We start from the raw sequence: 576,716 nt of genomic DNA on the forward strand, positions 1-576,716 counted from the left end.
AATTACTTTTCAGGTCAGACCCCTTACCCCCCCCCCCCAAAACAACGACAAAACAAACAAAAAACCCCGCAAAAAACCAAACCAAACAAACAAAACAACTGAGCTGGCCAAGGAAACTGACAGAGGAAGGGAAGCAAAGAGTCTGGAGAAACAAAACAATGCATTTGTTGGGGGAAAATTTGATCTCTGGGAAGAGAGTTTTGGGCTCTTTTTTCCTTATCCTTTGTGGGCCTCAGCTTTCCTATCTGTAAAATAAGTGTTGAATAAAGTAATCCTTGTTTTCAGTGTTAAATTTCTATGGATTTTTGATATAAATAATTGCAGATGTAAATTCCTGACATTAGAAATAATGGAAATGCCATCAAACAAATAGATTTGTAAGTCAGGTCATTACTACTGATGGTTATGTCCAGAGGCTTACTTCTCTATCAGGTCAGGTATGAAGCTGTGAGTTTGAATGCTGGCCAAATTAAGCAAACAAAAATTCTACTCCAAACTTATTTGATAGAAGCCTTTCTATTTATTATTTCCTGAGAAAGTCCATTCACTCTACAAGTATCTTTGGAATTTATGTGTATTCTGAAGACATGGTTTATTTATTAACAAACATTCACAAGAGTGTTTTCATTTATTTTTTAAATGCTTGGAATGATGGAAGACACTTGAGATCTGAAGCAAACAAGTGTAGTCATTTTGAAAATGAAACTATAAAATTAATTTCAGATAAGTACAATTTTATCTGCAAAGATTAATCTAGGGTCACTAATGAATATACTTATATTCTTCCTTATTATTTATCTTGTTTATCATTTTGATAGAATCCTATACATTATTAATAATGCATTTTATATGTGAATAAATGCAATATATTATTTTAATTCTAATTCTAAAGTATTATGGTCTGCTGATTATATCAAGACTAAAAAAAAATAGACTGATAATAAAGAAATTGCAGTCAGCCTTTGTGGTAGAGTCCCCTCCCTAGGCAATGTGGTAAGAAAAGACCTCAAGATAAGGGAAGGCAACCTGACCATGGGCCTACAGTGACATCCCTGAGGACCCTATAAGTGAGACCACCCGATCAGACTGTATGCTTATATGTCACCCATATGTGGGAGACAAAGAAGTAGAAAATGCATAAAAGGCTACACCAGGTGGCGTTCGGGGCTCAGTCTTTCAGGTACAAACCCTCTGAGCCCGTGTCGACATGAATAGAGTTGCTTCCTGGAAAGAAAAGCCTTGGTGTCATGACTCTCTGTGTGAGAATCCTGCTACGCCTTTATACTTTGAATTAAATAAGTTCAAATCAGAATAAACTATATGATCCCTGAAAATGGTAATTTATTAAAAAGTTTCTTTACATCATCAGTGTAGCTAATAAAGAGACTTGTCCAATTCCATTTTCAAGTTATGATTAGGATAAATAGTAAATTTAGTTAACAAAAACAAATGCAAAATATATTTTATATATTTTTAGAAAGCAATGTATTCATTTGTTTAAGAAAGCACTATCCAATAGAAATGTAATTAAAACCACATATGTCATTTTAGTTTGTCTTTAAATTTTTAAATTTGTTGTGTAATATATATATATATATTTGTCACATATATAATTTTACATTTTCTAAGAGCTGCATTAAAAAAGTAAAACAACCTACCAGAAACTAATTTTAATAATCATTTTCTTTAACCCAATATATCCAACATTTTATCATTTCAACAAGTAATCAATATAACATTAAGGAAACATTTCTTCCTTTCTTCTTTCTCTCTCTCTCTTACTCTCTCTCTCTCTTTTTTTCTTTTTTTTATTAGGCCTCCAAAATCTAGTGCACATTTTAAGATTACAGCACATCTCAATTTGGCTGCCAAATTTTCATAAAAAATACTTGATCTGTATTTAGATTTCATAAGTTTGCAGATGAAAAATAGGCTCATCTATCTAACTTGTCCCAAACATATCTAAAATTTTTCTAATAACTCAACTGAGCATTAAGACAATATTTCTCTTTAATATTTTCATCTGTGTTGACCAAGCTGGTTCATCTCTTTTAAAAGAAATAATTTGACTTTGAATCTTTGAAGAGAAAGCATTTCAGTTTCAAAACTATACATAAGTTGGTTAAGTTTATTCTCTTATGCCGATTCATTAATGTCAGTATTAATTATAGCTTATTCAAAGAGATGTTGCAACTCTAGTTTTATCGGTATCAACAAAGCATGCTTGAGATTTTCCTGGGAGTGTTTGTAGCCCGTTTAGGTAACTCTGTCACTTGTAATTAATCTTCTGCATATCTATTCATGTTAGAAACATGTGTAAAATTATTATTGCTTTGCTTTATGAAAGGTATCAGTTTTAACATAAATTCTTACATCTCTCTACTTAGGCCACAGATAAACTTTTCTTTTCCTTGAAGCTTCAAATTTAACTTGCTTATATGCAGTGTGAAATTATAATTTCTTTTACTATCTCTCAATTTAAAAACAGTTTTACTTTTTGGGAATCTGTTGTTTTATGGTTGGCCATAATTACAAGCTTAGATCTTGTTAACAAATCATTAGAAAGTTTTTTGACATTTTATTCTGATTTTAGCTGACTAATTTTGTCAAATTGTTTCAACTCTTGAGGCAAAATTCTTCTCACATTCATTATGTAATTACTGAAAATTGTCTCTACACTGAACATTTTACTACCTTTAAAGACAGTTTTACACCATAAGCAAGAGCTTTTTTAGTTTGCTCTACTGTAGGAAATTGTAACAGGTTTTCCTCATGAAATTACAGCACACTTTCAACCAGACTTTTTCTTTACTGATCTAACATAAGCTTCTGTATCTTAAGTTGATTTTGTATCAATAGTGTACCTTTGTTTTAAGTTAAAATTTTTTTTTAATCCTTATTTTTCATTAGAAAAAATATTTTACTAATTATATTAAAATAATATGGAACGGGGCGTCTGGGTGGCTCAGTCAGTTAAGCGTCCGACTTCGGCTCAGGTCATGATCTCGCGGTCTGTGAGTTCGAGCCCCGTGTCTGGCTCTGTGCTGACAGCTTGGAGCCTGGAGCCTGTTTCAGATTCTGTATCTCCCTCTCTCTGACCCTCCCCCATTCATGCTGTCTCTCTCTGTCTCAAAAATAAATAAAGGTTAAAAAAAAATAATATGGAACATTCTACCTAATTACCAATTGCAGTTTAGATAGGTATCACTGCAACTTATGCGGACTTAGGAAATAGTCAAAGAAACACATTACAATGTCGCAATTGCTGTATAGACAAAATATTCCAACTGAATCCATCTGTTGGTACTAATTAGATTGCTTTTGTGTCTATGGAGTATATTAGAAAGGATGCCTGGGTACCACCCCACAAAGCACAGTAAATAATAATAGCTCATATGATGCAATGTTTAAAGTAAAATAATAGTTCTACAGAGCAATAATATTCTGCTTACCAAATAACGTATGATGCCTCGGTTTCGAAATTCAAATGGAAGTTTAATTCAATTAAAAAATCAGTTATTCAGTTGCAGTAGCCACATTTCATGTGTTCGGTACCCCAACTGCTGCTAGTGGTTGCTAGATTAGACAATGTGGGTCTAAAATAGTGGTACTACAAGTATGCGTATATAATATTGAAAAGCATTATACTGATTTTCAACTTGACTAAAATGTTGCATATATATTGTCACGAACTGAGCGTTGTGTGCTCCCAAAATTCACATGCTGACACCTCATCCCTCGATGTGATCATATCAGGAGGTGGAGCCTTTGGAAGGTAATTAGGATTAGATGAGATTATGAGCATGAAGCCCTCATGAATGGACTTAATGACTTTATAAGAGTCATGAGAGAGCTTGCTTTCCCTCTCTACTCTCTGCCATGTGAGGCTGTGAGGAGGAGTCGATAGTCTATAACTTGGAAGAGGATTCATTCAACCGTGTGGCACCCTGATCTCAGACGTCCAGCCTTCGAAATTTTGAGAAATTTCTGTTGTTCATAAACCACACACATACACACACACACACACACAGAGACACACACACACACATATATATACTTATGGGTTGCATGCATGCTTATGCAAATGTATGATAGAGTCATGCATTTGTTTTAAGACAGCAGGTGATGCTAACTTTGAAAGCATATAACACTATTTTTTATTATATAATTTTGAAACTCTATTACGTGCATTTGAAAAATACAGTAACAGTTAATTAGAAAGAATAGCTTGCTTAAGCAATCCAAGAAATACATTTAAAGCATAGAATACATCTATTTGAGAAAGAAGTTTACCAGCAATCTCCTCTGCTTGTGAGTCTTAAGCGTACCTGGCACTAGAGAAAAATATGGTAATAAATAGCAAATATTGATTAGACGATGTGTCAGAAACTTTATGGGTGGAAATAAGGGTGCCTTGTGATTTTTGAAGAACTTTATAAACTAAACATTGTGTCTACATTTGTTGAACGATTCACTCAAACTGTGTTTTGTTTTTGTTTTTAATGAGGGAGCTAAGAAAGGGGCAGTTGTCTTAATGACAGAACTCTGTTCAATCAAGGATATCATGTATTAGTAGTAAACATGCATGTTAAACTTTCTTTTCTGTCTTAGAAAAAAAGATAAGAAGGACAGTCTACACTTTATTTCCATAAAAGTTAAATCCAGTCTTTAGATTGGTCATCGCAATTTTAGCTACAGTGGTATTCTTACAAGTGGATTGGCTCTTGCCTATTGTATTACCACAGAACTTACTAATCATATGCTTTTATTCAAAATATCAACACTAAAACTAGAATCCTAATATTATTGATGAGCTGCTATGTTCGGGGTACATAACAGCCTAGAAATCAACATTTACTAGAACCGTCTGAATGTTGAAGTAGAGCACTCAAGCTATAAGTAAATGGCAGCTAACACTCGTCCAGATTTTAACAAGTAGCTGGATGTTTGGCATCCTGTATGAAAGTTCCAGATGGTTGACTAGACTTCTCACTTTTCATTTAGATGTTTTCCCCAAGAGTTTCATTCAGTTTTAATGTTCATTCATGGAGACAATTTGTGGCAGACACATCACTTTCAGGGATATTCTTATCTTCTATTAACAGAACATGAGTCATATTTGGGCATGCCATCTTTCAGTGGATTAAAATAACATTAGTACGCAATTAAATCACTTGCATATTTGTGTTCCTTGGTAACCACTTTAAACTTAACCTTGTGCCTTAACGATGATCTCAAAATATCACTTGGCTTTATTTCAAGTAGTATTCAGAGTCTGAAAGATAGTGGGCGCTCAGTGTGTTTAATGTATGTACGTATAAACAACAATATATGTGTAAACAATGACTGAAGATAGTTTCAATGGAAAATATCTGTAATAGGTAAAGGTTAGGGATCATAAGTTAAAGGGAAGAAACTTACACAAATCTAGAAAATTCATAAGATGTATGAAGGAAATCCAAATATTTGAACTACCGAGTAATAGGCAGGATGTTATGTAGTCTGATTTGCGTGATTTGTCTGTCTGGCCACACTAAATAATCGCCAACTTTCTCTCTTTGCTTTGTGCTGAGAGGCAGCAGACGTGGCATGAAATACAACAATCTGGGCGTATTCCTCTTTACCTTCTGGAGAGGTGAAGGACAGCAACTAGATTGGGATTTTCTTTTAAACACATGACATGGAATGTTAACAGTTTATAAATATTGTTTTTTTTGTGGGAATAGAAGTGATTGAAAGGCAGCTCCCTTTTATGTCAAAAGCTATTAAACTGGGGATGTGTTAATAAACAACAAGCTCCAGTGCTGACAAAATTTAGAGTGTTTGTATAGAAACGCTAATTCAGGTTACTAAACAGGCACTGGAATTAGGAAGTTAGGTTCTGGGCAAGCTATTCTAGGCATCAGCTTCCTTGTCATCTTTAACACGTACTTAGGAGTTCCGAATATACAACTTGTGCTCATCGCATGTGTGTGGAAATTCTTTCAACTCTCCTACCATTCAAACATAAGATGTCTGTCATTAATATGGAGTACTGTATAACTTTCTGAATTGGAGATTTCTGCCTAATTTCCCTCCAGACTGATACCGTGAAGACAAGTAGAGGAACTTTCCTGGCCTCTTCCACCTCTACATAAAACAGCCCATACATGCTGTTTTGCAAGCATTGGCTTTCATGCAGAGTGGCAGCCAATGGTGATACTGCTAACTGGCAGTTCTTTCCAGCCAAAGGCAAACTCTGGGAACTAGTCATAGTAATTGGCTCTTACTGGATGCCTAGCTACCCATCTCACAATTTTATGTTTTGTTAATGAATCATCGACACCTCTTGTTAGCTCCCGAGGTTTGGTGTTGCCCTATCGGCAGCCAAGAATCCCACATTTCAATTACTTTGGCTGTTAACTCACCACATATGCTTTTGGCATTGTTAGCTGAGGAAAGGAAAAAGTACAACTTGGGCTGCAATTAAACCCACGCTGTAAAAAGGACTAGCGTGTGGCTTTTTCTTGTGACCATCAAAATCACTGATTTTCTTGTTGGTGGGTTGCTTAGTAAATGCAAGCTGCTATTAAGTTATAAAATAAATAAGTCATGGGGCTGTAATCTACAGCATTGGGAATATAGTCAATAGTATTATAATAACCTTGTATGGTGACAGATGGTAACTAGACTTACCATGGGGATCATTTCCTCATGTATAAAAATATCGAATCACAAAGATGTACACCTGAAACTAATAGGAGACTGCATGTCAATTATACTTCAATAAAACATTAAAATCATAAAAATTCATATTTCTCTTTAAAGTGAAAGTAGATTCCGCTTAATTTGAAAACAACAACAAAAAAAATAGAATATAGTAATCCAATCCTTGGGGACTCACGGATGAATACAAAAAAACGATATGCCTCTGGTATTTGCTAGCAGCAAGAAGAAAAATTTGTAAAAAAAAATTGTAGGATAATAACCGATGAATATTAACTAAGATGATTTTGTTTTAAAATGATTAGGTTTGCATTTGGTAGTCAAAAAATAACATGTTCTTATGAAAGTCACTTAATTTAGAAAAAATAAACAATTCCATTTATAAGTGATAAAACTGTTCCTTTCTGAAAAAAGGGTTGGATTGTTATAGTAACATTCATCAAATCACCGTAGCCAGAAAAACAGGAATCAATATGGACTCCTCCCTCTTCTTCACCCCAAACCACATGCAGTCTACATTGAGTTCTTTTGTGTGTGTTTCTTTAATAACCCGCTTATCTGTTTTTCCTCTTCACCATTTCTGCTGTTGTCCAATTTACGTGTTTGTGTACTTGTCGAGCCCCAGCAATGATCTGTACTGGCTGTTCCTGATCTCCTGGCTTGTCCTTCATATCCTATCCTTCTTGTAAATACAGTTGCATTCACATTTCCCACTGTGTTAGCGATGGGAAATTTGCATACAAATACTTTTATGATTTTGTCCTTGACCATCTTTTCCAGCCTTGTTATTTGCTACCCATCCCCACCTCTTTCTGTTCACCTCATCCTTTGTCACCTCCGCCTGTGAACTTCTGTACACCAGTCAAGTGGGCACATTGCAACTTCCTTTTGCATACCGTGCTCTACTGTGGTCTGTGCTCACACTGCTTTTTTGGACGTAATTATTCTTCCATTCCTCTTTATCTGGTGAACATGAACTCTAGTGTCATCTCTCTTAGATAACGTTTCCAGATTTCATGATTCTTCACAGGAAGAACCAGCCATATTCCCCTCCTATGTGTTCCACTGTACTTTGTAATCGTTTTCTGCGCCTATTTATTTTAGTTTCTCATACTTTGTTAGGCACATATTTATTAGATGTTTGCCATGTGTAATACACTGTCTTATTCGTCTTTGTATTGTTGGCATTGAGCATAGTCCCTGGCATACAATAGGTACTACAGGAAAGTAATACTTGAATGGAGAAGAGAATAGTGACAGCACTCCACTAGTCACAAAGAAGTTGTGACATGAGATGTTCTGTGCAAAGTAAGGACTTTATACTGGAAGTGAACTCGCCAGGGAAATTCAGGGTGGGGGGACCCTGTCTGGATATAAGGATCCTGAGGTTCAAAGGTGAGAAGTATTGTTGGAGATTTAGGCAGAAGCCAGGCCATGGAAGGATTTGCTTATATTGAAAATTGTGCAGATTTGTTTTTGTAGGTCATAGGGAAGATTTTCCAAGAATATAAGTACTATGACATGGAATTTTTTTGAAATATTGACATAGTGGATGCATTTGAAATGGGCATGTTGGAGAGAGAATATGAAAAAGCAGATTGGATGCAGAGAGATAAGGTAAAATAAGAAGCAGATTGATCACTGATCAGATTGATCAGGAACCCACTGCAGTGTTCTAGACAAGAGATGACTATGTTTGAAGCAGCTGAGATAGAGAAGAAAGGGGTGTATAGAAGAGACGCTTAGAAGGCCAGAAATTCATGCCCCAGGTGCACGCTTTGTTATGGTAATTGGGAGACAGAGGAAGCTAAAAAGACACCTAGGTTTCTAGCTTAGACCATTGGAAAGAAGGAAGGCCTTTATGTAATATTGGAGATAATGGAGGAATGGCAGGCTTGGGGAAGGGGACATGGATTAAGTTTGGAGAATATTAAGTTACTGATGCTTTGGGCCAACCAAGTGGACATATCTAGTGGAGAGTTCAGAAATCATGAGAAAGAGCTGGAGTAAAGAAAGGGACTTGGGAGTCATTTGGTCTGAAGGCTTTTGGAGTTGAATTGTAGCATTGTCTCTTCTTAGGGTCTACAGCCTGCTGGCCCACTCTGGATCTTGAAATTGCCAGCATCTTTAATCATGTGAGCTAATTTCTTAAAAAAAAAAAAAATGTACAGATTAGGGAATGTACAGGGGAGCCTGTTCTTTGTTTTCTCATCTTTCTAATAATTAATGCATATAATTTGTATTAATTAATTTTGTTATTTTATTTTGGTTTGGAGAGATAGAGCAAGCGAGTGAGGGAGGGGCAGAAGGAGAGGGAGAGAGAATCAACCAGGCGGAGACCGACGTGGGGCTCAATCTCACGACCATGAAATCATGACCTGAGCGGAAATCAAGAGCTGGATGCTCAACTGACTGAGCCACTCAGGTGCCCCACTTTTGAGTTATTTTAATTCCAGGTAGTTAACATACAGTATAATATTAGTTTCAGGTGTACAATATAGTGATTCAACATTTCTATACAACACCTGGTGCTCATCACAAGTGCACTCCTTAATGCCTACCACCCATTTAACCCATTCCCCTACCTCTGGTAACCATCAGCACGTTCTCTGTAGTTAAGAGTCTAGGTTTTGGTTTCTCTCTCTCTTTTCTCTTTGCTTATTTGTTTTGTTTCTTAAATTCCATGAATGAGTGAAATCCTATGGTATTTGTCTTTTTCTGACTGACTTGTTTCAGTTAGTATTATACCCTCTAGCTCTTTCCATGTCCTTGCAAATGGCAGATATGCAAGATTTCATTCTTTTTAATGGCTGAAAAGTATTCCATTATAAATATATATAAATATATATATGCCACTCTTTCTTTATCCATTCACCAATCAGTGGACACTTGGGATGCTTCCATATCTTGCTATTGTAAATAATGCTACTATAAACAAAGAGGTGCATATATTCCTTTGAAGTTTTGTATTTCGGTGAATACCCAGTAGTGCGATTACTGGATCATAGGATAGTTCTATTTCTAAATTTTTTTTAGGAACCTCCATACTGTTTTCCAGAGTGGCTGTACCACTTTGCATTCCCATCAACAGTGTAAGAGGGTTCCTTTTTCTGCACATCCTCACCAACATCTGCTGTTTTTTATCTTGTTGATTTTAGCCAATTCGACAGATATGAGGTGATATTACATTGTAGTTTCTATTTGCATTTCCCTGATGATAAGTGATGATGAGCATCTTTTTATGTGTTGCCCATCTGAGTGTCTTCTTGGGAGAAATGTCTGGTCATGTCTTCTGTCAAATTTGAAGTTGAGTTATTTGTTTTTGGGGTGTTGCAGGGGGAAATCTATTCTTATAATCTATTTGTTTCAGTACAGTGCTCCCAAGATTAAGTACGGAAGTCAAGAACTTTCTGTATTGGTATCTGCAGCATTTATTCCTCGGCTTTGCCTTTTCTAACACATCTTGCACAGTGCAGCCAGAGTATCTATTTAGAGACACACAAACATGGTGATGTTTTTACCTTCTTTTAAAAATGTTTAAAATAACTCCACCTAACTTCCTGTAAAAGCCAAAATCATCAGGATGGCCTACACGGCCTTTTGTAATCAGGTCGCCTCTCCTGCAGCTCCCCTTTTCATGCCCCATGATTTAGCCAAGGAGAACCACCTGTGGGGTTCCACAGCCATGGAACCAGCGTTCCTCCTGCAAACCTTTTTATCTTCAAGATGTTGTTTTTGCCTGGAATACTCTCCTCTAATTTTTTTACCTGATAAGCACCTACTTATCTTTCACCTCATGCCTCAAGTATTCCAAATGACATCCTTTCCTACTGGTTTTGGCAAACTATGAATATTTTCCACTGTGAGACCTCACAGCACTGTTTTAGCCAACCATGAACCAGAGCTGATGACATCTTGAGTGCACTCTGCCATCCTATCTTTCCATATGCAAGACTGCACCCTATACTAGAAGTGATGGCCAATGTTCATTTACCACAATCTCAGCACCCAGCATGGACACCAGTCCCAGCCAAGGCTATTTATAAAGTATCTTCTGTTTGCCTAATCAAGCAGAAGCAATCCCTATACCACTGCACCAGGCAAGAATTTCGACAAAGGCGGTGTGTATGTAGGCAAGGTTTAAGAACAAAGATGGTGATACAGCAAAGTGTTTCCAACTTGAACAAGGAGAATTCGATCATATTAAGAGAGAACTGTTTGATATATAATATTAGAAGTCAGGGTGAATTTCAAGTGTTACCACAGTAGATGATAGTGTCTAGATTTAGGGTTCCTTATGATCGTTGTTCAGGAGACAAGTTAGAAGTTTGGAGTCATCTGTGGCTTATTCATTAAGAGGATTTGCAAGACTCCTTCATACTTTTTTATTTTTTATTTTTTATTTTTTTTAAGGTTTATTTATTTTTGACAGACAGAGAGACAGAGCATGAGTGGGAGAGGGTCAGAGAGAGAGGGAGACACAGAATCGGAAGCAGGCTCCGGGCTCTGAGCTGTCAGCACAGAGCCCGATGCGGGGCTTGAACTCACAGACTGTGAGATCATGACCTGAGCCGAAGTCGGACGCTCAACCAACTGAGCCGCCCGGGTGCCCCCATACTTTTTTATTAATAAATCTGCTTTTCTCTAAGAGCATGAAAGCTCTCTTAAGGGAAGAGAACATTGCCTCAAAGGAAGGATAACTGAAGAAGTAATTATTGAATAAATGAAGGAAAGGATGGAAGCAGATAATAAAAGCTTAATTAATAAGCCTTTGGTTGATTGCAGTAATGATGGAAAATCAGTAATTTCAATCAGTAATTGAAAATTGAAACTCGGTAATCCTCAGGGCCTAGAGAATTGAAGGAATGGCTTTTTTCTGTCTCCTATTGATTGTCTCCTGTTGTCCTGCCAAGATGGGAGGCACTTAAAGTTATCTGGTTTGACCTTGACCACAAATATAAATGGTAAATATGATTTTCATTTTATAGATAAGGAAAATCTGGCTCACAGGAGACAAATAATTGTTCAAACTCTTATATCTAGTAATACTGCCTCATGTTCTTTTTAGTCTGTACTTAAAGACTGGCCACTCCTGTTTAATGCCTGTCACTCAAGTTAAACCGATCCACTTAGCACCCTTTAATGCTTCAGCCCGAAGTCCTTTGTATCTGTGACTCTTTACTTCACTCTGCCGTATCTCTTCTCCTCCACCTTTCTGCACTTTAGTGAAATTCTTTTTATGAAATGGGTTAGCTTTAGTCCAGAGTTTCTCAGCCTTGGCACTTCTGACATTTTGGGCCAGATTATTATTATTAATATTATTATTATTATCATTATTTTTGGGTGCGTGGAGGGATGTTCTGTGCATTGCAAGATGTTCAGCAGCATCCCTGGTGTCTATCCATTAGACACCAGTGTGGCGGCCCAAAAAATTTCCAGGCCTTGCTCATCATCTCCCGAGGGCCCAACTGCCCCCAGCTGAGAAGTGCTGCTCGGACCCTACATCCTTCCCTACACATCTTTCTGAAACTCTCAGAGGACTTTGTTTGTAATCTCTGTATTTACCATGCAACATACATTTCCTTCTAAGACCTTGCTTTCCTAATTTTCTTGACATTTTCAGTCCCATGTTGCTATTTAACTTTTCATGTCTATCACTATCTCTTCAACTTTGGTAAAAGTATCTTTAGGATAGAAGTCCTTACTAAAACTTAATAAACCCTTGTATTTTTCGCAGAACAGACATTTAAAAATTTTGGCGATTTGATTATTTTGTGATGTGAGAATTTGATCAATTTATGATGGGAAATTATTTGAAACACCTAATGAAGCTCAGTGGCACCTCCTGTCACAGTTTCCAAGTCACGTTGAGAGGAAATTGATAGGCGCATTCACTGTTTACTTGCAATCAGTGCACCAAGTTAATTTCTCGAATAACAACAAAAATTTGGGTTTTGGGGTGCCTGAGTGGCTCAGTCTGTTAAGTGTCCGACCGGTTTTCAGCTTAGGTCATGATCTCATGGGATTAAGCCCCACATCTGGCTCTGTACTATCAGCACGGAGTCTCCTTGGGATTCTCTCTCTCCTGCTCTCTCTGCCCCTCCCCCCCCCAATAAATAAATAAACTTAAAAAATTTTGAGATTTCTACTATCTTTTCTATTATATCTGAAAAGGTGGGAGGTAAAAAAATGACGTGAATTAAAAAATCAGAAGATAGTTTAAGGTTTACCCCTCATGAAAGAATGAAGTCACTGTTTTCCAGAGAAGGTATTGAAGACTTCCTTGTAAATATGCAATTTTTTTTAAACTTTATTGGAGAATACATTAACATTTCAGAATTTCTGCAGGTGTAAAAAACAAGCAGATTCTAACATCTTTCAGGTGTTTAGGCTCATGGCCCATTTCAGGGATCTTGGGTTTAGGATATAATTGTGATTTTGTAGTCTCACATAATCACTTTAAGTCTTATTGATGTGGTGAACCCTCCTTCGGCACAGGAGTCGAAGACCTCTATTAAAATTATTTATTTTATTAAAAATGATTTAAATTGTGGTAAAATGTACATAGCATTTACTCAAAAATGTTTAGTCATATTAACCATTTTTAGGTGTACAACTCAGCAATGCTAAGTATGTTCACATTGTTGGGAAATCCATCTCCAGAACCCTTGTCATCTTGCAAAATGAAGACTCTATACCCAATAAACTCTCCACTCCCTGCTCTTTCCAGCCCCTGGCAAGCACCATTCCACTTCCTCTCTCTATGAATTTGACAACTCTAGATATCATACATAAGTGGGATCATATAGTATTTGTTTCTTTGTGACTAGATTATTTCACCTAGCAGAATGTCTTCCAGATTCATCAGTGTTGTAGCAAAAGTCAACATTTCCTTCTTTCTGCAGGTTGAGTAGTGTTCCATTGTATGTATATACCACTTTATGTTTACCCATTAATCTGTTGGTGGACACTTTGGTTGCTTCAATCTTTTGGCTGTTAGGAATAATGCTGGTATGAACATTGTTCGCAAATATATCTTTGAGACCCTGCTTTCAACTCTTCTTCCAGAAGTGGAATTGCTGGATCACATGGCAATTCTATTTTTAATTTTTTGAGGAAATACCGTACTGTTTAATAGTGGCTGCACCATTTTATATTCCCACCAAAAGTGCACAACTCCAATTTCTCCATATCCTTGCCAACATTTGTGGTGTGTGTGTGTGTGTGTGTGTGTGTGTGTGTGTGTGTGTTTGGGGGCTTATTTGTTTTGATAGTAGCCATCAATGAGTGGTATCTCATTGTGATTTTGATTTGCATTTATTCAATGATCAATAATGTTGAGTGACTATTCATGTGGTTGGTGGGTATTTGTATATCTTTTCTGGAGAAATGTCTGTTTTAGTTCCTTGCCCATTTTTTAATTGAGTTGCTTTCTGTTGTTGAGTTGTAGGAGCTCTTTATATATTCTGGATATTAACATTTTATCAGATATATGACTTGCAAATATTTTCTCCCATTCTTTTCACTCTGTTGATTGTGCCTTTTGATGCATGGAAGTTTAAATTTTTATGTAGTCCAATGTATCTATTTTTACTTTTGTTTCCTGTACTTTTGGTATCGGATCTAAGAAATCACTGAAATGCAATGTCATGAAGGACATCTATTATATTTATCTTCTTTACAGAACCTGGAACTCATGAATGGCTTCCTTTTTGATTGACTGAAGTTACAGGATTTTTTACTATAATGCCCAGGATTCATTGTCTTGCCACTTTGAAGAATGAAGAAGAGGTGGGCACAAAATGAGCAGAGGGCAAGTTTATTTGAATATAAGATTAGAACGGAAAAATAGTAGGAAAGCTCTCTTCATAGAGAGGGGACATTGGAGAGTGAATGACAGAGGACTATCGGCAAGGGCCCTTGTTTTATAAGGTTCTGGTCAGCCCTCTCCCTTCCCTTCCCTTCTCCCTGTTCTTTCTCAGGTTCTACCCTTATTGGCAGGATAACTCTAGGTGTTGGGTTGTCCATTCCTGATTGGCTTGTTTCCATTGTAAGAGGTGTGGTCTTTGGTCATACCTAGGTCTTTCCTCAAATTGCTGAGGGAAACCTGAGAAGGGGGGGTAGGTTGGGTCTGTTACATTTTTAAGGGGAACCTTAAGCCTGGGGGGTTTGCTGTGGTCAGACACTCCCAGCATTGTTCCAAAGTATGTGTTTTTCCCCACCCAGGGACCTCGGGTCCTAATCCTTCCCTCTCTGCCTATTTTATCCTATCTTTTCCTATTGTAGAAGGAGGAAAATGATAACTACCAACCATATCTTCATGAAGTTTCCCCACTTCATTTCCTCTATCTGTATAAACATTTTTACTGTAAAAAACTGGGGGAATGAGCTCTCTCTTCTTTCTCAATCCATCTTTCACTCTCCATTCTGGCTCTGGAGCTGTCTTGTACACTGTATACTCTCTTATTTTCTCTTCATCTTATAGCACTAGAGCAGCGATTTTCATCATAGCTACATCACTTTAGACAAAAAAATCATCAAATAATACAGCACAGTGGTTAAAATCTGAGCTAAATTTGTGCCTAAAGTCTGTCACTAGATTAAGGAAGGAACTAGGTCTGTTCACTGCCTGGCACATAATAAAAGCTCAATAAATATCTACTGATTGAATGAAAGTGTAAAATGGGTAACCTGTCTAAATCTTACCTGTAAATGTTAGGCGGGAGAGAGTCTGTTGTGTGAATGGAAGTCTCAGTCCTTGGCTTGTAAGGGTTAAATTGTAGGGCTAACCTGTAGCCTTGAGAAATAACAGCTTTGTTTTGACACTGTAGGTTAAGAGATAACAGCCTTGTCCTATCAATCAAGGGAACAAAAGTTCAAGGGAAATCAACTGGATTAGTGTTTGATTGGATTGGGGCAAGGGCATGTTGAGAACTTTGAAAAAGTGGCGCTGGAGGCAGAGTCAAGGAGGTCAACTGGTTGCGGCTTAACCGCAGAAAGTCTGAACTGTTTCCACCCCCATCTGGGAACTATTTCTTTCTTCTGTTCCCAGGTGATGATAAGACGATGTGGTCGGCTATAAAAACTCTGTACCCTGGCTGTTGGAGGGCACACTCTGATCAAGAGTGTCTGTCCTGATCGGTTGGCCTTGCCTCTCATTGCAATAAACTTTGCTGTGACTTGTCACCGGTGCCCATAGCATTCTTTTTCAGGAGTCCTGTGGATGCAACAGGCTTCAGCACGAGATTACGTGGGGATCCACTCTCAAATAAAGGCAGTCAGAACGATGTTGTGCCCCCTGGGTTTTAGTGTGTAGCTTATTTATTGCGGTTCCTGTCTCCAGCTTTTGTTTCTATCATTCCCCTTGAAAAGCTTGAGACTCTGCCTCAGGGTATTTTATCTACTGCTCATGTCTAGCATGTACCTAATACAAAGATTGATATGATCAATTTTATATGTAAAAATAGGATAATTATACTTATCTAAAATTTTGTGGGGATTAAATGAAGGAAAAAAAGTATGTTCAGGTTGGCAATACTTGGCAATAGTAATTGGTCATGAATGATGGTGATTAATTACTAATAAGAAATCAGACTTGCAGGACCTACAAAGTCCTTAAAACTTGCAACACTGATACTAACATCTGATGACATTTTTAGAAGGGAACCATGTGAAGATCTTACAGTCTGTTTGGGAAGACAAGATAAAAATATGTACATAAAAAGAAGCATGAATGAACATCAGTGAGGAAAGCAGATACTGATGTCTGGTGGAGTTGCAAGGAAGGAGAGAGTATGATGGAATTGAATAGCTACATAAAACCTCATAGAGAAGATGAGCTTGAGTTGTTTTTTGATGGACAACTGAATTTAGATGACAGGACAGGAAAGGAAGGACATGCCCAGGCAGGGAATATTTGAAGTGTGGTTAGTCTGTCAATTTGCCGTTAGAGTATGGAGGGCCTTAAACGTCATGCTATGGGTTTTGTATTTCATCTTATAAACCAGAGGCTGGCAAACTTGTTAACTTGTTCTGTAAGAGGCTAGACATGAAATATTTTAGGCTTTGTGGCCACAAACGTTCTCTGTTGCTTACATCTTTGCCTTAAAAAAAATGTAAAAAACATTTTTAGCTCTCAGGCTATACAAAAACAGGCCACAGGCTGGATTGGATATAGTTCACTGATGCAGGGCTCCAGCAAAGATCTTTTGACAGTTACTTGACTCCATCAGAGGTGCATTCTAGGAAAATGGCTGGTAGCAGCAAGAATTACCTCATACCTCTTTATAATCTAGATTTTTGGACCTTCAGAGAAAATATGTTTTACAAACTAGAGAGACAAAGCTTCATATTTTCTGACTGTGTACGTGGAGTAGAGAATTCCATAGCCAAGATGATTACAGTATATAAGTTCTTTGGGATACATTTGCATTGCATTTCACCCTCTTCTTGTTGGCTAGAGTTGGCATCGTAATTGGTATTAATAGCATTACAAATGGGTACATTGTAGGCACTTAATGGCTACTTTAAGAATTGAATTTAGGAGGTGAAAATGTTTTATGGATTCCATAATAAAGAAGTTTTATTGCGGCTAGTTAAGAAACAAATGTTATGAGAAGAGCTGATTTTTCTAGTATGTATCATAAAGTATGACAGCCTTTATGACAGCAACTTAATTCTACAAGCTCCATGTGTTTGTGTTTAAAGGTACTGCCATCAAAATGAAGATATGGAACCAAAGACATATATTGTTCCTCTGCTGACCACCTTATCAATCAATGATTAAATATTTTGTTATATGGACAAAATTAAGTTTCTTAATCTTTTATGCAGTATAGGTGAACACAAATGTTTGGCATTTGTGATGGTTAATTGTATCTATCAACTTGGCTAGACTATAGTACCCAGATATTTGTTCAAACATTATTCTGGATGCTTCTGTGAAGGTAATTTTTAGATTAAATTACATCAATTTATAATTATATGTATCAAATATATATAACAAGAATTTTATATATATTCTATTACGTATATAGTATTTTTATATATATTGGTTCTGTTTTCATTTTTTTTTAATTTTTTTATTTTTGGGACAGACAGAGACAGAGCATGAACGGGGGAGGGGCAGAGAGAGAGGGAGACACAGAATCGGAAACAGGCTCCAGGCTCTGAGCCATCGGCCCAGAGCCTGACGCGGGGCTCGAACTCACGGACCGCGAGATCGTGACCTGGCTGAAGTCGGACGCTTAACCGACTGCGCCACCCAGGCGCCCCTGGTTCTGTTTTCAAATACAGACTCTCTGTGTGTATGGTGTCTGGCTTAGAATATAGGTTGTGTGGAGTATAAAATAATTAATTTTGGCAACAGAGGGGTGAGCTCCTCTGTAAGGAGGCATCTCTCAGGGTGACTGATATCACAGCCTGCTACTTGCATGCTCTTGGGTGGTGTATGTATTGAGCTACTGGACAAAGAAAAAAAATAACGTTTTCAAATATAAGCCCTCAAAATTAGTGCCATATGAACAGATATTGAGGCATTGCAAGCTGTGATATGATGTTGGGTTTTCCTTGTGGAGGGTAACTATGTAGTGTGCTTTTCCGGGAATAGGGTGGAGATTTATTCTTTGGTATTTTGGTCATTAGTGACTCTTCCATGCCATCTAGAAAACTTTAAATATTTTGCTCTCCTGGATTTATTAGCCATTATAGAGAGCAATGTTTCTCTATCAATGCTAGGCAATTTTGGACAAATCTGGAGGTAATTCAGTAAGTTCAACCAACATTTATTGAGTAATTACCATGTGCTCGTACTAAGCACTGTTCAAAGAGGAATAAAACACAGTTCTCTCAAGACTATAGTTTCATGTAGTTTCAGAATGACTATTAAAGCCTTAATATGAAGAAACGGGCAGAAGACATGAATAGACACTTCTCTAAAGAAGACATCCAGATGGGCAACAGGCACATGAAAAGATGCTCAATGTCACTCCTCATCAGGGAAATACAAATCAAAACCACACAGAGATGTCACCTCACACCAGTCAGAGTGGCTAAAATGAACAAATCAGGAGACTATAGATGCTGGAGAGGATGTGGAGAAATGGGAACCAACCACTGTTGGTGGGAATGCAAACTGGTGCAGCCAGTTTGGAAAACAATGTGGAGGTTCCTAAACAAATTAAAAATAGATCTACCCAATGTGCCAGCAATAGCACTGCTGGGAATTTACCCAAGGGACACAGCAGTGCTGATGCATAGGGGCACTTCTACCCCAATGTTTATAGCAATACTTTCAACAATAGCCAAATTATGGAAAGAGCCTAAATGTCCATCAAGTGATGAATGGATAAAGAAGTTGTGGTTTATGTACACAATGGAATACTACTTGGCAATGAGAAAGAATGAAATATGGCTTTTTGTAGCCACGTGGGTGGAATTGGAGAGTGTTATGCTAAGTGAGATAAGTCATACAGAGAAAGACAGATACCATATGTTTTCACTCTTATGTGGATCCTGAGAAACTTAACAGAAGACCATGGGGGAGGGGAAGGGGGGAAAAAAAGAGAGGGAGGGAACCAAACCATAAGAGATTCTTAAAAACTGAGAATAAACTGAGGGTTGATGGGGGGTGGGAGGGGGGGAAAGTGGGTGATGGGCATTGAGGAGGGTACCTGTTGGGAGGAGCACTGGGTGTTGTATGGAAACCAATTTGACAATAGATTTCATATTAAAAAAATAAAGCCATAAAAGAATGGCTAAATAGATAGATAGATGAAATTCAGAAATCTCTTTCTCAGAATATGGGAAACTTTCATCTTAATCACAGTGGAACACTGATTCTTCAATTGGGTGCAAAGGTAAAAGATGTTCAAGACTAAGTATCACTGATATGTTCTGTGAGAACAGAACTTAGGGCAGGTATGTCTTCACAAAGAAGACAGGTAGGCAAAGACTTGGAGAAATAATGTGTTCAGAAAGAGACATTTGATGGGATCCATTGTGAGGACATTGGGCAGACAGGGGTGGAATCCAAAATTAGGGGGTGGAGGACTGACGGAGCAGAAGAGTGTGGGGCAAAGGTGCTCCTGAGATAGTTTACCTTCTTTCAAGTCTTGTCTATAGTCCTTCAGTTTTACTGAGCAGTTACTTGGTGAAGTGCTACATCTTTCCTTCTAAACTGTTATTGTGGTTATAGGTTTCCAGTGTTATCTGTCCTTGTGTCTTATATTTTAGAGATTTTATTTTCCAGTTAGAGCAACTAAATCTCACTGATAGGGTCTGAAACACTTAAGGGATTTTTAGCCATAGAACTATCTTTTGCATAATCTCCTTACAAAAGTAATGCCATTCTCGCATTTTTCATGGTGGGAAAAGTAGCAATTTTTATTTGTTAGGATACTGAAGCAGACAAAGGACCCATTGGCTCTCACCACAATTCCAAAATAAACTGTATTGCTGTTTGAACGATGGGTACAATTACCTATTTTCTATTTCTGTTCACAGGGAATTCAAATAATGGTGAAGGAAAAATATTGAATGTCAAAGTGCATTTGCCTTTGCAGAAACAGTGCGAGGTGTTATTAATGAGGATCCACAAATAACTGCAATTTTGCACTGCTCAACATTCATAAATGACTACCAGTTAAATCAAGGGAACAATTTCTGCTTCCATTATATCTTGCATATGAAGTGTACATGTTATCTTAACATCAAAGTGTGTGCAGTACTACCGAAGGAAGGAATCTGATGATAGCGGCATTTTGAGCCACAAGTTATCAGTAGATCCCTCTGTGGTATGGCAGTGTTCCAGCCAGGCATAGTTTCTTTTATGCTGGGAACAAAGGTTGTTCTTTTGCCCATGTTTGAAATCCACACTCATATACATGATTTGTTCTGCTAGGCTGCTGGCTGATTTAAATACATGAGTATTTCTTTTGATTAATATTGTGACTGTACACACACAAATATATGTATTATATATATTTAATACATATATATAAAATATATCTTTATATATATTTATTTATTTATTTTTTTTTTTAATTTTTTTTTTCAACATTTTTTTATTTATTTTGGGGACAGAGAGAGACAGAGCATGAACGGGGGAGGGGCAGAGAGAGAGGGAGACACAGCATCGGAAACAGGCTCCAGGCTCCGAGCCATCAGCCCAGAGCCTGACGCGGGGCTCGAACTCACGGACCGCGAGATCGTGACCTGGCTGAAGTCGGACGCTTAACCGACTGCGCCACCCAGGCGCCCCTCTTTATATATATTTAATATGCACATATTTTAAAAGTGATGGGGTGCCTGGGTGGTGCAGTTGGGTAAGCGGCTGACTCTTGATCTCAACTCGGGTCATGATCTCACAGTTTGTGAGCTCGAGCCTTGCTTCGGGCTCTGTGCTGATGGCGTGGAGCCTGCTTGGGATTCTGTCTCTCCTTCTCTCTGCCCCTCCCCACTTGTGCTCTCTCTCACTCTCTTTCTCTAAGTAAATAAAATAAGCTGTAAATAAAATAAAATAAAATAAAATAAAATAAAATAAAATAAAAATAAAATAAAAATAAAATAAAATAAAATAAAAGTGATGAGTAATGTGTAGGTAACAATGCTTACCTGACGGTGTTCAGAAATCTAGTTGTCGAGTTGTGGGGGATGGTTCTCCTGGCACAAATCAAACATTGGTTACTTCTGTTAAGTCACCTCTTTTAACATTATTTATATCTCAGTGTTTCAAGCTTGAAATTGGCAAAGACTAGCAGCCGTTCATTGAAACATCCCTGCTGTTGGCGTAGGTTACAGTAGTTTGAAATTCCTGCAAATAGACTTATGCCAAAATGGTTGCAACTTGTAATTTTTTGTTGGATTCTTGATATTACCAAAATCTGAACTTAAGTGTAATCTTGGATGCTGCAACTGTAATTCTAACTTGAGCCCCTTCTATAATCACTGGTTGTTATTTTTGTTTTTATTTTTTCTGTACACACTGTTTTCCAGCCTTTACTGTCACCACTGCTGTGTGGCTTTGCTCGAGGCACAGGCTGCAGATCATTGAATAATGTGATGATAGTCTGTTGGCTGAGCCCTCAACTCCTACTGCAGGCTACATCTTGCACTAGTGGTGACTCATGGGGACAGTCAGCACAGTGGGCTATTGAGGGATCAAAATTCGATCTGTTAGAAGTAAAGATTCTTAGGTTTTGAGCTTCCATTTCTGATGAAATTCAAATTTCTGATGAAATTCTATTTACTGTCTAAGCATTATATGAGAAGTGAAAAATTGCACAGCTCCACGTTGCCTCACATTTTGGCATCATAAAACTATTCAGATGGTTATAAACAGCAAAGGAAATTTTGATCATGAAAGATATATCTTATTTTCCATAAAGACATACTCTTCAGAAATTCTTGGTAAATTTTATGGAAGTCATGAAATGCCCTTTTCAACTAGCCTGGATACAGTGGGCAAGAGTGATTCTGGATTCTACTTCGTTTCTTTAAATATTTAACAAACATTTACTGCGTGCAAGATTTTAGATGTATACCTGTTTTCTGTTCCTTAGGGATAACTTCGGAATGATCCAAGCTTTATACTTCTTTTCCAGTAGATTTGTGCTCATTATCTCTATATGAAGCTGTGTGGAATAAACTATAGACTATGCCTAAACAAAGAAATTTATCCGTTTAAGTAGTTGAAATGAGTACCCTTTAAGGAGCACATTATAATATTTATATTACAAATGTATAAATATATATTGGTTACAATGTAGCTGGCCTAATTTCAAGTAAGACCCAAATAAACCTGTATACATCTTGTAGAGAAGACTCAGCCATTATTAATGGCTGCAATAAAAGTAAATCTAGTTACCAGAGGATCAAGATTTTAGTTGCAATTTAAATGAAGTTTTTCATGACATATAGGGACGTAGATATTTTAATATCTGATCCAACACGTCATCTATTAGTACAACAGAAGTAGAAGCACCATGCTATGTGTGCCGGACTTTCAGTATTGCTTGGATGTTCTACTGTTTGATGGAGAATGTTTTTCATTGATCTGCAAGCCATTTTTGTGTAGCTACGTTGTCATGTGGACGTGTGCTTTCATCTTGCAGATTTTACTTTTCTGGTCTTTTTATCAATTCTCCCTTCCTGCCCGTGCTGAAAGTATATACCATGCTGTTTAGTGTGCTACTGTTACAAATTTAGTCTGCTAATGGTCTATTAATAACAATATCAAGGAAAATGGATTGATTGGAAAGGCGCTAAAAACAGCATTAATATGAATCTTGAAATATTCTTACCTTTTTAAAGTTAAAGTGCTGATATAGTTTGGGCTACATACGTAGACCAGTAGATTTAAATTGCTATGACTTCTAAGGAATCCTTTGATTCAGACAACCATATGGCGTGATAATTCTGTGTTAGAAAAGCATAGTCCTAGATCTAGGATTTATTAGGCTGAGTGACTATCCTCAGGCTAGCATCAGAACTGATTTTAGTAGCTAAGGTACATTTCCAGGGTTGTACATAAAAAGGTGGATTGAGAAAAATTAAAGAGCTTGATTTGAATGAGATCATCTAAGATTGGCTCAAAGAAAATCAGGGTGCATTGAGTGGAAATTCTAGAGAGAAAGAATGAAATAAAATTCAAATTATAAAAACGACCTCAAAGTGGCTAGCTACTGTTTCCTTTGATATTCTGAGGTTGAAACCTAAAGTACTTTAAAATTTGGGATCTGCCTTTTTTGAGGTCTAATAGTATTTAAAGGAGAGGGAATAGAAGAAATTTGTAAGTCTTTTTGGAAAGTAGCATAGGAAACCAGACTAGAATAAGCAATGCACGAATCTTTGCTTTGTGGAGGAGGGTATGGTCGTCATGAGGGATACAGGTTCAATTCAGCGAAGAATTCGGTCTTTGCAGGAAGCTCATAGATATATTCTCTTACAATGAGACATGTAAATGTCATTTGGGAACGTTTTCCCACCTCAGAGTCCTTTATATATCATTATCATCTCTGCCTGAATGGCCCAGTGCATGTAATAATTGGGCTTCATTTCTTAGTGTTAGCTTTTCCATCTCCGGGAACACTTCTTTCTTCCCCCCGGTTCAGGGATTTCTCTCCTGGGATTCTGCTTCTCTTTGAAACCTATCACCTTCTCTTCAAGTTTCATATATTTGTGGATGTGTTTGCTTTTCCGGGGAGAGGTCCATAGCTTTTTATCAGCTTCTCAGAAGGACCCGTGTACCCTTGCTCTCTAATCTGTAGGATGTAGGCAGGATCTCTGTTGTCCAAGACTATAAAACTAATTCTCCTCATTTTCTGTTTTTATCTGGTTCTTAAGCAACTCAGCAAACTTTCTTAATGGCTTCTTAATTTTTGGGGACCAACCTTCTCATAGAATGATTATTCTCAATCATGTGAGTGTGTGTGTGTGTGTGTATATATATATATATACATACATATATATATAAATATATGTATTATATATATATAAATATATGTATTATATATATGCATATATATGTATTATATATATGCATGTATATGTATTATATATATGTGTATATATATATTTGAATCACCTGGCAGACTTCAAAGAATGTATGGTTCCTGGGCCCCATACCCAGAGATTCTGAATAAATTAATGTGTGGGGGTGACAACAACAATATTGGATATTTTTAAAAAGCTTCCCTAGATAATTCTAAAGTGCACCTAGGGTGGGGAACCACTGACCTGGTATGTTACAGACCTTCACATTTTAATTAGTCATGGTAAATTGGTAACAATTTTGAAAATTAGTATGAAAATGTCTCTGTTGCTAGTGGTGATCAAATTTGATTATAAAGATAAAGGGGTTAAGAGTGGGTCAGGTTATCATTTACATATTTCAATGGCTGACACTTGCTAGGATTATGTCACCTCCAAATTTAAGTTAAAGCCCTGTTAATGTGAGGAACTGTACCTTTTATTTAATAAATCCTATGTAAACCATTGACATAAATACACATTATAGAAATTTGACTCTTCGAAGATATTTAACCTAAGCATAAGTGTTGAATCATGTGTGGAACTATCATCAATAAACTGTCATCAATAAAACATTACCCCACGCCCCACCCTATCTCTTTCTAAAGAGATTGACCAATTTTCAGATTAGGTCATTGACACATCTACTTCATCAATGCTAAGATTTTAAGACAACATGTTTCTAGATTTTGTAAATAAGGTTTGTGAAATGCAAATACATCCTTAAATTCCTCTAGTTTTAGTATTTTGGTCCAAAGCCTCTCCTTCCAGTCTTCTACAAAGTCTATATTTATTTTTTCAATTTAATTAATAAGGCTTCCTGCCTTATGAAGGATATATTTTCCTTCTCATCCCCTTTCCATTTCCCTTTGATTTTTAAATCAAGATTCAAACCAAGTCTTATTCATTGATGAGCTAAATAAACTGTTCTCTAGCAAAGAGGCTGCTTTCTAATTAGCTGTAGGATATAATTAGTACATTCTCTGGGCCAGTAAGAATTGGATTTACCAGATGCCAGCAACTGACAGTCCGAGGAATATTAGCAGTAAGCAGGCAGAAGCGTGGGTGGAGGAATGGGGATAAAGGAAGGGGATCCTTACTTCAGGCTGTCAAGGCTTATGTGTGAAAAATTCTGTCAAGTTAGTCACTTGTACTATCAAATATGTTAAAGCTTCAATTTTCAATATGCAAGTCTACTAGACCAAAAGGAACTACAGAGGGTTCTGCATCAATAATCATGTATTATGGCAATTAGTCCATGAAGTACAAAGCTGCCATAGATGTAAAGCATCTTAGCTGAAAACCAGAGTCTTGGCTCTAAGTCAAAGTTTAATTTTTGATAAAAGCCTGCAGTTGGCTTCAGCATTTGTCTGGCACCAGGACACCATGGACTCATGATAAAATTATATTATTTCTTAATAAGAAACCAGACCATAAAATAGTTTATCTCACTTTCGTGAAGTTCCAATTTATCTAATCCAATTGCAGACACACGTATGTGGATCAAAATGAAGATCTAAGAGATTTTGAGCTATTTTTAAGACCTGAAAATAGAAAGCAGTGTATTAGATTTGATTTTGAAATAAAAATACAGTACTTACAAATAGAGCAAAAAGTTTCATATTTGACTAAATTCTCTCAGAAATCTCTGGTGACCAGAGATGTGATATAAAAAGAGGCACTGCGATTTTATATTAAAACAATCCCCAAGGCCCTTTGAGCCCATTTTACTTGACCTTTTTTTTTTTTTTTTTAATCATTCACAACTGGGGAAATGGTAGTTATTATGAATGGTTTAAAAATATTCAGAATTTCCTAGCATTCAAATTGATTGTATATATTATCAATACGTGTTATGGGGCTTTATTAACTCTAGCTCTACTAGTGTGAATCTGTGAAGATAAATTCATTCAATTCTTGCTACAAAATTCGTAAGTTCTGGATAAGCAAGAGGCATTGCGCAAATATATATTTCCCAATATACACACATATTCCAAATATATACACATATTCCAAAAATATGTATTCCAAATATGCATACAGTTAGCCCTTGAAAGACATGGATTTGAACTCCGTGAGTCCATTTATAGATGGATTGTTTTCAGTAAATATACGTACAATACTCTAACTGTATTTTCTCTTATACTTTGTAGATAACATTTTCTGGTCTACTGCCATACCACCCTGAACACTTCTAATCTCGTCTTGATAACATTTTCTGTTCCTTAGCTTACTTTATTGTAAGAGTACAGTATATAATACATATGACATACAAAATATGTGATAATTGTGTTATCAGAAAGACTTGGGTCAAGAGTAGGCTTAGTAGTTAAGTTCTTGGGGAATCAAAAGTTACATGCAGATCTTCAACAGCATGGGGTTTGGTGCCCCTAACCCCTGCATTGTTTAAGTGTCAACAGTATATTCTGTATATTCCAAACATATATATTTTCAAGATGCAAATATATGTGTGTGTGTTTATATATATATATATATATATATGAAGTATATTTACTTCTTTCATTAAAAGGCTGGTAATGCAGACAATCCTAATTCTAATTTTCTTCACTGTCAACTGAGAGTGTTGTCTGTGTCTCATTATCCTGTGTGTGGGTGCTATGTCTTGAATTATACCCCCCCCCAAATATGTAAAACCTTACCCCCAGTAAATGTAACTGTGACTTTATTTGGAAGTAATATCTTTGCAGATGTAATCAAGTTAAGATGAGGTCATTAGTGTAGGGCCTTAATCCAGTATCACTGGTGTCTTTATAAGTAGAAGGAAAGTTGGGCACAGACCCAGGAGAACATCATGTAAAGACACGGAAATGCAAGGAAAAGAATGCTGTGTGAGACAGAGACACCCAGGGAGCATACCATGTGACAACAGAGGCAGAGATTAAAGTCCTGCAGCTGCAAGTCAAGGCCGGCCAAGGGCTGCTGGCAACCACCGGAAGCTAGGAGAGGCCAGGAGGGATTCTCTCCTCCAGGTTTCAGAGGGAGCCAGGCCCTGCTGGCACCTTGATTTTGCACTTGTAGCCTCCCAAACTGTGAGACAATATATTTCTGCTGTTTTAATCCACCCAGTTTGTGCTACTTTGGTATAGCAACCTTAGAAAATGAATCCAGGAGTATGTAATAAGTTTCCTGCCGCAAGAATATATCCATCAGTTAGGAGTGTTATGGGGGAGAGCCCTACCCTATGTAGGCAAGTAGACTAAATCTAGTCAACCCAACACATTTTTATTGACTTCCCACAGTTAGGGATGTAATGATTAAAAGTCATTGGACCTGCCCTTAATTATTTCATAGTCTAGACCACCTCTAAGGTTTGTATAACTCTAAAATATTTTTATTCTATGGTAATTAAAGTGTATTAAGTGTGGAAAATCAAACAGCATGTCAAATTGCAGATAAATTTAATAATAAAAGCATATAAGGAAGTGTCTGGTAGAATGAGTTTGCTTATCAAGATAGAATTTTGATCCTAAAATAAAATGTCAGAGTATTAAAGATGAATTTGTTAATATGATATAACTTTTCTATACCATTTTTTCCTATACCAAAAGAATAACTTTTTTTTTTTAACTTAAGAGAGAGAGAGAGAGAGAGAGAGTGAGCAGGTGAGAGAGGCAGAGGGACAGAGAAGGAATCTTAAGCAGGCTTCATGCTCAGCATGGAGCCCAACACAGCGCTTGATCCCATGACCCTAGGATCGTGACCTGAGCTAAAATCAAAGAGTTGGTTGCTTAACCAACTGAGCCACCCAGGTGTCCCAAGAAAGGCCACTTCTAATACAAAGCTTGATATATGTGTATGATTATAAAATAGCATCTATAATATATTAAATAATGTATAAGATGCACACACATATTTTATGCCTATGCAAATGTATTATTTATCCTTATTTAAATAAAAGACTTGTATTTTCAAACTCTATTAACTGGACAAGTGTACATATAATAATTGAGAAAGGTTTAGGCTTAAAGTTTTAGAAAATTAACGATTGTGGATTAGAAAGGCTCTCACTGGTTCCGTGTAAATGATTTTGTCACTTTTTATGATACAAATTGCAACCCCCCCCCCCGAATTAGAGAAAAAATGGAATCAATCCCCATGTAGCCAATATCCCACTTGAATGACAAGCATTGTAAAATATCTTAATAGCCACTTTCAGGATTCAAGGACCATGAACCCAGTATCAAAATTATCAAACTGATTTTATAAATTCAGTAAAGTTGCAGGACACAAAATTAGCATGCAGAAATTGGTTGCATTTCTATACACTAATATTGAAGTAGCAGAAAAGAGAACTTAGGAACAAAATTTCATTTACAATTGCACCAAAAATGGTAAAATACCTAGGAATAAACTTAACCAAAGGAGGGGTGTGTGTCTGGGCAATGCAGTCAGTTAAGCGTCCAACTTCGGCTCAGGTCATGATCTCAGGGTTCATGAATTCAGGCCCCGCATCAGGCTCTGTGCTGACAGTTCAGAGCCCGGAGCTCTGCTTCAGATTCTGTGTCTCCCTTTCTCTCTGCCCTTCCCCCACTCACACTCTGTCTCTTTCTCAAAAAATAAATAAACATTAACACAAAGGAAAAACCTAGCCAAAGGGGTGAAAGACCAGTACTCTGAAAACTATAAAACATTGATGAAAGAAATTGAAGATGACACAAATGAAAAGATATCCCATGTTCATGGAATGGAAGAATTAATATTGTCATGTAAGTAGACCATTTATATTCATACTATGTATTCATATTTTAGTGTCTTTGCCTTTTTTGAAGCTTTATTCTTAAAATTATTTAAACAAATAAAATTATTTATTTATATTTTACTTATTTGCAAATCATTAAATCCACCATGCATTAATATTCAATAGGATTATCTGTTCATGTGGCTTTCATGAATAAAACACCTCAGTAATTTCCTGTAGTGGGTGGACACTGAAGTCACCTTCTCAATGTCTGTTTCAACCCCGACCCCCACGAATGTGGCAGCTGAGTGGTTGGGTGACTGACTCCCATTCCAGAGGCTGACTCAGAGAGTCTAGCTTAATCAGTAATCCCATCCTCCTTGCCAGTGATTGGTTTAGCGTTGTAGTTCTGAGGCAATAAGGACGTTTATACGGTAATAGCAATTGGTTCTGGAAGGAGCAGGTGAATTAATTTGGGCAAATGAGATACAACTGGAAATTGCAAGTTAGAACTGCTTCCTGACTCAAGAGAATGTCCTACAGAGAGCTATTTCCTTTCCCTCAGATGCTGTCACCCAAGGATGTGAAGTCTGAACAGCAGTAGTGATTTAACTACCAGTCTGAGGATAATGACAACACCGAGAGGAGGGAAGAATCAGGAGAACAGCAGTAGTCTGAGATGGAACCACAGAGTTAAGTCACCACCAGAATCTATTCTCTGGCCGAGCTTCCAGGTACACAAGGGAACAATTTCCTCAATGTTTAAATTTGAGTTGAATTTTCTGTGACCTCCAAAGAAAGTATCTTAAATGATACTTATTAATATTACCTATTAAATACAATCCGGATTTTAATTTATATATTCAAGGCCTACTACCTATTTAATTTCTATGATTTCCTGATTTATTTACTGTATGCCAGCTGTTAGAGTACTTACTATGGCTTACAGTTTCCTTTATCTAAAATGTTGTTCCTCAATCGTAAGTTACAAAAGTTTAATTTTTCTTGAAGTTCTAGCTTAAATCTTGTCTCAGGGAGATCCATGATAACTTCCACTGGGATGAATCATATATATCTGTACATCATTATATCTTTCATTTTTTTGTTTTTCTCATTCATTCATGACTTACCCAGTGCCTGTTCTGTGTATTCCAATTCTCACATATATCACCACCTATTTCATAGACATTTTTTGCATCCTATCTTTTCCACAGGATTGTTAGCTCCTTGAGGACAATCGTATCTTTTTATTTTTATAAATCACATGAAGTTTTGCAATACATAACCTATACTTTATTTTGGTTGGTCAGGGTTGTCATAAAATTTTCTAAGCTTTCCGTCATATGAGTGTATTTGTTCTCTTTTTATCCGTGGAAGTGAAGGAAGAAGAAAGTCATTTTGGAAAATTAATCATCAAGTCAATGGTTCAATATAAATATAATTTATAAATTATAGACTCAATCACTGGCAAGACTAGCATGAGTCTGAAATGGTACTGGAGTTCCATTGCAACCACAATATCTTGAACACCATTCAACATGCAGTCAGCTTAAAATAAAAGTTATTTGACTATGTGAAGGAGGCCTACAATGAGGAAAAAGTAGCAAGAACTTTGGGAATCACTGAAATGATTTCATTAATGACAAGCAGATTTAAGCATGTTCCAACTTTCTTACATAACAAAGTGAAATCTGCGTGATTTAGAGCTGTAACTAGTTTCGTGAGCTCTGTAGCCATGAAATAAATGTTACTGAAAATTCATAAATGATGCAGTTCCAGGACTTTTTAATAGGGTTCTGAGGAAACAAGCCCAAGGAGATTGAGTTGTAGTATACACTTTCATGTGCCAAGCAAGGTGCTAGATGTGCACATTTTGTTGGGATCACGGAATTTCTGATTGCTTAGTAATTGGCCAAAGTCACACGGCTAGTGAGTGCTGGGGCTGCAATTCAATTCTGTCAACTTTTAAGGACCTTGCTTCCTCCACTCACGTGCTTATATCAACTGAGCAACTGTCAAGCAATCTGTGGTGAAGTCTGTTGTTTTGTGTAGTTTCCTGAGGGCAGAGGGAAGGGACTTTGATCATGCCAGGCCTCTGTTCCTGACATTTAGTGACCTTTAATTCCTTAAAACATTCATTCATTCATTCAATAGTTACCAAGAGACCATCATGGGCTAGCTACTTCACTGTGTGCTAAGCACCTCATATGAATAAGACATAATTTTTTTCTGTGAAGGAGCTCATAGAGTACTAAGTGATACAAGCACACAAGCTGTTAGTGTATGATGCCCTGTGGTCTGTGCTTCCCTACCTTACTGTTGATCCCTTATCATAACTTAACCCCATTATACCTATCCATTGTTCTTACCTATTCTTCCCAGTACCTTTATGTTGGTAACTACCAAATTTACCTCCACAGCCCTAACCTCTCTCCTGCATTCCAGAAACAGCCTACTCAACATTTTCTACTGGATGACCGATAGACACTTTGACGTTTCCAAACTAGAACTTTGAATCCCCATCCTCCAAACCCCAAGGCTGGCCTTTCCTTTACATCTCAGCACGTGAATAAGTAATCCTGCCTATTCAGTTGCTTGGGCCAAACATCAAGCCATCTTGACTTCTCTCTCTTATATGTGCCACATCTACCAAACAAGTCATATTGGCTTGATCTTCTGATTATATTAGAGTCTCCATCAGCATAGCTCTAATGTAATCTTGAGAGGCCAGGGGTCCCCACCTGTTTCCTCCTTCACCTCCTGACACCTATAGTCTTTTCTCCATCCAAAGGCCAAAGTAGTTCTTTAAAAATGACAACAACATCAGACTCAGGTCATATTATTTTTCAGCTCCAAATGATTTAACTGCTTTCTATTTCACTTAAAATATAATCCAAAATCTTATCTTGCTTTGAAAGTCCTTCCCAACCCAATCCCATGCCATTGTCTAATCTCCTCTCCTCCTACTCTTTTTCTTGCTACCTTGGCTCCCAAACTGGCTTTCTTACTAATCCTTGAACAGGGCAAGATTGAAGCCTTGTCTGGGCATCTACCTAGAATAATTATCCTTTTCATCCATATGGTTCACTTTCTGGCTTCATTAAAGTCTCGGCACAATAAGCAGTACTTAAATATTTCCATGACCACACCAAGCTATAGGACCTCTTATCACTCTTATCCGTATACTCTGCTTTATCCTTCTTCTTTGATTATCACTGCCTGGGAAACTGGAAATTATATTTAAAAAAGTAAAAACAGTTTTTTTCTGATTTTCTCCACTAAACTATATGGTCAATGAGAATAGGGTCTGTGATCTTTTTTTTTTTTTTTTTTTTTTGGTATGTGTTAACTTGGCTAGGGAATAGCACCCAGTTGTTCAATTAAACACAAATCTAGGTGTTGCTATGAAGGTATTTTGTACATACAGTTAAAATCTATAATAAGTTGACTTTAAGAGAGGTGACTATCTGGTTTGTGGGATTGAGCCCAGCGTCGGGCTCTGTGCTGACAGCACAGAGCCTGCTTAGGATTCTCTCTGCCCCTCCCCTGCTCATGCATGCGCTCCCTCTCTCTCTCTCTCTCTCTCTCTCTCTCAGTAAATGGATGAACAGAAGAAAAAAAAAAGAGAGGTGACTATCCTCCATAATCTGAGTGGGCCTTATCCAATCAGTTGAATGTCCTTAAGAGCAAAACTGGGGTTTCCATAATAAAGAGGAAATTCTATCTGTGGACTTCAGCCCCTGCTTCTTTTCCAGAGTTTCTAGTCTGCCAGCCTGCCCTATGGATTTCAGACTTGCCAGACCCCTCAGTCATGTAAAGCCAACTTCTTGAAATGAATCTCATTGTAAATATATAAAAAATGCATATGCATGTATATATAATATACATACATATTTATGTATTTTATATTCATATAGATGTACATGTTTAAGTTATACATAAGTATAAACTTTATATGTAAAATATAAATTATGTCATTTTATTTATTGCACCTACTCTTCCTATATATGCATGTATGTATATATGTATGTGTGTATATATGCATGCACATGTGTGTATATGTAGCCTACTGGTTTTATTTCTCTGGTAGTCTCCTGGTTGATGCAGAGACTACGCTGAACACTTCAGTTTCCCTCTTCAGATGTCATCCTCACTCTTCTTCATATTGCATAAATCTGTACCAACTGCGCTCAGTGGCTCCTTTGCCTTCTACCCTGTAGTTGGAATGGGAAATATTAGGAGGGAATAGAGAAGCAGGAGACAGGACATTTATTCATCAGGTTCACTCACAGCTAGTCACTGCAACTTGATAGTGATCCTTGTTTACTGAAGACCATGCCTCTTGTCAGACAGCCCTTTTCCTGGATCTGCTCTCTGGGTTCTGGTAACTCCTCCTTCCTCTCCTCTGTCTCTTCAAATCTAGAGATAGGTTTGACTGCTTCCCACTATTGCTAGCTTTAGGGTATTATTGCAGATCATTTGCTGATTTCCTTAAAACCTATGCACATCATTGTGAATAATCTTTTCATTACACTCCCCTCTCTCACCCTGTTTAGATAAGCCATAGGTTTCCTGCTGGGACAAGTGATACAGGAGCTGTGTCCTCTTTTTTTTTTTTCTCTTCCTCCTCTATCTCCAGTATCTAGAATAGTAGGATCTCCATAAATATTTGCTGATTCGTTGACCAAATAAGCATGTACCCTTCATCTTATTCACTGTCTCATAAATACCTCTTACTTTCTCAGAAGCATCTTGTGTTTACTTCCCCCTACCCCATCTGGAACATCTTTCCTCTTTCCCTCTACCTGTGGATCCACCCCCTGAGACCTTGTTTAAACTTCTTCAAGAAAACATTCCCACCTATTCTAAGTAGCCAGGATTGATCTTTATCTCTTCTGAATTCTCACTAAATGTAGAGTCAATCTATACAACAGAATGTAGTGCTTAATCATTCGTGCACTAGCCTTATACTCGTTTTTGTTCATGGTGTCTCGTTGCATCCCTCCAAGGAGACTGTAAGTTTCTTGAGGGCAATGATTACTTTTCATCCATTTCTTTTTATAAAACCTGAGTAATGCTAATGGTTCATTTAAAAAATGGCTTAGAATAGCATCCCTGCATATTACTTCTAGGGATGTGGAATCATTGGAATTTTCCCTGATGATTTTTTGGAAGTAGTTCCTTCACTGTAGTTGGTGAGAATTAAAAAAAAAAAAATCAATATACATTTTGAACATAAGCACTAAATTTTATTTTAGGATGTAATGCTGCATTAAACATTTTTTTTTATTAAGACCATGTTCAATCTTACCTGTGGTTGCACATCCTTCGATAATAAATAACAAATGATATTAACAGCAAAGATAAATTGCATCATCCTTTCCTTAATGCATAAAATATTGTTTTTTTATGAACATAGAAAGCTACATGGCCTGAAGCTTAGAGCAAAAGGCTGTGATCCGGGTTTCTGATTTGAACTGAGCCATTCAATTTTGAGGTGATCCCAGACAAGTCATTTAATCTTTTCTGTACTTCCATCAATCTAGCAAGAGAGCCTATGTATCTTACAGAGCAAGAATCTATTATACAAAAAACAAAACATAACAAAACAAAAACCTAAACACACTACGTCTAAGTTAACAAATCTTGTTTCATTAAACTTTTAATAGAACTAGAGCCTTTAAGAGCTAGCAGTTACAGCATTAAAATGCTAGTGTCAAACCTAGAAGAACAAAATAGGCAGTCTTAAATGTGAGCCCACATTTATGTTGAGTAAATATGCCAAGAGAAAATGCCCTTCTTGTTCATGCGCCTAGATTTTTTCCCCCTGTGAATAATAAAATCCCTCTTCCCCTGAAATCATCAGAAGGGCTAAGTGTGACGGGCTGAGCTGCTCTCTGTAACATGCTTTGAGGGAGAACAAATGTGTTTTGTCGATTAGCTGGTTATTGCCACTTTCCTTTTAAAAAGATCAACTTGAGCTGATTAGAAAACTAAGGAAAAGGAACTTTTAATGGCAAGATGAGGACATTAAAACCAATATTGTGGAGAACCAAATGGAAAGCATTAGAACGCATTATTGATTGTTCAGCCTGGAAAAATATGGTAATTACTCTTTGAAGAGTAGGAAAAATGGACCAGATCTTCTACCGTGTCGCTTCAAGTTCTGTGATCTTCTCTCTCTTGTGGTAATAAAGAAGTGAATGGTGCTTTCAGATGAGTTTGGAGGTGTCCATATCTACAGTATTTGAATCATCAAGGCTTTCAAAACACAGCACGCAAATTCTCCACCTCAGCTGCATAGCTCATAAATGTAGCACAAATGGCCTCTGACCTTAGAATGTAATATACTACTAAGTTGAACCTAGTGCAAATCTGAACCATGCTTTCGAATATCTTCGTAACTTTTTGAACACAATATACTCAGGTAAGCCGAATTTCTACATGAAATTCCAATTTGATACCAACATTTTCCCATCTGTCCTGTTACGTTTCCCCTGTCAACGATATAAAGGCTTAACAGGAAAGATGCCATATATTCCCAAACATCATATGTATACATCAAGCATTTAAAATATCTTTCTGAAGATCTTACATTATTACCCTATTAGGTTTCATTCTGCTATAGTGGTATGTCACTAGCATATAGCACAGTGATATTGTGACATTTCTACTTGCACAATGTTTAAGACTTTCAAAGAAGACATCATAAAGTGCTAGACCTCATTACAAATGTACCCCTGTAGTTTCTTCCACAGAAAGCAATCTTGTTCGGTAGAGTGTTAACAGCACATTTTTTACATGAAGAGGTAAAGTCAAATCATTGGAAGCTAATCCATATTGGAGACAACAGGGAGTGCATCTTGCTGGGATAAAACAAAGCATTACTTAAATTTTAGTAAGAGAGATCGGCAATTCACTTCATTTCTGGAGCCATCTAAAAAAACACTACCTAGCTTGAGAGGGAGGATGACTTAGAATCAAGGGTAAGAAAAGAGAAGATGAAGAAAACTAATAGACAAGTCCCATAATCTTGGCAGACCCACAGAATGATATGGAAAATTCTCCTGAGCTGTAGGGCTTTTAGGCTGACAGCCCTGATATGTCATCCTTCCTGAGTATACACATCCTAATTGGAAATGTGGCATTTTATGCATACGCACGCATGCAGTCAGCATAAAAGGGCAATACATGTCTTAGAGAAGATTCATCTTACAGAGATAATATGCATGGGGAAGGAGTTGAACAAAAAACACCTCACAAATCACCTTTCTGTGGTTTTGTGAGTGAGAAAGAACCTCCCAACCCCCGCCAAATCTCACCTACTGAGATTAAGGAATTTGGCTCCCCCTCCTCTTATTTACCTTAAAATGCCTATCACTTTCTGAAGTGAACAAAGACACTTCTGAGAAAAACATATGAGTTTTGTTTATTATAAAGTAGTTCTTGTGGACTAACGTGCAGTATGTTTTTCAGTAAATGGCCTAAGACTTCTCATTTGGAGCACGTTAACTCAGTATAGATGTTTCCTTTGCTTCCGTTGGTTTTCCTTACCCGTATTATTTTAGTACAATGAATGCTGCAGGATGCAGCGAAAGAACAAAGTCATCGCTTATCTTGGTGGCTTTGTTCACTCTTCAAAGTGACATCTCTGTTTCCGTCCGCAAAAGGCAGTGGGCTTTGTGTCCATCACGTAAACTTCTGGGGAGCACTGCATAGCGGGTGACCAGGCAGCTGGATGGCTCCGCTGATCGCTTCACTAGTGCCTTCTGGTACAAATGCAGCCTCTGCCAAAGCCTCTAGGAAGGTTTGTTTTATCTGAGCTACATCGTCCCAAATATCAGGGCCAATTACAGCAGGAGGAACGAGGCTTTTGGTTGCAATTCATGTCTCTTCTAAAGGCCTTTCCCCCTATACCAATTCTGTCACCCTGTAATTCACTTTAAATAATTTGAGAGTCATTCATTGTATAAGACTTATTACCAGTTGAAATGAAGATATCCCCTTGAAGAAGAATCCTATTAAAAGTTAGGATGTTAGTTTTATGTCCTGAGTTCTGGCCACGAATGATGCTTTATGAGAAAAGAAGAGGTAAGAGTGTTAAAAAAACAATTACTTGAAAACCAAAATCGTGAACCAGCTGGACCAAGTAATATATGAAAAGTTTCCAAATAACACAGAAAAAAAAAAACATGTTTCCAGCAAATTAGCAATTTTTTTTTGGTCTGAATATCTGGGTAACTGTGTCAAACTAGACAAAACTAATCACTAGAAAACTAGCATCCTGAGTTTTCATGATTACTTTTACTGTAATAATTACTTGTCAAATATGAAAACCAATCTGGCCTATATGCTGATTTTCAGCTCTCTTATATGATTCTTCTTTTGTTATATTAATTTTTAGACATGCTCATTTAGATCCCCAAATAACTTAATTCATTCCAAAATTATACTCCTGAGATTCTTTTCTCTGAGCCTCCTAAAAGGTCTTATCCCTGCTAATTCAATCTCCCAAAAGCATTTTCACAATCAACAAATATGAATCATGCTATAACATTTTGCTAAATCTAATCATCTACATTTTCTCAGTCTTGGATATCACTCACCTGGCAATTACCCTACTGAAATGGACTTTTGTAATTCTTACAGAACCAGATAACCAGATTATGCGAATTACAGTTAGAAGGCAGAGGCCATGTGGTGTGAGATACAGAACATGGCTATTTAGAAGATAACATGTTAAAGGTTGATGATACTGAGGCTCTCTCTAAACCTTTCTAAAATGAAGATGTACTAATTATTCACTCTTCCAGTTATGTGACAATGTTGGAAAAGTCCAGATCTCAGGGTAATTGCAGGTAGACTTCTTTCCTAATGAATTATTTATTTATGGCAACTTCCCCTGGGTGTTATTTTAAAATATCATGATTATTGAATGGAACAGTTCTTAGCAGAGGCCAACAATATTTTTCTATGTAATACCATTATTCTCACTTATCTTCATTTATATAAAAATGTTGTGCTTTTTAGAATATTTGTTTATGAAATATTTGTTTATAAAATATAGAGAAATTTACTCTGCAGACCTAAATATTTGATAGTCACATATTTAACAGAGGGAGAACCCTCTTATATTACCTAATAAATGAAGATAATGCTACCATAAATCATAAAATACCAAAAAAAGTAACTTGGGTTTTGGTTTGGAATTACATCTTAAGTGTTTTTAAGGGTGAATAAGGACACCTTAAGCAATCATTCTCTTTTCACTGCTTGAATTCTGGCTTCCTGGGATTTTTTATTATTTTTTTTTTTTTGAGGTTTCTGGCTTTTTGTCTTGCAAGATATTGACCTGGACTTTGTATTGAAAAGCTTGGTTTATAAAGAAATGTAGAAACATTATAGTTCAAAGATAACAATTCAAAATAGTCCAGTAAAGAACAAATTTGGCAACACTTTTGCCAGAAGAAGCAACAAAGTTTGAAGATGGTGTGTATTTTAAGAAATATATATGGTTTACTCATTCATTCAACAATGGACAGTTCCTGGACAGCATGTGTTCTCCAGTCACTGGAGATAAAAGGTTGAAGAGAAATAGGTCTTTTCTCTTGTGGAATTTGACCTCCAAGGCAGTCTTTTTGGAAGGGTGGGTCCTTTGCATTAGTATCACCTGAAAAGTTTGCTTAAAATGCAGGTGTCTGGCTCCCCTCTCCATACTTAAATCTCTAACAATGGAGTCCTAAAATATGTACCTTTAATACATTTTTAACAAACTCTCTTGGAAATTCATTTGTGCCCCAAATTACAGGACTATACTGATGAGTCCTGAGATGTTGCTGAGGCAGGAGTCAGGGGTGTGGTCTACAACTCCAACTGACTGGGATGGTCTTGGGAGCATCACTCTACCTTTTTTTGCATCAAATATTTATTCCATAAAATGGAGGTGAGATATTAGGTAATATCTAAGATTCCTTTCACCACTGAAGTTCCTCTGGGGAAGGGATGATATTTTGCCATGATACCCAATACTGGCCACTGTTGACCCCTTTCTCGAAGTGTTATATCTTGCTGCCGTTACCTCTGAGAAGGGGTGACACAGCACCAACGCAAAAATTATGAAAAGAATCAAATACCTGACTTCTGAATTTCAAAAGGATGTGTTCAGGCAAAAGACACAGATTTAGAAGACTGTAAAATGAATCAAAGGCGCTGTTTTCTTGAACTTCCTAGATAGATGAAGATTTTATGAGCCTATAGGATAGAGAACAACTGAATCAGTTTAAGTTACAGTACCAGGGTCTAAGGGGATGCATTTGGTTGCAGAGCAATGATGTTTGATATATGTTGCATTTGTGCCATGGGACCCATGCCCCACCATCCGTTGGAAACATATTTGCCCCAAAATTCTTCTTCATCCTTCTAGAACCTGGTTAAGGTTTCACATTTTTTTGTGAGGTCTTCTCGTTCTCTTCTATGAAACCATAGGCATCTTCCTTCTATATCCCCACTGCACCTTTTACCTGTTTCTATTATGGTTCTTATTTAATTTTATGACAATTGTTGCTTGGATGTCTGACATGCTGTGAGTGTCTGAGAGCCCCCTTCAGGATGTTCAACCTGGCTCTTTGCCTGTTGTTTTCCTCATGAATGCCACCCATTAACACATAGTTAAATTGCTTAGCAAACATGCTTAGGAGGTATTTCCATAGAATATGTAAAGACCTTTGTAATATTGGGGAGATGAAACGAGTTTTTATGAAATGAAAACAAGGGCAGACTGATAGGGATTGGGAAATGAAGAAAGCTAATGAAGAATAGATCACTTAGCTTCCTAGTGGCCAGAGTGAAGAGTGCTGAGTTGAATAATTCTCATTTGGTAAAGGATGCAATACCATGAGAAATAGTCAGTATATCTTAGTTCTGAACACAGAAAAGTGTGTCACGTGACATTACAAGAAAAGGACATTCATGGTAAACTCCCATCATGTATGAACAACAAATGAAGCCACGTGCAACATCACATCACTGTTTCTTATACTTGTCCAGACAAGAGGCAAGGCACAATATTAAATTGTAGATCTGAAAAGTTGTTCCTGTGTGGGGAGAGTTAATGTAATATAGTAAATGCATATTTCTTTCTCATGATCTGAGGTGAAAGGTGATATAAAAGGTGAAAATTAGAGAATCTCAGGAAATAATGGCTACTCTGTCCTTATCTGGAGAAATAATGGTCTCTATGGGTTTTCTGAAAGGAATCAGTCAAATGTAGATGTTCCATCTTATTGATTGCAAGGCAATCCACATACTTTAGAACTTAGGCAAGGCTGGAATTTGATAAAATAATTAAAAAGCTGAACTCGTGTTTCTTATCCCTGAGGTCTGCTATAGGAAGACCTTCGGGTAGAGCCAAGACTTTTCTCAAAAAGTCTCTTCAGTCAAGTGCAAATGTTCAGAAACAATGTATAATAAGTGCTAGTGTGTCCTCCCATCCAGAATGGACAAGATGAATTTGGCTACAGAGATGGAGGTTACCAGAGGTTAGCAGAATCCTGCCTTTATCATGATTGTGACTTTGGTAGGTTTCATAATTCATCATTATTGTATCAATCATGAGTCTATGAATCTAACCAGTCATCATCATACCCAAGGTCATCTAGATTTTCTCCTATGTTGTATTCTTTGAGTCTTATGGTTTTGTGTTTTACATTTGGGTTTATGATCCATTTTGAGTTATTTTTTGTGAAGGGTGTAAGGTCTGTGTCTAGTTTCAGTTTTTGGAATGTGAATGTCCAATGATTCCAGCACTATGTCTTGAAAAGATTATTTTTTCACTGTATTGCCCTTGCTTCTTTGTCAAAAATCAGTTGGTTATCTTTATGTGGGTCCATTTCTAGATTCTTTATTGTATACATGGATCTATTTGTCTCTTCACTCTCCAGTAGCATGCTGCCTTGGTAATTGTAGAATATTTTTAAAGGAAAGGAAAAAAAAGTTATGGGAATATGATAAAGCTAAGATTACTCCAGAGGTAAGAATTTTTTCAGGATTTCTATATATACATTATAGATCCATGTAAAAGTATTCTGAATTAGTCTCTTAAAAAAAATCAAGAAATTTAAGGATTCCCATTTCTCCTATTTACCTGTCCTAATGCTCTCCTATCTTGTAGCAAAATTCCACAAAATATATGTCTATACTTGTTGGCTTCCAGTTTAGCTCCAGTACGCTATCTTGTTTTTAACAAAAAAATTTTTTTTTAACTTTAAACCTATATAAAGGCTGGAAGGTTAGTACAATATATAAGCATATAGCCTTCATTTAGATTCACCAATTGTTAACATTTTGCCTCCTTTGCTTTTTCTCTTTGTCCCTCTCTTCTCTTCTTTCCCTCCCTGCCCACCACCTGTACTTTTTAATTTGCTAAACTATTTGAAAGTAGGTTACAGCTATCATAACATCTCATCCTTACATACATTAGCATGTTTGTTCTAAGAAATTATATATTCCCCTGTGTAACCACAGCACCATAACTACACCTGAGAAAATGAAACAAAAATTCAATAATATTATCTAATATGCAGTCCTTTACATTTAATGTTCATACATTCCATTTGCTTGTTGTGCCATTTGAGTCCATTTTAATCTGGAAGAATCTCCAGTCTTTTTGTTGTTGGTGTTGTTGTAACATCGACTTTTAAAGATCAGATCAGCTGTGTTGGACATTGTCCCACATTTTTGATTTGTCATGTATTTTTAAAAAAATCTCATGAATAAACCCAGGTTCAATACTTTCAGCAAGAATACGTGATTTATGTATCACATCAGGGTGGCTCATATTCGCAGGTGTTCCAGTTATCAGTGATGCGAAGTTGAATCACTTGGTAAAGTTGGTCTCTGCCAGCTCTCTCCATTAGAAAGGTCGATTGTTTCCTTTTGCAATTAGTGAGTAATTTGTGGATGATACCGTGAGAGTTGGTGAGTACATTGCTACTCCTCCTTGCTCCCACTACCCTCAGTTTTTATCCAAAGGATTTAACATCCATTGATGATCCTTGTTTAAATTAGCTGTTACCCTGGTGACTGCAAAATAAAGATGTAATTCTAACATTTATTCTGTACTTTTTAGCTGGAAACTGTAATACGTGTCCCCTCCTTTTCCCCTCATTTCTCCCTTTATTGCTTTTCTCTTTTTCTTTCTCCCTTTCTTGCTTGTCATTGTGAACGCATGAGTTTTCTTCGATTGTTCAGCATTTTATTATCCATCACTGTTTGTCCCAGCTGTTATGGGTGTGGAAAAAATTGCCCCCAAATTTAGTGGCTTAAAACAATAATAATAATTAAATACCATATTTTCTTGATACAACCTCCTAAGGATTTTGCTGACTCTAATATTTTCTATTAATTTGCTTTTGTAAATAATGTTCTTATTTGTTTGTGCTCATATTGTTTTAAAATCATGGGGAATAGATTCATAGAGGTGGGAACAGTGGGTCAAAGCCGAATGCAGGGGCCCCTGGGTGGCTCAGTCAGTTAAGCATCTGACTTCAGCTCAGGTCATGATCTTACACTTTGTGGGTTTGAGCCCCACATCAGGCTCTGTGCTGACAGCTCAGAGCTCGGAGCATGGAGCCTGCTTTGGATTCTGTGTCTCCCTCTCTCTGCCCCCCCCCCACTCGACTCTGTCTATCTCTCTCTCAAAAATAAATAAACATTAAAAATTTTTTTGAAAAAGGGGGAATTCATACATAGTTTCATTAGATATTGAGAAATCTTTCCTGACAGGCCACATCATTTTGCACTGCCACTAGCAACGTCTGAGAGTGCCTGTTTTCCTGCTGCTTGCCCCTGTCAAGATTTTGTATTTTCAAGGCTTTGAATTTTTCCTAATTTATTAGCACTCCCATTCCTGGGCCCTCCTCAATCATATTTTTACTCAAAAGTCAGCCTCTCTTTGAGGACTTTCCTCAACCACCGTATTGAAGTATCCACCATTTCTCATTACAATTTCCTCTTTCCTGCTGTTGTTTTCTGCAAACTTGGCACCTGTTTTTTTTTAACATACCATACATCTCAGTTATTTATCTTTAATGTCTCACAAATTAAAATGTAAGCTCCCCGAGAGCAGCAAGTTTAGGCCATTTGATTTATGACTGTGTTCCAGGCCCTAGAATGGTGCGTAGAATGGTCAGTGTTCAGTCAACATTTGTTCAATGAATGAATGAATGAGGCAAAAACACAGTTAACAAATTTGAATTAAGTGATGTTCAAGATCCTCTCCAGCTTTGCAAGTGTTATATTTCTCAACAATAATTTTTCTTATTATTCAGAAGGACTCCAGAGAATGATCAATTGAAAACTAATCAACAGATATGCATTAAAAATACCATACACATTTATTCTACATAGAGTAATAATAATAATAATTTGTGATTAAATGGGGCCAATGGAAATATGAAATGGAAAAACTCTGGAGAAATCAAAAATTCTATTTTATATAATTTCTCAAAGACATCTACACAGGTTCTAAAGAACATTTTTAAAAACTAAAGACCATTTCTGGCATGCAAGAATTTCCTGTTTTGCTTAATTGATTAGTCAGATTCTTTCCAAACCTAAATATTCTATGGTGAAGAGCTGATCATCATTGGCCACTTCATAACAATTGTGAAAAATTTGATCTGGTACATTGCCATTCATGTGATAATCTGGGAAATATGACAAGTCTGGTGAAGGAGGAGGATGATGGAAGTTGAACCTGAAGTGTGAGGGTGGGGTCCTACAGTTGCCATTACAATACTATGTCCCACAAAATCTTGTTTGTTGGTTGTTTTTTTAAACAAAATCTTGTTTAAATTGGTTAACTTGTTTAAAAGTCTTCTAGAAATTATTCATGGGGCGCCTGGGTGGCTCAGTTGGTTGAGCATCCGACGTTTCATTTCAGCTCGGGTCATGATGTCACAGTTCATGAGACTGAGCCCGGTGTTGGACTCCGTGCCCACCCTTCCCCTGCTCATACTCTCTCCGTCTCAAGATAAATAAATAAAAAGTTAAAAAAAAAGTATTCACAATCCTATCACAAAATCTTGTTTGGACTAACATATTTATATGAAACGGGCTATTTAATATACTTTGCCAATGAAAAGGGCTATTTAATATAAGTTTATGTTACGAACAAGGTAATGGAGATTGTATTTTGAAAATATTAGATGAGCGTATACCTCATTCTTCGGCGTATCATATGCCCCTGTGGCTATTTCCCCAGTTAGCTGTCTTTCAACTTATGAAAAACTATGATGTGGAAAGGATGTATTCTGCCTTTGTAAGAAGCAGATATAATGTAAGAGAAGTCCCTTCTCCCTGAGAAAGGGAACTAGAATGCCCTGCCAGTTCTGGGGAAGGAGCGAGAGAAGGAAGGAGAGAGAAATAAGAGGCAGAGAAAACAGGTTTTCAGACACATACGTTCAGGCTTTTCTGGCTGAGATGTTGGAAGGACAGTGCTCTGTAGTTTAAGGGGGAAAAAAGTAGCGAAAGCTGATGTCCCATTCTGAAACTGACACTCTTGAATGGGATGGCGGTATAGTGTAACTTGGAACCAATGTGCTATAGCTGCCTCAGAGTGAAAAATTTTTGATGATTTTTAGGCAAAGAAAGCGCATGCGCGAATGCTTCAGCTCCTCCCTCGGCTGCTGTGTGTTGTGGATGAGATGTGGGAAGGACTTCCTGGTGAGCTGAGTGGGATGTGTAAGGTAACTGTGCTAAGATGCACTCAAAATGCCAAGGGGCCACCTGGGTTAGGGACAAAGTCACACCATTGTAGAAGCTGAGGCTGAAGACAGTCTAAAGACTTGGTCTGAATGGAAACTTGCTACAATTCAGAAGGTTGTTAGTTCTGGGCTAGGGCCAGATTTGCCGGGGAGGATGAGGAACCCTGACCACACTAGAGGATAACCCATAGGGTACTAGTGAAATCTCAGAAACTGTGCAGTGACTCAGATAGTGCGTGAGAACAGCCCCTCTCTCTGGTAGAGGTGAGCAGGGTCTCAGCAAAGCCCACAGATATGCATGTTTGGATCCTATGTCCTCATTGGTCAAGTAAGCCCTATAACATTCCCCCACCCCTCCCTAAACCTAGAACCCATCCTGGGGAGAATGGGATGGAGATGTGATATGGCAGGAAGGAAATGTCTGAGCACTCAGCAGGTAGACACTGGGTTCCCTTAAAGAATTTGTCAAAGCCCCATCCTATGAAATACCAACAATTTACAAATGTGTGTTTTGTTTATGCCACGAGTGGGATGGGATTTCATAGGAACATGGGATTGTTTGTAGAAAATAATGAAGAAATAGTTTTTGGGCATCTGAATAATGGAGAGGAAATTTGCGAACCCGTTTCAACATCTGTCTAAATAATTGAATTGGAAGTTATCCACACAGCAACATTAATAGAAGAAAAACTGTAGTTCTGTTTTTATAATCACACGTATCTGTATGAGTCATCCAAAATGTATGGCCTCGTATATTATGTAATTGTTCTTGACTGTGGATAAAGCCACAAGGACTTCTCTTGAGTTTAAGCAAAACTCATAATCACGGAATGGCACAATAAGATTTTGAAATATGATGGTCTTCTCTTCTCTTGCATTTCCTTTTTCCTACTGCCTAATCCTCTTTGATCATTGTCATTTTTTGCCTCTGCAGAGAGTGATAGTGAAAACATAGAGAACAGAACAGTCACCATGTGGCTGTTGGTTCCCAAAGGCCTGTGCCATGAGAGACCACAGGCCAGAAAGAATCATGACAGTGTAAAAACTAGGCTTCAGCACGATCCTTCCTCTTGGTTCCTTGGATCCTTCCTCTTGGGAGGTGTAAATGCAAATATTTGTTGATCTGCAAAGGGCACCTGAATTGGGTCCATTTTGCTGCCTGGTCCACAACTGGAGTGAGGGGGATGATCAAATTTCCTGTAAGAATGGGAATCTGGAGCACAGAGAAGCTGCATACCCTTTTCAGGATAAAATTTGGTGGTGGAAGTGGGAACGGTGACCTCAGAGTTTTCTGTAGAAAGTTTAACTGGGAGCAAAGGAATTGTTTAGGGGTATCTGGGAAGGTGGCTGAGCAGCAGTCACCCAGGGGTTTGACAGCCCCATTTTGGTGCTGAATTATCCCATGTGTCTGATGGGGAATCAGAACTTAGCTACAGCCCTGAAGAATGGAAGAAATAGACAGTTTCCCACATTCCTGAGTGTAGTATCAGAGAGAGAATATCAGAGACAAGAGCTGACTGAAGAAAGCCAAGTGATGAAAAAAGAGGAAGGAGGGAGTGATGACCAAGGAGTGAAAGACAGAGATGGACAAGGATGGGATTCTGAGAAGGGTAGAAGACCCTGCACTGACTGAGATTCAGGAGAATAGGAACCTAAAAGAAATTAACTTTAGATACAGAAAAGTAATTTTATATTTACTCATCATGAGAGTTTATGGACTGAGATTTCTACCAGCTCCTCTTATCTGAATTAAAGGATTAAATTCATTAGTGGAAATATATATGAACTTAAAATTTTTTTTAACGTTTATTTGTTTTTGAGCGAGAGACAGAGACAGAGTGTGAGCAGGGGAGGGGCAGAGAGAGAGGGAGACACAGAATCAGAAGCAGGCTCCAGGCTCCGAGCTGTCAGCACAGAGCCCGACACGGGGTGTGAACCCACAAACCATGAGATCATGACTTGAGCCAAAGTCAGACGCTTAACTGAATGAGCCACCCAGGGGCCCCTATATGAACTTTTAAAATTGATGAGTAAACATAATAATAAAGGAACTTCAAAAAGAAGTCATATTTCAAAATCTTACTACTCTGTTCTGATCCATGTTTTCAAATTGTTTCCAGTTCTTGAAGATAAATACATATAATTTGACAAAGATATAAGCATTGTGCAGATGCTGTATTGAAATCTGATTTTTATGTTAATATCATACTGTAAACATTTTACATGATGCACAGTCTTCAGACTAATATTTTAATAATTGGGTACCAGTCTTTAACATGTTAGCATCTACTTAACCATATATTCCAATTTTTGTATATTTGGAATATGCATTTTTTGCCATAATAAAATTGTTGCAAAACATTTAGGGTCCTATAACTTCTAGATGTCTTATCTGTTTCCTCGTCCTTTGGTAATTATCTTTAACTTTAATTATGATGAATCAAAGCATATGAAATTCTCCTTATTTCAAATGACTGGTGTTATGATTATTGATTTGTGAAACTCTTTGTTCTTTTGTTATTATTGATATTGTTTGCGTAGTTATATTTCACTGAAAAAAATGTCGACAGTGGGTATAATCATTTAAAATATTTGCATATTAGGTAACAATATTTAAACTTTGAGTCACAGGCTTAAAATCATGCCATGCAAAGATACCACTGTAGCTCACACAATGGTAAAAAGGAGGATGAAGGCAGAGAGTAGCTGATGAACATGTTAAGATAAGAAAAAAGATTAAGGCAAGATTGAAAAGAAAATGAGTTCAAACGTACTAGTTTATTTTTCTTTTTTTTTTTTTTAATTTTTTTTTTAACGTTTATTTATTTTTGAGACAGAGAGAGACAGAGCATGAACGGGGGAGGGTCAGAGAGAGAGGGAGATACAGAATCTGAAACAGGCTCCAGGTTCTGAGCTGTCAGCACAGAGCCCGATGCGGGGCTCGAACTCACAGACCGTGAGATCATGACCTGAGCCGAAGTCGGCCGCTTAACCGACTGAGCCACCCAGGCGCCCCACTAGTTTATTTTTCTAAGTGTCAGGACAGAATATATGCAGTTCATAATGAAGATTTATGTGTGCACTTGTGAATACTGTCTTTACCTCAAATGTCATTTGACTCTTGGGTCTGTGGAAACAGAAGCAACATTCTGTTAGATGGTCTCCACGGTTTATCTTGGGTGGTATTTCTCAAGAGAAATAACTTAATGAACAAAATAAAAAAACTTTCCTCTACTGTCTACCCCTAAATTCCTCACTCTGAAAATGTCTAATGACACACACACAAAAAATTAGAAATAGATATTGTATATGTATGTTTTATATACACACAAATAGGTGAACTTTAAAAATTTTTCCAATCATTCATATCATTTGATCCACATTGATTTGTTTTTTATTATTTATTTATTTATTTATTTATTTTAGAGAGAGAGTGACGGGGGAGGGGCAGAGAGAGAGGGAGAAAGAATCCTAAGCAATCTCCACACCGAGCATGGAGCCCGACTTGGGGATTCACCTCACCACCATGACATCATGACCTGAGCCGAAACTGAGAGTTGGACACTTAACCAACTGAACCACACAGGTATACCTATTTTTATTTTTTAAAGATTTTATTTTTAAATACTCTCTACACTCAACATGGGGCTTGAACTCATGACTCCAAGATCTAGAGTTTCATGTTCCACCGACTGAGCCAGCCAGGCACTCCACATTGACTTGTTTTTAAATAATTAATATTTTTACTTGAAGTGACATTATTTCATCACCACATTAGAACATTAAAAAAAAACAACTATGATTCATACTTTCTTGTTGAGGTTTCAAGATAATGAAATTTGTGGACCTTATCAGTTTAAATGGTTCTTTAATGAATTAGTGATTCAAAAGAAGATTGTGTAGGAAGAGATCAATACCACTGTTGATCATTACTTGATTTCCAGTCATAAACTAGCAAGAGACACTTTTATTGATATGGATGCTTCCAAAATATCTGTGTGATAAATTGTTTGCAATTTCCTCAGCGTTTTGAAAGTGAATGTCTTCAGATTAGAGTTACTAAATAAATCACTGTTCTAGGGGGAAAAGTTTCAATTTTCTAATTTTGGTCCGGATCTGTTGGATAATATAAAGGAAGTGAGCCTACTGCCACGTGGCTTGTAAGTTTTTATAGCATCGTAGAGAATGAAGCAGTTAGGTGTGCCAGACTCACACAATTCCATGGCAGTGAGTCAGTGGGTGTGGTCAGAAAGCCAAGGGCCCACCTGGTATAAGTGTGCAGAACTATCACAGCTTCCGTCCCTGAACCTATGTTCTAATTTTGCACAACAAAATCCAACTGCTCAACTACCAGTCATGCCGTCCAGCCTGCTCTGATTTTTCCTCTTTCTTGGGGGAGAGAACCATGGTTTCTCCTTGGCCCCGTTGTCCCACATTATTAAATTAAAGCAAAATTAAAGCTGTTCCAGCGCAAATTCACGGTTGGCCACATCATAAGCCAAGTGCTTGTGTCTTTGGAAATAGGAGCAAAATGCAGTTGGAGGAATATTCTTTCCTATTTCAAGAAAAACGTTTTTTTCTTGGGTAATATTTCCCAAGAGAAGTGATTTGAGGACCAAAACCAAAGCAAGAAAACGACCCCCATCAGTTCTTAATTTGAAATAAATGATGCTAATAAATATAAGAAATAATTCTTATTGAACATATACATATGCAAGTATATTCGCAGGTACATATGCTGCATATAATCTTTGACCTTGTTTTACTTGCTCTTCAGGACAAAATAAATTTAACCAAAGTTTTGGGTTTTTTTTGAAAAATGACAAAATGCTAAGCTGTGCTGCTTTTAAGGGTCTTGTTCATATAATTAACCCTTGTTAAACACTATGCTTTTGCAGCTCGGTGTTATGCGAGCTAAGAAGAGAATATTTCAGCTTCCTTTTGTTGCATAGCAAACCACTTGAAACATTAGTGGTTTAGAACAGCAATTTTTTTTTCTCCCATAGTCCTGTGGGTTGGCTGTTTTTATCTACTTTAGCCTGGTTGTGGCCTCAGTGATCTAAGAGGCCTCACTCCTATGTTGGTCCCCTTGGCTGGTATAGCAGAGCCTTTCCTCACATGGTAGAACCTTCTGGAGGTCAGCCTGGGCCAACTGACAGGGTGATAAAAGAGTTCCCAGCAGCAAAGAAAGAGCAAGCCCTAACACTCCTCTGCTATAATTGTATTCCAATGGTGGAGAAATGGGTTCCATATCTAGATTGGAATTAATGAAAAATATTGTGTTAGTTTTTTTTTTTTTTTTAAGTATCACAGAGAAATGTTGGGAAAGAAATAAGGAACTGAGAAGCTACCCTTCATTTTTCCTATCCTTTATATATTTAGGCTTTTCTGTAAATGGAATTGATACGGCTTTGGTTTGAGGTAGAAGGGTGGGGGGGATTCTCTGGGCTACAGGTGTAAACAATCCTGGGAATCTGAAATCGGGCTAGTACCAGAGAGTCAGCGCTTAAATTATAGCTTAAAATTGTTGTAGTTAAGAAGAAATATCTCTGTCTCACTCACCAGCACCACATGGAAGGTACATCTTCAAGGGGTAGAGTTGCCCTTGTCAGTCATCCTCAAGCTGGGCCTCCAGTGGGTTTACCGACACCCTTGCTGCAAACCCCAGGAGCTGACATCTTCTGGACTTTATGCTACCACTTACCATACCACCCAAATAGCTCAGCGCTGCTAAATCCGTAAGTAACCATGTAAGCTGAACATACGGAGCAGGAGATTACTGAGAATGCTTCCACCATGGCCACCTCTTCCTAGGAAGGTGATGAGGGAGAGTTGCAACATGGCCAGTGAGGGTTCTGCATCACGAGGCCTCTTCACCCCTCAGCCTTCCTGTGGCCAGATTCTGAAGAGAGTTGTAATGCATAAAAGGAAAGTGTACTGGATTCTAGGTCTTTTGTGCCTTGATATGTCTCCAAAAGATCCACACGTTTGTTCTACATGTATGACTGTGAATTTTTTTAATAGAGGTAGATAGAGCTTCTCTTATTTCCAGCGGAAAGTGACACTGGATTTGTTCGGGTACAAACTGGGTGGAATAGAGCATAAGCAGAAATCAGACTTAAGGGCAGTAGGTGTGGGAGAGGTCTGGAAAATCTGGACCACAAACAAAAAAAGAGAGTGGTATGAGCATTACTGTGCCACTGCTTTGGGTGAGGGGTTTTAATTACACCCATCCATTTAATCCTCTCAAAACCAGAGTGTAGGTGTCTTCTTTATGACACTTGTGAGGCATTCGGCTTGAGTTTTAATGTGGGTAAAAGATGAAGCAGCCACATGGAAACTTTTGCATGTCAGCATCTGGCTCTGTCTGCTCATCTCTCTGGAGGCTTCTTGCCAAGGGGGTGGGCTGTTTGACCTGCAGCCTCAGGCTCAGACTCACCTCAGTTCCAAGGAAAAATTACTTGATATGGTGTTCTTCCTAGATTTTTACTTTAGTTATCATAACTTAATCATAAACAACCGATCAATTATTTAGCACACTGACCAAGTTTCTCATTCTGGTACCTAGGGCTCTACTTTGTCCCCCTGACTCTGTCTTATGGCATTTGTGTAATCTGTTTGATCCTCTGATCCCTCTATAACTGGGGTCCTCCTCATCCCCCTTCAGAGATTAGTCTCCAAGCCCCCGCATTGAAGCTGGGGTTCTGTTACTTGCTCTCAGACCTCTTTGGTCCCTTCTGCCTGCTTGCCTTGGAATCTGAAGATACGTGGCAACTTTTCCCCGTCACTCTTTTCGAGAATCGCAGGACATCCTGCATGTAGGATCAACTTTTACTCAAACTGTTTTCCAGAACTATCACTGTTTATAATATTTATTTCCCAGATAGCATCAATATGTCTTGTCTTGCCTGTAGGATGAGTCTCTTTCCAGCATCTACAACATGGTTAGTTCTCCTGTCACATACCTCACGTTCCTGCCAGTGTTGGGGGGTTGGAGGAGTAGTTCTGGTTCCAGGTCTTAGGTTTGCCCTGTCTGTGCTTGGTGCAGTTTACCTCCAACATGGCTGCTCTCGAGATCCATGAGCACCATACTGACATCTGAGCTAGTTAAATGCAGACACATGTTGATGAAACCACAGAAGTAGATTTTGCAGAGAAGAACTCTTCATGGAAATACTCAGGATGTTAAAGGAGAGGAATTATCTCTCAATTATCAAAGAGAAAACATATCTTTTTAAAAAAAAGTATGTAGTAACCCTTTATATAAGGTATATTTTGCTTTTTTCAAAAGCTCAGATAAGTTATTTATGATGAATCTGACCAATTAGAAAACTTAAAGCATTTTAGCTTAAATTAATGAGCTTGTATTTTATTTCATTAATTTTGCATAAATGTCTTTTCTGATCACTCATGACCTAGAAGAGTGGTCCAAGGTATTTACAAATTGGATGGATCACTTGCACACTATTAAAATGATCAACGTTGCCTTGACTTCTTTACTTGTTCCCATGACTACCATATAAATTTCCCAAAGCAATCATTTAAATGGCCACATAAAATTTTAGATGATTTCCTTTGGAAGGGTAAGAGACCTTGAATTAATAGGACCACTCTTTTGGATGTTTAGGGTGAAAAAGAAATTATTTCTTATCCTCCTTGAAATGGTAAGACTTATCACTATACCTGTGTCTAACACACGGTCTTATTAAGAAATTGCAAATGTAGTTTGTCTTGCTTCGATACTTTTTTTTAAACTTGTAAGAATGGGCAAAAATGCTGAATTCCCTAAATGTGGAGAGATCTATTGCAGATTTCACTGAGAAAAATTATAATTATGACCTTCTACCTGGTTTTACAGTTATCGTATTTTAGATAAATTAGCCAGCCGAATGGCACTGCAAATTTTACTTTCCATTTTGTAGTTACTTCTTTAAAAAGCTTATGTAAGCAGTTTAATGTGTCCACAATTTTCTCCAAAGTGTGAATATAAAAATGAGTTTATAAATTAGAAATTCTAGTTCTGTAATACAGTGTCATTTTTTTATCATTTGTAATAATATGAAGTTAATTCCTGCTGAATATTAAACATTAAAACATCAAGATGTGCCTTATTATGAATATTCCACTATTTGAGGATAGCTTAAATCACTCATGATTTTTACAATATGAACAAACATTCTTGTAATGAAATTACATGTTAATATAAAATTTGTATTATTTGAATAAAATCTCTGTAGAAAATCTCTATTCAAAATATTTTTTCCAAATAGTATGTGGACTAAATTAAAAAATAAAAAAAAAACCAGTATAAAAAAACAGCATAAAATGGTAAGAATAAAAACAATAGCATTTAATTCAATAAAGGACCAGAAATATGAAATTATAATTAGTTTTGTAACTTCAACCATTTTAGAACAAACTAAACCTAAATAAACCTCAACGTTTCTAAAAAAAAGTTATCGATGCTAAAATTCTCCACACTATAAATATTTAGGCAATAAACAATGTCTGATTTTCTCAAATTTTATTTTATATCACAGTTTAGGTGATATATAGCTATATATCAATATATTTCCCGAGGCAGCCAGCTGCAATTCCTGAGGCAACATATAATATTAATTCAGTTTAGCCTCCTGAATTTCAAGAAATTTTGATGCAGACCACATAATATATTTATTTTATGTTTCCGGTTTTAGTCAAAGGATTAAATGATTTATTCCTGAAAGGGCTGTTTATCTCTTTCCTTTTTAAAGTGAAACATTTTTTCTTCTATTTATATAGCAAGTGATGCCAAGTGAGCTAGTCTATACATTTATAGAATCATGTTACTTGCTACTGACATTACTATGGAAAATAACATACTTCCTTCCATGAGGAAAAAAATGAGATATTTAATTTAAATAATTTATCTTTCCTACTTTGAGAGAAGCAAGAGTATTTTGTGAGTTGGGTATAGTTTTAGAAAGATTAATCCAAGAGAATTGGCCACGTCTTGAAAACCAAGACACTAAATTAATTATTCTCTTCCTATTTTTCTAATTAATAGGCAATAAGTTGTGATACGAAAACTCAAACTTTCATTCAGTATTTCTGTTTACATTATGAAATATGTATATTCTGACCCATTTTGAGAAGATGTTTTGAAAGGTTGGAAAATATCTACTTAGTTAGGATTAGTCTGATGCGAGAAAGGGGGTGAGGATGACGTAAAGAGTATTCGAAAGGTAACTGATTAAAATAGGTCAGCGTATCCTCAGTTTCTGCAATTAGATTGTAATGGTTCTCCCATAAAATACCCAAGACTGAATTATTTTATTAAAGTCTTTTTCAGGTAGCCATTGAGACTAATTATTTTTACTAGAAGATGTAGCCCATCTTAATCACAACCATTAAGATTAAATTTTTGAGCAGTTGTGAAAAAGTACTCATGAATTAAGAGTTGTATTTTTTAGGTCTCTTTGATTGCAAATCATTGAAAAAAGTGTCATGTAGTTTAAGCAAACCGGAAGAGGTTATTACCAGACTTGAGGAACGTCTCATTAACCGTAGCATCCATCAGGCACGCAGCTGGGCCTGAAGTGATACTTTAAATGCTGGGAGGGCTTTGTCTCTTTGCCTTTTCTCTCACCTTTCTGCATGTCTGCTTGTCTCTCTGAAGACCTTAGCTTGGGTGGCAGGGTGAAGCCTGCTACTCCAGAATCGCAGAATGCTTCATGTGAAAGAAAAACTGGCTTCAGGGGATCAGCCCCAATTCCAGTTTCCCTGGAAGACCAGCCTATTGTCCTGTCTCGGATCAGGGGTGCATCCATGGTCAATTAGAAACAGCCTGGTCACATAGTAGGAAGTACCCATCCCCATAGGAGAGAAATGGGGAATAGTGACCAGACAAAAGTCAATCATAAGACTGGACAGATGTCCCAGAATGTTTCTTCTATAGGAAGTATGGGTAAAAGTGGGAAAAAGATGGAAGGGCATGGAATGTAAATTTAATATACTTGTCAATTTTTCTGGAATCTGTTTGTTTTGCTCATCCTTCTCCAGCTTTCTTTCTTTCTTTCTTTCTTTCTTTCTTTCTTTCTTTCTTTCTTTCTTTCTTTCTTTCTTTCTTCTACTTCTTCTTCCTTTTTTTTTTTTTTTATGTTTTCAACACAGCTAAGAAAGGAATTATTTGGTCTTTGGGTGAGATCTTTTGTCGAGGAGTAATTGCCTTGACATGATTTTTTTATGTACAAGAAAAGACTTACACATAGTGAGGGAGGTATAGCAGGAACAGATCAAACCCTGGAGTCTGAAGACCTATATTCAGATTTTGTTTATGTCACTTACAGTCAATGGTCAAGTTACTTACTTTCTGTATTAGTCAAGATGGTTAACTTATTATGAAATGGTAACAAATAACTTCTGAAGTCTCAGAGGTATTTCCCCCTTATATTACATGTTCACTGAGTGCTGTCCCATATTGTCCTCAAGCTGAGACTCACTATCTGGAACTTGTCAATAGTTGTTACAAAGGGAAAAAGAGCTTTGGAGGATCATTTGACATTAAATCTTAAAACACATTGCCTAGAAATAATTAGATGGCCTTATCCCACTAGAAAAAGGACTAGGAATTATAATCCAATCATGTGTTCAGAAGGTAAAAAACTGCTTGATGAACAGTAGGAATGACTAGCATAGCTCTTCTGAGACTCAGTTTCTTCATAAATGAAATTAAAATGTTGGGAATAAAACACCATAATGCATGTAAAACACCTGCTAGGAATAGTGCCATGTACATAATACTTTTCATGAAAGATAATTATTAACCTTATTAATTATTATCATTGGGGTACCTAAGCTCAGGAATATGTAAGCATATTCTAATGCATTACAAAAAGAATCTAGGAGATTCACAGGGGTCAGTAATCCATGGCTCATAGGCCAAATCCACCCCACCACCAGCTTTGTAAATAAAGTTTTATTGGAATGCAGTCATGCCCATTCATTATGAGGAGTCAGTGGCTATCTTCACTCAAAATCACAGAATTTAGTAGCAGCAACAAGGACTATATGAATTACGAGCATTTATAGTCTACGATTCTAGAGAAAACATTTGCGGATCCCTGTTCTAAAGCACTAGCAGGTAGTAAACAAAGTTACCTGTCTTAGTTTGTGTTCCCTTGAAAGCAAGAGCCCACGACAACAACCTGGGCATAAACAGTTTAGGCTGGGGACAATCCAGGGAACAGGAGTAAAGGAGCAGGCAAGATGGGACAGGGAGGTATGGAAGGTTAGCAGGTAGGTGTATAATCAGGTAGCTGCTTTGGCCTGTGCAGCATTTGCTTGGTTCCACCAGGTCATACTGAGAAATAGACAGAATGTCTACCTGTATGTCCAAAATTGCCAACCTCAAGGACAGGAGGCAGGAGCATTTACCCCCTGGCTCCTGTCCCCCAATAGTTAGGGGTTGCCACTGGGAATATTAGCCCAGTACTTCTGCGCTGTGCTTGCATATCGGGCAAAAGGACTCCATAGTGATAAAGACTGTTCCGGGCTCAGAGTAGAAAGATATGTAGAGTGTGCTGGAAATGAGTCACTGTCAGTGGGAACTTAATGCGGTGAGGTCCATCACAGCTAAGGCTGCAGTCAGAGTCGGAACTGGGAGACCTGACACAGGGAGCCAGAGGTCTCTCCTGCTTTATCTGACACCGTAAAGTAATCTCTCTTCTCTCAGTTCTCACTTGGCTCTTGAGAACACTCTATTGGCCTTTGTCATCTTGAGCAATGCACGGAGTAGTGTGTGGAGGAGGTGTGAGGGAAGAGTATTTCGTCAGTGGTATTGTTCTCATGTTTGTAATCTCAGTCTAAGGCAATAAGAAAAACAAGTGCTTAGAAGGTGGTTAGTGATGAAAAAAGTCATTTACCATTTCTAGTGCCCCCCCTCCCCCTTTTTTTTTCCTGTAAAGGATAAGCCAGTGCCTGTCAGATAGTAACTATTATATACTCTGATCCTCTTAGGTCTGATAGCAATGCCACTGATAAAAAATTTCCTGTTTATCTCTGTTAGGGATATATACTGCAGAAATCTGAGAGGGCATCCATTACAGCACAGATACCATCAGCCCTTGCCTAAATTTGTATTGTGCCTGAAACAAATAATTTTCAAGTACATGAGTTTAAAACAAGAAATAAAACCATTTGAAGTCATTCTGGAGATGAGTGTTATGAGCAAAAGAAAGACGGATTAAAAAGCCCATTCATTCTTCATGGAGGGAAACAAGGGTGTTTTTTTTTTTCTTTCTTTAACCACCATGCACCCTCAGTAAAAGAGGCCAAATGAAACCATAAATCTGAGTCAGATTATTGCAGACTTTTATCTGCTAAATATGGCTCCATTAGTGATTAAAAATTACCTTCACTGTTTTGAAATAAAATGAGCAGTGTAAAGACAATTACATTTTTCTGCGCTTCTGAATTTTAAGGGCTAGTGTCTTACAGTTTATGGGCTTTTTTTTTTTTTTAATGCTTGTTTTTGAGAGAGAGAGAGACAGAGCGCAAGATGGGGAAGGGGCAGAGAGAAAGGGAGACACAGAATCTGAAGCAGGCTCCAGACCCTGAGCTGTCAACACAGAGCTCAACACGGGGCTAGAACTCAAGAACTACGAGATCAAGACCTGAGCTGAAGTTGGATGCTTAGCCGACTGAGCCACCCAGGCACCCTTTACAATTTATGGACCTTTGACTCAAACTTCAAAATCATAATATACTAGACAAACTGTATGAGAAGACAAAAATGTTTTTGTTTTTAAATTCATATCACTTAAAAAATCCAACTGTTTTTGTGGGGGAAGAAGTAAATATGACTAGAGACATAGTTTAAAGAAGATAAAAATGTTTTATACTAGTTTTCATGAAATGATTAAAACTATTAAGAGTTTATCTATACAAGGACGATTGTTTAAGTGAAGGAAGGAATGAATGAGTGGTCAATTTAAGATGATATGCACGGTCAAGGAAATTCTGCATAGTTCTTCCAAAGATCTCCCTAGCTAAGAATAAAACTATTAAGAATTTCTATCCAATTAAACACACTCTCATTTCCCCCATGTCAGTCTCCTCACTAGGCCCTAGGCACGTGTTCCTTCTGTAGTTTTGGGTGATCTTCTCGCCAGTCCCAGCATACATATCTGCCTGTGTTTCAAGGTGCGAGGTCAGTTCCCTTCTCTAGGAAGCCCTCCTATCACAGTTTCTGCCTTTGTGGGGAGGAACTCATATTGTTTTTGAAATTCATTCATTAGGTAGATAATCTAGTTATAAATTTAATACTCTGTGGGGGTGCCTGGGTGGCTCACTCAGTTAAGTGTCCGACTCTTCATTTAGACTCAGGTCATGATCTCACAGTTCGTGAGTTCGAGCCCCGCATCAGCCTCTGTGCTGACAGTGCAGAGCCTGCTTGGGATCCCTCTCTCTCTACCTCTCTCTCTGTCCCTCGCCTGCCTGCTCTCTCTCTCTTTCAAAATAAATAAATAAACGTTAAAAAATTAACGCTTGGTGCAAGAACTTTACCTTTAGCTAATATTTTTCATCTGTGTATATTTTGCTCCCTTAAATGTGATGCTGTAAGTCTCCGGAAGGAAGCAACCATTTCCTCCGAACCTTTTCTGTCCTTTCATTCAGCCTGTTGATAGGTCAGATGCTTATATTGGTGTCATATATACAGTGCTGATGCTAGCTACTCCAGAGTTATTTTTAATGAATGAGTTGGACATCTCTGCGTTGCCATAGTTGTCATGTTAGCGCAAGTCTGAAAGTGTCTTTGTCTTATATTTACATGAAATTAAGCAGAAAGTGTGTTTTTTTTCTTTCACTTTATAAGATGACAAATTTGTATTCTAAAACAGACAAATATACACAATTATTTTCTCTCAAATTATTTTGACTGTCTCTAAAACTCAGGACCTGGTCATCTCACTCACAAGGCAGCTAAGTAGAAAGTAGTGTTCCCCAAATTGACTGCGTCCAAAAAAGTCACCATAGAGGCTTAAAATATGGATTTTCAATCACCATCCTAGAGCTACTGAATTAGAGACTTCAGAAGAGAAGAAGCCTGGAATCTGTATTTTTATCAATTAACCAAGTTAGTTTTTATATGCCCACAAGTTTGAAATGCACTTGCACCTGGGAAACTCTCTGAGGATATGTTTTTAAACAGTAAAGTGGAGATAATTGTATCCAACCTATAGAGTTACAGTGGGGATTGGATGAGGTAAATGTGACTAGATAATATACCTAGGAAAGCCCAAGGACATAGAAAACGTTTGATAACCTGTAGGTGAGATTTTCCTATTTCTTGTCATACTATTTTATAACGTCTTCTTTTGGAAATTTAAGAGAGCAACAAGAAAATCAATAAGCATCCCATTAGAAAGCCCCAGCCTCACGGTTGTTCCATTACTATCTGGGCTTACTGACTCATTTCACTTCTATTTTTCAGTGAAGCTAGTTTCAGTTGGATCTCTTAGACTTCCCATGGTTTAAGGTAGAGATCAGCTCCAGGGGAGGCTGGCGGGATATTCTGTATTTTCTTCTGGAATTTTAACATCAGATTATCTGATAGGTCAAGAAGATACTAACTAGTACTTGGACTAGTTGATGGACTTCAACATTACAAATTAAAATTTGCATCCACTTTTTTCATTCCTATTCCATGAAAATTACTTTTAATGAATTCTTCTGGAAATTTTAGCAGGGATAATTTTTTTCTTATCTGTTATCTATCTATCATCTATTATTTTCTTCACCTCTCAGTGCTCTGAAACTAATAGATTAATATCCTAATTTAAATAATACTCTTATCTGACAATCTATTTTACATTCAAACAAATATTTAGAGTATATATTCCTATTATTTACTGATCTCTGTGATATTTTTAAAAGTCTGACCTCTACCTATTTTCGTACAGAGGACAAGACTGTTTTTATTTTTGTTAAGCTTCCTGAGGAGTATCTTATTTCAAGTTCCTTAAATATAGACATGGAGTTAAATGTAAGATGTGGATTTTTTTTTCCTGGTAGATAACTTAATTAGCCATGATTCATTGAATGAGCTAAATATTTTTGGTATCTCAGGAAGCTTTGGTCAATTTAATCACTTTAATTCAGAAATGTAAAGTAGAATTTTAAAAGAGTTTCTGAATTCATCAGAGTTATATAATATCTCATTTTTCAAGAGCCAACAAATATGTCATGTATGTGTCTGTGTATCTCAGTGTCTCTGTATCTAGCATTTATCTATTTTTAGTATAGTCAAGACTGCTGAGAACCTGGGTGGCTCAGTTGGTTAAGTGTGAGACTTCAGCTCAGGTCATGATCTCGTGGTCTGTGGGTCAGAGCCCTGCACTGAGCTCTGTGCAGACAGCTGGGAGCTTGGAGCAGACTTTGATTCTATATCTCCCTCTCTCTCTCTGACCCTCCCCCGCTCATGCTCTGTCTCTCTCTCTCTCTCTCAAAAATAAATATTAAAAAGAATCTAAAATAATATTGCTGAGCAAAAAGGAATATACCATAATGATAATATTGCTATTTAAAAAATATTAGCCTTTTCTTGCACTTGTTGCTTAGAATCTATTTAAATCTAAATCCCTTGAGTATAATTTTGAACTCCTAATCAAGTAAAAATACAAAACCAATCTCCTGATTATACTAAAGGTTGCCTCTGAACTACATGATAGCTTTCCCTCTGTGATTTATCTGATCAAACTGTCAGAAAGAATTATTCAAGTTCCAGATGTTTATTACTTTTTCATTTTAAAATATTTATAGAGTTTAGAAATGTTTTTTTTCCAAGGGTTTTAGAATTCTATTTCAAGGCCATGGATAGAACTAACCATTTGTCTGATAGCATCTTGGAAGTTTGCTCTCCAGCCAGTAACTACTAACACCATTAGGGTACCCTGAGGCATCCACGATCTGATAGTCTATGTGGAAACTAACATGAATTCTAGGAGATTTACTAAGCACTTGGAGGATACTTATGAACTATTAGTAAACATTGGCAATCCTGAACACCAAAAGTAGAATCCCAATAATTCCTGGAAGAGCTAAGAATGTTTTCTCAAACCCTGGATGAGCTTCTTTTTTTTTTTTTTTTTTTAATTTTTTTTTTTTATGTTTTATTTTATTTTTGAGACAGAGAGAGACAGAGCATGAGTGGGGGAGGGTTAGAGAGAGAGGGAGACACAGAATCCGAAGCAGGCTCCAGGCTCTGAGCTGTCAGCACAGAGCCCCACGCGGGGCTCGAATTCACAGACGGTGAGATCGTGACCTGGGCCGAAGTCGGAAGCGCAACCGACTGAGCCACCCAGGCGCCCCTGGATGAGCTTCTTGTCATCACCCTTACAAATGATATACTTATTGGACAAAAAGAGGGACAAAAGGTGTATTTTTTGGGGAAAAAAACCCAGTCAATTTAGTGGGAAAAAAATTAAATTGGTTAGGTTTCAAAGGTTATGTAAAACCATATGAGAAAAATTATGCTTGGTTAATCTGCTCATAGTAAATGGAATATTATAATGATCTGGGGTCCTGGCAAGTTTTAGGTTGGGCAAGTTCTTTATTTTTCTGAGCCTAGTTTGGTCATATGTTAAATTTTGGTGAAAATACCTACCTTTCATTTCAGGTTTGACATAGGGTCTAAACGAGATAATGTAAATTTAGCTCCCAGTACACCGCCTGCCACGTGGTAATGAATGGTTGCTGTTAAATGATAGCAGTGCTTACTCTTTTGAAAAATATTTTGCCCAACTGAAGAGAATGGGGCATATTAAAATAAATGCTTTGATGGAGATGTTTTGTTGGGTGTATTCAATTTTTATTTTTTAAGATACTGCTACAGATCCCAGTCCCCAAATGATTTGTCACCTTTGTGTAGAGCTTGCCTCTTTAGTAATTTTTACTCATGTGCCTTAATAAAATGTCAGGGAAGCTCTCCCAGTCTCACAAAAGAATCTCTAGAGGGCCATTATTGTGTCCAGACTTTTCAGGTAAGGGGGAAAGAGAATAGATAAATGTGAAGAGAAGTACAGAAATTTTTATACCTTAGGAGACTTGGTTTAATGTAGACCACCCCATTACTCTCAATTAATATGTTAATGTACACCAAGATAAATTTTAGAATACAATCCAAGTATTAAAAATATTTTAAAAATTCAATACCTTCATATGTTCGGCCTTATATTTTATCTTGAAATTTAGCATTAGGCCAAATCGATTTTTACCAGGAGCAGTTAACCATACTAATAAAGTACTAATAAGGTACTAAAATAAAATAAATAGTACTAACTATACTAATTATATTGACATCACTTCTGATGACAAAAATCAGTAATGAAAGTAAATTTCATTATTATTATATTCTGGAACAGCGTTCCAGTTAAGATATACCAACAACATAATTTTTTCACAAGTGGCTTTTTATCATGTTTTTTGTCTAGTGATGAGATGATTTACTGCATTTTAATATGGAATTAAATAAAGAGCTTTATCCTTAAAATCTGGTAAAGGTCACATCACTTTTAAACAATTTCTGGGTAAGAAAGATCTATATGTAGCCTACAATAGGCAAACAGTAAAAATTGTTGACTCATAGTTTTTAATCAAAACAATAAAATAATGTTCCTGAAGCAAGAATAAATGCTAAGAAAACTGGTTGGAAAAACTTGTAATTCATTAATTAATTGTTTTTGAAAGAGAGAGTATGTGCATGCAAGTGAAGGAGGGGTAGATGGAGAGAGAGAATATCAAGCAGCCTTCACACTCAACACGGAGCCCAACGTGGGGCTTGAACCCCCCACACTGGGATCATGACTTGAGTCAAAATCAAGAGTCGGACACTCCACTGACTGAGCCACCCAGGTGCTCCAAGGAAGTAATGACATTGAAAATAGTTTCCTTTGGTTGTTTTTAGTTCACATTTCTCTTCCTTTTACCTTCTGAAGGTTTTGTGTTTTTCTTTTTTTCTTTTCTTTCTTTCTTTCTTTTTTTTTTTTTTATTGCAGTCAGACACCATCCAAAATAATTCAGGCTGTTTTCAGGGTTTTATCACACAAAAGAACAGAGTTTAACCTTAAATGATTTTAATATTTATTTTCTGAATTATTTATTTTATAACCATTCTAGTCATTGCCTAAATGTTACGTTCATATTCTCTCAGGTTTCAATAAAAGAAACAAAATATCACTGAGGAAACTTAAGATATTTTGTGGTTTGATCTGGGGAGAAGGTTCAGAGAAGGATTCTACAATGTCAACCAAACACTGGAGGCTGTGGAATATTTTGAATGTCACAGAGTGGGAAAATATTAAACAAGCATATAAAAATTCACTGGAAAATGGAAATGTTTAAAGCTAATAATGTGGGGGCATCTGAGTGGCTCAGTCTGTTGAGCATCTGACTTTGGCTCAGGTCACGATCTCTGGTTCATGGGTTTGAGCCCCACATCGGGCTCTGTGCTGACAGCTCAGTGCCTGGAGCCTGTTTCAGATTCTGTGTCTCCCTTTCTCTCTGCCCCTCCCCTACTTGTGCTCTGTCTCTCTCTGTCTCAAAAATAAATAAATTTAAAAAAAAATTTTAAAAAGCTAATAATGTGAATTAATGTTTCAGAGTCCTGTCAGGACCACCCCTAAATATTACTCAGAGAAATCTCTATACTCCTTATACAACAATGCCAAGAAAGGTTACATACAATTCAAAGAAAAGAGAAGAAAAAGAAAAGAAAAGAAGCTAGTTACCTATTTATTGCTCATGATGGAAACAGGGAGTAAAGAAACTAAGGAGATGGACAGAAATTCTCCATTTTTATAATTATATTAATGATGTACGTGAAGCCTGAGGACACTAACCTAAAGGACATTTATGATGGAGGATAATATATTTGGAAAGGATAGTGAGAAAAGTGAGGTAATATAGATTATTGTAAGCATCTCCAAGTCCCTGGTTCAACTCTTCAAGGAGAGAAATAAAAAGGGATTTTCAAGATAAGTGTTTATTATTGGACTTGAAGCTATAGACTGAATTTTCTTAGTGTAGTTTATCCGTACATTGAAACTATAGAATATGGCAATAAATAAATTATAAGAATTAGGATGTGTGATCAGAGTTCAACATAAATATAGTATTAAATTGTGTTCTATAACTCTTTCGTGAGAACAAAATCACTTAAGCAGCATATCTTTGATATGTATGGAGGTCATTAGAGGCACAATGGTTCCATTTCTCATTCTGACACAAGGTAGAATTTCATTTTGTCTTTCCTTTTGAAGTTGTATGTGGTCATGTAACTTGCTTTAGCCAATGAAATGTCAGTAGAATTGGGTATCATTTCAAGGCGGAAGGTCAAACACCAGTGCAGGATCACTATAGTCCCTTCCTGAAGTCTAGCACTAAAGAAGCACAAATAAAGATAGAAACTCTATCATCCTGGGTACCTGAATGGCTAATGAATGGATCCTTCCACAGAGCAATCATATGCTTTTTAAATCCTTTTAGGTCTCAGAGAGCTTGTAAATTTGACATAATGATAGTTCCTATACTATAGGCATGTTGGGAGAATCAAAGATAACTCATCTTTGGTCTTGGGATGGATGTCCCCTACATGCTCACAATTAGCATTATTGTTAAAATTGAAAACAAATGTAAAATGCTTAAAGCTCACTCTCCATAAGTTTTATATTTTTCTTCCTAAATGATAATTTGTAAAAGTTCACTTAATTATATTAATTTTGTGCAATTTATCCCTTTGTCTTACATTGTTAATAGTTTCCAAGACAATGTTAGCATTAAAAAGTCATAGTCTCTACATATGCTTACCATAGAAATCAATGGTGAGATTGAGAGATTGTGAGAAATTAATAATCTCACAGGAAGACTAGGTAAGGCACAAACGCACATGCTTTTACAATTCATCCAAGGGTGATTAGCAAAAAGGGCAGAGAAGAGAATTACAGTGGGTTAGCCTCTTGCTGTCCGAGGGGTTTGTGGTGTTCTAGAAAACTAGGCGGGAGTGGTTGAGAATTATGTTTCTAATATTACCAAAAGAACAAGGGAGTTATTTGCTGAAATCCTATAATTCAAATCTACTTGTACCTCAAAATTATTAAAAAATGTGACAAAATAGACAAGGTCATGGCTTTAGAAGAATTTTGGCCATGAACATTTTTGGCAGTTAACAATTCCTGGAAAGAATGAGCATGCATAATAAGGTTCAGCATAAACCAAGGAGGACGAGTTCCATTTCTTTAGTAAGTAATTTCAGTCTACACCATAGACTTCTGACAAGAATCAAGGATTTGCAGTAGAATGCCTTTAGTGATGAAACTACTTTGAATACAGTTTTTCAAGTAGGATTTCGTTGTTGTTGTTGTTGTTGTTGACCGAGATTTTGCAATGCAAAAAGGGGCCATTTAAATTAATTTATTGCCATATCATTGATTAACTGGGACAATATGACTCATAAATGATTACAATATGCAATGGAGGTAGCTATTTTCATATCACTTTGAAAGTGAGGCTTTCTAGGGGCATCTGGGTGGCTCAATCAGTTGGGTGGCCAACTCTTGATTTCGGCTTGTGTCATGATCCCAGGGTCATGGGATTCAGACCTGCATCATGCTGAGCATGGAACCTGCTTAAGATTCTCTTTTCCCCTCTCCCCAGCTTGCACGTGTGTGCACTCTTTCCCTCAAATTAAAAAAAGAAAGTGTGGCTTTCTATAAAACGGGTGCTGCTCAGAAGCTATTTAGAGTCAATTATGTCTTAATATTTAGAACAGCTTTGTAAGTTTTTCTCAAAATTTTCCAGTGTATACATTTCATCAGCCCACTCTTCCAGTGGAGATTAATCTGTCAAATAAGATGAGTGAAACGCTGTTTAATTATATTTGTTGCACACACAGTTCTCCTCTCCGTGGTCTGAGAAGAAAACGGGACTTGATTGACTCTGGCACTTAATGCAAGCCCTCAATTGCCTTCTACAGGTATCTCCCGCTTTTCAAAAGTTCATGTTGCGCTACTTTGCTTTTATAGAAGACCTACCTTAGTGTCTGTTTTCGCAAACTGCAAGAAATCCAGAGAGGGTTTTTGTTTTTATGAGAAAAGGCCAACAGCGAACGGCATTCAGCATTTGCTTTGCGGTGAGCCGTTGCGGGGGCAGGACGTACCCGCAGGTTCCTTTCCTGGGAGCTACACTCAGCAAGCATCTCAGCCTCAAGACACCAATGCTTTGAACTGGGTGAGCATCTGTGCTTTATCTTGATTTATTTTGTTGCATCCGTTAGCAATATGTGCGTAAGGTATCAGAAAAGCGTAAGGGATGTGTTTTTTGGGTCTGGGAATGCTCAAAATTTTTTCCATACAAATTAATGGTAATTGCTTCGGATAGTGGGGAAAGCCCGTATCCTACTCTACCACTGTTTAAGGCTTACCAGCGAAACAAATGTGCTGAAATGGGTTTCAGGCGGTAGCTTCATATTATTAAAGGCAATCACCAAGGCGGCCAAATATTCAAGCACCAGACTTTTCCTACCTTAGAAATCAGCACTTTGGATCTCTGCTATAAGCCTCTTGGCATTCTGGAAACTTCCTGGAATACAGTTTTATAGCTTAGAGCCAATTTTACTATTCTCAGTGATTAAATAGAAGCATAATTATTTATTAACCTTCATCTAGCTTACAATTCAAGTGTACACTTGATTAAGATAAAATATCTGAAAATAACTGGCATCTGACCAGTGCTTCGGAGTTTTCTCAAGGCCTTCTCCTAAGGTATTTTACTGAAGCCTTACAACAGTCTTGTTCATTCAAAAGTATTACCTAATTCACACACACACAAATTAAAGTTCAGGGACGTTAGGTGAATTGTTCCCGGTTACACAGGCGTAATCTGAAGGAGACCCAGTTTGAATGCAACTCAGCTCCGAATTTTCTACATATTCCATGTTACCACATTTTCCCTCCAAAACAGTGCCTAAATAGCAAGCCACAAATGTAAATTTTTCCCAGAGCCACATTACAAAATGTAAAAAGTAATCAGTGGAATTAATTTTAATAGTATATTTTACTTGATCCAAAAATAGCAAAAACATTGTCATTTCAACCTATATTGATTTTAAAATTACTAATGACCTATTGAGGCTTTGCTTTTTTTTTGTACCAAAGCTTCAGAGTCTGGTGTGTACTTAAACCACATCTCAATTTGGATGCTAAATTTTCATTGGAAATACTATAAATTTTATAAAATTTAAAGTTGAAAAAGCTGACCCACATATTTAAGTTATTCCAAACATATTTAAATGTTTTCCAATAATTAACTTCAGTATAAGTTTCAAATTTAAATGTAAATTAAATTTAAATTTAAAATTTAATTCCTCATACTAGCGGGATGAGTGATGCACTCACTAGCTGTGTGTGACCACTGTGTTAGATGGAGACAGTAGCATGTGATTGCCTGTTCCCATCAGAGTTGAAGTCACTTTCACAGTAGTTTGTTTCGTCTTTTGTGTGCCTCTTTCATGCACAGCAATCACGTACATCAAGAAAGAGATGCATGTTAAAGGTAAGCAATTATAATAATCAGATTGACTGATTTTCTTTCTTGTTTTCAAGGTAGTTTGTAAATGGGCAAATTGATAACACAGAATGAGATTTTTATGGAAATACATTGGCCTAAGGGAAGGGGCACCTGGGTGGCTCAGTCGGTTAAACATCCGACTCTGGATTTCAGCTCAGGTCATGATCTCAGGAGTTTGTGAGATCGAGCCCCGCATGGAGCCCTGCATCAGGCTCGGCACTGACAGTGTGGAGCCTGCTTGGGATTCTCTCTCTCCTTCTCTCTCTGCCTCTCCCCTGTGCATCCTCCCACACACTTTCTCTCTGTCGAATAAATAAATGTGAAAAAAACCCCACATTCTTTCATAGGTCAATTAAACAGTATTTAAGAAAATGCAGCTCGTTTCCTTTAGCTGTCAACCAAAATGATGGCTGCTGGCAGTCACTTCGTGGATTTCTGCCGAAGGTGAAAGTAGTTATTTTTGCCCTTTGCACTACAGCACCCTTTTGTAACTGCTTCCCTTAGGGAAGTTAGAGTTTAGAAGAATCTAATGAATGTTTGAATGTGATAAATAGCGAGGTAGGTGACATTTGCCTTCAAATCTTGCCTTCAAATTTCCTCACCCGTTTCTTCCTTCTGTAGCAACTCCTTCACACTTACTATACTTCCCTGTTGTCCTCAGCCATAAATTCAGATGATTTTGGGTAAAAGAGTCCTTCCTCTTCTCTTCATGTGACTTACCCTGTGATTTACTTTTCTCAGGAGAGGACATCATAAACTCATTCACTCAAAGGGATGATTGACGCCTCTACTAGAGATATTAAAATATGGGATGAGAAATTTGGGTAGCAGCAGGCTATAAAAATATTTCTTGGAGGATGGGAGTATTCTCAAGTCATGTCACTTTGTCAGGAACCCACTCTGCCTGTACTCCACAGGACATGTTTAGCCAAATTCTGGTGCAAAAAGTGTAACCCAGAAAGGATTGGATTGCTTCTCTTTTTCATCTGAGTTTTACTATAGCACAAAATTGAAAAATTATGTCCACTGTTGAGTAGCTAGCTAAAAGGAAGGCTTCTATAGTTTATAAAATTCAATTCACATATCTATCTCCATAAGGCAGTACTGTAATATCCCATAGATTTGGGTTCTAGGGTGCCCTGTTAGAATTTACTTCATGCAGAAAGGGTTGTTCTTCTTTGTGGATACATTTCTTTAAAAATTCATGATCATTCCTTGCCAAATTATTGGACATGCCAAGATCCATCAGAAGGACTTTCTCTTGATTAACAATTTTTGCCTTCTGCCAATAATATGCTAAATAAGGTTACAAAAGGGCTGGTGCTGCCAGAAATTGCTCGGTTCCAAATATTATGAAATATTCTGTCCAGGCTGTGGAGCCAATACACCATTTCTGGGAAATTACTGGCAAATTGTTAGAAGCTACTTTGAGTCCGTCTAGAAGGATATCAAAACTCTTCTTGAAAATTGTGCTTATTAGCTATTTGAATAGTTATAATAGATAATTTATAAAACAGATGTCAGATATTAAGAACAATGATACAGTGGACCAAGTTTAAGAAAAAGAAGATTACCATTATTTTTCAATTCCCTAGAGGAAGTTACCTCCGTTGAAGGCAATTAGTACCTGACTCCTGCTTTAGTCATTACCTTAGTTAGACCTTGGTTTTTTCCTACATTTGTTTATTTCCCTAAGTAATATATGACTCAGCGTTCTAGATTTTTGAAGTTTATAGGAGTGAAATTATAGTGTATGTGTTTGTTTGCAGTTTGCTTTTTGTTGTTCAACAGTGTGTTCTCCCACTAACACTGAATAATGGTTTTTATTGTTCATCCTTTCTGGTGCTTGAGGTGGTGAGTGTTAAGTGCTACTTTATTACTGCCTTAATATATATTATTTGTTTTATATTCTTATTGATGTGTAGATGTTCTTTACATATCTAAGTACGAATGTGTTACAAATAGCTTCTCCCAGTTTGTGGCTCATCTTTTCATTATATGATATCTTAATGAAGACAAGTTCTTAAGTTGTCAGAATTATCAATACTTCCCTTTGCTTTCATTTATTGTACCTTGTTTAAGAAAGCTTTCCCTTCCCTTCCCTTTCAGATGATGAATTAACTTTACTGTCTTTCAAAATTTTGCCTTTTACATTTGCTTTAATTTACCTGAAAATAGTATGTGTGGATGTTTTCAGGTAGATGTCCAATTTTACATTTATTCCCCACATGATACCCAAATGTCTAGGTATCATTTGTCAAATTATCTGTTTTCTTCCCCCAGGCATCTGTGATACTTGCTCAGTCATAAATACGTAGGCTCATTTCTGGAATCTCTACTCCATGGTCAGTGTATTCATCTTTACACCAATACACAAGTGCCATCATTTAAAGGTATAATGAATTTTATCTTGTGAATCGAATCTTGTCACCTTGCTTTACTTCTTCAGAATGTCTTGGCTATTTATAGCTATTTGCTCTTAGCATATATTATAAAGTTAACTTATGACATCCCTTCCATTGCCTCCAAACCTGTGATTTTGATTTCAAATCTGTTAATTGGAAATATCTTTGACTCTATAGATTAACTTGTGGAAAAAGTGCCATCTTTATAGTATTGTCGTCCAATCCACGAATATAGTACATTTTCCAGGTTATTTAATTCTCTAAAGACTTTTAGTAATGCTTTATAAGTTTCTCTACAAATACTACACACATATTTTATTTTTACACAACATATTTTTGATGCTATTCTAAAATCTACACCTTGATGAAATATATATATATGTATATATATATATGATAACATGTATCTTTATATTGTAAAATTCTCTCTTTATTCTAGAAATGCTCCTTGCTTTAAAGTATGATTTGTTATATCTTAAGATTATAAATGTATTTCCAAAAGGTAATATTTTTGTTCATCTTTATTTAGATTTACTCACATATTTGCCTTTTTTTAAACTCTGAATTGTTGCATCGCTATACTTTGCATGGATTATTTTCCTTTTGCCTAAGGAAACTTCAGTAATGATTTCTTTAGTTTGGGTTTATTGATGATTTATTTTCTCAGTTTTTGTTTTCTCTCAAAGTGTCTTTATTGTCCCTTAATATTGGTAAATATTTTAAGTAGGTAGGTATTTATTCTCTACTAGGAAGTTGAAAATATTACATTGACATCTGACTTCCATTCTTTGTTGTTGAGAAGTCAGTTTTCAGTCTTATTAGCCTTTTGAAGATAATATTTATTATTTCTTGACTGTTTTTAATATTTTTATTTTCAACAGTTTTACTATCATGTACATTTCTTTATGGTGGTTTGTAGAACTTCTTGGATATGTCCCTTGGTAAATTTTATTATTATTTTTTTAGTTATCATTTCTGTTTCATTACCTCTCTCTTCTTCTGGGTACTAATTACATCATGGTAAAAATTTTGACTATTTCTTCTATAACTCCTCTTTTTAAAAAAATATTTTCATCCTGTCTTCTCTTTATGATTCAGTCTGTTTGATGTCTTCAGCCTGATCTTCCATTTCATTAGTTTTCTCATCAACTGTTTCTAATCTGCTATTAAACTACATCCATTCAACTTTATTTCAAATTTGTGTATATCCATTCAAGAATACACATTTGGTTCTCTTTTTTATAGTTTCCAGTCATCAAAAAACATTTTCCAAATTTGTATTTTATTTAAGAGAAGACATAAATATATTAGTTTATTCTGATATATATATATAATTATATATAATTAATATATAATGCGCGCGCGCGCGCACACACACACACACACACACACACACATATATATATATATATATATATATATATATATATATATATAATTTTTTAAACTAAGCTTTACACCCAACCTGGGACTTGAACTCACAACCCTAAGATCAAGAGTCTCATGCTCTACCATCTGAGCCACCCAGGTGTCCCTGGTTCATTTCTTATAATGCCAGCATGCAGGTGACCTGCAATAGTTTTTCTACTCTGCTTTTCTTCTTGGTGCTGATCATTTGGTCTTGCATCCTGATATTTTGAGTAATTTTTTAATGATGCTAAACAGGTTATATGAAAAATTGTAGGGATAATATGATTCCCTGGATGTTATATTGTCCTCTAGAAAAAAACTGATTATAGACTGGGCTTTAGTCTTATGAGATCTGGTCTGTTTTTGGTTCAATTCCACTCCTAGGAAGTAATCTTTTAGGAATTTTAGCTAAAAGCATAGGGTCTTTACGATGACTTTTTCCTCCATGGAAGGCTCAATACACTAGTTGTTTGCTCTATAGCCCATTAAGACTGATGAAACGAGTGCTTAACAAATCAGCAAACATCTTGGTGTAAAAACTGGGAATGAATGAGGCTGAAGTGGGCTCTTTTTCCACTTTCTCCCAGATCTTTGTTAATTCAATCTTTGCTAGATTAGTGTGTCTCAAATGTCTTCAAACTGATAGATTTTTATATTTTGTCTGTGTTTGTCTACTACAAGAGAACCCATCATCACCTGAATGGGAAATCCTCTATGTAAGCTTGAAAATAAAATGTGTTTGGGGTGTATTATATATGTAAGTTTGGGGTGCATTATATATGCATGTGTTAGATCACCTTTAAACATCTGTTTGCATCTTCGATACTACTGTTGATTTAATTTTAACTGCTTAATCAGTAAATTAGATGTGTCAAAATCTACCAGTATGATTCTGGATTTGTCAATTTCTCTTGTTCTATCAATTTTTACTGTGTGTATTCAGAAGCCATGTTATTCAGTCTATTCTATGTTAGAATTATTAGGTTTTCTTAGAGAATCAAAGCTTTTAAAACTTTATCATTATTTAGTATTACTGTTTTATAGTTAATAATAATAATATATATCCTTATGTTTGTTGTAATTATAGATATATTTACTTCCAAAAAAACCCACAATGTTTCTTTTTTCTCTTTTCTTACTCTCTTTAGATTTATCAAGTATAATTTTTCAGTGAATTAACTATAATGTTCAATTCATGGTACATTATCATAATTTCCAGTGCTTGTGTGTAAGGCCCTCTTTTGTATTATATGCATATTTATATATTTGTTTGTTTTTCTTTATTTTCCCTCATGTTATACCAAATCCCTATGAACGTTTTGTTTTCATATGATCTTTCTAAGTGTGGATTGTAATTCCGTATGCATGTGTTTTTAATTTAGGGAGATGTTATTGAACTGGATGTCTCTTTCTTCCTTACAATTTTTATTTTTAAATTCAGCATGATTGATTTAGGACTTGCCTTTTTGCTCTCTGTCCATGTGGCCTGCCTTCTAAGTGCTGCCTAGGATTTCATGATGTGTGCCCACTATATTTGAACTCTGTGTGCTTCCAAGAGTCTGCTACCACAAAAATGCTGCAGTGAAGCTTATTCATACATGAAACCTAGAAATCTCTTTGCTTTCCACATCCATTGTCTTGCTTTACTCCATCATAGTCTCTTGCCACAGGAGACTGACATGTCTGGATTACATCAATGTGTTCCTTTGCCATCTGTTACTTGGCAAGGTTTAGCTAACAATGAACCCAAGCAGGTCAGTGATGGCAGAAAGGAGAGGGATTTGGGGTATTTATTACTTTGTATGGTCATTTTGGGTTGGCTTTGTTGCCTTGTCTACATTTACAATTCCTCTCTGGAAAGCTATCTATCTTTATAGGCTTTTCTTAAAGATTCTTGTAGTTGCTCTCTCCCCTCATCCCTTTGGGTCTGGAGGTGGTAACAGCCCAAAATACTGAATTCTCCCTTTAGGTTTCCCTACATTATACTTGTTCCCTTATAATAGTCTTATTGGTCTCCTGATTCAAATTATTCTAATATGCTGGAATCTTGACTGATATAAGCCCCTATGGAATTGGAAGAGAATTGACATTGTTTTACTGTTGCTGTTACTGATTTTTTAATTTGTCAAATTCTAAAGCTAATCAATATCATTAGCCTCACAAATGATACAAGAGTTGAAAAAACTTTTTCTATTTCATGAACTCTCTGCCTTTATATGCTATTTTTTGTTTTACAGTTTATTCTGTCTTTAACCTTTGTCAAGACGTAATTATTATGTTGTATACAGTCAGTCTTTGTTTTGCTTTCCTCACATGGTTGCTATTTTCTGTTTTTATTTCTGTTTGTGGCTCAAATATTTAATGTTGGATCACTTCCCTTTACCTGATGTGCAGCCTTTAGACTTTTTTTCCCATGTATCTATTTGATGTTAATGATTATTTTCTTTCAGCACGTTGATATTATTTCACTGTATTCTTTCTATATTGCTGTTGGTAAATTAGTGTCAGTCTAATTATTCTTCCTTTGAGGCAATCTGTGTTTTCTGTTTGGTTGTTTTAAAATTTTCTCTTTGTCTCTGTGTTTGCCACTTTTACTGTGGTGTCATTGGATATGGGCTTTATTTTCATTTACCCAAGTTGCAGTGGACTGGCCTTCCTGAGCCTTCCTTCCTGGTGATTTTCAACTTTTCTAAAAATTTCTCATCATTACTCTTAAAATTTTTCTGCTCTATTCTCTTCTCTTCTGCAATTCCAATGGGAACTAAGTTAAACTTTGTCCTTGGTCCATGTATTTCAAACTCAATTTCTAGTATTCTATATCACTGAACTTCTGGACTACTCTTTTCAGATATGTTTTGGAATTTACTACTTCTGTCTTCAACTATTCTAATCTGTTATCAAATTCATTCATTGATTTTTAAAAATGTCTTCTTTAATATGCATTTATTTCTAGAACTTCCACTCGTTTGTATTTCAAATATATTTGCTAATTTTAAAAATTCTTGGTTTTGTTCCATTGTCATTCTATTATGTTATTGTTTTACACTTCTAAAATTATATCATTTCTTTGGATTGTGGAAAACACAATTATATGGTATTTTATATGTGATAATTCCAACAGGTCAAGTGGTTTGAAAGTCTGCTGGTCTTATTCCTCATGGTGTCTTGTTTCCTTGTGTGCTTGTTATTTTTGATGGAGTGCTCCTATTTCTTGAACATTTTATGTGTTAAATATTGAGATCTTACATGAAAGTTTTTCCTCCAGTAATGATTTTCTTCAGTAAAGTTGTTCCCTTTCTAGGAGTCTGAGGCACTTCCAATTCATGACCTTTTGTGTGTTTGTTTATTTGTTTCAAGTTCTTATTTAAATTCTGGTTAGTTAACGTACAGTGTAGTATTAATGTCAGGTGTAGAATTTAGTGATTCATCACTTATATACAACACCCAGTGCTCACCACAAGTGCCCCCCTTATTACTCATCACCTATTTAACCCATCCCCTTCTCCCAACTCCCCTCCAGCAACCCTCAGTTTGCTCTCTACAGTTAAGAGTCTTTTTCATGGTTTGCCTCTCTCCTTTTCCCCCCTCTATGTTCATTTGTTTTGTTTCTATGACCACTTTTAATCAAACTCATACCTTATAGCTATTTGAACTACACTGGTTGCAAACTGAGGAAAGACCCACCTGTGGTTGCACATTTTTGGGGGAGATCACTTCAAACTCAGTGTTAAGTTTTTCTTAAAATTTTTCATGTGGGGTCTAAGATTATTTCCTTTTTTTTTTTTTTTTACAAATTTTTTTTTAATATTCACTTATTTTTGAGAGAGAGACAGAGCATGAGCAGGGGAGGGGCAGAGAGAGAAAGACTCAGAATCAGAAGCAGGCTCCAGGCTTCAGGCTCCTAGCTGAACTGTCAGCACAGAGCCTAAGGGCTCGAACTCAGTAGCTGTGAGGTCATGACCTAAGCCCAAGTCAGAGGCTTAACTGACTGAGCCACCCAGGTGCCCCAGTCCAAGATAATTTCTAACTCACCTTTACACTGAAGGTGTAGTACTTTGAGTTTCCAGGAATATTTTGAAAGTTTTCTAGTAGTATCTATATCTTTGATGTTTCTTGGGCTTTTCTCCAGGCATCCATTTCTTTAAAACTTATGAAAACTAAAGATGAATTTCTCAGCAAAACCTCTTGCAATATGTAAGTAGGTTTTAGTGCTCTGCTTACTTCTTTGAAATAAAACTTCTTTCCTTTTAACCTCTTTCTACTTCTCAATGCTTTTATCAGTTCATTAATGTGTTTTAAGATATTAGAAAATCATTTTACCTAGCATTTTTTCTTGTTTGCAAAAACAGGAGCAGCCAGAATATCTAATCCACCATTACTCCTGGAAACACAGTTTTAATTTTGTGGGATTTTGGCAGTACTATAGGTATCTCAGTTATTCAAACACTTATGTTATTGGCATGATTAATATTTAATATGTTTAGAACAATATTAGGAAAGAAGATTTTGTCTTCTCTATTGCTAACACAGACACATTTCATTCTGATATTCCATTTGTTCTTTTATCATTGCTATGGGCGATGGATCCTCCTGAAATGTGATTTCACAAGGCAATTTTCTGTATTTGTCTTCTGTGATTCACTAACAGCTTGTTTGATTTTCATAACAGAAAATAATTCTTTCCATATGCCAAAAGACAACTCATTTAAATAAGCCTGGTTCATGGTTTATCAACTTGATTACATCAGTTCTTTGAAAATATAGGAGTTTATACTATGGTTTTAGAATAAATTGCTTTCTCTAGTGTCATTTATATTTTACTAGAAAACAAACATGTAATTTGTAATGCCATGCCATCATACTAATAGAACAAGGAGGGATTTATCCCTCCATTTCATCAAAAAGTCAAATGCATAACAAATCAATGTCAGTGATGAAAGTATTTCTTGTGCATTGTAAGGATCAAAGTAAGCTAAATGGCATCATCAAGAAAAAGCCATTGTCATTGGTCATAGGAGTGAAGCAAGGTCATGAGGTAGAATGGAAAACACTTTTTTTGGTTTTGTTTTGTTTTGCCTTGTAATATCTATTTAAGTTAGCGATTCCCACCATGTAATTCATATTAAGGGAGTGTGAAAGCCTTTCTGAAATCATAACATATGACATATGTTGTATTTTTTTAAAAAAATGTATGTTCTTGTTTTTCCTAATAACCTTGTGGAGCCTCTGAAGACTACAGAAGGTATCCTGTTTTTTCCACAGAGAATGAACTAATATCAAACATATGTAATTGGTTAATAAGAGATATATGATATCTCATAGTCAGATGTTGGTATAATTTTGAAATTAAAAATTTCAGAAGATTTAACTTCAGATTTTGAGATGGTTGTCACAGAAGGTAACTAATACAGAAACTTGGATCCGTTTCTGCAGTGGTTCCTTTCTATGAATACTCTTGATGTTAAAAATAAACATCAAAGCAAGGCCAAACCCAAAACTTAAAAAAAAATTAACCTAGTCAGATGCATTATAGCCTGATGAATACTCTGTACTTTAAAGGTAAAAGAAGTCCCATATAACTATGCAAATTCTGTAACAGCTTTTACTTTGTTTTAAACCTTATTATAGTCTAGTGCTAAGCTAAATAAGTCAGACAAAGACAAATACTGTATGATTTCACTCATATATGGGATTTAAGAAACAAAGCAAACAAGCAAAGGAAAAAAGTGAGAGAGAGGGAGAGTCAAAGCAAGAAACAGATTTTTAACTATAGAGAACAATCTGATGGTTACCAGAGGGGAGGGGTAAAATGGGCGATAGGGATTAAGGAGTGCACTTGTTATGAGCACAGGGTGATGTATGGAACTTTTGAATCACTATATCGTACCCCTGAAACTAATAATAACACTGTGTTAACTAACATAAGACTTAATAAATATTAAAAAATGTATTAAGTATGGAAAAACCCCACAGGCGCCTGGATGGTTCAGTTGGTTAAGCGTCTCATGGCTTGTGAGTTTGAGACCCATGTTGGGCTCTGTGCTGACAGCTCAGAGCCTGGAGCCTGCCTCGGATTCTGTGTCTCCCTCTCTCTCTGCCCCTCCCCCACTCACACTCTGTATTTCTCTCTCTCTCTCAAACGTAAATAAACATTAAAAGATATGGAAATCCCCCCAAAACCTTACTATAGTCTATAAGAGAATTATAAAATAAGTTTCAATTGGGGTCTAATGCCTCCTACCTTTCCCCACAGAGTTGAACCCCTCATGTAAAGCTAGCTTTTTTTGAATAGCTTTGGTATGTAAAGGTAGATACACTAGGAAGATATATGACAAATAAATACAAGACTGGGAAAATATATGCCAACAAAAATAAAATGTCATTTGAAGAATCTTTGGTTTTATTTATAATAATAATGAGAGTAATGTTTTTTTTTTCTTTCTTTCCAAGTGAACTTTGGAGATTATGGATAAAAAAGAAAAACTGTGAGAATACAATGTCTCATGGGTACTGTATTCTGTGAAATGAATACAGAAAGTAACGATAGCATAACAAAATAGAATTTTTCTTCTGACTTCTGGTATACCTGCTAACCACTATTTATTACTTTCTAAATGCATACTATAATAAATATAGGCAAATATAAGGTATGATTCTTGTATTCAGACAAGTTATAATCAGGCTAGAAAGAAAAAAAAAATGTGTAATTCTGATACTGGAGAAGTTCTTGCCTAAATGTGCCCAGGTCTCTTTTTTGACCAGTTTCTGATTGTGTTAGTGGTCTCATATTGATGACTAGTTTTCTGCCTTTAAGATCTCGTCATTTCTGAAATGGAAAAAAACCTGATTTTACACAATATATTTGGGGACTGGCAAATTGCTACCTTTAGAAAATGTTGGAAGAATAAGTATAAGGAATATACTCTTTTTATTCTCATCTTTGATCCATAAGGGGTAATCCTTCAATTAAAAAACAGAATCCTCAACAGATACCATACATATCCACTCATAGAGATTAAACATATAACCAATGGTATGAGGTATTTTTGGCAATGTATTATTATAAAAGATAAGCATATAGAAGTTAGATCAGATATGTGTCATCCTTATTCCTGTTACATACTCCTCAGAGAATTTAACAGATTCTCTCTAAACAGAGAATTTAGCTGTGTCCTGGAAAGTTTGCTAGCCCACATCTAGACCACAACTGATGTAATTATACATAGGAAAATGACATGTCAATGAGTTATGTCAATGAGTTTCTCTCTTTCATGAATCTTAATTTGGGACTCAGAGACTCTCATCGTGGTATTCAGGGTCTAGATCAAAAAAAAAGTCAAAGGGGCGCCTGGGTGGCGCAGTCGGTTAAGCGTCCGACTTCAGCCAGGTCACGATCTCGCGGTCCGTGAGTTCGAGCCCCGCGTCGGGCTCTGGGCTGATGGCTCGGAGCCTGGAGCCTGTTTCCGATTCTGTGTCTCCCTCTCTCTCTGCCCCTCCCCCGTTCATGCTCTGTCTCTCTCTGTCCCAAAAATAAATAAAAAACGTTGAAAAAAAAAAAATTAAAAAAAAAAAAAAAAAAAAAAGTCAAGGCTAAAGGGCGTTTGTTACCATATTCAGAGACAAGCATGGACATTGAATCTGCTTCTGCAGAAAAACCTGGCATCCAGAGAGAGAATTAGAGAGCCTTATCAAACCACATGGTCCAGGAAAAGATGAGGAAAGGTGGAAAGGAATGTCCTGTCTAATTTCTGGTTACTGTCCTTTATAAGAGCAGATAACACATTTGCTCTTGGATTCCATTGAATTCTTTGATTATATACTACTTCAAGCTAGTTTGTTTGGATGTCTGTTTCTTAAAAGCAAACAATTCCTAATTGTGACAGAGATTGATAATTGCTGACACATGGTCTCTCTTTCCTTTTCCTTCTTTACAGAAACCTTATATTAACAAGTACAGCAACATTTAGCTAAAAGACTTATTTCTTGCCTCCTTTACCACTCGAAGTGGTTATTAGAATAAGTTCTTGTCAATAAGGTTTAGCAAATATGCTAGGACTTGTAGATAGTCTATAAAGGGAAATACTTCACTCAATTTTTATTCCCCCCCCCCCATTCTGTTTCTTCATTTTACTGTCTGATATATGAACCCAGTGATTGGAACGGACTAGAAATAAAGCAGGCTTTGGGAACCTGAAAGGCTGTGAAAGGAAAAGCTTATTACTGAGGATGTTGGAGTAGAAAGTTGAAGGAAACTTGAGTCCTTGATGACCTTGTGTATCTAAATTAACCCTTTTCCAATAAAGAGTTGTGACTACTCAACTCTGCTCTTGCAGTGTGAAAGCAGCCATGGACAATATGTAAATGCAGGATATGACTATATTTCAATAAAAGGCTGTAGTTTAAAGATCCCCGCTCTAGATTACCCTTGCACTGCTTACTTCCAGATTTTATCTGCTGAGATAAACCCTTTGGAATTCAATCCACTGGTATATTCATCTGAAACTGACATGCTCAGAACAGAATTAAGACGAAAAGTAACAAATGGTAATTGAAATGAATTGAACTTCAAGTGTAGAGATATCATTTTGAGCAGAACCCACCTGGAAAAGTTTAATGAAGATAGGATCTAAAGAAGAAAGGACATGGTGAAGAAAAGATACTTTTTATATGGGAGAGAAGAATAGCCTTCCAGGAAAAGAAATGACAAAACAGAAGTGGAGATATGAGAAGGTGCAGTGTGTGAATCAAGGACTCGTACGACTAGAGTGATGGATTTGGGAAAGAAAGAAATAAGTAACAAACTTGGAATTATAGTCTATGATTTTACTGTTGAAAGCTAGAAGCCAGGCTAAGGAATGCGTATTTTTCCTCTCTTTCATTTTGAATCATTGCCTTTGTCTCCCCTGCCCTGCCCTTTCTCCTCCTCCTCCTAATCCTCCCTCTCTTCTCTTGGATTCTGTTTCCCCATCAACAATCAGCCTGGGAAAAGCATTAGAGATGAAGCTCTAATGAAATCATTAGGGAAGGTTTTATGTGAAAGTTGCACAGTTATTCTCCTTTGCTCCTTTTTCTAAAGTTTTGAAAGGTACTTGTCTGTCTCTCACTATATGGAGAATAATGGAAAATGGTGTATTTATTCTCAAGGGATTTCTAGGTTTAAATAGTCAATGCAGATCAAGGCAAAAGATGGAATAAATTAGAAAAAGCCAAGGCCTTACCCTTGTAACATTGTGTACCGCTCGGCTTCATTGACTCTAACTAGTTTATAATCTCATTCAAAAAGCACATAATTCTTTCTGTCACAGCTTTCTGTTTGTTCTCTGATGTCTTACTTATGTTTGTTTTTTTCCCTCTATTTCTTCATGACTGCTTTCTTTGTGTTAAATAGATGTTTTCTAATGTGCCATTTTAATTCCTCTCCCTTTTTAAAACTACGGTTTTTGAGTTGTTTTCTCATTGATTGTCCTGAGGATCATAATCAGCATCTTATTTACAACACTCTAGTTAGACTGAATACCAAGTTAATTTCATAGTATACAAAAACTTTGTTCCCTTAAAGCTTCATTTATCTCTTACTGTTTGTTCAGTGACTTTCTAAATTAATTCTGTAGTATTTATATTCTTTATCATGTGTGGCTGTTGATGTCTTTGCCAGTTAGCCTAGTGGTCAACTAATGATTCAACATAGATTTCCTTATGAACCCAGAACTGATTCAGTCACCCAGTCTTTTAAGAGGCTCTGTGTGCATTTCTGGGCTCTCCTTCGGTACTCAGCTGTCAATTCACACTTTTGTGAGGAGTTTCAAGATTAAGCAGAGATAAGAAATAGCTTAGAGCCTTTTCAAGTCTTTCTTGAGCAGACACACAGCCCTGAGCATGTGCCTAGTCTTATGTATGGAAATGACCCCCTAGATTCTCAGGAATATGTTGGATCTTTTCAAAGAGCCTGTGGACATCTTATTCCCTAGCTTTTCTTTTTAAGCTTTTGGTCAGTCTATTATTTGCTCCAACTGGGATCCACTTCCTCAGGCAGCCATGTAGTTAAACAATTGCCTGTATTTGTTTTAAACAAATACTCTCAGAGAAAAGGATTTTTGCATTGGGAAAGTTCTAATGCAGGTCAAATGAAGACAGCCCAACAAGGAAGGTCTTAGGTCAATTAATAGCGATTCTCTGGAAGTGGGGTCTAGCAGAAGTTTCAACTCGGTTTGGCCTCTCCAGTGATCCTCAAGTTGCTGGTTTTCACCATGATATGGGTTGTTGGTTTTCAAGTTACAGTAGAGCTAGCTAGGGATGGAACTCAGGTTAAGTTAAAATGCCATAGAGCTTATTGTTGTTTTTCTTAAACAAACACCCCCTGGGTGACTGCAAGCCTTGGGTTAATTTTCATAGTCCTGAAATATATATATATATGTGTATATATACACACACAAGTATAAGTAAATATATATATGGCAATAAGTAAATAAATATATGGCAATAAATATATATATGGCAAAAAATATGGCAGAAAAATATATATGGCAATAAGTAAATAAATATACGGCAATAAGTAAATAAATACAATGGCAATAAGTAAATAAATATGTATTCATAGGACAAGTATGATGGAGTTTTATAGATCTACCCAGTGAACATATATATATATATATATATATATATATATATATATATATACATATATATACATTGCCATTGTCTCACTGCTTTTATGGAGGACATTAGTTTTGGTTGTTCCTACTCTATTATTTTCAACAATGTCCTTCTAAACTTTCTGCCATTCAATAATTTATAGTAGACAATTTTTACATTTGTTTCAAAAATCATTATTCAATTCTCAAGTATTAATTTTTATATGCCTCATAGAACAGTAAAAAACACTTATTTTAAATTTATCTTCTTATTTATTTCTGAAATTGACATGAAATATAGAAATTATTATGTATCAAGTAATCTTAAAATTTTTCTTATTTTTCCTTTTTGGGTTGATGTGGTTGGGTTTAATTCTTGAAGTAAGGTGAAAATAGTAGTACATAAAATGTATATAAATTTCATTTTTTACAAAAACTGTGAACAGAATTCTACATTAATAGGATTAATCCTTAGTTCTATATTGTCTGATTTTTGATCTTTTCCTTTCCTACTTCTTTTTTTTTTTATTTAAATGGTATGTCTTTTATTTATTTATTTATTTATTTATTTATTTATTTAATATATGAAATTTATTGTCAAATTGGTTTCCATACAACACCCAGTGCTCATCCCAAAAGATGCCCTCTTCAACACCCATCATCCACCCTCCCCTCCCTCCTACCCCCCATCAACCCTCAGTTTGTTCTCAGTTCTTAAGAGTCTCCTATGCTTTGGCTCTTTCTCACTCTAACCTCTTTTTTTTTTTTTTTTCTTCGCCTCCCCCATGGGTTTCTGTTAAGTTTCTCAGGATCCACATAAGAGTGAAAACATATGGTATCTGTCTTTCTCCGTATGGCTTATTTCACTCAGCATCACAGTCTCCAGTTCCATCCACGTTGCTACAAAGGGTCATATTTCATTCTTTCTCATTGCCACGTAGTACTCCATTGTGTACATAAACCACAATTTCTTTATCCATTCATCAGTTGATGGACATTTAGACTCTTTCCATGGTTTGGCTATTGTTGAGAGTGCTTCTATAAACATTGGGGTACAAGTGCCCCTATGCCTCAGTACTCCTGTATCCCTTGGGTAAATTCCTAGCAGTGCTACTGCTGGGTCATAGGGTAGGTCTACTTTTAATTTTTTGAGGAACCTCCACACTGTTTTCCAGAGCGGCTGCACCAGTTTGTTCCTTTCCTACTTCTAATAGCTAAATAGTCCTAACTTCTAATAACATATGTTCGACCGGTCATGTCTGCTTAAATAACTTTAAGTTGGCCAGTCTCAATTTGAGAGAATTATCTTTCCAAAGTTCATGTATAGTATTGAATTGCTTAAAACCATGGCTATACAGAAAAAAATCTTGAAAGGAGTCTTGCCAAGTCAGGGCAGAAGTGAAACTATTGAGTTGACTCCTTCTGTTTTTCTGCCAGATTTACTTCAAATAATTGCACATAAACCTTTCCCGAAGTTCCTTCACATGAAACAATATGAGAGGAGACCCAGATGGGTCTTCTTTATTCCTTATAACAAGAGCCCTATGTATAGGAAAGAACAGTGACCTCCAGGTAACGTGTGCTGCAAAGACCATTTTTACCTAATTTGTGAATGAAGATGGCAGGAGGCTCTCAATAAATGCTTTCTAAGTGGCTAGTTCTCACTAAATTGCTGTCTTTAAATTACTTCTCTGAGGACTGGATTCAATGAAAAATGATATGATTGAGGGAATTCATGTGTCTGCCACATGTTCACTGGGTAGATCTCTAAAACTCCATCATACCTATCCTATTGCATTGCACATTAACACATACGGGGTTAAGTTCCTAAGTACAAAGGAATACCTATTGAACTGAAGCTGACTTTGCTTTAAATCCCCTGAACGTGCTGACTTCATTTGACACTTCTGTCTCTTGACAAGAGAGTCTTAGCTTCCTGAATAATGATAAATAGTGCATTACAATAAATGTGGACTTGTAAATGAACAGCATCTTTGTGTGTGTGTCTCTGCAAGCCTGGAAAGATGAGACAGACAATTTATGGTAGAATAATCTTGTGTCCATTCCCTGTGCAGAAATTAACTATATGGCTTTTTAGTGGGTATTTCAGCAGGCTGTCATGCTTAAGAATTTTGAGAAATGATGATAAGATAAAGGACTATAAGAGGTGTTAAATAATGATTAAGTAGGAATATAGAAGCTAAGGGGGAAAATCTTGAATGATCCACTTTAAAGACTATTAGTTGAAGGAGAAATTCGATTCTAAAGGTGATGATTATATTTCATGTGGCATACAAAAACTCCCACTAAATCTACTTAAATATTGTAGCCAGAGAAGAATGGGGTGGCAAAATTATTATTAGGGAAAGTACAGAGAACAACTATAAAAGTTTCATTTAATGCCAACATCCTATGTGTACTGAAATATATAGTCTGTGTCTTTTGGAGAACATCAAAAATATGGGAAATTGTGCTATTTCAGGTTTGCAAAAGACCACCATTATCTCCTAGAGGAATGGAAAGATAACAAACAAACCCACAAACCATGTTTTTACTAACATTGCAAATCTGGTATCATATGAAGTGAAACCAGTATATGTTTATATACAGAGAACACAGAATATTCACTATTCTACAGAAATTATCTAAATATATAAGCAATGCAATGCTGTGAATTTTAAACATTGTGTATGTGAAAAATAAGCCTCTGACCATGTGATAATTTTGGTCTAATTATATTGCTTTGTCTAATATAATTCTGCAATATAATGAAGTTTGAATCCTAAATTATTATTATTGATATATTAAAATTACATTTAGTTAAATGATTTTATTTCCTTAAGGAAAGCGACTTATTTCATTTTAGTAGGATGGGAAGGATTGTCTTAATCTCATCATGAAATAATATTTTATTATATATTATTTTTATTACATCAACACAATTTAATTTATATATTCTAAATTATTAATTTATAATTATATTATCATAGTCATATATTATATTTATTTTAATAATAATAAATCATAAGTTTAAACAAATGAATATTGTCATCTTTACCTAGTTACCTTGCCTATTCTTTTTATTGCTTTCTTGCATCGTTTTTAAACTTATAGCTGCTTTTTTATTCACTTATGCTTTTTCTTCCATACTAGATTTTATTTTTCTTGAAGGTACAACTTATGATTTAATGTATTTGCATTGTTCATATTGTATTAAGAAAACGGCTGTTTTAAGACATTATTTGTATCTTCAAGAATCTTTTTTGATGATAGCTGAACTATCACAATGGAAAATATATTTGCTCCTCAATTGGCTTCTCTTTATCATCAGATTTAATGCTATCGTGCTAACCCTTTGTGGCAGTGAAACAGCCCCTGTCCCCCTCACCTCCTTCACATTTTCTAGTAATTCCGTTTTCCTTGACATAATCTTTTATTCTTTGTGCCAGGTAATCCAGAGCTACTGAAAGGCAGGAGAATGAATGATTTAAAATTGAAACTGTGCTCACACTCAGTTCCTGGCTGTTACCAAGACCTCTTATAGCCATGGACAAATTTCTCAACCTCTCTGTCTTTTTGGCAGTTATTTCAAATCATGTTTACAAATTGTATAGAAAAAAATATATATATACATATAAATGGCCAATTTAGACATTTATAACTAATATAAAAGTCATAGGGTAAGACAAACCATGAGCGTTATACAGGATCAAAAATGAGAGATATTTTTTATAGGTGTTTTTTTTTTCACTTTCTTGCATTTCTTTGAATTTTGTAATGGTGGAAAATTATATAATACTTTATCCTTCTTCAGAGTAGAACTTTTATTTCTTATGAAATGGCCTTTAGAAACTATTCTGTACAAGTATAATTTTGTAGATGATTTGGGGAAAAAGATTAAAGATAGTACAAAAAACAATTATTATTGAACAATTAATGATATTTAGATAGGAGAGCAAACATTTTCCAAAAAAGATAACCTTTTTTTCAGGAAGAAAACATTTGGTTGTTTTCTATGCATGAGAAAATGTTCATTTCTGAGCTACTTAGGTTTTTGTTTCTCCCAAAACAGCCTGGAGGATTTGGGCAGTAAATGAGAGAGTTATGGCAAGTTTTAACTTTTAAGTTTCTGATTTGTTGTTATCCAGATCCTTCAACTAAATATTTTTAAGTTGAAAAATAGAATACTTTAAAAGTTTTAAAAAATGAAACCTTAACTCTGGATTAAGTTGCATCAAGACATCTCTACAAAATTTGATCAATCTTTCCAAAAGTATTCATTCTAATTCTATGATTACTCAATGAAAATATGATCTAGAGGGTACAATTTTTGTTCATTAATTTTATGATGCCAACAGGTAGCTTCATATTCATTCTTTGATGGTTGTTGTAACTACTCATTTACTCCAGGGATTACTCCAAACACCATATGATTTTAGCAGAATTTATTTATGTGATTTTGAGTGAATGATAGGAGGTAAGATTTTCTTGCTCTATATTTTGCAAAGCTAATTTGTCCTGCTTTTAATGCAGTTAGACATCAATATGCATATTTACTTCTCTCTCTCCTCTTTTTGGCAAGGCCATTTGTATAGATTTTTGTTTGTGTCCGCTTCAGAATTCCTATGTTGAAGCCCTAATCCCTAAAGTGATGGTGTTAGAAAGTGGATCCATTAGAGATAAATAGGTTTAGATGTGGTCATGAGGGTGGCCATGATGGGATTAATTCATTTATGAGAAAAGGAATAGACATCAGGGCCACCTCTCTTTACTATGTGAGGACGTAGCAGGAAGGCAACCTTCTGCAAGCCAGGAGGAGAACTCTTACCAGACATCGAATCAACACATACCGTGGTCTCATACTTCCCAGCCTCCATAACTATGAGAAATAAATGTTGGTCGTTTATATCAGCCAGTTCATGGTATGCTGTATGGCTGCCCAAATTGAGGAAGACATAATTTCAGTTCTGTTCTTGGGATAAGATTTTGTAATTAACTTCAAGTCTAGAGTTATCCAAGGAACATAGTGGTGATTTTATGGTTCTAGTATTTTAATTTAATTTTATTTTATTTTATTATGTGATTTAATTTTTTAAAATAATTTTTTAAAATTTATTTATTTTGAGATAGAGAGGAGCATGAGCCAGGGTGGGGCAGAGAGAGAGGGAGAGAGAGAATCCAAAGCAGACTCCAGGCTGTCAGCACAGAGCCCGATTCAGGGGTTGAACTCATGAAACATGAGATCATGACCTGAGCTGAAATCAAGAGTTAGGTGCTTAACTGACTGAGCCACCCAGGCACCTGATTCTAGTATTTTATAACCCAACAACTCTTATATGTTTTCCATATATAAAAGAGGTAAGCTGGATTTGCCTAGGTGATACATAAATAAAAGAAAAAAAATTAATTCTAAGTGAATTAAAATGAGAAAAGCCAATTAAAATAGTGGGAATAGAACTGAGAAATACTTGTTGAAGATAATATAACATGTCACTGTTTTTTATCAATAATACTCTGGGCTGTTCCAGGGTCTTTGTACATAGCAGCTGAATTGTAAAGTGTGAAATTTGGAAAAGGGAAGGAAAAGCTGTGATCAAAGTGACCCAACTAGGGAACTATACATTTTGGGGGAACACATACATGTACAAATTGCTGAAATCTCATGTTTACAGATGCGGAGAAGAAAATTTAAAGAGATCAAGTAGACTATTCGGGATACAGGAATAGTAGAGGTGAGGGTTGAAGCACACATTATTTCTGTAGTATCATATTTTCTTGCTACATTGGACACTTTACCTTGTTACTCCTTTTTCTCATTTCTTCTCCAATTAATCAGTAGTTCTCCCTTCAACGGCTAAACCCTGGAGAGAGAGAGAGAGAGAGAGAGAGAGAGAGAGAGAGATAAAGATCCCTGGCATAACATAAATAGCAATTGGCTGTATTGCTAATAACTCAGTAATTTGATTCACATCTTTCTGACTCAGGGAACATACGATGCATATGAATTCTCTCACTCTATTTTTCCTTTCCATCTAATTACTATAATTTTCATTATTCAAACAGTAATATTACCATGTTTGTACTGAGTGAGGTTAAGGGGTTAACTTTGCTTGGTTTAGAATCTATTTTTTCTGCTCTATTCTGTCTTTTTGGCACAAAGATGAGAAGGGTAATAACCAAAAGAAGGAAAAAACACCTTGGGCCCTCTATATGTTTCCACATTCTGGGCTATTAGAATGATACTGGGCCCTAGCACAAGGGGAGGCTAATTTCCAACCTTTGTGCTTAGAACATGTAGTAACTTCATTCTGAAGATATTTTTTATACATAAAGGTTTTTACCACTCTCCCTCAACTTTTTAGGTTTATATCTTAAGACCTGGAAGATTATATTCTAGAGCTTAGAAAGCTACTTTAAAAATAGGAAGTTTATTTTAAGTAGATATATTTGTTTCATGGTGAGTAAGAAGGAGTGTTGAACTATGAACCAAAGGTCAAGTTGTATTTCATGTTTAACACTCTTTTGTTTTGTGATTTTACCTGGTCAGTGCTCTATGAACTTTAATTCCTGAAACTAGAAGATGAGGCATGTAACACACGTAAAATTTTGTTATAAACAAGGAAGAAAGTTTTAAATTAGGTAGAGCTATGAAGCTGCTGATTTAAATATTTGTGGTAATTGTTAATGTCTGAAATGTAATCAAGTCAACTGACAGGTATTTTGTGACAGATTTAGAACTCCCAAATGAGTTGGCATCAGATCCCTCCCTGTGATCTGAGTGTGGATGAGAGAAGAAAAGGGACAAAAAAGGAGCTCTGTTGATGGTGTTCAGCAAAGCCTGATGAAGTCAGGCTCTTTCTCCCCTTAGGACCTGGACAATATTAAACCAGTATTGTAGAGCTAGGAGTTAGGTGAGAATTCCAGTCATCATCAATGTGACAAAACAGCAGCACATTACCTATGATTTAGTTACCTTCAGTTAAGTGGGAGACACTAAGGAAAGCAATGAGCATACATGGTCCCATTTCATTTATTCATTCAGTGCATATTTCAGAGTGTGGGCATTGAGATGGCAATGGCGAGCAACGCAGACCAGCACTTGCTTTCTCAGACCTTAATATTAGTAGGAAAGGCAGATAATAAGTGAGAAATGAGTAAAAGAATAAGATTATTTCAGAAAGTGTTGCACTATGAAGGAACATTTCAAATGAGACCCAAATGATGAGAAGCCAGACATAACAAAGATCAGGGGAAGACACAATCTAGCTAGAGGAAAGAGCAGGTGCGGAAGGACAGTGAAGAGCAAGTCCCTTCGGATCATCAAGGAATTCAGAGAAGGCCAGTGAGGCTGGAGCCTAGTGAATGAGGTACAGAGGCATGACCAGATGATATCGGGGAGGGAGGCAGGTGTCACATCTTATTGTGGTTTGTATGTCATGGGAAGAGTTCGGATTTAATTTTAGGTGTAAAGGAACAGTTTACACAGGGAATGGCATGATGTGGTTTATTTGTTTAAGTGACCATGCTTTAGTGAGAGTATGGTTTCTGGAGTGTTCAAATGTTGAGGCAAGGGGTGAATGGGAGTCTACTGTAGTACTTGGCAATAGATGTTGGGGGCTTGAGTGAAGTGGTGGGTGTGGATGCAGAGAGAAGTAGTAGGTTTGGGAATGAGATTTAAGGGATTGCTGATAGGTTGTGCTGAATGACTGAGTATGATTTTTAAATGAAGAGAAAAATTGAGATACCAGGGAGATGGACATACTAATTTTCAGATGCAGTTTTGGTTAGGATACTGGTTGGATTGCTAAAATACAACAACAACAAAACATCTAAAAATAACAGAGTCTTAAAGAAGACAGACCTTTATTTGTAATAGTCTGAACATAAGTAGTTTAAGACTGAGGTGATAGGGCATGATGGGGACCTAGGTCTCCATTATCCTGTTCTGCTATTTTCAACCTTAAGTTTCCTTCCTGTGCTTTATAGAACTGCTTTGGATCGTTCTATCACTTTCCAAGCAGTGGGAAGGGAGGAAGGAAAGAAGTGGGGTATGTTTTTTCTTCTTCGGAAAAAAACTCTAAAGTTGTATTTATCACTTCGACTCTTATTCCACTGTCCAAAACCAAGATATATGATCCCACATACCTGCAAGTGGGGGTGGGGGGTTAGGAAAAAGTGTCTTTACCTGGGTGGCCACGTGACTGAGAACAAAGATCATCTACATCAATATGACATAGCTGTTAGGGCTAAGACTGAGAGCATCTGTGTAAGTATGACTTAGCTGTTTCTTCCAGCCCAGAAAAGATAAGGCTATAAATCAGTAAATAACTTCACTATTTGCTTCAGGGAATTCTTATAAATCAATTTATCTGAGACAACAGTATTCTACTCATCTGTTCAAACAGGTTGCTTATCAAGAGTTTACTTCTTGAGGTGCCTGGATGGCTCAGTTGGTTAAGCGTCCAAGACTTGATTTTGGCTCAGGTCATGATCTCACAATTTTGAGATTGAGCCCCGAGTTGGGCTCCACAGCTCAAGATTCTTTTTCTTCCTCTCTCTCTCTGGCCCTCCCCCTGCCTCAAAAAAAAAAAAAAAAAAAAAAAAAAAAGGTTTACTTCTCAACACTTACTTCCAGAACCTTTCCTTACTTGGTCCACCAATCCTGAACTATTATGTCCTAAACTTTGTCTGATCTCAATCAGTTCCCTTTGAAAGCCTGCTTTAAACCAATTTAAGCCATAATTCAAACCCTATAAATATCTTACTTCTAATCTCCCCCTACTGATACACTAGAACTGTGTCAAGGTAGTGTTCTTTCTCCCTTACTAAACTGAGTTTAAATAACCTTAGATTTTGCTTTATTGATTACTTGTATTTTAGTAACTTCTCATCTCTTGAAGTTCATAAGAGTCCAACTGAGATGGTGTTCAATGAGGCAGCATAAGACCCTTAAAATGTCCCATTATTAGAATGGGGAGGCAATTCTGGAATTGGATTTGAGCTTCAGTGATTTTTCACTGAGCCACAAATGTTAAGTTTCTATTTCTCCCTAGAAAATGATTTCCCTTTTAGGAGACTTTTGATAACGAATTTGATTGATGAACTATCATTCTTCATGGAAACTTGCCTTGTGGCTAATAGAAGAACTGTTTTGCTTGTCCTTATCTGTTCTTGTCTCTCTCTGTCTGTTTTAAATTTATTAGAGTGAATGTGTAGGGAAAGGATGAGTATCGAGTTGATAAGTCCATCTATGAAAACAAGTCAAGAAAGTCTTATTGGGCATCCCTGTCTACTATTTCCTTTGGGTTACCTTATCCAGACACCAAAGATTTTTCTCAGCCTTATCTTTGTATCCCTGAGAACTACTGTGTTTAGTCTCATCTATCAGGAGGCTGCAGTTTCATCAGATCCTCAAAGAGGGATGGTTAGTCTGTTGGCTAGTTTCTGCACACATGAAGTTTCACTTCCTGTACTCTTACTAATTATGGCAGTGCTCTTGAGGTGTCTCTATCTAAACTGAAGTTTGTTCCTTCTCTGGGCTACACTCCTTACATGTATTTATGCTATCATTCTACTCCATGTGACTATTACTAAGTGGCACAATTTCTGCAAGGATCATTTAGAATTACAAGAGCTGCTCCTGGAGACCTCTGATAGGAACAAAATTCATTTGAGAGCCATCATACTATGAAAAGAGAGTAAAATTCCAGTCGTTGGTCCTTAATTTTTTAAAAAAATATTTATTTATTTTTGAGAGAGGGAGTGAGAAAGCAGGGGAGGGGCAGAGAGCAGGAGACAGAGAATCCCAAGCAGGCCCCATGCTGTCAGCACAGAGCCCACTGCGCGGTTCAACCTCACGAACGGTGAGATCATGACTTGAGTCAAAATCGAGAGTTGAAAGCTCAACTGACTGAGCCACACAGACATCCCTTTAATTTTTGATTGGTATGAAGAGGGAGTCAAAATAAATTAAGATTCCAGAATTCCTTTCTTAGCAGATTCTTTGGTGAAACCAAATTAAAAATGTGAAAAATAAAAAATGATATTTTCTTTAAAGTGTTCGTCCCTAGAGTACCCAGAAAAAATGCAGCACTGCTGACACTTTGATTTTATTATTATTATTATCATTTAAATGTTTATTTAATCAGGGAGAAAGAGAGCACGAGCAGGGGAGGGGCAGAGAGTGAGGGAGAGAGAATCCCAAGCAGGCTCTGTGCTGTCAGTGCAGGTCCTGACGTGGGGCTCAATCTCACTAACCTGAAACCATGACCTGAGCTGAAATCCAGAGTCAGACACTTACTCAGCTGAACCACCCACGAGCCCCAAACATCTTGATTTTAGTGTAAATGGAACCCATTTTGGCATCTGATCTCCAGAAATGGAGTAAAAAATCTGAGTTGTTTCAAACCACCAAGTTTGTAAAATTTGCTACAATAACAATAGGGAAATAACATAGCTAGTAAGTCTTGAAGCAGATTTTTGTCTTGTGTGACACTAAAACATGTTTTTTTTAAATGTTTATTTATTTTTGAGAGAGAGAGAGAGTAAGTAGGGAGGGACAGAGGATCTGAAGTGGGCTCTGTGCTGACAGCAGAGATCCCAGTGTGGGGCTCAAACTCACCAACTGCAAGATGATGACCTGAGCTGAAGTGCAATGCTTAACCGACTGACCCACCCAGGCACCCCTAAAACAGCTATAGTAACTAGCCCAGATATCTCCTCAAAATGAAAATCACCAAACAAATAAAACTCACAAACCCTAAGGGTGCCAAAGCCAAAATGGAAGCCAAACAACTAGGAATCCAAGAGAAAATCTGATTGAAAAAAAGTGTGTGTATGTGTTATGTGTGGTAGTGGGAGTGGGTGAAGTTCTGTAGTGACAGAGCAGTTTTATTTAAAAAAAAAAAGCCTCAAATAAACGTTGGTTTCATTAGGCTTTGTTCAAAGTGTTTAACTGGGAAGATCAAGTAGAAATTTCCCAGACAGAGCAGGCACTATCCATAGTACCCAGCACTTCAGGAACATTCTCTTTTGAAAAGTGCCTCTATGTTTAATTGATTTGCATTTCTATTCATTTCGGGAAAGCTCTTGCTAAATTTAATGTGATTCAAATTAAAGTTCTCAATAGAAAAATTTTTCCTCATGCTTTCTCTTTCTCCTTCACGTTCTTCTCGTTGACAGAAATGTTTTTGACATTAGCCCCTTCAGGCAGGGGAAGGTCACATGATGCACTGAACTTGGAAAGGAGTAATCTTTGGTTTTCATCATGTTATATATATCTGTACATCCATGATGGTACAATAAAAGTCTTGCTAATTGGTCTGAGGACCTCGGTAGTCAGTGTTCCCAGGGTTCTGTGTGTCTGCTGCCCATTGCCTCTGCCCTCATGGCTCTAACTGTCTACAGCTCTCTCTACACTCAAATATCTGATTTCAGTTATATCCTAAAAATGCTAGGAAAAGAGAAATTTTAGCATAGATCCTACTCCATATTTATATATGCTGTTGGCATGTCTCTTTATCCCTGATTTGTATTTCTGAAAACAGGTTGGTAGAATCCAAAGTCCTACCAAATATTTATTTTCCTCTCTGGATCACCTCTTCTTTTCTCTGGTTCCTAATTACATCAAAAAGCGATATAGCTGAGAAAACAAGCGTGGTATCACTGAGCATGTATAATTTCTTTCTCTTGAACTGACTGTTGATATAGCTTAAATCCCTAGATACCTGAAATGATTTTTAGTGGTAGTGCTCATATTAATACCACCCACAGAATATTCTTTTGTGTTACCACAATAATAAAGCACCACGTGTTCTTGCTAAAAATGCAAACTCCAGTCTTCCTTTCTGCCCTTTCTACTTCCCAAATGCAATTTTGGAAGGGTGTACATTTGTTTTTCTCTTGGTGAGAGATACAAAGTATGCAAGCTGGTAACCATTTGCAGCACTGAGTATAGTTGGCGCCAACTATGACAGGCTATGGCAGGCAGGAGCTGCGCCCTCTGGGTATAGCGGATACGAAGGTGGATGATGGAGATCTGAGTCCTCTCCAAATAATCTGCTTTTTGTACTGATAATAAGTCAGAGGCCACTCTTCTGAACGCTGTAAGCAGTAAGAATGAAATCTATCGTCTTTCCATAAAAGTATTTATTTTTTGATTCAGTAAGACATGCGATTGATGTAAAATCCCCAAATGTTCAACAATCTATCCTCCGATCACTTGCCTTCCACAGAGATTGCCCCTGTAACCGTGAGGCATATATTTTTCCTTGTAAGGCATATCAAAGTCTTCCTGAGTTTGGTAATATTAGCCAAATATTATATTATATATTATGTAATACATAAATATCATAGTACTTGAACACTATGCTTGCGAGCCAATTTATAGAGCAAAATCACCAACAAAAAGCACAAAAACATGTAAACAAATGTGGCACTCAACGGACCCCCAAAGGAACACTTGTTTACATATGAACAATGAAACAAGAAGGCACAGAGTCACCTTGTTCAGCCCCGGGTAGGAACATGTGTAGGGGGTGACTCAAATATTTTGCTGCCCTTTGCATGTGCACAAATGAATGCAAAAGTCCAGTGAACATTGATTTTGGAGTTGCAAAGAGATTTTACCGAGTAGGTGAATCTGCAAATGCAGAATCTGTGAATAATGAGGATTGATTTCCTTAACAAATACCTTGACATTGTCTCCTAATAGTACACAGAATGTTGTCCCATTCTGTTAGTTACATGTTATTCCAGTTATGAACATAATCTATGTTCACCAAACTCTTGTCAATGAAGATTTAGAGGATCTTGTTGTTGTCGTTGTGAACAGTGCTACAAGAATATTGTTATAAAAGTGATTTTGTATATTTGTAAGTGTAACGGTAGCATATATTTCCAGAAATAGGATTGCCAGATCAAAGTATCTGTGAATTTTTCATTGTGATACACATTTCCCTTGCTGTTTGGTTACTTTTTAAATCAAAACACTGCTCTGCTAAAATATTGCTCTCCAGATTTTGTAAGCAAACATGTCATCTTTTAATAATAGAAGTAGAGTGTTCTTTTAAGAAGGAATATCATATTTTTAAGTGGAAATCTAAAATCTGAATTGAGCTCCATCCTGTAGAAAAAAAAGGGCAAGATTCTTTTGAATTGATTTTGATACTATGAGACAAAAGTAAGTGGGCAAAAAAATGGTGTGTTTCACCTCACTTCATACTGGTTGCTGAGACTTGGTAGAAGTCCAATGTGTTTCAAGCAGAACATGATGATTAATAAGTGATGACAAAGTTCAAAGGCAGTCACACACCCAGGCTACTACAGGCAGCTCCCATCCCACCATGCTTTTTTTGGCAGCAGACTTATTGGTACTGGCTAATAGTAACACAAATTCTATCATCGTCCAGAGAGGAGATATGCTGCATATTCTTCCCTGTCAAGTAAAAATGTGGAAGGAGACACAGGATGACCTGGGACACATTATGGCTGGCCTACTTTGGATTGCACGATCTCTTATAACTGTCAGGAAAAGAGTACATTTTGGCACCACTTTTGATCAAGGCACTCTTATTTCTTTCTGTCTTTAACATAAACCGAAGCAGGATTTGCTATTGCTATTTGACCTGAGTTTTGACATTTTCTTCCTTTGACCTATGTGACCAAAGGAATAGAAAAATTGGGGTCTTGTTTAGTGGGAGGAGACAGTTTGATAAGACACACTCCTTCCACAAGGATCTGGGGACGTTAGAAGGTCTGAAATTCAAGAAATGGTCTTCGAAAAAGATGCTTGAAGAAAAATATGGAAGGTAGATTTAGGTAGATGATAAATTCAAGAGGTATTTATGCTTAGAAAATAATCAAATCAGAAGCAGGTTGCTGGAATCAGATGAACCACTAGGAAGAGAGTAAAATATCAGAATCAGGCAACGAGTCAGAACAGATGGGTCTTGGAGGACCAGGCAGGCACTGAAGCTGAAAATGAGCTTGACGCATTGGATTATCAATTATAGATCCACTAAAAATTGAAAACAGTGTTTAAGGAATGAAGGCAAGTTGTGTAGCTTATAAATTTAACAAGACAGATCCATACATTGACTAATGAACTGTCTCATCGTTGTATATTTAGGTTTCTATCAGGGCAAGAACTAATTTGTAAGTTTGGCCATCCTGGAGTCTGTAGTTGAACTGAAGTAGGAGCACAAGGTTTTGAAGGATCATAAAGAGCTTTGATACCTTATTTGCTCAGTTTCTTAGAAAACTTCTGTGTATCAATATTACAAATTCTGCTTGAAAAAAATCCCTCAGAATTCTACTATGATAAATTCTTGATCAATTATAAATTCTTGAATATGTCATAGAAGGGCCATTTTTTTTATCCCCAAGCATCATTCCAGACTCCCAGCATTCCACCATACATACCCGGATCTCTAGCTCCTCCGAATCATTAAGATTTTCTTTTAGTATGCCGTATTCTCTCTTGCCTAAAATGTCCTGTCTCTTCTGCCTACCCTTCCTTTTATCCACTTATAAGACTCACTGTTTTTTGAGGGCTTCCCTAACCATCACAGTAGAGCCAAGTGCTTCTTCTCCTTTCAGTTCCCATAACATCTTGCACAAATTGCTGTTTCTTATCTCATCTCTGCTGCCATAAATGTTATTATCTCATATGACAGATGTGGAAACTGAAGCTCAGAGAGAATACAGCAAAAAGAAACTTGTTCTGAACATCAGCTATTCTCAAGCTGTGATCACTGATTGAGCTTCAAGATGTTTGTCTATATGTTCTAATTGGTATGTTTGATATTTTATGTCTTTATGTCTGCATGGGATAAACTACATGCCAGGCTGTCAAAATACAGTGGTACCTGGGTTTATTTATGATTTACCCAAAGTGATATAGCCAACAGTGCTGATGTGACTCAATCACAACTTTTCTGATTCTTCATACGCTGCTCTCTCTATTATGTTGTTACATAAATAAACCCTTTCTGTTGATTGTCCACATAAATTCTCAACTAAATTTCTACAAATTGAATGTTGTCTGGTATAATAATGAAAATGAGCACTTGGAGTTTTGAAAATTTTTTTTTTTAACATTTATTTATTTTTGAGACAGAGAGAGACAGAGCATGAACGGGGGAGGGTCAGAGAGAGGGGGAGACACAGAATCAGAAGCAGGCTCCAGGCTCTGAGCTGTCAGCACAGAGCCCGACGCGGGGCTCGAACCCACAGACTGTGAGATCATGACCTGAGCCAAAGTCAGCCGCTTAACCGACTGAGCCACCCAGGTGCCCCGAGCACTTGGAGTTTTGTATGGCCACGAATATCACTCTACAAATTCAGGCAAGCAAGAAACAATACATGTCTTTATTTTCCATAAATCAGTTGACTCCTACATGAAGCCCATGATTCTATCCAGAGGACAGGAAATTTAATCTCAGTAATTCTTGTGCTTCTTTCTCAGGGTCTGGGACTTCATAGTATTAGATTTTTCAGAGGAGGATCATCAAGTCATATGTCTCCATAAGTTATCCTGAGACAATCAATATTTCTGACTAAATGGGCCCTTCAGGTGTATGGCTGTCTATGGCTTTGTGTCTGTGACCCAGAGAGACATCCCTCTCTGGGTTCTTATCTGCACCATACCAAGGGATTCACCACAGTAGACCTCTCTCCTTCTTCCCTTCTCATCACTGAGTGAAATATATAATTGGTGTGGGGGTCAGAAACATGGCTAGAGAAGTTTCCTCCCTAGCTCTTCTAATCAATCTGCCTTTACTCTCAATCTCCTTTTTTTTTTTTCTTTTTTTTTACTTTTCTCATAAACCTTTTTCTAAATTTTCTAAGGGCCTAAGGTTTTGCAAACAAAGATGAGAAAGACTTGTAGGCTGCTCATCTTTTCAGCCCTTTCACATACCTTACTTCCCCTGAGGTGGCTGGTTATTCGGAACAGGAAAGAAGCCAGGTGAAGTATGTGTGGTGAGGGGAAAGGGGTTAATAGAGTAGGATAAAAATTGTAAATCAATCTAGAAGTCCCCAAATAATAATATCATCCATAAATCAACTTTACAGTAAACCACTTTTAACTTTATAGTAAACCACTTTTCCATTTCATAGATGCAGTTATAGAGATAGGATTAGGACAAAAGAAATAAGGGTACATATCAAGATATTTCAACATCAGGCCATTAGGTCTGAAAATATGGTTATTATATCAGATATTAACAAACACATGATTTAAAAACTTGGACTAATCCATAATTGTGCCTATAATATTTTAATTAAAGTTATGTAATAAAATCTATTTGGTTTCTGAGCTCCTGTAATTGATTTTCTTTAGGAAAAAGGTAAATTCTCTCTATACATTTGATGCTTTCATCCTGTGTAAATGTGGAACTCTAGAGCTTTTTAGTTCCTTTACAAATTTTAGTTTCCTTACATGACTTTTGTGTGGGAAGGAGACTTCCATGATGATTTCAATGTAGGAGGATAGCTTTTATCTAAACACCCTCAACCATGAATCTTAACATTTACTTATCTCCAGGGAGGTGGTGTGAGTTCCCTTGCTGTTGAATTTGGCAGAAGAACTGGGGGTCACTTCTTAGCCTTTTCCTACCTTCTTTTTGGGGTCAACCTGCCTATGAAAAGCAGGCCTTCTGACTTCTGCCTTAATATCAGTTTGACAGAGGAAGACTCCACATGGGGAGTTTTGCCTAGTTCTGCCTCAGAGTGAGTGGGTGAATTGGCCAACTCTGGGCGGTCTTGAAAAAACCGTTAGAATTCCCTTTCAAAGCCATGTTAATTGGTGTTAGTTTTGTCAGTTATATAGATGATTTTAAAACTATTCATTCTGTCTAACTTTTGTCTTATGTCTTAATTAGTTCACCCGTTGGGTAGGAAAAAACAATGACTTAATTAATTGGGTTTCTTTAAAAAAAACCTAACCATCACTTTGAACAAGCTATTTAGTTTCTAGAATTAAAAGCTGTGCCTCATATGGAACAAGAGCAATTGGCTGAAAAGTTCAAAGTAAAAAGAAAATAGTAATAAAAATCAACTTTTCAACACATTGCCAAATAAAGATGACTGTGTTGTTTTTTATTATTTAATTTCTAAATTGAGGTCAACTAAGTCTACCATTAATTTTGTTGTCATAGTTCCAGTGTCTTTAGAGTTAAATCCGTTTTATCTATTACTTTTAAAATTTCCAGTTAAAAAGCAATCTGACTTATTTCACAAATATTTTTGAACATGACTCAAACATGCACTTTTATAACCTTAAACCCAATCATTTCTTTTCCCTTCTAACACTCTCATCAAACACATTTGCCACAGTGATACTGGTCAGTGTAACTTTTGCCTTTTGGGTATTCTCAGTAATGCTGAAAGTGGAGAATAGAATGACACTGACTTATTCATTCTAGATTTTATTAATGTGGCTACAGAGCCATGGAAGCACTGAACTGATATGATCTTACCCAGTGTGTGGTAAGCTGTGGACCCAGGGCGGAATTTTCAGCCCAAATCCCCAAGGGTTTTTGGCCTTTCTTCACACTAAATAAAAAAATGATCTGTTTGAGTGAAAAGAATAGTGAGAATCTAATTTTATGAATTTTGTCTATAGAGAATAAAATCAATGCAGGTAGGAGGTAGTTGAGTTGGTTTTCTCAACAAAAATTAATATTGACTTAAAGACAATCCCCGGGGGCGCCTGGGTGGCGCAGTCGGTTAAGCGTCAGACTTCAGCCAGGTCACGATCTCGCGGTCCGTGAGTTCGAGCCCCGCGTCGGGCTCTGGGCTGATGGCTCGGAGCCTGGAGCCTGTTTCCGATTCTGTGTCTCCCTCTCTCTCTGCCCCTCCCCCGTTCATGCTCTGTCTCTCTCTGTCCCAAGAATAAATAAAAAACGTTGAAAAAAAAAAAAGACAATCCACGTTTCTATAAAGTGACGAGGCAATTAAGTATGGTTGTAAGTTGAGATATTGCCTATACATATGTATAGGCCTTATGTAAATTTTTTGTGTACATTTCTTAGATCTCATAGATTGTAACTTTAATACAGCTGTGTTGCTTGGTATATAAGAGTGATGGAAAGATAACACAATATAAGTATGTAGTTTAAATAGTTTTGTGCATGGGCTCTCTATACCTTTTATCTACTGACTTTTCATTTAGAGTGACATTCAAATGAACCAATGGTTTGTTCCATTATTATTTGATGATGGTTTAAAATCTTAATTCCTTAAGCAGTGTTGGCCATTCAAGAAGTGAGTTTTAGAATTAAGGCCTTTTCTCCATTATTATAACGCTGCCGTACTCAGTCTTTCAACACTCATCTGTTCGCTTTTTTAGTACTGAGATTCTTATTTTTATGAGACTAACTATGACTACCCATTAATAGCCTTAATAAGTTAGCAGTGGAGAATGAGTTCTCTCTGGCACATTCTTTAGGAATGAGTGATCTTGAAGGGGGATTTTTAGGTGGTAAATTAGCCTAATAGAAGACTTGTTTGTAACATTCAGGGCAGGCCAATAAAAGAGGAATTTGAAAGTAGTTAGAAATTTCATGTGATTGTTTAACTAATCATTTATACACTGAACAAGTATTTCTTCAGCATCTACTCTAGCCCAGACACTACCATACTAGGCATTAACGTTGCAGAGCCTTATGCAACTTTTCAGGTCATCCATTTTGGTATATCTTCCATCTATGCATCCATCACTGAACATCTTATATGGGCCAGTCTCTTGTTCAGTGTTTGTCTCTCCTGCTAGAATAGAAGTTCTATGGAGGAGTTTCCAATGTTAAATGTCCATAAGCCAGCATAGCGTCTTGGGTATTGTAGCTTGATAAGTATTTGTTTAGTCAATGAATGAATATGCTAGGCCCTGTGCTTAGTGATGGAGAAATAAATGAAATAGCACACTGCCCGTGTACTATTCTAGCTTAATGCCTATTGAGAAAATTATAGTAAAAGCAGTCTTGTCATCTAAATGATCAAAGGTAAACCTTAGTGCTATTTGTCCTAAAAAAGAACCTAATTTCTTATAGCTAACATTTTCCATTTCCACACCATAAAAATTTTTTTATTTCCATGTCCTTTTCATTGGGCTAGGAATGCATTACCACACCTGTATTATTAACACCTTCTTTTGTCCCTGTGATTAAACTAATATCAGTCAGATACTCTTTATGTGCTGAAAGCTTTTTCTTTTCCTCCTTTTTTTCTTCTTTTCTTCCTCTTTCATTTTTCCCCCCATTTTTCTTTCCTTTCTTTCTCTCCCTCCCACCCCCTGACCCTGGCCCAGTTCACTATAGAATTGGGAAAATCAAGTATCTTTCTGAATTAATATATCTGATGAGTTTTAAAAATATATCTGAAGAGGGTCTGAGAGTTTGGAGGCCATCATTTCTTAAAGGCTTTATTTTGTGGTATATTTATGTTCACCTACTGATGTTAGAGTGTTGGTAAATTTACATGTTACATCAAAGAGTTAAAGGTAAATCTGTCACAGATGTTGCACTGGACTTTAAATTTTTAGTTGAGAGGGGTAAAAATTTGGCAGAGTAAGCCATCTTCCCAGTACGTCCCTTGGCAATTAATAAAGCTTAACATCTCATTGTGCAAAAGTTGAAAATGTGTCTGTGCTGAGGCTTGACCAAAGGACACACCTAATAAAACACATATGTGCATTGTGTGTGTTCACATTTAGAGCTAACCACAGTAATGAAGATGTCTTCAACATTGTCTAGGAACAGCTTTGATCATTATTGTTCAAATCAAAGTGCATGCAAGAAGCTGTTATGAGGTGACCAACATCTCTGAGGAAAGGTAATGTCTGTGACTAGGAAAGTACCAGCAGTGGTACAACGTCTTCCCCAGGTGCCAACCTGAATTATATCACAATTAGAACTGGGAAAGTCTCAGGAAAGAATGCTGAATTGCAGGTGGAGACTGTTGGCTTTTTGGCCTCTTTTGACCTTTGCCCAATTCAGTGACTTTTCCTTAATTATGTTGTCAGTGCAACAGACCCTGGTAACCTGAAAAAGCCCATGTACTCCTCGGAGGAAAATATAATGGAAACATCTACAAAGTATTTGCCAACCAAGTACTTGTCAGAAATATTTACTACCTACTTAAGTCAGTGTGAAAATAAAGGAAGTCAAGAAAAAACAAGGAAATTTTTCTGACTGGGGTTTCTTGTACTCACAATGCAAAAAATTTGCAAGGACTTGAATTGCTGACATGTGAGTTTTTTCCCTTCCTATTCCTGGAATCCACTTAGGCTATGCAAAATTAGAAACATGGTATTGTAGCACTGTATACTCCTATGAATCATAGGTAAATCTGATTTTCTACTATTTCTTTTTTTCTTAAAAAGCATGAAAAAAAATGAGCATTTCTACAGTTCATCACAGAAATAAAGGGATTCGGTTTACTATCCATATTGTTAAGTGGATCAAAGGTTGAAAGTTTAAACCGAATTTGGATGAATTAACTAAAAAATATAAAAAGTTAAAATCAACTCAACCTTTTAGGGCATCTATGTTAATCAAATAATCGGTTCAAATGTATTTCCTCACTATGTAGCCATTAATATTAGCATTAATTAGATATGTCATTAGGTTTTCAGGAAAAAAAAAAACCAAACAGACATGTATTTGATATATATTGTATGTAGCATCTGAAATGCAAAAGGTGTATTAATATCTAATAAACAGTATCAAATGATAGAAGTTTAGGAAAGTGTACCTCCTTATACATTATTTATGATCATAAGGTTAATTAAATACTGACTTTATCAAAGTGGAAAATGTTATAATGGCTTTCTGATTATATGAATTATACATACTCATAAAATAAATACTTTTCTAAGTGAAACAATAGGGAAAATGGGAATAAGAAAATAAGCACATCAAATTCCATAATTCAGAGATAATTTTCATTTACATCTTCCTAGAATATTTCATAAATTCTTTAGAGTCAATAAGTCCAAAGAAAAATTAAGATCTTCTGCCATATTTCTGCTTATTGCCAGGTATTCTCCATTTCAGAATCTATCTAGCTCAAGGGACAAACCCAGGATTAAGGCCTGATTAAATTTTCTCCCCCACTTCCAGTATTCAGCGGATCATGATCAATTCTCCTCTTCAAGCATTGATATTTATTCACTTCCCCCCCTTTATACTTCCACCTTCTAGTGTAAGAAAAGGTTACCTCTTGTCTGTTCCATCCAGCAGCCTACTATCCAGCCTGCCCACATTACATTATTCCCTCTAATCCAGTTGTTCCCAGTTGGAGCTATTTTTTCATCCAAGGAACATTTGTTTGCCTTTTGTTGGTTAGAACTACTCACGGCTAGTGTGCGTGTGCGCGCGCGCGCGTGTGTGTGTGTGTGTGGGGTGGGGGTGCTACTAGCATCTAGCTGGTAGAAGTCATGGAATCTGCTAACTATTCTTTGATACCCCACAACACTCTTCCATGAAGAATAATGCAAAATCGATCAGGCCAAACTCTTGCTTAAAATCTGTCAAGTTTTCTTACTGTTTTACAATTTGTATTCAAAAGTTTTAAGTACCTGCTTACCTTGCCAGATTTAATGTAAAACTTTCTTTCTCATTTGCCTGGGTGGGAATATACTGAATTTTTCAAATTTCCTTGATCTCACTGTATTCTTTCAGAAGAGTGGTTTTGTATTTGTTCTATTATCTGTCTGGAATGCCTTCCAACCCTCTCCCTTCATATGGCCTAGGTTATCCTACTCATTTTCAAGTCTGAGTTTAAATGTCACTTCTTTAGAAGCCTTCCCTAATTCTTGAGACCAACTTAGTTCTCTGTACTGTACATACTCTTAGCATTCTATCAGTCTCTTTCATAGCATTCAAGTCGTTTATTACTCATCCACTCTTCTGTTATATGGCAAACTAAATAAAAGTGTGAACTTTCTATATTGTGTATCTTCTTACTTCTAGTGTCTTGCACATACAAGGATTTCCAATGGTTGTTAGATTAATCATTATTATGGAAATCAATCTCATTAACATTTATTGTCATAATGTGTTATTTTCATAATAGATATTTGGTTGTTTTCCATCTTATCTTTGCTCCAGACTTCTTTGCTGGTTTCATTGTTTGCTAAATTTTGCTATAGGGTCTCTTCCCCAACCCCTACCCACCACTCTTAGTAATTTGTTAGGTATGCTGCATGTTTCAGATCAACTATAACTATAATTATTACTTATAGAACTTTAAATAATACACTTAATTATACATTTTATATATTTCCTAAATTATAAACTTTTGAAATTAAACAACAGACACCGAATTTCCTCATCATCTGCAAAGATGATGAAATACTTTACTTCTTATTTTCTTTTCTGGCAACATTATCTTGGATTTGGTGCCAATCTATTATTCAATTTTATTATTGTTATTACTTAAAGTCTTTCTTCATAGTATTCTTTTAACTTTCACAGTTTATATAGTGATACATATAGTAATAGTTTGGCAAAAATAAACACTACCAATATTTAAGATAAATCTATATTTATTCCTTGCTTCCCACTACTCTATTTATACCATGTATCTTTCATTTATTAGTTCTGTATTTGAATTTGTTGATTGCCTAGGTTGATCTCAAGTTTTTTTCCAGGAAATTATTTATCTACCTACTTATATATCAATCAATCGTTTAGCGATTTCTATATTCCCTGAATATTTGAGTATCCTTCATATGTAATTAATAACTGCAGTGTTTAAATATGTAATTTGTCCAGAACTTTTTCCTTCAAAATTTTGTAGAAGTTGTTCCATTGTCATCTGAGATTGCCAAGAATGTACAGGCAAATCATATTTGGAAGAGGTGGGTGATCTCTTCCTTTTTTTCCTATCTAGGTTGAAATTTTCTTCTTGACTCTTGAAGTTAAATAATATAGATCATGATATTATCAAGGTGTATCTTGGTATTTGTTGCTCTTTTCTTTCTCTGATGAGGCGGGTCTGTTCAGTTGCAGATTCAGGTCTTAATTTCCTGTAAATTTTCTTTTTTAAAAATATGTTTTGTTTTATTTGTTTATATCCTTTTTTCTTTTTTCTTTTTTTTAATATGACATTTATTGTCAAATTGGTTTCCATACAACACCCAGTGCTCATCCCAACAGGTGCCCTCCTCAGTGCCCATCACCCACCCTCCCCACCCTCCCACCACCCATCAACCCTCAGTTTGTTCTCAGTTTTTGAGAGTCTCTTATGTTTTGGCTCCCTCCCTCTTTAACCTTTTTTTTCCTTCCCCTCCCTCATGGTCTTCTATTAAGTTTCTCAGGATTCACATAAGAGTGAAAACATATGGTATCTTTCTTTCTCTGTATGACTTATTTCACTTAGCATCACACTCTCCAGTTCCATGCATGTTGCTACAAAAGGCCAGATTTCATTCTTTCTCATTGCCACATAGTATTCCATTGTGTATATAAACCACAATTTCTTCATGCATTCATCAGTTGATGGACATTTAGGCTCTTTCCATAATTTGGCTATTGTTGAAAGTGCTGCTGTAAACATTGGGGTACAAGTGCCCCTATGCCTCACCACTCCTGTATCCCTTGGGTAAATTCCTAGCAGTGCTATTGCTGGGTCACAGGGTATCATATTGGCACAAAAACAGAAACATAGACCAATGGAATAGAATAGAGACTCCATAATTGGACCCACAAAAGTATGGCGAACTAATCTTTGACAAAGCAGGAAAGAATATCCAATGGAAAAAAGACAGTCTGTTTAACAAATGGTGCTGGGAGAACTGGGCAGCAACATGCAGAAGAATGAAACTAGAACACTTTCTTACACCATTCACAAAAATAAACTCAAAATGGATAAAGGGCCTGAATGTGAGACAGGAAACCATCAAAACCCTAGAGGAGAAGCAGGATAAAACCTCTCTAACCTCAGCCACAGCAATTTCTTACTTGACACATCCCCAAAGGCAAGGGAATTAAAAACAAGAATGAACTATTGGGACCTCATGAAGATAAAAATCTTCTGCACTGCAAAGGAAACAATCAATAAAACTAAAAGTCAACCAACGGAATGGGAAAAGATATTTGCAAATAACATATTGGACAAAGGGCTAGTATCCAAAATCTAAAAAGAACTCACCAAACTCCACACCCAAAAAACAAATAATCCAGTGAAGAAATGGGCAGAAAACATGAATAGACACTTCTCTAAAGACGACTTCCAGATGGCCAACAGGCACATGAAAAGATGCTCAACGTCACTCCTCATCAGGGAAATACAAATCAAAACCACACTCAGATACCACCTCACTCCAGTCAGAGTGTCTAAAATGAACAAATCAGGAGACTATAGATGCTGGAGAGGATGTGGAGAAACGGGAATGCTTTTGCACTGTTGGTAGGAATGCAAACTGGTGCAGCCGCTCTGGAAAACGGTGTGGAGATCCCTCAAAAAATTAAAAATATATCCCTTCTTTAGCTACATCAGATTGCTGTAGGTTCACTCATATTTCTTTGTTCTCCATTTCCATTACCTTTCTTCCCAATTCTTTCTTCTCTTTCACTTTGTATTTTTCCTTCTGCAATTTTTCTCAAGATGTCTTTCTTATCAAATTTCAGTGTATATTCTCTTCCCTATTGAGTTTCTATTGCAAGTTAAGGGTGCAATTGCATTATTATCCATTGAATTTCCTTGCTAATTTAATAGCTGTTTGTTCAGTTGATAACTGTTTCATCTTGTTTTCTCACCTAATAACTCATTGAATCTTTTGTTTCAGAGTCCCCATCATGCTTTATACATTTGACAACATGGGTCAGTTATATTAAAATTTCTTCTGGTTTTCTGGAATGATAAATTAAACCTTAAAGTATGATCTTGATCTAGCTTTCTTCATGGTATTCTTTTTTTCTTTCCCCACTCCCACAACTATAATCCTCTCTCACCGTATCCTGGAAGTATTACATACTTTTATATTTATTTTGTTTGTTTAACTCATCTTAGAATTAGATGTTCTCTCTTGACATGTTATATAGCCCACTTAACTCTTACCTAAATCCTTTTCTTAAACTTTGAACAGAGCTGGATATTGATATCCATTTGTTCAGCCGCTCATCTGCAGAAGATTTTGGAACAGTACTTTGAGCAATGAGTGATTATTTATTTGGGTATTCTTAACTCTATGCTTCTCTGGAATCATCTGCATTAAGAACTACCTTTCCAAATTGTTGGCATACAATTTTGAATCAGATAAAGGCTCTTAAAGTTTCTTCAAAATCTATTTACTCAATCATACTGTTCTTCTGTCAAGTTTTTATTTGATGGTAAGTCAGGTTTGTAGGATATATTATACCTCATTGGCTTTTGTTTTTGGAACAGTTCCAAAACTCCTACTGTTTTCTATGCTCGGTATTAATAAACAACAATATCCTCTTTCAAAATGTGTATACTGATTTGCCCACTGCTCAGATAAAATTATAAGGGTGAGGTGTGGTGTTTTTTTTTGTTTGTTTGTTTGTTTTCTTTTGATCAACAATGGAATAAGAGGGACATTTAATTTCCCATAATAAACTAGAAAATAAGAAAAACTATACAAAGTAATGGTTTTTATATACTGTGGAAAATAGACACCGCAGTACTGTGATGCTTGAGAAATGGTAAGAAAACAAGGTTGGCCCTACGATGGTTTCTAGACCTTTTACAACAGGATTGGAAGATGTTTAGGTTTTTACTAGCCAGAATTGAAAATCCTTGCTGATCATTCAAGGCATTCTCTAGACACCCAAAAAGATTGTGCCCTACAAATGTGGCTAACCATTACCTAGGGTATAAGCTACTCTATAAGTACTCTAACAAAGTTAAGTTTAATCACACTTAATCTTAAAGTGTTTAACTGATTACAAGAATAAGATGAATATCCTTTCAAGGAACTAAGCAAAGTCTAGACAAAAACCCAAAGTTCACAATGCCTGGCTTTTGATTAAAAATTATTAGATATGCCAATAAACAAGACATTTTGACACAAAATACAGAAAGATCGGTGTATAGAAAAAGTCCACAAATGAAAGTGAGGGGGTTACTGATATGTTATTATAAAAATGTTCAACTACATAAAAGAAAATATGAAGATAGGTAAGAAATGGAAGACACAAAAAGAACAAAATAGAACTTCTAGAAAATATCTAATATCTAAAATGAAATAGTCACTGATGGCAATAGCAGCAGATTAGAATCCTTAGAAGAAACTCAATAAACTGAAATAATAGCAACAAAAACTATGCCACATCAAACACAGTGAAAACAAGTTCTGGAAAATAATGAACATAGATTCAGTGACCTGTGTGACCATATGCAGCATTCTAATATATGTGTAATAAGAGTACACCAAAGGAGAGTGTCAGAAAAAAGATTTAAAGAAATAATGGCAAAATTATTTTAGAGTTGATGACAATTGAATACACCAAGGAGTTAAAAACCTCTCCAAGCAGGATTAAAACAAAGAAAAACACACCAGAAACCAAATAATAAAATTTGCAAAAAAAAAAATGCAAAAAATAGAATTTCATAAAAGTACCTAGAGGAAAAAATATGCATTACATATAGCAGAATAAAGACAAAAGGACTATAAACTTTTTATCAGAAACTATGCAAGAGAGAAGACAATGGGACAGAAATCTATGTAAAGTACATAAAAAAAACAAATGAGAACAACCAACAGCAGCCTGTCAACCAAAATTTTCTACCCTGTAAAAATGTCAAATAGCATGATTTAGACTTAAACCTAACCACACTAATAATTACATTGGCTATCAATAGTTTAAACACTCCAATTAAAAGTAAGAGTTTATTAAATTGGATTATAAAGCATAAACTATATACTGCCCTCGGAAAACTTTCTTAATATTTAAGGAAACAGGTTAAAGTTAGAGGGATGAAACAAGATATACCATATAAATATAATAAGCCTAAAAATGTTGACTTCACAACAGGAATAAAGTAGTACATTTCTAATAATAAAGGGTCAATTCACTAATTAGATTTAGTAGTTCTAGATGTGTATGCAATTAATAATAGAGCTTTAAAATGCATGAATCAAATACTGACAACTGAATGGAGAAATAGCTAAATCTACAATTATATTTGGAGAGTACAACATTTTTCTGTCGGTAATCAATAGGGCAGGTAGACAGAAAATCAGTAAGGATATTGAAGACTAGAACAACATTGTCAACCAACTTGACCTGAGTGACATTATAGAATATTCCACCAAGCAACTGAAGAATGCACATTCATTTCAAGTACACATAAAAACATTCTTAAAGCTAGATCATATGCTGTCATAAACCAAGTCTTGATAAATTTAAAGGACTGAACCTGATCAAAGTATGTTCTTTGTCCACACATAATTAAATTAGGAATAAAGCGTAATAAGATATCTAGGAAAACTTTAAATATCTGGAAATAAACAACATGTCTCTAAATTCATAGGTCAAGGATGAAATCGCAAGGGAAATTAGAAAATATTTGGAAATGAGTGAAAGCAAAATATAACAAACAAAATTCTAAGATTCAGCTAATGCAATATATGGAGAAAAATTTATGGCATTAAGTGCTTATAGTAGAATAGAAGCAAGATCTAAAATCAATGATCTGTGTTTCCAATTTAAGAAGAAAGAAAAGAAAGAGCAAATTAAATCCAAACAAAAAAAAGAAGGCTATAATAAGAAATCAGTGAAAGAGAAAATGAAAAAACTTAATGAAACTAAAAGCTTATTCTTCGAATAAACAATAAAATTGAAAAACTTCTAACTAGATTAATCAAGAGAAAAGAGAAGACAGAAATTACCAACATAATGAATGAAAGATGGACATCAACACAGATTCAAACGACATTAAAGGGATAATAAGGAACTATTATGAGCAATTGTATGTTAATAAGTTATGCTATTGTACTCCCTACAGGAAATGGGCAGACACAAATTACCAAAACTGAATCAAGAAGAAACAAAAAATCTAGTGTAGGTGTACAATTTGTTAATTCAACATTACATACAAAAAAAAAGAAATAAAATATCTAAATAGCTTGATGTCTATTAAGGAACTTGAATTAATAAGTAAAATCTTCTCACAAAGACTTCAGGCTAAAGTGGATTTGCTGGTGAATTCTATTGGACATTTAAGAAAAATAATCGCACTAATTCTACCAAAGTCTTTCAGAGAAAAGGGCAGGAAGGAACTCTTTCTAGTTCATTGTATGAGGGCAGCATCCCTGTGAATTGAAAATCTGCAAAGACATTACCAAAAAAAGAACTGTATACCAGCATTCTCAAAAATACAGGTGCAAAATCTCTTAAATACTAACGAACCAAATGCAACAATATGTAAAAAAGGTTAACACATCAGATATATGACCACATAGTATTTATACCAAGAATGCAAGGTTAGTTTTACATTTGGAAATATATCTCACCATATAAGAGAGTAGAAGAGAAAATCTGTATAATCATCTACATAGAAGCAGAAAAAGCATTTGACAAAAATTCAACAACCATTCATGAGAAAAACTATCTCCAAATTAGAAACAGAAGAGAATTTCCTTAATCTGATAAAGAGCATCTACAGAAAAATATAGCACTGATGCCATATACTTAATCATCAGACTGAATATTTTGCTCTAAAATTGGGTAGAAGGCAAGATTGTTCTTTCTCATCACTGTTAGGCAACATCTCCACAAAAAGTACAAAAAAAGAATAAAAGACATTTAGATTGGACAGGAAGAATCAAAATTTCTCTACTTGCAAATCACATAGTTGTTATTTAGAAAATGCTATGAAAAATACATCAAAGCTATTGTATTTAATAAATTAACTTAAAATTACAGGATAATAGGTCAATATACCAAAAAATCCAATTTTATTTTTATTTACTAGCAATGGACGATTGGAGGTAAAATCAAAACTAATATTTATAGCATTAAAACCATAAAATACTTAAAGACAATTTGAAAACAATGCATGCAAGAATTATATACCAAAAACTATAAAACATCTCTGAGAGAAGTTAAAAACAAAAATTAATTGAGAACTATATAAAATCATGAATTGAGAGACTAAAGTTTTAAAAAGTCTGTTCTCCAAAGATTGATCTACAGAGTCAATGCAATCTCAAGATTTCTACAGGTATTTTATAGAAATTGACAAGCTGATTCTAAAACTTATATGGGAAAACGAAGGACCTGAAATCGCAAAAAGAATTACACAAAAAAAAAAGAATACAAACTCTAACTGATTTCAAGGCTTATAAAGCTACAATAATTAATATGGCAATCAATGAAAGACAAACACTCACAAGAATGGGACAGAATGTAGTTCAGAGATAGACACATGCATATATTATTAATTCATGTTTTTTACAAATGTACCAAAGTAATGCGATTTTTTTTTGTTCAAATTGTGAGGAATGGCTAATTGATTATCCATATTCAGAAAAGGAATCTTGATCCTACCTCATACTACACGCAAAAATTAACTGAGACTGGATCAGAGATTTGTTAAACATAAAATTGAAAAGTATGTAACACAAACCAACAGGGAAGGAAAACTTTTCTTGATTTTGGGATAGATACAATTTTTTGGAACAGAACATAAAGCACAAAATATAAGAGAACAAACTGATAAAAGGTACATATGTAAATATAAAAAAATTTTTGCTCACAAAAAATACTTAAGAAAATGACAGGTAGGGGCGGTGTTGGCGCTCTGTGCTGACAGCTCGGAGCCTGGAGACTGTTTGGGATGCTGTGTCTCCCTCTCTCTCTGCCCCTCCCCTGCTGATGCGCTCTCTCTCTCTCTCTCTCTCTCTCTCTCTCTCAAAAAAATTAAAAGTGTTTTAAAAACACCCAGAAAATGACAGGGGGAAAATATTTTCAGTATCTATATCTGACAAAAGATGCGTGTCCAGAGTATGTGAAAAATTAAGAAAAGGTTGAACATGGCATTAAAAAATGTATACAAAATTGTCAATAATCACATGAAAAGTTGCTTAACATCATTAGCCTTCTGAAAAAATGCAAACTAAAACCACAATTAAATACTATTATATAATATTATAATGATTAAGTTATAAAGTTTATGAAGGTCTATGGAAAAACTTGTACACAAACGTTATAGCAATTTTATGATACCATTGATTGGAAATATCTCAAATGTTCTTCAGCAGTTGTATGGATAAACAAATGGTTGTGTATGTTTACAATGGAGTGATACTCAACAGTGGAAAGGAATAAACATACTGAAATAAGCAATCATATGAATGAATTACAATAAATCCCGTGGTGACACCAAAAAAAAAAAAATCCTGCACAGATATAAATCCTGATTTAAAATTTTATTTATATGAACCTCCAAAACAGTCATATTTAATCTAGAGTGAAACTGCCAGGTGGCTCAGTTGGTTGAGCGTCCAGCTTCAGCTCTGGTCACGATCTCACTGTTTATGAGTTCGAGCCTTGTGCTGGGCTCTGTACTGACAGCTCGGAGCCTGGAGCCTGCTTCAGATTCTGTGTCTTCCTCTCTCTCTGCCCCTCCCCTGCTCACACTCTGTCTCTCTCTCTGTCTCTGTCTGTCTGTCTGTCTCTCTCAAAATTAACTAAACAACATTAAAAAATTAATCTAGAGTGAAAGAAAGCAGGTCAGTGTTTTCCTGAAGCTGGGCAGAAGGGGAAGAATTGATGGAGAAGGGCACATGGAACCTTTTGAGGGTGATGGAAGTGGCCTAGATTATGGTGAAGATTACCCAAGCGCATAAGCATGTCAAAACTCATTGAAATACACACTTTAAAGTGTGTATTCACTTTATGCCAGAAATACTTAAGTTGCTGTCTTTCAGTGTATTTGCAGGGACAAGGTACTAGTAAATATTCTGGAGCTGGAGAATATAAGTGGACTTATTTATAAGTATGCACGGTGTACATACAGCCTGGAGACCCTTAAAAATGATTCAGTAGATGCGTGGGTGTGGAGGTTGGAAGAGCTATGATTTATACAGGTGGATTACAGACCCAGTAACACGTGATATGGTAAAAATCCTGATGTGACCTCATTCATTTCTGAAGCCTGGTAAAGTCTGAAGTTATAGGAATTACATCCAAGGAAACAGGATCACTCTTTTTCCTTAAGTGTAAAAAGCAGTTGATAATAGATTTTCTAATATAATTTAGTTGTGGTCCTCCCTGGAAATAGAGCAATGGATATGTCATATATCTCAAAGCATCTGTAGTGTGTTTTAAATTCAGTTTATACCGATATCTGTGATTAGTAGAGTAATGAAAATAATTTGGAATTGCTAAGCAATGGTTTATACAAAACCATAATGTTAGAGCTAGAAAGGATCCAAAATATTTAATCCAATTTTCCATTTCAAATATGGTGATAGAAGGCTGTTTGGTGGGTGGTGGATTGCATTATAATCCCTGATTTTTTTAATCTTTCTATCTAAGCCTGTTGACATATGGTTCTGGAGTTACTTACGTAAAAGTGGGATGTATTTCCTTACCTTTGGCATTTGGCCATGGGACTTGTTTTGGCTAATAAGGCAGAAGTGACAGTGTTCCAGTGCCAAACCCTGAGTGGATTCAAACTGGTTCCTTTATCACCGCAAAAAGAACATTCCGGGGTTAAACTACTGGTCCAAGAAAAAGGATGAAACAGGTGGAGGAGAGTTGCCCAGTTGAGCTGTTCAATCTAAGCCAAGTCTAGAATCACAGATCCCTAGGCAACCTGCAGAAGAAATGCCTTACTCATATCATATTGGCTTCCCAATGTTCGATAAAATAGCTTATTTGGAGAGAGTCAGAATGGTATAACATAAGCCAAGGGGCTAGAAATACTCTAGTATTTCTAAAGTCTCAAGTCTAGTCTCAAATCTAGTGTTTCTCCATCAATTGGAGAATGGACTTGTACTAACTATATATGCAAGAGTATAAGGCCCAAAGCAAAGACAAAGAAAACAAAATTAGCTTTGATGCACATATAATCTACCAGAAGCTAAATATTTTCAGGTATTCAAATGCTTTATTTTGGGGGTGGCACAGCTTGAAAGCTAACTCTTCTATTGCGTATCACCTATGGCCACATTGTGATGGACTCTGAAGCTGTGGGAAAATAGGAGGCAATTTTTAAAACAATGAAGACCAGAGACAAAGAAGTCATGTTTCTTGGGAGAAGATAATTCTTGGTGTCATTTCTCTCAGAAGTTATTTTATTTTATTTATTTATTTAAAAAAATTTTATTTTTTAAATTTACATCCAAGTTAGTTAGCATATAGTGCAACAATGATTTCAGGAGTAGATTCCTTAGTGCCCCTGACCCATTTAGCCCATCCCCCCTCCCACAACCCCTCCAGTAAGCCTCAGTTTGTTCTCCATATTTATGAGTCTCTTCTGTTTTGTCCCCATCCCTGTTTTTATATTATTTTTGTTTCCCTTCCTTTAGGTTCATTTGTTTTGTCTCTTATTAAAGTCCTCATATGAGTGAAGTCATATGATATTTGTCTTTCTCTGCCTGACTAATTTCACTTAGCAAAATACCCTCCAGTTCCATCCATGTAGTTGCAAATGGCAAGATTTCTTTCTTTTGGATTGCCGAGTAATACCCCATTGTGTATATATACCACATCTTCTTTATCCATTCGTCCATCAGTGGACATTTGGGCTCTTTCCATACTTTGGCTATTGTTCATAGTGCTGCTATAAATGTTGGGGTGCATGTGTCCCTTTGAAGCAGCATACCTGTTCCCTTGGATAAATACCTAGTAGTGCAATTGCTGGGTCGTAGGGTAGTTCTATTTTTAGTCTTTTGAGAAACCTCCATACTGTTTTCCAGAGTGGCTGCACCAGCTTGCATTCCCACCAACAATGCAAAAGAGATCCTCTTTCTCTGCATCCTTGCCGACATCTGTTGTTGCCTGAGTTGTTAATGTTAGCCATTCTGACAGGTATGAGGTGGTATCTCAGTGTGGTTTTGATTTGTATTTCCCTGATGATGAGTGATGTTGGGCACTTTTTCATGTGTCGGTTGGCCATCTGGATGTCTTCTTTGGAGAAGTGTCTCTTCATGTCTTTTGCCCATTTCTTCACCGGATGATTTGTTTTTTGGGTGTTGTGTTTGATAAGTTCTTTATAGATTTTGGATACTGACCCTTTATCTGATATGTCGTTTGAAAATATCTTCTCCTATTCCATCAGTTGCCTTTTAGTTTTGCTGATTGTTTCCTTTGCTGTGCAGAAACTTTTTATTTTGATGAGGTCCCAATAGTTCACTTTTGCTTTTGTTTCCCTTGCGTCTGGAGACGTGTTGAGTAAGAAGTTTCTGTGGCCAAGGTCAAAGAGGTTTTTGTCTGCTTTCTCCTTGAAGATTTTGATGGCTTCCTGTCTTACACTTAGGTCTTTCACCAATTTTGAGTTTATTTTTGTGTATTGTGTAAGAAAGTGGTCCAGATTCATTTTTCTGCATGTTGCTGTCCAGTTTTCCCAGCACCACTTGCTGAAGAGGCTGTCTTTAATCCATTGGATATTCTTTCCTGCTTTGTCAAAGATTAGTTGGCCATACTAGTTGGACCCACGTTTGTGGGTCCATTTCTGGTTTCTCTATTCTGTTCCATTGATATGAGTGTCTGTTTTTGTGCCAGTACCATACTGTCTTGATGATTACAGCTTTGTAATACAGCTTGAAGTCCAGGATTGTGTTGCCTCCTGCTTTGGTTTTCTTTTTCAAGATTGCTTTGGCTATTCGGGGTCTTTTCTGGTTCCGTACAAATTTTAGGATGACTTGTTCTCACTCTGTGAAGAATGCGGGTGTTACTTTGATAGGTATTGCATTGAATATGTGGATTTCTTTGAGTAGTATTGACATTTTAACAATATTTGTTCTTCCTATCCAGGAGCATGGAATATTTTTCCATTTGTTTGTGTCTTCTTCAATTTCTTTCATCATCTTTCTATAGTTTTCAGTGTATAGATTTTTCACCTCTTTGGTTAGATTATTTCCTAGGTATTTTATGGTTTTTGGTGCAATCATAAATGGGATCAATTCCTTGATTTCTCTTTCTGTTGCTTCATTATTGGTGTATAGGAATGCAACCAATTTCTTTGCATTGATTTTATATCCTGTAACTTTTCTGAATTCATGAATCAGTTCTGGCAGTTTTTTGGTGGAATCTTTTGGGTTTTCCATATAGAGTATCATGTCATCTGCAAAGAGTGAAAGTTTGACCTCCTCCTGGCCGATTTGGATGCCTTTTATTTCTTTGTGTTGTCTGATTGCAGAGGCTAAGACTTCCAATACTATGTTGAATAACAGTGGCGGGAGTGGACATCCCTGTCTTGTTCCTGACCTTCGGGGGAAAGCTCTCAGTTTTTCCCCGTTGAGGATGATATTAGCGTTGGGTCACTTGTATATGGCTTTTATGATCTCCAGGTATGCTCCTTTATCCCTACTTTCTTGAGGGTTTTTATCAAGAAAGGATGCTGTATTTTGTCAAATGCTTTCTCTGCATCTATTGAGAGGATCATGTGGTTCTTGTTCTTTAGAAGTCATTTTATTTTGAATAAGATAAGTACAATGTTTTTATTCACAAGAGGAAAACTACAGGGCTCACTGAGATATGAAAATTAGAAAAATTTAGTGAGAATGGGGTAGAGCAGAACTGCCTTCTCTTTTCAGTGTGGCTACTAACTAGCATGGGCAAGGTGATCAGGTGAACTTAACCTGACTTTGTGGGAAGCCTGGAGAGTGCATCTAAAGCACAGTAGGAGACCCAGCCTAGATCAACTCAAATAACCACATAGTAAACCTGAACCAAGCACAAGATGGATTCAATGCAGCAAAAACAAATGATAAATATAAAACAAAACCAAACAAAAAGTAAATAGAGAACAAACTTCCCAAGCCCACACATTTTCTGATCAGACAGAATAAAGTATCTTCTATTTAAGTAATGCCAAATATGAAACAGATAAAAGATAAATGGAATAAGCAGGAAAGCAGCTATAAAGTCATATAAAGGAAAATCCTTTCATATTTAAAATCTGACTTCAATAAAGCAAAGAGAAAGAAATTTTGCAGTCAGCAAAATTAAAAAAATAAAAAAAGAAACAAGAAAAGATCCTACTGAAGATTACTATGAATTCCTCAATAACCATCATAAGACCTGGCCACGGGGCATCCTGGCATCTTAACAGTCTGACATTGCGTGAAACGAGCTAAGTGAACCAGGGGAGTCTAGAACTAGGGAATTAATTGCACAAAGGGGCTGGCCTCAAAGGGAGTGGCTGGTTGCTGCCCTAGGCTTCTGGCATTGGAAAACAAAACCAACGGGAGTGAACTTAAGCAAAAAAAATCCCCAAATCCCAAAACCAAAACCAACCAAACAACCACACAAACCAAAACCACAGCAAAAACCCTATTTACTAGGAAGATGTAGAGTTATCTTTTACAAAACTGGAGATTATGGAATATATTTGCTTTTAGGCAGGATAAATTGCAAGTCCATGTACTTAGTCTCATTCTTCCTGGGTCTCATGGACTCTTGCTTCTGATTTTCTCTCCATACTTCTCCTCTCCGGGTGGTCTATCTTTACCTCGGTTAAGTTCACATGGTCGTATTGTATCAACAGACTGCCAGAGGCATGGCTCCCCTATGTGGGTGCAAAGTGTCAATCTCCATAGGAAGATAATTGTCATGGGTTGGGAAATATTGTTTGAGATGTCTCTCTAGTATTATTCCGTGGCTACCGACAAATAACTCTCCTTCTTCCTTTGTATATACAAATATTCTGAAGCATGTCTCTGACTGCAAAAGCCCTGTACCATTTCCTACTGCATGGCAAGCCAGAGGCCCAGGCAATGATAGTGTGCAGAGGAAATCCTCAAAGACTACTGCCACCTGTAACTTAAAGTGGGGTAGGTGGGGTGGGGGAGTGAAGAGAAAACTGTCATAAAAAAATTCCATTTAGCTAAAGGGGCAAAACCAACATCTATAACATAGCTCATGCAGTCATGTGTCCAAAGGAGAAAATGCACCTGAATATAGGCACACAGGAAAGTAAATTAAAAAATCAACTATTTGTTGTAGCAACATGTTAATTGGTTTATAGATTTGCCCATTATTTGTTTTCCTCTACTTACTGGCTTTTTGTTGTTCAAGATATTCAGGGAACCACTAGGAAAATTTGGGGTTGATACTCTTTTGCGGTGACATGTCTCCTTAGCAGAATATTTCTTTATATCTTTGTATCCAGTCTTAGAGCTTGTAGAGGGGGTGTAATTTACTGCCCATAGTTTCTGCTTTTTTTTTTTTTTTTTGTAGCTGGTATGCTTATGATACTACAACTCATATAACAATAGCTTCAGTTTCATTTATGAGCCTTTGGTTTACTATAAGATGTTTCAAGAACCCTTGAAAAGTCATGATTTGGGAATATCCTTGCCTATTTGAATTAAAAGTGAGATTTGAGCCATGTGTAGTGTGAGACTTGAATTTCTTAGCTGCAAATTCTGGATGCCTCTCAGTCTCTATTATTCCCTTCTAAATGGCCTTAACCTCAGGGCCATAGAGAATAAAGACTTGGAGATAGTGTAGGCTGTATTTACATTCATCTTTAGAGATCAAGGCATTTGGTTTTATCTTTATTTCTTGTGTGTTTTGATTTATTTAGGTTATTTTCATTCCACTGGAGCTGGGCTGTGGATAAAGTATCCTGCAATCCTTGGAGGAACCTGACTAATAGTCCCACAGCTGGATCCTTTTAGTTATTTCTATTCTGAATTGCCCGGAGCCTACATTTTCTCAATCAGTTCATTAAAGCTTTTTTTTACAGTAGAAGGTTTATTAGTAAAGATAATTCAGGGTGTTGGGACAGCCAGGTGGCTCACTCAGTTAAGCATCTGACTCTTGGTTTTGGCTCAGGTCATGATCTCACGGTTTCATGAGTTCGAGCCCACATCCAGCTCTTGCTGACAGTATGGAACCTACTTGGGATTCTCTGTCTCCCTCTCTCTCTGCCCCTCCCCCATTTGTGCTGTCTCTGTCTCTCTCAAAATAGATGAATAAACTAAAAAAAAAGATAATTCTGGGTATTGACAGATAACCCCCAAATCTTGGTTTAGCACAGTAAAAAATTCTAACTCACAAAGTCTAGCTGGCTATCAGTGGAGAGGATAGTCATTCAGGGATTTAGGATGACTCTGTCTCATCTTAAGAAATTTGCTTGCAAGGACTTTGTTGGATTCTACCTCAAATTAGTAGATGTAGGAAGAGACAGAGAATTGATCATGAAGGCTTTGCATGGCCAGGGTCCAGAAATGTAAGGCTCTTTCCCATTGTCCAGAACTCAGTCACATGACCCTAAATAATTGCAACAGAGGAAAGAAAAAGTGTGCCCTGGAGGAAAATGACATTAATTTGATGAACTGGAAGCAGTGTCTGCAACTACAACAATCCTCTCTTTTGGTGACACACTATGTGTCACCTTTTGTTTCCATAGAGAGAGAGAACCCAAAGTTCCACCTGCTCACTACATTTTCTCAAAGCCCAGTGACCTTTATCCAGTGACCTTAGAACTAGAAAGACAAGTTATCTGCTCTGTGTTTTCCCCTACATAACTATGAACCAGAAACAGATAACAGCAATTAATGTCCCATGCAGGAACAGATTAAATGGTAGAGACATAGCAATAATTGGCTTATACAAGCTGCAAAATCCTACCCAAAGAATAAGGAAAGTTCCCTGCTTCTTGTCTTTTAGAGAAACTGCCTTGTTTGTTGTTCTCTGTGAACTCACCCTCCACCTTCTGGGAGATGATTCCTTTTTTATTGTTCTCCATGGACACCTCTGAAACGGACACTGGGGACTATTCTCTCTTGAGTGGGCCACTCAGTTTTCAGAGCCCATTTCCTGCTAGTGCACATTTGAAAGCCCAAAATTTATATTAAGACTACTACAGACAAATATGTATTAAGGCTGGGATTTGCTTTTGGTTAATACAATTCCTTTATAAACTTAGTAATGTGCTAATTACTTGCTTGCACTAGCTTTCATGTGCCAGTGACCACCAGCCAAATTCCTTCCTAGATATATTTCTCAAGCTTGATTTATGTCATTTTTTTCTTGCCCTCATGTTTTGTCCTCAGCTTATAATTGGTCACTTTATTGCCTTCTGAAATAATAGATTGGGTGGCTACACTCTGAATCTGATTTTTGTGGGACTGAGTTCTACAGGACTTTTGTAGCTCAAAATCGTTTTAATTCTTTTTGTTTGAAGTCTGAAGCAGGCAGTATTGTAACTTGCAAGCCCCCAAATTTGTGGATTCCCTTTCTTCCTCTGTCTACCTGGATATAAAGGATTCAACAAAGGAGTCAAAGTGTTAGGGCACAGTGGAGCCCTGATAGCCTGAGTTTGTACCTGTGAGTTATTGTGGGTAGGATATTTGTTCAAGGTTGCTGCCTAACAAGAATTTTTGCTTGAGCAAGGAATAAACTTTTAGTATGCCAAGATTCTGAAATTTTGATGTTATTTGTCACAGCACTTAGCCTCTCTTTACTGATTACAGGGGCACAGCATAGAATTTTCTGATCATATATTTCTTGACCTGGACATCAGCCATCTCTCGGTATAAGCCCTAATTTTCTCCACTTTCAGTGTAAAAAAACTTGGATAAGAGTTTATGTCTTTCTGGTTTCCTATACTGATGATATCTGAGGCTTACCAAGGGCACTGTCACATTTTTCCAATGTCTTTCCAAATACTGCTAGGTGCAGACCCATGCAGGAGGGATCCTCACAGCTATGCTGTTGGGTCTCAGCCAACACCCCACTCTGTCTTAGAGATGGTTACTAGAGACACCATTTCCTGGTATGAATGTATTGCAAGGATTTAAAGATATTTTATAGAATGCAAAAGTAGAAAATAAAGATGAGCCTTGGGAATAGAAAGCCATCAGGAATTGGAAAATAGTGAGGAACTGGAGCCCTTTCGCCCAGGGGCTCCCTGGTCTTTGCCTCCAGTTCTCTCTGTACGTCAGCTTTACTCTTGTCTGAAGATGCTTTTCCTGCACTTCTTCCACTGGCTGCCCTGCAGTTTCAACGTGCAACTTCCATGCAAGTGAGTAACTCCTACTAGAAGAGGACCTCTCAGTCCTGATTCTGAAATCCAAGAGCGAGCATCAGTTGCAGACTGGTTGGTCTAACTCAGTCCGACCCCAATGTCCAGCTGCAACCTGTAAGCTGGGGGCTTGGGTCATGTAGTACAGACATGTCTGTATGAGGTCCAATCCTTTGAAATGTGAGCGAGATTCCCCAGGAAAAAAAAAAAAAAAAAAAAAAAGGAAGGTTACAAACCAGACAGATACTTTGTAAGATTTATGTGCTGATTAGCCACAACACCCAGGGGGTCTGATAAGTTCATGTCCAATTTGGGCTGATGGCTGATGTCTACATATAAGTGAAAAAAATTGTTCTATTTTCTATTTTATTCAAATGAAATGCTGTGGAGTCAGAAATCCTATGGTGTGGCAAAAAACACAAACACAAACAAAAACAAACACACCCAAAGAAACCAAAACAAAAACCCAAACCAAACCAAAAAAAAAAAAAACCAAAAAAACCCAAAACAAAAAAACCCCCGAAAGACAGCAACAAAAAATACAACAGCAAAAAAACAACCACCATGGATTTAAAATCAGAAGACCTGGTATCAGTTGTGGCTTTGCTTTTATGCTGAAAGTATGACATTAGACAAAACATGTAACCTTTTCAGGTCTCAGATTTTAGTGCCTGAAATTGGGCTAAGGGTCCCACAGTTCCTCTTTGTAGATTTGCTAGAACTTAACTGGGTGTTTTGACTATGTGTTTAGACAAATACTAGCTGTTGCTGTGCAGCTGGTGATAGTTTTATTTTTAAGACCTCGGGCTGTCTTTCTGATGAACTGAGTGAACAAATGTATTCTAAACACCCAAATTCATTAACCTTATCCCAGTCCCCATACACTTATTTCAGTGCAACTGGATCTTTCCCAAGCGGGCACTAATTTCTAAGCAATCCAATGCGGAAAATCTATAAATTAAACCTTAATTCACTATTAAAACCATATTTGCTTAGATTACATAACTGTCAAATCCGAGAGTCTTATCTACCACAAATGAGATTTTCCTAAATGTGTTTTTAATCACTTTGTTTTCATGAACCACAAGTGTATTATCTAATCTAAATAAATGTTGGTACTAATTCTTGCAGCAGTCAAACAATTTTACCGTACTTTGATGGAGCTCAAGAACTCTTTGTGTGAAGTTGGTGAAGTAGATGGTTTGCCTTGCATAATAGCTTCAGTCCTCAAACCCATCCATGGGCCCAAAGAAGGGTTTCCATATTGTTTACTCCCAACCTGCACAGTTGAACTCCAACCTTTCCAGTAATATGAAGCAATATAGAAAATAGTGGAAGTATCTCTTCCCCTTCATGAAAATTAGTCTGATTTCTATGAGTAGAATGTTCTTTTAGGGCTCTTTTCTCCAGGGAAACCATGGTAGTAAATCAATCTGAAACTAAATGAATAATGCCACTTTGTTGATGGCATCTTGTGGCTACAGGTGTTAACCTGAACTTCTTATTGAAATCTCCCATGATGCTTGGTTGTGCTTACAGTTACGGTTATGGTTATAGTTATGGTTATGCTCGCCTCTTAAATTTCATCTCTTGCTACTAGAGCCAGGATGTTTTGCCTTCAATTGTTGCTTAACTTGCTGTGCTTACTAGGCGATCCCACATTTTTGCATTATTTCTCCTTGTAATTCCCTCTCCATATTTTCTACTAGGAGCACCTAGAGAGACACTTAAATTGCATGTCCTGTGGAGAATTTCTATGCCAAATTCAGTACAGTGATTAACTCTTTTATGTCTCAGGTATTCATTTCTTATCTCTCAAATAACACTTATCAAAATGTATTGCAATTATTTGTTTTCATGTTCAACATCTCACTAGACAAGAAAAAAATATATATCTTATTTTTTGGCATATACCAAATCCCTAACAGGGTACCTAACAGTAAGAATGGGCTCAAAATATTTTTGTTGAATAATTAAAAAAACTTTGTTGACCTTCTGGATAATTAGTGCATCAACTCCAAAGAAACAATGTTTTTGTCAAGGAAAAAATAAAGTCTTTTAAAAAATTATTGTATTTAGATTTACTATTTTTTCTAGAAGCAGTATTTCCTTCTTCTGCACAGGTACTGATTTCTGGGTTTAATATTGTTGGTCGTATTCAATATTTATATATATATAAATATGTATTTTGTCATCTGTCTATCAGTTCCTTGGGTAACTAACATCGTGTAGGGAAACTGGAGCTTGGGTGTGTAGGTGAGATATTTGAAGATAACACCAAACACTATCAATGCTCCTATTTTGCCTTGTATATACAACTCATCATATTTGTTTGGTTTCAACATTTTCTCATGCAAAAAAGAAAAAGTCTAGTTATTACTGAGAATAAGCATATATGAGAAAAGTGAATCTATAAACTTGTAGAATGCTAACATTTTTTTCCTTGTTAGAATTACATATGTAGAATGACAACTGGAAAGGTATGTAATGGGGTCCTTTCTAGTATTAAAGAATGCTTGACCGTTTAAATATATTGTAATACATTTCATTAGCAGACAGTAGTGACTGTCTCCCTCCTACCCCAACATTTTCCCTCATATTGCCCAAATTAATGAAAAATGTTTCAGTTGATGTTGTAACTCTTTAGGTAACACATAATCATACTGTCCTAAGTAAACATTTTGAAGACCACTCCTGTAGATCAGCAATGTGCTCTGCTATTTTGGCTTGTAACTGTAGTTGCATGAATTATTTGGACTTAATTCTAGCTCTTTCATGGTAACTTTAACAGTATTAGTCACAGAGTTGAGCTAATAATTCTTTAAATTGCCCAGAAAAAGGCTAATCCCAAAATGTTATAATTTAGGGACACAGGCTAAGGTATATTAGCATGAGGTGTTGCTGCATTTGGAATATGATAAGTGTAAATTTATGTTTTGTTTTATTGTTTTCATGTCTTTGCATTGTAAACTGTCCTTCTTTGCTGAATTTCTATGAGCTTTTGTAGTACTATGATCTAAAAACGAGTTTTAAGTGTTGACCAAGTGAAAATATATCATGATGTGACTTATCTGTTCAGGCTGCTATAACAAAAATATCATAGACTGAGGGGCTTAAACTACAAACATTTATTTCTTGCAGTTCTGGAGGCTGGAAAGTCCAAGATCAAGGGGCTAGGAGATTTAATGTCCCATGATGAAACATTGCCTGGTAGGTAGATGACTGCCTTCTTGCTATGTCCTCATATGGTAGAAGGGATGAGGGAACTCTCTGGAGTCTCTTTTATATGGATGCTAATGTCATTCATGCAGGTTCCACTCTCATGACCTTGTGACCTCTCCAAAGACCCACCTCCTATGCCATCATTTTTGGGGCTACGCATGAATTTTGGGGGGGACATAAACATTCAATTCATTGCAAGTGATTAAATAACCAGTTACTAATTGTATTTATTGAGTTTGTTGATGGAAGCTTGTGGCATAAGGCTCTGGTTCCAAAATTTCCTTGGCTACTATTTTATTTATTTTTTGTTTTTTTCAAACAATATTGATATTAGTAACAGTATTTTTAAAGTTTATTTATTTTGAGAGAGAGAGAGAGAGAGAGAGCACAAGGAGGGAAGGGGCAGAGAGAGAGAATCGCAAGCACGCTCCTCATTGTCAACACAGAGCCTGATATGGGGCTTCAACCCACAAACCATGAGATCATGACCTGAGTCGAAATCAAGGGTCGGTTGCTTAAGTGACTGAGCCACCCAGGCACCCTGGTAGTATTTTTTGTTTTCACACAAATAGTTGTGTGTACTATCAGGGAAATACAGCATTGACTTTTTTTTTAACTTAAGTTTTAATAGCCGAATCCTTTTGTGTCAGTTTGTGTTTCCTTTCATTAGCATTTCTCAAAGTGTCGTCCTTTGACCAGCAGCCAGCATCACCTGAAACCTTGTTAGAAATGTAGTTCTTCAGACCCCAATCCAGATTTACTGAGTCAGAAACTGTGAAGGGAGGGCCCAGAACTTGGTTTATCAAGCTCTCTAGGTGATTCTAATGAGGCACACTGAAGTAAGTGGGAGAACCACTAGAGTGTGTCTTAACTTTTGCCTGTCCTCTAGTGGATATGTTGGGTTCATGTCATTTTAATGTTCTCTATTTTTGTTCTATGACTTGCCCTTGAAAGTCACATAGTGTCACTTGTGATGTATTCTGTAGGTCAGGACAGTCATAAAGTTCTGTCTGGGTTCGAGAGCAGGGACATAGTCTCCATCTTTTGATGAGGGAGCAGCAAGCTCACGTTATACAAGTATATGCAGGATGGAAATAGTGCTAACACCATCTTTGAAAAATACAATTAGCAAATACCCTCTGAAGCCTACATGTATTTAAATATGTAAGATTAGGCAGATTAGATGTTTCTTTCCCTCTTAAAAGTCCCTTCTACTGGATTTAAGGGATTCAAATGAGATGATAATTTACCAGTATTCTGGATATAGTCTATACAATAAGAAAAATATTTAACTAATTTATTTTTTAATGCTTATTTATTTTTGAGAGAGAGAGAAAGAGAGAGTGCGAGTCAGGGAGGGGCAGAGAGAGAGGGAGACACAGAAACCGAAGCAGGCTCCAGGCTCCCAGCTGACTGTCAGCACAGAACCCAATGCAGGGCTCAAACCCATGAACCGTGAGCCGAAGTCAGACACTCAACTGACTGAGCCACCCAGGCATCCCAAATAAGAAAAATATTTGGAAGACAATAGAGAAACTCAAAGCTATCAGTTAATAGAAATTGATACTATAGGTTTATAATTTCCCTGAAAAGGAATATGTAGGTCCCATAGAGTATTAATCACGCCTTTTGGACAATATAACTGGTCCTTGAGAAGCGTGAACCAATGGGCATAAAGCATTCGTTTGGGTAGAGATTTCTGATATTTGAAACTAGCCCTAAGAGTATGGTAGAAGATTTTCTAGGCTGTTGTACATGCAAACATAGGAAAACCAAAACAGCATCTTAGATGAAGAAACGAGTGGGAATTGAGCAAGCAATCAGTCAGAATAATTAACTCAATGGATTGGGAAATATGAGAAAATCTATGACCAAGGCAATGGAATACAATCAATAAATCTTAAAGCAAGAGGAGAGACTGGGGCATCAGAAGATACTCTGGGGGCTCCAAGACTTAGTTATAGGCCTATTTGCCCCATAGCCTTAAAGATGGTTGATGAGGCTACTATTTCAGATTGAACATTCAGTGCTATTTACTACTAATAGATTACAAGCACAGGTTCATAGTTCAGCTCAGCATTTCTGCTGATCTGGGCCAGACTTGGCTGATCTTGTATGAACTCTTTTGGGTATCTGTGGTCAGATGCATGCAGAGAAGATAAGCACCTTGTGATTTTGATTGAGTGTTCTCACATACCTGTGACCTTTAATTAGACGAACCAGCTTTGCTCCATGACAACTTCTTCATCTGGCCATTGGGCAGGAGTCTGAAAGACACACAGAATTGTGCAAAGCCTTTTGAGGCCTGAAATTGGGACAGGCACTCCTTCATTTTCTCTTCATTCTATGAACTCAAGGCCAGCTTAGATTTGAGGGGTAGAGCAGTAGATATCACTTCTTAAAGAGAGTGTTGAAAACTCGCATTGAAAAGGAGGATGGTATACCAAAGGCAGTAATTCTGGCCATTTTTACAATGTACGATTAGTTCTTGATAGAATCAAGTTTGGTTTCTAGTGGACCTGGGAAGGGGAGGGATGGTTGGTTGGGCTGGGGAGATGGATAATGGGTCTGTAAACATAAAATCAGGGAAACAACAGACAAATAAATAAACAGACAACATGACATTAAGCTAATGTAAGTAAAGTGAAACAATGGTGGGGAAAGAGCATTCTAGGAAGTGAAACAAATGTACAAGAACTTGGGGTTGGAATGTGCTTGTGCATTTGAGCACAGAAAAGAAAGCCAATGTGGCTGCTGTGCAGTGATCAAGGGGTAAGAATGGTGGATGAGGTGGGTAAACATTGTAAACGTCGGAGGTTTTTAGTTGGGAAAGAGACCTGTTCCAGGTTAAACCCCATTTTGAGGCTTCAACAAGATAGGTGTCCTCAAATGGCATTTATGGTTGAAAATATTGATTCCCTAGTGGTCTTTATGCTACCTGTAGTTTTCTCTTTCATTGATAATTTTGGCTGCTAGGAATGCTGTCAGCTGGCCCTTCTTCTGGCAAATGCTGTTTCCAGCTCAGTGACCTCATGTTACCTTAATGAAACAAACTGCCCATACAACCCACATAGGAGAGACAAGACCTGAACTCCAGGGTAAGGGAGAATGTATTATAATTGCCGCATATAGCACTTCCTTCTACTTCCATGCTTATTTCTGTAGCAGATAACTAAGAAGGATACCAATGAATAAGTATGTTTATTGTGAGAAGAATTTGTGATTAAGTTTCTAAGTATAAAATCGGTGAGAGCTATGAAGTCTATCAAGTTTTCATCTACTAGAGATCCAGAAAATAAGATTCTTCCGGGTAGAATACTATTAAATCGTAGTATGGATGTTCCTTTGATCTTTCTTAGCAGCTGCTGTTAGAGAGATACTGACAAAAGCGCATTCTTTCAAGCCATACCTACACAAGACCAACAAGAGATAAACTAAAATATTAAAGTCAAGGTAGACCCAAACCCACGCCCCCCCCGCTGCCAAAATACCTGTTACCTAAAACAGTTGCTCCTGAATTTTTCACATGATGGCACCCAGAGAGTGTGATTACGTAGCACACTAGAATAAACAGGTAAGGCAGCTCATTGAAGAAGGTGACTATCCTCAATGACTTCAGCCTCCATGAATCTGTTCTTGCTACTCCAAGGATTAGAGGACCAATATGTCAGCACATGTATAACCTATGTTCTAAACTCTGGTTATATAAAAAAAGAAAGAAACAAAAACTAAAATTTAAAAATAATTTCCTTTTATATGAACTAAATTTTATTAGTCTGCTTATATCTTGCATGCAAATACTTTCTGATGTTATTGATCCAAGTAAGTGTTAATTTGGCTTTTGTGAGCAGCATAGTCTTGAGCTGGTTCCTGATTCCTTTCAGTAATGACAATGTTCTTAAAAGGTGAAGGATAGGGCTAGCTAAGAATGGCTGCATGTTAAAAAAAAAAAAAGAATGGCTGTATGTTTAAATGGAAATTCTGAATGAAGAAGCAAAATACAATAACTATAGTTTATGAACATGTAAATGGGGGAAGGAATTTGTGTCTTTGCAATGTTATTTTCATTAGCAACATGTTATTTTGGTTAGCTGTAAAAAATGAGTATTTCATTCTTGACAGAGTCTTCTTGTCACACTTGTTTACAATAGTTCAACAATCATCAAGATACAAGCTAGAAGCATGCTGTGCATATGATGACTTTTAGCGCCACACAAGTGGCCATATTTACTTAATTTGGAAGATAGCACAGTAATTTTTCACTTAAATTTCTGCCTGTGAGTCTATAGTAGAAACAATTTCCTTGGTTGTGGCTTTTGCTGCTTTAACATTTGTTGTTGTTGTTGTTTTTGTTGTTTTGGTTATGCATTGCTTGCCTTATTTTCCTTTTTGTTGTATTTGAATTAGACACTCTCAATTATGCAGTGGCTTTGAGAACATATCTTAAAGGGAGTTTTCTATTTTCCTAGACAGGTTTTTGAGGCTCCTCTCCATATTTAGGTAACTGTTTCTTACAGCTTTATTGATTTGGGTCTAATTACTTGACCCAAATTGTGTCATCTCTCTGTATTAAAAATGTTTTATGGCTTTTGTCTCAAGCTGTTAGTCTATACTTCGTTAATGATGCTTTTTAAAGGTTATAGACATTTTCTATTGGAAGAACTGTTCCTTAATTCATCATTGAAAAATTTGCAAGTATATCTTCTGGGTATTAAATATTGTCATGATCATTAATATTACTAACAGAATGTTAACGAAGTGTCAATACACTGAAGAATATAGAGCATGTGAAAGTGGACATTGTCCCTCAATAGTCAGTTAAACATTTGGAGAAAACATTGCACAATTTTTCCTGCTTAGTTGAGAAAATGAAACTTTTGGGCATGGATAGAGACGTCTCTTACATTTCATGCCTGTATATTATTCTTTAAAGGACTATGGTGTGAGTGAGCCAGTTGCCAAACATGCTAGAGCATAATGAAGCAAGCTAACTCCAGGAGCTGCATTTTGTTCTATTGGTAGCATATTCAGACGGTCCTTCCTTTACATGTACTTTTTCCCCCCCATGTCACATGAATGATTGCAGCAGTGGTAGGAGATAGAGGAACACCTTCAGAGGCTCCCTAAGCTTGTGCATGGGAGAACACAACTGGCCAAGCTTCTTCTTCAGAGCTTGTAGGAAAAAGATAAGGAATGTGGGGCCAGGTATTTCCAATTTCGGTGTTAGATTCCACATCAATGACATGTCTCTTAGGACATGGAAACATGGATGAACGACAGTCACAAAAACCCTCTCACATCTAAATTGATCACCGCGGAGAACAGTTGAACTCAGGGCAGATACTCCGGTCCTTGAATGACAGCGCTGAATGCTGTGACTCTTGTAGAGTATGTCAGGTAGTTTAGGTTTTCTTTAACTCTGCACCCTTCCTTATGCCAGCTCCAGTAATACAAAGCCTTGCCAATATTACCTTCTAAACATTTTCCAAGCCTGTCCCCTTCTCCATCTGTAATGCGGTCTTGGATGACATCCTCATCATCCTGCATCCTGACCACCGAAACAGTCTGTTAACCAGTTTTTCCAACTTCAGTCATCTTCCTTTCACGTCAGTCTTTCACTAAACCATCAAGTGGTTCTAAAATATAAATCTGACCCTGTCATTTCTTTGTTTGAAACTCTTGAGTGGCTCCCATTGCCCGGAGGATACAGTCTAAGTTTCTTAACATAGAAATAAAAGCTCTGCATGCGAGACTCTTCTTATCTCTCACTTTCCCTTCACCATCAGCTTCAGCAACACTGAACACTTATTATGTAATTTCTCTTTCTCATACCTTTGCTCATGATGTCCTATCTGCTTGGGATCTATTTTTTCTCCAATTAATATTTGGCTCTTGTTCATGCTTTGAAATTCTACATAAGTATATCAACTCCTCCAGGAATGCTTCCTACTGCCTTCCAGGCAGGGTTAGATGCCCTTACTCTGTGCCCCATATGTTCATAGTGCACTTCTGTTATAATGACACTTCCTATGTCATCTATGAGTTCATCACCACCATTATACTGCAGGCTCTTTGAGGAAAGAGAATCCATGGTATTCTTTGAGTTCTTGGCTCCTTATCAGGTATATGACTCATTAAAAACACTCAGTACATGTTTGTATAATGAATGAACTAAAATGCTTTTGTGAATAGATGAAATCCCTATAAAGCAAAGAGAGAGAGAGAGAGAGAGAGAGAGAGAGAGAGAGAGAGAGAGAGAGAGAAGGGGGGAAGGGAAGGTGAGGGCAGAAGAGAAGAGAAGAGGAGAAGAGAAACCTGGAATGAGCCTTTGGAAATTCCCATGAATTGTGACCTTTATTTTATTTTATTTTGTCTCCATGTTCCTGTTTTTATCTTTCGATCAAGGGCTTAACTGATTTCCTACTTTCTCAGAACCAACTTCAAAATGGATGGTTCTCAGCACATGACACTTTATGTTCCGTGAATATTTGTGATTGACTGATAATCCTTGGGACACCTCTGAGACATCAGTCAGTGTCAAGACTGAGCAATATATAAGAAAAATTAGTTCAGAGCAGAGATATAGATACTCAATATTGTATTGCAAGGAATGTTATTGTGCTTTATAGAAAAACATATGAGAACATTTGTGAAAAGATAGAAACATGAAAAGCAGAAAGGCCTATCCTTCAGTGTGTTTATCTTATAATTTATCATCCATCAATTATTTTCCTAACCTCTCTCATTGTACACATCACCTGTTTCCCACCACCAATCACTGCATTAGGTTAGTGCAGTAGCATATATTTTATTTCAGTAGCACAGTTGAATATATTTGTAAATAGGAGGGAAAACTGAATGTCAGCGTTAACTGTTTACATACCTCCTGTGACTTATATAGAAGCCAAGGTCATTTTCTTCTCCCTGTCATAACTATACAGGTAGACAGGTCTTTACCTGGTAAAATAGGAAGAGTTACATCATTCTTATCTACCTAGAAAATCAGAACTAAGTGCATTCCATAAAATTGTTCCATGTGAAATTGGCATCAATTAATGCACTGAACTATTCATTCTCCCGGATGGAAATGTCATTAAAGAAATATGAAGATATTACTTCATTGTACTAGGAGGAAAAACTAGACATCAGGAGGATTCTTATTCAAACACAGATAGCTATTAAAATCTTACCTGAGGTGCCCTGTAGCAGGACCTCTTTCACATCCTGCCTTATCTTTGACAACCTGTCTCAATGCTGAATCTTAAGGCCAGAAACAGGCCACAGCTCAGAAGGGAGAAGACTGTGTCTGTTGCACTAGATTCTATAGTAAATGCTTTTGTCCATGAGTCCCAACTGTCACTTACTTTCTTTATCACTGTGTATGTCCATGAAGCTCATGACAGTTGACATACATCAATCAGGAAAGGTTTACTCTGCCTTTTTACTACTCACAATACGCTTAAAGAATTAAGGCAACACAATTCCATTGAATTGTACATTTGGCCACAAAGGGATGTTTCACATTTATCTACAGAGCAGCAAGCTAGCATGAAATGAGACATGGTTAGTTCCAGAACTTGTTTGCAGAGATAAAATTCCTTGCTGGAATATCTGAAATTTTCAGTAAAAATTCCCGGAAGCCTGTGAACTTCTTGGCAGCATATGTGAATTTGGGAGAAAGAAATAATCACAAATCTGTCATGTTAGAAAGGGTTGATTTCCCCCCCCCCCCCCCGGGGACCATGTTAAGAACTTTTGAACACTGACATGATTCTCTCCCTGATATTCATTGAATATTGTGTATGTTCCCCTAGAATATATAAAATACATGAAAGGAGGGAAAATTAATTTATAATGAAACCACAGATCTTGAACAACTTCTTGACATACCTTATAAAGAATATCTGACAAATGCAAGAAAATTTTGAACAAAATGAAAGACCCTAAGATTTAATAACTACTCTAAAATGGTGACTATGGTGTTGTTTTCGATAATGCAAATGATAAGAGTTGTGAATCACCCTGACAGTGGCCCTTATCTTGGAAAGACAAGGGCTTGGGACATGGGGGAGCCAAGTGAAAAGTGCAGTGAGGGGCACACTGCTTAAGGTCTAGTCTCATTTTTCTAAATCATGTGTTGGGTTGAAGGAGGTACTGAGATTCCATGTCATCTTAACTCTTCATTGGGGTTCTTAAACAGAGAGGTGGCCTGGTGTCAGATGATATTTTAGAGGGAGTAAAAAGAGGGCAGGCATTGCTGAGAAAACAGTAAGCCATCTTAGAATACATAGTTATTGGAGGAAAGGATAAATGTAATGGCCAAAAGATGAAGGATGTTATCTAACCCCAAGGAATTAACTGCACCCTCTGCGTAGAGGATATAGCAGATTTGAAGCTCAGAGATGAAAGTTTATACATTAGCTGAAGGCCATCCCAAGGCATTCATCATTTCCACTGTTTTCATGCCTCCAATGTTCCCAAACAGTTGAAGAGTAAAACAGAGAAACAAAATAAACAGTATTTAGTTCTCCAGCTGGAGATAGAGGGATGACTCTAAGGCTACCTTCTTTTTACAAAAAGACTAGTTAATGGGAGTCCACCCACACTATCTTTCTAAACATTGCAAAAGAGATATTATGGTCTACATTTAAAGATGATTAATAAATACAAAGGACCTGGTATACAAAAAGCGCCACAAAAGAATGGATTAACATTCAAAAGACTATTAAGACTGAATTTTGGAAGGGTAACTTAACTCAGGAAAGAAAAGGAAATTTCAGAAAAAATTATCTGTCATCTCAAGGAAGTTAGAGAACATGGAATTTCTATGAAACACAGGATTGTATAAAATAAAGTTACTGACAAATCTAGGGAAAGAAATTGAGGTGACATGTAAGATATTAAAATATTAAAATAACATTTGTTTTGGCAGCACCTGGGTTAAGTGTCTAACTCTGGTGAGTTCAAGCCCTCCACTGGGTGAGTGCAGAGCCCGCTTGGGATTCTCTCTCTCTCTCCTTCTCTCTTTGCCCCTCCCTGGCTCATGCTGTCTCTGTCTCTCTCAAAATAAAGTTTAAATAAATGTAAAAAAAATAAAAAAAATAGTAAAATATAATAAAAAACCATGTGTTTTAAGAGAAAAACTAAAAGAACTGGTGAACTAAAAATCAGAAAATGCACAACAATAAACACTAAAAAACAAAAAAAAATGGTATGGGAGGTAGGTTATATAAGATCATACATGCTGCAAAGGAAAAATTATAAGAGCAAAACTGTTGACTTTAAGGTCAAGGAAATCATTCTGGAAGAAGAAACAATCACATATAAGGGCAAGTTCAAGCTAGTCTGAGATTTCCACATAGTAATATCAAGAACAGGAAATGATGGAACACTTTCTTTGGACATAAGAGGTGAGAAGACTTTTCCCCAACAACGATGTCTTGTCTGTATGCACAAGTTTCATGCATAGAGGTGACAGGAAGGGAGTTTTAAAGTCTGAGTATATATCATCTATTAACCATTATGAAAAATCTTTCTGAAGACCGAACTTAGTCACATTAAAAATAGAAGAATGAAAATTCAAAATAAAGAAATCATGAATAGGCCTTTTTGTTTGAACATTGGAATATAAAATCAGCATATGCCTTTTGTTTTCTACAAGCCATCCAAAAGCACCAAGGAGAACAATGAATAAAAGACAGAAGCACTATATTTGGTGAAACCGGAAGACGGCTAAAACCCCGGATCACAAGATATAAAATAATAATAGTAATAATAATGATAATGATAAAAGAGAGTGGGAGCAAACTTTTGGAGGTGATGAATATGTTTTTTTGGCAAGGATTTTAGTGATGGTTTTACTGATATATGTTCATCTCCAAACTTGTTAAGTTGTATACATTAAGTATGAACAGGTTTTACCTGAATAAAGTGTTTTTACAAAAAGATATTTGGTGGCTTACAGCAGAAGGCATGCAGTGGAACAAGTAGGAGGAAGCCAATAAATGATAAGAGCTTTTAGATCAGAGAAAGAGCCAGCAAAAAATATCATATCAAAGATGAAGGTCATGCCAGATGATAAACCAAGCTTCCTTATTTTCGGCAGCAGATCTAACGATATACCTGGCATCAGTTTTACTTCACCCAACATGGTTCCAAGAAGCAGAGGAACAGAGATTAAATGAGCAATCCTATGGGCGATACGTATGTGCAAGCAAAACTTTCTCTGTTGCAGCTTAGAAAGAGACTCTGAATTAAGAAAATCGACACCTATTTCCCTTGCATGGGAAAAAGTCACACCCAGAACCCTCAGTCATGAGAAGTCAAGTCTGTCCTGAATACTATTGCTTTCTGTCTCTGACATGATACTCCTAGCAAATAGTTGGTGCAGGAAAAACTCAACTTCTTCAGTGATACAAGAAGGCACCCGTGTGGGATCCATTCAAAGACAATATCAAGGAAAAAAAAGAAAGTTTTTCACTATAAGTTTAAGAAGACATTAACAAGTTAACTCTTCTAAAGGAAGATACAAAGTGAAAATGCAAAAGCTCTGGGAAGATATGTTGAGGCAATAAAAATTATCAGCTGGTAGAGCTGAGAAAAGTATGGAAATAACACAAAACTATTAAACAAATCCAGCTGGACTTGCAAGAAGTTCATTGAAAAACTGACATTCTGAAAACAAAGGATATGGTGGAAAAAGTAAATGAAGTTAAATAGAAAACATATATTAATATGAGACTTATACCATTAAGAAAACAGACATTTAAAAAATGACGGATTTGGAAGTCATATGAACAACTGGAATCCTCTATGAAGAAACAACAACAAAACAAATACAGCATATTAACTACTTATGGGATTAAAAAAACATGAACTTACAAATTGAAAGGTCATATTAGGTTCTTCCCAGTAGAAAGTGAGGAAGAATGGTTAACAATAAGACAATGCAGGGAAGTTATTTGTCTTTTAATGCACGAAAAGAATTCACTGGGAAGCCAGATGAGAATATAAAGTAACTTATTATATAAATTAGTTCAACTTCCACTTCTCCACAGCAACCTTTTATGCAAGCCGTCAACAGAACAATCCCTACAAAATGCTGAAGAGAAGAGAATGCACCCAAGGGTTTGACGTCTCACCCACTGTCATTTGAGTATAAAGGCAATAAACATGTTTTTGAGTCCTTTAAATACTTACTCCCCCAAGTTTTATTTTAGAATTTTTTAAAAAAGGAATAGTAGGATACTTTAATAAATACTTGTATATATCCTCCACTTGAATTCAATAATATTTACCCCCCTTTTTTTTTTTTGCATATTTGGTTTATCTATAGACTCATCTCATCCCCTCCCTTTTCCCCCTCCCTAACCCTCCCCTTATCTCTCTCTCCTTCTCTCTTTTTCATTCTCTCTTTCTCTCCATATGTAAATATATATTTAAAAGTAAGTTTAGGACTTTAGGTAACTTTATTTCTAATTACTTGAACATTCATTTCCTAGGAATAAGGACAATTCCCTACATAACATTATACTGCTATCACACCTAAGAAATACAAAGTTATTGCATAATTTTATTTACATCCAGTCCATATAAAATTTTTTTAAGTTATGTAACTATATATTTTACAGTTTGCCTTCTTAGGAACTAGGCCCCATCCCAGGTGGATGCTTTGTAACGGGTGATTATGACTGTTTATTTTAGTTTTCCTTAGTAATAAAGTCCTCTGCCTTTGATTTTTTTATAACATTCACTTTTTGAAGAATTCAGGAAACATGACATGTATTTTTCCAATTCTGCATTTACCCGATTCTTTTTTCTTGATTCTTTTTTGAGTTTATTTATTTTGAGAGAGAGAGTGTGTGCAAGCACATGCACTCTCCAGTGCATATATGGGAGGAGGTGAGGGAGGGGTCGGGGGTAGACGGAGGGGAGTGTGGGAGGTGTGGAGAGGAGGGGAGGAGGTAAGGAGATGGGAATGTGGAGAGGGGCAGAGAGAACCCTAAGCAGGCTCCCTATGCTGTCAGCAGAGAGCCTGAGGTGGCCTCAAACCCAGGAACTATGAGATCATGACCTGAGTCGAAACAAGAATCAGATGTTGAACTAACTGAGCCACCCAGGTGCCCCTCTCTTGGTGTTTTGTTTAACCTGCTCCTTTATCACTCCTATTTTCTGAAACTGGAAATTAGGTTTAGAGGTTTAACAAACAGTGTTTAAGTTGCCCAAATAAGGAATATTTTCACCATGAGTTATTTTTGAGAAATTAAATTGGAGGACAAACTTAGTTTATCAAGATATAATTGGCAAAATTACAACAAAATAATCAGTGGAGATCACTGGATGTATTTTAGTATGACTGATAGTAGAGGCTAAGTCACTGTAAAAATGACCCCAAATTCACTAAACCTACATTGGATAAAAGTTTTGTTTTGTTATGTTTTCATGAAACAATCCTGATGTAGGTAGGTCAGGACTGACACAATGGCTATCCTCCAAGAAGGCATTCAGGGACCTAGATCTTTATATCTTATTTTTTCACTATCTCCCATTATAATTACATACTTCATCTCCATAGCTTAGATTGACTCATTCCCCATCCAGGCGAACAGGGGCATATGGAAGTCAATAGCAGGCAACTTCTTCTTTAAGAAAATATCGTGGAAGTAGGACACATCAAAAAGGCACACCTAGCTGCATGAGAGGCTGGGAAATTTACCTTATTGTTCAATGACTAGAGCCCAAATAAAATGAAAGGAACTCATTATTAAAATAGAAAATGAGGGGTGCCTGGGTGGCTCAGCTGGTTAAGTGTCTGACTCTTGGTTTGGCTCTCATGGTTTTGTGCATTTGAGCCCCACATTGAATTGTCAGTGCAGAGCCTGCTTGGGATTCTCTGTTCCTCTCTCTCTGCCCCTCCCCACTTATACTGTCTCTCTCTCAAAATAAATAAGTAAACTTTAAAATAATAAAGTAGAAAATGACGGTGTTACTGGGAAATCACTAGCAATCTTTAGTAAATTTGAAAGTACTAACAACACTGGGGCACCTGGGTGGCTCAGTCGGTTGAGCATCAGACCGGCTCAGGTCATGATCTCGCGGTTTGTGAGTTCGAGCCCAGAGTCGGGCTCTGTGCTGACAGCTCAGAGCCTGGAGCCTGTTTTAGATTCTGTGTCTCCCTCTCTCTCTGACCCTCCCCCATTCATGCTCTGTCTTTCTCTGTCTCAAAAATAAAATAAGTGTTAAAAAAAATTGAAAGTACTAATAACACTAAAAAAATGTGGGATTGGGAAGAACAGAATAGACTATAAATGCCAAATATACTGGCAATGTAGAGAACAAAAAGTAGAGGGAAAAGGATGAAATGTAAGATATAGAGTAATGGTGATTTCTTCATTTCTATTTACTGGAAGTCAAAGGCAATCACTTAAAAGTAACTATCAAAAAAAAAACCAATTTAGAGTATCATGGTAAATATATAGATAGTCATTGACTAAAAATGGTAGTGACGACAAAGGAAGAGAGAAAAAGAAAACTAAATTTATCAATGATAGCATAAATTAATACATGTTGTCTAACAAAATGGAGTATTTCCTGTATTTGATAATATTATACATTAAGATACCAGATGTATCAAAGAAATTTTAAAAGATGACAAAGTAAAATGTCAGAAAAAGGAAAAATAAGATAAGAAAGTATAACATTAACTAAGCTCACAATTAAAACCAAATAATCTTATCAGGAAATGTAAATAAAGAGGCATATCAATAAAGATGACTTTCAGATTGGATTACAAAGCAACAACCCTATATACCATGTTGCTTACAAGAGAATGGACTTCCAAAGTAATGTAGAAAGATTGAAAAATAGTGGCACCAGGGTGGCTTGGTCAATTAAGTGTCTGAATCTTGATTTTGACTCAGATCATGATCTCATAGTTTCCTGAGATTGAGCCCCATTGGTTGGGCTCTGTGCTCACAACATGGAGCCTGCTTGCAATTCTCTCTCTCTCTCTCTCTCTCTCTGCCCCTACCCCCTCTTAAAATAAATAAATAAACATTAGAAAAAAAAAGAAAGATGGAAAAATAAAAAATATGGTTAGAGATATGCCACGCAAATACAAATAAAAATAGGTAGAGTTTGATTCTGTTTTTAGTCAAATTTGAATGCAGGCACTTAAAGAATTAATGGAGACAAAGAAGAACATGCTAAGATGTGCAATTAACAATAAAGATGTAATAGTTACGAATGCCTATGAACAAACAAACCTAACATTATTATGCCTAGAGTAGATACTATTGACAGCAAAATATTTTAACTCAGATGTGAAAAAAAATATATACAGATATTGCAGACCCAAATGGTCTAATTAATAAGGTAGATATTTTTGAAATATAATAAATTTGTATCTAAAAACTGTATTCCTTCACCTGCTCCTGAAGCAGTCATAAAAATATGCTATGTATAGACCCTAAACCTTCATAATCAATATTTCCAGGGCTATTATACTATTACAAGACATGGAAAAATTATATTACAAATTGAATATAATGTTAATTAAAAAACCATACAGTCATGATCTCAGCATGTTATTTTGTGGATATTGACAAACTTTTCCTAACCTTTCTGTGGAGAGGCAACGAGCTAGAAAAGCCAGCACAACATTGAAGGAGAAGAGCAAAGTTGAAGTGACTTCAAGACTTACTGTATACAAAAGAAATGACTGATAAGCTGGACCTCACTAAAATTAAAAATGTCTACTCTGATAAAGCGTGAAAAGATAAGCCACAGACTGAGAGAAAATATTTGCAAAAGACACATCTGATAAAGGACTATTATCCAAAATATACAATGAACCCTTAAAACTCAACAAGAAAACAAACAAACCGATTAAAAAGTGGGCCAAAGGCCTTAACAGACACTTTACCAGAGAAGATATGCAGATGGAAAATAAGCATATGAACAGATGTTCTACATTCCATGTCATCAGAGAAATGCAAATTAAAATAAATATGAGACCACTGTAGATCTATTAGAATGGCCAAAGTCTGGAACACTGACGATATCAAATGCTGGCTAGGAGGTAGAGCAGCAGGAACTCTCATTCACTGGTGGTAGGAGTGCAAAATGGTACAGCCATTTTGGAAGCTAGTTTGGTGGTTTCTTACAAAATGAAACATAATTTACCCTATGACCCAGCAACTGTGCTCCTTGATATTTACCCAGAGAAGTTGAAAACTTGTGTTCATGCAAAAACCTGCTCACAGATGTATAGTCGCTTTATTCATTAATTGCCCAAACTTGGAAGCAACCAAGATATCCTCCAGTAGGTGAAAGTTATAAATAAATAGTGATACATACAGACAAAGGAATATTACTCAGCGCTAAAGAGATATGAGCTCTCAAGCTATGAAAAGCCTTGGAGGAACTTTAAATGCATATTACTAAGTGAAAGACATTAATCTAAAAATAAAAGAGAAAGATACTAATCTAAAAGGCTACATATTGTATGATTTCAACTATACGACATTCTGGAATAGGCAAAACTATGGAGACAATAAAAAGATTCATACTTGCACAGGGTATAGGGTGTAGAGATGAACAGGCAGGGCACATAAGATTTTAGGGCAGTGAAACAACTCTGAATGATATTATAATAATAAATAAGTCATACACATTTGTCCAAAACCATCGAATGTACACCAAAAGTGAACCCTAAGGTAAACTATGGGTTCTGGGTGGTTATGACATGTCCACTTGATCCATTCTTGGTAAAAGATGTACTGTTCTGGTGGGTCATGTTGATAGTTTGGGAGGCTGTGCATGTGTGGGGATAGGGCATACATGGGGAATCTCTATGCCTTTCTCTCAATTTTGCTCTGAACCTAGAACTGCCCTTTAAAAAAGTCTTTTTACAAAAAACACACAAGGAAGAAAAGTAAAAGATAAACAGACAAACAAAAGCTGGGAAGAGTCACATACAAAAAGAAAACTACAAACCAATTTCACTATGAACATGGAAGCAAAATTCCAAAGTAATCAAGAGCACATGAAGGTAATTGTACACTTTTGCAAAATGGTATTTATTCAATAAATGAAAGGATAGTTCCACGGTGACTACAATTAATCATAGTAATGGATCAAAGAAGAAACATCATACCATCATTTTCATGCTGCAGAGGCATTTTTAAAAATTGAATATTTACTCTTTGTAAAAAATATTTATTCTTGATATGAACTCTTAAAAATAAAGTCAAAAATAGATGAATCTCAACGTGATAAAATAAGCAGGTCAGACAAAAGCCTGAAACAATCCTTGTTGAAAAACCTTTAGAAGCATTCCCATCTCTGTCAGGAACAAGGTGCCTACTCCATCATCACCACTATTAATTGAATTGAGTCTGCAGGCACTAGCCAACATACTTGGATAAGAGAAAGAAATTACAAAAATTGGAAAGAAAGACGTTAAATGATCACAACTTGCACCTGAAATGATTATATGTTTGAGAAACTTAAAAATTTCAACTAAAACCACTATTAAGAGAATTCAGTAACGTGGTAGGTACAAGATTAATATACAGTAATCAAGTCTCCACATAAAGACCTTATTTATGTTATCAATAACGAAAGATAGAAGGCCTAGTATATCAGTTTTCTATGCCTGCTGTAACAAATTACTGCACACCTAGTGCTTTTAAAAAAGCACAAATTTATGATCTCACAGTTCTGGATGTGTGAAGTCCAGAATGGGTCTAAAAGAGTTGAAATCAAAGTATCAGCAGGACTGTATTCCTTTTGGTTGCTTTAGGAGAAAACACATTTTTTTTTCCTCCTTCCTACAGCTTCGAGAGGCTGCCTATATTCTCTGACTCATGATCCTTTTCTTGCATCTTCAAAGCCAGGTCAGGCCAAGTTCTTTTCATACTGCCTGCTCTCTGATTCTTCCTCCAGTGCCTTCTTCTGCCATTTGTGAAGGAACCTTGTGGTTGCACTGGGTCCACCTGAATAATCCAAGATAACCTCTACATCTCAAGGTCAGCTGATTAGCAATCTTAAGTCTATCTACAACTTTTATTCCCCTTTGTCATGTAACATAATATATTCATAGTTTGTGAGTATTAGGGATGTAGACATCTTTGAGTCAGGGAGGGTATTATTGTTCTGTCTACTATGCCTCGCAATAAATTTAATAAAAGTGAAAAATTAATTGTAAGAGAACTTTGAGATGATTCAGTAAGCCACAAAAGGATACTTGAACAACTCAAAAGGAGTACTATTTTCTTGGATAAGGAGAAATAGCGTGTACTTGGATGGGAAGAAACAGTATCACAAAGATATCAATCGGTTCTAAATTAATCTATACATTTAATTAAAGCAATCACCATTAAAAAAACCATAACAATAATTTTGGAAAGTGACAAGGTGATTCTAAAATACATATGGACACTGAAAACAAGCAAGAATAAATAGGAAAATTCTGAAAAGTAAGCGTAAAGGGAGTTACCAGATGTTAAAGGATATTGCTAAGCCTCGAGAATTCAAACAGTGTGATATTGCTCATGAATCAACAAATACATCAATGGAACCATATAAAAAGTCCAAAAATAGGCCAAAACCATAAGGGAATTTACTAAATGATAAAGATGGCATTTTAGATAGTGGTGAAAGGATTGTTTATTAAAAGCAAATGGTGTTGGGGTGTCTTGATAGCCATCTGTACTAAAAAATGTTCTTCCATGTTCCATATTTTTTACCAGGGTACATTTCCAATGAATAAAAAATTCAAAGATAGAAATAAAACCACAAAATGACTGTAATAATCCATGGGTAAAAATGCTGTAATATCAGAACCAAGAAGACCTTTCTGTGACAGAAAACTCAGAAGCCATAAGGGAAGTGATTGAAACTTCCAACTCCTTAAACACAATAAACACAGCAAAGGAGAAAAAGAATGGTAAAATTCATCATTTAAGCTTGTGTAAAACTATTTGTAACTCATAGACAAAAATTTAATTTCCCTTGAAAATGAAGCATTCCTACACATTGAAAGAATGAAGACCTACAAATAAATACAAAAGAAATGAAAATCTATGAAAAGATAGCAAAAGAAGGAAAGAGTTTGGATTTTAGATGTGTGGAAAGATCCTTAACAAAACTCACTCATGATGAGAGAAATAGAGTAAATCTGCAGTGAGATACCATTTATTACCTTTCAGGGCATCCACAATCCAAAAGGTTAATAGCTTATTCTGTGTGTGAGGGTGAGAAGAGCCATACCTGTTCACGGCTTGTAAGAATGTAAATTGGTACAGTCCCTTCGCAGAGGAAGTATCGTCTATCGAACTTACACATCACATAACTTAAGGCCCAACAATTCCATCCTACAGTAAATTCACCTATGTACAAGAAAATAAAATTATTCATTGCAGTAATCTCTTTTCAGCAGCTAAATATTACAGAAATCCCCCCAAATCTATCAATAGGGGACAAGTTAAATTATGCATATCAGAGAATGCATATAATGCAGGTGTAAAACATAATGACAAAAGTTCTAGAAAGACACCCATGATACATTTTTTAACTTTTTAAATAAAAAATTGAATACACCAATGTGTATAGCATTGCATGATTACCTGGGTGACAAAAGAAGCAAAAAAGGATGTATGTGTAATAATGGTTCACACTTACAAAGCACTTCTCATCTATTCTAGTAAAAAAAATTCCTTAAGGCAGGTACTGTAATTCTTTTCCCTATGCCATAACCAACACATCTGTGTTATTTACTGCTTTATCTTCAGTACCTACCACAGAGCCTGACACATAGGTGCTCACTAAACATTTGGTGATTAAATGAATAAATGATGCCATATTTGAAGATAAAAAAAATAACCCTAAAGTTCAAGTAGGTTGAGTAACTTGACCCACATCACACAACAAATAAGCATAAGGCTCTCATCTCTGGATATAATTTCTTTGGAAATATACACACCCATAAACCCATCCCATAAGTTATCTGTAAAGACACAAATTGGTTGGAGGGGGGTTGGGGACACAGGTAAAGGCCGGACTTTTTCTATATGCCCCTTTATTATATCTTTTGAATTGTGAAATACGTGACTATCTTACATAGTCAAAAAGATAAAACATACAACTCATGAATAGGAATGCTGACATAAAAAAAAACAGAGGCAAGTGCAATTTTTTTTAAAACATAACTAATATAAATGAATTAAGTAAATATGGTTAATAATGCTGTGGAAAGGACAATTCTTGGGGCAGGTGGGTGGCTACATCAGGCATCAATTCTTGATTTTGGCTCAGGTCATGATCTCATGGTTTGTGAGATCGAGCCTCACGTGGGACTTTGTGCTGGCAACATGGAGCCTGCTTGGGATTCTCTCTCTTCCCTTTCTGCCCCTCCCCCGCTCACATGCAGGCACACACACACACACACACACACTCTCAAAATAAATAAATAAACTTAAAAACAAAAGAAAAGGACAATTCTTGAAATACATCTTAAGACACTTATGATTTAAAAATAGCAGACTGGGATAAAATCTCACATACAACCATAAACACTGGGATGGAAAGTCAGGGTGAAGAAGGGAGACAGTGTGCTCACTTAGCTTTTAGGTCTCTCACAGAGGGTAGCCTCTCTGGACAGATTTTCTGAGAATGGTATATTGATACAAAGGTACCTATCTTATTTAAATGTATAAACATAGTTTCTAATAGTCTTAAAAATAGTTCCTACTCCTGTGAAACAGTATAATGAAAGAAAGGTTACTGAGAGAAATGCATACAATAAATGGGCTCATAACTAAACTCCAACCCATGTTAATAAAATGTCTGAAATAACACAGAAAAGTGGAAATAATGGGGAAGGATATAATCAGCAAATGTAAACAAAAAAGAAGAAAGAATGCATAATATCAAAATACAATTTTAGAAAATATTAAATAAAAACACGGTCCTTTTAAGATTATGAACTCAACAAATTCTTAATGAGCTTCTGTGTACCAACTGACACAGCGACAGAGTACCTGGATAGTGTTGCAGGAACTGAAACAAGGAACAGATGGAAAAGCAACAGGAGAGAGAGAATTTAAGAGAAGAGTTTTTCTGTCCTTGAAATAGCATGTATATAAGAGTTGTCCCTCCATAAAAATCTAAACAATATTATAAACTTTGATATATTCTAGTCAGATAAAAAAAAACATATGTACTAAAAGCTATCATCTGCAAAGGGAGAATATTCTTTTTAAATGGCCCCTGGAGCATTTTAGAAAAAAAAAAAAACAAACAACAAAACAAAACTATAATCACATATTAGCCAAAAAGAAATTCCAAAGGGGAAAAAAGACTTCAGATCATATTCTGAAACCACAGTCTAATAAAGTAAAAACCAAATGTCAAATTTAGAAACAAAAAACCCAAAGCATTTGATATTTTAATACCATTCTTTTCTAAAGAACTCTTGGGGCAAAGAGAACTAAAAAGCCACAATTGCAGAGTATTTATAAAATAATAATAACATGGCCTCAAATATTTTTGGTGCAAACAAAAATAATGAAAACAGTAAATTAAATAAAATGCAAAAGTTATGAAAAACAGCACAGTGGACCCAAGGAACATAGATGGAAAAATTAATGAAGATGAAAGCATAAATAAGTGAATTAGGGAAAAGAAAAATGACAGAGTTGTCGATAGCTTATTCTTAGGGGGTAAAAAAATGAACCACTCGCTTGCCCATTCAAGAAAACAGAATAAAAGGCATTACAAATATAAGAATATTCAAGAAGAGAGAAGAAAAACCCATCCTGATATTAAAGAATTTCAGATAATAATTCGCCATTTCACCCAATTCCATGTTAATAAATTGACAACCTAGATAGATAAATTATATTATTTTAGAATTAAACTATGCAAAATTAACCCAAGAAGGAAAGGAAATACAAATAACAAGAAGCAAAAACTCACAAAGTTTTATGAGAGCTAAAAGATCTATACTTAAAGAAATCAAAGTTCAGATGAATGCATAATTGAACTTTATCAATCCAATCATGGAACATCTAATTTTCATGTCAAGTGAATTATTCCAGAAAAAAAAGGTGGGGGGGGGGGAAGCTTTCTATTTCTTGTTATAAAGTTATATGTCTAAGATATCAACATTCAACAAATATAGCACAACACTGAATATTAATATTTAAAGATACACATAATAAAGCCATACATTAAAAACAGCTTAATATAACTCTAATAGGGTTTATCCTAAGGACTGCAAATATGCTTTAACATGATAAAATTTATTAGTATAGTTAACTACATTTAAATTAAAAGATAAACGCCATATAACTGTTTTGATAGGAAGAACCTTTGATAAAATTCCATCTTTACTCTGGAAAAACTTCATATATACATTATAATAATAAGCATGCACTCCAAACACTTTAAACTATTTTGGAAAAACTTGGAGAACTTCAAACAAAACTTTGAAACTCTTTGTTGTAAGGCCCCTAAAGCTAATTTCCTGTTTATTGGAAATAGAAGTGGCAATGGAGTAAGTTCAAACCAAGAAAAGGCATTCAGGTAAATTCAGATTTTGTGAAAATATGTAAGATGACTTATAAGTACATACATACGTAAATACACAGAAAGAGCAGTTATATTCATATATATGATTCTCAAGTGTTCAATGATGAAAAATTGTTAGAAAAAAAAGATTGTCCTATCAGCATCATTTTTCACCATTTTCTTGCAGATACTAGCCAGTGCAATTAAGCAACGCATGAAAATAAGAGACAAAATGTTTAAAAGGACAGAGCAAAAGTTTTTATTTTGGGAGATTATGGGATAGGTGCGAATTAAACCAAGGCCCATTCCTTGCAAGGTTGCATTTTGAGAGAGTTCTATGGATCTGAGGTGGTGGCCACAGGACCTGTGCTTCATTGTCAATTCCAATCAAAATGCTTGAACTCCAGTGTGATCCTACCCTTAGAGAACCTGGTGGTTTTAAGCATGCAGGCTAGAGACTTACAGCTCAAGACATTCCACCATTACAGCTCAAGACATTCCAATCTTGGGGGAAAGCCAAGATAAACAACTAAAAATAAAAGTTATAAATAATAATAGAGTTAAATAGATTTTAAATCAGTATTAAAAATACCATTAACTTTTCTATATACAAACCAGTATTAGTTAGAAATAAAATGAAAATCAACATCTACAAAATAATATAAATATGCAGCCTCTGAAAACTAAGAGAAATGGAGATACTGAGACACTTGTATTGATACTAATGACCTCTGAGAATTATCCAAGTTCTAGGAATTGATTATAATCTAACCAGCCACAGGTGTTATCCACAAATGCCAGCAGGGGAAGCAGCATCTGATTGGACAAAGAACATCTGACAGGAGGCCAGAGGGGAGAGAAACTAACCTGAACTCTTCTCTACACTGTGAAGCTACAAAAGTCATACCCTTCTGCCTCCCCACCCTCCTAACCAGGTACTATCTGGGATATAAGCTGGGTTTGGAGACCTTAAGACTGAAAAACATGACTGACTGAGTGAGCATTATTTTTCCCTAGCAGAGCCTAACCACAGAACACATGTCCGGAGAGATGCTCACAATCACCAAACCTGAGGCAAACCTACTTAAATTATGGGATGAGGCTAAGCTGTACATCAGAGTGGATCCATTACTTGTTTTATTCCTGCAAGCCAGTTGTTGGAGGCACATGAGGAAGACCAGATTCACTGTATAAAATAAGTGAGTTTACATTTCCTCTGCACATCTGGATTGTAGGGTGAGTTAAGCTTTGTTGTCAAAGATACTTAGAAGTCTTTTTCAAAGGCACAGACAAAATATGAAAGAAAATAGTAAATGCCAAAAATTTAGCATGATTTTCTCAAGATTGGTTAAGATTTCAGAGACCTTTCTTATTTTTCACATCTTTAATTTTTTTTTTTTTACAATATGGTTTATGTTGGCAATTATGAAAAGTAAGCCAGTTAAATTAGAACAAAAAGAAAAGAAAGTAGAAGAAAATAATAGGTAAGAATTTTGAAGACACATTATATGTCTGGTAGTGTGCCAAGCCGTTAAAACATTTAATTTTCTCATCAAATCACTCATTTAATTTTCCCATTATCTCCCTGAGTTATGTTATTACTCCATTTTACAGAATCGAGGCTTGGAAAGACTAAATAACTTGACCACAGTCATAAGCTAAGTAATATTGAATTACAGATTCAAAACCAGCCAGTCCAACTTCAGAGCACTTAAATTTAACTAACTTGCTATTGCTTCCCATGAGGCACCATAGATCTCCAATTCCGTGGACTCTATCTGGCTGTTGTACCTTTTTGTCTCTCATCATTTCAATGAGAAAACTAGAATGAGGAGCAACCTGAGAATTCTTATCATGGTCTGGGTAAATTTTTCTGGTTGGCTCATTTAGGACTCAGAAATTAACTTTCTGTGCTTGGGAATTGTCCACAAGATGCACTTAATGGAAATTATCTGTGGACAAATTTGGAAGGAAGGGAGAACCTAATGTCATGTGTATTTTTTCCTTTTATTTACCAAATAGTACTGATGGCATTTCATACAATAATAAAACGTCAGACCCGCAAGAAAGGTAGGACACCATCTAGTCTACCATACTTAGTCATTTCAAACATTTATTATAGTCATTTCATATTCTAAAATGTGTTCAACAGTGCCAATAACATGCAAGACAGATAATAATGATCTTAATGCTGTTATATCAGTAATTCTTGTCTTTTATGTTGGTCATGTATTTCCACAGATCTTTGTGGCCTCTCCTTCTCTTTGTGCTGTATCTGAAGAGTTTATTTATTGACCATCTATACTGTAATCATAATTACAGGGGGTGCAAAAACAAGACCCAATAACCACCATCAAAAGGTTGTTAAATTAGTAAAGATAAGGCACATAAATACTCCAGGCAGAAGGCACTGATGTAAATGTCTGTGAAAAATGTGTTGTTTGTGTTGAGAGAGATCCTTTTTGGTTAGAGGATAAAAGAAGGTTCATGAAGAAAGTCACATTTAAAGTGGGTCCTCAGATGTGGGTAGGATTTCAATGAGAGGAAATGGGAGAAATTATTCTGGATAAAAAATCTATATGTGCAATGAAATGGGGGATTGGAAAATAAAACATAAGCACAAAGATTGGTTGGTAGGACAGGTTGGTTTTAATGAAGGTAAGGAAGTAGAAGGAGAGGAGGTAAAAACATAGATTGGAGCCCATCTGAATATCCCCAAATGGTTTGTACTTTATTCCTTTATTGTACTTTATACCGCCCCTAAGAGAGTTTGTACTTTATTCATTAAAAAGGGAAGTCATTTAAATGTTTTGATAAAGTAAGTATCACAAGTAGAGATTTAATCCTGTGACTATGTACTGTTTTTATTAAGGAGGAAGGAGGCTGAATGTGGAAAAATAAACAAGAGAGTTAATATTATGGTTCAGGTAAGAACCAAAAAGAAAAAGAAAGTACTAGAAATAGAGGGAGAGAAGACAGACAGGACTGCAATGCCAAGAAGTTATCTGCGGGACTTCATGACAGATTGTGAGGAAGAAAGAAAAGGATATGATTCTGAGTGTGGATGTTGGGAAGAGTTTTGGTATTATTGAAGGAAAGAGAAAGCAAGTCAGCACCAGGGACTGGTATGAGAAAGAGAAATTGCTAATTTACTTTTTTGCATGAAAGTTTGAAATACATACGGTACTTGGGGATAAATATTAATGTCCTACAGGTGGTTGGAAGTATCCTAACATAATGAGAAAGAGCAGTTATGTTGGGAACTATAAATTCTGTAGTCATTCACATTATACATTACATTAACATATACTACGTATATTAAATAGTCACAATGTTGAGATGGTGAGGCTAGACAAGAGAGAATATTGAGAAAGCAGAAAGCTGTGGGCAAACTTTAAGCAATGCCTACTTTTTAGCAGCAAAAGGATTAAGAAACAACTAGAAGAGGAGACAAAAAGAAATGTCTGGAGACAGAGAAAGAAAATAGGAAATAATGGATGTGCTAAGAGGAGATGGTTTTATAAAAGAAGAGTTGGATTACAATTTTAAATGCTGTAGACTTTTAAGCTAGAGAGGGAAGGCTTTGAAAGTAGCATGTGGATAAATGTAGGTAAGTGTTAGTACTGAGAAATAGATTGATAGACTGAGAAAGAAGCCAAAATGCAAAAGTTTGGGTCATGGGTTTATTACTCCTTAATTCATACACACACACACACACACACACACACACACACACACACACAGTGGGTGCTAATCTTGTAAACTAAATTTTACTTTGATTTAGTAACTAATAATGGCATGATGATGTTATTTTGTTCAGGGAACACATTTCCAAGGTGATTTCAGTTTTCAAAAAAAAGTGATAGTAAACGATTATTTGTTGGGAACAGCTATGTTGACAATACAGTGAAAATTTTAGAATGGAGGTATTTTAAGCCATGGAGAATATAAAATTTAGGGATTCTTACATCATACATGATGCCTATTTCGCCTACTTGATAATCTACTTAGATATCTCCTACTCAGAATAGTCACACACCAATTATCAGCTGTTTATATTACCCAAACATTGAAAATATGGAGCCACCATATCTTGAGAGCAATTAATTACTTAGAAAAGGAAAAAAAGTTCCTTGCATTCTTTTGACTAGGTGGAGGTGAATTCTTGGAACAATAGGTTTTCATTTGAGAAAAGATCATAGGTTATTTATTCAGTTGTTAATTAACAGAGAAACACATTTTATTTTACACGGTATTCAGTTGAGATTTTTCTTGAAACCTTAACATCTCTGTTTTGAAATCATTTCAAGCTTCAAAATCAATGGTTAAAACCTATGAAATTTCCTCCTGAAGATAAATATAGACTTAATTGAGTGTATATGTGGTGTGTGTATGTGCATACTTGAAGATGATAAGGTATTTGTAAAAATGAAGAGAATTGAAAAGTGAATAATGCTTAAAGAGACCAATTACTTTATAAAGAGACTTTCAATATACTTTTATAAAGGACAAGGAAAAGAAAAGTAAGAATATATTAAGACATTCACAAAGGAAAATATTAGACTTCACATTGAATTTGAGATTTCTAACTTTTTTTTTTTTTTTTTTTTTTTTTGGGTTAAGATGGTCTTTATTGGTTTCTCTAAATCATACCATATGCATGAGTACCTACTTGGCCTAAGCAATGGGTTGCTGTTTGTTGAGATACACTGGTTTCTTCACTTTTGAGGTATTTTTTTTTTTTTTTTATTTTTATTTTATTTTATTTATTTATTTATTTATTTATTTATTTATTTATTTATTTTTTAATATATGAAATTTACTGTCAAATGGAGATTTCTAACTTTTATGTCTTCCACTGAAGGGGCTCCTGGGTGGCTCAGTTGGTTAAGCGTCTGACTTCAGCTCAGGTCATGATCTCAGGGTTTGTGGGTTTGAGCCCTGGGTCGGGCTCTGTGCCTACTGCTCAGAGCCTGGAACCTACTTCAGATTTTGTGTCTCCCTCTCTCTTTGCCCCTTCCCTGCTCACGCTCTATCTTGCTCTTTCTCAAAAAATGAATGAACACTAAAAAAAAATTATGTCTTCCACTAATTTCTAAGAAAGAAAAGCAAATAAACACTGGCCTCAACTTCTTTTTAAATTCTTACTGTTTCATATTGTGAAGAAAGGAACATACATTTTTTGGTGATACATTGGGGAACTAATCAAGTAATTTTAATTTGAAAAAAAAATATTTAGTAATCAGACATGGACATGTACAGTCCAGTGGAAATAAATTTTATACATCCCCGTTACTATGATTATTCCACATCAAGGCTTAAATATAATTTCTAGCCCTGAATTAATATATTTCTTGGATTTATATGTAAGATATGCCTATAACATGCTTATTTTCATTTAAAAAAGCATCTTTTGAAGCATAATTTAGTAAAGTTAAATTCACCCATTTTAAGGTACAGTTTATTAAGTTTTCACAAATACATACATTTGTATAATTACCACGGCAATCATGATATAGAACATTTTTATTATCCCCATGTTTCCCACCTATCCCTCTGCAGGTAATGCTTTCCCTCTATCTTTAGCCTCTGACCACTGGTCTCTACTCTCTGTCAATATAATTTTACCTTGTCTATTATTTTAAACAAATGGAATCATCCAAGATGTAATTTTTTGTGTCTGGCTTCTTTCACTTAGCATAATGGATTTTGAGCTTAATCCACATTGTCACCTATATCAATAGTTTGTTCTTTGAATTGCTGAATAGTATTCTACTGATAGATAGGCCACAATTTGTTTATCCATTAGCCAGATGATAGAAAAGTAGGCTAGGGGCGCCTGGGTGGCGCAGTCGGTTAAGCGTCCGACTTCAGCCAGGTCACGATCTCGCGGTCCGTGAGTTCGAGCCCCGCGTCAGGCTCTGGGCTGATGGCTTGGAGCCTGGAGCCTGTTTCCGGTTCTGTGTCTCCCTCTCTCTCTGCCCCTCCCCCGTTCATGCTATGTCTCTCTCTGTCCCAAAAATAAAAATAAAAAAAAAAAAACGTTGAAAAAAAAAATTTAAAAAAAAAAAAAAAAAAAAAGAAAAGTAGGCTATCCATGTCAACATGTTTTTAATTTTGCTTGGATAAATATCTAGGGTGGGGATTTCTGGAATGTATTTTTTTTAATGTTTATTTATTTCTGAGAGAGAGAGAGAGAGAGACAGAGCATGAACGGGGAAGGGGCAGAGAGAGAGGGAGAAGAATCCAAAGCAGGCTCCAGGCTCCGAACTGTCAGCGTGGAGCTTTACATGGGTCTCAAACCCATGAACTGTGAGATCATGGCCTGAGCCGAAGTTGGAGGCTTATTGGACGGAGTCAACCCAGGCACCCCTGAAATGTATTGTAATTACATGTTCAACTTTATAATAAATGGCCAAATTGTTTTCTAAAATCTTTGTACCATTTTGTTTTCCCACAAGCAATATATGTGAGTTTTAGTTGCTCTAAGTCCTTCAACACTTGGTATAGCATTCATTTAAATTTTAGCTATTTTAGTGGATATCTAGTGGTTTCTCGTGGTTTTAAATTGCACTTCCTTAATAATTAGTAATGTTTCCTTAATGACAAATTTGATATTTATGTTTCCTTTTTTTTTTATTTTAGGGAGAGAGAGCACAGGGAGGGGAGAGAGGTAGGAGAGGAGAGGAGAGGAGAGAGAGAGAGAGAGAGAGAGAGTGAATCTTAAGCAGGCTCCACACGCAGTTTGAGCCTAATCCGGGGCTTGATCACACGACACTGGGATCATGACCTGAGCCAAATCAAGATTCAGACACTCAACCAACTGAATCACCCAGGTGCCCCCATATGTTTCCTTCGGTGAAGTTTTGTTCAACTCAATTACCCATTTTTTTTTAATGTCAGGTGGTTATTCCAATATTGAGTTGTAAATGTTCTTTATATTTTCTGGATAGAAGTCTGAATCTGATATTTATATTTTGCAAATACTTTCTCCCTAAGTATTTTGATTCTTTTTGATGCTGTTTAAACTGAAGTTGTTTTCATAACTTCAGTTTTGAATTGTTAACTGCTGGAAATTATAGAAATACAACAGATTTTTGTGTATTGATTTTGTGTACTGAAAACTTATTAAACTTGTTCATTCTAATTTTTTCTTGTTCTATACATATATATATATATATAAAACACTGTATCATCTATGAATAATGATAAATTCATGTCTTTTTTTTCTAATCTGTCTTCCCTTCTATTCTTTATGACTTTTATTTCCTTTTCCTGCCTAATTTTCCTGCTTAGAATCTCCAATACAATGTTAAATATAAGTGATGAGAGTAGACTTTTTGTTTTGTCCTGGGCTTGGGTAAAAGCATCTAATCTCTCATCATTAACTATTATGTTAGCTGTGCTATTTTTCATAAATGCTCTTTATTTGATTGTGTATCCAGTGTATTAAGTGTTTTTTTTATCGTGAAAGAGTGATAGATTTTGTAAGATGCTTTTTCTGTGTTTAGTGAAATGATGTACTTTTCCCCCCTTTATACTATGGATAAAGGATTCTCGGCTGCATATTTTTTCTGTTCAATACATTGAAGATCTCGTGCCAATCCTTTCTGGCCTGCCAAGTTTCAAAAGAGAGATCAGTCACGAGTCTTATAGGTCTCCCTTTATAAGTTAGGGCACGTTTATCCCTTGCCGCTTTCAGAATTTTCTCTTTATCCTTGTATTTTGCCAGTTTGACTATGATATGTCATGCAGAAGATCGGTTCAAGTTACGTCTGAAGGGAGTTCTCTGTACCTCTTGGATTTCAATGCCTTTTTCCTTCTCCAGTTCAGGGAAGTTCTCAGCTATTATTTCTTCAAGTACACCTTCAGCACATTTCCCTCTCTCTTCCTCCTCTGGGATACCAATTATGCGTATATTATTTCTTTTTAGTGTGTCACTTAGTTCTCTAATTTTCCCCTCATACTCCTGGATTTTTTAATCTCTCTTTTTCTCAGCTTCCTCTTTTTCCATAACTTTATCTTCTAGTTCACCTATTCTCTCCTCTGCCTTTTCAATCCGAGCCGTTGTCGTTTCCATTTTGTTTTGCATTTCGTTTAAAGCGTTTTTCAGCTCCTCCTGACTGTTCCTTAGTCCCTTGATCTCTGTAGCAAGAGATTCTCTGCTGGCCTCTATACTGTTTTCAAGCCCAGCGATTAATTTTATGACTATTATTCTAAATTCACTTTCTGTTATATTATTTAAATCCTTTTTGATCAGTCCATTAGCTGTTGTTATTTCCTGGAGATTCTTCTGAGGGGAATTCTTCCGTTTGGTCATTTTGGATAGTCCCTGGAGTGGTGAGGACCTGCAGGGCACTTCCCCCGTGCTGTGGTGTATAACTGGAGTTGGTGGGCGGGGCCGCAGTCCGACCTGATGTCTGCCCCCAGCCCACCGCTGGGGCCACAGTCAGACTGGTGTGTGCCTTCTCTTCCCCTCTCCTAGGGGCGGGATTCACTGTGGGGTGGCGTGGCCCGTCTGGGCTACTTGCACACTGCCAGGCTTGTGGTGCTGGGGATCTGGCGTATTAGCTGGGGTGGGTAGGCAAGGTGCACGGGGGTAGGAGGGGCAGGCTTAGCTCGCTTCTCCTTAGGTGATCCACTTCAGGAGGGGCCTTGTGGCAGCGGGAGGGAGTCAGACCCGCTGCCGGAGGGGTGGGTCCGCAGAAGCACGGCGTTGGGTGTTTGCGTGGAGCAAGCAAGTTCCCTGGCAGGAACTGGTTCCCTTTGGGATTTTGGCTGGGGGATGGGCGAGGGAGATGGCGCTGGCGAGCGCCTTTGTTCCCTGCCAAATTGAGCTCTGTCGTCCCGGGGCTCAGCAACTCTCCCTCCCTTTGTCCTCCAGCCTTCCCGCTTTCCGAGCAGAGCTGTTAACTTATGACCTCCCAGATGCTAAGCAAGTCCCGCTTGCTGTCAGAACACACTTCGTCTGGCCCCTCCGCTTTTGCCAGCCAGACTCGGGGACTCTGCTTGGCCTGCGAGCCGCCCCTCTGCCCTGGCTCCCTCCCGCCAGTCTGTGGAGCCCGCACCGCCTCGCCGCCCTTCCTACCCTCTTCCGTGGGCCTCTCGTCTGTGCTTGGCTCCGGAGACTCCGTTCTGCTAGTTTCTGGTGGTTTTCTGGGTTAGTTAGGCAGGTGTAGGTGGAATCTAAGTGATCGGCAGGACGCGCAGTGAGCCCAGCATCCTCCTATGCCGCCATCTTCCCAATCCCTCTCGAAAAAGCCCCCCCCTTTATACTATGAATGTAATGTTTTACATTAACTGATTCTCAGAGATGTTAAACCAACTTTGTATTTCTTGAATAAATTCAACTTCATCATGTTTTATAACCCTTTTTATATGCTGGTGGATGTAGTTTTCTAGTATTTTCTTGAGGATTTTTGCACCTATACTCATACATGGTGTTGGTTTGTAGTTTTCCCCTCTTATTATGTCTTTGGTTTTGATGACAGAGTAATACTAGCCTTATAGAAAGAGTTAGAAAGTGTTACCTTTTTTCCTCCTCCATTTTTAAGAAGAGATTGTGAAAAATGGAGTGTAAACTAAATCCTTAAATGTTTGGTAGAATGTACCAGTGAAACCATCTAGATCTGGGGTTTTCTTTTTGAGTAGTTTATTAGTAGTAGTAATAACTATATTTCTTATTACAGGTCAATTCACATTTTCTATTTATTCTTGAGTCGATTTTGGTAGTTTGTTTCTTATATAATTTGTTCATTTTATCTAAGTTATCTAAGTTTTTAGCATGGATTTTTTTGATTTAACTTTATTTTTTATTTTTTAAAATTTACATCCAAGTTAGTATATAGTGAAGCAACGATTTCAGTAGATTCCTTAATGCCCCTTACCCATTTAGTCCATCCCCCCTCCCACAACCCCTCCAGCAACCCTCAGTTTGTTCTCCATATTTATGAGTCTCTTTTGTTTTTGTCCCCCTCCCTGTTTTTATATTATTTTTGTTTCCCTTCCCTTATGTTCATCTGTTTTGTCTCTTAAAGTCCTCATATGAGTGAAGGCATATGATTTTTGTCTTTCTCTGACTGACCAATTTCACTTAGCATAATACCCTCCAGTTCCATCCATGTAGTTGCAAATGGCAAGATTTCATTCTTTTTGATTGCTGAGTAATACTCCATTGTATATATATACCACTTCTTCTTTATCCATTCGTCCATCAATGGACATTTGGGCTCTTTCCATACTTTGGCTAGTGTTGATAGTGCTGCTATAAACATGGGGGTGCATGTGTCCCTTCAAAACAACACACCTGTATCCCTTGGATAAATGCCTAGTAGTGCAATTGCTGGGTCGTAGGGTAGTTCTATTTTTAGTCTTTTGAGAAACCTCCATACTGTTTTCCAGAGTGGCTGCACCAGCTTGCATTCCCACCAACAATGCAAAAGAGATCCTCTTTCTCTGCATCCTTGCCGACATCTGTTGTTGCCTGAGTTGTTAATGTTAGCCATTCTGACAGGTATGAGGTGGTATCTCAGTGTGGTTTTGATTTGTATTTCCCTGATGATGAGTGATGTTGGGCACTTTTTCATGTGTCGGTTGGCCATCTGGATGTCTTCTTTGGAGAAGTGTCTCTTCATGTCTTTTGCCCATTTCTTCACCGGATGATTTGTTTTTTGGGTGTTGTGTTTGATAAGTTCTTTATAGATTTTGGATACTGACCCTTTATCTGATATGTCGTTTGAAAATATCTTCTCCTATTCCATCAGTTGCCTTTTAGTTTTGCTGATTGTTTCCTTTGCTGTGCAGAAACTTTTTATTTTGATGAGGTCCCAATAGTTCACTTTTGCTTTTGTTTCCCTTGCGTCTGGAGACGTGTTGAGTAAGAAGTTTCTGTGGCCAAGGTCAAAGAGGTTTTTGTCTGCTTTCTCCTTGAAGATTTTGATGGCTTCCTGTCTTACACTTAGGTCTTTCACCAATTTTGAGTTTATTTTTGTGTATTGTGTAAGAAAGTGGTCCAGATTCATTTTTCTGCATGTTGCTGTCCAGTTTTCCCAGCACCACTTGCTGAAGAGGCTGTCTTTAATCCATTGGATATTCTTTCCTGCTTTGTCAAAGATTAGTTGGCCATACTAGTTGGACCCACGTTTGTGGGTCCATTTCTGGTTTCTCTATTCTGTTCCATTGATATGAGTGTCTGTTTTTGTGCCAGTACCATACTGTCTTGATGATTACAGCTTTGTAATACAGCTTGAAGTCCAGGATTGTGTTGCCTCCTGCTTTGGTTTTCTTTTTCAAGATTGCTTTGGCTATTCGGGGTCTTTTCTGGTTCCGTACAAATTTTAGGATGACTTGTTCTCACTCTGTGAAGAATGCGGGTGTTACTTTGATAGGTATTGCATTGAATATGTGGATTTCTTTGAGTAGTATTGACATTTTAACAATATTTGTTCTTCCTATCCAGGAGCATGGAATATTTTTCCATTTGTTTGTGTCTTCTTCAATTTCTTTCATCATCTTTCTATGGTTTTCAGTGTATAGATTTTTCACCTCTTTGGTTAGATTTATTCCTAGGTATTTTATGGTTTTTGGTGCAATCATAAATGGGATCAATTCCTTGATTTCTCTCTCTGTTGCTTCATTATTGGTGTATAGGAATGCAACCAATTTCTTTGCATTGATTTTATATCCTGTAGCTTTTCTGAATTCATGAATCAGTTCTGGCAGTTTTTTGGTGGAATCTTTTGGGTTTTCCATATAGAGTATCATGTCATCTGCAAAGAGTGAAAGTTTGACCTCCTCCTGGCCGATTTGGATGCCTTTTATTTCTTTGTGTTGTCTGATTGCAGAGGCTAAGACTTCCAATACTATGTTGAATAACAGTGGCGGGAGTGGACATCCCTGTCTTGTTCCTGACCTTCGGGGGAAAGCTCTCAGTTTTTCCCCGTTGAGGATGATATTAGCGTTGGGTCACTTGTATATGGCTTTTATGATCTCCAGGTATGCTCCTTCTATCCCTACTTTCTTGAGGGTTTTTATCAAGAAAGGATGCTGTATTTTGTCAAATGCTTTCTCTGCATCTATTGAGAGGATCATATGGTTCCTTGTCCTTTCTTTTATTGATGTGATGAATCATGTTAATTGTTTTGCAGATATTGAACCAGCCCTACATCCCAGGTATAAATCCCACTTGGTCGTAGTGAATAATTTTTTTAATATATTGTTGGATCCAGTTGGCTAATACCTTGTTGAGGATTTTTGCATCCACGTTCATCAGGGATATTGGTCTATAGTTCTCCTTTTTAGTGGGGTCTCTGTCTGGTTTTGGAATCAAGGTAATGCTGGCTTCATAGAATGAGTTTGGAAGTTTTCCTTCCATTTCTATTTTTTGGAACAGTTTCAAGAGAATAGGTGTTAACTCTTCCTTAAATGTTTGGTAGAATTCCCCTGGAAAGTTTTGGCATGGATTTTTAAATAGTTTTCCCTTATAACTTTACTTCTGTAAGGTCAGAGGTGATGTCCATTCTGTCATTCCTGAATTTGATAATGTAAGTCTCTCTTTTTTTTCTTCTTCATCCATCTAACTAAAAGTCTGTCAACTTTTCTGATCTTTGAAAGAGCCAACTTTTTGCTTTGTTGATTTTCCCTATTATTTAAAAAATATTTTGTTATTCTTACTATAATTTTTATCTTCTTTCTGTTTGCTTTGGGTTTCATTTGCTTTTTTTTAGTTTCTTAAGGTATAATCTTAAGTTACTTATTCAAGTTCTTCTTTTCTAATATGGGCACTTACCACCATAAATTTTCCTCCAAATACTATTTTAGCTTCACTCAATGAATTTTGGAGTTAAGTTCTAAAAAGCATTTTCTAATCTCCTTGTGGTTTCTTCTTTGCTCCATTGGTAATTTCGAAGTTAGTTGTTTAATTTCCAAATATTTGTGAATTTTCAAATTGGATTTTATTTTGATTTCAGATTTAAATTTTTTAAAATTTTAATTTTTCTTAATTTATTCTCTTTTGTCAATATCTAACTACCAGTTTTGAATAGTCTGTTTCTTCCCTAAATTCTGCCAGAGTTGATCATATATTTTGGTGATCTTCTGTTAGACACATATATGATTTTGCTGATCAGTTTTTTTTCTTTTACTTTTAAGTTTGACCTCCTAGAGGTTGTCCAGTATTTAGTGATAGGTCACTGAATGGTTAGAGAGTGTGTCTGCTGAGACTGAGATTTTCAATTTTTATTGTGGATGTGTTTGTGTTTAGGAGATTGTTTTCACTGTACAGAAAGTCTATGAGTTTATCCCCCTTACAATCATGACTTGCGGTTCAGAATTCCTCTTCCTCGTTGTTTATTTTTAATGTATCATCTCTCTATGGATCTGTTTCTGTTTATTTTTACTCCTGGTTATGGGTAATATTTTTCTCCTTTTTTCCATACTTGATCAGTTTTTTTTAAGTTTATTTATTTACTTGGGTCGGGGGGGAGGGAGGGGAGTAGAGAGAAAGAAAGAGACAATCCCAAGCAGGCTGTGCACTTTCAGCACAGAGCCCAACGTAGGGCTCAAACTCATGAACCTTGAGATCATGACCTGAGCCAAAATCAAGAGTCCCATGCTAAATGACTGAGCCACCCAGGTGGCTGATCATTTTTGATTGATGCTGAACCTTATGTATGCATTTTACCTGGTTGGATACTGGATTGTGTTGTGTTCCTTTTAAGGGTGTTGGATTTTGTTCTGGTATTTAGTTATGTCAACTATATGGATTTTTTCAAACTTTCTTGTGGCATTTAGAGCAGCATTTAATCTAGGATTAATTTAACCTTACTGCAAAGGTATGAGTCCTCTGAAGATTGTATCCAATGCTTCAGGTGTTGAATTTGAGAAGTTAATTTAAAAAATAGTCAAAGATATTTTAGTGAAGAGCACAAAAACAGAGGTATAAGCATTGTTTGCCATACTTTTTTCCAGTCATTCTTACTGGCCTCAGGCAGTTTTTTCTTATTCATGTGTTGATAAGTACTCAGTCAGACACTCAAGGAAAGCTCTATACAGATTTCTGGAAAATTCTTTCCTTCCTTTTCTCTTTTAAACTCTGCCAAACGGATTCTAAGCACATCAGCCCCCCAACCTCCAATCTTGTTCTTTTCAACTGAGTCTGACAACCTCTGTTTGGATTACCCCTTCACTTCCTGAAGCCTCAAACTGCCCCTAGGCAGTAAACTGGAAAAAGCAGAGAGCTTACTTTCCCTTCTCTCAGGGATTACTGTCTGGAAAGATTTATTTCTCCATATATTCTGCCCATTTTCTAGTTGTTAATGGTGGGAAGGCAATTGGTGTAGCAGTTAGTAGTTCATGGGCATGAGCCATGTAACTGTTTTTTAACATAAAATTTTCTGTCAAAATGAGGGATTAGCTTTCAAAGTAGCAATAGTGTGTCCACATTGTTAAAATTTCATAATTAAAAATAAAACTAGCTAACATCAATTAAGTGCCTGCAACTGTGCAATAAAAATTAGAGGTATTTTATAAATAAATTTTGAAATTTCTAGTAGTATCTTCTTCAAAGGCTGATGCATCATATTAGAATATTTTCTATGATCATAAATGTTCACTTCTGAGGGTTGAGTAAAACATTTGAATTTGAGAAATTAATAAAATATATGGTCATTGTGAATATTTATTTTTTTGGCAGTAAATAAGATATGATGAGTTGAAAAGATCAGATTCCCTATGATTTTACCCTTGTTTCCCCTTCTCTGTGTTCTGGTTAGCTCTTACGTGTGCTTCTATGATCAACTTAGATGGCATCTTCACAAGGCTGGACTCTTTTCTAGCTCCCCAACTATGTGTGGTGTCAAGTGCTTTCAGATATCTCTGTGTGTATTAGACCTGTGGAATCTACCACTTCAGATAACATGGTTGCTTTCCTTTTTTGGTTCCTGCTTTTCTTATGTTTCTCTCATTTTCCATCTCTCTCTCTCTCTCTTTCTCTCTCTCTATCTCTTTTTTCCAGTGCAGACTCTCTGGGATATTCACCCTTCACCAAGTATGATAGATGATATTTTCTTGATAATTGTTACATGCCATCCTTTTCTTCATTTCCATTCTGTCTGCTTTCTATAGGAGACTCACCAGCTTTCTTTTGTATTTTGGTAGTAAATTTCTGAGTGCATTTTCCAATCTCTGTATAGGCCCACCTCCTACTACTCTTTGACTAAATGATCTTTTAATGCCTCCTTACTGTTTCACCACTGAGTCTTATTTCTCTAGTGTAGTAAAACACACTTACTCTGATTATTATGTTTCTTATCAAGTTCCACTAATACTGTGACCTTAAAAACAGAGGTTCTCGGGGCGCCTGGGTGGCGCAGTCGGTTAAGCGTCCGACTTCAGCCAGGTCACGATCTCGCGGTCCGTGAGTTCGAGCCCCGCGTCAGGCATCTGGGCTGGTGGCTCGGAGCCTGGAGCCTGTTTCCGATTCTGTGTCTCCCTCTCTCTCTACCCCTCCCCCGTTCATGCTCTGTCTCTCTCTGTCCCAAAAATAAAATAAAAAATGTTGAAAAAAAAAAAATTTTAAAAAAAACAGAGGTTCTCCCTTTTTTTTGCGACTATCCTTTCTAGCATCAGCACCTGGCATACTGACTGTGGAGAAGTTATTTCAAACATCTGACTTGTGACCCATTCTCCCCCTCCATCAAAGGATGCTCCCCAAAAGGAATGTCTGGCATTAGTCTAATTTACTGGTAAACATGCTGATAATAATGAGACTTATGATAAATAGACTAATGATATTGGCTAGGAAAAGAGTATGTACCAGTAGAATTTTTTCAGCAGGATATTTCTCTTTCGGTATTACTTATAATAAACAAACACAATATATGGATTTATGAAGCAAGTTTCCCTGAGGAATATCGTGTAAGCTATTAAATGATCTGAGTGCAAAATGGAGATGATTAGCAAAGAAAAATCTCCTTGCTTGCTGAGAAAATAAACTGTCTTACTCAGAGATAATCTCTGTTGCTGTGGATAGGTCAGAGAATGCATATTTTGAATGTCAGGAACTTGGGGAACCACATGGATGGCCTAGATCTATCTTGCTTTACCTGTGCCTCTTAATTGCTTGTATTCTTTAAATCATTAGTAAAGCTTGATATTGGCTGTGGTAGGCAGAATATTGGCTCACCAAAGATGTGCATTTCCTAGCCCCCGGCACCTGGTATACATTAGGCTATATGGCAAAGAACTAAAGCTGCACATGTAATTAAGATTGCAAGTCAGCTGACCTTAATATGGGAAGATTAGCTTAGATCACCTGGCTCTGTCCGATGTAATCACAAGCGTCTTTATAAATAGAAGAGGGAAGGTGAGTGAGCACCATAAAATGGCAACATGAAGAGGACTTAGCTCAAGTTACTCACTTTGGAGATGGGAGAATAAAGCCTGAGTCAAGGAATGCAAGCAAGCCTCTAAATGCTAGAAAAGACGAGGATGTGGATTTTCCGCTGTATCCTCCAAAAATAAAGCAGCCTGGTGGACATGTTGATTTTAGTCCAGTGAAGCCTATTTCAGACGTCAGGACGGTAAGATTTTAAAAAAGTGTTGTTTTAAGTCACTAAGGTTGTGGCAATTTGTTACAGCAGCAAAAGAAAATCAGCAACAGGTAAGATATCTGATTCATGTGATTCTAATTTGATAATCCAATTATGTTCAGAAATTTAGACATAAAATAGGCTTCCAATAATTTTTTTTTCTTTAATAAATGGTAGATGGAGTGTCTTCTAAGGTTGACTTAATTGTTAGGATTTCAAGCATTTGATATTAGAAAATAATTTATATCATAAGATGGGAGACAGGTTTACAATTTTGAAAATTAATCTATCTGTAAAACAATAAATTTGAGTGCGTTAGTGGTCAATATACAAACTCAATTCAACTTAATTCAATAAGTATTAAACATTATTTATGTTCACGGCAAATTCTATCCGTGATTTTAAGAGACAATTACAAGATGAAAGTGTGCCTTCTGTGAAACTACCGTATAGTAGTAGATAAATACAGATGTGTGACAATATAAGAAACATTAAAATAAAACTAAAACACTGTGAAAGTGTTAAGCAGAAAAATTATATGTGCTGGGGGGAAACAAGCCAGGCTTTTGTAAGGAATACTTTTTTTTTTTTTAACTTTATTTATTTATTTTGAGAGAGAGAACTGGGGAGGGGCAGAGAGAGAGGGAGAGGGAAAATCCCAAGCAGGCTCCGTTTTGTCAGCGCAGAGCCCGACACGGGTCTTGAACTCACAAACTGTCAGATTATGACCTGAGCTGAAGTTGGATGCTTGACTGACTGAGCCACCCAGGTGCCGCTGGAAAGGAGTACTTTTCGATTGAATAAGTAACTAGCATAATTTGGAAAGCCAGAGGTGGGCTTTCCTGGAGAATGGTTTAGGGAAATTGTGGAATAAAGCCTAACTATAGGCATTGGGGTGATGAGTACAGGGCATAGTTAATAAGAGTCAAATGCTCTGAGTTGATTGTATCCTGCAGAGTCAAGCCATATTCTGTGTTCATGAGGAAGTGTGGGTCAGATGGTGTTGTGCCTTGGACTGAGCAGGTGAAATTGATTTCCCATAGCAGGTGGGGAGACATTGAAGATGTTTGAATAGGGTATTGCTATGATTATAACTGTACCTGAAAGGATTCTGTGGGCAGGTGTATTTAAGAGCAATTGGAAGTAAATAACCTTTTAGGAGGCAATTACAATTTTCAAACAGGAATTCATCAGCGATAGTGTAAGTATACTGGGCCCTTCCATTAATGCCTTCTGAGTTATGCCATTTGGCATGCTGATTTTGTACATGATCAGCTCTCCTGTGCATGATCTTACCTGCCCTTTGTAAATATTTTCTTTGCAGGATACACATTACTTCTAAGCTGCGCAATTAAATCCTGAAAATTAGCAAGCAGTAAGAAGCAAAAGCATTTTCAGATTTCTAAAGGCAGGGTCTAATGGATCATCATATTATCATTGTAAACTCATGTTTACTAATATCCAGTAAAGGTGTATGAACTCTAGTGACTTTAAAATATGAATTAAGAGGAGTGCCTGGGTGGCTCAGTCGGTTAAGCATCTGACTTCGGCTCAGGTCATGATCTCAAGGTTCGTGAGTTCATGCCCCGTGTCAGGCTCTCTGCTGACAGCTTGGAGCCTGGAGCCTGCTTCGGGTTCTGTGTCTCCCTCTCTCTCTAACCCTCCCCCATTCACACTCTGTCTCTCTCCCTCTCAAAAATAAATAATAAAAACATTAAAAAAAGAAAAACATGAATTAAGAAAAGCTAAATATCTGCAATCATAAGGAATCAGGATCTTCATACTATAAGAATAAAAACTTATGCTTTCATGCACCACCAATATTTCTCTTCCACAACAAAGAGCTCCACTAGTAAAGGGAAGATGCTATTTTAATGTATTAATAGGGTTTGAACTTTCTCATAAAACTAGCTCTTTTTCCTTGTTCCCAGCCATATAATGGACCAAAAGATTATTTGCTGAGGTCAACAATAATAAAACTAATATCAGTGTGTCAGCTATGTTCCAGACACCATTCCAAGAACTTAAATTCACCAAACCATTTTATGGTTGGAGCAATTCTAGGAGGTACTGTTCTTAATCTCAATTTAAAATTTAGAAGTAGGAGCACAACATTAAGCAACTTGTCTAAAATCGCAGAGCGAGTCTGTGGTGGAGCTGAGATTTGAGTTCATGCAGTTGAGTTCAAATTCTTAACTACTATACCATATTCCTTCCAATGGAGTATTTCTTAGTGACTCACTTGGATACATAGTGTATTGATACTATTTTCCAGTTCAGTATTGATACAGAATGGTATCAGTAAGTGATCTGCTCCCATTCTCTCTGGCTCATTTGGTAGGAGCAACGCTGAGGCATAACAATGTGAATAGACAAGGCTAGGCCAAAGGGACAGGAGAGGAATGGGGGAAGGAAAAGGCATGGATGATTTGTCCTCTTAGTAATGAAACAAAATTAAAAGACTGAATACACAAACTCAAAGTTGTTATAGAAGAATTTATGTTCTAGGGACAGTCTTAAGTCATCAACTTGTGACAATATCAATTTTAGATAGGTGGAAAATGGATTTCTAAATGGTTAACTTACTAGTCTGATATCCTGTATTGTTAATGGGAAAGTATTTAGCCAGTCTAACTCTCATGAAACTGTTCAGTCTATTGAAATATTTTGATACATGTGATATGGAAAAAAACCTCTCTGGAAAGCTACATGTGTCTGTGGGCCTCAGAAAACTTTGTCTTTGTTATAGCAAAAGAAGTGATCATTATCTCTTTGAGTTTAGTTTGTTTTTATCTGTTACAGATGCACATATGTAAATGCTTTAACTTTTCATGTGAAGAAGCATGTCCCCCTGTGCTCTCTCCCACTTTTCTGTTCCTTTGAGTAACAAATGTTTTCAACTATGTAAAATTCTGTTAGTTTTGCTGTTATTTCTAGATCTTTAAATTTTTTTAATGTTTTTATTTTATTTCTTAGAGAGAGACAGAGCACAAGCAGGGGAGGGGCAGAGAGAGAGAGAGAGAGAGAGAGAGAGAGAGAATGAGAATCTGAAGCAGGTTCCAGGCTCTGAGTTGTCTGCACAGAGCCTGACTAGGGGCTCGAATTCACAGACCATGAGATCGTGACCTGAGCTGAAGTCAGACGCTTAACTGACTGAACCACCCAGGTGCCCCTCTAGATCTTTAAATAATTTCCTTTTGTCTCTCCTCTTTGCCTTTTCAACATTAAGCATCAGATGTTGACCTCCTACTATGGAAGATGATTCAGCTCAACCACACCCACATTCCCCATCTTCTCCCCTTTCCAGCTCTGTTTCATCATAGTTTTGATTACATCAATATTCTGTGTCTGTGTGAACTGCAAATAAGGTTGCTTCTTGGTTCTTTCTAGTGCTTGCTTGAGTTTCAACTTAGCTGGGCTGGCTGATTCATCATCATTTGTTCTTCTGCTACTTAATTCACAAAATGTTGTGGCTACATCCCTTGTTCTTCCCATTTCATCTGTCCTTGTATGGTTAGGTTTTTAGATATATCTTCTTGCTGGTGTGTGTGTGTGTGTGTGTGTGTGCACGCGCGTGCTCAGGTGTGTGTGTCGTAAATATGTGTTCAATTTGCCATCTTTTCCCAGATGTCCTTTTAGTTTCCCAGTATCCACTAAAAATCTAGGTAAAGCTATAATAGAGTTTTCACTTGGACAGGAGCAATGCCTTGAGGATAATCAGAACTCTGAGTCAGGTAAATGAAGACAGTAGAAAATAAGCTGTGTATTTTGTCAAATAGATTTGGAATGTGGAGAACTCGCTATGCTGCCAAAATTGTTGAGTGGTAATGCTGTTTTTTTTTTTTTTTATGTTGCTTGGTTTGTAATGCCTAATGTTAAAATGGCTCACACTGATATTTGGAAATACTTTTTTTTTTTTTTTTTACAAAAGTGGATTAAAATTAATTTTGCTTACAGGATGGTTATCACTCCCTTTTGTACAAATAGTGATAACCTTAAGGATTATGAAATGGATTGGGAATTTCATTCTAAACCAAGTCAGAATCAATAGAGGTCTCATTCAAGGTAGAAAAGATGGTGATATTAAAGTAGAAAACCTGAACATTTAATATTTATAGCAAATTACTAATTCCTATTTGTTAAAGTCTCAATGGTTCATGCAGAGGTATAAATTTAAATATTCAGTCACTTTGAGGATTTCCTAAAAGAACAAGGCTTATTGGATACTAGCAAATTATGTCATAGTTATACAATCTTGGTAAGTTCAAGTGATTTGTATATTTTCTTTTCTTTTAATTACAGCTGTGACTTCTAGTATGTCAAATTTAGACATAGCTATCATATTGAAATTATGTTCTTTAAATATTAGAATGTATAACTTTTGGAATTTTGTAAATGTTACAAATTCCTGGAATGAGAAATTTTGAAAAAAAGTTCTAATCAATAACAGTGGAAGAATTGTATCTTTTTCAGGGATAAATCAAATATGTCTGAACTCACACTTAATGTTTTCAGTCACTTATCTCTTAGGGGGCAATTTATTTATTCAACTTACTTTCTGAATATATTCAATATGTGAGGTACCACAACTGGCCCTGTTGATGCCAAGAGTGGCATACAATATTGTCTTGAACGGGCTTGGAGTCAAAGAGAAATGCTCTTGGTGACACTTTCCTGTCTTATAGTGAAATGTAGAACATAATATTTCCTGTGTTTTCACAATTCCAAGAGAAAGTTAATGTAGGTGGAGCAAAGTTGAAGAAAGCATGTGGACTTTGGTGCTATTCAAGTTTAAATTTAATTCCTGATTTTGGCACTTACTGACTGCTTGAGTTTGGGAATGTCTCTCATTTTTCTGGGTTCCAATTCCTATTGGAATAAATATCCTACAGGCTGGTTGTTAGTATGAAATGATATATGTAAAAACATCAGACATATAGCAAAGCTTAAGTTTTCTATTTCTTTTTGTAGGTTTTGGCATATGCAGTATCCCAAACTAGTAGCTCTCCTTGTAGAGAATCACCCCTGAAGTGATGAGAATATTGTAAATATATTAAAAAATATATAACTAAAAGGGACTTCAGAAAGGATCCAATATTCTGCCTTTATAATAGAAAAGATGTGAAAAATCATTTTTAATTTTTCAATTTTTAGAGTGAGCACAAGCAGGGAAGAAGTGCAGAAGGAGAGGAAGAAGGGGAGAGAGAGAGAGAGAGTGAATGAATGAATGAATGAATGAATCTCAAGCAGGATCCACACTCAGCATGGAGGCCGACACAGGGCTCCATCCCACGACCCAGGGACCATGACCTGAGCCAAAATCAAGAGTTGGATGCTCAATCGCTTAAAGCCACCCAGGCGCCCTGTGAAAAATCATTTTAAATGACGGTAAACTATAAGAAATCAAAATTATTTGGACATATTTCAATACCGTCCTAGATAGTAGTTCTAATTTAACGCCTGTGATGTCTTACATGAAGGAAAAAAATCTGTGACCTTGAACTTTGGAGATTTAAGTGACTAAAAAGCTCTCTTCTGAAATGATTATTGTGAATATTGGATATTAGCTACCAGTGCTGTGTGTTGAGTCAGAAACCATAAGCAACACCAGAGAACAACTTTCAGTATTTCAAGCATCTCACTCAGTTGGTGGTTGGCTGCTTTCAGAATTGTTCTCTTCAATACCCTTTCTCTAAACTATTCCTCCTGAGAAGGAAAACTGTCTGGCTCCTTCTGTTCAAATCCCCTTCAGATACCTGAGTGAGGGGAAGAAAACCGCAATGAACTGTGGGAGCATATGTTCCTGATGTACTATAATCATTTGCAGAGTCATGGAACACTACCTAACAGAGCTTTCCCATGGCAGTTTTTAAACACAGATAAACAATGAGCTGTAGTTCTAAGAACTTTCTATAACACACAGATATGGGACCTGTCTGTTCTCAGGTCACTCCCTCAGTTATGCTGGGTCTCATTAAAACAATCACAAATCAGATGAAATCTTTTTAAAGATACCCATCTTATTTTTACCTCTTTCCCTGGAAGATGTTTGTGTCATCATAGCACCTGAGGAGCTAGGCAGCTTCTTGTTTAGTCACCAAGCCTTTAAGGTGCTTATGACTTCAATTTAGACCGTGAATTAAACTGACATACGCTGGATTTGGGGACCCTCTTCCATCTTTTTTGTTTTTGTTTTTCACTTGGATCAAAGGAAAGTAGCTTCCATTGTGTTGGTATCTAAATCTCGCAGTGAAATAAATGCATGCCAGAGCGGCTTAAACACTTGGCCTTTAGCACTGAAGTCAGTTCTCAGACTGCAGCTTGTAGAGCAGCCAGAAAATGCTGATTTATGATGAGAATAAAAGAAAGGTGGTCTCCATGGTCCTGTTTCGTCCTACACAGCCATGATATTTCAGATACCTTAAAGATGAATTCCCATTTTAAAGATGAATTCGCACCTCTTCCATTGGAGTTCTCTCATAGTGGAGACAGATTTGTGGACAGGGGAGGGCTTATTCTTGCTTTATTTCCTCCAGATTCATACTTTATCTGAAGTGAATTATCCTTTTCTTGATGCATATGCATTATATTATCTGTCATGCACTTCCTCACTGCAATGAGTTGAAATAAAAGCAGTTATCCCAGGGCTTCCCCCTTCATTCCCCTCCTTGACTTTCTGAGTACAACTGATAATCAGAATGAAGCAGACATTAGCATTTTCTGCAGCAGACAGTGACCCAGCATAGAGACTGTTGAAAGAAGGAGCATGATTGCCGCTCTCCTGTTGCTGTCATCCTCTTGCCTGAGTCAGAAATAAATGAGAAACCAGCAATTCTCGTAGGGAAAGTACTTTCAGACTTTTATGTTGATGGTTAAAGTGCTCTAGATTATTGGTCTCTGAAAACGAACACACTACTAATCTCACTTTGACTGCTGACATGTAAAATGTATTGTGCAACTAACACAGGGAACCATTTTGAACAAAACAGAATGATAGTAAACGTTCAGTGATTATGAAAACTTTCTAGAGTTTTTGCCTCTTCATCGTTCAGATTTGTTTGGACCTGTGCTGAAGTGTGTACGTTAATTGTTGCTTAGAAATGTCCTTGTACAAACAAGGGTGGGTCCTCGTGCGCTGGCTTTTGGGCAAATGATTATGAGACCATTGACTGTTATTCTCTCTCATTATTGGGGGAAAGCTGATATAAAGACCTTTGTAGTGTGTCAAAATGGAATGAATAGGACCTGACTGAAGCCTCACTCACCTTTCTATCTTGATATCTAAGTCTCCCTAATTCCAGCAGCATGCACAGTACATGCAGGAGCCCCTCAATGCCAGCATGGTATTTGCAGGCGAAGTACTAACAGCATGCACTCATGCTCGCATTGACACCCGTGTCTCTTCCAATTCTTACAATGCTTCTATTCCTTCAATTAATGAATAGGTTGATGGTACCTCTTCTGGGGAAGGTATTTGTATTCATTTAATTGAGAAGACTGACACCCGAGATGATGAACATTTTTGTCTGAGTAATTGCAGAAGCCCAAACCCATGCCCCTTCCTCTTAATTGCTGCATCTGACCGGACACCAGAGCTTCTCAGGCTGATCAAGACAAAGACTCTGCTATGGGACCTCGAGCAAATCTTGCTTCATTGCTCACAGTTCCAATTTACCCAATGAAATGCAAAACTTTAATAGATCTGGGATTAAAAAAAAATATTCGTGCATCATCCAATGTATAAAAGTTCTTTGCAAAGCTCTTTTAGCCAAAGTAGAAGTGGCATCCAGGGCCCAGACTGTGGCTTTTTTGGACAAAGGGTATTTCCTCCTCACATTAGAACCAGCTGTTGTTCTAGTTGGTTCCTTTCTGCTGTGTGTGTGCGTGTTTTAATAAGCATATAGTGATATTAGTAAAAATGTATATACAATCAAGGATTGTTAGGACAGTCAATTCTGCTATGATGAGATGTATGTGTTCCTAAAAATCATTGTGCCAAGAAAAATAATATAATAAGACCACAGGGCTTATTGAACAAAACTGGGGTAGAACACAGCGGTCACTCTGTCAGCAACACCTGGTGAAGTTGAAGAGGACTGACTATCCCAGTTCTCCAAACATGGGACCCTGCTCTGAGTCCTTTCTTGATCTGATATGTGGCCATTAGCCCAACTGTCCATAGTGATTGAGTCAATGTCACCAAAGGAGTTATTTTAGATAGCTTTCCTCCCACCCTTTCTTTCCTCCTATTTTAATCTAGTGAGGACATAAACCTCTGAGACCTTGAAAAGTAATCACTTGCTTTGCTCCCCAAATTTCACTTATGGACAACCTGAATTCTCAGGAGTTGGTAACGAAAGGTATGCGTTAATACAGCCAGCGTTAGTGAGAATGATGGCCATGTATCAGGGATCACGTGAAGTTCTTTACAACCATTGTTTCATTTTGTCCTCACTATAACCTATGAGGTGTGGATGATTCTTTATTAAACAAATGCTTCAAAGGAAGGTTAGTAATCCACCCCCAAATTTATAGAGGAGATGAATAGTTAACGTGGAAATGTACGTGCCGATTTGCATGCTACCTGATCGATGCACTCTAAACCCTGAATAGAGCAACCCTGAATAAACCTATGAATAAAGCAATGTACTCTGAAGCTGTGATGCTTCTTGAAAAGGGTCCTAGGTAACTGGAGTGGCAATCCAAGACCTCTTAAGTTACATGCGTACTGACCATAGGCCATCCTCACACTTCCAGCTCCCCTTGCCAGATTGGGGGGTCCTTTTTTCCCCTCTGCCGCCGCCTCCTCCCTTCCACATTTCCTTCTACCAGATGCCTCCTCTTTCCAAACCAGATGTCAATGAGTTTCAGGTTGATGGCATCCACGGGTCACTGTGTCTAGCTTGCCTGACCTGATTTCAGAGTTTGCCACTAATTTGGCCACCTTGGTGCCTACCTGGACCTGAGTTTGGTTGCCACATCGGGGAGTTGGGACCTGACTTTTCTTTGACCACAGTCTTCCTCTATGGGCCCTTGCCTTGCACCTGATCCCAAATGAATCCTTAATGAAGCTTCTCATTTTTGAACATGAAGCAAAGTTCTTTATCTTTTCTGCCAACATTAGTACTTTACTACCTATGCTGAGCTGAACATAGGACCAAACACGTTCATGTTTCAAATGACCTAAAACAAAGACAAAGTCCTTTTCTCCGGAATCTCTCTAATAAGCATCCAATTCTAGCATTGAAACTTATTTGTTCCCTTCTGTAGTTCAAGGAGCCAGATACCTTTCCTGTGGGTGTGTAAATTGTGCATGTCTTCCAGTGGGTCCAGGCTTTGTTTCCTTATGATGGAGAACACCGAGCTTTGAACACATTTTCACTGAATTGCTCATTTCTACAGGGAATTCATTATCTTTGCTATTTCTGTTTTCAAAACCAGGACACCTACTGCCCTTTCACACTCAAAATGATAGCTGTCACAAGGAGATTAATGAGCATCATCAGGCTGATTTGGAAGAGACTAGAGCAGTGACAAAATAATTGTGTCATTGCCAGTAGGAATGGTAGAGCGAAGAGAATGAGTTAATTGATTTGTACACCAAAACCAATCTTCCAGAAATTAAATACTTTTCAGGATTTAGGAAAGGATGGTCAATTTTTCTTGGTAGTAGCTCCTGTTTTCTGCTGCAGAGACAACCTGTCTGTCCTCTCTGAGAAAAAGGATTTTGCTGCCTGCAAATTACACTCTCATGTACAAGTTAGATTTTCGCGTTGCTCTTCTTTCCATTAGGGCCTGAGTATTAGAAGAAAGTCTTAGTCTCTTGGTGGTGGTTTGGTTCACATTGTTCTAGTAGAGAACACGACTCCTTTGAGGAAGTCAAAAATGAGTGCAGACAAACTGTTCAGGCAAAACCAAACAGCAACTCAAGTGTTGAGAAAAGGGAGCGGGACTGAAATGTACAGTCTGCACAAAGCATCCCTTCTCTTGTCTCCATTTTACATCTTCAAAACTGTTATTTGCTGAAAGTGTAGGACAGAGACACTTCTTTATTGTGCTATTATACACACACACACACACACACACACACACTGAGGAAGAAAAAAAGACTGTTAGAATCTAATTGACAGAGTGAAATTGTTTTTACGTTGTTTTGTGCTTTGACAGCCAACTCTTAACGTTATTTAAAAGGGAAAAGGGGTCCATGTCTTATGCTAAGAAAATGTTATTTCTTCCCTTATTGTAAAGTGAGCGATTTTTGGACAAAAAAAGTAGTGACTTGTTTCACAGGCTTCTTCAAACAGGGTTGCAGTTAACTTTCTACAGTAATGGATATCTGCCATATAAAGTGAGCCATATTGGATATTCAGATATACTTTTATTATAAGTAACCTTGGAGGTCACAGTTCAACCCCTTTATTTTACAGATGAATAGACAAATTGAAACTTTGAGAGGGTCAGTGACTTACCAGAGTCCTCACGGCTCTCTAGAGGCTGACTGAAGTGTACGATTGCTCCGTTGTTCCTGACATATGATTAATTCTACTTCCTTCATGAACCTCCATACATTTATGGGATTAGTACTATTAGGAAATAAACTTTGCCCCCTGGAACTGCACATCTGGCCCCAAAGAAAGGATGGAATAGTTATACTCCCACCAGTAGAGAGGGCCTGATCTCTCCTCAGTTTAGGACTAAGAGGAAGCCCATGGAGGGTCCAGAGTTTCCTTAGAAAAGCTCCCAGGGCTTGGCTGAAAGCAGGATTATAAAGAAAATTAGGTCAATCTTTTACGTCTTTCTTATCCTTCTACTTGTAACTCCAGTTCACTTTTCCCACTTCCTGGACCAGTAATCCTGGCGTAATTATGACTTCCTGGCCTTTGCAGTGGAAACAAAAATCCTACTGATATTCCTATTGCATTTTTAACATACCAGAGATTCACTCAGCTTCATGGATTTTTTTTCTTGAATATATTTTGTCTTATACTGAAAATCTGGTTTTAATATTAAAATTAATACTTTAATGCATACAGGATGTAAACAAGGTATACGTACGTACACGTTTTAAACTATAGGTTTTGAATTTACTCACACGCACACATACAATAGTTTAAAACAGCCATATTATTACAAATACCAGTTGCTGAATAAAATTTAAGATCCCCTTCTAGTTCTTTATTGCCTTAGAATTTATCTTATTAAAGATGGGCAATTAAGTACTGTCAATATAAGGTTTTTTTGTTTTTTTTTTTTTTTCCTCTGAGATGATTTGTTGTCAATTTGTCATACTGTTAGATTGGCTAGTTTTATTTTGTTTTCAATTTTAGGGCTCTTTCATTCATTTTGTTTGGATTTTGAATTTTAATGTGTAAAACATTGAAATAGACCCCAAATCAGAGTTATATGAAAAGGAACACTCATATGTGTTACTTCCGTAATCTTCCCCCTTCAAATGTAACCATTTTTACTTTCTGGATTCTCTTTGAAGGTTTTTGTTGTGTTTGTTGTTGCTGCAAGTATGTTTATTTTATGTGTGTGTCTTCTTTTTCCTCTCTTTTCTTACTAAACATAGCTGTAATTTCCATTGTTCTGTACCTTATTTTCACTTGACAGTGTATCTTGAAAATTATTCCATATCAATATAGAGACATCTTCCACATTCTTTTTCCAGGGAAGGAGACTGTATATTACTTCATTGTTTTGATTTTCCAAAATGTATTTCACCAGCTCCTTACTGATAAACACTTGAGAGGTTTCGATTTTTTTAACATTACAGATAATGCTGCAGTGAATAATCTTGTTGCAATGTCATGTTGTATTTACAGGATGGATGTGCCTTTGGGATAGATTCTTAGACATCGGATTGCTGGATCAAATGGAAACATTTATCTGTAGTATTTTTAGAAGTTGCCAGTTCTTCTAAATAAGGGAATTATTTTATATTTCCATTATTAATATATGAGCCTGTGTATTTTCTAATAGTCTTGTCAATCTTGTTTATTGTCATTTTAAGTTTCTCCGTCTCGTATGTGAGAAATGATACTTCATGGGGCACCTGGGTGTCTTAGTTGGTTAAGTGTGGGACTTCAGCTCAGGTCATGATCTCTGTTCCTGTGTTTGAGCCCCGCCTTGGGCTCTCTGCTATCAGCGCAGAGCCTGCTTTGGATCCTGTGTCTCCCTCCCTCTCTGCCCCTCTCCTGCTTGCTCTTTCTCTCTCTCTCAAAAATAAACAAACACTGAAAAAAAAAAGGAAATGATTTTGTTTTGCTTTTTTATGTTCATTTATTTTTTTAATATTTAAAGAAATATTTTGAGAGAGCGTGCAAGCAGGGGAGAGTGGCAGAGAGAGAGAGAAGCAGGCTCTGCACTATCAGGAAGGAGACTGACCTGGGGCTCAATCTCACAAACCCAAGATCATGATCTGAGCCCAAATCAAGAGTCGGTGGCTAAACTGAGCCACCCAGGTGCCCCATTGTTTGGCCTTTTTAAACTTATGAGTGAAGTAAGCATCCTTTCATATGTTTAAATGATTATTTAAAGCTTCTTGTGAAGGCAGGAATTCTTTTTAACATTACACGGTTATAACTCTGATAATAAAATTTCATAGAAGAATATAATCCTTCTTTGTTAAGTAATATCAATTGCATTTGACATTATAAAAAAATAGGGACAGTACATGGAAAAATAAAGTTGTTTGCTATATTACTGAAAGTTTCTTTTTTTTTTTATTAAAATTTTTTTTTCAACGTTTTTAATTTATTTTTGGGACAGAGAGAGACAGAGCATGAACGGGGGAGGGGCAGAGAGAGAGGGAGACACAGAATCGGAAACAGGCTCCGAGCCATCAGCCCAGAGCCTGACGCGGGGCTCGAACTCACAGACCGCGAGATCGTGACCTGGCTGAAGTCGGACGCTTAACCGACTGCGCCACCCAGGCACCCCTATTACTGAAAGTTTCTGAATTTACTGATTCATGATGTTAGTAATTAAGATTTTTTTCCCTCTTATAAAAGTAGCATATGCCTCTTTTTATTTGGAGAGTCTATAGAAGTAAAACAGTTATATCACCTAAGGCAGCACATTTTGGAATATTTCCTTTCAGTCTTTTTAAGCACTTTTCAAACATTGTCCATATTATTTTTGTTTTCACATTAGTAGACTATTTTTTTTTAGCATTTTAGGTTTACAGAAAAATTGGACAGAAAATACACAGAATTACCACGAACACGGAATATATCTCCATATATTTAGATTTTCTTTCTTTTCTTTTTTTAAATTTTTTTAAATGTTTATTTATTTTTGAGAGAGAGAGACAGAGCACGATCAGGGGAGGAGCAAGCAGAGACAGAGGGAGACACAGAATCTGAAACAGTCTCCAGGCTCTCAGCTGTCAGCACAGAGCCCAATTGTGGGGCTCGAACTCACAAACCATGAGATCATGACCTGAGCCGAAGCCAGATGCTCAACCGACTGAGCCACCCAGGTGCCCCTAGATTTTCTTTCATTTCTTTTATCAGAGTTTTGTAGTTTCCCTCCTATAGCATCTGTATATATTTTGTTAGATTTGTACCTAAGTATTTTATCCTTTTTGGCATAATATAAATTGTGTTGTGTTTTTAAATTTAAATTTCTAATTATTTATTGCTGGTAAATTGTAAAGCAACTGATTTTTGTACATTAACTTTGTATCTTGAAAACTTGCCATTACTACTTATTATTGACAGTTTTTGTTGATTCTTTGTGGTTTTCTATATCAAGTAATTTGCAAACAAAGTTCTTTGTGGTTTTCTATATCAAGTAATTTGCAAACAAAGACAGTTTTATCTTTCCCTTGCCAACCTGTACACCTTTTATTTTCTTTTGTTGTCTTGCATTAGTGAGAACTTTCAGTACAATATTGAATAGGGGTGGTGAGATTGTTTTTGTCTTGTTTCTGTTTGTAGGGAAGAGCACCTAATTTCTCACCATTGTTGTCTGTAGATTTTTTAGTTGATATTCCTTGTCAGGTTGAAACGGTCCCTTTTATTCCTACTTTGTGGAGAAGTTTTATCTTGAATGAGTGTTGACTTTGTCAAATGCTTTTTCTGCATCTAAATATGATCATATATTTCTTCATTAGCTTGTTGATGTAATGGATTACATTAGTTGATCATTGATTGTTAAACCACTCCTGTATACTGAGAATTAATGCCACTTGATCACAGTACATAATTCTTTTCATACAATATTGAATCTGGCTTTGCTGATCCTTTGTTAAGGTTTGCCTCTATGATCATGAACGATATTTGTAGTTTTCCTTTCCTGATAATGTTTTTGTATGATTTTGATATTATGTTGGCTTCATAGGATAGGTTAGGAAGTATTCCCTCTGCTTCTGTTTTGTGGAGGATTGCAGATATTGGTATGTCTTTCTTAAGTATTTGGTAGAAAAAACAGTGAAATCATCTGGGACCAGTGTTTTCTGTTTTGGAAGAAACAATAATTATTGATTCAATTTCTCTACTAAATCCACTCTGACAGTGTCTGTCTTTTTAATTGGCATAGTTAGACCATTAATATTTAAAGAGATTATTGATATAGTTGGGCTACTATCCTCTGTATCTGTAACTATTTTATATTTATGGTTCTTTATTTTGTTGTCTGTTTTCCTTTCTTTTTGTGCCTTCTCTTGTTTTAACAGAATTTTGAATGTGTCCATTTTCTTTTTTTTTTTTTTTTTTTTTTTTCAACGTTTTTTATTTATTTTTGGGACAGAGAGAGACAGAGCATGAATGGGGGAGGGGCAGAGAGAGAGGGAGACACAGAATCGGAAACAGGCTCCAGGCTCCGAGCCATCAGCCCAGAGCCTGACGCGGGGCTCGAACTCACGGACCGCGAGATCGTGACCTGGCTGAAGTCGGACGCTTAACCGACTGCGCCACCCAGGCGCCCCAGAATGTGTCCATTTTCTATACTCTCTTAATGTATCAATTATGCTTTTTTTCTTTTAAGTTTTCATGATTTCCTTAGGCTTTGCAATCTACACATACAACTAACCTAAGTTAGTTTGCTTATAAATAACACTATAGCACTTCACAGTTACTGTGGGTAATTTAGGGAGTTCCCAGTTCCTTTCCCTTGTTTGTTGTAATGCTGCCATTTCACTTATCCATAAGCTTTACTCACCCAACATTGTTGCCATTAATATTTTGAGCAAAATTTTAGTTGTTAGATCAATTAAGAAAAAGGGAAAAGTATTTTACTTTCATTTATTCCATCTCTAATATTTTTCTCTTTATGTAGATTCTAGCTTCTGAACACACTTTTTCTTCTCTCTTAAGAACTTCTTAACATTCCATATCTGGCAGATCTGCTGACAAAAATCCTCTCGATTTTTGGTTGTTTGAGAAAGTCTTTATTTGTCTTTTACTTTTGAAGTATAATTTTGCTGGATTCAGATTTCTAAGTTAGTTGCTTTTTTTCTTTCAACGCTTTTTTTCTTTCAACACTTTTTTCCCCACCCCTCTTTTCTTCTTTCAACGCTCTAAATGTTACATTTCATTGCCTTCTTGTTTGCATGATTTCTGAAGAGAAATCTCATGTGATTCTCATCCTTGTTCCTCACTCAGTAAATGAGTAAGGTGTGCTTTTGTCCTCTGGCTTCTTTCAAGATTTTCTTCTTTGATTTTCTGTAGTATTCTGTTCATTCTTTTTTTCCTTTTTCCTTTTCAGTTTTGGAATTTTTACTGACCTAACTTCAAGCTCATTGAGTCTTTTCTTCCTTTATGTTTAGTATACTGAGGAGCCCATCAGAAGGCATTCTTTACATCTTACAGTACTTTTGATCTCTAACATTTCCTTTCATATATTTTTTTTCAGTGTTGCCATCTTTCTGCTTACATTATCTGTTATTACATGTTGTCCACTTTTACAATTAAAGGCTTTAGTGTAATAATTTAAATTTTTTGATCTAACAATTCCAAACTTTCTGCCATACCTGAGTCTGGTTCTGAGGCTTGATTTTTCTCTTCTGCCTGCATTTTGGCCTTTTAGTGTGCCTTGTAATTTTGTGGTTGTTGAGGGCTGGACATGATGTATTGTGTAAAAGGAAGTTAGGTATAGTCTTTTCATGTGAGGCTTTAGGTTATCTGGCTAGGAGTTAGGGTGTGTTTTACTCTTTGCTATAGCTGTGGTGTCAAATGATAAAATTTCTTCTAGTGTCCTTGTTTTTGTCTCCCCTGATGTCTTTGACTTCTCCTAGACACTCTTTCTCAAATGTAGTTTGAAGTTTACTGTTCTTACAGTCACAATCCCTTGTGAAACAAGAGCCCTATTGATAAGCTAGTAAGTTGTGGGGAGAGGGGAAGTGTTTTATACTCCTTTGATTAGATCCCATTCTTTTAGTGAACTTCCACAAGGGCTTCTCCCTTTCATTTCCATCACCTCAGTCAGATGAAGAAGGGAGGAAGACTATAGGGGCTGGAGTTGGGTATTTCCTTTCTCCCACCTCAAAGGTGAGAGGTGGCTAGAGTGTGAGTGTTTTCCTTCCTGTGGTCTGTCAGGTCCAGTAAAAACCCAAGTGAGTTTGGTTTTGGTAAAATAATTTCTCTAGAGGGTAGGCCTTTTTTTAAGGAGAACAGAAAACTCTGGGTGTATTTCAATGGTTACCTTCCCCCTCTTCTCAGAAGCTTGAGAGGATTTCTCTGTAATCTTTACCTGAGATTCTGGTACGGCTCTAGGAGTTAAGTCACGGAAATGGGGGTGTCCTTCCAAGGCTAAATCCCCAACAAATTTCTCTCTCTCAAGTGAGTCCATGCTCCATCTCTGGCAATTAGCCAGTTATATTTCACGAGTGCCTGTCAGTTGCGGGCTCCAGTAATGCTTCTGTTCTATGATTCTGTCTAATAATCTGCTTCTGTTCTATAGATTCTATCTATCTCTAGTTCAGGAGCAGCAATTTGTTCTATGACCTCAGTTTTCTGACAGATCTAAAAAGACTTGTTAATTTTCAGTTTGTTCAGTTTTTCTTTTTTCTTTTTTCTTCTTCTTTTTGTGAGATAGCAGTGTGGACTTCCAAGATCTTTTTCACATGTCTGGCCAGAAACCAATGTATGCTATTGATTTCTTACAAACATTTTAAGAAAGATAATAATCTGGTATATTTATTTGTTTCCAGTTTTTGTTACTTTTTATGTTTTTTTGATGGAATTACATAAATGATTTCTCTTTATGGGAATTTAACAACAGAAATTCTTGGTAATGAGAATTTAAGCATTGCCTTTTAAAAATACTTAACAATTTTTTTTTTTTTTAAATTTTTTTTTTTCAACGTTTTTTATTTATTTTTTTGGGACAGAGAGAGACAGAGCATGAACGGGGGAGGGGCAGAGAGAGAGGGAGACACAGAATCAGAAACAGGCTCCAGGCTCTGAGCCATCAGCCCAGAGCCTGACGCGGGGCTCGAACTCACGGACCGTGAGATCGTGACCTGGCTGAAGTCGGACGCTTAACCGACTGCGCCATCCAGGCGCCCCAATACTTAACAATTTTTAAATGCCTTTTAAAAGTTTTAAAACTGCCTTTTAAAAATTTTCCTTTTTAAATTAAATAATACAGATTAGAATTTATTTTGAATGTTAATGTTATTTTTTTGTTGGTACCTTTATATGTTTATTAGCCTACATGTAAAAATTTCCTTCTTGAAATATCAATTGAATCTTTTTCAATTGATTTTCTACCAATTTTCTACCAATTACTTTTTCTACCAAGTAATTTGTAGCTATTTCCACACAAGTAGATATATATTTGTTCTGAAAAATAAGTCCTTTGGAGAAAAATATTCAATTTTTGTGACTAACTTCTCAATGAACAACATCTTTCTCTATTATAATCTGTCATATTGTGTGATTTGTCTTTTTATGGAAGCTAACATTTGAAGTGTTGAGACCAGTAGAACTTCCCGTAAAACGACCGGTATTGATGCCAAATTAGACTTTCATTTTAGTCTGAACTTTCTTGTGAAGTAATAATAACTTCATATGACTTCTTACAATCCATAGCTACCAAAGTCCTATCTGTTGAACCATTTTGTTTCATAAAACAATGAATGCTTCCAAACTGTTAAAGAAATTCTATTTCAGTACACTGAAAAGTCTTAGTTATAAATGAGGTATATGGAGCCAACATCATCATCACTCTTTAGGGACAAAAGCACATATGGAAACACTTCATGGATTCATTAAATATCAATCTGAAATAACATAACATCAATATTGGTAGCTCAAAAATGGTAACAGCTGACAGATGGCAACCAATTAGAGCAATTAGCAATTAACTTGTGTGTCCCTGTCCCACCTTCACCCTCCTTCACTGGCTCCATAAATTCCTACAATCCCTGGAAATGTGTCTGTGATTCAGTCTCTACTATAGACCATTGGGATAATGTATTTTGGGCAATTAATGAGGATGGATTTGGAGAGAAAGAGCATGCACCCTAAACAAAGAAATGCACCTTAAGACATCTTTCCTAGAGTGAAAGGGAGTGCTAAAAATGTTACAATTTTTGAAATACTTCTATATTAACATATAAATAGGTTTTACTATATTGGTGGCCCTATAAAGTAGTTCAATTGAAAAAACATTTTTTCAAAAGTTTATCTTTGGGAGAGCTCAGTGGGGAAGGAAGAGAGTGAGGGGGACAAAGGATCTGAAGTGGGCTCGGCACTGACGGCAGCAAGCCCAACGTGGGGCTTGAACTCATTAACTGTTAGATCATGAACTGAGCCGAAGTTAGATGCTCAACCAACTGAGCCACAAAGTTTCCCCTCAGAAAACATTTTTATATACATGGGGAATATACAATGGGGACAGGACCATTTCTTCAATAAATGGTGCTTGGAAAACTGGACAGCCACGTGCAAAAGAATGAAACTGGACTACTGTATTTTACTAAACACAAAAATTAACTCAAATGGATTAAAGAGTTCAGTGTAAGACCTGAAGCCATAAAATTTTTCCTAAAAGAAAACCTAGGTGGCAAGAAATCACTTGGCAGTGATTTTTTGAATCTGACACCAAAAACAAAAACAACAAAAGCCAAAATAAACCAGTGAAATGGCATCAAACTAAAAAGCTTCTGCAGAGCAAAGGAAACCATCAGTAAAATGAAAAGACAACTGACTGAATGAAGTAAATAACTAAAAATCTTATATATGATAAGGTGCTAAATTCCAAAATATATAAACAATTCATTTGGCTCAATAGCAAAAAAAAAAAAAAGCCAAAAATGATTAAAAAATGGGCAGAAGATCTGAATAGACATTTTTCCAAACAAGTACATGAAAAGATGCTCTACATCATTAATCATCAGGGAAATGCAAATCAAAACCATAATGAGATATGACTTCACACCTGTTAGAATGACTATTATCAAAAAGACAAGAAATAACAAGTGTTAGCAAAGAAGTGGAGAAAAGGGAACCCTTGTGTACTCTTGGTGGGAATGTAAATTGGTGCCACCAATATGGAAAACAGTATGGAGGTTTCTAAAAAAAAAAAATGTAAAAATAGAACTACCATATGATCCAGCTATCCCACTTCTGAGTATCTGAAGAAAACAAAAGCACTAATTCAAAAAGACATATGTGCACTCATGTTCATTGCAGCATTATTTACAACAGCCAAGATATAGAAACAATCTAAGTGTCCATCGATGGATGAATGGATATATCTAGATATATTTCTATAAAATGGATTATTATTATGCCATGAAAAATAATGAAGTTTTGTTTTACTCACAACAACATAGGTGGACCTCAAGGGCTAAATGAGATAAGTCAGAGAAAGACAAATACCATATGATCTCCCTTACATGTGGAATTTAAAAACCAACAAAGAATAAAATCCCCTCAAAGCCCAAGTTCATAGATACAGAGAACAGAGTGGTGGTTGTATGATGTAGGTGGTAGGAGAAATGGGTGAACTTTAAAAGAAAAAAATCAACAAAAATTAAAACAAATTTCCAAAAACATATATAGCCATATAAAATGCTCCTTTATAATGATCCTATGGAAAAAACCATAAAATAATTATTCTTGGTATATATTCACATACTACTCAGTTTCCATATCTCTAGTAACAAGTCAGTGTTATTTTTCTTAAGAATGCATTTATTTAATAAAGTAATTTTCAATCTAAGAATTGCCTGAAACCTTCTCTAAAGTTGTATTTTATGGTTAATAACATTTAAAATTGTTGGTATTTTTGATTTCCTTTTTTACTTAAACATAATTTTTAATTAAGGAACTACTTCCTCTATAGCTGCTAAAGTATACCTAGTAAACTCAGAGAAAATTCTATTAAATGAAGTTTAAAATGTGTTATTTTTGTATTGATATATATATAAGTATTTTAGTCTTCAGTGTACCTTCATTTGAGAAATATTTTCAAGATAAAATTTGTCCAAGTCTCTATGCTTATTTTTAACATTTACCAAATTTAGATGCTATAAAACTAGAGGCCTTCTTTATTGTATTCAATTCAGGTAATCAATATACATTTATGTAATTTTGAATAGGATTTTCATCAAAAGATTATTCCTACAAGTTGAAATACTAAAAATATAGAACTTCAGGGGAGAATTACTTTGTTGAATAATTTGATTTAAAATTTCCAACTGATTTTGGACAAAATGTAACCAAAATTTAAAGGACTCATTCACACACACACACACACACACACAAATGCAACACAATTATAGGGCACTAGGGTGTTTTACAAAATAATACTTCAAAGGTTTCAACTTTCTAAAACTGTTACAGGCAGCAAGAAGAAATATCTGTTACCATGCAGAAATATTTCTAAAATTCAATACCAACTCCATCACAAATTTTAGACGGTTTTCTCTTGGTGTGCATAGTGTGTGTGTGTGTGTGTGTGTGTGTGTGTCTCCACACTTTGACAGCTGCACTTCTATTTCAATTTGAAGGGTAGCATAGGGTTTTGGATACATTAATGAAATGTATGACCACTGCAACTCATTCCAAGAACATTTATAATGTGCAGGCTTTCTTAATTGAGCAAGAACATTGTTTATATCATGATACTCAACATTGACCTCTATCAAAATTTGTGTTCATGTTGTCACTACAGAACAAGTAATTTTCTTAATATTTAACATTTAAACCCATTTATCACAACATTTACAATGTTAGATGTTTCATCTTTGACAACATAAGCTTTCAAGATCTTTACTTTGATTCTATAAGTTGAATGAAAAAATAGAACCGTTAATGGAATTCACTGATATTCTGGCTTCACGCATCCAATGTGACTGATCTAACAGTGGCATCATTTTACTCTTTATAAAGTTCTTCTCTAAAGAAATTAACACAGGCAAATTTATAATCCATGCTCCATGTCTTCTAAAATCTCATTTATTTCTGCCATTTCAGTAGTCATTCAGTAGATGAAGGAATACAAAGATGAGAGCACAGCCATACAGTTGGAGAGACATGTGGAGCCTTCTGCAAAATTATTCCTTAAAAAAGGCAAACAATCCAGGTGACAAAATACAACCCTTGCTCCACTCTTCAAGCCATGGTGCCCTATGGGGTTGCATCATCCTGGAAAAGTGGGTGAATTCTTAAATTAGTATGAATCACTGACTGCTTTCAAACCATGTGTCCACAGAGCGGCTGCTGCCTAGATGGGGTATTATGGTAATTCATAGAAAGGTTTCCTGTGGACGAGGTGTTTCCCTGAATACAATAGTAACGAAAAAAATTTTTTTTGAAAGCTCAGAAGAAGAAATGGCATTCCCCAAATCATTGCCATCTAGTTCCCAACACCTTACATTATCAGAAACCTTTATTTTAAATTTGATTTGGCTAGAGAGACCATTCTAGAGCTTCAGCCTCTTAAAGTTCAACCATAGATGCTCAACATGAAGCATTTTAAGGAATGTTGCATTCCTTAAGGAATGTTGCATTTTGGAGATTTTGTTCAGTCTCTTAATGAAATGTGCTTCCATGTGACAAGCTGTCGAGGAATGCTGTAGCAGCAACTTTTCCTGTAATTTTATGGTATGCCAAAGAGACACTGGCTTGGTGAAATGTATGCTCTTTTTCCAAATATATAACTCAGGTGTTGTTGCTTGTGTTAATTATGAACCCTGTAAAGTTGTGGGGAATTACCATTTCAATGAAGAAATATGAAATCATTATCAGCTACAAAACATTCCAATTAGGTCGTTTCTAGAACTGCACTGTTCCCCAAAGTCTCTTGTAACTCAGCATTTGACATAAGCTGTATCCCTCAGATGGCAGGCATGCTTAAAATTTTGGGAAGGTGGAGGCAGAGGAGTCCCTCTCTTTTGTTTTTGGGACAAACTATCACTTGTTTTTAGTTCAGAGGGAGACTGAACACAGCTAAAGATAAGTCATTAATATGAATTCAGCTCGCAAAAGATCCCCTTTTATGATAAAACAGCTTTTATCTATAGAAGTCCAAAGATGGCAAACATACATACGGGCTTCTCCAAAATGGTGTGAACAGTTTGACAGAATTGTATATCATTAACCTGATAACAGCAGTATCGTGTCAAATCAACAATAATGTAGCATCCTTACACAAAACTTGCAAGATTAGGGCATGATAGCTTTCATTTTCTTCATGTTATTTTATTCCCTTTTGCTCATGCAAGATAAAAAAAAATTATTGAGTTATTCATCGCTCCTTTATTTGTGGTACAGTCATCTTCATTCTGCAAAATAATAATAAACCCCTTATGAATTGAAGTGGGATATGAGAGCTCACCAGATGTAGCTGTATCTCTCACATGAAAATAAACCGAATGTTTTCCCTAATCAATCAGAATGAGTAATGTTGATGGGCTTGGCACTGACTCAATCAGGGCCTCCGGCGTCAGCTACCCCACATGATTTCATTTTGCCAGCCAGACTAAAAAGTGCTTTCCCTCCTTCACACGGGACAACTTTATTTTCGCATGTTCACTTTAACAAAGCTCAAAAGGAATTCTAAAAGCTTTGCCTGTCTCATAAAATGCTTACCATATATCTCTACAGGATGGTGGCTGTACTACCGTGTTTCATAATAAGAAATAAAGTGGCCAAGTAAACTCTACTGAGGAGCATAAACAATCATATTGGTGGGAAGTTGTTTATTGTCAGTCATGCTCCAAGGTTGCATTTTTCAGCAATTTTGTTTAAAACTTCATTTAAACAACTGCCTGCAATAGAAAATCCTGGACAACTGTAGGGTTATCTTTGTTTCAGTCAGTTTTGAAATTATGACTGAGTTAGTGACACCCCTTAACTTTCTATTTTTAGTGGGGTTTCACATGCTTGGTGAAGCATTTTTGAGTTTCAGTGTATATTTCCATAATGATTACCATAATGACCTAGTGTAGGCATATTTTTTATTTTTTCAATTTTTTTATTAAAATTTTTTTTTAATTTTAATGTTTATTTATTTTTGAGAGAAAGAGACATAGAGTACAAGTGGGGAAGGGGCAGAGAGAGAGAGGGAGACTCAGAATCTGAAGCAGGTTCCAGGCTCTGAGCAGTCAGCACAGAGCCCGACATGGGGCTCAAACTCACAAACTGTGAGATCATGACCTGAGCCGAAGTCGGACGCTTAACCGACTGAGCCACCCAGGCACCCTATAAGCATATTTTTTAAAGGTGTTGGTCTTTTTTTTAAACCAGTTCTCTTGTTTATTTCACAGTTAACACAATAAGACTTCTAGGGAATTAGAGGCAACTAGAAAGCAGATAATGTGCTAAGACTTTTATTTGTGTGTTTGTCTTTATAAGCATATAAATATACTGCAACTTGAAATGATTTACATATATCAGATTATTTATTCCTCACAACAATTCCATTTTACAGGTAAGGAAACTGAGGTATGGAGATTTCACTTCTTCAATGATGGTCACACTGCTTAGAAATGGTGGAGACAGATTCCATCCTCAGCCAAATCTGATTCCAGAAGTCATATACTTGACTTTTACCCTACACTGTTTCGGTGGAATCAGGTTTTTTGTTTCTGTTTTTTATCTTTTTGAAATATTTCTTTCTACCTTTTCTGAAGGTTCTTTGGTCTCAATGATTCCTAAAGCTAAGCTGAGATTGGTAATTCTGGATTTGAGTGGTGTTGGGCAGGTGGTGATGGAGAGAGCTACAGACATGAAAATTTCCAGTAATTGCCTTCCTAGAATACTCACAGTGAAGAGAAAGGAGGTCAGGCACATTTCTTCTTCTTCAATACTGCCATTAAGTCCTACTTTGGCATTTCTACACTGACCCACAAATAAACTGTGGTTTTCATCATTGTTATCTAGTACATAGCCATGGTAGTTATTGCTGAAAAGAGAAGCACTCAGTCTGTGATGACAATTTAGTGATGGAGATATCGCTGGTGGGCATAGGGTCTTCTTAGATTGTAATGCAGAACGTGGCCTTGTAAAAAACTATACATCCTAGAAGGTGGTGAGTCATTGCCACCTGGTGGTTAAAGCGATTTAACCTTCTATATGGTAGATACCTCAGCAATGACATGGTCAGTTAGTTCACATGATTTTATTGACTTTTGGCAATGAAGATGATTAGTGACATATGCTTTGAAATAAGTTCATATCCAGAATTCATTTCCATCTCCCCCAAATTTTTATATTTCCTCTATTCAACTCTTTCTTCCTTCTCTTCTATTTCAACTCTTCCTCCGCTACTTTCATAGAATTAGACAACTATCTTCCGAAAACTCTTGATTCAGGATTTTGCCCAATGTTCTTCATTCTGAGACAGGCTTTATTTTCTCATATATTAAGAATATACCTTGATTGCTCTGAAGATATAGCTATACATCTTCAAGGCTATTGTTCAAAGATTTGTGGTTTCTGAAAAGCTTTGAAATCTGATATAAGGGATGAAATATATATATATATATATATATATATATATATATACACACGTATATATGTAAATATATAAATATGTGGTATATATGTAAATATATATGTGGTATACGTATATGATACACATGTCAATAGATGTGTGATATTTATATATAAATGAATGTGATATATATATATATATATATATATATATATATATATATATATATATATGAAATACAACCAGTTGTTATTGTTATGATATGTTTGAAGCCAGATGTATGATTCGGAGTCCAGAAATAAGAAGTAGCTATATGTATAGCCAGTAAGTACTGGCTTATGACATTAAATAGGAATAAAACAGGAGATGAGTACCAAGAGAAAAATATATTCAACAGGCATCTATCAATTGTAGTCCTTCCGATTTCATTTAATATCAAGGCTATAGTGTGTAGAAAAAAGATCGTGGTGCTTAAAAGAAGGAAATACTTAACTTACAAATGCAATAATAGGCACAAAGTGAATATCTGTATTACTTCTCAAAGCTTTTGCCTCAAGGCAACAATAGAGCAGGCTGAAATCCACAAATATAATCAGCAATCCATGTCGTTCTTTCCTTGGCAATTTTCTGTCTCCATAGTTGTAGAAACATCATGGAAAATCTTGTGTGTCAGATGAAAGCTTTTCTTTTCAGTTATGGCAATAACTTTGTCTATTCCCCACTCTTTTGTGTGTGTGTGTGTGTGTGTGTGTGTGTGTGTGTGTGACAAAATGCCACCTTAGGAAAGGCTTAGTAGTTTTTATCCTACACAGTGTAGGGTGTCTGATATTAAACCCCTGTTCCTCTGCCTTTTCCTTCTAGCAGTAATAGAAGTGTTTTGGGGAAGGATTTAAAATAAATAAATTCCTATTTTCCAAAGCCATATTAAAATAGACTACGTGATCCATGTTATTAGACAACCACAGAAATAAGGATTGTGCCATTGAGCTAAGTAGGTAATATTTTGAGAACCATTTTAGAGACCCTGCTTCTCTCCTAATCTTGAGCTCCAGTTTCTACCTATATATACAGATATTTTCTAGCTGTATAATCATGCATAAAAATATAATAAAAGGGGTTAAGCACCCCTCTTCCTTTTTGTCAGCACCGCATCTCATTGTACATTTTATTTCTACAGGATCTCATAAAGACAGCTATGCATCAGCAGGAAAATATACTTCCTAACATTCAAAGTCAATGATGCAGATAATAGGGAACCAGCATCCTCAGTGTGGGATACATACTGTCCTCAGTCCCTGGCCCAGATGTTGGTAACAACCAATAAACTATATTATACACATATATAAAAAAAGCAGCTTGAAGGAATGGCCTGCTTAGCTAGATTTATTAGGAGAGATCTTTAATATGCCATATGGCAGCTTGGCTCTTCCAAGCGGGGCAGCCCTGTGAAGGAACGGATTGAAGCGTGATGACCATCCCCGGCACCAGTGTTGATGCCTCCCCAGGGAAGCAAGTGCTCGCTGCAGGATTGCTCCCCAGTGTCACGCATGTCATGTACCCTAGTAGTCCATTAGGCCTCAATATGTTTTCCATCAGAGCTGGGATCTCCATTACCCCTACTGTTTAGAGCAATCTCTAGACATCTTTGGGATGGGGGATGTGAGAAGGGGCAGGGCTGAGATCCATCATGCTATATAACATAGCTTTTGCCTTTTATCAAGACACTTTGTATAGGATAATGCAAACCAAGGAGTTTGTGGTCGTTTTAAAGGCTATCATTCAAGGAAATGGAAAAGTGGCCTATTGTATGTTGTTTGGAATGCCAGAAAGCACAAAACAGATTTTTCTTCTACTTGAAGGTAGCTGTGCGAGAACTGTGTGAGAACTGTGTTTTCTTTATTAAAGATCACGCTTTCCACACATAAAGGCCTTTATTCAGCGATTTGTATCAACACTTGTAGTTTCTTTTCATTAACGTGTAAGATAATTTTATCAATTTCTAGAGATGATAGGGAACAGTCACTATGATATATGTATATTAACTGTATCTTTGCAAATTAAGGGTGCAAATGCATTTTCCAGGCTAACGACAGGTCAACTTTTATGGCCTAAAGACCATCTTTATTATTTAATTTTTAATCAAGGTTTTGCTGTGTCTAGGAACTGACTTTATGAAAAAAGAATGCCAAAATATGTTTTGTAAATGCAAACTCCATGAATAGAGAAGTATCTAAAATCAAGCCTTGAAAAGGACATACATCCTTTATATACTTCTCCAAAATGAAAACTCTGAGTCTAATCATGAGGAAATACCAAGCGAACACAGTTTGAGGAATATTCTAAAAAATAACCAGCCTGTAATCTTCAAAAGTGCCAGGTTATGAAAATCAAAGAAAGACTAAAAAAGTTCTAGAGTGAAGGAGACAAAAGAAGCATGAAAACTAAGACATGGTTCTGAGCTGAATCCTTTGGTTATGAAGGACATTGTTGGAGTAATTGATAAAATCTGAATGGGGTCTGTGGAATAGATTAAAACATTGCAAAATTTCTGATGTTGATGGTTGTATTGCAGTTATGTGGGAAATATCCTTTTTTTGTAGGATATGTAAAATAAAATATTCACAAGTGACAAAACATCATGCAAAATTTTACTCGGATGATTCTGTAAAAAAGAAGTGTTTTTTTTAATAATAGTCTCCAAATTTTCTCTGTATTGAAACTATTTAAAAATAACAAATTTAAGCTAACTTTTGGGTCTAATTTTTCTTCCTTTCTCTCTTTCTTTCTCTCTCTTCTTTCTTTCTTTCCTTCCTTCCTTCCTTCCTTCCTTCCTTCCTTCCTTCCTTCCTTCCTTCCTTCCTTCCTTCCTTCCTTCCTTCCTTCCTTCTTTCTTTCTTTCTTTCTTTCTTTCTTTCTTTCTTTCTTTCTTTCTTTCTTTCTTTCTTTCTTTCTTTCTTTCTTTCTTTCTTTCTTTCTTTCTTTCTTTCTTTCTTTCTTTCTTTCTTTCTTTCTTTCTTTCTTTCTTTCTTTCTTTCTTTCTTTCTTTCTTTCTTTCTCTTTCAGCCCCACAGGGATGAAAGCACTTATTAATTCAATCAGTAAAAGCAACTGAGTCTGGTTAATTACATTAAAGAGATAGCTAGCTAATTACTTATCATTATTTCTGGGATGTATCAGTGCTATAAGATTTAAACAATTATGAAATAATTGTAGGGGTAAAATGGCATTTAATATTTTAATTTGTTGCCAAATCATCTGATTAATTTCTAGATAATAAACTGAGTAAATGCCACAGAAACATTCATGAACAGAATTATGCCATTAAAATACAGTGCATGTTCTTCAGTTCAGTGCAAAGTTTCTCATTAACTTTTTGAAGTACAATTTTCTCTTTGTAGCAAGGCCAATTTCACCTATAAATACGGCGTCTTTGACAGAAAACTTGTAGTACTGTAGGCAGTGTCTTGTTTAGCCTTTGAGCACTGATATTTGAGGAGTGATATTTGCAGAAGAGCTGCTATGGTTTCAAGTTGACAAGCCATTAACTCTTCTCTCCCTAAAGCAACTACTAAACAATTCACTTGGAAATTTTACAATTAGATTTTCCACTTAGCTGTTTACTGCTTATTACTTTATTCTTCCTCTAGACCCTTTGAATTCTTTAAATATCTGTAATATATCTGTGTTATTTTTTTTAACTGCCAATTTTTAAAATTGATGGGTGATTAATTATGGAAGAGTAAACCCAACATGGGCATATATTCAGTTTGAATTGTGTTCATGTCTATAGTAAACAGTACTTTATCTTAATGTGGCAGGACTTATTTGGACTTTTGAGCAAATGCATGCTGAGTGAAAGAAACTGTTGTTTGTTGAGTAGCTGATAGTATGATTGGGTATAGACTTTTTTGCAGTTATCAGTAGAAGAAAATTATGACTATGCTTAGTCAGGGAATTGGTAAAAATCTTAAAAATCCATCAAGCTCAATATCTTTAGTCCTCTGAAATAAAGACCCTAAGACTTTTAGAAGATGTAGGATTGGTCCACGGACTCTCAGGTATTATCAGTCTTCCACGGTACCACAAGAACCAGATACAGACAAAGGGTCATTATAAATGTCACATAAGAATAAACCCTAATGGAGTTTCTACAAAGAGTCTTTTCTTTAAGACCTCTGCATTGTTTTCTTTATACGATTTTTATCCTGGTGGGCCATGTGAGCCAAGAAACCATGATAGAAAATTAACTTGTAGTCATAAATTATCAGTTTTAAGCTTACTGGACCTTGTTTTTCTATGAAGCTCATGGAAAAGTGGTTAACAACTGGATACTTTCCTTGCACAGACAGGGCCATTCCATGCCTAAATATTTTGTCACATTCTTTCTCTGCTCTCAGAAGAATATCTTCAGAGGTTGAGCAATTTTCCTTAAGACAAGCAGAGTACATGCTCAATCTTATTTTATCTAGGTTTTCTGTTCTGAACAGACTGGAAATGGTGTATGCTTGGGCATTAGAAGAAGGGCAATGCTGGGGCGCCTGGGTGGCGCAGTCGGTTAAGCGTCCGACTTCAGCCAGGTCACGATCTCGCGGTCCGTGAGTTAGAGCCCCACGTCAGGCTCTGGGCCGACGGCTCGGAGCCTGGAGCCTGTTTCCGATTCTGTGTCTCCCTCTCTCTCTGCCCCTCCCCCGTTCATGCTCTGTCTCTCTCTGTCCCAAAAATAAATTTAAAAAAATGTTAAAAAAAAAAAAAAAAAAAAAAAAAGAAGAAGGGCAATGCTGTTCCTACGGTTATGTTTCTATAGGTCACCACTGACTGGGGCCTCTTATGGCATCTGTTACAGAATTCCAGCTGTGATAGGGAAGTCCGTGCTGAAGGGTCCCATTTAGACCACAGCAACTGGGCCACAAGCAACTAGCCTTTCACATCTGTGGGAAGCTTTTTATACCTCAGAGGCCCACACAGACTAAACTTGAGTCTAGAGGAGGTTGGAGGAACTTTCTTCACCTCTCTGGTCTGACAGACTTCTTATCCTCCTTGAGTAGAATAGGGAAAAATTAAGTTGATGATAAAAATTTAGAAGCCAAACGAGAATTCTGTACATTATAAGCTCATACCCACTGTTTTTTCAAAGAAAGGGTAAAAATAATTTTTAAAAATTTATTTTCTTTGTTTTATATTTTGATGATGGAAATATTTTAAATATTTTGCATTTTCCTGCTAGGTATTTTGGCAACTATAGGACAGGAATGTGGGAAGAATTTATTTTTTATAGTTCTGGGGGATAAGGTCAGGAAGAAAGGAATTGTCTGAAGTCTAACTTTCCCCCTTTTAGTTATGACTGGAGCATTCTGGCATTGCAAGTATTTCGGTATTGGCTTTACATTCACACATATTTTTAGTAAAAAATATTGACACATTATTAAAAAATGATCGTCTTATTTTTAACCAAATTATTTCATATTTCAGCAGATTCAGTGAACATAATGCATTTGAATTCCAAAAGAGTTTTGATAGAAATTTTGGAGCTAAAATAAATGCTGTTTTAAGAATATATTCAAAGAAAAGAATCTCCTCAGAAAATTGTAGTAGCAATAAAATTTTTCAAACTTTTGGGGCGCGTGGGCAGTTCAGTCGGTTAAGCATCCAACTTCAGCTCAGGTCACGATCTCACAGTTTGTGAGTTTGAGCCCCACCTCATGCTCTGTGTGGACATCTTGGAGCCTGGAGCCTACTTCAGATTCTGTTTCTCCTTCTCTCTCTGTCTCTCGCTCATGCTCTGTCTCTCGAAAATAAATAAATGTTTAAAAAAATTAAAAAAAATTTTCAAGCTTTTCAGCTCACAATGTTTGCTATAAGATTTGGTGATCTTCATTGGGAAGTAGGGTATAAATACGAAATATCAACTTGGACATATTTAATAGAAATAAGAGATTTCTTTTCATGTAACTGCAACATCTGGTTAAAAATATTAAGAAGTGAAATAGTAATATCACTGATTTTTTAAAATTCAACCAATTTTTAAGAATATGGAGCAGCTTAAGTTTTCCTAAACCAAATTATTAAAGTGGATCTAAAATGTTAAAAATTAAATATTTGCCCATTTCTTCACTGGGTTATTTGTTTTTTGGGTGTTGAGTTTGATAAGTTCTTTATAGATTTTGGATATTAACCCTTTGATATGTCATATGACTTCACTCATATGACGACTTTAAGATACAAAACAGATGAACATAAGGGAAGGGAAGCAAAAATAATATAAAAACAGGGAGGGGGACAAAACCTAAGAGAATCTTAAATATAGAGAACAGAGGGTTGCTGGAAGAGTCGTGGGAGGGGGGACGGGCTAAATGAGTAAATGGCATTAAGGAATCTACTCCTGATATCATTGTTGCACTATATGCTAACTAACTTGGATATAAATTAAAAACATAATAAAAAATTAAATACTCCTTCCAAGGAGGAAGCAAATCATCTAAACTTTCTCCAAAGCTTAAAAAATTCTCATAATTACTAATTTTTTACTTTATTTTTATAGCTATGAGATAGCTCCTGTTACTGTACTTACTTTATGTTTAGAAATAAGTATCCAGTAGTATAAAATACTTAGCTCGTACAATATCTTTTGAGTCAAGTATATTTAAATTTTTTTCTTTATGTGTGTAGTAAGCATGTCCCAATTCCTTAATTATATTCAAATGGAATTTTGAATCTATTCTGTAGAAACAATGATTTAAACAGTGATTTGGATCCTGGCGAATCTAATTTTACCCTTGTGTTTGGCTGAAAGGTAGTGTGCCTTAGTCTGTCTGGGGTGCTACAACAAAATAATATTGAATGGAAGCCTTATAACAACAGAAATTTATTTCGCATAGTTCTGGAGGCTGGGATGTCCAGGACCAACATGCCAGCCAATTCTGTGTCTGGGGAGTACCCATTTCCAGGCTCATAGTGGGCCATTTTTTCACTGTGTCCTCCTACAATAGAAGAGGCAAGGGAGTTCTCTGGGGTCTCTTATAAGGGCGCTAATCCCATTCATGAGGACTGTGCCTCATGCCCTAATTATCTCTCAAAGGCCTCACTTCCAAATACCATCAAATTGGGATTTGGTTTCAACATATGAAATTTTGGAGGACACATTCAGTCCATCGCGTAATGCTACTGCTTTTCTAGACATTATATATCATCTATAGCAAGATTTATTGAAGTTCCATCTTAGAGATATTGGAGAAACATCTTGACTCACACTTGCAGCTTTTCTTATTTGACCGTTTCCTTTCCCCTTATACTTGCCTATACTCATTACTACTTCCCCAGTTCCTGGGGATGGTCAGATGTTCTAACAAAAGCAGATTTTGAATATCACAACCCTAGAACTAGTAGAGATGGGGCTAAGGTCTCTCACTGCTAAAGGATGGAGTAGAGTCTTTTGGAGGTTGAGCAGAGGATACGGGTTCAAGAAATGGAAGAATGGCAGGAGCTTCTATCTCCTTTGGGAGACTTGTCATTTAAGGAATCATCCTTTGACCAACAGCATCAGTATCATCGGGGATCTTGTCAGGAAAGCAGAATCTTGGGCCCCATTCTGGATGTACAAAATCAGGATATGAATTTTAATTTAAGAACAACTTAATTTGAGAATCATTGGTTGGGGGAAGTGTAATTTTTTTTATTAGGGAGGACATGGTGTTCTCTCACTGCGCCTTTATCACCCCAGCATACTTATATGTCTTACAAAAGATTTTGTCATTGTTTTGGGAAGCTGACCTAGATGCTCTATATTTTCACAGAACCACTGGGGCTTTTATCAAAATTTCTTTTGACTCATTTTTTTTTCTAACCAACACCCTGTGTCTCTGTCCTTTGGACTTGGCCTTTCTTTCTATATTAACTCTTAGCTCCTCTTAAAGATCTTGATGTATTCTTTCTTTACCTGTTCTTTGGATTGACATTCCCATTTATTCTTTCCTACTCCAATTTTGTTTCTCAGATTCCATAGATTCCCCAATAGCTTCTATGCTTACCAGGCTTGCTGCAGCTTTCAAAGAAAGATTCAGATTATGTCAGGTATCCTTTTGAGGTCCGAAAGCAGGACATATATCTTCTTAAGATTAGAATTTTTAGGGAGGGAGAAGAAAGAGGAGTAATGTTCATATTGGTGATTAGGAGGTATCTTAGTCTCTTTGGGCTAAAGTACCACTATTCTGGGTGGAATATCAACAACAGAAATTTATTTCTCACAGTCCTGGGGGTTGGAAGTCTAAGATTAGGTGCCAGCTTAGTCAGGTTCTCATGAGGGCCCTCTTCCCAGTTGCACATTGCCTGCTTCTCATGATATCCTCACATGATAGAGACCAAAGAGTGGAAGCAAACATTCTTGTGACAGTTAAGGGCACTAATCCCATTCATGAGGGCTCTACCCATATGATCTCATCTAATCCTAATTATCTCCCAAAGGTTCCAGCTCCCAATACCATCGCATTGTGGGGGTAGTGTTTCAATATAGTAATTTGGGGGGTTGTAAAAACTTACAGTCCATAACGGGAAGTAATAGAGGGACTCCATATATCCACTGTATGTTACAGATGAAAGGGGATGCTGGGATTGGGGTGTCTGGGTGGCTCAGTCAATTAAGCATCTGACTTTTGATTTTGGTTCAGATCATGATCTCATGGTTCATGAGTTCGAGCCTTGTGTTGTGCTCTGTGCCAACAGTGCGAAGCCTGCTTGGGATCCTCTCTCTTCCTCTCTCTCTGCCCTTCCCCCTCTCAAAAACAAACAGACAAACAAACTTATTATTGGTTCTCCTCTATCACCATGGTAACCACTAGTTTGAGTCTGGTTTGTGTTGTATATTTAAATTAATAAAAACATAAGAAAACTATCTTTCATGTACGTGGTACTGTATTGGGCATTATGTATGTATACCATCTATCTATTACTATAAATATTTTTTTCCCAATTTTCACAACAACCCATTCAAGTTGGCATCATTTTCTTTCTTTTCTTTTCTTTCTTTCCAGTGTAATTAATGTTCAGTGTTATATTAGTTTCAGGTGTACAATACAGTGATTTGACAACTCTATACATTACTCAGTGCCCATTGTGGTAAGTGTAAATATTTTCCTTTTTTTTTTTTTTTTTTTTAAAGAAAACTAAAGCTCAGGGAAGGGGAATCATTCACCTAATATCACATGCTAAGTTATTCACAGAATCAGAATTAGAACACCTGTCCAACTTTAATCATCTGGAATTTTTACTATTCCCTTACGTTTATCTCTGATCATTGGTAATTACTACCTGAGTCATTCATTGAAAAAGTAAAAAAAAAAAAAAAAAAAAAAAAAAAAAAAAAATATATATATATATATATATATATATATAAAATGGTTCATGGCAAAGACATTGGGGACAGAACCTGATGCAAAGCCCAGCTTTGCTATTTGTAAGTTGTGTGATTCTGGCAAGTATCTGTGCCTCAGTTTCCTTAACTATAAAATGAGACTGATAGCCAAAACACTCATCTAGAGTTGCTGTGAAGATTAGTTTAAGGCACCTAGACGTATGTCTGGTGCATGTGAATTGACAAATAAGTGTTACTTCTAGTTGCCATTATCATTGAAAATATATCATAATTCTCTCTAAGCATAACTGGGAAGTAAAGATATTTAATGTTTGTTAATTATTGGAATGAGTTTGAAATGCTTCCAAGATCCTTTCCCACAGGTAGCTGGTATAAACATTGGTTATAAAGTTATGCGTCGATGATGTGAGTATCTAGAAAGTTTGCAATTTTATTTTGATGAATGAGGTTTAAAAAATACAAAACACTTAATTTTTGTGTATGCAGTGTGTCTTAGGTCAACTGTGTTTATCCTAGCTTTTAATAGGTTTCAAACCAATAGGGTTACTTTTCAAATGATACATTAGCTTAATTTTCATCTTAAGAGGAGGCATGTCTCATGAAGTGGTTGAACACGAGAAAATGCACAGGACATGATCATCTGAACTCCTGACTTCCCAGATGGAAATTTATAACCTGAAATGGAAAGTTACATAAAGGATGCAAGAATTAGGGTTCTTAAAAGGGTTCATGAAGAAGCCAAAATTCCATATATCTGAGAGGCAAGTACAGATATTCTGAAATAAATCCCACATGGAAACATATATTACAAATTTTTGCTGATAATCAATACTACAATCAGAGATTACTTCATTATTTTAAATCATACTTGCTCAATGAGCTCATTGACATTCACGGTTATTTATGTGTACTCAGTACCCAAGAAACTTCACTTGATATGAATGATGTCACACAATAAAATGACTTGATTGCATATTTAAAATTATATCCTTCAGAAAGGATATTCAAAAAAGAGCTACACGTTAAAAATTGTAAGTGCTTGGGAGTGCAATAAAAAGTAAAGGAAACCATTGTCCTTATACGGTTGAATCAGCATTTTAATTTTTTTTTTTAATCTCAGAATTTGAGCTAAACACCAAGCTCAAATGTTTTCAGAGAGAATGGCTTCAAAGCCAATCTCTTTCCACCTTGTGGTTTAAAGCAAAGGCCTCTCAATAATGCAGCAGTTATTCTTTAAATGGCCTTGAAGATTTGTGATCTTGGGAATAGAATATGTAATAAGCATTGATTCCTTTTATTCTGTTCTAATTTAATTTTACTCTTTGTGTCTTTTTTACCTCAATGCTTTTATGTTAAAGATAAGGATCAAATGAATAAAGTATTCATAAAAGACATTTATCAACTTCTATTTTTAGAAGAAATTCAGCTTCTATGGTCAAGTTATATGTTCTCTTAAAAAAATGCTAGTAGTAGAGCATTTAAATTCCAAAGTATTAATTTAACTGTCAGTTCTGAGTTTGTCATTCCAGTTATGGCATAATTATGTGGTGAAAGGGGAAGGAGCAGGAAGTTATGTATACCATACAGGACTGGGCTGAAGAGTTGGCTTTTGCCATTTGCTGTTTGAGTAATATTAAACAAACTTCTTGACTCCATAATATTTCAGTTTCCTCATCTATAAAGCCAATTCATGATGGTATTACTTCACAAGGTTCTTATAAAGATTAGATAAAATATTTGATATTGGAAGGCTTGCCACAGAGTAGGTTCACAGGTTACGTTTTAAAAATTGTATTATGCATAGATTTGAACTTAAAACTAAAGCAAAGAAAGAGGTTCCCACCTTGAAATTTTCATAACTCTCCTATACCAAAAGTTTTCAGTAGCTCCCCTTGAATTCAAAGAAATTCAAGCTTAGCTTGACTCTAAGCCCTTTTTCTCTAGCCATATTCTCTCCTTACTACCTTAAAAGTGACTCTCCACTGGAATCAAAGGATATATGTACTGGGCCCTGCTTTTGACCTTACTTTGACCTTTCCTTGATAGATTCCTTTTCTTTCACCCTCTTAATTATGAAATTTTCTAGTAATGTCTAGCTCATTGAATGGCTTTTCAGGGCTATCTGAAGACCCAAACCCACAGGATCCTCTTCTTTCTGTGCCTTTCCAGCACTTATGGCCTATATTGCATTAGGTACTGATTATATAAATCCCTCTCATAAGAATGCAAGACCATTCAGTGACAGCTGGGAAGAGTTCTTCTCACACAAATCCAGGTACTCACCACACCCTTCATTCATATTTATTGAAAAATGCCTTTCTTCATTAGCGTCATTTTATTTATTTATTTATTTTTTGAAATCTTAGTCACCACTGTTTTGTGCTGCTATTGTGATCAGAATTATGTACGCTGGAAGGAACAAAACTAAAAAATTTCCTCAAACAAGATAGAGTTTTAGTTTTTCATGGAAAACCTCTTTGAAAAGTTGGGTCGAGACAATCCAACTACCATATTGGATCTAGCCCATTGATGATTTCTACAATGTTGCTCTTGTTTCACAATCTAGCCACTGGATCCACATTCTGTTGCTGCGATTAGAGAAGGTAGGGAGAAAGGGCAAGGGCGAACTCCAGCTTTCTTCACTTCTAAGGGTAGGAGAAGAAGCTGGATGTCTCAGCTGAAGCCAGGAAAAGGACTTACTCTGCCTTTTTCTTCTATTTAGGCCCTGAGTGACCTGTACCCATGTGCACTGGGGAGGGTGATCTTTATTTAATCTACTGATCCAAATGCTAATGTCTTCCAGAGACAAAATCTCATGCACACCCTGAAATAGTATTTTACCAGCTATCTGAAAATCCCGTAGCCCAGCCACGATGGCACATTAAGTTAACCATCACAACCACTGCTTACGTTCTATCTTGATAGTAAGTTGCTTAAGGGCAGGGATGGCAACTAACCTATATACCCTGCAACATTTCATAAATAGAAAACACACATTTCCCAAAACTTTGTAGGCAAAAATGAACAAACTCAGTTTACCACACCTAGAACATTGACACAATCACTTTTGAATATGTTAGGGAGCCAATGTTCACACTTCTGAGACTAGAGTGAGGAAGAATGATAAGAGAAAAAATCAGAACATGTTTTATTTTGAGAGTGATAAGATAAACATGTCAGCTTTTCAATCTAATAGCATCTCAGACATGGCATTTCTTTCATGGGATAGGCAGGGGACATGGCCAGGGCCAGAAACTAGTTTTATGTCAAGACTTTCAGAATTAACAGAGAAAGTTTAGCCAGGCCCTTCAAATTCACAAGAAATTGGTATATAGATTGGAATTTTAGTTGAATTTATAGTGTGCAATTTGTAGTCCATTTTCAGTGCTTGCAATGCTTCTGTTCATTCTGTTGTACTGATAAATGTCAAGGTGGATGGAAATCTTTAGAAGGTAGAAGATTTCGATGAGCATGGGAATCAAAGCAAAATGAAATTGAATAGTCTTCATGGATATGTTCTCTATGTCCTGGTAATTTCTAACAAGCATCTGATAAGCATCCTTGTTCCCTCAAAAGCAAACATCTTTCAGCACTTTATAGTGAATATATGTACCAACTAGCCTCTTTAAGAATGCAAGGAATAGAAACTTACTTGGTTTATCTTGCTTAAAACAAGTGGGTGTGGAGCTAGAGTCAAAAGGTAGAGGTGATGCAGAGCTCTTGTGCCAAGTCTACTCACAGGCACCAAGATATGCTTTCCTGCTTGTATTATTCACATACTGCTTTGGGGTCTTCTTATTAACTAGAATCACAAGCTGTTCTGGTAAAAGCATAACTGCCTGGGCAGTGGTAGTGAGATGTTAATCTGTACAGTTAATTTGTACAGATTTCTGTTTGAATGAATTTCCCATGTCAAGGAAATGTGTCCCAAACTCCCATGCTGACAAAGTATGAAGGGGTCAAATGCTCCTGTGTCATATTGATGTGCATGAGGACAAGGGATGGAGTGGTTGGGAAGATAAGAAAAATAGAGGTAAAATATCAAAGGGTTTTGGAAGTGACTACTTAGAAACCATGCCTCAACACAGATGCCAGAGCATGGATAACATAGGCATGTCAGACTTCACAAATTGTGGTGCGGATAATATCCACAAGCAGCATTCTGTTGTGAAACAAACTTACATACATGGATTTGCAGGATGTATAGTCTACTTTCTTTAAGACATTCTTATCATGTAAATATTTGGTAAACCAAAGTGTTTGATGTCGGGGATGTGGCAGCTGGAAAGGGGAAGCAATTCTAATGGCTTTTGTGACATGGAACTAAAATCCACACTTGGGTATTGCAACCATCACCAGCGATTGCCTTGGGAAGGGCTGCTGTAGCACCAGTCCAGAGAGCTGGTGCTTAGGTGTCAGGAGGGAAATTCAGAGAGACTTTCTACTTGCTGAGAAATGACAGGTGTCCTGTGTGGAGGATCAATACCCTGCCTCAAGTTATTCTCTGTTGAGGAGTTCAACAATTTATTCTAAGATTTCAGCTCTTTTGAACTCCATTAAACATTTAGAAGTACCTTTTACGGCAAAAAGAAAAATTTTGTAGCTGTATTACTTTGAGATGCCATACCAGGATACCAGAAACTGGGTGGGTTAAAAATAACAGAAGTTTATTTCTCAAAGTTGCAGAGGTTGGGAAGTCTAAGATCAAGGCTATGGAAGATTTGGTGTCTGGCTAGAGGCTCCTTGTGGTTCATAGATGGACATCTTTTTGCTGAAAGCTCACATAGCAGAAGGCAAGGGGGCAATCTGGAGTCTATAAAATCACTAATTCCACTTACGCAGGCTCCATCCTCTGGACCTAGTCACATCCCAGAGGCCCCACCTCCAAATAACATCATCCTGAGGACTAGGTTTCAATATATGAATTTTGGGGAGACATAAACATTCAGTTGATAGCAGCGAAGACGTGTTGAAAAAGCAGCATTATCTTTAACGGCTACGTCCCAAGCATTAAGTGTCTTCAACTGCCCTGGGTGCAGTTAGAGATTCCTGTCATTGCCATTGTAGTTTTTCCAGGGGAAATCATCTCTCTCCTCAGGGTTAGCTCAGTAAAGGGATATCATGCCAGACTGACAGACTTTCAGCAGCCTGTCTTTGACACATTCGTACAGACACTTAATTAGGTCACAACTCTTTCCCTTGGGGTCTTTCAGCAATCGCCACCTCGGTGTCTCAGAAATCCCATTCCTCCTCCTTTCTAGGTTTTGTCCAGAGGTTTGGGAATTTCATTTCTTGAGGTAGGGATTTCTGCATGTTGCTATTAGGCCTTGGTCAGGATTCACCTTGACATCTTCCCTAATTTTGAATCAGGAAGAAAGTATTGATCTCTTAAACATTCAAATTGTTCAATCCTTTTCTTTTTTTTAAAACAGCTTTATTGAAATGTATTTTATATGCTATAAACTTCACTCATTTAAAATGGACAGTTTAGAATATATTCACTGAGTGTGCAACCATTTTAGAAACTTTCATGACCCTTCCCATTCCTTCAACCCCAACCTCCTGACAGCCATTAATTTACTTTCTGTCTCCATGGATTTGCCTATCCTGGATATTTCATAAAAATGAAACCATACAATATGTGGTCTTTTGTGATTAACTTCTTTGACTAACCATGATCTTTCAAGGTTCATCTACGTTGTAGGATTTATCAATATTTTAGTACTTTCTATTGTCAAATAATATTGTGTGGATGCACCATATTTTAGTGATCAATTGATGGCTACTTGGATAGTTTTTACAATTTGGTTATTATGAATAAGGCTCAATGTATATATTTTTGTGTGGATATAGGATTTTATTTCTTTCTGGTATATACTTAAGAGTAAAATTGTTGCATCATAGGTTTTAACATTTTGAGGAAGTGGCCAACTGTTTTCTAAAGTGGCTGTGAGATTTTACATTCTTACCAGCCACACATGAGGGTTCTAATTTCTTTACATCCTTGCCAACATTTATTATTTTTCTTCCACTTTAGTGAGTATGAAGTGGTATCTTGTGGTTTTGATTTCCGTTTCCCTAATGACTAACAACTAATTATGTTGAGCATCTTTTTATGGTTTTATGGACCATTTGTATATATTCTTCAGAGAATGTTCAGATTCTTTTTTTAAAATTAGGTTCTATATCTCTGTATTTTTGAGTCGTATGTGTTCTTTATATGTTCTGAATACAAATCTTTTATCACATACTGTATATGATTTTTATCACATACTGTATATGATTTTATCACATACTGTATATGATTCTTTATATGTTCTGAATACAAGTCTTTTATCACATACTGTATATGGATGAAATATGAAATATTTTCATCCATTCACTTTCTTATTGGAGCTCTTTTAGGCACAAAAGCTTGTAATTTTGATGAAGTCCAATTTAACATTTTGTTGCTTGTACGTTTGGTGTCATATGAAAGAAACCATCACCCAATTCAAGATCACAAAGATTTACTCCCAGGTTTTCTTCTTATAGTTACTTTGCTTTAGTTCTTATATTTATGATCCACTTTAAGTTAATTTTTGTGAATGGTGTGAGATAGGAGTTCAAATCTGGATTCTTAATTCTATTTCATTGATTTATACATTTGTCTGTAAGCTTGTACCACATGTCTTGATAACTCTGCACTATGCTTTGAAATTAGGAATTAGGAAGAATGAGACTTTCAACTTTGCTCTTTGTGTCTTTCGAGTTTCTTGCATTTGCATATGAGTTTTAGGATCAGCGTGTCAATTTCTACCAAAAAGCCATCTGGGATTTTGATAGATATTGCATTGAATCTGTAGATCAATTTGGAGATTATTTCCATTTTATTTATTTATTCAAAAGTTTACTTATTTTGAGAGAGCAAGAGAGCATGCACGTGTGTGGGGGAGGGGCGGGGAGAGAGAGAGAGAGAGAGAGAATGAGAGAGAATGAGAGAGAATGAATATGAATGAATCCCAACCAGGCTCAAAGCTACCCATAGGAACCATGAGATCATGACCTGAGCCAAAACCAGAGATTCGGAGGCTTAGCCGATTGAGCCACCCAGGTGCCCCTATTTCCATTTTAATAATATGAAATCTTCCAGTGCATGGACAGGAGGTATCTTCTCGGTTATTCAGATCTTTAATTTCTTCCAATACTATTTTATAGTTGTGCATAGAAGTGTTTGTGTATAAGTCTTACCCTAATTTTGTTAAATTTATTTCTAAGTACTTTATTCCTTTTGATGCTATTTTAAGTGGAAGTGCTTTCTTTTTTGGACTGTTCATGGTTAGGATATAGAAATATAATTCATCTTGCAAACTCATTCATACTGATATTTTTAGTGGATACTTTAGATACATACAAGTTCATGTCCTTTGTAATTAAAGATACCTTTACTTCTTTCTTTTCAATCTGGATGTCTTCTATTTCTTTTTCTTATGTAATTGCTACCAGGCTGTAGCCACTGCCAATATAGCACTATTGGTGCTGTGTGAACAGTGGAATCTGATGATGGCCGGCTGTATAATCTGTCTGGAAGAGCTCATCCATGGCAGAAAGTAGGGTGGTGGTGAGGTAAAAACTGTCTTTCAGCTGTGGCTGCTGTTGTAAGAGTTGTTTCTCAAGGCTTACCTGTGGGAGATGAATGCAGTCCTAACTGGAATGCCATTGCCTCACATTGTTTGTACTCAATTTCCTTAGATTTTGATAAATAAATGCTTCTGAATTTGTGTAAACCCTTTGAGCAATTTCCAGAGAATTTGAATGATTATCAATGCTAACTTTGACCAGCGTAACAGATGCCTCACCCTGGAAACATTTCCCTGAGTCCCTCACGCTGTCATTCTGAATATCCCAAACTTTAAAGAAAAATATTATTCATGACACTTGTTAAAACTGTAAGGAGGGCTTTATTCAGGGAGGACTATTGCAATAAATTGTAGGGAGCGCTTCAATGGGGCTTTGCAGTGGGGGAAAGAGTGTGGGTTCAATTCAGACTAAAAGGCCAAGTAGGAATTTATAGCCAAGGAGAAAAGTGGATTATTTCTTTTCAGTGGATGGAGATTTAATAAGAGAAAACATCATGACTATGGGGGATTTCTGGCTAAAGTGATCTGACAAAATTCTTGCTGAGGCAGTCCAGGGTGATCTGAACGAACTCGGGAAAGAGTAAAGGATGAGGAGTCTGGTTAGATATTGAAGATGGCCAGATAGCACCGATGGAGAATTCTGGCTAACCGGACTTAGCAGGATTCTTGTTAAAATTGGACAACACAGAAACCAGTATGGAAACCCAAAAATTAGGACCTATTTGAGAAGAGCATTCAGAAAAGACTAAGTAGAATTTGGTCAAGGAGAGCATCTTTGTCTTCTCAAAGTCCTCTCTTTTTTATAATTTTCAGTTCCTATCATTATTTAAAAGGACAGGTTTTACTAATACACAAAGAAAAGGACGTGTCTCCAGGTTACTATGTATTCTCTTGCTTCAGAGTTTTGACTGAGAGGCTACTCAAGTTTTTGCCTTCTTAATGATCATTTTTTTCCCAAGGTTCCTTGGTTTTTCCACTTCTGTATCTGTGTTATGCAGTACAGTAGCCACTAGCTGGGCAACCGTGATAAGGTGCATCTGAACTGAGATGTGCAGGACAGGAAGCACAAGCTAGACTTCAAAAAAAAATTGGTACAAAAAAGGGAAAATATCTCACTGATTTTTATACTGATTATAATATAAAAAATTAATATTTCATATATAGTAGATTAAGTAAAATATAGTAATAAATTAATATCAGCTGTATCTTTTTAGTCTTTTTTTAAAGCATGGCTACTAAGAAATTTTAAATTTTGTGTGTGGTTCATATTACATTTCTATTGGACATTGAAATCCTAGATTACTCCATCCAGTCAGCTGTGAAGGGAAGAGGGTCATATTTTGATTTTCATCAGACAGGACTCTGCACTTGGCAGATACAGTCTAATAAAATCTTTTCTGATACAGACATCTTCAGAGTTTCACATCTCTCAGGTTATACTTCACTGTAAAAGGTAAGGTGTGAAATGCTGAAAAATGTATGGACCCCCAGCAAATAGTCCATTTGGCTATAACAATAGTGATTATAATCTGCATTGTTTTTCTATTTACAAATATTTTCACATGTTTATATAATTTGTTCCCCAAATTTCCTTTGATATAGGCAGGAATTTGGATATTTTTGGGATGTTTTGAGATGGAAAAGTTCTAAGATTAATCAATTAGGACATACATACTCTTTGTGTCTCCTTGTAACAGATCTGATTCAACATGTATGTTTGGACATCTATTAATTTCTAAAGACTATGCTAACATAAAGGATTCAGAAAGCCCTTAATATCCTTTAATATACTTGAGAAAATAAGATAAATACACAAGTGATTGTAATCTAATTTTGTATTAAGTAGATTTAAAGAGAGAATTACTGGGGCACCTGGGTGGCTCAGTCAGTTAAGCGTCCAACTTTGGCTCAGGTCATGATCTCACGGTCTGGGAGTTTGACCCCCATGTCGGGCTCTGTGCTGACAGCTCAGAGCCTGGAGCCTGCTTCAGATTCTGTGTCTCCCCTGCTCACACTCTGTCTCTCCCTCTCTCTCTCAAAATAATAAATAGGCATTAAAAGTTTTTTTAAAAAATAGAATTACTTTTAATTAGGGGGAATCAATGAAACATAACAGGACCAATTATTATGAAAAATATAACTAGTATCTTTATCATTTGTTTGGTTGGTTCTTGGTGATTGTGGTCATTCAAAGTAGAATAAAGTATCTCCTTTCCCTATCCAACTTAAGGAAGAAGAACTAATCTAAGAGTATAATCATAGAGGTGTGTAAAATTTGTAAAGATTTTCATCAGAACATTATTTATGACATTGGCAATAACTCAATGTTCAATAGGGAATTGATTAAGGGATACTTAATTTGAAGGATACTTTGAATCAATTTTAATTTTTAGAATTACTGACCCAGAAAAATTCATGATATATTATTAAGCAATAAAGATGGCCTTAAAAGGAAACATCATATCATTGTATCATAAAGTGTTACATCTTTGAATATTAATGTAAAAATATAATCACTACTTCCCTCTGTCTCTTTTTGTGTATGTATATATCTGTGTCTTCTTTGTGGATCTCTGTATCTGGATATATATGTGTATATTTTATATAGCTGCATTTCCACAAAATTTTTAAAAATGCAGCAAAACATTAACAGAGGTTGACAGAATTTTTGGTGATGTTTCTTCTCTTCTATTTTCAATGGACACATTTTGTTTTAATCAGAACAAAGGTTGATTAAGGTTTTCTAGAAAATCTTGTATTTCAGATCAGTCTCAAAGGACAACAGGGATGTAAATTGCTCATAGTTACTATATGAGCTAATATTTATGAATATACTGACCATTAAATTATTTTTTCTATTATTCTACAGAGAAATCCATCCTTTAGTTGCAAAACGTTTCCTGTGTTACAGGACAATTGACCCTGTTTTTACAAGAGTTAGCTGATAAGAGAAGAATAAGAGAAGTTTCTAGGCCCAATGAAGACAAAGAGCTACCATCTCTTGGGATTTTGAGACAAGAATAAAACTCTAGGAATTAAAGATCACATATTTCAACTCCAGCTGACTTGTCCCTATGTCTTACATAGGATAAAAGAACTCTTGTCTGAAGGGAAGTTGTTTAGAAGGATTTCAAATATTCATATTTTCTCATTATTGTAAAGTCTGGAATATGCTATAGCACAATAGAACTACCAGTTAAAATAAACATGGAAATGTTCTATTGATCTTCATGTTTCAGGATATAACCTAATTACAATCTGGCATAGAGATGGTAAATCTGAACATTGCAAATCAAAATAATATAGTAGAAAACAATAATAGTAGCAAAAAAGTTTCTTTTAATGCCTTTATTGTTTTTTTAAATGTGTGTTTATTTAATTTTGAGATGGAGGGGATGGGGCGAGAGGGACACAGAGAACCCCAAGCAGGTTCCATGCCATCAGTGCCAAGCAGGACACCAGGCTCCATCTCATGAACCATGTGATCATGGCCAGAGCCCAAATTAAGAGTCAGATGGTTAACTAACTGAGCCACCCAGGCAACCATCTTTTAATGACTTTAAATGTGACATTAAACACTTCCTATGTTGCAAAGTAAATTATTGGCAATTTGAAAATGATGGTCTATATGTTAGAAAGCTATTTATCAAGGTGTCCTGAATATTCTATTTTATTACATATGATGTCTATTATATTATGAAACTCTATTATTTTATCTCACTATTTTAATGAATGTCAAGGTAATATTAAGATTTTATAATTTCTCTAAATGCTTTATCTTTTGTTTAGTGACCTTTAGAATCAGGAGGGTAAGCATACTCTCCCAACATGATATATTTGCCTGTTTCTGTGTGTATAGTCCCTGTGGTTATGGGGCAATTTCTATTGAATATTAGGATTTACAAACACGCATCTTTTAGTTCATTTGAAGCAAAAATTTTGGTTTAATAGAGTATACATAGAACTTTTCTTAAAGAGCATTCACTGTTCTCCTGTTTCAATTCAGTTGTGTTAAATCTATTCTGGATTTTAACTTTCTTTACTGAGAAAAACATGATCTTTAGGTTTCCATATAGTTATAAAGCCAAATGATTTTTTTCAGCAGATTAGTTACATCTTAGTGTGAAAGATTTCATGTAAGAAGAAGTTTTGATAAGATGTTAACTAATTTTAATACCGTAATGTGCCAGTCAGTCATGATAGATACAGATTTATTGGGAAGATTTAATCAGTGATTGTATAAATCCCAACAAATCTCTGTAAAACCCAATAAATCAGGGGTAGGGGTAGTCATCTTTTATTTTACAGATATTTCAGGCAGTTGGTGGTAGAACCAGGATTCATCTTATTTCCAAGCCTGAGTTCTTCTTCCCCACATAGAGTCCCACACAGGCACTGGGAGTATAGATAATAATGACAATGGAACACTAAAAGATGAGTGTCATTAGAGAAGAAGAAAGCACAATTGGTGACTTGGGAAAAATGAGGAAAATTTCAATTCCTTTGAATTGTCATTCCATGCTTGGTCAGCTTACCTTTAGTTGGCTAACAACCTAAAAGCAAGTGGGTAGTTAAAAGTCCCTTTTGCATATTTTGTAATAAGAATAGTAAGTTAACTATTTGTGTTTGTTGCATTGTTCCCTTGAGGAACAGTCTCTTAAGGAAAATAGAATGTGTGTATAAGACTGTGTAAGTGAAGATTTCATCAATATGCAACTTAACATGTGTATCTTATTGTACAATGGCCATATATATTCTCTTGTGTACAGTAAGAGCCCTGTTTAATATTGATCTGTTTCAAATTAAAAATGAAAGTCCATATAGAAAAATAATAAGTAGCAATTTGAAAAAAGTTATTTTTTTGTTGGCCTTCTCAAGCTTTAAAAAGCCAGAAATAATTGACATAAGGAAAGTTTTATAGATGTTTATAAAGCATGAACACGAAAACAACAATCAACAGTATACACATGAGCGTGTGTGGTGGGTATTTTATAGATACATAAATAGAGATAAATGTGTATATATGTGGATGTATTTACATTCAATTACTCCCATACTATAATAGACGTGTAGCTAAAATAGTAGCTAAGTACAAATATTTATTATAAATTTATTGCAGTTGGCCATCTGTGATGAAATTTTTAGATTCTCATTAATTTTTTTTATAAATGAAGAACAAAATACTAAAATGACAAACACACCATGTTTAAAGAGCTATATTTTAAAATAAGCTGTGATTCCAAGCTTCCATCTGCTTACTTGCTGAGTGATAGAGAGCATTTTCTCCCACTGCCGCACTTCTGGTCTTTCTTCATTTTCTGAATTAGCCCCTGCACTACAGGGGACCAGATAACATGCTTCTATGCTCTGTCAGCTTGTTCTGCAATAAATCATCAGAGGCAACAACATTTGTTTAGGCCTATTTAAAAGGGTCTCCTGGGAAAATCTGCGAGAAGAGAAACCACTGGCAAACTAACTTTTATAACTTCATCTCTTACTTCCACACCCTTTTATCTTTCTGTATCTCTCGATGGCTGTCACTCTATGTATTATTTGTTTTTAAATTTTGTGAGACACCACAGTTGAATTAGTGAAGGCGCCAGATCCAACCTCCTGTAAATTAACTGGAACAAAAAGCAATTAGTTGCTAAGTATTTAGTGACAGGATAGATTTCTTTGCTCAAGCATATTGTCCTATCCATTAAGGGAAAGCTGAAGAACTTTTGTTCTAGCTATTCTTCCCTTGACTTATAAAAAGATTATTCCTCTCAATCTTAGGTAGAACAGCTACATCTCTAGCTGTGATAAAATTAGAATTAAAAACACATGCGTAAAGTTGTAACTAAAATTACATTTTATCCACTCCTTTTTTATAGCACCTTTTAGATATTAACTAATAATAGGTTATAAGACATCAAGTAAATTAATGTTCGGTATTGCTGCCTCAGTGTTCCCTGTTTTAAGACTAGAAACCCAGAAGAGAATTTATTGCTCATTTAGCTCAAGCACGTAGTTGAAGTTCAAAGACGGTATGGGAGTTGTTGGAGGTCATACAGAAAATTAGTACGAAAACCTTCGAAGCCGTGTTTGTTCTGGTCTCCCCAGCATTTTTGGATGATTGTGAGTCAGGGATTGAGCCAATCTCTCCATCAGATGGCCACACTAGGACACCTAGCATATGGAATCTCTTCAGGAAGCTCACCTTACTACCAGAGCTAAATCGGAGATGAAAGGAAGACAACAGAAAAGAAAAAAATATCTGAAAGACTAGATGAGAATAAAAAGTAAATGTAACAAGGGAAAACTTAAAAATACCTTGTAAAACCTACGAATTGCCCAACCTATTCAACTGACCGATCAAGGGTTTTTTGAGCTTGTGGAATATGAAATGGTATGTAGAAAGAAGGATTTTGAGGTTTGACTCAATTTAGAATACCTACTTCATCACTTATTAGCAATATGTACTTAAGGAAGTGACTTTGCCTCTCAGAAATACTGAGCTGGTAGTGACTTTTAGTGCAATATTGAGCAACACACAGCTTGTTTATTGGCAGTTGGTTCTCACCTCCACTTGGGCTGTGCTGTATTCCATGGGGCAGTCACCAACATGGCAGATGAACATGACAGTCAAGTACAATTTCAAGCAGGATGGGAAGGTTGAGGGTTTTTAATTTTGGGTCAGGGATGGCATACCTTTAAGATGAATGAAAGAAAGACTACTCACTAAATCGCAATATGTGTTTTGAAATATATTTTCAACCAATAACCTTGTAGCCAGGATGGACCTAAGCAAAACTTGAAGCATGAAACCAGGCAGGAAGGGTTCTCCTGTACTTTCCCTGTTTCCCCTGCCTAAATTCTACTTATTCGCTTTCAAACTTCCTTCTTGATGCTCTGTTTACATATCAAAAGCTTATCCACAGGTGGAATCCATAACTAAATATTTTGTCATTGTTGCATCCTGGGAACATGTGCCTTTGAACAGAAGGCTTAATGGGAAAGGAACAAACATAAATTATTAAGGCATATACTGGGAAAGGAGGATTCTTAAAGTGTTGCATAATCTAGTCCTCTGACTCTGCGAGTAAGATACACTTAACTCAATTTTATAGGTAAGAAACCAAAACAGAAATAGAACAGCAAGAAAATGTGTGTGGGGTGTGAGAATATGTATGTGGGCAGCAGGTTGAGCAGTGGGAATGCAAGTGAGTTGGAAAAAGACAGTGATTTGTAAATTGTATTCTGGAAGTCTTTGACAATGTTGACCACAATTATCGAGTTGGACTCTTGATTTTCTTTGTGGGTCTCTCAACCTCTTTCTGAAGAAACTGCTGCTGTTGAAAATTCTTTACCTGGTCAGTGCCTAGATTTCTTAAAGAGATAGGATACAACAGGTGCCTACACTGTACTGCTCACAGCACTTGTTTTGCAATTGGGCTTTGTTTCTTTCTAATGTTGGTGGCCTTCACCAGGTAGTCTTGGGAAAATCAGAGATCCCTCCCTGTTGCTTTCCTTCTGAGATGCTTCCTTTCTTCTAGTTCAGTGCTTCTCAGAAGTAGGCATGGAAAGTCATAGAAGTAGGAATTGAGTAATTTACTTACCAGGTTACTCAAATCATTCCTATGGGTCAATCCTACTCCTTTTGTCTCCAATGAATTCTTGATCCTTAAATATTTACTATTCTGTTTTTAATTTTGTAGAATTTCAAATTCCTCTATCTCCTCTTTCCCTTGCTGTTTGTTGTAGCCAAAGTAAAAATTTGGGGGGAAGGTAGGATGTGGGATCTTCTCATATACTTGATGGTAAAAATGATTCTAGAGTAACAATTGATAAGTGCAGGAAGGTGAGATACTCTTGAATCATATGCTTGCAAATTTATCCAGAAATATTCATCCCACCCCACCTTGTTACAAATGTTATTATTGTTACTACTATGAAGATATAAATTATACTGTAAAAAAATTCTTTAGTATTTTTCTGCACATGAAGGCAGAATAGTTTAAGAACTGCATTATAATGCCAATTCAGTCATCATGGAATTCTAGCAAAGGCAAAGAAAGCATACTTGCAATCTGAGAATCGTTTTATCTATATTTTAATCAGAAATAATTAATACACAACAATCTTCACTTAAAGAAAAACTTGATATGCTCAAAGTCATACCTAACAACATTAAGAATTATTTCTGAAATTTCATACAACCCATGTAATTATATTGGATACTAAAGTTTGCAACATAAAGAAATACTGATATCACAGACTGCCCTGTGAATGTCTCATAGAATAACAGAAGTCTAGATTGAATTCATTCATTCAAGAAGAGACAATTTTTATTGTACCTGAAGAGTTATGATGATAGAAACAATATTTTAAGTGATTGAAAACAATTAGCAATAAACCAATTGAATCCTTTTCAAAGCATCATCACTGAGCACTTCAGAAATCTGTTCGGGAGGAAATAGCTTATTAACTTCTATTCTTTAATAACAAGAGAACACTCCAGACATTATTTCATTGATAAAATATTCCTGAACAAATAGAGGATAAAAAGGCAAATCTAGGACCTTAAAAATAACATTCTGCCCTTCATTCCTATTTTTTTATGCCATTCTGTGCCTTGTGGCCAAAGAAATATTTTATACCCTTCAGTTTCACAGAAATTTCACGATTCCATGATAGTTGTAAAATTTGTGTATTTTTTTTCTCATTTTTGGCAGCTGATTTATCTTGGGGGTTGTTGTGTTCAAATGAGATTTCCACATGTGGGAGGGCAATGACTGGTAATGAAAAAAGTTCATGTTTACATTTCCTTTTCTTGGTGCTTTTGCACTAATATGTAGTTTGATAATTTTACAATTATAATTATATAGTCAATTGTATTTGTTTTCTAAATCCTAGTTTGAAGACTTAAATTACCTCAATAATTTCAATTATTCATTCATCATTCTTTACTACTATTACAGAGTGATCCTATCTTTGAACCAGGAATGTATGCAGTTCAGAGACATTATGTTTGCCGATTGGATTCTACTGTGATGAGTTGTATGACACCAGACAAATTATATAATGTTTGTATGCTTCAGTTTTTCTCCTCGGTACAGTAGAGGTGATAATGTTTTGGGGAGGACCAAAGGAGACTGTGTACAGAAGCACTGATCGTGGTGCTGTGGAGAGGAAAGGCCATGTAAATGTTAGCTCCGATAGTTCACTGATTATTCTCTAATACATGTAAGACACTAGATTGTTCTAGGATCACTTAAATTTATATAAAAATAACTCAAATTCAAGAAAAAGCCTTTGTTTCAATGATCAAAGCATAATATGTGACTATAAAGCAACTGATATTTTAAAATCTGTATATTCACTTGAATGTTATCCTTTCAGTCATCTGAGAAAGTAGACACATAGTCTAACAATCTTACCATTGTTCAAAGTGTTTTAGACTTAGGAAAACTCTCCAGATACAAATTCTGAGTCATATTAAAAAAACACCACAAACCTCAAATATTTCTGTTTTTATTTGGCTAAAAATTGAGCCCATCTTTGAGGGCTGAGAAAGGTCAAATGTGATACTCCATTCCATCTGAACGAGCTTTTTAAATTATAAAGACCTGTGCCAAGGTACAGTGCTATGGAGTAGAATATTAAAGAATGAATATCCTCATTGAGAATATTAGAAAATATGCCTCAGGTTCTTAAAGGAATTCTGAAAGCCTCCACATAGTTGAAGCTAGAGTAGCACTCCTGTGATACGTATGGTCTCCAAAGTGCCTGCCTGGAGGTAGACCAACACCCATTTGAGTATGTAAAACTTAGCTGATAAAAAATATTCGTACTACTGACTTTGTAACCACTCTGCTTTTCTCTATTTCCTGCCATATCTAAAATTACCTCCTATGATGGAATTTAATCCAGAAACATCTTAGTCTGCTGAACCATCCCTTAAGTTTGTCTTCCAAATTCTGGTAAGGTTGGGGCAGAAGTCTTGCCAGAGCAAACCAGTCATGACTTGGGCTGCAGTGTCACAAATGGGTGACTTCATATTACCTGTTTGAGTTGTTTAAATAATGAGCTGAGCCAAATATATGTTGTTGGTTTTTTTTTTTGCCAAATATATGTTTAAGTTTATAATTTGTGGAGCATGGTGGTGCAAATGAGTTATAAACCAAGTAGATCATGGAATAAATATTATGATTTGGAATGAAAGCCTAGGAAAATGACAGCCAGAATTGGCAGGTGGAGTAACACAGCTCTGAAGTATGTTTAAACAGACAATAAAATATGATTTGGCAGTTTAAACATATCATAGTTTAAATTGACCATCGTCAGATCATTCAGTTAACTTAGAACCCAGGAGAGAACATGGTTTGATCATGTAATATTTCCTGATTTGGAGAGATTGATTTCGCCTTGCAAATATTTGCTGTCGATTGAGTCCTCTTTGACTTCTTCTCAGAGGTCATTTCAAATCCTTTTGATTTTTAAACATTTTTACAAATTTAGCACTTCTCTTTCCTATTGTCACTTTGTAATAATATTTTTGGCTGTCAACTGGACATGATGCTTCTTAATAAAATCTGACTTATCTCTTCTTTCTTAAGTATAATGATAGACCTATGCTAATTGGGGTCTGCTGAGGCATCTTATCACAACTGGGCAATCAAGGACTGTGGATTAGCAGCTCTGCTAATGTGCAAATGGAAAAAGAGCTGAAGTATTGTAAGCTACATTTTCTGTATTAGTACATGCCTTTAGGTATTCATAGGAACCTTAGAAATGTACAGATAGTCAATTGGTTAATATCAAGATTTAAAAAAATAGCAAAGAATATTTTGAGAATGGATGAATATATCATTTTTCAAACTTTCTACTAAATAATTAATGGCTTTCAAGCAGGCGTGTGTTTGCAACATGGCTAAATCCATTCGGCAAAGAGAGGGAGCAAAGCCACAATACCAAAGATGCACTTTGAATATAATAGACTATAGATCAGATGCTACCAAAATACTCAGCTTAAGGTTTGTCAGTGGCTAAGTTACAGTGGATAAAACTTATCAAGCTTCTTCAATGAAATTACATGAAATGCTCCTCAACAATCTACTCTATAACTTACAGACTTCAAGTAATTTCTTCATATAGCTTGCAAAAATGGAAGAATCTCTTGAAAATTCATGCATACTACTTGCCATCATTTGTTTTGATTCATTTAATGGAATTCTAATTCCAGTATTTTAAGAAACACTATGTATTGTTTTCATTGTTCTGCAAATATACTTTCCATTTAAGACATTTTTCTTTGATAAAAGGGATAAGAATCAAAGATGGCAAAATTACAGGTATACTGAATCCTTCTTATTCAAAGTCACTTCTGTGCTCTTCACATTTGCAGGTTTAATGTGTTAGAATTTAAGAAGATTTAAGTTAGGATCATAGAAGACATGTTTTCAAACAGTCTATCATTTTTAGATAATTCGTGAACGTTCCCCCTTGGCTTATAAGAAGTTAGTGTGACATACCTTTTCATAAATATAATTGTTACATTCAAAAAGATTTTTTTATTCCAGTCAGATGAAGACGGGGGGAAATCAAGATCCCAATAAGACAGGTGTGTCAGGGCGGAAGGGTTCAGTTACTAAAGCCAAGGAAGTAACATCACCGCACCCATCAGCATAAATGCCATGGAATCAGTCGCTGCTGAACATCCTGATCCAGCTGTATCTAAAGTACTACTTCCGCCTGTCTGATGGATCTGCTTTACATCACTGAGGTTCATCTCCTCTGGCATCCCTGCAGAAGCAAATAAGAAAACACATGATAATGCATGACCACCTCACCATGATGTGTCTAGAATGGCTTTTTTAAAAAATGTTTATTTAGTTTTGAGAGAGCGCGAGCAGGGGAGGGGCAGAGGGAGGGGGACAGAGGATCTGAAGGGGGCTCTGCCCTGTCAGCACAGAGCCAGATGCCGCGCTTGAACTCACGAACCACAAGATCATGACCCGAGCCAAAGTCAGACATTCAACGTACTGAGCCACCCAGGCACCCCTAGAACAGCTCTTAAACTCAAAATGTGGATACCATAGTATTTTCATAGCATTCCCCATGTGTTTGCCTAACTCTAAATGAATAATGTGACACAGGTACTTCTGTTCTTAAATTGGAGAGTACAGGCCCTTGACTTGGAGTTCTCAAAAAGGTCTCTGGCTTTTTTAAAGCATTTGGAATATTTTCTAATGTCATTGATTGGTTAAAAAAAATTTAATTAAAATGTCCTGAGGTATGGCACTATTGCTTGCCTCAGAGATGTAATAATTCTGGTAACTGTGTGAAAGATTTCTAGTGAAAATAAAACCATGTAAGGAGAAATAATTAGGACATTTTTAAAATGTCGAATTTATACAGATTGTATTTTGTTTTAGACTTAACTATGCATAGGGTCCTTATTGGAAAAATATCAAAGAATAACAAATACTAAATGATATCCTTTATACACATACACAGCTGTGGGGATGGAGGTGTAAACATCTGTCAAAAGATCAAAGAATTTGTTAATAGGGTGGGGATTAAAGTTAGGAATGAATGTTTGATTTTTTTTTTAAAAATGGCCCAAATTAAAGACCAAGATCCAGGTGCATCTTGGTTATTACTTGTCTGTGTTATGAAACCTGACAAGCTGTGGAGACCAGCCCCCAGATTATTTGGGGGTGAAATAATCATCTTTTTTTAAAGTTTATTTTTGAGAGAGAGGCAGAGTGAGCAGAGGAGGAGCAGAGAGAGAGAGAGAGTATCTCAAGCATGCTTCATGCTACTGGTAGAGAGACCAATATGGCGCTCAAACTCAGGAACCATGAAATCGTGAACTGAGCCAAAATCAAGAGCCAGACACTTAACTGACTGAGCCACCCAGGCACCCTGAAATAGTCATCTTCTTAAATCAGTTTACCTTACTACAATATATGTAGGGAAGTATTGACATCACTTTTGTATTACCACCAATGTCCTGAGACCACGTGGCCACCTGAAATATCTCATGGCATGCCCCTATCAGTCACAATTAATAAAGTTTAAATTCAATGTTACTACGGCCACAAATATTGACATCATAATTACAGTGGATTGGCAAAAAATCCTCATATAAGGAAAAGTCAATATTTACATAATTAGGTCAATACATATATATAATTCAGAAGGTAAAGCTCTACTGCACTCAGGGATGAGAACATTAAAACAAAGCACAGCTCTACTGATCTGACATATTGATTTTACAGTCTGAGATCTTACATTATTATTCATTATTTGGGTACCTGTTTTGCCCTTCTGTGTCATTAGGCAAGATGAATAAACTAGGGATTCATTTTTTTAATAGGAAATGGAATGTGAATATTTTAGTCGTGGGTTTATACTTGTTATGGCCAGAGCTTAACAAGAAACTATGAGGACTTTAGGCAATGAAAAAAATTTTTTCCATGATAACTGTATAAATTTGAGCTTGAATGGATTTACTTTTCTTTTTTAAAGTACTGTGAAGAGGTACCTGGGTTGGATTCATCAGTAACTTTCTTATGCCTTTTTGAGCTTCATTGATTCAGAAGCTAGGTACTGGTCTGGATTCAGGGGTATCATGATGAGTAGAAATAAGTAGAAAGGTGTTAGAAATGATGTAGATGTAGAAAGATGTTAAATCTTTTGTCTGCAAGTCAGGCAGTGCCAGGAGGGATCGCCCACCTTCAATCAGATGTCATTTTAACATCTGAGGTAGAGATGTTATTAATAAGTGTGATAGTTCTAAGGCTGATGGACCCTTGAGATAAGAGTTATATGACAACAATTAAAGATTCCTTCAAGAGCCTTTCAGTCAAGGCTGCAGTTCTGGATCCAATCACAATGTGGTCTTGACATCTGTTAAGAAATCTGAGTGTGCCAAGAAGGCTAGCCCCGCAATTATTTGATGCAATGATTGTTTTCTTACAGGAATTTCATTAAGCTTGTAAATTATACTAAAGCTTAACCAAAAACCCATAAAAGAAAAAAATTAGTTTGGGAATTTCTTACATTAATGTATTAAAGGAAAGCAAAATAATCTTTGAGTAATTTTTTAAGGCATAATAGCAATATATAAGATGCCAATGAACTCCTAGTTCTGTCCCTGAGGGAACACAGTCATATTGTTATAACAATAAATATAATATTAAAATTTGTACATGCGTGATGGTTAGTGCTATGAAGTATGTAAAGGGATGTAACTTAGAGAAAAGCTCCGCTAAGGAAGTGTCATGTATTAATTTATTTGGCGATATCTATAGAGCACATGCTATGGTGCCACTATTGTTCCAAACAGTTCACACATCTTAACTTACTTAATTCTCATGACAGTCCCTTGTAGTAGGCACTATTACTGTGCCTGTTGTTACAGATAAGGAAACTGAGGCACTGGGAGGTTAAGTAACATGTGAACAGTGGAACCAGGTGTCTAATCCACAAGTCCAGACCCAGCCTGTGTTCTGACCTCTTGCTGTGCTGACTTCAAGCACTTTACTGGCCACCAAGAAATTAACATTTAACTTGGTAACACAGAAGGACAGAACCCAGAATATATGTGTGTGTGTGTGTGTGTGTGTGTGTATTTTCCTTCCTTGATCTGGGATGGCTGATTATGTACTTCTTTTGCTGTATTAATCAAACAACTGGAAGTACTCAAGGTTAGAATTTATGTGGAAAGTAAACCATGTTGAATCAAAATGGCACAATGAACCTGAGAGGATTGTAGCTTCTTTTTTTGTCATGCATATGCCAGTCTTTTCCTCGAAACGGGAATGTGGTAATTTTTCCTCTCTCTCCATTTCATCTATCCACATACTTGAAAAATTTTCTTAGCTTCACTGAAAAATGAAGACTATGTTTAAAGATAATTTATTCTCTATTTTTTAATAAGGAAAATCACATGGGCAAGAATTCTTAATTTAGTCACTCATTTACAAAATTTACTTTCTGCTACCTCTCTGTCAGACACTGTGTTGGAGACCAAACATATACCATTCATTTACAGGTGTTCTCTTCCGACTTTGGTGATTCTTAAAAAACAAACAAACAAAACCATACCAGGTGCCTTTTCTACCAATGGTAAGAGTGTAGGACAGATTTGAATGTTGGAAATGGTGCTATCGGTCATTATTTGAGTTCAACAAAATCAAAATAATTTGCCTGTAGAAATGGTCCAAAATAGTCTATTATGTAGTATGCTTTTAATAAATATCATTGAATGAATAAAATGGGTGGCTGATTCTCAACAAGCAGATTGAGGTAGGTAGAATCGTTTCCCTCCTCTACAGTTTGGGAGCCGAAACAGTAGTTTATGCAAGGTAGCATGGTTGTAGCTAAATCCCAGGTGTGTCCCAGTCAAATGTGGTTCTCTTTGATCCCGGCATCATGCTCTTTGCCACTACACAATCAAAGCATTGAACTTGCAGTCAAACATTGGCTCTACCACAGTCTGGCTGGATGACGTTAGACATGACTTCTGTTTTACAGAACTTTGAAATGTCAGCATTTTCAGTGAGAAAGGAGAGTTTGTCCAAATACTGTGCTGGCTAATTGATTAAATATTTAGAAAATAAGCTAGATATTTATCTCACAGCATTCTTTAAGGGCCTAGGAGACCAAAGACTTAAGTATAAATAACAAAGAAGCAGACAAATCATACAGGTTGGTTTTACAAATATATGTGTAGATGGGGAAAGGCATATAGATTTTTAGGCCGACTCTATAAAATAAAAGATTAATAGCTTTAACTTTCTTAAAAAAATCTCTGTGCATCATGAGACATCATAAAAATGTAAAGTGAGGGGACAAATAGTGAAGTTGAGAAAATATTTCAGGTGTATATTGTAGCAAAAGGATGATGTCTTTAACACAGAGTTCTTACAATCCCTATGAAAACAACAAAAATCCCAATAGGTAAAAGGCAAAAGGAAGTAAATGGATATTTACAAGATGAAAGGTTAATGATTTTTAAGAAAAAATCAAAGACTACTGCAAAGCAAATAAATATAATCTCACGCACGATAAAATGCCCGTTATCTCATAAGTAGTGACAAAGGTGAGACAGAGGAGATAATAGCCAGTTTTGTCAAGGATACAATCCCTGTTTTAGGGCATCTATCAAATTATCTAAATGTTTAAAATATATGTTACCTCAAACCAATAATTCAAGTCAATTTTTTGGGAATAATTAAGAAAATATGTACGTATTTGTTCACAAAATGTTAATCTGGGCAATGTGAATAAAAAGTAATTAAATGTCCACTAGTAGTAACTTGGGTTAAGAAAACTAAGTGTATCCATTATTGCAAATGATTCAAAAAGTAGGTATTTATTGGTACAGAAAAAATTTTTGATATAATTTGATACATATACTTTCATAATCTTTAACGCTTTTTGAAACTGGTAGTCTATAGCTGCCTTTTTCTTTTTTTAAGTTTGTTTATTTTGAGAGAGAGAGAGGGGCAGAGAGAGAGAGACAGAACTCCAAACAGGCTCCATGCTGTCAGCGCACTGTCAGCACAGAGCCAGAGTCGGGGCCGAATTCAGCAACCGTGAGATCCTGATGTGAGCCAAAATCAAGAGTCGGACACTTAACCAACTGAGTCACCCAGGTGCCCCTATAGCTGCCTTTCTTTGAGAGCAGGGTATCCCTCACCAATTTTTGTGTTCACTTAGTAGGCATTTAGTAATAATTAGGTGAATGAATATATCGGTAACATAATCAAGTACAGAAAATTAAAAAACTATAAAAAATGTTTCTCCAACTTAGTTTTTAATGAGATGTAATTGACATATAACATCGTGTAAGTTTGAGGTATACAACGTGTTGACTTGAAATACTTAAATATTGGGGCGCCTGGGTGGCTCAGTCGGTTGAGTGTCCGACTTCAGCTCAGGTCATGATCTCACAGTTTGTGAGTTAGAGCCCCACATCGGGCTCTGTGCTGACCGCTCGGAGCCTGGAAACTGCTTCTGATTCTGTGTCTCCCTCTCTCTCTCTGCCCCTCCTCTGCTCATGCTATGTCTCTCTCAAAAATAAATAAACGTTAAAAAATTTTTAAAAAAAGAAAAAAAAGAAATAAATAGTGCAAATGATTCCCACCACAGTTTTAGGTAACCTCTTCATCGTGTCACATAATTACCATTTCTTTTTTGTGGTGAGAGCATTTTAGATCTAATCTCTCAGTGACTTTCAAGTATATAATGTAGTATTATAGTGATAATCATCATGCTGTACACTAGATCACCAAAGTTTATTCATCTTATACCTGGAAGTTTACATCTTTGACCAATATCCCTCCATTTCCCTCACCATCACCCGCCCCTAGCCCCTGGTAACCATCCTTCTACTTAGGAAAAGAGTTTAGGCTTAATTAGATATTACACATAAATGATCTACAGTATTTGTTTTTCTCTGAGTTACTTCACTTAGCCATAATGCCCTCAGGATTCATCCAGTTTGTCACAAATGGCAAGGTTTTCTTCTTTCTCATAGCTGAATATTGCATTTTGTGTATATATACCACATAGTTTCCCAGTGATGGACTCAGGCAGTTTCCTTATCTTGACTGTTGTGAATAATGAGACAATGAACATGAGAGTACAGATATTTCTCTGAGATCCTGTTTTAATTTCTTTTGGTTATATACCCAAGGGTATATAACCCTGGGATTGCTGGATCTTATGGTAGTCCTGTGTTTAATATTGTAAGGAATTCTATATTATTTCCATCTTTTGTGAACCAATTTATATTCCTGCTAACAGTGCACAAGAATTCCCCTTTCTCCACACTCTTACTAACATTTGTTTTTTGTTTTTTATGATAGTAGCCATCCTAATGGGCGTGAGGTGGCATCTCATAGCGGTTTTGATTTTCATTTATCTGATGATTAATGATGTATAGCACCTAGATTTCTCACTTTCTCATGTACCTGTTGGCCATTTGTATGTCTCCTTGGAATACTGTCTATTTAGTTCCTCAAATTCATTCACTTCTTTAAAATTTTAATTCTGGTGTAGTTAACATACGGTATTATATTAGTTACAGCTGTACAATATAGTGATTCAGCAACTGTATACATTACTCAGTGCTTATCAGGTTAAGTGTACTCTTATCCTCTTTGCCTATTTTACCCATCCACCCTCTACCTCGCCTCTGGTAGCCATCTATTTATTCTCTATATTTGAGTCTGCTTTTTTGCTTATTTCTCTCTCTCTCTCTCTCTCTCTCTCTCTCTCTCTCTCTCTCTCTCTCTTTTTGTTCCTTTGTTTTGTTTCTTAAATTCCACATATGAGTGAAATCAAATGGTATTTGTCTTTCTCTGACTTCTTTTGCTTGGCATTATACTCTCGAAATCCAACCGTGTTTTTGCCAATGGCAAGATTTCATTCTTTTTTGATAGCTGAATAATATTCCACTGTGTATATATACCACTTCTTTAGCTATTCGTCTATAGATGGACACTTGAGCTGTTTCCATAGTTGGCCTGTTATAGATAATGCTGCAATAACATAAGGGTGCATATAGCCCTTCAAATTAGTTCATATTCTTTGGGTAAATACCCATTAGTGCCATTCCTAGATCATAGGCTAATTCTATTTTTAATTTTTTTGAGGAACCTCAATACAGTTTTCCGTAGTGGCTACACCAGTTTGCATTCTCACCAACAATGCACAAAGGTTCCTTTTTCTCCATGTCCTTGCAAACGCTTGTTATTTCTTATCTTTTTGATACTAATCATTCTGACCGATAAAAGGTGATAGCTCATTGAGGTTTTGATTTGCATTTCCCTGAGGATGAGTGATGCTGAGCATCTTTTTTTAATCTGTTGCCATCTATATGTCTTCTTTGGAGGAATATCTGTTCATGTCCTCTGCCCCTTTTTAATTATATTGGTTTTTTTTCTTGTTGATTTATGTAAGTTCCTTATATATTTTGGATACTCACCGTCTATCAGATAGGTCATTTACAAATATCTTCTCCTATTCAGTAAACCTACTCTTTTTCCTTTTCTGTGCAGAAACTTTTTATTTTGCTGTAGTCTCACTAGTTTATTTTTGCTTTTATTTCCTTTACCTCAGAAGACTAATCTAGACAAATAAATGTCTATCTTTACTTTAAATTCCTATCAGGCATATTATCTCTGTTGCACTTACATATTTTGCTGTGATTTTGTCTTGTTCTTTCATTTGGGACGTATTTCTCTGTCTCCTCACTTTGTCTAACTCTCTGTGTCTATTTCTGTGTGTTAGGAAAGTCAATTATGTCTCCTGCTTTTGAAAGTAGTGGGCAGGGCATGCATTTTTAACAAGGTGACACTGGTCTCTTCCATTGGAGATGCCCAGCTGCTACTGAGACTTGAGCTGACTGGAGCCACTTTGCAAAGTGTGCATGGGTGAGGTGCATGTGCCCTCAGTGGGAGGCCACCAGGTGCTGCCACCTGGACCGAAGCCCCGCAAAGTGTGCAGGTGAGAGACTCAGTGTTGGCAGGGTTTGCACAGGTCTTTTAGAGAAGAAGACCTACAGCGTGAGGACTGAGGCAGGCCCTGCTGGGAGGGGCAGAGCATGATGTAAGCAAATTAGGTAGTGAATGCTGGTGCTGTGCTGGTTACTGCGGGTGGCCATGTGTTTATGCCGGGGGGCAGGAGAGGGAAATGGTGGCTGCCAGCTCCTTTGCTCCTGGAGAAGTCCTTCAGGGAACTCTGAGATTAGTAAATAACTCTTTCCTGTATGCCCCCTGTGTTTTTCAAACTGCTGCTTCTATGTTGTATCTCTGCTGGCTGTTTGTCATGTTCTTTCAGGGCACGGACTCAGCTTCCTATCACCCTCTGGGCTCTCCCAGACTGAGTCTGCTGATTTTTAAAGTTCCAGGCTTTACGTCCCACTGGTTGTAAGAATTCACAAAATTCAGCCACTTGGTTTTCAAAGCCAAATGCTGTGAGGATTTATCTTTCCTATGCAGGCTCCTTGGTGTGAGAGTCTGTTTCTTACCTCTCTCCATGCCCGTGGCTCCCTCCTTCCTGTGGCTAGACTGATGGGGCTTAACTCTCCACTACTTCTCCACATTTCCTACCCTCTTCAGTGTGGCCTCCCATCTACATTTAGTTGTAGTGTTTGTTCTGCAAGTCTTTGGGTCATTTTCTCAATTATTTACAATGATGTGAGTGTTATCTAGTTGTATCCATGGGACAAGGTGAGTTTAGGGTCTTTATATTCTGCTGTCTTCCCTGAAGTCCCCCAAAAGAAAACAAAGTATCCAGGGAAAAGACAGATTGCACTTAACAACAACAACAACAACAAAAAGATTATTAGATTAATTTTCAAGAGCAATAATAGATACTAGAATAAGAAAAGTTCATTCTAAACACGAAGGGATACAGAATTGTATACGAAGTTAAACTATGTGGAAGAAATAAAGGTTTTTAACAATGAGTAATGTTTTTAACCCTCCCTAAACAATTCTAAATACATTAATAAAAAGTATATGTAAAAGTCCAAGAAACAGCCTGATGAAGGAATGGGTTGAAGTTACAGTACAGACCAAAGCAATTGGCAAACATGTAGATTACTGTATGTAAGTGTGTTAGTTGAAAAAACAACAGATGACTAATTTGGAGTGTTAAAAACAGGGTATGATTGAAATACATGTAAATAATCATCAAAACATTCTAAAGTGTATATTTGGGAAGTGAGAAATATTAATTAACTTTAGTTTCTGTCAAGACAATGATGTATTTAAATGAATGTAAAAAATTCAACTCGTAGCAAATAATTAATATGGAATACATATGTTCCTAATCCACTGAGGAAAAGGGGATTCATGAAATCTAATGGAAGTCAGGAAAGAACAAACACACAAAAATGTCTGGCAAATAGAAAACACAAAATCAGATGTTAAAACCATAAGCAAATAATTTAGTAATCTTTAAGTGAAATGAACTAAAATCAGAGAACAGGCACTCAGTTCGGATTAAAAAAAAATCTCGTGGCACAGCAAAATACAATGATACAGCAAGGGTGAGAGTAAATGCTTGCAAAAATATACTCCAAGCATATAACAAGCAAAAGAAAGCTGATGTCATTGTATGAATAAAAAAATAAAATGGTTGTAAGTATTAAAAAGGAAAAAGAAGTTCATTACATAATAAGAAAAATAATTCAACACCTAATTCTGAGCCTAAGTTATCTTTAACATTCTCAAAGAAAAGAAATATTTATAAAGCAGAATAATTGGATAAAATAAATGGGACATATCCACAGTCACTGGGGGATTTTAACCCCACTGTCTCAGTAATTGATGGCTTAAGAGATAAAAATCAGAGGAGTTCCGGAAGATGGCGGCGTAGGAGGATGCTGGGCTCACCGCGCGTCCTGCTAATCACTTAGATTCCACCTACACCTGCCTAAAACCCAGAAAACCGCCAGAGGATTAGCAGAACGGAGTCTCCGGAGCCAAGCGCAGACGAGAGGCCCACGGAAGAGGGTAGGAAGGGCGGCGAGGCGGTGCGCGCTCCACGGACTGGCGGGAGGGAGCCGGGGCGGAGGGGCGGCTCGCCGGCCAAGCAGAGCCCCCGAGTCAGGCTGGCAAAAGCGGAGGGGCCGGACGGACTGTGTTCCCACAGCAAGCGCGACTTAGCGTCTGGGAGGTCAGAAGTTAACAGCTCTGCTCAGAAAGCGGAAAGGCTGGAGGACAAAGGGAGGGAGAGCTGCTGAGCCCCCGGAAGGACGGCAGAGCTCAGCTTGGCGGGGAACAAAGGCGCTCGCCAGCGCCATCTCCCCCGCCCATCCCCCAGCCAAAATCCCAAAGGGAACCAGTTCCTGCCAGGGAACTTGCTCGCTCCGCGCAAACACCCAACTCTGTGCTTCTGCGGAGCCAAACCTCCGGCAGCGGATCTGACTCCCTCCCACTGCCACAGGGCCCCTCCTGAAGTGGATCACCTAAGGAGAAGCGAGCTAAGCCTGCCCCTCCCGCCCCCGTGCACCTTGCCTACCCACCCCAGCTAATACGCCAGCTCCCCAGCACCACAAGCCTGGCAGTGTGCAAGTAGCCCAGACGGGCCATGCCACCCCACAGTGAATCCCGCCCCTAGGAGAGGGCAAGAGAAGGCACTCACCAGTCTGACTGTGGCCCCAGCGGTGGGCTGGGGGCAGACATCAGGTCGGACTGCGGCCCCGCCCACCAACTCCAGTTATACACCACAGCACGGGGGAAGTGCCCTGCAGGTCCTCACCACTCCAGGGACTATCCAAAATGACCAAACGGAAGAATTCCCCTCAGAAGAATCTCCAGGAAATAACAACAGCTAATGAACTGATCAAAAAGGACTTAAATAATATAACAGAAAGTGAATTTAGAATAATAGTCATAAAATTAATCGCTGGGCTTGAAAACAGTATACAGGACAGCAGAGAATCTCTTGCTACAGAGATCAAGGGACTAAGGAACAGTCACGAGGAGCTGAAAAACGCTTTAAACGAAATGCAAAACAAAATGGAAACCACCACGGCTCGGATTGAAGAGGCAGAGGAGAGAATAGGTGAACTAGAAGATAAAGTTATGGAGAAAGAGGAAGCTGAAAGAAAGAGAGATAAAAAAATCCAGGAGTATGAGGGGAAAATTAGAGAACTAAGTGATACACTAAAAAGAAATAATATACGCATAATTGGTATCCCAGAGGAGGAAGAGAGAGGGAAAGGTGCTGAAGGGGTACTTGAAGAAATTATAGCTGAGAACTTCCCTGAACTGGGGAAGGAAAAAGGCATTGAAATCCAAGAGGCACAGAGAACTCCCTTCAGACGTAACTTGAATCGATCTTCTGCACGACATATCATAGTGAAACTGGCAAAATACAAGGATAAAGAGAAAATTCTGAAAGCAGCAAGGGATAAACGTGCCCTCACATATAAAGGGAGACCTATAAGACTCGTGACTGATCTCTCCTTTGAAACTTGGCAGGCCAGAAAGGCTTGGCACGATATCTTCAGTGTGCTAAACAGAAAAAATATGCAGCCGAGAATCCTTTATCCAGCAAGTCTGTCATTTAGAATAGAAGGAGAGATAAAGGTCTTCCCAAACAAACAAAAACTGAAGGAATTTGTCACCACGAAACCAGCCCTACAAGAGATCCTAAGGGGGATCCTGTGAGACAAAGTACCAGAGACATCACTACAAGCATAAAACATACAGACATCACAATGACTCTAAACCCGTATCTTTCTATAATAACACTGAATGTAAATGGATTAAATGCGCCAACCAAAAGACATAGGGTATCAGAATGGATAAAAAAACAAGACCCATCTATTTGCTGTCTACAAGAGACTCATTTGAGATCTGAGGACACCTTTAGATTGAGAGTGAGGGGATGGAGAACTATTTATCATGCTACTGGAAGCCAAAAGAAAGCTGGAGTAGCCATACTTATATCAGACAACCTAGACTTTAAATTAAAGGCTGTAACAAGAGATGAAGAAGGGCATTATATAATAATTACAGGGTCTATCCATCAGGAAGAGCTAACAATTATAAATGTCTATGCGCCGAATACCGGAGCCCCCAAATATATAAAACAATTACTCATAAACATAAGCAACCTTATTGATAAGAATGTGGTAATTGCAGGGGACTTTAACACCCCACTTACAGAAATGGATAGATCATCTAGACACACAGTCAATAAAGAAACAAGGGCCCTGAATGATACATTGGATCAGATGGACTTGACAGATATATTTAGAACTCTGCATCCCAAAGCAACAGAATATACTTTCTTCTCGAGTGCACATGGAACATTCTCCAAGATAGATCATATACTGGGTCACAAAACAGCCCTTCATAAGTTTACAAGAATTGAAATTATACCATGCATGCTTTCAGACCACAATGCTATGAAGCTTGAAATCAACCACAGGAAAAAGTCTGGAAAACCTCCAAAAGCATGGAGGTTAAAGAACACCCTACTAACGAATGAGTGGGTCAACCAGGCAATTAGAGAAGAAATTAAAAAATATATGGAAACAAACGAAAATGAAAATACAACAATCCAAACGCTTTGGGACGCAGCGAAGGCAGTCCTGAGAGGAAAATACATTGCAATCCAGGCCTATCTCAAGAAACAAGAAAAATCCCAAATACAAAATCTAACAGCACACCTAAAGGAAATAGAAGCAGAACAGCAAAGGCAGCCTAAACCCAGCAGAAGAAGAGAAATCATAAAGATCAGAGCAGAAATAAACAACATAGAATCTAAAAAAACTGTAGAGCAGATCAATGAAACCAAGAGTTGGTTTTTTGAAAAAATAAACAAAATTGACAAACCTCTAGCCAGGCTTCTCAAAAAGAAAAGGGAGATGACCCAAATAGATAAAATCATGAATGAAAATGGAATTATTACAACCAATCCCTCAGAGATACAAACAATTATCAGGGAATACTATGAAAAATTATATGCCAACAAATTGGACAACCTGGAAGAAATGGACAAATTCCTAAACACCCACACTCTTCCAAAACTCAATCAGGAGGAAATAGAAAGCTTGAACAGACCCATAACCAGTGAAGAAATTGAATCGGTTATCAAAAATCTCCCAACAAATAAGAGTCCAGGACCAGATGGCTTCCCAGGGGAGTTCTACCAGACGTTTAAAGCAGAGATAATACCTATCCTTCTCAAGCTATTCCAAGAAATAGAAAGGGAAGGAAAACTTCCAGACTCATTCTATGAAGCCAGTATTACTTTGATTCCTAAACCAGACAGAGACCCAGTAAAAAAAGAGAAATACAGGCCAATATCCCTGATGAATATGGATGCAAAAATTCTCAATAAGATACTAGCAAATCGAATTCAACAGCATATAAAAAGAATTATTCACCATGATCAAGTGGGATTCATTCCTGGGATGCAGGGCTGGTTCAACATTCGCAAATCGATCAACGTGATACATCACATTAACAAAAAAAAGAGAAGAACCATATGATCCTGTCAATCGATGCAGAAAAGGCCTTTGACAAAATCCAGCACCCTTTCTTAATAAAAACCCTCAAGAAGTCGGGATAGAAGGAACATACTTAAAGATCATAAAAGCCATTTATGAAAAGCCCACAGCTAACATCATCCTCAATGGGGAAAAACTGAGAGCTTTTTCCCTGAGATCAGGAACACGACAGGGATGCCCACTCTCACCGCTGTTGTTTAATATAGTGCTGGAAGTTCTAGCATCAGCAATCAGACAACAAAAGGAAATCAAAGGCATCAAAATTGGCAAAGATGAAGTCAAGCTTTCGCTTTTTGCAGATGACATGATATTATACATGGAAAATCCGATAGACTCCACCAAAAGTCTGCTAGAACTGATACATGAATTCAGCAAAGTTGCAGGATACAAAATCAATGTACAGAAATCAGTTGCATTCTTATACACTAACAATGAAGCAACAGAAAGACAAATAAAGAAACTGATCCCATTCACAATTGCACCAAGAAGCATAAAATACCTAGGAATAAATCTAACCAAAGATGTAAAAGATCTGTATGCTGAAAACTATAGAAAGCTTATGCAGGTAATTGAAGAAGATATAAAGAAATGGAAAGACATTCCCTGCTCATGGATTGGAAGAATAAATATTGTCAAAATGTCAATACTACCCAAAGCTATCTACACATTCAATGCAATCCCAATCAAAATTGCACCAGCATTCTTCTTGAAACTAGAACAAGCAATCCTAAAATTCATATGGAACCACAAAAGGCCCCGAATAGCCAAAGTAATTTTGAAGAAGAAGACCAAAGCAGGAGGCATCACAATCCCAGACTTTAGCCTCTACTACAAAGCTGTCATCATCAAGACAGCATGGTATTGGCATAAAAACAGACACATAGACCAATGGAATCGAATAGAAACCCCAGAACTAGACCCACAAACGTATGGCCAACTCATTTTTGACAAAGCAGGAAAGAACATCCAATGGAAAAAAGACAGTCTCTTTAACAAATGGTGCTGGGAGAACTGGACAGCAACATGCAGAAGGTTGAAACTAGACCACTTTCTCACACCATTCACAAAAATAAACTCAAAATGGATAAAGGACCTGAATGTGAGACAGGAAACCATCAAAACCTTAGAGGAGAAAGCAGGAAAAGACCTCTCTGACCTCAGCCGTAGCAATCTCTTACTCGGCACATCCCCAAAGGCAAGGGAATTAAAAGCAAAAGTGAATTACTGGGGCCTTATGAAGATAAAAAGCTTCTGCACAGCAAAGGAAACAACCAACAAAACTAAAAGGCAACCAACGGAATGGGAAAAGATATTTGCAAATGACACATCGGACAAAGGGCTAGTATCCAAAATCTATAAAGAGCTCATCAAACTCCACACCCGAAAAACAAATAACCCAGTGAAGAAATGGGCAGAAAACATGAATAGACACTTGTCTAAAGAAGACATCCGGATGGCCAACAGGCACATGAAAAGATGTTCAATGTCGCTCCTTATCAGGGAAATACAAATCAAAACCACACTCAGATACCACCTCACGCCAGTCAGAGTGGCCAAAATGAAGAAATCAGGAGACTATAGATGCTGGAGAGGATGTGGAGAGACGGGAACTCTCTTGCACTGTTGGTGGGAATGCAAATTGGTGCAGCCGCTCTGGAAAGCAGTGTGCAGGTTCCTCAGAAAATTAAAAATAGACCTACCCTATGACCCAGCAATAGCACTGCTAGGAATTTATCCAAGGGATACAGGAGTACTGACGCATAGGGGCACTTGTACCCCAATGTTTATAGCAGCACTCTCAACAATAGCCAAATTATGGAAAGAGCCTAAATGTCCATCAACTGATGAATGGATAAAGAAATTGTGGTTTATATACACAATGGAATACTACGTGGCAATGAGAAAAAATGAAATATGGCCTTTTGTAGCAACGTGGATGGAACTGGAGAGTGTGATGCTAAGTGAAATAAGCCATACAGAGAAAGACAGATACCATATGGTTTCACTCTTATGTGGATCCTGAGAAACGTAACAGAAACCCATGGGGGAGGGGAAGGGAAAAAAAAAAAAAAGAGGTTAGAGTGGGAGAGAGCCAAAGCATAAGAGACTGTTAAAAACTGAGAACAAACTGAGGGTTGATGGGGGGTGGGAGGGAGGGCAGGGTGGGTGATGGGTATTGAGGAGGGCACCTTTTGGGATGAGCACTGGATGTTGTATGGAAACCAATTTGACAGTAAATTTCATATATTAAAAAATAAATAAATAAATAAATAAATAAATAAATAAAATAAAATAAAAATCAGTGAGGAGATACATGGATGACTTGGTAATGAGAGACGCTGTACAGGGGAAGGAAAGGAGAACTCCACTGCCTTTTTGCCATGGTTCTAGTAACATTCCTCACATCTCCTTGCTCTTCCTCACCAGTTTCTTCTCCTGGAAAGAGAACACGTTGCTCTGTCTGGTAGGTTGGGGAGAAAAATCCAGAGCCCACTGAAAACCTTATTTTAAGGACATAAAAGAGATGTATTAAACAGATAATTTGATATCTCTTTCACTGTGTTCTGAAATCTTATGATAGCCCTTGGTCCCTTGGTGTGGGATGATTACAACCATTGTGCTGGGAACCTAGTGGCCCTTTCTGTCTAGAAACTCCTGTCCAGCTGGGGGAATATTCTTGAATTCTTTCACTGATGACTTTCTGTCCTCTGTTTTCTTTGTGGTGTCTGGAAATCCCATTATCTGAGTGTTGGATTTCCAGAAAGTGTCTTCCTGAATTCCTCTTCCAGTCTCCATCATTTCATGCTACTTGCTGAGAAATTTTCTAAACTTAATTCTTCAGTCTTTTTTGTTGAGGTTTTCATTCTTGCATTCAGATTTTAGGTTTATTAAAGTTGATTATTTTTCTCAAAATATACCTTTTTGGTTTTTGTCTTCTCAGGCCTTAAGACACTAATTACAGCATTTTTTTGAAAATTTTTTTCTCTCTGCAGAATGTTGTTTAATACAAGTTGCTTTTAGATAAGACCTTCTGCTTGTAGATAAGACTTTTTTCATGTTACATACTTATGTCAGATAAGTGGTAATCCCTGACTCATGGTTATGCGCTAGTACTTAAGAGTAGGGAGTGAAGGGGCGCCTGGGTGGCGCAGTCGGTTAAGCGTCCGACTTCAGCCAGGTCACGATCTCGCGGTCCGTGAGTTCGAGCCCCGCGTCAGGCTCTGGGCTGATGGCTCGGAGCCTGGAGCCTGTTTCCGATTCTGTGTCTCCCTCTCTCTCTGCCCCTCCCCCGTTCATGCTCCGTCTCTCTCTGTCCCAAAAATAAATAAAAAATGTTGAAAAAAAAAATTTTAAAAAGAGTAGGGAGTGAAAACTGGAGTGGAGCTGTGAGTTTGTGAATGGGGCTCTGTAATGATTAGACAAGCGTGATCTTGTTTGCGTGTCTGTTGGGAAACCTGCATATGTCAGAAGGATAGGGTAGAGGTCAGGCTGGAAGAAAAATGCCTCTAAGATATTGCTAGCAATGTCCATTGCCAGTCAAGGTAATTCTATTATAAATTAGTACCTCAACTCCATACCAACACATGCTTCAATGTCACCAGAGCATGGGGAGTCAGGAGTGGAGAAACAAACTGGCAGCTAAAAGTGTCCATCTGGAAGGGACACATGTCACTTCTGCTCACTACTTTATTGGGCAAAGCTGGTCACATGACAATTTCTAACCTCAAAAGTAAGGGATGTGTGGTCTTATTTTGTGTATAAGGGAAGAAGGCGCAGGAATACTGCAGACCAGAAGTCATGTCTATTAGGCCCCCTTTAATTGTCTCTGTTTGTTTCTTAAGCTAGGCAGATCTACAGAGAAAACTCTTCCAACATCCTGCCTAAGAGTAAATTCCCAAGTGTAAGAATTCTGAGAGCCAAGTGGGAGAAGAAGAGTGTAGGGTGTAGGTCTCAACATTCCTGAGGTATATAAACAAGATGTAGATGTGTATTTGTCAATCCCCTTTCTTTCAGAATAATATTCCTTCTCTGAACTGTAGGTGGCATTCCCCAGGCCAGGCACCCTTCCCAGATTATACCTCCTGTGTCATACTGATGTATCGGAGAGAGTGGAGGTAGGGATCACGGACTGTTGTTGAGTAGTCCTTCTTTTGTAGACACTCTTCTTTCACCTCTATCACCAAGAATAATGCCTATTCCTGTATCTTCTGAGGATTTGATTGAGCACATTGGGTTGGTTCTTGCTCTCCTCAATGTTGGTTGGGAGTTGACTTTCTTGGTCCTCCTACATTAGGTACCACTCATCCATTTGCTTACTAGCTTCCAAATATTGCTATTGTTACCTGTTCTGTTTGCTCTCCATAAACTTAGCTTTTTTCTGGGGGGGGGGGTTAACAGGTCCTTATATTGTATTTTAGTGGAGTGGCAGGAGGGAATAAAATTAAATGTATTCTGATCAATCTGTCATCTTTAAGGCAGCAAACATTTCTAGTATCTGGCCACTAGCACTCCATTCTGACTTTGGGTAAGCCTCCATCTCTTCAGCGTGTTCTCAGTGGTGTAGTTTGGGTCTGAGTCTGTTCTGGCTGGTCAGCACTCCTGCTATAGATGCTCTAACTATTTTTGATGATCATTCCTGATACGGTGATTATTTTCATTAAAAACACAGAGCCGTGTTTCATTTTGCTTGCAACCTTACCAGTAAAACATGACTGCTCCCTCCCCACTAATAAATAGTGCAAAACCACCTACTGCCTAATTGATTGAATGCACATTAGAGGGCTGGAGGGCAAGTTGTTTTGCCTTTGCATTGCCTAATCTAGGGCACATTTCCTGTATAATCTTGTAAAGCTTGCTGAATGGGCCAGAAGAAGGCCTACCTAGCTATAGAGCTTTGGGGATAATTGGAAAATTGAAGATTGCTACAGTTTGGGCCCTTTAAACACTTTCTTTTATTTGGACTTTTTTGTTGGACCTATAATGCATGTGTATCAGATACTGGATTGGGCATTGAATAAATAGATGACATTTTCACTTACTAGTATTTGCTAAAAATTAGCTGCTGCAAGTAAAATGTGAACGCTGATGAGGAGACAACTTTTCTCCCAATGAAATGTGAAAATTAACTTCAGATAGAATTTGCCTGTTTTACTTCAGTAAGTGAAGAATATTAAGTAGCTAATCCTTAGAGCCTAAAAATTGTCAAAACGTCTAAGAATGTTGTGCAAGAGAGATTGTGAGGCTTATTACATTTATTAAATAGAATGAATTAGTTTGGCTTGCATATCCAATTCATCATGTGTATTATAAATCAATACAGTTAATATTTCAAGCTCTAAATATTTTGCATGTTATTTTTTAAGGGTAAAATCCATTGGCCTAGGGGATATCTAAATAGAATATAAGGAAATAGCCATTCCCATCATCTTTGGAAAGAATATTAATGTTAGTCATGAAAATATCCACAAACCACAGCACACATCAGGCCAAGTGCTGAGGTTGTAGGGGATAGCTGGCTTTCTGCTTGCCCTCGTGATGTTCACAATTGGGGGGTTGTATTCAGATGGGACTACGTAACATTTTAAAATATGTTATTTGCTGTACTTTGGGTTGACAAGGCATTATGAAAATAACAGGTGCATGTGTAAGGAGGGAACACTCTCATATGGAAAGCAGGAGAATTATGCGGATGTTTAAATTACAGCATCACCTTCCCTGACCCAGTATGGAAATTCTTCCATTCCTGCATTATATCTCTTGGAACAAATAACATCCATACTCATTCTCTCTCAAACCCACAATTCACTCTTGCCCCAGTATCTAATTCCACATGACATATGATAATAAAATGCATAGTTTTCCAACTACTGTAAGTTTTCAGTATCCTGTCAGCTCTTTCTGTCCTTGTCCCTACCCATTGTCAGACTATAACCAGTTGCTGTGTTTTTACCTGAGGTATCTACATGTTTTCTTCCTGTCATAATCACTTGTTTTAAGACTGTTGAAAAATATATATAAGTTTTTGTCACTTTTATTTGGGTTCATGTGTTGATCTCATCCATTTGACTTTAACTCCCTCAAAATCATGATCATGTATGTATGTTTTCTATTTTGGGGGCTTATAAGTATCTCTTCACAGTATCCTGTGAAACTTTGGTACAAAGTTTTTGAGTATATGGCTTACTGGAAATAAGTTTGATTCATAAATAGGCACTTAACTCTTTTTTGTTTTTTATTTATTTAACTTGGAGCTGCACAGACTCCTAGAATTCATGCTAGAAGGCAATGGAGGATAGAAGGAAGCTGGGTCAAGACCCACAGATCTTACAAATTCATGCTCATTGAGATTCAGTTTCTTCATCGGTATCATTTACATGATAATAATGCCTTCTCCCAGGATGGATATAAAAGTTAAATGAAGTCATCAATATGAACACATTTTGTAATTTTTTACGTGGACAGGAATATGGGTATTATTTGAATATTAGAGGTTGAGGCAGGCAAAGTAAATTGAACAGTAAAGTTTCCAGTAGCCAACAGAGCCAGAAATAGGACGCCAGACTCCTGACTCCCAGCCAAGGCCTGGTAAGGGGACTCTCTGCCATAGAACAAATTGCCTTCACTATTAGAAAAGCCATTCAGATGTTGTATGACATTAAATAGGACCCCAATAAATTAGAATATTCTCTATCCTCAAAGAATTGTTATTATAAAGATCATTCAATTGCATACATACATACATATGCTCTTAAATTTCAAAGTTTAGCAAAGGTGATTATTTAGTTAATGTATAGGATGATCCCCCTATGTCACTGGCACTTGATAAATGTTTTTGAATAAATAAATTTATGCAAAACCCTGGCCTAAATAGCCACAAACAAAAAGCAAACCTTCAATACAACACACCCAAGCTCTGCATTTTCCTATAAAGACAAATGTTCACCTTTGTCTCACAGATTTTTTTAAGACTTTAATTTTTAGAATGATTTTAGGTGCATAACAAAATTGAAAAGAAGGTACAGAGATTTTCCATATGCCCTTTACTCCCCACATGCATAGACTCCCTCATTACCAACATCATTCACTTAAGGGGGGCTTTTTTTTCCCCACCAAGGATAAACTTATATCAAAGCATTATAATCACCTAAAACTTTTATCTTAAAGTTCACTTTGGCATTTTACATTCTTTGGGTTTGGACAAATGTATAACGACATATATCCCTCATTATAATAACATATAGAGTAGTTTCACTCCCTAAAGATCCTCTATTCATCTATTCATCCTTATCCACCATACTGCTGGAAACCATTGATCTTTTTAATTGTCTTCATAGTTTTGCCTTTTCTGGAATGTCATATACTTGGAATCATACAGAATGTAGCATTTTCAAATTTCTTCCTTTCTCTTAATATACGTGTAAGGGTCACCTGGGTGACTCAGTCTGTTAAGTGTCTGGCTCTTGATTTTGGCTCAGGTCATGGTCTCACAGTTCATGGGATTGAGTCACATAATGGGCTCTGTGCCAGCAGCATGGAGCCTGCTTGAGATAACCTCTCTCTCTCTCTCCCTCTCTCTCTCCCTCCCTCTTTCTCTCCCTTCTCCTACTCATGTGTGTGTTCTCTCTCTCTCTCTCTCTCTCCCTCTCAAAATAAAAAATAATATACACTTAGGGGTGCCTGGGTGGCTCAGTTGGTTAAGCATCTGACTTTTGGCTCAGGTCATGATCTCATGGCTCATGAGTTCGAGCCCAGCATTGGGCTTTGTGCTGACAGCTCAGAGCCTGGAGCCTGCTTCAGATTCTGTGTCTCCCTCTCTCATTCTGCCCCTTGGCTGCTCACGCTCATCTCTGTCTTGCAAAAATAAACAAACATTAAAACATTTAAATGTATATTATTTTTTATTTATTTAAATTTTCTCTGTGACTTTTCATGGCTGAATGACTCATTTGTTTTTAGTGTTGAATAAATACTCCATTGTCTGCTAGTACCACAGTTTACTTATTCACCTATTGTAACACATTTTGGTTGCTTTCAAAATCTGGCAATTATGAAAGAACCTACTATCAGCATCCTTGTATAGGTTTATGTATGAGCATAAGTTTTCAACTCTTTTGGGTAAATACCAAGAGCTTGATTGGTAGATCTTATGCTAAGTGTCTGTTTAACTTTGTAAAAAACTGCTAAGCAGTCTTCCAAAGTAGCTATACCATTATGCATTCCCACCAGCAGTGGATGAGATTTCCTGTTGATTTACCACCTTGCCAATATTTGGTGTCCTCACTGTTCCAGATTTGGGCCTTTCAAATAGGTGTGTGGTGGTATCTCATTGTTTTAATTTGAATTTTCTTGATGGCTTATTATGTGAACATCTTTTCATAGGCTTATTTGTTGTCAATATATCTTCTTTGGTGAGGTATCTCTTAAGATCCTTGGCCTATTTTTAAATCGGGTTATCTGTATTCTTACTGTTTAGTTTTAAGCGTTCTTCACATAATTTGGATAGCAGTTCTTTGTCAGAGGTTTTTTTTTTCTTTAATATTTTTTCCCAGTCTGTGGCATGTCTTTTCATTCTCCTAATATTGTCCTTTGGAGAGTAAAAGTTTTATTTATTTTTTTTAAATCACATGCTGTGATTTGCACAAATGCAATGCATTTAATTTTCAGAACTTATTCATCTTTTTTTTTAATATAACCACTTTTTTTAAGTTTATTTATTTTGAGAAAGAGTGTGTGTGTGTGTGTGTGTGTGTGTGTGTGAGTGGAGGAGGGGCATATAGAGACAGAGAGAATCTCAAGCACAGAGCCTGAGGCAGGGCTAGAACTCATGAACAATGAGACCATGACCTGAGCCAAAACCAAGAGTCAGACACTCAATAAACTGAGCCACCCAGGCGCCCCAACTTATTCGTCTTATAACTGTAACAGAAGCTTTTAATTTCAATGCAATCTACCCTATCAATTATTTCTTTTTGTGGATTGTGTCTCTGGTATTGTATTTAGAAGGCATTTTTTCCAAAGAATTTTAGGTAAATTAAGCTTTCCTACCCATTTCCCATGAAACTGCTTCCTGACTTGTAAGAGTGTATGAGACATTTGTGCAAAATGAAATCTATTATTTTCAAGAGTATTGGGATGTAAAAAAGGAAATTGAGTCTCTAAGTGATGGGTGTTACCCTGAGGAAGGGTCAACTTCAACACAGAATGAGGTGGGGGAAATATTTCAAAGCACAAAATCCAGAGAGAACATGTCCTTGGAGGTGAGATTGGAGGATGCTGCACAATGGAACATGAGTAAATTGGGACCAGAGGGAAATGATTTTTCATGAGCACCTCCAAGCAGTTTTACAATATCACACTACCTCTGCATATGGGACCAAGTGTGAGCCATATGGTTCTAACTCCAACAATTAATACGTCATGAGTAGGAATGGTGACAAAGATATTAAGAAAGATGTTAAGATACACTTTTTATTTTCAAATAATTTATAGTACATATACCTCCTCAAAAAAGTTGCACACTTCCATTTTCAAAAATTTCCTTGGATATGTGAAGCAAAATTTCAGCAGTTTGTGCAGATAAAGCATCTAGAAGTTATCTAATATGAATTAAACCAAGTTTATTGTATGAAGACTGTCACTTCCAACCAGATGGTACACATTATGCACATGATAAAGGTCTCTCATAACATTCTCACTAATATTAGCTTGTTTATGGAATACTAAAGCTGTAACACCAACTGACAAGATCAAGATCTGGGATGCTGGTATTCTATTCTCAACTCATTCTGTGCATAAATAGAACAGTATAGTGGGTGCCAGGCAGGATCTCAAAAACCACTGCAGCAACAGGATTCAATTAAGGAAAAAATGAATCCCATACCCAACACCAAATGCATCCCCCAAACAAAATCTATACTTCATTAAATTATTATCTGGAAACAAGGGCTGTCTTTCTATGTAATATGGTTTCTCAATCTTGCCTATGAAACTTATGGCCAATTTTAAATGGAAAAACTATTTGGTCATATCTCCATTTTAGAAAACTGATTTTAATTTATAATATTAATTAAATATATATAACTACACAACTATGTACAAACTCTTATGTAAAGCTAAAACAATATTACACAATATTAAACAATGATGAAATTAACATTATCATTAAATTAATGTGATGGATGCTTTGGTCCTCTCAACTCTACATTCCAACTATACTGTGAATACTTACAGATGGTATGATGGTTAATTTTATGTATCAACTTAACTGGGTCACAGGCTGCCCAGATGTTTGTCAAACATTATTTTTGGTGTTTCTGTGTAGGTGTTTTGGATAAGATTAACATTTAAATGGATAGACTGATGAGAGCTGATTGTTTGCTGTTGTGTGGGGGCCTCATCCAATCAGTTGAAGGCTGACTAGAACAAAAAGTCAGATCCTCTCCCAAGTAAGAGAGAATTCTTCCTGTCTGACTGCTGCTGAACTGGGGCATTGACTTTCCTTGCCTTTGGATTCAAACTAAAACATGAGTTCTTCCTGGTTCTTTAGCTTGCTAACTTTTGGATTGGAACTATACCATTGGCTCTTCTGAATCTCTAGCTTGCTGACTCCCATGCAGATTTGAGAGTACTTAGGTGAATCTATTGCTTATAATAACAAAAAATATTGTCATATGTACATATATACAGCCTATTGGTTTTGTTTCTCTAGAGAACCTGAAGCAATACAGGTATTGGTATCAAGAGTGGTTTTAGAGGAACAGAATTTTGATGAATTTTCTGAATTACTTCTGGTGTTTCTAGAATTAATTATCTAATGTGATTAGATTTAAAGGTGCTAAGACTCTGTTTCCAGTGGTAAAGAGAGCAGCAATAGTCCTTGGCATGATCTGGCAATAGAGATATATAACATATTTCCATTGGATCGTCCTAACTGATTACTTATAAGCAGCAAGGATCTGGGTAACTGTGTATATGATACTTGTGAACATTTTTGTCAAGCTAATGATAGAATGAGATTGCCTGGTTGTCCTAGTATTGCTGGACAAAGTGGGGAAAGAAAAGAATGAGCTCAGGGATTTGAATTCCTACTTCAAGTGCTGTGTAAATGACCTGAAAGCTTCTTCCTGAGGTCTGAAGGAGATTATTATCTCCTGTAGCTACAGAGCTAAGTTTGAGTTAGAAATGTCTGACAGGCCTTGGTTTAATGGAGAGAAAGGGATTCAAAGGTTTAGAGAGACTGGAGTGTTAGTGCATTTGTCATTTAAGACTTATTTATCTACCCTGAGGGGTCCAGAAGACACACTTTGGCCATGACTGTAAAAAATAGTGAGGGGAGCCCCAGCATCCTTGAAGAGATCGATGATTGCTTTTCTTTGCAGGCCAGTCCTTACAGTGGGAAATGAGATCATTGAACTAGGAAACCTAAATGCAATACGAGTATTTAGATCCTAGGGTGGAAAGGGCCAAGAGGTGGCACTCATCACTAAAGGCAGGTGGGTGTGGTTACCTCACTATAATAAAAAGCAGAGTCGAAGCAGCAATCAGAACATTCTGACTCATGCAGACTTATGGTGTTGGCTAATTAATCGTGGTGTTATTAGAAGTGAAATAAATGGGAAGTTTACCAAATTCTTGATCCTTATAAGTATGAAAAAATCTAGGTCAAGTGAACAAAAATCTAACCCAAATCATAAACACAGAGGCATGTCTCTTCAAGCAATTCCTAGACTTAAGCCAGTTTACAGATTCAGAACCCCTTGAATGAAGGGGAAGCCAGGTGCCCTTGATCTCTGTACACTGCCAAAATTTATATTCTTAATACTAAACATTTTCTAGAGAGACATATAGCCATTTACTAGGGTAAATGTGCATCAAGGGAAAGAAAATCAGATCTCTTAGGTCCTCTCAGATACTAATTCTGAACTGACACAGATTCCAGGAGACTCACAAGTTTACTCTGCTCTGCTACAGTAGAGGCTTATGGAGATCAGATGATCAATGGGTTTTAGGTTAGGTTCTTCTCACAGCAAGCCTCCTGTATGTACTTGCCCAGTTTTGGAATTCATAACTGGAATAGACATATTCAGAAGATGGCAGTGTCCCCATGTTGGTTCCCAGATCCAAGGAATAAGGGCTACTATGGTGGGAAAGTCCAAGTGGAAATCACTAGAACTATCTCAGTGAAGGACAAGAGTGAAATAAAATTTTTGGAGGGATTGCAGAGATTAGTGCACTGTCAAGGACTTGGAAAATACAGGCATGGTATTTTCCAAAACATCCCTATTCAACTTTGTAGAGGACAGATGAATCTTGGAGAATGACAGTGGATTGTTATAAACATAATCAAATGGTGAGTTTAATTGTAGCTGCTGTACCAGATGTGATTTTATTACTCAAGCTAATTAATACATCTCCTGGTACCTGGTGCAGCTATTGATCTGGCAACTGCTTTTTTCTCCATCCCTGTCAATAAGGACTACCAGAAGCAGTTTGTTTTCAGCTGGCAAGGTGAGCAATATACCTTCACTGTGCTACCTTAGAGGTATATCAACCCTCTAGCTCAATGTCATAATTTTGTTTAAGTGATATAGATTCTCTTTCCCTTCCACAAAGTACCACATTGGTTTATTACATCAGTGACATTATGCTGATTGGACCTAGTGAGAAGTAGCAACCGCTCTAGACCTACTGGTAAGACATTTTCATGACAAAGTGTAGGAAGTAAATATGACAAAAGTACAGGGGCCTTCTACCTCATTTCTAAAGGTTCAGTGGTAAGGGGTATGTCAAGATATCCCTTCTAAGGGGAAAGCTATGTTGTTTTATCTTGCCCCTCCTTCAACCAAAAAAGAGGATCAATGCCTGGTGAGTCTCTTTGTATTTTAAAGGCAACATACTCCTCAGTGTGTTACTCTTACATATTTGCCAAATGATGTATAAGCTGCTAGTTTTAAGTAGTGTCCAGAATGATAGAAGGATCTAGGCTGCCATGCAAACTGCTCTGTCAGTTGGGCCATATGATCCAGCAGATCTAATGGTGCCTGAAATGCCAGTTGTAGGTGAATCACAGTGCAGGCCTTTAGGATTTTGAAGCAAATTGTGCAGTGCTCTGTAGGTAACGACTCTTCTTTTGAGAAACAGCTCTTGGCCTGCTGCTGGACCTTAGTGGAGACTGAACACTTAGCCCAAGATCACTAACTTACCATGCAACCTGAACTGCATAACATAAACTGGGTGCTATCTAACCCACCTAGCTATAAAATTCAGTGTGCAAAGCAGCACTCCGTCATCAAATGGAGGGGGGCATTTATGTGACTGGTCCTGAGCAGGACTTGAAACCACAGTAGGTTACATTAAGAAGTGGCCCGCCCAAATGCTCATTGTCTCTACTCGTGTTACACTGCCTTTTTTCTCTCAGCCTCCACCAATGGTTTTATGGGAAGTAGCCTATGATCAGTTGGCAGAGAAAGAGAAGACTTGGGGCTGATATACAGATAGCTTGACAGTTTGTGCAAGCACCACCCTAAAATAAACAGCTGTAGCATTATAGTCTCTTTTTGGGGCATCCCTGAAAGACAATGGTGAAGGGAAGTCCTCCCTATTGGCCTAGCTCAGGGCATCACTTGGTATTACCATATCCTATGATTAAGGTCAATGGAAAACTATGATAACTCAATGCAGACAGGACTAGACCCTTCAGGAATGATGGTTTGGTCATCTACCAGGTAATGAACCATGACCAGGATGTATTTACTGAAGGCAAAAGGAATGTAAAATTGAGAAAGGGAGAAGGTAGTTATAAATAACAGCTATGACTACGTGACATGTATAGGAACAAAAACTGTAATTGTCATGAGTACTTCATCCCTACTCTGTTACAGTGAAGGTGGGCCTCAATCAGCTGAAGGCCTGAAAAGAACAATAAGGCTTACTCTTCCCTGAGTAAGAGAGAATTCTTCCTTTCCACTGCCTTTGAACTGGACATGACTTTTTTCTGCCTTTAGACTAGAAATGAAATGTCAGCACATTCTGGGTGTCAAACCTGCTAGCTTACAGTCTGAAACTATATCATAGAAACTATATCCTGATTCTTTGCCCTTCAGAATTGGACTAGAACTACACCATTGGCTCTCCTGAGCCTCCCACTTATCACCTTACTCAGCAGATCTTAGGATTTGTCCGTCTCCATAATTGTGTGAGCCAATTCCTTACAATAAATCTCTATATAGCCTACTGGTTGTTTCTCTGAAGAATCTTGACTAATACAGATGGCAACAGTACAAGTTCTGATTTAGGCATGCTCATTTTTTTTATGTCATGTGATTCATTCACGTGACAATTTCACTTTGCGCATTTATATCCGCTATTCATTTTTACTGTGAACCATGATGAAATTGGCCTTTACCTGATGGGATCAGACATTTACATTTTTAGTCACTCTGTTTCTTGTTCATTACAGATGGGCAAGTAAGAACTATTTTTCAATGTCATTCTAAACACAAATGTTAATATTGATATTGGTGGCTTATATTTGATTATTAAGCAGTTTTCCAGGTGATTCAGAATGAATATGGACATTGACACAAACTGACATAAAATATTTACTCAAAAAATCAACTTTACAGTGAATTACAGCCTGATGACTAATCATCCATGGATTTTTCCAGTGTTCTACCTTCTATTTGAGAAATACTGTACTAAAGTAGAATGGTTAACACTTAAAAAATGGAATCATATCAACCCAGCTTACATATTAGTTCTTCTCTTTATTACTGATGAGTGCTTGAGAAATGAGACAGTGCATATATAGCATTTAGCATAGTGACGTGCACACTGCAAACAATGACTCCCAGTGGTTATTAATACATTATAAACAAAAACCTTGTAACTTTGGAGATTTATTTTCCTAATCTTGTGCCTTTCTCTCTCAACCTTCTACTCTGGGAGACCTGTTCTGTCCATAATATCATATTGTTCAGTCATTGACATGAAGCCACTCCTTCTGGGCTCAAAACAATAAAAAGAGGTAAGGGGCTCTAGGAAACCCTGTGTAACTCTGCCAGTTGATTTCAACCTTAGCTGCGCATTAGCATTTACCCAGAGTATACAACTTCAAATACTCCGCTCCTGTCACTGGAGATCTTGATCTGATTAACCTAAAGTAGGGTCTTTATATTCAGTATTTTAAAAATGTAGAAAGACATAGGAAGGCATCATTCACATCATTCACTTAGTTCTTTTTCCTTCTTTACTTATTCTCATTTTAGGCGTTGGTAATATTTAGAATTTTAAAGAATATATTAGTAAACATCTGTTCAGAAATATTAATTTTTTTCCTTCGGGCCTTTAATACTTATGGAAGCAATAGGCAATTGGACTAATGGAGTATCTTTGGAAAATTATACTTTATTGATGTGGGGACATGTCAGAAGCAAATGTTGCCTCCTCTCTAGCAGCCTCTTTGGCAAGTATGCACCAATGGTGTTCATGAGAATGTTCTGTAATTACCAACTGGGTTCTAGTTGCAAAACTTTCATGGATGATGCAAAATAAAATAGAGTGATTTTTATTTGAATTCCCAAAGAATTTCCTGTACAGTGAAAACATACTTGTTTGCTTAGTTTTTTTTTCAAATCTCTTTTCACCTTTCTTCTGCTATGCTAGTTAATATAATATGGCTGTTACTAATAGTTGATTTAATATTTTATTTCACATTTATTTCTTGGAAGACTAAGAAATGCCTAGCATATTTCAGTTATATTTGTACAACCCACCTAAAAATTAATATTTCACACGTAGTCTTTATAGGTGATCTACCATGTCAAGCTATAATAAGGACATTTTATATCAGGGTTGTGCAAGCATAACTGCTATGATAAAGCTGAAATAAAAACTGCTTCTAGGAATTGAGAGCAACAGGAAATCTCATTAAAATTACCCCTTGTATCACACTACATCTTTATATAAATTTAAATGCTTATATTCACTGGAAGAGAACTTAATGAGAATAGAATTCAGGTGAACTTAACATAAATTTTCGATTTTCAGCATATAATATCTGATCATTCTTTTTCTTATAAAAGAAATTCCTTTTGTATAGACTATATGCAGATTTTGGATGAGAGGCTGCACAATGAACTTTTATCATTTAGAAAATTTGGACTCCTATCTACTAAAGACTTTCTTATTCTAGTGTGACCATACTGGCACTGAGATTATGGCATAGAATTAATTAGTTTAATTATGAGAAAAATATCATTTAGGGGTAATTAGATTTATGTGATTTAGTCAATCAAATTAAATATTTTATTGTTTTTATTTCCAAGAAATGTAGACAGTCCAAAGTTCTGGACATGCAGCTAATTACTCTGAAAGAGCCAGTACTTTCTTCCTCACATTGTTATAAGACTAAATACTAAATAAAACAACTGCACTCTTTCAGGCTGAGCACATTGATAAAAATCCATCCAGAATAGCATTGCAGTTAAAGACACAAGTTAGCATTCTCTGGGGGATGTTCCTTTATCATATTTTATTTATTATTTTTTCTCCCCAATATTTTATTTAAACTCAAGTTAGTTAGCATATAGCATATAGTGTAGTATTTATTTCAGTAGTAGAATCTAGTGATTCATCACTTATATAGAACACACAGTGCTTATCCCAATGAATGCCCTCCTTAGTACCCATCACCCATCTAGCACATCCTTCCTTCACTTCCTTCAATCAACCCACAGTTTGTTCTCTATAGTTGAGTCTCTTATGGTTTGGCTTCCCCTCTGTTTTAATATTATTTTATTCTTCCTTCCCCTATGTTTATCTGTTTTGTTTATTAAGTTCCACATATGAGTGAAATCATATGTTATTTGTCTTTTTTCTGACTCATTTCGCTTATACACACACACGCTTATTTCACTTATTCACACACACACACACACACACACACACACACACACATATGAATATTCCCCATATCTTCTTTATGCATTCATCAGTAGTTGACTCTTGTTTTTCATAGTTTGGCTATTGTTGATAATGCTGCTATAAACCCCGGGTGCATGTATCCCTTTGAATCTGTATTTTTGTATCCTTTGGGTAAATATTTGTTAGTGTAATTGCTGGGTTGTAGGGTAGTTCTATTTTTAACTTTTGGGGGAACATCCTTACTGTTTTCCAGAGTGGCTGCACCAGTATGCATTCCACCAGGAGTGCAAAAGTGTTCCCCTTTCTCCGCATTCTCACCAACATCTATGGTTTCCTGAGTTGTTAATTTTAGCCATTCTGACAGGTGTGAAGTGGTATCTCATTTTGACTTGTATTTCTATGATGATGAGTGATGTTGGCATTTTCTCATGTGTCTGTTAGCCATTTGTCTTCCCTGGAGAAATATCTCTTCATGTCTTCTGCCAATTTATTGACTGGATTATTTACTTGATAAGTTCTTTATAGATTTGGGATACTAGCCCTTTATCTAATATGTCGTTTGCAAATATCTTGTCCCATTCCATTGGTTGCCTTTTAGTTTTGTTGATTTTTTCCTTCGCTGTGCAGAAGCTTTTTATATTGATAAAGTCCCAATGGTTCATTTTTGCTTTAGTTTCTCTTGCCTACAGCGACATGTCTAGTAAGAAGTTGCTGTGGCTGAGGTCAAAGAGGTTGCTGCCTGTGTTCTCCTCTAGGATTTTGATAGTTTCCTGTCTCACATTTAGGTCTTTCATCCATTTTGAGTTTATATTTTTGGGTGGTATGAGAAGGTGGTCCAGTTTCATTCTGCTGCATGTTGCTGTCCAGTTTTCCCAGAACCATTTGTTGAAAAGACTGTCTTTTTTTCCATTGGGTGTTTTTTCCTGCTTTGTCGAAGATGAGAGTGACCATATAGGTGTGGGTCCGTTTCTGGGTTCTCTATTCTGTTCCACTGATCTATGTGTCTGTTTTTCTTTCCTATTTTAAATGTTTGAAATATTCAGTTTACCAAAAGGTTTATGCTTTAATTTTGTATATTTTAAATGCATAGTAAAACGCATCACATAAAAAGCATATAATTTTCTTTTATGGACCAAAATGTATGCTACTGCATCAGGAGAGGGATTAAAACAATACAAGCTGTTATGATCATTGAATGGTCATTCCAATAATTTTCCTCAACATTTGCTGGGAAGGAAAGATGGAAGCAACGGGTAGAAGACTTGGGGCCCAAATGCAGCTGTGATGGTTACTTGGTCATGCACAGAAAAAGAGAGATTCAGAAATACTTTTCCTCCCAGTTGTATCTTTGAGTAGCATTGACATGAGAATATAAAATTTTGAGGAACACTCTTTGCCCTCAAGTGTTTGAGAGATAAGCCTTCTCACTGGGAAATGTGCTGGGCGTTTACAGGTATAAATATTTCAATTCTGTAAACATGTGTTAGCTTTCTATATAGTTCCAGGAATTTTACTAGGCACTTTTTGTATATCTTTTTACCATATATTCATGCATGTTTTATAGATAACACTGATCAAAATATTCCAAAATACCGGGTTAGTGTCCTTGGGAAGTAAAAAATAATTGACTAATTGTTTACTTTGTGGTGTGACCTACTTGTGTCCAAGTCATAATACTCATTGCTTAAGTGAATAAAATCAGGGACTTAACACACACACACACACACACACACACACACACACACACAAATTGCCTTGTGAAAATAAAATAAAACTATAAAAAGATTTGTTAAATTGGTTACACTTTTAGGTTCCTGTTAGGATTGACTCTGGTTAAGCCAACTTTTCATAATATCTATACTTGTCTTTCACACTCTGTGCTTGGGGACCCTCGTTTATTTCCATGCCTGTTTTATGTGGTGTGTGAGTTTTAATTAGAACATTTCACAATATATCATGTTGTAGATGAGAATCAGCATTCTAGCAGCAGAAATATCACCAAGTTAATTTTCATTCTGCTAGGAAAACTGATACCTGATTACTACACAATACTTTTTTTCATTGTAAATTCTTACAGAGAATTAGTATAACAAGGAATCTTGGTTATAAACAAAGTTCTTAAATAGTAGCCTTATAACACAGTAACAATAAATAATAATCAATTATAAAATCAATTAGTCTGTTTGGCACTGTGCTCCTTTAGAGTCCTTAGTTTCTTCATTTGTAAAGCAAGGTAGTTGGAGTAGATATCTTTAAAGTCTCCTCCAGCACTATTATCCTAAATCATAATTACTTAAATCCTATTACTGCTTAACAGTCAATGGTAAGTGTTGGGTGGGGAAATCCTGACCATCTGTGGTCCCATCCCTCTGTCCTAAGATTCTGTCTTCTGTATAAAGATAGTAGTTGCACTGTTATTCTGTAAATAGTTACTTTAAAAAGAGTTAAGCTACACAGTTATATCAGCTGTGTAATTTTCTCACTTGTCATTTAGCAACATCGATGACAGAGTTAGTCAGATTACAGCTGTTTTTTTCAAGGACAAAGACGATGTCATGCACTTGTAATATTTGGAAGTAATGAGTGATATATGGTTAATGAACCAAGAAACCTTTCTCTCTTTAGACATTATAAAATGCAGAGCCACATCCTGCTTTTGATCTGTTTGCTCTTTGTGATCTAACCCTTCAGGTGTGAGCTATTTTTATATGTGCTATCCATCTAAGATTCTCTCTAAGAATACCAAAAGAGTGGAAGGAAGTTGAATGCCTTTGGAAATGTCTTTGTCTTTCTTCAGTCCCAAATTCAGCTCTATAATGTTTATATTGTTTGCCGTTCATTTTGCTCTTACTAACTTTATTTTGCCACTTAAGCACAGATATACCTAGATGAGTTTAATTCAAATCAAATAGACTCAACTGAGTTCAGTTTGATGAGTGTTTGTTGAATTCTGGGAAGGCGAGAGAATTATACTGGAAAATCTAGTCTGTGGTTCTAAGGGATTGCATAGCTTTTATTGTTTCATAAGAGGAAGTACAGATCTTCAACTTACAATGGGCTCTGTCCTGATAAACTCATAGTAAATTTAAAATATTGTAAGTTGAAAATCCATTGAATACATCTAACCTATCAATATAGCTTAGACTAACCTACCTTAAACATGCTCAGAACACTTAGCCTGTAGTTGGGCAAAATAATCTAACACAAAGCCTATTTTATAATAAAGTCCTGACTATCTAGTGTAATTTATTAAATACTATACCGAAAGTGAAACACAGAATGGTTGTATGGTTACAGAATGTTTGTCAGTGTATGGATTCTTTACCTTGTGATCACATGGCTGACTCAGAGCTGTGGCTTGCTGTCTCTATCCAGCATCACCAGAGAGTATGTACCACGTATCGTGAAGTTAAAAAATCATAAGCCGAACCACTGTAAGTCAGGGACCATCTGCATATTGGTTCAGCATGAGAGGCAAAGTTCATGCTTAACACAGACTGGGATGGTTAAGAGACTGAGAATATGGACCATGCTTTTAAACTGTACTATAAAAGAATATCAAAATTATTTTAAAAACAATCCACATTCTATTACTATTGCATGATTTAGTCACTTCAATTAGAGAAAATAAAAGACATTATTGCTTTGTGGATAGTTATAATCTCAGTAGCAAGAAAAATGCCTGGCATATAAAAGATGTTCAATAAATCTTTGTTCAAGAAGGTAATAAGTGACTGAATCTATATCCTTCTATCTGGTTAAATTTTCTTCTTCCATACCATTTTTTTTCAGTGTGTATCTGAGCGATATTTATAGATTTTTATAAATAAGAAAGATAATATTTTTCCTCTAACTTTTAAATGAAATTTTACCTTATGAAATTTATTATAATAATTTTTGTCTGAAATATTCCATTATTTTTTGGCATCAATATTTGCCAACAAATATTTGTTTCTCTAAGTTCTTCATAGGTAATCTATTTTCTCTGGTTGCCTTTAAAATCTTTCTTTTGTGAGTAGAGTGGACACAGAATGTTACATTAGTTTCAGGTGTACAACTTAGTATTAGACAAGGGTATACATTATGCTATGTTCACCACAAATATAGAGGTACCATCTGTCCCATTGCATCACTATTACAATATCACTAACTGTATTTCTTATGCTCTGCTTTTTATTTCTGTGACTCATTCCATCACTGGAGGCCTGTATCTCCCTTTCTTCTTCACCCATTTTGTGCAACCTCTGCACCCTTCCCCTCTGGCAGCCATCAGTCCTCTGTAATTTTAGTTCCGATTCTGATTTTTGCTTATTTAATTTTTAAGATCACATTTATGAGTGGAATCATATGGTATTTGTCTTTCTCAGTCTTACTTATTTCACTTAGCATAATACCCTCTAGGTCCATCCATATTGTCTCAACTGGCACAATCTCATTTTTTTATGGCTGCATAATACTCCAGTGTGTGTGTGTGTTTATGGACACTTAGGTTGCTTCCATGTCTTGGCTATTGTAAATAATGCTGTGATAGACATAGGGGCACATATATCTTTTTGCATTAGTGTTTTCATTCTCCCTGGGTAAATACCCAATATTGGAATTACTGGATCGTACAGTATTCCCATTTTTAATTTCTTGAGAAACCTCCATACTGTTTTCCGTATGGTGGCACCAATTTACATGCCCACCAACAGTGCATGAGGGTTCTTTTTTCTCCACATCCTTGCCACTTATTTCTTGTCTTCTTGATTTTAGCCAATCTAACAGGTGTGAGGTGATATGTTAGTGTGGTTTTAATTTGTATTTTCATGATTATTAGTAATGTTGAGCATCTTTTCATGCATTTTGGCCATCCATGTGTCTTTTGGAAAAATGGCTATTCAGATCCTCTGTCAATTGTTTAATTGGATTGTGTGTGTGTGTGTGTGTGTGTGTGTGTGTGTGTGTGTGTTGAGTTCTTAAGTTCTTTATGTATTTTGGATATTAACCCCTTATAAGACATATCATTTACAAACATCGTCTCACATTCAGTAGGTTGTCTCTTTCTTTTCTTTATGGTTTCATTTTCTGTGCAAAAGATTTTGTTGTGTTGTAGTCTCAATGGTTTGATTTTGCTTTTGTTTCCTCTGCCTTAGGAGACATTTGTATAAAAATGGTGCTATAGCTGATGTCAGAGAATTTATTGCCTGTGTTCCCTTCTAGATTTTTATGTTTTCAGGTCTCACATTTATGTCTTTAATCCATTTTTATTTTTGTGTGTGTGTGTGTATGGTATAAGGAAGTGGTCCTTTTTTATTCTTTCTTCTGCCTTTAGGTCTCCAGTTCTCCCAACACCATTTGTTAAAGAGATTGTCTTTTTTTCATGGTATATTCTTGCCTCCTTTTAAATAATTAATTGACTATACAAGCATGGGTTCATTTCCGGGCTCTCTATTCTGTTCCATTGACCTATGTGTCTATTATTGAGCCAGGATCATACTGTTTTGGTTACTACAGCTCTGGAGCATATCTTGAAAACTGGAATTGTGATATCTCCAGTTTTGTTTCTCTTTCTCAGATTGCTTTGACTATTCAGGGTCTTTGGTAGTTCCATACAAATTTTAGTATTATTCTAATTCTGTGAAAAATGCTATTGGTATTTTGATAGAGATTTCACTGACTCTGTATTGGCTTGGGTAATATAGACATGCTGACAATATTAATTTTTCCATTCGGTGAACAATGGAATGTTTTTCCATTTGTGTCATCTTCAATTTCTTTCATCAGTGTTTTATAGTTTTCAGAGTACAAGTCTTCATCTCTTTGTTTATTCCTAGGTATTTTATTCTTTTTGGTACAATTGTAAATGTATTGTTTTCTCGTTTTCTAATTGCTGTTTCTATGACTTGTTATTATTATATAGAAACACATACTGATTTCTGGATATGTATTTTGCATCCTGCCACTTTACTGAATTATTACTTTGAGTAGTTTCTTGGTGGAGTTTTTAGGATTTTCTTTTTTCTTAATTATTTTTTTAAAAATGTTTCTTTACTCTTGAGAGAGAGGGAGAGATGGAGCATAAGTGGGGGACAGTTAGAGTGAGAGAGGGACACAGAATCTGAAGCAGGCTCCAGGCTCTGAGCTGTCAGCACACAGCTGGACTTGGGGCTTGAACTCACAAGCAATGAGATCATGACCTGAGCCAAAGTCGGACGCTTAACCAAATGAGCCACCCAGGTGCCTATTCATTCATTCATTCATTCATTCATTCATTCATTCATCATTCATTCATTCTTGAGAGAGAGAGCTAGCATTTTCTGTGTACAGAATCATGTCATTTGCAAACAGTGAAAGTTTAGTTGATGCTTTTTCTTCCTCTTCTTTCTCTTCCTCCCCCCCCCCCCCGCCTCCTCCTCCTCCTCCTTCTTCAACCAGTGTGGATGCCTCTTACTCTTTTTCTTGTCTGATTGCTGTGGCTAGGACTTCTAGTACTATGTCAAACAACAGTGATGAAAGTGGACATCCTTGTCTTGTTCTGGCATTAGAGGGAAAACTGTCAGTTTTCTACCATTGAGTATGATGTCAGCTGTGGGTTTTAATATGTGGCCTTTATTATGCTGCAGTATGTTTCCTCTAATCGCACTTTGTTGAAAGTTTTTATCGTGAATAGATGTTGAATCTTGTCATTTCTTTAAAAGTCACTGTGATATGTCTAGGTTTGGATTTATTTGAGATTGAGATTGAGATTTAGAAATCTGAAGATTTGCATTGTTTCATTAAGTACAGAAAATTTGTATCTTCTGTCCTCTCAATCGGGAATTCTTATTGTAGGAACCTTAAATGTTTCCACGTTATCTGCTATGCCTGCAAATCTCTTTCATCTGCTCCATCTTTTATCTTGCTGTGTTGACTTTTGAGAAAATTTTTTAGGTTCATCTTTTAGTTTATTCTCTTTTTAATTTTGTCTGATGTGAAACTTTCTCATTATTTGAGATTTTATTTTTCATGACTGTTCTTTTTACTTTTTGAAGTTTTAGAGTTTTTCAAATAGTTATATTTTATGTCTCATTTATTTCTTATGATTTTGAATTTTTCTTTTTAAACATTTTAAAGATTCTTATGATATGGTGTCTATCAAATTGTTCTATTAACTGAAGTTCCTTCATGCTTGCTGTCTCTGCTTATGATTACGTTATTTTCCCGTGTATTTTGTATTTTCACATTTGTGCCCAAATTTCTTGGGACTTGAATCTGAGCAATTCTGTGACATTTGATTGATGGTGTGGTTTTCTGCAATTGCTTTATATTTGTTTCTTTTAGAAGCATACAGACATCATCTTGGAGGTTCCTATATTATACTAATAATGCAAATTTGAAATGTTACATCAAATTAATTCAGGCATATGATTATTTATTTTCATTTTCCCCTGAATTTTCTATTTAAATCCTGATCAAAGAAGAGTCTCCTTGTTACTTCCCTGTGATAAGTTGATTTTTTTTTTCAGTTCCCTCTTTAATGGTGTACATGTCACAGGTCAGAAGGCTTAGGTTTTATTCCTGGCTTTGCTGTTTACTGTGTGACCCTAATTCACAAGGACTCTTAATATCCTCAGTGGAAAAATAAGAAAACAGTCTATCATAGCTATTGTTGAGAGATAATATTTCTCCTTGGGCCTATAGCAATTCTACTTGTCTTTCTGGGTGTGCCTGCAAGGCTCTGACCACTCTTCCATGGGACATTTTTTAAGGTTGTTTATGCACCTGGTAAACTTGAGAGATGAGAGAATTATTCCTCTCCTGGACAAAGAGCATGAGGGCTTACTGCTTGCTATAAATTTAGTGGATCCCTCAAGCTAAGTGTTACTCAGCTATGACCGAAACTCACTGCATGTGTAGAATTCATTTGGGCCGTTTTATGCTACTCACATGGAACTTAGAAGAAAAAGAAAGCAAGAGAATTATGCTGATGTTCATGCTGATTGTTGTGCCATTAGTAATGCATTAGTTATTCTCTGACCTACGAGTCTGTTATCTTCTGCCAGCATTCATGAATGATAACAGGTCAATTTATTAGTTTGTAATTGGGTAGAATCAAATCCTGGACCTAACACCTACTTTACAAGGATAGAGTAAAAATGAGTGTATTTGTGTATGTAAAAATAATCTCAAAATTATAAAGTGCCATGTGATAAAGGATTATTTGTTCTAAATATTAATAAGTAAAGCAGAGTAAACTACTTCTGAGCGAAAACTCAGACAAAATTCCTTTGAATGGAAGTATCCAAGACCACTTGTGAAGTATGTTAGACAAAAACAAAACAAAACAAAACAAACAAAAGACACTTGAACTTTTATCTGATCCAATCTCTAGATCTTGCTAACCATGTAAAGCAAATATAGGGAGAAGGAACATGTTAAGCAATATCACTGGGATATGTTCAGTAAAATCTTTACTGAAATAAGTGAAATAAGTGAAATAAGCCATACAGAGAAAGACAGATACCATATGGTTTCACTCTTATGTGGATCCTGAGAAACTTAACAGAAACCCATGGGGGAGGGGAAGGAAAAAAAAAAGATTAGAGTGCGAGAGAGAGCCAAATCATAAGAGACTCTTAATAACTGAGAACAAACTGAGGGTTGATGGGGGGTGGGAGGGAGGGGAGGGTGGGTGATGGGTATTGAGGAGGGCACCTTTTGGGATGAGCACTGGGTGTTGTATGGAAACCAATTTGACAATAAACTTCATATATTGAAAAAAATAATAATAATAAAAAGAAAGTGTGAGGTGAGCAGAATTAGGTGTGTATAATTTGTCAGGCAGAAACTTTTTGCGTCAGCATTAAACTTGGAAATTCCAACATATTAAAAGAAAAAGATGATTTAATTATGGCATTCTGATGATTACAAGGAAGTAATGAGCCAAGAATATAGCCAAAAGTCTACAAAAAAGAGCCAATATTTAGTATATGTGCTGCCGAAGCGAGCACAAGAGCCAATATTTAGATTGTGAATCATATATACAAGCTCCATTCTTGATTATTTTGGTTATCAAGCCTTATCTTTATGCCAGTAATATCACAATAAACCAATTTTCATGCAATGAAGAAAATGGTTAGCTTTTTAAGTGACATGTGGTCTGGATATTCCTATTCAATGAGATTTCGACTAGAATTTGGAAGTTTATAGAAAGGAAAATGAGAAGTTATGTAGGAGAGTTTGGGCTGTGGATAAATGGTAATCAAACATTGATTAGCTTGACAATGCTTATACTTCATTAAGAGGACTTATATCTCAGGAATGTATTTAAATGTAACAAACACATAAGTACATATATAAATGCTTTATTGTATTAAACATTGCAATTAATATAATTTTTTCTTATGACTAGTCAGTTATCACCATAGTGTACCCACTGGGGACTTAGGATCTATTCTTCACTTAGATTTCAGTTATATGCTCCCATCTTTTCACGTGTTTACTAAATTTTGCTTGAATTGGGTATAAAAATTATAGATGCCCCAGACTATATTATTTTCTTATAGAGTAGGTTTACCATCCATCTTCTAGAGAAAGAGCTATGGCCAATCTCTTTAAGCCCAATCAAGAATGAGACTAAGGGGTGCCTGGGTGGCTCAGTTGGTTGAGCGTCCAACTTGGGCTCAGGTCATGATCTCGCAGTTTGTGAGTTCTAGCCCCACATTCGGCTCAGATGCTGGCAGCTCAGATTCTGCAGCCTGGTTCGGATTCTGTGTGTGCTTGTGTCTCTCTCTCTACCCCTACCCCATGCGCTGGAGCGCGCGCGTGCTCTCTCTCTCTCAAAAATAAATAAACATTAAAAAAAAAAAAAGAAAACTAGACTGAGTAGAATCTGGATTATGATCTAGATGAGGCACACTTACCTCTGGCCACACTTACCTGGCCATCCGGAAGTTAAGAATCTAGTCTATTTTCTCTGGCACCTCCTTTTGACAGGTTTTAAACTCTGATTTACCTCTTGAGATTATTGACTGTGATGTTATTACTTCTCAGAAGTTTTCTTCCTCTATTTTAAGCCCTTCCTCTATAATGTACAGACCCAGGATTCAGCAAACATCTTGAGAGAAAATTAGGACGTTTGATTTTCTGTCGCTATAGGGACGTACCTCTGTGGGTGCACAGCTGGAATCTCCATCCACTGTTTGGCTCTTGGCAAATTCTCCTGCTTTGCAGCTTATATCTGCTGCATGAATCAGCTCATCTTTTAATGGTTCTCCCCTTTCTGGGATCTGAGCTTCTCTAGTTATCATTGTTTTAGCAGCTTTCTGCCGTCTTCTGAAAGATGCTTTATCTTTGTTAATTTAATTTTTAATTGTCCCCCTCCCGCCCCCCCCCCCCCCCAGTGGAAGTGTGGTCTGCTGTTTACTCCTCGGTCTTACAGCGAAGTGGAAGGCCTTGTTCTATGACTTCTTATAGATATTAGTTTGGTTGGGTATATCTTGCAGTGTATATCCTTCCTCTCAGGAATCTATAGATGCTATTCCAGTATCTCCTCATTTCTAGTAAAATTGATATGAAGTCAACACCAGCTCCATTATTTACCCACTGTAAGAAATTTCATCTTTCCCCAGTCTGAAAGCTTGTAATGTTTTCTTTTTATCTTAGTTACTAGAAGCTTTCTTGGGATGTGACTAGATATAAGAATATTTTTCCCCATTCTTAGAAATTGATAAGCCATTTTAATAATCAGGGAGGGTTTTTTTTTCTATAATATTATTGCTCTCTCTCTCTCTCTCTCTCTTTTATTTTGCTCTTTTTAGTGGATATATCTTCTAAATCATATTTTTAATTGTGATTTCCATCTATTTATATTGATTTTGAGATATTTCTTGCATTTGAACATCTAAGTCACTTATGTGGCTCTTTACAGTGATGACCACCAATGTAAGTTGTCTCTAAATATATTAAGTTGAGATATATGTCATATTAAAATGATAGATATTTTGGATTACTCTTGAATCTCTTCAAGTATTATGTGGAAGAATATCACATGGAGGAATAAGTGTAGAAATAAAATTGAGACAACATACAAAACCTCCAAACAAACAAGGGTGGAGGCTTGCCTTTTTTGGGCATCTGAGCATATACTGTAAAATTACTGTAATGAAATATATATGGAAACGTCCTAAAAAATAGCAAAGTGATACAAAATAGTACTAGATACAAATACTCACATTTTTTACAACTTAATAATTAAACTAAGGCTGTGAGAATAACACGGGTCTAAAATGAATGGTTCTGGAACAACCAGTTATCCATCTGGAAGAATTATAAAATCGGATTCTAATATCACAAAATATTTCAAAACAAATTAAAAATGGAATACAAATTTAAGTGAAAACATATAAATAAAAACCATGCAAGAAAATCTTAGAGGACACAGAATCCGGTGATAAGAGCAATATTGAATGAAACTAGAAATCAGTGAAGTGCAGACTGAACCTACCATGAAGTCGCATGTTATACCAGTTAGACCGGCTAAACACATAAAAGCCCTCACAAGGTACACACCTTGCTGTTGGGGATATAGGAAGAGACATGTTAAATTTTATTTCTGGTGAAGATGTCAATTGTTCAAGATTTTGTTGAAAAGAATTCTTGCAATGTTAAAGACATATGTATATATTAATCATACCCCTAAACCTAACAGTCCTTTTCCTAGAAAACTAGTTCATAGAAATAGAAATACCACTAAATTAAGATATATACCCGAAGATGTTTGTTGCAAAATTTATGTAATCATTCACACACAAAGATGATACGACCTAGTAGGAAAGCATGTCACCTAGTAGGAAAAGCATGTTTCCTAGTAGGAAAGCATGTCACCTAGTAGGAAAATGCTTAAAGAAATTTATGATATACTACTGGTATCAAGTATTATACAACCATTAAAAATAACAGATAGGAGCCAACCAGATTGAGTTGGAGGAATTTCTTAAGGTTCAGAAAACATTAAGATTCAGAAAAATGAGTCTATGTGCCTACTTCTATAGAAGAAAAACATGATTGCTGTTGACATCTGTATGTTGTTATTTGAGGATCAAGTAAATATAAAGTTTACTTGAGTGTTAGAAGGGAAGATAGCAAGAAGGAGAATGTGTTATTCAACACACACCCAAAACTAGCCATATTATAATACAATAACAATTGTGTATTGTATGAGCACATTTATGGATTTATATAAAGTTGTGCTTTTACAAACTTTATAACTTTTTTTTTAAATATGAAATTTATGTCAAATCGGTTTCCATACAACACCCAGTGCTCATCCCAACAGGTACCCTCCTCAATACACATCACCCACCCTCTCCTCCCTCCCACCCCCCATCAACCTTCAGTTTGTTCTCAGTTTTTAAGAGTCTCTTATGCTTTGGCGGTCTCCCTCTCTAACTTTTTTTTTTCCTTCCCCTCCCTCATTGTCTTCTGTTAAGTTTCTCAGGATCCACATAAGAGTGAAAACATATGGTATCTGTCTTTGTCTGTATGACTTATTTCACTACAGCAGCACTTCCAACAATAGCCAAATTATGGAAAGAGCCTAAATATCCATCCTCTGATGAATGGATAAAGAAATTGTGGTTTATATACACAATGGAATACTACGTGGCAATGAGAAAGAGTGAAATCTGGCCTTTTGTAGCAACGTGGATGGAGCCGGAGAGTGTTAAGTGAAATAAGTCATACAGAGAAAGACAAAGTTTGTAAGTTTATAAAACTTTATACAAAGTTTATAAAAACAATGTTAAAATAATAGGAACCCAGGCTATGAATAACTATTCATGTCATAGGATCTAAACTTGGTATTTTGGGGCACCTGGCTGGCTCAGTCGGTAGAACATGGTACTCTTGATCTCAGGGTGGTAAGTTTGAGCCCCATGTAGAGATTACTTAAAATATAAAACCTTTGAAAAAATAAGTGTTTCAAAATAAACTTGAGTTTTAATCCAATAATAAGGACAGGTTCTGTATTATGGATTTTTTCGTATTGATTTGTTGAATAAAAATTTAGAGGCTTAACTCTGAGTTGCTTTTAAAATGCTATTCTCAGCTTTACAAACCAAGCTCAACACAAATAGAGTCAAGACTTTTTCTTATTCTCTCTTCTTAGTCAGAACTAATGAATATAGTTGATTAAAAATCTAAAACTACTGGATGTGCTCCAGAATAATTCCTTGCTTTTGTTTGGAATGGTAGGTTTCATTCTTGCCAACTTTGGCACCTTAACAATCTTACAATATGGTCATGTGTGTTAGGATATACAGTATAGTTTATTTCAATTTCCAAAATGATAGCCTCAAATTAGAGACTCATTGGCTTATTATACATTTATTCTAAAATGTATGTCATGTTTTAAAAAATACACACACACACACGTATATATACGTGTGTGTGTGTGTGTGTGTGTGTGTGTATAAAATTTTCATTTTGGGGTCTTCCAGGCCAATATTGTATGTGGAAGAATGGATATAAGGTTTTTGGATTAGCTATGCTGCTATTGATTCTGCTATTTTCTTTGTCACAATGTGAAGGAATCTATTAGGAATGGCATTGATTTTTTTTTTAAGCTTTCATTGCACTTTTCTTGGTCTGTTGACTCTGTGGGACAGCAGTTGATTATGGACTAACTTGATTATTTCTATACAGATACTATGTCACTGATGCTTGTGGACAACTTTCCCCTTAATATAACTTCGGAAATCAGGATCAGTAGGAATGGTCTTTGGGGAAATCCTATAACAATACCTATCAGGATAAAACAGTGGTACACTTCAGTTCCCCCTTTTAAATCTTGTAAAGTATAATTTCATAACACGTTTGGGTAAAATGTGTCTATTTTCCCGCTACCATTGAAATAGAGAGTTAAAAATTCTCTTACCTGATGATGGCATGGCTTTTATGAATTAATAGGCAATAAAAGTAACTAATATATCACATCTTAATAGGCAATTTGCTTTTTAATCTATTAGATTCCAGGAAATGAAATGTTTCTCCTCTCCAACGAAGTCCTGTGTGTTGGCAATTTTACCTTCTGACTCTTGAATCCATTCACACTTGTGCAAGTTTACTATCACTACCCTAATCCAGACCATCTCTGATACTTTTCTGATTTATAAGCATCACAAATTCAAGTCAGATTACTGTCCTTCTACTTATTATCTGTCAATGGCTTCTATTTGTCTTTGAATGAAATGCCAACTTCTCAGCCTTAGAAGGCTCCATATGAACTGGTTCCTGCCTCTCCAATTTCAACTCGCCATCTGACACTTATTTTCCTTTTCATTCCATACTCACATAACTTCTCTCATGAAGCTGTCTCTGACCTCCTTATCTAACTTGGCATTTTCTGCAAGAATATTCTATACCGAGTATTTCAACTATTACAATTAAATACTAATCACAATGTATTATAAAAACTTGTTTCATGTTTGTATCACTTCTAAGACTATGAGTTCAAGATAGACCAGGGTCTTTTTTTTTCCCTATATTTTATACCCTCTATCCCATAGTATGAAGAATAAGGAAGAAAACAAAGTTTTTCATGAAATGAGTTAACTAATGAACAACTGAGGGAAGAAATGTCTAGATTACCTATTCATCAATGTTTTCTAAAATCTGTTCTAAGGTTAACTAGATAATCAGAGGACCAGGTATTTAGATCACAACATTTTGACTCTACATCAATTTACTTTTTCTGAAATATGCTTTGGTGTCATGCTATCACCTTGCATGCCATTCTGTTACCTGGGAGGATTGAATTCACTGCTCAGTAGTCATGAGGTGTTCTGTAGCAATTCTTTTTGGCTTGGGGAGAGTCACAGATGTTCCTAAGCAATTGGTTTCCTTTTGCTTGTATAGATATTGTGAATCATATCTAGTTTTCCTCTTTCTATTGGCTTCTGAAAAGCTCAAATTCAAATATCTAGCTCATCTTCCTCAGAGATTATAAGTTTTAAAGGAATACATTTTTATAGTGACTCAAATCTAGGTTTTATTTCAGTTTCCAAACTGCCTCTTCCTCACTGTTAAATGTGTTTCATGTGCTATATTGTAGGTATCTGGGGGAGCCATCTTGAATCCCTTAAGTCATGGGAAGTATGGATTGGGATGGATGAGGAGGAGAGAGAGTGAGGGCAATGTCAAAAGAGATGAAGAGTCACTGAAATGTGTAGAACTTCTTAGCTCGGGTAAGGACTATGGATTTTAGGTAAGGTGAAAATAAATAAAATATTAAGTAGTTACTTTATTCACACACTTGTGATAGCAATAGTCTGTTATGAACATTAGTGTTTAAGTATAAGATTAGAAATACAAATAAAAATATTTTTATTTTAACCATCTTAAGGAAATCCATTATACAACCACTTGGAAACTTAATCCATTGGCTTGGTAGTTTGCTTTATAGTTTTTAGTTCTAACATCTTTATGTATGTTCAAATAAATGCCAGATAGAAAACAGTTGCTTAAGAAATGCATTCACACAAATGCCAAGTTGAACTTTAACAACTCACAATAAAATTGAACTCTGTGTTTAACTATTTTAATATTTGAACACGTGGATAATGTTGAGAAATGTAGGTAAATACTATTATCTCTTTCCATGTCTTTTAATTTACTATGCAACCTATCTCATTGTTGAAATTATTTTAGCTCAAACTATGTCAGTAACTTACTGTGTAATATTGGTTGAATAACTTCCTGGCTTCCATTTCCTTATTTAAAAAAAAAAAGGTGAGAGTGGATGATTTCTAAGAGCAGAACATATATTGTTGGTCACCTGTCTACTTGGACAGTGATCAATTTAGGGTTGGGCACATGTTTCAATCAATGCCAAACTGATTTCTCATCAGGACTTTTCTGCTTCTGGTCTCAAAAGACAGTCACAATTACTTTTGCATATAAACTGTGAGGGTAATTAGTTGAGGCTACTTTTTTCCACCTTACCAGTGGGAGAGAGATCAATAGGTAAAGAGAACCATATCTTACAATATGGAGAGTGTGTTCAGGTGACATGATTGGAACTCCTGGATCCAGACATGCCTGAAGTCAGACATACTCATAGGCTTTTCTATTGCATGGAATCATCAAGTTCCTTATTTGCTTTAAGGTGGTTTTAGTTGTATTTTTTGTTACTTACAACTCTAAGAGTCGAGATTATTATAAACTTCATCTCTATGAGTCTATGACTTCTTGACATAAAGGCTACTAAAGTCATTTAATAACTTAACAAGATTAATCTAAATGAACAGTTGCCTGGATAATTTCTTTGAATTCAGACAAATAAAAGGATGTTTCTAAGCTCATTGAGCTCATGGAGCTTACAGGCTGGAAATGGGAGTAATCTTGTAATGAAATATTATGGCTCCAAAAGACCTATTTGAATTAGACATTTTGGAATAAATAATTTTGAATGATACATATGTCCTAAGTAAAAATAAATAACTAAAAAATAGTGTGAAAATACTCTCAAGGCAGATTTCTTTTTACAGAGAATGATGATTTACCTTAATTTAGGGCAATTAAAATCTGTCGTACACCTACCACACAGCAACAGTTTAATATTATCATTTTACCAATTTAAACCAAACCTAGTCATGAATACGACTTTGTGTAATTTTCTCACTGGGATCATTTCCTGGTGTTATTTGCGAACATGAAATCTTTGTGAAAGTAAGCTTTCACCAACCGAATGAGGCTTACATCAAGTTCTAAACCTAGAGCAAACAAGTAGACTGTTCTCAGAACATTTTCTTTGGATTTGTAATCAAACAGATCTACGTTGAAACAGCCAAGTACCACCGCTCTAAAACAGAAAACTCTTATTTAAAAATAAAAGGGCAGTTTTTCTTTTTCCAAGTTAAATATGTTCTACTTCTCTGGCAGAACTCGTTCTCAATTTGCCCTAAAAAAAAGATGAACCATATTTTAAAATTATTTGCAGTTAATATTTGGGGAATTTGAATGTTTTACCATTTCATAGTCTAAAAGCTTGTGTAATATTTGTATATTTAAAGGTTTTTTTGTTCCCATTTCATAGAGTTCCAAGTGTGGCTGAAAATAAATCATCTGAAAATGGTGGCTTTTTATAATTCTCAATAAATAAAACTCACAGTGATTGTATAAAGTGTTAAAAAACGTAACATGTAAAATGATTATTGATTTTAATATCAGGGTTCTGAATATACATTTAAATATTGACTTTCTGAATGTGGCTTATTTCACATTATGTCCCATTATTATTCTGGGAATGGATATGTAAACAATATAGACAGCTCCTGTCCCTGTTTTGAGAGACTATAATCAGAAACATTTAATTGCTGGACCATTGATCTATGAAATTTTGACTGGGTAAATCATGTGAACCAAGCCTCTAGCATCTCCAATACAGAAAAATATGGAAATATAAAAGGATATCATGAGGTGAATTTTGTAAGATCCAAGGATATGTATCAAACATTTCCAGCACATCCTATTTCAATTTATTCTTGGCTTATGTAGACCAATCTTAACCTAGAGATGAAACATGGAAAAGGAACATAGAAAATGATGAATCTGATTTAAGATGTAAGATGGGAATGATGACACAGCCAAGGACATTTATACAAGTACACATCATTAATCAAATACGGTGGGGCAATTGCATATTCAATTAGAGACAATGGCTGTTCTGGTAGTTATGAGGTCATGAGAGCCTTGCTTTGAATTTTCTTGACTTGTTTTTTACATTACACTTAATGCCTCCAAGTGCCTTAATGACTCTTATGCTTTATATCTTGCATTGGACCAAAATTCTTAACTTGTATTAGAAGCTGTCCATAAATATAATGTAAAAACTTTAAGAATTTAACAGATTTTATACTGTATAATCTGCAAATGCCACCATTAAAAAACAAAACAACCAAAAAACCCTCAATTTTTATACTGTTTATATCTTTTCTCACTTTAATAATTATTTTCTTTAATATTTTTTATAAAAAAATCAGGAAGATGTAAAAATAAAACAGCCAAGTAGCAGAGACTTGATTCTAATGCTAGACAACTTTAAGTGGCATCCGTTCAGTATCTAAAGCAATGTAGTATTTTATATGCGATTTTTTTGTATTACCAATATAGTTAATATTTGAGGATATTTAGTTCTAGAGGCAGTGATGAATAAAAATATGAAATTAAAGTTTCTCCACTAAAAACTGTATTTTTTTAAAATAATATTAAGACCTGAGGGTGTTGTCATATGCATTGGTCCTGCCAAATCCATGCTCTGGCAAAACAAAATACACTTTCGAACTTGAGATTTTATTCCATGTCCACATTCAGCAGATTTAGAATAAAATTTATTTCTGTAACAAGTCAGACCATCTTCTGAAATGAAAACATGCCATTTAAATAAATGCCTTAATTTGAAATAATACTTTGTGATATTTGTATGAACTGGTACTTTTATGGGAGTAACTTGTTGTGTCTGACCAAACCCACCTTCCGAAACGATTTCCCTTGTCAAAACACCTAAGTAAAATGACTCTTGTTTGAGGAAATGTCTTGACAATGTGATGCATCACTTTCAGAATTCTGGATATAGATTCTGAGGTACATATGGGCATTTGTAGTTTCTTCTGGGCATGGATGTGGTGTTTGCCTAGATTTATATTTATATCTGTTTCCGTTTCTCACTTCGATTCCCTGACTAAATTGGGAGGTGATGCTTCATAGTACATCTGCCCCAGTGAATGTCTCCCGAGGGTGCATTTTAATTTAATGCCATGCTTGTGAAGTTTTAGTGGACAGCTTTGAATGTGAGGTGGAGGATTATCCTCATTTTCACAAAGTTCCAGCCAGAGCTCTAGGATCATTCCAACGGTACGTTAGAGCTGAGTTGAGTCTTCCTACTGTGCATGGTCACGCTCCACCAAAGATCATCATAAGACAAACGGAGGTCCGGGGGATCCAGAACAGCACTAAATGATTCACAGCTGCGTTGGATTATATTGTGCCATTTCTAAGTGTTAGACTGAGCCTATATCATATCAAACATAGAGTAAAAAAGTGCAAAATTTAATCAGTCAGCCAGATGTTTTGCATGCAACTGGGCAAACATGTCAACATAGGGTGAAACATCTGGCAGTTTCAAATATGATTTAACTGACCTCGTGAAAGATGACCTTGGTATGAATGGCTAATTTTAAATAACCAAATGAAACAAAGGTATTTTTAACACTAAGTGGTTACAATCTGTGAGTTGCCTTATATTTATACAAAAGAGTGGAATGTTTAAGTCACACTGCCACGCAGATGTGCAAGGGGAAAAAAGCAGCTTCTTTATTTTGTCTGTAACCAACCTCGTCTTCCTTTTAAGCCTTCAGCAGCTGGTGCGGGAATGTGGTGGAATAAGGTGGAGAGTTAACATTAACTTGAACCATCTTATTTGGTGGAGCTTAGTTTCTTTTGGATGAGAATATTCAGAGTCTCAGATGTGAGGTTCCCGTACTTTTTTCCTTAAGATTTGTCTGTGTGGCCAGTAGGGTATGTATCTTATATAACAGGGAAGAGTTGAAGTCCTCAAATATGGTGTCTTGTACCTCCACCGGGATATTTTACGCCTCTTCCGTCTGGCAGTGTTTGGGGGAACTTGAACTCTCATCTCTCCTTTTCTCTTATTTTCTGTCACTTTGTCCAGGTCCCTTTAAACTCTCTGGTTTACTCCACCCTTAATTACTGGTTTTGTCTCCCATACAGTTTTCATCCTGGAGGTCTGTTCGATAGCTTTCATGTCAATGCTGCAGAGTCTCTACTGACTCTCCAGTCAGTGCTCTCTGGTAACGTAGGTCCCAACTCTGTTGTTCAAGAACCAAGAAGACTTGAGAAAAGTAAAGACATTGTACTAACTACTGCCTGTAACGTAACCCAGGCTGTTATGAGTGAACACACAAAGCAATTCATTCCCAAAGCTTCAAACTACAGTGGGAACAGGACTTGCTATCATTAGCAAACGTTGCTCCCTTTCTCTGTCTTGCAATTCAGAGTTGGAAACTTTAAAACACCCCTTATCTACCATAGCTTTTTCTCTCATCATTTGCCAACATCTCACAGACCAAAAAGTGGTCAGCTTTTCTTCTAGGTCATGATCTCTGTCTTCCAACCTAATAAATAAGACTAAATGGAATCCAGAGATTTTTTTGCTATAGTTTAGGAGAACTCTGATTTGAAAATATCCAGTATTAGCCATTATGTGTTAAATGGTAGCCACAGAATATAATTTAAAAAAATCCTCTTTTGATAGTCATGTCTTGAAAGGCTGCTGTCTGGATGCAAAATCCTACACTTGATTGTCAGAGCTGAATAATATCTAGCTTTCTCTTTGCATTCCTCCTGTATCTGCTCCTGTCTCCCATTACATACATTTTTAGATGGAGGAGACCCCCCCCCCAGACTTATTAGGCCTACACAGACATGTACTTAAATGATAAGTTTAATTAGTAGCTTCACTACTGATTTTCAAACTGAAGGAAAAATATTAATGACTTTTATTACATTAATATTATTTGCTCCAAGAAGTTAACTTGAAAATACGTATAGATAGATGACAGATAGGAAAAGAGTATTTGAAATATCTTGGACTAATGACAATGAGAATACACAAGAACTCCTGCAAAGCAACAATAGAAAGTCAGTGAACCTTACAGAAAAATGGCCAAGAATATGAACTGGTCTATAGAAGAGGAACTCAAGATAATAAGGACATGAAACAAGCAAATGAAATTTGCCTAAACTCACTAGTAATACAAGAAACACACAACATCAGTAAGTTATATTTTTATACCAGTTATGGTGGCATTAACTAAAGTGTATGCAGGAATGTTAGAATATAGGAACTCTCAAACTCCAAAGATCAAATTAAGTGTACCTGTACCTAGGCATGAGAATATTCACTGGACCTTTGTTTATACCAGAAATGTACTAGAATCACTCTGAGGCACACCACTGGGAAATGGATAGATAAATGAAAAAATGTATTTCAAAGAAAAATATGGTATTTTAGAATGAATAGATTTTATGTATTGATGACATATGAATAAGTATGGAAACAATAACACTGCATGAAAAGGTATGAACCAGAATGAGATCCGTAGCATAATGACATTTATATATAGCAAAATACATGGACATTAAAATGATATAGATGTTACAAAGACATATAAATAACACTAAAAGACTGCCCATGAACACAGCATAATAGGTGGGTATGATGATGGGAATTAAAAGAAAGAACTAAGTTAAAGGAACATAATGAAATAAATCAATATATAAAATTCTTGTTAGACATCATTCTTGGTACTTTATTTGGTATGCATTTGATATGTGTGCTATGTAAGGGTTACCTATGATTGTTGATAGTGTATACTCATGTCATATTTACATATAGGAATATATGTCCAATATAACTTGGGGCTATTTTGGCATTTTAATTAGGAAAATGCCAACTAGAGTTATGAAACTGACCATAGATAGCCCATAAAACATATTACATTAATATTTGTCTTGTTTTTATGCTTTCAGAATTATGTTGTATTACCCTTGACTTTATTTTTTTTCAATTTGGCAGATTATGTATATCTTGTACTAATTCTGCTCTTTTAGGACACATACAATTTTAGGAATATCCTCAGTGTACTTAAAAATGTAGTGAAAATTTATATTGACTCTAAGTCATGAAATGTCCCACAGTTTAAATTCTTCATTCTTAATGCCTTTTGGAAAGGAAGAACACTCAGGCACGTGGATTGTGCAGTTATTCTATATAGAGAAGGGGCCTTCCCAGGAACAGGGCTATACATATTTGATCAGAGATCATAGAGATCAACAGAACTTCAAATTCCCTCTCTAGGACCAGTCTTAGTTCCCCAGGTAGAATTGGATGCTGAATTATACAGTCTGTCTGACTTGTGTTAATAGATTTACAAAAGAAAAGGTTTTAAAATTTCTACTTCACCTTGGACAAAAAGTGAGCTAAAAGCTTCGTAAGAGTAAATCGTTGAGCAAAGTTTACTGCTTTTTGATCCATGCCATGCAAAATATACTGGGATAAAGAATAATTAGCCAAAGTTTTATTTTTTTTATCTTCCAGATGAATGTAATTGTGGATATAGGCTTGTAGAGTGTTTACCACAAGAAATAGTTTTCTCTTTCTGAAATTATATATATATTTATATATATTTTTAGATATTTATTAGATATTTATTTATATCTATTATATAAATATATAAATATGTAAATATATGAATTTATATAATTATAAATTTATATAATTTAGATATAAATCTAAATTTATAAATCTAATAAATATATATATCTAAATATATATCTATATAATTTAGATATATAATATATATATAATATATCTAAATTATATAAATTTATAATTATATAAATTGATATAAATATATAAATATATATTATATACTAGATATATTAGATATTTTAGATATATTATATATATATATTTTAGATATATGTTTTACATATATGGTGCTGGAATGTAAGAAGCTTCTTAAAAGAGGTGTTTGCTGTTTGAAGTTAAAATAAGACATTGGTTTAAAGTTACAGTGTTCACTTCACTGACACTTTAATATATATATATTGAAAAAGAAACTTCAGTTGATGGAGCCTGAGGAAGTTAGTGTCTGCCCATTTTTTTCCTACTCGGTGTGTCCTTTCTATTCTACCCGCATTTAACGTAAATAATTGAGCAACTTTTATGTTCCATGGTGCAAAAATTATGGAGTCATACTTTATGTTAGAACTTATACTGGAACTTATATTCCAATAGCCAGTCTACAAGGCTTCCCATGAAACCACAGCAAGCAAGAGAAGAAAGCTGTCTTAGAGGAGATAGCAGATGCAGGGGATAAAGAAGGGCTAGAAATAGCCAGGAATGACTTTTCAGGAAGCAGAAATCAGCAGAATGGGGTTTTGAAAGGTGGGTTCCAACTAAGGGGTCAGTTTAGAAAACATCTGTCAGGTTTGCTAAATAGTAAGAAGATTATTTCCTTAGAGAAGAGTGTGTTTTGTAGGGAAGGAATGTTACTGAGAGGTAGGTGGAAGGAGGGCAGTGTGAACTGATAAACAGAAAGCAGGGGCATAAACAGGATTTAGAGCAAGCAACTGGAGTTTTAGAATATAGAATTTAAGCATGGGTGCCTGGGTGCCTCAGTTGGTTAAGTGTCCGACTCTGGCTCAGGTCATGATCTCACAGTTGGTGGGTTCGAGCCTTGCGTGGGGCTCTGTGCTGACAGCTCAGAGGCTGGAGCCTGCTTTGGGCTTGGTGTCTCCTTCTCTGTCTGCCCATCCCCCCCACTCACACTCTGTCTGTCTCTTTTTCAAAAAATAAACACTAAAAAAATGTAAAAAAAGAATATAGAATTTAAGCACTTCAAGTACATATTAGGAGGTAAAGCTAAGGAAGTCCTTGCTAGCTGGGGCCCACCACAGCAGTGCTGATGAGAGGAAATGAGAGTACAAGGGAGACCACTATAGGTAGAATGACAGGATCAGATGGAAATTTTAAGGTAAAAAATCAACGGCAAAGAGAAAAACTGGACAACCCTACTGCCAGTCCAGGGAAATCGAGTTGGTATTGAGATGAATTTATATTTCTGTATACAGAAATATAAAGGGAGTGGGGGAGAAAAGTAAACTTGGATATTGGTATTCAGGTGGTGTTTTCATAGGATAAAGGGCATAGAGTATTTAGAATATTCCCTCACATACATATGTCTTCAGTATGTTATGCTATTACTCCCCTTATAACTCAGTACTATATTCTTTGAATAATTTATCATTAGAGCTCATTGCAACTTTTTAAATTGCAATGCCAATAAGTAAGCACAGCTTGTTATACTTTTTAAATGACTTTTTTAATATCGATAATAGTTTTTGCATGCTTACATATTTTAAAGATTTTGTCTTAGTATATTTCCTTATCGGGTTGTTCAACAATACTAAGCAGGTGTAATGAACATCATAGAATATTCTACAGTATTTAAATCCTTCTGGGATCATTTTTTTCTGGTCACTCAAGCTTAATATAATTTCATAGACATATTTTCTTTTATTTTCATGAAACCATATGATAGAAAGCCAGCTGAATCCAAATAATTACACTAATATGTTGTATTTGTACGGTTCTTTGTCTTTCCCCAAGTCATTTCTTCTACTTTATGTCATCTGAAAAAAAGTAAAATTTTAGATAGATACTGACATTTAGAAAGAATGCTTTATTTACACAGCTGGTTATTTTATTTTATTTTTTTTCTGATAGGGAGGTTTGTTGTAGCCAACTGTTTCCATATGCACCTGGCTCACCTGTTTTTTCATGAATATATTAATTCTTTACTTTTCAGTTTAAGTGACAGCAACATTTTTGAAATGACAGTTTAATCTGAAGGTGAAAAAATATAGTTGTTTCCATCTGGTGGTCATTTTTGTCCTTCCATTAACTGTGGTCGTCATCTTTAACCTTTTAGTGGAAAAAACGCTAAAAGGTCTGATGTGTTCTGTGGTACTTTCATGATTTTTTTCACACTTTCTCCAAAAGCATTTACTACAAAGAACATAGCTTCCCTTCAAATAATACTTTTTAATAGTAATAAAAAAAAAACAAACACTTCATCTGAATTTTGACTATCTGTTGAAAAAGTCACCATTATTACAATACCCAAAATACCTCTGGGAATTTCACGTTGTTTCTTTTGACAAAGTTAAAGGCTAATCAAGCTCTTCTGTTACTGGTTAGTTCCCCTTCTGCAGGTAAAAATATGGGTATTTTATACAAGCATATGAGTCTATTGCCTTAGGAAACAACAGAGACATCTTTAAGACCCTCGTTTCACTTCCAACCTCTTAGTTCACAGTTCCTTTAGATTCTACTGAGCTGCCTATTCTCTATGTTAAATATTACATTGGCCACCAATACCGTAGTCATTTACCAACAACATGGCTAACATATTTGGAAACCAGGGATGTGGAGTACAGTAAATTTCAAGTCAGACTATCTGGGTTTGAATCAGCCCTTCCACTACTTACTAACTTCTCTATACTTCAATTTATCTATAAAATGAGAATAATATCTGTTACCCCCTAGGGTTGTGAGGAGTAAATGAGCTAGTGGATAAAAGGAGCATACAGCCAGCAACGGCCATATACTCAGTCTAAATACACATTACCTGTAATAGTCATTCTACCTAGTCCATAAATTTTACCTTGAAAAAATACGTGAATAGTAATACTTGTTAAGGCAGATAATATTGTTAATAAATTAGTATCTATTCATATTAACATTAGTCAATTAGAATCTATTCAACTTTTCCTATGTGCACATATGTTTATCTATTTAATCCTTGTAACAATTCATCAAGAGAATTAGTCCTATTTTATACAAGAAAAGTAGCAATCAAGGGGCTAAATAACTTGTTCAGGTGACTCAGAAATTGTTTGCTGCAGCCCCAAAGCCTACTTGATTTCTGTAATATACACTACAGGTTTATACCTTCATGATAATCATGTACCCTCTTAAGGATGTTCATATGTAAAGCCCAACTTATTCTTGCCTGTGGCTCCCCCCCCCATTTATTTATGGGCATTCTTTGAAAGCCAATAAAAAGGAATCTCAATTTACAATAAGATTCTGTTTTGTGAGCCAATACCTAAATCTGTTGTTGGTATTACAGAATTACTTTTGTCATAGGAAAAAATGTGAAAGGTGGTAGCTGCGTTCCCAGGAGAGCAAAAAGTCAACTGATATATAGAACTCTTAAAGAAATAACATGTGGCCATTTCATGTTAGTAGTTTTAGTATTAGGATCAATTAAAGATGCATGCTGTGTGTGGCCTGCTCAGGGATACTGGCATTATTTTTAAATATGGATTTACAAGAAAATGCATATGAGGTAAAACAATAAGAAACCGATGTGGAAGATGGAAGAAAACTGTTGCTGTGCCAGCTGCCTGCGGCAAAGAGGAATTCTGCCTCTGGTAGACGTTGCCCAGTGCCCTACAAGCACAGCCAGGTGCAGAGCAAGAAAAGACTTAGAGACCATTTGTAACTCACTGGGGCTGTTGAGACAAAGGTGTTGACTTGTGAAGTATACAAATGATTACGAATTGGCTGTCTCAAGAGGAAATACCTACATAATTATAATTTAACAAATTGTGAAAAGGAAGTACTAGAAATGTAGATAAAGCCTCTGCCTGGAGGCCCAGATTTCTAACAAATGCTGAATGGAGGTAGAGCATTAACGGTGCTCATTCATTTGTGCATTCATTCATTCCTGTAATAAACGTGATTTCTACCCTTGAAAACTAGATAGTCTGGCAGAGAAAATAATTAAAAGACAGTGACTTAAGTAAGTACTTTGGTAGTGGGGGTAGAAGAGGCATGATGTCAGGAGATATTTCAGGAGTAACAAACCGAGTCTGGGTTAAGGGCCATGTGTCAGAGACCGTATGAGTCCAAACAGGGAAAATGATTTTTAAGTCTAATGCCCTTAAGTCATTGGCTCTGCTGTAGAAGATCAAATGTTGGCTCAGCCGGTTCCTACCTTTCTGATCTGGGCAATTCCTTAACTTGACTGTTTTTCACATGCTTCATTGTAAAATAGTGATAATAATAAATAGAGACGTTATGAGAATTAAGGAAGTTAATACATATAAAATGCATTAGAAAAGGATTTATACATAGCAGTTGCTGAATACATGTTAAAGACAATTTGTTTCTGCCTTAGCTGAGAACTGAAAAGGATGGAAAAATGTTTTCAAGGTAGAAGGAAAAGGCTACACAAAAGCCTCCGGAGAAGAGAAAGGAATGATGCGTTTCAGGAGTTGAAAGGAATTCCGTGTGTCAGCACCTTAAGTTGGAGGCAGGAAGGGGAAATAGCTGGATGCTGGAGAATACATGAATGTCATGTAATTAGGGCTTTATAAGCCTTGTTAATGAGTTTGGTTTTATCCAAATATTAATGAAAGACAAACAAAAGGCTTTAAGTAAGAGTAATATGATCATATTTGCATTTTGGTAAATTCACTCTGTCTGCTGGGAGGTGAGAGTGAGAGGTAAAGAATGTATTTCAAAAGGGAAAGACGGAGGGGCGCCTGGGTGGCTCAGTCGGTTGAGTGGCCGACTTCGGCTCAGGTCATGATCTCACAGTCCGTGAGTTCGAGCCCCGCGTCGGGCTCTGTGCTGACAGCTCAGAGCCTGGAGCCTGTTTCGGATTCTGTGTCTCCCTCTCTCTGACCCTCCCCCGTTCATGCTCTGTCTCTCTCTGTCTCAAAAATAAATAAATGTTAAAAAAAAAAAAATTAGAAAAAAAAAACTTGGGAAAGACGGGGAACAGGATGCAATTGAAAGATATTGGTTATTTGGATCTAGGGGTGACCACAGATATGGAGGGGGAAAACCCCAACAGATTTGAGTAGTATCCTGCATGGTAGTTGCTTGAATGTGGGATTGAGGGAGAAGCTAATGTCTTTGATGACTGACTTCAGGACTGACTGGCTGATGACAAAATTTGTGGACAAGGAAGCATTAGGGAAGGAGCATGCTAGGGTGATGGGGCATGCATTTGGTTATATACAGGCTGTAGTTCGTGGCTCTGAAACAAATAGGGAGGTACGCAAGGTATTTGGGTAGAGTAGTTTGTGTCTCAAAAGGGAGTTTGGGTTGGGGATACTGATTTTGGCATGTACTAACATTTGATGATTGAAACCATGGGCACAGATGCGGTGTTCATGAGACAGGAAGCTGAGAAGAGAAGACAGCTTAGGGTAGAACAGTGAAGGATGGAAGACAAGCATGTAATGGAGACTGACAAGGAACAGAGGAAGGATGGAAGAAAGCCAAGAGGGTGGCGTCAGACAGAGAGTGATGTGTATACGTATATGTGTATTTTTACATGAGTTGGGAGGCAGTCCTGTTGAAAGTTGCTGAGTTTAACCAAATAAGAACTGACAAGTGTCCACTGAGTTTAACTGATAAATAGCTCTGAAAAATCTTAAGCTAGAACATTCTTCCCTTTCCAGCCAACTGCAAATAAGATAGAATTCAGAACATGAGGCCCAGTATTATTTACTCTTAAGTCTCTGGTGTTTTGCTAACCTGTATCTACCCCAGAGGGATGAATATAGAATGATAATACATGCCCTCCCACTCATAGGGTAAACTAGAAAAACGTAGGACATAAATGAAATACAAAATCAATGGCAAATAAAAAGAAAACTTCATTCATAAAAAGTAATTTAGACATACAGACTATTAAAGCTGAAAGACTTTTACAGTTCACCTGGTCAAACAGGCTCATTTTTAAAAAAAATTTTTTTTTTAACGTTTATTTATTTTTGAGACAGGGAGAGACAGCATGAACAGGGGAGGGTCAGAGAGAGAGGGAGACACAGAATCCGAAACAGGTTCCAGGCTCCGAGCTGTCAGCACAGAGCCCGATACGGGGCTTGAGCTCACTGACCGCGAGATCATGACCTGAGCCGAAGTCGGCCGCTTAACCGACTGAGCCACCCAGGCGCTCCTCAAACAGGCTCATTTTATTAATGAGAGGATTAAAATTCAGCCAAGTTAGCCCAAACTTAGTCCCCTTTTATTCTTTAGAACCAACTTCCTCCTTCCTTTTGAATGTGTGCTGAAGTTTAAGAATTCTTTTAGTGCTTATGAAGTCCACATAGAGAACACTGTATTATGAAGTCATTCTAAGCATGTGCTAGATTTTTTCTGTATTCAAATGAGAAGAAAGCATCCCATCCTCGTTATGCTATCACAGGGTTGTTAAATAAGACTGCTTTTTTTTCCCCAGAGTTGTGATGGTAAATGGGAAAAAGAACGACAAAGAGTGCAGGCGTTCGATCAGTTTTCACAGCATAAGAATGCTAACTAAATAGCACCTCACATACATGAGAAAGAGACTCTTAAAACGTTGGTACTTCTGTGCAAGGTTTTTTGTTTCCCTTTAAATGTTTATATTTTTGATGGGCCAGAGCAGGCAGCCAGTGACAAACAAGGCAAGACAGTCCAAATAAGCCTAAGGAAACCTAATTTAAGCTCTTCCCCTATGTGATCTGTCTACAGTGCTTTACAAAGAGCTGTATTTGCCAGTGGGTTAGAGCACTGTATTATTTTTGAATCAATCTGTCCTTTTTTCCAAGTTTCTAATACTTCTCATTCTGCCCTAGTCAGACACTTGAATGGTGGAAGTTCTCTATTATTCATCAAATACCTCAAGCTGTTCTTGTCAAGTTTCTCAACTCATTTCCTACAGATATTTCACAAAAATACAGCCAAAAAACTTCACTGCCAGGTAAGAGCCCATCTGAATAAAGAATGTAGGAGCCAGACATTGTGCAAAAAAAGGAAATGGACTGGAAACCTGTACTCTTTCAATACCTGCAGTCTGTTTACTTTGTACCAGCTGTTAGGCCCGACTTCCAACAATCTGATTATTCATTTTCATCTTTTTCCGCCTTCCTCACTAATAAGGGATAACTCCTGCCCCAGGGAGGAGGATCACATTCTTAAGAAGAGCACTGTTACCTCTCTCCTTTTGAGTGAAGTTAAAGGCATTTAGTTTTAAGAGTCAGCTAAATAACTGTTTATGAAGCACATGAAGAAAGTAAAGAGTTTGGAGCAAAATTCAAAATATGAAAGGGAAAACAAGCAATTTAGGCAAGATGTTCATTACATGGGTGGAATATTTTGTAGAAATGCTAGTTTCTAACCAAATGCTAGTTTCTAACCAGTTCTGCCATGGAAGATTTTTTTTTTCATTCAGAATATTTAAAGAAGAGATAAATAGAAAAAGGAAATATTATTTTGCATTAAAATCTTGTCCTTTGTGTCTTAGGATTAATAACATGATTTCAACGACTGAAGTGGGAACAAAATAATCAGAACGCTTGCTTTTTTTTGCAGTCCTGTTTTAGTCTTGTTTCCTAGACTTTTAGTAAAATAGTGTACTTGTAAGACTGGAAGAGAGTCTCAAGAAGAAATAAATATGTGGCTTAGAAAATAAAATTTCAAAGCAATATTAACAAAGAACAGAAAAGATTCTGAAGATAACTATTATGACAATTCTGATTGATTTTTTCAAAGATCAAAATGTGCTCAAGAAATGGCATACACTTAATCAAATCTTTTGATGTTAATATTTTAACTAATTTGTGTAGGCTTCACGTAGTCTTAAAACTTAGAAGGTCATGCAAACAAAAACTTCTCTTCTTTTGGAGTATTTCATGTATGATAGATGATTAAGGATGGATTTCTGTAGAAATGAAGAACTAAATATGAGAACTGCTAAATGTGATTCCATCTGAAAATAACATACAGACCATACAAATTCTCAAAGTCAAATTTAAAGCTGTAAGTTCTCGAACCCATGAAACATGAGACAATGACCTGAGCTGAAGTGGGAGTCAATCAACTGAGTCACCTAGGTGCCTCCTTAAGTTCTTGATTTTAAAGATAACTAAACATTTTAGATTTTTTAAAACTATAACAATCCATTGTAAGTGTTTGTACACTGACTTCTTTGTGTCCAGTAGTTTAGTTGATGCCATGGGGAAAGAAATTTGTCAATAAATTATTCATCTCCTCAAAGAATTTCTCATGCATTAGGGGCCAAAATTATTGCAAAAACGGTGAATAATATGAGACTATGCTTAGAGAGTTCAGATAAAGAAATTATTAACACACTTGAAAGTCAAGAAAAGTTTCATGGAGGGAAGTTGAAGTGAAGAAAAGGCCCAAAGAAATGGGGACAAAGATTCAAAAACCAACCAAACAAGCAAGCAAAAAAATGAATGAATGAATGAATGAATGAATGAATGAATAAATAAATAAATAAATAAATAAATTCCCAAAGTGAAAAACATTAAGAGACAGGTGGGATAAAGATACAGGAAATGTTGAGATAGAAAGGCCTGAGGTCAAAGCAACTCTTAGCAGTTGATATCCATCTTTATAGAAAAACATGAGGTTAGTTTACTGGCAAGGAATGAAATTGGTAAAGATGAATTTGGGGGCTGTAAACAATATATTGTAACAGTTAAGAGCTTGGACTTTAGTATCAACTACCTAAATGCAGAGTCTGGATTCTGTCAACTCATTTGTTATAGAAGCTGTGAACTTCAGTTTTATTACATGTGACTTGGGAAAAATAACATTGTATACTTTGTAGAGCAGTTGTGAAGATTACATAAAAATACATATCCGTGATTGTAAATTGCCTGCACTTAGTGAATACTCTAATGATTGCTAGCTGATGTTATTTATTTTATTATTATTTAAAAGTTGTAAATAGTTTGCAAAGGGCCCTACAAAGAAATAATCAGTAATCAATTACTGATTACTGAAAAATTATCAAGAAGACAGATTTTTAGAGCCCTGGGTGGTATGATTTTTTTTTAAACCCCTCCTTCTCCTAACATCACGTAGCTCTTTACCTATATTCTGTTACAACATGTATCTCTTTTCTGTTACACTTACATACAAGTCCATTTTACCCAGAAGCTGTAAGATCCTAAAAGACAATGGTAGTAGCTGATTTGTTTTCTAATCTTCAGAGCCCGGTGGGATAGCACCTTACAAACAGTAGATGCCCCCTAGCTTTACCTGAGTGAATGAATAACTGAGTATTTGTTGTTGAAGGACTAAGTCTTTGGCCATTCCCACCATGAGGGAAGTAGGAAATGAAGAAAACCCACTAAGAAGGACAGTTGGAGGGATGGGAAGAGGAAGATCTCATGAGGCTTCGAATTCTTAGAATTTGCCTTTCACAAAGATTGCTTTCTGCATAAGTTCATAACATTGTCTTTGTCCCAGGACTTACATTTAAATTCTCCAAAGACATGAACAAATACTTCTTTAAAAATAACTCTAATGCATTATAGTGTTATTTTGTTGGAAGGATAATAAATAAGCAGCACTGTGAAATCCGCATGCACTTCAAATGCATATAGGAAAAAGAAAAGTATTTTCCTTGCATTGATTTTTCTAGTTTTGTAAGCTTGGGCCCTCCTTGTTATTTTAGAAAAATAAAGGCCGTAAAGTGGTAGTTAATTTCTTTCTTAGAAATATTAACATCCTCTACTGATACTGTCTTGATAGATATAATTTGTGGGAAATTAACCCAAATGCTGAGAAGTTTTTTTTTTTTCTTCAATAGTCTAGCAGTCAAAATGCATTATTAGTTCCATGGGGAATTTTTATTATTTGTACTTGTGGAGAAACAAGAACCAAAATATCTCCTTAGTGATTTTACCTCATTTAACATAGGATATTGATGAAAGACTTAAAAATTTATTTGCCCAAACCAAAATATTTGAAAAAAAAACATTGATGTTTTGGCATTTTAGAAAACAGAAATCATAGATCTCTATTACTTTCATATTTCTTGCTGAATAATAACATTTAAAAATTTGTGTGCATGTGTATGAGGGGGTGGGTGAGTCAGAATAATTAAAAATAGGTAATTTAGAATAGTTTTTAAAATGCTATTATTTTGAGATTAGAGCCACTTAGGGGTAGCTTCATTGTTCTTTTACGAGATGTCATCTGAAGCACCCATCCTGAAGGTTAGAAGCATGTTTATATTATGTGAACCCACCCCTGCTTGGCCCCAGCTAACTAGACCAAGGATGGGCAACTGATTCAGAAAGCAGCAACAATAAAGCAAAGCGAGACAGAGCCAATCAAATTCTCTCTCCCAGGAATGTGAAGTTGGGACAATTTCAAAGACTGGGGCAATCATTGGTGGAGACTGGACTTGTAAGTACATATTTCAGGAATCTAAGGCATCTTGTTGGTGGAGTCAGGACAGATTATGTGTAATTAGAGAAGAGGAAACCAGAATGGGGATTAACAGTCTTCCATTTCCTGTTTCTGTCCCAGGAGATCCTTGAATTCTGTGAGGCACACTGGACCTTCCAAAATATTCTCTTTTCTGCTCGAGCTAGTTTCAGAGAGTTTCTGGGTTTTGAAGCCAAACTATCCCTAAGTTATAGAACAATAAATTCAAGTGAAAAGCACGCTGAAAAATAAGAAGCCAGCACTGTGTAGGAACAGCTGCAAAAGATTTAGGGGTCATTACAGATGACATAGGTCATGCTCAATGTAGCGAAATCTTCTTTCCTAAACTAGTAGCTTTTCTGCCAGGGAACCAATGAATCTCAAAACCTTAGTGTTAGTTTTACTCTTTTCTTTTATTCCTCCTGCTCAAGCAGCCAACAAGCTCTATTGTTTTAATTTATAGATGATGAAACTGAAGCTCAGGGAGGGAAGTCATAGAGCTCAAGGCTAGGATCTAGTTACCAACAAATCCAGGGTTAGATGGCTTAGTTCTAGGACTTGTCCAATACCCCTTCCTATCATCACTTTACTTTTATGGCAATGGTGCTATAACAGAATGAAAGAGAATGAAAAATTTTATATAACAGACACTGAAAAAAATCTATTCCTCTCAAATATAAGCAATTTTGATGCATTCCAGGATCCAGTCGTTGGTCTCTATAAACATTCAATAACTACTAGAGCTGATCCAATCTGATGGTTTTAAATATCTTCTACACGATCATGACACCAAAATTATATTTCCAGTTCTCATCTTTCCCTCAGACTCCATAGTTTTATTTCCCACGGCTCATTTGACATCACCACCTGGGTGCTTAATAGTTACCTCAAACGTGACAAGTACAAAGCCAAACTCTTGATTTCTATTCCCTGTTCTTCCCCTGTGTTCCCATTTCAGAAAATGGCACCTCTATTCATCAGCTTCTCAGACCCAAACCCTTGGCATTATCCTTGACTTTCTTTCATATTCCACATCCAATCTACAAGCACATCATGTCAGCTCTGCCCTCAAACTATACTCCAAACCCGACTTCCTTCCCCCATTCTACTACCACTGGAGTCTAAGCCAGCACCGTTGGCTTCTACTGCTCTTATTAAGTCCATTCTCAACACTTCTGCCAGAATAATTTTGACACACACAAAGATGATTCATGCGACTTTTCGGCTTACAGTACTCTAATTATTTCAGATCACATGTAAAAATACATCCAAAATTTTATAAGCCCTGTATAATGGGGCTCTGACTACTTCTCTACTCTGATTTCCTACTCAAAATCTGTCCTATTTTCTTCTGTGAGTTGTGTGTTTTATATTCAGGACTACGATTGAACTTGAGTTAAGCTTTGCACATGGTGTAAACTACAGATTAAAGTTCATATGCACAGCCAGTTTTTTCAGGACAACTTGTTGAAAATACTACTTGTTTCTACACTGGATTGCATTTGTACGTTTGTGAAAAAATCAATTGACAGTATATAGGTAGGTCTGTGGTCTCTATTCTACGTCTTTTATCTATTTGTCTATCCTGGTATGGATACCACACAGTCTTAATTACTGTGTTTCTTATTTTTAATTGAGATATAACTAACATAGAGCATATTAGTGTACAATGATTTTATATTTGTACACACTACGAAATGATCACAATAAGCCTAGTTACTATCTGTCACCATTCAAAGTTACATTTCTTTTTCTTGTGATGAGAACTTTTAAGGTTACTCTTAGCAACTTTTAAGTAGGCAGTGCATTATTGACTACAGTCACCATACATTACTATACAGTATCTCCCCATGACATTTATTTTATAACTGTAAGTTTGTACCTTTTGACCCCTTCATTCATTTTGCCCACCTCCCAACCTCCTTCCTCCTTTCTTGACAACCACTAGTCTGTTCTCTGTATCTGTTTTGTGATTGTTTTTTTTAATTTCATATATAATTCTATATATGAATACCATATTATATTTGTCTTTCTTGGACTTACTTCATGTAGAATAATACCCTCAAGTTCCATCAATGTCGTCACAAGTGGAGAGATTTCATTGTGTATGTGTGGTCTTTATTCATTTACGGGCACAGGTTGTTTCCATATCTTGACTATTGTAAATAATACTGAAATAAGCATACGGGTTCATATCTCCTTTTGATTTAATGTTCATTTTCTCTGTATAAATACCTTGAAGTGGAGTTACTGGGTCATATATAAAAAATAGTTATATTTTTAATTCTTTCAGGAACTTCCATACTGATTTTTATAGTGGCTGCACCAGTTTGCATTCCTGCCAAGAGTTCAACAGTTTCTCTTTCTACACATCCTCACCACCACTTGTTATTTTTTCTTTCTTTTTTTTTTTTGATAATAGTCATTTTAACAGGTGTGAGGTAATAGCTCCTTGTGGTTTTGATTTAAATTTTCCTAATGATTAATGATGTTGAACAGCTTTTCATGTGCCTGTTGGCACCTAATTGGATTTTTTATTAGAGTTTTATGAGTTCTTCATATACTTTGAATATTAACTCTTTAAATACGTGATTCACAAATATCTTCTCCCATTACATAGATTGCCTTTTCATTTTATTGATGGTTTCCTTTACTGTGCAAAAGCTTTTCAGTTTGATGTGGTGTCATTTTTTAATTTTTGCTTCTGTTGCCTTGACTTGCTAGTCAGATCCAAAAAGTTGTCACCATGACCTATGCCAAAAAGCTGACCATCTATGCTTTCTTCTAGGAATTTTATGGTTGCAGGTTTTAGGTTCAAATCTTAATCAATTTTGAGTTAATTTTTGTTCATGGTATAAGTTGCTTGTTTTATTTCATTCTTTTCTATGTGGCTGTCTAGTTTTTACAACACCATTTATTGAAGAAATGATATTTTATTGTGTGTTCTTGCCTCCTTTGTCATAAATTAATTGCCCACAAATGAATGGGTTTATTTCTGGGCTATTTGTTCTGTTGATCTACTTGTCTGTTTTTATGTTAATATCATACTGTTTTGATCACTATAGCTTTGTAATATAGTTAGAAACCAGGGAGTGTGATGCCTCCAGATTTGTTCTTCTTCCTCAAGATTGTTTTGGCTATGTGGGATTTATTAGTGGTTCCATATAAATTTTAGTGTTCTATTTTTGTGGAAAAAATGTCATTGGGATTTTGATAGGGATTGCACTGAATCTGTGTGCCTTGCTTGGGGCAATATGGGCATTTTAACAATTGTAATTCTTCCAAATCTGTGAATAAAAACTTTGTTTCCATTTATTTTTGTCTTCAATTCCTTCACTAAAATCTTACAGCTTTTAATGTACAGGTCTTTCACCTACTTGGTCATATTTATTCCTAGATACTTTATTCTTTTTGATGCAATTATATATGGGAGTCTTTTCTTAATTCCTCTTTCTGATAGTTTGTTGGTTTATAAAGATGCAATAGATATTTGTATATTGTTTTTATATCTTCATCTTTACTGAATTCATGTATTTCAACAGTTTTTGGTGCAGTCTCTAGGGTTTTTTTTATATATAAAATCATGTTGTTAGCAAATAGTGACAGTTTTTTTTCCTTTCCAATTTGGATGATTTTATTTATTTTTCTTCCCTAAATGCTCTGGCTAGGACTTCTAAAACTATGTTGAATAAAAGAGAGGAGAGTGGGGATCTTTGTCTTGTTCTTGATCTTAGAGGAAAAGCTTTCAGTTTTTCAACATAAAGTATGATGTTAGCTCTGGCCTGTCCTAAATAGCCTTGATTATGTTGAGGTACATTCCCTCTATGTCCACTATATTAAGGAGTTTTATCATAAGTGAATGCTGAATTTTGTCAAGTGTTTTTTTCTGAAACTATTGAGATGATATGATTTTTATCCTTCATTTTGTTTATGTGGCATATTACATTGATTTGTGGATGTTGCACCACCCTTGCATGTCTGGAATAAATTTCTTTTGATCATGGTGTCTGTTCTTTTAATGTATTGTTGAATTTGACTTATATCTTATTGAGGATTTTAGCATTCACATTCATCAGAATATTGGTTTGTAATTGTCATTTTTGTGGTGTTCTTGTCTGGTTTTGGTAGCCATCTTCTATCCATCTCAATGTGACCTTTCCCCCTTTGTTGTGAGGAAGCCGCTCAGCTAGTTTCAGGGTGTTTTTGAGGGAACTGTTCCATATGTGGCTGGAGATTTGGTGTGTCTGTGGGCGGAGGTGAGTTTAGGATCTTCCTGTGCCTCCTTCTTGAACCTCATCTAGTCTCTTTTTACTAAGTCTTTAACTTCATTCTGTTTTCAGAATAGTTTCGTCTCTTCTAGGTCTTTTGTATTTCTATGTTAATTTTAAAATTTGTTGTTAATATCTACAGAATCCTGCAGGGATCTTGATTTGGATTGCATTGGACATACAGACCAATTTAGGGAAAAAGTGACTTAACAATATTGAATTTTCTAGTCCATGAGCATGGTACATTTCTTCATTTATTTATGTCTTCTTTAATTTCAGCAATGTTTTGCAGGTTTCAGCATACGCGACTTGCACATTTTTTGATAATTTTTATATTGTGATAAAGAATACTGTTGTTTATATTATACTGAAGAAAATTGGGGCTAAAAATAGTATCACACATCTTTGCATCTTCCATATCCCCCAAACATACACTTGTCACTCTGTTATTACTACATGATTTCATGGTGAAGAATTCCTAAAAACAATTCTAACCCAAGTATTTACATAAAAGTAGTTTGGAATTATGGGGGAAAGGGTAGCAGTAGAAGCAGTGGGACTATTAAATAAAAGATTATCTCCTGAAGAAATTTTATGGAGCACTGGGAATTGGGGATATTAGAATTTCTAAGAAAGAAAAGTGTTTGTTTTTATTTAAAATAAGTTATTTATATTAATTGTGCCTGTCATTTTACCATAATCAGAAATTAAAGGGAAGGCTACAAAAGTCTTTTGATCCATCATCGTGGCTTTACTAAAAATGGTCATTAGTTTTTTGTGTTTTTTTTTTTTTTAGTGAATTTCAACCTTATTTCAACCAAAAATAGAATAAATGTCTCTTTTCTGACACTGATAAGATGTCTTGGGGTTCTGGCCAACCACTCTTACTAAAGAACAAGTCAGAGCAATAAAACCAGTTCTCTATGGTGAGGATTGGATAAGATGCTATATTTTCCTATAATATAAATTTTAAAAGATTGGTATTTAAAATAGAAGTCTTTAGTATTTTTTTTCTTATAAGATTGGAAAAGAAACCATTTTGTAGTTCATTAAATTTGAGAAGGTTACTTAACACTAGGAAAATCAAGATTATTTTGCTGCTTCTTTTTTAATACGATGACTTTTATTTCCTTCTTATCTCTAGCTTAGAGCTGCCAGTGTAATGGTGAATAACAATAGTGAAAGCAAACATCATTGTCTTGTTCCTGATTTAAAGCTTTAAGTCTTATACCATTGAGTATAGTATTGGTTGTGGGTTATACATAAATGCCCTGTTTCATATTAAGGAAGGTACTTTCTGTTCCTACTTTTCTGACTGGTTTTAGTATAAAAGGGTACTGAATTTGTCAAGTACCTTTTTTGCAGCAGTTAAGATTTTCTTGTAGATTTTTGTCTTCATTCTACTTATGTGATGCATTACACCATATCAATAGTATTTTATACATTGCCAATGAATAATCTAAAAGGGAAATTAAGAAAACAATTCCTCTTACAGTAGCATCAAAAATAATAAAATACTTAGGAATAAGTCTAACCAAAGAGGTGAAAGACTTGCCCACTGGAAACTATAAAACACTGCTGAAAGAAATAAAAGATCGATAAAAATGGAGAGACAATTATTGTTCATGACTGGAAGACTTCATATTGTTAAAACATCAATACTCTTGAAAGTGATCTAATGCAATCCCTATCACATTCATGTGTGAGGGGTCTTTAAATCAAAATAATTTTGAAAAAGAGAAATCTGGAGGACTCATATTTCCTGATTTCAAAGCACTAAAACTACAGTAATCAAAACAGTGTGATATTAGCATGTTAGACACATAGACTAATGGAATATAATTGCAAGTTCAGAAAGAAACCCTCACATATGTGGTCATTAACAAAATTTTTCTTTTTTAAATTTACATCCAAGTTAGTTAGCATATAATGCAACACTGATTTCAGGAGTAGAATCCAGTGATTCCTGTCCTACGTATAACACCCAGTGCTCATTCCAACAAGTGTCTTCTTCAATGCCACTTGCTCATTTAGCCATCCCCCCACCCACAACCCCTCCAGCAACCCTCAGTTTGTTCTCTATGTTTACGAGTCTCTTATATTTGTTCCTCTCCTTGTTTTTATATTATTTTTTGCTTCCCTCCCCCTATGTTCATCTGTTTTGTATCTTGAATTCCACATATGAGTGAACTTATATGATGTTTGTCTTTCTCTGACCAGCTGCATAATACCTGCTAGTTCCATCCATGTTGTTGCAAATGGCAAGATTTCATTCGTTGTGATTGCCAAGTATTACTCGGCTATTGTCAATAGTGCTGCTGTATACATTGTGTTTATAGTACGTGTCCCTTCAACACGGCAGACCTTTGTAGCCTTTGGATAAATACCTAGTAGTGCAAATGCTGGGTCATAGGGTAGTTCTATTTTTAATTTTTTTTCTTTTTTTTTTTTAATTTTATTTATTTTTGAGACAGAGAGAGACAGAGCATGAACGGGAGAGGGGCAGAGAGAGAGGGAGACACAGAATCGGAAGCAGGCTCCAGGCTCTGAGCCATCAGCCCAGAGCCCGACGCGGGGCTCGAACTCACGGACAGCGAGATCGTGACCCGAGCTGAAATAGGACGCTTAACCGACTGAGCCACCCAGGCGCCCCTATTTTTTAATTTTTTGAGGTACCTCCATACTATTTTCCAGAGTGGCTGCACCACTTTGCATTCCCAGCAGCAGTGCAAAAGAGTTCCCTTTGTCTGCATCCTTGCCAACATCTGTTGTTGTCTGAGTTGTTAATGTTAGCCATTCTGACAGGTGTGAGGTGATATGTCAGTGTGGTTTCTATTTGTATTTCCCTGATGATGAGTGATGTTGGGCATTTTTTCATGTGTCGGTTGGCCATCTGGATGTCTTCTTTGGAGAAGTGTCTATTCATGTCTTTTGCCCTTTTCTTTGCTGGAGTATTTGTTTTTTTGGGTGTTGAGTTTGACAAGTTCTTTATAGATTTTGGATACCAACCCTTTATCTGATACCTCATTTGCAAATATCTTCTCCCATTCCATTGGTTGTCTTTTAGTTTTGCCGATTGTTTCCTTTGCTGTGTAGAAGCTTTTTATCTTGATGATATATTTGTTACATTGATCCCAATAGTTCATTTTTGTTTTTGTTTCCCTTGATCTGGAGATGTGTTGAGTAGGATGTTGCCATGGCCAAGGTCAAAGAGGTTTTTTGCCTGCTTTCTCCTCAAGGATTTTGATAGCTTCCAGTCTCACATTAAGGTCTTTCATCCATTTTGAGTTTATTTTTGTGTATGGTGTAAGAAAGTGGTTCAAGTTCAATCTTTTTCATGTCGCTGTCCAGTTTTCCCCATATCATTTGCTGAAGAGAATGTCTTTATTCCATTGGATATTCTTTCCTTCTTTGTCAAGGATTGGTTGGCCATACATTTGTGGGTTCATTTCTGGGTTCTCTATTCTGTTCCATTGATCTGAGTGTCTGTTTTTGTGCCAGTACCATACTGTCTTGATGATTACAGCTTTGTAATATCTCTTGAAGTCTGGAAATGTGATGCCTCCTGCTTTGGTTTTCTTTTTCAAGATTGCTTTGGCTATTTGGGGTCTTTTCTGGTTCCATACAAATTTTAGGATTGTTTATTCTAGTTCTGTGAAGAATGCTGGTGTTATTTTAATAGGGATTGCATTAAATATGTGGATTGCTTTGGGTAGTGTTGACATTTTAACAATATTTTTTCTTCCAATCCATGAGAATGAAATATATTTCCATTTTTTTGAGTGGGTCTTCTTCAATTTCTTTCATAAACTTTCTATAGTTTTCAGTGTATAAATTTTCACCTCTTTGGTTAGGTTTATTTCTAGGTATTTTATGTCTTTTGATGCAATTGTAAATGGGATTGATTCCTTAATTTCTCCTTCTGCTGCTTCATTATTGGTGTATGGAAATGCAAAGATTTATGTACATTGATTTTATATCCTGCGACTCTGTTGAATTCATGGATCAGTTATAACAGTTTTTTGGTGGAATCATTTGGGTTTTCCATATAGAGTATCATGTCATCTGCAAAGAGTGAGAGTTTGACCTCCTCCCGGCCGATTTGGATGCCTTTTATTTCTTTGTGTTGTCTGATTGCTGAGGCTAAGACTTCCAATACTATGTTGAATAACAGTGGCGAGAGTGGACATCCCTGTCTTGTTCCTGACCTTAGGGGGAAAGCTGTCAGTTTTTCCCCATTGAGGATGATATTAGCGGTGGGTCTCTTGTATATGGCTTTTATGATCTTGAGGTATTATCCTTCTATACCTACTTTCTTGAGGGTTTTTATCAAGAAAGGATGCTTTATTTTATCAAATGATTTCTCTACATCTATTGAAGAGGATCATGTGGTTCTTGTCCTTTATTTTATTGATGTGATGTGTCACATTGATTGATCTGCAGATATTGAATCAGCCATGCATCACAGGTATAAATTCCACTTGGTTGTGGTGAATAATTCTTTTAATGTATTGCTGCATCTGGTTGGCTAGTGTCTTGCTGAGAATTTTTGGATCTGTGTTCATCAGGGAAGTTGGTCTATAGTTCTCCTTTTTAGTGGGGTCTTTGTCTGGTTTTGGAATCAAGGTAATGCTGGCCTCATAGAATGAGTTTGGAAGTTTCCCTTCCATTTCTATCTTTTTGAACAGCTTCAAAACAACAGGTGTTAACTCTTCTTGGTAGAATTCCCCTGGAAATTCATCTGGCCCTGGACTCCTGTTTTTTGGGAGATTTTTGATTGCTAATTCAATTTCTTTACTGGTTATGGGTCTATTCAAATTTTACTTCCTGTTTTAGTAGTTTATATGCTTCCAGAAATTTGTCCATTTCTTCCAGATTGCCCAATTTATTAGCATATAATTACTCATAATATTCTCTTATTTGTATTTCTGCAGTGTTGGTTGTGATCTCTCCTCTTTCATAGAACCAGCTCCTGGTTTCATTGATCTATTCCTTTTTGTTTTTTTTTTAATTTTGATAGTATTGATTTTCTCTCCAATCTTTATTATTTCCTGCTTCTGCTAGTTCTGGGTTTTATTTGCTCTTCTTTTTGCAGCTCTTTAAGGTGTAAAGTGTAAGGTGTAAAGGTGTGTATCTGAGACCTTTCTTCCTTCTTTAGCTTCCTAAGGAAGCTGGCCTGGATTGGTATATACTTTCCTCCTATGACCACCTTTGTTACATCCCAGAGGTTTTGGGCTGTTGTTTTATCATTTTCATTGGCTTCCATGTTTTTTTTAAATTTCCTCTTTAACTTCTTGGTTAACTCATTTATTATGTAGTAGGCTGTTCTTTAGTCTCCAAGTATTTGTTGTCTTTCCAAATTTTTTCTTGTGGTTGATTTCGAACTTCATAGTGTTGTGGCCTGAAAATATGCACGGTATGATCTTGATCTTTTTGCACTTGTTGAGGGCTGATTTGTACAGTATGTGTTCTATTCTGGAGAATGTTTCATGTGTACTCGAGAAGAATGTGTATTCCACTGCTTTAGGATAAAATGTTCTGAATATATCTGTTAGTCCATCTGGTCCAGTATGTCATTCAACACCTTTGTTTCCTTGTTGATTTTCTGTTTAGATGATCTGTTCATTGTTGTAAGTGGGGTGTTTGAAGTTCCCTATTATTATGGTATCATTGTCAATGAGTTTCTTTATGTTTGTGATTCATTTATATATTTAGGTGCTCCACGTTGGGGGCATAAATGTTTACAATTGTTAGATCTTCTTGGGCAGACCCCTTAATTATAATACAATGCCCTTCTTTCTGTATCCAAGAATAAGAAAAAAATAGATGGACCAGTGAACAGAGTGAAATATGATTGAAATTATACCCAGTTTCCCCTAGAAGTCAAACTATGAAGCAGTTTATCGTCCATAAACTAAGCAGGTGGAGAGATTTGTGATGGTCCTCTAGGGCTTGGTTGTCACAGTTGGACGGGGCTTTGTGTAGCAGCTCCATTCTCCACTAGATGGTGCTGCTTAGCTTACTGAGGTGTATCAGTGTGGCACGAGAACACATGTATCTGCATGTGTGGGAGATGTAAAAATGGCATCGCCCAGCTTCCCAGTCTCTAGCATCAGAACTCTGTGCTTTTTTCAACTGGCAATCAATCGCCTCTCCTTTGTCTCCAGCTTCTGTCTACTTTCTGCTTCTACATTGTCCGCAACTGAGCCATCAGCCTGCCAAGCAGTACTTCCCTCCCAAATTTTATCTCAGATGGGGCTGTGTTTCCAAATCTCTCACTTCTGAGGGTCCTGAGTCTTAAACCCACTCTGACCCTCTGGGGGAGTGTCTCACCAAGCAATAGCCAGGTGCCAACCTGCTCCCAGGAAAGCTCATATGACCAAGCCACTGCAGGGCCCTAGAGACTATGGCTGGGTGCCAGCCCACTCCAGAAAAATATCACGCAATTATGGAGCAGTAGCAGTGGTTCAGGGACTCTGGTAAACCAAAACACACATCTGGTGCCAGGGTTCAATGCACCCTAGTGTCCTTGTTCCAGTACCCACAAACATGTTTGTAATCTGGGGTCTGCTGGGACCTTTGCCTAGGGGAAAGGCCTCTACCAAATGTCCTGCCAGCAGAGGAACCCCCTCTTCCCCTATGGCCCAAGGACCCCTTGGACCTTGCTGTCTGCTCCTGGGGATTCACCCTTCCCACCAGAGCACCACCATGTATTGAGCTGTGGAGTTTCTGACTCTGTGCTTCCCTGTTTATAGAGTTCTAATGGTATAAACCCTCTGCTTTCTCCTTTCTCCCTTTCTTATTTAGTTCCTTGTGGATGTATCCACTCTTTCTCTTTCTCTCCAGCTGGTTTTGGGGGGAATGCTTTTCTTGTACCCTCCCCCATGTCTCCATCCTCTCTCTGCAAACAAAAACAGCTCCCTACCCTCTGTGGCTTCTTTCTCACCCAGTTCACCTCTCTGTGCCACATACCTGCTGACTTCTATGGTTCAAGTTATGCAGATTATTGTGTTAGTCCTCAGATAAATTTTGTAGTTATGCAAAATGGTTTGGTGCAGATCTATCTGTATTTTAGGGATGAGAGAAGCAGAGACTTCCATGCTGCTCCACCATCTAGGCCCCCTTCTCTCTATGGTCATTTAAATTTTGACAAACATGATAAGCCCTTTCAATTGGTCAAGAATAGCATATTCAACAGATGGTGCTGAGGAAACTGGATTTCCCCATGCAAAAGGATGATGTTGGACCCCTACCACAGACCATAGCAAAATTAACTTAAATCAATTATCTAAATCTAAGAGCTAAAACTATAAAGGTGTTAGGGGTAAATTTTCATCATCTTGAATTTGACAATGGATTCTTAAATTTGACATAAAAAACACTGGCAACACCAAAATAATAGATATATTGCATTTATCAAAGTTAAAAAGTTTTGTGCATCAGAGGACATTATCAAGAAAATGAAAACACAACTGAAATGAGAGAAAATATCACAAATCATCTATTTGATAAGGTTTAATAACTAGAATATATTAAAAAAACTCAACTACAACTCAACAAAAAAACCAAACAGTGAAATTTAAAAGTAGACCAAGGACTTGAATAGATATTTCTATATAGATTATATACAAATGGTCAACAGGTACATCAAAATCATTAGTTTTAGGGAAATTCAAATCAGAAGTATAGTGAAATACCACTTCGCTCCTACTAGAATGACAGTAATTTCTAAGAGAAAAAAAAAAAAGAATGTTGCCAGTTATGTTGAAACAAGGGAATCTTTGTGCATTGCTGTTAGGCATGTAAAATGGTGCAACCACTGTTAAAAAAAAAAAAAAAAAGTTTGGTGTTTCTTCCAAGAGCTAAACATGGAATTACCATATAATCATATATAAGAAATTCTACTCATAGGTGTATATCACAAAGAATTAAAAATAGGGACTCTAAGACATAATTGTATGTCTAGTGTTCATTTGGAGTACTGTTCAGAATAGCCCCAAAGTGGAAACTATCCGTGTTCATCAACAGATTAATGAATAAGCAAAATCTGCTATATGTATATACAGCTATAAGAAGGAATGAAGTTTGACATGTGCTATAACATGGTTGAATTTTAAAAACATTACTGTCAATGAAATAAATAAGATACAAAAAGACAAATATTGTATGATTCTGCTTATATATTTAGAATAGGCAGAGACCAAAAGTATTTTAGAGGTTACCAGAGGATGGAATGAGTAGAGAATGAGGAATCATTGCTAAGTGGTTACAGAGTTCTTTTGGGAGCAACAAAAATATTTGGAAATACTGTTAATGGTGGTATAACATGGAATTAATGCCATTGAACAACATTTTTAAATGGTTACAATGGCAGATTTTGTATTACATGTACTTTACCTCAATAAAAAAATAATTTCCCTGATACCCTATTTTTAAAAAATAATTAAAGTTTTCTTTGTGAGATAACTTTTATGCTAAGCTGATCATCCTTGGTGAATTTGCACAGATCATCCTTGGTGAATTTATGTTTGACCTGGAATTGTATATGAATCTAATTATTTTCTGTTAAGTACTATATAAAGAAGATCATTATTAATCATTCTTATTAAGGGGTGATATTAATTATAAAGGCAAAACTTTGTGATTATTTAAAATTAGCACTGTTTTAAAAGTATAAAAGTGTTAGTTTATAGAAATGAGAGATTGAGAGCTTACTGCTGAGGCAGAATAGGGACATTCACAATGTGATACAAATTATAAATGGGGTATCTTTTACAAAAAGAAATAACCTTTCAGTAACTGTATGTGAATATAATATTTAGAGAAAAGTGATTAATTCATTTTATTGGTGCTGTACTAACACCACAGTGTGTAGTGAATTCTTTTTGAACCTCAACTTCACGTTTCCCAATACATTGTATTTTGCATTGTTTGCCTGAGTAGCTTGACCTTGAGAAGATGAAGCAAAATTCAGAAGTGATTATTTATTCCTGTTTGTGATTAATTTTAGTTTTATTCATGGAAATAGCATACAGGATCTACTCAGTCTTTAAAGTTTTCAAGGACTTGTCACCTTTCATGCAAGTAAACTTTATTAGGTTTTAAATACTACACTACAAAATGGTGTATTTTTGTGTACACAGAATAAAATAGGGACAATTAAAATTTTTTTAAGTCTATTTATTTGAGAGTGTTGTGTGTGAGCAGGGGATGGGCAAAAAGAATCCCAAGCTCCATGTTGTCAGCATTGCGCTGTCAGCCAACGCGGGGCTTGATGTCACGACCCATGATCATGACTAAGCTGAAATCAAGAGTCCCATGCTTAAATGACTGAGGCATCTCATAAATAGGAAGAATATTTTAAGATTGGATTTAAAGAAAAGAAACACAAATTTTAAAAATTACAAGTACATAATATGTGAATCTACATTGAAAATAACCAAACATCATGCCCTTCTACTTTATTTTTTAAGTTTATTTACTTATTTTTTAGTAATCTCTATACCCAATGTGGAGCTTGACCTCACACCGCCAAGATCACGTCATGTGCTCCTCCCACAGAGCCAGTCAGATGCCCCAACACCTTGCCCTTTTAGAAATGCAAGTGTAACAACGCAACTTGCTGTTAGGGGACCTCTGTCTGAATCTGGGATCTGGCTCATTACCCTGGGAAAGTCATTTAACCTCTTATTGTTGTCAAGTGTACCATGGATATAACAAAAACCGTCCTTCCCACCTACTGGATTGCAAAATTATGTGCTATTTGTGAACATGTTTTGGTGAGGGGCAAGCTTGAACTATTCCTGTATGTTTGAAACATTCCAATAGCCAGACTCATGTTACCTTTTTAGTATCTATGTCAAATAGTGGAAAATGCATCAAACTCAGATACATTAAAGATGGAAATAATATTTTCGTTAGTGGTATGCCAGCTACGCTTGGGTAAGAACAGCTATAAATTCTTTCCTTCTAAGTGTAATTATTTAAAAGACAGTTATCGTCTACCCTTTTAGAACCCTTCACAGGTGAGCAAACGGAGGCTAAATAAAGTTTTTCCAAGTGTAAATAAGTGATAGCAAAACTAGCCCTAAAACTCAAGTTGTTAAAAAACCAAACAACTCAGGTTAGACACTGTTATTTCCCAAAGCTTAAACTAGGAGATGGCCAAAAACCCGAGTTGAAAGGGGGAATTGCAAGAGAGAACATTTGTCTGCTAATATTTTGTCTTTTCCCAGAAGAATCACCGACTGCAGATAAGCAATGGTCTCATTTTTAAGAATCTGAGAATAACCTTAAATTTAAATAGATAAAACTTTCAATGGCAAATTCTTGACACTATAATGAAGAGTATTTCTCTTAATAAGAAAGTAAGCTAAAAGCAAAAAGTTTAAAAATATACAGAAGTGTCTGTCAAAATATGAAACAAAGATGGAAAGATGCCAAAATTAAATATCCAATAATAGATATTTTAGATTCAAAACTGCAATTTTTCTAACTGGTTAATTTGTATATATGTAAGCGTGTGTGTGTGTGTGTCTACACACATAGATTGTATCTATTTGATTAAAATAAATGTATTACAACTGTCTTATCAAATTTGCATAATTTCAGCCAAAATTTCAGTTCTATAGATACCTGATGATTGTTTGAGAGTCTTTATCATGAGGCTTTCATGTGATCAGACTTGAGGTTGAAGCTAATTCACTCACTAGAAATACCAGAACCAGCACCATCATGATTACTCCTTCCAACAATAAAAGCAACTGAATAGATATTTTTCCAAAGAAGACATGTAAATGACCAGCAGACATGTGAAATGACACTCAACATCATGAATCATCAGGGAAATGCAAATCAAAAGCATAGTGAGACATCACCTCATATGTCTCAGAATGGCAATCATCAAAAAGACAAGAGGTAACAAGTGTTGGTAAGAATGTGGAGGAAAGGGTACCCTGTGCACTGTGGGTGGGACTGTAAATAATACAACCACTAGGGAAAACAGTATTGGGAGTTCCTCAAAAAAATTTACAAATAGAATTACCATACGGTCCAGCAATCCTACTTCTGGGCAAATATCCAAAGAAAATGAAAACAGGATCTCAAAGAGGTTTCTGTCCTCTCATGTTTATCGCAGCATTATTTACAGTGTCAAGATACAGAAATAACTTGTGTATCTATAGACAGGTAAAAGGATAAAAAGGATGTACACACACACACAGAATGGAATATTATTTAGCCATGAGAAAGAAGGACATCCTGCTATTTGCAATAATACAGATGGACTATGAGGGCATTATGTGGAGATAAGCCAAAGAAAAAGAAAGTCAAATTCATAAAATAGAGAGTAGGAAAGTGTTTGCCAGGAGTTGGTGGTGGGGGAAAGAGACACTGGTAAAAGGGTACAAACTTCAGCCTTAAATCTGGGGATCTAATGTGCTACGTGGTAACTATAATTGATAACACTGTATTATATAATTGACATTTGAGTAGAACTCAAATGTTCTCACCAAAAATAAATAAATGTGGTGATAGATGTGTTAATCAACTGGATTGGAGGAATCTTTCACAGTATATACATATATCAAAACGTCACTATGTACAGTTTAAATATTTTAAAGTTTTATCAATTATACCATAATAAAGCTGAGAAAACATTAAACACAATAAGCTGAAAAGAGATGATGACTGATAATTACTTAAGAGTAATAATCTTTGCTATAACTTGAGTACATTGTATGTATCTAAATAAAGAAACTAAAAGAAAGTCCCAAACTCTATCTGGGAAGCAGTTGTGTTAATTTTCTTAAGGAGAAAAACAACGCTTTCAAAGCATTAAAGTACGGAAGCAACTTACCTCAGACCTAAGAATTTAGGCTATTTGTAATAAAACTTGTGCAGATTTCTAAAAATGTTTTATTCATTTTCCTTTTAATGATTACATATGTTTGGAGGAATATTGTATGCGCTGTCAGAAAGGTGAGACTTCTTCCTGCAGGCTTGAGTTGGTGCTGACTGATATACAACATGTTTATACATATTCCTGATCAGTTTCTGCAATCCTATATAAAAACTTAAATAATTGATGTGTTGTTGACATGGTATATATTTATATATATAATAGTTTCACATTTAAAATAACTTACTCATTTAAAATAAATTAAATATTCGGCACATTTTTTCAGGAAAAAGCTGAACCAGTTGTCTGCATTATATGTTAATGTACCTGAGGAAATACCAGTTGGACTCATTGCACAAATAGGTACCCTTAAAAAAAATTCTGTTATCATTCCAATTTTACAGCAAAGGAAATAATTTTTACGTTGGCAACTTCTCTCATGGTTTTTTTTGGGGGGATAAAAGCCTAAAGATCAAAACTGTTCACTAATGCCGTTATTCTATAAACAACGCTCCCAGTCACCCTCCTACCACATCTCTTTGCCAGAAGAAACAAACGCGGGTTGCTTTCATGCAGCCAACAGTGCATTTTGACAAGGAGGCAAAACGATACAAAGCCAACAAATACCAGAAGAATAACGCAAGGAATCTCACCTCAAACTGAGAGCACACAGTCAAGCAGTGGCGACTGGGAAGCTGATCCTACTCTTGATTTCGATAATCTACCTCAAGTTTCAAAGCAGAACTAAACAAATATTCTTTCTTTTCCATAAACTAACATTATGAACAAGTTACACAGATGACTATCAACCATAATACGTATTTGGAGTTTTGACACTTCTTCTTCTTGTTTTTCTTTTATTCAAATAGTTTTCCTAGTGTCCTAAACTGTGGAATTCTGCTTTTGTGTATGGGGATTATTGGCAAATCGCTTCTCTGTACTGCAGGAAGTTAAACAACCATGGCATTAATTATAATTATAAAAATAGAACGGCAAAACCTTCTTATGGCGCTTGCTAAATTTCAGGTATTGTGCTAAGTTGTTGCACATTTAATATCCCTTCTGATTTCCCTAACAACCCAAAGAAGTATTGTAATGATGAGGAGATTGTGACCAAAGTAAAATAAGTTGTCTCATAACACACAGCCAATAAATGGAATCATTTTTTTTCCCCAAACTCAGACACACCTGATGTGGAAGGCAGTCCTTCATCATCATGCTCCCCTGTCTAACAATAGAAACAAATGACAGCTTTGTCACTTGAGGGCTCTGAGAAAGGTCTATTTTTGCACTAAATGTTAGAGGAGAAAATATTTTGTTTTACTTATATATTCATAAAAGTCTGTAAACTTCCCTATACTGCTTTAGATTACCTAATTTGGGTTATTTTTTGGGGGGGGGAGGTTAAGTGTGGTATCTTCATGATGCTAAACAAAACCACTCTACAGGGAAGTAATCAATGAATTAACTTAAGCTATGGAACACTTACTATCTGCTCATGAATTTCAGATATGAAAATAGCCCTTTTGAACACCAAGTTAGAGATTCTGCAGTCTCTTGAGATGGGAGAAAATGGACATGATCAGAGGTTGAAAAATAGTCTATGAGAGAAAGTTAAAAATGGAGGAGTATACAAAATTAAAGACAAATTTGTTAATGCCAAGGCCTGAGCTTACAAATAATTATTTCAAGGTGAATAGAGCAAGAGATTTATATAGTGATATTACAATAAGAACATAGATACTACACAAAAGCACAAAACCTCCTCAGTTGTAAAGGGAATTGGGCTCTGAAAGGAGTTTAAATTTTCAATATGGAGATTTTAAAAAATTAAAAAGTTACAGAATCCTCTCTGCTGAATGGTTTAATTGCTTTTGGCAATGAACTAGGCCATATCACTTGAGGTTGCTGAGTTTATGTTTTGAGATCTGATTATTCATAATTATAGCATGGCCATATTAGTGGTACATTATTGATGTACTAAAACCAGCATCATTTTCATAAAGGATTTAACTCCTGATTCCAATAAATTTAGACATACTTTCCTGAGTGCCACTTACTAGTGTAGAATATTTTTTAATTTTCTTAATAAATATTACCCTATTGAGGAAAGTGCTTTTAAAAATAGTTTCTGGCTAAGTAACACTTATGACAGCATTCCCTTTTCCATTTTTCAAAGGTACTTAAAATTTGGGGGAATGTGTTCAGCAGTTAGAATATTCCAACCCACATTCCAGGAAATGCTTTGCCAATGTCAATCCTTGGCCTCAGGCACCAAATACCTCAGTAAAAATGCTGTGTGTCACTTGCCATGTGGACACGCGAAAGTTTCTGAGCTGCATTTGTTTGGCTAGATCCCAAATACTCTGAAATGGTCAGGAGCAATATTTAACCAAAGACAAGTGTGTTGAAAGCCATTATTTTTAAGGAAGATTGGAAGGCTAGGTTATATACATAGAATATATGGGTAGAATGAAAAAAAAAAGTATAGGTAGTATGTGTACGTGTGTGTATGTAAATAGATTTTAATCATAATTCTGGCAGATGATCCTATACAAGAGATATTTCTCTTTCTTTTGTCAAGACATCTGAAGTCAAGAATAATTGGAAATAGTTTTGTAAATGACCTTACATTCTTGCTAACAACTTTTTACATTTATAACAATATGGAGACTGGAAAGTCATCATTTAACAGAATTAGAACTGTTAAAGAATAGTAAAAATATTATTTGAGTGTTGGAGAATTTGACATTTCTCTACACCCCCCACGAAAAACAAACAAGCACACAAGCAAATAAAAAAAACCTAAGGTACTATGGAATTGAGAATATCAGAAGTTAAACCCATGTTCTGCTATCAACTACTTTTGTATCATTGAGGAAGTTATTAAATTGCTTAGGACTCTTTATCTGTATATTGAGGGGAAATGGACATTCCAGATCCTAAGGCCCTTTACCACTTAAATCTGTATCATTCTTTGGCTCTATTTCTTTTCTGTACTTTCATCTTTCTCCATAAAGAGGGAACAATTTCCCTGGAAGGTTGATTATTCCAATTGCACGAGATTCCTTAATAGCAAGTCATGCTCAAGATTTAGAAATGCTTTAGGCATATGTGATGGTGATCATTGGGACACAACTTTCACCTTCTACAAATTGCGATAACAGCTCGTAGCTCACAAACAGACATCCCATGTGTCGTGTAGTTAAGGGAAGGCTTAAGCAAAATGACTAAAGGACAGGCTGGTGTTCGGTTCTTCCTAGATGACTTTCCCATCTTCATGTATGTGTACTGGAAGAGTGACAGTGGTATGCCTGTTTTGGGCTTTCGGATGAAGATTTATAATGTAAATTTCCCAGTGACTACCAGTGATCACAATACCAGTAGTTATACATAGCCTTTCCTTTAAACATGTCATAACAGAATACTTGGCTTAAGGTAAACAGTTCTGTGATTTCTACCTTGTGGGAAAGGGAGCAAGAGTGATTATCTTCTTTCAGATAGTAAAGATTTGAAGATCCAGAGCTGTTATATTCTGGAATGGGAATTGGCTGGGTAAGAACTAGCCAACCTATCATGGCAGAAAATTATTAATATCTAACAGTATGATATAATGAGATGGAAAATTTGAACCAGAGCAGATATTCTGTCATCTGCATTTTTATTCAACTTCTTCTCTCTTCCCTGACAGCATAAATTGTTTGAATGCATACTTATGTATAATGGCAGAAAAGTGAAATGGCAAAGAGAAAGGAGAAAAGCAATCGACATGCATTTAGGAAATAAAGGGGTATGGAGGGGGCAGAATGTTTCCTTTGTTGGAATGACTACATGGTAGTCATCAATGCAAACAACCAAACCTAGACATTTTTATAGGATCCAACAATTACATCAAAACAATTGTAAAATGGAAACCCATTGAAAAGACTCCTCTGAAACTTGTTATGCATCAGTATCTATTAACCCTCATCCCTTACCTGATTTTGCTTACACTTTAATTTTCCAGACATTCTGGTTTCCTCTACCCATCCTACTGCAAATTTTTAAATGTCATGTGCACCATTCCTTGCTCTCTTAAAAAAATTTTTGAGACTGATTTATCTGATTAACTATCATGAGTTAATATGGTAATGGAGTAAAGAAAAATGTCTGACTCATGTAAGTGTTAAATAATTTTGAATGAATGACTATATAGAGGAGTCTGTCAATTTGACATATAAAGTTTTCATGTTCATTCCTTTTTCCTTGGACACAGTAGCTGAATCTGAGATTTTTAAGTGGATAAGAGAAAGATTTTCTGGATAGGAGGGACTTTGGAGTATGTGAAATCAACATGAGGTCAGTCGCCTTCCCACTTACTTATTTGTCAAAGACATCTATATATCCTCAGTTACCCAAGGAATGGGGAAGTAAGATACCAAAGGGGTTTTTGTTTCACTGAAAGAAAAAATGCAAGTCTGATAATAAGTCTTGCTAAGTATTCAGATTGCTAGGGAAAGAGGAATCTTTTCTAAAGATCTTTCTAATTTGTTTGTTTCTGTTTTTATGCAATCTTTCTTAGAGCCAAAGTGCAGAAAAGGTGAAGAATCTAGACTATTACATATCTTAGGAGTGCAGTTCATTTAGAACAATTAATAGGTACAAATCATAAAGCTACTTTAGAGTTTTCTTGTGGCAATGTGTGTTTGTAATTAATGTGAATTTAATTTTTGAATGTTTGTCTTTTGGTTTGTTTAATGTACTGAATATAAATTTAAAAATTTTCAATGCCTTGAAGAAGAAAGTGAGGTTTTACTTTGTAAAGGTTAAAAATTGTAGCTAGGAAATTGTTCTTCATATCTAGCATGAAATTTAAAGATTAAATTAAAAACATATGAAAATCCCACAAACAAATGAGATAATATTCCTGTCTGAATGCCTTGAAATTTTATATACTGAGAAGTCAATTTGCTTGAATTACAGTGAAGGTATCATCACATAAAGCAAACTGAGTAATATTCCCCTTTTGAATACTCTAAAAATCCTCAATATGAAGAATATTTAATTTTCCAGCAAGGAAAAAAAACATATAAATGATTCACTAGCTGTTTCAAACTTGGAAAGTAAAAAGGCATTGCATGCTTTCTGCCTGCATCAATTTAGTATAAATTATGAAAAGAGCAGAGAGAGTGCCTGCCTTGCTGACTGACTGTGGCGTCCTGCAAACTGCTGAGCAGCTTTCATAGTGTTGTGCTCGACAGAGAGCTGGAAACGAACATCCATCAACTATGTCTGATAACGGAATTTGATTGGGCCAGAACACTACACTTAGGTCTTAGATATCCAGTTATCCAATGGGGAGACACCTCCTCCTCAACACTGTCGTGCCTTGTTCTCTTTGGCGCATGCCCATTGTAAGAGACCTACAGCAATGTGGCTTGTTGATGCTGTGTGGTAGGCCGGGGCTTGAGGATAAAGGCTTAGGGAGAAAAGAAGTGAGGAACGGAGAGGGAAGGAGTTAATACTCACTATGTGTTCCATAATCTAGACTGTCTCTAATCTATCATATGAAGGTCCAGGCACTTCATAGGTGATTTGCAATTTTTTGGTTCCAAGTCGGTTGAAACTTCAAAACGTTTTCATATCATTGAAAATTGAGGTTGGTTTCATTTTCGCCTACCTTTCAGAGGTGGAAGTGTTGAGCTTAACAGCATAAATAGCTCATGTAAAGTTCTACCATTAGTGAGTGGCAGAACATGATTCAAGGTCAGATTTGTTTGATTCCCCAAACTATCTTCTTTCAGTACCTTCTAAGAAAGGCGAACTATTTCTGTAAGAAACACGGGGAAAAGGTAACAGTTGAAAAGATGCATCATCATGCAGTTATTGACCTGGAGGGCTCCTTAATGGTTATGTAATCGAATCTCCTTGTTTTGAAGATGAGGAAATAAATCAAGAAACAGGTGAATGGGAATTAAGTCAAAAGTATAACAGGGGACATGTTCATATTTTAAATGTCCATAAATTCTACAGAAGGTTGCAATTCTTTGTTGAGTCCTATGTTTACATTTTAGAAAACAGGTTTTGCATTTAATGGCTAAATTGATATTCATCATCATGATTTTGATATTTTGATCCCCTAAGCAGAAACTAAGATAGAAAGCTGTGGAAAAGTGCTCTCTCGTCACTGTAAAAAGAAATGCAGTCTTTAGGATACCATTCTTCGAAATGTCTTTATTTTCATCTACATGTGGTCAGTTTTTGTTAAGGTTTCATGTATGCTTCAAGAAGTGAACATCCTATACTTGTGGATTTCAGGCTTCCATATTTATATTTGATCATTTGTTGTTTTACTTCACATCCTATTCTTGTTGATTTTTTTTTCTACATGTACTACTATTATCTGAGATATAAATATTAATACATTGCTATTTTTCCTAGGAATTCCTCCTGAGTTTTGAATAACATTCATTTATGATTTTAGGTATACATGTTCAAAACTGTTACATGCTCTCAGTATCTTCCTCCTTTATCTCATTATGGGATGGCTCTCTTTTCCTTTCTAGGATTTTATATTTAAATTTAATATCAAAATACAAATTTATTCTTTATACTAGTCAGCACTAGATCTATACTGTCAGTATAAGACCTCACATCATTCTTTACATCTGGAAAGTCTTCATTCTCACTTCATATTTTATTTTTTTCCTACCATTCCACTTTTTTATTCCCTATTAGAAGTATTATAATGGTTCTACTCTGTTTCCTGTGTTTAATTTTTTTCATTTAAAAATGACATTAAGTGCACTGGGTGGCTCATTCAGTTAAGTGTCTGACTTTGGCTCAGGTCATGATCTCGTGGTCTGTGGGTTCGAGCCCCGTGTTGGGCTCTGTGCTGACAGCTGGGAGCCTGGAACCTGCTTCAGATTCTGTGTCTCTCTCTCTCAAACAAAATTTAAAAAAATGTTTGTAAATGACATTAAAATTATTTATAAATAAAATTTTACTTTATTTAAAAAATTTGCTCTATCCTAACAGAATTCCTCATGTATTATTTCATAAATTACCATTTTCCCTTAGGAAAATTTAATTGTATGTATTTAATTTTTTTTCACCTAAGTTTTTTTTTTTAATTTCCTGTTTCCTGGGATTTTTTTGTCCACTTCCTCTTGGTTCATATGTGTCTGTTTTCTTTCATAATTTATCATTCTTTTTATATATTAAAGTCTTGGAGCATAACTTTGGTAAAGACTGTTTCTGATTATTTTCTTCCATGTTGGCAGTGAATTCATTTTTCAGCTGGTGATTTTGTTGGTCATTTGTCTTTTAGTTTGTCTTGTACCAGTAGGAGTGTGCATTTCAGGAACTTATCTTCCCTTTGCTTCAAGTCTGATGATAAGTTTTACCTTGTTTACTGAGGGCTCCTTCCCTTGCATGAAGTTAGTAAAAGAGATTAATTTGGACCGAGTTCAGTCCAGGTGGCTTTTTATATTTTCTTCAGGTATATGTACCTGTGTATAAGCTGGAGTTTCAGTCTACAGGGCAGTTGTCTTCAGGCTCCTTCCAGGAACAGCGAGGTCCTTTGGCTGCCCACGCCCCCATGCCCTTGTCTGGCAGGGATCCTTCACTGTGAGTGTGGTCCTCATTGCCCCACAAGTAACTCTTCCTGCTTTTGGATATGGATAGTAGTGGCTTGAACTTAATGTCATGGTTCTCACCACTCTGGGTTTTTCTTCCTTTCCTGTTCCATAGAGCGTTACTTTGTTTTTTTTGAGTGTGGCTACATCTGGTGTTTATTATTTAATTATTTTATAATTTTTGTGCCATGTTTGTGGCAGGTGTAGAAGTTCAAAGCAGGCATTCAAAACACTGTTTTACCAGAAGAGTTTACCAAAAGTTTCCTGAACATTCTTTAAACAACTGTCAATATTTGATTTCTACCAATTAGATAAAATTTTATCCCTGCTCTGTTTAAACACTTCCACTGTCTTTCTCAGCTCAAGATGTGTCAGTTTCCTTAGGGAGGCATTTAAGTTTTCTAATATTCCCAATCAAGACCAAATCTGTCCAATCACCTATTGTATCTGACAATTTAGCCACAATTTAACCACATTATCCAACCATGTCCATTGATCAAAATCATATATATCTATTTTCATTCCAAAATACCTCATCTGAATAATAATAATAATAATAATAATAATAATAATAATAATAAAAACCTTGCAAGGCCACTGGAATTAAATTATGTCCATGGCGTAATTGAGCACATTCTATATCCTGCCTTTTATTAACTTTTATTAAAATATAAAATATTATATTTCTTTTCATCATGGCATCATAATTTCACATCATAGAAGACATCATGGCTTATTTGTATAAAAAGTTTTTATAATTATTATATATCAATTGGCCAGATTAATTGGCATTTGGAATTGATCGTACCAATTTCCAATCCATACTGAAATTGAGTATTACAATATCTATCATTGGGGAGCATTTACTATCCATATTTTAAGGAGGGTTGATTTTTGAGTAATTAAGACCTAGGAAGTACATATAATAATAGCAATGGAAGCTCATACTTATATACAATCTGACATGTGAGGAGTCCTATATAACTATTAACATATGATAACTCAATCCATACAACGCTGAAAGGCAGGTACTATTAGTATCCTTATCTTACTTTTTTAATGTTTTATTTATTCTTGAGAGAGACAGAGTGAGTGGGGAGGGACAGAGAGAGAGGTAGACACAGAATATGAAACGGGCTCCCGGCTCTGAGTTGTCAGCACAGAGCCTGATGCTGGGCTCAAACTCAAACCACGAGATCATGACCTGAGCCAAAGTCTGACACTTGACTGAGCCACTCAGGTGCCCCAGTATCCTTATTTTCTAGATGAAGAAACTGAGGCATGGAGAATGGCAGTGCACAGAGAAGTATTATCTGAAGTTACATAGTTACTAAATTGCAGGCTGGGATTTGCACAGAGGCAGTTTGTCTCCTGGGTCCATGCTTGTAACCACCATATTTTACCACCTCTCAATACACATATGTCACCTCTTAATGGACTAAACAAATAAATGATGGAAAGAGTATTTCATCTGGCTTTCAGCAAACAAACCAAACTGCTACATGATAGATTCCTAGACTAATTATATATTCCATGGAGAATTGCAGTTAATGGTTTTACCCTGCCATGATTTCAACTCCACAGATGGAACATGAACTCATTTCTTTCTTTTATGAATGTTTGTGGTTTCCTGACTATAGAAGATGAGTTTTTTCAGGGGAAATTTGGGGAAAGCGATATTGAAAATGAGTTAATGGTTCCCACTGCTCCATACCCCATTGTATAACTATAGACAAATAATGAAAAAGTTTTATTTTGTGGATATTCACTTCACATGTTTTCAGATTAAGAAGAGAATCAGGCATCACATATCTAAATGATTTCATAAGGTCTAAAATAATTTCTGTTACACATTTAATATTTAGATAATTGTTTTGGGCTTGTAGCCTGCAAGAACATATGCTCCTAGAGAGGGAGAAACTCTTGCAACACTAAGTTACTCGACACATCTTGAGAGTATAGGGTGAGTTTTTCATGTTTTAGTTCAACTTGTAAAAAGCATCATCATCTGTTGATTCATTGCTGAAGAAAAATAAAAGTAATCCACAGCTACCTTCTAAATTGAGTGGCTAGGAGAATAACAATGGCTTGGCATTTGCTAAATGTTTTCAGAGTAAACTACACAGGAATATGGCATTTACCCTTGTCTTAGTATTGATGGAAAGATTACAAAGGGAATGTCACAGATGAAGTGACCTTTTAGATAGACTGGTACTATCAACCCATTCATTAATATTGGGGAAAACATGAGACTTATGAATGTAATGTGAGTTTAATAATTAGTCATGCTTTCTTTTGTAATTTTGATCATGGCTACGTTTACCACTCTAGTGGCAGAATAACTTTCTTCATAAACTTTAGCCAAATCACTACATAATAATTAAGAATCTGGGAGCAGAACATATCCATTAATTATAATTATAACAGAGCTGATTTATTTATTCAAAATTAGGATGATATTAGTTCCATCTCTAAGTGTAAACGAACCTATTTATTTGATTTTCTTTTGAATGCAGGGTACTCACTGTTATTAAACTGGCCAAATATCTGAAACCAAATTGTCAATAATTCTTTGCTGTTGAAATAGTTGATGTTTTTCATGAAACATTTCTGTTCATTACTTTACTGTAAGAGGAGTTTAATTTTAGTTTTGTCCTAAATTCTTTGTTCATTTTAAAACAGTACTGTGCCATTTAGGGATACTATACCAAACATGTTTTTGAAGATCAGATTTTAACTACTAAAGGGAATGATATTTTCCCCTTACAATTAAAGAGAAGTAAAATATGTTCCTAGTACATTTTCTTCTTAGAATTTTTCCCTATACACTTTTTCTAAGCTGACTTCTGAGTTTACTTTTCTCTTTGAAGAGCCCAAGAGCATAGACTCTTTTCCCTTTATTTTCTCCTAAGATGTCATATGATATCATCATTAATCTCAACAGGAAAATAGACATTGGGGACAAACCGCTAAATTGGGAAGCCTAAATTTGGAAAAAATATATTACTAAATGTTGATGGAGTTTGGCCCTTTATTTGGGAAGAGGATGGTCATTAAATCGTCTGGCCCCTCACTTTTGGTACCTAACCTCACAGAAGTTTAGATCTTGGAGCTTGAACAATCAAATCTAGGTTATTTAAAATGAAGAGTTCCAAAATAGGAGATTTCCAGACTAGTGAATCATATATCGCTGTGACAATTCCCTGATCAACATAGGGAAGGTTGCCCATAGGACATTTTTCCCCCAACATCAACAAACATTTCATCAAATCAGTCTATATATGTGACCTCCTGTATGCAATAAAAGTTCTGAGCAGTCTAGTATGGGAAACAGATAATATTGTATCATCAGTCAATAATGGTATCTACTAGGTCCACAGAGAAGCATAAGAGGAGAGAGGTTGAGTGGAAATCATCCTGGAATAGATAATAACTGAAGCATGCTCTGCAGTTTATCAGTTGACAAATGGGGGAAATGACAATCTTTGCAGAAGTATTAGGGAGATATAAAATAGCATGAGCTCTTTGAAATTATAATAATTGAACAATAGATATGTTTGATAGCTTATATTTAAAATGGCAATATAAGAAATAATAGTAAGATAGTGCAATAATAATTTGGTTTTGTAAAAGTATTCTGGTACTACTGGGTTAAACTATCTAGGCAAAAACCTTGACTAGTCATATTTTGTATTCTTAACTAGAAAATGAAACTATATCTACACTAAAATCACAAGCTATGAATCACAGAGAAGAAAATCTATATTCAAAAGTAAGGCAGCATCTCAGACATGTCTAATATAAAGTGTCTGAAATCACTGGTGCCTTTAATATCTTAGGTTTTTGGTGTAATAATGAGAAACATACCAGTCTTTAGTCACAGACAGCAGAGTTAATAGGATCCCGATTATCTTCAAGAAAAGTGAGAGGAAAATCAGTTTATTATTTGGTATTTCACTGTGATAAATATGTATGGCTGCCTTAGGGTCTTTGAACATGATGCTCTCTCACCTCACAATGATACTCCCTCCCCTTGTCAAAAGGCTTCCTTCCTCCTTTCATGTTCTTCAGGACTCCATTCAAACCTCACCTACTGAGAGGCTGTCACCCAATGCTATGTCCTTATCCTCATCACATCTCTATACAGAACTTGTCATGATCTTTGCTTATGTGTATCCTTATTTTGGAGTAAAACCCCCATAGGCAAATGGGCTATTCTCCTTTGTTCATTATATACCAAACCGTATACTTGGGTATACAGTATACCCAAGATACAAGGCAGTAATTCAATAAGGATTTGTGGAAAGAAAAAGGGATGAAAAATTTGTTCAGAATCATATCGGGAACTGAATGGTAATTATATATTTGTGATTTCCTTCCTTTCCTTTCCTTCCTTCCTTCTTCCTCCCTCCTTTATTTATAGGTCAATGGATCAGAATGCCTTTCACACTATATTAAGTACATAGTATTACCCCTGAAAATTGTGTGGAAATTAATTTTTGTATGCATTATTTGCAATTATTTTGGCAATTAACTTGCTCTGTAGCTTCACAGCTGCTCAATCTCAATTTCTAGTTGATCCTTGGCTGGCAGCAGCTACTAATGCTGTAGTTTTACTATCTTTGCCTATCAGTCACAGTTAACAATCTGTTTGCAAATATTTTTAAATGCCCAGGGAAATTTGCCATTTAAACAAACATTTGCATAAAGTTTTTAATAACGCAAGCCTTAGCTTATTTATTTTACAGATTCTCATTTCTATTCATTGAGAATATTCAACATGGTGCCTGAGACATAACAATAGGAAGAAAAATGCACTTCTCAGTGTTAATTTTACAAATGGCTCAGTCAACCACTCTTGTTTCTTATTATATATAAATATTAGAAACAATTATTTAGCAGCAGCTGTCCTATACCATCTAGAGTTCTACTAAACTAACCTGTACATAGAAAGAAGTAAAAATTATACTCTTCTGAATGCCTATCATATTGATACATAGAAAATTCAGATTTCTGAATCAGTTCAGTACCACAAAGTATTCACTTTTAAATTTCTCCACGACGACACAGTGTTTAGAAAAAGGTATCAGGTATCCAGAAAACAATTTAAAATTTTTTCATACTGTCATTGATAGTATATGATTCTAAATGAAAAAAAGGAAATAATACACAGACTAAAATTATTTTGCACTAAGTGTGAACTTTAGGAATGGAAAGGATTATATATATACATTATATATATATATATATATATATATAATGTATATATATATGTAAAATCACATATATTAAATATGTAATACATATATTCCTACATTCAGTATATGTATCATATTCTGAAGGTACTATAATATTTAATAAAGCAACACTATTTGATACTATAGTAGCTAATGAATAAATTTCCAGAAATTCTTTTTATTGGTTTCTAGAATTTTGATTAGCCAAAGAAACTTGAAATTGCCATATTATTTTTCTGAGTTACTTTATTGTCTTAGTTCAATAACTCTTCTATAAGGAGTACTTAGTTTTCTTCAACATAGCTATTTAGTTAAGGAAACTTTTATCTGTAATCATAATGTAAATGAGGTTGGAAGATGGCAGTGGACTAGGAGGACCCTAGGCTCATGTCATCCCATGAACACAACTAGATAACTATCAAATCATCCTAAATACCCCAGAAATTGACCTGAAGACTAATGGAACAAACTCCACAACTAAAGGGAGAGAAATGGACACATTGAAGAGAGAAAAGTACAGAGAGGTGGTTTAGGAGAGAAATATCTTGGCTGCTATGGTGGGGAGGGAGCCACAGTCATAGAGAAGTCTAAGAAACAGATTAGCATATAGGGGAGCTCACAGAATCTCATAGCACATTGGCTTGGAAAGTGAGAAGGGTCAAATTTCATTTTGGGGCTTAAAAACTGGAGTTTTAAAGGTCGGTGGGCTAGGCTCAGATAGAGCCCAGAAAGAAGGCATTGCAGTGCTCTTGGAGAGAAGGTAGGCAAACAGCCTGAGGACATACATCATGGAAACTGTGATCTTCAGAGCACCTGGGTCACACACTGGGTAGGTGATTCACTCAACTTGGAGCATGTTCCAGAGAAACAGCATTCATGGAGAGACCCCTCCAGGAATAAAGGAGCTGGAAGGCACCATTTCTTTCCCCTGATCGTCAACCTAAGCACAGGACCACCTGCCAAAACCAGCACAGTGCTAACACTCCCCACCTAACTTGCTTACATCAAGTCCCATCCCCCCATGCTGTAGTGGAACCACCCCTCCCAGTCACACTTGCTTCAGTCCCAGCACAGAGGGTCACTACCCCAGAAGACTGCCAACACTGCCAACACTACATTATTCTGACTCTGGAGTTTTGTGGAACCTTTGTTCTGGTGGTGGTGGTGGTGACAGGTCTCATTTCACAAACAGACCAGACCATACCTAATTAAAATGTACCACGTTGAGGCCAGGGACCAACACTGCCCACAATAGACAAAGATAGCCTTTGCATACAACTGGCCTGAAGGATAAAGAGGCCAGGACAAAAGCAATAGAGCACACACAGCACATGTTGAAACACCAGACCCTGGGGAGCAGGGAACTCTATGTGGCAGAGCACTACAGAACCTCTTCTTCATAAGGGTAGAACTCAGGAATAGGCAGAGACTTAGACAAAATGAGAAAACAGAAATTTGTCCCAAATGAAAGACCACAGAGTTAAATAACACACCTGATAGAGAATTCAAAGTAATAATCATAAGGATACTCACTGGACTTGAGAAAAGAGTGGAAGACATGAGTGGGGCCCTTAACACAGAGATAAGGAATAACCTAGCAGAGATAAAGGGCTTAATAAGTGAAATGAGAAACATACCTTGATGCAATGACAGCAGGCTGGAAGAAGAGGAAGGAATTAATGACCTAGAAGACAGAGTAATGGAAAGTAACCAAGCTGAACAAAAGAGAAAAAATAATTATGCAAAATGAGAATAGACTCAAGGAAAGCAGTGAGTCCACCAAATGTAATATTCATATTATAGGAGTCCCAGAAGAAGAGAGAGAAAAGGTGGCAGAGAACTTATTAGAAGAAATGATGGCTGAAAACTTGCCTAATCTGTGGGAAGGAAACAGATATTCAGATCCAGAAGGCACAGAGAACTCCCATCAAAATCAACAAAAGCGGATCCACATCAAGACGTATTATAATTAAGTGGCAAAAATATAGTGATAAAGAAAAATGTTAAAAGCAGAAAAAGAAGACACTACCTTAGAAGGAAAAACCCATAAGCCTAGCCGGGGATTTTTCAGTAGAAACTTTTAAGGCAGAAGGAAGTGGTATGATCTATTCAATGTGCTGAATGGGAAAACTATGCAGCCCAGATTACTTTATCTAGCAAGGCTCTCATTTAGAATAGAAGAAGAGAGAAAGAATTTCCCAAACAAAAATTAAAGGAGTTCATGACCACTAAACCAGCCCTGTAAGAAATAATAAAGGGGACTCTTTCACTGGAAAGGAAAGCCCTAAAGTGCCAGTCTAAAGGTAGGAAACACAAAAGTAGTAAAAAAGAATGTTTCTGTAAAAGAAATCAGTCAAGGAACCCACAAATTAAAAGGATGCAAAGTAAAATAACATATACCTAAGACAGGGGGAGAAGAGACTAGAGGATGGGTTCAAACTCAACAACCATTGACTTAATATAGACTGCTATCTGCAAAAGAGGTTATGTACAAATCTAATGGTAATCTATCAAAAACCACTAATATACAAAAATAAAGAGAAATATATCTAGATCACTAAAAAAAAATAAGCAAATGAAAGAAAAGAAAGCATCAGAGAACATCTGCAGAAACAGGCAGAAAACAAATAATGACAATAAATGCATATCTATCTATAATGACTTTGAATGTAATTGGACTAAAAGCTCCAATCAAAAGACAGTGTGACTGAATGGCTTAAAAATAATATCAACCTATATGCTACCTATAAGAGACTTATTTTAGGTATAATGACACCTGCAGATCGAAAATGAGGTATGGAGAAATATCTTTCATGCAAATAGATGTCAAAAGAAAGCTGAAGTAGCAATACTGATATTGGACAAAATAGACATTAAAGACTGTAACAACAGACATAGAAGGACACTATATACTTAAAATGGGACAATCCAACAAGAAGACATAATTGTAAACATTCATGTACCCAACAAAGAAGCACCCAAATACATATAAGACACTTAATAACAAACATAATGGAGCTAATCAGTAGTAATACAATAATAGTAGAGGACTTTAACACATCAATAGATAGATCATATAAATATAAAATGAAAAAGGAAAAGGATTTGAATGACACACTGGAACAGATGTATTGAACAGATGTATTTAGAACATGCTATCTTAAAACTTCAGAATATACATTCTTTTCAAGTGCACATGCAACATTCTCCAGAACAGATCACATATTAGCCCACAAAAGAAACCTCACTAAGTTTAAGAAGTTTGGAGTCATAATATGCATCTTTTCTGACCACAATGCTATGAAACTAGAAGTCAACCACAAGAAAAAATCTGGAAATATGACAAATATGTGGAAATTAAATAAACTACTAAACAATGAATGGGTCAACCAAGAAATAAAATAATAGGGAAACAAATGAAAATGAAAACACAATGTTCCAAAACCTTTGGGAGGCAAAGTGGTCCTAAGAGGGAAGTTTATAGACACAGGCCTACTTAAAGAAGTAAGAAAAATCTCAAACAACCTAATGTTATACCTAAAGGACTTAGAAAAGAACAACAAACGCTAAAAGCAGCAGAAAAAAGGTAATAACAAAGATTAGAGCGGAAATTACATAGAAACTGAAAGAAGAATCAACAGGACAGATCAATAAACCAGGAGCTGGTTCTTTGTTAAAAAAAAAGTCAATAAAATTAATAAACCTATGTCCAGGCTTCTTAAGAAAAAAAAAGAAAAAAGGATTCAAATAAATCACAAATGAGAGTGGAGAAGTAACAACCAACACCACAGAAATACAAACAATTATGAAAATGATGTGAAAAACAATATGCCAACAAATTGGACAACCCAGAAGAAGTGGGTAAATTCCAAGAAAAATATAAACTACCAAAACTGACACAGGAAGAAGTAAAAATTTGAACAGACCAATAACCAGCAAAGAAACTGAATCACTATTCAGAAATACACAACAAACAAAAGTCCAGCACCAGAAGGATTCACAGGTATATTCTACCAAACATTTAAAGGAGAGTTGGGGGAGGAGCCAAGATGGCAGAACAGCACCGAAGTTTTTTTTGCATCTTATGTCCCTGAAATATAGCCAGAACAACACTAAACCATCCTGCGCACCTAGAAAACCAATCTGGGGATTAACCCAACAATCTGCACAACCTGAACCACAGAACTCACCAGGTACGTGGCACAGAGAGGTGAACTGTGGGAGAGAGAAGCCATGGAGGGCAGGGAACTGTTTTTGTTTGCAGAGAGAGGACGGATATGGGGGGAGAGTATGGGAAAAGCAAGACCCCCTAAAAGCAGCTGGAGAGAAAGTGGAAAAGTGGAAACAGCTGCAGGGACTGAACTAAAAAGGGAGAAAAGAGAAGGCTTCAATTCCACTAAGATTCTATAAACAGCAGGAGCACAGAGTCTGAAACTCTGCAATTCCATACCTGGTGGTGCTCTGGTGGGAAGGGTTAATCCCCAGGAAGAGAGTGAAGTCCAGGGGATCCTTGGGCTACATGGGGAGAGGTGGTTCCCCTTCTGGGAGGACAGGATATTAGGTAGAGGCAGTGTGGCCTCCCCACAGACAAATGGTCCCAGCAGACCCCAGAGAATAGCCACATCCACTGGTGTTGGAGCAAGGATATTAGGGTGGAGGCCTGGTGCCAGATGTATGTTGCGATTTGTCATAATCCCTGAAATGTTGCTGCTACCCAATCATGTGAACTTTTTCTGGAGCAGGCTGGCACCCAGCTGTAGTCTCTGGGCATCAGCAGCAGCACCGTCCCACAAACGTTCTTGGGTGCGCTGGCACCCAGCCATTGCTCCATGAGACCCTCCCACAGAGGGTCAGAATGGGTTAAAGTTGCAGTCCCTCAGAAGTGAGGGGTCAGGAAATACAGCCGCATTTGAGATAAAACTCAGGAGGGAGGTGCCACCTGGCAACCTAACAGCTTAGTCATGGAGAGTGTAAAAGCAGGGAGTGGACAGAAGCTGGAGACAAAGCACGGGTGCAGGATTGCTGATTGGGGAGAACAGAGTTCCAATACTAGAGACTGGGTAACTAGGTGATGCCATTTTCAATCCTCCCATGCATGCGCATACATACCTACAAGACCCACAACAATCCACCCCAGTAAGCTAAGCAGCACCATCTAGTGGAGAATGGAGCCATTACACTAAGACCCGCTGAACTGGGCAAACCTCGCTCTTCAAAACACCACAAAACTCTCCACCTGCTTGGTTTACGGACTATAAAGTGCTTCACAGTTTGACTTCTAGGGGACAAAAATGTAATTTGAATTGTTTCAGTCTGTTTGCTGGTCCATCTATTTTATTTTGTTTTTACTTTTTTTTTCCATTTTCTTGAATAGAGAAAGAGAAAAAATTTATTTTCCATTAAAGATATTTTTAACTTTTTTCTACAATATTTTTTACTTTTTTGTAAATTTTTCAAATTCTGTTTTACTTCCATCATTTCATTTTGTTCTATTTCATTGTATTAATTTTTTCAAAATTTCAAACATTTTCCTCCTCTCCCCCCTTTTTTCTCTAATCTGTCAAGTTCCTCTCAACACCCAGACCAAAACACACCTAGAATCCAGCATCATTTATTTGATTTTTGTGTGTTTGTGTGTTGTTTTTAATTTTTTAATTTTAATTTTTTACTTTATTCTTTTCTTCCTTAAAAATGACAGAACAAAAGAATTCACCCAAAAAGAAAAAGCAGGAAGAAACAATAGCCAGGGCCTTAATCAACACAGATACAAGCAAGATGTCTGAACCAGACTTTAGAATCACAATAATAAGAATATGAGCTGGGGTCAAAAATAGATTAGAATCTCATTCTGCAGAGATAAAAGAAGTAAAAACTAGTCAGGATGAAATTTTAAAAATGCTATAACTGAGCTGCAATCTCAAATGGATGCCATGGCAGCAAGGAATCAGAAATAAAGAGGAAAAACTTATGGAGAATAATGAAGCAGAAAAAAAGAGGAAGACTAAGGCAAAAGAGCACGATTTAAGAGTTAGAGAAATCAGTGCCTCATTACAAAGGAACAACATCAGAATCACAGAGGTCCCAGAAGATGAAGAGGGGGAAAAAGGGTAGAAGGGTTATGTGAGCAAATCATAGTGGAAAACTTTTTTAACCTGGGGAAAGACAAAGACATCAAAATTCAGGAAGCACAGAGAACTCCCATTAGATACAACAAAAACTGACCATCAACAAGGCCTATCATAGTCAAATTCACAAAATACTCAGGGAAAGAAAGAATCATGAAAGCAGCAAGGGAAAAATAGTCCTTAATCTACAAGGGAAGACAGATCAGGTTTGCAGCAGACCTATCCACAGAAACTTGGCAGGCCAGAAAGGAGTAGGAGGGTATGTTCAACGTGCTGAATTGGAAAAATATGCAGCCAAGGATTCTTTATCCAGCAAGGCTGTCATTCAAAATACAAGGAGAGATAAAAAATTTCCCAAACAAAAATTAAAGGAGTTTATGAACACTAAACCAGCCCTGCAAGAAATTTGAATGGGACTCTCTGAGTGGAGAAAAGATGAGGAAAAAAAAAAAAGACCAAAAGCAACAAAGACTAGAAAGTACCAGAGAACACCACCAGAAACTCCAGCACTACAAGTGACATAATGGCAATAAATTCTTATCTTTCAGTACTCACTCAAAAGGTCAATGGACTCAATGCTCCAATCAAAAGACACAGGGTAACAGAATGGACAAGAAAACAAGACCCATCTATATGCTGTTTACAAGAGACCCACTTGAGACCTAAAGACACCTTCAGATCGAAAGTAAAAGGATGGAAAGCCATCTATCATGCTAATGGTCAACAAAAGAGAGTTGGAGTAGCCATACTTATATCAATCTAGACTTTAAAATAATGATTGTAACGGGCGCCTGGGTGGCGCAGTCGGTTAAGCGTCCGACTTCAGCCAGGTCATGATCTCGCGGTCCGTGAGTTCGAGCCCCGCGTCAGGCTCTGGGCAGATGGCTCGGAGCGTGGAGCCTGTTTCCGATTCTGTGTCTCCCTCTGTCTCTGCCCCTCCCCCGTTCATGCTCTGTCTCTCTCTGTCCCAAAAATAAATAAAAAACGTTGAAAAAAAAATTTAAAAAAATAAAATAAAATAATGATTGTAACAAGAGATGAAGAAGGATATTATATGATAATTGAGGGGTCTGTACACCAAGAAGACCTAACAATTGTAAACATTTATGCTCCAAATGGGAAAGCACCCAATTATATAAATCAATTAGTCACAAACATAAAGAAACTCATTGATAATACCATTATAGTAGGGGACTTCAACATCCCACTTACAACAATGGAAAGATCATCTAAACAGAAAACCAACAAGGACATTGGCTTTGAATGACATACTGGACCAGATGGACTTCACAGATATTCTGAACATTTCATCCTAAAGCAGTGGAATATACATTCTTCTCTAGTCCACATGGAATGTTCTCCAGAATAGATCACATACTGGGACACAAATCAGCCCTCAACAAGTACAAAAAGATCGAGATCATACCATGCGTATTTTCAGACCACATTGCTGTAACACCCTAAATCAACCACAAGAAAAAGTTCGGAAAGGCAACAAACACTTGGAGACTAAAGAACATCCTACTAAAGAATGAATGGGCCAATCAAGAAGTTAAAGAGGAAATTAAAAAGTACATGGAAGCCAATGAAAATGATAACACCATAGCCCAAAACCTCTGAGGTGCAGCAAAGGCAGTCATAAGAGGAAAGTATATAGCAATCCAGGCCTTCCTAAAGAAGGAAGAAAGGTCTCAGATACACAACCCAACCTTAAAAGCTGGAAAAAGAACAGCAAATAAAACCCCAAACCAGCAGAAAACAGGAAATAATAAAGATTAGAGCAGAAATCAATGCTATCAAAACCAGAAAAAAAAATGAATAAACTTGATAAATACTAGCCAATTTGATCAAAAAGAAAAAGGAAAGAACCAAAATAAATAAAATCAAGAATGAAAGAGGAGAGATCACAACCAACACAGAAATAAAAACAATAATAAGAGAATGATGCACAATTATATTCCAATAAAACGGGCAATCTGAGAGAAATGGACAAATTCCTAGAAACATATAAACTACCAAATCTAAAACATGAAGAAATAGAAATTTGAACCAGGCCCATAACCAGTAAAGAAATCGAATTAGTAATCAAAAATCTCCCAAGACACAGGAGTCCAGGTCCAGATGGCTTTCCAGGGGAATTCTACCAAGCTTTTAAGGAGGAGTTAACAACTATTCTCTTGAAGTTGTTCCAAAAATTAGATATGGAAGGAAAACTTCCAAACTCTATGAAGCCAGCATTACCTTGATTCCAAAGCCAAAGACCCCACTAAAAAGGAGAACTATAGACCAATTTCCCTGATGAACATGGATCCAAAAATTCGCCACAAGATATTAGCCAACCGGATCCAAGAATACATTGAAAGAATTATTCACCATGATTTATACCTGGGATTTATACCTGGGATGAAGGGCTGGTTCAATATCTGCAAAACAACCAATGTGATTCATCACCTCAATAAAAGAAAGGACAAGAACCACATGATCCTCTCATTACATGCAGACAACATCTGACAAAATACAGCATCCTTTCTTGATAAAAACCCTCAAGAAAGTAGGGATAGAAGGAGCGTACCTCAAGATCATAAAAGCCATATATGAACGACCCAATGCTAATGTCATCCTCAATGGGGAAAAACTGACAGATTTCCCCTAAGGTCAGGAACAAGACAGGGATGTCCACTCTCACCACTGTTATTCAACATAGTATTGAAAGTCTTAGCCTCAGCAATCAGACAACACAAAGAAATAAAGGCATCCAAATCAGCCAGGTGGAGGTCACACTTTCACCCTTTGCAGATGACATGATACTCTATATGGAAAACCCAAAAGATTCCACCAAAAAATTGCTAGCACTCACCCATGAATTCAGAAAAGTCACAAGATATAAAATTAATGCACAAAAATCAGTTGCATTCCTATCTACCAACAATGAAACAACAGAAAGAGAAATCAAGGAATAGATCCCATTTACATTTGTACCAAGAACCATAAAATACCTAGGAAAAAAAACTAACAAAAGAGGTTAAAAATCTATACACTGAAAACTATAGAAAGCTTATGAAAGAAATTGAAGAAGACACACAAAAAAATGGAAAAATATTCCATGCTCCTGGATGGGAAGAACAAATATTGTTGAAATGTCAAAGCAATCCACATATTCAATGCAATCCCTATCAAAATAACACCAGCATTCTTCACAGAGCTAGAACAAACAATCCTACAATTTGTATGGAACCAGAAAAGACCTCCGAATAGCCAAAGCAATCTTGAAAAAGAAAACCAAAGCAGGAGGCATCACAATCCTGGACTTCAAGCTGTATTACAAAGCTGTAATCATCAAGACAGTACGGTACTGGCACAAAAACAGACAGATCATTGGAACAGGAGAACCCAGAAATGGACCAACAGATGTATGGCCAACTAATCTTTGAGAAAGCAGGAAAGAATATCCAATGGAATAAAGACAGTCTCTTCAGCAAATGGTGCTGGGAAATCTGGACAGCAACATGCAAAGGATTGAATCTGGACCACTTTCTTACACCATACCCAAAAATAAACTCAAAAATGGATGAAAGACCTAAATGTAAGACAGGAAGCCATCAAAATCCTTGAGGAGAAAGCAGGCAAAAACCTCTTTGACCTTGGCCACAGAAACTTCTTACTCAACATGTCTCCAGAGGCAAGGGAAACAACAGCAAAAATGCTTCTGCACAGGGAAGGTAACAATCAGCAAAACTAAAAGGCAACCAACAGAATGGGAGAAGATATTTGCAAACGACATATCAGATAGAGTTAGTATCAAAAATCTATAAAGAACTTATCAAATTCAACACCCAAAAAACAAATCATCCAGTGAAGAAATGGACGAAAGACATGAATAGACACTTCTCCAAAGAAGACATCCAGATGGCCAGCTGACACATGAAAAAATGCTCAACATCACTCATCATCAGGGAAATACAAATCAAAACCACAATGAGATACCACCTCAAACCTGTCAGAATGGCTAACATTGACAACTCAGGCAACAACAGATGTTGGCGAGGATATGAAGAAAGAGGATCTCTTTGGTACTGCTGGTGAGAATGCAAACTGGTGCAGCCACTCTGGAAATGGAGGTTCCAGTACCTCAGTACCCAGTACCTCAGTTCTGAGTACTCAGAACCTCAGTATGGAGGTTCCTCAAAAAATTAAAAATAGAACTGTACAGCCCAGGAATTGCACTACTAGATGTTTATCCAAGGGATACAGGTGTGCTGTTTCAAAGGGACACATGCACCCCAATGTTTATAGCAGCACTATCAACACTAGCCAAAGTATGGAAAGAGCCCAAATGTCCATTGGTGAGTGAATGGATAAAGAAGATGTGGTATGTACATACAATGGAGTATTAGTCGGCAATCAAAACAAATGAAATCTTGCCATTTGCAACTACATGGATGGAACTAGAGGGTATTATGCTAAGTGAAATTAGTCAGAGAAAGACAAACAGCATATGACTTCACTCGTATGAGGACTTTAAGACACAAAACAGATGAACATAAGGGAAGGGAAACAAAATAATATGAAAACAAGGAAGGGGGACAAAACATAAGAGACTTTTAAATATGGAGAACAAACAGGGTTACTGGAGGTGTTGTGGGAGGGGGGATGGTCTAAATGGGTAAGGTGTATTAAGAAATCTCCTGAAATAATTGTTGCACTATATGCTAACTAACTTGGATATAAATTTAAAAAATAAATAAAATGCTAAAAAAATAAAGGAATGTTAATACCTATCCTTCTCAAACTATTGCAAAAAATAGAAGAGGAAGGAAAACTTCCAAATTCATTCAATGAGGCCAGTATTACTCTGATACCAAAACCCAAAAAAGACACTGTTAAAAAAGATAACTACCCACCAATATCCCTGATTAACATAGATGTAAAATCCTCAAAAAGATACTAGCAAACCAAATCCCAGAATACATTGAAAGAATTATTCACTATGATCATATGGGATATATTCCTGGGCTGCAAGGGAGATTTAGTATGCACAATCATATTAATAAGAGAAAGGATAAGAACCATATGATCCTTTCAAAAGAGCAAAAAAAAGCATTTGGCAAAATACAACAACCATTCATGATAAAATCTCTTACAAAGTAGACTTAGAGGGAACATACATCAACATAATTAAGGGCATTTATGAAAAACCCATCAACCTTAATGGGGAAAAACTGAGAGTTTTCCCCTAAAGGTCAGGAACAAGACAAGCATGTGCACTCTCAGCACTTTTATTAAACATAGTACTGACAGTGCCAGCCATAGCAATCACACAAGAGAAAGAAATAAAAGACATCCAAACTGATAAGGAGGAAGTAAAACTCTAGTTGCAGATGACAAGATACTACGTAAAAAACCTAAGAGACTCCATCAAAAAACTGCTAGAACTGATAAATAAACCAATAATGTCACAGGATTTAAAATCAATGTACAGAAATGTGCTGCATTTCTATACACTAATGAGGAAGCAACAGAAAGAGAAAATAAGGAATCAATCCCATTTACAATTGCATCAAAAACAACAAGATACCTAGGAATAAACCTAACCAAAGAGGTGAAAGACCTATACTCTGAAATCTACAAAACTTGATGAAAGAAATTGAAGATGATACAAAGAAATGGATTGGAAGAAGCAATATTGTTTAAATGTTTGGACTAGCCAAAACGATCTCAGATACCAATAGGATTTTTCACAGAACAAAAACAAACAAACCTAAAATTAGTTCCGGAACCACAAAAGACCCCTAATGGCCAAAGCAATCTTGAAAAAGAAAAGCAAAACTGGAGGCATCACAATTCCAGACCTCAAGTCATATCACAAAGCTGTAGTGATCAATACGGTATGCAACTGGCACAAAAACAGACATACAGGTAAATAGAACAGAATAGAAAACCCAGAAATAAACACACACTTACATGGTCAATTAATCTTTGACAATAGAGGCAAGAATATGCAATGGGAATCTTTTCAACAAAAGATGTTTGGAAAACTGAGCAGCAACATGCTAAAGAATGAAATTGGACCACTTTCTTACATTACACCCCAAAATAAATTCAAATGGATAAAAGACCTAAACGTGAGTCAGGAAACATAAAATTCCTAGAAGAGAACATAGGCCGTATCTTGTTTGACATGGGCCATACCAACTTCTTTTTAGATATGTCTCCCAAGGCAAGTGAAACAAAAGCAAAAATAAACTACTGGGACTACACCAAAATGAAAGCTTCTGCACAGTGAAGGAAGCAACAAAACTAAAAGGCAACCTAAAGAATGGGAGAAGATATTTGCAAATGCCATATTTGGTAAAGAGTCAGTATCCAAAATATATAAAGAACTTACACAACTTAACACCCAAAACACAAATAATACAATGAAAAATAGGAAGAAGACATCCAAATGCCCAATGGAAATATGAAAAAATGTTCATTCTCATTTACCGTTTGGGAAATCCAAATCAAAACAACACTGAGATATCATCACTTCACACCTGTCAGAATGGCTAAAATCAACAACACAAGAAACAGCAGGTGTCCGGAGGATATGGAGAAAAAGTAACCCTCTTGCCTTGTTGTTGTTGTTGAAAATGTAAACTGGTGTAGCCATTGTGGAAAGCAGTATGGAGATTCCTCAAAAGTTAAAAATAGAACTATGTTACGATCTAGCAATTGCACTATTGGATATTTATCCAAAGAGTACAAAAATACTAATTCGAAGGGAAACATGCACCCCTATGTTTATAGCAGCATTATTTGCAATAGGCAAGATACGGAAGCAGCCCAAGTGCTCATAAACTGATGAATGGATACAGACAGTCACACACACACACACACACACACACACACACACACACACTGTATACACACACTGTATACACACACAAACACATACACACAATGGGATATTATTCAGTCATAAAAAAGAATGAAATCTTGCCATTTTCAACAGCACGGATGGAGCTAAAGAGTATAATGCTAAGTGCAATAAGTTAGAGAAAGACAAATACCATATGATTTCACTTATATGTGTAATTTAAGAAGCAAAACAAACTAGCAAAAGGAAAAGAGAGAAAGAGAGAGAGAGAGAGACCAAGAAATAGACTCTTAACTATAGAGAACGAACAGATGGTTACCAGAGGGGAGGGGACTGAGGGGATGAGTTCAATAGGTGATAGGGATTAAACACTGCACTGGATGATATATGGAATTACTGAATTACTATATTGTACATCTGAAACTAATATAACACTATATGTTATCTAATTGAAACTAAAATTAAACTTAAAAGCCCCCAAAACCAGAAGAGTGTGAATGTACATATATTTTAAATAGCCATAGGTTCTCTAATGTCAAGTGTCAATTTCCTTTATTTATGTAGTTTTCTGTAAGAATGAAAATGTTGATTCATATAATGTGAATATACAGGTAAAATAAGTTAGAGATTTTTTTTAAAACAAAATTATGGTTTTGTTGACAGTTTTAAAAATTTCCTTTAAAGGAATCATTATGGATGAAACAATTTCCTTTTTGGTTAAGTACCTGGCATTCTTAGACTGAATATATTTTCAGAGCATTTTCTGCTTATTAGCATCTTGCTGGTGATGTGTTGTTGTTATTTAAATCATAATCAATATTCTAACAAAGTTCTCTACCTTGAGAGGATGTGGATCTTCCACGATGGTGTAATCTGAGATCTAGACTAGAGTCTGGACTCAAAATTAACGTGGTGATATTTTCAGAAAATATTACAACCTTACCTTGAAGCTAATGAGCATTATCATTGACAGTTTATTCACGATGTGTATGTAAAATCTCAGAAATAAACTAGGTGAGATGACTTGGTGAGATGACTTTGATGAGATTAGGTACTAGAATGCAATGACATTAAGTGAAATATGTTAAGGTACAATCTAAGACATTGGAGTAATGACTAATACATGCTTCATTGATAAAAGTTTTGAATCATAAGGGATTTTGGATAGATTTGAAAAACAGTATTTAGTAACTGTGTTTCCAAAGAAAGTGAAGTTAAATTTTTTTTAACGTTTATTTATTTTTGAGACAGAGAGAGACAGAGCATGAACGGGGGAGGGTCAGAGAGAGGGAGACACAGAATCCGAAACAGGCTCCAGGCTTTGAACTGTCAGCACAGAGCCCGAGGCGGGGCTCGAACTCACGGACCTCGAAATCATGACCTGAGCCGAAGTCGGCTGCTTAACCGACTGAGCCACCCAGGAGCCCCCAAAGAAAGTGAAGTTAAAGGAAATTATACTGTATACAAACTTAGTCAACACAGCACTATGTTAATCTGTCTTTAATAGAGATAAAAATTTTGTATCTTGAGGATATAAAAAGATTGTTTAATTTTGTTCACGGAATTAACTCTTAACTTGCAATTTTGGGGTTTTTAAAACTAGTATGAAAGAGTTATGTTTTTAAATGAAATAGCTTACTAACCTTTGGAAATATTCTGAAACACTTGGTATTAATATTTTTAAATATAATGACTTAATTAGCGATCTAGTTTATGAATTTGTCATTACAAATTTAGTCTGTCTCATCTTTTGGAGAGTAATTATTTCTGTGTCAATCTGAACTTGTATTCTTTATACAATGCTTTAGATATATGGTGATTTCATAAGACTTCACAAAGGAACACCTACCCATGTAGGGTGGGCTTAAAAATAAATTGAGCAGTAAAATCCATAGTTATTGCTATTCTAGGAGGAAAAGATGGTCGCTAACATAATCTAGGAAAAAATAGAGAGTCATCATTTTATTTTTCCACAGATGGTACTCATGTTAGAAGTTGCTTTCTTCCTAACAAATTATCAGACTAGTCCATTTTTCCCCTCCCAGCTGGGAAGCACAGATGAGAAGCAGGGAGTGAGGGAGAAGGTGAATACACACACATACACACACACATGCACAGAGGCAACAAGCATTATGAGGAAAAACATGGGGAGGAGAATTACACTTTGATGTTCTAGTACCTCATAGTTATGAACAAAGACAAATAAGTAACAAGGATTAAAGCGCTTTTTAAATTACTGACCAAAATGTATACTGTCATGTTGAGTGGATTTAGATAAAATAATAGCTACTCTTAGTTTTAAAACACAAGCCTAATGTTGATACCTTGTTTAAACTTACCTGTGTGGGATACAGAGGATGATTAGTAGTAAAAGTTAAAATAATAGTAGTAGAAGATGTGAACAAGACCAGAATGGACATGACTCCTTCCCTGGAACTTCTTTGATACTGAGCTTTATGAACTGTTTATAGGCAAAACCTCAAAAATAGACTAGAAATGATCACTGGGTGAGACCACCTTAATGAGATTTAGTACTGGAACTAACATCAGGACAATATGGTTTTGGAGTTAAGGTCACCTGAAGTACATGTTATCTGTTTCATAAATAATATGTTATTCAATCCAGACTGTAGGCCAGTGAATTTAATATTTACTCTTAATAGAGACCCACATTGACATAACTTTAAGAGCTGGTATTCTGAATCTGTCAATTACAGGGAACAAACTGTGAAGAGGCCAAGTCAACAGCACTTCTTAGAAAAGTAGTAGCTTTAAAAAGCTGATTCCTATCTAGAATTCTACACATTACAAACCATGCCATGAGATACAACCTGAAATCGTCAAGAAGTCAAAACATTCTTTATAAAATATATGTAACATATAAATAACAAAGTTGTCAGTAAAAATTATCACATTATTTAAAAAAATCAGGCAGGTTGTTCCTGAAATTTTTGGGGTTTGTTTTTGTACACATTCAGCTGTGAAATATGACCAGGAAGTCTGCACTTTCAGAGTTGTGTTATGACCCTCAGGCGTTGCTTCATTCCCATGAAAATAATTTAAGCATCCTAATAGTTCAATAAATTTGCTACCTTCTGTAGCCTCAAGGATACATTAGGAGACATATTTTTGGGTGTACCATTTCCAAAGAAACATTGTTTAATTTAGTTACTCAAACTTTAAATTTCTATTCAGTGGTGGTGCTAAGGACTATGATAAGTGCTGGATGTACAGAAAATCAAAGAACGTAATCTCTGTCCTGGAGGCATAGGGAAGTAGGTGGCAGAGGTAGGACATAAATAATTCTGTAAAGCTCTAGAAAAGGGGATTCTGCGCTCTGGGAGGGAAAGGAAGCTGAAAAGTGACACTCCCTGGAATGTGAGGGAGGAACTAGCAAAAGAATGACATTTGACTAAGGCAAGGCAGTTATCAAAGTATAAGGTTGGGGTAAAACTTTCCCAGTTTTTATGCAAGGGACAGAGGCTTAGAAAAAAGATGTCTATTAAGGGAACAGTGAGTGTCCTGTGACTCAAGTCTATCATGTACAGGGGTCTATGGCAGGACTAGAGCCAAGAAGACAGTGTGTCAACAGTCAGGTTGGCCAGGATCTGTCTTATCATGAAAAAGACTTTAAATTTCATCTGATAAATTCATAGGGGTTTTACAGTTAAAATTTTCCCCCATAACTAGAAAAGTGCTATATCGTAGTATGACAAAATGTGGAAAATATAGAACAGTAAAAAATTGTTTAACTGTTACCAGGTATCTGCCCATTTTGTTAGAAAATATGGTAGATACAACAATGCCCCCACCTCCAAAGGAGGTCTCTGTCCTAATCCCCAGAACATGTGAATATGTTACTTTGCATGGTAAAAAGGACTTCAATTTTGGATTTTCTGGGCAGGCCCAATGTTATTACCATGTTCTTGTGGGATATAGAGGCAGAGAAGGAGATGTGACTACTAAAGGCAAGGTGTATATGAGAGATTGAGATTTTAAAGATGCCACACTGTTGGTTGTAAAGTTGGAGAAAGGAACAGAACCAGGAATTCAATTGGGTCTAGAACCTGGAAAAGGCAAGGGAATGGATTGTTCTCTAGAGCTTCCAGGAAGGAAGTCCTTCCAACACCTTAAGTCCAGGACTTCTGACCTCTAGAACTATAAGATAATGATACATTGTGTTGCGTTAAGCCACAAGGTTTTTGACAATTTGATACAGCGGCAATCGGTCACTAATGTACCATGTAAGCTCTAAGAGAGCGGAGATTGCATCTCTCTAATACAGTGTAGGTGCTTAAAAGTCATTTTGTGATGAATGGATATTTCATCAAGAACACTAAAACTTACAGATGGTAAACAACAGCCTGTGTGATTTATTATGAAATGATTTAAGACTGATGTCAGGAAGGTTTTTAAAGCAGGAGCATAATATGATTAGATTTGTGCTTTAGAACTAGAACTCTTTGTGGGTGTAAGCTAAGTAGAGGGGGGTGGCAGGAAGAGAACATAGCTAAGAGGTGACTGAAAAAGTTTAGGCAAGAAGTCCTAGGTCTGTGCAGAGACACAGGGAAAGGAGAGGAAGGAAGCATGCACAGGAAGCTGTGAGTGAAGGGACTAAAATAGGCAGATGACTTGGTGATTATGGATTGGGACAATGGAATCCAGCCTGAATCTGCTTACCAACCTCTAGTATGACTTTCAAGAACACATTAAATTATCAGTAGCTCTACTACAAGTTAGAAAAAAAAAAAAAAGAGAGACAGAGACAGAGAGACAAGGATCTGTTGAGAAAATACAGTATAATTGACTCACAATTGGCTTATTTGAAGCAAAAACTAAACTTCAGTCAGTTGTGCTACAATGACTTTCCTCAGATGATAACAAGGACTTATTTATTGGTCACTATGTTAATACTTATGCTGCTTTTGCCATTTACCTCTTTGTTATTTGAGGAAAATTATGATTTATGCTTTTTATTCTCTTATATAAAATGCCATTATTTCCTGAAAAGACTCAGTTGCACTTGATAGTGAAGCTTATTAAACAGCTCTGTTTTCTTTGTTTCAAATTGTCTTATATAAAACACAACAGCTGCAGGACAAGACCATAAATGAATGATATTACTCAGTTCATAGCCTTCAAATACTGTGACTCATTAAAAACCCTGATGGGTAAATTGCCTGTTATCTCATTTTTAATAGAAAAAAAAAAAAAAGGACAGAGGGAGTATGTGTCTGGTGTCCTTCCCTCCTAGAGAAAATTGCAACTTCATATTAATAATTTCACATTAAAGTTAATTTTTCCTCTGTTAATGTTGAACAAGAGGCAAATTTATTTAAAACATCCCACATCAATAAAAATTCTCCCTAAATATTAAAGAATTAAGGATTCTCTTTGGGGAAAAATATTTAGTGATATTCTTCATGTCAAATTAAATTTTAAAAATCTTTTACCTTTGGAAAAAGAAAAATACTCAGAAGGTTAATTGACTCTTTCAACCTTGCATTATGTCTCATTTCTTAATCCCAAACCTGCAAACACTGAGTTTGCACCTATACTGGGCAAATTCAGGATTAAAATGAATAATTACAGGAAACTACCATCCTAAGTTGTGCATTGTCTAGTGATAGATTTAGATACATAATGAGTTTGTTATCATAGAGTTAGGGAACCTAGTCTAATTCTGATTTGGGAGGGATTCAGAGGGGAGTGGGAAGAGAAGGCTTTAGAGCCTCTGAGCTCTAGAAGTGTAGGATCTATGTATTATTCAACTATGGATTATTCACACCTAAGCGATGTCAGAAACCCAGCAAATTTTCCATCATTTTTCCTTAATACAGAGAGTGATATTGAAGTTAGCCTTGAAAAATATGCAGAACATTACCAGTTAGGCAAGAGGGAAATGTGTTTCAAGTAAAGGTATGAGATACGTGCAAGGTGTGGATTTTTACAGGCCTGTAGGGCTGTACCTGTGAGGGAGAGATGATGTGGCTGGAAAAACTTGAACAGAATTAACTTGTGAAAGGCTCTGTTTGACATATGAAAGATGTGATAGTTTTCTTCTTTGGTTATTGAAAAGCCATTGGGTTACCTTCAGCAGATGAAATTTGGTATCAAAGAACACTATTGTAAAAGAGAAGAGGAGATGCCTTGGTAACCACTCAACAGCCTGGGGGCAAGAAAAGTAGTAGATCATTGCAACTTTCTCAAGAGCATTGGAAGTCCCGATAAGATATAAATATCTTTGACTATGTATGGAAATAAAAGGTTTTTTTAATTTTTTTTAATGTTTATTTATTTTTGACAGAGAGAGAGAGAGAGAGAGAGAGAGAGAGACAGAGCATGAGTGGGGGAGGGGCAGAGAGAAAGGGAGACAAAGAATCCAAAGCAGGATCCAGGCTCTGAGCTGTCAGCACACAGCCCGACAGGGGGCTCGAACTCACAGACCGCGAGATCATGACCTGAGCCGAAGTCAGACGCTCAATAGACTGAGCAACCCAGGCACCCCTGGAAGTATAAGTTTTATACTTTGCAAAATAATGTAATTTTATTTAAATCATTTGATACATTTTATTCTAATAATGAAAGATACACGGAAGTCATTGGACACCCGAAAATCTTAGTAGACAAAAACCCTCTTTGTGGATGTCCATTTATTTATATTTTAGAATTCATCATTAAGAGAGTGAACTCTAATTTCAGAAATTGACACTGTCATGTCAAGAAGATTGTTATGTCCTACCATTAAAACACATAAGCTGATAATAAGTATTAAAGGGAATGTATATTTCATTCAGAAGTAATGTATTATTCTAAATTCTGAAAACATTTTTCCTATTTTCTGTAATATCAGGAAAAGGTCTTATAATAGAGGATCTCTATTTCTAGCAATGTATTTAAAAGAAGATAAGAATTTCATTGACTTGAGTATAGAATTACCAAGTTTTGAATGCACATATTTTTAATCAGAATTTATTATTACTTTTTTTCTTAAAGTCTGGCATTAATTTAAACACATTTCCTTGGGAAGAAGAAAATACACAAAGTAAAAGATGAAGCATAATATTTCAAATATATGTGGGGCACCTGGGTGGCTGTCCATTAAGAGAATGACTCTTGATTTTGACTCAGGTCATGATCTCATGGTTGTGAGATTGAGGCTCGTGTCAGGGTCTGTGCTGTCAGCAAGGGGACTGCTTGGGATTCTCTTTCTTCCCCTCTCTCTGCCCCTCCCCTGTTCATGCTCCCTCTCTTCCTCTCAAAAATAAATAAATACCATGAAAGAAAAATATGTATTTGACACATTTTTATTTTTTTTTTTTTTTTTATTTTTTTTTTATTTATTTTTGGGACAGAGAGAGACAGAGCATGAACGGGGGAGGGGCAGAGAGAGAGGGAGACACAGAATCGGAAACAGGCTCCAGGCTCCGAGCCATCAGCCCAGAGCCTGACGCAGGGCTCGAACTCACGGACCGCGAGATCGTGACCTGGCTGAAGTCGGACGCTTAACCGACTGCGCCACCCAGGCGCCCCTGACACATTTTTAAAATGTTTACCTATATTTGGAAGGGGATACAATAACCACAAAAAAAATGCTAACTGTGATAAATATTTTTGAATTAAATTAATCATAAAATATTTATTGAATACCCACAATGTTCCCTAACTTTTCTAGGCACTGGAAATACAGCAGGAAATTAAAGCCCCATTTGAATGGAGATTACTTTCCACGGAGAAAATGAGAAGTCAATGAATGAACAGACCACAAGATGTCAGGTAATGATAAGAGCTATGAAAAAATAAACAAAACAGGGTAATGAGATAGGGTGGGTGATCAGAGAAGTCCTTTCTGATAAAGTGACATTTGAGCAGAGACAAACTAAAAATACATGGATATCTGGGAAAAGAGCTTTGTACATGTATGAAGCAACAAGTGCAACAAGTGTGGTTCGAGTGACTGCCATGGTCATTGATCTGCAGGGAAGCCAATATGGAAGAACAGTGTGAGTATAATAGATGGTGATAGAAGTTGAGGTAGGATTTTATACATTACTGCGAGTAAAATAAGATGATGCTGAAAATTTCTGACTAGGGAATTACCATGATTTGGCTTCTACCTTAAAAAACTCAGTCTATGGGACTTCTGGGAAAGATGGAATAGTACAAGGACCCTAATCTAAGCTCAACTCATTCCACAGTTAAAACTATATAACACACATATCAGTGTAAATAACCCAGAAAATGACCCGAAAAGTGGCAAAAAACAAAACAAAAAAGACTCTCTACAGCTAAATGTAGAGAACAGGTCACAACAAAGAGGGAGTCAAATGGACCTGAGGTACTTTACTAGAGGAGGGAGAAGAGAAGAGCCCCACATCAGGCATGGAGGACCCACACAGGGAAGATAAATCTCCATAACATTTGGCTTTGAAAACCAGAAGGGCCTAACAATAGTGGGGCTTAACACCTGGAACATTAAAAATCAACAAGCTTGGCTCTTAGAGAGCTGGGAGGTTAGAGTTCCTGCCGTTAAAGAGAGCACAACAAACAGCCCTACTGAGACACATAATAGAAGCAGCAGTTTGAAAAACACATGGGGTATACAGGAAGGAGACTTACTCATAGTCTCAGAGTGTGTACTGGAGGGGCAAGGATCTTTGGGAGACTTCTCCAAGAGCGAAAGAGTCAGTAGTCTCCATCTCCCTTCTCTACCCATGAGTCTAGACACATGGACACTTCTGGGAACCAGCTCAGTGCCAACACTCCACCTAGCTTACTGACAGTGCGCATCCCCATGTGCTTCTGTGAACCCACCCCTTCCATCCTGGCTGCTGTGGCAGGAGTTTTGCCAGATAGCCACAGGACCCCCTACTGCAGAAGGGCTGCCTGGACCTTGCTGGCACCATGCACCCTGCTCTCACATTCTCCTGTGAACACACTTTCCAATACATCTTTGGCCAGAGCCCATCCAGTGTGATGGTGTAAGCCTGACAGTGCAAAAGCAGCCCTGACAGTGGCCAGCACCAACTCCAAAGTAACTCCTGCACCAGGAAGAGGTGAAGATACCAACACACATCAGCCCAACTGCAGCCACAGCAGAGAGGTCAGGACAAACATCTGGTTTGACTTTAGGCCCAGGCTACCAGCTAAATCTTTGCAGGGGCAACACAGGGAGAGTGCTGTGCAGTTTAGTGCTACTGTACTTCTGGCAAATGCCTTATCTGACTTAACTGAAGGCTAAGGTGGCTCCAGACTGCCTCTTTAACAAGTCAGAGACCAATTCCTGCCCACAAGAGGCATAGAAAGCCATTTCAGATGCCTGGACTGAAAGCAGATGCAACTCAGCCACAGCAGCATGGTGCACATAACTCACATAGGAGATACCCCTGAAGCTCCAGGTTCTGGTGAACAGGGGACATTTCAGTGCAGGGCACTATAGATCTCTTCTTTATAAAGCCACTACTTTCAAGAGCAGGAGAATAGCTGACTTTCTAAAACATAAAAATAGAGAGTTAGACAAAATGAAGTGACTGAGGAATATATCCCAAATAAATAGAACAGAACGAAATCACGGCAAGAGAGCTAAATGAAATGGAAATTAGTAATATGCTTGATAGTCATAAAGACACTCACTGGAGTTAAGAAAAGAGTGGAGAACCTCAAGCAGTGATAGAAAACTAAAAAGAACCCATCAGGGATGAAGAAATCAATAACTGAAATAAAAAATACACTACAGGGAGTAAAGAGTAGACTAGAGGAAGCAAAAGAATGGATCAGCAACCTGGAGGACAGAGTAATGGAAAGCAATCAAGCTGAATAGGAGAGAGGAATAAAAAATACAAAATGAAAATAACTAAGATACTCTGTGACATCATCTAATGTAATAACATTTTCATTATAGGAATCCTAGAAGGAGTAGAGAGAGAAAAGGGGGCAGAAAATTTATTAGAAGAGATAGCTGAAAACTTCCTAAACCTGGGAAAGGAAACAGACATCTCGATCCAAGAGGGATGGAGAACCACCCCCCCCACCTTAAAAAATTAACCCAAGGAGGTCTGCAGCAAGACAAAAGAAAACAGTTACATACAATGGAAACCACATAAGGTAATCAGCACATTTTTCAGCAGACACCTTGCAGACCAGAAGGAAGTTACGTGACATAGTAAAGGCACTGAAGGAAAAAAAAAATTGCAACAAAGAATACTCTATCCAGAAGGGCTAACGTGTGGAAGAGAAGGAGTGATAAAAATTTCACAGACATACAAAAGTTAAAGGACTTCATGACCACTAAATCAGTCTTACAAGAAATGTTAAAGATTTTTTGAGTGGAAAGGCAAGACCAGAAGTAGGATTAAGAAAAGGAGGAAGCACAAAAGCAGTAAAATTAAGTATATCTATAAAAACAGTTAAGAGGTTCACAAAATAAAAGGATTTAGATTATGACACCATACACAAAAAAAAAAAACATGTGGGGGAAGAATAAAATTTGGGATTAAATTTAAGTAACTATTAACTTAATATAGACTATTATATTCATAAGAGGTTAGATATGTAGATTTGCAAAAAAATAAACAGAAATGAATTTAAATGTATGACCAAAGAAAGCCAACAAATCATGAGAGAAGAGAAAAAGAAAATAACCATCAAACAAAAACAAAATGGCAATAAGTATGTACCTGTCAATAATTACTTTGAATGCAAATGGACTAAATGCTCCAATCCAAAGACATAGGGTAATCGAATGGATAAAAAAGCAACATTCATCTATATGCTGTTCCCAAGAAACTTATGTCAAATGGAAAGACACATGCAGGTTGAAGTTAAGGGATGGAAAATCATTTATCATGCAAATGGAAGCGAAAAGAAAGGTGGGGTACCACTACGTGTATCAGAAAAAATAAACTTTAAAACAAAGACTGTAACAAGAGACAAAAGGACACTATATAATCATAAAGGGAACAATTCAGTCAGAAGATATAATTATTGTATGGAAACAGTGACTTTGAAAGACATATTGGACCAGATGCATCTAACACATATATTCAGAATATTCCATCCTAAAACAGCAGAATATGCATTTCTTTCAAATGCACATGCAGCATTCTCCAAAATAGATTACATTTCAGGACAAAAGATAAGCTTCAATAAGTTAAAAAAGATTGCAGTCATACTATGGATGTTTTCTGACCACAAAGCTATATGCAACTAGAAATGAACCAAAATTTAAAAATCTGGAAAGAGCACAAATACATGGAGGTTAAATGCCATGGTACTAAACAATGAATGGCTCAGCCAAATAATCCAAAAGGAACTAAAAACTACCTAGAAGCAAAGGAAAATGAAAACACAAGTATCTAAAATCATTGGGATGCAGCAAAAACTGTTCTAGAGGGAAGTTATAGCAATACAGGCCTACCTCAAGGAGCAAGAAAAATTTCAAACAACCTAACCTTACACCTAAAGGAGCTAGAAAAAGAACAAACAAAACCCAAGTCAGTAGAAGGAAGGAAATAATAAAGATTAGAGTAGAAGTAAATGAAACAGAAACTTAAAAAAACCAATAGAACAGATCAATGAAACTATGACTTGGTTCTTTGAAGGGATTAACAAAATTGATAAACATTTAGCCAGACTCATAGAGGGAGGGAGGGAGAGAGAGAGAGAGAGAAGTCAAATAAACAAAATTAGAAAAGAAAAATGGTAGATAACAATTGACACCACAAAAATACATAGGTCATTAGAGATTATGATGTTATATGGCAATGAATTGGACAACCTAGAAGAAATGGATAATTCCTAGAAACATATAACCTCCCAAAACTGAATTTGAAAGAGGTAGGAAATTTCAACAGATCAATTACTGGCAATGAAATTGAATCATTGGTCAAAACATTCCCAACAAATGAAAGTCCCAGACCAGATGGCTTAGAAGGTGAATTCTACCAAACATTTGAGTTATTACCTATTCTCAAACTACTCCAAAAAATAGAAGAGGAGAGAAAGCTTCCAAATTCATCCTATGAGGCTAACTTTGCTCTGAAAGCAAAATCAGATAAAGATACTATCAAAAAAAGATAACTATTGACATATATCTTTGATGAACATAAGTGCAAATACCCTCAACAAAATATTAGCAAACCAAATCCAACTATATATGAAAAAAAATATCTACCATGATCAAGTGGGATTTATTCCAGGGATCCAAGAGTGTTTCAATATTTGCAGATCAAACAATGGGTTACATCACATCAACAAGAGAAAGAATAAAAATCATATGGATTATTTCAATAGGTTCAGAAAAAGCATATGACAAAGTACAAATTCCATTCATTATTAAAAAAAAAAAACCTCAAAAAAGTAAATTTAGAGGGAGCATACCTCAACATAACACAAGCCATGTATGAAAAACTCACAGCTAGCATCATATTCGATGGTGAAAAACAGGTAACTTTTCCACTCAGATCAGGAACAAGACAAGGATGTCCACTCTTACCCTCTTATTCAACATAGTACTAGAAGACCTTGCCAGCAATCAGACAATAAAAATAAAACAGGCATCCAAATCGGTAGGGAAGAAGTAAAATTTTAATTTTTTTTAGATGGCATGATACTATATAAAGAAAACCCTAAATATTCCACAAAAAGAATATTAGAACTAAAAAATGAATTCAGTAAGTTTGCAGGATAAAAATCAATACACAGAAATCTGTTGCATTTCCATAACTAATAATGACATAGCTGAAAGTCAAATTAAGAAAACAATTTCATTTACAATTGCACCAAAAATAATAAAATACTTACTAATAAATTTAACCAAGGAGGTTAAAGACTTATACTCTGAAAACTATAAAACATGGATGATAGAAATCAAAGATAACACAAACAAATGGAAAGATATTCCATGATCATGGATTGGAAAAACAAATATTTTTAAAATGCCTGTATGGCCCAAGGCAATCTACAGATCAGTACAACCCCTATCAAAATACCTATAGCATTTTATACAGAATCAGAACAAATAATCTTAAAATTTGTTATGGAACCACAAAAACCCTGAGTAGACAAAGCGAATTTGAACAAGAACAAAACTGGAGGTATCACAGTCCCAGATATCAAAAGATACTTACAAAGCTGCAGTAATCATAACAGTATGGTAATTAGAACAAAAATAGACCAACAGAATAGAGAGTCCAGAAATAAATCCACGATTATATGGTCAATTCATCTCTTAGAGAGAAGGCAAGAAAATGCAACAGGAAAAAGATAGTCTCTTCACACGGTACTGGAAACACTGAATAGATATTTGCAAAAGAATGAAATTGGACCACTTTCTCATAGCATACATAAAAATAAAATCAAAATGGATTGCATACATAAAAATAAAATCAAAATGGATTGAATACCTAAATGTGAGATACAAAACCATAAAAATCCTTCGAAGAGAGCACAGGCAGTAATTTCTCTGACATCAGCCACTGAAACATTTTTCTAGATATGTCTCTTGAGGCAAGAGAAACAAAAGCAAAAATAAACTATTGGGACCACATCAAAATAAAAATTTCTGCACAGTGAAAGAAACAATCAACAGATCTGAAAGACAACCTACTGAATGGGAGAAGGTAGTTGCAAATGACATATCTGACAAAGGGTTATTACCCAAAATATAGAATTTATATAACTCAAGAATTTATATAACTCAACATCATATAAAACAAATAGTCCAATTAAACAATAGGCAGAAGACATGAACAGACATTTCTCCAAAGAAGACATAAAGATGGCCAACAGACACATGAAAAGATGCTCAACATCACTAATCATTAGGGAATTAGGAATCAATAGCACAATGAAATATCACATCACACCTGTCAAAATGTCTTAAGTCAAAAACAAAAGACAGGTTTTGATCTCATGGTTTCTGAAGTTGAGCCCCACATTGGGCTCCATGCTGATGACATGGAGCCTGCTTGGGATTCTTGCTCTCCCCTCTCTCTGCCCCTCTCCCACTCATGCACATGCTCTCTCTCTCTCTCTCTCTCTCTCTCTCTCTCTCGCTCAAAATAAATACAGAAAAAAATAAAAAACCAGAAGAAACAATAGGTGTTGGTGAAGACGTGTAGAAAAAGAACACTTTGCACTTTTGGTGGGAATGCAAACTGGTGCAGCCACTGTTTCTGAGGTTCCTCAAAAAATTACAAATAGAATTACCATATTTTAGTAATTTCAGTACTGAGTATTTACCCAAAGAATATAAAAACACTAATGTAAAAAGATATATGCACCCCTATGTTTATTGCAGCATTACTTATAATAGCCAAATTATGGAAGTGGCCCAAGTGGCCCTTGATAGATGAATGGATAGAAATGTGGTATCTATATATCTATCTATACACATATAAATATATATACATTGTGTGTTTATATATATATATATACACATTCACACACACACACACACACACACACACACACAATGGAATAACAGTCATAAAAAAGAAAGAAATCTTGTCATTTGAAAAAACATGGATGGGTATAATGCTAAGTGAAGTAAGTCAGTCAAAGAAAGATAAATACCATGTGATTTCACTCATATGTGGAATTTAAGAAACAAAACAAAGAATATAGAGAAAACCTAAAACAGACTCTTAACTATGGGGAATATACTGATGGTTACCAGAGATAAGTTGGGTGGGGGGATGGGTAAAATAGGTGAATGGGATTAAGAATACATTTATCATGACAAGTGCTGAGTAATGTACAGAATTGTTGAATTACTCTATTGTGCACCTAAAATTAATATTACTTTGTATATTAATTATACTGGAATTAATATTCTTAAAACATTACCAAAAAATCACTCTAGCACTTGTGGGACTATACTTAAGTAGTGTCAAAGAAGGTTGCAAACACAGAATGGGAGGCTATTGCAGTGGTCCAGCTGAGAAGTGATGGTGACTCAATGTACGATGGAGGTTTTAAAAACTATCTAGAAATGTATGTATCTTTAAAATTGAACTTATAAGATTTTCTGAGTGATTAATTCAGGGTGTTAGAAGAAAAAAAGATAGGAATTTATTGTTTGAACATGAGCATCTGGAAGAATACTATTGTTTGCATTAGGAAATTAGGGCAGGGGCGGATTTGGCAGCAATGGTAGAGAGGGGAGGAGTCAAATTTGATTTGCCTATTATCAAAATGGAGATGTCACGGAAGCAAACATATACATAAATTCGGATTTCAAAAGAGAGGCTGAAGGTGGAAATACTTAGGAGTAGTACAAAATATAGGAGGTGTTTGTGGATATGGGATTTGATGAAATCTACAGAAAGAGTGCAGATGGAAAGGTAAAGACTGTTGACTAAGCACTAGGAAACTACCATTTAGAGGTATCTCTGAATAATTAACTTTTCAGAGCAACTGGATGTGAAAAAAGTCTTTTCAAAAATAAATCAGGAACTAAGAGTAGATTTTATTTTCTGAGATGGGCAACACGGGGAATGCCACAAAGCCAAGTGGTGAGTCTGAAGTCCACCCCGGCCAAGCTGTAAGGAAGCACCTCAAATTTCTACCAGGTGGGGTCAAACAAGGCTGAATAGAGAGATGAGTTTTTATCCCTGCCAGACTGTAATGAAGCCCTACCCTGTTGTGTCACTGGGGCTCATAGGAAGATCCTAGACTTCCACAGTCTCCTGGCAGTAATGAGCCACCCCTCCATCTCCCCACTAGGGCTGTGCCAAAAAAAAGGCTTGTGGAGAGCGAGGACTAGCACCACCACTCCTGTGGTACTGCTGTGGTACTGGGGACACCATTACTTTCCTGAAGTCAGTGGAGGCCTAGCAGGGACTAGAACTCCAAACCCTACCAAAAGTAATGAGGAGTACCTTTTCCGTGAGTGTCAACAAGTATGCAACCCAGACTTTTACCCACACCTAGCAGTGATTAGACGGTACTCTGCCCTGAAAGGGTGGTGGTGGTGAAAACAGAATGTTGATTTAAGATCTAGAGTCTCCCAACACACAATACCTAAGGTGGCTGGGTTTCTGCTGAAAAGCACTGATGAAATCAAGAACCAGAAAATGTAGGGTGCCTGGGTGACTCAGTTGGATGAGCAGCTGACTTTGGCTTAGGTCAAGATCTCACGGTTCATGGGTTCCATCTCATGGTTTGTCGGGCTCTGTGCTGACAGCTCAGAGCCTGGAGCCTGCTTCAGATTCTGTGTCTCCCTTACTCTCTGCCCCTCTTCCACTTATACTCTGTGTGTCTCTCTCAGTAATAAACATTAAGAAAAATTAAGAAACTGGGGTGCCTGGGTGGCTCAGTTGGTTGAGCCTCCGACTTCAGGTCATGATGTCACGGTCTATGGGTTCAAGCCCCGCGTCAGGCTCTATGCTGACAGCTCAGAGCCTGGAGCCTATTTTGGATTCTGTGTCTCCCTCTCTCTCTGCCCTTCCCCTGCTCGCAATGTCTCTCTCTCCCTCAAAAATAATCAAACATAAAAAAAAAATTTTAACTAAGAAAAAAGATTCAGGAAGATGTTAAACCTAATATTAATAATAATAATAAAGACAATCAATAGATGCCAGTACCAAGATAACAAAGATGTTATAATTATCTTGCAAAGGTTTTAGGGCAACCATCATAAAAATTCCTCAAGCAGCATTTAAGAACCTGCTTGAGGTAGATAAAAAAAATTACTTTCCACAAAAAAATAGAAGATACATAGAAAGTCAGCTAAAATGTAAGATGGGATAATACAGTGTGCAGAGAAGTTATTTTAAATGGAAATAATATGAACAAAGTTATGGATATGAGACTGTTTAAGGTGAAGTTTGGGGGTAAGAGTGACCTAGTAGGCAAATCAAGTCTGAGTGCAAGAAAAGGCAGAAAAGAGTGAAATAGCAGTAGAAGCTATTCTTTAACTGAGTGAGCAATTGATGAGAACTTCTAATGATGATCAATATGTACAAGTCTTGCACTAGGGTCTGAAAGCACAAAGGAATTTAAGCTATGCTTCTGCCTTTAAGGAAATTAAAATCTGGTTAATGAGACATGACACACATACAAATGCATTTTAAGGAAAAAAAGTCTACTTGATTATTTGGGTGTGAATATGTAGATAACAGAGTATAGTTTAATTCAATGTATTTAAACTAGGTCTTCTGAAATATTTTTTGATAGATGACATTGGGGGTTTTCATTTAAATAATAGTCTATAAAATAATGTAAGCATATTCTGTGCCATCTGGATGCCAGCCTCCTATCTAGAAACTACAACATCATTCCATTTGTGTGTGTTTATCATCCATTGTATGGTAATCAGGTAATACTGCTTTAATTTTAGTGAACTAATGAGAAAAGAACCCAGGTGGACTTAAGGAGTAAATGATGCTTTTGAAACCAGTGAAGGTAAATGACATTGCAGTGCATGAAGGCATGAATGTTTTAGAATATTTTGAATGAAGAAAAATGTTGGGAGGATTACATCATCTCACGTTGCAGGTGTTATTTATAGTCCTGCCATAATAGTGTGTTCCATGAGATGATGCAATCCTCCAGCACTTTTAGGCTTGCCAGTGTACAAAACGTAGCAATTAATACAATGCTTTTAATTGGTGGGGATTTATTTTCATTTATTGGAATCTTTTGAGTTAATTTCATAATTTTGTTAGTGTTAGTTGTTGATTTGATTTTATATTTATGTAAGATCTGTAAGAAGGATTTTATACATAGGCTTATGTTTGTACTTATTTATATTATAACGAAAATTATTTAGGTCAACTTTGGTGATCTAGAGGATATTTTTTCCCTGAAAATGGATCCACACAATCTTGAAGTTGGAGAAATACTGATTTAAGTTTTTCAGCAGAGGACTTGCCTAATTCCATCAGAGGTTTGGGAGCATAGAGTAGATGGATTGCGGCCGGGAGAGGGTGGACCAGGCAGGCGTGTTAGATCATCAGTGCAATCAGGGTTCCGGTGATGAGAATATGAATTATGAGTGGCAGTGGGAAGACAGTGGAAAGGGAGTTGAAGGACTCCCAGTGGCCAGCTTGGAGAACTGGTAAATAACAGAAATAAAGGAGTGGCTGGGTGAAATTGATTATGGGGGAATATATATATATATATATATATATATATATATATATATGGATATATATATATGGATATATATATATATATATATATGGATATATATATATATATCTCAAGCAAGGGAAGCCATAAAGTGCATAGAAAATGGTTCAGAAATGGAAGGACTGAGTTAAATAAGAACAAAAAAAAATTGCAAAGGAGCACTGTATATACTAGAGGGCAAAAATGACACGAATGAAATCCAAACAATATATAACAGCCACCAGAGAAAAGTGAATTAATGATCCTTGAAAAATTAGGCTCATAAAGTGTGGAGTAAAGTAGATGAAAATTATAAATTTTCTTAAAGTAAAGCCATTCATCATTATGGACTCCTAGGTTGGTTTTAAAATCTACAGGGTATCAATAATCATGAAAACATGCAAAACCTACAATTCATTTTTTGTGTTGTAGATGAACAGTTCTATCTGTACTTGTAACTCTACATATGAGAAAATTGCAATTATGTTACATAACAGAAGAGAAACAGGATTTCACTATTTATATTTGGCTAATATATTGTATTTACTTTCATTCATCCAGACTGTAGGTTTTCACGTTTTCTAGGGAGATGAATGGCCTGTGTTTATAAATTGTGGACCCAAATTGTGGCTATTTCTATACATATACTTAAGAACATATCTAGGCAGAGGCATAATTTTGAGCAAAAAGACACAAACAGAAAACTAAATAATAAATGTTTGCATAAAATTTTAAGAAACAGACAAATCTAATCTATAGTCATATAAGTGAGCAGGGTGTTTACCTCTGAGTGGGCGCTGACTGGCTGGAGTGTGGAAAATGTTCTCTCTTGTGACCAGGGGTTGGTAACGATTCATTGAGATGTACACATAAGAATTTTCACTTTGTAAGGGCGCCTGGGTGGCTCAGTTGGTTGAGCATCTGACTTCGGCTCAGGTCATGATCTCACAGCTTGTGAGCCCGAGCCCCACGTCAGGCTCTGTCACGTCAGGCTCTGTGCTGACAGCTCAGAGCCTGTAGCCTGCTTCCAATTCTGTGTCTCCCTCTCTCTCTGTCCCTAACCCACTTGCATTCTGTCTCTGTCTCTCTCAAAAATACATAAACATTTAAAAAAAAAAGAATTTTCACTTTATATATTTTACCATGTGTGTGTTTTACTTCATTAGAAAATTAAAAACAAAGATTAAAGAGTAAATCTTTGTGTCAGTGTAGCAAATAAAGACTAGAAGAATTCGGTCCTTCTTCCCTTTATGTGCAAAAAAAAAAAAAACACAAAAAAACCCTGGTGATTGAAATGTGCCTTGAAGTTATCATTCCATCCGCAATATCCAATGCAAATTCCAAAAGAAATTGTAAGGAACTAATTTTCCATTCAAACAGAAGGGAAGATTTTTCTGGTTTTATATAGTGCACAGAAGACCAATGTGTCACCCTCCCCCATCTTTCCGACATAGCCAATTCTCTGCCTTACGCCAAGCACCTTGACTTAATCATCCGAGCAAGAACTAAGTGCTCAGCACCCACAATAGATATGCCCACACTAGAGTAGGGGTATTTCGTTACATTATTCACACACCTTCGGGGAGAGTGCTGGGCTGGCTCTTCTTCCACATAGCAGAGAGCATAGCAACTAGAAGCATTGCAGTGGTTCGGAGTCAAGGGGATTAGAGAAAATAGAGCCCCAGTGCTATTTAAAACTAAATAATCATATCCTCATCAATGCCCTAATGAATGTATAAAGAAATTAAACTAGTCAATTGAATTAATTGCAGGAGGCAAGCTTCTGGCAAAAGCAAATGAATTGATTCAACTAATTTGTGCCCTCTCTCTGTTTTTACTTAAGATAGAAACTTTGATTAAAAAGGATATCTGTATCTGGTATTCCCACCTGAATGGATAAAAAAGAATCTGAATAATATGTCTTATTCACAATCTGATAACAGGTAATTGCTTGGGATATTAAGTTCCTGCTTATAGCTTATTCAGAAGAACACAAGACTTTGATATATTTTATTTCGGCTAATCTCTGAAACACTGTTGACTTTTAACAGTCTTTTTTCCCCCAACAGACAATAAGGAGCTCATGAAGAATATTGCTAATTGATACTACAGCATGTTTTAAGTCTATCTAGAAGGTCATTGTTAGTATTTAGCTTCACTCTGGAGAAAATCAGTTGAGGAATATAAGGACTCATTTTGGACTTTATATCTCATCTAAGCACTCACGGTTTAATTTTCATGAAAGATCTATCTGCAGTGATAGTGTGGGTAGATGGGATTAGGTTGAAGATGGAGCCAGCGTTTGTAATTTGGGTCTTAATTTTACCTGAAGAGGAGAAAGAAAGCAAAGGTAATAAAGCAAACCCAGCATTGATGCAGGTGGACTTATGAAAAGCATATGGAAAGGACTCTAGAGGTCCTAGATATCAGGGGTGGAAACTGTGGCACGCAGGACAAATTCAGTCTGCCACCTCTTGGAAGGCCCATGAGCTAAGAATGACTTTTACAGATGAATATGTGCAATTGGTTTTGTGAAAAGGAGCATTAACTTGGAACTCCAATGCACCAAAATAGTATCCTTCCTAAAGAAGATTCCATTCTTTACATTATTAGATATATACAACAATAACAAATGTTATTATGATTATCTTAAATTATGTCAAGAAAAATGTTTTCTTTTTATATAAATGTGTACATAATATTCTTGATTTTTCTTCTTGTTCCTATAGCCTAAAATACAGTAGTCCCCCCTTATCCATGGTCAACTGAGGTCCAGAAGGTCAATAACCTAATGTTATGTCACAATTTCACAGTTGTTCATTTCTTCTCATCACGTAGGCATTTTATCATCTCGCATCATCACAAGAAGAAGGGTGAGTAAAATAAGATATTTCAAGAGAGTGATACCACTCACATAACTTATTACACTAGATTGTTGTAATTGTTCTGTTTTATTATTAGTTATTATTATTAATTTTTAGTGTGCCTGATTTATAAAGTAGACTTTATAGGAAAAAAAAACCATATATAGGGTTTGGTACTATCCATGGTTTCAGGCATCCACTAGAAGTCTTAGAATATATCCCCCATGGATAAGGGGAAGAAGCTACCTTATTACTTTCTGGCCCTGTAAAGAAAATATTTGCTGATCCCTGAAGTACAGTGGTGGTTCTGAAACTTTATCAGGTGAATCAGAATCACCTGGAGGACTTATTAAATCACAAATATCTTGGTCACATTCCCAGAATGATCCTATATGTCTGGTATGGAGCCTAGAATTTGCATTTCTAAGTTTCCAAGTGGTGCTAATGCTGCTGGCTCTTGGGTCACTTATTGAGAACCACGGGACTAGATCAATCTCTACACTGCAGGAAACTGAGGTCCAAGAAATTATGTCACCTGGACCATATCACAGCCATAAAGTGGTAGAACCTTAGTTTAAATACAGCTTTTGGCTTCAGGCTTAGAATTCTTTTCAGCAGAACAAAAATTTTACTGGCCTGATGAATGACATACAGACTTGTAATGAATTAAGAGAAGAAATTCAAACAGAAATCCATTTGTCTTTAGAATGATGTCTCAAGGGTGCAAACCCTATCACTTTGTAGGCCTAATGACTTCTGAAAGCTGTTTTCCAGGCTACATTAAGCAATCATTAGATCAGTTCTTAAATTCATCAGCCTGTATGCAACATGTGTGGCCCAGAATCAATATGAAGATCATGGTGAAAATACCTATGCAGTGAGTCCTACATGGCAAGTTATAAATCTAATGAGATGGTTCCACATGATGTCCACAAAATCACCAACTTGCATACTGCTTCTCTTTCTCAGAGTGTCCTTTTTCATCGTCCAAATAAACTCTCTGAAGAAATCTAAAAATTAAAAACAAATCTTTGAAAAATCTAAATAAGGAGCTCATTAATTTTGCCAGAATGGCAAAGCTGTTTTTACAGTTAAATTCCACAAAGTGTATGGCCTTGGTCTTGACATGCCAAATTCAAATTACCTATTACTTTTGCTTGGAGATGGAAGAGTGAATTACTTCATCTATGATAATAACATAAATTTAAATCTCTAATCCTTTTCACATAAAATTAATTAATTTATTCCCATTGTAATTTCTGGTTTATTAATCCTTAGAGGTAAAGGGGAAATCATTACTTAATATTATTCAAAGGAGAAAATGAATGGTATCCATATAATGAGTCTAATGACCCTGAACATAGATATAAACACAGGTGATGTCAACCCATCTCAAGAGCAAATGGTTGTTAACGAATGCCCATCCTATGTTTAGAGCGGTTGCCATTCATAATGTTATACCCATGATAATAATTCTTTATTTTCCCCACACATTACTATGTGCCTGACAATATTCTCAGAACTTTAAGTTTTTAATTTTTCCAACAACTCCATGAAATAAGTATAATTACTATTTGCATGGTCTCCATTAGAAATGAAAAAAAAAAAGAAATTGGGCTAATATTACTCTAGAGTGGTGGTTCTCAATGGGTGGGGGTTAACATTTTGTCCCTAAGATATATCTGTTAACGTCTATAGATATTTTACATTGCAACAACTATGAGAGGGGGAGTACAAAAGGGGAATCTGATGGGTAGAGGCCAGGGAGGCTGATAAACATCCTACAATACAAAAGACAGACCCATCACAACAATTACTTGTCCCAAGATATCAATACTTAGATTGAGAAGTTCTATCCTACAGGCTTTCCTTTTCACTTCTACAATGTACATTAGAAGGACCAAGACTCTTCTCAGTGCAGAAAGTTATTTTATATATAAATCAACAGCTGTTAATTACCTTCTCAGTGTCTCTTTTTAGCTATAGAATTTTTCCTGTTTTTGTTAGACTGCACCACTCCAAGTTTTTTTATCTATAAATTAAAGTTCACTTTTAATTCCAAATTCTGTAACTGGGGAAACTAAGAACAAAGTAACACTTTATGACTTTGGAAGGTAAACTTCTAGCATTCCTTTGAGTTTCATTTTATTTTTTTCCAAATTGTATTTAAATTCTAGTTAGTTAACAGATAGTGTAATATTGGTTTCAGGAGTATTTAGTGATTCATCACTTACATAAAACACTGAGTACTCATCCTAACAAGTGCCTTCCTTAATACCCATCATCCGTTTAGCCTCTCCCCAACCAACTTCCCTCCATCAATCATTTGTTCTCTATGGTTAAGAGTCTCTCATGGTTTGCTTCCCTGTCTCTCTCTTTTCCTTTCCTCTTTTCCTTTCCATATGTTCATGTTTTGTTTCCTAAATTACATATACAAGTGAAATCATATAGTATTTGTCTTTCAATGACTGACTTATTTTGCTTAACATAATGCACTCTAGCTCCATCCACATCAATGTAAATGGCAAGATTTCATTCTTTTTGATGGCTGAATAATATTCCAGTGTGTGTATGTGTGTTTGTGTGTGTGTTGTCCCCTACTAATACTATATTACTATCAATGAGTTTCTTTGTCACCGATTTATATTTTGGGGTATTTTCACATTGGGGGGCATAAGTATTTATAATTGTTAGATATTCTTGACGGATAGAACCCTTAATTGTGATACAATGCCCCTTTTCATCTCTTATTATAGTCTTTTATTTGAAATCCAATTTGTCTGATATATATGAGTATGAGTATGAATATGAATATGAGTATGGCTACTCTGGCTCTCTTTAGGCATCCATTAGCACAATAGACGCTTCTTCATCCCCTCACAATCTGCATGTATCTGGAAGTCTAGCATGAGTTTCTTCTAGACAGCATATAGATGGGTCTTATATTTTTATCCATCCTGATACCCTATGTCTTTTGATTGGAGAATTTAGTCCATTTACATTCAGAGCGATTATTTAAAGGCACAAATTTAGTGCCATTGTGTTACCTATATAGTTGGTGTTTCTGGTGATGTTCTCTGCTGCTTTTTAGTCTTTGTTGTTTTTGGTCTTCTTTTCTCCAAAGAGTCCCCTTTAGTACTTCTTGCAGGGCTTTAGTGGTCACCAACTCCTTTAGTTTTTGTTTAGTTTTAGTTTAGTGTTTCTCTCTCCTCTTATTCTGAATGACAGCTTTGCTGGATAAAGTAATCTGAGCTGCCTAGTTTTCCCATTCAGCACCTTGAATATATCCTGCCACTCCCTTTTGGCTTGCTTTGTTTCTGTGCACAAATTCGCTGTCAACGTGATTTGTCTTCCTGTGTAGGTTAAGGAATTTTTTCCCCCTTGTTGCCTTCAGGATTCCTTCTGCGTATTTTATGTGTCTGTATATTTTGTGAATTTGGCTATGATATGTCTTGGTGATGGCTGATTTTTATTGAATTTAATGGGGGTTCTCTATGTTTCTTAGATTTCAATGTCTGTTTCCTTTCCCAAATTAGGGAAGTTTTCAGCTATAATTTGTTCAAATAAATCTTCTGCTCCTTTCTTCCTCTGCATCTTTCTGAGACTTCTATGATACAAATGTTATTACGCTCCAAGGAGTCACTGAGTTACCTAAATCTACATTTGTAGATCCAATACCTTTCTTTCCTTATTTTTTCAGCTTCATTATTTTCCATAATTTTATCTTCTATATCAATGGTTCCTCTGATTTGTCCATCCTCATGGTCATTACATCAGTTCAGTTTTGCATCTCAGTTATAGCATTTTTATTTCAGTCTGACTAGTTTTTAGTTCTTTTATTTCTGCAGTAAGGGATTCTCTAGTGTCTTCTATGCTTTTCTCAAGCCCAGGTAGTATCCTTATGATTATTTTTTTTTAAATTTGGATTCAGATGTCTTACTTGTATCTGTATTGATTAAATCCCTACCCATGACTTCTTTCTGTTCTTTCTTTTGGGATGATTTTCTCTGTCTTGTCATTTTGTGGAAGTCACTGTTTCTGTGTATGTGACTGTCAGAAAAACCTGTTTTATTCCCGCTCCTGAGAGTAATGCATGTATTAAGAAGAGGTAAAAGAAAAAGAAAAAAAGCTAGATACTACCCTATGTCCCCTAGAGCTGAAGCTTTACAGCACTTTATGATCACTAGACTTGGTGCACGTGAGTATTTTTTGCTGGTCTTCTGGGGGTGGAGCCTGCTGCACTGATTCTCAGGCAGACTTACACTAGTAGAGGTGCACCTGCTGGGTGCAGGGGGGATGGGGCTTCGTGGTAGCAGTTCTGGCCTCCACAGGGTGGCATTGGTTTGCTCACTAAAGTCAGTCATTGCTGATAGGCAGTGGGGGCTTAGGAGGGAATGCTGTTGACCCACTCTCCCCTCCCTGGAATAGGGAGATAGAGCCCACAACCCTTCAGCAAGCCCTCACAGAAGAGCAAACAATCACCTCATGTGTCCCCGGCTTCTGCCAGATCCTACCTTCACCTTACCTGCGTCTGAGCTGTCCACCTGCCAGGTGGCACAATACTCCTGTATTTTAAATTTTTTTTTTTTCAACGTTTTTTATTTATTTTTGGGACAGAGAGAGACAGAGCATGAACGGGGGAGGGGCAGAGAGAGAGGGAGACACAGAATTGGAAACAGGCTCCAGGCTCCGAGCCATCGGCCCAGAGCCTGACGCGGGGCTCGAACTCACGGACCGCGAGATCGTGACCTGGCTGAAGTCGGACGCTTAACCGACTGCGCCACCCAGGCGCCCCTATACTCCTGTATTTTAACTCAGACACACGGTTGGGGTTCAAAACTCCAAGTTTTAGACATCTATGTGGCATGGACCCACGCTGTTCCTTTAGGGGAAGGTCTTGCTGCCCTGTGGCCAGTGCCGGTTTGTCCCAGAAATCAGTTGCACCACCTCACAGTGATCTGCAGTTTATGGTAAATCATAGCAAAAAGCTGGCACCAAGGTTTGCTGACCTTGGCTGGTATCTTTGTTTCTATGCTAGGAAATAAGGCAGCACATTGTCACTTCCAGTTCTTTTCGTCCCTGCAGCTCCATGCTGCCACCCCCAAATGCACACCAAACAGGGTAATTGTATCTCCCCCTGAGACCCATGGGATCCTCAGACCACACCGCCCACTCCCAGGTCTCTGCCCTCCTTCCTCACCGGAGCACTGCCCAACCCACCAGGCACAATCCTGGAGATGGTGAGGACCTCCAAAACTTCAGACTTTGTGCTCTGCTGCTTATGAAAACTTATGGTAGTGAGCCTCTCTCCTTTTCCCAGTCATTAGTTTAGGGGAAGTTTTTCTTGTGCCATCCCCTGTGTGTGCTCGCTCCCTCGCCTCTCTCTCATCTCTGTGATCAAGGCTCGCTCCCCTTCATAGCACCTGCAGTTCTTTTCTTCCCCGAACCAAGTTCTGCAGCTCCTATCTTCCATGATGTGGCCAGTTTTCTACCTCTAGTTGTGTAGTTTTGCTATCTTGGTTCTCAGATCAATTTCTTGGGTGTTCAAAATGATTTGATATTTATCTAGCTGTGTTTGAGGGGTGAGGCAAGCTTAAGGTTTCCACAATCCTCCACTATCTTAACTCCTCGTTGTGTATTTCATTTCATTAAAAAATGAGGTTGTGGATGACCAAAGATTTTCCCCCAAATTGTTCTTATATGGATACCTTTTCAAATATCTCCACACACGCTGACACATTTAGGAAACAGTTTGCTGTTTCTAGATTAGTCTGATAAGTGTTAGCTCCTAGTAGGAAGGAAATGTTTATATCTTAGTGTGCTCTTCTAATAAAGGATGAATTGCATTATGGTTTAGCAAAAGGTTTATATGTATCATTTTTCATAAACAGTACACTTTGTGCCTCATTATACCTTAGAGGAGCTGTTTCCTATACTACAAGCATGTCTATTTTAAGCAACTTATGAAAAGAAAAATCCTAGAACAATATAAATGATAAGTATTTTTCTCATTCTTTTTTGTTTCTATAGAAATGCTTTTAGTGTGGGAGTGTTGTGGACATAGCATTGTTGAAGGTCAGTAATATACACATTATCCTTGACTATAAACAGAGAGATGATGGGGTAGCTAATGGCTCAGATCTCTGAGAGGGAAGGTGCAATAACATGACACTCCACACAGACCTACAGCCTTTCCATTGTTTCAAAGTTTGTGCTTAATTCAGAATGAGCTGAATTCAAGAATTAGCCCTCTTTGGAACTAAGGGTCAAAATCTGAGCCTGAGTGATTACCATAAGCATAGAAAATCATTTAAGTACCAGGAGTGGAACACTGATTAAGTAGTTGAGAGTTCTAAGGAAATATAGACAACAGTGAATTAAGACAATTTCCTTTCATGGATGCTAGAAGCTGACAGTTGTACAACTGTACATGGTCTACACGTGTTTCTTTCTTATTCCATTACTTGAGAGTTAATGTCCTCTCATTTTCCACTTGCCATGCCCTGCTTTTCATTTCATTTTTTCCATCTTCTGGCATTACTCTACCCCCCACCCCAAACTTGACACGCTGTTCCAAGGAGATTTAACCCAAGAAAGGAAAACTGAAATGAAAATGATAGAATTTACTAATACACAATAAGCTTGACATAAAACTATTCAGAAAGATAAAGCAAAAGAAAATGCATTTGTCTATAGAGTATTATCATAGGTTGGAGAACTAGTCCATTTTCACATAGTCTAGAAACTTATTGACAGAAAACATTTTTTTTTCCTGAGGAAAAATTTTAGGAGTTAGCATTAATAGGTCCCTTCCTTTTAATACTTCTTACCTTGCGCAGGAGAAAACTTAAAACTTTTCTAAATGTTATTTGGAAATTGAAGAGATCATTACAAGGATGTTCATTCAAATGCCCCATTAAGATTATTCTAGCTCAGCCTATCTTTTGTGTTTGTGGATAAAACTGAAAAAAAAAATTCAGTCCAGCTTTAATACTTGTGGCAATTATAAAGCTGCATAGCTCAGTGAACTACACTTTGGCTGGGAAAGAAATAATCTGGCTCAGACACTTCTACTATAAAACTCCCATTGATTTTAGTGCACAGAGAATCTGGCCCTCTATTTTTTTCTCCAATACTCTTTCACTCATTATATAGCCAGAAAAGTTGAATTTCCTGAATGTGTTTCTCTCTTTTTTGAAGTGTACGAACTAGTAGTTCTTTGAGTGGTAGATGTCATTCAGCATAATTACATATTACTATACTCTCTACCCATGCACATCCTGAATTTCATCAAACTAAAACTATAGCAAATGTTAATTGAAATATTCTATTAGAAACCATGTAAATCAGTCATTGGGAGCTTATATATATATATATATATATATATATATATATATATAGTTTATAATAATTTATATATACTTTATATATAATAGTTTATAATATAGTTGAATAAGGCATATATATATATTATATAAAGCATTAAAAGTATTAAAACTTTCATCAGAATCAACTAATAACTTTGTGTCTGGAGTACTGCACGTCACAGTTACACTGAAATGAAGTCATCACTTAATTCCATCAAAACCGAACAGAATTAGTGTCAGTAAAATGCTGACTTCATATATATTGTGAAACATGAAATAGCATGCATTGTTTTCTCAAAAAATAGAAGTGTCTACATATATAAGAGCAATTTGGTAGATATTAATATGATGTGGTTTACAAAACTTCCACCTAGATGAGCAATATCTAGCAGCGATGTAAGACATTATATATGATAAATGGCCTGATAGTACTTAATTACTCAATATCTAAATATCTTAATATCTAAAATACTTAATATCTAAAATACATCTTTTAGGGCATTAAGCAAACTCTCCCTTTTGTTTAGATTTTATTATTCCAGTGCAAAGAAGCTGTGCTGTTGTTTGGGATTTCATGGTGATACTTAATAATCTAATGGACACACTGAAATCTCTTAGTATATAAGAGCAGTTCCAGAGTGTATTAGTGTATCCTTCCCGGGCAGGAACCTTCAAAATGTGTCTGAACCAGTGCTGACAATCAATGATGTAAGTGTCTTAAAAGCTGCCTTTTTTTTCCCTTTTAATTCTGAAAGGTGAATAAAGAACTGGAATTTTAAAGTAAAGAAAGAAAGTGATACTCTTCTGACAAAGTAATATTCAGAATTTCATGAGATCTAGAGAGATGAACAAGAGATTCCTGTAACTCTCACTCATTCATCCATTCACTAAATCATCCAGCAAACATTTAAATGCCTACTCCAAAGAGTAGGAAAAAATGTTCGAGGTGCTGAAAATAGTATCACATTTGTAAATGTAATGGTCTGGAAAAAGGGTATTTCTGTCAAAAAAATAAAGACAGAAATACCCTCTTTAAATTAGAATGTGCTCCCAAATCAGCTCTTTATGATTTAAATAAAAATACTTGACTAATTTTAATGTTTTCAGGGTTCCAAAGAATTACTTACAATAAAATGACAGATGCCAATTCCTTTAGCTTTTCAGTTCAGAATAATCCTTGTCTTGTATTGTTATCATTTTAATAATAATGGGGTACATCAAACCAGTTTAAGGGCTAAGTTCACAGTCCATGATTTAAATTCAAGGAGAAACTGGCAAAATGTCATTTTCCATTTACCCCTTTTAGAACTGTTTTTTGTGGTCTTATGAGGTAGTTCAGTAAGCATATCATATTAAATCTCTTCAACAAGAAGAACTCTTTATTACATATTCATACAATTCACAGACTAGTTCAATAAAATTGAAGTTACTAAATATATATACATATATATTAATTGTGGACTCTAATTTGCAATCAAAGTGACTCTGTTATGTATCATATCACTAGCTTATTTTATGGTTGAACTACAAGCTTTCAAAAAAAGGATTTATAACAGAAATGCTTACAACCTCTTAACTATGGCACTGTGAGTGGCAATATAATAATACATTGTAGCAGTAAACACCCGATCAATAGTAGCTCATTAAAGTCAGAAGCATCAATTTAATCAAGAGAATCTACATGTTTTCAGTGGTCAGTGGAAGGTCTTGTCCATCAATGTCTAGTTCAATTCTTAAATTGCATCTGACAAGTTGCAATAGGTTCTGTTAAGAGACTTGTGTGCAAGCTAATGTGAAGGCCATTTGTCATTTTAATATATGATCAATATAATCCATAACCAGTGTTAAGACTCATTTACTGAAGGAGAAAGGAGGAGGTCAGTGTATACACCACAGTGACCTGCATATTATTTCCCACAGCTCCCTTTAAAACAGAAGTGACTTCTCTATCTCTTTTAACACAAAACTAAATATAAAACCACTCATAGTTTGAAGCAAACTATTATGCATTTGTCTTTAATTCCTACTTTTTTCTTATGAAAAAAAAAACTTTTAATGTTTATTTATTTTTGAAAGAGAGAAAGACGGGGCAGAGAGAGAGGGAGACGGAGAATCCGAAGCAGGCTCCAGGCTCTGAGCTGTCAGCCCAGAGCCCATGTCAGGGCTCAAACTCATGAAACGTGAGATAATGACTTGAGCTGAAGTTGGACACTTAACTGACTGAACCGCCCAGGTGTCCCTACTTTTTTTTTTTTTTTTTTAATTTCTCTTTTCTCTGGCTGAAAGGTATAATCCAAGAGAATACCACTGGGATTAAGCAAATGCAATGCTTTAAGTTCTCTAATACTATTGGCTTATCCACAAAACAGGGAAATTATAATTTGCCTCTTACAGATAGAGTACAAATAACTCTATCAGGCCAGATTACCAAAATACTAAAAATGGATGTGCTGCTGATGAACATTCATATATATGTCACTGACTCAAGGAGCCAAATCCTATTATTTGTGAGATGTTTGAGATATCATATTAACAAAGTTATGAGATAAGTATTTTTGTTTAAATGGAATGTTACCTTCATCAAGATATCTAGTATTCTCTTAAAATCTACTGTTAGAGTAATTATTGAGTCATCCATATTGAGTAATTAAACAATATTGTATTACTCTCAGAATAAGTTCAAAATGTGACTTGCCTCTTTGACAGACAATTTGGGTATTTAGCTCACATAAACAGAAGGCAGATGGAGAAACCTATGAATTTCTCTGCCTTTAGAGGTGACTGCAAATGGACTACTGGGAAGATGCATCATGTAAATGATTATTTGGTGGGAGAATTACTTAGAAGAAAATCCAACTAAAAATTAAATGTAGGTGGTGATAAAAATATTGTTCTCTAAGTTTATAAAAACTTTGCATTTATTACTTGAAACTCTGACATGAAATTGTAGTGAGCAAAATATTTATTTCGAAGTTAGTTGGTTTTACAGAAAATCCAAATACAGATAGCACTAAATATTTAAAACTTCAAACAAAAATTGATGTATCCCTGTTAAATAACTCTTAAACAGCTATTATATTTATCATGGTTCAATCTTTCAGAATCATAAAGTTAGGTGTGTGCTGAGCCAATACTCCATTTTGAAGAAACAATTAGGTGACAGATTGCGTACCAATATTTGTATTGTTGAACTAATGACAGCTAAAGTAAGTATCTTGGAACTCAGAATGCAAAAACAAAAAACAAAAACAAAAAACAAAAAAAACCCCACCTGATTATTAAATGTAACTAATAGATTAAATAAGGTGTGTTTTTTGTGTTCCTCAGTAAGAGAATGTTTTTAGAATTCTTTAATACATAAATGAGCTTAAATTTATGAAAAGATGTCAATTTTTAAAAGAATCATATTTTTAAATAATTCAAACAATGGCTTAGAGTCTAAGCTGCTTAAAAGTAATCTTTATGTTAACTTGACATTTTCATAATCCATGTATATAAGTTATCTAGCATGCCTGTGAAAAATTTAACTATTAGTTTTTATTTGCTGATCAGCCTAGTAAGTTTTAAGAATTCTTACCACCAGTCAGGAATATCAAGAGTTAAGAACTATATATTCACGATCAATGAAGTGAATAATAGTGGTAAGCAAGACTAGCCAAGGACTTATAAATAAATGCTATTTTACCTTCATGACCAGAGGATTCAGCTTGTTCAGAAAGGCAATGCCATCTGGAGTGGCAAGCTGGCTGGGGGGAAGTTTTCAAGACCATGCCAAATCTCTATAAACCATATGAGTCCAAATTATGAAGAAAAGAAACACACAGTTATTTCAGACCTAAGCTTTACCAAGAGACCTCTGCATCACTGATCCCAGAGAACTGGACTTCAAAATATCATTTTAATGTGACTTAACATTTTCAAAGGTACCAGGTATGTTATAGAAATGCACCCAGAGTGTGGAAATGTCAAAGATGCTAAAATGTGAAGAGTTTGTGGTTCTCGCTACTGGTGTCTCAAAGCATAAATCACCACTCACTCAGAAGACTTCAGTCAGAAGACTTGCAGTGTGTCTAGGCTGGATTAACAAAGTCCTGTTTTGCTTTGGGCACCTTTCCCGTATAAATAGGGTCATTGTAATATGAGATGCTGTTCAATATCATGGACTAAAATTTCAAAATGAATGCCAAGTGACCAGAGAATTAAATTTGGTATTTTCATAAATATAGCATCCTCAATATCTCTGTATTCTCAGTATGTTTTCAGCGTTATATAGTTATAACAATTTATTATGAACCACATGATACAACAAGGAATAGGCAAGGCAAACCTCCTCAGCTAACTTGCGACACAATGGGGAGAAGTGGTAAACACAGTTACAAAACATGAACACGTTCATACATTCTGACATGGATATCTATATGTCTGTGTGTGTGTGTACACATAAATTGTTACCTTATTTTTTTTTTCCAGCCCAGAGATTTGCTGCAGTCTGAATTAGGCTTATTCTCTTTAGATAAGTCCTCACTCCCATCACCCTCTGCTAGAGTTTCACTGACATTCTTTTTCAACCTGGTATTACGTTATTCCTTCAACTGGTTGCCTCAGTATCTTTAGATCTTTAATTTTTGGAACATTATTCTCATGAATCCTACTCTTTCTTGCCATCCCATTTCCTTGAGCTTCTTGGATACTCCTGGATGTTCCTGAAACATTTGTATTTTTAGGGTTCTATCCTATATTCTTTGTCTTTTAATTTCTACATTCTTCCTAAAGTCAATCTTGTCTCCTCTTAATGACTTATATGCTACTTATAAATAAGTGATTCCAAAAATCTTCAGCCTTGATCTCTCATCTGTGTTCCAAAGCCATTTAATACCTGTCTACTAAGCACCTTTTCTTGAATGACTATGCAAACTTTAGGCTCCTCCTTTGAAAGCAACTTCATGACCTGTTCTCTCAGGTACACGTCTGCTATCACTGTCCCTACCTCAGAGGTGTCACCTCTGTTCATCTAGTTTTTCAAACTAGATAGCCAAGCATTATTGCACTCTTCTCTCTCACATCCTTACACCTAAAGAATTACCAAATTTGGGGAGACTACTTTAAAAATTTCTGTCTACTTTGCTCTACCCCCACTGCTGCTAATCTAGAGATGACCTGAATCTCCTCTATGGATTTCTGGGTTATTATAATACCCTGCTGAATCCTCCCTTTGATCTCTACCCTCCTCCCCCACAGTGTCACCTGCCACACTGAGGCCAAAGACATTTCTAAAGTGCAGATTAGATCAGGGTTTTTCCCCTGTTTAAAATTCTCTCCTTGCAGGACAGTATCCCAACTTCTCATCAGGATAGACAAAAACTTGCTTTATAGGGCCCCTGAGAGCCAATCTAGCTTCATCTCGTGCCACAGTAACCTGTGCTATATTTACACAATATGCTGGAAGTTCCACTTAATGTCACACTACATTGTGCACCTGAGTTTTTGTATATAGTGTTATGACATCTGGAAAACCCCTTCTCATGCTTTCTGTTCATATTCTCTCCCATTCCTGGAGGGAACAGAAGAGAGGGTATGTATCCCTCTCTCTAGACAACTCATTTAACGTCTCCCTTCCCAATTCTCCCATTTATCTCTGGAAGGAGAGCCGACCACTGGCTCATTGATACCACAATGGAATATATAGATATTTCTAGCATCATAAGCAAAACAGGTCATTGTGTTTTCTCACTTGTATGTCTATGATTACTGGACAAAAACTCCTTGAGAGGGAGAAATCAGTTTATCAAACTTTTTAACTTAAGGTCTTAGAACAAAAGAAGACCACAGTGAATCCTGGCTGATATGAATTAATGATTAGCTGATCATACAGTACAACAAATAAAAAGTGGAGGTTAACTCTATAGTAACCAAGGGAAAGACTACTACCATAGTATTATTAACCTCTGTCTGTATGTAGAGACTTATTTTTATTTTTTATTTTTAATTTTTTAATGTTTATTTTTGAGCGAGAAAGAGCATGAGTGGGGGAGGGGCAGAGAGAGGGAGGGAGGGAGGGAGACACAGAATCCAAAGCAGGCTCCAGGCTCTAAGCTGTCTGCACAGAGCCCAATGCAGGGCCCGAACTCACAAACCATGAGATCATGACCTGAGCCGAAGTCGGATTCTTAACTGACTGAGCCATTCAGGCATCCTGAGACTATTGTTTTTAAATTATTATTTGAATACATTACTACTTATAATTAAACCAAATTTATGTTACTACCTTATCCACAGATTCACTTGACTCATTTTCTTTATTTTTACTTACATTCCTGTTACAGATTTTTATTGACAAATTACACCTGCTCTAATTCAAAAGCTGGCTTGTTGTAATTTTTTACGTCCTCACTCTTATTCATCTTAAGGACAAAAATCAACAAGTGCTTTAGTCATTAGCTCTTTGCAGATATATACAAAATCTCTATCTTTATCATTGTTCTTTTCCCTTAAATTCAAATATAACTGCTGTTTCTTAAACATCTTTACCTGGATGGCCATCAGCACCCCCAGGTCAAGTATCAAAATGCAATCTTTCACCAGAACTCTTCACATTTCCCTCCTTCTGATAATGACTTCATTCTTTTTTAAACCTTCTATGATGTTCCCTAAAAAATAAGCCCCTATATATTATAGCTGATACCTTAACAAGAGTCTTCCCTTTTGTCCTCTCTTTTCCATCTTCATTTGTTCCACTTCACTTCAGATACTCATTACCTCTTAACTAGTTGGAATTACCTATTGGAATTATCTCCCAGATTGCCTCCCTGTTCTGAAATCTCCCTACTGTAATAAAGTCTATGATGCTAGATTAATCTCTCTCAAGTACAATTTGGATTGTGACTTTCAAGTTCAAACATCTTGTTTAGGCTTCCATTTCCTACTTAAATCAGCCAACATTAACCTCTCCAATCTTTCCTAAGTCTACCTTTTCGGTATTTTAGTTCAGCATTTTTTTCACTAAAAAATGTCTGCCCTTATTAATGCAACAAACTTTTATTGAATTCTTACCACGTAGAAGGAATGATCTTAAGCAGAAATGGAAATAAGAATCAGGTGACTCTTACCACTGAGGATCTTATTCTAGAGCAGGGGATATATACATACACATATTCACACACACACACACACAAAAAAACAGACATAATTGCTCATATAAAAGTAGTAAAACAAGTAGGGCCTATACAACTGATACAGATAATGTAAAGAGAAAATGCCTATCTCTGAATTTTAAAGGTGAAATAGATTTATAAATATTTGAGAGAAGGGGGAAGGCTATTTTGGTATTTGGACTATTTTTTCCCCAATGCATTCTACCTGCTTTACAACTCAAGCAAACCCAAATAACACAACAAAATGGACAAAGGACCTGAATAGACATTTTTTCCAAAGAAAACATTAAGATGGCTAGCAGGCATAGGAAAAGATATTCAACATCATTAATTATCATGAAAATGCAAGTCAAATCTACAATGAGATATTACCTTACACCTGCCAGAATGGCTATCATCATATGTGGAATTTAAGAAATAAAACAGATGAACATAGGGGAAGAGAAAAGAGAGAGGCAAACCAGGAAACCGATTCCTAACTATAGAGAACACACTGAGAGTTGCTGGAAGGGAGGTGCGCAGGGAGTTGTGTGACATAGGTGATGGGGATTAAGAAGGACAACTGGGATGAGCACTGGGTGTCGTATGAAGTGTTGAATGACTAAATTTTACACCTGAAATTAATATTACACTATATGTTAACTAACTGGAATTTAAATGAAAACTTGAAAAAGAAGAAAAAAAGACAAGAAATAACAAGTGTTGGGAAGGATATGGGAAGAATGTGCAAAAAAAAAAAAAAAAGAACTCTCATATACTATTGGTAGGAATGTAAACTGGTGCAGCCACTGTGAAAAACGATACAGAGGTTCTTCAAAGAATTAAAAATAAAATTGCTAGAAATCTAGCAATTCCATTTCTGAGTATATGTACAAAGGAAATAAAAATCACGATTTTGAAGAGATATCTGCAATTTCATGTTCACTGTAGCATTATTCACAATAGCTATGATACAGAAACAATGTAAATGTCCATTGGGTCAGATGAATGCATAAAGTTACATAAATAAATATAAATATAAATATAAATATAAATATAAATATAAATAAATTAAATACGCACACACACATACATACATGCCACTTTTTACAACATGGATGAACCTCAAAACATGCTAAGTAAAAAGAGCCAAACGCAAAAAGGTAAATATTACATGATCTCACTTCTATGGGAATCCTTTAAAGAGAAAAAAGGCCCTATAGCATACAGCAGTGGTTACCAGAGGATGAGGTGTGGAGGAAAAGGGAAGATTAAAAAAAGAAAGAATGGCAGTTACCAGGGGCTGGGAGACAGGTGGTCATGGGGAGTTACTGTTCAATGGATACAGAGTTTCAGTTTGGCATGATGAAAAGAGTTCTGAAAATGAATGATGGTTGCACAATAATTTGAATGTACTTAATATTTAAATATACTTAAGACAGAAAATTTTATGTGGATTTTACCACAATAAAAATATCAGAAAAAAATATTCTACTTGCTTTTCATTCTCAATTGCCTAGTCTCTTGCTTTAGACAACCTACATTAGTCAACTATTCCTTAACACTCTCCTATCTCTCTGTTCTGTTTATTATATACTTGAAGTTCCAAAGGACCTCCATGTATAGATATCTTACCAATCTTTCAAGAGTAGTTCAAGGTCAACCACGAATTCTTCTTTGTGCTTTCAGCCCATGTAGCTCTATGAGATTATTTAGATTAATAAACCTATATCTTATCATAACTGAGCTCTTCAGTGCCTAATCCAATATTTTATGCATACCAAGCACTTGATATGTACTCACATTCATTTATTCAGCAAATATGCAGTGAATACCTATTGCATATTGAGCACTATTCCATAGCTGGGGATACAGCTAAGAACATAGTAGCAAACCATCTATCATTGGGTACTCACATTATAAAGTAAGTGAAACAGACAAAGGCAAATGGACAAATGAATACTGAACACTTATTTGTTCAATTGATAAGTGCTGATAAACAAATGAAGCAAGGTACAAGATAACAGGAGGTGCCAGAGTATAGGATACTTTATTTAAGGGGTCAGGGAAAGTTTCACCTTTGATCCAGAAACCTAAAGAAAGTGGGGAAATGAGCTCTGTGCATATCTGAGGGATGAAAATTTCAGAGAGTACACCAAGTGCAGACACTCTGACAAAGGGGGTGCTTGGCACATTTGAAGAATAGCAAAGGTCAATATGGCTGGAGCACAGGGGCGAGAAAGATGTGAGGACAAGGTCTAAGGGGTAGCAGAAGAGGCTTATGGGCCTTATGGAATAAGTAATATGGAAATCATTGGTAACTTTGAAAATAGATGAAACATATTGTATGGATTTGAGGAATTAGTGGAGAAAAATGTGGGAAAAGCATAAATAGCTCTTTCTAGGGTTTTTGCTCTGAAGGAAGCAGAAACTTGGGGCAAGAACTAGAGAGGAATGTTGGATTAAAGCATTATTATTAACATTATTATTACCATTATTATTATTACTATTTAGGATAGAGGTAATAACAGCAATCTTACAAGGATATTCCAGAAGAGAGACAAAAATTGATGATAAAGAAAGATAATGTAATAATAGTCTTGAAAAGGTGAGAGGAAATTGGATTTAGATCACAAATTTGATACAATCCTGTTTGGTTCATTCAAAGAAACTGAAAAGAGACAGTGTGGTCCAGAGGCAGAGAAATGAAAATATGTGTGGTGAACTTGCAGAAAGTCTTGTCTCCTCTTCATTGAGTGATCTGAAAGTAAGCTTAAGAATGCTGTTCCTGTGGGGCACCTGGGTGACTCAGTCGGTTAAGCATCTGACTTTGGCTCAGGTCATGATCTCATGGTTTACGAGTTAGAGCCCTGTGTCGGGCTCTGTGCTGATGGCCCAGAGCCTGGAGCCTGCTTTGAATTTGTGTCTCCCTCTCTCTCTGTCCCTCCCCTGCTCATGTGTCATGCTCTCTCTCTCTCTCTCTCTCACTCCCCCGTCTCTCAAAAGTAAACATTAAAAAAAAAAAAGAGATAAGAATGCTGTTCCTGTTTTTTTAAGAAATCAAAAACTAAACCAAACTTACCAGTGGTTACAACATACTGACTCCAACTCTAAACTCCTCACGCTTTTCAGCTCTTAGGTCAATTATTATTTATCCTTATCGAATTAAATACATTTCTAATTTTCAGTTTAAATTCTCACTCTGTTCAGGTACACTAATTTGTCAAATCCAGCTGGCAATCTCTAAATTTAGACTGGAGAATGAATACTCTCAAGTGTTTTATTACTTTATACATATGAATTTGTTAAAAATTTTAGGAGAATTTTATACAGAGGAATTTGTTAAAAACAGAGACATATATTTACATATAAATAAGACTGTAATTCTAAAATTGTATTTTTAGAAGTCTACAATGACCTGCCAAATTAATGTGTCATGTGGTAGTGGTAAATCAATTTCTTAAGACTAAATACTGTGGAAATGAATTGTAGCCAGAAAAATCATAATTCATATAATGTAATCTTCAGGGCTATTAAGAGAAGGTAAGCTTCTCTTCTGTCTGTTCCTGTGGCTTTTAACAGATACCACGAGTCATGAGTTAAAGACTGTCATGGCCAAATACGCTTGAAAATATTTAAGCTAAACTGTGAACTTCACTCCTGACTTCTGTGAGCCTTTAGCCTGCTTTATGTATGTAAATTCTCAAGAGGTGGATAGGGCATGCATGGCTTCCCAAACCTAATGGACTTGTAACCTCTTTTTCATGGAATACCCTACAGGATTACTTGTCTACAGAATACACTTTGAGAAATGCTGGGAATTGTGATACTTTGTGTGAGACGCAGAATAGTATTAGCAAAAATAAAATATTCCCTTGAATTTGAGCACAGTGGGTTGGTCTAAAGAAAAACTTTCATATTTGTTAATTTTGAATACTTTTCACTATATATTATTCTCTCTTTACACTCAGCACATTTTTAACATTAACTACAACACGATCATCGCCTAATAGAACCATCTCCACATATGTGTATGTTTTCTCAAACTTTTGTTATTTATAATAATTCATCAGTAGAGTATTTGAAGGAAAGTCAATGAAAAATTAAGTTTCAAATGCATGAGAAAAATCAATGCTAATCTCTATATCTAGAAATACTATGGGAAATGATAAGCTGTCATCCTTTATGTTTTTTTTTTATTTATTTTGAGAGAGAGACATCATGAGTGGGGGAGGGACAGAGAGAGAAGGAGTGAGAGAGAGAATCCTAAGCAGTCTCTGCCCTAGCAGCAGAGCGGGGCTCAAACCCACGAAGCCATGATTCATGACCTGAACTGAAACCAAGTCAGATGCTCAACTGACTGAGCCACCCAGGTTCTCCAAGTCATTCTTTATATCTTTTAAGAAGTGGTTTTTGCTATTGAACAGGGAATTACATGTAATTATTACATGTAATAATTACAGCTGTAATTATTAAGAATACTTATAATTATGCTGATTAGTTTTATATCTTTGGAAAAGGTAAAAAAAAAAAAAAACCAAACTTCTGTCAAAGAACTGTCTTTGATTTATAAGGTACAAAACATATTTCAGTATGGTTGTGTTCAATGTCATTCCTTGAACCAATATATTCTAGAGGTCACATACTTATATTTCCAAACTACTGCAAGAGACCATTGTAGGAAAACATGCCATTTTTCATTCTAGAGTTAGATTTGCCCCACAATTCAAAAGGTGCTGTTTATTCTTGAGTGTTACTAATATTCTATATGCAGAGGCATAAGAACAAACACGTTTTCTACATTTTTCATAGAGGAGAAAAATCTATGACTACAAATTAGAAGTTTTATCTATTTGACATCACAGTTCTAAGGAAAAAACTAAAATTTCTTATGGCTACATTGCCAGCTTTCTTAATTTTATAGTGAATTCAATATTTTGGATAGGGAATGACTGATACGATGGAATAAAATGATTGTCCAGTCATCTTCTGGTTGGGATTTTTCTTTTGTCAGAATTAGTGTGCAAGTTTGAATAGGCCTGAGGGTGAAACTGGTTCACAAACCTACAGAACTATGAGCTGCTCAGTTGATCAATGTATTGTGTATTTTTTTCCAAACTATTGTAGTTTTATATCAATCATAGAAGAAATTCAGTATATATTTGAGCATCCACTGGGCTCAGGCAGTAGAGATAAAGACATAAAAAATATATATTTCCTGCTTGTAAATTGCCACTAATCTAGTTGGGTAGATACTAGACTATGGACAGGAAGCTGGTATAGTTCTGAGGTGAGGAAGGATGGGTAAGCAGCCCTTGTATGCTCCTATATTTCAGTATACTTGTATTATGGGATTTATCACTTATCTATTGACAGTGGAGACCCCATTATTACATACAACATTCTTCTTTACATCATAGTTAATACTCTAGGGTTACCTCCTAATGACAAGCACTGAGATAGGTGTGTTACATTTTCTCATTTAATCTTTACAATAAAAACCATAATGAAGGGGCACCTGGTTGGCTCAGTCAGTTAAACATCCGATTTCGGCTCAAGTCATAATCACACAGTTCGTGTGTTTGAGCCCCATGTCAGGCTCTCTGCTGACAGCCCAGAGACTAGAGCCTGCTCTGGATTTTGTGTCTCCCTCTCTCTCTGCCCTTCTCTCACTCCCACTCTGTCTGTCTCTGTCTCTCTCTCAAAAATAAACATTAAAAAATTTAAAAAAAAATATGATGAAGGAAATGTTTTAATCCCTGATGTATGGATAAGGAGGCTGATATATGGTGAGTGTCCGTAATTTGCTTTTGTTGATTCAAGGAATGGGTATCAGGAATTGGATTTTAACCCAGGCCTGAATCTAGTTTCAGACAAGGACTTGCGCTTGTTTAGAAAAATATGATATGGGTATTTTCAACTTTCAATGTTCTCACTTAGAGACCCAACTCTTTGCATAGCGCTTTGTAGTTTAAGTGTAATATTTTCTCATTCAAGGGGGTTCTGACAAACTCTGAAGTATATACTAAATTTTAAAGAAGAGGGGAGGGATACCAAAAAAATTTAATGTTATTAATCAAAATCACACTATCAGCAAAGAGAATCAGTATTTAAACAAAGCCCATTACATGTGACAGCCCATGCTCATTCCCCAGCATAGGCTATTGGGTTAAAATGTTGGCCAAGTAAGGCATGAATCCAATTGCAAAGTGACAGAAGGAAAATATAATCAACTATGTATTATTTGCCTGAAGAAAAAGAGATAACGTGGTGGTAAAAGCAAAGAAATCCATGAAATAAACAGAAATTTATTCTAACAAGATGGCTATATTTTAAAGTACCTTTGTACTACTTAAACAATGGGAAAATCAAAGCTCTTTGAGACTTTGTAAGACTTCAAATGCTATAATATATTTGTATTTTCATTGATTTTTAAGCAAATATTTTCCTGTGCATTTGTCAACAACAGGTAGTTAAAAGGGAACTTGATGAAAGAGCCAATTGTTGATTCTAAAGCACACTTAGAAAGATAAAACACTGTCGTGCCCATGTTTGTCCTTTATGTATTCTTGTACAATATAAATTATTAATAATAAAAAAGAATATATTTTTTAAAATGTTGCTACAATGACTGGTTTTCTTTGAATGTTTACATTCATTTGCAATTGTGTTTTATGCAGAATAGAGAAAAAACAAAGTTAATTTTTTTAGGAAGACTCCAAAATATTTGCATTTGAATGAAAGTGTCATGGATATCTTTCTGTGGAAGAATCTGGGGAGAGAGGCATCTAAACTACAGGTGCTACTTCAGCAATTTGTTTTCCACTGGGGGTGAGGGGATGGGGAGGTGGAGGGTGAGAAAACAACCAGAAAAAAGAAAGCATCAAGTACACCTAATCCTCTAATTTGAAAATAATGCTGTATTTTGTAAACATTGGAACAAGAGAGTTCTATATAGACTGTCAACAAAAACAGAAAATATGTAACTAGAAATGATATAATTTTTAGAATATAATTCTACAAATTAAAAAGGAGTGTTTACTTTGTTTAAATTGGAATTATTATTTTTATCCCATAAATCATTCTCTCTTAACAAAAATATTTAAAAACTGAGTATATAGTGTTTGATCTATATGAAGTGTAGTTTAATCACACGTAGTATTTATGATTACATTCTCATCTTTGTTGTGTCAGATCTGTTGACATTAACAACATTCATTTTATCTGATAGGAAGAGGAAGGGCAACTATATACCAGTGGAACAGCCAGGGCTAACCCGGGAATGTGAGGAGAGTTAATAAGTCTTAGAGTCTCAGAATTTAGAGGTGGAAATTATCTTGGAGATCTTGCCCAAATCCATCCTTTCATATGAAGGACCTGAGAACCAGAGAAGACAAACACTTTGCTTAAGTCATAATGTATTCGTGGCAGAGTTGTAAATGCTGACCACAGACCGATATCACTGAACAAAATCTGAATAGAGATTTAGATAGAAACATAAAGGAGAGAAAACAATTACCAGAACACACTCTCCCTGCTGCCTCAGTCCTTCTCTAATAGTTGAAGAGCAGCTCAAGCATTTAACACCACCAGCTTCTAGTAGCCAATGTTTAGCAAAGCAATTTTCCACTGTTTAAAATTATTTCCTAAATTTTTGCACAAAAAATGAACAAAAGTGTATTTAAAATAGAATTAATGGCCTTCTTTCTCTTAACTGTCATGTTGTAGTAATTTTACTCTTAAGAAAAAAGATGTCCATGATGATATAAAAAGAGATAAGAAAAAGATGCATCTTTTGCTGTTGAAAGACAAAATAAGATTCAAACAATCATCTTCTTACTTTGGAACCACATGGAGTAGCTATTGTGCTGAAAGAATTCGATCCTCAGAAAAATAGGAACTTTTGACTGTAACAGGAAAATAATCCTTACATTTGAAATTCTAAAGACTGTCAGTTTCTGTCACATTCTCTTTTCAGTATGTAAATACAGCTAGTATTTAATTTTCATACAACTTGTTTTAATCAATCCAACTGAACAAGATGAAGGTCACAGATCATGGAATATGTAACCTAAGCAACTTAACAAGGACAACATTCACCAAGTCATGGATGAATGATTTTGAGTAACAATAGTAGTTCCAATTTCTTGTCTATTGGTACTAATGAATGGAAGACAAAATATTTTAAAACAAAGATGATACATTTACCACAGAAAAATCCAATCCCATGAAGTGCAAGTAGGAAAAAAAAGATGAAATTCTAACATAATAAGGCAAATTTTGTGCATATGATATTTTCAAGATAAGCACAATATTGGGTTTCAATCGATCCTCTACATCTTCCCTTTTATATCAACAAGGATTTTATGTATCTATTCTTGATGCCATGAGTAACTTCCACTGTGGTTTTTCAACTATTTTCACTCCCCTCAAACTATAAATGACCCAATGACACCATCATTCTTGTGATAAATTTGTACTGGTTAATTACTGAGAGCAAGATTATCAAATGAAGAACCCTTCAATTGTCTTTTTGTATTAGTAAGGAAATTTTAGTCAAAAAAAAAAAAACAGCAGCAAGAGATTGAGTGCTGGACAATTTCAGGAAAAGTGAGTAAGCTTAGTTCCCAGACAGGATATTGGGGTGAGGAATAAGAAGCTAAGAGCAAATTTGGAATGGGAAGAATTAATTCTCAGGATGAGAAAGAACCAGGATCCAGATGGTAATGTTAGAAAACATCTAAGTAAGGCACACAGCGTCCAAAGAGAAAATAAATGGGTTATCAGAACATTAAAGACCAAGATTACTATCTACTGAGACAACCAGTTGTGTTCTATGATAAATCAAACCATTCTTTTGTAAACAGTGGAACATGTTTTATAAGAAGGTGTTAGGGACTGATGATTTTACTCTCGCTGTACTTCAAGATGCAAATTATCTTCCAGGAGTCGTATAGATCAGGCATTACTTTAAACCTCACAGTTTCTAAATCTTCCTTGCTTTTTTTTTCCTTTTCTTGTTTTGAGTTGTACACAGATATCTATAAAAGAACTTCCAAATGTACAGAAGCATAAAGAAGCTAAGAAGAAAACAAATCAACAAAGTAGCAATAAAATTACATCAATAAATACAAATATATTTGATAAAATTTAGAAGCTACTCTAGGTTAAAAAAAAAAGTACAAAAGTTATAAGAGAAAGGTATGCAAGTATTATAAATAACAATTTTAAGTCTAGTGTTTGAACTGGGGAAAAAGATAAAAGCTCAAGACAATAATAAGTTTATTAGTATGAAAGATTTTGATGAACATATTAAGTTGTTTTCTAATTTATTGGATTTTAAAAGGTATATGAATGTGGGTTTTTTTTTAATTTCTAGTTTTTGAAAACTCTAAAATTAAACTTTTATTTGGAACCAAGTAGACAATATCTTTCTGAAAGTAGTTAAGAGAAGAATGCTTTTCTTCTATTTTTTAAATATTCATAGCCAATAGTATATATTTATATGAAAATCAAAATTCAACAAATGTGTGCTTTCACCAAAAAATTGAATTTTCCCCCTCTGCACAGATATACCAAGAACAGATTTTTAGGACTTCCATGGAAAACAGTAGAGTAAGAGGATTCTAAGCTCACCTTGTCCCATGGATACAATTAGATAACACCTACATCAGTGTAAATAACCCAGGAAATGATGAAAAGACTGGAAGAATAAGCTTTCCATAGCTAAATGTAGAGAATAGCCCACATACAAAAATGGTAGGAAAGGGGAAGGCGTAGTTGGGAGCCAACTATCCACAGGAGGGAGGGACACTGCAGGCATGGAGAAGGGAAGGGGCAGACCCCACACCATGCACAGCGGGTAAATGGGACCCACACGGAAAAGACGAATTCCCATAACATTTGGCTTTGAAAAACAGAGGAGCTTAACTTCATGAGTTCTTACAATCAGTGGGGCTTAATTCCTAGAAATTTAAAAAATCACTGGGCTCAGCTTTGGGAGAACCAGAGGGCCATAGGGAATGGAACCCCTACCCTCAAAGACAAAGCATAACAAATATCCCCTCTGAGATACAGGATGGAAGCAGCAGTTTGAAAAATGCCTAGGGGTATGTGGGAAAGAGATCTATTTATTAATCTCAGAACATGTTCTGGAAGGGCAGCGATCTTTAAGAGACTTCTCCAAGAACAAAAGAGCTGGCAGGCACCATATCCCTTGCCTGCCCTCTAGCCTAGGTACACAGACACCTGCAAGAATCAACTCAGTGCCAATTCTCTGCACCTAGCTTGCTAACAACACACCCTGCCCCCCCACCCAGCTCTTCTGCAGACCTGCCACCTCCAACCTGCCCTCAGCTGTTCTCCAAAGCAGCAATAGGTCTCCTCCCACAGCAGACCAGTTCAAGCAAACCTTGCTAAAACTACATGCTTGGCTACTGAGTTCTCCTGTGGACTGGTCCATCCAACACACCCTTGGCTGGTTCTATCCAAAGTGGTACTACAAGTGTAGCAGTATGTAAGCAGCCCCCACAGGGGCCAGCAACATCAAAGTGACTCCTGCCCTGGGAAAATGGGAAGATAACCACACCAATTTGACTGTGGCCCTAGCAATGGGCTGGAGGCATCTATTTGTCTGATTGCAGCTCCTACTCACCAATGAAAGCTTCTCAGGGGACGTTACAGGGAGAATATCCAACAATTTGGTGTGACTGTAGCTCTGGCAGGTGCCTTGTCTGACCAACTCAAGCACAAGGCAGCCCCAGACTGGCCACTAACAACACAGGAACAAACCCTGCCCAAAACAGGCTAAGGGAGCCATTGCAGATATCTGGACTGAAGGCACAGCCATAACAGCAGGGTGGACACAACACACATAGGAGACAACTCTGAAGTGACAGTTCCTGGGGAACAGGAGATATTCCACTGAAGGGCACTATAGGAGTTTTTCTTCATAAGGCTTCTGCTTTCTGCTTTCAAGAGAAAGAGACATAGCTGATTTTCCTAAAACATAGAAACAAATAGACAAAATGAGGACATAGAGGGATATGTCCTGAATGAAAGAACAGGACAAAATCACAGTAAGAGAGCTAAATGAAACAGAGATAAGTAATTTGTCCGATAGGAAATTTAAAGTAATGGTCATAAAGATGGTCACTGGACTTGAGAAAAGAGTGGATGACCTCAGTGAGACCCTCAACAAGGAAATAGAAAACAAAACAAAAAAAAAATTAGAGATAAAGAACTCAATCCTAAAATTAAAAATACACTAGCGGGAATAAGTAGTAGACTAGAGGAAGCAAAAGAATGGATCCGTAACCTGGAGGAAAGAGTAATGAAAAGCAATCAAGCTAAAGTAATAAAAGTGAGAATAGATTATGGCAACTGTGTCACACAATTAAGCATAATAACATTCACATTATAAAGAATGAAGAAGGAGAAGAGAGAGTAAAGAGGGCAGAAAATTTATTTGAAGAAATAATAGCTGAAAACTTCCCAAATCTGGGGAAGGAAACAGAAGTCCAGATCCAGGAGGGAGAGAGAGCCCCCAGCAAAATCAACCCATCAAGGTACACCAAGACACATAGTAATTAAGATGGCAGGAAGTAATGGTAAAGAGAGGATTTCAAAAGCACCAAGAAAAAAGAAAATAGTTACATACAAGGAAAACCCCAAAAGGCAAATCAGCAGATTTTCAGCAGAAACTTAGCAGACGAGAGGGAGTGGATGATAAATTCAAAGTGCTAAAAGAAGAAAACTTGCAACCAAGAATACTCTATATGATAAAGCTAACATTGAAAATAGAAGGAGAGATAAAGTTTCCTAGACAAACAAAAGTTAAAGGAATTCATCATCACTAAACTAACTTTACAAGAAATGTTAAAGGGGACTCTTTGAGTGGAAAAGAAAGACTATAAGTAGGAGTAAGAAAAAAAGGGAAGCACAAAAGCACTACAATTAAGTATAGCTATAAAAATCAGTCAAGGGTTGGTTTATGATCAGTCACAACATAAATGATGTAAAGTATGACACAATATACCTAAAATGTGGGAAAGAGATGAGTAAAAAAATTTAGTGCTTTTAGAATGGGTTCAAACCTAAGTGTCCACCAACTTAACATAGATGGCTATATTTATAAGATGTTATATATACAAATAAAGGTAAACACAAATCAAAAACCTGTGATATGAAAAAGAATAATAGGAAAGTGATCCAAGCATTCCACTAAAGAAAGCCAGCAAACCATGAGAGAAGAGAGCAAGAGAAGAAAGGAACAGAGAAAAACTACAAAGCAACCATAAAACAAGTAATGAAACTGCAATAAATACATACTTATCAAGAATTACTTTGAATGTAAAATATATAATAATGACTTCGAATGTAAATAGACTAAATGCTCTGATTAAAAGACACAGGGTGATGGAATGGATAAAAAGTAAGACCCATCTATCTGAAGACTATAAGACAGACTCATTTCAGAACTAAACACACACACAGACAGAAAGTGAGGGAAAAGTGTTTATCATGGAAATTGAAGTAAAAAAGAAAGGTGGAGTAGGAATATTTTTATTGAATAAAATGGACTTTCAAACAAAGAGAATAACAAGAGACAAAGAAGAATGTTACATAATCATAAAGCAAACAATCCAAAGAGAACATATACCAATTGTAAATATTTATGCACCTAAATACTTGAAGCGGCTATTAATAAACATAAAGGAAGTAATCAATAGTAATACAATAATAGTAGGGGACTTTAACACCCCACTTACATCAGTGGATAGATCACTCAAACACAAAATCAACAAGGAAATAGTGCTTTTGAATGACACATTGGACCAGATGGATCTAACAGATATATTCAGAATATTTCAACCTAAAATGGAATGCACATTCTTTTCAAGTACACATGGAAAATTCTCCAAAATAGATCATATGTTAGGCTACAAAACAAATCTCAACAAATTTAAAAGATTTTAGTCATAATATGCATCTTTTCTGACTATAATGCTATAAAACTAGAAGTCCACCACAAGATATGAAAAGATCACAAATACACGGAGGTTAAATATCATGCTACTAAAAAATGAAGGGATCAACCAAGCAATGAAAGAAGGAATCAAAAATTATATGAAAACAAAGGAAAATGAAAACAAAAGTCTCCAAAATCTTTGGGATGCAGCAACCACTGTTTTAAGAGGAACATTTATAGGAATACAGGCCTACCTCAGGAAGCAAGAAAAATCTCAAATAAACAACCTAACTTGACACCTAAAGGATCTAGAAAAGAACAGCCAAAATGAGCAAAAGGAAGGAAATAATAAAGATTAAAGCAGAAACAAACAAAGAACAAAACAGATCAATAACACCACGAGATGGTTCTTTGAAAAAATCAACAAAATTGATACACCCTTAGCCAGACTCAAAAAAAAGAAAAGAAAAAAAAAAAAGAAAAAGAAAAAGAGGACTCAAATATATAAAATCAGAAATGAAAGAGGATAAGTAACAATTGACATCACATAAATTTGATTATAATATTATGAAAAATTTTATGCCAACAAATTGGACAACATAGAGGAAATGGATCAATTCCTAGAAATATATAGCCTCCCAAAATTGAGCTATAAAGAATAGAAAATTTGAACAGATCAACTACTAGAAATGAAATTGAATCAGTAATCAAAAATTGCCAACAAACAAAAGTCCAGGACCAGACAGACAGCTTTACAGGTAAATTCTACCAAACATTTAAACAAGAGTCACGCCTGTTCTTCTCAAAATATTCCAGAAAATAGAAGGAAACCTTCCAAATTCATTCTATGAGGCCAACATGACCCTAGCACCAAAACCAGATAAAGACACTACAAAAAGAGAAAGAGAGAGAGAGAGAGAGAGAGAGAGAGAGAGAGAGAACTATAGGCCAATATCTGATAAACATAGATGCAAAAATCCTTAACAAAATATTAGCAAACTGAATCCGACAATACATTAAAAAATAAGTATTCACCATGATCTTGTGGGATTCATTCCAGGGATGCAAGTGTGGTTCAATATTTCCAAATAAATCAATGGGATATATCACATCAACAATGGAAAGGATAAAAGCTATATGATCATTTCAATAGGTGCAGGAAAAGTATTTGACAAAGTACAATATCCATTCATGATAAAAACCCTCTGCAAAGTAGGTTTAGAGGGAAAAATGTCATTATAATAAATTCTGTATATGAAAATCCCACAGCTGACATATTGAATCATGAAGAACTGAGAACTTTTTCCCTAGGATCAGAAACAACACAGGGATGTCCACTCTCAGAATTTTTTTAAACATAGCACTGGAAGTCCTAGCCCACAGTAAGCAGACATGAAAAAGAAATAAAGTCATCCAAAAAGGTAAGAAAGAAATAACATTTCGTTATTTCAGATGACACGGTACTATATACATAGAAGACCCTAAACAGTCCAAGAAGAAACTAAACTGATGAATGAATTCAGTAGCAAATAAGATACAAAATCAATAAAAGAAATGTGTTGCATTTCTGTATATTAATAATGAAGTAGCAGAAAGAGATTGAGAAAGCAGTTTCATTTACAAGTACAACAAAAATAATAAAACACCAAGGGATAAACTTAACCAAGGAGGTGAAAGACCTGCACTCTGAAAACTACAAAAAGTTGATGAAAGAAATTGACGAGAACACAAACTGAAAGATATTCCATGCTCATGGATTGGGAGAATAAATATTGTTAGGATGTTGAGATTATCCAAAGCAATTTGGATACAGATTTAATGCAATCCCCATCAAAATACCAATAGTAGTTTCTATAGAAGTAGAACAAACAATCCTAAAATGTGAATGGAACCACAAAAGATCTTTATTAGCCAAAGCAATCTTAAAAAAAACAACAACCTGGAGGTATTACAATCTCAGATTTCAAGATATACTACAAATCTGTATTAATCAAAACAGTGTGATACTGGCACAAAAACAGACACATAGATAAACAGAAGAGAATAGACAGCCCAGAAATAAACCCATGATTATATGGTTAATTAATCTATAACAAAGAAGGCAAAAATATTCCACAGCTAAAGACAGTCTACAATAAATGGTGCTGGGAAAACTGGGCAGCTACAAGCAAAAGAATTAAAGAGGGCCACTTCCTTATACCATACACAAAAAATAAACTCAAAATGGATTAAACACCTAAGTGTGAGACCTGAAACCATACAATTTCTAGAAGAGAGCACAGGGAGTAATTTCTCTGACATTTGCCGAAGTCATGTTTGTTTGTTTGTTTGTTTGTTTTTGTTTTTGTTGTTAAAATATGTGTCCTGAGGCAAAGGAAAAACAAAAACAAAAACAAAAACAAAAAATTAGTGGGACTATACCAAAGTAAAAGCCTTTGAACAGCAAAGGAAATAATCAGTAAAATAAAAAAACCTACTACATGGGAGAAGAGATCTGCAAATGATATATCCAATAAGAAGTTAATATCCAAAATATATAAAGGCCTTATATAACTCAACACACACACACACACACACACACACACACACACAAAACCCGCAAACAATCCAATTAAAAAATGGGCAGAAGACATGAATAGACCACAGACACATGAAAAGATGATCAATGTCACTAATCAACAGGAAATTGCAAATCAAAACCACAAGATACCACCTCACACCAATAAGAATGGTTACGAACAAAAGCATAAGAAACAAGTGTTGGTGAGGAGAGAAAGGAACCTTCATGTAGTGTTGGGAATGCAAGCAGGTCACTGTGGAAAATAGTATGGAGGTTCCTCAAAAGTTAAAAATAAAACTACCATATAATCCAGTAATTCCACTACTGGGTATTTTCCCAAGAATACAAAAACACTAATTTGACATGTTATGTGTACCCCTATGTTTATTGTAGAATTATTTATAATAGCCAAATTATGGAAGTAGCCCAAGTGTCCACTGATAAATGAATGGATAGAGAATATATGGTATGTGTATGTGTGTGTATATATATATATATATATATATATATATATATATATACACACACACACATATATACACATATATATATGTGTGTGTGTATGTTATGTAATACATATAATGTAATATTAATCAGCCATTAAAAAGAATGAAAAACATTGCCATTTCCAACAATGTGAATCGATCTATAGAGTATAATGCTAAGTGAAATAAGTCAGACAGAGAGACAAATAGCCTAAGATTTCATTCATATCTGGAAATTAAGAAACAAAACAAATGAAGGGTGCCTGGGTGACTCAGTCAGTTAAGCATCTGACTCTTGACTTTGGCTCAGGTCATGATCTCATCCTTTGTGAGACAAAACAAATGAATGAGGAAAAAAGGCCAAAAACCCCCTCTTAAATATAGAGAACTGGTGATTACCAGAAGGGAAGTGGGTGGGAAGATGGATAAAATAGGTGAAGAGGTTAAGCACAGTGAAGAGCACTGAGTAATGTATAAAATTCTGGTGTAGTATATTGAACACTTATAACTAATATGACACTGTATATTATTTATATTGGAAACAAGAAGAACAGATTTTTATTGTTTTTATTCTGCCTCTAACCCCCACCATACATTATCACAGTCTTCCCAAAACTACTTACTTTCTTTGCCAATTAGTAGGTTGCCCTTTACAAGATAACTCTTCAAATTCAAGAAACCTTTCTTGAAATGAATATTATAATTATAAACCACATCATCAATATCCATTTATATAAATAATTTGTTGTCTAATTCTATTTTACAGCAGTTTTTCTTTATCTTTCTTAGGACCTTTATTTATTTTTTTTCTAATTTTCAAAAGGTTAAAATATCCCTCCTGGAATTTTCCTTGTATAAAGTCTAATACTTTTTCCTTTCTAAATAATTTGTTCTATTTGTCTGGAAACTTGAAAGACTTACTCTCAATTTAAGTCATTTTCCTATGCCATGTCAAGGTGATTTTATTTTTCTCTTTTTTCTCACCAGGATCTCAATGACATCTTTTAATCTGAATACTCAAGCCTTTTCTTCTATTATTCTTTGGTTCTTTTTTTTTAAATTTTTTTTTAACATTTATTTTTATTTTTGAGACAGAGAGAGACAGAGCATGAACGGGGGAGGGTCAGAGAGAGAGGTAAACACAGAATCTGAAACAGGCTCCAGGCTCTGAGCTGTCAGCACAGAGCCCGACGCGGGGCTCGAACCCACGGACCACGAGATCATGACCTGAGCTGAAGTCGGAGGCTTAACCGACTGAGCCACCCAGGCGCCCGTATTCTTTGGTTCTTAATCTCTCCCGTCTATTTTCTTTTTTCTGAAATGGCCTATTATTTGCATTGTATTTGCATATTATTTATATTCATCGCCATGCTTCTTTCATATTTCTTTTCTCTATTTCATGATATATATTTTTTCTCTACTTCAAAATTAATTATCCAAAACAACTCTTGTGTTTTTCAGCTCTACTAAATTCTTACATTCTAGACATCTTGATCTTCAGTTCTAGAAAGTTTATTTTGATCTCTAATGGCATCACACTGAGTTATTTTCTCCTTGGTTTTTGGTGTTTTCATTTTTCTCTTCTACCATTTGTACTCTGGTACTACTTCTACATTGTACTCTGTTCTAATGACTCTGATCTCTTTACCTCATGGGAGAGGATTACCAGCTCCCACATTGGTCAAATGGTTGGAATTTCTCCTGTAGTCATCACTAGAAGGTTGAGAATATATGGTGGTCTTTGTTCCAGTGGGTCTTTATAGAAAATGTGAACAATCTGGAACCCATCTCTGGAGTTATCTGAAGGAGGCTACCTTGTTCTCAGTTCTCTCCAAGTGCAGGTGACAGAGGGTAGTAATCATAATATTCTGAGGCCCCAAACATTTCAGTGGCACTTGTGCTTTTGTTACCTCTCCTGAGACAGAAAAAACCCCTAAATATATGGTATTCATATTGTTCTACCCTGTCATTAACTTCCTCTAACCCTGTCTATAAATTGTTATTATCATAATTACATTTCCATGTATATTAGGAGAAGAGAAAACAGTAAGGAATTGAAAGACTTAAAATATATATGTGTGTGTTGGGGTGCCTGGGTGGCTCATTCAGTTGAGTGTCAAACTCTTGATTTTGGCTCAGGTCATGATCTCAGGGTCATGGGATCAAGCCCTGTGTTGGACTCAGTGCTGAGCTTAGAGCCTGCTTGATACTCTCTCTTTCTCCCTCTTTCCTTCTCCCCTGCTTGTGTGCACTCTCTCTCTCTAAGTAAAAACATAATAAAATAAATTTAAAAATATATGTGGAAACTTATGGGTTCAGGACCAATATGTAAGGACTTTGGAAGTCATTATTACTAATAATCACAAGAAAAAAGTGCTGAACAAACTGAAAATCAACAAGTCTTAGATAATCCAAGAACTGAGGTCATAGCAAACCACTGTCCCTCAGACTGGAGAGACAGTCAGATACAGAGTAGCACAAGTTGTTGGAACAGAAGCTCATGAGTAAAATTTCCCTGACAACTATTACTGGGATAGGAAACCTAACTGTAATTAATAAATTGATGGAGGCTCAGTGGAGACAAGAATGGGAGTTAAAAACTCCATGGGATCTTAGTGTTAAAGCACAATCACACTTTTGTGAATTTTCCCTCCAGGAGCCCTATCAGGTGTTCACGATGAAGACCATAGAAAAAACATCCTTAATCTTCTGATGGAGGAAGGGGGAAAGTAGCCAGTGTGAAATAAATTCAGACGATTCTGTTGTTTTTAACAATGCCTTCAAACTATTTTACCATAGCCCAATGGCCTTTGGGAAAGAGAAATTCCCAATTCCAGCCAAATTATGTAGATATCAATAAACTTTACAAAGTTTGTATGGAAAGGCAAAAGACTCAGAATAGTAAAAATTATATTGAGGGAGAAAGACAAAGATGGAGGACTGAGACCACCCAAATTCAAAACTTATTTTAAGCCTACAGTAATTAATATAGTGTGTTGGTGTGCCTGGGTTCCTGGTTAATCATCTAACTCTTAATTTAGGCTTAGGTCCTGACCTCACAGTTGGTGACATTGAGCCTGCTTGGAATTCTCCTCCTTTCTCTCTGTCCCTGCCCCACTTGCACATGCTGACTCTCTCTCAAAATAAATAAACATTTTTTAAAAAAGACAGTGTGATATTGTAAAAGTGTAGATAAAAGATCAGTAGAACAGAATAGAGAGCCCAGAAGTAGACTCACACAAATAAAGTCAACTGAACTTGAAAAAGCAGCAAAGGCCATACAATGAAGAAAACATAGTTTATTCATCGAATGCTGCTGGAACAATTGGACATCCACAGCAAAAGGAAAATTGGATCTAAATGCAGATTTTATACCTTTCATAAAAACAACCCCAAAATGGATCATATATTTAAATGTAGAATGGGGAACTATAAAATTCCTAGAAAGCAACATAGGAGAAAATCTAGGTGAACTTCAGTTTGGCAATGACTTTTTAGACAACACCAAAGGCACAGTCCATGAAAAAATAAAGTGGGCATCATTAAAATTTAAATTTAAAACTTCTGCTCTGTAGAAGACACTATTCACAGAATGAAATGACAAGCCATAGACTGGGAGAAAATATTTGAAAAACAGATATCTGTTAAAGATCAACATCTAAAAAATAAAACTTAAAACATGACAATAACACTTCAATTAAAAAATGGGGAAAAGGCCTGACCAGCTACCTCACCAAAGAAGATACAGAGATAGCAAATATGCATATAAAAAGATACAAAACATCACTAGGGAATTGCAAGTTAGAGCAACAGTGAGATATCATTTCACATCTATTAGAATAGTTAGAATCTGGAACACTAACAACACCAAATGCTGATTCAGATTTGAAGCAACAGGCACTCTTCAATCATTTCTGGTGGGAATGTAAAGTGGTATACCACTTTGGAAAATAACTTGGCAATTTCTTACAAAACTAAATATACTCTTACTATATGACCCAGAAATTTTTCTTTTTGTATATGGCCATGTGAGTTGAAAACTATGTTCACACAACATTCCAGTGAATGTTTATAACAGTTTTATTCAAACTGCCAACACTTGGAAACAACCAAGATGTTCTCCAACCAATGCATAAACTGTGGTATGTTCATACAGTGGACTATTATTCATCAATAAAATGAAATGACCTATTAAGCTATCAACAGACATGGAAGAAATGTAAATGCATATTGCTAAGTGAAAGAAGGCAATCTGAAAAGGCAAGTTACTGTTTGATTCCAAGTATATCATTCTGAAAAAGGTGAAACTATGAATACAGTAAAAAGACCAGTGATTGCTAGGGCTCCGGAGCAAGGGAGGGAAGGATGAATAGGTGGAGAACAGATGTTTTATGGCAGTGAAACTATTCCTCATGGTGTGTGTGTGTGTGTGTGTGTGTGTGTGTGTGTATCGATGTAAATTTGTTAAATCCCAGAGAATATAAAAAGAAGGAACCCTAATGTTACAGTGGACTTTAGTTAGTAATAATGTATTAATATTTGTTCATCAAGTATAATAAAGTATCACACTAATGCAAGATATTAATAGGGGAACCAATGGGTGGAGGGTGTTGAGGATATGGGGGGGTTTCTATTGTTTCAGCACGTAATGTAGCATTCCTACCAGAAATAATAAGAAACCATGTAATATATTCTCATCATCTTTATTCTATGAACAAGGAAGAAAACCATAGTAGCTATAATTAGTTTATATTTTTATTTCTGTGTCCTGGGATTCACTAAGTGAAAAATATTTCTAGCATACTTAATATGTAGACTTTAGCTAAGCCACATATGAATTGGAAATTATTTGGAGTTTACAGACTGGTTTGTTTTGAGATGGCCAACCATTTTAACAATTTTTAAACCAATTTAATAATTCAATATTTTTGCATACATAACTTATTACTACATATTATAGTGCCATACACTATAATAAATTGATTTGTGAAAAAGTATTGCAGGATGAATCAGAAGGTCTGGGCTCCAAGCTTATCTTTGATGTCATACTTTTATGACAAGAGCAATTCAAGCAGCATCTGAAATTATACCAATAAACCTCAACAAACAGATAGTGATCTATCAGCTAGTTGCAAAATCCCAGGTGATGAGTGTATAAAAATAAAATTCCTTGGTCATTTTAAGAGACTATTGAAAGACTTACGGTCTACAGAGGCTGTCCAGTAGAAAAATAAGACAAGCTGCGAATGTAACTTAAAATTTCCTAGTAGCTACATTTTAAAATGAGAAAAAAATATGTAAAATTAATTTTAAAGGTAAAATTAATTTAACCCAATATATCCAAATATTATCATGACAACATAATAACAATATATCTTATATATATATATATATATATATATATATATATATATATATATATTTTTTTTTTACTGAATCTTTGAGAACATTTAGGTGTTCTTTATACTCACAGAACATTTGACTTTGTTACATTCCAAATGCTCAATAGACACATGTAGCTGGAGGCTACTACATTGAAAAACAAAGGTGGGAATAGAGATGGGAAAAACATGATAATTTTTGTGATGGTTGCACAGAATGGCAGAACACATTCTTAAATCATCTTAGGGAATTTAGAGAAAGTTTCATAGATCCCAACTGAATGAAAGGTAAAAGTCATGTGGAGATATGGCAGATATCCAAAGGAAGAACAGCCTGTAGGGGTACTCAAGCAGAGAGGGACACTCCAAGTGAAGGGAACAGAGTGACAAAAGGCATGTAGGCCATGAAGGGAGTGTTGCTGTGTAGGTGAATTGTGCGTGGAATGGGCAGAGGGTGCTGGAACTGAGCAAAGCACCAAACTGGGATGAGTACTGAATCCTGGGATGATGTTACAGAAAAAGCTTTTTTAAGAGGGTTAGTGAACTGACTCTTTACCCTAGTGCTGCTTTTAACTAAATATGTGACCTGACTTAAGTCACTTAAACTCATCATCTCCAATTCCTAGTTTCTACAACTGTAAAATCAAGGAATTGAACTAATCTCTAACTTTTTTTCCCAATTAAAAACACAACATGCAAAAATTATAAAGCATGAATTAAAATGGCTTGAGATTTAAGCATATTCAGAAACGACAAAGTTGGTATTTAGAAGGTAGAGTGGTATAATTATGTAACCTGGCTATTTAAGCTTATTCTGGGAAAACATTGAGGTAGAGATTGAATTTTAAAATAATAGCAGCCAACGCTATATTCTATAAGTGTCAACATTTAATTTTTTACCCCCCTCCTTTTCCTGGAAAAGGAAACTATTTTTGTTTAGTCAATTGTGAGATATTCTCTTGTTTTTCGTGCTGAATGCTTTCTTAAGTTTTAAGCCCACAGCATCTTGAGTATTTTGCTTAAGTACATTCTTTAGAAGTAAAGTTGGACATGATATATTGGCTGATTCATAGTGAATCAAGGAAAAACTCACATATAATTTCTATGTCTATTTCAGTACATTCAAGATCAGTTAATATTAAAGTTATAAAACTATAGAAATTTATAAGAAATTAACAAGGTGGGATCTGAGCGAATTATAATCACCTGTGGCCTGACATGCTACATCAAAAAAGATATACCTTTCAATATTTTCTAAAGCCACCTGGATGAGAAACAAACTACCTTTGGCTTTACAGTGATTTAAAAAAATCTATTTGTTTTTACAAATAAATATCTACAGCAAACAGGGCACTAAGAAACAAGCTATGTATGAGGCACATAGTTCTGAAGAGTAACATACCAGAAATTATCTTGTATTCTATGCTACTTTCTTAGAAAACTTTAGTCCAAAAAGTTAAATTAGACCATGAAAAAAAAATACCAAGAATCATTGAATAAACTTAAAAACCCACAAAAAGTGAAAATGTAAAGCACTAGCAAAAACACTCATATTTTTATTTGAAATATGAAAATAGATTGAGTCAACGAGTTGCAGACAGGAAAATACCTATTAGAGAAGGTGGAGGTACAGAGGAGAGTGGTAGTTAAAAGACCAATATGATATGGTAATGACAAAGGACGGACAAGGCAATTCTCAAGGAGGCAGCTGTATAAAGAAGACCATCTTCAATGAAGTCTTGAAAATGAATGGAGAGTCAGCAGAATCCATTAAGAACATGTTTCTTTTCACAAGTGAGAAGGTGGGTAGCAGAATTCTGCACAGTAAATGAAGCCTGAAGAAGTGTCTACTGAATTGAGAATCCATAAAGAAGACAGTTGATAATAAAGAGATGGATTGCTTGGGATTTCTGCCAAGATTGAGTGGGGCCACTTGTAACATTATTATGGAGGTTGTGAGGCATAATAGGAATTCAAAGGTAGACACCCACACACAAACTGCTTGGAAAGGAGGCTCTCAATTTCTGGGAGGTCTGTGATGAGGCAAAGGGAAAAGCATTGTGAACAACAGCAACATCTGGCCTGAAAGGAGAAAGGGAGGAAGTAGAATTTTGTTTACATTAAGTGAGAGCTCTGCGTACAGAGATCAACATCTGGCTTTGGTTACATTTATCTGAACATAGTGAAAATGTTTGAATTAACCAAAAAAGATTAGACTAAATTTCATAGTGTTTACACAGCAGAACACATGACAAAACAGATACATGGCAAAAATGTCTGTTTATGCACACATTTCAAAGAGCAGGGATGTGTCACCCCAAGCTACATTATCTTAGTGTGGTTGACACAAAACAGGGTTCCACATAAACTCCTAATGATGGCCATTACAAACTGTGTTAAGCCAAGGTGGTTTAAACATAGATATCCCATGCCCTTTGTTTATCCCTATAATAAAAAGAGTTTGAATGCATTTCTGCCATGATTAAGAGAAAACATAGGTTAGGAAGCATATTTATATATTATTTTCCTACTATCAATAACATTTCAAGTGACATTCTTATCCCTAGGAATGATGGCTCTCACAAGTCCTCCCACCCCTTCTGTCCAAAGATAAATGCATTTGGTGCTTTGATTTGTTAGCATATTCAGAACAGAATATTTCTCTTTATAGAAGTAATCTCAATTTTTCTTGGCCATATTAATTGAGTCATAGAAATCTCATAGACCACCAATAATATATGCTTTTTACAGCTCTGCCTTGTTTTGGAATCTGATCTTCTGCTCCTGTCATCGCAACATCTGATTTGAACCAGGACAAGGACAAGTGACATGTGCTGGGGAATGAGCTGTGATTACATATCAAGAAAGAAAGTGTGTGTGGTCAGCTACAAGAATAAGCAGTTAAACTTTGGAAGTCTTTATCATTTATTAGGAAATAGTCCAGAAGTCCTGGTTCTGAAAAGAAACAAGTGGGTTGAAGGGTGGCAAGAACAAATACAAACATTTTTTTTTCAATTACTTAAATGGATCATCTGTAGATAGAAGGCGAAGCACAAGTGCATTGACTTCCCATATAGTAGACAGGATCTAGCCAAGTAGAGCAAAGGTGTTTTTAGTTCAGCTTGTATCACGTGCCACAGTTTCAGGACATCATAATGGCAAGAGTGACTGATTAAATGCATTTAATATCAAACCTGAAATGACAGAGCATGCAGATAAGAGCATCACCTTTTTGAGTACTCTACAGATTCCTCTCTCCTGGACCTCTGCCTCTAGCCTCCATGTCATAGAATAAGGTGACTTTTGACAGGGACTAGAAGGCTTGGCCCAGGGCAACATTCAGGACAGTCCATCAGTTCAGGGAGGTGCAGCCTGATACTAGCCAGTTCCTCCAGGAAATTCTCGTTATCTAACACATGACCTGCCCCTTAAAAATTTGGTGGGAATGGTTAATTGGATGCATCATTATTTGAAAAAGAATATGACGTCAATATGACATCATAAATTATACTTTCAGGTTATATTAGGAGTAAATCATTAACAACAGTATAAAACAAAAACAACTTCATTCTATTTAAAATCAAAAATTTTCTTAGATTCTGTTTCATAATTCAGGGGAAAACTCTATTTTGATCATTTCTAAGATGTTTAGTTTGAAGCAATGCTCAATTTTTGTTAGCATTTAAAAATAAAAATTTGAACCATGCAATGTTTTTATTTTTTATATACTTTCATAGTACACTGGATTATTAAAAGTAAGATATGTTCAAATAGATCTAACCTCAGTGAGGGTAATCTGTAAAGATAAATTGACGAGATATATTCTAGTCAATTCCTAGTATAGAGTTCCTTACATACTCATAAATTGATTTCTAGATTTGCAATTGTCAAACTAATGCCATCTATTTGCTTTAAAGATTTTGTGGTGGGGGGAGGTCAAAACTTTGCCCAACCCTGCTCAAGTCTGAAAGTGAATCATGTGTTTCAAAGCATTTTTGATTTAAAAGAAGGATAGATGTTTGGACAGTGTTTGGACAGTTTATGTCATTAGAACAGTATATTTACAGGAAGATTAAATTTCTAGGAAATAAATAGGTGCTAACATAGCTGTCATAAATGGAAAGAAAAATAAAACTGTACTTTTACAGCAAAAGGAGAGATAGATGATAGATGACGGATGATTGATAGATAGATAGATAGATGATAGATATACAACTTAGTATCTAAATTCCAACTTTAGGAAGATGATAAAAGTGTACATACTGTGGTCGAATTTATTAAGCAGACCTTTGTAAAACTCTGTTCAAGGTTTGACTTAAAACCCACTCTATAGTCTTACATATAAAGCTATTTTGACATTGCATTTGTGAAGATGTGGTCTGACAGGATACATTCCAATACCTATAAGCCACTAACTTTGCATTGTAAACATGTAAGAAAGTACATTGCTCTAACACGATGTAGAAGGCCAGTTTTATTTTTATGAAAAAATTGGTGGGCCTGATTTTTCTCCTAAGAGGCTTTTCCTAAAATTTCCTGAAGTACAAATTATATAGTTTGAATAAAATCTAAAAACAGAATCTGACTTATTTTTGGAAAGAAAATCTGATTCTGAAGAAGCAATGTTAATTTATTTCTGCATAATTTTGGAACTTTAACTTCTATGAAAACATTATTGATAGTTTAACTTATTTTTTCCATAATATGAAATTTTAACATGCAATAAAACAACACAAAATAAATCATATTTGAAACTTTTTTGAAACGTATTCTTTCTTAACTTCCAACTCCATTTATGAAATACAAGGAAATTGTTAAATTAAGCCAGTCTTCTTACTTAAATGAGAGTAACAGGAAGGGGGAAAATAGATTTTTCCAGTGTGGTCTGTTATTCTTTAATTATCCTACTATAAAAGATTTTATCATATGATAGAATTTGATTTCAGACAAGATATACAGTATTCTGACCTCAAACTGACCCATTTTTTTTTTTTTTTAGTTCTGGAAACAAATATGCAGTAAGAGCCTGAAGAAACTGAACTTGAAAGAATTCTCACAAGGCATGAAAAGACACATTGCCTATTACCTTCCACGTTAGCAACAGCCTGACTGAGAGGAAAGAAGGGGAAAAATAATAGAATAAAAAAGTTTTTTATAAGAATATTTCTTGTGGAACTAAGTACAACTTTTCTTTCTGTCTTAAAAACTAGAAAATGAAATTTACTTGGGGGGTGAGTGGAGAAGGCCTGTGGTGATTTTTCAGTGAATTTATGAAACTGAGAGATCACATCTGGCCAAGTGATCCATGGCCATAATACCAATATGGCCAAAATACTGAGGTGCTAGAAGTACAAATCATGATTTTCAGGAGCAAAAAATAATGAGGTACATTTGACTCCTTCCCAGGCTTGACTAGGGGTCTATGATTAAGTTAAGGATTTTCTCTTAGGAAAGAAAAATAAGGAACTGCATTTTGTCCAGCGAATTTTAAGAAGAAATTGTTAGAGAGTTAAGAATCTCTGTTTGGTCTAGTGAATCGGGATCAATGTGTATTTTATTCCTGTGACGATAGTGCTAAGTTAGTATGCATCATACCATAATTGTTTGAATTGTGAAAATTAATTACAGTCCTCGGTCCTAGGATTGGATGTTTCATATAGCAGGCTCTCATCCTCCCAACAGCTTTAAAGGTAGACATTATTATCTTATATTTTACAAAAGAGGAAATTAAGCTTCAAGTATGCTCAAAGGTACTTTGTTAATAAGTAGCAGAGCTGGGATTTGAACTCATTGCAAGTCTGTGCTATTGCCATTATGCCACATATCATTGAAGTACATATTTTTTGGCTATGTCCATTTATGTGAATTCAAAGTAAAAATACATAATGGGAAATATGAGCCATTTACTGAGTAGCAATTTTTATAATTTCTGCTGAGGAACAACTGTAAAATTGGTAAGTAATCAAAACTTTGCATTTAAAATACAAAAGACATTCCTGACTTCAGGCATTCCTAATCAAACTGGCTTTTCTTTGTGTAATTAAATCACCCTCTGGAATTACAGTCCTTATTTCTATTGAATCACATCAACACTTCTTTGTTGTTGTTGCCATAAAGGACCTGCCTATATCTCCTTAATCTTTTCCCCTTAGTTTTACAATCCAAAAGAGAGGTTTGATGGAACGTTTTCCCTGTCATGTGTGGGACTTCTTAATGGAGCCCATGTATTTCTTAAGTTCTCTGGATACACCATTTTGTATTAAGTGACTAAATGCATTTTTCTGGCAATGGGCCCCTTAGATTTTGTTGGATTACAAAGGAGTCCCTGACTGAAGAGAAAGATAAAAACTACTTACTGCCCTAGCAGAAGCTTGGTTCTTTCTTGATAGTGTCTATATAAATAAATGGGATGGAAAATACAATAATATTTAGTTGTACCCTGTCAAACAGAGGCAAAGCATTTTCCCTTTAAACCATACATGAACTACATGCCTTTCTTTTTTCGGGTCATTTAAAATAAGCTTACATCTTTAAAATAAAGAACAAAATAACTCTGAGGACGAGACTTTTAAAAATTCTCTGGAACAATGCAGTGGCTTTCTAAAACTAGAAGAAAAGTTGAGATGAAGTCTATTTTATACTGGATATGCAGTCAAAACTTGTCTTAAAAAATAAGAAAAACAAAGGAAAGATAAATAAAATACAATTTAAAAAAATCAAAAGAAAGATAATAGTTTGGCGGTTTAAGTGTTTCTAATTAAAGATTCAGCTAGGTACCCAACTATGTCATCTAACTAACCATTTCCCAAACTTACCCTTGAACTGGATATTTAATGATACTTTTATAATGGAAATGACCCCTAAATAGGTCATATGAGTTTTTCCTTGCCTCATTAAACATGGAAGAGGTGACTGTTATGAGCCTCCTTGGTTTTTTTTTTCCATAAGGCAGTGACTTAATAGCATGTACGAATAAGGCATTTGCCTAATCCATCATACTGGAATGTTTTTTCCCTAGATAATGATGATCCCAATTGTATACACCCCTTTTATTACAAAAGAGTCCAGTCTATCACTTCCACAAAAGTTAGTTGCTTTCTAAGCCTAGCAGTTCAAAGTGGGCACAGGACAATCCTTTTCTGAGGACTTCAGCAAAGTTTGCAGTAAATGGAAAGGCACAGAGATGGTCTAAGCCTTGGGAACTTGGTAGAGTTTTTGAAACTAGCAATTATTTCTCTTCTCTGTTTCAATTAACCCAAAATGGTAGTCATACTTTGTTTAGACTATAAATTGATTTTGAACACAAATTTTTAAAAACTTGTGTTTTTTTTTAACTGTGTCGTTAAGAAATACTCATTTGTTAAACCTAGAAATAATTAAAAAAAAAAAAAGTTACCTTTTTTTCTCATGGTCTTACTTTCTGTTCCAGAGTCTAAATTCTGCTCGTTTATGGGGTGGCATTTGGAACCATTATTCTGCATTATCAGTGGTTGCCATCTATGCAGTTTTTATGGACATCACACAGAGAGTGAAAGGATAGGTTTTGGTTGTCTACTCTGTGCACCAGGAAGAATTTTTGGCATTACAATAGGTTCCCTTGTACACCTAGTTCTCCATATAATGGATGGTGGCATTCTGTTTCCATGGAGAAGGGGAAGCACTTTGAGAACACACATATCCATTGACCCTTGTTAGATTCTTCCAATGCCTTTATCAAAGTCCTTCTCAACAGTAGTTTGGAAACAGTATGTATAGCACTTCAAATATCCAGAAAGGAAATCACTACACCAAGTGTAGATAATCAGGTCCATTCTATGGATAGATGTGCAGACCCAGTCCTGCATTTTTCCTATGCTCTGCCTTAAGTTTGAGAACCCACTGGGCAGCTCATTCTTGATTTTACTGCAAGGTAACTTTTGATAGAGGAAAATAGTTGACACAAGCTTGTAGTCCTTTATAAATAAAAGTATAAGTACATTACATCTTTCATACTTCAGAAATTTCTCCCATGTAATCTTGTCATGTTTTTCCCTATGACCATGGCCACATTTGTTAGGCAACAGCTAAGAATGAATAAATAATTATTCTCTATAAGAAAGGTAGTAATGGATTTGGTTTCAAAATGTATTTGAATTTAAGTACATTATATAACATGAAACTTTTCCTTATTGTGTTCATCAGTCTTTATTTTTGACAATTACAAAGAAAAAATGCTGAGATTAATTATAAAGTTTCTGTCAATTATTTTAGCATAAGTTAAGCCAAATGTTACCCATAAGATATCAAATATGGCTCCATAAAAAATCAAATATTTTTAAAAAATATTTATTTATTTTTTGGGAGAGCACAAGTGGGGGAAGGGCAGAGAGAGAGGGACCAAGGATTTGAAGCAGGCTCTGCACTGAGAAGCTGACAGCAGTGAGCCTGATGTGGGGCTCGAACTCACCAACCACGAGATCATGACCTGAGCCCAAGTTGGAGGCTCAACCGACTGAGCCTCTCAGGTGCTTCCCAAAATCAAATATTTTAAAGGCAGGACCCTTAAAATAAAATCAATTATTGCTTTATTTCCACAACGTTTCCAAATGCCTCTGGTTATCTTGTTTGCCAAATCCTCTTTAAATCATTATTTTCTCAGCATAGTTTGTTTAATGCACTGGTTACTGCTATATTCATGACAAATAAATGTAAAGTAAAGGGCAGCATTCCAATGGCATCTCAGGGCACTGTGAAAGAAAGTTTTTCCCTTTACCCTTGACTTATGTTAAGCATTCAGCTCAGGTTAGAGAAGATGGTTGTCTGATTACCTGCCCTATTTTTCTTCGACAGAACAGATAGAGTATGCTTATCTATTAAAAGCACTCCAGAGTAACATTAAGCCAGGACACCTGTGGAGCTTGTCAAAGCAAGTTCTCAAACAGGTCACTGGTTGCTGGGGCAAGCTTCAAGAACAGAATAACAAGCACTCTTTGGTATGGGAAACAGGGATCTCAATGCCTTCAAATAGCCTGTGCAGAAGAGAAACCAACAGGGAGAGAGAAAGGGAAGAGATCTTCATTTCCCATTATTTCCTAATTGATCACTGATCCATAGTTTTGTTTTAAATTCATATCCTAGTGCCTAATGCCCACAGCAAAATTTATTATAAATATTTAAACAAAAGCCACATGGTCTTTAGGGGCTTTACTTTTCTGAAGCTGGAAGATAATATGTGACATCAATTTATACCAAACAATGGTTTAATTGGTACTTCAAGATTTTCCTTTTATAATAATAAAAATAAGTGACCTAGGAAAATTGGGGGTATAATATCTTACACTTTTGAATTGTTAGAAGTTTGGGATTGTTAGAATCATTTGACGGTAGGTCTTTTTATCTGAGTAACATGTTTAAAACAATTCTGATAATTTTGGAAAGTTACAAAGTAGTAATAATTTATGTTTAGATTTTTTAATTGGCAGTAAGCAGTGGGATGAAATAAATTCTAAAGGAATATGACAATGCAACCAATTATTCAATGTCCAATTACAAAATCATGTGGAATAATGTAGAAATAGCATTAGGAGCAATATCACTTTTTTTTTTTAGGGGAATTAAGGAATGCACTTATGAGGAGCACTGGGTATTGTATGGAAGTATTGAATCACTGTATTGTACACCTGAAACTAACATTATACCATGTGTTAACTGGAATTTGAATACAAACTTAAAAAAAATTAGCTTAAAAGTGAATAGTTTAGGGGCTCACTCAGTTAAGCATCTGACTCTTGATTTTGGCTGAGGTCATGATCTCATGGTTCAGGACTTCGAGTCCCATGTCAGGCTTTGTGCTGGCAGCATGGAGATTGCTTGGGATTGTCTCTCTCCTCCTCTCTCTCTGCCCTTCTCCAACTCTCTCTCAAAAATAAACTTAAAAAGTGAAGTTTTATTACGGTAAGTAACATAGATTTTTTTTCCCCTAAATGACCCAAATCCTTCATTTTATCTTATGTGCTATTTGTGAAAACTAAATGCGGACACTGAGAAGTCATCTAGGAATCAGGTCACTTGACTTATATTTCATCCCCACTATATGAAATAATCATTATGGGGACTATAGGCATCCACGTATTTTCAGTGCATTTCAAAGTAATTAGAGCAACATTATTTCAAATGATAAATCACACTCACTATGAAATAGCAACGGATGATGATGTCTCTAAGTCACCTGTAACCAACACTCAAGGTTTGTACACACTGAAGGGAGAAGGAGAGAATAGTTTTCAGCCCCAAATTATTTCCCAAAGGTTTTTGGTTTTGGCTTTTTAATGCACTTTGAATTTCTAAAACAAAGTAATTTATCATTTGTTCCAAAAACTAAGTTACTATGCGTTTAATGAAATGGTGACTGCTGAAAAGATATACATTCGGTGTGTATGGGGTAAAATGAAAGTATGGAGGATTAAAATATCATACCAGGTTCTCGGCAGAGTGAAAAACTCCACGTAAATTCTGGATCTGAGAATTCTTTTACAAATTAGAATACAATTGTTTCTTTAAATATCTGAACATGATTGGGGTCAAATTGATCTTTTAAAAGTATCATTCAAAGGGAAAATTAAGGGGCACCTGGGTGGCTCAGTCAGTTAAGCGTCCGACTTCAGCTCAGGTCACGACCTCGCGGTCCGTGAGTTCAAGCCCCGCGTCAGGCTCTGTGCTGACCGCTCAGAGCCTGGAGCCTGTTTCGGATTCTGTGTCTCCCTCTCTCTCTGACCCTCCCCCATTCATGCTCTGTCTCTCTCTGTCTCAAAAATAAATACATGTTCAAAACATTTTTTAAAAAAGGGAAAATTAAAATAAATACTATGTTCATATCATATGCCTAGAAGCAAAGGTACATGTATGTGTGCGTGTACATATATAATTTTTTATTTCTGTAAACCAAGGTTCTTTTTTTTTTTTTTCTTCTCTTGGCTGAATACTTAGAAGTAGCTTTGCTGTTACATAATGAGATAAGAAATTGTCAGTCTTCCAAAGTGGCTGCATGAGCCACTTGCCACTTACGTTTTTGCCAACAGTGTATAATAGTTCTAGTCATACCACATTGTGCCAACTTTTGGTAGTGATCAATCTTTTCAATATTAGCCATTTTAGTAGATGTATAGTGCTACCTCGTTATGATTTTATGTTCAATGAAAACGATTTTTTATTCAAGTATAGTTGACATGGGGTTACTTACATTAGTTTCAGGGGTACAGCATAGATATTCAACTTCTGTATACATTATGCTGTGCTCACCAACGGTGTGGCTGCCCATCTGTCACCACACAACACTATTACAATACTATTGACTATATTCCCTATGCTGTACCTTTTATTCTCATGATTTCTCACTTGTGCTTTCCTGGCAACTAATGCTACTAAGCTATTTTGAATGTGCTGATTAACCATTTGTATATCTTATTTTTTGATGTGTCCAAATTCTTGCTAGTTTTTTATTCAGGTGTCTTTTTATTACTGAATTGTAGTTCCTTACATAAAATGGTTACCAGTCACAAAGGGGAATGTTTTCTAGAGTCTTACAGTAAAGCAACTGCTGTATCTGCTGAGTCACATAACCAGGATCCAACTCTGCTCCCCTGCTGGAGCCCTGGGTCTTTGTCAATACTCCAAAATGTATCAATCCCATCTGAGTGGCTGCTACTGTGTTACCAAGGCATGCATATCTGTAGAGCTTGACCAACAGACACACGAATGAAATACTATTTTGGAGAAGTAATCCTAGTCATCACAAAGGATATGGTTTGAGAAACTGTATAATCTGGCACTTCAGCATGTAGACCTGGCCTTGTTTCTCAGCCCCTCTATTTGTTTTTTTAGGCCACTCTGGGAAGGCCCTCCACTCTCCAAACTTCAGGATTCGCTCTTGGACAATAGAATAATGTTATATATGCCGCTCTCTATAAAGTTGGCATGAGGAGTAAATAAAATGTTTAAATGTCTTGTCCCTAGCCCCTGTGTTTTAAACGGTACAAAGAAAGCCTGTTGTTGTTGTTGTTTGTTTGTTTTGTTTGCTTCAGGACATAGAAAACTTGGTTTCAAGTCCAGGTTCTAACACCAACTAGCATGAGATGTGCATCTCTCTGAGCTTCAGTTTTTTTCTGTTCCATCTACTTCTGAAGATTATCTTGAAACACCCATAAGATAACATAGTAAAGTGTCTATAAACTACATTTTAAAATAAAAGGTAGTACCATCCACATGCTAATTTATCAAAGGTCTTTTGCAAGCAAACGTTGTGCCAGATGCTGGGTTAGGCATCAAGGATACAGCAATGCTAAAATCATAATTCTTCATTCCAAGGAGTTAGCAGTCTAACAGAGGGACAGGAGAACAAATGTATATTATAATCTAGAATGGAAATAGATTAAGGTAGGAATAATAGTAGTCTCCTAGGAGCCTCTGAGAGAAGACTTTGCAGCTATGATCAACCTGGAACTAAGTCTAAAAACATGAGGGGAAGAAGGTAGCAAGGCACACAAGGAGAAAGGTCACGCAGAGAACAAAATTAAGACAGCAATCATAAGCATGGGTGTTTAGAGAAATGTAGATAACTCTATGTGGATGGCGTATATATCTAAAGGCAGGAGGTAGCAACAGATGAGAACAAGTAGCAGGAGCTGACCTCATACGAATAAGAAAAAAATATTATTTCCATGATGTTATTATTAGTGCCTGATTATATGAAGAACAAAGCCTTAGATGATAGGTTTCCAAATAGAGGTGGGACGACTGACTTTTGGCACATTCACTGAATCCACTGGTGAGAGAAAAATATCGTCCCTGCATCTCATACCATCTATACCCCTCCATCTTTTACAAGAACAAAGAAGAAAAAATAAGCAGAAATATGTAGTGCATTTTGGAAAGAATTTGATAAGTAAGATACCCGTCAAAATAACCATGTTTTGCATATCATCTGTTATATCATAATCTTAACTAGAATAATTCCCAAAGCATTTTGCAGGCATGCGCACACACACACACACACACACACTATCAGATTGTGGCTGGGAAATTGATATACAGACAAAATACGTGTTTGTTATATAAATGCCTGTCATTCACTGTGACAAACATTTTCTGGAATTGTCTTTTGTTTTTCTGCTTTTCCTTTTTCATGTAAACTCAGGGTCAGCTGTGGTTCGAGATGTCTTTAAGTCTTCCACCATTTACAGTGGTTAATTCTTAGTATAATAAGAGTTAAATGAAACTCTCCAGAGTCAAGAAAATTTTGGAGATAAAATTCCAAAGCACATGTAAACAGCCAAGTCAAGACTTCATGTAGTCCAGATAGCAATATTACTGAAAATGAATGAGCACACCATATTTGCTTGTTAATTGTTAACTTTCTGTATTATTTGCTGTCAGGAGACCAGAGACCTACTGATCAAATTATCTTGTTTAGTTAATCATTTGGAATTATTTTCCCCTTCCTAAGCCTCCTTTAAGCTCTCTGTTTTTTGAATTTCAAGCTCAAGCTGGGAAAGGGAGAAGTAACAGCAAATTCCAATTCAATACATAGCCTTGAGGACTTGCTTATCAAGAAATGGTCAAATGTAAAAGTTTTCCAATCTTAAAATCTATAATACTTCCAGGATCATATCTGAACAAGAAACATGCATAAACTCTCACTGGAAAAAAAAACACCAGATCTTTTATTTTCAAGGAACTGTTCTGGCAACTCTAACTTATTGAGAATAATGCTCGATTTTATTTTTCATAACAGAAAGTGTAGACATAATGTCTGAGCATTCAACCACGGAAAAAATGAAGTTAGTGGGTTACTCGACCAAGTCCTTTATTATGTTGTTTGACCAATTTCTCTTTAGAGAAGCATTGTTGTAGGAGGTATGGAAAGAATATTCACATTTAAGATTTCTTCTGCCAATTACAATTTGAGTAACTTTGTATATATCAATCTCTCCAAGACCCAATTTCTTCATCTGTGAAATGAGAATGATAGACACCTAAAAGGTTGATATTATTTAAATTGATAATGGATATAGAAGAGCTTTGTCAGCTGTGATACTTTATATGAACTTGGGTGTTGTTTTCCCATGTTTGTTGGCAGTAGTATTTTTTTATTCAGCTAATCAAAACAAACAAAACACAAAAGAAGATGAAAAAGAAAAAAAATCTAAAGGTGGAGGTTCTCAGCCTAAGGTTCATGGTTATCTGAATAATTCTTTTGTTTGTGGTAGCATGAAAAATAGCTTCTGATTATCAATAGTTTTCATTATTTTGCTGTATAATGTAATGCCCTTTCAAAATCATTGTATATAGCTAATACGGGAAGGTCACAACATTGTTTAACAGCAAACCTTTGAACAGCAGAGGGAAGGGAAAGAAAGAAGTTCCTAGATCCAGTGATTTCTGTGCAAGGTAGCTGGGAAGCTATTTTCTTCCCATTCTCAACAGCAATGTGCTACTGATTCATTTTCTCTGCATCTTCACCGATACTGGCTGTTGTCAACTTTTCTTATATTAGTGATTCTAGTAAGTATGTACCATTAAGTCATCATAATTTTAATTTGCATTTTCCTAATCACCAATAATGTTGAATATTTTTCACGTGCTTATTTGCCATCTGTGTATCCTGTACAGTGAACTGTTACTTTAGTTTTTTGCCCACTACCTTGCTGGATTTGCTTTTTTACAGCTGAATTTTTAGAATTCTTTATATATTCTTGACATTAGTCCTTTGTTAGATGCATGGTGCATTAGTTTCCTAGTGCTGCCATAACCAATATCACACAGTCTGGGTGGTTTACGCAACAAACCTTTATTTTCTCACAATATTGTAGGCTAGAAATCCAAGATCAAGGTGTCTGCAAGGTTGATATCTTTTGAGAACCTCTCTGCTTGGCTTGTCAATGGCCTTTGTCTTCCCCCATTGTCTTCATATAGTCTTGTATGTGCCTTAATCTCCTTTGCTTAAAGGACACCCGTCATATTGGATTAGGGCCTGTCCTAATTACCTCACTGTAACTTAAGGACCTATCTCTTTAAGGATCTATCTCCAAATATAGTCACATTCTGAGACACTGGGGTAAGGACTTCAGTCCATAACATGTGGTTTGCAAATGTTTTCTTCTGGTTTGTAATTTGTCTTTCTATCTTAACAGGATCTTTCACAGAGAAAATATTTTTAATTTTGATGAACTCCAATTTATCTGCTGTCCAGATCACAAAGACTTTATCTTCTATTCTTTTCCCTAAACGTTATATGAGTTAACCATTTACATTTAAGTTTATAGCCATTTGAGTTAGTTTTTATATGGCATATGAAGTTTAGCTCAAGATTATTATTTTTTTTTTCTTCTGCATATGGCTATCTAGTTGTTCTAGTACTATATTTTGGGGACAACTATTGTTTCTCCATGGAATTGTCTTTGTACTTTTGTAAAAAGTCAGTTGGGTATGTTTGTGTGGGTCTATAGCTGAATTCTCCACTATGTGCCACTGATCTGTATGCCTATCCCTTCTCAAATAGTACACATCTTGATTACCGTGACTATATAAGTTTAAATCAGATAGACTAATTCCTTCCATTTCCTTGCTCTGTTTCAAAAACATTTTAGACATAGAAATTTTAAAATAATTGTGCTTCTATCTATAAAAATCCTGTTAGGATTTGATAGGAATTGTGTTAAATTTGTACATCAATTGAGAGAAAATTCACTATTGTGTTGAGACATCCTACCCATAAACACAGTGTCTCTTATTCAAATCGTCTTTGATTTCATTGGTCAATTATTTTGAATTTTTCAGCATATAAATCCTCTCTATGTTTTGACAAAGTTACAACTCAGTAATTGTTTGAGTGACTGGAATTAGTATTATATTGTTAATTTGAATGTCTGCCTCTCTATTGCTCATATATACAAATACAATTGATATATTTATTGATTTTATATCTTGAGATCTTGCTGTATTCATTTTTGTTTCTAGGAGTTATGTAATAGAATCTTTTATTTTCTATGCACACAATCATGCCAATTGCAGATAGGAGCAGTTCTTTTTTTTTTTTTTAACAGTCTGTATGACTTTTATTTATTTTTCTTACTTTATTGCACTGGCTAGAACTCCTAGAACAGTATTGACTAGCAGTGTCTAGAGCAGACATACTTAGCTTATTCCTAATCTTAAGGAGAAATCATTCAGTCTTTTACCACTATATTTTTAAAAATTTATTTTAATGTTCATTTATTTTTAAGAATGAGATGGAGTGCAAGCAGGGGAGGGGCAGAGAGAGGGAGATACAGAATCCAAAGTAGGCTCTCAGGCTCTGATGTCAGCACAGAACCTGATGTAGGGCTTGAACTCACAAACTGCAAAAACATGACTTGAGCCAAAGTTAGACACTTAACCAACTGAGCCATCAGTGCCCCACCATTATATTCGATGCTACCTGTAGTGTTTTGTAGCCATTCTTTATCAAGTTAGGGGAGTTCCTTTCTTTTTTTAATAGGGTGTTTATCAAGAATTGGTGTTACATGTTTTTAATGCCTTTTCTGAATTGATTGATAGGTTCATGGGATTCTTCTTCTTTATCCTGTTAATATGGTGGATTTTATTGATTTATATTTAAATATTGAACAAAACTTTCAGTTTTGAAATAAAGCTCCTTAGTTTTGGTATATAATTCTTTTTTTCAATATATATTGCTGGAATCTATTTGAGAATATATATTCATGAAGGATAGGGGGTCTATAATTTTCCCTCTTTTGTAGTGTGTTTTTCTTGTTTTGGTATCCAAGTAAGTCTAGTTTCATACAATGGATTCAAAAGGGTTTTGTTCTCTTCTGTTTTCTGGAGGAAGCTGTGTAGAATTGGTATCAATTCTTCTTTAAATATTTGGTAGAATTCTCCAGTGACCTAATTGACTCTGGGTTTGTTTGGGGAAGAGTGCTTAAATTACAATTGAAAGGTCTTTAATGGGGCTATTCAACTTATTTATTTTGGATTGGGTGTTGTAGTTTGTGCCTTTGAAGAATTGGCCCTTTATTTATTTATTTATTTATTTATTCATTCATTCATTCATTTATCTATCTATTTTTTTATTTAAAATGTTTTTTTTTTTTATTTTTGACAGAGAGAGAGAGCAAGGGAGGGGCAGAGAGAGGGGGAGATACAGTTTGTGAAACAGGATCCAGGCTCTGAACTGTCAGCACAGAGCCCAATGTAGGCTCAGACCATGTGAGATCATGACCTGAGATGAAGTTGTAAGCTAAGCCAACCGAGCCACCCAGGTGCCCCAGAACTGGTCCTTTCCATCTAAGTTGTCAAAATCATGTTTATAGAATTGTCCCTATTGTTCCTTTCTTATTCTGATATTTGCAAGGCTTGTAGTAATATGTCATCTCATTCTTGATATTGACCATTTGAGTCTCTTTTCTTTTTTAAATTTGTCAACCTTGTCAAGGTTTGTCAATTTTACAGATCTTTCGAAAAACTGTTTTTAAATTATTTTTTCTATTGTTTTTCTGTTTTAAATTTCATTGATTTCTGCTTTTTCTTATTTCCTTAATTCTTCTTGCTTTGAGTTTATTTTGCTTTTCTTTTTAGTTAGGTTAGTAAGGTAGGAAATCAGATTATTGATTTTTCTCTTTCGTAATGCACACATTTAGTGGCATAGAAATCTCTTAGTTAAAGCATTGTGCCGCAACTTTGACATGTTGTGTTTTCATTTTTACTCAGTTTAATTTATTTTTAAAATTTATCTTGAGACTTTCTCTTTGACTGATGGATTAATTATGTTTTTAGTTAGAGTTTTTCTGGTTATTATTATATATAATTTCAATTTTAAATTTTTGAGGTTTATGGCCTTGGATATGGCTAATCTTTGCATATATTTGTGGGCACTTACTATGAATATATATTCTCCTGTTTGGGAGTGGAATATTCTATAATAAATGTTGCTTAGAGCCTGTTGGTTGATGTGATGTTCTTAAAGCCTATTGGTTGAAGGTGATATACCCTTGCTGATTTTCTTTTTAATTTTTCTATCACTTGTTGAGATAGAATTGTAAAGTTTCCAAATTGTGAATTTGTCTATTAATACTGAATTAGAAAATAAAAATAAAATTGTAAGATAGGAATATATTTTTAAAAAGAAGGTTTTTATTTATTCCTTTTGTACCTTAAATGTATACTATGCTTCATTTTATCATCTAAAAGGGTTAGATACCTCATTGAGGCAATAATTTGGATAAAATTTAAAAGTCACTTATCTTAATTTGAAGCTCAAATGTAGAATGTTATAACAATATTAAGATAACTTTTTAAATAAGTGAGGTTGTGTGGCAAAATGAGCATGTAATGATAACATTAACAAAGACATTTTGTCTCTGGTGATTTGACATATATCTTTTTGATGTCAGAATATTCTATTATTTTTAAAATGTCCATTTTTCATATCACTCAAGTGTGTTTAATATCTAATTATAAAATTACCCTTAAGAAATTGCACTACATGTATAATGCATAATAACCAATTTATATATTTCAGTACATTACATACTTTTGACTAGAGCATAATTAGTAACTTTCATAATATAAACTTATTCAACAGATTTCAAAACAATAGAGAGTAAACTTATGCAAATTGAGTCATTATTCAGTTTTCATTAAATTTTTTCATAATGATCTTATAAAAATAATTCTTCCTGGGATGTAATTAGGTGCTAATCTAAAGAATATTAAAAAGATCTATTTTTTGGTTCCATATTTCACTATGGCTCAAAGCTTGCATTCCTGACCACTTACATTAGATCTCTCAAGTGCTTATTAGGAACTGGACAACCCAGGGGTGTCTGGGTGGCTCAGTTGGTTAAGGGTCTGACTCTTGATTTCAGCTCAGGTCATGATCTCACAGTTTCATGAGGTGGAGCCCAGTGTCAGTCTCTGTGCTGACCTTGCAGAGCCTGCTTGGGATTCTTTCTCTCTCTACCCCTCCTCCACTTGTTATCTCTCTGTCTCTCTCAAAATAAATAAAGAAACTTAAAAAAAAAAAAAAAGAAAGAAAAAAAAACTAAAGAAAAGGGGTCCCTGGGTGGTTCAGTTGGTTAAGCATCCAACTTCAGCTCAAGTCATGATCTCACAGGTTTGTGGGTTTGAGCCCTGCATTGGGCTCTGTGCTGACAGCTCAGAGCCTGGAGTCTGCTTTGGATTCTGTCTCTCCTTCTCTCTGCCCCTCCCCAGCTTACACTGTGTGTGTGTGTGTCTCTCTCTCTCTTAAAAATAAATAAACATTAAAAAAAAATGACTAGATAACCCAACCCCACCAGTTTGCTGAGTTAACATCTCTGGGCCACAGTCTGGAGAAATTTGGGGAATAAGTATTTTAAACAAGCTCTGTAGGCAGTTACTATGCATATTGAAGTTTGAGAATTCTGCCTTCATTGCTTAAAATCCAGCATGGACCACCAGACCACAAACTTGTAATTTAAAATGCCAATGGATAATATTTAGACTCTTCCATCTACTGTAATTTGTTCAACTCTTTACTATGTGTTACATTCAAAACTGTAATCAAGTGTTATTGTGTGTATTTTTTTGCAATTCCAGTAACTGTGTGATTATCCGTGTTTTGCCTCACATTCCCATCACTCTGTATTGTTACACTTCTTTATCACCTCAGGATGGCAAATCATCTGGAAGCAAGAACACTGATAAGCTCAATATTTATTTTCCATCTTCCTTTGTATCAATAACACCAATTTGTTAGATATTCACTACCTCCTTTCAGATGCATATTTTTAATCATTTAAAGAGATAATTCCTAGGTTTCAACAAGTGCCAAGTGCTATATAACTGCAGTGGGATTATGTATAACTCTTGATCCTGTGGGCATTGGAGCCTTTGGAGGTAGTCTGGAAGTTCATGTGAAAGCTAGAAACTCTTGCCTCAGTATCATTTTTCTCCACAGTAGTATCTGCCAGTGCCTATAAGTCATCAGAAGGTCCAGATGTCTTTGAGAGCCACTGAGATTTTATCCCCTTTAGATGAATTCCTTCTTAGAAATATTTCTTTATGAAGTTCTCTTAAGCTATGGAATTGACCTAAAACAATAGGAGGAGGTATGACTAGAACCAAATGGTTTGAGGTCCATTATTCCTACATTTGAAATACTCTTCATGGATATAGCATTGTTGTTTACAAATGTTGCATTTTTAAAATTTTTATTTATGACAGAGAGCATAAGCAGGGGAGAGGGGTAGAAGGAGAGAGGGAGCAGGGGAAGGGGGTGAGAGAGACAGAGAGAGAGAATCTTAAGCAGGCTCCATGCTCAGCATGGAGTCCAACATATGGCTTGATCCCTTAATCCTGAGATCATGACCTGAGCTGAAGAGTCAGACACTCAACTGACTAGCCACCCACGTGCCCCATGAACTATTTCCTTAAAAGAGGAGTGTGTTTCTCTGCCTCTTATAATTTGACTTGAAGTGCTTCATTGAAGGTAGATGACACATTTCCTCCCTATTGTCAGGCTTGACCATATAATGGATATGAGCCAGTCAAATGTGAGTTAAAGCACTAATATTAAGCAGAATCTTTGAGTGACATCTTATGCCTTTCCTCCCATCAGCTTGTCTTCATATCATTCCTTTCCCTCTCCCAATGAGAGTCCCAGGATGAGAAGTCACATAGGTCAGAGTAGCACTTGCTGACCTGCCAGGAATTGACCTGTAACCTGAGTAAAAAATAAATGCTTTCCTTAGCAAATGGTATGGAAACATCTGTACATCCACATGAAAAACATAGTCTAGACATAGATCTAATTCATTTCACAAAAATTAATTCAAATATGAACTGCATATGCCAGCAAACACATGAAAAGATGCTCAACATAATTAATCACCAGGGAAACCAGGGAAACACAAATCAAAACCACAATGAAATATGACCTCGCACCAGTCAGGATGGCTAAAATAAAAAACACAAAAAACAACGAGTGTTGGCAAGGATGTGGAGAAAAAGAAACACTTGTGTACTGTGGTGGGAATGCAAACTGGTACAGCCACTGTGCAAAAGAGTATGGAGGTTCCTTAAAAGTAAAAACAATTATTGTAACATCCAGTATTTCCACTACTGAGTATTTATCCAAAGAAAACTAGAACCTTAATTTGAAAAGGTAAATGCATCCCTATGTTTGTTGCAGCATTATTTACAATAGCCAAAATATGGAAGCAACTTAAGTGCCCATTGATAAAGGAATGGATAAAGAAGAATAAAAAAGAATGAAATTTTGCCATTTGCAACAACATGGATAAATCTGTAGGGTATAATGCTAAGTGAAATAAGTGAGTCAGAGAAAGACAAATACCATATGATTTCACTTATATGTGGAATTTAAAAAAACAAAACAAATCAACAAAGGAAAAAAGAGACAAACAAACAAAAAAACCAAGACTTTTAAATACAGAAAATTGGTGGTTACCAGAGGGGAGGTAGGTGGGAGGATGGGTGAAATAGGTGAAGGGGACTAAGAGTACACTTATCACAATGAGCACTGAGTAAAGTATAGAATTGTTGAATCACTATACTGTACACCTGTGATGAATATAGCACTGCATGTAAATTATACTACAAGTGAATGAACAAATGAAAAAAAAAAGCAAAAAACAAAACAAAACAAAAGATCATAGACCCAAATGTAAAATGCAAAATTTAAAACTTTTAGAAGGTAACATAAAAAAACAAAACAAAAAAAAAAAAACAACTAGATGACTGTAGGTATGAAAGTGAATTTTTAGATGCAACACAGAATGTAGAATCCATGAAAGAAATGGATTTCATTAAAATGAAAAAATTTCTCCCCTGGAAAGACAAATTCAAAGGAATTAGGAAGATAAGCCATAGACTGGGAGAAAATGTTTGCAAGAGACACATCCTATAAAGGACTGTTATTCAAAATAAACAAATAACTCCTAAAACTCAAAAATAAGGAAATGATCTGACTAAAAAATGGACCAAAGACCTGAAGAGACACCTCATCAAGGAAGACTTAACAAATGGCAAGTAAGCATATGATTAGACTCTCCATCCATATCATGTGTCATCAGAGAAATGCAAATTAGAACATTAGCAAAATACAATGAATACACATTACAATGGCCAAAATCCCAAAACATTGACAACATCAAATTCCGGTGAGGCGATAGAGCAATAGAAACTCTTATTTAATGCTGGTAAAAATGCAAAACAGTATAGCCACTTTGGAAGAGAGTTGGCAATTTTTTTTTTTTTTTACAATACTGAGCCAGAGTCTAATAATATGGTATAGAAAGAGTGCTCCTTGATATTTCCAACCCAAAGTAGTTGAATACTTGGTATTTTCATCTCAAATGAGTTGAAAACTTATGTCCACACAAAAACCTGTACATAGATGCATATAGATTTTTTTTTATTCACAATTGCCAAAATCTGGGAGCACCCAAAATGCCTTTCAGTAGATAAGTGGATAAACAAACTGTGGCATATCCAGGCAATGGAATATTAGTCCATGCTAAAAGGAAATGAGTTACCGAGCCATGGAAAGACATAGTAATATGCATCTAAGTTTCCTCTAAATTAAAGAACCCAATCTGAAAAGACAATCTGTGTTATAATTTAAACCATATGACATTCTGGAAAAGGCAAAACTATGTAGATAGTGAAAACATCAGTGGATACCAGGGTTTGGGAGGTGAAGGAGATGAATGGGAGACCATTATGACTATTAGGTCAGTGGAAATACTCCGTGTGATATTATAATGATGGGTCTACATTTGTCCAAACCCAAAGAATAGAGAACACTGAGGGTGAACCTTAAGGTAAACTATTGACTTTGGGTGAATATGAGGTGTCCACATGGGTTCATCCTCGGGAAAACAAAAACCAAAACAAAAAGAGACAGTACCACTGTGGTGAATGGTGTTGGTAACGGAGTGTGAGGGCAGAGGTTATACTGGAAATCTCTGTACCTTCCTTTCAGTTTTGTTGTAAACCTAAAACTGCTCTAGAAAAGTCTCATAAAAAAAATCTTGTTATTATAAATAATTGGGATTTAAGAATGTTAATGCAATAAAATAAAAAAAAATCCCTTAGCTTTGTGTGAATATTAATGCTAAGTTGATGTCACCCATTATCTTGAGAAGGAGTTCCATAAACTCCTTTTACTCTAAACTCCTTTTACAGTGAGCTTTTTGAAGATAGCTTGCACTTACTGAACTTCCTAATAACATTTCGTCCCCAACTTTACTTATGTCTCCACAATTTTTTTCCAATCTCACTATCGAGCTTTCACTCTGACTTTCCTGTTCAAGAAATTTAGCTCTACCAATAAATTTGAGCTGTCTTTCTCATAAACACCATCAGGAAAAGTCCAGCAAGGACTTTTGACCTTTCAACTGAAGTATGTCTTTTCCAATTTATGGTGTTTATATCTGTAGTAGAATGGAGAACCACTTCAAATGCCCAAGATTACAATCATAAAATATGTTTTAAGCGCCCAAGTGCACTTAGTACTCTATCTGAAGCAGTGGAGGGTATATTGTCCAAAAGAACCATATAAGGAGGATACCAATTTTGATTGCCATTGAAACTTTTGAGTGTAACTTAAAGTACATTGCCATGTCAAAAAGATGAACACTGATAAATCCAAGTACTATGGGAAAAAAAGTTATACAGCCTTGGAAAAGGCTATGAATGTCATCTAGTTTACTCTTATCTTCATCAAATTGGACAAAATTAGTTTTATATCCTTTGTATTAGAAATTGGTTGAAAATAATCTGACCAGAAGAGTATGGTATTTTTCAAGTTGATTCTACTTCTGTTAGAAATTAGAAATAGGTATTTTAAAGACACTCAACATGACAGGGTCCAAGATCCTATCCTCATTCCATCTTGAAAATACTCTATTGCTTGCCTTGCTCACAAACTTCCAGAACTAATTATCCAGTGAATTGGTTTATCCCTGCAACACTTGATTATCTGTACCCATGAGCTTGTGAAGTCTAGAATCTGTCATTTGTTGGCTCACTGCCTCCACCAAAAATCAAATTTAATGAATGTTCAAAAAAGGACCAGCAATCCTATCAAGCAAAAGCCTTCTAATCATTTTATCATGAATATTAGGTCACACTTTTAGTTGTAAACATTTTTATTCACCCCAACCAGATACACCATATATTTTGGAAAACTGTAATCCATGCTTAGAATGACTAATACTTTTCTCATTAGAACATAGCCAGTCTTTCTTGAATGAAGGGTGCAGTTCCTTAGTTTTGTACACATGCAAATACAAAAAAGAAAAGCTTTCCAACTATAATTGCATGGGAAAACTAGGTGTGTTTCTCAATTAAACTTAGCTGTTTCTATGCTACCATATAGCAAATCTGTGCTATTTGGCAGGCCTCTCTTGTTCAATTTGCTCCTTTGGCTGTCAAGAAAGTCCAGGGAAGTTAAAAAAAAAAAAAAAAGCATCAGGGGAAACAGATTTTAGGAGACTAGCAAACATAAACTCACTGACTTGAATGAATCTGTATTATATGAGAAGGGCAGGTAGACAGTCAGTGTGTACTTCTTCCCTGATAGGGTCAGCTTTCATGATCTACCTCTAAAGGAAATCTCTTTATGTCTTGGGCTTTGGTGAATGGAACTTACAAATATAGATATCTCAAGGCAGACGAGTAGTAGAGTAAGGAGATGGAATGTGAAACACAAATTACTTCAAGTGTGTACAGATTAATTTAAAATGTTTATAGTATGTTGTGTGAGAGTACTTCAATTTGTCTTGGTGATTTAGAGGAAGATAAGGTGAGTGCTTCATTACCAGGGGGAAGGCCAATATCATCTTGGAGAGAGAGGACTTGTATTGGCAGTTTAACCGTCTTGTCCAGAAAGCTCATAAGCAGGCAGAGTAAGGAACTGTCTAAAGGTCATTTGATGGCTGAGAGCAAGAAGTGGAGCCCACCGACATCAGGGCAATGTAAAATCTAAGGATGGGAGTTCACTCCACACCTTCTTGGAGCCTTCGTTTCACCAAACTTGTTATTTCACAAACTGTTTTCCATTGGAAATCTTTCCATTAGCCAATCCATAGTCCACTTTCAGTCAGATCATCAGACTAATATGGTCTAATAGAACACGAGAATATCATCACCAATGAGGCAGAACAAAAATGAGGCTAAACCATATTTATATTATATTTATATACAATTTGGACTGCTCTTTTAAAATTCTGGATTATGTATGCTGATTATATATAAGGATATCTATAAAATGCCTGTGCCCTAAATATGGCAAATGAATCAATTATACAATAAAGGGAAAAAGACATGAAAGTAATTGTCTTCCTATCCATTTAATTGAATATTAATAGTATTAATGGGTTACTTTTGGGCTGGATATCTGAATAAAGCCGGGGAACAACACAATATAAAAGAGACATTTCTATTACCTTTAAAAAACTTGTAATGTAATTATTTAATACCATCTAATCTGAGAGAGAGGAAAGCTTCAAACAATAAACTGAGCCAAAGTAGGCCGCTTAACCAAATGAACCACCCAGACGCCTGTAAGTTTTCAAGTTCTGGTGTGCCCCTTACATTTACAGCATGTCTCAATTTGGAGTGGCCACATTTCATGTGCTTTGTAGTCACGTGTGGCTAGTGACTTTTGTATTGGACAATACTATCTTATAAAAACCTAATCAGGATGAAATTCTTATTTTATTTAACATTTGTTAACTGCATAATAAACTGCCTTGGAAAAAGAGCAGGAAAATGAATTATGAGTAGAAACCAAAATGGGCATATAGAACCTCACTGGAAATAGTACATTATTTATCTTACTGCACTAAATTCAAAACTTATTTAGATGGATGGCCAAATAAAAATTCTTTGAAATCAGTTTTAAAATATTAGGTGGGCATCTGGAACTATTGTTATATTACTTGTCAACTATACCTCAATAAAAATACATTAAGAAATAAAATATTAACTGGACTTGTTGGCAAGACAACAAAAATGGCTACTAGAAATTATTTCGCATTCTCTCAATTTAGTGTAAAGCACACACTGGATTTTTAGGCAAAATATTAATTCTAGTACAATCCATAATTGCATATTTCACTAGCAAACCAATAAAGTAAGTGCTGTTCTTAATAACAGACCCAATATAATAAGACCCCTAAATACTTAGTACATAACAGTTATAAACACATACCTATTTATGTATTCAAGTTCATATATATATATATATATGTGTGTGTGTGTGTGTACACAGACACACACACACACATATACATAGTACTTAAGCAAAATATTTGAATATATGGAACCATTTATTATCTTGGTACACCTGATAATGCAAAATTGACTGCTTAAGATAAAAAATGTATAGGAATAGTCCTACCCTAAGTGGAATTCTTCCTCTTTCTTTTTAAACCTATAGCTCAATAACCACTAGGTTATCATTCATTCATCATCGATATTATTCAGTATCAGGATGATACTGGCCTCCCCTACGTAAGAACACATTAGTTTTGTGAGTCTGAAAAAGGAACCGTGCATAAAGGCAATTTAACTCAGTGGGTTTTTAAATCTTGTATTCTTGAAGGGATTTTGCTTCTGATAATTTTCCAATTAGGAAAATAATCTTCAAAAAGGTTTAGCTAAGAACCTACAACTAAATTCCCTTTTTAATTGTTCAGGAGAGAGAATCACAAAACCCTATCTATTCTCCATTAGTCTAAGTTAACATATATTCATGGCAATTCTCTCATATCATCATTAAACTTTGTTCCAAGGGTCTAAGCCATGAGTCTTAATACTATCTAACATTACTGTAACTAGTTCTTTATTAAATTTTCTAAGTTTGTTGCCTTGTAAAAGGTTATTTTTGGAACATAAAAACTAGAAGAGATGATGCAAATTGGAATGTAGGCAAAACATTGTTTTCCAAATGCAATTATTTTATTTACTCATACAACTTAAATTTAGTTGGAAATGTAAACTTCCAATGCCAATAAGAGAAACTCATTAATGGGCATTGAGTCAAGATCACCTGTATATTAATGCAAAAATGTTCATTAGATAGCCCAGCTTTTTTACATATTTCACTTCATTTAAAGGAATTATTAGAATATAATAGTATCAAAAGGATTATGTACCAAACATACATTTTATTCCTTTTATAGAACAATGATATATAGCAGCAGTAGAGGTAAACAATAAACTAAGAATGCCAAAGCTTTAAAAAACTATTAGGTGTTAAATTCCAGTGTATGTGCAGTGTTTGTACTATTTGAGGTGATTTACTTAGCTTGAGATATCTATTTTAGTTTTTATTTGTAAATGGATACTTCTGGGACTACATTAAAACTTACTGAACAGACATTAATTAAAATCTACCATTTAGTCTTCTGCATACTCTTTCTCAAATTAATAGTAATGTATCACCCAAAACTCTAAATATTTCTAAAGTATTTCTATTTTTAATAAATTTTTTAAAAATAAAGACTTTATAAGGAATGTTTTACATCTATAACATTCATCATGTAATTAAATGGTTCAAAGATTCAGAATACTACAATAGAAATGGAGAAAATCTCTAGCCTCTCTAAAGGCAAACAAAAATACAAATTTTTTTAGAATATTTATCTTCCTATTTTGAAATAAGGTATTTAAATAATTATTTCTCAATTTCTAGTATTGGATATTATCTGTTATATTTCCTAGAGTGGAGGATGAGGATTGAGCTCCCTAGTCCAGCCCCCGGTGGACAGGTCCAAATTCCCTGATATTCCCAATATGTATTAATTCGTTCCTTCAAAAGACATTGTCAGTTCTGAGGTCACAGCAGTGTAAAAAGTTGACACAGTTTCCTATGTTCATGGATCTTACAGATTATTGCAGAAAGGTAGAAATGAATACAAATATAGTATATTAGCAGATGATAAGTACTCTGGGAAGAAAATTAAGAAGTGTGCAGGGATGGAGAAAAACTGAAATTTAACACGGGTAGATCTCATGGAACAAGTGACATTTGAGCAAGGACTGAAAAAGGTAAGAAAGTGAGCCATGTTAATATTGGGGGACACCACTGGAGGCAGGGAGGCACACACCGTGGATATCTGAAGTGGAATATGCCATGTGTGGCCCAGGAGACCAGCCGTGCTGGAGGAGAGTGAACAAGGGGGAGGGCATACAGGTGGAAGAGAGGTGAGATCTTGTAGAGGCACATCTCTAAATATCTCAGGATATTTATAGGCTTTTGCTCTGAATGAGCAGATGCCTTTGGGGTTTTGATCAGAGCAGTGACATACATCCATAAAAACCATTCTGGCTGCTATGTTGGGGAAATAATATGATAGGCAAAAGTGTGAGAAAAATTGGGACAGCACTGTGATGATCCAGAAGGAAGATGGAGGCTTGGGCCAGGCAGATAGCAGGAGAGGTAGGGAAACGTGACCAGGTCCTGGACACGTTTAGAGATAGAACCAGGAGGATTTTCTCACGGAGTCCTATTGTCATCTGATTGGCCATGGGGTCAATCAGGATTGTCTCCACAATTTCTAGTCAGAAGACTGAGAAGCATAGAATAACTACTAATTGAGATTGAGAAGAAAGTGAAGGAAGCAGAATTTTTTGATGCAAGAGAAGAGGGGGAAATAATTTTGGACATTTGAGCCTGAGATGCTGATTAGACATCCTGATAGAGATGTCTATGTAAAGACTCAGATGGACAAGTCAAGAATTTGGAGACATGGAGCCAGGCCCTGTGGAATTGAAGGGTGTGAATTTCCATTGTTTAAACTTTAAAGTCAAGAAGAGAATCTAGCAAAGACGACACTTAAGGAACATGCCCTGTGAGGCATGCTGCATGCCACAAGCCTCCTCCAGTGTCTCCACAGAGCACACTTCCTGTCTCCTGTCACATAGGAGAGGGGCAGTTACTGTCTCTCTGAACTGAGAGGTTTATAAGAACTTAATGAAAAGTGGTTTCAAATAATCAGTTTTTCAGTCCAACAGCTGTACTCTTGACATTTGGAAGGTATCAAAGTCTCTGTTTCTTGATCTTTTCTGAGTTCTGAGATTTAGACTAGCTTTCACTTTCTCTGGTATGTATCCTCCCAATGAGCTCAGATTTTAGATGTCTCTCATATGCCAAGTCATCCATCACTTTTTTACCCATTCTTTAGACTTCCTAAAATAGATTCCCGGAATGTAGATTATCACATAAAGGAGTATGAAGAAGTTTGAGATTTTTTAAATGCATAGGAAATAACCAATATAGATAGTACATGCTATAGAGAAGTTCCTCTTCCTGTCTTACAATCAACTGATTAATTTGTATTATTTAATATCCCAGCTCTCATGTCTATATCAATATGCTACCAGACTGAGATGTTGCCAAAAGTCATTTAGGGCTACCTCACCACCATTTATTTCCCTCTTTCTGTAGCTGTTTCAAAATTCAGAATCATTCCATATATGAAGAATCCCTGAAAACTAATTTTTAGAGGGTCAACATCTAAAAATAAAATCTGAATTTCTGAAACGCTTGCTAACTATACATTCTTCTAGAACATGGGTAGATTTACGTTAGGTGATTTTTGCATGATGAAAGCTGGTAGGTAATATTTCAGAGTTTATCTGGAGATGGAAGTATAACATTTGATGGTTCACGGAGAAAAACACAACATAATAAGTATTTTAACTCTAATATAGTTTCTTTGTGTGATTTATTCCTTTTATGGCCATCAAAATGATTTTTGTAATTTCTCCAACATGTTTAAGAAAGTATCAGGTGTTGTAAAATGTAAATTAAATGTTGTAAAATGAATTACATGCATTCTTATTACTCATCATATTTTGCTTTCTTTACTCACGTTTTACTGACCAAAGCAAGTCAAATCACTAAGTATGATGCCAAAGACTTATTAAGTGTAACCCTTTTTGGTGGAAACAATGAATAACTCGGAACAATAACAGACTGTATCACCATGGATTTCATAGCCACAGTCAAAAACTAACACAAAATCTGGAAGAAAGCCTTGGGAAGATACCTATGGACCAGAAAAGAAGGGGACTAAATCCCAGAATAGAAACTGATCTGAAAGCGGTATTCTAAATACACTCTATCCTCCGACACACAGAGAGCTGGGCAGTGTTCGATTCTCTCCCTTCTCTTCTATCTTGAGGCAAGAGAACAGATCCACCATATGTGGCAGGGTAGGCTCAGAGAAAAGGTGGAGACGAGGTAGGAAATCTAAATAAACAGTTCAACATTAGAAAGTCTAACAATTGAACACTTTCATAGACTACAAATGAGAAATTGGGCAGACACGGCAAAAGAAACAAACACATTTGGAAAAGTTTAATATTTCTTTTTTAGAAACACAATTTTTACTACAAAGGCACTTCTTGAACTTCATAAACTCTATAAAAAATCTAGCATACATCACACATAATTGAGGTATTCTGGATATGTTCTCTTTAATTTGGGGAAAATATGCGATGACCATCAGTATCACTTCTGTTCAGTATTGAACAGAAAAGTGTTGATTTGGAGAGGTTGGACAATATCATAAGAGGTAAAGAAAATGAAGTATAAATACTTAGTATAAAAACACAAAGTTGTCATCATTTGCAAGTCCTGTGGTCACCACAGGAAAGCCCAATCAAATAAGCACAAAGCCATTAGAACATATAAGCAAATTCACCAAGACTGTCACAAATAAACCACCACACACACACACACACACACACACACATACACACACTTGAAATGTTTTTCTGTACCAGAAATAATTTAATTGAAGGTGTAAAACTGTAATATAAACTGGGACACTACAGAGTACCTTATAATTAACCTACCAAAGAATACTAAAGCCATTTATGTATAAAATTTTACAAACATATTTGATTAAAAAATGATCCAAATAAATGGAGAAATATGTCATGTTAATGGATGTGATAATTTACTGCTAAAAATTCTTTCAACTATTAAAACTTCTCTCAATAAATCTATTATGGTGATTGACTTTAATAAAATATTTTATTCTAAAATGTGCAGAGTATTAAATTCTCATAAATAACTAAGTTACTTTTAAAGATGCAGAGAGTGGGGCTTGGCTTGCCTTATCAGTTATCAGAATTTATTATAAATATATACAAAAGGTGTGGTAGCTAGCGTAAGTTTTATTTTCCACTAAAAAGTACTGGATCTCAGGGATGCTTGGATGGCTCAGTTCATTAAGCATCTGACTCATGATTTTGGCTCAGGTCATGATCTTATGGTTCGTGAGACTGAGCCCTTCATCGGGCTCCATGCTGACACTGCAGAGCCTACTTGGGATTCTCTCTCTTCCTTTCTCTCTCTCTACCCCTCCCCACTCCTGTTCTCTCTGTCTCTGTCCTCAAAATAAATTAATAAACTTTAAAAAAATACTGGATCTTACTGGCAATAGAAGGGAAAAGTGATGACAGGAGTGTTGATCTTAATGATGGCAAAAAGACAGCTAATGGCATATAAGCATATAGAAATATACTTAGCATCATATATAATTAGGAAACTACAAATTAAACAACAGTGAGCTATCACTATGTACCTATTAGAATGGCCAAGATCTAAAATACTGGCAACACTGAATGCTGGCAAGATGAACACATCTTATCTACTGCTGATGGGAATGCAAAAGGGTCCAGCCACTTTGGAAGTGTTTGCCAGTTTCTCACAAAACTGAACACACTCTTATGATATAATCACAGTAATCATGCTCTCTGATATTAACCCAGATAAGTTGAAGACTTACATCTGTGCAAAAACCTGCACACAAATGTTTATAACAAATGTTTAGTCATAATTGCCAAAACTTAAAAGCAAGATATCTTTCAACAGGCAATGTACAAGAAATCATGGTATATACATACAAAGGATTATTATTTAGTGTTAAAAAGACATGTGCGATCAAGCCACAAAAAGATATGGGAGGCTCTTAAATGCAAGGTGCTAAGTGAAAGAAGGCAATCTGAGAAAGTTATGTACTGAATGATTTCAACTATGTGACATTCTGGAAAAGTTAGCTGCTGGGGAGGTAAGGAAGAAGGGATAAATAGAGCACAAGGGATTTTTAGGGCAGTGAAACTGTTATTTGGTAGGATACTGTTATGGGGGGATACATGCCATTATACATTTGTTAAAACCCATTGGATACAAAAAAACAAAGAGTGACCCATAATGTATCTATGGACTTTAGTTACTAATAATGTATCAATATTATTTCATCAGTTGTAATAAATGTTACACCCAAATCTTAAAATTACCATGGGATGTTAAAAAATAGGAGAAATGGGGGGGGGAGGGAACATATAAGAACTCTGTCCTTTCCACTCATTTTTTTTCTTTAAGCCTAAATAATGTCTAATAATTAAAAGAAATATACAGCTTCTACCATGTCTCACTGAGATGAATGAACAGAGACAGATTGTATCTAAGAACTGACATAGTCTTTCATTCGAAAAATAACGTTGAAATACTACATTAATGAATTTAACTATAAAGCAAAATAGGAAAAGTAAATAAACATTTTGTTTATAAATTACTTACTTATAACACTTGATTACTGAAACCACACACATTAATTTGCCTCTGCTCTGGTGCCAACAGAAGAATTAAAGGCTACAACAGGTCTAGTTTCACCCATTTTTAGAACTAATAAATTTCACTCTAACTGGCCCATGAGTAGCAATTGTTTTAACTAAGAATGAATTCTAGAAAAAGAAAAATCTTGTGTTCTGTTTTTCCATAACTGGTGTCCTAGGCCATGGAGATAGAACTCCAGACACGATCTTCCAAGTTTCTATGTTATCCACCTTCCCTGGGAATAGACGGTTTTTGCAAACCCTTTGGTCTGGATCCTTCTGGGGTTTCTCTACATTTTCTCCTTTACACTTTTTTAAACCACTTTCCCTCTCTGCCATTCTTGTCTCCCCCCCCCCCCCCATTTCTACCCTGCATTTATCTTGCTGGGAATGGCCCCATCCCTAATGGTGGTCTTGTCCCCAGGTTTACCCACTTCATATCTAAGTGTTCTGGTGTAGATATCTCATCCCATTGGTAGTAAAAACTCTCAGAACAAAATTTCATCTCACATCTCAGGATCATAACTTCCTCTACTGCACTGACTTCTGTTTCAACTTCCTCATTCTTGGCCTTGTGGCCATTACCCTATCCTCAGAATGTAAAGGGTGGAGAAGAGCTTTCTTTTGTGTTTTAACATTATCCCTAATTTTACATTCTCCATAGAAAGGCATGAAATATCAATGCAATGTTTTCCATTTGATTTATATTTTATCTATAATTAACTTTTGTGTTGAACATGAATAAATTAAAAACTTCTTGTAATATCATAAACTATTTGCTAGAGTTTTATAGGTAAAATTTACACAATCTGTATTAAATAATTTACTGCCATATAAACTTATTATAAATCTTTTGTTTCATCATGTCCTACCTCAGTAATTCTATTGGAAGAAAACTAACTTTTTTTAAAATATAATTTGTGCTTTGTAAGTCTTTTCCTGTGTTCTGCTTATGATTCTATTATCTTCTAGATGAGCGCTTTCGTATATTTAATTTAGAAGTTTTATATTAAGAACAATAAAAGAATATCTTTTCATCTATATTTCCTCTTAAAATAAGATTATAATAATATATGCTCTGTCACATATAGATCTTCACAAACATAAGTATGAATATTTTATCATAACTACTTACGGAGAAATAGCAGGGATCCTATTACATGTACTATAAAAAATTAATGTACAAAATCATAAACTTGTACTCTTTTTAAAACAGTAATAGTTTAAAAAAAAAAAAAAAGGAGAGGAGAGAGGACATAATGTTATTCCCAGAAGACACTGATTTATTGGTACCACAGAAAGAATTTTTGGAAGTAACAAAGCTTTTTGCTGCATATATACAACAATGAAAACAAACAGAAGAATATGAACTGGAATTTTCAGTTGAGTCAGTCTGTTTGTAATATAGTTTAAGAGGCACAGACAAGATATCAGTTCTGGCTTTCTGATCATTTATTGGTGTGTTTACTCCATTCATTCATTCATTCATTCAGGCACCCCAAAACACAAAAATATGTATATTATATGCTAGACACTAGGAATACAAAATGGCTACAACACAGCCCTCAAACTTCTCAAAACCAGCAGGGGATATAGGCATATAATGACAAATATCAGACACTGTTACATTGGACATTTGAAGAATGCCTAATGGGCCATGAAACCACAAAATAAGATATAGTCAATTTATCATAGGAAGGTCACTCAGAAGAGAAGACTGAATTCGGTCATAAAAGATGAATAGAATTTTTCAGGCTAACAAGGAGAATGCTGTTTTAGACCACAGGAACACTGGGTGCAAAGTTAGGAGGCAATAAAGCAACACCATGGGTTAAAAAGAGGCAAGTAGATCCAAGTTGTTCAATACAAGGGGGTGGAGTATGAGGTGGACTATTAGGTGGAGAGACTTAGGAAGGAGAAAGGGGTGGAGTCAGATCATAAAAGATCAAGATCCATCTAAAGCTAAGGAGATTAGATTTTATCAGGAGGCAAGGGCATGGCATTGAAGGTGTAATGAGGTACAACAAAATGCGATTTGCATTTTATAACCACTGCCCTGAGAGTGTTGTGCAGGCTGGATTGCAGATGGAGTTGGAGAAGCTGAAGGGGGCAGGATCTCATACAATGTGATAGAGGAAGAGAGAGGAGGGTATTTATTGGTGACAACAGAGAGAGAAAACAGATAGAAGAGGACATAGAATTCACAGGGTTTTATACTAATCTGAATAAACAATGAGAGCAAATGGAAATTGAGAGCTCATGAAATACCAAACATGTTATTTTAATCCTCATTAGAATTAATTCTGGAAAAATTATTTTATTTCCCTAAACTGTTTTCAGAGGTGGTGAGTAGCTTCTTGAAGGTCACACAGATTTTAGATGCATCTGCATACAGGCAGAGCTACATTGACTTATCTGACTTTCTAAGTCAGACCAAAGATTACATTATGTGACTCAAGTAGTGGGAGGGGACAGAGAGTAGAAGAGCTCCCAATTCTGTCTTGGATGCTACTAACTGTTTGAAGGAAGATAATGAACGAAGTAGAGTTACCTGAAGGATATTCAGGTAGAAATGAGAAATAAACTGTTGGGTATATGGATCTGAAGGAGTCTCTTGATAATCCTGTTTTGCAGCTACACTAGGACTGAAATACATAGTCCCTGTGTCTTCCTGCTATGTTTTATGGGCCAGATCGATATACACTTCCCTCTACCTTTTCGGGAGAGAATTTATGATACATGTCCATTTCTTACTTCCTGAAGGGTGAAAGTCCTTTATACTAGTTTTTCAGTCATCAAGTTATTATTACTACTGTAACAGGAGGAAACTTAGCATGTCTGACTCCATACTGCTTCTATTTCCCTTGCTACTATGACCTACAGTTTAGAAACTTATGCTTAGCCCTGCACATAGGCATGTTACAGCTAAGTTTGCAAAACCTATTTTTTACCTGAACTCTATCTCACCCGAAGAGATAAGTACATGTAGATATGACTATGCTACATTTAAGACTTACAGGAATGACATAACCAGATTTCTATTGGCAAAGATGAACTGATCAAGGACAAAGAAGTTACACTACCTTCCTGAGATGTCTACAGATGTCAGTCACTTTTTTACTCCCCTGTCCCACTATCTCCTCTTCCTAACATAAAAGAAGGTCAAATTTCAGGCCAAAGGGAGATGATTCTTTGGGACAATCGATTGTCTACCACTGATCTCCTTAGTTTGCTGGCTTTCTGAAAAAAAGCCACTTTGTCCTAACATCTTGCCTCTTGACTTACTGGCCTGTTTTATAGAAAGCATATTGAGCTTGGACTCAGTTACGCTATCCTCAAGAAATATGGTATCAAATAACCATTGGGTACATTGTGCAAATTACACTGTATAATCTGACTGGAAGAACAAAGTCTTTAAGTGATTATAGCAATCTATCATCAATACATAGCTTTATTTTCTCTTCTTATCAATTTATTTTTCTATTTATTATTGATCTTATCACAAGTTCTTTTCACTTAACTGACTAAATTTGAATAAGGACTATCAATGAAAACACACAACTTGCAATCTTATAGCGGACACTGACAGTTGTTGCAAAAGCAAAAAGATGATACATTTTACCTGTTATATGTATGACTTTTAGTTTGAAATGACAGGAAATTTTAAAAAATAAAAGAAAAAGACATGGCAGGAAAATTAAGTAGCCAAAGAACTTTGATGTAAGAGTAACAAAACCTTGCCAGGAATAAAACAGAGAACACAGAGAGAATGGATAGAAATTATTTTTCAAACTATTTGAGGGTAGTTTTTGGCACTTCCCTATAATTATTTTCTGGTTTAGCTGAAAAAATATGAGACTATCTCAAATTTCCTCAGGGTTGGATTATAATATTCCATTTTATTAGCCCTGGAATAACATGAACAGAAATTTTAGTGATAGTGTTATACTCCATGCTGAAGGCTTGTTAGAACTGCATTATTTTCTGTTCTAAAAGAAATTGTTGCTTAGCTCAGCCAGGTGACTGGAGGTCACTAAAATCCTTTCCCTTAAAAGAGAGAGAGAGAAGCCTCTTTCTTCACAGAGTAATTCATGTTAATGCAAGGACCAATGGCCCTGAGATCCATTAATTAAATTAATTAGACTTCATAGCATTCACTCATGAACCATGATTAAAAAAATTAGAAGGAAACAGGAAACACATACACTGCAGCATATGTTTTTGCCAGTGTTGGGCCCTTGAGAATTATTAAATGATACCTTGACATAGTTCAGAATTAATAAAATCTGTCTGATCTCTGAAGGTATTTTCATAACTTAAGTAATGTATGCAAATTAACTTATATTAAAACGAGTGCTCTGTTGCTGCCCACAAGTCAGCATGATTTCATAATTTGTAATATAATAGTGGTATCACTAAGCCATGAAACTATATTTCTGTGAAATTAAGTGATATAGTTCTATCTGATTAAGAGTATTGTACTGGGAAAATACTGCTAATAAATATAGGAACTTTCTGATATCTTGAAGTTCATAGGAAATTAGATGTACTAAAATCATACATCCTACTGGAGCCACACGTTTGATTAACAACAAGTAAATCAAATCCTCATTCTTGTGGAATTTACCAAAGATTTCCTTTAATGTTTTATTTATTTTTGTGAGAGTGTGTGTGTGAGCAGGGTGGGGCAGAGAGAGAGGGGGACAGAGGATCTGAAGCAGGGTCTGCATTGAGAGCAAACAGCCCAATGTGGTGCTCAAACTCACGAACTGTGTGATCATGACCTGAGCTGAAGTTGGATGCTCGACCAACTTAGTCACCCAGGTGCCCGACCAAATATTTTCTTGTAGCCAAAAAAGTTAAAGTATCTAAACCATGGTGCTTGAAACATGATATATAAAAATACAGTAAACTAAAATGACCTCATCCAGTCATTTTGAGGCTCATCCAGTAGCCTCAAATACCAGCTACACGGTAATAATCCAAATTTTATGCATTCATAGTTTCTGAACTTAAATTTAGGTATCAGACATCTCCATTTGGTTTCTCTACCTTAACATGTCTGAAACCGAATTCTGATTTTTCCTCCCCTAAATCCAGTCCTTGCCTCATATCTTTTCCATCTTATTATATCTACTTAAATAGGAACTTTACTGCCTTTTGGCTCAGGCCAAAAATTTGGATCACATTCCCATGTCAGCAAATCTCACTTTCCTTTAAAAATATAAAAAAAAAATATGACCACCTCTTCCCACTACAGTCCTGGTACAAATCATCCTATCTTTCCTGGATGACAGCAATAGCATCTTGACCATCTACCCTTCCTCCCTACAATCAATTCTTATCTCAATAGCCAGGAGGTCATTTAATTGTGAATTACATCATTCTCTATTCCAAGTTTCCATCTCGTTCTCAGTAACATCCAAGTCTCTATAATGGCATGTAAAGCCCTCCATTGTTGAGCGGCTCCTTTGTTTTACATCCATGAACTCTTCTAGTATTTTCCACTTCAATCACTGCTATAGTCTGGAGACCTCCTTGCTGTTTCTTGAACATACATCTTCTGTCTCTTTGCATTTGTTGGCCCCATTACTTGGAATATTCGTTCTCCCTACACTCACTTTATGACCTCTCTCATCATCTTCAATTTCTTTATGGAATGTCATTCTTTTATTCAGTGAGGACTTCCTTGATAGTCATATTTAAAATTGAAGTTTTAGCCCCAAGCTCAGTGTTTCTTTATCACTTCCCTATTTTGGTTTTCTCTACAGCACTTACTATCATCTAATGTAATTAAGATATATCAAAATCTATTTCTTAACTGTTGTATTTTATGGATTTATTTACTTCCTCTCACAACCAGGTGGTTAATGGGAACTATTAGTGTATTTTATTCACAGTATTCTTAATGGCTAAAAATGTATATAATATTTATATAAGCATACATTAAACAGTCACTGAATGCAAGAATTAAATATAAAGGGGTAGTCAGATATTTGAGGAAAGGAAACTCTATTCTCTAAACAGATTTAGAAATCTGGCAAGTTATAATTAATTTGAGACATACACGCCCTCTCATCTCAATTAAGAGAAACATTGACAGATATGCCATGCTCCTTTTCTAGAACTTCCCATTCAAAGCCTACTTACTCTATAATTTCTAAATCTGAAGTCTCTGTGAGACTGATGGAGTTGAGGATTAGGCAGGGCACCCAGTCTCCTATTCTCAGTATAGGGTGCCAGATTTGCTTAGCAGACAGGTAGGTAAGGAACATGGATTTCCAGTTATTCATGTGGTCTGGTGTAAAGTGAGTCATCAGCCTATTCCAACCTTTGCTCAGCCATGCATACTCTCCTTCTGACCAAAACCAGGTTCCATGTCTACTCCTACCTGTGTCTCTGATCCTATTTCTTTATCTAGAATAACCTCTCTGGATCTCTCCTTTTGAATCCTTCCATATCCATGAATAAAAGCCTAATTATAAATTTTACCTAACAGTGAACCTTCCCAAATATCTCTTCTTTCTCAGAACTTTTATTGCTTTACAAGTCCATAGAGCAAAACCACGATTTAGAACTTACCATATACATCATTTTAATTGAGCTGCATTTAACTAACTTAATAGATTAGCTGATGTTTTACATTCTTCCTGTAAAACAATAGCATGCTTTCTGTTAGGCCTATCTGGGTTGGCTACCTCAACTTAGCTAAAGTCAACCATAATTCAAATATGTTTGCTTACCTACCTGTTTCAGCTGTATGCAATTTAACTATATAATCACATAAATAAAATCAATGGTATGATTTTTAAAAGATGGGTTTGTTTCTACAAAAAGATATTATACTTTGAAAAGTTTCGAGAATATTAAGTTAAATTATAATAAGGGTTAAACTACTGTAAAATTGAAGAAGAAATTATAAAATAATAATGAGGCAAAATTATAATAATTTCAAAATTTGGCATTCATTATTTTTTGTTCTATTTTAATACATCGCAATTGGAAATTATAATTGAGTCAGTATGATTTACATAAGGAAGATAATGTATAAAAAAATTCCAGTCAATAGAGTGAGGATCAAATGGTCTTAATTTTATATCAAATTATTGGCCAATTAATGTGATTTGTATTTTTAAAATTCCATTCTTTAGGTGATTTTTTAGATTAACCATCAAACAACTGGTCCTAATTACATTTAAATAAAAGGTTTCTATACAGGGACACCTGGGGGTCTCAGTCAGTTGAATGTCCACCTTTGGCTTAGGTCATGATCTCACTCACAGTTTGTGAGTTCCAGCCATGCATCAGGCTTGCCATTGTCAGCACAGAGCCTGCTTTAGATCCTCTGTCCCCTGCCCCCCTCTCTCTGCTCCTCCCCTGCTTGTGTAGTCTCTCTTAAAAATAAATAAAACATGAAAAAAAAAGTTTTCTATACTTGCTGTTGTCAAGCTTGTCTATGTATCTGGTGTCCCCAACTACATTGTAAAATTCATAAACATAGCATCCTCATAGTAGATCTTATGCTTTCTTCCCACTTGATTATTTAGGAGCTATTCAATAAGGGCAAATTGAATAATTTTAGGCTACGCCAATGTTGCTCTGTAGAATGCTAATGGTCCATATACTTCATAAAAACCCAGGGAAGGGAAATGTTATCTAGTTAATGGTAGAACAGGGACTGAACCTGAAATATGCCCAATTCCATAATCATTGGAATCTTATGTATAGCACAATAGTACAATTACTCTTATTTCTTCAGTTGAAGAAATCATAAAAAATACTCTAATCTTAGATTTTTCTAATTAACCAATGATTTAATCTGAACTCATAATATCTTCTTGTAATGGCAAGTGGATCTCCTGAAAACATCATAATGGAAATAGATTTGGAAAAAATGCTGAGTAGTACATTCTATACTCTATGTCTGTAAGCTTACAAATAATCAGCATACGGTATTAGAACAATAAAACAAAATCTATTCCAAATATACTCATTGCTTTGGACTTTTAGTGCATTTTGTCTATCAATTTGTCTCTGTTTATACATTTATGCTATGGCACAGTTATTTCAAAAGTCTTGGCCAGCAAAATTTACTAAAGTTTTAATTTTCTCACAACTATAGCAGGTCTTTGCAAATAATACAGTGTTATTTAATGCAAAAAAATTTTATCTGATTAGTATTCCAAAATATAAACTCTGAATAAAATAGTGTCATTTCTTTTCAAGATGAGGACAATCTTTCAATGGAAGATACATAAGCTGTTTCTCAAATAATAAAATAACCTTAGGCCACATATATATGGTAAATGTTCACACATAGCACTATATGGGAATGATGATGGTCATTTCTAAGAAATAATATGTGAAAATAAATTAGAATAGTTACAGAAATAGCTCCTGTTTGTTCATTGCATAAAACTAAAGTCCTGCTATATGGATATTATGTTTTTGACAAAACACCCAGTCTTATTCCAGTCATGAGTTTCTAGTTTCCTAAACATGGAAATTTATTAATTTAAAGTATGCAATAAGTAAACTGTAAGATTCATAGAAAAACTATAGTCTTAGAGCTGTGTTTATTTATTTTGGACTGAAATATAGCACTGTTGTACCATTAAAAAGTTAAAAAAATAAAAGGTTGGAAAGATGGCAGTCTAGGAGGATCCTAAGCTCACCTTCTCCCATAGATACAACTAGATAACACTTAAATAAGTGTAGAATAGCCAAGAGAATAGACCAATGTCTGGAAGAACAGATTCTCCACATCTAAATATAGAAAAGAGGACACATTGAAGAGGGTAGGAAGGGCAGAGATGCTGTCTGAAGCTGAATAAATCAGCGGAATGCACACTGGACTCAGCGACAGCGTGGGCTCAAAAAGGGGCGAGGAGCAGAACCCCACACTAGGCAACCCAGCCACAGGGGCTCTGCATGGGGAAGATAATCATAATATTTGGCTCTGAAAAACAGAGGGGTCATATTTTGTAAATTCTTACAATCAGTGGTGTTTAATACTTGAAACCTAAAAAAAAAAAAAAGAAAAAGAAAAAAAATCAGTGAATTCAGCCCTGGGAGAGCCTGAAGGCATTAGTAAACTGAGTCCCCACCCTTAAAGACATAGCACAACAAACAGCCCCCCCACACACACACACACACTGAGAAACAGCATAAAAGAAGGAGTTTGAAAAGCACCTGGGGTATAAGAAAGGGAGATTTATTTCCTAATCTCAGAGCATGTACTAAAGGGGAGGGGATCTTTGGGAAACTTCTCCAAGAACAAGAGCTGGCAGGCATCATTTCCCTCCCCATGCCCTCCAGTCCAGATGTGTGAATACCTGCAGGAAGCAGCACAGTGAGAACGGTCTCCACTAGCTGGCTAACAGAACATCCCACCACTAAGTACTTCTGAGAATTCACCCCCTCCAAGCTGGTCAGCCTTGCCAGGATTTTTCTCCTCCCACCTCAGATGAGGACAGACTTTGATGGCATTGTACACCCCACTCCATGTTCTCCTGTGGACCTGCCCCCTCAACTAGACCTTTGACCAGAGGTCATCCAAAACAGTGCCAAAAGCCTGGCAGTGGGCAAACAGCCCTGGCAGGGGCCAGCACCGCTCCAAAGTTACTCCTGCCCTGGGGAGAGGTGAAGATACAGTTTCACTGTGGCTCCAGCTGTGGGCTGGGGGTAGATATTGAGTCTGACTGTAGATCCCACTACCAACAAAAGTTTCTCAGGGGACCACATAGAAAGAATGCCATGTACTTTGGTAACACCATAGCTCTAGCACACATCTGGTCTGACTCAACTCAAGCCCAAAGCACCTCAGACTGGTCCACTAACAACACAGGCACCAAACACTATCCACAAGAGGCAAAGAGAACCACTGGAGATAACTGAACTGAAGGCAAACGTGGCTCAGTCACAAGGGTAGCTCACACACAATACACATAGGAGATAGCCCTGAAACACCAGGTCCTGGTGATCAGGGGACATTGCATGGCAGGTCAGTACAATACCTCTTCTTCCTAAGGTCACTACTTTTAGGTGCAAGAGATGTAACTGGCTTTCCTAACAAGTAGAAATATAGAGAGTTACACAAAAAGAGGAGACAGAGTAATATGTCCCAAATGAAAGAACAGGACAAAATCACAGAAAAAAAAGATCTAAATGAAACAGAGATAAGTAATAGAACTGATAAAAATTCAAAGTAATGGTCATAAAGGTACTCATTACACTTGAGAAAACATGGAAGATCTCAGTGAGACCCTCAACAAAGAGATAGAAGACATAAAAAAGAACCAGTCAGAGATGAATAACTCAAAAAGTGAAATTAAAAATACACCAGGGGGTAATAATAGCAGATTAGAGGCAGAAGAATGGGTCAGTTAATTGGAAGACAGACTAATAGCAACCAAGCTCAACAGCAAAAAGAAAAAAAAAATGACAGGTTAAGGAAACTCATTGACATCAATCATAATAACATTCACATTGTAGGGATCTCAGAAGGAGAGGAGAGAGGGAGAAAGGGGTAAAAATTTATTTAAAGAAAGAATAGATTAAAACTGCCTGATCCGGGCAAGAAAACAGACATCCAGATTCAGAAAGCACAGAAAACCCAACGAAATTAGACCAAGGAGGTCCACACCAAGGCACACAATACACATAATAATTAAAACAGCAAAAAGTAGTGATCAAGAGAGAATTTTAGAAGTTGCAAGAGAAAATAAAAGTGTTACGTACAAGGGAAACCCCATAAGGCTGCCAACTGATTTTTCAGCAGAAACTTTGCAGGCCTGAAGAGAGTGGCATGACATATTCAAAGTGCTGAAAGAAAAAACCCTGCAGCCCCAAATGCTCTACCAAGCAAGCAATGTTATCATTCAGAATAACCAAGGTTATCATTCAGAATAGGAGAGATTTTCCAGACAAATAAAAGTTAATATAGTTCATCACCACTAAAAAAAAATCCTTACAAGAAACATTAAAGAAACTCTTTGAGTGGAAAGAAAAGGCTATTAATGAGGAGTAGGAAATTATGAAAGAAAAAAATTACAGGTTCAATGTCAACATATAATAGTAGAATAGTAGAATAATCACTTGAAAAAACCAGTATGGAGATTAAAGTATAAAAGCAGTAAAATCAATTGTATATTTAAAAATGAGTCAAATGTGGGGCGCCTGGGTGGCGCAGTCGGTTAAGCGTCCGACTTCAGCCAGGTCACGATCTCGCGGTCCGTGAGTTCGAGCCCCGCGTCAGGCTCTGGGCTGATGGCTCGGAGTCTGGAGCCTGTTTCCGATTCTGTGTCTCCCTCTTTCTCTGCCCCTCCCCCGTTCATGCTCTGTCTCTCTCTGTCCCAAAAATAAATAAAAAACGTTGAAAAAAAAAATTAAAAAAAATAAATAAATAAAAATGAGTCAAATGATTCACAAAATGAAAAGACGTAAGTATGACGTCATGTACATAAAACGTGAGGGAGGTAAAAATTTTCTGGTTTTTGAATGGGTTCAATATTAAGTGATCAACTTAATATATACTACTATATGCATAAAATGTTATATATGAACCTAATGGTTACCACAAATCAAAAACCTATAATATATATACAAAAAATAAAGAGAAAGGAGTATAAGATTAACCCTAGAGAAAACCGTCAAACCACAAGAGAGCAAAATAAAGCAGACAGAGAAAAGTTACAAAAACAATTATAAAACAAGGCACAACATGGCAGTAAGTACTTACCTATCAATAATTACTCTGAATGTAAATATACTAAATGCTCCAATCAAAAGACATAGGATAACTAAACAGGTAAAAAAAAAAAAAAAAAAAAAGCAGGCCCTATATATATGCTGCCTATAAGAGACTCACTTCAGAATGAAAGACACATGCAGACTGAAAGTGAAGGGATGAAAAAACATTTAGCATGTAAATGGAAGTGAAATGAGCTGGGGTAGCAATATTCATACTGCACAAAACAGACTTTAAAACAAAGACTAAGAAGACACACAGAAGGACACTATATAATCATTAAGGGAACAATCCAACAAGAGGATATAAAAATTATAAATATTTATGTATCCAACATAGAAGCATCCAGACACATAAAGCTACTATTAACAGACATAAAGAAAGAAATTGATGGCAATACAATAATAGTAGGGGACTTTAACATACCAGTTACATAGATAGATTGATCATCCAGACAGAAAATCAGTAAGTAATCAGTGGCTTTGAGTGACACATTAGAATAGATGGAGCTGTCAGATATATTCAGAACATTCCATTTAAAAACAGTGGAACACACATTATTTTCAAGTGCACAAAATGCAAAAAGATTGAAATCACATTATGCATTTTTTCTGACCACAACCATATGAAATTAGAAATCAATCAGAAGAAAAATCTGGAAAAAATACAAAATACATGAAAGCGAAATAACATGCTTAATAACATGCTACTAAATGAATAGATAAATGTGTCAATCAAGAAATCAAAGAAGGAATAAAATGGAGGTAATGAAAATGAAAATACCATTATCTAAAATCTTTGGGATACAGCAAAGGCTGTTCTAAGCAGGAAGTTTATAGCAAAACAGGCCTACCTCAAGAAATAAGAAAAATCTCAAATAAGCAACCTAATACACCTCAAGGATCTAGATAAAGAAGAATCAACAAAAGTCAAATCCAGTAGAAGGGAGGAAATAATAAACATTAGAGCAGAAATAAACAAAATAGAAACTAAAGAAAAGCAAATAGAACAGGTCAATGAAATCAGGAGCTGTTTCATTTAAAAGATCAACAAAATTTATAAACCTTTTCACAGGCTCATTGAGAGAAAGAGAGAGAGAGAGAGAAGAGATGATTCAAATAAGTAAAATTAGAAATGAAGGAGAAGAAATAAAAAACACCTCAAAAACACAAAGGAGTATAAGACAATACTATGAAAAATTATATGACAACAAATTAAACAACTACCCCAAATGGTTAAATTCCTAAAAATATATAACCTTCAAAAACTGAATCAGGAAAAACAGATAATTTGAACAGATAGATTACCAGCAATGAAATTGAATCATTATCAAAAAACTCACAACAAACTAACAACTAGGACCAAATGTCTTTGCAGATGAATTTTACCTAACATTTCAAGAAGAGTTAATACCTATTCTTCTCAAACTATTCCAAAAAATAGAAGAAAAAAGAAAGCTTCTAAATTCATTCTGTGAGGTCAGCATAACCCTGATACCAAAACCAGATAAAAACACTACCAAAAAAGAAAACTACAGGCCAATATCTCTGTTGAACATAGATGCAAAAATCCTCAATGAAATATTAATGAACCAAATACAACAACACATTAAAAAAATCATCCACCATGATCAAGTTGGATTTATGCCAGGGATGCAAGCATGGTTCATTAATCACAATGCAATTAACATGATACATCATGCCAAAAGATAAAAACCATATGATGATCTCAAAAGATAAAGAAAAAACATTTGACAAAGTAAAACACACATATCCATGATAAAAACTCTCAACAAATAGATTTAGAGGAAAGATACCTCAACATAATACAGGCCACATATAAAAAACCAAGAACTAACATCAGGCTCAGTGGTGAAAATTGGTAACTTTTCCTCTCAGATCAGAAAGAAGATGAGGGTGTTCGCTCTCACCACTTTTATTCAACATAGTACTGGAAGTCCTGCCCATAGAAATCAGATAAGAGAAGGAAATGAAAGGCATTGAAATCAGTAAGGAAGAAATGAAATTTTCACTATTTGCAGATGACACAATACTATATATGGAAATTCATCAAAAAATTATTAGAACTGATAAATGAATTCAGTAAGGTCACAGGATACAAAATCAATATATAGATCTGTTGCATTTCTATAGAGTAATAATGATGTAGCAGAAAGAGAAAAAATATCCCATTTACAATTGTACCAAAAATGATAAAATAATTAGAAGTAAACTTTAAGAAGTGAAAGGGGCACCTGGGTAGCTCAGTCGGTTAAGCGTACGATTTTGGCTCAGGTCATGATCTCACGGTCCACGAGTTCGAGCCTCGCGTTGGGCTCTGTGCTGACAGCTCGGAGCCTGGAGCCTGTTTCGGATTCTGTATCTCCCTCTCTCTGACCCTCCCCCATTCATGCTCTGTCTCTCTCTGTCTCAAAAATAAATAAATATTCAAAAGAAATTAAAAAAAAGAAGTGAAAGAAGTATACTCTGATAACTATAATGATGAAAATAATTGAAGATGATACAAATAGAAAGATAGTTCATGTTCATGTATTAGAATAATCACTATTGTTAAAATGTCCATATTACCCAAAGCCATCCACAGATTTAATACAATTACTATCAAAATACCAACATTTTTCACAGAACTATAACAAATAATCTTAAGATTTGTATGGAATCCAAAAGACCCTGAATAGTCAGAGCAATCTTAAGAAAGATGAAAAAAGTTGGAGGTATCACAATTCCAAATTTCAAGATTTACTACAAAGCTATAGTGTTTTAAACAGTATGGTCCTGACAGAAAAAAATAGACACAGAGATGAACAGCAGAGACACCAGAAATAAACTCATGTATATGGTCAATTAATCTATGACAAAAGAGGCAAGAATATATAATGGAGAAAAGATGATTTCTTCAACAAATGGTGCTGGGAAAACTGGATAGCTACATGTAAAAGAATAAAAGTGGACACAAAAAAAATAAACTCAAAATGGATTAAATACCTAAATGTGAGACCTGAAACCATGAAACTCCTAGAAGCAAACAGAGGCAATAATTTGTTTGACATGAGTTATAGAAACATTTTTCTAGATACGTCTCCTCCGGTAAGGGAAACAAAAGCAAAATTAAAATATTGGTATCATACCAATATAAAAAGTTTTTGCACAGTGGAAATGAAATCATCAATAAAACAAGACAACCTACTCAATGGAAGAAGATATTTGTAAATGATACATCTGATAAGGGGTTAATATTTAAAATATATCAAGAATTCATACAACTCAGTAACAAAAAAACAATCTGATTAAAAAATGGGCAGAAGATCTGAATAGACATTTTTCCAAAAAAGACATACAGGTGGCAAACAGACACATGAAAAGATGCTCAGCATCGCTCCTCATCAGGGGAATGCAAATCAGAATCACTGTGAGACATCACCATGCACATGTCAGATTGGCTAAAATCAAAAACAGAAAAAATAACAAGTGTTGGCAAAGATGTGGAGAAAAAGGAATTCTTGTGCACTGTTGGGAGGAATGCAAGATGTAGCCACCTTATGGAGGTCCCTCAAAAAATTAAAAATGAATTACTGTATGGTCCAGTAATTGTACTACTGAACATTTACCAAAAAAAAAAAAACCCACTAATTCAAAAACATATATGCACTCTTATGTTAGTTGCAGCATCATTTACATTGGCCAAGATCCAAAAACAGCCCAAGTGTCTATCCAAAGAAGAATGGATAAAAAAGAAGTGATTACCATTCATCCTTGGATGGACACTTGAGTTGTTTCCAAAATCTTGGCACTATACACACACACACATGGACACACACACATATATATATATATATACACACATATATATACACACATATATATCTTGGCTGCACATACATACACACATGATGGAATATTAGCCATAAAAAAGAAAGATCTTGGCATTTATAGCAATATAGATGGAGCTATATGGTTTAATGCCAAGTGGAATAAGTCAGTCAGAGACAAATAACATACGATTTCTCTCTTAAGTGGAATTTAGGAAACAAAACAAATGAACAAAGGAAAAAAGAGACAAATAGAAAAACAGACTCTTATATGGGGAACTGATGGTTGCCAGAGGGATGGTGGTTAGGGGGAAGAGTGAAATAGATAAAGGGGATCAAGAGTACACTTACCATGATGAGCAGTGAAAAATGTTTTGATCACTATATTATATACCCCAAACTAATATAACACTGTATGTTAATTATACTTCAATAAAAATATATGCTAATATAAAAAATGAAGTATCTGGTATGGTGTTGTTTACTGGTTTTATATAAATAAAATGAAAATAACAATAATAATAACAATAATGAAAACTGGATAATTACGTTAGAGTTTTGTTTTTTATCATATCATTTTTTAATAAAAAATAGGTGAATACATGCAATGAATACAAATTGATTTAATTGCTTTTTACTTTTTCTATCTTTTGATCAGGTAGCAAAATGTCACAAAAGTGTTATGTTGAATTTCTGTTATTTTCTCTCTAAAGTGTAGTGCTAAAAGAAATAATTTGAGGTTATGAAGAAGCCCTTTATTTTTAGTTCCAATTCCTTTCCTTTGTATACCCTGAAGTAGAAATACATTTTAAAACTTCAACAAAAGGAAAAAGAGAATAAAACCATGATGACGTAAAACCCATTAGAAATTAAAAATGTTCTCGAATGATTAGTGGCATGGTGATCTGTTATTCTGTAAGCTTCTGATGTTACCGATGTTTGATTACTACCCAGCAACATGGAAAGATTACATTTGATCTTTGTTCTAACTCAACACAATAACTATGGTTTCATCACGGGAACTGTCATAATTTTATCTGCTTTGTAGTAATGCAAACTCCTCACAGGGTAGCCAGATAACTTCCAAGCATGTAGGAAAACCCAAAGGCCACTTGGCCAACTGTCCTAGGAAAAAATTCACATTATGATAAAGGCACCTCTTTGACCCATAGTTCTAAAGCCAGTGACTAAATGGACTCGTTTTAAGCATTAGATAAAGCCAGCGAGAGGAATATGTCAAAGCTTGAATGTGAGGCCTCAAGTGTGAATGTCTACTTTTTTCCAGTGTGTTTCCTGAAACTACGAGAATAGTTGCTTTCCATAAAAAGTGATACCACCTATACAGTGAAGCTATATATTTACTTTCCAATCGGAATATTTGTCATCTCCTTCAATAAGGCTTTACACAGTTTACCTAAATAGTTTATACTCTACTCTCTAGATGCGAACATGAAAATATCAGTAATTAATAATTATTTGACCACACTTAAACACTGTAATTTTTAAAAATTGAAAATACCAATATTAGAATTTCCCTCATTCTCTTGTTTAAGTCTACTTTGTTCATAAAAGTATTTAAAAAAGTTTTTCTGAAGTTACTCTAATGTCCATTCTCTAAGAATTCCACACTATGAAATATTTTCAATGGGGTCTCTAGTGTCTTTAAGTTCTAAGTTTAGAGGAGGATACCTTCTAATTTTTTTACAATTTTATTTTTCTACTGTGGGATATCAACTGAATTTGCTAATTCGAAAGTAAAGCTTTTCAAGCTGTCATGGTATTCTATCAGGTATTTTGGTTGGTTCTTCATTATGGAAAAGCAAAAAAGCACTAAAATCTAGGAAAAGAGTACAAATAAGAGAATCTATTGTTCACCAGCTTGCAAAGCAACAGAAATGCCTTGACATGTTAAAACAGCTTTTCTTATTTCAAATGTAACAGTGTCTTTGAAAACTGCTAGAATTTTGCGCGCTTATGAAAAAAATGAATATACTTTTTTTTTTTTTAAACTGGGTAAGAGTAGCGTTTTAGGGACAAGGTTACAGAGATTAACAAAATGAGTTTGGAAGAGAATGTGCTGAATTTAGAGCCAAATTAAGCTATCCAGAAGTAAAATTTCTCAAGTTCTAATCCTAGTTATTTTATTTAAAAAATATTCATTACTGAAGTACAGTTGACATACAATGTTGTATTAGTTTCAAGTGTACAACATAGTGATTTAACCATTCTAGATAATACTCAATGCTCATCACAATAAGTATAGTCACCATGTATCACCAGATAGCATTATTAAAATATTATTGACTACATTCCCTATGCTGTACTTTTCATCTCCATGACTTACTTATTTTACAACTGCAAGCATGTACCACATAATCTCCTTCGTTTATTCTGCCCATCTCCCACCCCTTCCGTTCTCTGGCAACCATCCATTCTCTGAATTTATGAGTCTGTTTCTGTTTTTTTGTGTGTGTGTGTGTGTTTGTTCATTTGTTTGTTTGTTTGTTTGTTTGTTTTAGATTCCTCATATAAGTGATGCTATATAACATTTGTCTCACCTAATCTTATTAATAACTAATCCTGACATCCTTCTCTCTGCTAAATGTGGATTGTCAGATTTTCTCACTAAGGCATCTTCCAATAAACAGTGCTATCCTATGTGCTATGGCAATGACTTTACAATGTATTTACTTCAGCCTCCTAGCACTTTAAGACTGTTTCAACATCCTCCTTAACTTCTCTCTGCCTCCGGTGTCATCTATTTCTAATCTGCCTGCACAGAGAACCATTTATTTGCCTTTAAATACTACTTATTTATGTTACTCTCAATTGCCTACAGGATAAAGCACTGCCCTTTTAAACCTTACTTCAGTTTGGAAACACTTATCTCCCCCCTATGAGTTGCCTCAGAGATGACAGAATATACTTATTTCTGGCACATCTACCAACTTTTCCCATGCCAATTAGCCCACTTCCAATAATCTTCCCAGTCTCTTTTTGTTATCTTCATGAATTCTGCCCATTCAAGATCAATTGACCACAATAGGTAATCATGACATCACCTGTTCAAGAAATTCTTGATACAGAAATACTGTAGTATTTCTCTTTGTATCATTAGCCTTCTGTGTATTTTTGGTTTATACAATATGAGGACAACACCTCCCATGAAAAAATCACACAGTGTTCTGTAGAAAGGTATACTTTCTCTCCTCTTTATAAATATAAACTTTACATAGAGTATATTCACATACATATCATATATTCACCATAATTCATTTGAATTTTTAAACTTTTTCAAATTTTTATTGATTATAGTTTCTATTATATGTGAAGCACTGTGCAAAATAAATGAGAATATAGTCTATCCTCAACGAAAATAGGTAGTAAATAAGCAAGTGAATAATTTAAGGCAGAATGATACCCAATTACAAAGGTAACTTTGCATAAGGTGTCTGAGTTGTGCATATGAAAAGTGATTGACTAGGACAAGGATTTTCATTGGATAAATTGGGATTGAGGGAACCATAAAACTAATACTAATAATTAACAATTATCAACTGAGCAACTTACATGTGATTAGCTCAAAGAGAGAATCTTTTAATAATCTTATTCCATCTTCAAAACAAACTTTTGAGGCCTATCATTATCTCCATTTTACAGATGGGAAAACAGATGCTCATCATGGCTAACCACTTGTCCTAAATCATTCCTCCAGTAGGTACTAGAGTTAAGGAAGGTCAGAAAAGTCTTTAAAACATCATTTGCTGTTATGGTGAGACATAGTATAGTTGTTAGGTATAAAAAAGCACAAGGTTAAACACACAGACCTTTACCTGTATAATTACACACACACACACACACACACACACACACACACACACACACACACACTGCTATTTCAAAGTGTTTCAAGATTTCAGGATGCTGTAGTATTAAGTCACATATTGTCCCTTGGAGCTACAGTCCACCACCCTATATTCTGTTGTGTGCTCCTGAGCCCACAAACACTTCTCCAACTCCCCTGCCAGCTGGCTTCCTCTTAGTGGGAAGCACGAGAGGGAGTTAGGAAGGCAGCAGGAGGGCAGAAGGGAGGTTTTCTGTTTGTACTTCACGTCAGCACCTTAAGGCAACAGAGGACAACTACAGCTTCAGCCATTTGCTTCTTTTGACCCACTGAGCACTACTAGCCTTAGTGACTCCTCAGAGGCACCTGCACCAACTCACAGTGATCCCCGGGTGGTTTGAGCACCAGCTGCATGATGGCATCACCTTAAGGTTTTCTAGTACCAGTTGTGATGAGTCCCCCCTTGTGCTATGCTCTGGTAACCCCACTCCTCTCTTTTGTTCCCCTGCCTCTAGTGTGGCCACTACTTACTGCAGTTCTGAATTCTTGGACTATTTTAGCATCCTCTCCTTGTTATTTCAGCTTTCTGTAATCTGATGGCCAATTCTGTATTTGAAATACCGACCAAGGTTTCAGTTTTTCTGACTGTATTCTGATTGATACAGAACTCTTTATTTCAGCTTCTTTCAATTTTATAAGCCTTCCTTAATAACCTTTGTAATAAATGTCACATCCTTGCTACCTACAAGCTTTTCCTTCTTCCATTAATAGATGGCCACCTTTGCTTTTACATCAGGTAGCCATGGGCTAGAGAGGAGGCTGAGAATCTCCACAGATCCAGGATAGAATCATAAATTCACTGAGCTAATCCTGCTGTGGGATGTGATTTTGATGTGAGGAGGCATATAATGGAACTTTTGAAGCTATTTTATCTCACCCTTAATACCAAAAGGGACATCTTCTCTTTTACCCATTTAGATATTTTTTAGTAAAACTATGAAGTCTGGAGCTGGGGGGCCATTTCTTGCTGATGAAAAAAGCAGTTGAAACTTTGAGGATAATTGAAAGAGACTAGGCATTAGATAGTGCCCCTGGGCCACTGAGTCAATGATCCTCAAAAGTTAGCCAACATGGATTTACCTATCGTATACAATAAGTCATTTTCATTGGGATAAAGATACTTTCAGTACAGTTGTCTGTTCCTTGCTACAACAATCCTAAATTATAGAAGAGAATATCTTTCTTTTTCTATTGATAGATACATCTATATAGTTACATAGATATATTTATCTCTCTCTCCCTCTCTCTCTCTCTCTCTCTCTCTCTATATATATATATATATATATATATTATATATATTTATTTATTTATAACATATACACACCTACATATAAAAATATATTTTTTGTCTTAGTAGCTAAGACAAATGGTAGACCCTAGTAGCTATTAACTAATGGTTGAAGGAACGTGTTTTACACTGAATGTGCAAATGAACTTTCCAATATAAAGAAAAGTAAGATATAGGTTCAGTCAGAGGGAGAAAAAGTGATTAAACATGGAAAATAAAAGCTGGAAAGGTAGAAAGGTAGAATGATGAATACTCACAGATTCTAAAGTAGTAATAGTCAAGTGGTTTCACTGTCACTGAAAGTGCCTCCAAAGAGAGTAATGAGCCTTTCTTTGAATTATAAATACTTTTACAGAATAATTTTAGTGAGCGCCTTTGTTGAGCACCTACTCAGATCTCAGCACTATCTCAGGTGATTATAGGAGAAGAGAAAAAAGCAGGTATTACAAGGCCTTCCCCCTCGAGGCTGGTCTTGTTTGTTTCTGAATGTTCTCACTGAGGACTCAGTTCTGCTTTCATGGAGAGTTTTATATTATATGTACAGGACAGAATGTAGTGACTAGGGAAGATCTGAGATTTCTGGCAAGTCTGTTGAATAAATAATACTATTTTTTCAACTTCCTTACTGCTTTCATCTTGGGATCTGCAACACTCTAAAATACTAGTCAAACTTCAGAACACCCCTGCACTAGGCTTATAGGTGTTCTTTTTCTGAGATTTACTGAGGGGCAGACTGATGGATTATAGGCTGCCTAGAAAGTTACCTGAAAAATGCAGATCAGACCAAGGAGCAGCCTTTTTGCCTTAACAGGTAGTCATGTTGCTGCTTCCGGACTGCAAGATGGAACAGATGAAAGTGTGTTCCTGTATGTAGAGCTGCAGAGCATCAAAAGTATTTGAAAAAGTGAGATCTGATCCTTAAGAGAAAACAAAAAGAAAAAGCTGAGGGCTGGTAGACAGTAGAGACAGCTCTGGATACCTGGGAGGACAGGCTAATATTTCGCCTTGAATTCCGGGTAGATTTTTTCTTAACTTGTTATGGTCCATTTTTGCTAACTAGGCTCTATGTAATCCTAGTGACATACCTACAAAGGAATTCACCATCTTTTCATTGCTAGTTCAACTTTAGAGAGAAAGAATGAGAAATCTAAATGGAGATATAGAATTTAGGAGGATGAAAAAAAAAAACGAACAGCACTGACGGATGTGTCTTAAATGGTTCTAGAATTAAATATTCAAAATACAAGTTGGAGAGACATTTAAAGAAAACACTTTACATAAATTTGTCTCCACCAGGAAAGACCCCTAGACCATGAATAAACAATGTTTGGGGACAACCAATCATTCCTGGAATCAGCTTCAGAGTTTCCTTTGGACCCCCAACCCCCACCCTTTGGCTTCCCCATGTTGATCACTATTTTCTTTCCAGTGTTTACCCAGGCTCATCACCTTGACATCTATATGGATTAGCTTTCTAGCTCCCGATTTAGCACCATTTCCTTGATTCTGGCAACTTTTCATTTTGGTATATTGCCTACATGTGTACATGTACATGTGTACGTGTTCATTTCTTTGTAAAACCTAAATTCAGTGAGTGCCAACCAAGTGCCAAGGACTATGCTGGGTGCTGGAAATCAGTAGTGAGCAAGGCAATGCTTTTCTAGAATTTGCATACTAAGGAGAGAAAGGTTAAGGCACTCAAAATTATTTCAACAAAAATTATTAGTATAAATATTTAGAAAAACATAGGGTATGTAATGGCTCTTTGTGTAGAGTTTCAGGAACATTACCTCAAAGGAAGTGATTTCTAGCCTATTTGCATGATTTAAATAGGAGGGGACATAAAGTGGGGTGGAGTAGAGAGGACTCCTGGGCCAAAGATCCTGTACAAAATTTTTAGTTAGAAAGGATCTATTCTCTCTGAGGAAAGACAGCAGGTCACTGATACTGGAGCAGATGATCACAAAGTAGAAAGGCAGGAGAGTTTACTGGGTGGCAAAAGGAAAAATAAAGAAAAGGGGATGGATTCAATTGCTATTTATGACTTGGGCAAAGGAAAGTGTGAGCCTCATGTGCTGCAAACCTGGGACAAACGGCAAGCAGGTACCCAACCTAATCTGGCAAGAGTAATGAATACATAGCGATAGAAATTTGCCTCGTCATACATCTGTGAAAGTATCTGCGTGTATGTTCATGCATGGATACATGCCTGTGGGTATGTGGTGTGTGTTTAAGGCATGAAAAATCAAGGAATAGTGGCAGTCATGTCCGGATAGTCTTTGCGTAGAGACAGGAGGGTAGTGAATGAGATCTATTGTCTCAATGTGAAGTAATAATAATAATAATAATAATAATAATAATGAAATGGAAAGTAACCATGAATTAGCTTCTTAAGGCATAGATGTTTTGGGAAGAACAAAAGATTAGCAGCTTACCTGAGCTCTTAGTTACAAAAGTGATATTCTTATATATATAGCAAATTACATTACTATAAATAATGAAGTAATGTAAGTATTTTAAGTCTTTGGTGTAATTAACGGCAGGACATTTGACACTAACCATTATATGAAGAATCATCATTTGATATATTTTTATTCATTCTGATTATAGTAGCATTATTATTCTGGGAATAGTTTCATTAAAATAAGGATGTGTTTGCATGAGTGTGTTGTCTGGAAATTAACATCAAATGTGCTACAAATGTTCTAAAATTAACAAATTGATTTATATATAGTATAAGCAGTTATTGAAGTATAACCACTGTTTTCCAATCATAAACATTTCAAATAAAATTAAAATATTTTAATTCACTTGAAATTAATTTCTATAATTACATTTTGCGTAAGGTTTATGTAATTGTTATTTTTATGAGAAAAAATGTCTAAAATCCAATTTTATAAGGTAAAACTTTTATCGCAGGCCAAAAGTTTATTCGAGCTTATTTTGCTTTGTCAAAAATGATGTTCTCCCCTTAATGTCAAATAAAACATTGTAGAGCTAAATATTACTTTTTCATGAAAAGAAACAACAAAAACTGAAATGAGGAATTGAGCCAAGAAAGAATTGAAAACCTTTAGGAATATAATAGTCAGAGGCAATTTTAGCATTAAATATGAAATCTTTTAAAGTTACATGCAGCTATCAAAAGATTGAAACATACTCTTCCTGAATGTAAAATTTAAATTCTAAAGGGATGCTGATAAGATGTGCTTCAAAACAGTTTAGACTCAGCTTGGATACAGATTGTTGGTACTCTCTCTGCTCTCCAAAGTTTTAATACTTGGATCTTTTGGCCTCACCATTTCTGTTATATATAAGTATGATGAAACAGGAACGAGAAAATATGTTTTCATTGCCTTAGGATGATTTGTTTTAAGTCAAAGTTCTCAGTTAATTTTTATAGTATCAAACTTTCTGCAATGATAATAACTAACACCGAAAGCAAAAGAAACTTTGAATTTTCCCATAGTGAAATGTATTAGTAATAGTAAAGACTTATTTTAAAACATTTATTTCATTGAAAATTGTGTGCAATCACACACATGCATATTGCATAAATGCATAAAAAAGAAAAGCAAAGTTTAAAGACAACAGTTTAAAATATTACAGCAAAGACTATTTATAGTGTTAAACATTTAAATAGTTCTTCAGAGTGCCTGTAACACAGAAATTACTCCTGATTGATTTTCTTTCTTGATACTTCTGCTCATCTGAAATTCCTAGGAAACATGCCTACCAAGTTTACAGAAATTTTAGAGTAACTTATGACTTTATCCACTTTTAGATAAAGTTTCTCAATAATTAGTTATTGTTGGACTATATCCCAATTCACACATAAATCAAACTTTGGAATGATCTCAACAAAATATGCATTCTTTTTGCACATAATCAAAAGTCCAACATATTCCACAATAAAACAAATGTCTGTTCACCTCATCTACAGCGGGCAGATGTCTTAGGACAACTCCTTCAAGGCATCAGTAATAGCTGCTCTTTCTGGGTCTGGATTTCTTATAGCTCTCTATTACAGCAAGTATGTCCCTGCAATGGGCTGTCTTCTCTTGATTATGTGGAAATCCTCCATTTCATAACCTTTATAACCCATGAAGGGGAAGAGGAAAAACTCTTATTTTTGATTCTGTGAGGTGCTGTCTTTCTGGTTTGATTTTTCTCTATTTTTTCTGTATCTTTGTGTCTCTGTCTCTATTGTGAGTGAAAAACTAAGTGCTTCTGGTTCTACCCGTGGCCTTTTTTTTTTTTTTTTCTGAGAGCTCTGCATTATCCAAATCTCCCCACTCTCCCCTCCACCACGCATCAATTCCTCCTCTCTAGAATTCATCGATTCTCTCTTTTTAAAATAGTTTCAGTTTGGAAGTACTAACTGACCTTTTTATGAACAGAATACAGTTGTGTACACACACACACACACACACACACACACACAATTTATATATCTCTGTTCAAGATCTTGAATCTTTAAAAAACTGAAAAGGTAGATCAGAAATGTATTCCCTTTCAACTAATCTCAGGCAAAATTTCAACCAAAATACTTTTTTATGCCTATTTTGTAGGACTATATCATCATCCATCAAAAATTAAACATAAAGCCAATGATGTTGACATGCATGTAGTTCAGGGCAACAAATTTCCCATTTAAGAACTCCATAGGACCCAATGCTAATGAATGATGAGCGAGATCTTTTCCTGAAGCAAAGAGGAGGGAAATATAAGGTCCACAATATAGCTCCTCTGTTAAATATTTGTAATTAACTATTGACTTACACTAATCTCCTTGAAATATCCTACATTCTCATTGCATGTATAGTGTTGGGAATTTAAGGAACCGATGTACCTCTTCTATATATTTCAAGATTTTAGTCCGAATGCCTAATGACAAATTTTAAGTGGTGAACGCTAATATCTACATTTCAAATTTTATTAAAACTGCTCTCCAGCATAGGAAATGAAAATTTTAATTTACTACTCTACTTGCAACTTCAAGTTAATCTTCTAAGATTATCCAATTTTTAAAATACATTTACATATAAATTTACTAAGCTGGAATTAGAATACTTGTAGGAATTGACATATGTACAAGATATTGATTATATGGAATATAGAATTTTAATTATTGATAATGTTTTAAATTAGAGTAAGTTATGATTAATTATAAAAGCAAAGCAACACATTGACATAAAATTAAATTTTATCATTAAATATTCATTAATTTTTCATTTTATTTCCCTCAGTTTATTAAATTAGTAATATTGAATTTGGCAAATATATATGTAAGACTAATATGTATCAATTCAATACATCGTAAGAAATCAGTGACAATTTGAATGAAGCATTGGATGAAGTATCTTGAACAAAACTAGAAAAAAATTCATTGTTAATACATTGAAAATCACAAAAGAAAATCTATTCCCTATTATCCTAAAATAATGAAATCTCTTTCTAATTTAGAAGTAGTTGGGTAAAGTAATTAAATTTTTTTGCTAATAAATCATTAATATTTTTAATATAAAGCGACTCTAACAAAGGGAAGTACATAATAGTCTTTTCACACACATTCGTAGTGATTCCTTCTCATTTTTCATAGAATTATACTTGAAATTCTGTACGATTCAGCATTTATACTTTAGAGCAACAAATGAATCAACTGGTGCTGCTCCAGATTATACTGTGTTTAAGATTTTACAGTGCCGACTGGGGACATGTCAGTTTATGTGTGAAATAGGTAAGTTATTTGGTATGTTCTTCCTTACAAAGTTTTAGGTGCTACTACATCATTTATTTGCCTCTAATTCCAAATATCTCTTCTTTTAAGCTGGGAGCATAAGTTGAGCTACATTTCTCAGTGATTTTGAAAACAACCTTTCAGAGAAATGGTACTGAAACAAGATATTCTGACTCAGTATACACTGAAACTTTAGTGTCTCACAGCCAGCTCTCCAAATTAAAATAATAATAATAATAATAATAATAATAATAATAATAATATTGTTTATTTATTTCTGAGAGAGAGACAGAGACCGAGTGCAAGAGGGGCAGAGGAGGAGAGAGAGGGAGACACAGGATCCAAAGCAGGCTCCATGCTCTGAGCTGTCAGCACAGAGCCCGATGCGCGGCTCAAACACATGAAACGCGAGATCACGACCTGAGTCAAAGTTGGATGCTTAACTGACTGAGCCACCCAGGCGCCCCTCTCCAAATTTTTAAAATCTATTTATGAACTTAAAATCAATTCCATATATTCAGAGAAAGTAAAAATATTGGCTGAGAACTTTTGCATCTTAGTTGATTTAATTTTCTTGTCACAGATACACTATTACTTAAAATAATGGAGAGAGTATTAGGCAAGCAGTCAAGAGATCTAAATTCTAGTCCCCCAAGAGATACTTAGGAAGTATGTAATTAGCCTCTATTTCCCTATCTGTAAATGACCTTCCTACTGTTCTAAGGTGTTCCTATGAGCATTTTATTTTTATTTAATTTCAAGAGAATTACATAAAATTTTCACCTTTCATCCCCTCTGTTCGCACACATAGGACTACTACACTGGTTCCCTGGATTATCTTATTATTGCCCCTTTCTTTTTATTCATTTTAAAACCAATCTACTATTTGTTATAGGAAAAAAAATATATGACAATAGCAAAGATACTTCATTGGCAATGCAAGTAGTAGACTCTGTTACCACTTCCAGATGCATCTTTGCAGAAATTTTAATTCATGTATATTCTCATTATGTGGTGATCAGAATATACTCTACAAAACCATTTGCACCATTCTATTGCAACCAGATATTTATTGGCCATTTCCATCTGAGTGCATTCTATAGAATATTTGAATAACCTTCTATGGCATGGTCATTTTATAATGCATTCAATTAGTTGCCATTACTGGACTTTTAAATAACTTTCAGGGTTTTTGTTTTTGCTATTACAAATATAGCATAATAAGCATCTTCATATACTTTTCTAAATTGCTTTGTATTTCAAATTATTAACAGTAACATTGGTGGATCAAAGGAATAAGCATCTTAATTGGGCAGAGTGTTTAATTGCTCTCTAGAAATTCTATCTATTACATTCTCACCAATAGTGTGTTAGCATGTTTCTTTCTTCCCTACCTGCCCAAATTGGATATATTATACTTAAAATTTTTGCCAATCTGATATTGGTTTAATTGACATTTCTTTAGTTATGTGTGCATTTGGAGAGTTTTTTTCCATACAAATATTACTTAAAATCCTTTTATGTAATTAGCCTAAAAATTCTTTAGTAAGTAGTCTTTATGTTATGATTCCCTTTTACCACCTACACTGTTTAAAAAGTGAACGTTTTATAGATTGTCAATACAGAGAATTTGGAAAATACAGAAAATCTAGCAAAATAATTGAACAAGAACCTGCATAAAAAAGGGAAATGTTACATTATATTAAGATAAAGACTAAAAAATGTCCATTGGATTTCATTACTGGGAGGGATCCAAAGCCTAGAATCTCCTATATCTATTCCCAGACTTAATGAATTATTAAGCACTTCCAGTCGTTCCTTCTATTATCTCTCATTATCATCCCTCCTCAGCATTTTTTATCCACCATGGTATTCAATTTATGATAATCCTTTCTCTGGGCTACCCGTACAGGCAACTAATGCTGTCAGAGTAATAGTTAAAACTCTAAATCTGATGGCATCAATGTCCTGGTTTGTTCATTTCTTTACCATCTTCAATGGATAAAACAGATGAACTCTTTAGGTACTCAATGGATACTTTGAGTCCAGATTTCTGCCATTTTACTCTCCTGCCAGAACAAATTCCTCATTTTTTTCCTGTGTACTGTACTACTTTGATAACAATGAATTATTTAGGTTACTTGTAGTTCTTAAAAAAATTCATGTTCTAACATCATGACATTTTTACCTATACTATTCCTTCTGAATAGTTTCTCTTTGCTTTCTTCCTCAAATAAGAAGTAAGACTTATTTTCAGGTCAGACATTATTCTCAGGATTCAGACATTCCATTTCAACGTCTCTCATCTGAAGTAGGTATTTCTTCCCATCTCACTGGACTTTGAAAATACGACTATTATGGCGGATATATTAAAATTGAAATTGCTAGTTTGTATGCCTGTTTTCCTACTTGGTGTAAGCTTCTTTGTAGTAGTGATAATGTCTCTAGTTTGAATAAAAGTGTCCTGCCAACGACAACTTCTGTGCAACTTATTCATCCAGGAAACACTACCAGGGTAGCTAGATAAGACAGAAGCTGAAGAAGGGCCAATAAGGAGAGGCCAGGTAAGGGTAATATCTCAGTAAAAAACCCCAGAGAGGATAGGCTTCAGTCTGAGGCTACAAGGAAACTTAAGTGTTCAGATTTAGAACTACAAACCTCAGAGCTTTTAAAATCCAAGTAATGAATCTGGAGCTTTCTTACTTCTGCAACTCTCAGTCATTATTTGGTAGAAGTCTTGGGGGGAAGAAAACCCCCAGGCACTTCCAGACCTCTTCAAATGAGAGCCAAGTAGCTCCAGGAGCTAAATGACAGTGCTCTGAAGAGACCTTCATGTAGGCACTCAATACATTTTGAATGGCTGGGTGGATAGATAAATTACAAATTATGGAACTTAGGGTGCTTAGAAGACAACAGAAAGATATTGAAGACTTTTGATGAAGAGAATAGTACCTTAAAATGATAAATTAAGTAGATTCATTTAGAAACACTGAAGAATAGATTAATGAAAGGAAAGTTTAAAAGCAGAAACACTATTTAAAAGAAAATTGCCTTGGTTATAAGGGCCTGTTCTAACATGGAAACAACAGGACCAGAAGTTAAGGCATACTTTTGACTGATATTGGAAGTAAAGACTCAATCATTCCCGATGACCTGAATGGATAAGTGAGATAAAGGAAGAAAGAAACAAGAGCTTTTTGAGCCCAGATAACAATGAGATTACTTACATAAAGAGAAAATTAGGACATATCAGGAGTTGGGTTAGGTTGGGCTTGGGGGTAAGAACAACGTTAAAATTCAGATCTAGACATGATAGGTGTCAGTAGGAACAAGCAACCAAATATTCAGAAGCCATATTGGAAAAGTGAGATTTGATCTTGAAAGACATGACAGGCTGGAAATAGATTTGAGATTCAGTTTTGAAGATAGGAGAGCTGAATGAGACAAGGAAAGGAATTTAAGAAAGAGGCAATGGAACAAAGATATTAAGGAATATCAGAACTATGGCAAATACCACATGTAGAGACAGGAAAGAAAGGTGACAGAAAGAGGTGGAGGAGAAATAAGAGAACAAACAGAAAACAATATGATTTCAAGGAGGCAAAGATAAGAGAAAGGTTCAAAATGGACAGGGCAGTTTCAGCCTTAAGCTTCAAAGAGTTTAAATATAAAAAGAATTGAGAAAAATATTAGGTGATAAATAGAAGATATCCTTTACATACTTAGAGAGTTACATTTGTTGGTGAAAACTCAAATCAAATGACAAAAAATATACCATTAAGAAGAGCATGCATACTTATGTTACTCTAATAGAAACTTAAATTGGCAAAACTTTTCTGGAAAGCAATTTAGCAGTATATGACAAGCATGTTTTAATATTTGGATAATTTATTCTAGCAATTTCATCCTATCTCTGTCATCCTAAGAAATCAACCAGATTTAAATATAGTAGCAAAATATTATAAAAGGTCTAAATGTTCAGCAATAGAATATGCTTAATTATGACAGAAACAAAAGATGAAATCTTAATATTCATTATAGACTATGATTCTAGAGATTTTGTAATGGCAAAATTATTTGATAAATGTTATATAAAAATGGAAGGCTATATAAAAGTACAAATTACAACATTGCAAAAGCTTATTATATGTATATTGCATGTATATGTATATATATGTACATATATATATAAAACCTCAGACACAAATATACATATATATGTATGTATATATACAAATATACATACACATGTATCCTTTGGGATATGTGTACTCATATACATGTATTTGGAACAAATGTGAATGTTGATGAGTGGATCTTACTTAACTGATTATAACTGTTTATATTTCTCAAAATTTTCAGATGGAACATGTTAGTTCTTTTTATTTAAGAATGACTGGATGGTGAAGATAGAGCCCCATGACAAAAGCACAGCCTATAGACCTTTGCTGTCTAATATCAAAGTTATTAGAAACGTGGCAATTTAACTTTAAATTTTAAATAATTAAAATAAAAGTAAAATTTCAATTCTTCAGTTTCGTTTGCCACATTTCAACATCTTATTAGTTATATGTAGCTAGGTGATACCATATTGTGCAATACTGATTCATTTCCATCATAACAAACAACTATACTATGAACATTTCCATCATAGAAAACAACTGTATTAGACAAATATAGACTACTCATTTAAGAAATGTGTTGGGATGATCTATATTTTTTAATTTAACAAAAAAGCTAGTAGAAATTCTGGAACTAAAACAATGCAACAACCAAACAACAAACCAAACAATTGGTTTGCAATTGTTGCAAACCAATGCAACAATTAAGAACTCAATTGATAAGATGCAGAAGAGATAATTAAATGAAAGATAGGAAAGGAGAAATGATCTATAATGGTGCAGACAATAAAAATGAAAAACAGAATATAGGAAAAGAGATATAATAGTACATAATTTTATATTATTATTACATGTTTATTGATTTAAATATACTCATATATATGATTGTATATATTTGTGGGTATTTATTCTAGGAAAATGGCATAACAATATGTGCCAGGATAGTCAAGAATGTTCTCAATGGCATGACTTGGAACCATTAAAATAAGAGAAATATTGAAAGTGTCTATCATCAAGACAATAGGTAAATAAATTGTGGTATATCCATACAAGAAATCCTATATAATCCCCCAATTGAATGAACTACATGTAGTCATAAGAAATGAACCAATTGGAAAAAGAAAATGTATAGTGAAGTCATCCACAAAGACTATATGCTTCACAATTCCATTTATGTGAGCATATAAAAGGAAAATATACAATAATGGTTAGGGATGTGTATTTAAGTGGTAAAACCATACAAATAGTAAAGGGATGGTTTCTATAAAACTTTGGGCAGTGTAGTCACTACCTTTCAGTGCAAGAAAGGGCAATGTGATTGGAAAAGGGATACATAAGATTTCCAGAGCATTGGAAGTGTTTGATTTTATGATATAAGTGAGGAGTTTTTGGTGTTCACTTTATATAAATTTGTTATGCTGTACATTTATTTTTATGAACACTTAAGTGTGTGTTCTTTAGCAGTTTAAAATAACGAACAGCTAATCTAGGGAATAAAATATGCGTAAAATCATATGTAGCCAACTTTAATGCCATTTAGGACAGCATACACACACACACACACACACACACTGATAATGGCAAGATCCTTTCCCTGCCGAAATTGTAAATACTCAAGCCTTTAAAGTAGCTCACAAGGTTCTGTATGGTCAGTTCACGTCTGGTCTCTTCTCTGCTTCATTCTGTGTTCGATCAATATTCCTTGCAGTATTTCCAGTGCATCCCCTTCTGCTTTGCCTCAGGGACTTTCCACCCCTTCTCCTCAACTGATACAGTCTTCCTTTCCTCTTCAACCTCCTAACTTAGCTCAGAGATCATTTCCTTAGCGAACATCAGCCCCACCAAATGAAGAGTGGCTTTCTTCTTGCACACCTCAGAAGGACCTTCTTTCCTTCCTTCAGAGCATTCTCCCGTTGTAATTTTACTTTCCCAGTGCAGTTACCTGAATAATGTCTGCTCCCTCGAGAGGCTACAAGTACTGGCAGGGATACAACTTTTACCACTGAATCTTCAATGGACATTGGATAATAAATGATTATTTAATACATGATAAATAAGATTTTGATTTTTTAATGTTTATTATTTTTGAGAGAGAGAGAGAGAGAGACAGGGTGGGAGACATGGAATCCAAAGCAGGTTCCAGGCTCTGAGCTTTCAGCACAGAACACAATGTGGGGCTTGAATTCATGAGCTGTGAAATCATGAACCAAGCCAAAGTCAGACACTTGACTGACTGAGCCACACGGGTGCCCCAGGATTTTAAATAGATCAAATTTAAGACATCTTTGGGATACACAGGTGGCTAAATCCAGTAAGCAGCTGGAAATATCGATCATTTCTTCTTAGGAATGGTCTGTCTGAAGTTGGCAATTTGGGAAATGAGAGGGAGGGAAGATGGCAGAGTGGGAGAACCCTGAGCTCTCTTCATCCCAGAGATACAACTAGGTAACACTCAGCATAAACAATCTGAAAAATAACCCAAAGGCTGGCAGAACAAACTCTACAAGTAAAGGTACAGGAAAGGACACATAGAAGAAGATAGGAAGGATGGAGACATGGTTAGAGAATGAAATGGATCTTGGCTGTCTGGGGTCAGGAGGGAGCTGAGTGTGGAAAAGGGTGTGAAAGGGAGTATCATGTCAGAGATCCTGAATGGGAAAGATGAATCTCCAGAATTGGCTTTGAAATCAAGAGGGGTTGAGTTTCATGGGTTTTTACAAACAGCAGGGCCTAAAGCCTGGAATTTTAAAAATCAGTGCACTTACTCTGGGAGAACCTGGAGAGCATTAGAAACTGCCCTTAAAGAAATAGTAATACAAACAGCCTGTCTAGGTACAGCATAGAATCATCAGTTTGCAAAATGACTGGGGCATAGTTGAGTAAGAATTATTTACTCATCTCAGAGTGTGCCATGAAAAGTCAGCATTCATAGGAAGACCCCTCTAATAACAAAGGAGCTGGCATGTGTCATTTCCCTCCCTGATTTTCCAGCACAAACACATGGCCACCTACAGGAGCCAGCTCAGGACTTATTCTCACTACTTAACATGTTTACATTAAGCCCTGTCCCCTCATGCTTAGACATATGGTCCTTTCTCAGTCACACTACCCTTTGTCCCTGCACTGCAGACCCCCTTCCCCAGAAGACTGACACAAACCCCACCAACGTCTCTTCTCCTGACCCATGTGTTTTGTAGGGCTTCAGTTCTGGTGGCAGCAAGTTTCATTTTGTAAGAAGACCAGTTCACACCTTGTTAAAATATGCCTCATGTAGGTGGGGATCATATATTGCCTACTACAGGCAAAGAAATCCCCTGCAGACAACCAGACTGTAGGAAAAAGAGATCAGGACTCAACAGTGAAGGCCATGAAACACACAAAAGAGATGGTCCTGAGGCACCAGGCCCTGGAGACAAGGGGACTACACTGCACTGCAGGGCACTACAGGACATCTTCTTCATTAGACTGTTACCTTCAAGAGCAAGAAACATAGCAGACTTTCCTAACACACAGAAACAGACACAGAGAGTTAGACAAAATGAAAGACAGAGGAATATGTCCCAAATGAAACGACAGGACCAAACCACAGCAAGTGACCTAAATGAAACAGATATATAAGAAATATGCCTGATAGAGAATTTAAAGTAATGATCATAAAGATACTCACTGGACTTGAGAAAAGAGTGGAGGACATAAGTGAGACTCTTACAAAGAGATAAAAAGGAACCAATCAAAAATGATGAGCACAAAAAATAAAATTAAAAATACACTTAATGGAATAAATAGCACACTAGAGGAAGTAGAGAAGTGAATTAATGACAGGGAAGACAGAGTAATGGAAAGTAATCGAGCTGAGCAAATTAGAGAAAAATAATTAGGCAAATTGACAACAGTCTTAGGCAACTCAGTGACTCCATCAAGTATAATAACAATTGTATTATAGGGATCCCAGAAGACGAGAGATAAAAGTTGATAGAAATTTTATTTGGAGAAATAATAGCTGAAAAATCCCCTAATCTGGGGAAGGAAACAGATATCCAGACTCAGGGGCCACAGAGATCTCCCACAAAATTCAACCCAAGGATGTCCACAGCAAAACATATAGTAATTAAAAAGGCAAAAGTAGTGTTAAAGAAAAAAAATTAAAAGAAGCAAAAGAAGGCAGTTACATACAAGCAATGTATATAAGGGAAACCCCATACAGCTATCAATGGATTTTTCAGTAGAAACTTTGTAGGCCAGAATGGAGTAGTATAATAAATTCAAAGTACTGAAAGGGAAAAATCTACAGCCAAGAATACTCTATCCAGTAAGGGTATAATTCAGAACAGAAGGAAGGATAAAAAATTTCTCAGACAAATAAAAGTTAAAGGAGTTCATGACTACTAAATAAAGTGGCCCTATAAGAAATATTAAAGGAGACTGAGTGGAAAAGAAAGACCATATAAGAGTATGAACAGTAAAAAAAAACATGAAAGCTGTAAAAATAAGTATTTTTAAAAAATCAGTCAATGGGTTTATAAAATAAAAAGTCACAAAATATGATATCATATACCTAAAATGTGGAGGGGGCGGGGAGAATAGTAAAGAATGGTTTCAAACTTAAGAAACCGTCAACTTAATATAGACGGTTAAATGTAAAGCTGTAATATGCAAATCTGATGTTAACCACAAACAAAAATCAGTAATAGATATGCAAAGAATAAATAGAAAGAAATCCAAGTATACCACTAAAAAAGGCAACAAACCATGAAAAATAGCAAGAAATGGATCAGAGAAAAACTACAAAAAGAAGAACAAAACAACTAACAAAATGGCAATAACTATATACATATCAATAATAACTGAATATAAATGTACTAACACTCCAATCAAAAGACATAGGGTGACAGCACAGTGGATTACAAACAAAAAAACAAACAAACAAAATCCAACTATATGCTTCCTACAAGAGACTCATTTCAGACCTGAAAACACCTGTAGATTGAAAGTGAAGGAATGGCGAAACATTTATCATACAAATGGATGTAAGCTGGAGGAGCCAAGATGGCAGAACAGCATGGAAGATTTTTGTGTGTCTTGCGTCCATGAAATACAGCCAGACTACACTAAACCATCCTGCACACCTAGAAAACTGATTGGAGGATTAGCACAACAAGCTGCACAACCTGAGCCACAGAATTCAACAGGAATTCACCCCAAAAGAAGGAGCACGAAGAAACAGCAGCCAGGGATTTAACCAACACAGATACAAGCAAGATGTCTGAACCAGAATTTAGAATCACAATAATAAGAATACTAGCTGGAGTCGAAAATAGATTAGAATCCCTTTCTGCAGAGATAAAAGAAGTAAAAACTAGTCAAAATGAAATTAAAAATGCTATAACTGATCTGCAATCACAGATGGATGTCACAGTGGCAAGGATGGATGAGGCAGAACAGAGAATCAGCGATATAGAGGACAAACTTATAGAGAATAATGAAGCAGAAAAAAGAGGGAGATTAAGGCCAAAGAGCATGATTTAAGAATTAGAGAAATCAGTGACTTATTGAAAAGGAACAACATCAGAATCATAGAGGTCCAAGAAGAGGAAGAGAGATAAATAGGGGTAGAAAGGTTATGTGAGCAAATAATAGTGGAAAAGTTCCCTAACCTGGGGAAAGACAGAAACATCAAAATCCAAGAAGTACAGAGGACCCCATTAGATTCAACAAAAACCGACCATCAACAAGGCATATCATAGTCAAGTTCACAAAATACTCAGGCAAGGAGAGAATCGTGAAAGCAGCAAGGGAAAAAAAAGTCCCTAACCTACAAGGGAAGACAGATCAGGTTTGCAGAAGACCTATCCACAGAAACTTGGCAGGCCAGAAAGGAGTGGTGGGATATATTCAGTGTGCTGAATTAGGAAAATATGCAGCCAAGAATTCTTTAACCAGCAAGGTTGTCATTCAAAACAGAAGGAGAGATAAAAAGTTTCCCAGAAAAACAAAAATTGAAGGAGTTTGTGACCACTAAACCAGCCCTGCAAGAAATTTTAAGGGGGACTCTCTGAGGGGAGAGAAGATGGAAAAAAAATATATATATATACAGATACCAAATATATATGTATATATATATATATATATATATATATATATATATATGTATAATGTGTGTATATACACACATATATATATGTGTATATATATGTGTGTGTGTGTGTATATACACACACACATATATGTGTGTGTGTATATATATATGTTGTTGTAAGCAACAAAGTTAGAAAGGACCAGAGAACACCACCAGAAACTCCGACTCTACAAACATCATAATGGCAATAAATTCATATCTTTTAGTACTCACTCTAAATGTCAATGGACTCAATGCTCCAATCAAAAGACATAGGGTATCAGAATGGATAAGAAAACAAGATCCATCGGGGCGCCTGGGTGGCTCAGTCTGTTGAGTGGCCGACTTTGGCTCAGGTCATGATCTCATGGTTTGTGAGTTCGAGCCCCACGTTGGGCTCTGTGCTGACAGCTCAGGGCCTGGAACCTGCTTCTGATTCTGTGTCTCCCTCTCTCTCTGCCCCTCTCCCACACACGATCTGTCTCAGAAATGGCTAAATATTAAAAAAAAAAGTTTAAAAAAAGAAAACAAGATCCATCTATATGCTGTTTACAACGGACCCACTTGAGACCTAAAGAGACCTTCAGATTGAAAATAAGGGGATGGAGAACCATCTATCATGCTAATGGCCAACAAAAGAAAGCTGGAGTAGCCATACTTATATCAGACAATCTAGACTTTAAAATAAAGACTGTATCAAGAGATGCAGAAGGGCATTATATCATAATCAAGGGGTCTATCCACAAAGAAGACCTAACAATAGTAAACATTTATGTGCCAAATGTGGGAGAACCCAAATATATAAATCAATTAATCAAAAACATAAAGAAACTCATTGATAGTAATACCATAATAGTAGGAGACTTCAACACCCCACTCACAGCAATGGACAGATCATCTAATCAAAAAATCAACAAGGAAACAATGGCTTTGAATGACACACAGGACCAGATGGACTTAACAGACATATTCAGAACATTTCATCCTAAAGCAGTGGAATATACATTCTTCTCTAGTCCACATGGAACATTCTCCAGAATAGACCATATACTGGGACATAAATCAGCCCTAAGTAAGTACAAAAAGATTGAAATCATACTGTGCATATTTTCAGACCACAACACTATGAAACTTGAAATCAACCACAAGAAAAAATTTGGAAAGGTAACAAAAACTTGGAGACTGAAGGACATTCTACTAAATAATGAATGGGCTAACCAAGAAGTTAAAGAGAAAAATAAAGAGAAAATGATAACACCACAACCCCAAACCTCTGGATGCAGCAAAGGCAGTCATAAGAGGAAAGTATACAGCAATCCAGGCCTTCCTAAAGAAGGAAAAAAGATCTCAGATACACAACCTAACCTTACTCCATAGGGAGCTGGAAAAAGAACAGCAAATAAAACCCAAAACCAGAAGAAGACAGGAAATAATAAAGATTAGAACAGACATTAATGGTATTGAAACCAAAAAAACAGTAGAACAGAGCAATGAAACCAGAAGCTGGTTCTTTGAAAGAATTAGCAAAATTGATAAAACACTAGCCAGTTGGATCAAAAAGAAAAAGGAAAGTACCCAACTAAATAAAATAAAGAATGAAAGAGGAGAGATCACAACCAACATAGCAGAAATAAAAACAATAATAAGAGAATATTATGAGCAATTGTATGCCAATAAAATGGGCAATATAGAAGAAATGGACAAATTCCTAGAAACATATACACTACCAAAATTGAAACAGGAAGAAATAGAAAATTTGAACACACCCATAACCAGTAAAGCTATTGAATCAGTAATAAAAAATCTCCCAAAAAACAAAAGTTGAGGGCCAGATCGCTTTCCAAGGGAATTCTACCAAACATTTAAGGAAGAGTTAACACCTATTCTCTTGAAGGTGTTCCAAAAAATAGAAATGGAAGGAAAACTTCCAAACTCTTTCTATGAAGCCAGCATTACCTTGATTCCAAAACTAGACAGAGGCCCCACTAAAAAGGAGAACTATAGACCAATTTCCCTGATGGACATGGATGCAAAAATCCTCCACAACATAGTAGCCAACTGGATCCAACAATACGTTAAAAAGTTATTCACCACGACCAAGTGGGATTTATACCTTGGATGCAGGGCTGGTTCAATATCTGCAAAACAATTAAAGTGATTCATCACATCAAGAAAAGAAAACACAAGAACCATATGATCCTCTCAATAGATGCAGACAAAGCATTTGACAAAATACAGCATCCTTTTTTGATTAAAACCCTCTAGAAAACAGGGATAGAAGGAGCATACCTCGAGATCATACATGCCATATATGAACAACACAATACTAATATCGTCCTCAATGCAGAAAAACTGACAGCTTTCCCCCTAAGGTCAGGAACAAGACAGGGATGTCCACTCTCACCACTGTTATTCAACATAGTATTGGAAGTCTTAGCCTCTGCAATCAGACAACATGAAGAAATAAAAAGCATCCAAATTGGCCAGGGGGAGATCAAACTTTCACTCTTCGCAGATGACATGATACTCTATATGGAAAACCCAAAAGATTCCACCAAAAAACTGCTAGAATTGATTCATGAATTCAGCAAAGTTGCAGGATATAAAATCAATGCATAGAAATCGGTTGCATTCTTATACACCGTGAATGAAGTGACAGAAAGAGAAATCAAGGAATCGGTCCCATTTACAGTTGCATCAAAAATCTTAAAATACCTAGGAACACATCTAACGAAAGAGATGAAAAACCTATACACTGAAAACTATAGAAAGCTTATGAAAGAAATTGAACAAGACACAAACAAATGGAAAAATATTCCATGCTCCTGGATAGGAAGAACAAATATTGTTCAAATGTTGATACTACCCAAAGCAATCTACATATTCAATGCAATCCCTATCAAATACTCACATTCTTCACAGAGCTAGAACAAATAATCCTAGAATTTGTACAGAGCCAGAAAAGACCCCGAATAGCCAAAGCAATCTTGAAAAAGAAAACCAAAGCAGAAGGCATCACAATCCCAAACTTCAAGCTATACAACAAAGCTGTAATCATCAAGACAGTATGGTACTGGCACAAGAACAGACACTCAGATCAATGGAACAGAATAGAGAACCCAGATATGGACCCACAAACGTATGGCCGACTAATCTTTGACAAAGAAGGAAAGAATATCCAATGGAATAAAGACAGTTTCTTCAGCAAGCAGTGTTGGGAAAACTGGACAGCGACATGCAGAAGAATGAATCTGGACCACCTTCTTACACCTCACACAAAAATAAATTCAAAGTGGATGAAAGACCTAAATGTGAGACAGGAAGCCATCAAAATCCTTGAGGAGAAAGCAGGCAAAAACCTCTTTGACCTTGGCCGTAGCAACTTCTTACTCAATGTATTTCCAGAGGCAAGGGAAACAAAAGCAAAAATGAACTACTGGGATCTCCTCAAAATAATAAGCTTCTGCACAATGAAGGAAACAATCAGCAAAACTAAAAGGCAACTGACAGAATGGGAGAAGATATTTGCAAATGACATATCAGATCAAGGGTTAGTATCCAAAATCTACAAAGAAATTATCAAACTCAACACCCAAAAACCAAATAACCCAGTGAAGGAATGGGCAAAAGACATGAATAGACACTTCTCCAAGGAAGACATCTAGATGGCCAACTGACACATGAAAAAATGCTCAGTATCATTCATCATCAGGGAAATACAAATCAAAACCACAATGAGATACCACCTCACACCTGTCAGAATGGCTAACATAAACAACTCAGGCAACAATAGATGTTAGTGAGGATGCGGAGAAAGAGGAACTCTTTTGCATTGTTGGTGGGAATGCAAGCTGGTGCAGCCACTCTGGGAAAACAGTATGAAGGTTCCTCAAAAAACTAAAAATAGAACTATCCTACCACCCAGCAATTTCACTACTAGGCATTTATCCAAGGGATACAGGTGTGCTGTTTCAAAGGGACACATGTACCCCCATGTTTAAAGCAGCGCTATCAACAATAGCGAAAGTATGAAAGAGCCCACATGTCCATCGATGGATGAATGGATAAAGAAGAAGTGGTATATATATACAATGGAGTACTACTCGGCAATCAAAAAGAATGAAATCTTGCCATTTACAACTACATGGATGGAACTGGAGGGTATTATGCTAAGTGAAATCAGTCAGAGAAAGACAAAAATCATATGACTCTACTCATATGAGGACTTTAAGAGACAAAACAGATGAACATAAGGGAAGAGAAATAATAACAATATAAAAACAGGGAGGGAGACAAAAAACAAAACAAAACAAAACAAAACAAAAAAACCTCAACAATCTAGCCTTACACTTAAAGGAGCTAGAAAAAGAACAAAGCCCAAATCCAGCAGAAGGAAGGAAATAATAAAGATTAGTGAAGAAATAAATGAAACAGAAACTAAAGAAACAATAGAATTGATCAATGAAAGCTGCAGCTGCTTCTTTGAAAGATTACCAAAACTGATAAACCTCTAGTCAGACTCATCAAAAACAGAGAGAGCACCCAAGTAAACAAAATCACTGATGAAAGAGGAAAATGACAACCACTACCACAGAAATACAAAAAAAAAAAAAAAAGTAAAAGTATATTCTGAGAAATTATATGCCAATAAATTAGATAACCTAGAAGAAGTGGATCAATTCCTAGAAACATACAATCGCCCAAGACTGAATCAAAAATAAATAGAAAATTTGGACAGATTACCAACAATGAAATTGAGTCAATAATCAAAACTCCCGGGGGCGCCTGGGTGGCGCAGTCGGTTGGGCGTCCGACTTCAGCCAGGTCACGATCTCGCGGTCCGTGAGTTCGAGCCCCGCGTCAGGCTCTGGGCTGATGGCTCGGAGCCTGGAGCCTGTTTCCGATTCTGTGTCTCCCTCTCTCTCTGCCCCTCCCCCATTCATGCTCTGTCTCTCTCTGTCCCAAAAATAAATAAAAAACGTTGAAAAAAAAATAATCAAAACTCCCAACAAACTAAAGCCCAGAACCAGATGGCTTCACAGGCAAATTCTATTAAACATTTAAAGAAGAGTTAAAACCTATTCCTCTTCAACTATTCTAAAAAAGAGAAAGGAAAACTTCCAAGTTCCTTCTATAAGGCCAGTATTAATTACCCTGATACTAAAACCAGATAAAGACACCGCACAAAAGAGAGAAAAACAGGCCAGTATGTATGGACATATATGCAAAAATCCTCAATAAAATACTAGCCAAGTGAGTCCAATGACACATTAAAAAATCATTCACCACAATCAAGGGGGATTTATTCTAGGGATGCAAGGGTGGTTCAATAGTAGTATATCAATCAATGTGATATATCACATCACTAAGAGAAAGGATAAAATCCATATGATCATTTCAATAGACAGAGAAAAAGCTTTTGACAAAGTACAACATCCACTCACGATAAAAAAAAAAAACAAAAAAAACCAACCCTGAACAGAGTAGGTTTAGAGGAAACATAACATAATCAAGGCCTTATATGAAAAAATCACAGCTGACACCATAGTCAAAGGAGAGAAACTGAGAGCTTTTCCCCTGTAAGGTTAGGAAAAACACAAGGTTGTCCTCTCTCACCACTTTTATTCAACATAGTACTGGAAATCCTAGTCACAGCAATCAGACAACAAGAAGAAATAAAGCACATCCAAAATCATAAGAAAGAAGTAAAACTTCCACTTTTGGCAGATGACATGATACTATATATAGAAAATGCTTGGGGCTCCTGGGAGGCTCAGTCATTTAAGCGTCCAACTTTGGCTCAGGTCATGATCTCGTGGTTCTTGAGTTTGAGCCCCGAGTCAGGTTCTATGCTGATGGCTCAGAGCCTGGAACCTGCTTTGGTTTCTGTGTCTCCCTTTCTATCTGCCCCTCCCTCACTTGTGCTCTGTTTCTCTCTCTCTGAAAAATAAACATTAATTTTTTTTTGAAAAATGACTAGAACTGATAAATCAATTCACTACAATTGATACAAAATCAATGTACACAAATCTGTTGCATTCCTATATACCAATAGTGAAGTGGCAGAATTTAAAATTAAGAAAAATTATCAAATTACAATTACACCAAAAATAATAATGTATCTAGGAATAAACTTGACCAAAGTGGTCAAAGATCTGTACTCTCAAAACTATAACACATTGATAAAAGAAATTGAAAAGAACACAAAGAAATGGAAAGATATTCCATGCTAAGTGATTTGAAGAAAAATATTGTTAAATTGTCTTTACTACCCAAAGCAATGTACAGATTTAATGCAATCCCTATTAAAATGCCAACAGCATTTTTCATAGAATTAGAACAAACAACCCTAAAATTTGTATGGAACTAGAAAAGACCCCAAATAGCCCCATGAAACTTGAAGAAGAACAACAAAACTGGAGGTATCACAATTTCAGACTTCAAGATCAATGGCAAAGCTGTAGTAATAAGAACAGTGTGGTACTGGCACAAAAATGGACACATAGATGGAACAGAACAGAAAATTCAGAAATAAATCCACAATTATATAGCCAATTAATCTTCAAACAAAGGAGGAAAGAATATCCGATAGGGAAAGGAGAGTTTCTTCAACAAATGGTGTTGGGAAAACTGGACAGTGTGTGCAAAAGAATTAAACTGGATCACCTTCTTACATCATACACACAAATAAACTTAAAATTGATTAAATACCTAAATGTGACACCCAAAACTATAAAAACCCTAGAAGAGAACTGAGGCAGTAATTTCTCTGACACCGGTTATAGCAAAATTTTTTCTAGATATGTCTACTGAAGCAAGAGAAATAAAAGCAAGAATTAACTATTGGGACTACATCAAAATAAAAAGCCTCTGTACAGTGAAAGAAAAAAATCAACAAAGCTAAAAGGCAACCTACTGAATGGGAGGGGATATTTGCAAATGACATCTGATAAAGGGTTAACAAACAAATTATGTAAAGAGAACTTACACAACTCAACACCGAGAAAAACAAATAATGCAATTTAAAAAAATGGTCAGAAGACCTCAATAGACATTTCTCTAAAGAAGACATCCAGATGGCCAACAGACACATGGAAAGACACTCAACATCACTCATCATCAGGGAAATGCAAATCAAAACTACAGCGATATATCACCTCACACCTGTCAGAATGGCTAAAATCAAGAACACAAGAAAAAACGAGGCGAGGATGTGGAGAAAAAGGAACCCTCCTTCACTGTTGGTGGGAATGCAAAGTGTTGCAGCCACTATGGAAAATAGTTACGGAGTTCCCTCAAAAAATTAAAAATGGAACTACCCTATGATCCAGTAATTGCATTACTGGGTATTTACCTCCAAAATACAAAAACTCTAATTCAAGGAGATACATGCACTCCTATGCATATAGCAGCATTATTTACAGTAGTCAAATTATGGAAACACCCCAAATGTGCCTTGACAGATGAATGAACACACACACACACACACACACACACACACACAGGAATATTATTTAGCCATAAAAAAGAATGAAATCTTGCCCTTTGAAATGACATGGATGGAGCTCAAGAGTATTATGCTAAGTGAAATAAGTCAGTCAGAAAAAGACAAATACCATACGATTTCACTTATGTGTGGGGAATTTAAGAAATAAAACAAAAGAGCAAAGGATAAAAGAGAGAGAGAGAAACCAAGAAACAGGCTGTTAACTATAGTGAATAAACTGATGGTTACCAGAGTGGAGTTGAGGGGGGGGGGGGGTTGGGTGAAACAGGTGATGGGGATTACAAGTACAGTTGTCACGATGAGCACTGAGTAGAGAAGTGTTGAATCACTATATTGTACACCTAAAACAAATATAACACCATATGTTAACTCTACTGGAGTTAAAATAAAAATTTAATAAAAAAATAAAGTTAGCAACTTGGGAATCATCAATAGTGCTAGGATAACTAATTGTGAATCAAATGGCCTTGGAAGAGGTGATCAAAAGCTACAAGGAAAACAAAAAGGAGAATAAAACAAAAGTCCCCTGTAATTTAACTGTGACATATTTACCACCTCTTGACCCCTGTTCAAGATCTTCCTTCCCAGTCCTCCGGGCCTTTTTGCATTTCCTTAAGTATTTTTCTCACTTCTCTATTTCTTCATGCTTTTTCTCCTTTGTAATGCTTATCCCTTCCCTCTCTTGTCATTGACATCTGTTTATACCTTCCACAGTAGATATTGATAGGATATCAATAGATATCCTATCTATTGTAGATAGTAGATAGTAGATAGGATCCACAATAGAATCCTATTGCTTCTCCTTCCTTTGCTTAATTTATGACCCTGGATCATCATGAAACATCTCCTGCTTTCTGTTAAAGATTTGTTTTCTTCCCAGATAATATTTGAAGGCCCTTTATAAAATACCCATTCCTCACTGCTTGTCTCATAATAAACATTACTGTGCTTACAGCCCACAATTCTGAAATTAAAAATACATATATATATCAACTCTTAAAACCAGATTTTTAATATAGTTTTATTTTACTTGGCACCAATACTTGACCTGACCTGAACTCATTTAGTGGCAAAGCCTGAGTTTGGCCGATGTGAGTTCAAAGCTGGTGCTGTCCAGAGCTTGAAGTTTTGACTTGAAAATGCCACGTGCATGACATTATCATTCTAAAATCTACCCCTCAAATTAAAAATTCTAAATTCCAAGCACATATACTCTCAAACACTTCATGTAAGATTGTATATCTATGCATTGCATTGTGTCACACATCTAGTTTTGATAAATTTTAAACATTGACTAATAGAAGGCCAAATGAAGGAATAATTGTATGGTTTTATAAGACCCCATCAATTTCACACAACACATAGAATGCTTACCTCTTGTGGGATGCTGGAAATTAGCTGATATACTTGTGAATAATATATTTATTTTGCCCCAAGAAGGTCCCCACCTAGTGAATAATGCCTGCACAGACAAGAAGGACTATGACAGTCTGGTGAAGGATGCATGTAGGGTAAACATGTCAGGATGGAGAAATGCAAAGAGCTAAATGTAACAGCAGTCTTGTGATATTACACGTTAGATGGGCCATTTTGCCGTTTTTTAAGAAAAATCTTCCAGTAATAAGCATGTTTGTTTATAGAAATAAGATTCATACCAGTGTGCACAAAATAGAAACATAGGGAAAGCAATTCAGATGATCCAGTCTTTATTAGTTTTCTAGCACTCAGGTTGTGCATTTAGATTCTAGTAACAGTTTGAAGAGTTGAAAGAATCTAACATTAGAGATAAAAAATTGAAGCATGAAGAATCTATTTTCTGTTTTCTACAGACTTATCTTAAAAAATTTGAAATATTCACAGGACAGAATGGATGATTATATTGAGGTTACTAACGCTGATACTACTGAAAAGGATGGCCTTTGAAATAGCCCCGTGGCTTTACAGAGCCCATCCATCCTTTCTTCCACTTTTTTGAATTTCAGAAAAAGAAAACCTATAGAAAACTAGTAGTTTCAGTTCCACTCCCTATCCCTAGTTTCTTCTCTAATTCATTTCTAGCTGTTGGTATTTTCCCTTTTAGTATATGCTGCGTATCTTATTCTCATGTGCTGGGACCTGGACACGGGGTAAAACTTAGCCCCTGATCCCAGGTTAGAGCACACAGGTAGAATAAAGTGACTTCAGAACTGAGGCCTGGGGTCAGAGCACTAAGGAGGCATATCTTTTTTTTTCTGGAACAATGCTTCTACTACTTATTTAGTACTTCTGTGAAATAAATGTGTTTTCCTTTGCATTTAAATACATTTAACATAAGTTTTTAGTTTTAATACATTCTAAAATAAATAATTTAGCTTCCGTCTCATGTCATTATGTTTCTTATTGGCCTGCTTCTTGTAGGGTTTCCATAATCATCTGAAAAGCTAAGGAAAATATTCATGACCTAAATAGAAGAATAAGAAATATTCACGTAGATATTTAAAACTTCTTAAAATTATGTCTCTTACCATTACACATTTTTTTGGACTTTTCTCTTTTGATTGTGATCTGAAAGCACCTAACTGTAACTATATAGTGCCTGAAACTTTTTTATTTTTTAAATTTGACTGAACTTATTTGTCAGTTTAAATGGACAAATTAATCAAAAATATTCCAAAGAGATAGAAGTTATTCATTTGAAAGAATAACAAAGAGTACCTTTGTGAGTATCTAAAGAATTCAATTTCTTATTAAAAACAATGAGAAATCTATATCCATGAACATAGCTCATTGAACCTACCCGCGGATCGACTCTTCATCTTGGTCCTCTGACTTCAAGAAAGGGAACCACTATCCCAAGATTCTGCAGGTTGCCTTTGTTTTTTTTCTCTTTTCAAGTCAACTGTCCCTCAGCTTAAGTATCCCTCTGTCAGTTTTCTATGTGAAGCCACCTCATCTTTTCTTGGAATATTTACTCTAGCGTCCTATTCCATCTCCTAGTCATTGCAATTTGCATCTGACCAAACCACTCTCCATGCTGCATCCAGTGCCTTCTTCTGGTCAACAAATGCCATCTTGTGGCACCCAACTTCAAACTCCTCAGAGGCTTCCTCATGCCTTTAGCAAAAAACCAAAGTGATATGCCATATTTTATATCTATAGCTTCATTTCTTCCCTTCCCAACTCAAACACTGTACATTACAACCACACCTCAAGTTCCACTCAAGTTCCTTGAAGTCCGAGACATTGTCTCATCCAGCATTATATTCTCAGAATTGAACAAGTCTTTGCCATTTAGCAGGCTTTTAAAAAACATTTATTATTTTAAATTTTAGGTTGGTGGATTGAATAATCAGATAAAAAATGTTTTTTTGGCATCCTGAGTCTACCTTTTCATTGTTTTTTTTTTTTTTTTTTTTTTTTTTTTTTTTTTTTTTTTTTTTTCATTTTAGACTTGAAATAAGTTTAGGCTACCATAGAAGTAGAAAATTCTCTGGATATTGAAATACCAGTAATGGGGGCGCCTGGGTGGCGCAGTCGGTTAAGCGTCCGACTTCAGCCAGGTCACGATCTCGCGGTCCGTGAGTTCGAGCCCCGCGTCAGGCTCTGGGCTGATGGCTCGGAGCCTGGAGCCTGTTTCCGATTCTGTGTCTCCCTCTCTCTCTGCCCCTCCCCCGTTCATGCTCTGTCTCTCTCTGTCCCAAAAATAAATAAAAAATGTTGAAAAAAAAAAAAATTTGAAATACCAGTAATGGAAGCATCTGGTTAGGTATCAGTTCTGATTTCACTCAACACAAGATGGCAAAAATACTGGTTAATAAAGAGTGAATGTATACTTTCCCACTTGGTACCCCTAAAGTGCCAAATGACTTTTTGTTTCCAGAATTAATATTCCAAAAATGATTATCAGTGGATAGAACTGATGTAGTACTCTGTTTTATTCTGTATTAGTTGCCTAGGGCGACTGGAACAAGTTACCACAAATTGGGTAACTTCTATATTTTATTGATGACTAGAAAGGAAGAGCAGTTAAATATGAAAAAAAATGGAATTAAGAAAATTATTTTTAATCTGGCATGAAAATATTGCTTAATTAATCCTTATTAAACTATGAATTCAATGAAAATGTGACATAATCCAAAATTGTAGTAAATAATTATCAGGTATTTAAATACTGATTGGCAGGAAGACTTTCCCAAGTTAGTAATACAGAAATGACCAGATGCAATTTAATAATTCTTCATCTGATATACGCTCGCCCAATACTAGCAGTAGGCAGTTTCCCACATACGTCTTCATCTAGAAGAGGAAATGGAAGTATTGAGTTACAAGAGAAGATGCTTATTATTCTTTTACCTAACTGAAATTTACATCATGGTTATTAGAAGCTTTGATACTCCTCTGTGGTAAGACACTTAGAAATTCAAGGGCATTCAATCACAGTGTTTAGATACCAACTCACAGCTTTTAGAAGGCAAAAAACAAAGCATAATCCTGAAATAGTTTACAATGAACAATGAGAGTATTTTGAATGGACTGAAACATTCAACAAATATTTATGTAGCGCTATGTGCTAGGCACTATGCTATGTACAGAAGATAACGCAGTGAACAAAACAGATGAAAATCACATATATCCAGTGGAATATTATTCAGCCATAAGGAAGAAGGAAATCCTGCCATTTCCAAAAATAGAAATGGACCTTAAGGGCATTATGCTGAATGAAGTAAATAAGACAGAGAAAGAAAAATACTGTATGATATCACTTATATATGGCATTTTAAAAAGCCAAACTCTTGGAACAGAGACAAGAATGGTTCACCAGCTGGGGGAGGGAGAGACAGGGAGATATTGGTTAAAGGATACACACTTCACGTCATAAGGTGGATCAACTCTGGGGATCTAGAGTACAGCGTGGTGATTATAATTAATGGCACCATTGTATATGCTTAGAAGTTGCTAAAGGGAGTAACTTTTAAGTGTTCTCACTATGAAAAAGAAATAATTATGTGATGTGATGGAGGTGCTAGCTAAGGTCATGGTGGCAATTGTCTTGCATCATATAAATGTATAAAATTAACACGTTGTACACCTTAAACTTACACATTGTTATAATTATTTCTCAATAACTAATTAGTTCTCAATAAAACTGGAAACAATTCATGCTTTCATGGAGCTTACATTATATTCAGGTATGGTGGATAGTCTCCATTTACTCCTCTGGATCCACTTCCCATTACCCACTGTGCTTTGAGCTCTGTCCACTGACCTCAGGTAGTGCTTGACTCCTTAGTTTTCTGGCTTCATGTTGGCTTGACCAATGAAAAGCAAATGCACAAATCAGAAGGGGAAGGAGAGAGCACATGTGGTATAATTTCTCAGGATCCTTCCCTGCTAGGGTATGGCTTGGCAGTGACCATTTTTCTCTGCTTACCCAGTAAGCTGCAGATCTCGTAGTTTCAAGTATCTGCTCCTACTCTGCCTCCTTCAGACAATGGAAAAAGGACTAGCCCATCTAGCATTGTCATAACTTGTGGGGTTTTTTAAACCTGTCCACATAATTATAAACAGTCTTTTTGTTAAGCTCATTCCAATTATCCCCTTTGTGCCATCTATTTCCTGAAGGGCTCGAAATGATTGAGGGAGCTAGAAAGGAAATAAAATTCGTAAGATAATTGAGAAAAGAACTTTAGCAGATGCTGTCAGCTACCCATCCATATCCTCGTGGCCCTCACCATTCCTGTGAATGTTTCTTTTCCACACCTCTACCTGAGTGCTTTCTTTCTTTTTTTTATTTTTTTTTATATTTATTTATTTCTGAGATAGAGACAGAGCATGAGCAGGGGAGGGACAGAGAGAGGGAGACACAGAATCTGAAGCAGGCTCCAGGCTCTGAGCTGTCAGCACAGAGCCCGACGCGGGGCTCGAACTCACAAATCGTGAGATCATGACCTGAGCCGAAGTCGGTCGCTCAACGGACTGAGGCACCCAGGCGCCCCCCTGAGTGCTTTCTTTAGCTGCAAGTCTGCTAGGCTCAAGGATGGAGCAGGTGAGGCATGCTAGGAGGTCAGTGTTCCTTTCACCACCCTTGCCCGGCAGCCCTCAACCAATAACTGATAGGATATTGCTGGTAAAATCCTCAGCTCCTTAAATCTTGGTTGGAAGTACTTTGAGGCAGTGTTCACACTGTCTCTCAGCATTCACCAGTGGGATTACCCCTAGTTGCCCACAGCGGTAATCTGCTTAATAACACACCCTGATTGGCTTCCTTTCTTTACTTGACATACTTCTCTATTCCACTGCTGATAATACAGAGACACACACTCACACTACATTAAATTCACATTCTCAAACAATGGTAAGCTCTGGAGGTTCTGAGGAGAAGAGACACATGTGGTTATTTAGGTGTTTATGGTTCCTCTCTAGGCATTGTGTCAAGAGAAATTTGAAGGGTTGTGAGGGCAGAAGCAATAAGACCCATCAGGGAGGTGAGTCCGTCTAGCACACTAGTCGACGATGGCAGTAATCCAGGACAAAGATGGCGAGAGCTTGAGTGAGAAGAGCAGTAGTGAAGAACAGAATGGTCAGACTCTGGGTATTGTTTCTAGATTTCCTGATTGATATTTATTGAAATATGTTATGTATTGGACATACCAAGATGGGTAGAGTCCTAATTCTCCTCTTAGAGGCGTGGAAAGCAAGGTTAGGAAAATAAAGCAGAGTATGTAAAGTCCTAACTGCGGAGCCCAGAGCTCTTGCTTCCTCACCACAGCACTTCACCAGGGAGGCTGTCCTAACAGTAGAGTGAGTGGAGGTAACAGCAGGCATTGAGCACTAGAGAGGACAATAGAAAAAACAAGAGAAGATAACACTTTCAAGAATGTTGGCAGTAAAAGAGAAAAGATGTGGGGTAACTAATAGACAAAAGGTACACTTCTTGTTTGTTTTCTTATTTTCCTTTTTAACCTGGGAAAAAATTTATTCCTGTTTACGTGCTCAGCAGAGGACACGCTGGAAAAAAATACTTTATGTTATGGAGGGAAGAGGGATTATTGATCAAGGTAGGCATGGGAGCAGACTGAAGTTAACATGTATTCAAGGGGTTTAAATCATAAGTAACTTACAAATATCTACAATGTATGCTCATTACAAAATATTCAAATAATAAAAACAAATACAGAAAAAAATCTATGCCAACAAGTATCCCATTTGCAACAACCCTGAACGCCATTGCTATCGTTAAAGTCACCACACTTCAGTGGTTAACCTTCCAAATATTTGTGTGGATGTATGTGTTTGTTTAAACTGTTGCATGAAATGAGTCACAACAATGTGTCTTTGTGACTTTCTTCTTGCTCATAATGTATTTTGACTTTTTTCCACATCAGAAAACATGGATCTGTTACATTATCCTTAATATTTCAGTTAAGACATCAGCTGCATGATACTACTTTAAAAATCAGCTACATTTTAAATTTATTTTTAAAAATTTTTTAAATGTGTGTTTACTTGAGAGCAAGAGAGAGAAAGAACATGAGTGGGGAGGGGGAAAGAGACCAGAAGAGAGAGAAAGAATCCCAAGCAGGCTCCACACTGTCAGCACAGAGCCTGAGAGGCGGACGCTCAACTGACTCAGCCATATAGGTGCTCTCAAATTTATTTTTAAAAAAACATTGAATTTTAGAATAGTTTCAGATTTACAGAAAAAAAATGTGAAGATACTACAGAGTTTCCCCCATACACTACACACTGCTTCCTCTATTATTAACATCTTTCATTGGTGTGGTATATTTGCCACACTGAATGAATAAATATCGAAATACTATTATTAACCAGAGCTCCTAGTTATTCATAGTCTACCAGGTTTTCCTTAATTCTCTTTTCCTGTCCAGGATCCCATCAAGAATATTATATTATGTTTAGCTGTCATATCTCCTTTGGTTCCTCTTGACTATGAGAGTTTTGTGGATCTTTATGTTTTCGATGACCTTGGCGGTTATGGCATGTGCTGGTTAGGTGTTTTGTAGAATGTCCCTCACTTAGGATTTGCATGATGTTTTCCTCATGGTTTTGGGAAGAAGACTACAGAATAAAATGCTGTGCTTGTATCGTAACAAGGGCATATACTATTACTTACCACTATTGAAATTAACCTTGATCAGTTGGCTGAGGTAGTGTTTTCCAAGTTTCTCCACTGTAAAGTTACCATTTTCCCCCCAAATTTTCATACCAGAATCTTTGGAAAGAGGTCACTATGACTAGTTCATATTTAAAGAACAGGGAGTTATACATGCTCAACCTCATGGAAGGCAGAGTGTCTACATAGATTATTTGGACTTGTACACAGCATATTTGTCTATTCTGTTTATTTTTATAATTATTTAAAAATCAGTATGAATTCATATTTACTTTATACTTTGGCTTGTAATCTAGTACGTACTGTATTTATTCTGTTGCTCAAACTGCTACAGCTTTAGCTGTTGAGAGCTCTTTCAGTTAGCTGTTTTGTCCCTTTGACATATCCCCATTTGTGTGTATCTATGTGTCTGTGTGTATTTAGCACCTCTTTAGTTCCTGGCACTATAAGATGCTATAAACTCATCTGCATATTTTCTGTCTCATTCCTAGAATCAAGCATTTCTCCATGGAATCCTAATATTTTTATTATTGGAGCATAATTTTAAAAGATCAAGAGATGGGCAATGGGTGTGTTCATTGCTGCTGGAGTGTGATTGTTCCTAGACCCTCTCAGTGGGCAAAACAAAGATATGGGTGTGTACAGTAACCTGTGCATAAACACATGTCTAAAATATTTGTATGTGTAACCATCTTTATTAAACTGAACGTGAGTTTATAATGGTGTTCCAATTGTAATCCATTACTACATGGATCATTCTAGCCTCTGCATCCTGTTCATCTATAACCTCCTACTCTAACAGAGAGATCTGGCACTTATGTTATTCATTTTTAAAATTATTCAGTTCCAGTATATGTGTATGGTGGTTTCAGAACTGTTAACCTCTATTCCCATGGAAAAACACTTGATCAACCAGTCTACACTGGCCATGTATGATTCTTTTTGCCTTTAATCTCATAGTGTGCACTCATTTCAAAGTTACTTAGGAAAAAAAAAAGAGGTTAGAGTGGGAGAGAGCCAAAGCATAAGAGACTCCTAAAAACTGAGAACAAACTGAGGGTTGATGGGGGGTGGGAGGTAGGGGAGGGTAGGTGATGGGCATTGAAGAGGGCATCTTTTGGGGTGAGCACTGGGTGTTGTATGGAAACCAATTTGACAATAAATTTCATATATTAAAAAATAAAAAAATAAAAGCACTTTCATATACATAAAAAAAAGTTACTTAGCTCAGCACTTTTCCCACACACTCCCTTCAGTGAGGTTGTAACAGATAATTTTGTCACATTCTGCATTCTATCCTCGGATTTCATTGATCTCTAAATAATTTTTTAATTTGCATACACTGTGTTTATTTTTTTTATGTTTCAAAGCTCAATGGATTTTAACAAATGCACAGCGTTATGTATCTATCATCACAGTGTCCACACAGGATAGTGTCTCCACCCGGACAATGCCTTGTGTTTCACCTACTCAATGTCTCCCTACCCTCACTGTCAACCCCTAGAAATCATTGACCTGTTTATCTTCTCTATGATTTTTGCCTTTTTCAGAATATCATGTAAATGCTGTAATAAAGTACATAGTCTTTTCAGCCTGACCACTTTTACTAATCAACATGTATTTTAGATTCACTCATGTCTTTACATGCCTTGAAAGCTCATTTCTTTTTAATGCTAAATAGTATTCTGTTATATGAAAATACCAGTTTGTTTATCTGCTAGCCTAATAAAGACATCCTGGTAGATTCCAATTTTTGGCCACTCTGCATATAGTTGCCATAAACATTCATCTGTAGGTTTTTGTGTAGATGTGAATTTTCAAATCAGTTGGTAAATACCTACGAGCATGGATGCAGAGTCAGATAAGACTGTTCAATTTCATAAGAAACTGCCAAGCTGTCCTTCAAAGTGGCAGTTACTTCACACTCCCACTGTCAGTGAATGAGAATTTCTATTGTTACACATCCTCACTGGTAATTGGTATTGTCTTTTGGATATTAGTCATTCTAACAAGTATGTATCTCACTGTTGTTTTAATTTGCGATTTTCTTAATGACAAATGTTCTGAACATCATTTCATGAGCCTATTCGCCATCTGTATATCTTCTTGGATGAGATGTCTATTGAGTGATTTTGCTCACTTTTTAAGGGGTTATTTTCTTAGTATTGGTTTTAAGATTTTTTGCATATTTTGAATATATCTTTTATCAGATTTGTGCTGTGTAAATATTTTCTCCAAACCTGTGGCTTGTGTTTTATATCTCTTAATTGTGTCTTTGGCAGAGCAGATATCTTTAATTTTAATAGTCTGTATTATCAGTTTTATATTTCATGGATTACATTTTTGGTGTTACATCTAAAAGTTCATTACCAAACCCACATTTTTGTGAAATGTGTACTTTGTTTCTAGGTTCATTTTTCTGCACGTGTACATTATTTCAGACTATTTGTTGCAAAAATATCCTTTTTCTTTTGAAATAACTTTGCACCTTTGTCTGAGACAGAGGACTATATTATGGTAGTTTTATTTCTAGGCTCTCTATTCTCTTCCACTGATCTATGCAACTATTTGTTGATCAATACTATGTATTCTTATACTAAAACTTTAAAAAATTTTTTAATGTTTATTCATTTTTGACAGATGGAGAGAGACAGAGCATGAGTGGGGAAGGGGCAGAGAGAGGGAGACACCGAATCTGAAACAGGCTCCAGGCTCTGAGCTGTTAGCACAGAGCCCAACGCGGGGCTCGAACTCACAAACTGTGAGATCTTGACCTGAGCCAAAGTTGGTCGCTCAACTGACTGAACCACCCAGGTGCCCCTCCCCCCTTTTTAAATTTATAAAATTTAAATTTTATATTTTAAATTTTAAATTATATTTAAATTTTAAATTTATAAAAATAGTTTTATACTAAATCTTGCAATCAGGTTAACCATCCAATTTTGTTCTTCTTCAGTATTGTGTTGACTATTCTAGGTCTTTTGTTTTTTCACATGAACTTTAAACTCAATTATTGACATATATGAATAATAACTGACTGAGATTTTCATTGGGATTATTTTGAATCTATGGAACAAGTGGTTAAGAACTGACATCCGAACAATACTGAGTCTTCCAAACCATGAACATGGGGCATTTCTCCATTTGTTTAGATGTTCTCCACATTCTTTAATCTGTGTCTTGTGGATTTTTGCATACAAATCCTGTGTATATTTTGTTAGACTTATACTTAAGTTTTCCCTTTTATACTGTTGTTGCTAATGCACATGTTTTTTGATGCTAACATATTTTGTAAAAAATTTAAGTTTAAATGTTTATTCATGGTATATAGAAAAATTTGGTTTTTATATGTTAACTTTGTGTTCTGTGACCTGTTTATACTTGTTTGTTAGTTCCAGGAGGTTTCTTTGACATTTCTTTGGAATTTTCTCCATAGCCAACCATATCATCTGCAAATGAAAATGTTTTCATTTCTTCCTTTCCATTCTGAATACATTCTGTTTTTTTCCCTTGTCTTATTACATTAGCTAGGTATTCGAGTACAATGGTGCATAGGAATTGGGAGAGAGGGAATCCTTGTTTTGTTTTCAACCTGAACAAGAAAGTGCCTAGTTTCTGACAATTATGCATAATGTGAGGGTTTTGTAGATGTGTTTTGTCAAGTCAGTCATCCTTTAAGTGATATAGTCCTTAATCAGCTATCATTCCAGATGATGGATATTACTTATAGATATTAATTTCAGATAACGGGCCATGCATTTCTCTAGGACTTTTACTCAGTCTAAAGCTTATGATTTTAATACAAACAGATAGTTTACTTATATATATGGAGATATTAGCAAAAAAAAAAAAAAACTCCACACATACGCACAAAATAACAAAGGAGCTAGAGTTTAAAACAAATAGAAACAAGACTGCAACAAGGTGATAATATAAATTTTGCAATGAAACTGAGAAAAGTAAAGGAAGTTGAGATGAACTAATCCCCAGATAGTGGATACTGTTGAAGAGACTGGAATTATAATAATGTGCTAGGACCATAGTCAAGTTGGGGAAATCAGTAACAACAAATCATAAAATTAGAAATGCACTGAATATTTAAAGAAATATTATACCAGATACAAATAATTCTTAATATGCATGTTACCTTTAGTAAAGCAAGCATCATCAAAACACTGTGGGAGGTAATCTTGAAAAGTTTCTGGAAATTAAGGGATTATTAATGGAAATTCATGTGTGATACCCATTATTATGCAAGCATTATGTGTGTGGTCTTTTTTTAAAATCCATTAATAGGAATCCATTAATAGGAAAACATGTAAGAGCCTTCATAAATTCACTCAAATTTCAGTTTCTTGGGTTGATTTTTCCCAGAAGGTCCTAAACTCCTCAATCATGAATTCTCCTACTATGTGGTTTTTCAGGAACATATGGCCAGTTTCTATTTCCTGAGTTTCTATTTTAGAACCTAATGCTGATTCACAATTGATGTTTCAGTACGATATATTCATAACACAATTATTAAAATATCAAATTGATACTTAAATATTTTGTCTAAGACACTTGGAAGTGTCTTATTAGATTATATTTTCCATTGCTGGGCATATGCTCCTGAAATCACTGGAAAAAAGAGACATTTCTGAGAGCAGAATTCGATGTGGGGGATGACAGAAATTTCTTAATAAAATCGTAGTTATAAAATGCCAAATGGAAAATCATTCCCTTTGCTTTTGAATCTTTTATCCTGAACTCTTACAGCGTTGCCTTCAACATGAAAAATTCCAAAATCCTGAATGACAGCATGCGTACTAACATATAAACAATAAGAACACTGAAGAATTAGAAAAATTCTACATTCACTAAAGAATTGAAAAACTACATGTAAGTGGGATCAGTGATAATAAACTACATTAAAAATAAAATCTTACAGATTAACTAATTATGAGACACAGCAACAAAAAACTCCAAGCAACACTGAATTTTCACAGTTATAGCTTTGTACATTTTTCTAAATAATAAGAATGACCCCTCAATTGTGAAGTTTTTGAAGCATAAAATGGGTAAATGGGATGCACTTAGCATTTTTTTCAAGTGTTCAAAATACTGTAATAGGTTTAAGACAATAATCATAAATTAAAGTCATAGAATTTCAGAGTTCAAAGAAAATGGGTGATACAAATAATGAATTTAAACTTGTTTTACTGACAAAGAGACAGACAAAGTAAAGCCAAGTAAATTTTTCCAAATTTACAGAGAGAGGGAGTGGTTTAGCCAGGAGGATAATGTAAATCTCTTGACTGACATCAAGGTTTGATTTTTCCCCCCACTATAGCATTTATTTCAAAAATATTTAATTCCCTGTTATTCCCATTGGAACTGAGTCTGGTGAGCAAAAAAGTCACTGATACTAGTTATGGCTTTAGAATGAAATATTATTATCATATCATCAACAGTTTGCTCAGGAGGATTTGAAAGTTGATGTCAGTTTTTTTTTTTTTTCAACGTTTTTTATTATTTATTTTTGGGACAGAGAGAGACAGAGCATGAACGGGGGAGGGGCAGAGAGAGAGGGAGACACAGAATCGGAAACAGGCTCCAGGCTCTGAGCCATCAGCCCAGAGCCTGACGCGGGGCTCGAACTCACGGACCGCGAGATCGTGACCTGGCTGAAGTCGGACGCTTAACCGACTGCGCCACCCAGGCGCCCCTGATGTCAGTTTTAAAACACAACTTAATAAACAACTGAGAATTACCAAGGACTTCAGCAGGGATATGCAAGTAGGATTTTGCGTTGAATAAATGCAAATCAATATGAATAATAAGAGCATCACTTACTATGATGGATAGATTTATTATTGGTAAGAATCAAATTATTGAATAGAAAGAGAGAAAGAGGAGGGTTTACACATCCAAGTTTCCTCTGGAACTCTACAGCAATTAAAAAAACAACTGATGGGGGGCACCTGGGTGGCTCAGTCAGTCAAGCATCTGACTCTTGATTTTGGCTCAGGTCATGATCTCACTGTCCTCAGCTCGGGCCAGCACTGGGCTCTGCACTGGACAGCATGGAGCCTGCTTGGGATTCTCTGCATCCCTTTCTCTCTGTCCCTTCCCTGCTCATGCCTGTGTTCATACTCACACACTCTCTTTCTCAAAAATAAATAAATAAACATCAAAAAAAATAACTGATGGAAAAATACAGGGATAAAATGTTTACACGTATCTTAACCCCCACACTAAGGCTATGGAAATAAGTGCTGGGCTCCTCAGTTTTCTTATTAATTTAGAAATATGCCATGGTCTGTTTAAGATAAGAGAAGAAACAGAGTGCGTCCTCTGGATAGTACTGCAATATATGAACAGTATTTACTGAAAGCTCCAGCTATAAAGACCACTGTAACACATCAAGGAAGAAGGAAGCCCATCACATACTGACAGTTCTACATGGTAGGTATGAATACTTGACTCCTTTTGGATGATGAAAACTACCCTCCATGAGAAGGATGACTAGTCCATGAGTAGGATTCCACTGCATGCTCATTTGTAATGGTATCAGAGAAAAGTTATACTCAACAAGTAATTCGGAGCCACTGTATCTACTGAGATATCAAATTGACATATGCCCCAACTTTGATTATTTCTTCATCCAACAAAACACACTACCAACCGGGATTAATTTTCAGTTAATAGGGATGAATACTTTAGCCTATATAATCTACTCAGAAAACAAGAACTCAGAGTTTTATTGTGTTAAATATATTAAGGACTCAATATAACTTCCTTGATGTATGCAGCAAATCTGGAAAGAATAACAACAACCAAATCTAGACATAGATTTTTTTTTTAGCTCAAGTAAAACGAGTTTTCCTCAGAATTGAAGACTTAGGCAAATCAAAATAGGGAAAAGACATTAAAATAACTGTAAGTACTTAATGAAAGAATGTTTGCTTGATAGTAGAGAAGAATAGTGACTATTCAGTTAAATCTACACTAGGGAGAAGATTCACTTTAGGTATTCCATAGAAGCATATGATATTCCTAATATTCTCCATTGGTAATTAGCATATATATGTGTGTGCTATATATAAGCTATATATATGATATATGTATTTAGCTTTCATATATTTTTATAAAAATATTAGTATAGTGCCATAAACTGAAGATTGTATTTTAAAATAACTCCAAAAGAAGAAATGCATTTAAAAAACTGAACACAATGCTATTTATCAGTATAAATAATGTGGAGTAACATATTGACTTATTTCACCAGTAGCAATTTTGCATAATCATTTCCAATAAGAGATATCTAACTCTGAGAGAAGATAAACAAATGTAGAAAATAGCACAAAGCCAAGTAACTTCATATTTGTGTGTATATACAGATATGAAATTATTTAGAAAAGGTTTGTAAAACATTTGTCATATAAAAATATTTCATGTCCTATGAAAGACTATCATGTTGTATCCAATCAATATATGTATATGTGTGTGTGTGTGTGTGTGTATATATATGTATATATACACACACACACACACACACACACACACATATATATATCTCCAATAAGACTAATGGAGATAGTATGAATATATATATAGATGTATATATATATATATATATATATATACACACACACACATATATATCTCCAATAAGACTAAACATAATATGGTTGCAGTAAAATATTAATAATAATAATAATCTATAGCACAAAATATGAGTCTTCATGTTTCCTTTTCATCATATTAGAGCCTGAAAAAATGCCTATCCCCTTTTAAACACACTGAGTATTGACTTAATGGATGAATAAATATACTCCATTATATATTTGAATTAAATACCAATGCAATAAGAAGAGCTTAGAAAAGTTAGCTTCCATTATTCTCAAGTAAAGGTAACATATAGCCTATGTGGTGGAAGTGTCTTTCCAGAATCTTTAGCTTTTGGCTCTGTAATGGGCTCAAAAACCATTTTTTGCTAATTTCTGAATTTGAGAATGCTATTATTATAAGGATATTTCAAATTAAAGTCCCTAACCTGCTTGAGGTTGTCTTGATGTTTGGCTATCTTATGAGATTTTCTTGGCACCCAAGAACAGAGCTGGAATTAAGATTCCTTGTTCTTGTTCTGGCTGGGGAGAAAAAGTTTTCTAGTCTCTCTCAACTAAAAGTGCTGCATTTAATTCTGAGTCTTTGCAGGTAACTGAGATTCAGTTGCCTGCTTCAAGCACATAGGAAAACCTCATCTCCTGGCTGTATGAGAGGGAGCATTAAAATTTAAGCATCTTGATTATCCCAATAGATGCAGAAAATGCATTTGAAAAAAATAAACGTTCATTTATTATGAGAAATCTTAGCAAATTAGAAGGACAAGGAACTTTCTAAAAGCTTACAGCAAATATCATACAAAATTTTGAAACACTGAATGCTTTCCCCCTAAGGTCCAGAGCAAGGTAAGGGTGTCAGACGTCACTATTTCCATTCAACATTTTCCTAGAAGTCTAAGTAAATACTGTAAAGAATGAAAAAAAAAATACAAGGCATACAGATTGGAAAAGGAGAAACAAAATGGTCTTTCTTCACGGATATTATGATTACCTATTTAGAAAACCCCCAAAGAATCTTTAGAAAAGTTAAAATAATTAACACATGAATTTTTTAAGATCCCAGAGTGCCAAGTCAATATACAAAAATAAATGATATTTGTATATATGAGCAAAAATATTTGGAAACTGAAATTAAAAAAACACAAGACCTCTTAAAATATATCAAAGCTGTGAAATTATTGAGAATAGATTTAATAAAATATGAAAGATTTGTATGGTGGAAATTAAAAACGATTGATAAGAAGAAGTAACAGACCAAAGCAATGGAGAGGTATACTAAGTTTATGGATTAAAAGACTAAAAATCGTTAAGATGCCAAATGCTCCAAAATTGATCTACAGATTCAATACAATCCCCAAAAAATCTCATTGGCATTTTTTTTTTGTAGAAATTAACAAGATACTTCTAAGACTTATATGGATAATTCAAATGTCTGAGAATAACCAAGCCAGTTTTTAAAAGAACGAAAGTAAAACCTTATTACAGTACTTGATGTATAGATTACCAAGCTTACCGTATAATCGATAATATAAAGCTATAATAATCAAGAGAGAGTGGTATTGATAGAAAGAGGGACACAGGTCAATGAAACAGAAGGAATAGCCAAACATAGATCCATACATATATGGTCAACTAATTCTACAGTAACTGATTTTCAGCGGTGAAAGAAGTCTTCTCAATACATGATACTGTGATAATTGTCATCCATATACAAACAAAAAAAATTAGCTTTGATCCTTCCTTCTCAACTTACACATATTAAGTCAAAATAGATCCCAGGCCTAAATGCCAAAATGTAACACATAAAATTCTATAACTTGTAGACAAAAATTATGAGAAAATCTTTATGAACCTACTTAGGCAAATATGCCTTTGACAAAGAAAAAAATAAAATAGACAAATAATAAAAAGAAAAAAAATAGAAAAATTGGACTTTATAAAAATTAAGAATTCTTGCTCTTCAGGAGTCACCATTAAGAAAATTAAAAACAACCTCCCACAGACTGGGAGAAAATATTTATAAATCATACATCTGAAAAGGGACTTGTATAGAATACATAAAGTTTTCTTACAACTGATTTTAAGAAAACAAACAATCCAGTAATAAAAATAGATAAAAGATTCAAACAGATACTTTAGCAAAAAAAAAAAAACACACACACACACACACAATAAGAAGCTGATAAACATAGTTAATAATTAAAGGAATGAAAATTCAAACCACAACAAGATACAACTACATAGCTATTAGAACATAAAACAAAGATACGGTAACAAATGGTAATAAAACCAAAGTTCATGGCAAGGATGCAGAACAACTAAACTCTGATAGATTTCTGATAAGACTATAAATTACTATAGCCACTTTGAAAAACAGCTTGGCAGTTTATCTTATAAATATACATATGTACCTACTATATGACCCAACAATTCCTTCCCTAAATAGTAACTAAGAGAAATGGAAATGTATGTCCATACAGCTTTATGTAGAAAGCTTTATGTAGAATAACCTGAAATTGGAAAACAACTATAATGTCCATTAACTGATGAAGAAATAAACCCTTTGTGGTATACCATACAATCAAATGCTACTTTAAAGAAAGGAAAGAATAAACTACTAATACATGTCACAATAAGAATGAATCTCAAAAGCACTGTGCTAGGGGTGCATGAGTGGCTCAGTCAGTTGAGCTTCTGGCTCTTGAATTTGGCTCAGGTCATGATCTCACAGTTCATGAGACAGAACTCTGCATCAGGGTCTACACTGAAAGCACAGAGCCTTCTTGGGATTCTCTCTGTCTCTGTCTCTCTCTCAAAATAAATAAATAAACATTAAAAAAATAAAAGCATTAAGCTAAGTGAAAGAAGTCAGATTAAAACAGCTAATATACTATTCTATTTATATGAAATTCTAGAAAGCTCACAACTATAAGGACAGAAACTAGATTAGTGATTCTCAGAAGCTGAATGAGATCGAAAGGTACTGACTACAAAAGGGCACAGAATGTTTCTGGCATGATGGGATTATTCTATTTTTTTTTCTCTACAAACATATCAAACATGTTTTTATTTTTTTTTTCTAAATATAATTTATTGTCAAGTTAGCTAACATAAAGTGTATACAGTGTGCTCTTGGTTTCAGGAGTAGATTCCCATGATTCATTGCTTACAAACAACACCCAGTGCTCATCCCAACAAGTGACCTCCTCAATGCCCATCACCCATTTTCCCCTTCCCCCCATCCCCACATCAACCCTCAGTTTGTTGTCTGTATTTGAGTCTCAGGATGTGTCTCCCCCTCTGTTTGAAACTATATATATATATATATATATATATATATATATATATATATATATATATATCTATCTCACCTCTTCTTTATCCATTCAAACGTCGATGGACATTTGGGCTCTTTCCATACTTTGGCTATTGTTGATAGCACTGTTATAAACACTGGGGTACCTGTTCCCCTACGAATCAGCACTCCTATATTCTTTGGATAAATTCCTAGCAGTGCTAGGTCATAGGGTAATTCTATTTTTAAATTTCTGAGGAATCTCCATGCTGTTTTCCAGAGCAGCTGCACCGGTTTGCATTCCCACCAACATTGTAAGAGGGTTCCCATTTCTCCACATCCTCACCAATATCTATTGTTTTCTGAGTTGTTAATTTTAGCCATTCTGACTGGTGTGAGGTGCTATCTCAATGTGGTTTTGATTTGCATTTCCCTGCTGATGAGCAATGTTGAGCATCTTTTCATGTGTCTGTTGGCCATCTGGAAGTCCTCTTTGGAAAAAGTATCTATTCATGTCTTCTATTTATTCACTGGATTATTTGTTTTTCAGGTGTTGAGTTTGATAAGTTCTTTATAGATTTTGGATACTAACCCTTTACCCAATTTGTCATTTGCAAATATCTTCTCCCATTTGGTTAGTTGCCTTTTAATTTTGTTGATTGCTTCAGAAACTTTTTATCTTGATGAGGTCCCAATAGTTCATTTTTGCTTTTAATTCCCTTGCCTTCACAGACGTGTCAAGCAAGAGATTGCTATGGCTGAGGTCAAAGAGGTTGTTGCCTGTTTCTTCTCTAGGGTTTTGATGTTTTCCCATCCCACAGTTAGGTTTTTCATGCATTTTGAGGTTTTTTTTGTGTCTGATCCAGTTTCATTCTTCTGCATGTTGCTGTCCAGTTCTCCCAGCACCATTTGCTAAAGAGACTGTCTTTTTTCCATTGGATACTCTTTCCTGCCTTGTCGAAGATTAGTTGGCCATACATTTGTGGATCCAATTCTGAGTTTTTTTGTTAATTCTATTCCACTGGTCTATGTGTCTGTTTTTGTGCCAATACCATACTGTCTTGATGATTACAGCTTTGTACTACAGGCTAAAGTCCAGGATTGTGATGGGTCCAGCTTTGGTTTTCTTTTTCAACATTACTTTGGCTATTCGGGGTCTTTTGTGGTTCCATACAAATTTTAGGATTTTTTGTTTTAGCTCTGAGAAGAATGTTGGTGCAATTTTGATTGGGATTGCATTGAATATGTAGATTGCTTTGGGTACTATTAACATTATAACAATATTTGTTCTTCTAATCCATGAGGATTGAATGTTTTTCCATTTTGGGCGTCTTCTTCAATTTCTTTCATAAGTTTTCTAGGGTTTTCAGCATACAGATCTTTTACATCTTTGGTTAGGTTTATTCCTAGGTATTTTATGGTTCTCGGTGCAATTGTAAATGAGATTGATTTCTTGATTTCTCTTTGTCGTTTCATTATTGGTGTATAGAAATGCAACTGATTTTTGTACATTGATTTTATCTCCTGCAACTTTGCTGAATTCACATATAAGTTCTAGTAGCTTTTTGGTGAAGCCTTTTGGGTTTTCCACATAAGCATTTGACAGAATAAAGCACTTTTCTTAATAAAAACCCTCAAAAAAGTCAGGATAGAAGGAGCATAACTTAACATCATAAAAGCCGTATATGAAAGGCCCACAGCTAATATCATCCTCAATGGGGAAAAACTGAGAGCGTTCCCCCTGAGGTCTCAGAGCACAACAGGGTTGTCCACTTTCACTACTATTTTTTAACATAGTGTTGGAAGTCCTAGCCTCAGCAATCAGACAAAAAAATGAAATAAAAGGCATCCAAATTAGCAAAGAAGAAGTCAAACTTTCAGTTTTTGCAGATGACATATTACTCTACATGAATTGTTCTATACTTTGATTGTGGTGGTAGTTATATCATTATGCATTGTTGAATTCTAAAAGTAAAATTGGTGTCACCTTATATTATGCTGCAATGAAGCCGAATAAAAAAGAGAATGTCAAAGATCTAGTTGTCACAGCTTATTTCTGAGTCTAAGAACCACCTGCATATCCAACAAAGTTTCACCACGTATAGGTCTCACTTAACATGTACTCTCATCTCTCCGCATTCATTGAGAGTATCTGTGGGTTGCCATTTTTAACTATCTTTCTATGAACTCAGCACTCTACATATATGCATATAAATACACACACAAGTTTTATATTTATCGTGTTTTAATTGTAACAGAAAGCATTTTGCATTCACTCATTTAGACATGTTCGAAGCACAGCTCTATTTTATACATGTATAAATTCCCATGATACTTCAAATAGTATAGAAGAATATACAGTGAGAAATGGAGACCTAGTTTTATACTCAAATTCTTGCATTAAGGACAGTTATTGTTAATAATTTAATATATATGTTTCCAGAGCTTTTTCATAAAATAGATGATTGCATAGTATTATTGGGCAAGGTGTCTTTTCAACATAACATTATGTCTCAGAGAAGTGTATTTCAACTTATATGGATATACTGTATTTCAATTTTTTTTTGAAATTATGGCAAGTACAAAAAAGAGCATATGTACAACAAATTCTTTAGCCATTATCTGATTGTTAGGCACTCAGGTATTTTCCAATTTTGATAGTTTCCATTTCAATGCTAAAGTGGATCCCACTAGATATTTCTTTCTAAAACTAGCGGAGAGTATACAGGTATAACACCTTGGGCTCATCTCTTATGCAAACATGTAGCCTACTATGTGCCAAGTGCTGTGCCTGTGTAGAGATGCAAATAAATTCTAGAAATCACGAAGGACACACTGTTTCTTAAATACTAGATGGCAGGTGCTGGGGTGGCTCAGTCAGTTAAGCATCCAACTCTTGATTTGGGCTCAGATCAAGATCTCATGTGTTCATGAGATCAAGCCCTGCCTAGGGAACCACTCTCTCAGTGGAGCCTACTTGGGATTCTCTTTCTCCCTCTGTCTCCACCCCTCTCCCACTCATGCTCGCTGTCTGTCTCTCTCAAAATACATAAACTTAAAAAAACAAAAACAAAAACAAAAACTAGAGACATTGCCCTAAACCTTGAGTTAACATTTTCTGGAAGACACTACTCTGGATTTTAGCAACTTATCTGTAGGTTTATAATTTAGTGGTCATTCTTTCTTCTGAGTTTCTACTTCTACTGATTTAGTTTAGTTTCAAAATTGTGTTCCTGTTCCATGTGTATGGTATTTATTCTAATTGTTTTGACCTAGTCACATAAGTTAGCATTTTCCTTAATGTTTGTAAAACAAAAATCGTATACAATATATATATATATATATATATATATATATATATATATATATATATATATATAACAGATTTAACTCAAGTTTTTGAGAACTACCAAAAACTGTATTGCAGCCCATTATAGCAGTGCTAAACCTAAAGTTGTGTGTTAATCATTGCCTTAAAATACAGTCTCTTTGGTGATATGGATTCTAGTTTCCATTTTCTATGCTGAAAAGTACTCTACCCTCTCATATATTCTTTGCTTCTTTCCTATCTTTTTCCTTTCAGGAAAAAAAAAACCCACATTTCTCTTACTGCTCTACACAGAACATTTAAGGTCCCTGCAGCAAAATTATCTAAGTGCAACATATTCAACTCAGGACACACTTTGCAAATTCAAGAGCTGGGCTTATACTTAAACATGATCCGTTTGTAATGAGCCCACGCAATTCAGTTAGTAGACAGAGGTGGTGTCTTTAATCCCTGTGTGGTTGAAGGAGCAAGGGAAACTATTGCTTTCAAGGAATACATCATGCAATAAGTGTACAGACTTGTCGATCTACCACTGCACTACCATGTAATGGAAGAATAGTTGTGGGAAGACTGAACAGGGTAGAATTAATTCAGCCCTGAGACATTATGAAATGCTACCAAGAGGAGGCTATAATCAAGGATGAGTCATAGGTGAGATGGCTTTCCATAAAACGGTAGGAACTCCCCCCCACCCCCCACCCCACCCCTGGATTTGCAAATAAACAAAGCTGGGAGATACCTACCATACTGTTGGTCAGGAGATCACTCAAAGAAACCTCACTAGTAGTATTGCTTTCAACAATAAGTTACCAGTGTAATGTAGGTGGGCTCCACCATTCACAGCAATTGTTCATTGTTTGGGTGCACTAAAACTATAAGAAAAGCAAAAATACTGTAGTACAATTGTCGTGATATGACTTACTTTATACTATTCCCAGTTTTCATTTTAGAAGTATGATTTTTTTCTATCTTTAGCAGCTATGGAAATGCTACTATGCGTATAATTTGAACATGTTTTGAAGGACTAGGAGTCTGGATGTTTTGAGGATTGTGGTAGAAGAAATGCTAAAAGACATACTGGCTCTGAAAACTAATGTCAGTTGCCTATTTGCCCTGTGGCCGTGGCAGTGAAAGGGGAAAAAAAGTAAGAGGGTAAAACTAAGAAACATGCAGAAATGACAGAGAAACAAGACATGCCAACCACTATCCTTTGCCCAAACAATCGACATATTCCATTAAAGAAACTGTACTTCACCATACTGTGAGAAAAGGATGCTCTTGAACTATGAACCTTGTCCAAAAATTACCTGCAAATAGGAAAAATGAAATATGGAAAACTATAACAAAAAAGCTACCATAGAATAGGTAATATTAATCAAAATATTTCAGCTGAAGAAATGCTTCACTCAAAACTAAGCAGAATAAACTGTAATACAACTTTCCAAACTTTAATAAATATTTTAAATAAGCATGTGATGATGATCCAAATTTAGGAAATTTCACATTGAGAGAATATTTTCATCTAATCTACGGTGCATATTCCAAGTCTGGAGTCACATACTTTTAAAATTTTCAGATCTCTTTCACTTCCTTCAATCTGTAACACTTTCTCAGCCTTTGTCATAACATTGACATTTTTGAAAACTTCAGGCTAGTAATTTTTAGAACATTTCTTAATTTTGATTTAATGAATATGTCCTCATAATTAGATTCAAGTTGTGCGTCTGTGGCTGGAATGATGTGGAAATGATAAGGCGTCCTTCTCAGGGTATCACATCTCCAGATACATGATGTCTCTATGCTACTTACTAATGAGGCTAATTTGAATCATCAGGTGGAGATAGTGTTCGCTTTCTCCATTCTTTAGTTACTATTTTTCTGTCCATTTTCCTCCACCCTTTGGTAACTATTTTGGTGACACAACTTTGAGAACATGAGAAAAGCCTGCTCGTCATCCAGCTTTGTCTGCAGTATAGTATCCCCTGATGTGTCTTGCCTGAATCAATATTTACTATCCTGGTTGCAAATGACTGTTTTTCCACTGTATCATTTCTTCAACATTTGTCAGCAGCATGCTAATTTAAGAGAATGTCCCCATTTCTCTTCTATTTGTGTTTATTTACTCATTATCATAATAGATTGAAATGATTTCCTACTTCATTCAATGGGTTACAATTCATTGTAGTCCTCATTTATTTTGATGCTCTCAAATTGCCCCATATTTGGTCAGTGGGAACTGCATCGAGTTGTCTTTAATGTCCCCATCAATTTGAACACTTTCTTACTTTCTGGTACACCAAGATGTTCCACAGTTTCATCTTGCCCCTTCTTCACCCCAGCCCTGGAATCAGACAATTTTTTGTTTGTTTGTTTGTTTTCGTTAAGAAGCTCTCACTGCTTTCAGTAGGGTTGAGTGTTTAAAAACTAACATCTGGGCACAAGGTTTGTTTACAGTTACTGAGATATCAGTGCTTTTTTCCTGTGGAAAGAGGTAGGGGGAAATATTTATTTGTCTCAGACTCCAGTCTGTTCCCTTAGCTACATACTTGATCTCAGGTCCCTATTTCAGCCTGAGTGTGAGTGTGTGAGATAGAGCAAAAGAGTAAGAGAAAGACTGAGAAGACAGAGAGTTCTCAGGATCTCACACAGAGTCATTTCTGGAAGTGGTGAGTAGGAGAAGGAAATCTAAGCTGCACTTCCCCTCTAGACCTACAACATTTTACTTTTATTTTCAATGATGTTTTCTGTCCAAATGCTTACTTTCTGCTGGCCTTACATGGGATGAAAGGACACTTATCTGTACCCATTTGCTTTGCAATGCTTCCTGCATTTTACTAAATCCTAGAGGATTATCTATCCAGGTCCAAAATCCAGTTTGTCATTGACATTAAGATAGTAAAATAGGATTCCCCCTAATTTCAAACTAGATTACAAACCGTAGTAATTAAAATAGTATAGTGTTGGCATACAGACACATAGACCAATGGAACAAAATAGAAAGTCCAGAAATAAAACCCACACATATATGAACAATTAACTTATGACAAAGGAGGAAGTAATATACAATGGATAAAGGAAACCTCTTTAATAAATATTGCTGGGAAAATTGGACATCCTCATGCAAAAGAATGAAACTGGACTTCTATCTTATACCATATACAAAAATGACTCAATATGAATTACTTGACTTATATTCAAGTCTTATAGTTGCAGAACCATGAGATTCCTAGAAAAAAAATAAGCAGTAAGCTCCTTGACAGAGGTCTTGGTGATAATTTTTTTTTAATCTGACAGCAAAAGCAAAGACAACAAAAGCAAAAATAAAATAGGACTACATCAAATAAAAAGTTTCTGTACAGCAAAGAAAACCATCAATAAAAAGAAAAGGTAATCTACTGAATGGAAGAAACTCTTAGCAAATGATATATCTGATAAGGGGTTAATACCCAAAATATACAAAGAACTAATACACCTCAAAAAAAGTCTAATGTAAAAATGGGCAGAAGATCTGAATAGACACTTTCCAAAGAAGATATACAGATAGCAAACAGGTACATGAAAATATGCTCCACATTGTTAATCATCAAGGAAATGTAAATTAAAACCATGAGATATCATCTCACACCTGTTAGAATGTCTATTATCAAAAAGACTAGAAATAGCAAGTGTTGGTGAGGATGTAGAAAGAACGAAAACTTTGCACACTATTGGTGGAAATGTAAATTGGTGTAGCCACTGTAGAAAAACAGTATGGAAGTTCCTTAAAAAAAATTACAAATATTCTACTTCTGGCTATATATCTGAAGGAAAGAAAACACTAATTTGCATATATATATATATATATATATATATATATATATATATCTCCCCATGTTCATTTTGGAATTATTTATAATATCCAAGATATGGAAATGGAAAAATCTAAGTGTCCATCAATGGATGAAGGGATAAAGAAGTTATGGTATATACGTAATATGTGTGTATTATTACATTATAATATACATTATATTTCTGTAATAGAATATTCAGCCATAAGAAAACCAAAAGTTTGCCATTTATGACAACATGGATGGATCTGAAAGCATTAGGCTAAATGAAATAAGTCAGATAGAGAAGAAAAAATCTCTCATATGTGGAATCTATAATTCTATATATTAAAACAAAACTAAGCTCATCAATACAGAGTGGGAGTTGTCAGAGATGAGGAGTGGGGTATGAAAAAAAAGGATGAACTTGTTTTTTGTTGTTTTAACTGAACAGAAAAAATATATACACAATGTAGGATTGAAGGGATAATTTTTGAGTAACTGGCTTACAAATGCCCAGACCACCCCAGGGAAAACTGAACACTGTATATAGATTATGTTATCATGCCCACAGATCACTGTGATAAATGAGACTCCATGGACAAGCTTGAATAGTGCACTGTTCTGTGAGAAATACATTGCCATCTCAAGAGAGCCAGGTACGCATAGGACTTCAATCAGGCAGGGTTTCACAGGAACTGCGATATAGACCTTTTAAAACCACTTTAGATAGTAATTTGACTTTTCATTTTATTTTTAACAAATACAGAAAAAGGTGGGAAACATGGCTTAGCTTAAATGAGACAAAGGGAGATTTGACACTTTTTTTAGATACTTTACAATAAAGTCGATTTTTTACTGAATATCATTATGAAAAAAATAAGATTATACTGGAATATAAAGGTATTTAATATGCTTCACTGAATTTAGTGGCTGGTAAGTTATGACAAGATTATTTTTAATATATTTTGGAGATAATGCTGGATACATTTCTTTATTCTGTGACTGGAGTTACTCTGTAATAATTTCTGTGCCCTATACCTGAAATGTCTTACTGAATATATCAAAGCATGTTGTATAAAAAAACCAAACAGTAAGCTACGGCACAAGATGTTGTAGAACATGTAGCCCATTTTTTTTGATGACTTCTCCATCTCTTTAAACTCAGAACTGATGTGGCATGAACATATGGCCACATACTATAATTATTACAACATTATTTTGTAAAAATCCCTGTTAGTATTTAATAAAAGACTAACAGAGAACGATGTCAAACTAGAAAGTCAGAACTCACAAGTCTAGACATTACTGAGATATAAATGTTTCTTTTTCTTTTTTTTCTTTTTGTCTTTAAACTTTTCTTTTTCCATGAATATTTTCCCTATTGCTTCCCCTTCCAATTAAGTTAATACGTGGTCATTGCCATGTGCTTTGCTCTAGACACTGATGAGAATGGGTGGTGGCAGTCAGGCAGTCACTAAGAAACAAATAGCTTACAGGTTATTATTGACTTCCGTGTTCTGGAAGCTTTAGCCTTTATGGAACAGTAATCCATAGGTAGATATAAAACACATGGAGAAACAATAAAGGAAAAACTTTCATAGACATTACAGAGAGAGAGCAAGGAGATTTGGGAGAAGAGAGATATACGAGAAAGCAGTAAGTGGCTAGTTTATCAGGGCAAGAGTCCTAGATATAGGTGTGAATACCAGAAGCTGCTGTCAGGTGGGTGGCTAATTCTTGATGGAACCTTCTAGTTGCTTACAGTGTTTTCACTCTGGAAGCAGGTGATCACTCAGACTATCACTTCTTTTGGTGAGTTTGGTGGGGATTTGAGACTCTGTCCAGTCATCTCATGTTGATTGATCAACAGAAGCTTTCCTTTGCTTTGTCTCAGCCTCACCTGTATCATGTGAGGTTGTCTGTTCGCAAGGTGCAATCTGGTAGGAAGTTCAAGAAAAGGAGATGAAACTTTGGACACTCACTAGGCTAAAGAGAGCTCTATTTACCAAATTTAGCACTTTATCAGCAATTATTCCTTCAAATATTATTTTTTGCAACTCCTTTTTTCTACTTTCCTTTAAGGAATCCAATTATCCATTTTTAAGTAACTGAAAGCCTGACAGCTCTCTGATGCTCAGTTCATTTTTTTTTTCTCGGTCTTTTTCCTTGTCTTTTTCATTCTGAATTGTTTCTATTACTATGTGATTAAATTCACTTTTTTTTAAAACTTCAATGGCTAGTCTCTTCTTAAGTGTATTCAGTGTATTTTCATCTTAGATTTATGTTTTAATCTAGGAGAAGTTGATTTAGGGCTTTTCTATATCTTCCTTGTTTCTCTTTCATGCTTTCATTGACCTTCTGAAACAGATTATAATTATTTCAATGTCATTGACCACTAATTCTATCAACTGTTATTTCTGGGTCTGTTTCTATTTATTGTTTTCTATCTTCATTATGGATGTTTTCCAGCTTCTTTGAATGCCTGATAGATTTTATAGTGTGTTAGACATTGTGAGCTTTATAGGATGCTAGACCTTGTTTTCTGCTGAATATTTTTTCTATTTTTCAAAATATTTTTTTTCCCTAGGATACAGTTAAGTTATTTGGGAAAAATTTTACTCTTTAAACTAACTTTAAAGTTTTGTCTGGCGAAATCAGAACAGCTTTTGCTCTAAGTATTATATTTTTACACAGGTGGGAAATTACCCTTCTGAGTATCCTAACTGACTCCAAGGTTTTCTACTCTAGCTAGCAGATACATAAATTAGTCATGGCTCTGAATGAGTTCTAGAAATTGTTCTGCCTTTTCTTGGCCCTTGATAGCTTCCTCGCACTATGTGTTGATCAGTATTCTGGTAAAGATTCAAGGGAAGCATTTTTCAAATCTGAAGTTCTCTCTCTATATGGTTCTTTGTCCCATGAATTCTAACTGCCTTGGCCTCTCTCAATTCTCATCTATGTCAAGGAGAGCTAAATTTAATGTTCAAATTTCTATTTTGAAAACTAATTTCTGGCAGGGATCTGAAAAAGGAAATGCTAGGGGTAAGATTATTAGGGAACATTAATTAAAATTGTGAAGGTCTTAACCAAGGCAGGGCAGTGAGGGTAAAGAGGTGGTCCTGGATCTAAGACATATTAGAAAGGAGAATAGAGAAGACTTGGTTATCGATTAGCCACAGGTAGTCAGGGGAAAAGAGAAACACAAGTTGCTTTCTAGGCTCCTACAAGGCTAGGTTCCTTACCCATGTAAATGGGTAAGGGTTACATTCCTCATCAAAACAGAAAATGCAGAAGGGGAAAGACAAAAATGAGTAGGCGACAAGGATGATGAGTTTAGTTTTCCACATACTAAGGCTCCTGATGCATGTGGAATTTGAAGGAGGAATATACAATCAGTATTTTGGTTCAATTCAATTTAACATTCCCTGAATACCTACCATATGCTAGGAACTTTGTTGAGAACTGAAAAGAATGGAAACTGAGACATAGTACGTTTCATTGGTGTAGAACACAGGAGATCTGGGACACATATATAAGTTCGGTCTATAATAATGTCTTATTTATCTGACTACCAAACCCCAAAATTCAAAAGAACAGTTGCAAAGGTAAAGTTAGGAAGAGAAGATCAATGAAGTAAAGGTTTATACCCTTTCTTCCATATATAACACCCCCAGTCCATTTTCAGAGACTTTTGACCCTCGTGTAATACAACATCCAGGCTAGCTCTGACTCTCAGCCAAACTAATTTTCTGCTTCTGCTTTAAAGTAGGAGATTAGAAGCAGGGAGGGAACTGCTAAAGGCAGTTATATTTTCAGTAGTGTGAAGTGATCACTGACAGCTTGTCAAGAAAAGCAGGAAAACAAAATAGGGAAAGCACATCTAAGCCCAGGAATCTAGGTCCTACACATACCCATAGCTCTGTGTTTACCTATGTATTGCAATAATAATTGTTTCTGGAGAAGATTGTGTATATAGTCATCAAGAAGAATATTATGCCAATTTATTTTCTGCAACATCTTTCTGATACAAAATAAACATCTAATAGATTTGTATGACATGATTTCTTAACAAATGTTAGTGGTCTCCTTAAGACATAAGATTTTTTTCTACAATATTACAAATTAGGAATACTGGTTAGTGTTGTCCAGACTCCTGTATAAAGACTACTTAATAAAATGTCAAATTAGATGCTCATGTAGTACAGGACACTAGTACAATCGATCTCCAAATCTCTTGGCCATTAGTAACCATGACCAATGGGTAATACCTGGCTTAAAATGTGGCCATGGCCATTTTATTCTTGCAAATGTATGGACCTTTTTTTCTGTATCTATTCTGGTTCTAGTACTCTAAGAAGTTCATTGCAGGTGGAAAGTGCAAGTAAATGAAGAGGAGTTTTACTAGGAAAGTAAACCTGGCAGAGGAGACGAGCTAAGCTTGGTAAAAGTGTACATCTAACTATGAAAAACTGATTAAAGGTTAGGTCTATTAGAGCCTTCAATCTGAGATCTGTTGAGAATTCTAGCAATAATCCAATGAATAGAGAAGGAACCAAGAGAAATTTACAAATACTGTTAATGGGAAATCAGGAGAAGGTGTAGATATTGCCTAATTTAAGATTACTATTTATACATATACAGACTATAGCATAGAAACTTTTAAAACGTTTAACAGTGTAATAAACAGAACAGTAGCAGCAAAAAGGTTTATTTTTGAACAAAATATTTACGAGATATGCATGTACATTTCAGAAAAACCTTACTGTGTTAAAATATTTAAAAATTGAATACACTATACAAGTTAAAATGTAAAACACAATAAATAATATTTTTCTGACCAATGACGAGGCCAGCAGGTGAGTGAACTGAGTTAAGGCAACATTGTAAGGAAACTTGAAGTTCAAAAGGAGACTAAACACTGCATTAGAAGCAATGAAGAGAAGAATTTAAGCTGTGGAATACTGAATTATGGCAAATGCAACCTTGGGAATCTTATTCAGGTTCCAAAAAAAGTGGGCAAAGAGATTATAGAGATTATAAAGTGATATACATGGGGAATTAAAATATACATCCTAGGTACCTAAAATTGTGTTTCAGGGTAAAAAAGATATTGAGAAAGAATCTAATATTCAATATAAAAAGCACTGTTGGCCTAAAGAAATGCCAGAGTCTATAGATCAAAGGGGACCACTGAATACAGGCAAAATAAATAAAAAGAGAATAATATCTAGAGTTCAAAGGCATCACCTAGTTACCCTCATCACTTCCCCTACTGCACAAAAAGACACAAGGGCTCACCAGTGTCTTGTGCTACATATACTCAAATTCTGAAGAACAGATAATTCCTTTCATAATTAAAATGTTTCAGAACATGTGCAGAGAAAAGCAACTTTGGGATTCTCTGAGTGAAGTAAGCCTAACCCTGCAGTGAAAACCTGAGGAAGAAACCTGAAACTGATGCAGAAAACACTAAGATATCAGCAGATTGGATTGAGCAATACATTAAAAAATAATATACAACGACCAAGTGAGATTCGTAGTCACAATGTGAGCTAGCTCAATATTAGGAGAATTATGAGTATATTTCATGCACGCTATTAATGAAAAAGGAAAAATCATAGGATCACCTCCAAAGATACCAAAATGCATTTGCAAATATTAACATTTATTCTTGAACTTAAAATGAGTTTAATAAAATGGGATAGTGGTATTTATTAACATGAATACTGTTACATGTATATTTTGTATGTGTACAAAATCCACGTACACATGAAAACAAACACAAACATACATAAAACATAACATGTAAATATATGCAGACACACGCTGCCCTTATTAAAGAAAAGCTTGGTGGATTCCCATTAACAAGGAAATGAGTTGAAGTGTCTATTAATAATACAGTCATTAACAATCTTTAGAAGTACTGGTTAATAAAACAAAAAAATATAATAGGTAAAATATTTAAGAAGAAAGCAAAATCATCATTAATTGATACATTTCTTTTAAATCACATGAAAACTTATAAATGTAAAAATGAGTTGAAAACTATTATAACAAAAATATTTAGTAATATGTTGGGAAACAAAATTACTACTCAAGAAGATATAAATAGACCTACATGTTCACTGATGGATGAGTAGATGAAGTGTGATATGTGCATAGAATGGAATATTATTTAGCCTTATGCTTTGGCTCTCTCCCACTCTAGCCTTAAAAGAGAAGGAAATCCTGCAATATGCAAGAACATGGATGAACCTCAAGGATATCACTCTTGAGCGAAAGAAGCCAGGCACAGAAGGACACATCTTGCGTGATTCCATTTATATGAGGTATTAAAATAGTCAAAGTTACAGAATCAGAAAGTAAAATGGTGGTTGCAGGGGTGTGGGGTGATGGGAGGGAAGGAATGTGGGGTTGCTAGTCAAAGAGTATAAAATCTCAGTTATACAAGATTAAGTTGTAGCAATTTGCATTATAGCATCATGCCTATACTTAGCAATATTGTATCGTATGCTTTGCAAATTTAAGCGTCTAGATCTCATGTTATACATTCTTAATACGATAAAAAAATGTTTAAGTATAAATTTAAAAATATATAAATAACTAACCAGTCAGAAAATTTAACATTTAGGTTCAACACTTTTAATACCGGACTATGTACAAATAGCATATCTTTTCAAAAATATAAAAACATTTATCATGGGGTCAGTTAAAATGACAGTTTATATTTTTGTTTCTTTGACTCAGAAAATAGGATTCTTAACTTTTTATCAGAGATGCAGGGAAAGGATGTATCTGAGAAATAAAAATAATATGATTTGTTTACCTGCTTTACCTAATATTAAAACAATTTATAAAGTCTTAATAACTAAAACATTTTCATTAATGTATGCATTTATAGATCAATAAAAGAGAGGGGCGCCTGGGTGGCGCAGTCGGTTGAGCGTCCGACTTCAGCCAGGTCACGATCTCGCGGTCCGTGGGTTCGAGCCCCGCGTCAGGCTCTGGGCTGATGGCTTGGAGCCTGGAGCCTGTTTCCGATTCTGTGTCTCCCTCTCTCTCTGCCCCTCCCCCGTTCATGCTCTGTCTCTCTGTCCCAAAAATAAATAAAAAACGTTGAAAAAAAATTAAAAAAAAAAAAAAAAAAGAGAGTTGGAGTAGATCTTATATATATGAGTATTCATAAAAATATGATAAGTGAAGCTATATTTTCTTCTCCAAAAGAATAGAAAAGTTACTAGTAATGTCACAGATGATTTGTACTTTGGGGTTATGTGCCGGAATTAAAAAAAAACCTGGGGAGGGGCGCCTGGGTGGCTCAGTCGGTTAAGCGTCCGACTTCGGCTCAGGTCACGATCTCGCGGTCCGTGAGTTCGAGCCCCCACCTCGGGCTCTGGGCTGATGGCTCAGAGCCTGGAGCCTGCTTCCGATTCTGTGTCTCCCTCTCTCTCTGCCCCTCCCCCGTTCGTGCTCTGACTCTCTCTGTCCCAAAAATAAATAAACGTAAAAAAAAAAAAAAAAAAAAAAAAAAAAACCTGGGGAAGTATATATAAAATAAAGAAGATATTTTGAGGATACTTCTGTTATTAACAAAATGAAATACCTAAATGCTGCTTCTGGACTTTACATCCTCAAATCTATCTAAGCTTAATGATCAACTGTAGAATTAGCTTACAAACGTGCTAACAGGCTACACAGGTAAGACGGAGGGCACGATTTTATTTCATTACAAAAGTAAGTTTTTATCATCTTCTTATGCCTTCATTTTTGTATGTAAATATTTGCTCTTTCTCAAGCTCAGCAACAGATAACAATTTTCTCTGTTATGGCAGCTTAGTTTATTTAAGTTGCTGATTGCTATACTTGTACTCAATCAGGTATCAGAACCTTAAGGAAACCAAACCATACTTTTTCCTTAGTTTGGTTTTTATTCTCTCTGTCCTTTGACATTCAAACGCGTCAACCAACAGCTTTGGATGTTATTGCAGATAAACAGAGAAGGATGTTTTGTATATGTGATAGCATCTCCCAAGTGTCCAAAATACTTAGGAATCTCATGATCCTGTGTTGTCAAAGCAAATGCATGTGTGGCTTTTACAGTTAATACATCCCTAGGATGCACTCCTTGATATTGTCACCTTTTAAGTTATATTTCATCTAATTTTAGACTGAATTGAGAAAGAGACATAAGCCTTGACTCTCTGGAAACATGAAGAGAACACTCGAAGTAATATCAGTATATTGCATTAGTTGTGGAAATACATACAAAATTTAATTTAAAAAATAAGCTTTTACTGTTATTATTTAGAATAACAGAATAAACAAAAATGACAGTTTCTTTCTTTGGATAAATAATACACCCTTATTTTTAATTACAGTTGACAAGCCTGTTCTCATTTAATACAACAATCCTTTAGTATAACGCATTATTTTACATATAAAGAGAAAAATATAAAAGATCAAGGGGATTCATGAAAGACTCAGATAGCACATGAGATGTTTTATATTTATGTTTTATATTCCAAATCCAGTGGTTTTCACATTAAAAAATGACACTTGATCAGCCATAGGGAACGATAACTTTAGGGAGTATATTCCAGATGAATAAAAGAGTGTCATCACATCTTTATCATTGCCAACTGGACTTTTGTCCTAACAGAAATTAGGGGACTAAAAATATGTAAGGCCTGTCTTCCCACATCAGAGGGCAGTTACATTGACATGTAATATTGCTCTGTAGCAGTGTGGCCAGGACAAATTGAGACTCCAGAGGCCAACCTGACAGGCTACAGCTGAACTATTCAAATTGTTCCCACTAAGTCATGTTTCTGTCATGTTTTAATGCCTCTGCTTTGAATACAAGAAATTTCATCATCTCTTATGTTTTCATTTATTATAATCAGAAAGTATTTCCTTAATTTTAAAATGGGATCAACAAACTTGATTAACAAATAAAATGTTTTGCCAAAAAACACATTTTGATTAAGCTGAGAAGTAAAATATGATAATATATGAATAAAAATTCTTATATGAATATTTTGCTTTTCTCATGTAGGCTTAGATGATTACTTAAAATGAGTAGGGAACCCCCACTCATGCTCGCTCTCTCAAAATAAATAAACTAAAAGAATATGTTTTTTAATTAAAGATTATAGGGAAAAACACTTAAAGTAGAAATGGAATTTATATGACTATTGCAGGATGGGAGAGTGTTTGGAAAATTTAAAAATACTAAGTGTTACTACCATAGCTAACATTTACACATCTATTATTTTCAAGTGTTTTCATATTGAATAATTTGATATTTTCAAGTTGACTTAGAATGGCTCATTGCACATAATAATCGCTCATTAAATGTTAGCTGCAATGGTAATACTATTTTTTAAGTTTCCAATCACTCTTTCCCATTCTGCAGTAGTCATATAAATTCTGTTTCTACTTTAAGTACATACATTTCTTCCCCATTTATCTCCCTTTCTTCAGAAGTCAAGTAAAAGGTGTTTCCTCAGGGTACGCCACCAGAATATTCACATCCCTCGTACCTGTTGCACATTTTTGTTGTTGTTTCTCTTGAAGGCTTGCTTTAGGGCCTGTCTTTAAGTATTTGAGGATAATCAGAATCAATTCAGTTACAGAAAACTCACTAATCCCTGCATTGTATTGTCAATATTTGCCATGAATGCAGTCCTATTGATTTTTTTTTTTTGTACTCATGACTTGGGGATTTTCTAATTCTACATTTCCCCAAACATCAGTCACAGGTGGTATTTTGTGTAACAGCTCAGAAATAGTTTGACACTGGAAAGAACAGAATCATTGCTGATGCTTCCACGCTTTTTTATTTTATGATACTCTACACTTGATTGTCTGTATTATCTCTGTGATCCTCATGATTGTGTATTCAAGAATGTTTCTGTACACTCTTTATTTGCTATCATAGGAGATTTTTTGCTTTCTAGGCTTATTTGTCACATTACAAGTAAAATCACTGTTCTTTACATGTAGCAAGTAAAGTTGGGTGCACAAATTAAGGGGCCAAGATGAGAGCTAAGAGCAACTGAAAAAAATCTCCTAACATTACACGTTGTGCTGACAACTGGTTACCACCAATTGGGACCTGGAACCTACTACGTAAGTCTTACCAAGAGAAGACCAAATTGCCTTACACTCTAAACCAATCCACATACCCTTCTCTTCCAGTCAATTTAAGAATAAGACTGGATTTGGTTAATGTGAATGAAGCATCCATTCTACCATACATTGTCCTGGCTTAATATGAATGGATGCGAGTAACTTCTAAATCCAGGTGAAAGGAGCCTCAAGAGAATTCTGATAAAAATTCCAGGTGCCTATAGAAGAGGATTCTGCCATTCATTCATTCATTCATTCATTCATGGCTCCTCGTTGTGCTGAATATCAACAGACCTATTCTGGGGCCTCTGTTGAAGCAGAAGCCTTTCCCACAGTTACTGAAATTAGAGATTTTGTGTGTGAACAAGGAGAAAGCCTGAGGTTCCCAGTTATAGCATGTGACAAGGATCAAAGGGAATTTGGTATAGCATGATTAAAAGCACAATGGCAAACTATTGCCACCACTTCCTAATTCTCTGAAGCCCTCTGGGATAAACACATTCCCGGTAGTTCTCTTGGTTCCACAAGAAGAATATGGAAGTAGAAGAAATGACAGAAGCTGTGGGATAGACCAGTGTTTGCCAGGACAATGAGAGTCTCAACTTAGACCAGTAGCTGGAGGCTTGAATATGGGTACAAGGTAGGTGGAAGTTCCAATTTCCTTTCAAAGATACCTTCAGTGATGAAGGGGGCCAAAAGACATGTCCATCACTTCAGAGAAAACCAGTTTGAATCCCCGTGATACTGGGGACACATTACAACCAGAAAAGGCAACCCATCAGATTAAGATTCTGCTGGCTTTCCTGTCCCTATTCCTAGTCCTGGACACCTGAGAGCTAGGGTTGGTCATGGAATAAGGAAATTCTCAGAGCCAGAACCCCTAACCCTGCTGTTCTCCAGTGAAGCCTAGATCATGGCTCCAGCCTGGGGGAAGAGAAGTATGAATCTTGAAGATTAAAGTTTTATGTTTTTAATGTTTATTTATTTATTTATTTTGAGAGAGAGAGAGAGAGAGAGAGAGAGAGAGAAGAGAGAAGCAGAGAGAGAGGGAGAGAGAATCCCAAGCAGGTTGCAAGATCAGCCTGGAGTCCGATGTGGGGCTTGTTCCCACGACATGGCCTGATCATGACCTGAGCTGAAATCAAGAGTTGGATGCTTAACTGACTGAACCACCCAGGATCCCAAAAGATTAAAGTTTTAAAGAAAAATAGGGTTGATTCCTAAGAACAGAAAATAAGACCTACTAAGTAATTTTTATGTGACTTTTGGGTGATGTAGGAAATCTGGCTGTGGCTTCTTCTCACTTTCTTAGTGATGGGTGAGTGAGAGGGATGTCAGGCTGGGGCTGAGAGAAGATGCTTTCTTAAAGCTTAAGGTAGACTCAAGTGTAGTGGATATTCACCAACTCCAGTCTAGGTACTTTAGTCTACCTCACCAATGTTGTGTTAGAGAATGTCAGTAAAGAACCATATACTGTTCAGGAGGAGAGTGTATGCTGCTCACTGGAATTCATTTGTGCTAGTTCAGGAATCCTGAACACTTTGGACAGGCTTCAGGAGAGGGAATATATACTAATAGAAAATCAGAGAGAGACAGATAGGAGAGCAGATATTTTTTAAAATTCATTTCAGTTATAAACTATATTTTAAAGCCAAATTACAATGTCTAATGTGAAATAATTCTAATTATTACTTTGTAACTGTTCCTTGACGGAAGATAATTTGTTGAGACTAGAAACAAGAAGGGACCCTCTTAGGTATTTCAAAAGCAATAAATATGTGTCATCATGACCTGTTCATGGAGGTTTTATTGCTGATGCATGTAGAAATACCATATTTTATTTTATAACTAGCAGTAAATATGGTTGTACCACACAACAGCCTTTATCGGTGCATAATTTACAAGTACCAATGTCCTTTAATATAAATGATAAGAAAGAGGCTCTTTGCACGTATATGATTTTGCCTGGCCACTGATTACCCCAGGAGCTCAGTGGCTAAGGGATGAAACTTGATGGAAAGCTGTGGAAAGTGCAACCAATAAACAAACCCAAGCTGCAGCATGGTTCTATAAACCATGGCTGCCATGCTGAGTGAGTAATTATGCTATTGCAGAAATGATAAATAAGGCTGTACTATCTTCACTGGGAAAATGAAGTATTTCTTGCCCCTCAAATTGCTAAAGGTGAAACCTGCTTTCTGGGACCAATCTGTTAGAAGGGAAATAATCTGACAAGATAATTCTTCTTAAAGGGCTACATGTTTGCCTCTACAGCATGAAAATATTTAGTTTATAAATTTTACCTGCCCTGCTTGTCATGTTGTAAGGAGGAAAATTAAGGTTTAATTGAGATTCAAAGGAACAGGCTTTAAAAATTGGAATTTCAGAATAATCTTGATTATCATTGGGGTTCTTACTTAATTTCATTTAATTACTATTTTGTTTAAATTTTCAAGCAGGGGATCAAATAATGATTATTATTTAATCACACTGTGGAAAGCTAAATATAAAATAGTGCAAAATTAGTGTACAATTGGTATTTGTATGTGTATTTCGTTGCCTGAAGCATCATCAAAAAGTCTAACTCATCAACCCCCCATTAATATTATATTTGTTGGGATAATTGTCAAATATCATAAGAGAATTTTATTTCCATCTTCTTTCCATATGTGATTAGAATTATATGTAACTCATCTAAGCTGGGCCATCTCTAGTCCAACCCAGCAACAAGTCAACATCCCATCCAAAAAAGCATCCAGTTCTAAAAGAGACTCAAAATGAATATTGACCTTTCCTAAAGATCTCTTGGGGAAGCAGTAATGAGGTAATAACACACAGCACAATATGCTTACAATTCTCGTTCAATATCTCTTTCTCTCCTCAAAGTTTCAGCCCACATAACCACAGCTCGCATTTTTCTCCTCCTTATTTAAAACTCCCTCACACCACATGGCTTCCCTCTTGGCCTCCCTGATCTGTGCTGTGCCTACTAATCTCCATACATTTAAATTTTCATGCTGTTAACCCAGAAGACTCCCCAGAGCACACAGTTTGGGAACAGTAGAGTCCATCTCCTTTGACTGTCCTGCTGGGATGCTGAGGAATGAGCTTCCTCTATTCAATCCTGATATTTTCAATGAAACTCATTACTTTTTGGGGGGAGCCTGTCTTTGAGTGCTGCAGTTTGTAGAGTACATTTGTACTGTTTAACTTTTTAATTTTGTCAAAATTATTATTATACAATCTGAGTAAATATTACAATTAGAGAAAAGAACAAACGTGGTCAGATAATTGTAAAACACAACTTGAGATAAGTGATTTACTCCAATTGATGCAGTTTGTATAGGATGACTTAAAGCAGAATGCATTTTCACTGCTGGGGGATGGAAAGATATTTAGCAGGGATCCAGGACTCCAGGGCCCTTGATGCGATTCCTATGGTAAACACAAGCTCATGAAAGAGCTGTGTATTAGGAACACAAAAGAAAAAAGCATTATACTTTCAAGTGTGAAAGCTTTGGCCTGTATGGCTACCTAGCTCTGACCTCCTTAATGACATCACTCAGGAGTTTCAAGGACTATTTGCACCCTTTGGACCAAAGGCTTAGATTCTGTGTTTTATACCTACCCCCTAATCTTTACTTTTAGCTTGTAACCATTCCAATGATGATAAAAGGCAAGTAGCAATAAATTTAAGAAAAAGACAGCTAAGGGAAATAGAGTTTTACTCCATAAAGCTGAGAACACCTGAACTATGTCCACTAGAAATTCCTTCCCATCCTCTAAGGTCTTGGTGAGTGTATGTGAGTGGATGGGGTGGGGGCTGTTAACAGTAGGCCCTGCATTAAATTGCAGCAGGACAGATTTACTTGTCTTTTTTCACTGAATTCTCCATTGATAGCCTAAACTACCTTCTCCTATTGGTGGAGTTAGAATATTGAATTCAAAGTATATATTAAAACATGTGAGTTATAATTAAAGCTACTTCCTAAAAGAACCCATCATTAATCAATTTCTACTCAGATGTTATATAGCCAAGAACAATTTCCCAATGATACTCTGCAACATTTTATAAGTGACCAAGAATAGCTATATATCTCAACTGAAATAAATAGTATAGTGTTATGTGTTCCTTTTTGGAAATGAAAATTTACAACCTGAGTTAATGAAAATTAAAAAAAAAAAACTAATTTAATATGGGAATTCCTATCATTGAACCTTTTTAAATTCCTTGTATTAGTAAACTTATATTCAAGATAATACCTCAGATTATACACCCAAATTAATATAAATTCTCAGTAAACAACATTATACTGTCAAAATCACCACTGACACAGGGTGTCAAAGAAATAGAAGTTTGATACCAGAAGGTTAATAATTTCTGGACATACCACTATGGTAATAAAATTAAGCTATGAATCAGACACAAAGATTTAAATATTGGAGATTGTAAATCTAAATTTATGTCACATATGAGCATATCCTGCTGGAAGACAATTAATTCTTCATGTGGTTCTCACATTTCTCTGTATCTTACAAGCAGAGATACTGGTTGTCTTTTGAACTATCTCATCAAGAACATTTGGGTGGTGAACAATCTTGGAAAACAGAGTGACCATCTCCAGAGCAAAAGCCAAATTTGCTTAGAGCCTTGGAGACTGTGATAGTGTCTTCTTGCTGAGCAAAGGTAGGTGTTCTTCTTCCCATTATAAAAGATGTGGGTTCCCTAAACTCAGGGTTTGTTTCCTGTAATGCAACCCATTTTGTGGGCATGTCACCTAGCCTTCTTCATATTCATTTGTGTGAATTGGGGCTTGGAAAGCCAATGCAAAAAGTGCTAATGCTCTGGCAACTGTTTTTATGCAAGAACTTGTCAGTTTCTGCCATCATCCATGAAGCTATGGTTAGTTAGATAACTTCCAAGTAGGATAAAATCTCAGTCTTTCATGGGTATAGACACACCTCACACTGAAGATGGTATGAATGGACATGGCAGATGTAAAAGCTGAGAAATGCTTCCACTAAAGAGCTTTCCTAGACCCAAGGATATTTTGCACAGAGTTTAAATTTGAATATTAACAATAAAGTTCTAAGGGAAATAACTGAAAGATTTGCAATCCTCAATAGTTTTGCAATACTTAGAAACAAGTGATTTTGTTCAGCTTTTTTAAAAAATAGGAATTGTTTCTATACACTAGCCATACAAAATTGCAGAAGTTTCCTTTTCAGCAACAACTCTGTCTGACATTTGAAAACAGAAACTGATCCTTACTGTAGAAAACCTACTTCAAGATTTTTCATGACAATCAATCCACTACAGTCACTTGAAGATATAAGAAACTTCAAGAATTGTTAGGACACAAACGAGTTTTGTTTTGTTTTGTTTTGTTTTTTTAATGGGAAAACTACACGTTGCCTAAAAGTCACGTGACTTTACAACTCACTATGTATGAGACGGCAATAAGGTGTGTGTGCAGGTATTTGGAATGGTTACTCTGAATGGTGAGGAACTTCTGCAGCCCTCACAGTTATTTACCAATTCCTTCATTCACCTCTAGTTGGCATTCTAGTAGTCTGGGCAGAAAATGTTCCAAATAGTTTTAACTGTCCCAACTCTTCCTTACACTTCCTTCTCTTTTGAGTTCATTCCTCCAACTACATGCTCATTGGCTGACAACACTGAGATCTTCTGCAGTCTTGCTCTTTCCCTAAACACTTTTTTTCCTGTGTTCTTCCACATAACTCCTTGCCTCACTATTTCCTCAGAGGAAGAAATATTCCTCTAATTTATCTGCCTGAAACTTTCATTCCTTTCTCCGCTCCCCCAGACCTCAATTCATAAAAAGAATGGCAGGATATTGAAAAGCCACTCTTTCTCTCTTTTGCCACATTCTTACTGAGGTGCTAATTCACTTCTGCTAAATATTTTAAAAATTATGAAGCTGGTTCTAACAGCATTAGCCCATCATCCTCTTCCAGGTTATATAAGACTACATTTTTTTTAAAATTAAATCGAGCAAGACTGTGATGAGGATTTCTCTTAAGAGAGTAGTTGGCGGGGCGCCTGGGTGGCGCAGTCGGTTAAGCGTCCGACTTCAGCCAGGTCACGATCTCGCGGTCCGTGAGTTCGAGCCCCGCGTCAGGCTCTGGGCTGATGGCTCGGAGCCTGGAGCCTGTTTCCGGTTCTGTGTCTCCCTCTCTCTCTGCCCCTCCCCCGTTCATGCTATGTCTCTCTCTGTCCCAAAAATAAATTTAAAAAAAAAAAAAAAAAAACGTTGAAAAAAAAAAAATTTAAAAAAAAAAAAAAGAGAGTAGTTGGCATATTTATGGGAAATAATGCAGAATGCTATAGAGCAACATGGAGGGAATTAGGTGCTTCTTACTTCAATCCAGTATAACATTCAAGGTCCCAATAAAAAAAATAGAAAACTTACCAAAAGCGCTAATTAAAAACATTTTAATAAGAACAATTTAGAGTTGTGGAGAAATTTGCAAACCAAAAATGGAACATGAAACAGTCAGGAGCCAGCAACAAAGGGGAATTATTGTCATTTCTAGGACATAAGGAGCAAAACAGAATTAGTGGTTCTCAGACCCCAGAAGAATTGTAGCTCCTTAGCTAAAGGAGAGGGCCTCCAGGAGGAACCATACATTAAGGAGAGGAAAAAAGTCCCTGCTAACCGACAGCCTGTCAGGGATAGGGTCAGGAATAACAAATATCACAGTTTTTATTTCCCCCAAGGCTTTCTTTTTCCTTATGGTGCTGGAATTAACCAGAAGCAAAAGGACTCAAAGTTGGGACAAACCACCCCAGGATAATTAGAGCAGGCTGGAACTGGGTGGAGAAAAGACATGAAGGGACAAAGGGAAAATATGGAAAATATCCATCAAAGAGCCCTTTGGGAAGAATACACAGAGAACATGATATATGTTCCCTAGTTGTTGTTATCATCCTTGAGAAATAGGTGGGAACTTGTACCTGATTCATGTCTTGCAAAGTCTGAAGATGAGAGAGACTGCTTGAGTTGGAGACGTTAGGAGTGAGATGCTTCAACATCACCAAAAGTCAGGGCAAAAGTTTAGTCATGTTTTCTGTATGCCACATGTGAACTTCACCAGAGAAATAGATAATTGAATCTATCTTTACTAAAATAGATGTTACTCCAAGAGAATATCAGAACTGAGTGTAACAGAGGATTGGACCCTGGCAGCTAAAGTTTGAGACAAAAGTCATAAGGATCCTGCCAGATATGGGAGTTCAGGATGGGCTTGGAGGCTGGTGGTGGAATCCTACCAGCAGTGACTTCCCAAGGAACCATGGTAGAATCAACTTTGGACATTTTTTCCTCAGTTGGATGGAACCATTGTCTGATGACAATACTTTGGTGATCCTTTTCTTTTTTTTTTAAGTTTTTATTTTTTATTTTTATTTTTTTTATTTTTAATTTTGAGAGAGAGAGAGATAGAGAGCATGAGTGAGGGAGGGAGACAGAGAGGGAGAAAGAGAATCCTAAGCAGGCTCTGCGCTGTCAGCACAGAGGCTGACATGGGGCTCAAACTCATGAACTGTGAGATCATGGCCTGAGCTGAAATCAAGAGTCAGATGCTTAACTGACTAAGCCACCCAGGTGCCGCAATATTTTGGTGATTCAAATGTTATATTTTCCCTTTCTTCCAACTTCACTCTGTGGACCCAAATAACAGCTAGTGAGTGGAGCGTAAAAAGAGGCATGAAAAAGACAAGCTGACCCCACATCATTTCCCCTCCAAATATTTCCCAGCCTCAGGGAGAAATGAGTGGTGGAATAGGAATTTTACATTAATAGAGGTTACATGTACCAGACGGGATTGGAATGTTTAACCCTTCAGATTTGAGACTATAAGTTAGGGCCTGAGTGTGGTAAGAAAGGTTGTACTATCTATCTGAGACTTCAGCCAGGTATGTGAGGAACAAATCACAGACATTCACAAATAGTGATATAGAAATGGCTTTTGTAATTTTACAATTCCTTCCATTGTAAATCCATCTCCTACATAAAATTATAACATTTACAACACTCTTTCTTTTCTGACTGCCCATATTCTGTCTACAAACATGCTTAGATGTCTCACATTCGAAGTCTCCCCAACCCTTGACATTACTAATTCATCTAGCCTTGGGTTTCAGGTTTTTTGGGGTTTTTTTTGTTTGTTTTTTTTGCGTTTTTTTTGCCAAATACTTGAAACAGTAGCTTTTAGTGGTATTCCCTCTCATGATTTTATCTTTTCAATTATTTTGATTTAATTCTCTCAATATTTTATTTTAATCTCTAACTTTTAGAATTATTTCTATATGAATATCACCAATGACTTTATATTAAAAAAAAAAAAGGATCTGGTGGATTACCTAAAAATCTCCTTCCTGGAGGAGACTTACTTGCTTTGTTCAAAACAGTTGTTCCTAGGCCTGCTGTATTACTTATTTGACAATTGTGGAACTCACCTTTATTAAATGATAGACATTCTAGACTGATCCTCAAAATCTACTCTTTTTGCCTCTTCATTTGTTTTTAATCCTTATTATAAGGTATTTCTCTGGGATTTTTTCCCCTTACATTTCTGATTCTCTAAATCATTTCCTTCTCTTGCTTTTCCCTTCAATTATTTTTCTTCATTTTATAACATCCTAAGGATATATATGTATTTTAAACTAAATATCAAGTAATAAAAGATTAGTAATAAGTATGATTCATTTCTATCCTTTAGTCCAGTTATGCTCACCAAAGGTAGTAATACTAATTCTAATAGTTATTTTTCTGGTATTTGCTACCATTTTTCTAAATAAAATGGATTGCTGTGACACATTTGTTTATCATTACATACTATCTTCCTCTGATTGTAGAACAGTAATATGGTTAAATATTATCACAATTTTCAAGTAAATCAATAAATCAATATTAATGTGCTTTTGACTAGCAAATATTAATTAATTCACAAATTAGAAAATTATTTTCTTTATAACTTGGTACAACTTCTGCTTTTCCTAGAGAGAGAAATTTCCTACTCTGCTGTATTTTTTAACATAGTCTTCTAATTACCAGCCAACCCTTGTCATACTTCAAAAGACTGATCAATAATTTGCCTATGATCTCTCCTATATTTGATGTCCCACATGCTTATCTTTAAGAACAATTATCTTCTTTCATTTTAAAATTAATTTCATGTTGTCTTTCATTTCAGAATTTGTATATATGATCTACCTACATGATAAAATTGAAATTATTTAGGAGAAGAAACTTAATCATCTTTGTACTATTCATGGTGTTTATGAAATGCATGTTATTTGAATTTAAATGAATTAATTTGAATATGCACATGTTATCTTTGCAAAGAATGTGTCAACCTAAAGATAATTGGTGAGTAATTTCATAAAGCTTCTGTACAACATATATTTATATTTCAAAATTTGCTGTTCTTTTTCAAATAATTAATGCCCTTTAGGACGTGCATATATGAAGGTATTCATAATATAATTGCAGTTTTCAGGGTAATAAGGAAATTCAATATGGTATAAATGTAAAATATGCCATTTTAAACAAAAAACTAACAATTCTCAGCATATTGTCTCTGTGCATAAATAATAATGTGTTAATTGACATTGAAAGCATTATTCACAATTTCTTGACAAGAAGCCCCACAAGTATTATTTTTTAAATATAAATTGAGTGATTTAGTTTTGAAAAAATTAATCATCATTTATTCTGCAGTTATTTTTACAATTCCTATTATAAAGGGACAGTTGTGATTTAACGAAAAAAATTTAACATAGATTTGACAATTTATTCTTGGATACTGAATAAAATTTGTTTTACTTCAATATCTTAATACCATTAATAACATAAAGGAGGTCACTAAGATAAAAAAAACAAATATTTTTATAATGACACATTACCTAACAATATCCATCTTTAATTTACATGGTTTCTCTGATTATGGCAAGCATGTAGTCAATATAATCATTGAGGACATGGATATTAACCTCATTTAGTCACAGTACTTTGCTTATATATATTTTTTTCTATTAATATTTTTTGACAACTTAATTTGGAGTGATTCAGTTTGTCAGCATCTCTATTAATACATAGGTTGAAACCGCCAAATACTTCTTAGAAAAATCTACTTAAAATTGAGAAAGGGAGAATTAAAATGACTAATTTTTCATCATTGGTGTTTCTAATTACCCATGCTGTCTTTGTTCCCCATAATTAATATTAGGAAGGGTTAGCTATATACTCTTAAATCTTCTATGGTTTCTCAGATCATAAAAGTGACTAACATGAAGGAGTGGGAGGAGGTGTCAAATGAACCTAAATATTTAACTTTTTAAATTTAATCTTCCCTTGCAACAATCTGTCTTTAGTTGGTCAGAGTTCAAGTTATCTGTCACAATCATTTGTAAGGAAAAGAATTACTTCAGTTTGCCTAAAGGGGGAATGTTAGTAAAAACTTGGACATGGATGGTCATTTGTGCAAAAAAAGCCCCACAAAAAACAAAAAACAAAAAACGCAATTAGAATATCCATGGAAATTTACCTTAATTTTTAGAGATTACTTGGTAAGAATCAGAGGGGGAAAAAGGAAGAAAGGAAGGAAGGAAGGAAGAAAGAAAGAAACAGAGAGCCTAGCTTTAATTCTTCATCCCACTGGTAAACCACTTGTTTCACAAATTTTCATTAATTTCCCAATGGCAATCACCATGGGAAGGGTCTTAAGGGCTACACATAACTGAGGCATTAGATATTACTTGCTTTTAAGGTATTGCCCAACAAAGGAGGAGTGCCTTTTCAATTAAATTCCTGAAAAGTATGTAATTCCTACAGTTTGAGGTGAATTTTGTAAATCCTATAAAAGGGTGGTAATTATAATCCTTGCTAGGTCACTACCAATCATTGCAATTTATAAAAGTTACCTGAAAGAATATACAGTAAAATATTTGGACCATAATTAATATCAGTGCAATAGTGATGACGTATGGCTAATGCCTGGAAAGACAGAAAAGGTCAGAAATATTTATCAAGTGACTCTTTTGTGACTATCACACAGAACGTAGGGAAAGGAAGGTAAGACACCTGAATAGGATACTTAGTAACAAATATAACTAGGAGTTTCTCAGTGAAAAAGAAGTCAATATGAGAAATAAAAACCTTAGAAAATGGCAAGTGGGGAAAGATTAAACTGAAGCTGGTAGACCAGAAACCTAAGGTAACACTTGGGTGTTGTAATGCAAGTAAGCTTTAGAGCATGAAGAAGAGTTGAAAAAATTGAATCTTGGATTAACGATTGCTGCTTAGAATGAAACCAGTGGCTTCTGTGTGGAGAACGAGTTCTAGGAGGCAACCTTGATATGGGGAGATAAGGTGGAAGAAATTGCAACCAGCAGGCCATGATAGTCTTTTAGGAGAGAGAGAAGAGGGAAAGCAAGAAGTGGATGTGCTTGTGGGGCACCTGGGTGACTCAGTTAAGCGTCAGACTCTTGATTTACCCTCAGGTCATGATCTCACAGTTTGTGAGATTGAGCCCTGGTCATGTTCTGCGTTGACAGCATGGAGCCTGCTGGATATTCTCTCTCTCCCTCTCTCTGCTCACCGGCCCCTCCCCACCATTAATTAAATAAACTTAATAAAAAAAAAAGAAGGTGAGTGTGTGATGTACTTGGGAGGGAAAGAAAATTTAATTAAATGTACTAAAGGATGACACACAGAAGGAAAGCCAGAAAATAATGGTAACAGAGTGGATTATCGCTGGATGGGTAAACCTGGGACTAAAATATATTTTGGTGGAGATGGAATCAGGAATAATAGTGTGATTATTTTAAGTTGAATAAAGAGAAAGTTTAAGTCTTTATTTCAAATTATTCCCTAGTTTCTTCCTATTTTCTTGTGATGCATATGTGCCTTTTTCTTTCCTGTTTCTCAATGCCCACTCGCTTTGCCATGATTAAGTTACTGTGTAGCTTAACTATTATAAATATGTTGTTGATTTGAAAAAAAATCAGTTTCTGGGTTTATTTATTGGCACACTTTTTTTTCCTTTTTAAGATTAATTAATCTGTATTTCTTCTCTCTGGTCAATGTTGCCTTTTTAGCACTTTTTAAATTAAATGCTTAATTCATTTGTATTGTCCTTTCTTTTTAAAGCAACACGAACATTTAAAGCTATTTTGTATTTGCTTTTAGAGCACAGTTTTCTTGTAAACCATAGTCTTGATAAGAAATATTTTATAACCATTATAATAAAGATACTCTGTAAAATCCGTTTTTGTTTTTTACTTGGCTTAGAGGTGGTTAGTAGAGGAGTTAAAATTTAAGCAACTGCAAGAGTTGTCTCAGGACTTTATAATTTCATTATTAAAGCCTTGTAACTTCATGTGTGTTCTTTGCCACTGTTGAATTTATTGTCTGATTTATTTCAATGTCCTGTAACACTTGAAATAAAGGCACCTGACTTTTTATGCTGTCAAATATATAAGCATATGTATTTACATTTATGCATTACATTCTTTATTTTATTTATATTTTCCCAATTTTTCTAAATTCTTGTTTACTTAAATTTTCATGGACTTAAAGAGGGATATTAAAGTTTTTCAAGATTATTTTGTGTCTTTCTCGTTATAGTTACCATAGTTAATACAGTTACTGCTTTATGTATTTTGAAGCTATGCTATTTGGTACATAAGTATTCATGAAAGAGAGTCTTACACAATTATTCTTTTATGTTATATTCTTATTAAAATGCCCATCTTGGGCATGAAGGAGGGCACTTGTTGGGATGAGCACTGGGTGTTGTATGGAAACCAATGTGACAATAAATTATATTTAAAAAAAACTTTTTAAATAAATGAAATGCCCATCTTTAAAGTTAATAATTTAAATAATAAAATATTATATTTTTTGCTTAAATAAATGCAATATCATCAATAGTATGATGGATATAGGTTGTGGTAGTTTAATAATCCATTTCCTAATATCTGGGAAGAAAAAAGAAAAAAAAAACGAAAAAATGCATGTCCTAAATATTTTGATAATAAAACAGGTCAACAATGTTATATAATAAATTCTTACAAATTCACTAATATTTGAAGATCAAAGGTATATAATTATTAATACAGTCCATAATATTGTAATAACTTTGTATGGTGACAGATGATAACTACACTTATCATGGTGAGCATTTTGGAATGTACAGAATTAGAAAAATCACTGTGTTGTACATCTGAAACTAATATTGTATATATTATTCTTCAGTTAAAAAAGAGTACATTAGTGATCATAAATCCTGCAGACAGAGTCTATTTTGCATATACCAGTTATGTCCCACAGAGCATATCTAGATTTTTTTTCATGTACCATTGACTGTATCCAAAGTATGCTGTGGTCTTATGAAACAAGTATATTTGATGAAAGATGTAAATTCTGATTGGCATACATTAGCAGGAAACTAAAGGTATTGAAATTCACTTTCTCTGTATTTCTATAGTAGAAGTTTAATTAAAGAGAGAAGAAGCGTAAATTTTTACAATACCCTCTAGGTATTATCATGTCTTTCTCCAGAAAACTTAGCTTTCTGTCATTATTCTTTAAAGTTCTTTGATTTTACTGAGGAAAATGTAAATCCTTATTTATATCAGCCTTTTCATTTGCTTTACATACTTTTTGGGGGTATGTATGTGTTTGTGGGAGAAATTTTCTTGGCCAAAGCAGTTTGAGAAATGCTGCATTTGTCATACCCTTTATAAGCCTTCTCAGAAAATTAATACTAAAACTAGTATTAATTAGCACACATGAGACTAAAGAAGTCTATTTTACTGCCTTTGTAAATTCAACACAAATCTTTTTTTTTTTTTCAAAATATTTTTGGCATCCCAGAGAACATGCTTCGGTAATGTGACTCTAAATGTTTGTTTGTTTGTTTGTTTATTTATTTATTTAGAGAGTGCCCTTGCACAAACAGGAGAGGGCCAGAGAGAGAGAGAGAGAGAGAGAGAGAGAGAGAATCTCAAGCAGCCTCCACACTGTCAGCACAGAGCCCAACACGGGACTCGAGCTCATGAATGAGATCATGACCTGAGCTGAAATCAGAAGTCAGACACTTAACTGACTGTGCCACCCAGACACCCCAGTGATACTCTAGATACATGTATTTTAAAAGCATGTTCAGGAAGGGTATACAGATTCTTAAAGCCAATAGATCATGTAAACTCAAATAAACAGAAATATGCTGAAGTCAGACTCCTTCTGTGATTTCTCCGCTGAGTCCCCCCAGTGCCGTTGCTTTACCACACGTACTACAGAAATGTGAGCACGTTGACAGTCCTGCATCGCACACTTCTCACACTGCTGGAAATGCAAGCTTTCTCTCTTTGTGGTTCAAGTGATCAATATATTTGATGTTATGCCTATTATCTTTCTAGCACCATGTGAGATAGAATACCCCTATCATTTATGAAATTGTCTATACCACTAAGTCTTAATTGTCAACACAAAACAGTTGTGGTAAAGTAAGCAGTGGGCTTGGAATCAGAAGACAGAGGTTTTAGCCTCCAGCTCAACCACTGCTCAGCTATGTGATGTTTGGAAAGTCTTAAAGCCCAGAACATCTTATTTAAATTATGGGATTCTGCTTCCTTAAGTATAAAGTGGAGGTAAGGGGCACCTGGGTGGCTTAGTAGGTTCAGCATCCAATTTCGGCTCAGGTCATGATCTTGCAGTTCATGAGTTCGAGCCCCATATCAGGCTCACTGCTGCCAGACAGTGAGGACAGAGCCTGCTTCAGATCCTCTGTCCCCCTCTCTGTGCTCCTCCCCCACTTGCATTGTCCCCCAAAATAAATATTTAAAATAATAAAATAAAATAAAATAAAATAAAATAAAATAAAATAAAATAAAATGGAGGTAATCATATGGTATGCAGAATGACGTTTACAGATTGAATTATAAGACCCTTTTCAGAAGGAAAGTATTACCACTATGTCATTTTAGTTTCCACATTTAATGAAATGTCTCCTGTTGGATGTGTGTAGATTATTAAAAAATTCAGTTGCCCTCATCAACATTTTGACTTTTGTAGAGTTAACTCTACTTTGCAAAAGACAATTTTCAAAGCAATTTGGGTCCATAGTCAGAACTTGTCTTTCGTGTAGGATAAGATTAGTATCATGGAAGAAATAAGAACTTGAAAAGGTATTTGAAATGATCCTGTCTCTCACTGTTCCTCCTCCACTCCTTTTAGTGTTGAGGAAATGGAAGGTCAGTGAGACTAAAGACTTCCCTGAGGTCACACAAGTGAGTGACAGACCTGAGAATCAAATCCACTACCCCTAACTTGTCACTCTACCATACTTACTTGTAACCATCTTAATTATTTACAGGAGTAGGAAAATGGCTTCTCTGCCCCAAAGCATCTCATCATTCTGCTAACTGGCTTGAAACTGCAATATTAGAAAATTCAAAGAATTTATAGTCTTCAAGTATTCCTTAATAAATTGCAAATATCTGTGGAGAATAATAACTGAGTGATACTCAGTGATATCAAATTGTTTTCTGTCTGTATTAGTCAACCAAGGAGCACAAGACAGCAAAAAGAAATTGGGACATTACATTTTATTTGGTAAATGAGTGTTGATAAGATTAAAAGACTAATTCCTTTACTGCAAATCCCTGGATAAAATAAAATTTCTTAGCAGAGTGCACCAACCTTCATAAACTGAGCCTCCTCTGGCCCCATTTGTCTGCACATTCCCATTCTGTCTTGCATTCTATGTGATATGTCAAGTGAGTATTTAGTGAAAGATCAGTATTCAGTAACTCAGGCTCGTTGCTTTTATGAAGTCTTTCTTACTTAGTTTCTGAAGCCTCTGGATAAAGTCAGATGCCCTCTTCCCTTGCTATAACCCCCTCGCACTTACCTACACTGCATCTCAGCATAGTATGGGAATACTGACAGCATTTACTCATGGTATTATAAGGATTAATATATAGAGAGTATTTAGAAGAGTGCCTGGCAATTAACCATTATTTGTTATAATTGCTTTTATTACAGCACACATCAATATGTGTCCATCTTTTCCACTAGACCATGATTGGCTCTAGGGCAAAGGTTGTTGGAAGCAATGTGTAGTTATTATTTTTTATATATACTTTGTACCTATCATAATATCTGGCATAAAGCTGGCAACAATAATGTTTTCTGACTTATTACATGGTTGAATTTTTTTGGAGAATTAATGCAATTTCTGCGTAAGAAGTTCTCTGCAGTGCAATGCTGGGCACCATAAGACCAACATGAATGGCTTTAAACTCTATAGGAGGATGTATATGTTTGCCTTTGGTGTAAGAATGGACAGGAAATAATAGTACATGGGCAATGGGACGGCACGAGACAGAAGTTTATACAACCTTATATTTTTCTTAGAAACATCCCTCTCTTTGAAATGTTTTATTGGCCTCATTGAATAACTTATTCTCTTATTTGGATCAACCTTAGGAAGGATACAATAGATAGAAAAACCTCGTGATATAAGATTTGAATCATTTTCCATATGTATTCAAGGCTCCAGAAAGTTAATAATAAATTATTCTAATGATAATCACTGAAACTCAATATTTTGGGAAAATTTACACAAATGTAGATAACAGCACAATTCTCGATATGCTTTGATTGCTCTGAAATAGCAGTTTTCAATAAATATTGAAATTAGGTGATAATCGCCAGCATTATGTATTATTTATCAGCATTCAGGTTGCCATGAATAGAGATGCCCTTTTACACATTAACCTCCTTTCAAAGACCTTACAGAGCTAATTCCAAATGCAGTATTACTCTTTGTATTTTTTTTTTTCCATTCTTCATTATTTATTGTAGAAATGTATGTATACTCTTGGGGCAGTAAGGGAGTTCACTTTTACCCAGTCATGTCTAAAATAGCTCTGAGCTAAAAATATTCTCCCTGGTACCCAATGCAAATATGCCTCCCATGCAATTTTAATGGCTGATTGCTTGAAACTTTCTAAAACTAAAGCTCTTAAGTATTTGGGATCTCATAACCGAAGAGATAGTAAGAACATCCTGTTTTATATACTAGCATAAAACATACACCAAAACACATGACTTCCTTGCCGTTGGAAACACTTGTTTAGTCATGTGGCCTAAGAGAAAGACAGGCATTTTTAAGAGACAGCATGCAATGCCTTCAGTGTTTTAATAATAATTAGAATTTTCTCTTTAAAATCTATTAGAGAAATCTTTGGAGTAAATCCTATATACAGATTTTTTTTTTAAGTTCTAAAAAGTTTTAAAACTTTTGAAAAAGTTATTTAAAAATAACCGGGTTATAAAAAGTTAAGAGAAGAACATTGGCCTGCTAACTATGACAATAAGAATCTTGAGAACTACTGATTCCATTTTATTGATATTTATGAATAATACTATAGATTTTTGAAGGTGGACTTTTCTAACAAAAATATTTTGAATGGATTGCCTTATTGACACTTAAATATTGATTATTTCCTGGCCATGGACATCTGTTTCCTAAAATGTTGGTTGTAAACTCCAGTCTGAGGAGTTGCTTCTAGGCAAAGAGAAAGAAGAACAAAGATGGAAGACACCTGACTCTCAATGAGTGATCCAGTCACGTCTTCAGAGACTATGCCTCTGGGGGCACGGGAAGGAAAAGTTCTCTATTTCCCCATGCCCCTTACTGGGACGAGTCCCCCTACAATTAATTCTATTACTTACTTGGGTATGACTGTTGTTACTGTATTTTTAAGGTACGTAGTTTATCAGAATTTAAGCCTATTTGCCATTTATCCTAGTTTTGGGGTTTTTGTTTGTTTGTTTCTTTTCCAGAAGAAAATCTGATTTTATTTGGCCTGCCTAGGGACTTCTGTGATTTTCGTGTATTCTGCAGAACACATTGAAGATGATTTCTTAGGGCAATTAAGGAAAATGTGTTGATGTACATTCTCTTCTCTCTCTTCAAAAGGTCTGAATGTTGTTTCTAGATTAGCAATAGCAAAACATGTGTAAGCTGCCTCAGTGTGGCACAGCAAAAGCGATACTTCCCTTTAGAGTGACACAAATGACTGAGGTACTGTATTCAACCTCAGAATTGTCATGAATATAGTTTCAAAGCAAGATAGGAGTGCATTTTTTTTTCTAGCTGAAATTGGGAATGATTTGTGGGCCATTATCAAGATTTCACTGGGAAAATTTTGAATTATATGATAAACTAGATGATACAACCTTGTGAAATTGTTCACAAACAATTAATGAACCCTCTGGATGAACTGTACTAAAATGAAATACAATGCTCCTATTTATTTTCTTTCATGAAATAGCTGTTTAAATAATGAAATATCTGTAACAACTTATAAACCCAGAGAGTGTGTATTTTACCTGGCATGAATTCCAGTTTAGTTCAAAGTTCAACAGATAGTTTGTTGGGGTTTTTTTTTCCTATTTTTATTTTTGAGCATAAAATTCAACTTTACCCAAGGAAATGTTAAGATTGCTTTCACACTGAACTTGAGGTTTAATACCACTCAAGTCTTGATATACTTTAAGTAGTGTGAATGTTATGTTTTCCTTACTTAAAGGCATTAATAAAATGCATTCTAAGATTAGATGCTTGTGCCACATAGGGTTTTCATGCATGAAAGCTGGTCAAAACAGTGGGAGCATAAACTTCATTATTGGGGCTGGTTCAAGTCCATTACCTTAACCAGTCTCATCACAAAGCACTCTTTTTTGCTTACATACTGAATAGTAAATGGAGGTTAGATAAAGTTTTATCTAGTGAAGCAAAAGAACTGGCCACTTCTAGTGTTTTAACTTTCTTTGAAATCTTAGGACAAACCTGTCAGATAGGTATTATTTTCCCCTCCAGAAAACTCAAAAGAAAGGATGTAATGATTTGTCTAAAGTAATAAGTGCCAGAATCCATATGTCCTTCAATCATCCCCCTCACCATACCACCCTTCTTTCCTCCCATCTTTTTCTCCTCCTGATACACTTATTAAATACTATTTAATACATTTATTAAATACTAAACACTACGCATTAGAAGAATTTTCCTTATTTCCAGGGTTTGGAAGACCTGGCACTCTTTTTTTACACTGGAGTTGCTTAAAGTGTAACAGGAAATTAATATTCAAACACAAACAATAAACTAGAAACTCCTATGCCAATCAACATAGAATAACGTATAGAATTCACTGCACAGAGGAATAGTTAACTCTTTGGCGGGGTGGGGAATCCGGGAAAACTGCATACAGAAGCCACTTTGACCCATTAAGAAAGCAGTAGTTTTGTAAAGTGAGCAAGGAGAACTCAAAGGTATTGCAGATGCAAAGTTACAGAAACATGAGATAGGTTATATAGAGAGACTAGTACAACTGGTACCTTATGCAGTATGGTTGGAGCATAGGAAAAGGCGGAAGCAAGTAGGCTAGACAGTGTGGACACAGCTAAGTCATCAGGATAATGAGATCACGTGTAACAAATGAGTGCTGGGATTCCAACTCTATACTCCCTCTCACAGGAGGGGTCACACGGTAGAATTCCGGGCTCAAATTTCAGACACACACACATGCGCACACACACATGTGCGTGCATACGTTTGGATGAGAATTTTTTACGCTAAATTGAACTTGAATGTCATTAATTAAAGCATCCATTCTTTCTATTGGACAATCCCTCCCACTACCTATTAAATCTGGGGTCCAATAACATATTTATCAGACAAAGGAGAACCATGTAAGATTTGAGATTTTAATAAAATAAAAATAAAAATACTTCTAGACAAGAGTGATAGACTAGAGGAAGAAGCAGCAAATTCCCAGCTTAGTTGGTTAATTATATGGCTAAATACTTTTAGATAACTACACTGATCTGTGTGGGTTTCTAACTTTCAGTTTGTATCATGAGGAGGTATGATTAAGTAAGTGATTCAAGTTTCTTTAAAATTCTAAAATGCTGGAGAAACTCTACTAATTCAACTATATACAAATAAAACTGATATAGAGCATGACTATGAGATTTATCTATTTAGTAAGATTTACCTCTGGGTAACAGTGTTGAAGCTCATATTCTCCTGTTATACAGAATACCATTTAAAACCTTATTTAATATATTTTTTAAAAAAGTTTCAGGGGCACCTGGGTGGCTCAGTAGGTTAAGCGGCCGACTTCGGCTCAGGTCATGATCTCGCAGTCCGTGAGTTCGAGCCCCGCGTCGGGCTCTGTGCTGACAGCTCAGAGCCTGGAGCCTGTTTCAGATTCTGTGTCTCCCTCTCTCTGACCCTCCCCCGTTCATGCTCTGTCTCAAAAATAAATAAACATTAAAAAATAAAAATAAAAAAAAATAAAAAGTTTCAGAAATAGATCATTAAGTAAACATACATAAATAATGCAGAAGACACAGTTTGGAGAATCATTTCAATTTTTTTTATCAAATAGAAATACGATTTGCTTACATTCTACAGTAATGCTTATTATTACCCTAATCAGGTTATATTGTGATTATTGCATTTACCAATGTATATCTATATATCTATATTGATTTGAAGAATACTTTATTCTTTATTCATAGATTCAGTCATAGGTACCATTGGGTAGAGGGAGAAAAAAACAATCCAACAGTGATAATCAATCTATTCACTCACTACCTCACTCTTCATCCAGGTGCTCTCTCCCAACCCATACTGAGGGGCAAAGTGGCAACTCTATGTGAAACTAACCTGTACATGAGACCAATGTGATGGACTCCCTATTAAAAAATAATAACAACTATTGAGAAAAATATTCCAAGGTGAAAATTATGCAAAAGAGAATAAAGCACATCTTTCCAACATCATACATTGACACTTTCCAACACACCCACCCACGAATTATTTAATTGTCTGAGAGAATATACCTGTGTTTGACTTTGCTATTTACTATTTGGTTACAGCTCAGATACTGCAAAATTAAACGTTGGCCATTAGGTTTCTGTCTAGTAGAAAACACAATCCTGTATGACTGTTATATATCTATTCTTAGTAGTCTTTATTTTTAAAATGTCAATAAATATCCAGTTCTTATAGTGTTTTTAAAGCCATATTTGGCACCTCATTCGTTCCTCATTAATGAGTTAAATAAATTTCTGACGTGTTTATTTCATATTTGCACTGGAGTTATGAATTTAACTTTTAACATTGACACTAACATTTACTGGGCACTTGTTATGGGCACTGTTCTAAAAACTTTAGAAATGTTACCTGCTTTATTTATTTATTTTGTTTATTTGCTTTTTTGTGAGACAGAGAGAGAGCACAAGCAGGGGAGTGGGGTAAAGGGAGAGAGAATGCCAAGCAGGCTCCATGCTTAGTGCAGGGCCTGATGCAGGGCTCGATCTCATGACCCCGAGATGGTGACTTGAGCCAAAATCAGGAGTCGGACACTCAACCGACTGAGCCGCCCAGGTGCTCCACAAATATTATCTGCTTTAAACTTCACAAGTCTGCAAGTATTATTAAAATCATTTTCTCAGACAACAGAGCATGTGCAGAGTGAATTACGTATTCTAATATCAACAATGATACATTTATTCCATTATTTCTACGTATTGAGTACTTACTATCTGCCAGTTACTTTTCTAGACACTTGGAACATCAAAGGCCAAAACAGATAATAATCTTACTTTGAGGGAGTTTACAAATGAGAAAGAAAGAAAAAAAGAAAGACATCAAATAACATACAAAATAAGTAAATCTAATACTTCATGGTACTTGAATTCACATTTAGTTCTGTTTGCTTTCAAACACAAAACTCTTAGTCGCTTCACTTTATGATCAAGTGTTATTATAAATGAAAGGAAATTCATATTAAAAATCTAGGTTATTATCATTATTGATTCTCTCATATCCACAAGACAGCTCACTTTGGCCCACAAAAGTGAGACTTTATCAAGGGAAATTATTGGACCACTTTTTCTCAAATCTGAAAACACCTCTAATGTTCTCAAGCCGGGTCAAAATACACACACATGCTCTTGAAAAGGACTGTGCTCGATGGCAGAAACACTATGAGGCTCTACCTGGTAGACCAGAATATGGAAACTTCTGCCTGCATAGCAGTGCCTTCTGCTGGAAGGGGGAGGAAAAACAAATTGCTCTCATTTCTATGTCTCAGAGTCCCAATTTGCTTTCCTGCACCCTCCCATTCTCTTAGATGGACTCGAGCATAAGCAGCATTTTAAACAAAAGTCCTCTCAAAACTTATTTCTCTAATGTGAGCTATTCTATTTAATCCACTCTGAACAGGATTGTAGGTACCACTAGCAGATAATGGCTCTGACTGTGTTGCTCTGCTCCAGAACACAGTCACTGAAAGTAATTGTATAGGTCTTGGAGAAGAGCGGGATAAAATGAGACAGAGGGTTTTAGATTTCTTCTCATATGACATCATTTTCGAAGGACAAAAGTTAAAATCTTCAAATTCCTCTCTTCGTCAAATCTTACTATGTGATGGTCTCAAACTATTTTCATCCAGATACATTTTCCACATAATCAGGTATGGCCATTAAAACTTTTGGAAATGTCAGAACATTACGCCTGTTGACAAAAATATACTTTTCAACCATTGAGGTTGTTCAAAAAACAATTGTCCTAATAACTTGACAGAAATCCCAAAGAAAGTATAGCAATTTTTTAAAGGGAAGTCAGTTTTACCCGAACCAAACCAACTCATTACTTGGAATGGGGAAAAACACATGAGATAACAGTTTATGAAATATTTATAAAATGAAATTCACATTGTACCATATTGTTGAATTTAAGGCTTATTCATGATGACATTCATGCTATTCTTGAGGAAAGGAATAAAACAAAACAAAACAAAGAAAAAAAAAAGCTCACCAAGAAAACTCGCTCATGATACTGTCCTGCAAATTAAGGAAACAAACAACAAAACTGTTAAATATCTAGGACTTTCATTCTTGACCCTTGTACTTAATATAAACTATCATACTCTCTGCACACTAAGGAAGGAAATCATAGACATGAGCTTTTGCAGGAGAAAGCACCAGACTTGATTTCAATCTATGAACAGTCTACAAGTCTAAAAGTGGAAGGAAGAAGTAAGTTTCATTCAACTTAGACTTCCTGACCAAATTACTAAAAAGTTTAATTCCTTTCTAAGTAACTTTATAAAAAATACAATTAAAAAATTTCAACGTATATGAATTCAAAATCTCTTTCCACCATCACCTTATACCACTTACATTAACCTAGATAGCATTACCTGATTTTCTAGCTTTTTCTTTTTTGAGACAGAGAGAGACAGAGACAGAGACAGAGAGAGAGAGAGAGAGAGAGAGAGCGTGCGCGCGCACGCGCGCGCGCGCATGAGTGGGGGAGGGGCAGAGGGAGACCGAGAGAGAGAATCTTAGGCAGTCTCCCATCACCAGGACTGAGCCTGACATGGGTCTTGATCTCATGATAGACTGTGAGATCATGATCTGAGCTGAAATCAAGAATTGGATACTTAACTGAGTCACCCAGGAGCCCCTCTAGTTGTTTTAAATTATAGATTAAAGAGCTAATACTACATTTCTTTTTTTTTTCTCCCCAGTCTTTTCATACTACCTTAACAAAAACCCAAGCAAACCATTTTCCCTCAGTATCCTAACAGTATATTTTGCAAAACTAGTGAAATGGCTGCTCATTTATTTTTCAGGTCTCTCTGATGCAGAAATGTTTCAAAGGGATAAATTACAGACAGAATTCTAATTTAACTATTTGCAAAATACTACTTTTTGCCAAAACTGATTGAACTTCAAAGCCTCCCTAAAACATCATACATAATTTATTTTAGGGAAGAAAACAATAAAATCCAGGACTAGACCTGCAACAATGGTATTTCAAAGAAGCCATAGTGACAAGCACAGTATTTGCTGAGAAATGAATATACTTTTTATCAGCCAAACCATTTTTTAAAAATTCATAAATCTGATAATATTGTAGGATTAATGTCACTAAGAACACTTCTTGCAGAGTACAGAAAAGAATAATTCAGCGTATTTGTCTTCCTTTCTCCCCCTCCTTTTTTAAAACTGTGCATTTAATTGTTCCTTAATCATATATTCCAGTCACAGATTTTTAATTGGTTTTTGACCTACATACCAGCATAGGTTGATTAACAATTCTCTAATCAAGGTTGCATAGCATTTATGTGTGTTCAATAATTCAGCGATCTGTCTGGGAAATGTAATGGGGCCCACGGTTTTGGTGAACATTCAGTGACTGCTGAAAGCACCTGAACACTTCATGCCCAAATTGCACTTAAATTCCTTAATGAAGAATCAGCAAGAATCATGAAGGCACTTACTGCTATGCTTTCTAGATAAATAGAAAACCATGTATGGTGATGAGAAGAGAGAGCCATTTGTATTGTCAAGAAAAGTCTGTATGTGATATATTGAAAAATAAGTATAAAATGGAAATACACAGTTATCAATATCTTCGTTTTGGTAGACACCTAAAAAGTAACAACAGTGAGATAAAATTCCATAAAAGTGTTGGACTTTTAACGCATACTTTTAACGCTCATTAAAAACTAAAGTTTCTGGGGGCACCTGGGTGGCTCAGTTGGTTGAGCGTCTGACTTTGGCTCAGGTCATGATCTTATGGTTCATGGAGTCCAGTCCTGTGTGGGGCTCACTGCTTTTAGCTGGGAGCCCACTTGGGATCTTCTGTCTCCCTCTCCTCTGCCCCTCCCCTGCTCACGCTCTCTCTCAAAAGTAAAATAAAAAACTGGGAAAAAAGAGTTTTTTTTATTAAAATAGTACAGGTTATTTCTACTCATTTTTTCCACTCATTTTGGCAAAATTAGCATAAGAATAGAAGTGAGTATGAAATTAATCTATACAAAGCACAATTAAAGTGTGCTGGCCTAAATCTCTCCTGCTAAGTGGTCAATTTGAAGAAAAAGTATAATTTAAAAAGTGCTAGATGCTCAGGAAAGTCAAGGTGTGACAGTTCAGTTTTAATAGCTGATCGTTTAGTCAACATACAATTTATTGACTTGTGACAAAAAAAAAATCCACATGAGATGTGGTCTGCAGGTTGACTGGCAAAACCCATTCTTCTCTGAATGCCTAAGTGGCTCAGTTGGTTAAGCATCCAACTCTGGATTTTGGCTCAGGTCATGATCTCACAGTTTGTGGGTTAGAGTCCCAGTTTGGGCTCTGTGCTAACAGCATGGAGCCTGCTTGGGATTTTCTTTCTCCCTCTCTCTCTGGCCCTCCTTCACTCATACTTTCTTTCTCAAAATAAATAAATGAACTTAAAAAAATCCATTCTTCTCTTCCTTTTGAGAATATGGTCAAACTACATTTCCCAGCCCCTTTTACAGGTAAGATGCTCATGTAAGTAAGTTTTCCCCCGTTAAGGGGTTTGAAAGGGATACTCTCTACTTGTAGACTTGGTCCTTAAGACAATGGGATACCTCCTGAACTTTCTCTTTCGCCTTCTTTCTGGAACCCATGTTGATTTAGACTTGTCTAGGCAGATGATGATGAGTCTCTGAATGAGGTCACAACATGGTGGAAGGAAGCTTCATTACTGAGTGATTATGTATGGCAGAGACATACAGACTTAACTCCTCACTTCAGATTGTAACACAAGTCATCTAGTTTTCTTCTTTAGGCAAGTGAACTAATGTTGAGCTTCCTTGGTAAAGCAGCCTAGGTTTACTCTAAATAATATGGCCATGAAAGAGGTATACCCAGCCCTTGATACACCCAGAGCTTCCCTAAGCAGAATGTGCTATGCCTCCTGGGTGCAATCTGTTGAATAATTCCTTCTATTTTTGATAACTCTGCTATAAAATAATCCAGATGTTCTCTACGGAATTTTTTGTTTTTCACTTGCATAATCAAAGGAAAACAAAGCAAAACAAAACTGAGCCCAAACCCTGAGAGCCCCTTTAGAAGTCTCCATGGAAAGGAAAGGATTCTAGGGTTTGGGGGAAGACATTGATGCTAAGAAGAAAGAAATTCTCTTAGACTTTAGGATAAGGAAAAACCGTTGCATAGGTAAGAGTTAGCTCTGTAGACCTGTGTTGCTCAAATCCTGCACATCCCCAACAAGGGTCTGTTTTCAATACTGGCCCTTGGCCAACTCTTGGGAATTGAGCTTTTGGAATTCAGACCTCAAACTATGTTAGATCAATTTGTCTAGATGATTTAAGCAAAAAGTGGTCTTTATGGTGAATGGATGCTTTCCTTCTGGGAATCTAGAGCTGTAGTAAGGAAGTCAGTCATACAGTCAATATGTACATGGCTCAGGAGAGTCTCCTTGGTAGATAACACTTTGCATATATTGTCACACCTGTTGGAGGAATTAAGTATGTCCTGTGTAATTCAGATATCTGAGTCCTGTGGATATTTCTAGTGAATCACCAAGCCTGAGTGTTGGGCACCCCTGACACAAGATATTCTCCTGATAATTTGTTTTGAGAGTGACTTAGGTTACTAATCCAATTTCTCTGTGTGCAATGATTGTTAGCCTGCTAAGTACAAAAGTATAGTCTGCCTCCAGGAAGGATCCCTGACTGGCTTCATTACTGCACTATCCTATTCTCAGAGAGCTGCAGTATTCAAGAAGCTGGTGTTTTATAGTCCCTAGTAGTAGGAGGTTACTCTGGTGTAGATGAAACAAATAAATAAATAAAAAACTGCCTCAGTAGCCCTTTAAAGGTGACCATGAGGAATTAGAAAAGCTAGTTGGATAAAGAAAGCAAAAGTTAGGTTTATACTTACAAGTACTCTTAACTCCAATCAGTAGTTCCCTAAGCAAGCACAGCCCAACAAATTGGCAAGTCAGAGTAAATTTATATTAAGGTTACAGAATATTTGTTGATGATGATTTAGTCTTCCAAAAGTCACAGGGGACTCAGAAATACTCCACTATAGTACAACCAAAAAGCTATTTATGTGTGTATGTACACTTCCTTTTATAAATGATAATTTAAGTAATTATAATAAATAAAGTAAAATAAATACAAGCCAACAATTATTTTCAAAGCATTGTGCTCTGGGGATATAGTACATATAAATACTACAATTTCTGTCACCATAAAATGGAAGTGAGGGATGTATAAAACTGATTTATAACATACATCTGAGTATAAGTGGCAATAAGAATATTAAAAATATAATCCTTAATAAATAAAGATTTTTTAAGGTAACTCTTACCTACCTAGAAAATTCCATAAAAGAAATTTCAGTGAGTCTGCCCCATTCACCATGATCCCCAAGTTTCAGAATTTCTCACCTACAAATTTAGCTTCTGAACATCAGCTAAATTTTTCTTTTCTCTGCTTACTTATAAAATCAAAAAACACTAAGCTACAGCAAATTAATACATTCCTATAAAACATCTTATTACATTGAAATTACTAAATACAAATTTATTTAAAATACATACACTGAAATGTTATTGTGTTCCAGGAACAATGTAATGCCTGTGGAAGATACCATAATAAACAAATCTGGGACTTCTCCTTCAGAAGTTTGCTCTCAGGAGGTACAAATACTGTAATTGCAATGAAACAAACTTAGTGTTGAAAATGAAGGAGAGAATTCTAGACACATTAGAAAATTTTCAAAATGTTATAGTGTAAAGAAGACAGGGTGAAATGTTGTGGAGTCTATAGCTTACAACTAAATTACTCACCTCTACGGTATTTCTTTGGAGTGGTTGGCATAGAAGTTATACTGCAAGAGATTTGACTGTGAGGTTGGGGAGGAAGAAGTGTATAAAATATATGTCAAGAAATTTAGTGGTTGAGAGGTACAGCCATGAGTTAGTTGCCTGTTGGGGAATTCAGGATCATGGGAAGACTTTTTTCACATTTGGGTAAATCTGAGTATATGCTAATAGATGGAGAATGGGCCACTGGACAGCAAAAGATGAAAATGGAAAGAAACATGGAAATACCTTCTTTGCTGACAGAATGGTGCTAGATATACTCTAAATAACGTCCTCTTAAAAAAAGCAATTATCAGTGAGAAATAAAATGAAGAAATGTTTTACAATAAATTGCTGGGCTGATAAGAAAGCAAACAAACAAGGGCTCCTGGGTAACTCAGTCAGTTAAGCGTCTGATTTCGGCTCAGGTCATGATCCCATGGTTTGTGGGTTTGATTCCCGCTTTGGGCTCTGTGCTGACAGCTCAGAGCCTGAAGTCTGCTTCGGATTCTGTGTCTTCCTCTCTCTCTCTGCCCTTCCCCCATTCACACTCTGTCTCTCTCTCAAAAATAAAAAAAAAAAAAATTAAAAAAAGAAAGAAAACAAAACAACAAAAACAAAAACCCAACAGTCAAAATAAGATCAAAGGGCATATAAAATGGATGGAATATATTCAAATATATCAATAACCCCCAGGGTTTTTATGTTGGAAAAAAAATCCATCTATAAGTCATTTACAAACCATCTACAAGTGTATAAAGGTGACAGGTTGTAAATGGCAGGATAGAAATTTCAAGAAAATACTAAATTGAAAAACTGACAGTCATGATAATAAGAATAATAACAGGTAACATCTGAAGTTTTTGAGTGAATTGGACATCCCACATTCCAATTCTCTAAGCCAGAATCCTCACATCATTCTTTACTACTACTCTACTTCCAGTAAACCTACCAAGTTCTGATGTTAAATATCTAAAATATTTTACAACCCAACCCCCTTCTTAATCTCTGAAACTTCTCCATTAGTTGAGACCCCTTACAAAGATAAGTGCAATTACTTCCTGGTCTCCCTGCTGTCAGTATTATGTCCTTCCATTCCTTATCTTCAATAAAGCCAAAGCGATACTAAATTATAACTGTGTCTTTCCCTTCCAAACCCTCCCCAGCTACCACCAATGGTTTCACCAATATAACTTTGCCAGCAAGTTAAATTCCAAACTCACTAACATATCTTACCAACTCCTTCATTTTCCACACCCTGCTTATCTTTGCAGACTCATCTCTTGATGTATGCTCCTCCACATCTACACTTCAGACTATATTAAATTCCTCAAACACACCATGCTGTCCTTCAAATCAAGTCTTTGAAAGGTGTTTACTTCTTTTTTTTAAATTTTTATTTTTTTAAATTTATTTATTTAAATTCAAGTTAGTTAACATACAGTGTAGTATTGGTTTCAGGAGTAGAATCCAGTCTATCTAGAATATTCTTTCCCTTTCCCATCTACATCCTCAACTCTTCTTTTCTCATCTCACTATTACCCTTTCTCTAGTTAATCACTCCCTAATCTTCATGTTTCAGAAACCTTTTCTGATGAGCCTAAATACAATTTAGGTGCATATTTACCTACAATCTGCACTTAGTGCACAGTATTATAATCACCTCCCCAAAAGTTTGTATTTCCCCCTACACTGCAAACAATAAAGCTAAACAATGTGTCTGTCATGCTGAGCATTTAATCTCTGGATCTAACACTATGCCAGCTTTTGTCAAGGAACTTACAATGTAAATGTTACTTATAATTTTCTAAAGACCAAAGCAAAAAAATATTTCTGGCATGAAAATGATAAATACGTTGATGACTAAATAGTACTAAATAGACATAGTGTTACAACTCTGGATTAGTCTACATTTGGGGTTGAGAGTTGACTTAAAATCTTTCCTGATACTATGACTTCACTCATATGAAGACTTTAAGACACAAAACAGATAAACACAAGGGATGGGAAGCAAAAATAACATAAAAACAAGGAGGGGGACAAAAATAGGACACTCTTAAATATGGAGAATAAACAGAGGGTTACCGGAGGGGCTGTGGGAAGGGGGGATGGGCTAAATAGGTAAGGGGATTAAGGAATCTACTCCTGGAATCATTGTTGCACTATGTGCTAACTAGCTTGGATGTAAATTAAAAAAAAAAAAAAAAAAAAAAACAAAAAAAACTTTCGATACTGATCAAAAGGAAGAAAGGGAATAAATCCTAAATGTTTTCCCCCTCACGTGATAAATTATTAGGTCTCAGTTTATTTTGAGATGGTATCAAAAGTATGTCTTCAACTCCTTCTACTTGAGGCTTTTCACCAGAAACAAACATTAAACTCACATTAAACTTGCACTTATTTTTATCATTTGACAATTATGTAACATAGAGTAAGAAAATACTGAACAGGGGATCAGAGGTATAAAAATCTTCAGCCTCTGAAGCTAAAATCCCCATGAAAGACGAGTTTAATGAACTGAGAGCAACAAAGATAGCCAAGTAGAGAAGACATTAAAAAAAAAAAAAAAAAAAAGGTGATCTGACATTCCAAGCACGTGAGCGATTGGTGAGAGGAAATTAAAAATTAAAACAACAAAACACATTTTGCTATAGTCTAACCTCCCTAGCAAATATTTGCATCCATATGCATTTTATATTCCATAGCTTGACTGTGAAATTTAATTAAAAACAATTATAAATACAGCTCCTTGAGGCTACTGAGGATTTCACAGTTTGAATATTTTTAAAGCATTTTATTCCCTTTAAAAAACATGCATTACGAATGGTCGTGTCATCAGAGTTTGGTTGGAGAGGAATTTAGTTGTCAAGTTCAAATACATCCAGATAAGCTAAATTTGGATGGAATGACCCAGGGACCTTGACCCAGGTTTCAGTCAATATACCAAGTGAATAAACAGAAAATTGTCCCTCTGGTTCCAAATTTGGTCTTGAACATGAACCCCCAAAGGAAATGCAGCAATAGAGCTGTCTTTAGCCCTGTTGGAGCATAATTCTGCAAGAAGACAACCAGATGAAGAAAAAATAAAATGTAAAAGGGCCAGAATCCATAGTACACAAATTTTGGGGCTAGAGAGTTCTCACATGAAGATGGATCTACTTATACTCTTCAGTTTGTACTCCTTTTTCTCTTTGTTTTCCTCTGACACCAAGTAAACCCCCAAACAAAAATGCCAATGAATAAAACGGAAGCCGAAAATGAAAATGGGATCTAGTTTGTTTCCTCAGCATTATTGGGAAAAATTGCAGTGCTTTGCTTCTGACATTTTCTTAGATTTTGTGCGAAGAAAGCAAAGAGCCTGCTTCTGATTCCTCCTCTCACCACCCAGACACACTCAGGGATGTCTGTGGAAACATAATTGATTTCTTTTTGTTTATTTGATAAACTCAACACTTTAGCCGGGAGGATGTCAGACTTAAATGCAGTTTTATAGTCTCTTCTGAGGATGCAGTTAGTCAAATATCACGTAGATAAAGTATCTGTCTGGCTCCTAAATGTCTTCCGAACATGGAAGTAAGTGCCCTGGTTACCACATGTTGTTTCTCCAAATGAGCATTAGGAGTATTTCCTTTTCCCTACCTCCACGTTGAAAACATTTTTCTCCCCATGGCGTTATGTACTGAACTCCAGGAGGTGATGATGTGAAAGGTTGTAATACACTTCTGGAACTTGGGTATAATAAAAATAGATTCTAATTTTCTGAAAATATTAAAAAAGGTAAGACCTGACACTCCCTATTAAATCACTGCAGGCAGGATTCTAACAGACAATTTGTGATTAATTAACTATACACACACACACACACACACACACACACACACACACGTTGTGAATTCCCAAAATAGTCACATGACTGGGGAAAGGGAGAAATTAAAAACAAATGGGTGAAGCACTTGTCTTTCCGTGTTGTGACCAGAGGCCCATCAGTAATCCTCGGAATTGTTGCTCATGCTAAAAAAAGTTCTATGTTCTGTGCGCCTTCTGAGAATCCTTTGAATTATTCAATTTCCTTTTAATGTTGTCACTGAAGATGTATACAAAAGACTCATAAGTAAGAAGTCAGTTTTTCAGAATTAAACTACTCATCAGTATTATGATTTAGAGTTATACTGAATATAAGTTTCTATGAAATCTTGAATAAAAGTATACTTAGGACAATATTTTCTCTTCAGAGTTTTCTAATATTTACTTGACATTATGTATCATCTTGAACATTTACATACAATCTCATTTCATATCGTGTTTATCTCTTAGCAACATTTCAGTGCTTTCAAAAGTAAGAGGTGTTTTTTTTTTGTTTGTCCTGTTTTTTGTTTTAGAAACTGAATATAGTTCCCAATGAACAGGAAAACCAGAGGCCTGAGTTTTAGTCTTGAGTCAGCCATCAGTTACAGGTGTGGCCCTGGTTATCAGTTAAATTTGATGGGTGAACATTTGTTCACCTTAAAAAATTAAGAAGTTTAATTAGATTGTATGACTTAAAGGTACTCAAAACATATCTATTTGAATGAATGAATGAATGAATGAATGTGTATACTTAGAAACAAGTAGGGAATTTTTGTGTAAGAACAGCAGATAAGAGCAGGGATAGATAAATAAACTAGATGCCAGGAAAAAATAAATAAAAGTATACCTTTAGACATTGTTGTTTTTGATTTTATGACTCATTTGAGAGACCCAGGGGCAGAATGACATTTTATAGTAAATGAGGGTGAGGCTTACCAAAGATGTACGACTTTCTCAAAATTACCAAAAAGATTATCCCATAAGAGCAGAGTGAATGCGATCTTCTGACATCTAGACAAGGTCTATGCACAACTCAAAACCATAAGTATATGTAAGATAGGCAACTCGTACTAAAACCACTATTTATGACAATATAAAACATTTGTTATGAGTTATAATTGTGCATATATTCTAGGCAGATAGAGTTGAATGAACACCGTCTGATTTTACTGATATATGCATTGACCTGGAGAGTCTAGGCATTTGGTTTGCTTTGTTTTTAGATCTCCATTTAAAGCTTTAGAAAAGGGGACATAAAGGTTGTAACAGTATTGTGTGGCTGATTCTGAAGGTCTTATATGACAATTTATTTAAAAAGAGCAGTTAATATGTGAATTTAATAATGATTGTGCAAAAAAATGTGATGAAGCAGCTGGATCTCTGCCTCCTTGGATCTAAGTAATGATTTGGAAAGTTGAGATTTTTTTTTTTAATTTATGTCATCAAACATCATTAAACACCTAGATGCATGTGCTGTGCCAGATCTCTTATCCATCACACTGGGCCATATGTTTTCACACCATATTTTGCTGTTAATGGCCTCTGGATTGATACAACGTTCTATTTAAGCTTGGAAGTGGAGGGAAATGGGAACATTTATTTCAAGTGATCTTTCTTGCTTCCTTTCTTGCTTGCTTACTTGCTTTTAAGAGGACAAAATCCTCCAAGTGAATTTGAAGAAGGGCTTTTCCAAATATAGGGACCAGTCTGAGAGAAGTTTCATTATTGGTAGCAGAAAATTGGATGGTGTCAATGAAGGGAAGGTTAACAAAGATGCAGAAGAAAAAATGGGTTACTGCAAGAGGATCACAATGTCAAAATGAAAGCTGAGATTTTTAGATTGATTCAAGGTAGGAAAGCACTGATAGAGGCCAGGCAGCCCACTTTGTGCAGGTGAAGCAGAGAAACAGGCAAGGAGCTACATAAACACCCTAGGTGGGTGTTTTTAACATTCTTTAAAGAAGTTTACTTAAAATCTGTGCTTTCAGCAAGTCACTGCACTCTTGCCCTCACTTATGTCTGGTATCCTCATCTCCAGAGCCTTTTAACCTCTTGTCAGACTTTTCTGGAGAGTGCTGCTTTAGCCCTCTGCCAAGTCCAGACACCTGCATGGCTCAAAGCTCTGGAGAGTGGAATCTGGGGTCCAGTAGCTCCATAAAGAGACTTTCAATCAATCCTCCTGTTTTCAACACCATCTCACTCTTCTGCCATCTGAAGAAACTGATTCTTGAGTTTCTAAGCTTTCTTGGGGTTTATCGGTAAGCAGACTTGCATAGTCCTGGCATCCTGAACATGGGGTTAAATTTCAGATTCTCTGGTCTCCTCAGGTACCACTACTTCATTTGTCTCCAGATGATAAAATTTTGTTGACATCAGTTTTCTGCTTTTTTATACTCTTTGTCCTTGTAGTTTATGCCTACTTACTAAAAAAAGGTTCCATTACATACACTTTAGTAGTGTTTTGGGAGGGTGTTGGGAATAAATGTATTTAATTAGAAGTTCTCCCCACTCTCTCTTTAACTCTCTCTAATCAGACTTGCATCCCCACAAATTCAGTGAAATATTCTTGTCAAGGTCATCTCCTGCTTGCCCTTTGGGAGCATGTGATGCAGCTGATTACCTCCTTCTTGAAATACTTTCTGTCCTTGACTTCTTAGACACACTTTCCAGGAGTTCTTCATCTGACTGGCTGCTTATTCTCAATCTCCTTTCACTGTGTCCTTTTAGTGAAGAAGGTCAAGGTGGTCAGGACCTCTTCTCTCTCCGTTCTCAACTTACTCTGTGGTTGATCTCATCCCGTCTTCTGATGATAAATGCCATTTCTATGCTGATAATTCCCATGTGTATTCTTCTTGCACATTCTTTCTTCTGAGTTCCTGGATGTTTATCCAGTTGCCTACTCAATACAGCCACCTGGATGCCTAATGGACATTCAAATGTTCTTTCCAAAAAAAAAAAAAAAAAAAAGATTCTTGATCCCCTCCATCCAATACATCAACCTTCAGTCTTCCTTATCTCAGTGCCTGGCATTAACATTCACTCAACATTTACACATTCATCCCATCAGCAACCACTGATCTCTACCTTCAGTGTATATCCCAGATGTAATCACTTCTCCACCATGGAACCAGCCTCTGTCACACACTCCTGCAAATCTGTCCATTTATGCTTTGTGTTACCCCTCCTTCTTCCCTACAGTCAGTTCTAGACAGAAAGAAATAGCTTAAAAACTTCAGTCCAGTAGTGCTGAATCCCCCTCATCTGATCTCTCCTGGACTCTCCTGTTTATTCCTAGCCCCTTTCTGCCTCACTCACTCTGCTCTAGGCACATTGGCCCTCATGCCTTTCCTCTATTGTGCCACATGTATTCCAATCTAGGGACTTTTACAAACGCTGCCATCTCTGACCAGAGGCACCCCTGCTGATTTTGACATAGCTCTTTCCCGTACGACATTCAAGTATCTGTTCTCATACACTGTTTCTTCAAAACATTCTTTCATGATCAACCTACCGCTTTTCCAGTCAGTTTTACTCCTCACCTTTCCTCATCTGATTTTTATCATCTCTTGATATTATTTAGCTTCTTTATTTGTTTATCACCTCTTTTCCTCTCTGGAATGTAAACTCTGTGAAAGTGTTGAATGTGTCTACATCATATTTTTTATAATAAACCAGTAAATTTAAGTGTTGCCCTGAGTTTTGTGAGCCAAACTGTGGAATCCAGGGAGGGATTCCTAGAAATCCCAATATATATCTGGTCTGTCAGAAGTACTGGTAGCACACTGAATTGGCATCTGGATTGGGAGAAGGCAGTTTTGCAGGACTGAGCCCTTAACCCGTGGGATCTGATGCTATCTCCAGGTAGACAGTGCCAGAATGTAGTTAAACTGTAGGAAACCCAGCTGGTGTCACAGAGAATTGCTTAATATTTGGGAAACCCATACATCTGGTATCAGAAATATTGTGAACATGTGAGTAAAGGAAAAGTATTTCCTTTACGTAGGTGGAAACCATAACCCACCATTATTCTTTCATCAACCCATATGACCTTGAGATACCCACACCCTCTCCTAGCCTAACATAAGAATGAGCAGATTTGGGATATACATGCTTGACTGCTTTCCTCTCTTCTACTTTCTCATCTCCCTTCCTTCTTTTATTCAATAAATGTTTATTTCCTGTGCTAAGGGCTAGAATTGCAGTGCCAAACAACACAGACACATTCAACACTTTCACGGAGTTTATATTCCAGAGAGGAAAAGAAGTGATAAACAAATAAAGAAGCTAAATAATACCAAGAGATGATAAAAATCAGATGAGGAAAGGTGAGGAGTAAAACTGACTGGAAAAGCGGTAGGTTGATCATGAAAGAATGTTTTGAAGAAACAGTGTATGAGAACAGATACTTGAATGTCGTATGGGAAAGAGCTATGTCAAAATCAGCAGGGGTGCCTCTGGTCAGAGATGGCAGCGTTTGCAAAAGTCCCTAGATTGGAATACATGTGGCACAATAGAGGAAAGGCATGAGGGCCAATGTGCCTAGAGCAGAGTGAGTGAGGCAGAAAGGGGCTAGGAATAAACAGGAGAGTCCAGGAGAGATCAGATGAGGGGGATTCAGCACTACTGGAGTGATTTGAACATGGGTAACATGACTGAAGTTTTTAAGCTATTTCTTTCTGTCTAGAACTGACTGTAGGGAAGAAGGAAGGGAAACCCAAAAGATATGAATGAACAGCCATATGAAAGGACACATAGAGGGAGGTCTGGAATTGTCCTGAGCACAAGAGATTCTGTCACCATGGAATTTGGATACAGTCTAGCCCCCAGCATGTAGATGTGTGCATTAAACCAGCAGCTTGCCAAAGCATGTACAATTGGGATTTTTTTTATGGAAGCTTCATCACAAAACATAATCAGTTATAAACTCCATTTAAAGCTCCCTCTCCTCTCTGGAGAATGGGGATTTGGGCTGAAAACTGCAAGCTTCTAATCATGACTTGGTGTTTAGAGTGACCAGCATCCATCCTGAAGCTATCCAGGAGCCCACTAAGAATTTCCAAAACAAAAGCATTCCTATCACCCAAGTAAATTCCAAGGGATTTAGGAGCTCAGTGTTAGAAACCAGGATCAAAGACAAAATGTTAAAATAAAAGGTGTTCCTAGTTCTTATCACTTAGGATATTGCAAGAGTTTTAGGATCTGTGTGCCCATAACCATGGGCAGATCAGTATATATCTTGTATTCTATCATTTCCCAACACAGTTGGCACACTCATCATAAATGTGTATAAAGGAAAGCTAAGCTGAGACTTTGCTTTTATAGCCTGTCATCAGTCCTTGCATGATGTGGATCAATCAGTAAGCCTAGCATGGAATCAGCCTCAAACTGACATTCAACATGCATTAGGAGTGGCCCCCTAAATCAGTGAGGTGGATGAAGGACTTAACAGAGACTCACGTTTACTGACAAAGCTCATTGGAGTATAACTCCATTCTCCCCCCATCACTGCAAAAGACAAAAGAGAGATAAGCTAAGAGTAGACAAAGCACGTGGGGAGAAAAGGTATTGCCCTGGACAAGATCAGACACCAGCCATAACCTATACTGGAAGCAAGAGAAGTTCAAGGTCTGTGACCACTAGTGTGAAAGACATTAGGACCTCTAGTCATTATACCCGAATGTCATCTTAGGGAGAAAAGCTTCAGGAGGGAAAGATGATCTTTGAGAAAAGGCATTTTCCAAATAAAAGACCAAGTCTTTCTAATCCTTGTACATTGTTGATGGGAACATAAATCGGTATTGTTATTATGAAAAACAGTAGGAACATTCCTCAGAAAACATATATATATATATACACACATATATATATGTGTGTGTGCGTGCGTGTGTGCACACACACACAAGCGTGTGCATGCGTGTATCCAAAGGACATGAAATAAATATCTCAAGGAGATAGCTGCACTCCTACATTCATTACAGCATTATTCACAATAACCAAGATATGGAAACAACTTACACATTCACTGACAGATGAATGAATTAAAAAAGCAGAATATACACACAACATAATATTGTTCAGCCATAAAAAAAGAAGGAAGTCCTGCCATTTATGATGGGGTGAATGAAAGTATTGGGCATGATGCTACATGAAATAAGCCAGACCGAGGAAGACAAATACTGTAGAATACCACTCATATGTGGGATCTTAAAAAAAAATGTCAAACTCTTAGAAATCGGGAGATGTTGGTCAAAAGGCACAAACTTTCAGTTATAAGTAAATTTTGAGGATCTAATTTACAGCATGATGACTATAGTTAATAATACAATATTGTATACTTGAAATTTGCTAAGAGAGGAGATCTGAAACATTCTCACTACATACACAAAAATGTAACTAGGTAAGGTGGTGGACATATAAACATGATTGTTGACATCATGTGATAATGTATATGTATATCAAATCATCTTGAACATTCTGAATATATGTGCAGGGATGCCTGGGTGGCTCAGTTGGTTGAGCATCCAACTCTTAATTTAGGCTCAGGTCATGATCCTAGGGTCATGAGATCAAGCTCCACATCATGCTCTGCACTGAACATGGAGCCTGCTTAGGATTCTCTCTCCCTCTGCCCCTCTCCCTAGCTCATGCTCTCTACCTCTCTCTCTAAAAAAAATAAAATAATAAAAATTTTTAAAGTTTATTCATTCTTGAGAGAGAGAGAGACAGAGTGTGATCAGGAGAGGGGCAGAGAGAGAGGGAGACACAGAAATTGATGCAGGCTTTGTCAGCACAGAACCCGATGTGGGGCTCGAACTTACAAACCACAAGATCATGACCTGAGCTGAAGTTGGATGCTCAACTGACTGAGTCACCCAGGTGCCCCAATAATAAAATAAAATAAACATATATGTAATTTTATTTAGCAATTATGTAACAACGAAGCTGGAAAAGTTACTTGATTGAATTAATTTAAACTGATTTAAATATTTAACCAATTTTCTCCTCGTCAACATAAAGGGGCTTAGAAAGAGTCCTGAGGTCAAATATCATATGACTTCACTCATATGAGGACTTTAAGATATAAACAGATGAACATAAGGGAAGACAAGCAAAATAATTTAAAAACAGGGAGGGAGACAAAACATGATACTCTTAAATATGGAGAACAAACTGAGGGTTACTGGAGGGGTTGTGGGAGGGCGGATGGGCTAAATGGGTAAGGGGCATTAAGGACTCTACTCCTGAAATCATTGTTGCACTATATGCTAACTAACTTGGGTGAAAATTTAAAAAAAAAATTTTTTTAAATGGCAAAACCAAGAGCCCTGAGGAGTTAAAAACTTGTATTTACTTTTCATGCTTTCAAGTATTAATGTGAGTTGACTCCTGGGACTCTTCTATATAACTTTATATTTTGATGTGACTTGTTTTGTTTTGATTCAAGACAGACATGTAGAAAGCCCAGCACTAAGAAGAGAGGAGCAGTATTAGAAGAGAGTAATATTATATAATAAAAATACCCATCAAACAACAGTAAGATCATGGCCAGATGGATACAAAACCTATTCAAAAGGATTCATCTAACAGAGGCCTCAACAAACAGAAGCATTTGATCAATGAGCTCAGTGAGGAAAGACAATGGTGAGTAGGCAGTGGAGATGGCTAACATCTGTTTCAGACTCCTGCAGGCATAAACTTGAATCTGCAGTAAGATCTCAGGTTGAGACCTTTATCATGAATCCTAGATTGGTGGAGGAGCACTCAATTGTCGATGTTTTGTTGACAAGAAAGAAGAGGAAGGGAATTCAGGAGGAAAGTATGGATGTTTGAATGCCATGAGTGCAGTCCCCGATCTACAACTGTGAAATAGACAATGGATGGAGCCAAGGAAGAGAGTGAGGACATCAAGTTACAGGTTTTGTTCAGAAAAGTTAAACTGGTCCTTAGCATATATACAGACTGTACTACAAGTGCTCATAATTTCTTTAAGGAGAGTCTTCATACTTCAAACACATAGGATGATGATGAATAAGGTATTTCCCTAGCACACAAAACCCAATTTCTAGCTCTGTATGGCCTGCCCCCACCTCAGTTTAACTAATTTTATGCAAGAGGAAGAACTTCATTGGATCACCAAAGACATAATTACCTTGTAATATAGTTATTTTTTGTAAGAATGAAACTGATTATGGGATTTGGCAAGCAGCTTTTAGAAAATTAACTATTTATTTGAATTTGAGAATAACACATTTGTTATAATAGCAAAATCTCTTGAATTATTTCTTTTCTCACTAATAATCTCATGATATCTAAGAGGGAAAAAATGTCTTTCATGCTTTCAAAATAAGAAGAACCAAGATCTGATCTAAAATGTAGGGCATAAAGGGGCAGAAATGAAATTTAATTTTGTAGAATGCTGAAAAAAATAGACTTTTGTGAATAAAGGATATTGCCTCCGTCTTCAGGGATTAAAAACAACAGGAGAAAATTGTAGCACTATGTGTAAATGCCAAAATGCTTTCTTGCTGCACTTAACTAATGATTCTCAAGATTTCAACTAAATCATCTCATTTGAAAGGGCAAAAGAAAAGGAGTGTTCCATCATCCTCTTCTAAGTCTTGGTACAGATGGCAGAAAAAAAATCTTTCCAGTGCTGCTGAAGGCTGAAAACAGCTTCACAATAACAGAGCATCATTAGAGCTAACTAGGACCTACAAGAAACACATTTCATAACCAGATTCACGCAACATTTACTCAGCTAACTTGGAGAGAGAAAAGTTCAAAGTCCTGGCTGTGATATTTACTGGTAAACTTTGAGTGAGTCACATAACTCCATGAATCCCCACTTCTTCATATTAACATAAAAGAATATTAATTCCATGTACCTCTAGAGTTTTATAAGGATGAATTAAAATACTATATATATTAGCTTTATACTTCTAATTTCATAAGTATACAAATGTGATTGTTAATGTTTTTTAGGTATTAGTCTCCTATGTGATAGGACAGAACCTATAAAAAAAAGTACGATATTCTTTTTCTTTTATTTCTAAACCAAGATAGGAAATTTATTGTTTTCCTTCAAAGTTGAAAAGCAGTCATCATCCCAAATTGTGCACATTTCTTAATTTCTAGCTGATGAGGAGATGTTGATGAAGGACTCAATGGCTAAGAAAGAAAAGAGGGGAAACGAGCTAAGTGAACATAACATTGTTTCTGCATGTAGATTCCTGTGTGTATGTTCATGTGTGTGTGTGTCGGGGGGGGGGGTGGTCGGGGGCAGCTCAGGGATTAAGTAGCATGTTATCTTAAGGATTTAGGGCAGAAATGCTAAGAGCTCTGGGGGACGCTGTTCGCCCCAGGAATTGGTACTCACTGTGTTGAAAGGGAATGGCCCTGTTTGGCTCTGTCATCCTTGTTCCTGGTTCTTCTCTTTCTCTCTTGCTCCCAGAACACGTGGGGTTAAAGCAGGTGTGTGTCATATTCCTGGCTGTTGATATGATGCCTAGCCTGGTGTCCACACATATTGGCCATCCTTAAAACTTAACTGAGTCAAGCTGAACTTGCCTGTTTTACTGAGTCTTTTTTGTTGGCTCTGCTTCCTGTACTCATTTTTCCAATTCACTCTGTATATTGACACCAAAGTTGCTGTTTAAAGTGCAAAAATTCATCATGACAACACATGGCTAAAAATCCAACTTTACATCGTAGGCTTCTAGGCTTTTCACTATCTGTCTGCAGCCGCTTTTCTGAACATATTTCTCACACTCTTCTCATAAGCTATGCTCTTTGTTCATCCTGGTGTTATTTGCAATTTTAAGAATTCTGCATGGCCTTTTATTTCTCTGGATATTTGTACATGATACGCTTTCTACAGGAGTATCCTTCACCCTTATCTATGAGAATTAGCTCTTCATTATTTTTTATTTTCTTCAGACATCTCCCTGCAATTTCTCTCACTTTACTATTTTCATGACACATACTAGAAACTGTGTGACATGCTCACCCCCATTCTCTCCTCCCATGTTAAAGGAAGACATGGATAATTCCTCACATCTTCCCTCAGTGCAGGCTCAGAATGGGTTTTATCCATCAGAATTACCAGTTCATTAGCATCGGCATGCGAACTATGTTTGCCAGGAGGCTCATGATACTGCACCACTCACAGGACACAAACTATACTGCATTCCATATAAATGGTGGCCCTGGGCATTGTGCAACACAGGGACTCTCTTTTCTATCCCTGTCATATCACCTGGTTGTTATTTATTCCACTCTATTGAAAATATCTATATGCTCACTTGTCCCATGCAGATTGTGAACTTCTGGAAGGCAAGGATGTTTGTAGCCCCAACACCAAGAAGATTGAATGACATACAGAAGACTAACACATATATGTCAGTTGAATGGATGAACACAAACAATTTAGAAATGTAATGTCTATGGTGCTATGCTTAGATCCAAAGACGCTAAAGAAAAAATATAAGACTATGCAAAGTCCATTATTGGCCTTATTTTTTTAAAGTCTGCCTATGAAAAAAATAAAGAGTGAGAGTTTTAGTGTGTAAAATAGTGCCCCATACATCCTAGTATCTGATCAAGGGTCTTTTTGTGAGGCAGTGAGATATTCACTAATATTTCTCAGGAGCAACTTAAGCACCTCTATAAACCACTAATAAAGAGCAGAAAATATTTGTGTTGACAGATAAGGCCTTCTTGGTGGAGAAGAAATCCTGTGCTTTTCTCAATATATTTGAATGGAATTCCTAAGGAGGTGGATATCTAAGACACCACAGTGGAGCAGCAATGCATTCCACTTACAGGACATATTTTTAAAAAGTAAGGATGAGGGGCGCCTGGGTGGCGCAGTCGGTTAAGCGTCCGGCTTCAGCCAGGTCACGATCTCGCGGTCCGTGAGTTCGAGCCCCGCGTCGGGCTCTGGGCTGACGGCTCAGAGCCTGGAGCCTGCTTCCGATTCTGTGTCTCCCTCTCTCTCTGCCCCTCCCCCGTTCATGCTCTGTCTCTTTCTGTCCCAAAAATAAATAAAAAACGTTGAAAAAAAATAAAAAGTAAGGATGAGAATAATAAGGAGGTAAGATTCTCTTCTTTTAAAATCACGTAGACAAAAATAATGTACTTCCTGAATATAAATGAAATTTTTATTAAGTTTCACAAATGTAAAGTGACTGGTATCATTTGGACCTAGTAACTGATGATCATATTCACATGACTGATATGCTAACATATCTGTGTTAAAATAGAGTACAACAAAACTAAGTCCAAGCCCTCTCAGCTCATGCTTGGACTCCTGTAATAGCTTCCTTCCTTCCACCTTTGACCCAGATGGGTCAGTTAGAGTTGGCCTATACAGCTGCCAGAATGATACTTTTACAATATAAATCAGAGCTGCTATTTTGCTGCTTAAAGCCCTCCATCAACCCCCTCTCCACTGAGAGTAAGAACAGACCATGGACCACAAGGCTGTGCACCTGAAAGGAACAGCTTTGAATCCAAATGACAGCCCTGCCTTAGTTTAAAGCTAGGTTCTCTTTTCTGCTTATTATGGATCTTTGATAAGAAATACAATTGCTGAGAAGTCTGTTTTGCTTGCTGTTTGCTATGAGCATTGTGAGACCTTTCCTGATTGTAACCCGCTGTAGAATGGGCTGTAAAACTTCCTAAATGTAGTCTGATATGTAATGGAATGAGTGATTGTATACAAACTAACCGGCATTTCTCGCTTCTGTAAACCTGCTTGCTTAGCACATTCCTCACCTACCCCCTTCCCCCTTTCTTCCTCCCACCACAAGTAAAAACCTCCCCTGTGCTATTTGTCTCTGTCTATAAAAACGCTATACCAACCCTAATCATGGCCTCTTGTGTCACCGGCGACGAGTGCGCAGAGGACCAGGTTCGAACCTGCAATAAACGACCCTTGCCGCTTGGCTTTGACTTACGACTCTGGTGGTCTTTTGTGGGAGGTTTTGGAACTTCAGGCATTACACACCCACAAGTCTCTGCCCCCTTCTCATCTTTGTTGTCTTGGTCTCACTGCTCTATACTGGCCTTCTTGCTCTTTCTCAAACTTGCCAAGCATAAATCCCCATTGGAGGTGTGTGTTTACCTTTTTCTCTGCTTAAAAGGCTCTTCTCTCAGTTGTCCACCTGACCCATCCCCTTATTTCAATCACAGCCATTTTTCACAGAGCTCTTTCCCACCTGATCACTTACCTCCTGCAATAGTCCTCCCATTTTGCTTTCCTTCCTAGCATTTATCACGTGAGATCTACTACTTATCACATGTATATGCTTCTATATTAACTGTGCATTCCTCACACAAGAATATACATTCCATATGAGCAGGACTTGGTAGGATACCCTGCTGACTGTCTAAACCATACCTCGAACTGTGGTCCTTGCTAAATATATATTTGCTGAAGTTCAAAAAATATGTAAATTGATTGTGCTGATGGTTGCACAACTCTGCAAATACATTAAACACTATTAAATAATCTTTGAATGGATGACTTCTATTTCAGGTGAGTGAATTGTATTTCAGTAAAGCTATTACAAAAAAATAATAAGTAAAGTGAAAATTGAAGCAGGATTACATGTTTTGTTATTTATCCAATAGCTTCAAGATTTTCATAGCAATTACGGGGCTGTTATTTATAAATGATATATCTTTAAATAAATCGTTTATCAGTGGGTGTTCCTCCGCCCAGGAGCTTCAGGCTATGCTTTAAAATTCAATCATAGAAGTTGATTTGCATGTGACATTTTCAAATTATCATTTGAAATATCTACACATTTGTTAAAAACTAGTGAAGGAATCTCAAAAGGTAAATTACATTTTTAAACTATTTTAATGTTTCGGAGCCTGGTTTGCAGTGAGAGGCAGTAGGGAGAATTATACCACAAACTGTTTGTATTCAGAGAAACCTAATTGTCATACATTTACAGTTAGCTGGGGATGTAATTGCAAAACCAATTTAACAACATCATTATTTACCAGATGTGACTTTTTTAGAGCTAATTTTCCTTAGTAAACATCACCTAGAAATTTATATCATTTTGGAGATGAAATAATTATTTATTTGGCTTTTATTTAGCCACAGATAGAGGAAGTGATGTTAACACTATAGCTTCCCCATTGAAATGTTCACTTTTCTAGGTTCCATCCTGAGGGGAGCTGGACTAAATAAAATATCCTCATGAGAATTAAGTGCTAGGTCAGTGGAGGTAAATTGCCTCTCTCGTGTTCACATTTCACTCGCAGAAAAGCAAGTTCCTGAATCACAGACCTCAAAAATAGGCTGTGCTGTTAGCTACTGGATGATATAAAATACAATTTTATAATCTCTAATTATTGTTTGTATTGCCTTTCCTATGAAGATGCTTAAGAGATACAGTATTGTTAACACCCACAGCCCACTTGGAGAGAGAAAAGCTCAAAGTCCTGGATGTGATATTTACTTGAAAACTCTGAATGAGTCACAGAACTCCCATGAATCCCCATTGCTTCATATTAACATAAAATAATATTAATTCCATGTACCTCTCAACATGAAACTGATTTTATGTCCTGCATGTTGCCACTTCAGGCCACATTTGTTGGCAGCAATTTTATATGTATATAGTTTTATATAATTTCTATTTCTTTTGATTTACATACAGCATTTCCTCCTTGAGCATAACTGTCCTTAACAAGGGCTTCATACAGCAGTCACCTTTCTACTTTAATGCTACTTTAAATATTTATCTATTTATTTACATGACTATCTCCCCTGTGGACTGTGAGCTCATGAGGTTTGGACTCTGCCTTAATCATCTTTATCTTTATTACAGGTGTTTAGAGTAAAGACTTGGAGAAAATCATCTCCATTCTGTGTTTCTTCATCTGTTATGAAAGGAGTCCACTGAATAAATGATCTTACATTTACACATATCACTTAGGTGTTAGGACAGATAACTAACTTGCCCTTCTTGTCCCACTCCACTCGTTTTAACCCTGCTCTCTTCTCCAAAAAGCTGATCCATAGAAATGACAGCAACAGGCACCCTTACTTCCAGCTCCGTTGGGTTTAGCCATCGGGAACACATGGCCAGGTTTCAGAGATGGAAGAGCTAACTCCGGCACGTATTCCTCTGGATTGTTTCCTGTCTTGTAACCTCAAGCTGAACGTGTCCTTCAAGCAAAGGTGACAGCTCCTCTCAGGATGGCCCCTTCCTTAGGATTGTCACATTCTGGGTTCCAGAAACCCCTCTAGAGTGTATTCAGGCCTAGAGATTGTAATGGCTTTGCAATCACTAGCACAGGATACTGTACTGATTCCTGTGTTTTCCTACATCCTAGCTTTATCTTTGTAAATATGTCCTTAATAAATTTTCTTCAGTTATCCCTACATGTGCATGACTTCTTCCTGCTGGTACCCTGACTAGCATAGGCATTATGAACTAACCACCCATAAAATCAAAATAGCTTTTGGTTATTTCTGTATATATGCATATGTGTATTTTACATGTTATACATATACACATATATATATATATATGTATATATATATATGTCAAGTTTATTTGTTTATACCCCTATTATTCACAATTATTAAAATATAAAATACTGTTTCTGATGATACAAATCTTACCTCATTGTGCAACTTAATGGGCTGATTTGAGAGATTAATATCCGTAGTTCCTACAATGGATAATTATTCTTTAATGACAGTTGTGGGTCTTTGAAAAACATCAATAAATTTTGCATTTGTATTTAGCCTGAGATTTTGCTAAAAATGGGCCATTCTTTTTTTTTTTTTTAAGTATAATTGGCATATAATGTCCTATTAGTTTTAGGTGTACATCATAGTGACTCAATATTTTTATTATTTTTTTAATGTTTATTTATTTATTTTGAGAGAGAGAGAGAGACAGAGAGAGACAGAGAGAGAAAATGAATGCATGAATGAATGAATTCCAAGCAGGCTCAGAGCTATCAGTGCAGAGCCCAATGAGGGGCTCAAACTCACAAACTATGAGATCACGACCTGAGCCGTTATGAAGAGTCAGATGCTTAACCAACTGAACCACCCAGGTGCCCCTATATTTTTATACAATATGAAGTTATTCCCACAAGAAGTCTAGAACATCTGTCACTGCACAAAATCATTACAATTATTGACTATATTTCCCCAGTGCTGTACATCACATCCCTGTGACTTATTTATTCTATAACTGGAAGTTTGGATCTCTTAATCCCCTTTACCTATTTTTGCCTGCCCCTCTGCCTACCCCCCACTACCATCTGGTAACCAATATTTTGTTTCCTGTAACTATGAGTTGGTTTCTGTTTTGTTTGTATTTTTGATTCTACACATAATCAAAATCATACGGTATTTCTCTTTCTCTGTATGACTTATTTTACTTAGCATAATACCCTTTAGGACCATCCACGGTATCACACATGGCAAGATTTTATTCTTTTTAATGACTGAGTAATAGTCCATTGTATGTATATGTGTGTATATATGCATATGTGTATGCATATAGGCATGTGTGTATATGTGTGTATACATACATAAACACACACACATATATACATATACTCACATTCCACATCTCCTTTATTCATTCATCTGGTGGTGGACACATACATTGCTGAGACATTCCATTCTTGAGACGTCTTTTTTTATGCTTTAATGTTTAACTTGTCACCTTCCTTTAATTTAAATTTTTCTGATTTGCCCAAAGCATTTTCTCCTTGAACATAGTGTCCTTAACAAGGGTTGCACACAGCAGTTAACATTCCCACTTAAAAATGTATAAAGTTATGCAAAGTGAGTAATGAAAGTGACAGAGGTCTCTTTCACCTCTATAATAAATTCCTGTCCTTCAGATATGAAGGAAATTGTTGAAATGTGCGCTTGCTTTATTATTTGAGAATATTCAATTCTCTTATAAAAGAAAAATAAACGGAAGTAACAAAGCTTGTAAGAATGTTAAACACAGAGAGTGAGAGAGCTAGCCATTTACAAGAGAGTAACAAATCTCATAGTATTTGTTAAATATAGGTATGAGTAAGCAAGTAGCTTATGACACATAAAATTCAAAAGAGATGTTGGAGAAAGTAAGAGTGTGATTTATAAGATGTGTTAATAAAACAAGTGTGATACATGGTAAGACTGTTTCTTCTAGAAAGGAAGGATGGAAAGATTAAGTAATAAGTTATGATTCTCTCAGCTCACAGTTGTTTTAACGGTAAATTGGCTGCCCTTTTGTAGCACGCACAATAGTCTCATATTGGCTCTACATATGCACGGTCCAAGAAATACAGATACAATCATGCCTATTCAGCAAGCGACATGGGGAGTTCTTCTGCGGCCAGAAACACTTGCCTGATTCCTTCAAATATAGCAAATATATTTGTTAGCAAATAGCAAATATACTCTCAAATCTGTTGCCCCAGATTATCACGTGTTAGTTGTTTTTCACAAATGCCAATTCTAGTCTTCAAAACTACACCATCCGTGGGTAGGGGTGGTGAGACAGAGACAGAGAGAGGGAGAACTTGTAAAGGTAGCAAACCTAGACTCTAGAATTCAGGTAGCATGGTATGCTATCCTCCCTCAATTCCTTCCTTTTTACCTCTCACCATGCATTTAAAATTGATTTAAAGTCTGTGTGATTGGAGAATTTTGACGATAAGCCTTTATGTTTTATGGCCTCTGAGATCACTTTTTTAGACGTGTTCCGGGAAGCTACTATTACATCAAGGTAATTTTCCACATAACAGTTGTACTTTGAATAAAAGTTGCATGCTATTAGTTTTATTCAGAATTTCCACAGAATTTTATTCCTTATATATGAATTTTCTGGGGTTATCACTTACTGTGACCATATGACATTTTTTTTTTTTTATTTAAATTTTTTTTTTTCAACATTTTTTTTTTTTATTTATTTTTGGGACAGAGAGAGACAGAGCATGAACGGGGGAGGGGCAGAGAGAGAGGGAGACACAGAATCGGAAACAGGCTCCAGGCTCCGAGCCATCGGCCCTGAGCCTGACGCGGGGCTCGAACTCACGGACCGCGAGATCGTGACCTGGCTGAAGTCGGACGCTTAACCGACTGCGCCACCCAGGCGCCCCGATATGACATATTTTTAAGATGACTGGCTAATGACGTTCGCCCATGTGTCTTTCAAGCCCCTAACCTGGACCCATGTTCTCTTCTAAACCAAGTCTCTATGCTGACATCATCCTATTTGATTAAAACAGTTTTCAAATTTGATTTCCCATTTAGGTTACCTCTGGAGTTTGAAAAAATAAAGGTGTTAGGGTTTCATCCCAAAGATTCTAATATAATTGATCTAAGATGTGGCCTGTGCATCAATGTTTTAAAAGTTCCCCCAAATAATTATTTTTTTTTCATATTGGATTAGTTTACCTTTTGCAGTATTATATTTAATAGACATACAATTACTCATATAATTGTAACATTCATGTTACATATAATTTTTTGAAGGCTTTGTCTCAGTTTCATAATTTTCTTGCTGCAGACCAGTCGGGTTATAATGCCGCATTCTTCATGTGTTAAAATAGTATAAATCCATAGGTGTGCTGATCAAAGTAGAGTGGCTCTTACTTCCGTAAAGAATCCAAGCTGATTAGTAATGCACTCATTTCCCAGGAACTGCCTGGGACAGGTAGTGTAGTTCAAAATCACTGTCACTATTTGAGCAAGCTGTTTAAGATCCAAAACTCTTCTTCTAAATGACCTTATAGGATTAGTGTGAGGATGTCATGAATTAATGTAAGTGTAAGGCTGTATTCTAGAACACATTAAGAACTTTAGAAAACGTTGAGGATTATTCTTCTTACTGATTATGAAAACTTAAGGTTTTCATTTTTAGAACTTTGTTCTAAATTATAATTTTTAAAGATTATTTATTTATTTTGAGAGAGAGGGAGAAAGAGAGAACAAGGGAAGGGGCAGAAAGAGAGAAAGAGAGAGAATACCAAGCAGGCTCTGCACTGTCAGCATGCAGCCCGATGTGGGGCTCAAACACAAAAAACCTCAGATCATGACCTGAGCCAAGATCAAGAGTCGTAAGCTTAACTAACTGAGCCACCCAGGTGCCTCTGCAAGTTATAATTTTTAAGCCTCATTTCTTTTTTTACAGTACACTTTCATATATTCTTTTTTTTTTTTTTAGGAATAGAATTTGGTGATTCATCACTTACATATAACACCCAGTGCTCATCCCAACCAAGCGCCCTCCTTAATGCCTATTTAGCCCATCCCCCTACCCAGCTCCCCTCCAGCAACTTTCAATTTGTTCTCCGCATTTAAGAGTCTCTTATGGTTTGTCTCCCTAAATGTTTCTAACACAGAAAGGTTTGAGGACTGCTGCATCTAACCAATTGGTGTAGTAACATTTAATTTATTTGGGTGTTTTTAAGTACAGCAAAAAGAAAAAGTGATAAAGGAGGTTCAAATCTTCACTTTCCTAAGATGTGCTGTTGAGTCGTTGAGTGGTTAATAAAATGATCCTGGAAAAGCCAGTCCAAAGTTCAGGGTCTGAGATGCAAAATTCATTCAGACCCCACCTGTAAATTGGCACCGACAATGATTTCACCAGTTTCCTGCCCAGTTTGTTGATTTGATCCAGTAACTTGAGCTGAGAGAATACTAGGAACCAGAGACTCTTTCCTCTGGTTCCTCCTCCCAGATACAGAGTTGTCTGTTTTTAGCATTCTCTGAGGCTAACACATTCATAAGGGTTGCCTGCCATTATCCTGTTACCCTTACCTCATTTCCAATAGACCCAACTATAACATCTACCACAGAAAATAAGGTTTGTTCATCTCTACTGAAAAGGACAGGTGAAGTCAGGAGTCAGGAGTCAATGGTCAATCTTATTGTAAGTCAGTGCAAGTCAGAACAAGTCAGTGCATGGTTCCTCACACCTTTACTATATTTTCACAGGCATTTTCACAGGTAGCCTTTGTTGCTATAGAATGATCTGTCCTTCCTCGCTATTGAATGCACATTATTGGTAAAATCTTCCAGAAAAATTAAAACTATATAGATAACATCATTTTGAATGAAAAATGACAAAGCTATTTTTTTTTATTTTTAATGTAATGGTTTCCCTTGTTCCTTGTTTGCTTTTTCTTGTACCCAGACCCAAACCTTGCATAATTCCTTTCCCTGTTTATGGTGTTTGTTTGTTTGTTTTCTGTCAACTTGCTCTCACATGTTTCTGGATAACTTCTGTTCACTGCTTTTTTATATTGAGATTTTATAGTTTGTGATTCAGAGAATATTAACTAATAAAAAAACCTGAAATGTTTAAACTCAGGAATTCAAAGAACATTCACATTCATTATAGTTTTACCTTTTTATCATCTGAAATATGAATCGTTGTTAGCTAGACAGGATGATTTAATAAAAACTACATGGGTTTTGGAGGCAAATTCCATATTGGGGCTTGGATCCTTGTTTAGTCTATGATGTTGAGAAAGTTCTTTATTCATCTGCAGAACAAGGCTAATAATACCAAACTTTCAAGGTGATTGCCATGTATATACGCATATATACATGCACATGCATGCATCTATATTTATCTATCTATATGTGATGCTTAGACCTTTGAACATTGCAGATGAAATGATACAGCTTACGATATTGGAATCTTGCTGGTTAAATCTGACTGTGTCAGATCGATTTTATTTTGAAGTTTATCTCACTTCAGTGTTTAAAAGTATTGCACTAAATAAATAAATAAATAAATAAATAAATAAATAAATAAATAAAAAAGTATTGCACCGAGAGGTACAAAAGAAGAGTAAGATATGGTTCTTGACCTCATTGAATGTGTAATCTCAAAAGGAAGAAAGATATATAGCATTGAAGGAGTTTAGATATTGCTATAAGATGGTTATGATTACAAGTTGATGAATTATATAAATACAGATAAGGTTTTTGAAGAAAGAGATCAATGTAGATTGGAATTACTCAAGAAGTTTTACTAGAAGACCCAAGAATTGAGCTGGCTTTAATATATTTAGAGGTTAAGGGATGGGGGGTATTTTCTGATATCAATTTGAACTATGGTTTCCTATCACATAGGGATTCATTAAATTATATGTTACTTGCTTTAATTTTTCTTAGAGTTGCAGGACTATTCATTTTTAATGCCTAATTTTCAGGCTCTGACATCAAAGGGAGATATTTAAGGAATGTTCTGTTGCCTTAGTGCTGAGCACCTTGCTTAGCGCAAGTGCCACACAGCTTCTCATTTGTAAAACTTCATGCGTTTACAGGGAACTTATTGCAGTAGCAAGGTACAAAAATTCTTTCAATTTAAATTATCTTCAAACTGAGAACTAAACTTTAAAATGTCTTAATGAAGAAAAACCCATGTGACCACCCAGTCTATTCCTAGGTGCTATCTGCCTTCCAATGCCCTCTTCCCATTTACATATCTAATTCTTCACTGGCAAAAACAGATCACTGCGTGATTTTTGCTGGAGGAAAGAAATGATAGGAGATTTTTGTAAAGCACACTTATGTCTCTGAAGGTTTGAAGTTAAAAATTAATGTTATAAGGGGAAGTGATTTTATGCTTATTCTGACTGAAATTAAAATGAATACTAGATATTTCTAAAGGGATCTTGTGAAACAATACTGGTGGAAAAATTAAGAACTTAATATATACACACACATATATACACCTTTATGGCTGAAATGGCATGGGGCGGGGGACAATGAAGCTGAGTAAGTAAGCTGTCAAACCCATCAGTCTTGATTGGCTTTCATTTTAAATGCATCTAGTTTTATTCCATTGTATCTGGGGAACGCATACTCTGTGTACCATGGAACTGAAATTAAATCTCCTTTCTTGTAGTTGAATGCTTTTGCTTCAATCTAGCCTGCATCTGGATACCGGGGCAAGATTGAAGAGAGACTGGAGTTTAATATTAAATACTGTTTTAAAATTTTCAATGCAAATTGAGAATAGTTAGCTTCTGTTCCAGTCAAAAGAAACAAAATGAGATAAATACAGAGAAGTGCTGAGAAGAGGATGGGACCAGGGGTTCTATGAGTGGCTCAGAGATTTTGGAGGACATCTGAAAGACAGGAAGTTAATGGGATTCTATTTTTGTTAATTTCCTAGGGCTGCCATAACAAATTACCACACACTTGGTGATTTAAAGCTCATGAAATGTTTCCTCTCACAGTTCTGGAGGCCAGATGTCCGAAACCAAGGTGTTGGCAGGACCACGTTTCCTCCAACAGCTCTAGGGGAGAATCCTTCCCTGCCTCTTCCAGTTTCTGGTGGCTAACGGCGTTACTTGATTTGTGACTGCTCAACTCCAGTCTCTGCCTCCATCTTCACATGTGTCTGTGTCGCAAATCTCCCTCTCCTTTCTCTTATAAAAGTATTAGTCACTGGATTTAGGGACTAAGGTGCATGCATGATGGTCTTGAGATCCTAAACTTATTACATATGCAAAGACCCTCTTTCCAAAAAAGATCACATCCATAGTCACTGGGAGTTAAGACTCATACATATCTTTTTTTTGTTGTTGTTGTTGGTGGTGGTGGTGGTGGTGGGGGCGGTCACTCTTCAATCCATTACATGATTATAGAATAAAACAAAATAAAGGAACCAATCATCTAAAACTCGCCAAAGAGGAAGTACTAGTAGTAACGAAGGTGGGAACCATTTATTTTTTTTTTAAGGACAAAACTTCAAGGGCCTCCAAGCTCCATGTGAGCAAGTGAGTAGGGCAAGAATGGGAATGTCAGAGAAATTGGGAAAATTATGGAAGTTCTATGGATGACCAGATACATCTCTCCTTCCAGCTCCCTTACCTCTTCCCTTCTTTCTGCCCATACTGTGAAGAAAAAAAATGGCATCAATGACTTTCACCCCTGATCTTCCTTCCAGTGAAGACCAGAAAATGACACCATTACACTGCCAAGTAATAAGTGTTCTTTCTGAGGAGGATCAGTCTTTTTTGTTTTTTAAATTTTTTACTTTAGAGAGAGAGAGAGAAAGTGAGAAGGAGATAGGGGCAGAGAGAGAGAGAGACAGAGAGAGAGAGTAGAAGAGATAGCATCTTAAACAGGCTCCACACTCAGTGCAGAGCCTGATGTAGGGCTCAATTCCACGACCCTGGGATCATGACCTGAGCCAAAATTAAGAGTATAATGTTCGACCAACTAAGCCACTCCAGGAGGGTTAGTCTTTTAAGTCATTGTCACACTGTTTTAGGGGAATCTCAGCGGCTTCCCTCTGCCTAACTTCAAGTGGTATCGACACACTTCTACACACACAGAGTTCAGAGCCAAACTTCCTACTCAAGAGAAAGTCCTATTGTGGAAGAAATCATCCACAAATGAAAGAAAATCTCACATAAGCTAGTCTACACACATGAATAAGAATAGAGAACCAAGCACCATCAGACACATGAAGAAAAGCCAATACCATGAAAAAGAAAGATCAGGATTTTCTTGTAATTTATATTAATTATGGTAATTTGTAATATGCAAATAGTACTTACCATGTGCTAGACACTGAATAAAACTCTTCATGTTAAAACAAACTTGGAGAAAATTCAGATGACTATCTTGAGAAAGATCTGAAGGAGCTATTGCCTCAATTTTGTGAATGAGGGTTGTGAGGTGGTTACGTGAGTTCATAGATGAGCTCTTAAAACAGGTTCTAGCATGATGGCATCAAAAGAGCAACTCTAACTCTCATTCAGGATTTAGATAAAAATCATTATCTCAAAAATAATCCGTACACTGTTTATATTGCTCTGAGTCTGCGTAGGAGGTAGACACCACATGGTATTTCAAATAGCGAAGTTTTAACATGAAGAATTATTATGCTGTGAGAAGAGAATAACTATCAGATGAGAAAGATACAAGGCATCCTAGGCCTGAGGGAGAGAGGGGAAAAAAAATGAAAACATAAACTTGTAAGGGAGTCTTCCCAAGGTTCTAGTTCACATCTCATTGGAGAAAGTGTGGTTGCAGTCTAATGGATGGCAGACAAGCTCACTGGTTTGACCAGACCTGATCTGATCCAGAGCCATTAGGCAAGCAAGAAGCTTCACCCAGGGTGCTGGCAAAGCGCAGCTGGTAGGCATGAGTGTGAACGGAGTTGGTGCACCCGGGATGACAAGAGGGGTACAGTGTCCACGGTGGGAGGGCTGTGGGAAGGGCGTTGTCAGGCTAGGTAGGACTGCGATGTTGCTGAAGGACCACAAATTCTGGGCCTGTGGCTGGAGCAGAGCATCACCTGTTGTGTTCACACCTGCCCTGCGGACCTGGGGTGCCACAGCTGGAAGGAGTCAGGGAAGCTCTCTTCCTCTGCGGTGCCAGTCCATTGCCCTCTACTGAGATATTTTAACTTTGTGCTTATAGTTAAGGAGAAACATGTAGAGCGATCCTATCCATTATCCTGGGACATGAATTGAAAATGGATTCAAAGCTGAGAGGCAATGAATTGATAACTGTAACAGAATCTAAGTAATCATATTGAAAGATAATTGTATAGGGGCACTTGGGTGGCTCAGTCGGTTGAGCTTCTGACTTCGGCTTAGGTCATGATCTCACCGTTGGTGAATTCGAGTCCCGCATTGGGCTCTGTGTTGACGTCTCAGAACCTGGAGCTTGCTTCGGATTCTGTGTCTCCCTCTCTCTCTGCCCTTCCCCTGCTCATGCTCTGTGTCTCTCTGTCTCTCAAAAATAAACAAACATTGAAAAAAATTTTTAAAAAGAAAGATAATTATATAACTGAAAATCAGTTGATTTCTTGTCCCTGAAACAGTGCAATGAGGGGATTATTAAGTATCCAGCATAACTTTCTTTTTTTATTTTCTCATAATTGGACTATCTAGATGATGGCTAACACTTATTTTATTGCCAGGTGCCTTAAAAACAATTTAGATGTACTAACCTAGTCAGTGTTTACAACAAACTTGAATTAGGTACTGTTATTCACACCACAGGAAATGGACACATATATCTTATTGACTGTAATTTGAGATCAGACCAATAGCCACAGTCTTTATAGTCATTTGTGGGAAGGAAAACAGAAAGTATTCTAACCATCATGACACTTTTGATAAAATTCGACCTCTGTACACTTATAAATGGTTTTGATAGTAAGCTATTGATAAGGTTCATATTTACATTTCAATGTGGATTATTTCATTATTTGGGAACTTTCTATTACTGAAAAGGTCACGAAGCTCATGGATCTCCCTGGGTCATATCCTGGCTCTTCTTTTTACTTACTACTTAACTGTTCTCTTTAAGCCATTTAACTGCCAAGAGTTTCTGTTTGCTCTCTTAGGAAATATGCAGAATCGCCATCTCTATCTTTCAGGGCTACTGTGAATCATGTCTGTGGATGCAGTTCACGAACTCCCAGACAATGTTCTAACTATCCTCCTTGGAAGCCTTGCCTCAGCTTCTTTTCTGCTCCTTCCTCATTTTTGGAAATGGACAAAACTGGCCCACTCTAAAATGATGTCCACAACAACGCTGCATATTTCCTCAAGGAAATGTTGAAGGTTGGTGGTGTCTCCCAAATGCTGTAGCCATAAGATTAAACAGACATGGTGAAAGAGCCTGAGATTTGGGATCAAACAATGGGGAAAAAAAAGAGGAAGCAAGCTGCAATCACCAACAGCTGTGTGGCTTTTGGAGATTTACTTCCTGCTCTGAACCTCAGTGTCCACATTGGTAAAATTGAGATAACATTTGAACTCAGCACTTCGCATGGCTATTGTGAAGATCAGTTCTAGCAATGTAGTTGAAAGTGTTTTACAAATCATTAAAAGAGACATGCTATAAGATCAATATTAGGAGACATAGATTATAAATTTCAATTCAGGCACTCTTTTTGAAAAAAAATATCTGCTATGTCCTGCTGTGCTGATTTTACATAGGTTTTCTCCCTGTATCCGTCTTTTGGGGTTAATTTTATCTTTTCCATACCAAACATATCATAGGATCCCTATATATTAGTTACTAAAAGTTATTAATGATCCCGAGTAAGGAAAATATAAGACTTTATACAGAAATAAGACAATTTGTTAATATTTAGATTACAAAACAATGTTTGCTAAAAGCTTTTAAGTTGAATATTTATTATTATATGTTACTAAAAGATTTTAGAAAAAGCAAGTGGAGTTTTTCATGCCCAGGAAATTATTTTTTTAAAGATATTTTTTAAGTAATCTGTACACCCAATGTGGGGCTCGAACTCACAACCCTGAGATCAAAAGTTGCATGCTCTACTGACTGATCCAGCCAGATGCTCCCCGCAACAAAATTTTTTTTCTGAAGAGCACCCAGTAGATCAAAAGGAAAAAAAAATTCCAATAACCCTGATCAAGCAATCAGAATAAGTTTCAAATGTTAATGTGCAATTGGTAGTTACCTACTCTGAATTAATTTTTTCCAGTTTGGGAACTATTTTCAAATTGTACCTGAATTTTCTTCAAAATGATAGAAAATATGTGCTCTAAACTATACTAATTCTTAGGATTTAAAATATGGTTTTTATCGTTTTGGTTTTTGCTTGCAATTTTACAGTTTACCCTGATTTTGCTCTTCTTTTATGATTTTCAGATATTACCTACATCAAGCTTGTATCAAACATTGTCTTTCTTTAAACACATATGGTGAAAATCATTCAAGCAGATGGCGATCCACAGTCATTGGTAACAGAGGATCAAGTGTCGGCTCAGTGGCTGCTGAAATGGAGTCCAATTTAATAGCTCAAATGAGGACAAGAATTAAATTGGAAATTGCAGGCTGAAATATTCTGCATTTGATCATAAAGAGATTATAGGAAGGAAAGAACACAGTGTAACAGCCTCTATTTTAAAAGGAGCCAGGCTTCTGATAGTTCTGTGTTTTATCAGTTCATAATCAAAGTAAGCAATATAAGTCCATTTTTAAATCACGAATATATTTGTGACTTATTTTTTAGGAGAGGCCATTTTTTTACAGATTTCAATACAGCATTAAAATTCTGTTCCTTGACATTCAGATCCATGGTGTACTGGACTTGCAAAGCAGAATTTAGTTGTGCTTTGTTGGATGTTCGGGGGAGTGGTGATGTTTCTAGTCTGTCTTCTGCCCACTCTAGCTAGGTATTCAAATGTCTGTGATACTTCCTCTGTTACCCCCAAGCTTCCAAGATCAGTGGCCAGCAACTTTAGCACAAATAAACCTTCTAGAATGAGGCAAGATTGGGGTTGGTGGAATTCTTATTTGAATAACCATATTATGCACTAACTGTATAACTAGTAAAATTGGATCTTGTTGTTTCATCAAAGTGTGTACCATAAGACATGAGGGTCATTTGATGAAGGGTAAAATATCCTGGAGTAGAACAATTATAAAATGAGTCGAGTCACTCAGCCTCTTTAAGCCGCAATTTCCTGCTTTGCAAATGGAGTTAACAATAGTACCTACAGAAAGACATTAGAAGGAATCACTGAGACAAGGCATATGAGATTTATAGATTATGTCTGACCTCGAGAGAGAGCTGGACAGTTAAGAGCACACCTTGTGAATCTAAAACCTGGCTCCCAGACTTACTTGTTGACCTTGGGTAAGTTACTTAACATGTTCTTTAATTTCCTCAATTATAACTTGGGGTAACACCTCATTCATATATTTGTTATGAGGACCAAATGAATTGATGTTTATAAAGCACTCCATCCAGGGCTGATATCCATCCAGGGCTAATAATGCAGTCATAAGCACATCAATGTGAGTTATTATTATTATCATGTATTTACAATACAGATGGAATGTTGTTGGTAAAACTTAAAAATCATCATATTAATACATTTCTTAATTAAAAACCTAAATAAGGATCTAACAAACTAAATATTCTATTAACACAAATATGTTTTAGAGAAGCCAAGCTATCTTTGTCATAATTTGATATTGAAAAAATTATTACTCCATGCTGATCAATGCTGAAACTAGTTGTCACTCTTTACTCACAGTTTTAATTTTGTTTGTTTGGTTTTGGGCAAAGAATATTTCATTCCAAGCATAATTTGAGAACTATAAAAAAATAGCTGCAATTGTTCCATGGTATTTTAAAATTATTCCCACAGATTGATGCTCCACATCACTAGAAAATGCAAATTAAAACCACAAGTTGATAATACCAAAAAAAAAAAAAAAAAAAAAAAGACAGGATACTGAAAAAGAGAAAACAAATGCTGGCAAGGTGGGGAGAAAAGGGAAGCCCTGTGCACCGTTTGCGGGAATGCAAATCGGTGCAGCCACAATGGAAAAAGAGTATGGAGGTTCCTCAGAAAAATTAAAACAGAACTGCAATATGATCCAGCAGTTACTTTTGGGAATATATCTGAAGCAATAAAAACACTATGTCAAAGAGATATCTGCAACCCGCATGTTTAGAGCAGCATGATTTATAATAGCCAAGCCATGGAAACAACCTACGTGTCCACTGATGGATGAAAGTATAAGAAAGTAGTACTTTCTTATATATCTACACAACAGAATGCCAGTCAGCCATAAAAAGGAAGCAACCCTGCCATGTGGACGGCATGGATGGACCGTGAAGTCATTATGTTAAGTGAAATAAGACAGAGAGAGAAAGACAAATACTATATGACCTCACCTATATGCCTAACCAAAGAAAACAGAATGACTCCTAGTAATAGAGATCAGATTTGTGGTTACCAGAACTGGGAGGTGGAGGGAGACAGAAAAGGATGAAGGTAGTCTAAAGGTATAAACTTTCAGTTTTACAATAAAAAATTACTAGGGGATGTTACATACAAGAAAATGGCTATGTTAACACTGCTATATGGTAGATTTGAAAGCTGTTGAGAGAATAAATCCTGAGAGTTCTTCTTTTTCTTTTCTTTTTTCTTTTTTGTGTCTGTATGAGATGCTGGATGTTAACTAAACTTCCTGTGATCATCATTTCACAATATATGTAAGTCATCGTGCTGTATACCTCAAACATATGCAGTGCCCTACGTCAATTATATACCAAAATGGGAAAAAATAAGTAAAATTACTATAAAAAATTGGTTACTTTTTTTCTAATTTCAATTGTACGGATATATGCAAAGCATTATTTGCATTGGTAAGAAAGAGTAGTGGTAACTTGAATATTTGTTTTTCAACTTCTGGGTTTTTTTCATTATCATTTACTTAAATTAGTTGGATCTCAGTAAAGCTGGAATAAAATTAATTGGGCTGAATTCTGAAATGCCAAGAAGCTAGGGCATTAGTTTTACATTGCCGCCCATGACAAACTACCAAAAAACTTAGTGGCTTAAAACAATAGTGAATATTTTACAGTTCTGTAAAGTCACAATTCCTACTCAGGCCTTACTGGGCTAAAATCAAGACAACAACAGTGATGTGTTCCTTCTGCAGGATCTAGGATAAAATTCATTTCCTTGCCTTTCTATCCTCTAGATGCTATCCCCATGCCTTGGCTCCGGGACCCCTTCCTCCAGCAGCTGGATGGACATCTCATGATACCACTAGGCACTGAGTCTTATTCCTCCCTAAGAGTACTAATGACCCTGTGGTTACACTGAGCCCACTCAGTTAATCCAGAGTAATCACCCTATTTTAACATCAGTTGATTCACAGGATTAATTCACAACATTAATTCCTTTTAGTTACATAACCTAACACATTCACAGTTTCTAGGACTAGGGCATAGACATCTTTGGGGAGGGATCATTATTATGTCTGTCACAGTCAGCAACCATAACCAGCCTATGAAATTTTACATCTAACTGGGTAATTACAGTATCGATTATGTGATACAGATAAATTCCATTCACCTAAAAATGCTGAAGATTAGTGTAAAGATGATAGGTTTTCTGTCCAAGAGTTGGAGCAGATAATGCAAAAAAATGTCTTAAATATCATCAAATCTGGAGGAAATTTTGGCCTAGGGAAATTTTTAGCACTGGTAACAAGATTAAAAGGATTGATTTTCACACAGCCTTTAAGGCAATGACAGTGTCCATTATGTGTGAGTATGTGATGTGGGCAAAGACCTCCTTATCCTTTCAAATAAAAGGCAGGTAAGTATCAAAATTTTATAAACTTCTATGACAGCTGTCTTTGCAGATGTTATCAAAGACTTCCCAAAAGTTCTGCTAACATAGTAGATCTTAAAGATCAATCATGGAGAATTTCGATGTGTCATCAAATATGTTATATGTTATAGTCTCCTGGGTAAGCTAGAATATACCACAATGATTTAAATAATAGTCAAAAAGCAAAAGATGTTATTTTACAAATAAAGTCTGAATTTAGGAGAATAAATTTGACAAACAAGGTAATTTCTTTGATATTTAGTTTTTGCAATTTGGCTTTTCTGATGTACCTTTCTGTGCATCAACACAACTGAAGAATAAATTCTCACTTTGTAGGTCTTAGAAGTAGCATACATTGGGACATTTATGGATGTTTATTTACTCTGTTACCACAGAAGACCAAACTGTAGCCAGATTATCATGAAAATCAAGGACAAGTTGAAATGTTTTCGAATACACTTCCATTTGTTTGCTAATGGTGCCAGACTGACTTTAAAATGCATTAGTCTTTCCAAGGGCCATGATCAATAGTTTTGAAACTTTCAACTCTCTTGGGTCGCTTAAAACCCATGGGTCATGATGCAATCAACTGGCAGCATCAGCTTATTTTCAATATTCTTCTATTCAGTCTCCTAGTCTGTGTCCTTGATTCTTTGGCTCCAAAGAAAATCAGAAGGGGATTTGAGAAATTAGAAGCAACATTGTTTTAAATTAAGTTTTGTATGCCTCTAAACATTTTGATTTTAACTCATGAGAAAATGGATTCTGATTTCTAAGTGGACAACTACTCACTGACTCTGAACATGGGATCATCTTCCTGCTCAACTGTTATTAAATTCTGCCTGGAAAAGCAGTTTTGTTTTGTTTTTTTCTGCAACAAACAGGAACTTCAGTTGTCTGAGGTAGAGTAAACCTTTCCCGTGGCCTCTACTGAACAGTTAAACTAGATTAAATGGTGACATGTCCCACACTCAAGCAGTATCTCCACTCCCATTAGTTGTTAGGTTTAGCCATTGGTGGACCAGCCTGTATTTGTTAGTATAATTATATAATCTAACTAAGCTATTAGGTGATTGTGAATAGAAATACATTCCAATTATTATAAATAAAATATACTGAATACTCTGGAAAGTCTATTAAACTTCAGTCACTAAAAGCCTTATGTTAAAATAGGGATGTAGAAACAACTCTAACTAGAAGGGTTAAAATCTGCACTCCGATTGCTTTAAAGCAATCTTTAAAAAAAAATTAAAAAGCTTGAAAGAAAAAGTTATGTTGTTTATGTAAGAAAGATGAAGTGAAACTCCAATCCAATTAGCAGACCCATTCTGAGGGAGGAAAAGAAGAAAAGAAAAGAAAAAGAAAAAGGAAAAGAAAAAGAAAAAGAAAAAAAGAAAAAGAGAAAAAAAAGAGGAACGTGGTTTAATCAAAAGTTTGACAACTGTGCATTTCTACATATTTAATTGAAAATAAATTTTCTGAAGACTTTTACAGCTCTTAGTCTTAGTTTGTGAGATAGGAAGACTTCACAGAAAGTTATTAACCCTTTCTTTTAATGACTGATGTAATCACAAAACAGAGAATGTTGGTTCATTATCTTTTGTTGCACTAAAAAGAACTATATGTATCTGATAAAATCATTTTTTAAAAAAAATTAAATGTTTTTATTATTTATTGAGAGAGAGAGAGAGAGATCGCACACAAATGGGGGAGATCCAGACAGAGAGAAGGACACAGAATCTGGAGAAGGCTCCAGGCTCTGAACTGTCAGCACAGAGCCCAACGCGAGGTTTGAACTCACAGACCACAAGATCATGAGCTTAGCTGAAGTCGGACGCTCAACCAACTGAGCTACCCAGGCAACCCTGTATCTGATAATATCATCCAGAGGAAGAACTATGGCCTCAGAGTTAGCTTGGCTACTTTTATTTGTATGACCCTGGACAAAGTTCTTAACTACCTACATTCATTCCCTTTATTTTAAAAATGGAATTTATAATAGTAATCTTCAAGAGCCAAAATAAGCAAATATACGTGAAAATGCCTGGTACATAGTTGTCTTTAAATAAATATTAGATTTCATTTCCTTAACTGGAATTATGTATAAACTGTTTTAGATAAGTTATATAGAACTGTGTTGATTTTCTTCAAAATCTATTTTCCCTTAAATTTTTGTCCATAAAACTTAATGTTGTAGGCAAGAACCTAGTTAATTTGTGAATTTTCAATAGGTATTTATAGACTCCACAATGTTTTATGAATCATAAAAAAGAAATAAGCGCATTTCCACCTTACTGAAACATCCTTTTTCTTGCTTAAATGTGAATATAAGAATACTATCAGAGTGTCATACCTTTTATAAGTGAATATTTAATGTAAATCTCTCCTTGACTTGCCTGGTATAAATTTTATTTGATTGTCTCCTAAAAATTTCTGATTAGGATGAGAGAAGAATAAAAACTTTAATTTGGATTTAAACCAATTTGATTGGAAGTAAATTAGCCTCAACATGACAGTGTTGGACACACTGCATTAAAACAAACAAAAGCACACAGACAAATCTATTTAATATCTGAAATTTCACTAGGCTAGTGAGTAAAGAAGGTAATAAAAGGCTCTAATTGTGTAATTTCATTATCTAGGATACTGATGACTAAGATATACTCTTGCTCTAGTGATGGACACATGGGAAGAATAAGCTGTTTTGGATTTTCATTTACCTGCAAAAAATGGGATTATTATCTCTTGTGTGACCATTTGAACACTAGCACCTGGAAGGCACCTTTTTGCTCGTATGTTGAAAGCATAGTTTATATGATAAATGCTTTTATTAAAAAAAATATCTGGAGAGAATGATTTCTTCCTTAATATTTACAGTAACGTAAGGAAAATGCAAAACTTTTCTACAGTTTGAGTGGACCTCAATTTCCTCTTATTTTCATTTTTTAATGCTAAAATGTGTAGTAGTTAGGTGTAATGGAAAATTGGTGGATAAGTAATACATAATTAAAGACTGTCTAAAATTTCTCTTCCTGTGGATTAATTTCTAGATCCAAGAGATATGTTACAGTAACGGATGAAAATGTTGAGAATATAGTAAGACTGTAATAACACTAATTAAATAAATCTAAAATAAAATGGCAATGCCAGAGAAAAACTTATCTCCTATTATCACAATCAATAAACCATAGAAGTAGATACAATTATTATCATAAGGAACTTAATCCTATTTACCATATTAGACTGAATCATAAATTTTGAATAAAAAAAGACCTAAACTATGATTATCCTGTATCTTAATTTTACCTTTAGATAAATATTCACTTTGCTATATTAGTTAACTCAGACTAATGTATTATTAAGCACTGGATTTTACAGAGAGTGGTTAGTCTTTCTAAAGTATATAGTCATGTTTTCTTTGCACATGTCAAAGAGACAATGTGTTAATCAAGGCTTTTTTCAACATAAAAATTTTCATATGAGTTAAATTTAAGCAGAAAACTGGATTTAAGTAAATGTGACAAATTCAAATAAAAGAAATTGGAATTTGCTAGCGTCTTTTATATTTAGCCACCTATTACTTTTATTTAAAAAAAATCATTAGATAAAAAACCTAGAAAAAGTAAAAATAAAAGAGCCTTTTTTGGGGGGTGAGCTCTTTTGTAAATAATGCACACTATAATAAGATCCTTTTTATTATTTTACATGAGAAGTTTACACAGAAGATTTTTTTTAAGTTTGTTTATTTATTTATTTTGAAAGAGAGAGAGCACACACGGAGGAGGAGTAGAGAGAGAGGGAGAGAGAGGGACCCTGGTGTGGGGTTCAAACTCACAAACCAGGAGATCATGGCCTGAGCTGAAGGAAGTCAGACGCTTAACCAACTGAGCCACCCAGGCAGTCCACAGAAGTTTTAATTCTAAAACGCTAAGAAATACTACAGGCTCTGCAGATGAAATACAAAAACAGAAAGTAAAGTGCTCAAACCTCACGTTACTAGTATCAGCTGTGTGGCAGGACTTTAACAATTTAAGGATACCATAAAAAACGACATTGATTGGTATCTGCCCATCAACAAAATGGGGTGGGGTTATCTGGTATTTAGAGAGCATTTAGTTTTTCATGCTGTATACCAATAGTTTTGAATTGGTCATCAGTAAACGGTCTCATATTTTGACACATCACTTGTATCCTACCACGCTGAGTAAATTACTAATGTTGTACTGTTCAGCCACATCTTTTGTGTTTTCACACTGCAGGAGTTCTGAGACTGTTGTTTAAGCAATCTCTCATGGGATAAATATTATGACTTTAAGTACAGTGCGACTTTTAGCAGATGTAAAAAGCAAAGTCAAACGAAGGCTGTTACTGTTTTCTGATAACTTCATCCGCTTTCATACAACTCGAGGAGAGTTATCTGAAAATGTTTAATCGTCTTGGACTTGAATATAGCGCCTGTACGTATGACAAAACAAAGACTTTTCTCATATTGAAGAGATATCAAAGAAAACAGAAGAGGAGCCCACATGGGGGGTCTCTTCCTTCTATCGAGGAGGCCAAAGCTTTTGGGTGGCTAAAGCACAAACAAAAATTTCAGACTTTGAAGAAGCACATAGAAACCATAGATCCGTCTCCTACTGTGCACAGGAAGTGATGGAAAGAAGGATTCCTTGCCACCTGAGTGCCTATGGCTTGCACTTCACCCCTCAGAACAGAGGAGCGGGAGGGTGTGCATGTGATATGAACAAGCACCCAAATAAATGCTTGTGGAGAACATAGTGAAAGCACAACACAATCTTCCTGCCTCAATTGTGACATTCTGGGGGAGTGCCACAGGAAGGGAAGAAGTATGTTGGGGGAAGAGTTTGCAGGAGTGAATGGAAAATTCATAAGAAAGTGTTTTTGGGATTTGGGGAGTTGCTGACAGCTGGAGAGCTGGTGAGGAGATGAGAAGGAATCTTAATAAGTATTTGTCTGTTAGTGTTTGGATCTAAATTTAAGTGTTCTTTGAAGGCATGACTGAAGAATTAAATTTCTTTCTGAATTCCTATTAGAGGTTAATACTGCTTTTTAAACACTGCAGCACATCAGGAACTAAATCAAGTGGGTCCATAGGATCAATAGTGCATAGTCATAAGAAGAAACAGCTATTAGGAGAGATGTCTAAGGACTTGGTCACTATGGCCAATTGGGATAATGTCATTCATCCAGGGAACTCGTCCTTCCTTTCTAACCATCCCCGTTTCATCTCTTGTGATGATCATGCTTGGCAGAGACTGATTCAGTAACATAAACGCAGCTGCCCTCCTGACATAGTAAGTCCAGACCTTCTCTTTTCTGATAAAATTGTTCTCATAATGAAAGAATGCAAGGCAGCATTTCTACTACAAAAATAACTCTAATAAAATAGTTACAGGGAAAGAAGAAAAGGTTGGTTGGAATTAGTGATAGTACTACACTGTTACACATTTTAAAAAATGTAGGGGACTTCTCTATTTATGACTCTGGAGCATATATAGATGTTAATAGCTGTTATTTGTAGAGTGCTAACTATGTGCCAAATGCTGTGCTCATTGCATCACACAGATTAAATCATTCACACCTCTCTGAATGAAGTAGGTTCTTCTGGGATCATTCTCATTTGACGTGTAAAGAAACTGAGGCACTCAGTATTTAGATGGCTAGTTCAAGTTCACACATTTGGTAAATTGCAGAGCCGGGATTCTGAGACCATATGCTCAACCATCACATATGTTGCCTTTATTGACTTAAATTAACAAAATGGCTGGTTAAAATTCCCGCTAAATGTTCTTCATATTTATATATCCTGGCAATTAATACAACAATTATATGTAAATAAGTGCTACATAATTTGCTGAAAGATGTAATTGCTTTAAGTAGGCATATTAGATCGTGTATATCACTACCACTTTACCAGACGAGGATATTGTTGTGACTAGTGCCATGGATAACTAGCCAAGGTCACGTCTTAGAAGTAATAATTTTTCCAATAGTATGACCGAATTACAAAGGATTTAACTGTATATATTAGACTATGCTTTATTTGAAATGTACTTAAGGAATTTGGAATCATACATTGATATTATAGACATGGCCTTCTCCTACATTCTTTAGGACGCGGAGCTCAGCCTAGGGTCTATATATAGTTTGTTTTCCTCTTTATAACATTTGTAACTGAGGAGGGCTAGCCTTTTCCTTTGGAATGCTCACTATAAAATGGCTACATTTACCCTGTTCCCTTGTTAAAGATGGCATTTCCTGAGGCCCCTGGGCGGTTCAGTTGGCTAAGTGTCCGACTTCAGCTCAGGTTTGCAGGTTTGAGCCACTCATCAGGCTCTCTGCTGATAGCTCAGAGCCTGGAGCCTACTTTGGTTTCTGTGTTTCCCTCTCTTTCTGCCCCTCCCCTGTTCACACTGTCTTTCTCTCTTTCTCTGTCTCTCAAAAATAAATAAACATTAAAAAAAAAAGCATTTCCTAGTAGGCAGGAAGTCAGTTTATTTCCTGAATCTGAGACAGAATGGCATAGGTTCTAGGTCTGTGCCATTTACACACCTCCTTTTCCCACTACTTCACCACCCACATCATCCTAACAGCCGATCTTAAACCTTAACCATTTTTGCTACAGCCTAACCCAAGACTTTTCTGGTCTTTTTGCTGTTAGAAACGGCAGGACTAGGAAATATACAAGGGGCAGAGGCCATTTTGATTTGCAGTATTGACAGAGGCGAAAATCAAGAGGCATTGGTTCCTGATTTGGCATCCTGTTAGGATCTATGGATAGAATTGGGTGGGGGTCATGAACCTGAAAGGGAAGAAAATATACGTTTATTTTAACTATCCTTCAGCTGACATTATTTCCCTCAACGATCACTGTAGACCACAAACCACAATTGTATTATCAGGACTTGTGACTTTGTCACTAGTAGAAATCAAAGATTTTCATATCATGCTTGTTATAGAGGTCTCAGAATACCACACACACATATCATTATTTTGTAATCAAAGTAGCTCCTAGACTAACAGATTTTGCTGCTTAATGTGTTAAAAACAGGAGCGTAGGCTATATAATAATTTGTTTATATTTTGATGGTAATATTTAACATAATTATTTTATATTTCTACTTATTTTATGCATTTAAGGTAATTATTCTGGGGAACAAATCAAAAGGTTAAGAATCTCTGGTACAAAGTGATACTTGGTGGGGCAGGGGAAAGCGAGTAGAAAAGCAAATTGAGGACCCTGCTTGCATTTGGAAGTTAATGCTGGACTCCTTCCTGGTGCCTGCACAGGGTGCCAGAGAGAGAGGTTCTGAGGGAAGGCAGTGTTGCTGTCCACGCTGATGTAGTGTTACTAACACATCTATTATTAGCCTACCTCTAACATCACTGCATTTTACTCCTATCCATTAAATCTAAGGAGTCCGCACTTTCTTTGAAGACATAGTGGTGGAGTTGTCACTTTCATTCCATCAATCATCAGGAGAAGTGTGCTCAACGTGATTTTGAGGGGGAATAAGCAAGGCACCAAGCCTGGACCTTGATCTCTTCAAAACCGAACAGGAGTTGAAAAAGGAAGTCCATAGTCTTTCAAAACAGAATGTCCAATGGACTGGAACACCATTACAAGTATGTCTTTTGATGTTTGCTCCCTGCTGATCATGCTTGAAAAACACTTTTTAGAAATCGGCTGTGTCAGATGGGAACTCCAGCACGCTGACCTCACAGCACCAGGATCACATGGAGTCCTGACACATCAGGGACTTTTAAGACACTACTGCCTGCATGTGGTGAAAAAATATTTTTATTCAGACATTTGTTTTGTCTTTTCTTCTATGACTATATGTGCTAAATAATATTGTCCTAAACTATATTGAAAGAATTAGCAATAGAGTTTTCTTTGTTGTATCCCATCTATCTGTGATCTTAAGAAGTTTACAGCAGAATCACCTGTAGCACTCAGAATACTTGCTTGTTCCAATGATATTGTTTGTTCCAATGACATTCCTTGCTTGTTTCAATGATATTCTGATTTCATCTGATTTCACCCATGAAAATGGGTTTTTTAAAAGGTGCTTATATAACAAACATAGCCCTAGTTGAGAAAACTGTATTATATGCATGAATAATTAAACCCTTAACTATTTTGATTATGATAATGGCTAGGAACAAATACTAAGGTGATATTTGTTTATATCTCATGCAGTTATGTGCATTTTGGAGTAGCTTTTTGGAAGAAGTTACACAATAACTAATATAATATCTATTTGGTTCTTTTATTTTTTTGTATTACAAAGTACATTGATTATATAAAGTGAAGAACACAGAGGCAATCACTGTAATTTACTTAATGAATTTATAGTCTAGGTATAAAAGGTATAAAACAAAAAGCTATAAAATTAGAGTTTTTCTTGACTGAAAGAATTATCCTCACAAGGCCTCCTCAAGTTATATGTGCTTGACCTACTAAAAATCATGACAACACCAATCTCTAAATAATAGATACCATTTATCTAATATTTCCATTATTTTTATTAGCCCCATATTGATTTTCCATTACCTGCTTCTACTGATGAAAATAAACCTTCCTTAAGCAACCTGGATCCTATCTTTTTACTCTCTTGAATTCCAAACTCTCTATACCTATCATTTTCAATCTTATCTGGATATAGAATGTAATTTCATTCCTCAAAGACAGTCTTCCTTTGTTGTCTCACTGTTTAAAAAGCAAGGGATATTTTCTGAGGTTCCAGGTACTGTGATAGACTCTGGAGATACGGACATAAACATATCTCCAGCCACAGTCCTCTGACTGGTGTACAGTCCTCTATTGTACACCATTACAATTCCATGGGAGAAATGCTATTACTGATTGCATTTAAAAAATAACTACCTATATGTATCTATATCATCTATATCTATATATCTATCTATATCTATATGTCTGGTTGGATGCTTCTCTTTGCTCCCTAGCAGCATTTGCTTGCTGTTCAAAGCATTTATCACATTAATATTGATACTGGATGTGTCCAGGTCTGTGTTCCCTACCATTCTGTAACTTCTTGAGGATCACAGACTATGTCTCTCTGGTCTCTACTTAATGCCTGTAACATATTGGATATCAATAAGTATTTCATCAATGACTTTGTCTATATCATTAAAATTTAAAGAAACATTTGCAAGTCAACAAGAAAACATCAGTACTCCAGGAGAAAAGTATCTTTAAGTGTCTATACTATTAAGATGTATAAACTGTTAACAAAATATTTCTAAATGTTTAGTCTCATTTCAAATAAAAATTAAAACTAAATACAAATTTTGCCTACCAAATTGGCAAATTGATATACATACTATTGCACAGAATGATGGTGTGAAGGTAGATTTATTACAGCCTTCCTAGAATAATTATAAAAAGTGAAGTAGATATATTGCCATGATTTCAAAACAAACAAAAAAACAAATTAAAACCCAATCATGTTCTTTATAGCCCTGTAGATTACTATGAATTCCAAATATACAATGTATAGGAAATAAGGGGACATACAGAAATATTCTTGAAAGAAATCAAATAAGATTACCGAAAATAATCAATTTAGCCACAGACCAAAGCCATATATTAATCTCTATGTTCTCCATTGTAGGAAACACTTGTATATAAAATATATCTCCTATACTTGGTGATATTACAGACTTAATACTCTTCTTATTCTTGACTATGTTGTCATGTATTATTCTGACAGCTTTCACCAAGGTCAAGTATGCAATGAAAGTGGCAGATGTATTTTATTAATATATGGACTATGTATATTCATATATTGTGTTAATATATGAATTTGTAAATATTCATATATTACATTCATGGTTAACTCCATCCATATGTGCTTTTATTATAAAAATATGTATTCATATACTTCTATTTTTATCTTTAATTTTAATTAAAAATTAATATATTTACTTTTATTTTATATAACATATTCATTTAATTGTAATATATTATCTAGGTATATGTGTGTAAGAGACTATTCTCAATAGTACTGGCAAATCTCATATCTGACTTTATTGAAAATCTCTTAAGTAGGTTTCTACTGTACATAAGATCATTGTCTTTGGGGTGCCTGGGTGGCTCATTCAGTTAAGCAGCCAAACTCTTGGTTTCAGCTCAGGTCATGATGTCACAGTTCCTGAGTTTGAGCCCTGCATCCAGGTCTATGCTGGCAGTGTGGAGCCTGCTTGGGATTCTCTCTCTATCTCTCTCTCTGTTCCTCCTCTGTGTGCACACTAGCTCTCTCTCTCTCAAAATAAATAAACATATAAAAAATAACAAAATAAAAAACATCATTGTCTTTCATTCTAAAATTTGCTGAAAATTTCATTTAAAATAAGAAATAGATGTTTGACCTTTTTTTTAATCTTTATTTATTTTGAGAGAGAGAGAGACAGAGTGTGAGCAGGGGAGGAGCCGAGAGAGAGGGAGACACAGAATCTGAAACAGCCTCCAGGCTCTGAGCTGTCAGCACAGAGCCCCACGCAGGGTTCAAACTCACGGACCACGAGATCATGACCTGAGCCTAAGTCGGACACTCAACCTACTGAGCCACCCAGGCGCCCCATGTTTGACTTTTATTATGTACTTTGACATCTTTCAAGATGATCATCTATTATTTTTAATATGCTTAAATGAGTTTTTTAAAAAAATAATTCTAAAGTTAATCATTGCCTGCTTTTCTTGAGTATATTGTATCTGATGAGGACATTTTATTATTTCAACAAACTGCTGATTTGGGATTGGTAGTATTTTATCTAGTATTTTACATATATGCTCATGAGTGAGAGACTGGTAGATAGAAACAGTTTAGAAAAATAGATACAGATAGAGAATGTTTGCACACCTCCTTGTTTGTGTTTCTTTTGCTAGTTTTATAGTCTCATAATATTTTTGGAAACTGCATTTTTTCCTATATTCTGTCACTGTTTAAAATAACAGAAATTGGTAACAGGGAGTTACTGCTAATGGGTACAAGGTTTCTTTTAAAGAGGATGAAATGTTCTAAAATTGGATTATGGAGATATTTGCACAACTGCGTAAATATAAAAACCATGGAGTTTTACATGTCAAACATAAACTTTACAGTATGTAAATGTGTCTCAATAAGGTTGCTTTTAAAAAGTGTCATTTCTTGTAGATTTAACAGACTCATCCATTTTAATGTATTTTCTTAATGTTTTTCTTCTAAAATTTTCAAATTTATTTGTATAAAAATTTATCTGATATATTTTGTTACCTGTAGTTGTGTCTTATATCTTCTTCATAATATCAATACTTCTTCCTTTCTATCTTTGTTTATATTTGAAAAGGATTTTCTGTTGTAGTCTTTTAAACTTCTTTTTTCCAAGTATACCATAGGTGAATTTCCATTTCACTATGTTTTTTCTTCTAATTATTTTCTAATTTTTATTTATGTTGGATTATCCTGTTCTTTCTCTAGCTTCTTGCTTAAATTTGTATGTGCAGGAGAAAACAATGAAAATAAATGGATTAAAATTAAAAGTATGGTGTGGTTAGCTTACTGGTGATGGTGATTTTTGCCATCAGCTTTTCTGTATTTCAAATGTTATCTAGAATCAGGATGCATGATTATTATAATAAATAGCCACTATGTTTAAATATATCATTTATATGAAGATAGTGGTAAGAGGAAGAATTCAGATTAGGGCATTTGACTCATAGGTATCTTTCAAAACATTTTTGACATGGCAGTTTAAGTGAACCTGTGTTAAAATGCACAATCTACTATTTTTCATTGTCAAGTAATGTGTGTATAATGTGTCCTCTTACTCTGTCCTTAATTAAACCATGATTATAGGACAATTTTATTTTTGTCTTCTATATTGCTTGGATATATATGCATAAATATATAAATTATCTTTTATAATTAGAATAAGATCTACAACAAGATTTTTAAATTTTTGGTTAGAAGTGAATTTGCCTCCGAGAAGAAATCAACCATGTTTTCAAATGCCATTTGTATACAAGTGTGACTTCATTAAATATAAAGTATGAAGGTTGTATATAGGAGAGAACTGTTAAAATTTCAATCGAGAATTCCTGTGAAGTCCAGAGAGGAGAGCATGACTCATGCTATGACCCAAATAGATTCCTCCACATTTTTTAAAATGATTTTTCAAAAATGTTTGTTTATTTTGAGAGAGAGAGAGAGAGAGAGAGAGAGCATGCACATGAGCAGGGGAGGGATGGAGTGAGAGAGAGAATCCCAAGTAGGCTCCACACAGTTACCCAAGAACCCTATGTGGAGCTCGATCTCAGAAGCCCTGAAATCATGACCTGAGCCAAAATCAATAGTCTGAGGCTTAACTGACTCAGCCACCCAGGCGCTCCATCCACATTTTTATAGAGTTGAAGAAATAAGAATATTTGAAAGGCAGATAATTCAAGATCCTAAGAAACTGTAGAGTAACAGCAATTTTCCTTGGGAAGATTAATGGATATTATGGTTTAAATGTGTGAATTATCTGCCAGATGGTTCCTCATCTGTTCCTTCAGCCTGCATTCATTTCCCATATCTGCCTTTGGTAGCCCCATATGGTCCCAAACTCACAAGTTGGGTATGGCTTAAGGATGGAAATATTTGGGGACACTACTATGTAATTTTATCAAAAGCCACACTTTTATATATATTTGTGTCATAACGTCCATATATCAAAAGGGCTGCTTCCCAGCAGTCACCTTAAACAAAGAGGATTCTGCTATAACAAAAGCAAATTAAAATAAGACGTTGGGTGATGGATACAACCATGTAGGTGAGAAATGATGAGGGCTGGACTAACACAACAGTGACATAAGTGGCAGAGCAGGAATTCATGCTGAGAACAAGGTAAAGCTGACAGGTTTGGTCATGGGCTAGAGATCATACTGGCTATGATGGGCCAGAGAGTAAAGTCAATGATATCTAACAGGTTTCTATCTTATCAGACAGGTTCCCTGAACATTACACTTGTGTCAAACATTAAAAATGCAGAAACAAATGGTAGAAATAAAATGGTAAGATCAGCTACACAGTGTTTGAGTTTACATAGGGTGTTTGGGATGAGGTGACTAGTAGATATGTAAATACGTAGGCTGGAGATCAGAGTATTATGGACCTGAAATATCAACAATCTAATTAAAACATGGTCATAAATGAAGCTGTAAGGGAAGACTAGGTAAGCCATGGAGAATGAAGAGAGTAAGAAGAAAGAAATTCCAGATTCTTGGGAAATAAAAAGGACTTTGAAGCAGACATAAAGGTTGCAGAGTAGACATAGAAAAATGTGTTCTCTTTCATTTTTTATGTTTTTCTTCTATCAATCTTTCTTTTGTAACATTTCTCTGAGGCCATACATATGTTGGTAAGGGCAAGGACTATATCTTACTTTTCTTGATTTCACAGCACTGAGGTAAGTGCCTCCATCTCAATGTGGATGCGTTGAAATGGAAATCATTGATGGGTACTAATCTCTTCCTTTACATTTCAAGCGAACTTAACTCAGGATTTTAAGAGGGTTTTGTGAAATATTAGCTGTTCAGATTCTTAAAATAAAGATTCTGGTTAATGAGTTTTGGGAAGTATTGTGTAGTATTTCACCTTTTGGAGATTCTTGATGTACATACATTAGCACAGAGAAATCTCTGAGAAATCCTGAATCATTTAAAACTTTAAAGTAATGCATAGTAATATCTTATAGTACTAGTTAGAAAATTATAACCTCTTGGAACACCTAAACTATTTTTAGTTTGTCCTTCAAGGAAAGTCTCGAGACATTTACTTGACTTTCTCTCACCAACTGATCTACATTTTGATTAATTTTGTATTCCCACGGAGGATTTCCCAGTTTCATTTTTTTGTTGTTTGTTCTTCTCACATTATTCTTGCACAGGCAGTATATATTCTTACACCTCCTACCTCCTACTGTTTCTCAGCACCAAATGAGTTTAACATCTAGACTTCATCTCAAGATCCCTTATGTTTCACCCCAGTGAAGAAGTTTTCATGCTCTGCCATGCCAAATCTAAATCAAAATCAAAACAGATTGCTTTCTTCATGTCTTCACACTAAGCCTTTGTCTCAGTCTTCATAGCTCCTTAGTTGAGGTTGTGTTCCTTTGTCTAGTAAATATGGCAGCTCTCTCTTTTTACAAAGTAAATGACTTTGGAAAATTGCCTTGGTGGCTAAGCACCTCAAGTATTGTCTTCATTTAAGAGGGTCTTGGTTTTTCTTTGTAGTTTCTATTTAAGCTGACTAATTTTGACTTTTAAAAACTTAGGAAGACTTTGGAGATCCTCAGTTTGTATTTAGTTTAGTTTTGTTTTTTTCCTGTCTTGTTTATATTATTAACATAGTTTTTGGGTAATTGTCCTAGTTTGGATGAGAAAGGGACACAAAAATCATAATCTATCATATATTGTGCTATATTTTGTACTTCAACCCTTTAACCTTCTGATTCAGAATGCAATGAAATTCTTTTCATTTCAAAATGTAAAGTATCCTAAAATAGGTGTTCAGCTTTTTTTTTTTCCCCCTTTATTTGTTGAATGCCTGATCCTGGGAACATGAAGATGAATATAATAATAATAATAACAATAACAAAAAATATAAAATACAATGTATCACTTTTGGACATACTGTGTTCAACTTAGATATAAAGCACTATTTGATCATTTTCTGAGAGCAGATAGGAAGGGATCTGACACTAACATATGTAAGAACATTAATTGCCTGACTATATTTAATTGATCTCACAAACCAAAAACAAAACAAAAGGAAAAACAAGGGTGAGCATGTGTGTTTTTCCTCTCTGATGAAAACATTGCCAGGATAATGATGATGTTGTTCATGCTGCTGCTGCTAACGATATATACTTGATATTTTCTTTTTAAGTGCCAGGAAGCAAGTTGTTTTTACACAAAATGAAATGTATAAATTTTCAGTGTGCATTTACTGAGTTTTGACAAATGCATACACTCTGTAACCTAAACCCCAATCAAGACACAGATCCCAAACAAGTTTTTAACAATCCACTTTACAAGTTTCGTATAAACAGTATTGCATCTGCCCTTGGGACATGCTACTTGACATATGCTTCTTTACTTTTGGCCTCTGGCTCCTGACAAAAGAGGATGATCTTGACATCCAGGTATGGCTATAATCTGGAAAAATTAATTTATAGTCCAGTTCTGACTCCATACATGCCATAAACTTTATAGATATGTCTACTTTTTAGAATGATAGAAGTATTACAAGAGACATATACACTGAATGGAGATAACATATTTCTTTGGGGCTGAAGAACTCAATCCTTTGGAATAGTTTAATAAGCAGTAACGGGTTGAATACCTGGATAATAATGCTTTTTACTTTTTACTGAGAATGTATTGGTAATGTACACTGGTAAAATTTTTATATTTATTTTTTAAACAATAATTCTATTATTGGAATAAAATTATATGTAAAATAACCGGAAACTAATTATAGATAAATATAAGAAATATCATAACTTATAGATTTAAACTGTTTAAAATCAAAACAATAAAAATTAAAACACTTTCCTTTCTTCCATCAAAGAACAGATATTTCTGGCTTAAAGAACAAGGGGAACATTTAGTGTAGCTGCATTGTAGTTGTCTGTGATAATTTGTTACAGGAAAATAGTTATACCAACACTTCAAGGCCAAAACATATAAAAAATAAAATTTCTTTTGGCAAAAGAAACGTGCCCCTCCTCACACTCTACAATCTTGCCAAAATAACTTATTTAGCAAAGGACTATTTTATCACTTAAAATCAGAAAAGTCAAAATGAGAAAAAGCCAACTTCTTGAAAATGTAAAATGAAAGATACTTTGTTCCATAACAGATTTCATTTTACCCTTGACTGTTAAAGAGCAATAAGTTCTAGCTAAGTGTTGCTCTTTGGGAGGGGGTATTGTTCACATTTGTTCCTCTTTCAGGATCCATATAGAACTAGCGCATGATGGCAGTCCATACGAACATCACGTCATTTTAATGCCAGAAAGTGGCATGACCCCTGGTGAACAGTATATAGATAAACTCTGAATGGATTTGGCTTTGGTTCAAGTCTCCGAACAGAGCTGAACTCTGCCTTCAAACCCAGAGAGAGAATAGCTTGTGAAGAGGTGGACTCCAATTAGCTTTTCTTGAATGAGAATTATTAAATTCAGTCGGAGAGAATTTATTTAAGCAGAGCTTCCTCAAGAAATAAAGATCATTCATAACCTACGCTGTCAGAAAACTAAAGAAAATTTTCTATCTTTGTTAGCATGATAAAATAAGTGACTAAACCACACAGAAATAAGCTGAAGTACAGTAGCTCAAGTTTTATGCCCTATGTCTGTGGACCCCACGTGCTGGGTGGGAAACAAGAATAGTACTGGTAATTTTGTGGCATAGGCCTTAGTCAATAGAGCTCATAAGTTAGAGAGATCCCTGCAATTAACCAATTCATTTATCACCTGGTTAGGCAGTTTTACTTTTTGCTTCAGTTTGAAAATGACAGCATTAGCATTTTACATATACTAAGAAAGAAATAGTGGGCATTAGTATAAGACTGCTCATTGAATGCATTTTACTATCTATTTTTATTTTATTTTATTAAGTTTTTATTTAAATTCTAGTTAGTTAGCATACAGTGTTATATTAGTTTCAGTTGTATAATATGATGATTCAATACTTCCATACAACAGTTAGTCCTCATGACAACAAATGTACTCCTTCATCCCCATCACCTAGTACATCCATTCCCTCCCCCCCCCCACTCTCCCTCCTTTATGGTAACTATTAGGTTGTCCTCTATAGTTAAGAGTCTGCTTCTTGGTTTTCCCCTCTCTCTTTTTCCCTTTGTTCGTTGTTTTTGTTTTTTAAATTCCACATGAGTAAAATCATCTATTTGTCTTTCTCTGATAGACTTATTCACTTAGCATTATACTCTCTAGCTTCATCCATGTCATTGCAAATGGCTAGATTTTGTTAGTTTTTATGGCTGAGTAATGTTCCAGTGTGAGTGTGTGTGTGTGTGTGTGTGTGTGTGTGTGTGTGACTTATTTTATCCACTCATCATTTGATTGACATTTGGGCTGTTTCCTTTATACGGCTGTTGTAGATAATGTTGCTATAAATACCAGGGTGCATGCACCCCTTTGAATTAGTATTTTTGTATTCTTTGGGTACATAACTAAGTATGGGTAAATACCTAAGCAGTCCAATTATCTATTATAAATGCTTATTTCTAAATTTCATTTATTATGTTGTGATTGCCCTCACTTTCAGTACTTTTTAATTTGAAGAATGGATTCTGTTGATAAAATATACAAAGAAATAAAACCAAAAAATAATGGTTCCTAGAAAAGTCATTAAGATAATATAAGGTATAGAGACCATGTTACGTGAAAAGGAAAAGATAAGCAAACTGAGGATACTTTGTATATATATTTCTTAAGTTGATTTATTTGTTTTGAGAGAGAGAGAGAGAGAGAGAGAGAGAGAGAGAGAGAGAAACTCAAGCAGGCTCCATGCTGTCATGAATGGAGAGCCTGACCCAGGGCTCTAGCTCATGAACTAGGGGATCACGACCTGAGCCGAAATCAAAAGTCAGACACTCAATAGACTGAGCCACTCAGACATGCCTGTATAATTTTTTCTAAAAAGAAGCTGTGACTGGTCACCTCTTTCCCCAGAAAAGTTTTTATATATTTGCCCTAAAACATGATGAGTCTTATACATACTATTTTTAAAAATTGTAATTATTTTTAATTTTAAGAACTCTTTGAAAAAAATTATTTATTTTGAGAGAGAGTGCATGCAAGTGGGGGAGAAGCAGAGGGAAAGAGAAGAGAATCTCATGCAGAATGTGTGCTGCCATCATTGAGTCCCACACAGGACTTGATCCCATGAACTATGAGATCATGACCTGGGCCAAAACCAAGAGTTGAATGCTTAACTGGCTGAACCACCCATGTGTCCCAATTTTAAGAACTTTTATACGTAAAATTTGACAAACATGGAAGAGGAAGGCTTGAAGATTTTCTTTCAACATAATAAACAATATTATTATTTGACAGAGCTTAAATATTAATATTTTATGCATTTATATATATTTTATAAATATATATAAATAGTATGTATTCATATAATTTCTATATTTTAAATACAGAGGAATTTCCCAGCATATGAAATCATTGAAGTCACTTTGACAACTCTATTCTATAGTTCTTACTTGGTGTATGTACGTTGAGTATTATTAAAAAAAAAAATATTTGTTGATAGGAAGCGATGTCCGTTTGGTTTGGGAAAGGAATGCACGCTTTGGAATGGATGTCACTATCTTCGTTGTTAGGAAAGTGGTGACAGGAAACCCACAAGGATTTAAAAGGATAAAGTGAGGATCCTGGGAAGATGGCGGCGTAGGAGGACGCTGGACTCACCGCACATCCTGCTGATCACTTAGATTCCACCTACACCTGCCTAAATAACCCAGAAAACCGCCAGGAGACTAGCAGAATGGAGTCTCTGGAGCCAAGCGCAAATGAGAGGCCCACGGAAGAGGGTAGGAAGGATGGAGAGGCGGTACGGTGTGCGCTGCACAGACTGGCGGGAGGGAGCCGGGGTGGAGGGGCGGCCCCCTGGCCAAGCAGATCCCCTGAGTCTGGCTTGCAAAAGTGGAGTGGCCAGAAGGAGTGTGTTCCGACAGCAAGTGGGACTTGATATCTGGAAGTTATAAGCTAACAGCTCTGCTTGGAGAACGGGAGGGCTGGAGGACAACAGGAGGGAGAGTTGTTGAGCCCTGGACTACAGAGCTCAGCTTGGCGGGAACAAAGGTGTTCCCCAGCGCCATCTCCCTCACCCATCCCCCAGCCAAAATCCCAAAAGGAACCAGTTCCTGCCAGGGAACTTGCTTGCACCCGGCAAACACCCAACGCTGTGCTTCTGCGGATGCATCCCTCCGAAGGGTCTGACTCCCTCCCGGAACCGCAGAGCCCCTCCCGAAGCGGATCTCTGAAGGAAAAGCTAGCTGAGCTTGCCCCTCCCACCCCAGTGCACCTTGCAGATCCACCCAAGCTAATACACCAGATCCCCAGCACCACAAGCCTGGCAGTGTGCAAGTAGCCCAGATGGGCCACGCCACCCCACAGTGAATCCCGCCCATAGGAGAGGGGAAGAGAAGGCACACACCAGTCTGACTGTGGGCCCAGCGATGGGCTGGGGGCAGACATCAGGTCTGACTGCGGCCCCGCCCACCAACTTAAGTTATTCAAGACAGCACAGGGGAAGTGCCCTGCAGTCCTGCACCATTCCAGGGACTATCCAAAATGACAAAACAGAAGAATTTCCCTCAGAAAAATGTCCAAGAAATAACAACAGCTAACAAACTGATGAAAAATGATTTAAACAATATAACAGAAAATGAATTTAGGATAATAGTCATAAAATTAATCACTGGGCTTGAAAACAGTATAAAGGACAGCAGAGAATCTCTTGCTACAGAGATCAAGGGACTAAGGAACAGCCAGGAGGAGCTAAAAAATGCTATCAATGAACTGCAAAATACAATGGAGACAACTACGGCTCGGATTGAAGAGGCAGAGGAGAGACTAGGTGAACTAGAAGTTAAAATTATGGAAAAAGAAGAAGCTGAGAAAAAGAGAGATAAAAAAATCCAGGAGTATGAGGGGAAAATTAGAGAACTAAGTGATGCACTAAAGAGAAATAATATACGCATAATTGGTATTCCAGAGGAGGAAGAGAGAGGGAAAGGTGCTGAAGGTGTACTTGAAGAAATCATAGCTGAGAACTTCCCAGATCTGGGGAAGGAAAAAGGCATTGAAATCCAAGAGGCACAGAGAACTCCCTTCAGACGTAACTTGAATCAATCTTCTGCACGACATATCATAGTGAAACTGGCAAAATACAAGGATAAAGAGAAAATTCTGAAAAAAGCTAGAGATAAATGTACTCTAACATATAAAGGGAGACCTATAAGACTCGTGACCCATCTCTCTACTAAAACTTGGCAGGCCAGAAAGGAATGGCAAGAGATCTTCAATGTGATGAACAGAAAAAATATGCAGCCGAGAATCCTTTATCCAGCAAGTCTGTCATTTAGAATAGAAGGAGAGATAAAGGTCTTCCCAAACAAACAAAAACTGAAGGAATTCGTCACCACTAAACCAGCCCTACAAGAGATCCTAAGGGGGATCCTGTGAGACAAAGTATCAGAGACAAAACTACAAGCATGAAACCTACGGACATCACAATGACTCTAAACCCATATCTTTCTATAATAACACTGAATGTAAATGGACTAAATGCGCCAACCAAAAGACATAGGGTATCAATGGATAAAAAAACAAGACCCATCTATTTGCTGTCTACAAGAGACACATTTTATTTTTTAATTTTTTTTAACGTTTATTTATTTTTGAGACAGAGAGAGACAGAGCATGAACGGGGGACGGTCAGAGAGAGAGGGAGACACAGAATCCGAAACAGGCTCCAGGCTCTGAGCGGTCAGCACAGAGCCCGACACTGGGCTCAAACTCACGGACCGTGAGATCATGACCTGAGCCGAAGTCGGACGCTTAACCAACTGAGCCACCCAGGCGCCCCTACAATAGACACATTTTAGACCTGAGGACACCTTCTGATTGAAAGTGAGGGGATTGAGTACTATTTATCATGCTACTGGAAGTCAAAAGAAAGCTAGAGTAGCCATACTTCTATCAGACAAACTAGACTTCAAATTAAAGGCTGTAACAAGAGATGGAGAAGGGCATTATATAATAATCACAGGGTCTATCCATCAGGAAGAACTAACAATTATAAATGTCTATGCGCTGAATATGGGAGCCCCCAAATATATGAAACAATTACTCACAAACATAAGCAACCGTATTGATAAGAATGTGGTAATTGCTGGGGACTTTAACACTCCACTTACAGAAATGGATAGATCAGCTAGACACACGGTCAATAAGGAAACAAGGGCCCTGGATGATACATTGGATCAGATGGACTTGACAGATATATTTAGAACTCTGCATCCCAAAGCAACAGAATATACTTTTATCTCGAGTGCACATGGAACATTCTCCAAGACAGATCACATACTGGGTCACAAAACAGCCCTTCATAAGTATACAAGAATTGAAATCATACCATGCATACTTTCAGACCACAATGCTATGAAGCTTGAAATCAACCACAGGAAAAAGTCTGGAAAACCTCCAAAAACATGGAGGTTAAAGAACACCCTACTAAAGAATGAGTGGGTCAACCAGGCAATTAGAGAAGAAATTTAAAAATATATGGAAACAAATGAAAATGAAAATACAACAATCCAAACGCTTTGGGACGCAGCGAAGGCAGTCCTGAGAGGAAAATACATTGCAATCCAGGCCTATCTCAAGAAACAAGAAAAATCCCAAATACAAAATCTAACAGCACACCTAAAGGGAATAGAATCAGAACAGCAAAGGCAGCCTAAAGCCAGCAGAAGAAGAGAAATAATAAAGATCAGAGCAGAAATAAACAATATAGAACCTAAAAAAACTGTAGAGCAGATCAACGAAACCAAGAGTTGGTTTTTTGAAAAAATAAACAAAATTGACAAACCTCTAGCCAGGCTTCTCAAAAAGAAAAGGGAGATGACCCAAATAGATAAAATCATGAATGAAAATGGAATTATTACAACCAATCTTTCAGAGATACAAGCAATATCAGGGAATACTATGAAAAATTATATGCCAACAAACTGGACAACCTGGAAGAAATGGACAAATTCCTCAACACCCACACACTTCCAAAACTCAATCAGGAGGAAATAGAAAGCTTGAACAGACCCATAACCAGCGAAGAAATTGAATCAGTCATCAAAAATCTCCCAACAAATAAGAGTCCAGGACCAGATGGCTTCCCAGGGGAGTTCTACCAGACATTCAAAGCAGAGATAATACCTATCCTTCTCAAGATATTCCAAAAAATAGAAGGGGAAGGAAAACTTCCAGCCTCATTCTATGAAGCCAGTATTACTTTGATTCCTAAACCAGAGACCCAGTAAAAAAAGAGAACTACAGGCCAATATCCCTGATGAATATGGATGCAAAAATTCTCAGTAAGATACTAGCAAATCGAATTCAACAGCATATAAAAAGAATTATTCACCATGATCAAGTGGGATTCATTCCTGGGATGCAGGGCTGGTTCAACATTCGCAAACCAATCAATGTGATACATCACATTAATAAAAGAAAAGATAAGAACCATATGATCCTGTCAATCGATGCAGAAAAGGCCTTTGACAAAATTCAGCAACCTTTCTTAATAAAAACTCTCGAGAAAGTCGGGATAGAAGGAACATAGTTAAAGATCATGAAAGCCATTTATGAAAAGCCCACAGCTAACATCATCCTCAATGGGGAAAAACTGACAGCTTTCTCCCTGAGATCAGGAACACGACAGGGATGTCCACTCTCACCGCTGTTGTTTAACATAGTGTTGGAAGTACTAGCATCAGCAATCAGACAACAAAAGGAAATCAAAGGCATCCAAATTGGCAAAGATGAAGTCAAGCTTTCGCTTTTTGCAGATGACATGATATTATACATGGAAAATCCGATAGACTCCACCAGAAGTCTGCTAGAACTGACACATGAATTTAGCAAAGTTGCAGGATACAAAAGCAATGTACAGAAATCAGTTGCATTCTTATACACTAATAATGAAGCAACAGAAAAACAAATAAAGAAACTGATCCCATTCACAATTGCACCAAGAAGCATAAAATACCTAGGAATAAATCTAACCAAAGATGTAAAAGATCTGTATGCTGAAAACTATAGAAAGCTTATGAAGGTAACTGAAGACTATATAAAGAAATGGAAAGACATTCCCTGCTCATGGATTGCAAGAATAAATATTGTCAAAATGTCAATACTACCCAAAGCTATCTACATATTCAATGCAATCCCAATCAAAATTGCACCAGCATTCTTCTCGAAACTAGAACAAGTAATCCTAAAATTCATATGGAACCACAAAAGGCCCCAAATAGCCAAAGTAATTTTGAAGAAGACCAAAGCAGGAGGCATCACAATCCCAGACTTTAGTCTCTACTACAAAGCTGTCATCATCAAGACAGCATGGTATTGGCATAAAAACAGACACATAGACCAATGGAATAGAATAGAAACCACAGAACTAGACCCACAAACATATGGCCAACTAATCTTTGACAAAGCAGGAAAGAACATCCAATGGAAAAAAGACAGTCTCTTTAACAAATGGTGCTAGGAGAACTGGACAGCAACATGCAGAAGGTTGAAACTAGACCACTTTCTCACACCATTCACAAAAATAAACTCAAAATGGATAAAGGACCTGAATGTGAGACAGGAAACCATCAAAACCTTAGAGGAGAAAGCAGGAAAAGACCTCTTTGACCTCAGCCGTAGCAATCTCTTACTCGACACATCCCCAAAGGCAAGGAATTAAAAGCAAAAATGAATTACTGGGACCTTATGAAGATAAAAAGCTGCTGCACAGCAAAGGAAACAACCAACAAAACTAAAAGGCAACCAACGAACAGAATGGGAAAAGATATTTGCAAATGACATATCGGACAAAGGGCTAGTATCCAAAATCTATAAAGAGCTCACCAAACTCCACACCTGAAAAACAAATAATCCAGTGAAGAAATGGGCAGAAAACATGAATAGACACTTCTCTAAAGAAGACATCTGGATGGCACATGAAAAGATGCTCAACGTCGCTCCTCATCAGGGAAATACAAATCAAAACCACACTCAGATATCACCTCACGCCAGTCAGAGTGGCCAAAATGAACAAATCCGGAGACTATAGATGCTGGAGAGGATGTGGAGAAATGGGAACCCTCTTGCACTGTTGGTGGGAATGCAAATTGGTGCAGCCACTCTGGAAAACAGTGTGGAGGTTCCTCAAAAAGTTAAAAATAGACCTACCCTATGACCCAGCAATAGCACTGCTAGGAATTTACCCAAGGGATACAGGAGTACTGATGCATAGGGGCACTTGTACCCCGATGTTTATAGCAGCACTCTCAACAATAGCCAAATTATGGAAAGAGCTTAAATGCCCATCAGCTGATGAATGGATAAAGAAATTGTGGTTTATATACACAATGGAGTACTATGTGGCAATGAGAAAGAATGAAATACGCCCCTTTGTAGCAACATGGATGGAACTGGAGAGTGTGATGCTAAGTGAAATAAGCCATACAGAGAAAGACAGATACCATATGGTTTCACTCTTATGTGGATCCTGAGAAACTTAACAGAAACCCATGGGGGAGGGGAAGGGAAAAAAAAGAGGTTAGAGTGGGAGAGAGCCAAAGCATAGGAGACTGTTAAAAACTGAGAACAAACTAAGGGTTGATGGGGGGTGGGAGGGAGGGTAGGGTGGGTGATGGGTATTGAGGAGGGCACCTTTTGGGATGAGAATTGGGTGTTGTATGGAAACAAATTTGACAATAAACTTCATATATTGAAAAAAAATAATTGTCATTAAAAAAATTTTTTTTCAATGTTTTTTATTTATTTTTGGGACAGAGAGAGACAGAGCATGAACGGGGGGAGGGGCAGAGAGAGAGGGAGACACAGAATCGGAAACAGGCTCCAGGCTCCGAGCCATCGGCCCAGAGCCCGACGCGGGGCTCGAACTCACGGACCGCGAGATCGTGACCTGGCTGAAGTCGGACGCTTAACCGACTGCGCCACCCAGGCGCCCCAATAATTGTCATTTTAATTGATAATTGTGAAT

This window comes from Neofelis nebulosa, chromosome 1 (assembly GCF_028018385.1).
Source record: "Neofelis nebulosa isolate mNeoNeb1 chromosome 1, mNeoNeb1.pri, whole genome shotgun sequence".
Taxonomy (NCBI): domain Eukaryota; kingdom Metazoa; phylum Chordata; class Mammalia; order Carnivora; family Felidae; genus Neofelis; species Neofelis nebulosa.